At 48.4% G+C, this 446,559-nt stretch overlaps 1 protein-coding gene across 2 annotated transcripts; it reads left to right on the forward strand.

The window, feature by feature from the left end:
- The first annotated feature begins 28,088 nt into the window (after positions 1-28,088).
- Positions 28,089-382,860, forward strand: CPAP (centrosome assembly and centriole elongation protein). Of its 2 annotated transcripts, XM_086935222.1 has the most exons (18): positions 28,136-28,226; positions 28,918-29,089; positions 76,397-76,872; positions 108,343-108,466; positions 135,198-135,524; positions 149,547-149,685; positions 174,821-174,926; positions 181,397-182,990; positions 206,593-206,725; positions 210,907-211,072; positions 222,311-222,550; positions 239,504-239,600; positions 241,900-241,985; positions 285,150-285,251; positions 307,117-307,257; positions 307,376-307,460; positions 373,566-373,686; positions 382,418-382,860. In XM_086935222.1, exons 3-18 carry the CDS (start codon positions 76,489-76,491, stop codon positions 382,605-382,607), a joined length of 4,035 nt encoding a protein of 1,344 aa, XP_086791348.1. In that variant the 5' UTR covers positions 28,136-28,226; positions 28,918-29,089; positions 76,397-76,488; the 3' UTR covers positions 382,608-382,860. The 2 variants fall into 2 exon arrangements, with proteins under 2 accessions (XP_086791347.1, XP_086791348.1); XM_086935221.1 differs by lacking the exon at positions 28,918-29,089 and having other exon boundaries at positions 28,089-28,226.
- Positions 382,861-446,559: the final 63,699 nt, after the last annotated feature.

The following is a 446,559-nucleotide window of genomic DNA, read 5'->3' on the forward strand; positions in this document are numbered from 1 at the left end:
ACAGTATGAGGGAGAACAACAGTGGACAAACTGTGAGTTTAGACTTTGAATTTGAGCCTTTTCTTGAGAAGTCAGTGGAATTATTTCGGGACTGCAGTGATATGGTCAGCTGTGTAGGCACCTGGTGGAGGCAGGGGATATGACTCTTAGAGGAATAGTAGAGGGTGTGGGTAGGCCAGCAAAGACTGCATCTCCTCTGTAGCCGAGAATGAGTGAATGAACCACATTTCTGAGGTCTGATTGAGGGACTGAATGTTTAAGTCCCCTGAGTAGACGTAGTTGCTAGGAGGCAGATTTTGGTTGGCAAAATATTTACTAAATGTTTGCATTTTGATCGATGATTATGCCAAGAGACTTCATGTGTGGAAGTAAAGATGAGTAGGCGCCTAGTGTAATGAGTTTAGCCATTGTTGTACTGCATGCATGGAGTTTATTCTACATTGAGTTTTGGTTGAGTATATTTTTAATAGCTCTAGATTGCTCACATTCAGCGAGTTTCTCCAAGAAGAATTTCAAGTTTGCGATGCAAGAGGGGTCCGAGTCACAAAAATACAGCTGGGTATGATCAATGTATTGTGTAGGTGGATGCATTTGTCCTGCTGTATTGTCCTCTACTGTATCTGTCCTGCACTAAACAGAACAGGACATTAGGAGTCCGAGGACAGCAACACTAAGAAAGTTGTCTACGATACATGACTGAACACAACAGTCCAGTTGCTCCTAGTAAAATCAACTAAATTTGTTTTAAGTCAGAAAACGTTTCAGGTGCCGAACAACCCAATCCACAATTATAAAGGATCTCAAAACCTGGATTTTTAATGCATCTGACACCCTCGTCCTAAAACTAATTTAATTTAACACAATTCAGTCAGCCCCCTCTCCCTCCCCTCCCCCTTCTAGTCGCCCGTACATTTCCTTTCTCCCCTCCTCTGTGACACTTTTACCACTAGCGCCAAGATGCTCCTTGGAGTGTAAGTCGCGCTCTATAAAAACCGTATCATATCATATCACAATATGACGAGGCTTGTCAGAGAGTTGTGGTCAGTGACCAATTGCGAGAGCTACCTAGTTGATGAGCTACTAAATTTCGATTTCCAAAAAGGCTGGGCATTCGGATTGGTTCACCGCTTTAACACATTTTTCAAAATAATTTTGTAGCTGTCTCTCTCTTTTTCCTTCTTTCATTCTTTGAGAGCATCCTGTAATGCTATGCAAACCAGTCCATCATATGTTCTGTATGGATTTCCTCAGCCTACTTCACAATGTGTGCTCTTCACATGATTCTTGTTTATGAAAACTGACTGTTCACAGCATCAAAATCAAAAGAACAAAGACTCTTTTTGGTCAGAATATCAAAATACTACAAGCACTTAACACATTTTGTATTGTTCAAATGAAATGTATTGACAAGACATATGGCAGTATATGGCTCTATAATTACTCTTGTTCACAAAAAGAAAATGCTCTTTAATTACAAAAATTGCAAATGGAAGAGGAAGGGATAATATGCGCCCATCAGTTCCTTTGAGAATTCCCACCGTGGTTTTCTAGTGCCACCATCTGACTATGCCTGCAGGAAGTGCCTCCATTTTAGTGCTTCCTCTAAAACTGAGTGTAGAGTCATAGAAATAGCCCCAAGCATTTGAGGAGGGGGTGATTTACTATTAAATCCAGTCTTCTAATATTTGTAGAAAGTGTTCTCTTGCTAGCATTACCTTACTTTTTGGCAAATGAGGTATCTAAAAAACACGTTACCTTAAACCCCTTCCACCATGTTACAGTCATCACCCTATGAGGCGCTAACACCTTCCTGAGAGACCTTTTACCTAAACAGTTTTATTCTACTGGCTCTGTGCCAGCAGACCTCACATCCAATAAATAGCCACTCCCTCTACACCTCCATTCTTTTTAGGTTTCGCCTGCAAAGCGCTTGCGCTGTCAATGTAAAATCTTTTGTAAATAATTTTTACAAAATATTAAAATGGGCCAACAGCCCCTCTTCCTTACTATTTGTTGCCATGCTTGTCATTCTCATTATTTTTAGGTCGAACCTAGCGCAGCGAGCATGCGCTGCTTTAGGAGACGGCCTCTTGGAATCACTACAGACTTCTACAGACTTTCACTAAGCTTGTGCGTGTGGCATTTTATTTCCCACACATTCTATTGGCCTTTGCGTGTGGCTTTCAGCACACAATTGGCCAAAGGCGGGTGCATGTCCCACCTTCTCTGTAAATGTTCACTCCCACAGCCTACAGCTGTCGGGAGCGAGCAGCGGCGCCATCTGTTGTGGATCATGTTACTACGTTGTCTGGGGAAGCCTGACAGTACCCGCCCATTCATTGTACTAAAACCAGCACATGCTGCCTGCCTGCCCCTGCCGTATCGTGCCCCCTTACAGCATGCATCCTCAGACCCTTAGCCCTCCCCTCTCTCTCATTCACCTGCCCCCTCTCCCCCTCTCTCTCCCCCACCTCCCTGGCCCCTGACTCGGTGCCCTGCCAGGGACTCGGCATGGTCGCTGCTGCTTAAATGGTTGATTTGGAACTTGGTCTGTGATGTTCGGACTGTAAAGGGTGGTGAGCAACAAACGTGGCAGTACCTCGCGCCAATATTGTTGGGCCCCAGAGCTTCACTTTCTACTGTGTGGAAGTGCGATAAAAGGAGCGAGCCGGTTAGGTGGTTAGTGTTTCAAATATCTTTGAATCCAGGAGCCAGCTTCTACGTTTATCCGCCGAATGTTCATGCTGAGTTAGTGTGTGTAAAATAAGAATGGTGCTTTTTAATTTGTAAATTCTACTTTTGAGACACCCAATGCAAGGAAAAATTCCTTTTTTCATGTGTGTGTGTGTTTTACATTTCCTAAACATTTCAACTCCTATTAGCATGAGCTGCTGCGTGGAATTTTAATTGAAGCCTGGAGTGTCTGTCGCATGAGTTTCTTTCAGATCCTAAAAACATTGGCAGTATGTGTTTTATCTTCCATTTGAAATCACAGTGGGTTTTCGTGTAAAGTGTGCTCAGCCCGTACCTGACACATTGCTTGAAAGCAGCTCGCCTTGATAATTTTTTCCCTAGTGTTCCTGCAGTGATATGGCCGAGAAGTCATAAGGCATCTGAGCCGGTTTTCTTACCCTGTTGGAAGAGTGACGGAACTAAACTGACAGCAGGCTGATGCTTGTCTCGTAAATCATGCACCGTGACGTCCGCACCTTCAGGCCTCTTTCCTCGCTGCTGCTTTTTCACAACTCCTCCCTCCTCCCCCGCTCGCTGCTTATCAGCACACACAAGACAGACCTCACGCGCATTCAATGCACACCCACCCTCCATTACCAGCACCGTTCCCTGCTGACTGGCCACAAGCGACAGTCACTGCTGTTTCATGAAATTTGCACAGATTGTTACTCAGCTGCAGTGTGTGTACTGTTCAGTCCTTAGTTTATTATGAATAAATACATGCAGTTTTTCTAGGGAGCCAGTTAAGCCAGATTTACATAACATCAAGGCTGCCTTAACGGTAATTCCACTTGAAACCTCTTTTTTTCCTCCACTGTACATTTCAAATCTCAGTTTTGAAGGTTCTTTTTCACCCCTACTTTCTCCATTATGCCACTGCCTTCCTCTGCTCTTTCTTTCTCTAGCCATAGGTCAAACTCTGAAGATGAAAATGTATTCTTGGTTATATATAAGGTAACAAAAATGCTTAGAACACGTTTTTATAATAACATTTCAAGATGCTGCACAGCAGCCACAATGCTCTACAACAGAGCTTAAAGACATTAACAAAGCCACTAGCTGTGGCTAAACACATAAGGTCCCAAAGGCGAGGCCTATTGCCTATGCCAATGCTTGTTCTTTCTAATGGTTATTGTATGCGATTTCCTGTCTCCCTCAGTTCTTACTCGTGTTTGTGTTTTTTTGAGGAGCATGGACCAATAACCTCTTCCTTTTGGGGTTTTCATCCACCTCTGGATATATTTTTTTCCCTGCAGCTGTAAATGTCCCCAACCCTACCTCCGCCTCCCCAACCCTGCCTCCCCCTGCTGTCCCTTTGCCCTCTACCCTCTCCCCTGCTGTCCCACCCTCCTTCCTCGTGTTGCTTGCCACAAACCCAACCCTCACACTTTGTACTCTTACATGTTTGTTTACATGGCTTACAAGGCTTAAAAATGTGCATGTTTTAGAAAATATTAAGCTAACCAAATGACATATAAAAAAAAGGTTTTGAAATGCTCCCGCACTATGTACGTCCTTTCCTTCTGCTTTTCTGCAACTTTCTGGTGTCTGGCACATCCACTTTACATAAACATATACTTCTCTTGATCAAAACGGGGACAGGTCCCATCTATAGATGCATGTAATGTTGTGGGCTTGAGACTCAAATACGTAGAAAATAATCACACGGACACAGTGGGTATGCTTACTTATCTGGCCACAAGCACTCTTTCCTTTTATTAGCAGGGGACGCTTTCTTGCCAGACCCTAGCGACGGAGGCATCGTGTAACTGACGGCGTGGGTGCAACATACCCCTGTATCTCAGCAGGACCGGCTCGACTTCTCGCCGCACCCGCTCCGCGGGTGCCGCTTCGAGTTGGTGTGAGGCAGCGGGCTCCAAGGCGGCTCTCAAGGCGGACCGGGTAAGAGGCTCAGCGGGGCTGCGAGCGTGCAGGGACTCCAGTGACCAGGAGTCCCTGCGAGACCGGGTCACAGCTGACGGTCCGCTCTCCCTGCTGGCCCGCCCCCCGCCCCCTGCACCTGGTAAAAGGAGCACTCTACCTGCCATCTTTGGGACGCTTTCTTGCCAGACCCTAGCGACGGAGGCATCGTGTAACTGACGGCGTGGGTGCAACATACCCCTGTATCTCAGCAGGACCGGCTCGACTTCTCGCCGCACCCGCTCCGCGGGTGCCGCTTCGAGTTGGTGTGAGGCAGCGGGCTCCAAGGCGGCTCTCAAGGCGGACCGGGTAAGAGGCTCAGCGGGGCTGCGAGCGTGCAGGGACTCCAGTGACCAGGAGTCCCTGCGAGACCGGGTCACAGCTGACGGTCCGCTCTCCCTGCTGGCCCGCCCCCCGCCCCCTGCACCTGGTAAAAGGAGCACTCTACCTGCCATCTTTGGGACGCTTTCTTGCCAGACCCTAGCGACGGAGGCATCGTGTAACTGACGGCGTGGGTGCAACATACCCCTGTATCTCAGCAGGACCGGCTCGACTTCTCGCCGCACCCGCTCCGCGGGTGCCGCTTCGAGTTGGTGTGAGGCAGCGGGCTCCAAGGCGGCTCTCAAGGCGGACCGGGTAAGAGGCTCAGCGGGGCTGCGAGCGTGCAGGGACTCCAGTGACCAGGAGTCCCTGCGAGACCGGGTCACAGCTGACGGTCCGCTCTCCCTGCTGGCCCGCCCCCCGCCCCCTGCACCTGGTAAAAGGAGCACTCTACCTGCCATCTTTGGGACGCTTTCTTGCCAGACCCTAGCGACGGAGGCATCGTGTAACTGACGGCGTGGGTGCAACATACCCCTGTATCTCAGCAGGACCGGCTCGACTTCTCGCCGCACCCGCTCCGCGGGTGCCGCTTCGAGTTGGTGTGAGGCAGCGGGCTCCAAGGCGGCTCTCAAGGCGGACCGGGTAAGAGGCTCAGCGGGGCTGCGAGCGTGCAGGGACTCCAGTGACCAGGAGTCCCTGCGAGACCGGGTCACAGCTGACGGTCCGCTCTCCCTGCTGGCCCGCCCCCCGCCCCCTGCACCTGGTAAAAGGAGCACTCTACCTGCCATCTTTGGGACGCTTTCTTGCCAGACCCTAGCGACGGAGGCATCGTGTAACTGACGGCGTGGGTGCAACATACCCCTGTATCTCAGCAGGACCGGCTCGACTTCTCGCCGCACCCGCTCCGCGGGTGCCGCTTCGAGTTGGTGTGAGGCAGCGGGCTCCAAGGCGGCTCTCAAGGCGGACCGGGTAAGAGGCTCAGCGGGGCTGCGAGCGTGCAGGGACTCCAGTGACCAGGAGTCCCTGCGAGACCGGGTCACAGCTGACGGTCCGCTCTCCCTGCTGGCCCGCCCCCCGCCCCTCACGCCCCCTACATAACAGACGTAATCTCCCGCAGCGCGGGACGCAGCTCGGGGCGAAGAGCGGGCAAAGAGCGGGCCGTTTGAGGCCGTTCGAGGACGGCAGCGGACGGCCCTGGCCCACCCCCCTTGCTATTCCTACCCCGCCTGTTGCTCTACTATTGGGGTAAGCTGGGCCAGCTAAAGAGAGGCAACCCACCTAGCAGTGTGTGTGAGGGCCCCAACACAATACAATACTATAGTAAGCATTATGAGCACTAGGATGACACGTAGCAAGGCTGCCAAAAGGGGTTCACAAGTTAGCGGCCCGATGGATGACTTCATCACCCGCACTAACATAGCCATCGATGAAGAAATATCCAAACTCCAAACCCGGGTATCCCTAGAACTGGCAGCCGCACGCAGGCTGTCTGAGGTAATGGCCCACTCGAAAAAATCTTCTCTAGGCCATATAGCCTCTGCTGTCACCCCTGCTCGCCCTGTTCGCCCAGATAGTATTGTTATTCAGGCCGACTTCCACCATCCCCCGAGCACTCCTTCTCTCATTCCCCCCTTAGAGCAAATACGCACTGTAGAAGATCCAAGTTTCCCTGTACTTCCCCATGTTCAGCCCTCCACCCTTAACCATCCCGCCCAAGAAACTCTAACCACCTCCTGTGCTATTAGCACACATTCTAAAAGGAAACGCCAATCACGCTCAGCCTACTCCCGCAAAAAGGCTAAAGTGGCAGGCTCCCAACATCTTACAATGGCTAATACCCAGGTATGTATTGCCTTACCCGAGGGCCCTTTAATCTCACAGCCAGTATGCCAAACAACGGGAGACGGCTTAGCTACCACCACGCCAGAGGTTGAGGGGTTGCAGTCACAGTACCAGGGATCAAATAACAAAGAATTTATAGACCAAGTTTGGGAATCACTAAAAAAACTTCTCTCACCACTCGACCTAAGACTATCTAGAATAGAAAACAATCTACTCGAGATGGAAAAGAGCATTATTGCTCTGGCCACTCTTGGCCTGAGAACTCTTGAAAACCAGGGCGTGTCTCTATCCGACCCACAAGTGCCAGCTCCTGCTGTACAAAATGAGCAGCACCCCGTGCCAGTACCTGCTGCTGCAAGGCCTGTTCCCAAGCCAAGGACGGTGGCTGTGGATCAAATCTCTACGTCCGCTAAACCCCAGGCTTCCCAGCCGCAGGCTCCCGCACGGATTTCAAAGCCACAAAATACAACTTCAAATCTGGCCCCACCTACTAGACTTCATCTTACTGAAACCCAGGGCCCCCGTCCAAAAGATAATTTTAGAGGTGGCTATATAGATCTCCCTCCTGAGGCCAATGAGTATGTAGTTGTGTTGACAGGCGTCCCTGTCCTTGGCACTGACCAACACGAAAACCATTGGTCTTTGAAAAATAAAACAATGCACTGGCTCAACGTCCATAGACCGGCTTCTAATGGGAGGAGAAGCCGGGTAACGATGGTCCGCAGAATACCTTGGGTGGGACCAACTAAGAAATCCAAACAAGGGGACTGTGTAGTTGTAACTTTTGACGACCCACATACGGCACGCCATATCTGGTCTTGGCCAACCAGCGAAGAATCACTTGTTATCCCGAGGCCGCTATCTTATTTTTACCCCCCACGCCAAGCATACACCCAAGCGGTCAATTGGTCCTTGGTGCAGCACCCTTCACGGAACATCCACCCTACGAGGCCAACGGACACCCTTTTACATTGGAATGGCCTCTCAACCTATAACAGTTTTGGAGGCCTGGAGGAGGTCGATTGACTTTTTGTGCCCACTATCATTCCACAAGTAGGAAAAGCTTTGTCTTTCACGGTTCCGGAATTATCTGGAAATCAAACTTACAGCCCTCAAAATAATGTTGGCGCACTTTTGCCTCAATCGCCACGTGTCCTGGATCTGCCCAAAACGGCTACTTCAGACTGTACAGGGATGGAACTACGGCCAGATACCCACTCCCTAACCCTATCTCCTCCTGTCCATCTCAATCAACTGGAGATCGAGCAGCCTGGTAGTGCTGGCCCCATTGAATTATATCGGTCTAAGATCCCCCCAATACCAACCATCCGGGATGAAGAAAAATCTCTTTTATCTTTGCACGTTCCTAAAATCCTTCCACCTGGCGATTCCTCATTGAAGATCTTAAACTGGAATGTGGCTGGCCTTGAACGTAACCTTGATAATCCAGAATGGAACACCTTCCTGGCACCCTATGACATCTGTTTGCTTCAGGAAACATGGTGCCAGGAACCCAGACACAGAGTGGGTTTCTCGACCTTTTATGTCCCGGCTGTACACCAACAAGGTTCCAAAGGACGCCCGTCAGGTGGTCTTTTTATCTGGATTAATATAGCTCTTGACCTCAGCGTTCTCCAAAGAACTACTGAATCTCCCGACCTCCAATGGCTAACACTCCAACATAAAGGGGGACGGAAGCTAGAACTGTTTAACATCTATCTAAGGGACAGCAGGAACGGAGGATCGTCAACCTTATTAGGCCTAAACAACATCCTGGCTGCCTGCAACGCTGACTCTCTCGTCCTGCTGGCAGGCGATTTTAACTGCTGTTTTGAGCCTCTAGCTGTAGAAGATATTCTGGACACCAATGAGGAAGACAACAGGAGGGGAATCCCCATCTTGAATCTCGACCCGATCCCAAAATGGTCACAACGGGCGATCGATATAAACGCTCTCTGTATGGAGCATAACCTGAGAGCAACGAATGGGCGTTCCAGGTCAGATTCCAAGGGTGCCCATACATATAACAGGACGGGTCACTCTTCCAGAATCGATTTTGTTATGCTCAACTATACCCTCTGGTCATACCACCAAGACATGGAGGTTATAGAATCCTGTGATAGTGACCACAACCCTCTTGCGGTAACCATTTCTGATCCTTGGCACCAGGTCTCTCAAGAAAGCACGAACCAGATATGGAAATCGTCACGTGAGATCCTTCCCTCGAATTGTGGGAGACGTCTCAAATGGGCAAGAATCGCATCAGATGAGGCACGGATGACGCAAGCTAAAACCATCCTACTCCAGGCTGAATCTAAGTTTAGTTCCACAAATGGTGACACTAAGAAATTTTTAACACTATTCTTAGAGACAATAACAGCGCTAAGTGGGCTATTTACCATTTTTAAACTCAGCGCCAGAAGCGCTGCAAAACGTGTCCCAAGACCAAATGGAAAGTGGTTTACAGCGAGTTGCCGTAATGCTAAAAGTAATCTCGTGGCTGCAGTCAAAGGGAAAGACCAAACTGCTATCAGGTCTGCTAGGAATCTCTACAGGAAATCTGTGTCCGAGGCCAAGCGGTCATATGATTTCAATTTCTGGTGTGACCTAACGGAGGCAAGCACAAAGAAAGATGCCAAGGGGTTTTGGGACTTGCTAAGGTCAAGAGAAAAGCCCGTAGATCACCAATTGACCTGTAACATTCCTGGCGCTGTTTGGTTTGCCCATTTCTCGAACTTGTACACAGCTCAAACAGGGCCCATCCAACTAGACCCGCCGCTAGGGTCCAGTTCCACAGCTCTCCCACCAAATGATGATGTATTTACTACCGTAGAAGTGGAGAAGGCAATTAGCTGTATTGTTCCCAACAAAGCGGCAGGCCCGGATGGGATTCCGGGCGATCTGATAAAAATTAATCCCACATTTTGGAGCAGACTTATTGCAGACCTACTCAATGAGGCTACAATGGGGGGATCCTTACCTGACTCCTGGAGGGGCGCTGAAGTCGTCCCTATTTTCAAGAAGGGTAACAGGGAGGACCCAGCAAACTACCGCCCCATTAGTTTGTTGGACTCAACGCAAAAGGTGGCCGGGAAAGTAGTATTGGGCAGGATCCTGGAGTGGGTGGACGACAACCAGATACTATCCGATTTCCAAGCGGGGTTCAGAGCAGGGACAGGTACCGTCGAGCAGACTTTCCGCCTTCTAATGCTCTACTGGAAGGTAGTGGTGCTAGGAGGAGGCAGTTTATATCTAGTCTTCATAGATTTGAAAACGGCCTTCGACCTAGTCCCACGAGCACTACTGTGGAAGGTCCTTGACGGTTTAGGTCTACCTCCCTACCTTCTGGCCCTATTGGTAAAATTTCATGCAAATAACTTTGCTCAAATCAGATGGGGTGCTCAGGGAGAAAAAACACTGCGTATCCCAGTAGACAGGGGTGTCCGCCAGGGATGTGTGCTTGCCCCCACTCTGTTTTCGTTATACGTGAACGGAGTGGTGGAGCATCTTTCACAACATCCTGCTGATGCACCATCCCTGGCTGGAAGGAAAATCCCGACACTCCTGTTTGCTGATGACACCCTCCTGATTTCGAAGACACCCACAGGTATACAGGCGCTACTTACCAGCTTTAAGGCCTTCTGTGATACCAAGGGCCTAGCAATAAATATTGGTAAGACCAAATTCCTTGTTCTGAATCCCCCGAAGAAATCTGTAAAACCCCCCACTCTAGACTCCGTTCCACTAGAGCGGGTCAAAGAATTTGACTATCTGGGCATTCGCCTTTGTGACAGTATGAATTGGAAGGCCCATCACCAGAAAGTGTTTCTAACCCACAAGAGGGTTGTCGGCGCTCTCCTCAAAGAACAACGTGCCTCTTCTACAAAACCGATCGGGGCACTGCTTGACATCTATAGGGCTAGGGTCGTGAGTGCAGCGTTGTATGGAGCAGAACTTTGGGGAACCCAGAGAGTGGACACCTTGGCCCACCTAGAAAATAAATTTCATAAAGACTTGATGAGGCTACCCCAAAGCACTCCCACAATCCCACTCTTGCTTGACGCTGGAACTCGCCCTATCTGTGATCAAGCCAAACTACGTCCCTTATTGCTGTGGTCTAGAATTTGGAATGTTCCTGAACTCCATAGCTACGCGGACGCCCTAAAAGATGTCTTGTCCCTCCCTGGCTGGCAGAAGATCGCCTGGCTTAGAGAGGTGAAGAAGGCGCTTACCTTGCTTGGTTTGGGTTCTGCGTGGGAAAACAAAACTGCACCTTCCAAACAGGAGCTGAAGAAGGCATACTGGACCTGGGTCGACAGCGAGAGACTGGGTAAACTAAACCATCCAAAAACTGTTGCCAACTTCCTGATGGTTAAATGTAACCCCTCCAGAGAAGCTTACTTGGACTTGATACACAGCTCCCATGATAGGGCTTTATATATCAAATTCAGGGTTGGGGTTTTACCCTTGTGCCAGTTCACTTCTACTTGGAAACCACCCTTGCAAACTGTTCCCGACTGTCCATTCTGTGAGCTGAAAACAGAATCCGTTGCACACTTCATATTTGAGTGCCGAGCCTATTTAGCTCCCAGACGGAGGTGGTTGAAGCCTCTTTTCAGGAGCCTAGGAACTCGTTCACACCTGGAAGCCTTGAGAATACTGCTCTCAGACACAAGACCCTTCTTCTCAATCTGTTTGGCAAAGTTCCTAGGATGGGCCTGGCGTATAAGAACCGCTAAAAAACTGACGATCCAATAATGTTTCCCCTCCTTTTTTAACATATTTTTAGTCCAATGGACAGATCTCTTTTTGCATAATGAATTGTAAGTTGTTCTTCGAATATTGTTATATTGTGATGTTTTGCTTTTATGATATGTTTTTATATATCGAAATAAAGCTTACTTACTTTATTAGCAGGCACACGTTACTCGTGACGCCTGTGGTGGATGGGTGTGGGGTGTGTGTGTAGCCAACCTCGCAAAAACTAGTACCTGCTAAGACACTAGAACATGTCACACAGTGAGTGCGAAGCCGCTGACGCACTATTTTAAATAGCTTTTCTCCTCGACCCACTTGATTATCAAACACAGTATTACAATGGGCACCATTGGTGGCATGAAGGACAGAGGGGGCTGGTGCAAATAGTGCTAGTCCTTACTCTGGCCACGTCTCCACCCGGTTGAAGTGTCCCGTCAGTTTTGCGTTGGTTGCTTGTCCCTTTTAACTCTGCATCTCATCTCTTTATTCAAAAATGTTATTTGGTGCCACAAGTCAACTTTTGGTCACTGTTTGTCTGCATAACATATTCTCTTTAAGCTAAAACATTGGCAAAGCCAATAGATCTGTGTAGTACATGTTACTTAGATTATTGCGCTAGTCTTTTATGGAATGTTCTTCCCTTGTTATGTTCCGTCCACAAATGTTCCTGCATTCCCATTCTATGTTGTTGCTTGACAGTGGATTCTATTCTAAGACAGTTACCAGCTAGCCTCTGCATGGAAGAGTCCGCTCTTGTGCCTCCCTCTGCGCTTACAATAAAGGCCTTCAACCTTACCTGCTGTACGAGTCCTTCGTCTTCCACCACACTCTGACTAAACACTAATAAGGTCCCAAAGGCAAGACCTATTGGCTATGCCAATGCTTGTTTTAAGGGTGCCTGGGTCTACTTCGTATTCCAATCCAACCCTCGCTCATGCAAACCACCTAGTTCAGAGCTACCACCATTCCATTCCCAAGGGCTTTAAGTAGGCCGGGTCTCACCGGTAGTTTTTAGGTCTCGCCTAAGCAATCCCGTTAGGGATGCCTGGCGAGATTAAAGTAAGGTCTTTCAAAAGTGCACCCAAAGTGCGGATCGAGTACAGTGCATGTGAACACAACCACGCGCATTGTGCACAGCTTCCATTTGCTCGCCAATGTCCCTCCCACCCTTCCTTTGATCCCCGCCGCGAGTTCTCACAGGCTCCTCTCCACCCCTTCCTTTAATGGCCCTCCCCCAGCACAGAGCACGCATTGCTTGTTCACTCTAGCCTACACACAAATAAACCCGCATGCGCACCGTGCCTGCCTCCTTCTGTAAACAGAGCTACCTATATGACTGCTTTATGGAAACAGTACATACCAGAGTGAGCTACCTATGCCGCACCTACAGGCAGACATAGCCGTGTGTCTGTGTGCGTGCGTTTGTGTCTTCCGACTGCGCGTGCCTTTCTCTAACGTTAAATTCATATGTACACACACACACGTGCATGGCCATTCCTCTCCCTACCACCGGATCCCTACGCACACACCATTTGTGTGTTTTTCTACACTTTGCCCGGCTGCTGCCATGTGTGCTTGTCCACCTGGTTCTCTGTCTCTTTATACCACATTACTCTATGAACATGTTTTTCTAGACAGCCAGTTGCTTGCCTGTATGTTTACACATTTGTGATGTGTGAGTGAGCGTGCCTGTTTTTAGACCCTGTCCGTCTATATTTCAGCTGTGAATAACTCACTGTGTGAGCTTGCCTGTCTCTCTTGTCTCTACTTACACACAGCGCCGCTGCCTGTCTTGTCTTTCTGCCTGTGTTTCTGCACCTTTGGGCCTGTTTCTGCACTGCTTTACATACGTGCACTTAGTTTTCGCTTTTTGCTGCTTGTCAGTTTGTTTTATTTGCTCATGTTTGCTACTGTCTGTTCTTGCTATGTCTGTCTGTCTGTCTTGCCTATCTCCACTTATTTCTTAGCCTGTCTCAGCCGCTTTGTACTCTTACAATCAAGAGCTCCCTCCATCATGAGTCAAGCTGCCTGTGTCCGTATACCTACCCACGCACACATACACAGCTCATCTGTTTACTTATCTGTTTTGCCTGTCTATAGCCTTTGCTTACATACATATATACTGTCAATCTGTCTCTGTTGCGTCTCCCCCTGTAGGTCTTATTTACCCCAAAAAACACTCGCTGATCGCCTCGTCGTACCTTACTGTTGCCTTTCTGCCCTCTACATATCTCCCTGTATAGACAGTCACTGCTTTCACCTTGCCTCCTCTCCTCTGAGTTGTCCTTCTCTACCCACGCATAATTGCTGCCAGTTTATACCCCTTACTTTCCCACAGTTCTACATACAGACACACACCTGTGTGCATCCCATATGCACAATTAGCTGTTCTGTTTAGTACACAGCACTACACCGAAGCCCATCCAGATTTGTCCTTGTCTGTCTCTTCTCCGTGCACATATGTACTGCCTGTTTGTGTGTCTTACTTCTGTCGCCCCTGAAAATCCCAAACACGCCACTACTACTCACAAGTGCACACTCACGCTGCCTGCACGGATATGCATATGTGTACTCTTGTCTTTCACTTCAACGGAATCCGCTCCGCCGCCACCCTCCAATCAATGCCAGAGCTTGTTGTTTACAAGCAACACCCCAGATGCTTTGCCACCCCCTCCCTTCCTGCTGGCATTCCCCCCTCCCTTCTCGCCCAGTCCTTGTTTCCCATCACACCACCATGCCTAGGCCAGACCGTTTGGTTTTTCCTATTGGCGAGTTTGTTACCTTGTGAAGCGCATGTTTTTGCGTGTTTTGGGCGAGGACATTACTTGACTGCACTGTATTAATCAATGGAGCCTGTACTTTTTTTCGGTTACAGACGCTTTTATTTATTGCGCTTTATTAATTTATGAAGCCTTTACTTGTGTTTGCTAGTTGCCATTATTTTACCCTTTTTTTTAATTGGCTCCTTATTGTTACTTCGTGGTAACAAATGTATTAGTAGACTCTCTTTGTACATCCTTCATCAGCGCTTCAAGGACACTTTATTCAAAAACTGTCCTTTCTCATTATTAAATTTACTTACTTCGAACAGTGCGGAGCGCACTACGCATTGCAACCTATAGGTCTTTTATTTTACTATTTATGTTGATGCATAGTGTATACCGCAAGTGATGTGTATTTATTGATATAGCAGTACTATGATATTAAATACCACAACTTTTATGACATGCACAGGGATGTCTGAGTGCAAACACAGAAGCAGTATACTTTTTAATGCCGCACTGCAACCTCACACACTGCACCCTCACACACTCTGCACCCTCACACACTTTGCACCCTCACACACAATTATACTCTACTGAATACAACATACACTCCACACAATACCACTCAGTGCCACATAATTATATGCTACATAATTACACTGCACTCAATGCAACATACACTCCAAACAATACCACTCAGTGCCACATAATTACACGCCACACAATTACACTCTACTGAATACAACATACACTCCACATAATACCACTCAGTGCCACATAATTATATGCTACATAATTACACTGCGCTCAACGAAACAAACACTCCAAATACCACTCAGTGCCACATAATTACACACCACATAATTACACTCTACTGATTGCAACATACACTCCACACAATACCACTCAGTGCCACATAATTATATGCTACGTAATTGCAATGCACTCAATGCAACATACTGTAGTAATTTAAGCATAGACATCTTGGTAGTAAATATATAATCGGTTTATTTAGTTGCACAGCCGTGGAGCAGTAATCAACTCCACCGGCTCAGCAGTAGGCATCCAACTGAACAGACAGTATCTAGGCAACAGCTTGCATTCTGATCCCAGAATGCAAGCACAGAATATAACATACCTTGTTTCCTTCTTAAACAAACAAAACTAAACAATAACATACTTTAACAAAAACATATCGAGTATAATATTATTAATATTTGAAATAGAATCTACCTATAGCGAACAGGCAGACTACATTTCCTTGAGCTTTTCCTGACAGGTTCCTCCACATCAGAATCTGGAGTAGAAGTAGGTTTATTAAACGCCCCAGAAAATGAACTTTTATTAACATCGCTCATGACTTTAGAAACCTTATTGAGGTTCCACCAATGTCCCCCTTTAACTTGAACAGTATTTCCAAAAAATTTTAACACACGTTTTGCTTCACTAAATTTGATCTCTCCCTTCCTGGTATATAACGGAGCTTTGATTTTAACCATATCTCCAACATTCAAATAAAACATTTTAACACCTCTCTTTGTACCAAACCAATTTTTCTGTGTGGCTTGTGAAATTTTTACACTATCCTTGACACTTATCATAAGTTCATCAATACTTTTAGCATTCCCCAACAATTTGGACATCCAACCTGGCCTAAAAGAAGTATTTGCGTTTCTTCCTCTCATAAGAACAAAAGGAGAGACATTGGTAACAGTATGTGGTGTCGTTCTGTAAAACAACATCATGTCATCAAGAGAACGCTTGACATCATGATGTCCTGCCTTTGCCCACTTCACACAATCTCCTATAATGCGATTCATCCTCTCTACAAGACCGTTTGATTGGGGATTGTAAAGAGAACTCTTGATGTGCTTGATACCACTCCTCGAGAGAAAACTTTGAAACTCACAACATGTAAATTGTTTCCCGTTATCAGAAACTAAAAACTCAGGGTACCCTTCTCTCAAGAATACTTCATTAAGAAAATCAATTACAGATTTTGTACTAGCTTCCTTCAAGAATTTAAACTCAGGCCATTTAGACGCATAGTCGACTACTACTAAAATGTACTTGTAAGGACCGCACAATACATCATAAGGTCCTTGTATATCAATACCGACTTTATTCCAAGGCCTATCAGGACATTCCACAGGATTCAAGGGAGAAGTGAACACTTTAATGGACTTATCTGAAGAACTGCAAATACAACAGTCCTTAAACTATTCACATCAGTATCCATAGAAGGCCACCAAAAAGAATCACGAAGACGACGTTTCGTCAGCGTAACCCCCAGATGTCCCTCATGCACGCTCTTCAAAATTCCAAACCTAAAAGAAATAGGAGGAATAAGCTTGTCGCCTCTCATCAAAAGACCATCTTCCAACGACAATTCCTGACTAACTTTAGAAAATGGCTGAAGCAAAGGAGACAGCATCTTTTCTCGCGGCCATCCATTCGTGACTAATGCTTTAACATCCTGAAGAATACTATCAGAGTTGAAAGCTAACCTCCATTCCTCCTCAGAAACTACATTGTGATGCGGTATCTCTAAAGAAGCAACAAAACAATCCTCACAATCTTCATTGATAAGATCACTGAACTTAATCTCATCTTGTGAATTCTCACAAATAGGAAACCTAGAAAGATAATCTGCCCTCAAATTTCTTCCACCAGCGATAGGTTTTACATCAAAATGAAATTGTAACAACCTGGTCACCATTCTGAGTATCCTTGGTGTAGAACATTTACTCATACCATCAGTCAAAATATTAACTAAAGGATTGTGATCGGTAAGTAAAGTGAAATGTTTTCCCCAAATATAAGGACAAAACTTTTAAATTGCCCATGAGCATGCCAATAGCTCCTTTTCTATCACGGAGTATTGATGTTCAGCTCCTCTAAGTACTCGAGAGGCAAAACAAATGGTGTTCTCGCTCCCATTTATAACTTGAGTCAGCATTCCACCTAACCCAACTTGACTTGCGTCAACAGTGACAAAACACTCATGTGAAGGATCAAAAGGCTTAAGAGCCTTGCAAGTAATCAAGGAATTGTTTACACACTCCAAAGCACTAGAACACTCTTCATCCCATTTAAATGCCACACCTTTCTTCAATAATTCACGAATGGGACGAATTATAGTGGCAAAATTAGGGACAAATTTAGAATAATATTCACAAAGACCTAATAGTGATTTCACACCAGATTTGTCAGTGGGTTAAGAAGCGTTGGAAATTGCTTCTAACAAACCAGGTTTAGGAGTCACACCTTCCTTAGACACTACGTGACCAAGGTATTCAACACTTTCACAGGAAAATTCACACTTTTCTGACTTGAGATCAATCCCGTGCTCTTTGAACAATTGTAGAACTTTACCCAAGGTTAAATCATGAGATTCAGTATCCAACCAAAAAACAAGATCATCTTGAAACACAAGTACAGAACTCAAATCGTGTAGGATGTTATTCATAATACGTTGAAAAACTGAGGCCGCTGAGGCCAACCCAAAGGGCATCCTGCAATATTAAAAAGTCCCTATAGGAGATACAAATGCAGTAAGGTGTTTGGAAACGGGATGAAGTTCGACCTGGTGATAGGCACTGGCCAAATCCAGTTTAGAAAAAACCTTGGTCCCTTTGGTGGCTGCAAAAAGGTCCGAAATCTTGGGTAGGGGATGTGAATCAACCCAAATTTCTTTATTTAAGGACCTCAAATCCACACAGACCCTAAGCTGGCCATTTCTTTTTCGCGCAACCACCAATGGAGAAAGCCACAAGGATGACTCAGCAGGTTCTATGACTCCCTTGGGACACAATTCTTTGAGTTCATTTTCCAGATCAGACCTAACACTGAAAGGTACGCCCCTGAGTTTGTGCTTAATAGGCGAAGCACCTTCCTTAACGATGATCTTGTGTTTGAAACTTCTAACCTTACCTAATTTGTCTCCAAAAACAGACGGAAATTTCATTTCCCATCTGCTCTTGGAATCATTTTTGCACTCTACTACTGATACTTGTTCTTGTGAACCAGGTTTTAGCATCATTCCGAATAACCCTTGGTGAAACCAACCAAGGATATTCAACCCCTTGACAGCAATATAGATTTTTCCTTTTATGTGCCTCCCTTTGAAATGCAGGACTTCTTCAAAGAAACCAAGCAAATCGATCTTCCTTCCCTCATATGAAACCGGGGAACGATCAGGAAGAAGAAGAGGCATAGCTTCACCCCAAGTTTCATCAAACAAATCTTTAGTGATCATGGTGATTCTGGAACCTGAATCAACTAATAATTTAATAACTTTATCACCAACTCCAATGTCAACAATAGGATCACGACACTTGGAGGGATCTCCTTCAATAGCCTCAATAAGAGATACCACATCTTTAAACTCCTCATTTGCTTCTCTCATCACTGAAATAGTTTCAGACTCACTTTCACTTTCTGATTCAACAACACATGCTACAGGTTTTTTGAGTTTTTCCTCTTTAAACATACATTAGCATAGTGCCCAACCCTCTTACAATAATTACATGTGACATACAAAGCAGGGCATTTAACATTCTTGTTGTGCGCGGGATTTCCACACCTGATACAGAGATTGGAATTTGGTCTCGCATATTTGTTTGTTTTAAATTGAGATTTGTTGAACGTAGGTTTATGCTTGGAAGACACACTTTTCCCAACTTTAATGGCATTGACTCCATCATTAATTTTGTCAACATCTTTATCTTCCAATTCCTTTAGAGAACATAAAGAGACTTCGATGCTTTTAGCAATTCTCAATGTCTCTTCAAGCGATGGATCGGTCAGTGTTAAAAGCTTTTGTCTTATGCTTTTCTCCTTGCATTTGCTGACAAATTGATCCCTAATAAGTTGTTCCGTGAAATTTTCAAACATACACACAGAAGCCAACCGTCTTAAAGCAGAGATGTAATTATCTACATCTTCACCTTCACCCTGCTTCCTTTTGAAGAATTTATGCCTAAGAACTATAATACTTGGCTGCTTGTCAAACCTTTTTTTTAATTTTAAAACAGCTTCCAAATATTCATCAAGTTTGTCACTTTCATCAGGAGTTAAATCTGGTAAGTGTTTGAAGATAGATCTCCCTTCAAACCCCAGCGAGTGTAACAGCAAAAACCTTTTTCTTTCTCCACAATACTTTGTTGCACCAAAAGCTCCAAGATAAGTTTCGAAGGCATCGAACCACTACTCTCACAGAACAGGAGGTTCCCCAGGAGATTCTAAAAAAGAGGGAGGAGGGTTCACAGATTGCATTTTCAAACTTACCACAGAAGTAAAACTTATACATACAGACAAAACCTTTGGATATCTAGGAATCTAAATAAAGAGTGCAAATAACTGATTAACACAATTACACAAATATAACCGAAAGATATGCAGTAAATAAGCCAAATCCATTAGAAAGTACGTAGTTGAACGCAGCCAAATTTATAATTGCATTTAAAAAAACGTATCAAATAAAACTAAACAAACAATCCTCTAATTTGTTAAAAGATTTAATAAAACAACATATAGAATTGTATAGGCAGTGAATAAACACTCACATTGAAAAAAACAAAGTGCATCAAAACGATTTGTAATGCACAAACTGTGAATAGGTGTGTGCATCACCGATGAATATTTGCGCAAATACCAGCTTGGCAAAATACTGACGATGTGTATATCACCGATGGACACAGCTGTAAAAAGTTAGGTGTACAGAACTGATGAAGAAACTTGAGAATAAACTTGAGCAAGTGCTAATATTAGGCATGCGTATCGCCGTTATTGTAGTTCTGAATCCAAGAGAACAGCTGAAATGCACAATGAGGTGTGCACATCACCGATGCATAAACAGAAGAAGTGAAACGCAAACTAAACGTCTCCCTGGAAACTGGAACGCAGTAGATAATTATTCTACTGCGTCGAAGACGCAAGCGTCATAGACGTGCGCAAAGCGTATGTGAAGACAGCCTTCGCCAGCAGCGGGAAGATGGAGGACAGAACGCTGTTGTTACTCACATTCCACAAGTGAGTGGCCGTTGTGTCTTGAAACAAAATAAGTAGAATGGCTCCTCCGATAATTACTATTTTAATTGTTTGGAAATAAACACATTTTCCGTATGAGGACAAGGTGTCTTAAAATCTAAATGTCAACGTGCAGTGTAAGCACGGAAAAAGGCTGAGCTGTGCATAGAAGATGGGAATTTAGTAAGTAAATACGTCCTACCGGCACAAGTCGAGTCTTCGATTTTCTTCAGAATGTCCATTATGTGAACGAAGACGACCTCTAGTGTCTGTAGAAGAAATTTCGCATTGAATTTCCAATGATTCCCAAATTCCTTGCTTTGCACGCTTGGCTCGTTGAATGGGACCGTGTAACCTTCAAGCGTCGCCAATTATTTTGTAGTAATTTAAGCATAGGCAGCTTGGTAGTAAATATATAATCGGTTTATTTAGTTACAAGGCCGTGGAGCAGTAATCAACTCCACCGGCTCAGCAGTAGGCATCCAACTGAACAGACAGTATCTAGGCAACAGCTTGTATTCAGGATCCCGGAATGCAAGCACAGAATATAACACATACACTCCAAACAATACCACTTAGTGCCACATAATTACACGCCACACAATTACACTCTACTGCATACAACATACTCCACACAATACCACTCAGTGCCACATAATTATATGCTACATAATTACACTGCGCTCAACGCAACATACACTCCAAATAGCACTCAGTGCCACATAAGTATACGCTACATATTTACACTGCACTCAACGCAACATACACTCCCAATACCACTCAGTGCCACATAGTTACACGCCACATAATTACACTCTATCTATCGCGTCACCAAAGCATCACTCAGCACCACCACAGCATCACTCAGGGGCACCACAACATCACTATGCACTACCACAGCATCACTGAACGCCACAGCATCACTCGTCGCCACCACAACATCACTCAGCGCCACCACAGCATCAATCTGTGCAACCATTCAACAACAACTGGTTCAAATATGTTCTCTCAATGTTTCAAGCTTTATTACAAATGTCACAAAAAGTTGTTAATATTTCACTTCTGTTCTTGGATTTTCGTCACAATAAAATACAATGAACATAATCTTCACAAAAGTTATTTACAAAAGTTTAAGCTATTGCCATTATAAATTACAATAACTGTTATTTAAGTATTAATTATCAAAAAAATTAAAAGCCATTGTTTTTTGTAATATCAATACATCTAAGTCACGTAAATACAACACATGTGGCATTACAAATGCTATAGGTGCCACATTTGCAAAAGTTAAAACTATTGGCATTGTAAATGACAAAGCTATTAATTTCGCTATTTTCAAAACCAACACATAAATAAAAAATTTGTCATTTACAATACCAATAGCTCAAACTTTCCTAGTGCGAGACCTATTGCATTGCAAATGCTTGTTTAAAGGGGGCCTCCAAACGGGTCTTTATCTGGCTCTTTTTTGTGCCCTGGCATAGACGGTCCGTTTTTAGGTCGAGGACTGCGTCGCACTGCGTAGCAGTGGGCAGAGCTCCGAGATTTAATGTTTCTTAGTAGGGGGCTTGAACCCGCCCCTCTTCTCCATTGGCTGGCTTCCTAAACTGAGGCCAGCCATTGGAGGGCGGGGCGTCACTAGGTTCAAGCCCCGTCTTTTTCGGATTGTGGGGTGTGTTTTTTGTGTTCTTTCTCTCCCTGACGTCATCCGTCCAAAACACGGCCCCAGCCTGAAAAGGACGGGGCTTACACACAAAAGGCACGGCGAGCGCTTGGTCTTGCATGTTCTCTTAATTGCTGCATACCTAATTTATTTCCGCAATAAGGCACGCAAGGATGCCATCGTGGAATGGAGCAGACTATATAGTTCAGCAAACGAAGCAATGGGGTGCACGTAAAAGTAATAACTTAAAGGCAGCCCTGGAGAGAAATTACGATTTACGTTCACAAACTCAACTGAACATGTGTAAAAAATTATTTTATTTAGTTCTAATTCTTTATGAAGTTACGAACATGAACTAGTTTTTCAATCATCGTAGGAAGCACATAAATATAATAATACTCAAAGGTATAGCGCCAACCTTATAATTGGCCTAGAAGCTAGAATCTACAGCTTCCTTAACCAGAAAATGTTGGTTATCTACAGAGGGTTAGTCCGAGTTGTGTATAGGGACAAAGCTGCCGATTTTTGGCGTTAGGGAATCAGGTTCGAATCTTGGCGTTGGTTCGACAGCCTCTGATTCTGGACAAATCTCTTAGCGCCTAAAAAGAAGAAATAATGTGACTTTGTGTAACGTAACTGGTCCTCGTGTAAAGCGCTCCGATATCGTCGAGTCCGCGCTGTATAAAACTGTTAAAAAATAAAATATTTACAAGCGTGGCCACCAGTATGAATCTTATACCAACCAGACAACAGGTAACTTATAACAGCACCAGAATGCACATGTCGCACTCGAACTCAACACATCCCCGCAGCATCTATGTGCGAGTGAGTTGCAACCGTCCAGCAATGGTCATGTGTCCTAACAGCATCAGCATGCGTTTGTCATTTCACAAACACAACAACGGATGCAACGTACTCGGAAGCAGCCACCCTGTTAATGGAAATAGCCCTCAAAGTCCGAGCGAGTAGCCGTTCGCTCTCACGGATTGCACTTGGGTGGGCAGATATGGCTTTGCAAATCACATATCTGAGATTCATGGTCATGTTCTCTTAGGGAGAATGGTCCCTCAAAGTCCATGGTGTCTTCTGCACTGTCACTATCACAACTGGCATTTCACACAAGTTGAGTGTCAGGTGACAGATTGCTTGCACAACTGCTGTCTTCTTCTCCACGTCCGCTCTCAGCAGCTCTGAGTCATACGTATATAAGGTGTGGTCCGTCCTTGTGATATTGTTTTTAATTTCTCCAGAGTTTATTGAAATCATCCACCACCACATCCACCACCACCACCGCCACATCCACCACCTCCACCACCGCATCCACCACTGCATCCACCACCACATGCACCACCCCCACCACATCCACCACCACATCCACCACCACATGCACCACCCCCACCACATCCACCACCACCACCACATCCACCACAACCACCACCACATCCGCCACCACCACACCCACCACCACCACTACTTCCTCCACCACCACCACACCCACTTCCACATCCACCACCACCACATCCACCACATCCACCACCACATCCACCACCACATGCACCACATACACCACCACATCCACCACCACATCCAGCACCACCACCACATCCAGCACCACCACATTCACTGCCACCACATCCACCACCACCACCACATCCAGCACCACCACCACATCCACCACCACTACATGCACCACCACATTCACCGTCACCACATCCACCACCCATCCACCACCACCACCACATCCCCCAACATCACATCCACCACACCCACCACCACCACATCCAACACCACCACCACATGCATCACCACATCCACCACCACCACAATCCACCACCACAACCATATCCACCAACACCACCACATCCACCACCACCACCACATCCACCACCACATCCTCCACCACCACCACATCCACCACTACATCCACCACCACCACATCCACCACCACCACATCCACTACCACCAAATCCACCACCATCACATCCACCACCACATCCACCACCACTGCATCCACCACCACCGCATCCACCAGATCTACGTGTGTGCCTCTGTGTGTGTGTCTCTACCACCACCACATCCACCAACACCACCACAACCACCACCACCACATCCACCACCACCACATCCACCACCACCGCCACATCCACCACCACCACCACATCCAGCACCACCACCACATCCAGCACCACCACATCCACCACCACATTCACCGTCACCACATCCACCACCACATCCACCCCACCACAATATCCACCACCACCACATCCACCACCACCACATCCAACACCACCACCACATCCACCACATGCATCACCACATCCACCACCACCACCACAACCATATCCATATCCACCAACACCACCACATCCACCACCATCACATCCACCACCACTTCCTCCACCACCACCACATCCACCACTACATCCACCACCACCACATCCACTACCACCAAATCCACCACCATCACATCCACCACCACATCCACCACCACCGCATCCACCAACCCCACATCCACCAGATCTATGTGTGTGGCTCTGTGTGTGTGTCTCTACCACCACCACATCCACCAACACATCCACCACTACCACCACATCCACCACCACCACCACCACATCCACCACCACCACCACATCCACCACCACCACCTCCACCACCACCACATCCACCAACCCCACATCCACCACCACCACATCTATGTGTGTGGCTCTCTGTGTGTGTGTATGTGTGTCTCCACCACATCCACCACCACCACATCCACCACCACATCCACCACCACATCCACCACCACATCCACCACCGCATCCACCACCACATGCACCACCCCCACCACATCCACCACCACATTCACCACCACCACCACATCCACCATCACCAGATCTGCCACCACCACCACATCCACCACCACCACATCCACCTCCACCACCACATCCACCCCCACCACCACATCCACCCCACCACCACATCCACCAACACCACATCCACCAACACCACATCCACCAAAACCACATCCACCACACCCACCACCACCACATCCACCACCACCACATCCACCCCCACCACCACATCCACCCCCACCACATCCACCCTCACCACCACATCCACCCTCACCACCACATCCACCCCCACCACCACATCCAACACCACCACCACATCCACCAACAACACCACATCCACCAACCACACCACATTCACCACCACCACATCCACCACACCCACCACCACCACCACATCCGCCACCACCACCACATCCACCACCACCACCACCACATCCACCACCACCACCACATCCACCACCACCACATCCACCACCACCGCATCCAGCACCACATCCACCCCACCACAACAGGCCTGGCTAGTTGTAGGTGTAATGTTACTTGTTGTATCATATATCTGGTTTCTTTTTCCCTCAGCGCTACCTGGGAGAGCAAATATTTTTGCTCTTTCTTTGTGTGCTGTTTTCCCCTAATTTCCCTAAGCTAATTCGTTGCTTTCCTCACTCCTACCCATCAAGAGAGTGTGTGTTCACCCGTGTATGTATGTGTGTGCGCACGTATATACATGTGTTTTCTAATTATTTGATCCCCCAACCATTCAATGTTGCTGCAAAAACTCTGAGGTGCAGACGTGAATGTGCATGCATGTGTATATGTCATCATGCTGAGGTAGCCGTAGCGTCAGGATGCAGAAATGCTCTACACAAGCATTTGTTACCATATTGGGACTTTCTTTTTAGTTTATTTTTTAACTCTTCCGCGTTGGGAATTAAGCTTTTTTGTTTGTGGTTACTACACAGCATTGGCAAACAGCAACTGGCTTGCTAATGCTGTCTATATATCAACTTCTGCCTCACATTTGCTGTTTATAAGCACTGTAAATAAGAGATTATAGTCTTCTCAAACTCATTGCTGCGAAGTTTATTAACATCAGAAAAAATAAATGAGTTGATCGATTCAGCCACATTCTAAACCTAGATCTCCAGCTGATACACAGATCTCATCAGCGAGTACGTAACTCACTGACCTGTCCAAGAAGCATTGCTCTTATGTATAACACTAACTCCCCAGATTCTTAGAGCCTTTAAAAACTGATGTTAATATGCCCAACTGAATGATGCTCATTTTATCAGCACTAGAAAGATAAAAGCATGTGCCAGCTACACCAGGATTAAAAACCAACCTAAAAGTTAAACACCAATGTCAACAGTAAGTGCGTCGGTTTGTGAACATATATATTTTTAATATTTTACAGTATCCGGTTTCCACAAAATTTGTCAGGGCCAAAGTGCAGGATTAAACAAATCTGTACATTTCCATTCAGTTGATCGTTTGCTAATGCCTGGTACTCATTTTAGGTTTCACCTGTATAGCGCTTGCATTGTGCTTGAGAAAACGATTGTGTTTAATATAAACTTACAAGGGACTTATATCCTGCCTCACTCTCTCACTATATAATACTCACTCTTTCACTTTTTACTACTCGCTCTCTAATACTTTCTTTACTAATAACTCTCTCCTACTCACTATCAACTACTCACTCTACTACTCACTCTGTGTGTGGGTGCTAATGCGATAGGTCTCGCATATGCAAACGATTAAACTATTGGTAATGTAAATGACAATGACATTTATTTATGATTTAAAAAAAAAAGTCATGAGCAATGCTAATAGCTCTACCTTTAATAATGCAGAGACCATTGCATTGTAAATGCTTGTTTTCCATTCTGCAGTGACAGCAGACACATCGATGTGCTTGTGCGCCCACTGCTCACTAGTGGAGAAGTTACGGCATGACGTCATGTCAGGTGAGTGTTGTAGGGGAAGGGAAATCGTTCAAAGAGAGTCATTTTCTCTTTGGATTTCCCTTCTCTTTTTGAAACTCAGGAGCAGCAACATTGTTGTGGTGTCAACCAGGGCTTTAAGTCGAAGCTGCTTTTTCAATCTATACTACTAGTATAAAGAGAGAACAGAAACCTTTTGGCAAGGTAAACACAGGAACCACAGCGCCAATCCACACACCCAATACATTGTTGGAATCCTCAGGGTGTGTAGATGGACATAGGCGACATAAAATAAAAATAAAACGTAAATTAAAAAAATTAAAATTTCAAAACAAAGTAGTCTCCTAAAACTAGCACCGACCGCGACCTAGACGTGATGGCGACAGGCGGGGAGGAGCGGTGACCAGCGGCGAGGAGTGGCGGTGAAGTCCGGAGCGGGCAGCTCAGGTAAGGCAAAGGCAGGCGGGAGGCGAGAGGCGGTCTGGGTAATGTCGGGGCGGGCGGGGGGTGGCGGCGAGGCGGGAGGGATGCGGTCTCGGCAATGTCGGGGCGGGCGGGCGGGAGTGCACAGAGGCATAAAATGCTTCCCCCAGCCCCCTTCTGCCCCGGGCAACGCCGGGCCGGGCTGCTAGTATTATATACAAGCCATAGTTGCATTGACAAAGCCAATAGTTGTGACTTGTTGTAGGTATGATGTTACTTGTTGTATCATATATCTGGAAACAATGACAGAAACGGCACAATACAAGTCGGGTGGCACACTGTGCTAAACACAGATTTTTAGCTTAAGTGTTTTTAAGCCACTCCATTAATTACATTGGCCACGCCCCTTTGAGAGGACCCCCCCCCCCCCCCCAGTTGTTTTCATCTCACTTAAAGCCCTGCCATTTCCTCTTCCCATGCACAATGATTAGGCTGTTGACACCAGCGATTGTGCATGAGAAGAGGAAATGATATCCTGTTTAGAGCGGGATAGGATAGGATTGGCTTAACTTGCTGTGCGGTGGAGTCTGTCTCGGCTCCATTAGATTAGGCCCTAATCTAATGGAGCCGAGACAGACTCCGCCGCACAGCAAATTAAACCAATCCTATCCTATCCCGCTCTAATCAGGATATCACCCGCCGCCTGTTTTGAGGGTGGCTTACGTAGAAACCCAATTCTTACTCACAGCCAATGAACGCTTCGTCCTTCTATGCGCTGCACTAGGATTGGTTAAGGTGCCGCCAATGCGCCAATCCTAGACCACCAAACACATTACTGGTCTCTCTATTCACGGACGACTCTCTGAATAGTTTCAACTGCGAGATTGGTTGTTTTGCGACCCGGAAGTGCTGAAACTACAAACAAAAGCCCGGTTAAAAGATCAACAACGGGCAACTGTCATTAGACTAAGTTCATTGACGATTCGATTAACAGGTACAAGCAGTTAGGTAATTTACTTCTGTGAAGTCGGATGAGTTTATCTATATTGGTTTGGGACAAACGTCCCTCGATTCTCAAGTTGTTATAAAACAAACGTTGACTGACTCCTACAATAAGTTGTTAAGTATTGGATATGTTTTTCTGTAGTGGTCGAATGCCCTTGTTTTTTGAAGGGTGAGACCGAAGGGCCTAACCGTATACTCTTCTGATTATAGGCATGCCTATATCGCCCGGTATGAGTATTGATTGATGTTTAAACCAATTGATGGTAGCCAGGGCTTTTGGGTTTCCGCATGTATGTTACGAGTGCTGTCACTCTGATATGACCTTGCATAGTGTTTCTTGGTGACCAGTGCTGTAGTGCTCACGGTGATACGAAACTATATTGTATGTCATGCAGTTGGCAGTGTGTGAATGTTGTTAATGTAGAGTGTGATTAGAGCGATGTGCTTCCACTCTCCCCCAAATTGTTGATCTGTGATGTGCTCAATATGTGTGCAGAGTTCGGCGATTACCTTGAGCGAGGTTTCTGATTGTCGCCACAATTTGCCTTATTCATAGTAGTCGGAACTCTTATCTCGCCGAAGCTTTTGGACTGCCTTCATGCTGCTCTAATAGCCCAAAGCAATTTAGTAATCATTGAACCACTCGAGCCCTGCATGATTTTGGGTCATTTTTATTTCAGATTGTATATTGTGGCTCTTGTCAGTTGCCAGCGCCACTTGACTGTGTTTGGGTCGCAGCCACGCTTACTCTTTCTTAACCACTCTATCCTGATCTGCTGAGAATTTGACTGTTATCCAAGCCCAGAAATCTTTTGAGATAGCAGGACCAACACCCAAAAAACTTGGACGGAGGTAAGCAGGAGAAAGTCAGTGGGTAGTAATTACAAAAGCGAGTGCCACAATACGAAAACATGGAACACTAAGGGAAAATAATGAGTAGGAGACCTCATTCATAGGTATTTCCTGCACATTTTGAGGTCTGGCTTGATAGTGCAGCTGTTGTCTGAGCTTATGTGATCCACCTAAAAATGAGCTTTCAGGAGTTTTACTGAGAGAGGCTTTGGCTCCACTTACATGTTGCTGTACAAGAATACATTGTCTGAATACATGGGCAGAAGTTTTGTGCTTCTACAGAATAAGTGCTTCCTCATCAAGTAGCTGTGATTATTTTGTTTATCCAGCTGCCTGAGCCAGCAGCTGTGTGGTTGCATAGAGAAGGCTCACTAACATGCATAAAGTATTGGTTTTAAGGACATTCACATGGCACTGTAAAATAAAGATGGCAGAAGAGCAGTCATGAGAAATGTATTGTTGATTTCCAGTCCCAGTACCCCCCTTTCTTCTCCATCATTAACTTTAGAGTGCAGTTGTGCGTTTGAGAGCAGTATGAGATTCCCAGGGCCACACTAACCTAAATGCATGTTTAAGTTTGACTTACCAGCGCAGTTGTCGCCAGATTATATGAGATCAACAGAAAACCAACACTCGAAGTACTTCTGAGCAAGGGGCTTATGCTCCACACACTCATGGGTTCACTGGAGTACTAGCTTTGATAGATCTGAAATTAAGTGCTTTCACTGAAAGGGTGCTTGTATTTAATTTTTGTGCCTTTGGCAGGGCTTGCACTCAATCCATCAAGACATCCTTGGATATGGTGGCAAGCAAATGATCATGGCTAAAAGTCTGAACTGATTATTGTGAGAAGTTGGCCTGATATATGATGCTCACTAGTTCTAGTGATCACCTTGTATCCATCCAAACAACCCTTATGGTGATTGGTTGTAAGTCAACCTTATAGACCAGCTATCCTAATGGTAGCATGGACAAAGCAGTCTTAGGCTAAACTCTTTTGGCATGTGAAGCCAGCTGTTTTACCACATATAACCCCTTGAATACCAAATGAAAGGACACCACACAGGTAGTTATGAAAATAAACAAGATATTTATTAACAAACATACAGCTCTGAACTCTTTATGAGATCAGAGGGCTAAGCACATGACAAGACTCTTAGGAAAAATAAGTTAAGTTGCACGAGTTACAATGTTGCCCTAGGGGCGCAACAAACCATATACTAAACAAGTGGTATAAGGAAGTCGATAGGAGGAATGGAGCTGTCCAGAGGCTGTAGGATCGCTGGGACTACGCTATCCTAACTTTAGGTAAGTAATAGGAGGCCCACGGAACGCGTGTGCAGAGTGTGAACTCACACGCGAGATGCGTAACAACGTCTATGGACAGTACAGTTCAAGAAAAAGGTGAGTACGGACAATCCTGACTAGTTAGGACTAAAACGACTGTGAATCTGGACACTAGGAGAGTCAATCTACCCTTTAGCACCGAAATGCTCTTGTTACCTCACCCACAGGCTGCGGGTGCAAAGGTGCGAAGTCGTGTCGGGTTTCTGCGATGAAGTCTATGGAGCCTTGAAGAAAGATGCTGCAGGCGACCAGGAGGAAGATGTCCGGTGCGACCCAAGGGTGGATCGAGGAAGAAGAGGACCTGAAAGCAGAGGGGACAGTGTTCAAAGTCACTAGCCAGTGACTGGAGTGGAACCAGGAAGGAACCAGAGGCTGTCGTCGCGATCAGGTGAAGAGTGGACGCTTGACTCTGCAGCCACATGGACCAGGTGGTGTCTTCGACGACCAGGATGGAGGCACGAGCTGTCCCACGCAGGCTATCGCTGTCGGCGGTGTCGGATCCGGATTTGGAGTCAACAGGCCTTGACAAAGGCAACCCACGCGGTGAGTGGAAAAGACGTCTGGTGCGGACCAGGAGGGTCCGGGATGCCTCTTTTGGAAAGAAGCAAGGGCCAGTCTGGAGCAACCAGACCAGCGGTGTTGATGTCGTGGATCGTCGTCTAGGAGGTGACTGGCCAGCCGGCAAGTGACCAGACAATGCGTCGAGCAGCAGACACGCAGAAGAGCCCCACACAGATCTCGTGGATGCTGGAGGGCTGGTCTTCGTTGCAGGAGCTGCTCGGGGCTGGGGCTTCTCAGTCCCCAAAGCACTTGGTCGAGGATACCTCAGAAGTCGTGCTGGAAGCGAAGTGCAGTTTCTCCAAGATGGCCGGTCCCACGTGTCTCATCGCACCCACGGATCTCAGCTGTGCTGCAGATGTAGGCAGAGGTCGGAGAGGTCTGGGAATCCGGGTCTCGTCATGCTCTGAAGTCTGGATCCTCGAGGGAAGACAACAAAGTGAAGCCGCTGGACGCTGATGGTGCCTGCTTGTGCAGGGTGGACACTCCTTGCCCACAAGGGAGATTTCTTCAGTCTTCTGTAGCAGAATGTCGAAGTCCAGAGTTTCTTCTTGCAGAATTTCAGTTCAGGATTAATCTAACTAGGAATGGGACCAGCTCCTACCTTTATCCTGCTAAAGGGGGCTGTACTATCACTAGGTCCCTCCTATGGGTGGGACCAGGAAGTGGGGTGGTTACACCCCCTATCCTTTGTCCAGTTTCGCGCCAGAGCTGGGGCTGGAGTGCCCCAGCAACTGGTTTGAACTGGTGTATGCGCAGAGGCACCTTGTGTGCCCCAGGCATGTCTCATTCCTTTCAGGCCTGTCCTACCTAATACACAAAATCCTGTCTGGGGTGGTGCTAGCACCTCCCAAGACAGGAACCCCTTTGTCCAAGCCTTCCTCGCTGGAAGGACTCCCAGCAGCAGAAGGTCAGACTTGTGTCTGGTGGCAGCATCCATTTTGTGATGCTGAGGCTCGAGCTTAACTTTAACCGGGGTTCACAGTTAGGTACATGTCGTGTCCCTCTAGAAGGGTGGAATGCTACCCCCGTCGCCAGAATTGGCAAGGGGGTAATATTCCAATTCGTATGACACCTTACTCGACATGTTTTGATAATGCTATGCCAAAGTTAGCAATAACCGCGAGGATTATAATGCACTAAGGGGTATATGGTACCGCGTTATCATGGAAACAGCTAAAGGACTTGGTTCCGAAAGCTGCAGACAGGCTCAGCTCATGCCAGAGCACTATCTCACATAATTCCAAGCACTCTGCCTCCAGGATTGTTAAGGCCTGCCATAGGAGTGACTTATAGGAGTATATGTGTCTAGTTTATTTTTACATCTCCAATCATGTTTTGATGTCTAGTGCTTGTTAGTATATGTCCTTTGCCCATATGAAATATTCCGGATTTCCCTTGTATAACCTTGCATTTTATAATAATTTTAATGTAATGAATTGTTTTTTAAGTTTTGCTTGTATGATTTGTATTTACAAATCGAATAAAAGCTTTGAAATTGAATTGTGTCCATTTTAGGTTTAGATATAGGTATACTATATCTAAAGCAAAGGGTGATTACACCACCTTGCCCCAGCTGATTGATCAGCCAGTTGTGTCAGATTTGGATGGCCTGCCAGGGGTGGCATACTACATGCTGCAGCCCCTGGTAGGCCTAGGTTGCACCTATGCCCTGAGTACCTAAGGTACACTGTACTGGGGCTGATAAGGTGACTCAGTATCCAATTAGATATGTACCTAGAGTACATGGAATCCATTTTACAGAGAGAGCAATGGGCCTGGGGTCCTGAATAGCAGGGCCCCAGGTCGAAAAACCAGCTAAACACCAGGCAAAAAGTTGGGGGTAACCATAGTCAGATATCCACCTTCCTACAATTATTATGAAATGTTACAATAAAGGCAGTAGGCATGAGATATTTATTGTGAATGGAATATGTTAACATGAATCCATTTAAGGGTGGTTTTTGGCCGTGTGCCTGATGATTGCTGTGTGGGAAAGCTTACGCTCAAAACAGTATGCTCGAGTTGGTTATGATTGCAAAAACAACAAGTGATGGACCGAATGTGGATCAATGTCACACATTCCCCCAGTCAAAAGATCTGGGCCCAAATCCACCGTTTTTTTGCACTCCACACCACCCTGGGTTAAACAATGGCGATATGCAAATCAGCTCTGACCCTGTTGCCCCATGGGAACAGTCCAGTCCGAACTACAAAAGCCATGTCCTTCCCAGAACGGAATCAAGCATCCGAGGACCGGACCGGTTTCGAGGTAACACCTCATCAGCCCGGCTAGCTTGACTCCAAGTGGCGTGGAGTGCCTGGGACCCACGTCTGGGCATCCCCAGCACACTTAGGGCGGCAATTGCAAAAACAACAAGTGATGGACCGAATGTGGATCAATGTCACACATTCCCCCAGTCAAAAGATCTGGGCCCAAATCCATCGTTTTTTTGCACTCCACACCACCCTGGGTTAAACAATGGCGATATGCAAATCAGCTCTGACCCTGTTGCCCCATGGGAACAGTCCAGTCCGAACTACAAAAGCCATGTCCTTCCCAGAACGGAATCAAGCATCCGAGGACCGGACCGGTTTCGAGGTAACACCTCTCATCAGCCCGGCTAGCTTGACTCCAAGTGGTGTGGAGTGCCTGGGACCCACGTCTGGGCATCCCCAGCGCACTTAGGGCGGCAATTGCAAAAACAACAAGTGATGGACCGAATGTGGATCAATGTCACACATTCCCCCAGTCAAAAGATCTGGGCCCAAATCCATCGTTTTTTTGCACTCCACACCACCCTGGGTTAAACAATGGCGATATGCAAATCAGCTCTGACCCTGTTGCCCCATGGGAACAGTCCAGTCCGAACTACAAAAGCCATGTCCTTCCCAGAACGGAATCAAGCATCCGAGGACCGGACCGGTTTCGAGGTAACACCTCTCATCAGCCCGGCTAGCTTGACTCCAAGTGGTGTGGAGTGCCTGGGACCCACGTCTGGGCATCCCCAGCGCACTTAGGGCGGCAATTGCAAAAACAACAAGTGATGGACCGAATGTGGATCAATGTCACACATTCCCCCAGTCAAAAGATCTGGGCCCAAATCCATCGTTTCTTTGCACTCCACACCACCCTGGGTTAAACAATGGCGATATGCAAATCAGCTCTGACCCTGTTGCCCCATGGGAACAGTCCAGTCCGAACTACAAAAGCCATGTCCTTCCCAGAACGGAATCAAGCATCCGAGGACCGGACCGGTTTCGAGGTAACACCTCTCATCAGCCCGGCTAGCTTGACTCCAAGTGGTGTGGAGTGCCTGGGACCCACGTCTGGGCATCCCCAGCGACTTAGGGCGGCAATTGCAAAAACAACAAGTGATGGACCGAATGTGGATCAATGTCACACATTCCCCCAGTCAAAAGATCTGGGCCCAAATCCATCGTTTTTTTGCACTCCACACCACCCTGGGTTAAACAATGGTGATATGCAAATCAGCTCTGACCCTGTTGCCCCATGGGAACAGTCCAGTCCGAACTACAAAAGCCATGTCCTTCCCAGAACGGAATCAAGCATCCGAGGACCGGACCGGTTTCGAGGTAACACCTCTCATCAGCCCGACTAGCTTGACTCCAAGTGGTGTGGAGTGCCTGGGACCCACGTCTGGGCATCCCCAGCGCACTTAGGGCGGCAATTGCAAAAACAAGTGATGGACCGAATGTGGATCAATGTCACACATTCCCCCAGTCAAAAGATCTGGGCCCAAATCCATCGTTTTTTTGCACTCCACACCACCCTGGGTTAAACAATGGCGATATGCAAATCAGCTCTGACCCTGTTGCCCCATGGGAACAGTCCAGTCCGAACTACAAAAGCCATGTCCTTCCCAGAACGGAATCAAGCATCCGAGGACCGGACCGGTTTCGAGGTAACACCTCTCATCAGCCCGGCTAGCTTGACTCCAAGTGGTGTGGAGTGCCTGGGACCCACGTCTGGGCATCCCCAGCGCACTTAGGGCGGCAATTGCAAAAACAACAAGTGATGGACCGAATGTGGATCAATGTCACACATTCCCCCAGTCAAAAGATCTGGGCCCAAATCCATCGTTTTTTTGCACACCACCCTGGGTTAAACAATGGCGATATGCAAATCAGCTCTGACCCTGTTGCCCCATGGGAACAGTCCAGTCCGAACTACAAAAGCCATGTCCTTCCCAGAACGGAATCAAGCATCCGAGGACCGGACCGGTTTCGAGGTAACACCTCTCATCAGCCCGGCTAGCTTGACTCCAAGTGGTGTGGAGTGCCTGGGACCCACGTCTGGGCATCCCCAGCGCACTTAGGGCGGCAATTGCAAAAACAACAAGTGATGGACCGAATGTGGATCAATGTCACACATTTCCCCCAGTCAAAAGATCTGGGCCCAAATCCATCGTTTTTTTGCACTCCACACCACCCTGGGTTAAACAATGGCGATATGCAAATCAGCTCTGACCCTGTTGCCCCATGGGAACAGTCCAGTCCGAACTACAAAAGCCATGTCCTTCCCAGAACGGAATCAAGCATCCGAGGACCGGACCGGTTTCGAGGTAACACCTCTCATCAGCCCGGCTAGCTTGACTCCAAGTGGTGTGGAGTGCCTGGGACCCACGTCTGGGCATCCCCAGCGCACTTAGGGCGGCAATTGCAAAAACAACAAGTGATGGACCGAATGTGGATCAATGTCACACATTCCCCCAGTCAAAAGATCTGGGCCCAAATCCATCGTTTTTTTGCACTCCACACCACCCTGGGTTAAACAATGGCGATATGCAAATCAGCTCTGACCCTGTTGCCCCATGGGAACAGTCCAGTCCGAACTACAAAAGCCATGTCCTTCCCAGAACGGAATCAAGCATCCGAGGACCGGACCGGTTTCAAGGTAACACCTCTCATCAGCCCGGCTAGCTTGACTCCAAGTGGTGTGGAGTGCCTGGGACCCACGTCTGGGCATCCCCAGCGCACTTAGGGCGGCAATTGCAAAAACAACAAGTGATGGACCGAATGTGGATCAATGTCACACATTCCCCCAGTCAAAAGATCTGGGCCCAAATCCATCGTTTTTTTGCACTCCACACCACCCTGGGTTAAACAATGGCGATATGCAAATCAGCTCTGACCCTGTTGCCCCATGGGAACAGTCCAGTCCGAACTACAAAAGCCATGTCCTTCCCAGGTGTTACCTCGAAACCGGTCCGGTCCTCGGATGCTTGATTCCGGTCTGGGAAAGATATGGCTGTGTAGTTCGGACTGGACTGTTCCCATGGGGCACAGGGTCAGAGCTGATTTGCATAAAGCCATTATCTAACCCAGGGTGGTGTGGAGTGCAAAAAACGATGGATTTAGGCCCAGATCCTTGTACTGGGGTGAATGTAAGACATTGATCTACATTCTGTCCATCAAATTGTTTTTTGTAATTTTCTCCCTGAGTGTACTGGGGTAGCTCAGACGTGGGTCCCAGATCCTCCACACCACTGGAGTCAAGCTAGCCGGGCTGATGAGAGGTGTTACCTCGAAACCGGTCCGGTCCTCGGATGCTTGATTCCGGTCTGGGAAAGATATGGCTGTGTAGTTCGGACTGGACTGTTCCCATGGGGCACAGGGTCAGAGCTGATTTGCATAAAGCCATTATCTAACCCAGGGTGGTGTGGAGTGCAAAAAACGATGGATTTAGGCCCAGATCCTTGTACTGGGGTGAATGTAAGACATTGATCTACATTCTGTCCATCAAATTGTTTTTTGTAATTTTCTCCCCGAGTTGGTTATGATGACAAGCTATGGTCCTGTATGATACAATGGGAAAAGTTATGTTTAGTGCCATGGTACGAGCTGCTTATAATAAAAAGTTATGGCAAAGGCAGTATGCCTAGCTTAGTTACTCTGAACACTATTTGTTAAAACCAGTCGAGTTTCAACAGAGGGTTGTTATCACATTGTGTTACAGGCTATAGACAGGTATTCTGTGACTTGTAATCTCATGGATTACCCTATTTAGTAAGGATTTTGGTGTTGGCTGCACACTCTGACAAACAATGGAGCTTTTCACTGTAATTATTTTTGTTATGTCCTATTGAGTCGTTCTACATGGTTTTTAAAACTGTATTTTTCGAAATATGTGTATTTTAAAGCTTTATAGATGATGGTTGCCAATGTTTTGAACTTGTGTGGACGTTTTTAACATCTGAACTAAAATGTGCATTTATATTAATTCTACGTTTGAATTCATGCATGTGTATTAACATAGAGTTATTGCAGTTGAAAAAAACTCATTATGATGTGTTAGTCTTTTCTCTGGCTTAGACTAAAGTAAGCCTCAGTTAAGCCATGTCTCCATCTTTGTTAAAATGGCTGCTTCATGATGTTCTTTCTTGACCATACATGCAGAAAGATGTGCACCGTTTATTGCGTATGACATTGCTCTCAAAGAATTAGCTGGAGGACGCCTTTGCTCCTTTCTAAGGGGTTTCCTGTTAGCACACTGTATTGCATTTATTCACAATTGTTTTCTGTTGTTTATGTAACTAGTTTGTTCTGACATCTCCGGACAACTTCAGGTCAAAAGTGACAAATCAATACTCATTTAGTAGGCAAGTGCTAAGATGGTAGGGTTATGTGACATTTTGAAATATGAAGTCTGATTTGCTGTACTAATGCTCTCACGTTATGTTATTAGTTTTGTAAAGCGCATACAGCTGCCCCCGCAACGGGGCGTCCCGGCGCTGGAACCATAACACAACCAACTGAAAACGAAGGAAAGGGGGGGGACCTAAAGGGAAGGAAAGAGATAGGTTTTGGTCGCTCTGCGGAAAGCTAAAATGTTGTCGATGCATCGGATGTGGAGGGGAAGGGAGTTCCATAATTTGGCCCCCAATAGTTTGAAAGAGCGCCCTCCGATGCGACAGAACCTAGTGTGGGGTACCATTGCCAGGTGTTGCCCCATAGACCTGAGATTACGTTTGGGATTGTAGGGGGTCAGCAGCGAACGGAGTAGCTCAGGGCCTTCGTTCTTCATAATTTTAAAGGCAAATATGAGGGCTTTGAACTGGATGCGGGCTTCCATGGGTAGCCAATGTAGTCTGTGAATGGTCGCGCTCGCCGAGCACCTTCTTGGGAGACCTACTATTGCCCTTGCCGCCGAATTTTGGATCCGTTGGAATCTCTTTACTTCAGTTTCACCATGCTAACTTTGCAGCTTCCATGATTTCCTATGCTGCGGATGGCGATACAGACTCTTGAATTTATGGGTGTGCTAGATCTTTTTGGGCCTCTATCAGGGAATCTGTCTGATTTCTTTTTGTTGTGCTGCATATTTGGGACTTGATATATTTTCCAGATTTTTCCTCTCTATTGCTATAACTGAGCTTTTATGGCAATTGACTTCTGTACACTTTGACGTAGTGCTGCATTTGCATTATTTCTATTTTCTGTATTGCCCTTTAAATTTTCATAAACTCGTATGGGTTTTCCTATATTTTGAAGTCAAACTCCTTTTTTGAGTCAATCCTAATTGACTATATTTTGAAATGCTGTTTCGATTCTTGTCTCTAGGGACATCTTATCTTATAGATCTTGAAGTTAACACTTCTCACTCAAAATCATGCATCATGTTGATTATTTAAGCAATATTGTGCCCACAATTGAAAAGGCCTGAGTTGGTTATTGTGTCAAGCTAATGATAAAGGTTATAGGCCTTATCTGTTCTTTGGAAAAGGTATACCAGTTTACATGGATTTCATCTGTTTATTATAAAACTTTACGACCAAGCCAATAGGCCTGATTTACCTATTGTAAAAGTGCTTCAGCATCAAATGATAGCTGGAATGCTGAATGAATCAAACATTCACCCCCAGTCAAGAGATCTGGGTTAAATCCATTGTTCTTTTGCTCACTACACCACCCCAGTTTGGGCCTAGCCATATGCAAATCAGTTTTGATCCTGCTCCTTATTGGAACAGTCCAGCCCGAACTGCCAAGCTCGGTCCTCCCTGGACCGAAAACAAGCATCCTGGTACCGGTTTTGGGGTAACACCCCTCATGAGCCAGTTTAGCTTGAATCCAGTGGTACAGTGAGCAAGGGACCAACGTCTGGGCATACCCATCCCACTTAGGGTGAAAAGTCCTGCGGCATCAAATGATGGCTGGAATGCTGAATGAATCAAACATTCACTCCCAGTCAAGAGATCTGTGTTAATTCCATTGTTCTTTTGCTCACTACATCACCTCAGTTTGAACCTATTGTACCTATTGTAGAAAGCATGTGTAAAAGGCAATATGCTTTTAAGGAAGGATTGTTATCACACTTTGCTTAATGTCCAAGATTTTTATTACATTTTTGATCTACTAAGAGATCAACGGTAAAATACCAACTATTACTTGATACAATAAAAATTGCTTCCACCCATAGTAAAATTTACACATTTGACTATATAATACAATTGGTACATATTTGAAAGAAAATCATAACATCTTTTAAAATCCGATCACATCATCGTCTGTACTGCACCATTGCACAAATTACATCTATCAGCCCAGCTTATTCGCCGCCACCCATCCATAACCTAGCTTAAGGGGAGGCAATTTAATCTAAACATAAACATGTAGTGGCGAACCCCATGTTTTATGTTCCACCTTAAATAGGGCTGAGGGGTTCAGCACACTTCCTGATCTTATTACTTATTCCAGCCTTTTTAGTTTCACACAATGGCGAATATCCTGATCCATAGATCTAGGTTTCATAGAGGACTTAAGCATATCTTGCAGGTCTGCCAGTGTCAAGCTAAAGTGCTTAAATAAAGTTCGACATCCAAAATATATTCTCCCTTTTATTGAAGTGTGACATTCAATACTTATTAAGTTACCTCAAAGAGTTCACCATGCTAAAGCCTGTAGGCAGGCATTGTTAAATGAAATCTCACAGATTACGGTAGTAGGCACATGTTTTGGTGACCTACCTGAACACACTGGTGGATATAAGATTTGCATTATGGTAAACTTTATCAGGTTCTATTTGGATGGGCTTTATCTTGTTTGAACATCTGTTATTGTGTACATATTTGTCATTCATTTTATTATAGTATACCTGATGGCTGTTTTGTGGCACAACTAATGCCCAACACAGTAAGTCTGAGTTGGTTATGGAGACAACCCAATGATAAAATTCCACTTCTATCTTGAGCCCCTCGTCGGCCCCTTACTCCATACGGCGGTCCACCCCCAATAGTACCCTGATAGTCTACACTGTTATTCTTTGCCTATATGCTAACCTTTCCCAATATGATCTTTAGCTCACTTTCAGCAACACCGGTCTACACTGTAACTATATGCTTTTTGTTCATTTTACGTCCATTCCATTAGCCTATGCATGCACTGCCACCTTAAGTTGATGCTCCCTAACGTAACTATCTAGAACTCATCATCATATAACTTTATTTTGACCATAAAAGTACACAGCACAAGAAGATGAAATACAAAATGTAAAAGATTGGTTTTAAATGACATAAATACCATAAAATAGTTTAAAAACGGGAATAATAAAAACAGTGCGTCATACAATACATTTGGAGCGCTTAATCCACAGGGAAAGCCAGTATCTGGAGATACCATAGACCATTACTGTGCGTGTGTCAGTGGTCAAAATTCTTAACACCTCCGGGTAGTGCCAGGGCCAACCAGTCTACATAGAAGAATTATCTATTTTTTCCTCAAGGATTTATAGTGTGGACAGAAAAAAAGTAAATGCACAATGGATTCTGGACTGACATTGCACGCAGGGCACAAATCATCATCAAAAGCATTACAGCGCCACTTTATACAAAACAATTTTGTGGGTAAGGTCTTGTAGCGAAAGTGAAAAAATAGTTTACGTGCTAGAGGGGGGGGGACTATTTCATCAATAGTATCCTCAAAGCGGGAGGCAGGTTTAAAATTTAGGAATTCATTAGTCAAGCATCCCTCAGTTTTTGCCTAGACCTTTTTTGAGATGGCTTCCCGAAACATCACTTTCAGCCTAGTCCTGAGTGTGATGGCCAGACTTTCCGGATTTGACCAAAACCTCTCCATCCCAATCCTCCTTAGTAAATCCCTCAGAGAACTAATGATTGTGAGAAGGTGGCCTGATATGCAGTGCTCACTATTCTAGTGAACACTATGTATCAGTCCAGCAACCCTTATTGATGATTGGTTGTAAGTCAACCTTATAGACCAGCTATCCTAGTAGCGTGGATACGAGCAGTCTAAGGCTAAAGACTCGAGAGGGCGTGTTAAGCCAGCTGTTATACCACACATATACCCCTTGAATACCCAGTGAAAGGACACCACACAAGTGTTATGAAAATAAACAAGATATTTATTAAGAATCACAACAGCCCTGTACTCTTTATGAGGACAGGGTACTAAGCACAAAACAAAACTCTTACGAAAATACTTAAGTTAGCACAGTATATACAAATGCCCGAGGGGCACGGAAAACCATATACTCTGAAAGTGGAATGCGAAATTACTAGCAGGTAAGTACAGTACTAATAGGCTTAGGAATCGCTAGGACTTGACTATAGAATCTTCAGATTACTTCTAGGAGGCCTAGGGGACTCGGGTGCAGGGTGTGCACTCTCACGCGTGATGCGGGACAAAGTCTATGGTAGCTAGTAATGACAAAGTTAGTGTTCTCGGGCGAACCCGACCTGGTAGGAGGAAAACGAAAGTGGATCCTGACCCTTGGATAGTGAGGCTATGCTGGGGCACCGAAATGCCGAAGTTACCTAGCCCAGGGGCTGCAGCTGCATAGGTCTCAAAAGACGTCGGGAATCCTCGTAGACGGACCAGGAGCCTGGAAGAAAGAAGTTGCTGGCAGGCGACCAGTGAAGAAAGTTCGATGGATCCAAGCCTGGATCGAAGGAAGATGACACCTGAAAGCAGAGGGGACCAAGTTCGAGACTAGTAGCCAGTAGTCAGGTGGCACCAGGAGGGCACCGGATGGTAGTCACCTCGACTAGGTGAGTGGGTGACGCTGTGCTCGCAGATCTCACGGACCAGGAGGCGTTGTCGGCGACCAGGATGGAGGAGCGAGCTGTCCCACGATGGATGAAGCTGTCGGCGTCGCTGGACCCAGGATTGGGCAACAAAGCCTTGGCAAATTCAAGCCCACGCGGTGGATTCAAAATGGCGTCTGGAGTGGACCAGGAGGGTCCGGGGTGCCTCTCTTGAAGAAGGAAGCAAGGGCCAGTCTGGAGCAACCAGACCAGCAGCAGTGATGTCGTCGGGCGTCGTGAAGAAGGCCACAAGCCAGCCGGCTAGTAGCCACACAGCGCGGTGAGCACGCAAAAGCAGAAGGGCCCCACGCAGATCGTGGAGATGCTGGAGGGCTGATCTTCGGTGCTGGGGCTGCTCAGGGTTGGGACTTCTCGGACCCCAAAGCACTCACCAGTGGAGCACACGGTGGGCTTGTTGCAAAGAAGTCGTGCAATCTTGGCGATCGTCGGTCCCTCGAGGTCTCGTCGCACTCACAGTTCTCAGCTTGGCTGTAGAGGTGAGTAGAGGTCAGAGGTGCCAGGGAAGCCGGGTCTCGTCGAGCTGGGTCGTCGGATTCGTGAAGAAGGACTTGCAGCAGACCGCAGTGTTCTTAGGATGGTGCCCGCTTGATGCAGGGTGACTACTCCTGAGCCACAAGGGAGAATCTTGAAGAAGGAAATCTTGATGTCTTTCGCAGAAAGTCGTGTCTTGATTCCAAAGATGATCTAATTTGAACAGGGGGCCCGCTCCTATCTTTATACTAAAAAAGGGGGCTGACCCGGTGACTAGGTCCTGCCTATGGGTGGGACTAGGAGAGGGGTGGTTACACCCCTCTGCCATGCCGGACTTTCCCCAGGCCAGGGGCTGGTGTGCCCCTGGAACTGGTTCTGGCCGGCCTATGCGTAGTGAGCACCGGGGTGCCACTCAGCAGTCACCTTCCTGTAAAGCCCTGCCTACCCAGGATACACAAAACCATGTCTGGGACGGTGCTAGCACCGCCCCTGACAGGAAACCCTTTGTCCAGGCTCCCCTCGCTGGAAGGACTCCCAGCTGCAGGGGGTCAGACTCGTGTCTGTGGTGGCAGCATCCATTTTGTGGAGCTGAGGCTTCGTTTAACTTTAACCGGGGTTCACAGTTACATACATGTTGTGTCCCTCTAGAAGGGTGGAATGCTAACCCCGTCGCCAGAATTGGCGAGGGGTTAGTATTCCAATTCGTATGACACCTTACTCGACATGTTTTGATAAAACAATACCAAAGATAGCATTTAACCGCGAGGATTATAATGCACTTAAGAGTATATGGTATGCGATATCATGGAACAGCTATTAGGACTTGATTCCGCAAGCTGCAGACAGGCTCAGCTCATGCCAGAGCACCATCTCACACGATTCCAAGCACTCTGCCTTCAGGATTGTTAAGGCCTGCCATAGGAGTGACTGATAGGAATCTGTGTGTCCATTTTAGGGTTAGATATAGGTATACTATATCTACAGCAAAGGGTGATTACACGACTTTGCCCCAGCTGTCATGCAGCCAGTTGTGTCAAATTTAGGAGGCCAGCCAGGGGTGGCATAATACATGCTTCAGCCCCTGGTAGGCCCTGGGTACACCTATGCCCTGAGTTACAGGGTCTGATAAGGTGGCCCAGTACCAATTGGTAAATGCACCTAGGGTACATGTTGTAATTTAGAGAGAGAACAGCCAGGCTGTGGGTCTGATTGGCAGGCCCACAGCCAGAGAAAGTCGTAAACCAGTGAAACAAAAGCAAAAAATCTGGGTGATCATAGGATTGCAGACCCTACTCTCCTACAATGATCTTTAGCTCACTTTACATCAACACCAGTCTACACTGTAACTATATGCGTTTTGCTCATTTTACATCAATTCTTTTAGCCTATGCATACACTGCCACCTTAGGTTGACACTCCCTAACGTAACTATCTAGAACTATATCGCCCACGTTTCCTGCTGTCCACCATACACCTCCTGAATACACTGCTGCCATGTATCTGTGCTTACCTCATGTAACGGTACCTACCCGATAGACATCTACTGAAACAGATACTGTTTATCATAGACAACTCCTACAACTTATACTGTTTATCTTAGACTTCTTGTGTGCAGTGTTGCATACACTATTACCTTCAGTCGACAAACCCTAACCTAACTACCTGGGGACTATACCGCCCATCTCTCTTACAGTCCATCAGAAACTTCTCGTACATTTAGTGGCCACGTATCTTGCTTAGCCCTTGCAACTGCATCTTCTCCACAGGCAACTCATGCAACTGCTACTGTATACTTCTTGTGCATGCTGTTACTGTGTATTTGCGACATCGCCATGCAACTACACCTACCACATATGTAACTCGTGCAACTGTTACTGTGCCAGTTGTAACTTTGCTAGTGCAGCTATGTATTTGTATGTACTCCATGTAATTGTACTTACCCCATATGCTACTCGTGCAGCAACTACAGTCTGTCATATACTCCTTGTGTATGGTGTTGCTGTGTATTTGTGTTTATGCCATGAAATTACACTCACACCATATGTAACTTTTGCAACAGTTACTTCGCTAACTGTTACTTTACTAGTGTTATTATGTATTTGTACCTATTCCTTGTAACTGTACTTACCCCATATGTAACTCATCCAACTGTTTTTTTGCCAACTATTTAAAGTGCTCTGATGGGTTGAGTTCGGACTATATAAAACGTAATAAATTAAGGTTATAGGCCTGATTGTTTATTATGAAAAGTTACGATAAAGGCGGTTTGCCTGAATATTGATTGTGAGAAGTATATGTTAAAGTCAATAGGCATTTATGGACAAACTGTTATTATTCTCTATTAAAACCTGCAGATGGATATTTTGTACCATGGAATCTCACGGAAGTCCGTTGTTGACAAGGGTTTTGGTATTGGTTACCCCTTCTGACAACCCATGGGTATTGAAGATTTGATCTGTAAGAATACTTGTTGGACCACCTTAGAAGAGATGGCATTTTGCTTTTCCAACTGCAATTTTGTAAATTTTTGTAATTTTATGCCTAGTGGTGCCCTGGGATGTGGGTGGGGAGGCTTAACCCCTTGCGTGTGTTTGTCGGCCAACGCCGTCGCGAGCACAACCTCGGTAGTGCTGCGCACGTCCGTTGGCTGACGAGGCCGGGGTGCCTCCGCCAGCATGTCGCCACCGTGCAGAACGAGGGGGAGAGCCAGAAGGGCAAGAACTTCCACAATTGAGACGCCTTCGGCGGGAAGTTCGCAGTCCCCTTCCCTGCCCGTTACTTTTGCATTGAGCACACAGTATTCAAATGTGGATGTAGCGCTCGCCATGAAATGGATTCTGTATTGGTTGTTACATTAAAATAACTTATGGTTATTTGACTAAGGGGCTCTTATTTTAATCAACATCGGGTGGGTGAAAGGCTGATTGGGCTCGGCTGTAATTGAAGGCTGTGACCTACACTTACATCACTGTTATTGCACATCTCACTGAGCTGTTTGCCTTGGTTTGACTTTGGTTTGCATTAACAGCCAGCTATTATGCAGGGATGGTGCACGATCATGGGTCGCAGGTACCACAGATCACTGCAGCAAGCGCTGAACCCTATATCTAACCAGTTATTGAGATTACAGACTGTAATTACCTGGCATTTTTACCACCTTCATTCACTCAAACACAGACTCTGCTGCAAGTCCATTAATTTACTGTGCTGCTTTAGGATTGGGTCAGACCTGTGACGAACGGCTTGTATACAGATCCTCGTAGCAGGTGCATTAGCCCTTTGAGCTGTCTTTGAGGCTTTTGTGTACTGGGCTTGCCATGATAGACGCTTCACTAACTGGAAGAGGCAATTGATGTGACGTGTTTGGCCCTTTTATACTAGGGGCCGTAGCAGCTTTTGAGCACGGTGGGCCCGTGGGTCTATGGACCTGTTATCTTTAGCTCTGGAGAAACCATCCCTTTTCACTTTTGTTTAATGCATAAAAAAGCAGCGCTGCAGTCGATTCGCTTAAGATAAATTGTCTGCTTCATTGTGCCGCCAACCCACACAGGCAGCGCTCATCCTTTAGCGTACTCTACCTTTCCACGTCCTGCCAGATTAAAAGGGTCTTTATCGCTGCGAGATTTGTGAGTTGCTGAGTTCTCGAGGAAAGAAGTTAAAGCCGTGAGACTTGTACTGGGAGCACACTGCACGTGTCGCACCTTTATTCTCACTGACGCCATGCCAGATGTATTTCTCTCCCCTCCTGCTGCCTTTTTGCCATCCTCTGGTACTTGGAATTACCAGGCAGTAAGATAGCACAGTGGGTTCAGTACCTTCGCCTGACAGCTGTATGTAGGCCTTTCAGAAGTTGATTACACAAGGGCAATTTATAGTGCTACGAAGTTTCAAGCCCTGTGGTGGTACGCCATTTGCAAGTACTGCATCGTCATCATGACGTTATCTAAATGTTAGCTAGAACTTGGATCGGAAGAAGGCCCTCCTGTAGAGTGGTTGAGGTAATCTAGGTTATACTGGTAGGTGGTGCAATGGGGAAAATCCTCCTGAGTACGAGGAACTAATAAGCAATCGTGATAGCTCTCTCCTGGAACAAGAGGGGCGTCTCCGACATGCACTCAATTCAAGTTCAATACTTTCTGTGTTGTTGAGTAAATTGTTCACAAGGTTTAGGTTTTCAGGTAAATTGTTTATTTCTCATTTGTTTTAAAAAATGTCCAAGAGGTTCAATCCAATAACATTATTATGACTTCATAATAATGTTGAATAAACAATGCTTTATGCCCAATGCATTTCGGGCGGCAATGCCCTTCATCAGGGGCTGTACACTGAAAAGTAGAGGAAACTTAATTATGGTACCCGGCATACAAATACATTGAAGGTCAAACGACGATGCAGACTGAGTCTGCAAGGTTAAGTAAATCCTTCTTCGGTGATGACACATGCTCAAGAGGTGATAGAAACGTACTAGATAACATCATGCAGTCAACGTAACTGAGAAAAAAGAAACGAGAACGCGTCTACAATTTTTCAAGTCTCTTTCGCATGAGATGCCGGTGAGTGCACTTGTCTTGCAACCATGTCATGTACTTTGATTATCCTCGTAAACTTGTTCTGTAATTGTTCATCCGTCTGGTTCAGATTACAGGGGTTGCTGACGATACGCTAGAATTTGAAACTCACCTGAGTTTGCTTCAACTTTCTCTGTATACACGTCTGATAACGCGCTCGGTTTTATACCATTAACATGGGTGACTTGATTGTCTTCGTACACCCATAACCTCGTCTCACCACAGTCTTATTTTAGGCAGTTTGTACTTTTGTGTATATTTGCATTCACTGTACGAGCACAATTTTGTAAATCACCTGTGTGGCACCCACGTTCCGATAACGTTTGAGCTTTTGATTATGCGCTTGGCTAAAGAGCATCCACATCGAGCATCCGGTTATTTTTATTCACACATAGTTACGTTTCACCACGGGTAACATAATTCAGTTTCCTCTACTTTTCAGTGTACAGCCCCTGATGAAGGGCATTGCCGCCCAAATGCATTGGGCATCAAGAATTGTTTGTTAAACATTTGTATGAAGTAATAATAATGCTATTGGATTGAACTTCTTGGAAATTCTTGAAAACAAATGAGAAATAAACAATTTACCTGAAAACTTAAACTTTGTCAACAATTTACTCAACAAAACAGAAAGGATTGAGAGGCGCGGCTGACGGCCGATTAAGATGGCCGCTTAGTTCTTGAGCTCAGAGGTTATCCTTGTCCTTCACAGCTATCCGCATACATATCCGGCAACTAAAGGGCTCCGATGGCTGGAGCCGACGTCCGAGCCTGAGCGGCGACACCCGGAGGTACTCCGGTGAAAATCCGTTCTTCCTAACGACTGCAATCGCCCTCTGCAGAGGAACGGCCTGGGTGCGACGACTGGACCGGGGACTCTAGTTCTGCTGACGCCCAACGTAGAGGTCGCCGTGACGCGTTGCGCTGCACGGCTGTGATCCGAGCACAAACCCCACAACGCTATCAACTCTGGACGCACCTCCTCCTCCACCCAAGGACCTCTCGCCTCCGGACTCTTTTCACGGACCCTACGCCATTATTGCCTGGGGCCGCTCGACTTCACTACCGACCGGAAAGGGGCCATTTTAAGACCGGGGCCTGGCTGCGGCTGTGGCTGTTGCACCCTTCTCAGACTATCATTTCCTACCGGCCCCCAGAGGATCCGGCTTATCCTGCACCCCCACAGCTTCGACCAGGCGACTTGGAGAGGTGCGTTGATATATTCTGCTCTCCGTTTATACCCGGGATTGGGCCCGGTAGACTTGCGGCCTGGGTGGATGCAATACCCGGTCCCCCACGTGGCCTGGTGCTGCTCCGGGGCCTATCCAGGAGGGTCCTAACTACGCAGACAGGGAACGAAGCCCTGCAGCCATACTGCCTTCTTCAGAGTACAGACCCTTAACCAGCTTTCGTTTCCTGAGGAGTGGCGCAGCGCCATATTGCCATACTTTTATAGGACGATACATTCCTCCAGCCATTTGTACCTCTTGCTACGGGCGGTCTTAGGCCTCAGGAACTACCCCAGATTGACTGTGCCATGGCGGGAAGGAGTCCCAGAAACCAGACCGCGCAACAAAAATTGGACAAATATGCTTATGGTAAAAACTCTCCCACCGCGCCGGAAGGACACTCCACTCAAAATAATGCGTCAGATACAGAGGGAGCCTCAAAAATCACGCTCAAGGACATTATGCGAGCTCTTGCTAGCGTCCAGACTACTGTTGGCACAATATCCACCAATGTATCCCTGCTACGTGCAGACCTCCACAAAATGGCGGACAGAGTGAAAGAGGTAGAGGTGGTGGCCAAATCGTTGGTAGTAGATACTTCAGAGCTCCAGGTTGCGGTTGCCCACCTTGAAAAACAGAACAAACTCCTTGCTGACAAGCTTGATGATCAAGAAGGAATAACGTTCGAATTACAGGTATTCCAGAATCGGAAGGCGCCCAGGCGATAGACTTATACGTGGAGGAGCTGACTAAAACTAAACTACAACCCAAGGGACTATCACATTTCTTCTCGGTGGAACGTGCCCACAGGGGACCGAGAGGGAGACCAAAACCGGGGGCACCCCCGCGGCCGGTTCCTTGCCAGACTCTTTAATTTTAGAGACAGGGATGCAATTTTGCAAGCGGCACGCATTTCACCTCCAATACGCATTTTGAACTCTACTGTGAACTTCTTCCCTGATTACACTGCAGCTGTTTCAAGGCGTAGGCGAAGCTTTTTTGACGTTAAAAAAAACTTCTTTGCGAAAAGGAAATACCATATTCAATGCTTTTCCCAGCAAAGCTTAGAGTGGTGGCTGGGGACCGGACCTGGTTCTTTGATATGCCAGAGGTGGCTATGGACTGGATTGAGGGGTGGTGTCAGACGGGCCGAGGTGGGCGAAGAAATGGCTCCCATCGCCATGGAGAGGAGGAACAAGATTCGGAGAAACATGCTTGTGGTGGCCGTGGATCGAGCCAGGTGACCCCATTGGAGAAAGAATAGACTTTGCAGATGCACTGATGTTCCGGACCAAACTGTGTAGCGATGTGACTTTTTGCCGGAATGTGCCGTTTTTGGGCTATGGACTGAGGCTGGCCTTGGAGTCTTAAGAAGGGCTGGAGCCTCATGGAACTCACTACCCCCGATATGCAAGTATTGCGATTCTGGGTGGGCTTAAGCACTCTGCTGAGTTGGGGTGGTGGGCAGTTTTAGGCTTGCTAGGCAGGCAGGGGGGATGGGAGTTTGGGTAAGGGAACACATGTTTGTTTTTTTGTTAAATGCATTGTTCTTGGGGCAGTACTCTCCTTTCACGATGGATCTATGTGTAGCATTTGTGGCTTTACGTGCTTGACACACTTTGACACGACTAATGGCGGAACAGGTTTCACAAGAGTCTAGGTCTCCCTACTCAGCTTTAACAGTACTGTCATGGAATGTCCGAGGGTTAGGAGATAAAGTGAAGAGGTGTTTGGTACTCCAGCATTTGAAACGTTGTGGGCCCGCAGTGGCGCTCCCACAAGAAACGCAACTAATGGGCTCTGCTGTTAAAGCCATGGATAGATGGGGATACCTTATGGTGGCACACGCTGAGTTCTAGAGGCACGGGGATACTTATCAGAAAACATTTCCCGCTAATAATACAGCTGAAACGAACTGACGACCAGGGCCGCTTCGTGGCACTAACATGTTAATGGGAAGGTCGTTTATTCAATCTGGTTTCTGTATATGTCCCCCTGGCCCTACATGCACAAACCCAGTCTGCCCTCACAGCCTTCCTCCTACCACTACCGGCTGCAACACTGCTTATAGGGGGCGACTTTAATGATATAATAGATGGTGAGATGGACAGATTTCCCACTAGATCAGGGAAACCGGGTGGACAACGTCTCCTAGGTTTCACGGAAGCTATGGGACTTACGGATAGTTGGCGATATAAACACTCTGACTAGCGCCAATACACCTTTTACTCCGGGGTCCATAACTGTCACACCCGCATTGATTATTTCCTAACTTCAGCAGACGGCTTGATTGGAATAGAAGAGGTACTCATTCGCCTAAGGGGTATATCAGACCACTCTCCGTTGCTGCTCAAGTACACACATCATCAAGCTCCCAGAAAGCGTATGTTCCCGATTTATGCAGGATTTCTACATGTGCGCCCCATTATAAAGCACCTCACAGCCACCACCAAACTATTCTTTCAAGAGAACGTGGGCACAGTGGACTTCCCTAGCACGCTCTGGGAGGCCTATAAGGTAGTCCTCCGTGGGCAAGCAATAGCCTCGATCACAGGTCACAAGCGGGCAAAGAGGGCGGAGTTAGACAATCTTAAGGAAGAATTAGCTGCCGCAATGACAGAACAGGCGAGGCACCCATCCCCCGCAGCCACCCTAGAGGTGCAGCTTAAACAGACGGCGTATGTGGCATATCAGAGGGAGGCAGTGATGACTCGCCTTCAAGCAACTAGGCATAGAGTGTATGAACTGGGAGATAAAGAAGGAAAGATGCTGGCCTGGCTGGATAGGAAGGAAAGGGCAAACAGGGTCATAGCGCAACTGACTTCCCCCACTGGTTCCGTGACCTCTGACCCGGATGGTATAGTCCAATACAATCCAAAATTTCTTTATTTCGGCCGTTTAAGACCATAAAAGATACAATAAAAACATTTAAAACACATGAAAGCGTACAATATAAAAAACAGTGCATGAAAACAAGGGACTAATTGTATCAGTTCATTAGAGTCTCAGGTCGCTACGATTCATTAGAGTTCATTCCACATATGGCATTTGGAAGATAACCTTTCAATATTTTTCCCCTTATCTGCCACATGGCCATTAAATACTTGGCTACGGCAAAGACGATAAAGTGCAAGGTGCTTGTCTTCAGAACTCTGTACGATTGTAAATAGTTTCTGAAGCCCAGATTCCTACATAATGGCACTAGCCAATACTTTCTTGGTCTGCTGTATGCAGGGCAGAAAAACAGCACGTGTAAATCATCCTCCACGTTCGTGCTGCACCCAGGGCAAGACTTTTTTATTTTTTTATTAAAGACCTTTATTCTTATGAATCAAAGCTTGTCATACATATCACATATAGTCACATATTTTTTGGTAACTGTGTGCCTATAACACTGATCAACATAAGCTGATACACAGCCATTTAGCCGGCATCCCGGGGGCCCGGCGGCGAACAAGTCGGCAATCTGCCATAGGTAACGGTATATGGTTACAGCCCACCGGCAGTACAAAGTGCGCCATGGTGACTCGCAAGCTACTGAAGTTCGCATGTATCTAAGGTCCCAAGAAAACAAGGCAAAACCAAAAACAGTTTAACCAACCCAACAACCCCCCACCCACCCACATGATTGCCTGCAATGATGTCCCCGTGTGCAACCTCCGATAGTGTTCAACAGTGTGCTGATGTTATACTACTCACAGTCGTCAACCCGGGAAACCCAACCTCCCCCACCAGCCACCTAGACGGAGCCCTACTCGCACTGACCCCAATCGCATTGCCCCCGACTCCCCCCCCCCCCCCCCCCCCTCAAGTGAACCCTGTGTCATCCTCGGCACTTAGTCCTCTGCGGCGTCCGGGAGGTCCACCACCTCCGTGTCATCTGGGCCCTCCTCATCCTCCCTCTGTATGTATTCCTGGTAAAGGCCCCAAAAATGTTTTGGTCTACTTCTAGGGGGGAGTAGCTCACTATATAGTTCAGTCTGAGTGCAGCAGTGGAGTAGGTCCCCCACCCATCTTTTCTTGGTGGGGAGAGGCCCCCTCATCCAACACTGTGCAACCAATCTCCTAGCTAACAGCAGGGCCATGTCAACTAGGCGGCGCTGGGAGGCAGGGAGCGGCTTAGAGTATCCCAATAGAGCCAGTTCTGGGCTGCGAGGCAGCTCCGAGCCCAGGATCCCACCAATCTCTGAGAAAACCTCCACCCAAAATTTCTGAATGCCCGGGCAGAGCCATACTATATGTATGAAGTCCGCTACCGGCGTGTAACAGCGTTCGCACTCCGCCGACTGCCGTAGGCCGTACCGGTGGAGTCTCTCCGGGGTGTAGTAAACCCGCTGGAGGAACTTAAAATGCACTAGCCTGTGCCTACCATTGAGGGAGATCCTACGGGTGCTGGAGCAGCAGTATTTCCACATGTCGTCGTCGATGGGCGACTGCAGATCAACTTGCCACGCTTCCCTGGCCTTGGAGTATTGAATCAGCTGATGTGCAACACCCAGCTTATTGATGTTTGAGATTAGTTTACCAGGGGACTTGTTTTTAATGACGTAAGTAAACTCGGGGACCTCCGTGGGTTCCTCCATTGCCGGGCCCAGTACTTCCTTGAACGAGAACCGGAGTTTGTGAAACTGGAACCGCTGCAGCAGAGAGGGACCCGAGGGGGTGGGTGGGAGCTGTTCCCATGTCTTCAAAATACCCTCTGCAAACAGATCCTCCATCTTCACGAGCCCCAGGGCACGGAGCGCCCCAGTCACACCCTTTTCCCCGAGGGGGTCCAGCCACAGCGCCCAGTCAATCTGCATTAGGGGGGAATACAAGATGGGACAGCCATGTGCGCGGGTCAGCGCGTGCCATGCATGGTTAGTCGATTTAAGGGAGTCCAATTGACCGATGGAGCGATCCTCCGGAAGACAGACTGTGGCCGGGAGGGGGAGGGGTTCCGCAAACAGGCGCTCTAGGGTTACATGTGGTATGCGTGGGTCCCCATGAATCCACGAGTGTAAATGCGACGCTTGCGCTATGCGGTAGTATCTTTCCATGTCAGGGGCCCCCAGACCCCCCATTTCACAAGGAAGTATCAGCGTTGCCCATTGGACTCTGGGTTGTTTGCCGCCCCACGCCAACCTGATGAGAACTTGTGTAAGTTGTTTGAAGAAGGCCCTTGACAGGACCACTGGGATATTCGTAAAAAGGAAAAGGAACCTCGGCAACACTATCATTTTCATGATGGCTATTCTGCCCAGGAGAGATAGCGGGAGCTTACACCAAGCTTCGACGTCCTCAACTAGCTTATTGTAGGCTACACCATAGTTGTCCCTGACTAAAATTTCCGGATCAGTGTGCAGTTGTATACCTAGGTATCTGACGGAGTCTGAGGACCATCTCAGGGAGTACTCCATGTCAAAAGGTTGCGTCACAGGCGTGAGTGGGAAGGCGATAGATTTGTCCCAGTTCACTTGCAGCCCGGAGAGCGAGCCAAAACGGACAACCTCCCGTAGGACGGCTGACAAATTCGACTCCGGGTTACGGATGTACAGCAAGGTATCGTCAGCATACGTGGAGATGCCTATTTTATAAGTAGGAAAGCTGATTCCCTCCAGACTGTGGTACTCCCTTATTGCGCAGGCCAGGGGCTCCGCTACCAGCGCGTACAGGAGGGGCGAGAGGGGGCATCCCTGCCTTGTGCCTCTGCTGATACCGAACGGGTCAGTCACTCTGTCCCCTATTTTTAGCCTAGCCGAGGGTTGGTGGTACAGGGCTCCTATCATCTGTTAGAACGGCTCACCCAGGCCTAGTTTCCTGAGGACTCTGATCATAAAAGGCCACTCCACGGAGTCAAAGGCCTTTTCCATATCGAGGAAGACTGTTAGGGCAGTGTTTTCCTGGCGGACGTGCTGCATCGCCCCAGCACTGTGCGAATGTTGTACGTCAAGTTTCTGTTGGGGACAAAGCCGGACTGCTCCGGCGCGACCAAGTCAGGAACCAAGAGCGCCAGCACCTTGGCGTAGATCTTGGCGTCCACATTCAACAGACTGAGAGGTCTGTATGAGCTGCAGGACTCCGGGGGCTTCCCTGGTTTTAGGATGGTGACGAGCAATGCCTCCCTCATTGTGAGAGGCATAGTGCCTTCCTCGCAGATAACATCAAAGAGGGTGATCAGGTGCGGAATAGTTTGTCCTTAAATGATTTATAAAAGCCCACGGTCAGACCGTCGGAGCCCGGTGCACTACCTGACCGCATGCTAGAAAGCGCCTCCAGGACCTCGTCCTCCTGTATGGGGGACATCAGAAATTCTCTGTCTGAGTTCGGCAAAAAGGGCATGGCTATATGATCGAGGTAGTCATCAATTTCGTCTTCAACACCTAGTGATCTGGACTTGTACAGCTCGGCATAGTACTGCCGGAAGGTTTGGAGGATCTCCTCCTCATCCGTGATCACTCCACCCTCCGGCGTGCGCAGCTCGTCAACGACGAGTGGTCGTCTAGAACCGCATACCATTCTTGCCAGAAGAGCACCCGGTCTATCCCCCTCCCCGTAAGTTCGTGCCGTCGCATATTTGCCCATGTGGAGGACCTCCCTGTCTGCTAGTCCCTGAAATTCAGTCAACAGGAGTTTAAGTTGGGAGTCGGTGCTGGAGTCAGGGTCACCCACTTGCTGCCCTTCCAGGTCCGACAGTTGGGATTCTAGCGATGCCAGGTCCCGCCTAATAGACCGTATCACACTCGAGTGTTTGGACATGGCCATGCCTCTTATGTAGGCCTTAAACGCCTCCCACAGTGTCTGGAAGTCGTCTACCGTACCTAGATTTTTATCAAAGAACGAGTCAATATCTTCAGCCAGGTCGCCCCGAAAAGCGTCATCCAGCAGAGAGTAGGGAGGGAACCTCCAGGTGAAGGGGGGGATAGCTCTTCTAGGGGTGGCCATGTGTAGCAGTATGGGGGAGTGGTCAGAGAGAGTGCGAGGGAGCACCTCACACCTACGAATACTACTTATTACAGATTGTGATGCCAGCCAGTAGTCAATTCTGGTATGAATATTGTGGAAGGCGGAGTAGTGAGTAAAGCCACCTTTCGTGGGGTGTTTACTTCTCCACACATCCACCAGGTCTAATTTAATCAATTCCGCCTTCATGTGTGTGGCCGAAGCAACAGGTCTTCGGGCAGGCCCCGCAGAGCGGTCCAGGGCTGGGTCAAAAACAAAGTTAAAATCCCCTCCCCACAGTACCCTAGTGCTGGCATGCGATCTACACTGTGCAGATAGATTCGTGTAGAAGTCTGGGTCTTCGTAGTTAGGGCCATAGACGTTTACAACCAGTAGATCAATTCCCTTACCCACACACCTAGCAAATACAAACCGACCCGCAGCGTCTGATACTAGTGGGAATAATTTTAGTTGGGAGGTAGGGCTGACCCAGGTAAGTACCCCTCTGGAATGTGTCGTGAAACCTGCAGCCACGGAATGTCCCACAAGCCCTCGGGCCTGCAACATCCTACTGTTGAGTGGTAAATGCGTTTCTTGTAAAAGGGCCAGGTCGACATGATGTCTGTGTAAATAGCTAAGGTCCTTTCGCAATTTACGGTAGTCATTCAGGCCCCGCACATTCCAAGTCATCATCTTCAATTCCTGGGGGGTGTGTGCAGAGTTCCCTCCGGCTGTACTAGACATCACATCATTAAGCGACATAGGTAGCAGATAGCAGTATCATCAGTGCAGTTTCTCGAGCGGAGCACAACCGCAGGCAACACATTGCGTGGCTTCCACATTGTTGAGCAACATAGGTAGCAGATAGCAGTAACATCAGCGCATAATCTCGAGCTAAGCACGACCCCAGGCAGCACATTGCATGGCTTCATATGCAACCCCCCATGAGCAGAACAGTAAGAACATTCCTCAACACTGATCCCTCCCCGCCCAAGGCAGGCCTCCCCCAACGTGGCCATCCTATCCCCAACCCACCCACAGCCGACCACCCCCAACAAGGTCAGACAGATCCCCATACCGCCCCCCAGCAACCCAAAATTAACAAACTCAAATTAGTCTTAAGACTGGCTCACTACCGAGCCTAACAGCCAAAAGCGCCGGGGCAGAGATCGCCTGTAAGGAGCAGTTCCCCAACTGCACAGCTACACAAATCCTGCTAGTCCCTCAGCCCTGCCCCAGCCAGTAGTTCAGTGTCGTGAACGGGCACCCGGATGTGCTCCACCTCCCCGGCCACCTTCACGCAGCTTACAGCCGTCTACACTAAGTGTCTGTTCAAGGTCGGGGTTTCCCCCCAGCCGCGCCCAACAGGGAAACCAACCAGTCGTTCGTCACCCACCAGAGTGTCTGTGGAGCTCCACCGCCGTGCAGTACAGTAGGTGTCACCAATATAAGTCAAAGCTGCTGCTTACTGCCCCCCTGGGGGGTTCAGGATCACCAAACGAGGAGTAGCCGAACAGCACAGAAAGCCATCCAGGGCACACAGCAGCCGCATGATCAGTCCTGTTCATCCATGTGCGATGTGGAACCAGAGTCGTCACCGCGGTTCCTCTGGGCGTCCCTGCGTTCTCTGGACCACTCTTTCAAGGACTTCCGTAGGTCCCTGGGATCCGTGAAGAAGTGAGAGTGACCCTGTTTGTTGATCCGAAGCTTGGCGGGGTACATCATAGCGTAATCTAAGCCCAGTTCACGCAGCTGCTTCTTGTAAGGTGCGAATTGTCTCCTTTCCTCCTGGACCTTGGCGGTGAAATCCGGATAGAGGGAGATGACCATGCCCTCATACTGCAGCTTGCCTTTGTCTCTGGCCAGGCGCAGCGCCGTGTCCCTATCACGATAGTTCAGAAGTTTCGCTATAATGGGACGAGGGAGCGCGCCCGGCTTTGGCCTTGGACCCAGGGTGCGGTGGGCCCTTTCAACAATAAACATGGGCGAAAAGGCATCCTCTCCAAGCAGCACTTTTAAGAGGTTCTCGACAAAGCGTTCCATTTTACCGGTTTGAGTGGTCTCCGCCACTCCCGTGATACGGATGTTGGATCTGCGCGACCTTGCCTCCAAGTCTTCTGACTTGTCTTGTATCACCTGGAGGAGTCTGCCAAACTGCTTCCTATCCTTGTCCCATTCTGTCTGTGCCTCCTCGGCCTCCGTGAGTCGCCTTTCCGCCATGTCAAGGCGCTCGGCATGTTTGTCAACGCGTTCCGCCATGCGGTCCATACGATACGACAAGGCGTCAATTTTGGTTCCAACAGATGCTATACTGTCTTGTATTCCCTTTTCCATGGAAACGAGCATGTCTCGCAGTTCCGTGCCTGTCGAGCCGTCCATTGCAGCCCCCTTCGGGGACGCTTCTGTGACTGGCGCCTCTGACCCTTTAGTCCGTCGCCGCTCAAAGGAGAGTTTAGCCTGCGTGCCGTCGTTCTTCCCCATAGCTGGTCCGCTTGATGGAAATGTAGGCCGCCGCGTTGGTCCCAGAGCGAAGTTAGTGCGGTCCGGGGGTGCGTCCTGCACCTCGGGGGGGCCACTCACTTCCCGCATTGCTGCTCTGGTCGCCAGTGTAGGTCACCTGCTATTAGGGCACCGGGGGCTGGTATCCCATAATGCGTTACGCCAGCCGTGTGCACCCCCGAAAGGGCCGTGTCACGCAGATCCCTTTAGGCCCAAACTGCGCACACAGCTCTCCCACGTCGGTCCAGAGGTCCACTCAGCTCCAATGCGGGTCAAGACCAGAGGACACTCCTCTCCCCGGGACACCAGGGGTGGGGCACCTCAGATGGGGCGTGCAGACTCAATCGCACTCAGCGCCACAAAGTCCCAGCCACCAAAGCAGGGCGCGAGTACCGCTAGGTCGGTTTCACTTTCAAAAGGGCCCGGTCCCAAGATGGCGCCGACAGTGAAAGCCCACAGTTATCACTGGGCTCCGGTGGGAACTCTCCCCCAATCGTCGTTAATGCTGCCTTCACTCGGTCATCTAACACACAGCGGGGGAGGGGGGGGGGCTTCGCAGCAAGGCCTGTCCCAGGTCAACGCTCCGCCGGAGTGTGTGGCCCCCACTGCGTACTCACTATGATACCGCTGGGTAGGAGCAGACGTTTGGCGGTAGCTGCAGGTCTCTCACGAGTCACCCCACTCCAGGCTGCTCTCCCGCGGTTAGGTGTCCGCTTGACGCTCGCAGTCCCACTCCACCTTATGCTTCGTTAGGCGTAGGTCAGGTCCGGGCCGGGCCACCAGTGTCGGCTCCCAAGGCTCCTCACGAGCACCCCCTCCGCTGCGACGGCGGGCGGACGGCCACAGCGCCGCAGGAAAATCGCCCCCTGTATGTACAATTGTCCAAGTGGGGAGGGAGGGAGGGGGGCACCGGCGTCCGTACACCAAAGTTTCGGGTTACTCCCGGTGGAACCGAGTCCCCGGCTCGCGAGTTGTTGCTGCAGCCGCACGCCTGGCGACGTCACTCGGCCAGCTCTACAGGACAGGTCGCGGCTTCAGGCCCAGTCCGCCGCCGCCGATGCGCCCTCACTCTCCACTCGCAGTACGCAGCTCTCCAGGGCCACCGACCTCTCCAATAGTAACCGGGGGTCTCCAGGGGAGGAACAGAGTCACAAACGTAAATCTGGACACTGTGCAGGATGGATTGCCAGGATTTTACAGGGGCAAAGGCGAGGAGCCGAAGGCTCACGCGTCCACCATTGACGCCGGCAAGCTCCGCCCCACCCAGGGCAAGATTTGTCGTCTAGCATAGTCCATTTGCTTGTGATAGATTTGAGGGGCAATGTTCCAAACCTCCACAGGATAAAAAGTTTCCTAGTGGTAACGGAGAATATGATGTCCATGTATCCTTCAAAACAGAAAGAGTCTTTAATGTCCAGGAATTGTTTGGTAAGGGAGCCAATTTTCCGGGCACACACGAGCATAGTTAGGCTCTTGTCTTTAAAAGTCTTGGAGAGCCTTTTGCGGGACACCCCTAAACAACCTCTTTCAGGGTTATCCCACAGATCAGCCAGTCCCAGTCGATAGAATTCCCGTTTCACGTAAGCCACCCATGGAATTCTGTCGCAGGTGTTAAGGCTCAGGACGTGCTTCAGATCTTGCCTATAGAAGGAAAGTTCGCTAGTGGACCACAGCCTGTGCCAAAACCTCAACGGCTTTAAAGCCAGTTCATCTCCTATTGAAGAGAGCCCCAAATCTAGCCTCAGTGGTAGCAGGGGTGTGCCTTGTGGTAGAGCCAACAAACGTCTAATTAAGTTGTTTTCTACCTTGACAAGTTCTGTCCCAGCATTGTGACCCCACAACTCACCACCATAGGTTGAGGCTGCTCTAGCTTGGGTTTTGTACATCTCCAGGGCTGGACTAACTGGTTTGAAGGTTGATAAGTTCGAAACCTTCAGAATTGCCCCCACCATTTGAGATAACTTAAGATGGGATCTTGCTATCTGTGGACCCCAAGATAGATTTTCGTGTAGAGTTACCCCCAAATACTGAAATGTTTTAACCCTTTCCAGCCTATCGGCTCCCAAAGTTGGATTGGGGCTGGTGGTTCTCGAGGGATTGAATACCATGAATTTGGTTTTCTCTGCGTTGATTTCAAGACAATGCGCCCTGCAGAAATCCCCAAACCCATCTAGTATCCGTTGACTTCCCATCGGGGATTTGGAGAGGAGGAGAGTATCATCGGCAAACATGATTGCCGGAACCCTCCTGCCTGCCAATTTAGGGGCATCATTATTCCTGACGTTATCAAGATATGATATTACCCCGTTCACAAAGAGGCAAAACAGGGTCGGTGCAAGGACACAGCGATGTCTTACCCCCCTGTGGACAGGAAATTTAGAAGATAACTCCCCCTCCCCCCCACACCTAACCTGGGCAAAATTTCAATCATGGAGCCTAAAGCCTAATTATTGCCTGTAGAAGCTGTGGGGGAACACCCAACTCCCTGAGCACCGCCCATAGTTTTGTGCGTGGTACCAGGTCAAATGCGGACCTCAGATCCACGAACACCATGTACAGACTCCCCCCCCCCCCCCCCCCCCCTTCGATCCCCACCGTTTTCCAGTAGAGGAGAACGAGGCGAAAAATCTGATCCATGGTGGACGTGTTTTTCCTGAAGCCCGCCTGGAGCGGACTAAGGATCGCATTGTCCTCCATCCAGTCCAGGAGATGGTCTAGCAGGAGACGGGCAAAGAGTTTCTGAGGTACATCTATGAGACTAATCGGCCTGTAGTTGAGTTGGCTGGGAGCAGAGGAGAGCCCTTTTAAAAAATCGGTACTATCTCTGCCCCCAGCCAAGGGGGCAGAGATAGAGATAGAAGGGGATTTCCATCCCGCTTAGAATGGATTTCCATCCCTCTTAGAATGGAGTTAAAAATGATGTGAAGGTAAGGACCCCAGATCTCTGGTTGATGTTTAAACAAATCTCCAGGAAGTTTGTCAAGGCCAGGAACCTTACCCGACGCTAGTCTTCCTATAGCATTTAATACCTCACCCAATGTCAGCTCTAATTTCTCGTTGGGCTCTGAAGGGCTGTCAGGAGCTGGCTCTGTGGGAATTACAAAAGTATCTTGATACAATTTCCTAAAATGGGATTCCAACATTGAAGCGGCAATGTTTGGCTCCACAGCCGATTTAGGTTCCCCTGCGCCTGTGTGGACTATTGACCAGAATTTTCTTGAATCCTTGGTTTCTAATGCCAGTGTTAGGTCGTGCCACCTATCCCAATCCCATTCGAACTTCGCTTGGGCAATGGCTTCCCTGTATTTCCATCTTATCTCTGTTACTTTCTTTTTGTTGGTACCGGACTTAACCATGAGGATTTTATTTATTTATTTATTTTGAAAGTTTTATATAGCGCGAACAAGATCCTTGCGGATATCAGAGCGCTTTACATAATGATACAAAAAGTGGCTACAAAGCCAACCTGTATATGAGAAGATATGAAATAGCTTAGGATGGGAGATGGGATTGGGAGTGGCCACGTTGTGGGGGAGGAGAATTATAACAATGCATTACGAGTATTCAGAGTAAAGCTAGGAGTGGATTGCAATAGTGGGCAGACATTCTTTCACATATGAGGTAGTATTCCGTGAGGCAGGCATTCTATCACAAGATGGCATCAAACATGTTCAGAGTATAGTTAAAAGTAAAAATGATACAAAATAGATCAATCTAGAATGTGAAGTTCTTATCGAGTGATCAGATAAGGCAGAGAGTGACTAATCCAGGAAGTACGTCCCTGAGAGAGACCAGTCAAACATGTCCGCCATGTAGGTGGGGTAGAGACATCAGTCCTTTGTTTGTTGCAGTTTCCCATTTCCTTCATGCATGCAGGGGAGGTGGGGGTATAGTCCTCTGTCTGTTGTTATTGCTTTCAGCATAGGGGGAGGAGTTTCACTTTCCATCAGAGCCCGCACTGCTCGAGCTATCTGGGAGGAATGCTGTGTGGGGGAGCCAAGGCGAAGAGCCACGTGGACAGAGGTACGGGGAAGGGTGGGAGGATTTACTGCTACAGGTTTATGGCTCCAGCCATTTTGAACCAAGGAGGTAGATTAACAGTGAATAGGCGGGAAGGAGACAAACAAGTACCTCAAGTCTCTGTGTGTCCGTAGCGTCTTTCAGCAGCCCAACACCAGTCCACAATGTGCCCCATTCCCTCACGATCTGCCCATACCATTGAATTGACTCTCAGGGCTCTCCTCAGCCTCTCCCCTGCTCGGCGGTGTCATGTCCATCGGGCGCATCCCTATCCTGAGCCCGTGACTTGTCTCCGGTGTTGCGGTGCGTGGGGGGGGGGGGGCTGCTCCTTTTTAGCAGCCTCCATCGCGGAACGGAAGGTGGGGGGGCGCTCTCAGTCCGTCGCTCGCTGTGGCTCACAGAGACTGCGACTCCATGCGGTGGAGCGGGCGGGCGGACTGTTTCAGCACAGCAGGCTCTCGGGGGGTGCCCTCCTGTGTTGCCGGGGGTGCCCTCTGATGCATGCCGTGTAGTCCTTTTGGCTTCCTATGCAGCCGCTCTCCAGTGCCTTCCTCCGCCGTGTAGCGGGGGACCTCTTCCAGCCCTCCGAAGCCGTTAGGCTGTCGGGAACAGGCTCTTAGCGTTCCAGCTGCAGTTTCCGCCGCAGTTTAGGGATGGGCAGCAGTCGATCTCCAGTGCCCTCCTCCGCTGTGTAGCGGGGGACCTCTTCCAGCCCTCCGAAGTCGTCGAGCTGTCGGGACTAGGCTCCTGTTATGTCAGCTGCCCCTGTGATGTGGGGTTCTTATGCCTCCTTGAATCCGGAACCGGGCTGGTGGCAGGGTGGTCCGCGATGTCGGCAGGGTGTTCCGCCGTGTCGTCTCAGCAGGCTCCCGCGTCGGTGATGAGGTGTCTGAGTCGATGATCCGAGCGCGGGGCGTTTCAGGGGTCGGATATCCATCCAGATGTCATTCCAATTATTCTATCCGGTTACTCTTTCGTTCCGGTCTTCTTTTCTTCTTTCGTTCCGTCGAACTGGTAGGCGCTAACGGGGATAATGCCCACATGGGATCCCCAGCGCTGGGAGCTCCTCACAGGAGCTCCTACCAGGCGGCCATCTTGGTAATATTGATCAACTCTGTTTTTATCTTTTTGCACGTGGAATTGTACCAGGCAGAGGTAGGTGTCCTCTTCTTCCTGTTTGTGGTCTGGGGATAGAAGACCTCTCCTAGACTTCCCACTAGGTCTGCATGGATTTGACCCAGTTTGTCGTTAAAATCAGTAGCTTTGGGTTTATTAATCAGTTCTTCCGTATCAATTAATTTAGGGAGCGCCAAATCATAGATTTTTGAAGTTCACTCTGCCGAACTGACTATTTTTCCCCATCTTACCCTACGTCTGTTATTTGATAGAGTTAGGGACCCTGTGTCCTGACTTAGTTCATTAATTAGCATGCCTTCTTGTGGCCCAGGATGTACCATGTCCAAGCAGAGAGAATTATGATCGCTGTCTGCTCTTTCAATCACCCTGAAATTCAAGACCTTAGGCCACATGCTTGTGACAACAAAAATTTAATCCAAACGAGATTCCTGATCCTTCCTATTAAATGTGCACACTGAAGGGGCATCAGAGGGTGTGCGCCCATTACAAGCCCTCATGGAATGGTTCAGGGTAAGGGACATGATCTGCAGCGCTAGGGGGACCATGATTTCGGGTTAGGAGATTGACAGGGGGGAATCCCCCAGTATTCATCCTCAGCTGTCAGAGCACCCTCCTTTAAACCTGTTAATGGTTCAAAGTGGGAATTGAAATCCCCGGCATCAGTATCTTACAGTCAGCGGGTAGTTGTCCCAGGAATGAAGCTAGATCGTCAAGGGTGGGTGATTCCATAGACACACTTACTGGGTGCGAGTACACATTCACAACCGCCAGGTTGTAGGTGTCAGGCCATTTAAGAAGAACACATTGTATGTCCTCCAAGCAGGTTGGTATTTCCTCTGCTATACAGCCAATGTGACTGGCCACCCAAATAGCGGGACCACCTGAAGGCCTCCCTTTACCACCCCACCTTGCATGGACATAGAACGTTGCATAACCCACCCTGGGGTAAACTTCCCTCGCCCATGTTTCCTGAAAGAGACAGATATCGTTACTGTCTACTAGGGACCCCCAGTCGCTAGAATCTACTTTATTGGCGATACCTGCAACGTTCCATGAAAGGACCTTCATCTTTTTCGGGCCTGGCTTGGGTGGCATTTCCCTCACTCTCTCACCGTCTGTATGTGTGCATGGGACTGGAAGGCCAACAATAATTGTCTGACCAACTTGGGCCTCCAGATCAATTGCCTCGTGTAGGGTCCTTATTGGTAGATCAATTGGGAAACCCTGCCTTCTAGGGTAAACTCGTCGCTCTGGTGATAAAAGAGTGGGTGTGCGGTTTCCCGTGACGATAGCATCTCTCCCTCTCCCAAGCTGAGGAGTACAAGAAACTACCCCTTCGCTGTTCCCAGTGTGTGCTGGCCTTTGGAGTCAATCAACCTGGTCGAGGCAACTATATCTATTGGCATGAACATAATTACTAAATGTGTCATGTCGTGGGGGCCTATACCTAGAACCATCAATAGCAAATCCCACCCTGGTCTAGCCGTCGTTTGCTCCGAGATGCGGGTCACCGCTTCTCGGGTAGAAAAACGACAGCGGGACCAATTCAATAGATGTGTTCCCCGTGTACCCCAGCCAGTTAGAGATGTGGGGGACAATCTGGGAATTCCTAAAACTCACAATGATACAATCACCCCCTATTTTCTTCACCGTGTGGCCAACCCAGGGAACCCTCCTGACCATCAAGACTTCCCCTCTCAAATTAGGTGGTAGTGGCCTGTGAATATTTAGCCAGCTGATGACTTTGTTTCGTAGGGAGTCATAGGATTCCACCGCAGAGTTAGAGAGCTCAGGAACCCGAGTCAGGATTACAGTGTGGGCCGCCGCCTCAGGAGGCAGATTCACTACAATTGGCCGAGGGCGGTCTATCGTTCTAGTGGGAGACTTTTCCTGCCTCGTGTTAGTAGTGGGATTTGGCAACTTTGACTTTCGAACTGGAGGCACAGGAGGCAGTTGCCTAGGTGGGGGTACTGGGTTGGGTTGTGGTAGGGTAGCTGTAGAAACATTTCCTTTAGCAGTAGAGGTTGCCTGGTTTGCAATGATAGTTCTAGGAGCACAAGGGGGAGGTAAAATTCCAGTATTTGTCACAGTTGCTCCTTGATTACTGGACTGTGATCTCCGCTGATCATCCATACCCCCAGATACTTTTTCTATTGCTAAAAGTCTAGCATCAATAGAATCCAGCCTGAGCAACAGCGGGTCTAGCATTTTTCTCAGGATGTTAGTAAAAGAGTGGATAGAGTGGTCCGTGCTGCTGCAAGACCCCTTTCCAAATATAAACGGGCCAGACACTGGTGATATTTGGGTGTTAACAGGGTGCAATGGACTCACCATTTCGTTAGCAGTCACGGCGATGGAATTTTCCATGTCCTCAGTGGTGTTGACAAAGGTGTTTTGAAAGTGATCCGTTTTAGCCCTTTTTGCACCCTTTGGTTGCCCGAGTCTTTCTTTTTGGGACTGCCCCCTCGCGCAGACCTCGTGGACAAGTTAAATTGGTATCATTCCCCTCTTCCCTGGTCAGGACAGGGCTGGGTGTTAAAGGTGGCATCGTCTCTGGAATGATCAGGAGTGAGTCACGATCTTGATGTGAATTAGAGGGTGTCCTCAACTGCTGTAACACGGATTCAATTGTTTGGTCGATACTATCCAGAAGTGATAGGTGGGTAGCGTCCAAAAGTTCAGGGGATGTAACATTCAAGGGAGAATCCAGGGAGGGTTGCTGTGTGCTTTCAATCCCCTCAGCTAACAGTTTTTCTAGGGCTGTGAGTCCATTGTTTACCACAGTATTGGCTTTGGTGAAAAAGCTATGTAATGTATCTGTTGCCGAAGAGGCCACTTTACTCCTCGTCTCCCTGGCTGCCATGTTGGTTAGATCCTAATAACCCACGAACAGTTGAGGACTTAGAGAGATGGCCCGGTCCGGTCTCTCTCGTGCTCGAAAGGGCTACAACGGGCCCGCCCTTAGCCCGGGCTTCGCCCCGTGCTCCGTCCCGCGGTCCGCGGTAAGGGGTGTGATTAAATAAAGGGTGTTAGGGGTGGGAAGAGACACCAGCTGCGCAGAGTTAGTATAGCGCCTGGAACGCTGGGTCTCACAGTCCCGGCCCTGTAGTTCGTTGGTATTTGCCCCAAACAGCGAGAATTCCAAAGTCCGTGATGAAAGCAGGGATTTTAACCAAATGCAGGCAAGAAAGGTTTCAAGCCACACAGACTCACACGGCTTGCGAGCGGCTCCCGCGGAGCGATGGCCGCGAGCCGTAAATAGGTGCAGGGGCGCTAGGGGCGGGAAGAGACCCCAGCTGCGCGGAGTTAGTATAGCGCCTGGAACGCTGGGTCTCGCAGTCCCGGCCCTGTAGTTCGTTGGTATTTGCCCCAAACAGCGAGAATTCCAAAGTCCGTGATGAAAGCAGGGATTTTAACCAAATGCAGGCAAGAAAGGTTCCAAGACACACAGACCCACACGGCTTGCGAGCGGCAAGAATTAGCTGCCGCAATGACAGAACAGGCGAGGCACCCATCCCCCGCAGCCACCCTAGAGGTACAGCTTAAACCGACGGCGTATGTGGCATATCAGAGGGAGGCAGTGATGACTCGCCTCCAAGCAACTAGGCATAGAGTGTATGAACTGGGAGATAAAGCGGGAAAGATGCTGGCCTGGCTGGATAGGAAGGAAAGGACAAACAGGGTCATAGCGCAACTGACTTCCCCCACTGGTTCCGTGACCTCTGACCCGGATGGTATAGTGGACATACTGGCCGACCATTATGAGCAATTATATGCCCCTCAGGCGTCGTTTACGTCTGAGGAAGCATACGACTACATCAAAGATCTGACAATTCCCCGACTTTCCCCTGAGGCAAAGCTCCTGTTAGAGGCAGATATCACCACAGAGGAGTTACAGACTGCAACTTACTCACTAGCGTCTGGAAAGGCGCTAGGACCTAATGGATTCCCAGTGGAACTATATAAAAAGACAGCGCAGACCTCTGCTCCCTTCCTGCTCGAGATGTTTCTCGACAGTCTTGAAACAGGAGAACTGCCAAGAGATCAACGGCTCGCCACGATCGTTGCAATCCATAAACCAGGCAGACCAGCGACGGACTGTTCGTCCTATCGCCCCATCTCCTTGATAAATGCGGACCCTAAGATCCTTGCCAAACTTCTGGCACTACGGTTGACTCCCCACCTCTCCTCTTTAGTGCACCCGGACGAGTCTGGCTTTATGCCACACCGAAGCACGGCGCTCAACCTGCGCAGGCTTTACGCGGTCCTGGCACGTCAGTCGTACATCCGTGAACCTTCGGTCATTCTCTCATTGGACGCCACCATGGCGTTTGACACTGTGGAATGGCCGTACTTGTTTGCTGTACTTCGCCATATGGGCAGATGACATCTTGTTATACTTCAACGTATGTGAGAAGTTTGGAAGAGTGTCTGGTTACACAATTAACTGGTCCAAGTAGTTCTCCATGTTCTGACCGGCCCTCCTCCCAATCTACCTGCGAGTTGCCCCCTTCACGCTACAACGAAGGCATTTAAATACCTGGGTATCTATATTACTTCAGACCCAAACGAATTTTTGGCTTTAAATCTTAATCCCCAGTTAGAGCGCTTTAAGCGAGATGTTAAGGTATGGCGGACTCTCCCTCTTACACTTCTGGGCAAGGCTGCATTATACAAAATTATGGCGCTCCTGCGCTTTCTATGTGTCCTCCAAAATACACCATTTCTGCTTCCTGACTCGTATTTTAGGGCTATCGCCTCTACTGTCTCTAATCTGTTGTGGGAGGGAAGACCACCACGTATTGCGCAAGCTAAATTAACGAAGAGCTGGTATGATGGGGGTATAGCGCTTCCCAATGTAGAATTATATTACTGGGCGGCCCATCTTAAGCAGATAAATTATTGGTTGCACGCCCCACAGACTGAACCGGCTTACTTAGCTGACAGACAATGCTTAAAGAGCAGAGGGTTGTTGGGTAACCACTATAGCCCATGCGACACTCGGTACAACTATGGTATAAGGCGAATAGACGCCTCCACTGCGAAGGGACTATCACATTGATGACACCGCTATGGGACTCCTACAGGTTGGGCTCCCTCCGCAGCAGCCCGGGATTCCCCAACTGGGACAACCTAGGCATTTCAGTGGTGGGTGACCTTTGGAAGAGAGGCAAGATAGTAGACTTCTCCTATCTACAAACTCAGTACGACATGACTCAGAACGAGAAATTTAGATACCTCCAAATTAGACATGCACTCCAGTCAGTTATACCGGCTAATACCGAGTTACAGGAATCCTCCCCCCTAGAAGATAGGCTTCTGACGGAACACATGCCAGATAGAGCCACTTACCTGACTTACCGGAAATTGATAAACAACCTTCCTGAGGTGACGTCCACACTGCGGCTGCATTGGTCCGGTGACGTAGGTGAATTTGATGAGTCTGAGTGGCAGGAAGCCCTGTCGTCCCCCAGGGAAACAGCCATCCCCTCGAGGTTACAACTGGTCAAACTCAAAATATTACACCGTACATATTATACAAGAACAACATTATTCAAGATAGGATCAACCTCACATAAATATTGCTTACGACATTGTGGGGATGAGGGGACGTTTTATCACACCATATGGGACTGCAAGCACATAGCAGCATACTGGTCGGCAGTCATGCATACAATCTCCCAGGATATGGATGTTTCCCTTTTGCCCGAGCCTCGTCGCTGTTTACTGAATGTGTGGGAGCCAAACGACTTAAATCACCGTCAGCAAGATTGGGTCAGTTGGGCCTGATGGTGGCAAAACGTAACATCGCCTTACTTTGGGGCTCAGAGACACTGCCTACCCTCCGTAAGTGGTGCAAAGACATGGACGAAATGATGGCAGCGGAGAAGGCGGTATTCCTGCACCGGGGGTGCCCCAAGAAGTGGGAGAAAATTTGGGGGGCTTGGAATAAGTTTCGTGGTAATATTTGTGAGCCCCCAGATGCCACAGGAAATGATAGTGACTCGGACTAATAATGTATAGACATGTGGAGATTATGTTTTTTTGGTGTGTCCACTAATGTATTCTGTATAGATACTTTGTGTAACAGATAAGCCTGTTTTGCTCACATGGTCCATTCAATGCATATACTTTCATTTCTCTGTAGTACTGCTCCCCCTTTTATTTTATTTTGTGTCAATAAAAACAATTAAAAAAAAACCAAAAAAAAACCCAGAAAGGATTTAACTTGAATTTAGTGCATGTCGGAGACGCCCCTCTTGTTCCAGGAGAGTGCTGTCACGATTGGTTAACTTAATGTTGTCATTTGAATGATTGGCAAAGTAATTGGAAGTGATTTTGTGGAGACAACCAACAGAACATTAAGGACTACTGCCACCTAACTGTCACCTTCAGTTTTTTTCATGAAAAATATACAGTTTTCTACTACTGTCACATAAACTGAGTTTAATGCATATAATAATATTAGGAAAGTTGCAGGTGTATTTCGGGAGCAGAGCCTTGATGGCCGGCCAGATGGATAATTTATTAGAGGTGGCAAAGGCTGACAACGCTGTAAGGGGTGATGCATGTGTTAGAGGCCTTTTATTTATGTTTTGGTTTTTGAAACAAAAATAAAATGCATTGTCATTTACACTGCCAATAGCTTAAACTTGTGTAAATGCGAGACCTATTGCATTGCAAATGCTTGTTGTTTATTTTATTGCCTTTATTTTTTGTTTTTACAAAATTGTAGAAATTATAAATTGACGGAGGTCGAGAGCAAGTGATCGTTTACAGCAGATAGTACTATTAAAGTCGGTACGGAGCAGTGAATGACAGTGCCTTTTACTGTTAGGGTAATTACAAGTCTTGAATCTTTCGCGTTTCACCCACCCCCCCCCATTCCCCCCCCCCCCTGAGTTGTGTCACCGCTAGTGTCTGACTCATGCGGGTCACTCGCATCCAGTTCGGGATTCAGGAAAGCATCACACAATTCCCGCCTTTCACTAAGATCGTCTTGTAGCTTGTCATTTCAACGGCTTAACTTCATATGGGCTTCTTCTGCCAGTGCCCATTTGCGCACATCCCTATGCCATGCATCCACATCAGTGACACGCTGACCCATATATGATATGGCATCCCTACCCCTCGCCAGCACTAACAGTAACTGCAACAGCTTGTAAGCTATTTTGCGTTTCTTGGGTTTCTTGATGTGTCTCAATAAACTGTGTAGTGGAACTGCCTCAACATGAAAGCCTGTACCAGTTCGCACAGTCCCCACCACATGGGACCAGAACTGGCTCACCTCGTGACATCTCCATGCTAAGTGTAGAAAATCAGGCCCTGCCTCACCGCACCGTGGACAAGCATCTAAGTGGGCCGGAGTAATTCAGTAAAGTTTCACTGGTGTCCTGTAGGTGCGGTGTATGAAGTTGTAGTGTACCAGTTTAAAACGCGCATTACTGGACACAGTCTTGGTAAGTGCACTTATGGCTGACCATGTCTTGTCACCCAGGGGATCGGCTAAGTCAGCTTCCCATGCCTTCCTCGCCCTAGGAGGGGGGCCTGTTGAATCCATCTTCAATGCATTATATAGGAGGGAGATCAGTCTGCACCCAGACCCACAGGAGAGCAATATATCTAGGGTGTGGTTTATTTGCGGGATATCTGGGTATGTGGGCAGGTCACTGGCTATTTCCATCAGACCAGCATAGTCTAGAGAGTGGCCCTGACCCAGCTCAAAGTCCCCACACTCCTGCTCATATGTAATGCATGTTTCACCTGGGTGAAGGTGAGCGAACACTTCACAGTCTCCCTCCCTCCATGCCTGAAATTACATATGTGCCATAATTTCCCACACCGGGGCAAGTAGCAATATTGGTAGCTCCAGATGAAACAGGGCGCATTGCAGGACCATGTCCACATACTGCTGCAGAATACTCGCAGTATGACAAACTATGTAGGGCATGTCATCCGAGACTCCCCTACACTCCATTAATGCCACAACAAGTTGATCCGGTTGAACTAGTCCTGTCAGCAGTCATTTGTCCCAGCTGTCCCCATCATCTAGCCAATGTGCAGCGTACCGTAAGTGTACCGCATAGTAAAAGTCCTGTCTAGGTACCTCCAGGCCCCCCTCCTCATACCAACGGGACAGGGTACTGAAGGCCACCCTGCTGCAATGTCCCTCTCACATCAGTGACACAAGCACAGAGTTCAATTGCTTGAAGAAACTTTTGGGAACAGGGCATAATGAGTTTAGAAGTATGTACATATCCAGCAGCAAGAGGCACGTCAGAGCCAAACTTTGCAGAAACTGGATATATCGGTCTGCCTAGACTGCTGGGTCCGCTGGATACACTCTCTGTAGGTGTTTTTGGAACACCTCCAATATTGCAGCCCTGGAATGTACTGTCTAGCCCATCGGCGTGAGCAAGCCGGTTGTCAAGGGCGAGGTCTGTTCCTTACTTAAGAATCAAGGCCAAAAGGCGCACAGATTTGTCCCCCTCCCTGTTTAGTTGTTCTCGATACTGGTGGAGGGTGTACTTATCTAACCTGTCCCATATGTCGCTGATGCGTTTACACACTGCCCACTCCTGATCCACAGCAGGTGGGTGCGCCAGATCCTCCGCTAAGGCTTCCTCCTCCACCCTGAGTTCCAGCTGTAGTTGCTGGTGGACCTCACACATCAGTCCCATACAGATCCCCTGCAGTATTGCCTTCATCGCCTCCCATTCTGTGACTCTACTGGTTGTCCCCTTCCAATTAATTGCCCTATAGTCTGTCAGCGCCTGGAACAGGGCCTCCACAGCTTCCTCTGCAGCCCAACTGGAGCAAATGAACTTCCCATCCACATAACCAGTGAATGCCTGCCAAAAGGGCAAATAATAGTGCTGTGCCAGTGGTGTTTGTATCACGATCAGTGGTCAACTTTCACAGCCACTTCCCCAGCCACCACTTCAAGTGCCACTTCATTCCCATTCAGCCCGTCCATTCCTCCACCATTGCTGCATTCTGGGTCCAAGCCCTGCACACACAAAAATCACTCCACAGTAACTTAAAAGCAACCAGCAGACCAGTCTTCATGGATGTCACCCATCAGATGACATCTGTATCAGGGGCTGTATCAGCATGGTTTCGGGGACAACATCCTTAGTCAGACTCAGAGTTTATGGCAGGTCCTTACACATTAGGTCCTTAGTTTTCAGCATTTACGAAGCATCGGATGATGCCGGGCCACCCAGGTCCACAGTCCCAAAATGCATAGTGCTATCTTTACCCACAGTGACTGTTCACTACTCCAGTTGAGTCTCATCCGGTCATCCAGGTTGTCTTTTGGGTGTTCTTTATGTTGTGTCCCTTTCATGGGGCTGGTGCCCCACCTCCTCCTCTTGCTATGCTGTTCTGGGAGGGTGCCTTCCCTCGGATCTCCAGCCATTCCCACACCTCCGGTGTCTCTAAGAAATGGGCCCTATCTAGCGCCAGTACCTTCAGTTTGGCAGAACACAGTAGCATATAATGCTGTTAGGTGTAGTCTGGGTATATTGTTATTTTGCTGTTTTCGTAGCTAAGGTTCTGCTTCTCCCTTGCGGCCCGAAGGATACAGTCTCTAGGCGAGAATTTAGTATTTTATCTATGATGGCCCAAGGCTGTGCCACTGGGGGGGACAGTGGCACCAAAGCCCTATATACCCTTTCCACTAAAAAGAAATCAGACAGGGCTTGTGAGAGTAAATGAGTGTGTATCCACTGTTCCAGGAACTGCTCTGTCAAACACTCCTCCACACGTTCTGGGAACCCCTGGACTCCTATATTGCTGCGCCTCGAGCGTCCTTCCGCACCTTTGTCCTGTCGTTCGAGGGCCCTCGTGGTCGTGGTCATGCCACTAGAGGGCAGAATGTTATAACAAATAAAACAAAGGTGTCTGGAGCCAGAGTGGGTTAAAAATAATGCAGTAATGGGCAGTGCATGCATGATGAATGATATGCTTGATATCTGTGTGCCAATAAGTGCAGGGCTCGACAAATCCACTCGCCCGCTCGCATTTGCGAGGGAGAATTGATGAGGACGAGCTATTTTTAGGTCCTACTCGCCCTTTCTGGCAAGTAGGAAGACTAATTAATTTTTGTCCTCTGTCTTTGAAAACGGAGCAAAAGTGAAAAGATAACAAGATTTAAAGGCCTTTTTATTGCTCACAAAGGGAATGAGCAATAAAGATGCCTTTAAAGCTAGGTTGCAGTTGGGTCGAGGGGTTTTTCCAAGTTAGTAGACCTGCAGGACTAGTACCATTTTTTGGATTTTTCGAGCCCTGAAGTGGTACAATACATGATGGATGTTGTGCTGTGCAGTGCATGCCTGTTAAATGTATGTGCGTGCGTGCCTACGAGCTGTACAGGAAGGATACAGTGCTGTGCAGTGTGTATGCTTTATACATGCACTGGGTGTATGCGTGCCTGTCAATGGCAGAGTACATGGAGGGCCCTGGATTCCATCGGGAGACCCAAGCATTCATGGTGAAACGTGAGGAGAGGAGGTAGAAAAATCCCTCCAGACAGATTTTTGTATTGCTGCATTCCTGTAAGCTGGGTAGGACACACACTGGAGAGTGGAGAGCTAGGCTTCTCCTGTACACTTTAAAGGGTGCTCTTTGATTCAGTGAAATGGTCTCAAGGAAGTGGCCCGGACACCTCTCAGGAAGGAGATGGGGCTGATAGGAGAACCGTAAACAATAGGGCTGGGCCCCTGGGCTAATCTTTTGATACACATATCACTGTGGCTGACATCCGTTTAAACTTTTGAGTCGCCTCTGCTGTGACAGACTGCTTTTAAGAGGGCAGGGTAGTAGGCACTTCAAATGGAAGCATGCCCCCAACATAAACTCCAAAGGCTCAGATTTTAAATCACATTTGGTGTCTGGTACTGGACTATAAGAATGGAAGCTTGAGTCCCCCCAAAATTGTCATCTGCCAAACAGCTAGACAGCTGTGTGAGGAAGAGACGATTTGCAAGTTCACTGCCTGTGACCAGGACTGAAGGCCAAGGCCTGTCTGCTGAGGGTACATCACCCAGGGAATCCAAGACCCCCTGCCCTGGAGTCTCGAGCACCTGCGCCTCCCTGATTGCCAAAAGTAGTGTGAGGAAGAGGAGAGCTATGAGGGAGTTAGGTCCAGTGGGGAGCCCTGTCAAGTGGATTGGAGATGGCTTCTGCACCAATTGGGACGTTGTTCTTAGGAAGGATAAACCCTTGTATGTCAGAGGAGGGCCACCGTGAATTAAGCTAATTACATTGCTGCGCCGATCGGAGCCCATGTGGAGCGAGGAGCTTATTTTTCACCATCAGACGTTTTCCCGAAACCAAAAGAGGGAAATGCACACAAACTGGAAAGAAGGAGGAAGAGCAAGACGCTAAAACATCACCAAGGGAGAAAGCAGGAAGCTGCAAAATGATCTAAACGGGCAGACGTGTCTGGCAGTGGATCAAAGAGGAATGAAGTGGATTCAGCACTACACAGCATTGGTATTCAGTACTTTAGCATTTAATGGAACAGGTTTCGGGCTTCTGAGCAGCACATTGGGCACTGTCACTCATTATTTGACAAATCTAAGCACTGGCTTTGTGTAAGACTGATTTTGGGCCAGGCGGCCGAGGAAACTTGCTTGATAGTTAGTGCTGTGGCGCTAGAACACTGTTGACTTTACAATAGAGTCCTACTGGACTCTTGAGGCTCAGAATACTAGTGGGCTTACCCCAGATGCTGCCTATAGTGAATGGGGAACAACCACTATCGCAAGTAGGTAATGGGATCCAGGGCCTCCCTAAAGATACTAGAGTCCTGACCTACAGGGGACTGAGTAGTTGTTTGCGAATGTCATATTTTGCTTTGTGTAGATAACAGTAAAAAAATGACTTCTTTTACCGCAAAAGTACTTGGCTGGACAATAATGTATTGCTGCTACTGTGCGCATGTTGAGTTGTAAGCCTGTGTTCCCATTACAGTATCCACCCAACGGGAGCATTGGACATCTCGAACCACGTTACTAGTGACAGTCAGGTGCAGAAGGGGTACCAGAGGAGGGTCTGTAAAGAGGGCAGGATACTCCCCTATCCTTTGTCCAGGTTCGTGCCAGAACGGGAACCAAGTATTCCTGAACTGGCTCAAACCAGAGTATGCAAGGAGAGCAAAACATGTGCCCTTAAATGCACCCCCACCCCAGCCCAATCCACTAAGTCTTGTCTGGGAGGTGGTCACACCTCTCTGCAACAAGATGCCTATTGTTCTACCTTGCTCTGCTCGAGCTCAGCTTAGCAGCAGGAGGGCAGACTTGTTTCTATGGACGGCAGCAGCACTACCTTGCTGGCCGACCCTAAAAGGCTGTAACGGGGCCCTCAGTACATGGGATCATACCTCCAACGCCAGGATTGGTGTTGGGATGTGATTCCAACATTTTTGATACCAAACATGACTGGGTTCAGAGCAGCCACTATATAGTTAGATATCTCGTAATGACTGATGTTCACTATATGGCTGACCACACTTACCATGCCTGGAGAATCGACTCCGGTGTTTCTAGGGGTGTCCGCCTCATGCAGGGACACCCTCACACTTATAACCAAGCACCCTGCCCTCTGGACTAAAGGGGCTACCATTGGGGTGACTTATAGGTTTCAAGTGTAGTGACCGCAGATATAAGGAAACGTATATCTATCTGTAGAGGTGCAAGCACCACCTCACACAGGCTTCAATGGTAGGCCTGTAGTCTAAGCTTAAGTGGACTCCCATGGGTGGCATACTACGTGCTGCAGCCCATGGGAGACCCCTGGTGTCCCTATGCCCTGGGTACCTTAGTACCATATACTAGGGACCAGTAGCTAGTTGTGGAGGTATGAAAGTACTTACCAAAGTCTTTTTGGGAGAGAGAGTACAGATGCTGGGGTCCTGATTGGCAGGATCCCAGCAGACTACCGCCAAAACACAATGACACCAGGCAAAAAGAAGGGGGGGGCAACCAGGAAAGCAGATCCTATTTTCCTACTTCACTTCACTGGCAGTTTTGGCTAGGTCTTCTGTGTTGAGTGGGATTTGTGAATTATTGAATTAGACTTTGTCAAAACACTAGTGAAATGATTACATTCAGCACCTAAAATTTCATTTTTTAATGCCCGTTATGAACGTAGACGCTATGAGGTTGAGTTCATTTTGGAAGTAGAGACCCAGGTTTATAAAATATGCCAGGAGTATTTGAGCCTTGAAGATTTTTCTTTGTAACAGATGGAAACATGGACATGCTTGTTTTTTGCTTTTGTAATAGGATGTAATCTGAAAGATACTTGCATTTCTCACTTATTTGCCAACAAAGTAGTGCTTTAAAGCTTTACATTTATCATTTTGTGGGACGTAGTGCTGAAGTGGGCGATGGCCAGATACTTCTTGGGTATCTAACACACTTTGTTTTGCTATGTGCTAAATATTATTTCTGTCTCCTTTTACAGGTACCCATGTTAAAAATAACTGGCTACGTGAATCTGATTGAACCCTCGAAAGCCCTCGTTCAGCTTTGAGGCTAAATGTTGAAGCAATCGAAATGCCATCATCTACTGATTTAAATATGGAGCATAACTTTTTATCACAGTGGATGTCTAATGATTCTCGGGCTGGAGTAATACTTAATCCCACTTTCCCTAAGTTGGGAAACAAGCAAGACAGCCCACTTTCTGAAAGCTTGCATTTCACAGACAGTTTAAGTGAACACTTCCCACATGATGCAGACCACTTAGATGATGGGAATGTTTATGGAGGGGGTTTGGAAGAAGATAAAATTTACTTTGTTGCCATGCATGAGCAGATGGTACCCAACGAAGACCTGTCTGCTGGTTGGGAAGACAACAGTCGTGATTTTACACCTGATGAGGACCACATTCAAAAAGGATTTGCTCAAAGTGATCCTCTTTTAAAAAAACTTGAGCAGGTAAGAAATAAGATCTTTTTTGACAAAGCAACGCTTTATCCTGTTCTATAAGTCTAACTTAACACCTAAAGGTAATTACCAAGCAGTTGATTGGAATATCGTTATGTTAAGTTCAGTTCATGTGTCTGTAGTCAGAGGAGCCTGATACAGATTACTCTCACTTCTTTATTAACTTGGGAACACATACCTTCTCTCAAGGTAATCAACACAGTTCATTCACCTTAAACCTTGGATAAGGTGAGCATTTCAGCCTGATGGTTAATGATGGATGCAGTTGTTAGGGTATAGTTCCACAGCGATTATATAGCTTTGGGAACTTGTAAGGGGTCCATGAGCATCAGGCTAATCACATAAGTACTCAAACCTGCATTACACTCTGTTCTAACATGAAAATGATGTTCTGATAGATACATCTGCCGTGTGGATTCCTCACCTTGTGAATATCCCCCTTGCGTCAGCAACATTCGGAAATTCTTTTGTAGCCTCGCGCCGACGTGGACTCGGACGTCATAGAGACACGACATCGCTCGCGACTCCGCTGACGTCACCGACGCCTACAATAGGCCCACGCCGGCGCGATGACATCAGTTCACTTTTTTCCGCGTCGTCGACGCTAACGGTTTAACGGGTTACTCTGTAGCTTCTAGTATCCTATTACTTTGTTTCCTCGATTCTCTTTTCTCCGACCTTGTTGCTCGTTTGTCATGTCGACAAAGAAGACAGGGTTTAAGCCTTGTGGAGAATGTGGGAAGATGATGTCCGTTACGGACCCTCACCAAGACTGCATATGGTGCTTGAGCTCGGATCACGACGTTGAAGGCTGTTCATCGTGCCAGAAGATGAATCCGAAGGCTCTTCGAGAGAGGGAATCGAAGCTCCTGGTGGCCAAGCTTAAAGCAAGTAAGGTTAGAAAGTCTTCGAAGCGCTCGAAGAAATCGAAGTCGAGATCCAGGTCGAGGTCTCGTGAGGCGTCGGCCTCGAAGTCCTCGTCTGACCATGCTTCCGGATCTCGGAAAAAACATAAGAAGAGGAGGCATGAATCCCGTCATCATTCAGGGGATAAGTCTGGTTCGAGGTCAAGGTCTCCCAGGAGGGTGAAGTCGAAGGTGATTCCTCCACATGTGTCGGATCATGAAGGTGAGGCTTCGCCTTCGGAGTCGGTGGCCCATTCTCCGACTCCGGTTCCGGATCCGACTCCGTCTCCGTCTCCGGCTCATTCTCCGACTCCGGATGATGCCGGTGGAGATCCTAATGAGGGGTAATCTTCGAATCCTGTTGAAGAGGCAGATTCAAACCTTCCTCGAAGTCATCCTGAGCATCCACCATTCCCGACACCAGGTCAGGACCCTTCCGCGTTTCTAAACGCGATGTATGGTGTTTTCTCAAGATCGTGGTTCCCCTCTGGTGCGCCTTCGGGCCCCATGGGTCCTATGGCCTTTAATTTGGGTGTTCCTCACTCTTATGCTCCGGCACCTTTCATGCCGTTTATGCCAACCCCGACTCCGCTGTGGCAGTGCCAAGCTCCACCAGGGTCGACGCCGGTATCGACGCCGGCCCGTCCGAAGTCGACGACTCCGGCTCCGGCTCCGACGTCGCCGGCTCCAAGCAAGTCCATGGATCCTCCTTCCAAGCCCTCGGATTCGGTTCCGAAGTCTGCTCCGGCGCCGTCGGATTCGGCTTTGGATTCGGCTGCACTTCGAGTCAAATTCAGGTCTCAAAGAGAAGCTCAACGTCTGCTTGAACAACAGAGGGTTGATGAGTCTTCTTCGGATATGGAGGAAGGCGAGCTGGATGCTGGCAGTTTCGACGACCTGGCAGAGGCAAGTGGTCTCGAGTTTTCCCCGGAGTGGTCTTTGCCTTCGGGATCTGATACTCCCTCCAGGGATATTCAACCGTATCATGTTGTCATGAGGAAGGCAGCTGGACTTTTGGGTTTGTCTTTGCCTACGGTCGAATTTAAGTCGAATTTGCTGACAGAAGTTCTTCATTCTCCTAGTCAGGTTGTGGAGCCTTTGCTTCCATTTAATGATGCCTTAAAGGAACCCATAATGGAGGTGTGGGAAAAGCCTTTCTCTGCTCCTGCAGTTTCCAAGAACGTGGCTTGGAGATATAGGGTGGCTCCTGAGGACCCTGCATTCTTGTCGTCACACCCTTCTCCTGAGAGCTTGGTGATTCAGGCTGCATGTTCTAAAAAATCGATTGGGGCTTTTCCGCAGGTGCCTGGCGACAAGGAGGCCAAGAAACAGGACCAAATAGCTAAGAAGAACTTTTCTTCGGCTAGTATGGCACTGAAATCTACTAATGCCACTTGCCTTATGGGTAGATACATTCATGCTCTAATGGACTCTATGCGCACATTGATCCCTAAGGTTCCAGAGGGTAGCAAAAAAGACTTTGAGGAGGCATTGTCTGATTCTCAAGCTGCTGCCCGTCAAGTCATCCAAAGCGGGCTTGATACTGCGGATTCTGTGGCGAGGATCATGGGTACAGCGGTTGCAACTAGGCGTTCGGCTTGGTTGAAGTCATCCGATTTTTCAACTGATGTGCAGTCTGCTTTATTGGATTTGCCTTTCGATGGTGAGGGGCTCTTTGGAAGGAAAGCAGATGCGGCCTTGGAAAGATTCAAGGACAGCAGGGCGACGGCTAAATCTCTTGGTCTTCAGGTCAGAGGCTCTACGACCAGGAAATTTAGAGGTTTTGGCCGTTCCTTTCGTTCATATAGACAAGGGCAGCAGCAGCAGCAGCAACAACAGCAGCAGCAGCAGCAGAATACCCTGTATAGATCATACAGGGGGAAGCAGAGAGCACGTCCTCGGGGCGTCAGCCCAATTCCTCTTCTACCTCCACCAACCCCCCAGCCACAGACAAGCAGCCCTAGATCCGCCATTCAGGATCATGTAGGCCCGGTGGGGGGCCGGCTTACCCACTTTCTACGAGATTGGGAATCGGTTACATCAGATCTTTGGGTTCTCAATCTCGTAGAAAATGGGTATGCCCTTCCCTTTCGGGAATTCCCTCCCAATTACCCTCCTTGCCAAGGGTATTGCTCAGAGGAACATTTGTTTCTCCTTCAGGAGGAAGTCCAAACTTTATTGAAGAAAGGTGCGATAGAGGTGGTCCCAGAGCGGGAAAGGGGTCAGGGATGCTACTCCCGGTATTTCCTGATTCCCAAGAAGGATGGCAGGCTTCGTCCTATCCTGGATCTCAGGATCTTGAATTTTTACCTGAAGCAGGAGAAGTTCAAGATGCTCACCCTTGCACAGGTTCTTCAGGCTCTGCTGGAAGAGGACTGGATGGTGTCGCTCGACTTGCAGGATGCGTATTTCCACATCCCCATCCTGAAGTCGCACAGGAAGTATCTCCGTTTTACGGTGGGATCGCAGCACTATCAGTTTGCGGTCCTTCCGTTTGGACTTACTACTGCACCTCGGGTCTTCACCAAGGTGATGGCAGTGGTGGCGGCGCATCTCAGAAGATCGGGAATTCCTGTATTCCCCTATCTGGACGATTGGCTGATCAAAGCGGAGTCGTCGGAGATTGTGCTTCATCATCTGCAGGAGACAACCCAGTTGTTGTACAGGTTCGGTTTCTCGGTCAATGTACCCAAATCTCACCTGGTGCCCTCCCAGCGCAACCTGTTCATAGGTGCTGTACTGGACACAACTGTATGTCGTGCATTCCCTCCACCTCAAAGGATTCGCGACATACAGGAATTGATTCCTTTATTCTACAATGGAGCGGTTGTTCCGGTCCTGAAGGTCCTTCGCCTGCTCGGTCTGATGGCTTCTTGCATTCTCCTGGTCAACCATGCACGCTGGCACATGAGGGCACTCCAGTGGTGCCTCCGCAGGCAGTGGTATCAGCACAACGGAGATCTCAGGGAGTCGGTGAAGATCTCCAGAGAAGCTGCAGCGGATCTGTCTTGGTGGGGCGTGGAAGGCAACCTGTCTCAGGGGAAGCCTTTTCATCTGCCTCCTCCGGTGGCCACGGTGATTTCGGATGCATCCACTCTAGGGTGGGGTGCTCATCTGGGGGATCTGGAGGTCAAGGGTCTTTGGTCTCCAGAGGAAAGGTTGCTTCACATCAACCTTCTAGAATTGCGGGCGATTCGTTTAGCGCTCAAGGCCTTCCTCCCTTCCCTTCGCGGTCAGTCAGTTCAAGTCCTGACGGACAACACGACCGCGATGTGGTACATCAACAAACAGGGAGGAGTAGGGTCGCAGTGTCTCTGCAGAGAGGCACTGCGTCTCTGGTCCTGGGTTCGGGACCATCAGATTTGTCTGATGGCAAATCATCTGGCCGGGGTTCTGAACGTTCGGGCAGACGGTCTCAGTCGGCAGTTCTCTGCCGACCACGAGTGGAGGCTCCACCCGGAGGTGGTTCACAGCATCTTTCAGATGTGGGAGACTCCTCGGGTGGACCTGTTTGCCACTCGCGAGAATGCTCACAGCCCGTCATTCTGCAGTCTCCAGTATCCGATGCAGGGAGCCTTGGGGGACGCGTTTCAGTTGAGCTGGGGAGGTCAGCTCCTTTACGCGTTTCCTCCCATACCCTTGATTCCTCGGGTTCTGAGGAAGATTCGCCAAGACCGGGCCCAAGTTATATTGGTCGCCCCGGATTGGCCAAGAAGGGTGTGGTATTCAGATCTTCTCCACCTCTCCTCTCACCGGCCGCTCCGTCTCCCTCTCAGGGTAGACCTCCTCTCTCAGATGGAGGGGCAGGTTCTACACCCCCACCTCCAGACATTACACCTTCATGCCTGGAGATTGAGCGGGGCAACCTGATTTCCTTTTCCCTCCCGCCTGACGTTGTGGATGTCATCTTGTCCGCCAGGCGTGACTCCACTAAGTCCATCTATTCTTATAGATGGTCGAAATTTGTTGAGTGGTGTAGGGAGAAGTCTATTGACCCTGTGAGAGCCCATTTATCTGATATACTTCAGTTTGCTCTTTCTCTGGCGCAACAGGGGCTTGCTGTTGCTACTGTGAAGGGCTACCTTTCGGCGCTGTCAGCTTTTCTCTGCTTGCCTGACCAGCCGTCTCTTTTTAAGTCTCCCGTGGTCTTGAGATTTTTGAAGGGCCTCACGAATAAGTTCCCTCCTTCACCTTTTATTGTGCCTCAGTGGGATTTAAATCTTGTTTTAACCTTTTTGATGGGTGCTCCGTTTGAGCCTCTTCACAAATGTCCCATGAGGCTTCTAACCTTTAAAACAGTCTTCCTCGTTGCAATAACCTCGGCAAGAAGGGTAAGTGAGCTTCAAGCTCTGAGCTATAAGCCCCCTTTCCTGACCATTCATGCTGATCGAATGGTTCTCAGGACCAGGGCTGCTTTTCTGCCTAAGGTGGTGACTCCCTTTCATTTGAGTCAGTCCATTACCCTACCTTCCTTTTATCCTCCCCCTCACCCTTCTAAGGAGGAAGAGAGACTGCACCGCCTGGACCCAAAGAGGGCGGTTTCCTTTTACTTGGACAGATCCAAGGATTTTCGTTTGGAGGACCAGCTCTTCGTTGGGTTTGCTGGCTGCAAGAAGGGAAGAGCGGTCCATAAAAGAACCTTATCGAGATGGATCGTTCTCTGCATTAAGATCTGCTACTCTTTGGCAGGTAAGGAACCTCCAGAGGGTATAAGGGCTCATTCTACAAGAGCTAAGTCTTCGACCTCTGCGTTGGCTAGAGGTGTGCCTGTTGAAGATATTTGTAGAGCGGCAACTTGGTCTTCCCTCCACACTTTCGCGAAGCATTACTGCTTGGATACCGAAGTCAGGAGGGACGGCCATTTTGCGCGCTCTGTCCTTCAGGATTTCCTGGTTTAGAAGAGTGGACACCCTCCGGGAGTGGGGACTGCTGTGGGACTCTATTCACAAGGTGAGGAATCCACACGGCAGATGTATCTATCAGAAGAACAAGTTACTTACCTTCGGTAACGCTTTTTCTGGTAGATACAATATCTGCCTGTGGATTCCTCACTGACCCACCCGCCTCCCCGATGTCCACTCTTCTATGCCAGAGTTATTGTACTGTAATGTATATTTTTATTTTGTTGTCAAGGAAATGTATTGCTTTCCTGCATTTGCTTTACACTGTGTGTTTTGCCTTGACTATTGTATACTGTGTATACTTTGTATATATCTACTGTCATTGGTCCGTCCGTGTGCCTCGATGGCACGGAAAAAAGGGCGGAACTGATGTCATCGCGCCGGCGTGGGCCTATTGTAGGCGTCGGTGACGTCAGCGGAGTCGCGAGCGATGTCGTGTCTCTATGACGTCCGAGTCCACGTCGGCGCGAGGCTACAAAAGAATTTCCGAATGTTGCTGACGCAAGGGGGATATTCACAAGGTGAGGAATCCACAGGCAGATATTGTATCTACCAGAAAAAGCGTTACAGAAGGTAAGTAACTTGTTCATCATGAAGTCAGTGGTTCTGTCCTTGCTGCAGTTAACCTGTTTGTTCACTGATCCATTAATATTACTACTTGCCAATGCTTCAGGTTTATGCACCGTTCAATTCTTTATATCTCCCTTTTTTCTGTCTTAAGAACTGTTGTCCCTGTCAAGATGTTAGAAGAGCATGGCATATGTGGCTTCTCAATGTTTCTTTTGTTCTCTCTTCGTTGCTAATGTTTTTGAAGACTGCACAGCCTTTAAGGGTCCAATTAGAAAGGCCCACTCTGTGTTTGTGTGTGTGTGTATGTATGTATACATACATATGTATATGTGTGTGTATTCACTGAAAAAACCAAAGGTTATAGGAACGTTATAGTTAGGAAATGGAATACAAAAAAACGTAAAAATTCACTGAGAAAACAAAAGGTTACAGAAAGGTTTACTTAGGCTCAGATTTCACTCTTACAAAACCATTGAAATTCAGATGAGCTAACTATAACTTACGCCCCTGTAATACACTGCTTATGACCTCACATATTTCACCACTCATGACCTTGTTAGTAACCTCACTCATTACATCACTGTGAACGTTTCTGAGACTTAAAGATATATAGTAAGCTACTGCAGAAGGTAAATTAATATTTATATATATATATGGAAAGCGAGGTCGTTCTTCATTCCCCCCAATGCTGTAGAAGAATAAAAAAGCCAGACCGGCCAGAGATAGGCGTTACAAAACTCACCCCCGCCATAGAGACACAAAGGGAGCACCGCAGAAACTGGGAGTGCATAGACAATCGCTCCTTCGTACAACAGCCCGCGACGGGGAACTAAATAAGCGGCGATTGGCCGGGCAGGACCTTTGAAGCTGGGAGCCCCGCCAAGTGAAGAAGACACAATAGCAGTAACCCAAAATAGACTGCCAACGTGGTGTACAGCATAGACCCCTCCCCCTGCATTGATGGCTGAGCCGGAGGGTCCTCTGGTCTGTGTGAACGAGGGAACGCAACTAAAGACTAGGTAATTGTCCTGGGGGACCCTAATCAGAAGCGCCTACTATTAAAAAAACTCAAAGGCCCCGCTGAAGAACCAAGGGCCAACATGGCTGAAAGAGGCGGAGCAGCGGGCCCGCACCCATGGAACCAGCAAGGGCAGACACGCTCATGCTTTAACTTCGTGCGGGTTTCAAGGCCCTCAATAGGCGGTTTGACGGGCTGGAAATACGACTAGACACGACTTGATACCCATGATAAATGATTAGACACAGTGGAGGGCAGGGTGTCCGACCTCGAAGATGGAGCAACACAAGCAACAAAAATTGGACCACATGGAAAAACTACTGAAAACTGTCACAATAATAAATGAAGACTTAGAAGCGAGGGGCAGGTGCAGTAATATATGCATTCTAGGTATCCCAGAGACCACAAACACAGGGCGTTTAGACCTAACCTAACCTAGACTTAACATTAATAACATGGAATGTCAGGGGACTGAACAACGTTTGTAAAGGCAAACAAGTCCTACATTACCTACAAAGATACCAGGCAGACAAAGCCTTTCTGCAGGAGACACACCTCCCCCCGCACAATCACCGGTATTTGCAACTACATTGGGGACACATCGATATTTTGCAGGTTATAGCAACTACATCAGGGAGACAAACATCCTCCTACGCAAACAAATACCATTCCAACAGTTAATGTCCTGGGTAGACAATGAGGGTCGCTTTCTTGTAGTGGTGGGCCGCCTTGTGGGGCACACCATAACCCTGAACATTTACGCTCCTAACACTGACAGTCTGGACTTTTTTCATAATTTACAGGCGCAATTAGACCAGGTAGAATCAGACTATATATGCATGGGCAGAAATTGGTTGGTAGGGTTCTCCTGGAGAGGATCCTCTTGTGGGTAGAGGAGAATAACATCATCTCCCCTTTTCAGGCAGGCTTCAGGGCATGCACAGGCACAGTTGATCAAGCATTTAGGTTGTTACTCCTTCACTGGAAGGTGGTTACCATTGGCAAGGGCGGTCTTTACTTGGCATTTATTGACTTGAACACCGCCTTTGACCTGGTTCCCCGTGACCGCCTGTGGTTAATCCTAGAGGAGATGGGGATCCCCTTACCAATCCTAAACCTCTTGGCCCGCATGCATGACGGCACTTATGCCCGTATTAGATGGGGATCTCAAGGCCAAAAAACGGATAGAATACCTGTGAATCGAGGGGTACGCCAGGGCTGTGTGCTAGCCCCAACACTTTTTTCGTTATTTGTGAAGGCGTGGTCTCTTTTTTGCTTGAAGTAAATGCAGATGCTCCGGTTTTGGTGGGTGATAAAGTGCCCACCCTGCTTTTTGCAGACGACACGTTGTTGGTCTCAAAACCCCCCGTGGGTCTGCAAAAGTTGTTGAATCGCTTCAGTTTGTTTTGTAAGCTTAGGGGTCTTGTCATAAACACCCTGAAAACCAAGCTCCTTTATTTTAACCCAAGTAAGTCTTCCAGATCCATCATCTCCCTTGATGGAGAACCACTGGAGCGTGTAAAAGAATTTGACTACCTGGGAATTAGAATCTCACAAAACTTAAAGTGGCAGCCACACATTGATAAAATGGTTTTAAATCATAGAAGGGTGATTGGTGCATTGGGGCGAGAACATCGTATGTCCATCTCCAAGCCCATTGCTCCTGCCTTGGATATCTATGCTGCAAAAGCTGTGGGCAGCGCCCTTTATGGTGCTGAGCTGTGGGGTTTCGATTGCATCAACAGCCTGATTACCTCTGAGAACAGGTTCCTTAGGGATCTGTTATCCCTTCCAAGGGGCACTCCCATAAAAGCACTATTGAGTGATCTGGGTCGTCACTCCATTCAGGACCTAGCCAGGCTACGGCCTCTCTTATACTGGGCTAGGTTATGGCGGACCCCAGAGCTCTCAAAGTATTTAGATGGTTTGAAAGAGGTCATGAATCTTAATGGCGCCCATAAAAGTAATTGGATTCGCAATTTAAAGAAACTTCTACATGAAACTGGCTTGCCAACTGATTGGGAGCTTGGAGTTCCTCTATCCAAGGCCGAAACTAAGCGAGTTTACTGGAATTGGGTTGATGAGCAAGACCTAAGGGACCCAGCCCAAGGAAGGTTGACTGAAGCGTTTAAACAGCATAAATCTAAGCCTCGCTTGGAGCTTTACTTGGATTTTATCAAGAAACCAAGAGACAGATCCCTATTTATTCAGTTCAGGTTGGGAAACCTTCCCCTCCATGATTATACCTGTAAGTGGAAGCCCCCGTACCAAACCTCACCTGACTGCCCAATTTGCAAAGGTGTCACTGAAAGTATCGCCCACGTTTTCTTTGCATGCCCAGCTTATGTAAAACCAAGACCGAAATGGCTCAAACCCGTGTGTTTATTGCTTGGAACCAGGGGTCATTCCTCCACACTTAGAATACTCAAGGCTGACACTAATACAAGCTTAGTGTGTGGGGTTGCCAAATTTCTGAGCTGGGCTTGGCTGATCAGATTAAAGGCTATGAGATGATCTTAGTTTGAGCTAAACTTTTAATGTTCACAAAGCTGCCAATGTTTAATATGCCTTTTAAACTATTTATTGTATTATGAATGTTTTTATTGTAACCTACTTTGTAAAATGTAGTTTTTATGAATTGTGGTTTTTATACTTTGTATTTGCTTTTATGATATCTTGCATATCGAAATAAAGCTTTGATGATGATGATATATGCATGGGGGGTGACTTCAACCTGGTCCTAGATCCTCAACGAAATAGCATGGCCAAGACCCCGGACCCTAAGCTACGGGCATGAATTGCGCTGGCAGAGCTCTGTGACGCATATATTTTAGTGGATATGTGGAGGAACAGCCATCCAGTAGATGCATCCTACACACTACACAGCTCCCTTGACACAATAATGATTGGATTATTAGCTGTTCTCGCTTAATGTCACAACATGGCAAAACACGCCACCTCCCGAGTACGCTCTTTTACCACTCACCAGTTCTCCTTAAACTCTGCATACCCATAGCAGGCGGAGTTGAACGTCCATGGAGGTTTCCGGGGTTGGCATTGAGAGACTGGGTATTCAAGTCTGAGCTGTGCACTGCTATAGTAGAGTACTTTGAGCTGAATAAAGGGGTCGGTGTTGTCCTGTTAACCACTATGGGAAGCATTTCAACCATATGCAAATCCCAGTCTCCCAGTGGAACTACTGTTGTGAGCAGACCAAATATATATATCCCTTAATCATAAACACAAGCTACACCGGACTAACTGTACAAGATAGACCCAATGCAGACCCCAACATGTCCCAAATACAACTTACCGGACGCAGATTTTACACATGTGACATGGATCTGTACTAAGAGCAAACATTACTAGGGGGAGATCTTTACGGCTCTATTGCAAATGGTCCACAGAACCATCACACTAACACTAGAAGTGGCACTAAAGGGCTATGTATACGAAATCCCTAAAACCATACGGCGTTACGCAGCGATTGCTCTCCTTCTTCCGAACGGGAGATAGCAATTCACTGGGGAAGTAGACACACTCCTACACAGAAGGCATGGCTCAACAGTTTGATTCACTGTAACACAAGTAGTGACCTATATGCCGACTTGCAATTGATAACATCCAGGCCACGAGACATCTGTCAACTGCTGCTACAGTATCTCCTGGAAAGGGCTAACACCCAATACCCCCAGTTTCAAGAACAGGGTGATACATCAACAACACATGTGGATGTGTGACACATAACTGATTGAGGGGGCGAGGAGGAGGAGGGGAGACCCCCCCGACATAGCAGAAATAAAAAAGGAACCTATACTAAATAAGCAAATTTGGAAATATCAGGTAGGGATGTATATGGTAAATTTGAGACTAGTGTTAAGCGCATAGGCACAATGTATACAAATGTACCGCACATATGCGCATCCAGTAAGTGCATTGTAAGAGCAATTTTGTATGTTATGAAAATGACAAAGTTTTAAAAAAAAAGTGAGCATGTGTGAGTGGTTGTTTTGTACAGTAAGTGTCTGTGACTGGTTGTATGGGTGAGGGAATTGGTGTGTAACCGCTTGTATGGATGTTTGAATGAGTATGTAAGTGAGTAACTGGATTAGTGAATGGATGTGTGAGTAGCTGAATGGGTAATTTTGTGGCTGTGTGAGTAGCTGTATTGGTGAGTGAGTGCTAGTGTGAGTAAGTGGTTGTGTTTGTGGCTGTACTAGTGAGTGCCTCTGAGTGGCTCCATGGGTGAGTGAATGCTTGTGTGAGTGGCTCTATGGGTGGGTGATTTGGCTGTGTTAGTGTCTGTGAGTGAGTGGGTGTGTGTGAGTCATTGAATGGGGTTGTCAGTGGGTATTGAAGTAGTTGAGTGGATGTGGATATGGTTCTGTGGACAATGTCATTTGGGATGTCATCAGTGATGTAACTGACCATTTTATGAGTGATTTAATATGTGAGGTCCAGTGCTTTGCGGGGGCGTACGTTATAGTTAACTCACGTAACTATAACTGCTAAATTTCAGTGGTTTTGTGCGAGTGAAATCTGAGCCCAACTATAACGTCCCTGTAACCTTTGGGTTTTTTCAGTGAATTTAGAAGTTTTTTTAAAGTTCTCTTTACTAACTAGAATTTCTTTCTAACCTATTGGGTTTCTCAGTGAATTTCTATGTTTTTTAAAATGTTTTAACCCTAACTGTATCCTGTCACTTTTGAGATTGGGTGTGTGCGGCTGTGAGTGGGTGTGTGAGAACCTGTGTGAGTGGGTCTGAGTGCCTATGTGTGTCTGTGAGTGGGTCTGTGAGTGGGCGGGTGTGTGAGAGCATGTGTATGCCTGTGAGTGGGTCTGTGAGTGGTGCTATGGATTTTGGGCATTTGCATACTAAGATATTTAAAAGGGAGAACCATGGACTCTGCTCTCACTAGGGCATGACGAAAAAGAAATCACTTGTCGCAGTCACCCCAGATCAGATTGCACTGCAATAGATCAATGATGCAGTCATCCCCATTAAGGTTTTCAGATTGTTTTTCAACATGGAATACGAGAGGAATGCATTTGCTTTGCCTTCCCCAAGCACAAGCAGTTAGGATCCTTTGTTGTTTAGTATTAAATCTTTTTATTGAAAAAGGCAGCTCAAATACAGACAGAGAAGCATTGTTGATCATGAACATACCAAACAATGGAGGAGGCATGGAAAACCCAAGACGGTTGTAGGTAAGCGGTACCCAAGCCCCGCGATGCTCTCTCTTGTCCAAAGTGATTATAAAGGCAAGTCGGCTGCACAAAGGGAAAAAACCAACAATCCCTCCTCCCCTCCCCCCACGCCCACCCTCCATCCCGTCCCTCAACTGCCCGCCCCCCTCCCCGGTTCCAGGTCCGTGATCGCCAGCACGCAAACAACCAATCATACCAAAGCCTTTCAGTGATGAGTCTGTGAAAGACGTAGCAGACGCGAGTACCGAGGAAATGTCACTTCCCTGAATTCTGTGGCCAACAAAGCAAGGAACGGCTGCCACAGTTAAGCGTATCTAGAACCTTCCCCTGCTTTGATTAAGGATAACGTTTCCATGCCAAGTACTGCCCAAAGTCGAAACAACCAGCCCTGAAAGGTGGGATGTGTGTTGTACGCCAGAAGGAGAGAACATTCTGAACTGCAGAGCCCAAGGCTATAGCTATCAACCTCCCCCTGCGTGATTTCAACGGGTAAGTCAGGGCATTCGGAAGACCCAACAGAACATAGGCAGGGAACCTTGGGATCTCCGTGTCTACCTCATCCAAAACCAACTTCCAGTAATCCTGGATCCGGGCGCAGTCCCATAGAAGGTGTACCAATGTACCCCTTTCACCACAACCCCGCCAACAGGTGGCATCCTTGGTGTGGTCCATTTCGTGTAATCTCTCTGGTGTATAATACCAGTAGGTCGCCAATTTGGTAAAGGTATCTGTCAGCCCCATGTGGTACGCCGAGTGTCGTGCACGGTAGTAAATGTCCTCCCATTCTTTGTTGGAAAGCTCCCGACCCAGCTCCCGCTCCCAACGGACCCTGCTTGGATTGTAGACCCGTGCTTTCCCGCAGCAACAGCATGTGATATAGATCCGAGATGAGTCGTTTGTCCGACGTCCGTGAGAGCAGCCAGTATTTGTAGGGGCTAAGCTTCCTGTCCGCCTCCGTCCGCACTTGAGCATGAAGCGCCCAGTGTCGCACTTGTAAATAGTGGAGCCTCTCTGTCTCCGGCAGGCCATGTTCCCGTCGCAAATGCTTGAAGGGGGCTATCCCTTCTGTCGTGTATAAGTGGTACAGCACTCTGCATCCCGCCGGTCGCGACCTGGCGAAGGCTTGAGCATCGCAACACGGCCCGAACTCCGGGTTGTCTACTAGCGGCGTAAGCGGGGAGGGAAATGTGGTCAGCTCATGTCTCAGACTAGTCTGGTCCCATACCTCCATGGGCACCCGTGTGATGAAAGAAGCGTACAGGTTAGGAGGGCGATGCGTCTTGCGGAGGAAGGGAACTTCCTGTAGGGGTCTGCCCGCCACAGCCTGATCCTGGAAGAGCCAGTGTTTTACTGACTCCCAGTGGAGAAGTGTGGCTCAATGGTTAGAGCGGCAGACCTTGATGCAGAGCGCTGGCCAGGGACCAGGGTTCGATTCCCGCCTCGGCGGGATCGGGCTTAAATTCCTCTGACTGGATATTCTCGCCTCAGTGCTGAATCTAAGCATGGGCCCCACGCTGCAACTCTGGGCAATAGCTTGCTTAGTCTCCACAACGGCCCCCGATACACAAGGGATGCCTGGTTTCACCATGGGATGCCCAGGAGTGGACACCTCACAAGGAAAAGCCAGGAGGGGTTCCCTTGTGGTAGGAGTACAAGCGCCGGGATGCTTACGGGTTACTGTTCGCGCTATACAAATACAACACATTTACATTTACATCTGCTCCATTCCACCAAGGTCCTAAGCTACACCGCCTGATAGTAGAGTCGAAGGTCCGGGAGGCCCAGGCCCCCCTGTTCCGGCAGCAGCATGGCCAACCGTAGCTTCATCCTTGGACGTTTGCCATTCCAAATGAATTGGGCGATTTCCGATTGTGTCTGCTTAATTCACCCCGCCAGGGGGCGCTGGGGGACAGCTCGGAAGACATATAAAATCTGCGGCAAGATGGGCATTTTAACAGCGGCAACGCAGCCAAGCCATGATAGGGGGAGATGCCTCCACCAGCCGAGTTCCGTCCGTAGCGTCTGGCGCAGTTTAGCGTAATTAATACGAACCGTGCCAGAAAGAGTGTCTGCCAGCTGGATCCCCAAATACGAGATAGCCTCTGAAGCCCACCGAAAGGGGAATCTGTTCTGCAGGTCGGCTCGCAGGTAGGCTCGCGTCTGTCCCTCCAGGGAGAGGTCCAGCGCCTCCGATTTTGACATATTGACCTTGAACCCTGCAGCTCTCGCAAAGGAATCCAGAATCTCCAAACATGCCGGCAAAGATGTTCTGGGGGAGCCTAGTGACAGGAGGACATCATCCGCGTAAAGACTCGCTGTGTGAACGAATGAGCCAAACTTAATCCCTTGTATCCTCGAGTCTAGTCTCAGAGCCTGCGCCAAAGGCTCCATATACAGAGCGAACAGCAGGGGCGACAGCGGACACCCCTGCCGCGTTCCCCGGGAAAGCGCGGAGACGAATATCCATTTACCCCCGCCATTGCTGTGAAGAAGGTGTAGCAATTGAGGACCCAAGACCGGAAGGTCTCTCCCAGACCAGCTTTGATCAAGACACTCTCTAGGTATGGCCAGTGGACCCGGTCAAAGGCTTTTTCGGTGTCAATGCCGAGCAACATATATTCCCCACTAGTGCGTGTTGCCTTTCTATCAGGTGTAAGGCTCTTTTTGTATGATCAACCGTTTGTCGCTCTGGGATAAAACCGGCTTGGTCTGGGTCTATCAGCCCCTGCATGAACGGAACCAACCGAGCATCTAGGATGCCAGTGTAAATTTTAAGGTCGATGTTAAGGAGCGATATGGGGCGGTATGACCCACATTGTGCACGGTCTTTTCCCGGCTTAGGGATGACCGAGATGGTGGCGTCCAGCAGGTCCCGCGGAATCGCTCCGGGCTCCGCAAAGGAATTGAATAAAGCCGTCAACAACAGTGCGACCTGGGGGCAAAAGGTTTTTATAGAAGATAGCTGTGAATCCATCAGGACCCGGCGCCTTGGCGAGTTTAAGACGAGAGATCGCCGAAATCACTTCTTCGGGGCAGATACTCCTGTCTAGGTGCTCCGCCTGATCCCTCGACAGGGTTGGGAGGGGAACTGACATCAGAAAGGTCTCGCCAGCTGCGTGGTCGAGCATCGCACCCGAGTAAAGGGAGGTGTAGAAATCACTGAAAGCCTTCGCAATGTCTCCGTCACCTGTGACACAGCTCCCATCCCGCGTGGTTATCTCCTGCACCATACGCTGCTGCTGAGTCTCTCGGAGGGCACGACCCAACAGACGCCCACACCTATCACCCCCAGTATAAAACAAGTGCCGCGTCCTTAGTGCCGCGAACTCAGCCCTGTCTTGGTCTAAGGTGGCCAATTGTTGTCGGACCTGACAGAGCTGCCTCCACACCCGGGGCGCTCCCGTCCTCTGGTGCATTTGTTCCAGCTCCCTCGTCCGCACCGCTAGTTCCTCGCATTTGTGCGCCCTCTCTGAGTTTTCAGCCGCCGAGATTGCTATAAATTCCCCGCGCAGGACCGCCTTGAGCGCAGCCCAACGCGTGGCCAGAGATGTATCTGCGGTGTTATTGTGTGATAGAAATCTTTTATGGCCCCAGTGATTCTCTCCACGTTGTCTTTACGATGTAGTAAGGTGTCGCGCAATCTCCAGCAGCGCGCGGGTCTAGGCACCGGGGGAAAGGAGAACACCACCGACAGCGGTGCATGGTCAGAAAGCTCCGCGGCTCCAAAGTCTATCTCAGTCGCAAGCGCTTTAAGTGATGTAGAGCATAGAAAATAGTCTAATCTTGCATAAGTTTTATGGGCATGGGAGTAGTAGGAAAAATCTCGGGTTCCTGGGTGAAAGCTTCGCCAGAGGTCCACCAGCCCCACCTCTTCCATTCTAGCCAACCCCTACTGTGAAAGGGCCCCCGCCTGCGTAGAGCGTTGGCCCGACCTATCTAATTGAGTATCAAACACCAGGTTCAGGTCCCCCCCCCAATCAGGACATGCCTATCTGGTGCAGCCTCTGCCTCAGTGAGTGTCTGATGGAAGACCTTCTCCTGGCCTTCATTAGGTGCATAAACTGAGCTAACCGTAAAGGAGGAACCCCCTAGGGAGAAGCTATAGGAGAGCAATCTGCCTCGAATCTCCGCCACCTTCTTCCCAACCCTCCCCCTGAAGTGCTGAGCCACCAGTACCGCCACCCCTGCGGTCTTGTTGGGTCCTGAGGAGAAGTATTGGAGTGGTAAGTTACGTGATTTCATCCTGAAGCAGTCTTTGGCCAAGAGGTGTGTTTCCTGAAGGAGACAGATGTCAGCCCTCGAGCTCTGCAGGAAAGAAAGGACCGCTCGCCTCTTTACCGGGTTGTTTAGGCCCCGAACATTTAAGGTGAGCAGGCGCAGTTCAGTAGTAGGCATGATCACACAGTAGCCCTGTCCCCTCTAAAACCCCGCCGCTGGGAGCCGGAGCGACCCAGCCAACGCACATCTCATCCTCCCGCACAACACTCACTTGCACTCTCCGCCACGGACCCGGAACTGCCCACCCCCCAACCCCCATGATACCCCATCCCCAAGGCCCAGCCCCACTGCCCCGCCCGCTCCCCAACTCCCCAACTCCCCAACCATGTGAGTCCATAGTCCCAGACCTGTCAAAACAACACAGGGCTGTGGTGTTATCACTAATAGGAGCACTGTCTCCTGGTGGCCTCCGTGGCCCCCCCGCCCCCCCCCCCCTGCAAATACAAATATGCGAAGAAGTCCCCCCTCATCCGAAGGACAAAATCACTCAGAAGTTGCTGTTTCCTTGGCCACCTCTAGGATGGTCGTCGCTCGCTCCTTCGATATGATGTGGGCTTCAGGTTCCGGGTGCTTTTTCGGGGATAGGCGGCGGCCGACTGTGTGCCAGCCATTGTCGGGTTGTCCCTGCTCGTCCCACACGGCCCACATCACCTGTGGTGGGCCTTCCGGGCTCTTTATGGCGACTGGTGCCCCTTCCGCTCTCCCGGGCCGCTGCCTCCTTTCCTCCTGGGGTCCAGGAGCACCCGCGTAGGCCCGAGCCGGGGCCTTTCCTACCGCTCCTCCCGGCCAGCCCGGCTCTCCTCACCTCCGGCGCCGCACAGCCAGCCGCAGCCTTCGCTCACCGTCCGGCGTAGCCTCCACTGCCTGGCCCGTCGGCAGACACCGCGGGCAGTTCTAGTCCGCGCCGAGGCTCGGGCCGCCACCGAAGAGAGGCCCAACTGCAATCACTGGACGGACACGGCCACCATTACTCGTCTCGCGGGCCGGGTGCCTCACCCGCAGCTCGGGAAAGCCCGTGGACAGCAGCGCCTGGACACACCGGCACAACCGTGAGGGGCCCCGCAGGAGCCGCACAGGCCGAAGGTGCTTGGAGGGGGCAGTTCAGCTACAGAAAGGGCACTAAAGGGGGCTAAGGCGGAGAGCCACTCGAGGAGACGTCCGGTCAGTCCGCCATCTTGGCCACGCCCCCCCTCCTTTGTTGTTTAAACAAGTGGTGGGCTCTCTCCAGGCTAAATTTCAGTGGGGGTGGGGGATTGTGCAGCTGCCCTCCCTGGGCCCATTTTAGCCCTGGGGACCCCATCCTCCGGGGCCCGGCCATGTGTACCTGGGTGCTTGGAGCTAGTCAGGGCACCCTAGTGTGTTATGATGGGGACCGGGGGAGCCTCAATGCTCCTGCCAGCTCACTGTCACGTACTGGAGCTGGCATTGCTCCTGCACATAGGGAGCTGCTAAATAAGCAGTTCCCTCAATGTTGGGCCAATCTTTCATCTGTTTTTTCATCTGTTTTCCTCCCGCCTGACAGTGGGCAGGGAAACAGATGAAAACTCTATTCTCAGCAAGCGAAAGCAGTTTGATAGTTCCTGCTTGCTGGAAGCACAGTTAGTGTTTGCACAGCCCCCTTCAAGTGAAAGCAGACAGCTGTTTACTGGGGGTGGGCACCTCGGACATAGGGAGCCGGACCTGGGGGGTGGTGATCTTCACGGCCTTTAATGGATCCAGGAGGTGGGCCATGTGGCCCCCCTTCTTTAATTAGCAGGGGGCGAGAGATGAGGATCCTCGGGCCGTATATCCCCCCCTCTGACTTTTATTTATTATGTAGACCCCTGGGAGGTGATGTCTCCAGCGGCCGGGGGTCTGCGCAGATTCTTTGAAACTATTTTTATTTTGCCCCACGGAGGTGGGTGTACCTGTGGCTTCAATCAGCCCCAGGAGAGGGATCCGCGCGACCCCACTCCATTTTTAAAATTAAGCCCAGAGGAGGTGCTGGTCCCTGGGGCTCAATAAACCCCAGGACTTGGCACACTCGGGGGCGATATTATGAACAAGCGCGGGAGACTGTGTTTATTTTTAATGCCAATTTGCGACTCTATCGCGATATCGCAGCAATTTTTTTTTAAGAAAGCTTTTTTGTCCTGGCAGGGTTCCTAAGGGCCCCTAGAACCCGGGCTAAGGGGTCTGGGTTCCTACCCTGTCCCCTTTCTTTCCTTCTTTTTTTTTTTTTTTTTTTTTTTTTTAGGGGACTCGGCTGAGGTCGAGTCCCAAGATGGCAGCCACCACTTCCTCATTGAGGTGTTGGCAGCAAATCAGATAGCAGCACGGGGACTGTCCGGGTCGGGCTGTAGTCGAGTCTTACATCCCTATGGGAATTAACATGGAAAGTGCTTTTTTTTTTTATACCCTCCCAAACTCTTTTTTCTTGACCCCCGCTTGACAGATCGCCCCGAAACTTTCCATGCACAACTAGAATCAAAGGCGCACTTTTTAATTGAACATTCCGGGGGGTGGGGGGGGGGTAGAGGGGGGAGGAGGGGGAGTAGGCATCTGTGTGTGTGTGTGTGTGTGTGTGTGTGTATTCACTGGAAAAAACAAAGGTTAAAGAAACGTTATAGTGAGGTGAAAATGTCAGTTAAAACATACTACTTTAAAGAAACAAAACCACTGAAATCAACCTGTTATAGTTATCTCAAATCACCAAAACTCGCACCACCACGAGGTGCTGAAACGAGGGCATCCTTTTGGAGGTAATTGGCACATCTTCCTTGCAGGTGTTGTACGTTTCAATGGCAGCTTGCAATCAGATGGGCACTTTCACTCTATAGACCCCCCACAATGTCCACTGCTCAGTGTATTGGAACTAGACAACATCCCAATCAATTAGATGTTATTGCTTCTTGGGCTATCACACATGGCACATGATGCTGGGAATGTGATTTCTTCCCCTTCCCAGCATTCTGCCATAAAGCCCATTTTCTTTGTGAAGGTTTTTTTCTTTTTTTTAATGACCATGCATGCTGTTGGCCTCAGTGTGAAACTGGAGCACACTTTGTCACAAAGAAACCTTTCTGCACCTGAAAAGAGGATGTAAAGCTAAATCTGACACAAAATTGCCATAAAATGGTCGCAGTGGCACGGATTAGGAGCAGCACAAGGGTGCCATGCAGGACATGGGAGCCAGTAGGCAATCATCAAACCTTTTAGGAACTGTAACACTTTTTTGTATTCTTCAAAGAAAGCCCGAACCATTTTTGTTAAGATTTGTAAGATACATTTCGATAACGAGCCATATTGTTAATACATTCAATTGCAAGTGTCCCCTTGCCCTAGAAGTTGAGTAAGAAGGACCCACTGAATGAAGGGGATCGCAGCCATTAGCCGACAAGGCCCTATCTGTGGCTGTAATGAATTAAACTCCTATGGATAGTGAAATGGACCGAGGGGTGGGTGTGGTGGGTGTGGGGGGTGTGAGGGAGGGTGGGATACCTGGGGACTTGCAGTCAAGTGGATAATGTCTGAGAACGGGTCCCGAGAGGCACCGATAATTCCTTGAGGCTACATATTTACCGTGCTGGGGGTGTGAGGGCGACAAACTGGGATACCCCATCCCTTGTTTCTAGACACTTTCTCGCGCACACTTGCTACATTCAGGGAATTGGGGGTTCTCCATCATGTCAGACTAAAATATTCACAGAGGGAGACACCCCTTTTGGATGCAGGGGAAAAGGCATCTCCTCTTGGGCTAAAACCATTTGCAAAGCTAATCGACTCCAAAGGCGAGACCTATTAACTTTTTCAGTGCTCGTTATTAAAGGTTTTCAACACTGAGACACAAAGAAGGATATGTGAGAACATAAGATCTTTCACTACTGCACCCACCTCAGGGTATCACTAACGCTCTCAAAGTTAAAACTGATATTTCAAAAGTAGAAAAGTGGTAGAGGTGCAAGTCGGTAAAACAAGTGAGGCAAACTAAACAGGGTAGCTAGTGATAAAGTATACATTAGGGTAGAAAAATCAGTGCTGTACAGTGACAATACTGGACTGACATACCCAAACCTCTTCGGGTAGGGTGGAGCCTAAAAGGAGGTAGCCCAGTGATCAGAGGTAAGCAGAGTTCACCCATCAGAAATATGAAGCTGGTCTTTTTTTTGCAAGTAAGTCTTACACAAGATACCATGCACATGGTTGTAGTTAATTAGTTATGTTATGTTATGTTATGTTAGGATTTGTAGAGTGCATTACTGCACAGAGGTTTCTAAGTGCTGTTCAGTTCCAGCTAAAAGTGTTGAGGGACCGTAAAATGACCAAGGCCTGAACAACTAGGCCTTTACAGCTTTTCTAAAGGCAAGGAGGCTGGGGGCTATATTTATGTAAAGAGGCAGTGTGTTCCATGCTTTGGATGCTTCCAGCACAATGCTCATGCCACCCCACCGAGCTTGATTGAATCTTGTAAGTACTGCTAATTTAGCATTCGCTGAACGAAGATTTCTGACAGGAAGATACTATTTAAAGCTATGTTTCAGAGAGTCCAGACCGAGATCATGAAATACTTTATAGACTAGACATAACATCTTAAAGGTGGTTCTTTGTTTAATGGGAAGCCATTGCAATTTATTTATACCTTGAGACACTGAGCAAAATGTGGAAATGTTTAACAAAAGTTTAGCTGCAGCATTTTGCAGGACCTGAAGTTTGTTAATATTGTACTTGTGAATGGTCAGAAGCAGACTGTTACAATAGTCTATTTTAGATAGGATTAAAGAGGTGATTACTGTCTTTTGCAATTTGGCAGTCTTTTTAATTATTCTGAGGGTATTAAAAGTGGATGAAGTGAGCTTATTTACCTGATCTGTGAAATTAAGTTTATTATCAATAATCACTCCCAAGATGTGAGCCTTTTCCACTGGAGAAGGGATAGGACCCATGATAGCTGGCCAGGCTGATGGGCCCCAAAAAGACTATTAGGGTCCAAAAAGTAGGACTTCTGTTTTCCTGCGTTTAATTTAAACCAGTTACAGTCCATCCAATCATGGACAGTCGGCATGCAGCCATGGAATCTAAGCCCATGCTAGCATAATGTTTTTTCTAAGGAAACAACAATTTAAGTGTCATCAACCTAGGATGTAAGGAGAATCCAAAACTGCTTATCAAGTTAGCTAAAGGGGAAACATAAAATATTAAAACTGGTAGGCCTCAATGAGGATCCCTGCGGGTCTCCACAAAGAAGGGAAAAAGGATGAGCGGCAAAATTCTCCAATTTTACTACTTGCTCTCGATCCGCTAAGTAAGATTTTAACAAGTTCCAAGCCAGGACTGTGACCTCACAGTTTGGTAACCGACCTAGTAGTAATTTATGACTGATGGTGTTGACAGCAGTCGAGAGATCAAGCAGGATAAGGGCTGCCCCTTTTCCTTGATCCAAGACGTGCCTGATCTCTTTGGTTGTCTTGAGCAGAGCTGTCTCCGTGCTCTGGCCTTTCCGGAAACCAAATTGGGTGGTATCTAGGCGATTGTTGGACTCAATTAAGGTTACCAGCTGGTCATTCAAAACATTTTCAGCTATTTTAGCTGGTAGCGGAAGACGGTAATTGGTTGGGTCATTATGGTCAAGTGAGGCTTTTTTTTAGAAGCGGGATCAATTCTGCTTTCTTTCAAATGTTTGGTAAGATGTCCGTTTTGCACATGGCTTGATAAATAAGAGTTAGTTTAAATGCGATAACTTCTCCTGCCAATTTAGCTATGTTTGGCGGGTAAGGATCATATGGGGAACCCAAAGTAGAAGTTTCCAATATATTTCTAATGTCCTCATTTGTTGGGGCAATAAATTCTGTCAAAGTTTTAGTTGTTTCGAAGGGCGGATCGCTCATAGTCAGTCTTTGTGTAATGGGATTTACATTGATTTTTAGTTAACTAAGAATGCAGATCTTTGCCCTTTCTTCAATGTAATGTGTCCTGTTCTTTTGTGATTCACAGGACAGGGCTTATCAGGGCTTTCTATGCCGGTATCACCTATAACTGAAACTACACCACTTAATGTGAGCTTGAAAATATTAATGATAAACAGATGAGGACAACTACATTTGTTATTAAGAATAATATAACAGTTGAACAGCCAACAGAAAAGATCACCTAGAAGTAACCCGTACTCTGTCACCTATATTGTCTTACTACATGTATTATTGTTACAGGAATAAGAAATACAATTTGTAGCAGCATGCCTTTTAAAAAGTCCAATTGGGGACGAAACATGTGTGGGCTAACGAGCATGTACTTGGTTGGAAAAGCGTGTAAACACAATAAAGACGACGAAAATGTTTCACATGACCGTGGACATGTGGACTGACTGTTTTTGGTTATTTGTCCTCCGTCTTATTTAAACATTGTTGGAGTACTCCATTATGTTGATTTAGGATATAGTGGTTTGTTTTTCTTTGGAATAATACCACCATTACCATTATATGTTTCAGGGGTGTATACTGTGGTTGCACCTGTCTCTGATCAAGTATTCTTTCTGTAGACTTTCTACCCTGACAAGTTGAGTACTGTGAGACATCTGTTATTATTACACCTACCTATCTGTATTTAGCATATGTGTCCCCCATCCCCCTTTAATGAAGCATATGCACCCCCTCCACCTCCCAGGTTTCAACTGATGCCATCACGAGGAAGCGCAGCGGACGAGCGCAGCGGGCGCGCCGGCGGCGCGCCGAAGGCTCGCCAAAGGCAAGCCCGTCTGCGCCCGTCCGCGCCGGCCCCGCGCCCAGGGCCAGTCCCCCTGTCTCACCCACTCCCTATCACTTACCCAGGCTTGTCTACAACAGAGACACGCTCCTAGCCTTAAACCTCGCACATCCTAATAAGGATTGCAAAATTTGGGAACCCGGAACCACATTCCTTCCTACATCTTCCCACTGCCCCAAGTGCTCGTCACGATTGTTCAAACCCCTGTGGTTATCTATTGTACAACTAAGAGACCAAAACACCTGCTCAACAGCTACCGACCCCCTGGCTAAATGCCTCCTCCTCAATACGAGATCCCTAGTTAAGCACAGCTCAGAAGTGGCTGAGTACATTCAGGAGGAAGGCATAAAAATTGCATTCGTCACGGAAGCCTGGACTGATGCAGCATCAGGTCCTGATATAGTAAAAGCCACCCCTCAGAACTTTATCTGTTATACCCAAAATAGGGACAAGAGGAGAGGGGGTGGACTAGCCATCATACATCACAAAGACATCAGAGGTTCCTTTCAACCCGGCCCCTCTGACTTAGACGAATCTCTATTGTTCAACTTTACCCTCTCTAATCATCAGTCCTTCACAGGCTGCCTGGTTTACAGGCCCCCGGGCGAGAAAACTAGATTTCTAGCTGCCTTGAGCAAACTATTAGAAACAGCTGCCTGTTCCCAAAGATTCACCATTCTGGGTGATTTTAATTTCCATCTGGAATGTAAGACATCTCCCGATACCCAAGAACTAATTGACCTACTGGCTGGGATCGACATGCTGCAACTTGTATCCGATCCGACTCATAGAGCAGGACACACCCTAGATGGGATCTTTTCCAATCAGTCCAATTTGAAAGTCTCTTCGGTTCTACCAGTTTTCTGGTCCGACCACTCAGCAATCCACTTTTCTATTCCTTTCACCACCCATGAAAAATCAGATAACAAGAGAAACACCCCGAAAATAGTGAGAAAATGGAAAAACATCACTGGGGACGCCCTAGAGAACACACTGAACATCACCTTGCCTCCTCTTCCGAACAACGTGGAGGAGGCAGCCAAGTCTTACACTACCTGGCTGGACCAGGCTTGCCTACGCTTAGCCCCCCCAAAACTATCCACTCCAGCCGGGCCAAGCCCGCTGCCCCGTGGTTCACTGACCAAATCAGGGAACACAAAATAAGGTGCAAAAAACTTGAAAAAATCTGGCGTACGCACTATAGGGAATCAGACAAAAAAGCGCTTAACGCGGAACAAAGACGCTACAAGGAAATCATCCTACAAGCGAAAAAAACCTTTCTCACAAGACAGATAGAAGACGCGACCAATACCCCCAAAGAACTCTTTCTCACGGTTGCCTCCTTAGCAAACCCCAAACCCATTGAAATACCAGCAAGCCTTTCTCTTTGCGAAAGTTTGGCAACCTTCTTTCGCGAAAAGGTAGAGAACATTTTTCTCCCCCTAGACAGAACAGCGACGACTTCCTCATCGAGGGAGGCCCCCGACCTCGTTAAACCTGAAACCACGCTTCAACATTTCCCCCAAATCACGGAAAAAGAAGTGAGAAGTCGCTTACTAAAAATTAAATCAGGCTCCCCTCATGACCCCTGCCCTACATCAATATCCAAACTCGCACCAGATGCAATTGCCAGGGGTCTCACCCCCCTCTTCAATCAGATGTTGGAGACAGGGGATTATCCCTCAAGGTGGAAACAAGCCTCCATCTTACCCCTGCTAAAAAAACCCATTCTTGAAATCACGGAGATGAACAATTATCGCCCGATCGCCAGACTCCCCCTTCCTGCCAAAATAATAGAAGGCCACTTGAACACACAACTTAGCGCCTTCCTAAAATCAGCGGAAGTACTGGACTCCTCCCAACACGGCTTTCGAGAGGGACACAGCACGGAATCCGCCCTAATTAAATCCATGGAAGACATCAGGCAGGTAATGGATGCAGGGGGCGGAGCAGCCTTGATCCTATTGGATCTCTCTGCGGCCTTCGATACGGTCCACCATAAGTTATTGGTGGACCGGTTGAGGGCCTGTGGAATTCAGGGAAAGGCTTTAAAGATCTTACAAGCCTTCCTAGCTGATAGATCCCAGACAGTGGCGTTGGGCAGTTACGAATCTCGCTCCTTTGTACTCCCCTGTGGAGTCCCTCAGGGGTCTTCGTTAAGCCCAACTCTTTTTAATGTGTACGTGTCCACCCTCGCCCCGGTAATCCGTTCATTCGACTTTCAACTAACGGCTTACGCCGACGACACACAGATTGTGGTGTCCCTCCTTCCCGGCGAAACAGAAAATACGGCCGATAGATTCAAAAACTGCATGCTTGAAGTTGGCCGCTGGATGGCACAAAGCTGCCTTAAGCTGAACTCCTCGAAGACCGAGGTCCTGCTCTTTGGCAACAGGGACAACTTCTGGTCCCCAAGATGGTGGCCAGACGAAATGGGACCTCTCCCAGAACCAGTAGACAAAGTGAAAAATCTTGGTATACTGGTGGACACCACCCTGAATTTCAAATCCCAGGTGAGCGCCCTCTCCTCCTCCCTTCATTTTATACTCAAGACCATCAGAAAAATTCTACCTTATCTGGAAAAGAAACACAGGAAAACTATAGTCACTGGTCTAGTGCTCTCACGCCTAGATTATTGCAACAGCCTGATGTTAAACGCCCAGCAGAGCGTACTTAATAAACTCCAACTTCTGCAAAATGCAGCCGCTCGTCTAATCACTGACACTCCCAAATCTGCCTCAGTATCTCAGGAACTGGTTAAGTTACACTGGCTGCCCATTCGTAAAAGAATCACTTTCAAGGCAGTATGCTTGGTCTTCAAGGCCCTCCACGACTCAGGTCCCAGGCACTTGAAGTCTCTATTCCGCTGGCATAAACCAACAAGAACACTGAGATCAGGGCAACTGGCCCTGGTTGCGGTCCCCAGAATTAAAAAAGTCCGCTGGGGAGGCAGGAGCTTCTCTCTTGGGGCGGCCGAGGCATGGAACAAACTTCCTCTTGCGCTCAGACAAACCCAGAATCTGATGGCCTTTAGAAGAGGTCTAAAAACATGGCTCTTCACCCAGTAAGCTCGCTCCCCCACACCAGTCTATCCTCCAGCGCCAGGACACCTCCGGGTATTAGAGCGCTCTATAAATTTGCAAAATAAATAAATAAATAAATGGTGCATTGGTGGGCACTCAATTATAAAGTGTTTGATCCTATTCCAAGGTGTCTACCTGGGAGTGCGCGCACATACGCAGTGGCCATCTTAGAATACATTTTCTTTTACTTTAGGAAAAATGTAAGAAAAAGTCTTCCAGGATGGCTGGCGTGGATGCATGTGTGATACAATGGTTATCTTGGAAGGATTTTACTTTGTTTTTTGAAAAATCATTTCTTGTGGGCTGCTGCGTTGCATGGATATGGGACATTTTGAGGTATAGGGGAAACTATGGCAAAGTCCATGATGGTCACAGGCAAGACCTATTGGCTTTGCCAATGCTGGTTTGTTTTAGGTTCCAAAGGGCCTGTTAAATGTTATCAATAATGGTTACTACCCCCAGGTCTGCTTTCTCTTCTGTGACTGGTTGAGCCTTTTATGGAGAAGATCACTTTATATGATCACAAGTACTTTGGACTGGGAGAGCACTGGTGAGGCACTGTCCTCCCGCTAGCCTAACATGCTTGTAATGCATTAGACATTTCCCTGTATCTCTACTGTCAGCCAGGTTTTTAGGAATGGCTAAGCATGGCTGAATCAAAGCATTTTCACAGTCCTCTTTATTGCCTTTGTTGTGTCAACGCCAAATAGGAACTCTCCACCATGACTTGTACAATCAGCATGTCACACATAAATACAGATGCGCACTTGGGTAGAGTATCAAGAAACCCCAGTTAACAGTGAAAAGACTTGCGGATCTGATCAAAGGTTTCCCTCCCTTGTTTTTCCCCCGCCATTCATTTTTATGCCTCGCTTCTGATATTACAGAGGGGTTCCAGTCCCCAGGGGGCCATCTCTGCTCCGCCGGATGATTTGGGTCTCTGTACAGGACTTCATGTTCTTACCATCGGTTCCATACTCCATTAATTTTTTGGGGGGTAACCCCGTGCACTATAAACCAACATCTTCAACTCCAGGCAGTACATTTTACCAGTGACTCATTGATTCAATGTGGGGTGGAGGGTTGAACTGCTCCACCCTTTGGCAACATCTCCCTTTGCCAGGGCAAAACCTAAGGTCCTCCATAAATGTACTGTATGTGGGATGCCCCTTCCATCAACATTTCAAAAGAAGCTGCTTCCTGGGGAGATCCACATCATTGGGGATACCCAGTATAAGGAAGTGGAGGGCTGTGTGGGATCTGTACCCCCAAACGGAGGTCAACTTTGGGGTTACTGTCTTCTAGTATGATTGTATATGTGGACTTTCTCTAATTGTGTACTGAAAGAAACCATCCTCTTCCCCACATCACAAACAGTTAGGGGATCTGTGCCCTGCACATCTTAAATAGCAATTGTCTATTATAGTAGACCCTGTGTAGAACCTTCAGTTGTATAAGCCACAGGTTTGTTTTCATCACCAGCTCCCTGGGGTGCATCAGGACAGCCTGCCAGTCCATGTCTTCCATTGAGCTATGGTCAGCCTCCCACTTGTTTCTGAGGGGTCGGAGATTGTCAGGGCTATTTTTCGTATGTGCAGCATGTGAATTAAATGGCTTTCGATGTCATCCATTCCAAAAGTATCCTGCTCTTTACTGGGCTACAGTCTTCTAACTCCCCATGCCAACCCCTCTGAGTAGAGTGTGATGAACCTGTAGGTATTTAAAAAAGAAAAATTAAGAAATTTGTAGATCGAACTTCTCCTGTAGGTCACGAAATGATTTCATACTCTCCCTCCTTATTCAGAGGGTCGAGGTTCCTATGAACCCGAGGGTTTCATCCTGGGCAGCTTTCGTAGCTCTCGCAATTGACTACCCAACGACGGTAAACAGACATAATATCGAATCCAAAATATAGACAGGACATAATATCGAGTAAAAAATATCGACCAGACATAATATTGACTACAAAAATATCGAGTTATATCGATATTAATAGCAAAAATATCGAATCAAAAATATAGACTAGACATAATATCGACTAGATAGAATATAGACAAAAGAAAATGGAAAATAAGGTACGTTTTTACTACTTTTTAATAATTGTGTAATATAAATCTGTAGCGGGTAGTGGGTTTATAGGGGAATAGGGTGGGAAGTAATTTAAATAGAATTAATTAATTATGTAATTATTATTAATAATTGTCAAATAATTAATAATTGGTAATTAAATAAAAAATAATTGGTAATTAATATTAATTGATTAATTGATAAATAATTAATTAATAGTAAATTAGTTTCAGTAGTGGGTTGTGGGTTTATAGGGGAATAGGGTGGGAAGTAAATCAATAAATAATTAATTAATTAAGTAAATTCATTAAATTGTTTAATTAATTAATAATTGTCCATGAAAATAAAATTAATTTGTAAATAAAAGTAATTGGTATAGGAAAATAAATTTACTTGGTACTAATTTTTCTATAAATTATAATTAATTATGAAATTTTGCCTTTTTATACTGTTGTACTCACTGGAGTGGAAATAGTAATTTTAACCCCTACGCTATCCAACGTTTTCCCTACTGTTGCACCCACTGGAGTGGGAATAGTAATTTTAACCCCTACGCTATCCAATGCTTTCCCTACTGTAGCACCCACTGGAGTGGGAATAGTAATTTTAACCCCTACGCTATCCAACATTTTCCCTAATGTTGCACCCACTGGAGTGGGAATAGTAATTTTAACCCCTACGCTATCCAACGCTTTCCCTACTTTAGCACCCTCTGGAGTGGGAATAGTAATTGTAACCCCTACGCTATCCAACGCTTTCCCTACTGTTGCACCCACTGGAGTGGGAATAGTAATTTTTACCCCTACGCTATCCAGCGCTTTCCCTACTGTTGCACCCACTGGAGTGGGAATAGTAATTTTAACCCATACGCTATCCAACGCTTTCCCTACTGTAGCACCCACTGGAGTGGGAATAGTAATTTTAACCCCTACGCTATCCAACGCTTTCCCTACTGTTGCACCCACTGGAGTGGGAATAGTAATTTTTACCCCTACGCTATCCAGCGCTTTCCCTACTGTTGCACCCACTGGAGTGGGAATAGTAAATTTTACCCCTACGCTATCCAGCGCTTTCCCTACTGTTGCACCCACTGGAGTGGGAATAGTAAATTTTACCCCTACGCTATCCAACGCTTTCCCTACTGTTGCACCCACTGGAGTGGGAATAGTAAATTTTACCCCAACGCTATCCAACGCTTTAGCTATTGTAGAATTCACTACAGTTGTTATAATAAATGTTAACTATTTTGCTATGCTACGGTAAAATTATTATATATGTTTATTTAATAATTTTTTTTATATAAATATATATGTTTTTTTATATATTTTTTTAATTTTAAAATAAATATTTATTAATCTAACATTATTTTAATAATTTTAAGTAAGTTTATAATAAATATATTTATTACTACATTAGTTTTAACTTAATTTAAAGACATTTAAAAAAACCGATATTTTTTACAGTCTATATTTTTGTAACTCGATATTTTAGAGTCGATATTTTTGTACTTACCTGTTTAAAGATAGCCAGTCGATATTTTGTCCATCGATATTTTGTCAACGATATTATGGCAACTCGATATTTTTGAGGTCGATATTATTTCAGTGATCCCCCAACGACAAGAGAGTCCCTTGAGATTGCTAGCCTTTTCAACCTACATAAGTTGTTTCTTTGTCCCAGACCTCAAGAGAGGCCTTTGTTAGTCCTAGCAGAGGGGACGTCAAGCGAATGTTGCGAGGTTCCATTCATTTACCGCCTTTAGCTTGGCAGTCCAGTAGTATGTTCTGAGGTTAGGTAGTGCAATGCCAAAGTTATACACAGATCTGTATAGGGTACGGAACGCAATGCAGAGGGGCACCACCATCCAACAGAAGGGAGGGCATGGTCACCTCAACCCTGTTGAAGAAATTCTCCGGCACTGGCCAGGGGGAATTTTGTAGTACCTATAAAAATGTAGGCAATGTGATCATTTTAAAAAGGATGTCCGTGCCCATGATTGAAGGAGGCAAGACCTCTCCAGCGGTCCGCATCCTCTCGGAACCTCCAGTAGACCACCTCCAGGTTCTGCTCCAGAAACTGGACTGAGCATTGTGAAATTTCGATACCCAGGTATTGGAAACCCTCTGTCGAGACCACTACTTCCAGGATGGGGTTACTGTTGGAGAGGGCCAACTGCCCATTTTGAACACAATAGATTTGTCCTAGTTAATTTTGTTGCTCGCGTAGCATTCAAAAGGCACGGAATACAGACAAAACTACTGGAAGGGATGTTATCAGCTCTTCCAGGCACCACAGTATGTTGTCTGCGTAGATAGACACCCCTGTATTGCCTTCTGAAACAACCTTGTAAGCTAGAGGCCCAGTAGTTGGAGGAAGGCTTTGTTTCCTTGTCCCAGTTGGTTTGGGAGATCCCATGTAAGCAGAGGGCTTAAATGTGGTCGAAGCTGAGGCATGGTGGCATACAACTGGGTATGTGTTTTGGTTTAAAATATGTAGTGTAGTTTAACTCTTGTTTGAGTGATTGTTCTGGTCCTTTCTGCTCATCTAAAATTGGAGCCAGGCATTCTGCAATTAAGATACTATTACAAATGTTACTGATTTAATCTAACACTTACTTTGTTGGAAACACGCAGCGGCATTACTGAAGAAATGCAGCTATTTGTAAACTGCAATATGTTTTTTCTTTTTAAAAGCTAAAAGATTTGCAGCAGCAGAAACAAGAACAACTGAAAAGGCAGCAACTGGAGCAGCTGCAAAGACTTATGGAAGAACACAAAAAACTCCTTACGATGGTTTCTGCACAGCAAACACTCCCAGGTAGGAGGATAAAACACATTTATATAATTTTATCTGAACTAGTCACAAGGAATCTGTACGTGAAATGGCAATGCTATCTGTTCAATGTTTAGAAAAGCACAACTCTATATTTTCTTTTGTGCTTAATGTTGAATAAGTATCTTGAGGCACTAGTGATGTACGTTCGCTTGGTGGCAATACAGAATTTGAGCCCTGCTGACATACTTCTCAGCCTGGAACAGGTGAAGCTATGGCGCAATTGCACATTGATGCATGTGGTACTCTGCCACCAAGAATCTTCACTTTACTCTGGATCCTTGGTCATAACTTCCCTTCCAGTGTAGTTTAATCAATGTGTTTCTTCCAGTACTAGACCCTATGTCAATTTAAACTTTATAGGGTAGTTGTGAGGGTGACGGTGGGGAAGGGGTGGTTGGTGGGTTAAGGGTCTGTTGGATTCATATGGACGTGTAGCACAAATCCCTATCCCACAAAACGTCAGTTGGATGCACTATTAATATTTCCATTTCCTTACAGTAGGTAGGAAAGGTATGTATCATGATCTAAAAGTGCAACATTTATTTATACATTCATCACTTCTGGTTCGTATTCAGATCTCTTGTGCATGTTAGTTATATGCATTCTCTTGTTATACTATGCTCTAGATTTTATAGAGCGCTCATTCATCAAAAGTTTTTGGGCGCTAAATGATGAAAGTTTAAAAACAGTATGAGATAAGTAAGATTGGGCTAATATTTGTTGAAAAAGTCATGTATTATAATAAGAACCTAGAAACAGGGTGGGAATCTTTGAGTCTGAGTGCACCAGTAAGGGTGTTACTGAGTTTAGAGACGCAGGAGGCAAATTCTTGGAGTAAATTACGAGTGGCATCATCTGAGGAAAGATTTCTTTGGGCAGTATTTTCGAAGATGTGATTTAAAAAAAATATTTGTATTGCTTTTCAACACACACAAAACCCCCCACATATAAGGCACATAATCGATAGGGGCACATTACTTAATGAATTGCATGAATATTCATCTTCCCCGGTTGAGCTCGTATTTGCCTCCTAATAATTATCACATGAAACTTCCCAACCTGCTTGCCTTCCTTCAGTTTCCATATCAACCCATATGAGCAGCAACATCACACAGCATATTAGAATCCTAGCTTGGTGCCCCCGTATTTATTTGCCACTCCCAACCCCATACCCTAAACCCTTTCCACCGGGGTGCTCCAAGTAATCAAAACAAGGATTATCGATCATCATCGTTGTGCTAGGGTGTGCAGGTCTCCTGTTTTATGTGGGGTGCGCTCTGACTCATATCATCCCCGACCTCCCTGCCAATCCCCCACAGCTAACTTGAGCCTATCAATTCTCTGCGCGCTCCAACAATTTCCTGGGGAGCCTCCAAAGAGTCAGTATCTGAGTCCAGCTCTGGCAATTTCAGTAGTACCACGAAGGCTTCCCATGCTTGCGCCGTTTCCATTGCTTTTTCGTTGTTCGTTCTTCTGGCCTGTTGGAACCTGACCATACTCTCACTGGCCGCCCAGGTCATAAACTCCGCCCTCCATCCCTCCATGCTAGGGCCCTGCTTAGATTTTCACTGCCTGGTTAGTTCTCGTTTATCTGATAATAACCCCAGATCAATGAATTTGCTCGTGATCTTAGTTCGCGCTGTATGAGGAAACCAGTGCAGTATGCATGCCCCTATGTCGGGCTCTATCTGCCTATCAGTCACCCCGCACAGGACTTCAACCACCCCCTCCCAGTATGCTCCAAGCTGCGGAGAACTCCACATCATATGTTGGAAGACTGCTGGATTCAGGTGAAACCTAGGGCAACATGCTGAATCCACTTTAAAATATTTATTCATCTGAGCTGGGGTTAGGTACGCCCTGTGGACAATATAGAAATGGATCAGTTGGAATCTAGGATTCCGCATGCCCTTCCACACCCTTTCCACTATTTTAGCCCAAGTAGTTTCAGGAATATCTTTGCCCAGGTCCATCTCCCACTTTCCTCTCAACTGATTCAGTGGCTGCAGTCCCTCCTCCACCATTCGCCTATACAGGCACTTCTGATGGATACATCTGCCAGTGGATTCCTCACCTTGTGAATATCCCCTTGCGTCAGCAACATTGGGAAATTCTTTTTGTAGCTTCACGCCGACGTGGAACGACGTCACAGAAGCACGGCATCGCGCGTGGCTCCGCTGACGTCACCGACACCATAATAGGCCCACGTCGGCGTGATTACATCAGTTCGGTTGTCACCAGAAGAGCGGCTTGGTTGAAGTCCTCTGAATTTTCAGGAGATGTGCAGGCGGCCTTAATGGATCTACCCTATGATGGTTCGGGCCTTTTTGGAAAAAAGGCTGATGCTGCGTTGGAGAGGTTCAAGGACAGCAGAGCTGCGGCCAGATCCTTGAGTTTGCAATCCTGGGGGAATGTAGGCAAAAGGTATAGGGGATTCAGAAGGTCCTCCTTTCGTGCCTACAAACAGCTGCAACAGCAAAATCCGCTGTACAAATCTTACAGGGGTAGACAGAAAGCTTGTCCTCAAGGACGTCAAGCTTCCTCCTCCTCCTCCTCCTCTTCCTCTTCCCACCCCACTCCAACATCAGCAAAGCAGCCCTAGATCCGCCATTCCGGATCATGCGGGTCCTGTGAGGGGTCGGCTTACCTATTTTCTGCGGGATTGGGAATCGGTCACATCGGACCTTTGGGTTCTCAATCTCGTGGCGAATGCGTATGCTCTTCCCTTTCGGGAATTCCCTCCGAACTACCCTCCTTGTCAAGGTTTTTGATCGGAGGACCACCTGCTTCTCCTGCAGGAGGAAGTCCTGGCGTTGCTGAGAAAAGGCGCGATGGAGGTGGTTTCGGAGCAGGAAAGGGGTCAGGGATGCTACTCCTGGTATTTCCTGATACCCAAGAAGGATGGCAGACTTCGTCCAATCTTGGACCTCAGGATCTTGAACTTGTATCTGAAACAGGAGAAGTTCAAGATGCTCACCCTTGTGCAGGTTCTTCAGGCGCTGCTGGAAGAAGATTGGATGGTGTCGATCGACTTGCAGGATGCTTATTTCCACACCCCCATCCTGAAGTCGCACAGGAAGTATCTCCGTTTCACGGTGGGTTCGCAACATTTCCAGTTTGCGGTCCTTCCGTTTGGTCTTAGTACTGCGCCTCGAGTCTTCACCAAGGTGATGGCGGTGGTGGCTGCCCATCTCAGAAGGGCAGGGATTCCAGTATTCCCTTATCTGGACGATTGGCTGATCAAAGCGGAATCTCCAGAGAAGGTGCGCCATCATCTGCAATGCACAACTCAATTGTTGTACAGATTGGGCTTTTCGATAAATGTGCCCAAATCTCACCTGGTGCCCTCCCAGCGCAACCTGTTCATAGGTGCTGTACTGATACAACTGTGTGTCGGGCATTCCCTCCTCCTCAAAGGATTCGCGACATACAGGAAATGATTCCTTTATTTTACAATGGAGCAGTTGTTCCAGTCCTGAAGGTCTTACGCCTGCTCGGTCTGATGGCTTCCTGCATTCTGTTGGTCAACCATGCATGCTGGCACATGAGGGCACTCCAGTGGTGCCTCCGCAGGCAGTGGTATCAACACAACAGAGATCTCAGGGAGTCAGTGAGGATCTCCAGAGAAGCTGCGGCGGATCTGTCTTGGTGGAGTGTGGAGGGCAATCTGTCACAACGAAAGCCCTTTCAACTGCCTCCATCGGTGGCCACAGTGATAACTGATGCATCCACTCTAGGGTGGGGTGCTCATCTGGGGGATCTGGAGATCAAGGGTCTTCAGAGGAAAGGTTGCTTCACATCAACCTTCTAGAATTGAGGGCGATACGTTTGGCACTCAAGGCCTTCCTCTCATCCCTTCGCGGTCAGTCAGTTCAGGTCCTGACGGACAACACGACCGCGATGTGGTATGTCAACAAGCAGAAATGAGTGGGGTCGCGGTGCCTTTGCAGAGAGGCTCTGCGTCTCTGGTCCTGGGTCCAGGACCATCAGATTTGTCCGATGGCAAATCATTTGGCCGGAGCTCTGAACGTGCGTGCAGACAGTCTCAGTCGGCAGTTCTCGGCCGACCACGAGTGGAGGCTTCATCCGGAGGTGGTTCGTCACGTCTTGATGTGGTGGATGTCATCTTATCAGCCAGGCGTCATTCCACCAAGTCTATCTACTCTTATAGGTGGTCCAAATTTGTCTCTTGGCGTGGGAAGAAGTCTATTGACCCTTTGAAGGCTCGATTGTCTGATATACTTCAGTTTGCGCTTTCTTTGGCTCAGCAAGGGTTTGCTGTAGCTACAGTGAAAGGTTATCTTTCGGCCTTGTCGGCTTTTCTCTGCCGGATCAGCCGTCTTTATTTAAATCTCCTATTGTTTTAAGATTTCGAAAGGGCCTTACAAATAAATTTCCTCCTACTCCCTTTATTATGCCTCAATGGGATTTCAACCTTGTGCTTACTTTCTTAATGGGTTCACCTTTTGAACCTTTGCACAAGTGTCCCTTGAGACTGTTGTCTTTTAAAACGGTCTTCCTTGTTGCAATTACTTCGGCAAGGAGGGTAAGTGAGCTTCAAGCTCTTAGTTCAAGGCCTCCATTCTTGACCATTCATGCTGAACGAATGGTTCTCAGGACCAGGGCTGCTTTTCTGCCTAAGGTGGTAACTCCCTTCCATCTAGGACAGTCTGTTACCTTTCCTACCGTCTATCCTCCCCCACACCCTTCCAAGGAGGAGGAGAGACTTCATCGCTTGGACCCGAAGAGGGTGGTGAGCTTCTACCTGGACAGAACCAGAGAGTTCAGAGTGGATGACCAGCTCTTTGTTGGTTTTGTTGGAGCCAGAAGAGGCAAGGCGGTACACAAGCGCACGCTGTCAAGATGGATTGTCTTGTGCATCAAGATATGCTACTCTCTGGCAGGTAAGGAACCTCCTGAAGGTTTAAGAGCACATTCTACTAGAGCAAGGTCTGCTACATCTGCCTTATCTAGAGGTGTTCCTGTTGGGGACATTTGTAGAGCGTCCACTTGGGCTTCCCTCCACACTTTCGCAAAGCATTACTGCTTAGATTCCGAGTGGACACCCTCCTACGGGAGTGGGGACTGCTGTGGGACTCTATTCACAAGGTGAGGAATCCACTGGCAGATGTATCCATCAGAAGAACAAGTTACTTACCTTCGGTAACGCTTTTTCTGGTGGATACAGTATCTGCCTTTGGATTCCTCACTGACCCACCCGTCTCCCCGTTGTCCACTCTTCTATACCTGATTTTCTGTAATGTTAATATTTATTGTCAAAGGAAGTGTGTTAATGTTTTGCTTTCCTGCATTGGCTACCCACTGAGTGTGTGTTATTTTGATTATTTGGTACTGTGTACTTTGTGTGTATATCTACCGTTGTTGATCCATCCGTGTGCCTCGAAGGCACGGAAAAAAGGGCGGAACTGATGTCATCACGCCGACGTGGGCCTATTATGGTGTCGGTGACGTCAGCGGAGCCGCGCGTGACGCCGTGTTTCTGTGACGCCGTGTTTCTGTGACGCCGTGTTTCTGTGACGCCGTGTTTCTGTGACGCCGTGTTTCTGTGACGCCGTTCCACGTCGGCGCGAAGCTACAAAAATAATTTCCACCTGACGCAGGGGGATATTCACAAGGTTGAGGAATCCACAGGCAGATACTGTATCCACCAGAAAAAGTGTTACCGAAGGTAAGTAACTTGTTCATTACCGCCTTCACCGTCCACGCTGCCATTACTACATATTGACGTGTCAGGGATGTTCGTGGTTCTAATAACCCTTCCCCCCAGTGTTTCTGACTCGCGGACATTAAGGCGGCATGCAGCAAAAAGTTGCCCCTGGGAAGACCATATCTATCTTGCAGTGCCTGAAAAGGCAAAAGAGCCCCCTCCCCATATAGATCCCCGACCATTTGCAACCCCAGGTCCTCCCATTCAGCCTATGCGGACAAATCTCCGTGCGGCAAGGCTGTACACATGCCCAGAGGTATCTCCGGTGCGCATGGACGAGTAACGCCACCCCTTCGCCTGCTTCTATTCCAACATGCTCTCAGTGCCTTCTCCTCACATGTCAATGATTCGGCCACTGCAGCTGGGCTGCCAGATAATACAATTTGAAGTCCAGGACCGCCCATCCTCCTTCTACTCAAGGCCTCATCATCAGTGCTACCCGCCGCCTGCAGCTCCCCCACAGGAATCCCCCACCATGGATCTGAGCGTCCTAAACACCGATCCTGGGATCCAAATTGGCAGCGTCCTGATGTCATATAACAACCTAGGCAGTGCTACCATTTTCAGAAGCGCTACTCTTCCCACCACCGGTGAGGCAATGTGCTCCAAAATACCATGCTCCCTTTGATTCCTCGTAGTGCTCTGTTCACAATACTCTCCAAAAGATCTGCCCTCTCATGGTAGATGTTCGTTCCCAGGTATGGCATGCAGCAGGGCTCCCATCTTATTCCGTCCAATCTAGCAGGTGTTCCCATTGCCCGATGCACTGGGAACAGGCAAGTCTTCTCCCAATTCACGCACAGCCTCGAAACCTCGCCAAACATTCGTAACGGTGTTATCGCTCCCGTTAAGACCTCGCCTGGGGCAGCTAAAAACATCAGCAGATCGTCTGCGTAGAGTGATATGTAGTGCACATCACCACGCATCTCCAGCCCCTCGTAGTGTCTTCCCGATCAAGCTTGCACCGCAAGTGGTTCTATTGCTAGCACGAACAGCAGCGGGGATAGCGAACAACCCTGTTGCGTCCCTCATCCCACTGAGCAGGGTGATGACACCGCCCCCCTATCCTTACCCGAGCCGTCGCTGAGTTATATAGTATTTGAGTCCATCTCACGAACGCCTCTCCGAGAACCAGCTTGCGCATAACTTGAAAGCGAAATGGCCATTCGAGACTATCGAAGGCCTTCTCTATGTCTACTGAGAGACAGTCAATGTCACATCATGGCAGTCCTCCAGGATTCGCAGTAGCCGTCTCACATTAATAGACGTGTTACGCTTGGGTATAAAACCCGACTGATCCCTATGCATTAACTGCAACATATATGGAAGTAGGCGGGACACTAGGACCCTGCTCAGGATTTTGTAGTCCGTTGTCAGCATCGAGAGTGGGCGATATGCTTTCATATCTGTAGCTTCCCTTCCAGGTTTCAAGAGGGGAATGATAATAGCCTCCCTAGTGGTTTCAGGCAGCTTCCCTGTCTTGCATGCCTCCTGATACAGCACTTGTAAGCGCGGGGCTGAACAATCCGCATATCTGGAATAAAATTGTATGGGGAGACCGTCCACCCCAGGCTTCTTGTTATGAGCCTTATGCTTAATCGCACTCCTGATCTCTCCCACCGAGATCTCACTCCCCAGGAGGTCTCTCTGCTCCTTACTCAAGCACGGCAAGGCCACCCCCTCCAGATACTCCCCTATACTGTCAGCTTCCTGAGTCAGTTGGCTACTGTAGAGCTCAGTATAATATTCTAGAAACAAGTTGTTTATTCCTGATTGTGTGTGCACCATCTCCCCCGTAGGGGCTAGCAGGCCCAATATCGGTGCCCCCCCTGGGAATCGGGTTAGCCAGCCATGCCAGCAAGGCACTCAATTTGTCCCCCTCTGCGTGCATTCTTGCTCTATAATTCTTATAGTCAAAAGAGCGTAGTCTCTCCACCTGTACCGCCACTGCCTCTCTAGCTTCTGAAACCTCAGTTTGCACCCCCGGATTCCAAGGTCTGCCTCTCTCCGCGTCCCGCAGCCGGCCTTCCACCCTCTCTAGGTCAGTCAATATCGTTTTCCTTACTCCCACCATCTTGCTAATACATATACCCCGGACCACTATCTTAAACGCGTCCCACTCAATTGATGCCGACGTCGCCGTCCCCTCGTTTACCTCAAAGTATTGGTCCATACCCGTCCCTAACTCCTCACAAAAGACCGGGTCTTCCAGCGCTTCTGGTCTGAGCCGCCAGGTCGGTATAACCTCCCTCTCCTGGCTCCATCGCATCCGCACTAGTAACTGGTTGTGGTTCGATATCACCTTGGAGTGAACTTCAGGGGTGCATAGCATTGCGTCTAGTCTCACATGCAAGTCGTGTAGACCAGAGTAATAGGAATAATCCCTCTCCTCAAGTGCTGGGCACGCCACGTGTCAACCAACCCCCAATTAGTTTGCTATGCGCTTCGCGCCTTTGACATCCTATGTACTGGTTACCCAGACAGCGGGGGATGGGATCTGGCTCTCTCCACATCTACTATGGAGTTAAAATCATCCCCCAATATTGTTGCATTAGTTAAGTACTGTGCTAGGCTCCCTGATAAACTCTCCAAAAATGAGGGCTGGTCCACATTGGGGGCATACACACTGCACAATGTTACATCCACTTCGTTTAACCGCCCCATCACCACTACAAACTTGCCGCCTGGGTCAACCAATTGCTGTGCTTGCTGAAAAGGGCCTCCCGCTCAAACCCACTCCAAGGCTCCCCTGGCAAAAGGCGAGTAAGTCGTGTAAAATAATTGCCCTCTCCATCTCTTTTTCAGAGCTACTCCCTCAGACCGGTTGATATGTGTTTCTTGAAGGAGCGCTACATGCACCCCTCGTCGTACCAGGTAGGCATGCACCTTGTGGCGCCTTTGCATTGTGTGGAGCCCCCTTACATTCCAAGTAATACATTTCAGATCATGTAATGTCCCCATTTGTCAATCCCTTCCTCCCCCCTCATCTAAGAGCACACCTGTGTCACTAACTTCCCCCAACCACTTCCCCTCCCCAGCTCCCTCCCCTGAGAATAGGCACTACAACATTAGAACCCATCCAAACTATTGCTCAAATGCTCCCACAAAACCCCTAGAGAGCTAAACCCACACAAACCTACGGGAGGTAAGCTCTAAGCTTCAGAGAGTCAGCCACCTAGTAGACCGCCATCCTGCGCTCAACCCCCTTAATGTTTAACAAGCCCCCTCCGGGGCCGTACAACAGCAAGGCCTCTCCAACATGTTTTCCGCAGCCCCCACGCATTCCTCAACCCTCAGTAGTCAGATCCCAGCCAACCAGGTCCCTAGCTAGTCCCCATTTCATACCCAGCCCTTCACGTAGTGCGCAACTCATGTCCAGCCAGAGTTTACCATACCTCTCTACGATCTCATCAGCCATCCCATCTTCCTCCACATTTGTCCCACAGCTCACTTTCCCCTCTACCCTCAGGGGCTAGTCCCCACCCAACCCGTTCCATAGCAGACCTCCACATCATACCCAACCACTCGCTTATTTTACAACCCATGTCCAGCCAGTCTTTACATCACCCATCTATGATCTCATCCGCCATCCCAGCTGTCATGTGAGGCAAGTTCAGGCTTCCTGCATCCGATTGTTCATTGTCCTCCTCCAAGGACCCCCCCTCTGATTCCGTCCCCGCTGGAGACGCTACTCCTTCCTCTCGAAATAGCTGTGACGGCCTGAAAAGCACTGTCTCGCTCCTTTTCAGTCTGTGTCTCCGTTGGTTGCGTCATAGTCTGCATGGTCGAGGTCCCTCTGCACCAACGGTTGTACCTCGCCCTGCGTCTCCGATACCCGCTTTATACATCTCTAGCCAGTCCCAGTCCTCCTCAGGCTGTCATGGAAAAACATCTTGTCATCCACATTTATTTTCAGGCGCCCCAGGACAATCCAAGAGTATTGAATGCCCTCATCTCAAAGTGCTCTCTTGACGGCTACAAACGAGACCCTGCAGCGCTGAACCTCCAATGTATAATCCGGAAACAATGACACCTTACCTGACACTGTATAGGGACCTGCAGTCCTGGCCTTGTTCAACAGCAGGTCAGGTAGTGGAGCAGCCTAGCCACCACCGGCTGGGGCTGTCTCCCAAGGGCCAACGGTCTGGCTGGCACTCTATGGGCCCTCTCCAGCTTAAAAAAGGGTGACAGACCCTCCGGAGCTACAGTCCCCTTCAGCCACTCCTCCAAATAGTCCACCATATTGGGCCCCTCCGCCCCTTCAGGCAGATGTTGTTTCTTCGGTTCCTCCCTTCTGCATCTTCCGTTCTCCGCTCCAAGGTCTGCAGCCTGTTTTGAAAATTGGACATCTGTGCTGCCATTGATTTTTGAGCTGGTTCCAGTTCTTCTATAGCTACTTTTGTTTGTTTCGCTCTGTCGGCCAATTTGGCGTGGTCTGCCCGGAGTAATTCCAGTCCTTGTGTCACGTGCGCTATGTCCAGCTGCAAGGCCTCTCTGGTGTCTGTGATAGCCTTTAATATTTGATCCACCTGCTGTTGGAGCATCCCCTCCGTGCGTTGTTGCTGACCCTCTGGCGCCTCTGTGGTGGCTGTGTCATCGTCCTGCTCTGGCGGTGCTCCTGCTGGCTTCCCTCTTGGCTTTCCCATGTCCTCCCAGGTCGCGAGATCCAGTCGTCTGTCTGGCTCTCCTCCGCGGGACAGCGGCTTCCAGACGTTCATACCTCAGGCAGTCAAGCCGTTCCCGCCTCACCGCTCCGCACCCACTCTTGGAGCCAAACACCTCGTTTGGGTCGTCCTCCAGGCTCGGCCGGACATTACCTCATAGCCATATCGGCCCTCCTAGCAGACCCCTTTCCAGTCAGGCATCAATAGTCCCGTTCCGATTAGAGGACCCACTCCAGGCCAGCGGCTGTCAGCTGCGCCATTTATCCCACTGTCCCTGTTAGCCGTCCTGCCACTTTAAGGGCCGAAGACAGCCGGTCTCAGCACCAGTTCGGGCCCCGCTTTTGTCAAGCCCCTTCTTGGCCTCTTGTCTGGTACTTCTGTGTGGGCCATCCACAGGCCACTTCCACCGGCCCACTCGTGCCTCCGACCTCACAGCGCTAACCGCTCCTGCTAATCCCATCCATCAGTGGCATCATTCGCCTCGGTTTTCTACAGCTCACAGTCCCGTGGGCATCCCCCACTGTGTCTTTGCCCTCATCGGGTAATTCTCCACTCCACCAGCAATCTCTATGAACAGTCAGTCCGCCTACCTCCTGATCACCTCTGCATCAGTGGCACCACAGATCGGCTCCCTTCCAGAACCGTTTCGCTACTCTGGCGCCTTCAGCTTCAATTAACAGCCATTTCTGTTATGGCGGGCGGCCCCAGGGCTCCAAACCTCGGCCCGCGCTGCCTCCGTGCCGCTGCCCACTCCAGCATATGCGTCCAGTTTCAGGCACACCGCCCCACTCCACCCATCGGCGACGAGTCTTCACACTGCACATAAAAGCTGGGCTCCCCTGCAGGCGGCCCCGTTCCGCCGCCTCGCCGCAGGTTCCAGCTCACTGCCCCAGTCTGCCTCTCCGATGCCTGCTCCCTGTCCTCTCTAGCCACAGTCACTGTGGAGCCCGGCGGCTGATGTGACCCCCGCAGCCTCAGTGCCGCGGTTCCGGGTGCCGACACAATCAGTCCGCTCGTTTGCGCCACTTTATGCCTGCAAGCCCCCACACAGGCGCCAGTTCCGTACGCAAGGGGGGAGCCTGCCCGCCGCCAGAGCAGCTCGCTCTTTACCGCACCGCTTCACGATCCACCCCTGCAGCCCCCGGCTGGGGGATCTCAGTCTCTCGGCGGCATCACGAACCTCAGGACCAGCCCGCGGCTTCTGTTCTCTGCCGCTACAAGTCTGTCAAGCCGCACACGCCTCCATTTTACATCTCCATGGCTGCTCGCGTCTCCAGGTGGCCAGACTTCGGATGGGCTGTAAATTCTGGATTCCGCCAGCTACACTCGCTCTGGGTCTCTGCGAGTGATGTCTCCTCCTCCGGCGATCCTCGACAGTCACTGCATACTCGGCCGCCACTTCAAACAGTCGGCTCGCCAAGCTCGCTTGCCGCCATCTTAGGTCTGCAGTCCAGCTCCTCCGTCAATTAGCCGTCCTCCCAGCCGCATCGCCGCGGGGCTCGCTGTCTCGGCGGTCGGTGCCTCTAGGCTCTTTCCACTGTTGCCGCAGGGGTTCGGGGGCTTCTTACACTGCCCCTTTGCAGGATAATAGACTGGGTCTTGTTTCTTAGAATGAGATAACTTGCCTCTAGTTAGATTGAACTCTTGACCACTCGTTTATAGTAAATCTAGGCGTACTAATGTTCTTGCAATTCAAGAGGCAGGAGGCCCCTGTGCCCATAGACTGTTATGTGTGGAGTTGGCACACCGAAGGGGTCTTACGCCCAGTAGTTCTGGCTTTAGTGTTCGTAGATTCTGATTACGCGTATATATTTTTCAAGTTCTCTTATGCACCGGAAATAAATATTGTAATTTAAAATTGGCAAACCTCACTCTTAAATTTGTACAGTGGTGCTGTACTGAAACACTTCTTCATTCGGACTCCCTTCCCACCCACCTACGGCTGACCCAGGACCATCTCTCCTTCAGCAAACAACTCAAGACCTGGCTGTTCGAGCAGTAACGTCTCTTCCCCCCCCCCCTCCCAGCGCCTTGAGACCCCAGCGGGTGAGTAGCGCGCTTTACAAATTTGTTTCATTGATTGATTGATTGATTGATAGGAGAAAACCTGAAGAACATAAGGGATGTATAGCCCCTCATTGTACAGATTTTAGAGGGGGCATGGCTTGGTGCAGATGGAGTGAGCAGTGAAGTATGCGCGCTCCGGTCGGCCGCCCGCCCTCCATCGAGAACCATCCTGATGCCCTGAGAGGGCCGAGAGCCTTGGCGGCGCACCCCCACACTTGTACGAGGGGAGAGGTATGCTCCAGCAGTGGAGAGACTCCGTCCTACTGGGCAAAGGCAGGACAGCTGAGGCTGCGGAGGCCAGTGAGGCGGAGATCCAAGATGGCGGTGCCAAGGGTTCAGTAATGGCACTTAGGAGGCTCTGACATTTGTGGCCTGCATTGGACCGCGGCGAGCCGAGGGCTGGGCGCTTTGGGATACCGCTGCTGAGAGGATAGCAGCCAGGCCTCCAAGTCTCCTCGTGGACGCTGAGGAGGGTTTCAAAAGAGAAGAGCGCAGTGCGGCTGAACTTTCCACGTGGCAGGCCAGAGTGCGGAGCAGGATTGCTGCCCGAGCCCGCCTGCTGCACAGAGAAGGTAACGGGCAATCCCCGGTGGCCACTGCGCAAACTAGGCTAGCGGTTCGGAGGCTTGTTGTGGGGGGACACTCCATCTGCCCCCTTCTGACGAGAAGGGAGTGGTGCGGTCAGAGGCCCGTTGGCAGGGGGCGGCGAAGGGGAGAGTGTGTGCCGCCCTGGATAAAAGGCTCGATGAGGACCCCAACGTGAGCTGTGGCGACCCCCGACTGTCTTAAGGACCTAGCGACCAGCGTGGGAGGCCTCACCACGAGACTCGGCAGAGACACTGCTTGCTGGTGAACCGGGGGGGCACTACGGCCTCCTCTTGGATGCATGTCTGCACAGGGACCAACAGTGAGGGGGAAGGGCCAACAGAGTGCCTCAGTTGTGCATGTCTGCACAGGGACCAACAGTGAGGGGGAAGGGCCAACAGAGTGCCTCAGTGTAGGAAAGCTAGTCAGGCTGAGCAGCTGAGGCAGAAGAGTGAGCTTGGGGTCTGCCTACACTGAGGAGCTGCCTGCATCACAGCGGGGAGAAGCGGCTGGTTCTCACTCCTTGGATGATCAAGGCAGGAGCCTCTCTGTGACTGGAGAAAGTGGGTAAGTCCCCAGAGTGTGACCTTTGAGGTGAAGCCTGCTTAGAGGGTGCCCTGAGGAGGTCGGCTGCAGTGTATGAGACCCCAAGCAGCGGAAGACATGGGAGGGAACGGCTGGATGCGGCTCTGACCCTCCTTCTGATGGTGCCTTGCCGCGGGCGAATAATGTGGCCAAGAGAGGGGGATGACCTGCGGGACTGCTGGGATACCGAAGTGGTTACTGTACTGGGCAGAGTTCAGGAACATGTCAAATTGGAACCCTCGACAGGCACTGAAGAGCACGTGTCTCAGAACTGAGGAAGAGTGACTGGCCAAGACAACAGATTTAGCCTACACAGCGGATCGCAGAGCATACAGCAGGGAAAGTGCACTAGTACGCCCCTGAGTCCCACCCCTACTCCGGTTTCGGAGATAAAAAATCTCGGGGTGTGGTTGGACCCTACTCTTAGTTTTGTAGGCCACACTAAAAGGATTGCGGCTTGCTGCTTTGGCATCCTGCGTAATTTGAGACCTGCACTCAAATTTTTTGACGCCGCGACCCGTCAACTCGTGGTACAGGCGACGGTGTTGTCTCTGCTTGATTATGCCAGCTCCCTTTTTATAGGGTTAAACCAGGCCGAGCTCACCCGTCTCCAGCGAGTGCAAAATGCAGCTGCCAGAGCAGTTGTAGGCCTTCCTAGGTTCTGTCCTGTTTCCCACACCTTGCGCGCTCTTCATTGGCTACCAATTAGACAGAGGATCCACTTTAAAGTGCTCTGTATGTCTTTTAAGATCTTAAAAGGTTCCTCTGCCCAGATCCTTCATAATCTTTTGTGTCCTTACATTCCGGGTCGTACTCTACGTTCTTCGGACCGTGAATTAGCAGCAGTCCCACGTTTCAAACGCAGTCGAGCTGGGGGACGCTCCTTTCGTGTGCGTGCTGCTGCCTTGTGGAATGCCCTTCCATTTGAAACCCGGACCCTCGCTGACCTGCTTTCATTTCGTAGGGCTGTAAAGACTCTTCTGTTCCCGTAGTCTTTCCCCTTCCTAATGTCCTTCTCATCAGTTATGTTGTGTGGCTTCCTTGTCAGGCGCCGGGACACTCCTTCGCTGGAGCAGCTGTGCGCACAATAAATGCCAGTAACATAACATAACATAACATAACGCCACAAACTCTGCTGACAGTGCCCACCGAGTGTACGTGGTACCAGCGGCCCCACAGACCCAGAAGCACGATGGGGAAGGTTCAAAAGAAAAAAGATAAGAGAGGAGGCCCCAATAGAGCAAACGGCAGAGGAGAGGGGGGCCAGCACCAAGCAGAGCACTCTGGAGACCCCACGCTACAGGACATTTTACAGGACATTTTGCATGCCATCTCCTCTTCGAGTGCAAGGCTGGAGGCCAAGATTGAGTCAATGGGGCTGAACCTGGGCCTACTACGAGAAGACCACAAAAAGTTGGCGGACCGCATGAAAGTAACTGAGGACCACTTATCAGAGGCGCAGCCGGCCATTGCAATACTGCAACGATGGCTAACAGCGCTTGAGGCCAGGTGCACACACTGGAGTCTCGGGGGGAAGACGCTGAAAATAGATCGAGAAGCAATGTCAGAATCATAGGTTTGCCTGAAAAAATAGAAGGCCGCAATATTATCGATTACTTGGAAAAATGGTTATGGGAAGAGGTGGCGCCCGAAGATCTATCGAGTGTCTTTGCCCAAGAGAGAGCGTACTGAGTACCTACGAAACCGCCTGCACTAGGAGCCCCGCTGCGAATGGTAATAGGGAAATTACTGTACTACAGGGACAGGGACCACATCTTTGCTCAAGCACGTATAAAGGGAGACAAAGCGGTGGACAATTCAGTGGTGCGAATATTCCCTGACTTTTTTCTCGAGGTGCTGCGTCTGAGCGGCTCTTACCGAGACGTGAAGCAAAAGCTGTGGCAACTGAATTTTAAGTGCACAACGCAATATCCAGCCGCACTGCAGGTGGTCACCGGAAGAAGTACTGAGTTATTTTAGACGGCGCAAGAGGCGTCAGAGTGGCTGAACAGTCACGCAGAGACGGTGCCACTACGAGTGCTGGAAAGGAGACTGAGAAGAACTAGTCACCCCCGAAGTCGGAGAACCTTAAGAGAGACTTTAGCCCCCACACAAGAAGTGCACAGCTGGAGCGACAGAATGCAATGCAGGTGGTGGCAAGGATTAGTGGTGGGGGGGCAGCCCGCTCCCTCCCGAGAGCAGCAAGACGGCAGCTGGCTCTGGTTCGGAGCATGGATCTAGTGACTCTGAGCTGCTGAGCGTGGTCCTCCCAGACATCACTCCGCAGACAGCTGATGATATCGCTTAGAGGAGGGGGGACTGAAGCATGCTGCGAGCGGACCAGCATCCATGCAGAATGAACCTGTCCTGGCACCGAGGTATTGGGGTTGCTGAGGGGGCGTGATGCTGGGGATGCTTTTTCGACTACAAGAGTGAAGGGCGGCCGCAGAGACCAGGAGAGAGGTGAACGAGCAGCCTTCCCCCCCCTAAAATTGACTGATAGGTCACTTGTAGACTCTTAACCTTAGTTTGGATGGGGGTCTTTTCCTACTTATCCTGGGGAGTGGGAGTTGGGGGAAATGCTTAAAGTTTTTACGGGGGGATCTTGAGTTGAGCGAGATGATGGGGCCCTGGAAGGTGCGTGAAGGGCATGGCGGGCGGAGAAATGTTAGCTCATCCAATGGCTGATGCACGGATATACAAATGTATGACCTGGAATATCAGAGGGATGCACACAATGACGAAGTGCCATAAAGTCTTGTCATATGTCAGACGGAGGGGTGCCTAGATCGTCCTACTTCAAGAGACTCACCTCACACAGAAGGAAGGGCAAGCGTTGCAGAGACGGTAGAGGGTGAAACTCTCCTGAGCCGGACGGCCGATAGTGAGATATTGATTGGATTGATTCCCTGCTGCGAGAGATTAACGTCCTCGGAAGCAACCCTTTTTCCTACACAGAGCTACGTAATAGCCCACTACACCCTGGAACGCACACTGACCGTGGCTCTTCTACAAGTGCTCTTCCCAGCCCTGTCCTGACGAAGACCCTAACTTGAGGATTAACTCACCATCAACTTTAAGGGTCGAAACGTTGACAACCTGCAACCCAACCACAAGCTCTAAGGATTGACTATTACGAATAACATGTGCATTTGAGCAATGTTCACATTCAGGAACAATTGACCTATGTTAGGCTGGAAAGGTTTAACTTCATGTAGCTATGATCTATATATGTCACTATACCTTTACTCTGTCTTTTACCCACAGATTCACCACCATTTACCCTACCCCTCCTTCTTTTTTCGTTCACACCAAGAGCAATGTAAATATTTATCGCACTGCTATCTATCTTGAGCAACTGTGTTGCCTTTAAGAAATGCTTTGACTTTATATTGCATTTGAAGCATTTCAATTTTAGAATTAAAAATCTGATTTGAGCATCATATATAAGCAGGAGTGGTGAATGCTTTTCTATTATTCTTTTGTAAAAGAAAGTTGCTGCCATGACCACCATTATATTGTACTGTGAGACGGTGGAGGGGCCAGCTCTTCTACGCCACCTTCTTGGCATATGCGCGGGGGTGCTAATTTAGATTCAGGCGGGTGTCCCATTCCAGCTACTGGACTCTGTAATAGACCCAGGGGGTTGCTTTGTAGCCATCAGGGGGCGGCTAGAGGTCCCGTAAATACATATAGTCAATGTATATGCCCCTAATGTAGAGCAACAGGCCTTTTTTGCGAAGCTGAGCCACCGCCTGGCGCAGTACCTAGCGGGCAATACTTTGGTGGGAGGAGACTTCAGTAGTGTAGACGACCCCTCTCGAGATGGATCCTCTCCCCCGCTGCGAAACTCCCAGGCAGCGCGAGTTGCGCAGGTGTTCACTACCTGGAGGCAGAGTTGGGGACTGATAGACACCTGGAGGGTTCTACACCTGCATGATAGACTACTCCTACTTTTCAGCAATGCATGATGTACATGTCTGTCTCGACGCCTTTTTGGAATTGGTGGAAGTCCACAGCACAGCTGCTGCTGCGGAATATCGTGCACGCACAATATTGGACCATAACCCATTGCTCCTCTCCCTGAACTGGAGGCAGCCGACGGTGGCAATTCCTACATGGAGACTCCGCCCGGACCCCCTTGAAGACCAGGTCTTCGACTAAAGATTAGGGGAGAGATAACGCACTACTTTGAGTCTAATGCTGGAACGGCCTCCACAGCGAACACTGAGTGGAATGCCTTTTAAGGTGGTTTTGAGGGGCCAGTGCATAACACGTGCACAGGGGTTAGGAGTGTCATTCTGGGGGAAGTGGAAGGAGCAGAAGCCACTCGTAGGGCCTTAGAACACACAAGACCAGAGCACCCAAAGCTCCAACATGAGGTCTTAGAGGCTAAGGAGGAGGGGCCAAACATATTGAGAGATTCAGATGCTTTGATTACAAGAAATTTCTAGAGCGTTTGCATGCGGAGAGGGACAAGTCTGGATCGCTCGTGGTATGGCTGGCAAATCCGGTGAGCAGATCTTAGCCACTAGTGAAAATTGAAGATGAGGAAGGGATCAGGCACTAAACGCAGCTGAAGATCAATGAGGTATTTGCTTGCTATTATGCTAGGCTCCATAAGCGGTCACAGATAGGTAGGCAGGCTGATGCAAGGGAATACCTAGCAAACCTACAGGTGAGGAGGCTGGACCCTGAAGAGGCGAAGAGCTAGGAGCATACATTACTTAGAGGGAAGTATGAGTCACCATCAAGGGCATGGTGCGGAACGAGACCCCAAGCACCGACGGTCTGCCGGCTGAGTTTTTCACAACATATACGGAGGACCTGGTGCCCAGATTGTTCCCTGTGTAACAGGAGGCCCAGGCGGCAGGCATGCTTCCGGAGAGCACTAGGGAAGCCCTCATAGTACCGGTGCCTAAACCAGGGAAAGAGCCACATGATTTTACTGGCTACAGGCCGCTATTCATGCTCAACATGGATTATAAAATCCTGAGCAAAATATTGGCGAAACGTCTACTCCCTCATACATAACGTGTATTTGTAAAGCGCACATTCACCCATAGGTATTTTGGTGCTGAATAACAGATGTTTATTCTTACCCAACTCAATGGTACTCATTTTATCGACCTCAGATGGATGAAAGGGTGAGTGGACCCGCCGGGATTTGAACCTGCAGTGGATGCATTAGTACTCTGAGCCACCAGACCTGCCTCATATGAAAGACTTGGTTCACGCGGACCAAACGGTGTTCATCCCGGGGCAGAACATGGCCATAAATATCAGGCGACTGCTTGCCATCATGGGCGCAAATGAGTACGACAAACGGAAGGCGGCAGTGCTCGCAGTAGATATAGAGAAGGCATTCGATAGCCTAGAGTGGCCTTACCTGTATGAGGTCCTGGATAAGTTGGGTCTAGGGGAGGCTTTCTTGCGTGTGTGCAACTATTATATGCGTCTCCCACAGCCCGGGTGCGCACTGGGAGAACTATCTAGCCCAGACAGTACCTGGAGAGCGGTACGAGGCAAGGATGCCCTCTCTCCCCCCTCCTGTTTGCGTTGGCTATTGAGCCACTGGCGTGCAGAGCGTGGAGTGGACAGCACTACGCAGGCCTAAGAGCGGGAACGGTGCAGCATTTTATAGCCCTGTACACAAACGACGTCTTACTATTCCTCGGCGACCCGGCGGGGGACCTGAGTCGCGCAGGACATGCTAGCCGGGTTTGGTAATGTCTCCGGCCTTCAAGTTAACTGAACAAAATCCAGTCTGTATCCACTTGAGCCCAATAGCCGCCCGCCCCCTGACCTAGAGAATCTGAAGTGGGAGCCCCATTGTCTGCCATACCTAGGAGTCAAAATAAACCACAGCTCGATAGATCTCCTAGAGGGTAATGTGGGCAGAGCGGTACGATCAGTGAAACCTGCAATGGCCTTTTGGGGAACGCTGCCGCGATCAGTAGCCGGGCGAGTGGCGGTTTTAAAGATGGTAGCGCTCCTGCGACTGTTGCATTATTTTGGGACTCTTCCAGTGTGGATCCCGAGAGCATTTTTCAAAGATCTCGACTCATCAATCACAGCATTCATCTGGGGAGTGGGACGCAGACTAGTAGCATTAGCCTCCTTGCAGCGACCCGCGACGGAGGGGGGATTGGTGGCCCAGACTTCAAAGGGTATTATTTAGCTGCCCAGCTGTATTGGCTGATCCAATGGTTGGCAGCGGGGCGCAACCTGGAGAGGGAGCGATACCCAATGCGCCCGAAAACCCGGACCTGGCAGGGATCATGTTTAGGGTGCATAGGAATGGGTCAGAGGACACAGCGGAAATTAAGGTGGTGGTGAGTTGCTGGGCGAGATATCTGAGAAGGGTGGTAACCAATATCTCCTGCTCCCTGGACCTGCCCATTAGGGCACTCAGAGGGCTGTTGCAGGGAGAGCACTGGACGGGGTTGGAAGACAGGGCGGAGGCAGGGCTGAAAGTAATGGGGATATATATCAGGACACTATGTTTCTCCCATTCGAAGTGCTCCAGGTGACGTATGACCTGCCGGCAGGTGATTTCCTGCAGCACGGGCCCTCACTAGAAGGATCAGGCAACATTGGGGAGTGGGAGGGGCGGAGCTCCGAGCGCTAGCGGGATGCAGATATGTTGTGTTATCAGCGGGAGGATTAAGACAATTTCCTGCCTCTATAAGGCGATCAGATGAGACAAGCAGCAACCGCTAGAGCGCGTGCGATTACAGTGGGAAGAGAATATTGGGAAACAGATTCCAGAAGTGGAGTTGGATAAGAACTTGATATGAACATTGAAAGTGTCCCGAAAGGAGTGCTTTAAACTAATCAACTTGTAAATGCTGCATAGAGCGTACCTCACTCCATCCCGCATTAGGAAGTACTTTGGGACGGAGACGGCTGTATGTCCGCGCTGTGGAGTGAGAGAGGCACACATAATACACATGTTTTGGAGCTGCCACACACTGCAGCGTTTCTGGGAGGAAATAAGGCAGGTGGTAGGTGACCTCATCGACAAGGTGCTCCAGCGCCCCCGAAACAGTTTCTCTTGGGATAGTTCCCACATCTGGCCAAAATAAAGGTGACGGGAAAATTGCAAGACCTGGCCTACCTCCTGGCAAAAAGGGAAATAGCTATGAATTGGAAGGCACCGGGGGACCGCGGATTGTTTCCTGGAAACATGAACTAAAAAAATGGGCAGGCGGAAAGTAGACTGTTCCTCCGGGAAGCGAGCAGAGGGATTGGCCAAATAGATAGAGCTAGGGCGTGGGAAAACCTACTGACTGAACTGATGACGGCGAGGCAAATTCCCCACAGCCGGTGATGCCGGAGATGGAGGGAGAAAGGAACGCACAATTTGAACACTGCAAATAGGCACAATCACGTACGATGCATAACCACTACACATTGCACAAACCCAGCAGACTCTAGAGCTCAACACTCCTATTCAAATTCAAATAAGCTTTATTCGGTTTCTGAGTTTAAAACCATAAAAGCAAAATAAAGAAATACATACATGCAAAAATAACTCAACAATTCATTGCAAGGTTAAAAGAAAACCGACTATTTAAAACAAGCTAAAGCGGTTTAGCAAATCGCCTAATCAAAATAATAACCTAAGATACACAGAGTCCCCTTTTTTCACCAGGTATTATAATTCGGTGCTCGGGGGCCAGGGTAAAAGTCATACAGGCCCCAGATACAGATGGGACCATCTCCAACTTTGGGCTGGGTAGATCGTAAATAGGGGGCAATGTTCCTGTGTTTAAATTTAATTAATATCAAGTCCCCCGTAATATCTTTGGGCAGCAAACCTAGCCACCCCACCCTCCTGACGCTCAGGATCCCGCCATCTATAGCCGGTGGTAACGGTCTATTGTTTTTGAGCCAAAAGATGGCTTTATTCAGCAGGTCCTGGTGTAGTTCACGTTTGCCCTGACTGAGTGCAGGGACCCCAGAGAGAACGGTGACGTATGGGGCGGCTTCGGGGGGTAGATCAATTCGATGCCTTCTTTCTTGAGAAATCCTAGGAACTCTGTGAGGGGCATGTGCGGGATTAAAAGTAGCATTGCGGCCACTTGGAATGGGTGTTGTAAGAGGGGAGACAAAAGTTTGAATTTTCCTGGGAGCAATGATCATAGGCTTTTCGTGGTTGGTAGTGAGAGTAGAGCGTATGGGTGTATCAGTATTTTCAGTTAGTGGATAGGTCCTTGTTACAGTTTTTTCAATCCTGGTCAACCTGTCCCTCAAATCATTGATTTTTGCAACCAGAGGTGATAAAGCAGAGTTTAGCAATCGCTCGATTTGAGCCAGTAGGGTCGATTGAAAGGGCGATACAGAGTCATTTGTTCGAGTCCCAGCCTTATCCGACGTTAATAAGGTTGGGTTGGGGGGCGATAATGAGGGGCTACAGCACATTTGATCGGTATTTGATAGATTCTGATTGGTATTGTCTATTTCCTCGTCATGATGACTTTTACCGGTTAAGCCCCGGGGCAGTGTATTGATTTGAGAGAGGATTGTTTCGGGGGATAAAGGTACATCCTGGGGAGTGCAGATTATTTGGTCAGTGTCCTTGCCCGCTATGGGGGGGGTTGATACATCCGGGACATAGTTTGTGCCACACAGGGCATTCAGCTCCTCCCAAACGGACATAGTAAATGGGAAACAAAACCCCGGAAACAACAGTAAGCAGTTCAAAACGGTAAAGATTAGAAGGATTACACGTCTCTGTACCTCCTCCTTTGATGGAGCCAAGTGGGGTGGCCCGTCCCGTCCTCCTCGGGTCCTCTGAGGGCCACAGAGGGCCCGCCCTTTGCCCGGGCTTAGCCCGGCGTCCCGCTCGCGTCCCGCGGAGCAGAGCTCTCCTTTGGGGCGCCTCCTGGCGCTTCCCTGGTGTGTGAGAAGCAGCGCCGCCGCTAGGGCCGCCGGGAGATGTAGTCCCGGAGCGGCGGCGCTGTAGGCTGCACGAGTGGACTCCTGGCGGTGGCGGCAACAGTGGGGGCTTGCTCTCCTCCCCTCTCCTCTGGGCCGGTAGGTTCAAGTGTCCCCCGCGCTCCGCCGAGCGGAGCTCTCCTTTGAGGCGCCTCCTGGCGCTTCCCTGGTGTGTGAGAAGCAGCGCCGCCGCTAGGGCCGCCGGGAGATGTAGTCCCGGAGCGGCGGCGCTGTAGGCTGAACGAGTGGACTCCTGGCGGTGGCGGCAACAGTGGGGGCTTGCTCTCCTCCCCCCTCCTCTGGGCCGGTAGGTTCAGGTGTCCCCCCCCCCCCCCCCCCCCCCCCTCAACACTCATTCACTTAAGCGCACATGTAGGGGTGGAGGGGGGGTTTGTTTTATTGCAGGGGCGTTAGCCATGCATGCTGCAGTATAAGGACATGTTGTAACATGCAATGACAGGACCAATGTGTTTAACCAGTGCTTCTTTCTTGAAAAATTAATAAAACATGGTTAAAATAAATTGTACAGATTTTAGGACGTATTTTGTAATGATTTTTAAAATATTAATTCACGTTCAAGCTCAAAACTCCATTCTGGTAAAGCTCTGAAAAAAACGTTTTGAGATACAAATCCCACCACTAATCCCACATCGGTTGAGAAAACAAAAGTGGATCACAAAGCATGTCCTGTAATCAGTGGTAGAAGTGGGCGGGGACGGAAGGGCACGGCGTGCCCCTACTTAAAAAAAATATTTCAGTCCGTTCCCCTACTTCTTTCTTTCAAAGAAGCATCCCGGGACGGCAAGAATAGCTGTACTTTATTAAAACGATAAGTTTTTCATCCAGCTTCCTGCTGCGGCTCGCACTTCTCTGTTGAGCTCCAGAGGCTGCAGCAGCCCCTCCCTGAGCTCTCACAGACTGTGGGCAGGCCCATTGTCATTCCGATTGAGGCTGATTAACCCCTTTGGAATGACAATGCCCCCGTCCGCTGCCTTCATTTTTGCATATCATGTGCCAGACAAAGCTGTTAGGTCTCGCCTGTGTGAGACATAATAAATGGCAATGGTTTTCAGTAACGCTTCCCAGCATCAGTGATTTAATGCAGGGAGGCTAAAGTAAAAAAATAGTAATACGAAAGCCTTCGACATGGCCACCTGTGTATATTTATAGGCGCACGCACCATACATGTGAGCTCCTACAAAATTACGTGTTGCTTTAAAAACCTTTTTTTATTACTGATCCAAGTTGTACCAGGTAACTAAAAAATGAATGTGCAAAGGTGTGTTTTTTTTTGTAAGCGAACGGGAGGGTGGGGGGCACGGCAGCAAGACAGTAGGGACGCAGGAGCAACAGATGGAGAGAGCTGAAGGGGACACAAAAGCAAGAAAGGAAAGGAAGGAGAAAAAGCAATTCAAGGATTGGTGAAAAGGAACACGGAGGCCTCTTGTGGGGAAGTAATGGGGAGAAGCACATGGGCGAGCTCAAGAAAGAGGATGGCATAACAGAGGAGATTTCCCCAAACGGAGTACTGTGGGGAACTTGCCCCCTTGTGTAATTTGTCAATGTTCTACACAGAGTGAATTGGGCAGGCGCAGTGACGGGACAGAAGAGGCGACAGGAAAGGAGAGGTGATGGGGCAAGAGAGGTGACTGGGCTGGAGAAGTAATGGGCAGGAGAAGTGACAGGGCAGGAGAAGTGACGGGGCAGGAGAAGTGACGGGGCAGGAGCAGTGACGGGGCAGGAGCAGTGACGGGGCAGGAGCAGTGACGGGGCAGGAGCAGTGACGGGGCAGGAGCAGTGACGGGGCAGGAGCAGTGACGGGGCAGGAGCAGTGACGGGGCAGGAGCAGTGACGGGGCAGGAGAAGTAAAGGGGCAGGAGAAGTAAAGGGGCAGGAGAAGTAAAGGGGTAGGAGAATTGACTGGCAGGAGCGGTGACGGGACACAAGAGGAGACAGGAAAGGCGAAGTTACAGGGCAGGAGGAGTGACGGGGCAGGAAAAGTGACGGGGCAGGAGCGGTGATTAGTCATGAGCAGGAGCGGTAACAGGGCAGGAGCAGTGAACGGATAGGGGCAGTGAACGGATAGGGGCAGTGAACGGATAGGAGCAGTGAACGGGGCAGGAGAAGTGATGAGACAGGAGAAGTGATGAGACAGGAGAGGTGATGGGGCAGGAGCGGTGATGGGGCAGGAGCGGTGATGGGGCAGGAGCGGTGATGGGGCAGGAGCGGTGATGGGGCAGGAGCGGTTATGGGGTAGGAGCGGTTATGGGGTAGGAGTGCTGAACGGGCAGGAGCAGTGAACGGGCAGGAGCGGTGATGGGGCAGGAAAAGTGATGGGGCAGGAAAAGTGATGGGGCAGGAAAAGTGATGGGGCAGGAGCAGTGGCGGGGCAGGAGCAGTGGCGGGGCAGGAGCAGTGGCGGGGCAGGAGCGGTGACCGGGCAGGAGAGGTGACCGGGCAGGAGAGGTGACGGGGCAGGAGAGGTGACGGGGCAGGAGAGGTGACGGGGCAGGAGAGGTGACGGGGCAGGAGAGGTGACGGGGCAGGAGAAGGGACGAGGCAGGAGAAGGGACGAGGCAGGAGAAGGGACGAGGCAGGAGAAGGGACGAGGCAGGAGAAGGGACGAGGCAGGAGAAGGGACGAGGCAGGAGAAGGGACGAGGCAGGAGAAGTGTCGAGGCAGGAGAAGGGACGAGGCAGGAGAAGGGACGAGGCAGGAGAAGGGACGAGGCAGGAGAAGGGACGAGGCAGGAGAAGGGACGAGGCAGGAGAAGGGACGAGGCAGGAGAAGGGACGGGGCAGGAGAAGGGACGGGGCAGGAGAAGGGACGGGGCAGGAGAAGTGATGAGGCAGAAGAGGAAACTGGAATGGCATGGTGAGCAAAAAAACAATGGATTTAGGCCCAGATCTCTGTGCTGGGGTGAATGTACGACATTATTCTACATTCTGCCCATCAGTTGTTCTTTTTGCTTTTGTCACCCCGAGTGGGACAGGTATGCCCAGACGCGGGTCCTGTGCTCTCCATGCCACTGGAATATAGCTATCATGGCTGATGTGGGCTGAAAGCTCAAAACGGGTCCTAGCATGCTTGATTCCAATCCAGGGAGGACCTGGCCTGGCAGTACGGGCTGGACTGTCCCATTGGACGCAGCATCAACACTGATTTGCATATGGCTGGGTCCAAACTGGAATGGCATGGTGAGCAAAAAACTATGGATTTAGGCCCAGATCTCTGTACTGGGGTAAATGTATGACATTATTCTGCATTCTGTCCACCAGTAGTTCTTTTTGCTATATTATGATTGAGCAGCTAGCTGGCTGACATGAATATGAAGGAGCCTTTGTGGGTTTCCGTGAGTCTAGATTCTCCTGAAGAGTCCCTTTCTCTTCTGAGCCCTGCTTAACACATGTGTACAGGAGGAGCCCTGTATTCATGTCCTCAATGTTTGAAACAAAAAATACTCATGGATTTCTGAACAATGAGAGTAAAGGCATTAAGGTAACATGTTGTTCCTGCTTATATTTTGCACGCTTTACATAAACCTGTATTCCCTATGAGTGTTTGCTTTTTCCTTAATTAAACCTCAAATACACATGTTTATCCATTGTTTGAACTAAATAACGTTATAAGCTGTAACTTGTCAGTGAAATGCTAAACGTACAAAAAATTGGTATGTTTTGCTACTTCTAGCCACACCCCTGACTCCGCCCACTGACCCTATCTTCGGTTATTCCCGCCCCCTGATTCTCCACCCATAGTTCCCCTACTTGCTAAGCGCATGTCCAATGGGTAACTAAAATTTCAATGTAAAAATATTTGGAAGCACTAACTTCAAACTACATTTCCCAGCACATTGCAGGTGCAACTCCTGCAAAATACCAGAACAGATCACTCGCCACTACTTGGCACTAGAGCAAAGCATCAGTCATCTATGACGTGGGCTTAGGGTGCTGAGGGTTACAGCCATTTAACATAGTGTTAAGAAATACAAGTGTGACAAAGGCGTGCTACTAACGGCTACGCGAATATTCAAAATGATTTGTGATGTTTAAACACCACAGTTTAAATGTGAACAGCAGTTTGCATTTATATTCTCTATATGCTAGGATGCTTCTGACTTCGCTTTATCCCTTCGTTTAAGGAGTTTCTTTATCTTCAGAACATTTTAACATCCTGTCTGGGCCCTCCTCTAGCACTACGACAGTAAGTCAGACTACACCATGCCAGCCATCATATGCTTATCAGAATCCCCTCCAAGACGGTGTGCAACTCGACAAAAGATGTTCTGGTTTACCATCGCCTGATGTTCAACGTGGGCCTCTACAGATAACCGGTGGGGATGGTTGTAGCCTCCCGCCCGGAAGCAGATTGGCAAAAGACTCCAGTTGTGAGGAACGCTATTTAGATTCTCCTATAAACCTTCAAAAGGAATTGGAATTCAAAATGGACCCCAAAAACCAGATGTTTGGTGAGTTTAATATTTAATGGACATTTCAATGTATTCATCTTGAAAAGCACCAACTGAATTACTTCTTGTTTTTGGGGGAATTCTGTGCTGCTTGTATCACAGTTTATTTTTGAAAATTTTAAAGAGCTGTTGCTGAAAAACTGTATTAAGAATGGGAATTTGAAATAATGAGGTTTTTAGACATTGGGGATGAGCAAGGCTGGGAGAAAATAAAAGAGAAAGACAAAACCCACGTGAAAACCTGAGATTTGCAAACTGCATTCACTTCCAAGTTTGTGCCGCAAGATAAAATCACATTTAGGACCCAATGGATATTGGCATGGTTGTTTCCTTATGCAAAGTTGGGATAATAAGTAGCCTGCGTGACAGTAATTCGTGTTTTTCTCATATCAGTTTTGTTGTACTGTGGTTATAGCATGAGATTTCATCTTTGCACTGTAGTAAATGTAGAAATATGCTTTTATTAGCACAGCTGTGTTACATATATCAGTGGGCCATACTCGGAGGGTCTATTTATAGTGACGTCATCCACTTTGTTTTGCTCTTTGTAATTCTCCCCCCCCCCTGTATAATTGGCAAATTGGTATATTGATAATGGCGGGTAGCACGAGTTATGGGGTGTTGCACACCGTGACTGGGAAATTTCTGAATGTTTTCTGGTTTTCTAATCGCTGAATCACGACTACATTTTCATGATTTTTTCAGTTTTTCCCCCTTTTATTATGATTGTCTTAATTCGCCTTACATATACCTAATTGGCCCTGCCCAATGGAGCAGTTGTTGGCCGTAGAGCAGAGTTATTCTTACTGGTGGGGCTGAGTTGGTCTTGGGAGGGGCACCAGGCACTGTCCAAGAGTAGAATAATGCTGAGAACAGTGCATTGTTTTAGTGGAAAAAAACAGAGAGGCAGTGAACCACTTTGTAATGCGTAAAGCGCCACCCGTAACCTCGTTTGTGAGTGTTCCCCACCCCTCATACCCAAAGTCCCCAATTTCTAATGAAGAATAACACTGTGGAAACTTTTACACTTTAGCAATGCTGGGCTGCCTATAGGGTGTTGGCAATCATTTATTTTTAAAAGGTGTTAGAACTGATGTTCTCTAGTTGGCAATGGTATACACCTTTGACCAAATAGGGACCCTTGCGTCTAAGTCAGGGAAAGGGGATTACACTGGACAACGGCGAAACCGCGGCCATCATCCTCCTGGTCCTCTTGGCCGCCTTCGACACAGTGTGCCACCACACCCTACACGCACACCTCCACGACGCAGGAATCTGCGACAAAGCCCTGGACTGGATCACCTCCTTCCTCACCGGCAGAACCCAGAGAGTCCACCTCTCTCCATTCCGTTCCGATGCCACCAAGATCACTTGCGGCGTACCCCAGGGATCATCCCTCAACCCGACCCTTTTCAACGTCTACATGGCACCCCTCGCCAACATCATCCGATCGCACGACCTCAACATCATCTCCTATGCCGACGACATCCAGCTGATCCTCTCCCTCACCAAAGACACCGCCAAAACCAACCTCCACCAAGCAATGAAGGCCGTCGCTGAATGGATGAAGAACAGTCACCTGAAACTGAACTCTGACAAGACGGAGGTCCTCCTCCTTTGCTCCACCCCATCTGCCTGGGACGACTCCTGGTGGCCGGCCACGCTGGGAGCTGCCCTGACTCTCACCGACCACGCATGCAACCTGGGTTCATCCTGGACTCATCACTTTCAATGACCCAGCTAGTCAACTCCGTCTCATCCTTCTGCTTCAACACCCTCTGCTTTCTTTGCAAGATCTACAGATGGACCCCCACCGGAACCAGAAGAACAGTCACCCAGGCCCTCGTCAGCAGCAGGCTGGACTACGGCAACATCCTCTACACAGGAACCACGGCCAAACTACAGAAAAGGCTTCAACGAATACAGAACGCCTCCGCATGCCTCATCCTAGACATCCCCCACCACAGCCACATCACTGCCCACATGAGAGACCTGCACTGGCTCCCCGTCAACAAGAGAATCACCTTCAAGCTCCTCAAGCACGCTCACAAAGCACTCCACAGCACCGGACCAACATAACTCGACAAACGACTCACCATCTACACCCTGAACCGCCAGCTACGCTCCACTGACCTCGCTCTCGCTGCTGTTCCACGCATCCACCGAACGACCTCCGGCAGAAGATCGTTCTCCCACCTCATGGCCAAAACATGGAACACCCTCCCCATCCACCTGTGACAAATCCAGGACATGCTGACCTTCAGGGGACTTCTCAAGACCTGGCTGTTCAAGCAGTAGCAGCATCTCCCCCACCCCCACCCCCCCCTTTCAGCACCTTGAGACCATCACGGGTCAGAAGTGCGCTCGACAAATGTCTGATTGATTGATTGACTGCTGGATAACCCCTACTCACCCCCTTGGTAGCTTGGTACGATCAGGCATGCTTATCTCTGAGACAGTGTGTTAAGCATTTGTGAGCACTACAGACTGACACCACACCGGGTTTTATAAAAATAGGTATTCTTTACATAGACTTTTCACAAGATCACAAACGACAAAAATGCACAATACTGTAATCACAACTAATACTTCACGATGGTAGAAGTAATTCAAAAATAGGTTATTCACTTATTTAGTCTTTAGCAACAAATAACCCCATCGGGAGTTATCACGATGTCGAGGTCAAAGAGTTCCCAAAGTACGGTACCGACTGCGAGGTGCGCAGTGTTGGGTCAGGAGTCAAACGGACACCCACAGAACAGTACCTTGGAAAGCGAAAAAAAAGACAGCTCACGGCGTCTGGGGATGCAGTGTCTTTGGCGCGTTGCAGCATCGGTTCATTGCTTCCTGACCGGAGAAGAGGGGACGTTACGATGGCGCTGAAACCACAGTTCCTTATGATGTCGATGAGTTCTTGGCCACCTTTGTCGAGGATCGGCTCCGTGATGATGTCGGTTTCGGAGTCGATACGGCACAGCTGCAGGCGTCGGTCTACGGGTACAAGTCGGAGCAGCGCTCATGACTTCGATGCAGGTTACAGCGACGTTCGCTGGCGTTGGTGTTGCAGATTCCTTCCATGACGGCTGAAACCGCAAGTTTCCAGAAGCAAGAAAACAGAAGGGGTGATGTCTTTTGTATCCCTGAGACTTCAAACAGGAGGCAAGCTCAGTTCAAGCCCTTGGAGAAATATTCTGCAAGACGATGAAAGTTCTGTAAGAGTTCCTTCTCCTTTCCTCGGCAATGAAGACACCACTGCAGGCCAACCCAACAACAGCACACTGGCAGAGGGGCAGTCCAAACTCCTGCAGCTTCCTTTGGTTCTTCTCCTCGGCAAAGGTTTATCTTGTGTTCCCAGAAGTGATCTAACTTCTTGGGGTCTGGGTCCCCATAGTTATACTCAAAAATCCTTTGTCCTCTGAAGGCAGAGGGTCCTTTACCTAGTCAAAACCAGTTCTGTGCAGTCCTGGAGCCCTTTGTTTACAGGACTCACTTTCCTTTGTCAGAGTTGGACAGGGTCGCACAACAGGAGGTGGAGCCAGTATTGTGGAAGGCAGGCACAGCTCTAGTCAGGAAAGGAGACTCACTTCCACCACTCCCAAGGTAGATCGCCCTATTCAGCCTAGTGCTGACTCATCCTGTCTCCTGGAGCCCCCAGTCCCTGTCACTCACAAATCCAGACACACAATACACACGCTAGCAGAGGCAGGCTGGATGGTTAGGTACGAAAATACAGACTTTCTAAAAGTGGTATTTTCAAACACAGACTGTAAAAACCAACTTCACTAAAGGATACATTTTATCATTCTGAGTTCAGGTATACTAAAATCGAATCTCTACCTCGTCCCCTGAGTCAGCTAGAATTATAAGATGTTATAATCAAACTTCCCGTTCTAGCCTATGGGTACAGGTAGCCTTGCAATAGTGAAAGACGGAATAGGTCGTAATTCACTATCAGGTCATGCCACACACATCAGGGCATGTCCTACCTTTTACATACAACACACCCTGCCCGTAGGCCTACCTTAGTGGTGTCTGATATGTAGAAAAGGGATGGGTTAGCGACTGGCAAGTGGGTTCACTTACCAAGTCGACATGGCAACACGATACTGCACACAGGCTCTGTAGTGGCAGGCCAGAGTTACGGGCTGCTTCGGGTGTGTCACAATCGGTGCTGCAAGCCCACCAGCAGCATTTGAATTACAAGCCCGGGGCACACGTGGTACACGATACTAGGGTCTGATAATAAACCAAATAAGTCAATCATGGAGTCACCAATCCAAACATCAATTTAACACAGGGAGCACTTGCACTGTGGCACTGAATAGCAGTGGCACAGTGCCCAAAGCATCTAAACCAGCAAAACATATCAAACTGTGGAGGCAATCAGTAAAAAAATGGAAAAGAGACTCACGCCAATGGTACTAGGTCTAACAAAAGGGATAACTAAAAATAACTGCGATGTTTGAACTGTTAAATATGTTTATTGCAGCTAATTGTATAAAATAATTGTGACAAAGTGTGTTTGTTTTCATATTGGAGTCCCTGGTGATTTTTCTTTCTGTTTTCCATGAAGGGGGCTCAGTTTTACAAAGTATCAAGACCACAGCAATAGCCCCGGGTTGAAGGCATTAGAGGGAGTAAATTCAAAGAAGTTAGATGTAATATATCACAAAAAAATACAAATTAATTGAAAAACCTAGAGCTAAGCTGAATTTGTGGTCAGGATTGTTTATACTACCGTAACCTATTGTTAAAAAAAGACCTGAAATTCACTTAAAAACTATAGTTAACAATATGGGGATCATGGGGGATTCCACATTTTCACTCCATAGGACGTTGAGAGCTATCTGGGTTACTGGGCTGAGAACTGGGGTCGTAAATTGTGAAGAGTAGTGCAGTGTGATGTCATGTGGCTCTCCCATATGATTAAAAAATTAAAAGTAATGTTTATAAGAAAAGACAGTTAAAGTGAAGGTATGGTAACAAAACCTAACCAGATGTGGCAAAGCGAATCGGTCTCACCTATGGGAGAGCTATTGCCTTGACCAATATCTTTTAGCCTTGTTGTTCAGCAGTGTGGCTGTTTTTTAGCATGGCTAAAAGGTTTGGGGGGAGACGCGTAACTAGTTGCTGCCGCAGAGAGAGAGACCTTTGACGAAGTAAGACCGTTCACCCTGGCGCATTCACCCCCTTGTAGGCAGCACTAAGTCCCAGCTGATAACTCTACTTTTTGGTTTATTTATTTGTCACCCTCTTTTCCAAAAATTGTGTGACTACAAGGCTCCCCTCATCTCACGCCTTCATGAGGTGTAATTCTCCTGAAGTTAGGGTAAGAGATAGAGTGAGATGTCTGGTGTGTGTGCGCAAACTCCACAAAGTCATGCCTTCACCTTGTGTTCATCGCACGTTTTATGATTGAGACTACACAAACATGCTTACTTAATATTATTTGCTGTGCGGTCTCAAGAATGGCACAGCATGATTTCACACAGCCAACAGTTGCCAGTTGGCCCAGCATTTTTAGAAATAATTCCCAGTCACTGTTATGTAAACTGTTTGTACAGTATATTTTAATTGCAAATACATGTTTTTGTCTCTTTAGGACCCTGCCATTGACAAAGAGCAAAACAAACCATTTTGCCATAACCTGCGATTAGGAACCGATATCGTATGGATTCCGGTGCACTGATATACTTGTAACCCAGGGTTTTCATAGGGACTACTAGGATTTCGATACTGAGGAAAGCCCCTGACCCCTTTTTTGGGGCCTTTACAGGCCTGAAACAAGTTGACCTATGCCGCATAAATATGGCTCACTTGTCCGATTGTCTGCTTTAATCATCCCTATATCACCCCCTTAATAAATGCATAGTTTTGTTATGGGTAAGTGTATAGAGTTATTAGCTCCCTAGATCCATTATCTCTCCGGATCATCCCTGAGCAGTCCCTCAACCCACTGCGAGGGCTGCCTGCCACTGGAGTATTCTCTGGCGAGTGTGGGATGGCCATTGATGAAGCAGGACATCCAGTGGGTGTATGAGGCCATCCTGTTCTTTTTTGGAAATACCCTCCCGGTCCTATTTGCAGTAACTAGGATACTCATAACCATCCTGAACTGGGTAAATGGTTCACTGATGAGATTGTCCGGCTCTCATACTTTTGAGCAGAATATAGGGGCACAGTGTATTTTTTTCTGTGCAACTTGCAAAACAGGCGTGCAAACTATGTTGCATACCAGATGCAATGCGTATGATCTCATAATGTCTATTCTGATTAACTATGCCTAAACTCATTACGTTATTAAATAAAAATCCATGCTGACACCTTTATGATACATATTTACTGGTATTTGTACCAGGAGCCTAAAAGTCTCTATGTGAATGTATGACCCACCTGGCTATCTTACCAGCTTGTTAAAGCGCTCTAGTATTTTGGGAAAAGCTCTGGGCAATTTCAGCCTTCTCCTTTCTTAATAGTGAATCATAGTTTGCCAACAAATATTTCACTTTTCCCCCCCGCATTTTAGTACAGTTATTAAGCTGTACCTTGATCGGCTAGAACTTACTCCTTGCTACAAAGGTACATGATTAAAAAAAACTAGATCTACACTTGATAAATGCTTGAAAAAGTCATAAACTAGAGTACCGTTGGGCATCACCCCATGATAAAAAGTCTCCATTGACCCAATATGTCCTATGTGAAGTATTTACCTAGATCCCTATAATTAAGACTGTATAATCACCCCGCCCCCATCCTGTATAGATGATTACATTTAAATAGCAAGTGCAGGAAATGACGGCAAAACGTTGTGAACCCCAATCCAGAGAATACTCTAGTGGCAGGCAGCCCTCGCAGTGGGTTGAGGGACTGCTCAGGGATGATCCGGGGAGATGATGGATCCAGGGAGTTAAAAACTCTATACACTTACTGTTGGACTTGGCTTTTTTCCCCCAAAATTTTTCGCTTTTTGCCCCCCCTAATTTGAATGACTCCCCCATGGTATTAAATATGTATGGACCATGTGTGGTAAGAGTTGCCCTGTTGTGAGATTAAATGTTATTAAATGGTGTGCAGAAAACAATCCCCATTTTAAAAATGTACCTGACTAAAATGTACTGTGTTCTTAAAATGGATGCCATGGCCCTGGGTAGTGCCACCTGACTGCGTTAGGTCAGCGGTCTAGATAATAATACCCAGCTACCCCTAGCTTTTGGAGGGAAAGCCTGGCACCCAGGGTGCTCACCCCCTCCCCTAGAACCAGTTTAGGCCAGATTTGCCAACATTCCGGAAGGTGCTGGCTCTGTGAGGGAGGAGGGTATAAATAGGGAGAAGTGCCACCAGAAGGTCAGTCAGCGCTGGGACAAGGAAAAGAGGGGACCTGCTGTGAGGTGTTACCGCCACATGGGCCTGTGAGCTGGGCCCTGCACCCCTATAAACCCCCCCTCTGCTGTCCCTATGGGCCCCTGACAAGGGAGGACTCTATCTAGGTCCCTGACGCGGTGGGACCTTGAACTACGCCAGCGCTGAGGAAAAGAGGTGCCCAATAGAGGAGGAATGCTGTGGGTTTGAACCCCCCAGGAGGTGAGGAGTGTGCCCCTGGGGCTGGCTGTGGAACTGTTCGCCCCCCCTCCGTGAGGTGTGCCTGCCAGACGCTGTTTGGGGAGATTGGTGCCCCCAGGAAGCTGTGGCCCCCTTTGGAAGTGCTGCTGCTGCATTGCCCTTAAGCGCTGGACTGGGAGGAGCTGCGTGTCCTTAGAAGCCCTGGACTGTCTACCCAGCGCTGTGGGAAGAAAAGCACTTTGTTCTGAGGGCCTGCTGTGCTCCCCCTAGGAAGCGCTATAATTAAGAAGCGCTAATCTGCCCCAGAGCTGCTGTATGGGCGCAAGGAGCAGTGCGCTGTGAATAGCGCCGTGGTTTGAGGAGTAGAGCGCTGTGGAAAACGCTGTTTCCTGAGGAGACTCTGGCAGCCTGTGACTAGCGCCGTTGGAGGAAGCGCGCTTTTGCCGATGTGGAGAATTAATTAAAAGGGAGCCTACCCCTTATTGCCACCGGAAATCACCGCCGCGGCCCGGCGCTGTCGTGGGGATTTCCCCCACTGCTGTGGTGATCGTTGTGACGGCCCCCGGTACCAGGAGAGGGCCGCCGAAGTGAAGGAAGGGCCGCGCTCGGCCCTGAGGCCGCCGACTCCCGCATCACGTGACGGGGGGCCAGGCCGCGTCATCGGCCCGCCCCCGCCGCGCACGGATTGGCCTGCGCGGCCGTGACCTTTGAAGGCCGCGCAGGGATTGGCTGTCGGCCGGGAAGGCCGGAGAAGCTGAATCCAAGCCCCGGGTCCCCGTGAGGTAGGAGGGGGACCCGGGTGAAGCGCTGGTGAGGGGCCCCCGTGGACGAAGGGGGAGCCCCGAGGATTAAGCGACCGGAGCGGGAGTCCACCCCGCCGGTCTGTGTCCCAGAGAGAGTGAGGGCTGGTTGAAGAGGCGGGCCGGGGCACACTGTCGGTGCAAGCGCCGCCGCCAAAGAAGAAGCGACCGGAGCGAGAGCTCACCCCGTCGGTCTGTGCCCACGCGAGGGGCCGGTGAGGTAGGCGGGACCGGGGCACACTGTCGGTGCCAGTCCCGCCTCCCGACCTGAGCGGCTTGATGTCCCAGTAATGTGTGAGCCTTGCAGCCCTTCTGGGAGATCCCGGGTGACGAGATAAGCTGTTAGCGGGGCTCCCACGAGGAAGAGGGAAGCCCCGCTGTGCCCACCCATATCGGAGCGAGTGGGAGGGGGCGTCGAGGTACGAGTCGTGCCTGCCCCTCCCCTCACCTTGCCTGACCGGCCTCCTTGAGAAAGGGGCCAGCAGCGGGAGGAGAGCCCACAGCCCAAAGGACATCCCCGGGAGCTACCGGTGAGTGGGGCCTATGAAGAGGGTGGAGAGGGCAGCGGGGCACAGGGTCGGTGCTCGCCCCCACCCGTGACTTGTACACTTAAGACACCTCGTGATAGGGCACAAGGTTGTAGGTGCTTCCAGTTCGGGCCGTATAGGTGGACCCTGGAGTGGGTAGCCACCTGAAGAGTGAATTGACAGAGATGCCTAATGGTTGCCTGTTACCTGTGGTGCATAGGGTCCCAGTCAGGTCGTGAAGCTCATGTACAGATGCTCCGGCCCCTAGAGGATAGGCTTAACATTCAATCTATATGTTTATGCCCGGAGGAGGGTTTACCCTATGTTGAGGTTTGTAGGCCTATGGTTCTATGCCCCAGGGGATATTGTCTCCTCTAAGGTGACCCAGGAAGAGTTGTTGCCAACGCACTGCCTAAAGTTTATGTTGCTGGTTGGGGGCTGAAAAGCCATGTTCCCAGGTTACCTTTGATGCCTAGGGTGTATACCTCAGATATTATTGAATGCCAGGTGCCTTTCTACCTGTTGTTTTATACCCGTAGGTGGAGGGTGGAGTAAATCTGGGTGTTCCCTTTTACTGCAGGGGTGCCCCCTAAGCTGGCCTGACGAGTTATTTCAGGCCCCTGTTTATGCCCCTTGTTAATGAGCCTGCCGTACTGGTTTCTTGCAGGTGCTCCTGTCTAGTATGTGCTGTAATGCTATGATGTTTTTCCTTACAGGGGTGGGGATTGGCGTTACAACGCATGAGGTGTATTTATGCATAATGTTGGATTTTGCAATTGCAGCCTACCCCCGAGGATGAGAGCCTGGGTTGGCCCCGCCAGATTGGCTCCAGGTCGAGTGTTTAGTTAACCATCCTTTTTCCTTGCAGTATGGACTATGGACTCAACCCTTTTTGTCCCAAGTAAATAATCCCCCTCTGAAGTACTTGGCTCTGGTGCCAGTTGGCGCCTTGTTGTGACTACCACTATTTTGTTCCTTTTTACCTTGCTGGTTGGAGACATCACTAAACTTAATCTTTTTCCAACCAAAGGTGGTGTCGTGACTCTTTTGTGGTGTGATTGGTGTGTCGTCTGTGGGTACTGCGTGAATGCTTCACATGTCCTCGAAGTTTGGCCTGCCCGCTTGATGCCATGCTACCCCCTTGGAGATTTGGGTAACCCCCATTTCTTACACTTACCCATAACAAAACTATGCATTTATTAAGGGGGTGATATAGGGATGATTAAAGCAGACAATCGGACACGTGAGCCATATTTATGCGGCATTCTCCCCTGAGGCGGAAGCCGGGGGTTCTTGCATCTATCCCTCATGCTTCAAAGTGTATTTTGCTGGTAAAACTGTTTTAAAGTTGTAAGTATTTTAACTTGTTTGTGTTTTTATTTACCAAGTGTCCCGACCCTTGTGTGCGAGATTAGCGTCGCACCGAGGCTCCCTGCACCCGATTTCTTTACCGGCGCTGCCGATTGAGGCGCTGACGCCGGGAGTCAGAGGGCTAGCCGCCATCTTAGTGGGAGGAAAGGGTAGCGGTCCAGCTGTAGGACGCCTCCTGCCCTCCTCCATAACGTATAAATAGATGACAACCTCCCGTCCGCGCAGCGGGCGTGCCGGCGGCGTGCCGAGGGCGCGCCAAAGGCAAGCCCGTCTGCGCCCGTCCGCGACTGGACCGGGCCCAGGGCCGTAACCCCTAGTCCAGATGGCTCCGCTCCTAGTACTCCATATTCGAGCACTATGCTGCATAACTTGCGCCCACCTCACGCGTAATTGTTCTAAGTTTGACCCTGACCTCGCCCCATGACCTTCCAAGCATATCTGTTCCCATTGTAAGATCATTATACCGTTGGTAAACAATATAACCAACCCCAGATACAAGAAAAACCCAAAGAGGACCACAATAGCACTTACCAATGTTCGCTCACTTGGAGAACATAGACAAGACATGGCAGACTTGGTAAAGGATTGGAATATAGACGTTTTGTTCATGACCGAGACGTGGATGGACAGTACATCTGACACAGACTTAGTCATTGCGGTCCCAAGTGGCTATAAAGTTTACAGACAGGACAGACAACGCAAAAAAGGGGGCAGGCTATCTATTATTGTTCGCGACACATATATTGTTAGGACTTCCCCAATTCTTTCATCCTCTTGTGAAGCCATGCAATTCGCCATCAAATTATCCCCCTCGGATAATTTTAGAGGAATACTCCTATATAGACCACCGGGAGCACGCTCAGGATTCCTTGCCGATCTAAGTACCATCCTGGAATCCCTAGCACTTGACGAATCTTTAACAGTACTGGGTGACTTTAATTTTCAGTTAGAGAAATTAGACGATAGGGACACATCCTCCCTTCTATCAGCTATGGATACCCTTGGGCTTCTTCAATTGGTCAACTCCCCCACCCATGATGGTGGTCATATTTTGGACGGCATCTTCTCCAATCTAGAGGATTTTTGTATAACTGATATCCTCCCACTCACATGGTCGGACCACCACGCAATTTTAGGCACAATTACCACCCATGAACCCCCAACTGTCAATACATCTACTCCCAGTCGTGAACCTTTCAAGGCCTGGAAAGACATAGACATTTCAAGCCTAAAAACTCTATTTTATAACTCCCAGCCTATACTATCCACCAATCCCAACACTGCCACTAAGCAATTCCAGGATTGGCTGGGTCTTGCTACGAACTCACTGGTACCCCTTAAACATGTGACCAGAAATGGATCGGCCCCCTCTGCTCCATGGTTTACTGAAGACCTCAGGAACCAGAAACAACTCTGTAGGAATAGGGAGAAGGCATTGGCGGAAGTCTTATAACGAAGAAAGTAAAACCCCCTATAAGGAGATGCTTGCCAAATACAAAGCTATGATCACCGAGGCCTAGAGGAACTATTTTAGTGAACGGATAGAGCAAGCTAAGAATTCTACCAAACAACTTTACGACACCACCAAGCAGCTAGCAGGGAACTCCCCTGATTTAAACCTCCCTCCTTCCCAATCCCTCTGCGACGCATTGGCAACTTTTTTCTTCACAAAGGTCAATGACATTTATTCAGCTTTTTCTGCTAACACCAACAACCCCACAGATACCAAAAATTCTACACCCCCTGCGTCCTTACTTACTCAGTTCAACGACATCTCAGAGGCCCAAACAGCCGACATTATCACCACAATCAAAACTGGCTCTGCCTTAGACCCTTGCCCTTTTAAAATTCTTCCCACAGTCATTGATTCCTTGATATCTGTCATTACCCAATTCTGTAATGCTATGTTTAGATCAGGGATCTACCCGAACACACACAATAAAACTCTCCTTAAACCGCTACTAAAAAAAACACATCTCGACAAGGATGATCTGAAAAATTATCGACCAATTGCCAGTCTCCCATTCTTGGCAAAAGTCGCAGAAAAAGCGATGAATTTGCAACTATCTGAATTCATTGAGTAATACCACCTACTTGATAGTACCCAATTTGGGTTCCGTAAGTTCCATGGCACTGAAACTGCCTTGATCAAAGCTGCGGATGACATTAAAGTCATTCGAGATCAAGGAGGAACTGCAGTACTAGTGCTATTAGATTTATCTGCAGCTTTCGACACGGTCGACCATTCGATTTTGGTCGACCGTGTCGAAAAAATGGGCATTCAACTAACAGCCAAAGATCTACTGGCATCTTTTTTGTCAGGAAGAACTCAGGCTGTAACCTTGGGAACGTTCCAATCGACCATTTTGTCTCTGCCATGTGGGGTTCCACAAGGCTCATCCCTGAGTCCGACACTTTTTAACATCTACGTGTCGGACCTAGCCAATATCATTTGTGCATATGGGATGAGCCTAACCTCATATGCAGATGACACGCAGCTAGTCCTGGCCATTAAAAATAATGGCGACAAGGTGGCTGAGAGTTTTAAAGAAGGTATGTTGGCAATTGGAGACTGCATGGCCTCCAATTGTCTAAAACTCAACTCTGAGAAGACTGAGGTTGTCATATTTGGACAGCTCACCCCAAGCTGGTCCCCCGTTTGGTGGCCCACATCTTTCGGAACTCTGCCCACACCTGCCTCTAAGGTAAGAAATCTGGGAGTGGTTTTTGACGATCACCTCAATTTCGTATCCCATGCTAACCAAATAGCGTCCTCAGCCTTTCATAAATTACGCTTGATAAGGAAAATCATCCCCTTCCTTCCCGAAAGTGCCGGTAAAACCCTGGTTAGCTCCCTAGTGTTGTCCACACTGGACTATTGTAATGCTCTTTTTGCTAATGCTCAGGTTAGGGTAATCAACAAAATTCAGACCATAAATAACGCGGCAGCAAGACTCCTGGCCAGAATTCCTAAATACAAGTCCGCGACCAATGCAATCAGAAGCAATCACTGGCTCCCAATCAGAAGCCGGATTAAGTTCAAAACCTTGTGTATTGTATATAAGGCACTGCATAAACAAGGACCTCAGTTTCTTAAAGAACAGCTGATTCCCCACCGTCCCTCCAGATTACTGCGATCCACTACTTCCAACGATTTAGTGGTGCCTCGCACCAAGACTTGCTTCCTGGGGTGACCGCCGGTTCTTGGTCACGGCCCCAAAATTGTGGAATACCTTACCTCAGTCAATTAGGACAAGTCCCTCTCTCTGGTCTTTTCGTAAACAGCTAAAAACTTGGCTGTTTAATCAGTAATACCTCAAAATTTACATAAGCACTTGGAGAATCTGCTGCAGACGTCACGGCGCCGAGACGCCCACGGGCAATTGTTTGCGCTTAATCAAATGTCATAAATAAATAAATAAATCAAAGAAAATTCCATGAGGATTAACCACAGCAAATTCAATATCATGGTTTGCGGCCGTCGGTATAGCACTGAAGGGGAAGCCCATATATTCCTGTGGGAAGTATTGTGGAGGGTTCGTAAATTAAATGATTCTGGTGTAACAGACATTGAAAAACATGTCTCTAAATACAAATTGAGAAGACAGAAAAAGGTCGAAGTCTTTATAATAAATCTTTTTTGTAGAGAATCATTTGTTTTTAAATTTGAAATATTAGTTGGACGTTTCTAGATTATGCTTTAGCCTGCTTGAGAATGTTTATCTCAGTTTTATATGGTCTTTAACTTGCTCTTTGCTTTATAGTGAACAATGATATTTGCGGAAAGGAGAAATGTGACCAGTCATGCATAGAAGATTCTTGTAATGGAAATCCTATAGATAATGCAGAGGATTCTCTAAATTTCGATGGAAATAATTCCAAAGATGGATTTCTGGAGGAAAGGTATGCACATTTGTCTTAAGCATTTTACACACATTTAATAAGTAATAATGCTTTAACCAGTGAACTTGTAAAGTAGTGCCAAAGGTCTTTAGCATTTCATAACGTGTTGTTCAAGAACACACTGGAGAAGTTGAGTACAGCTCTTTTCTTTTGGGTGGCTAGGGGTATTCAGTTAAAGCATGTATCTTAAAAATTATAATTTCTCCACCTTTTTTATGACAAACAATGAAGGTTGCACATGTTATATCTTTGTTTTTTTTAGTTTTTATTGTTAATTGAATGACTATAAAGAACAACTTTAAGATGACAATACCCACCAGAACGTATACCCACTGCTCCCCCCCACGCCTACCCCTGAACATTCACTTACATAACTGTGAATGCTGTCACATCTCAACTGCTTGGGTGGGCCAGTGCCCCAAAGCTGGATATTCTGGTGTATTGTGGACAGGTAAGGTTCCAATAGTTCGTGTTTAGGTATAGCAAGACTGGATTCCATAATTTATTAAATTATTGGGACTTTTTTGATAAATTGCATGCAATTATTTTCATGCCTGCTTGCGCTGCGTCACGGACTGTGAGCACGCAAGCACGCTGCTTCGCAGCACGACTATTCAGCCTACACAGCTCCTCCGGGACTCCTCAGCCGCAACGTTTACAAGTGCTCCAGCTTTTAGCCACTATATTCCTCAGCACTTGTGCACCAAATTTAGTGCCCTACATGCGCTCAGCTAGCAGGATATCTTCAGGATTATTGAGCGACCGGAGGAGCTAGCTCAAGGAGCGGCCAAGAGCATTCTAATTAGGTCAAGTAGATCATTTAAGTCACTAAACCTACAAGTCTAATAAGTTTTTATGATTTTTCGAGAAACCTGTAAGGAGGAAACTAACTTCAGGGAAGAGACACAAATAGGAAACTGTGACAAGGTGAACTTGCTGGTTACTCTCAACTATGTACCAGAATCAATTGTAGGCTGAATAACAAACTATCTGCCTTAATTGGAAGTTAATCACAATGGACAAATGGGTTTTAGATCTAGTCTCCTATGCCCATGCATTGGAATTTATAAAGAGGCCTCCTCATAGGCCTCCGACCCGGTTATCCACTCTCCATCTTACAAAGGAAAATATTTACCATGCCCAACAAGGGTGCGACAGAAAGAGTACCTTGCAATCATTAGGGAAAGTGGTTTTATTCCTGCTTCTTCTTGATCAAGAAAAAACAGGAATCAAGACTTATTTTAGACCTGCGGAGGTTAAACAAATATAGAAAACAGCCATTTTGTATAGTTACACTCCAAGACTTCCTCCAGCTCCTGAACCATGGAGACTACATGATGACCCTAGAACATTAGGATGTTTATTTTATACTCCCAGTCACCCAAAGCATTGACAATTCTTACGATTCAGAGTAGCTGACATTCACCGTCAGTTCAAGTTCCTCCCATTTGACCTTGTCAGCTCCTTGTATTTTCATAAAATGACTAACTTTAGTGGCAGCTCACTAAAGGCATAAAAAGTATCAAATATTCTCATACGTTGGCGATTGGTTAGTCAAAGTCTCCACATGCTAGGAAGCGATCAAAGGGACAATGGCTTGTCTGATTCTATTCAGGAACCTAGGATTAACTCGAAACCTGCAAAAATCTTCGCTTAGTCCTTCAATGACCATAACTTTTTGGGGAGCCATTTTAGAATTTCAGGACAAAAAATATCTCTCAGACCACAGGCGAACCAGGCTGAGGCTATTAGCGGAAAGGTTGATTCAAAGAAGGTCTGTTTCACTTTGCTTAGTCAAGTCCTGTAGTGTAGTTCCTATTTTCCCTATAGGCCCTGCGCATTGGAATAACATAAACAGCAGTGTAGACGTAGAAGTGCGGTCTTCTAGGTCTCTAATGACTATATTAGACTTAATTGGGTTTGTACCAGCTAGCTCAGAGGTCACTGGAAACTTTCTTGACTGAATTGGAAGTGATCAGCTTCCCTGGCTCAGACAAGAAGGGATTCAGTTTTCCAACAACCGCATTAACATGACAACTTTGCTCCTCAGAATAAGAGTCAATCTCTAGAGTCGTGTGAAACAATAGACAGCTATTTCACTCAGTCAGTTGTGCAGGAATTACTTTCACCAGGATGCAGAGAATAGAGAGACGGGCGTTTTCAATAAAAGATATTATTTATTGAGCAGTGTTCCTTCTCATGCAAGAGAAATGAATTGCCACAATTGCAAGACTTGTTATTATAAAAAGTGCGTACAGTAAAAGGAGTATTGCGAAATAATACTGTAAAAGCATTGATATGGTTTCTTAGCCATACGATAGGTAAAATGAATAAAATATATACATTCATATATACATTTGGCTAACGTCCTCAACTGGTGTTTCTAACTACGCCTACCCCGGTGTACCTGACCTAAGCATAATACTTGGGAGGGAGCAAGTGAGTAGCAGTTTAAGTTAAGGTTGGTTTTGCCAAGGGTTTGCTTCAAGAATTCCCTCTAAGGGTCTAGTCAGCACCGTACCTCTGGAATAGAATGTTGGAGGTCTGGTATCCCCTCTCAGGACTTGATATTCCAGTTACCCGCAAGGGTAGGCTGGAAACGCTGGAGCTGGATTTTCTCGGCAGGAGAAAAGACAGCGTCTTTCTCAGCGCGTCAAGGAGGAGGGGCAGCGTCCGTGGGCTTCTCGCATCTGCTGGGCTCTGCAAGGGACAGCTGTTCTGCTCCTGTATTCACCACCACCATCGTGTGTGCTTAAGGCAACGTTGGTATTATTTATACCTGAAAGGTGCCGAGTTTGACGTACGTTTTTGGACATAAGACGTCAATAAAGATGTCACTAAGAACTGGTCGTTCTTACAGTGCTTGCAAGAGTTCTATTACTAATCAAAACAAAGCAAGCGGGGCTTTCCCAGGTTGCTGGGGCTTTAATCTGTTGAAAGAACTCGGTGTGTTATCTAGGAATCTATGGAAGTGGTTTCTGCTGTGTCATGTACTGTAATGAGCTGCAGAGACGAGTTATTGAAATATGGCTCTGATCGTTTATGCCATCATAGGGATATGTATTGATTATAGCCGTATAGGGGCATAAGGTCACAATATTGATCGGGGTCCTAGATAGAACACAACAACCCACTCCACGAATTTATGTCCATCAAATTACTAAAAACTAAAGCAATAAGATGCGCGTGTATTCCTTCCCACCCAAAATACATATAGCATTTGAAAGGGCGTATATGAAATACATGAAAATATAGGTACTGTACGTTTTTAAGCAGAGTAATCATTCAAAAATTATTGCATATGTAATCAGTTGAACGATTTTGCGAAAAAATTACACATGAAATGTCTCTTAATACAGAAAAGAAGGGCGAGACTATTTCATCACGTATAAATACAATTGCTGTAAAATGTGCTAGAGGCCGAGGTAAAGTTTCTTTTTTCTCTAGATCTACTAAAAATAGAAGTTCTGTTCTTTATGAATAGTTCTACTTTAAGCAAAAGTATTAGTGCCAGAAAAAGGTAAATATTTTGAAAAATGTTCAATTCAAAAAAAGAAATTCTCATGGTGAACGGGGGAATAGAGTTCCAAACGCTTTTCAGTAGTTTTTGTTGATCAAAACTGAAGGCCAAATTCAGAGTTCATGGGAACGCTGTGCGCCGGAATGTTTTTTCCAAAAAATCATTGTTGCTGTTCAGGGGAGAACATCATATCAGACAAGCTCTTAAAGAATAGGTCTACATATTCAGGTGACAGTTCGACCAGGTTCGATAGTGCAGTAACCTGGCAGTTGTGAGAATGATTGCTATCATCGATGTTTGGATCAGCAATGCTCACAGAAGGCCATATCTGGGTGATGTTGCTTTCATTTACCGCTTCACTGCCGCCACCTAGTCGTAGCGCAGGAGTCTCAATGAATGCCGTCATCAGGATTGGTAGCCGCTGGGGACAACACGATGCATGAGCCGTTACAGGACTTAGCAAAGTATCGATATCCATTGGTACTGCTGATGGTAGTGCAAGACAGGTGTCTAACACGCATTCTTCTCCGCATAGCATACATCGAAGCACTGGTAAGATGCAGGTCTGCCATATAGGTCTGAATGAAAGAAACCAGGTCATGTTCAGATCTCTCAGCCGGGCCAATCCAAGGATTCTAGTTATGCGGTCCCGGTAGCGTACTGCTAGGATTGTTTCTTCCATCCTTGCCGGAGTCATGTCTGTGTTTTGGCTTGTCATCGGAGCAGGAGGGTCAAAAATAAAATGCCTGCTACAAGTCCCAAAATTAGGGGTATGCCGCCAAAGACTGAATGGACAAAATTGGGAATAATGCCCAGAATTTTTTTGAATGGTACTAACAGTCCCGAAAAAATTGTCTTAAATACGTTTGAGATACCAATGGCATCCGACATATTTAGGATTTGGCTTAGCATTTCTGTGAAATGCACGGGCAATTTGTTGATAAAAGTTCATGTATCTCCTATGCTGTCCTTGCAACTTGGAGATCATGCGTCTCTTTTGATGACGTGATGGGCACTGTTGTCTGTAAAAGCACAGACTTCATTCTGCTTAAAGTATCAATTCGTATAGAAGAGACATTCAAAGGCGGCCAAATCGGCGTCTTGGAATCTCCAGGGCAGTTTGGAAACAATGCTTGCATACAGCAAGTGACCATGGAAGTCACGCTTATGAGATATGCTTTCCCTGGCACCAAGCCACAACAGCTGTGATCCGTTATTAGAATGTAACTCCCGTTAGAAAGTTGCCTAAAGAAGGGCTCTATCTGCGTTGCAGGTGTGACGTGCTGGTGGCATGAAAGGTTGTGTGAAGTCCCTTCACAGTCCCCATGTAAATTAATACCCTGGCACCAAAGTGTACCGCTTAGTGAATGTTTGCAATTTTCACCACTAAGAAATACATTTTTCTTGTTGTCACTGTAGCATGTGTGTGTATATGGTAATTTCCATGATGACTTAATGTACTCTTTACCCAATCGTTTATACTGGCCAGTCGGTATATACTCAAGGCAATTTTTAAATCGGAAAGTTGTTATCGGAATTGTGATAATCCCGTGTATTATCCATTCAATGACAGGTCTTTCTGACATTGTCAATGGTAATCTCTCAAGTTTTTCGATGCTCAGGATTGTATAGTCTGCTCCTTTCTGTGCCAAACTGATTTGTTTATCAGTAAGGTTAAAGATGGAAAACAATGACGTTGTGTTGATTAAACGCCATGGCACATAGCCTGAACGAAGATTTTGCAGCGTCCAGCCCAACTGTACAATAGAACGTAATTGCGACTGGCCATGTTGTAACATTAGCAAGTCTTTATCTATTATATCGATGGCAGATGATACAATACTGTCCAGTGAATATATTCTGGAGGACAGAGTCATTAACCCATTGTCCACAACAGAAAGTGATTTTTCCAAATTAATACGATCAATTTCTCGTATTTTTTCTGCTGTTTCAATTTGTGTTACTTTACATGCCTCATTGTATGCCGCATATACACTTGCCGCTATGAAACGTTTTTGACGCTGTTTGCGTGGTCCCATAATGAAATCGCGCAAATCAGCACCATCTTTAAGTAAAGATAAGTGTTGCTTAATTTCTGCCAGTGTGGATGATTCTAGCCATTCAAGGCACAGTTTCCCTACACTGTATGTTGTTACTATCCCTGGATGTTGTCTCTGGGAGTATCTAGGGTCTGGTCTGGTCATTTTTAACCCCTGTGTTTTGTTCAGGAATATATCTTGACAGTTATTCGTGTCAGTAGGCCAGATTAACCACTTTTTCCAATCAGGATGTGTTCTGTTTAGATGTAAAATTGTTGATACGTCTATTTCAATATCTGTGGTTGCATTATCAGGTATTGGCTTTGGAATAGACGGTTTGTTAAGGTCTTTAATCTTAGCTAGGCCAAGACAGGTTGTTTGGTGAATTGTGTCATTTAAGAACATTATTTGTTCTGGGATCATGCAGGCTCGAAATAATGCTCCTAGGCCTTGTACCTGCCATTCTTTTGTACCCCAGATGGTTTTAGTTTCAATATTATTTTTCCAGAAATCAAAACCAAATGTCATCATTTTTTCATAAAATGCTTCTGAATATATCAATTTAGTATTTGTCAGCATTGTTTTCGTCCCTGTTTTATCCAACAGTTTATAATAAAATGTTTCTGCATCACTTGTGTTAAACCCTGAGAAGTATTGGAATTTCTCAAAAAACGTTTTTGAACTACTTTTAGGTGGAGTAGCACAATGTTCCCATTGGTTATATTTAAAAACATTTCTAGGTTGAGCAGATTTATGTAAGTAATGGTCTGCGTAATGTGAAAAACAGTACATCTGTTCATAATTAGATGAACCTTGTAAATAATCATGTTCTGTAAATTTTGCTGACAACACTAAATCCGACATCATATTATTTATACTTTCAAAATCCCAATCATCAGAGAATGTACTTGGTTTTACAAAGTCACTTAATGAAACCTTGAACTGGTGAGGATATTTCAAGATCTCGACCGGGCCATATACTTCATAGTCAGTCTTGTCCCACACTACCCCGCCGGGTATTGGAATGGCTGTGACATTTACTGATGATAGTCCTCTTTTCTTCACGTGGGATGATTTGTGAGGTTTTAGAACTAAGTTGATGTTCTGACTTGCTGTGTCCAATGAACTGTAATACATTTTCCTAAAATTAAAGCCAAAATTAGGCATAGTAGGAGTATAAGTACCCCTGATACAATCCAATGCTCAAACAGTGGTGCATTCAAAAAATTTTCCTTGAGTTGATGAAAGAGTTCTGTTGCTTTTTCTTTAAAAGTCTTTGTTTCTGGCGTCACTTCAGCGTCGCTTTGATTTTCAGAAAAGTTATCGAAATTGATGAAGTAACCAGAGGCAGTTCTGTCAATTGTTGGAATTGTTTTCTCAATTTGTCTTTCATTAGCACATTCTGATGCCACATCATTGTAGACTGGAGTTTCATGACGAACTGTTTCAATCTGTGTTTCAAGAGGCACGAGTTCCATGGCATTATTACATAGTCCTTCTCTGTGCACTGCAGGTTTATCAAATGTGATTAGTCTTTCAGTTTGAACCTCTTGGATTGTTGCAAATTTGGGTATTCTGTTATTTCTTGGGAGTCCACTTGGCCTACTGTTGATTATAGGCCACATGATTGTGGTTTTACCAGGTCGATTGATACAACTCGGTTCTCCTTTTTACCAGCAAGGGGCGGTAGTACTACTGATCTTGTTCCGTTGATTGCTAAGACAGGTACTGCTTTTCTGTAAGAAGGCCCAAATTCCTTCTTCACCACTATTTTCTCTCTGACCAGATCCCCAATCTTTGGAATCCAGACAGGTCTTGCTGGGACAGGTGGTGTGTCTTCAGTGGTAGTTGGCTGTTGCTTTATTTTTATGTTGCTTAAGGATTTTCTTGTTTCATTCAAGTCCTGTAAAATAGCCAAACGATCTTTGATGTCAAAGTCTTTATTTTTATCTTTTACCACTGAAGCCTGACTATCAAGATCCTGAACATGCATTCTAATTCCGAACAACAGTTCATACGGGCTGAAACCCTTTCGAGAATTTCTTGGCAAATTATTAAGACTACGTTGGACACTTATTAAATGTTTGACCCACCCATCACCCGAACCTAATACCCTCGCTGTTATAGATTGCTTTATGTCTCGGTTTTTTCTTTCCACTACACTGTTTCCCTCAGGGTGAAATGGACAAGAGAATCGCAACCCAATGCCCATACTGGCCATGGCCTCCTTATAAGCTCAACAGCTGAAAGCAGGACCCTGGTCAGAATGAAACATGGCAATTGCGTATGTGCCGATAAAGACTCGCAGATCTTTTATAACAGTTTTGGCGTCAGCCGAGCGCTGGGGCCTCATTTTTAAAGTGAATGTAGTCTTAAACAATTAATAGGACGCTGGATTGGATATAGACCGCATTACGCTACCTACATACCAGGCCATGGCATTACTCCGCTTGACTCGCTGCTGCGATCTCTGTCGCAGTCGGGACAGTTCTTTACATATTTATAGTGGTGCAGGCTCATCTCCGGCCACCAGTATACTGATTGTAATTCAGTCAGAGATTCCTTCATCTGTTTGTGCCTTGGACCTTCACCCATGTGTGCGTCTGCTATTAGTAACTTTCTTCGATTCATGTTTGGAATTACCCTATACCCCACTCCAGGGATTCGAGCAAAAGGAACGGAGTTTGCATCAATTACGTATGCATAATTGAGTGGATAGTTCACGGGTAGTGCTGCACAGTCGCCTTTTAAGGACGTTTTTACTGCCAGCATGGTTTCCCCGTCTATATATTTTTCTGAACGCTTTTTTTGTGGCTACGGAAGCCGGTTTAGTTGCTTCCGCTATGGCTGTTTTAGCCAATGAATTCCCTGCAACGTGAACGCCATCACGTTGATGACTCAGAGTGTGTATCACGTGAGTCTTTTGTAGTTCTTTCTGTAAAAGAACTACTTGCTTCCAAAGCATTTTATGCTTGATTGTGGCACCTGTGCCATCCTTGTAATCATTTTGAATCCAGCTCTGCAAATCATTATTGTAGGAGTTGACGCAAAAATGCGAATCGCACACGATTAGTGTCGGGAATTCACGTTCGGCATTTTCAAGCGCCATCTTTAAAGATCTGATTTCAGCTCGCTGAGCCGAACATTTTCTCAGTGATTCAGTTTTTGTTATTTTCGGTCTGAATTTACCGCAGAGCCAGCGACCTTTAACAATCGCACAGGCTGCATCGTAGGATTTATCTTCTACATTGTAATGCTGTACAAATCTGTCTGTATAGATTATACAGGAGTATTGTTTTAGAGGAAGAATTTCGATTGGCAGAGGATATTCTTTTTCATAATTTAAATCATTCAGTTTTTTCATGTGCAGGGCGAAATAGTATTTCACGTCTTCTGCAGCAAGAGAATTTTCCCACTGTATCCATTTCGGATCCAGTAACACTGTAGGCAGGTTTACTGGGCTGAATAGTGCCTCGAAGGCGGATTCTGCTGTAAGAACAGTGATCCTTTTGTCTTGTGCTAGTCCTCGTTCTTTAGCTATAGCAGTTTGCACTGCTTTCACAGTAGTGAGACTGAATGTTTTTTCTGCTTGTGTGTACAAGTGAGATTTGTAAGCTATTGGTACCGTTTCTCCCTCATTAGAGGTCAGGTACGTGAATCCGCATCATCCTGGGATGACTCGGATTACAAGGTTGCGTGTATTGTCATGTGTTTCTAATTTTGTTCTTGCTAACATGTCTGTTTGCAGTGATCTCAAAATTTCTGTGTGTTTTTGAGTCCAGTTGATTGGTTTAAAATCAGGTTTAATTAATTCGTAGAGAGGTTTAACCCTCTCCGCATAATTTAGAATGTAAGTTCTTCCGAAATTCAGGAAGCCTAGAATCGATTGTAAGTTCTTCAGCGTTTTTGGTGCTTGGAGTACAGCGCACTTCTCTAAGAAGTTGTCCGCTAGGCTTTTTCCTTCGCTTGATAATTCGTATCCTAAAAATAATACTGTCAGATGGGCAATTCTTGACTTTTTAAAGTTGAATTTGTAACCCTCTGCAGCGAACCCAAGTATTATGGTGTTCACCCTTTTCAAGTGAGTATCCAAGTCGTCGTCTGTTAGATAGATGTCATCGACATAAGATAATGCCTCATCATCATACATTTGTAGTTACTCTGTTACTCTGGCTGAGAATAGTCCTGAACTGTTCTTGAATCCCTGTGGGAGCCTACAGAAATTTTTCTGTGACCCCATTATTGAGAAAGCCGTCAAGTACCTGCTTTCTGGTGCAATATTTTGACAAAAGAATCCATTAGATATGTCTAATGTTGTTTTGTATTTTTTCCGAACTATGTTATTCATCAGTGCCGCACTATGCGAATTTTGTACTGCAAATGTTTTGCAACATGAGTTAAGGTGTCTGTAGTCCAAGACTAGACGATACGAATCGTCCGCTTTCGAGACAGGAAACAAAGGATTGTTCATTTGAGAGGTGCATGTTTCAATTACCCCTTGGTATTTAAGTTGATCTAAAATCTCCCTGACTTGTTTTTTAGCTTCTTGCTTAACTGGGTACTGCCTTTGTGCAGTAGGTTGACATTTTAACTGGATTTTGTGAGTAGGAGAGTCCTCATCCCATCCTACATGATTTTTATATAATGCTGGTGCCTGGGCTACTGCCCATTTCCTTGCATATATATATATTTAGTGTGAATTGGAATGTGATTTGAGAAGGCAGGCATAATCATTTCTTCGCCATGAGGGCACTCCCTGCCAAACTCTGGGGGCCAATCTTTCTCAGCTAACAGGATGTCATAGCCTTTTGAGAGGTTATCGCAAAATAGACGCAGTGTTATTTCGTATATCTTATGAGGTTCACTAACTCTGGTGTCGGCAGTTTCTACTTGAATGTATTCATTCGTGTCCACTGTCTCCAGATGACTCATCAGGATCTTGCGAGCTATTGTGATTTCTGCTGCACTATCTAGCATTGTCTGTGCCCACTCCCCGTTTTTCAGCTGTGTCCTCAGTATTCTTGGCATGTTCGATTACTCTAATACTGGCTACCTTCTTTCTTGGAAATTGTAATTTTTTACTTTGAGCAGGTTCCTTGTCTTTGGACTTGGTGTGCTCTCCTGGGTCTGACCGTCCTCTTCTTTCCGATTTCTGCGAAAAAGATCGAGAGGGACGTGTATCAATACTTTGATATCTATCAGGCTTTTTCAAGTTATCCCTACTTCTAAGGTTATATCTTTTCTCAGAGTGCTCCCTCTGGGGAGACTGGTGTTCTCGAGTCGGAGTTCTTTCCGTCCGTCGAGGAGACCTTCCTCTGGACTGGAAAACTTTTTCCTTGGGAGTGGATTGTTTATTTCCATCCCAGCTCTTTTTAGGAGTGTGTAGATTATTTTTAATAAATAATTTTTCAGGATTTTCGAGTAGTTGGGATTTTACTAGTTTCCCACCCATGCTGTCTCTACCTAATTCTTCATAACATTTTTCTATAATTCTGGCAAGCTCAATTGGTTGATCTGTTATATCTGTTTCCTTCAATTTCTGGCGGATCGCCACAGATGCTGCTTCTCCTTTTATGTTGGCTAGTAATATAGCCGAGACCTGCTTGAAGTCTTTCAGTAATTTCATACCAAGAGTTAAAGCAGGTTCTGGACCGTATTCATTCTGAATCTGTTTTAGCACATCTGGTATTACCGCCATTGACGAAACACCATGTGTTTTTGTGTAAATGGAAGCAAAAACTGTACCCCAAGTGTCACAGTCCTCCACATGTGGTGCGACCCCCATTGGAAGGCAGATGGTCAGAATTCTGTGTTTCTCAATAGGAGTAGTATTCGGAAATACTGCCTCTATTTGAGTAATTTTCTGCGCTAACCAGAAAGGAATTTGTTCCTGTTTTATTGGTGTTTTACCAAAACATGATTGTATGTTCTGTGGTGTAATTTTATTTGTGTTCCCCTGATGAGGGGTCAGCTGTGGAACCTTTTTTTTTTTTTTTTTTTTTAAATTTGTTTTTATTGCAGAATTAGAGACAAGTCATCAAAATTAGGCCAACCATTACACTTATGACATCACAGTTGAAAATGAAGCAAATACTCTACACAGCCATTCAGCCCACATCCCGGAGGCTGGGCGGCGCGCCAAGAGCACTGTTCTCCAGAAGCTGCCTCAGTGTATGCCCTGCTCGGGTACTTGGTCGGTCACATCATGTTGTATCTGCTTTTACCCCCCTAACGCCCTCCCCCCCCTTGCACCATCAGAACCCAGAATACTCCCTGGGTACGTTCTTCAGTTCTCGTCCACATCCTAACAGGTCCAGTTGTTTCTTCTGAACTACGCCGCGGTGCCTAACTACCCTTTCAAGAACGTCCCCCCCCCCCCACAACTGCTGCTGATTCGGGTACTGACAAACCTTGCATATACCAGAGTACATCCCCCATAGGATCCATTCACCTTCGTGCAAACCACATGGAACCCAACTATCACATCTCCTCCTCTTCATCTTCCGCCACATAGTCACGCAATGCCTGGACCACCATCTCCCACGCCCTCGCCAACTCCAAGCACTTCTCATGGCCAGTCCTAGTGGCCTGCCGCATTCTGATAACACTTTTGTAGCCTGACCACTTCAACAATTCACTCATCCATCTCCTCACTGACGGACCTTCCTTAGATTTCCAGTGCCAAGTTATCTCTCTTTGAGCCAGCATGATTCCCAGGTCTATAAATTTACTAGTAACTTTTGTCTTCTTGGTATGAGGGAACCAGAGGAGCAGACACGCTGCCATATCAAAGTCTACCTCCCTATCCGTTACTGCATTCAGGAGTTCCCCCACTGCCGGCCAGTACGCTCCTAACTTCGGGCAATTCCATAGCATATGATCCAAATCTACCTCGGGTGTCAAGCATCTCGGGCACACGGCATCGGGCATTCGGAAATACCGTTTCACTCTCTCTGGTGTCAGGTATGCCCTATGGATAATGAAAAAATGCACCAGTTGAAATCGCGCATTCCTCGTTCCCTTCCACGTCCGTCGTAACACTTGGCTCCAAACCGTGTCCGGTATGGGCTTGCCTACGCTGACCTCCCACCGCGACTTCAATGCCAGTAGTGGCGCCAGTCCCTCACTCAGCATTCTAGTATGGAGACAAGACACCGCCTTAACAGTGCCCGCCGCCATCACCACATACTGACATGCCATGGTCACTTCCGGTTCTTCCAACCCTTTCCTCCAATATCGCTGCATCGCTGCCACCACCGCTGCGTGCAGCAGGAAAGTCCCATCCGGTAGGCCAAATTGATCCTGCAGCGTGTCAGCTGTGGAACCTTAACAGTTGTTTGGACTGTTGCAGTCCGCATTACATATTGGACTAACTGTCTATGTATTTTAATTAATGTTTTTAGCTGTGCTAAAAGTTCTTCTTTTGACATTTTATCAATGTCCGGATGTGGTGTGTAGCTGGCTAGAACCGGCCACGTTGCTCTTGGTCTACCTAGTGGACTGAGCCTGGTAATCTGATCATTGTGTTTTAGGGCGCCTTTAAACCAGAGCAGGTGCTCTTGGTATTTTAATGGGATTTCAATCTCCTCGAAAGGAGCGTACTCATCCGGTGGATCCTCTATTTTGTAATAGTGGAACTCGTGTGTTGTAGCGTTTGCCGCTGGAAATTTTATCCAAGAATAGAATACCTCTGTCTGCCGGTATTCATGTGCCTCTATCACGAAGACGACTGTGCCACCTTGTGTGGTCAGTCCGTTTTCTATACGTTTTAACGTTATAGTTTTTCTTATGTTTACCGGGATGATAATCGCACCCGGTTCATTAATCCCTGTAACATCGGGACCCTGCTGAGTCGCATTTACTGCGGCTTCAGCGGTTCCGTTGGCTACTACTGACATTGTATAAATGAAAGTTTTGCAGAGCAGGTCTCCAAGGAGACAAAGATTAGGTGCACAATATTTTGGAACACTGTATCCTTCAACGTTGAATAAACCAGAAGCTCTACATAGGAATCTCTTCCTACTAAGTTCGGGCGGATTTTAACCTTTCACCCACTCCAGACGTCTATTGGAGTATTTACGGGAGAAAGGGTCTGTGTGAAAAAGCACGACTGAGTTACTCTAACGTCTTGCTTTAGTTTTATCGCCTTACCAAACGTTGGGCGCCATGTAGTGTAGTTCCTATATTCCCTATAGGCCCTGCGTATTGGAATAACATAAACAGCAGTGTAGACGTAGAAGTGCGGTCTTCTAGGTCTCTACTGACTATGTTAGACTTAATTGGGTTTGTCCCAGCTAGCTCAGAGGTCACTGGAAACTTTCTTGACTGAATAGGAAGTGATCAGCTTCCCTGGCTCAGACAAGAAGGGATTCAGTTTTCCAACAACCGCATTAACATGACAACTTTGCTCCTCAGAATAAGAGTCAATCTCTAGAGTCGTGTGAAACAATAGACAGCTATTTCACTCAGTCAGTTGTGCAGGATTTACTTTCACCAGGATGCAGAGAATAGAGAGACGGGCGTTTTCAATAAAAGATATTATTTATTGAGCACTGTTCCTTCTCATGCAAGAGAAATGAATTGCCACAATTGCAAGACTTGTTATTATAAAAAGTGTGTACAGTAAAAGGAGTATTGCGAAATAATACTGTAAAAGCATTGATATGGTTTCTTAGCCATACGATAGGTAAAATGAATAAAATATATACATTCATATATAGATTTGGCTAACGTCCTCAGCTGGTGTTTCTAACTACGCCTACCCCGGTGTACCTGACCTAAGCCTAATACTTGGGAGGGAGTAAGTGAGTAGCAGTTTAAGTTAAGGTTGTTTCTGCCAAGGGTTTGCTTCAAGAATTCCCTCTAAGGGTCTAGTCAGCACCGTACCTCTGGAATAGAATGTTGGAGGTCTGGTTTCTCCTCTCAGGACTCGATATTCCAGTTACCCGCAAGGGTAGGCTGGAAACGCCGGAGCTGGATTTTCCCGGCAGGAGAAAAGACAGTGTCTTTCTCAGCGCGTCAAGGAGGAGGAGGGGCAGCGTCCGTGGGCTTCTCGCATCTGCTGGGCTCTGCAAGGGACAGCTGTTCTGCTCCTGTATTCACCACCACCATTGTGTGTGCTTAAGGCAACGTTGGTATTATTTATACCTGAAAGGTGCCGAGTTTGACGTAAGTTTTTGGACATAAGACGTCAATAAAGATGTCACTAAGAACTGGTCGTTCTTACAGTGCTTGCAAGAGTTCTATTACTAATCAAAACAAAGCAAGCAGGGCTTTCCCAGGTTGCTGGGGCTTTAATCTGTTGAAAGAACTCGGTGTGTTATCTAGGAATCTAAGGAAGTGGCTTCTGCTGTGTCATGTACTGTAATGAGCTGCAGAGACGAGTTACTGAAATATGGCTCTGATCGTTTATGCTATCATAGGGATATGTATTGATTATAGCCGTATAGGGGCATAAGGTCACAATATTGATCGGGGTCCTAGATAGAACACAACAGTCCCTTCTCTTCATGATTCCATCATGCATTCCTCTAGTGTCATTTTGCCGGCTTCAAATATGACCTCTGCAAGAGGCATTGGACAAACAATGGCTTTAAGCCAACAGTTATTTTAAGGACATCATCCAAATAACTCAAACCATGAAGTCGTGTCAAACTTGGTGGATTCAAAATGACCACCTTTCCAATGGAATGACCTTTCTACATCAGATGGCCGATTGTGTGGTGACGATCAATGCCATACTAGAGGGATGGGGCGCACACCTGCAGATTTGCAAATCAAAGAGAAATGGGCTCCATGTAGGAGAGTAGGGTCTGCTTTCCTATGGTCACCCCACTTTTTGCTTTTTGCTTCACTGGTTTTCGACTTAATGTGGCTGTGGGCCTGCTAATCAGACCCGCAGCCCAGCTGTGCTCTTTCTAAATTCAATACCATGTACTTTAGGTACATTACCAATTGGACATTGGGTCACCTTATGAGCCCCTGTACAGTGTACTATAGGTACCCAGGGCTTAGGTGCATCCAAGGCCTCTCATGGGCTGCAGCATGTATTATGCCACCCCTGACTGGCTACTCCCATTGACAAAACTGGCTGATCACTCAGCTGGGGCAAGATCGTGTAATCACCCCTTGCTTAGATATAGTATCCCTATATCTAACCTTATAACTAAACACATATACACCTATAAGTCACTCCTATAGCAGGCCTTAACAATCCTGGAGGCAGAGTGCTTGGTTTTATGTGAGATGAGGCTCTAGCATGAGCTGAGCCTGTCTGCAGCTTTCGGAACCATGTCCTTATAGCTGTTCTAGGATATAGCCATACCATATACTCTTAAGTGCATTATGAACCTCGTGGTTAAATGCTAACTCTGGTTTAGCTTTATCAAAACATATCGTGTTAGGTGTCATACGCTTTGGAATACTACCCCCTCGCCAGTTCTGGCGACGGGGGTAGCATTCCACCCTTCTAGAGGGAGAAGACATGTTGTTCCTACTAATCCCGGTTAAAGTTAACCAGAGCTTCAGCATCACAAAATGGATGCTGCTGCCACAGACACAAGTCTGACTTCCTGCTGCTGGGAGTCCTTCTAGCGAGGAAGGTTTGGACAATAGGTTTCCTGTCTTGGGAGGTGCTAGCACCACCCCAGACAGGCTATAATGTATTGGGGCAGGGAGGGCTGAAAGAAATGAGACACTGCCTGGGGCACACAAGGTGTCCCATGCATAGTCCAGTTCAAACTGGTGCTGGAGCACTCCAGCCCCAGCTCTTGTGCGAAAGTGGACAAAGGGAAAGGGGTATAACCACCCCCTTCCCTGGTCCCACCCATAGGAGGGACCTAGCAGGTAATCCAGCCCCTAGATTTGGTATACAGGTAGGAGCTGAGTCCCAAGACTTTAGATTAATCCTAACTTAAACTTGAAACGAAACTCTGGACCTTCGACGTTCTACTTGAAGATAGAAGACTGAAGAATCTCCCTTGTGGTCAATGAGTGACCACCCTGCACAAGCAGGCACCATCCAGCGATCAACGGTTTGCTTTGTTGACTCTCCCGCCGGAGCCCGAGCACAGAGCCTGACAAGACTCGTACTTCCAGACTTCCTTCAGCCCGATCCACAGCCACAGCAAAGCTGAGACCCGTGGAGGCGACGTGAGACGTGGGACCGGCCATCTTGGAAAGCCAGCGAATTGCTTTCTGTGCAACTTCCGAGGCACCCTCGAAGTTGTGCATTGGGGATTGAGAAGCCCCAGCCCGAGCACCAACTACACCGAAGATCAGCCCTCCACACTCCACGACTGCGTCGTGGGGCCCTTCAGCATTTTCCTGCTCGACGCGTCTTGTCGGGTCACTTGCCCGTTGGCTAGTGGCCATCTTGACGACGAACCTTTGAATTTCCATTGCTGGTCTGGTTGCTCCAGACTGGCCCTTGCTTCCCTGAAAAGGAGAAGCCCATCAGACCTTGCTGGTCTGATTAAGAAGCCATCTTAGATTCCTGCGTGGGTTGCCTTAGCCAAGGCTTGTTGGCTCCAATCTGGAAGCCGACACCGCTGACAGCGAGAGCCTTCGTGGGACAGTCCGTGCCTGACTACTGGTCGTCGACGCCTCCTGGTCCACGTGGTTGCAGAGACCAGCTTCACAACATCACCTGATTGCTTTGCGACATCGCCTGGTTCCTTCCTGGTCACTGGCTAGTGACCCAGACTCTGTCCCCTCTGCTTTCAGGTACTCTTCATCCTTGATCCGCCCTTGGATCCAACCGGACACTTCTCTCCTGGTCGCCTGCAGCATCTTTCTTCGAGGCTCCATAGGATTCAGCGACGAAACCCGACACACTTTGACACCTATGCACCCGCTTCCTGTGGGTGAGGTAACACGAGTACTCCGGTGCTCCTGTGGGTATTGACTATCCTAGTGTCTAAGTTTCAAGTAGCTTTCTCCTAGTCCATCCGGAAGTGACCTAAAAGAACTAGTTTCCAATTCTTTTGTTCCCATTCTAACTCTATGGTAACTTGCGTGTGTTTAAAGACACTGCACAGGCCTCCCGTGGGCCTCCTATTCATATCCTTTAGTAGTAAAGTGTAGCCACAGCGAATCCCTAGGCCCTAGGCCTATCCTTTGTTTGTGACGTGGTTCTTATGCCACTATTTTAGTATATGGTTTAGCGTGCCCCTAGGGCCCTACTGTATTTTGTGCAACTTATAGTATGATAATTGAGTATCTTGTTATGTGCTTGTGCCTCTGATCTCATAAAGAGCTCAGGGGGGTTGTTTAGCAATAAATACATATATATTTTATATATAACCTGTGTGGTGTCCTTTCATTTGGTATCAAAGGGTTACATATGGTAAAACAGCTGGCTTTACATGCCCTCTGAAGTTTTAGCCTAAGACTGCTTTGTCCATCCTACCACTAGGATAGCTGGTCTATAAGGTTGACTTTACAACCATCACCATAAGGGTTGTTTGGACTGATACAGGGTGCCAACTAGAATAGTGGACATCACATATCAGGCCAACTTCTCACACTCCACAACACAAAAATCTCCACATAAATCTGTTGGAGATCAAAGCAGTTGCATTGATTCTGCTGGCTTTCCTTTCCCAGAATCAAAGGAGTGTCAGTACTTATACAATCGAACAATACCACCACCATGAAGCACAGTTCACTTTGCAAAATCCTTGAACTTTGCAGTCCGAGAAAGAAAAGTATTGTAGGTGTCAACTGACTTTTGACCTCTGCCTCTGAACACAGAATAAGTATGACAAGATGAAACAAGCATTAGAAATGCAATAGGTCTCGCAGCATTAGAGTTAGTGCTTTTAGAATTGTTTATGGGTTTTTTTGTAAATCTTTAGCATGAGGTTGAGGGTGAGTGAGGGTGAGGGGTTGAGGGTGAGTGAGGGTGAGGCTGAGGGGTTGAGGGTGAGGGTGAGTGAGGGTGAGGGTGAGTGAGGGTGAGTGAGGGGTTGAGGGTGAGGGGTTGAGGGTGAGTGAGGGTGAGGGTGAGTGAGGGTGAGGGTGAGTGAGGGTGAGGGGTTGAGGGTGAGGGGTTGAGGGTGAGGGGTTGAGGGTGAGGGTGAGTGAGGGTGAGCGAGGGTGAGTGAGGGTGAGGGGTTGAGGGTGAGGTGTTGAGGGTGAGTGAGGGTGAGGGTGAGTGAGGGTGAGGGTGAGTGAGGGGTTTTGGGTGAGTGAGGGGGAGTAGTTGAGGCTGAGTGAGGGTGAGTCAGAGTGAGGGTGAGTGAGGGGTTGAAGGTGAGGGGTTGAGGGTGAGTGAGGGTGAGGGGTTGAGGGTGAGTGAGGGTGAGTGAGGGTGAGGAGTTGAGGGTGAGTGAGGGTGAGTGAGGGTGAGGGGTTGAGGGTGAGTGAGGATGAGTGAGAGTGAGGGTGAGTGAGGGGGAGTAGTTGAGGCTGAGTGAGGGTGAGTCAGAGTGAGGGTGAGTGAGGGTGAGGGGTTGAGGGTGAGTGAGGGTGAGTGAGGGTGAGTGAGGGTGAGGGGTTGAGGGTGAGTGAGGATGAGTGAGAGTGAGGGTGAGTGAGGGGTTGAGGGTGAGGGGTTGAGGGTGAGTGAGGGGTTGAGGGTGAGTGAGGGGTTGAGGGTGAGTGAGGGGTTGAGGGGGAGGGGTCGAGGGTGAGGCTGAGGGTGAGGGTGAGGGTGAGGGTGAGTGAGGGTGGGTGAGGGGTTGAGGGTGAGGGGTTGAGGGTGAGGGGTTGAGGGTGGGTGAGGGGTTGAGGGTGAGTGAGGGTGAGGGGTTGAGGGTGAGTGAGGGTGAGGGTGAGTGAGGGAGGGTGAGGGAGGGTGAGGGAGGGTGAGGGAGGGTGAGGGTGAGTGAGGGTGAGTGAGGGTGAGTGAGGGTGAGTGAGGGTGAGTGAGGGTGAGTGAGGGTGAGTGAGGGTGGGTGAGTGTGAGTGTGAGTGAGGGTGAGTGGGTGAGGGGTTGAGGGTGAGTGAGGGTGAGGGGTTGAGGGTGAGTGAGGGTGAGGGGTTGAGGGTGAGGGGTTGAGGGTGAATGAGGGTGAGGGAGGGTGAGGGGTTGAGGGTGAGGGGTTGAGGGTGAGTGGGGGTGAAGGTGAGTGAGGGTGAGGGTGAGTGAGGGTGGGTGAGTGTGAGTGAGGGTGAGTGTGTGTGTGGAGCGATATGAATTAAGGGACTAACTGCTTGCCCGCATAAACATGTGTATATTGCTCAGTGTTCACACCTTCCAAAATGTGCGTTCACTTCGACACTATCACTTCATTCCATATTCCTCATGAAAAGTTGCATACAGAAAGGAAATAACTAATGTGTAGAAAGATGGTGTTCCTTTGCCATATTAGTAGGAATAAATAGGACTTACTGCTGTGACCATTTGTTTGTATGTAAGTACACTCTTGCAATTCAGACAACAGGGCCTAGAATAAGGAGGCCCAGTAACCAGGGTGCAGCACGGTCCTCCTCGCACCCGAGGGCGTGTGAAGGACGTGCACCCCTCACCCTCGAGCCTCGATGGATCTGTCCCGCTCAGACTCCCTCAGCATAGGCCCGGGCTCCCATGGCTCTGTCAGATGCGTTGTACATTCTAGGAATATCTCAGCCAGAGGGCTGGAGCGACCGACGGACGGAAGCTGCGTGCACGAAGCGCGTCACTGATGCTTATATATCATATACGAACAGTAGCGTCTCTGTTGAGATAGGAAAACATTAATAACGGATCGGTTATGTGCACTTATCTAGACAGTGTGTACACACAACCCATGATAGACGGGGACAGCTGACAGACATCTCTTTGTGTTGCTTCACTGTCTTTATGCATTTATGCTGCATTTAGGTTTGAAGACTCCTATATTTGATCACACTCAGTACATTTTGATTTATTTTAAGGGCGAAACGTACATTACGTGACGGCTGATGTATGAACGTAAACAGTGGCAATTGTGGGAGAGGCGGGTGTGAACTTGCGTGGTGTGTGTCTGTATACGTGTGCTTGTCTGGTAGGGGCATGGTACAGAAATGTAAGAATGTGTGTGTGTAAGCGTGCGTGTCTGAGTGTGTATCTAAGTGCGTGTTTATATCTGTGTTTGAGCGTGTGAGGGCAATGTGTGTACGTCTGTGTTTTTGTGTGAGTGCATGTGTGTTTGTTAATAAGATCATCTGCGTTTGCGTGATTGTGTATCGATATATGTGTGTGTCAGTGTGAGGATGTTTGTGCGTATCTGCGTGTCGTAGAGGGTAGGTGTATGTATTCGTGTGTGAGTGTGTCTTTGGGTGTGTGTCTGGGTACTTGTTTGTTTATTTGTGTCTTTGGGGGCGTGATTTGCTATATATGTGTGTATTCGTTTTTGTGTATATCTGAGTGTGTGCCGGTGTATATGTTTGTGTAATATGTACGTTAGCTTGATTGTGTATTAGTGTGTGAGAGAGAGAATGTCAGCGTTGTTCAAATAATAACACTGTTTTGCAGGTTACTCTGTCATTGATTCAAAATTTCAGACCGGTTTCTAGAGCCATACGCACGCTGTAATTATGGTGTACATTGCAACTGCATAGGATTCAAAATTGAGGACCATTTCGACACTAAACAGTTTTTGAGGTATTTGCAGCGTTTACAAATGTACTGAGTAGGTGTACAACGTCTGTCATTGCCAGTGGGGTGTACATGTCAAGATGAAATTTGCATATTGTACATTGCTCATTGGTGAGCCTATTTAGTGCGGTTGTGTAGATTTGCCGGCGGTTAGAGTGCGCAGGGCCGCCTGCAGCGGGGAGTGAAGCCAGCAGGCGTGTGAGGCGGCCGGGGAGCCGGGGAGGAGTGCGGGAACAGACGGGAGGAGAGTGGGAGGAGAGTAGGAGGAGTAGGGGAGGCGAAGCCTTCAACAACAGGAAAACAAAAGGGGAACAGCGATACGAGGCAGACATCAGCAGTATTCAAATTATCGGACGTCTGCTCAATCTATACCCCAGACCCCGGGTTTACATGGGTAAATCCACGCAAACTGTATAGTACCTCATCGGGTAACACGCATCTCTGTCAGCGCTGCCGCGTGGGAGTTTCTTTTTGCGTGCATAACAATCAGGAGATTCCAAGCAGCATGCCAGTGTGTCGGAGTGCCAAAGGAGCGCTGTGTTCCGGACGGGGTGCATGCATGACGTCAAAGCGCACAGCCATTTTGAAAGCAAAAGTTTGCAGTATTTAATGCAGCGCACTGGAACAGTGATGTGCACACTTATTTGCATATTGTTTTAGCTGAACGTCTGAGTCAGTGACGTGAACACTATCTACGTTCACTACTTTGCGGGTTATCCGGTCAGTGACTAGTACACTTTCTTACCCGTTTTATCAGTAACACACTTTTTGTAGCTTACTAGTGTTGGGAGTAGCGTGTTAGAACAGTGGCGTGCACACTTAATTACAATTTGTTTTGATTGACGGTCTGAGATTGTGATTTGCGCTCTTCAAATAATAACACTGTTTTGCAGGTTACTCTGTCATTGATTCAAAATGTCAGACCGGTTTCTAGAGCCATACGCACGCTGTAATTATGGTGTACATTGCAACTGCATAGGATTCAAAATTGAGGACCATTTCGACACTAAACAGTTTTTGAGGTATTTGCAGCGTTTACAAATGTACTGAGTAGGTGTACAACGTCTGTCATTGCCAGTGGGGTGTACATGTCAAGATGAAATTTGCATATTGTACATTGCTCATTGGTGAGCCTATTTAGTGCGGTTGTGTAGATTTGCCGGCGGTTAGAGTGCGCAGGGCCGCCTGCAGCGGGGAGTGAAGCCAGCAGGCGTGTGAGGCGGCCGGGGAGGAGTGCGGGAACAGACGGGAGGAGAGTGGGAGGAGAGTAGGAGGAGTAGGGGAGGCGAAGCCTTCAACAACAGGAAAACAAAAGGGGAACAGCGATACGAGGCAGACATCAGCAGTATTCAAATTATCGGACGTCTGCTCAATCTATACCCCAGACCCCGGGTTTACATGGGTAAATCCACGCAAACTGTATAGTACCTCATCGGCTAACACGCATCTCTGTCAGCGCTGCCGCGTGGGAGTTTCTTTTTGCGTGCATAACAATCAGGAGATTCCAAGCAGCATGCCAGTGTGTCGGAGTGCCAAAGGAGCGCTGTGTTCCGGACGGGGTGCATGCATGACGTCAAAGCGCACAGCCATTTTGAAAGCAAAAGTTTGCAGTATTTAATGCAGCGCACTGGAACAGTGATGTGCACACTTATTTGCATATTGTTTTAGCTGAACGTCTGAGTCAGTGACGTGAACACTATCTACGTTCACTACTTTGCGGGTTATCCGGTCAGTGACTAGTACACTTTCTTACCCGTTTTATCAGTAACACACTTTTTGTAGTGTACTAGTGTTGGGAGTAGCGTGTTAGAACAGTGGCGTGCACACTTAATTACAATTTGTTTTGATTGACGGTCTGAGATTGTGATTTGCGCTCTTCAAATAATAACACTGTTTTGCAGGTTACTCTGTCATTGATTCAAAATTTCAGACCGGTTTCTAGAGCCATACGCACGCTGTAATTATGGTGGGGTCCGGGGAGGAGGGAAGGGCCAGAGGGACTTGATGGGAGTGGTGGGGAGGAGGGGGAGGGTATAGAGAGAGAGAGGAGGAGAGACAGGACAGGGGGAAGCAGCAGAGACACGGCGGGTAAAATAAACAAATAACACGGCGGGCAGGGGAGGGGGCGGAGAGGGGAGAGGAGAAATGCGACACGGAGGGAAGGGGAGGGGGCGGAGCGGGGAGGGGGCGGAGAGGGGAGAGGTGCGACACGGCGTTAGACGGAAGGAAGAGAGGGGAGGGGGAGGAGAAAGAGAAATGCGACACGGCGGGAGGGGGCGGAGCGGGGGAGAGGGTGTGTGTGTGTTGTTAGGAGACGGACGTGCACGCGCACGCGCTTTTAAGGTCAATGCGCATGCGCATAAGCTTAATGCGCATGCGCATTGACCTTAAAAGTCACGGGCACTGCAAGGAATCGCCACGATTCCTTGCAAGTTAGATAAAGAGTCGATGAGCCCCTATAGTCTCGCTTGCTCGATGCGCATGCGCATCGACAGGCGAGACCTAAAAAGATTTACAGACCTCATTATTGCTGCTTCACTTTGTGAGGGAGCAGAACACCTGTAGTTTGTCAACTATCCAGAAAGGGCGAGTAGGCTCTAAATATAGGGCGAGTAGGCTCTAAATATGTCCTGATAAAATCTGACTCACCATAGTGAGTGGACGAGTGGGGACTGGCAAAGAGGACTGTGCCTGCTTTGCCCACTTGTGGAAAAGAGCTCCACTTGTGCCTGTACAGAAGTGACTCACAGGGCTTGTTGGCTAGCTTTTTGTTAAACTTTACAATCACCATAGGCTAAATAACCCTGCACTTCTCAAGATCTGTGCAGGAACGCCTGCCTGCCGTTGGTTAGTCCTGACCTTCCCAAGGTGTCCCTGAGGCCCTGTGACTTGCCAAGAAGTCAAGGTGGATCCTAGTCCCCAGAAAGAAATGCATTGCTTACCTGTAATCAAGCGGTGGACTTGCTGTAACTGGGAGACTTTTGGTGACTGAACTTGCAATGGACTCCATGAGTGCATCACGGGAGATCAAGCCCTGGGGCAGGAGATGACCCCCTGAAGTTCATAGATAGCAGGATGGCCCCAGGAAAACGTACTGCATCTCTTCAGTGTTGTCAACAGTTTCAGCTTTTCCGTATTCTGCATCCCCAGCATCAGAACTACTTCTTGGCTGGACAGTGGTAAAGAAAAAAAAGACATCGAGGGCCCTTAGACTGCTGGAAGTTACGGGCTACTGTCCCCCCTAGACCCGAGAGGTCCGTGTGACTTGCCCTCCACCCTATTTAGGCAGCACTAGCCAGTTGGCTAGGAACCACCCAATTGCGATTTATTGCATCTTTCCAAAAAGAATTTACTTACCATTGAAAAATCGTATCTCCAGATTACCTTGATGAATTGTTATCGTTTTGATGTCCAATTTTAGATAAAAATTCACTCTATTTTTTAGAAATTGGTGTCAGATTTGTATTGTTTTGTTTCTCACTTATTGGATGTTTTGGCACTTCTAAATGCTGCTCACTTGTCCCCTTGATTAATCTTGACTGAGCTTTGCCACAGCTACCCGGAGCTGAGCTAAGGCTTTTTAAACCTAACTGGACCTGATAAAGATTGTGACACTATTACATGGTGAGGTCTCCCAATCACACACCTTGTGAGCGAGCAAACCTGGTTCAGTATTTAATAGCATATATTCAGGTCTGCAGTAGTCCTTATAACTGCCTTATAAATTCCAGTCCCTAATTGTAAATAAGGTATACTGTACCATCAAAAAATGCTGACTAGTTCAACTTAATACCCAAGTTGTAAGTGGTGCTAACAGACAAAAACCTCCTTGGGTTGCAAATACAAATCTCATCCATGCATGTGGAAAATATGGTGAGACTGTTCTCCCAACACTTAAACATAAAGCTGTCTTGAAGTAAGTCATGAACAAACTATGGTACCTGAATGGGTGCTCAATTTGACTATTTCAGTCAACCGTTGGACTAGTCTTTTTGTATTTTTGTCTTCCTGCAGGCCAATCGCACCAGGAATTAAGGAACAAAAACAGTCATTTGAGGAGTTCCTAGAAGAACAAATGAGATTGGAAGAAAGGAGACTAAAGCAAAAAGATCAGCTGCAGGTAATAGCACAAATTCTACAAACAAAGTGCACTTCAGCAAGGCTGGTCTAGCATTTTTCTTGGGGGGGGGGGGGCAGTTACCAAGTTGCTTTACAATGCAGATATCTATATTGTACTTGCTATTTCTCTTTAAGTAAGGCAAAGTATAGTAAAGTATATATTTTATAAATTCCAGAGACGGGCCAATGTCAGTGCCAACTAGCAGACTTATGGTATACACTTGTGTGGCATTAGTTTGACTGGTACACTTTCTTGCACAAGAGTATAAATCTATGCTTAACTTAGGCACATAAACAGCTGAGCACAAAATGCTAATCTCTCAGGACCTCATTAGCACAGTTGCCAAGAACATTAGCACTAGAATTCCATTTACCACCAGGTATGGCATATACTTTAGAAGCAAATGCTATAAACTGAGGAGAAAGTCTGACCTCCCCTTTTATGGAAAGAACCTGTTTGACCCCTTCACTGATGAGGTCCCCCAGCTGTGCATAGAGAGCAATATGTTTAGTGTCAAGGTTTTTGGGAATTTGAAAATCGGAGACTCCTTCCACAGGCATTTCTTTACTCTTTCTTAGTAGGTTCAATTCCTCTTTGGATGGGTTGATGTCCATGACTGGCTTGCCGGGCTCCACCACAACGTTTCCTTCTCGCTGCAGTATCACTGGAAGTACTGCACAGCGCTGGACTCTTTTTACTAAGCACTTTCTGAAACAGCTCTCCCTGAGGTTGCTTGTCTGGGTCTATTCCCAGAATTTCACTGTGCTGTGCAAGTGACTGCTGTGATGTCCAAGGTATGATGCCCCTCATGTGACTGCATCTCACTAAGGCCCAACATTATCACTCACAACTGCACAGGTGGGTGTTTGTCATTCGCTATTCCTAGGTACGCCAACATCCTAGTTTTCATGATACCACCCCCATCTCTATTCCTATACCCCCCTGCCAACATGTTTGCTGCAGTACTTTTTAACAACACCTTTGTGATGGGAAAACCTTGTACCAGTGCAGCGGTGTGCCTCCTTTGGGTTGCATGTGATCCCTGAGATCCGAGGCACCCCAAGGACGGGGCACTTCCTGCTCATGCCCACTTGCATCAAATGACCTCTTTCTTTAGCACCTGAAGCTGTAGGGTTTTGTTGACGGTTGCACTGAAGAGAAAAAAGTATGAGGTGTTTTTCTAGAATCTAAAGCTGATTGTGAGTTCTGCACGGAGTAATGAGAGAACAGTGTGTGAGTTGTACACATTTCAAGGCAGATGAGTAGGTAAAACTGTCTTGAGCATGAACAGGCTGGACTGGAAAGAACTTTTCGATTTTATAAGTCAGTTTGGGGAAAATGTTAATGACCTCATTTAGTTAACTTGCACTTGTTAAGAAGCCATCCTGAAAGTAGATTTTTGCTTGAGAGTAAATTAGAACTGGACAGTGGCACTGCCTCTGAGAATACGAAGGCTGAAGAGGTGTTAACCGTAACAACGTAGGAGAGATGACTTGGGAAATGGATGGGAGCAGATTGCAACACAATGGGCTGCCTTACAGCTCTTTTGAAGTCTACGTCCCTAATGGGGTGTCTCATGAACTGAAAACATTCTTTCCCAAAGCCAACCTAAACATTCTGTTGGCTCTGAGAAATCGATTCCAACATGTGAGAGAGGTTGCTACCTCAGTCCAAGAGAGGTGTGTCTGAATTGGAACACCAGGCTCCTGAACATGGAGTAAGGCTAAGGACCTCTTGAATAAGGGACCTGGGGATATTTACAGTGAATTGGGAACTGAAGTGCTTATTAAGGCAGTGTATTCGGTCAGAAAGTTGGTGGCAGGATTGTGGGTAGTGAATTGACATGTGCCTAGCATAAGACTGGAACTACACCACCACTGACTCCTAGGAAATGTCTCAGACTTGAGCAAAACCTCAAGAAGAGGAAGACTGTGCCCAAGTGCAGGGGAAAGAGGACTGAAGAACTACTGACTACTGCTGGCTCTGATGGATTGGAGCCGCTCTCAGATGTCCACTTTCCCAACATCAAGGCATATTGGTTCTGGCAGGAGGCAGGGGCTGAGAGCCTTATCTTGATCTTGAAGATGTGACTGGATTCCCACCGAAAAGCATGGAGAAGACGGGAAGCATTTGGGTTTACCAGTTTGGAAGATTACTGAATCTCCTCTGACATCCTGGTCGTTATGAGGAGGAACAGTTCTCTTGCAGAGGATCCTCTATAATGGTTCGAAGCACTGAATTGTCCTGTTCATGCGCAGGATCCTGGAGCACTTCATAAAAAATATACATAAAAATATATAACTACATATATGCAAAGCTTTTCCGTAGACAAGTGCCTTTAAATAGAATTTTTTTTATTTGCAACCTTTTTGTAGCCTAAAAATAGCAAAATTTAATTTATTTTTCATTTTAGAAAGCAGTCAATTAAACCAAAAATTTATAAGAAACATCTTTAACATTTCCCACCTGTTTAACGTAGAGAGCTGGAAGGGTGTAAAAAATGTCAACATTTAAACCAACGTTTGTCAACGAGACCTCCATCAGCACCAGTATCGTGTCAAACACCCGAAGGTACCACACAGTTGAAACCCCAGTACATTGACCCACCTTTGATGTTCAGATCCAAGGAGTGATCTTCTCCGCCTCCTTCAACGTTGACCATTAACTGTAATGGGGTAACCCTGTAAACCTCAGAACCTGGGCGGGTAGTTAAACAAAATACAATGGTTCTGTCGGAAGGAACATTTCAATGGAACACAATACTTAATATTAAACACTGACCACAAGCACAAAAAGAAAAAGGTCAAAGCTTTTTTCTTTTAGTATTTTAACTTTTTCAGAGATTTGAGTTATACATTGAATAAAATATGCTGTCTAAAATGCATAAAACACATGGACTGTGAATACAAAAGCAGTTGTGACTGGTGACTGGGTGTTTACAAGTGATAGAACATATATACATAAAAGAAGAGAACTTTTTTCTTCTTTTATGTATATATGTTCTATCACTTGTAAACACCCAGTCACCAGTCACAACTTCTTTTGTATTCACAGTCCATGTGTTTTATGTATTTTGGACAGCATATTTGATTCAATGTATAACTCAAATCTCTGAAAAAGATCAAATACAATAAAAAAAACTTTGACCTTTTTCCTTTTGTGCTTGTGGTCAGTCCTTCAACGTTGAGGCTCAGAGACCAGTCTCCTCCACCATCATGGCCCTCTATTTTGTCACATTGTCTGCAATTTTCATCAGAATGGCTCTGTTATATGAAGAATAGGATGATACTTCATACCTCTGACTCTAGTATAACGCTTATCACTGCTTTAGGCACCTTAGAGATCGAATTCTCCACAGTTTCTCCAGATCCTCCTACTTCACTGGTGCCTTTGACATCTCCACATCTTTCAAAGCCACCAGTATTTTTTCAACCTTTGAATTCATCTGCTCCTTCCACACCCCTGAAGCCAAACGGCTCACAAAGGAGTATAAGAGCAAGCTGCAGAACTCTATTGGTGAATGTTTAGATCTAGTTCCAGATACTGCAGATGATCCAGCAAGAGATCTACTTCTTGTAGGGGCTATCACAGGCGTATGTGCACGGTCACTCTTTCCCCCCCCCCCTCTCACTTTTTCTCACTTTCTCTTTTGGTTGTCCATACCTTCCAACTGTTTTTCAGTCAGGGATTGTTCCTCACGCTGGCTGACTCTCTGCTATGGAAATCATTTACTACTTTCAACTACGTTCTTGTCTGGGGTCTAGCCAAGTAGAATATGCCCATGATTACTTCCACAACTTCGACCTCTGGCATATTTGGAACCTTGCATCACAGAACAACTTCCAGACCTCTTTAGCCTCTAGTTCTTAGCCAAATTGAGCCTGCTATGTAGTTATTCCTGACTTAAGCATCAGTGAAATCTGTTCCTTCTAGGCTTCAGAAGTCCAAATCTCTAGACCAGGATCCTCTATTTCTCAGTACAGACTCAACCCCAGATTCTCAGTGCAGACCCAATTCCAGATTCTGTCATTGTATCTACACCCAAAAAACCTTATGCTGGACCACCTGCCTCCATTGTTTTTGCTGATGAGGCACACACATTCATAGACTCAGTTGGCAGGAAGAAGTGTGGCACGTCAGCGACAGCAATGAAGTCTGCCAGTGCCTCAGCATTGACGGACTGTTGTGATACGATAAACTGTCATGGGAGTTCTTACAAATATTCACAGGCAAGCTGTAGACTGAAGACAGGCCTCATTTGCAAGACGTCCTGCACTAAGCAATGTTTGTCTTTAACCAAGTAGTCTGTGCTTCAGCAGACTTATATGTCTTGGAAACTCATAGGTACTCCTATGCTTTAAGCTAAAGGCATATTACTGACTGCGACTCACTGGCCTGCAGCCAGAAGCTCATCAAAGAATCCTGAACCTCCTGGATCAGGAAATTCCTTGACAATTAATTTACCCACATGATGTTGGAGATTCAGACTCTGGGAGAAAGAAGGTATTCAGAAAGCCTTTCAGACAATTTGATAGGCGTTTGTTCCCAAAGAGGTTTCCAGCTCTTCAATGGTTGCAGCAGCACCAACAGAGGCAGCCCTACCATCAGAGATAATAAAAATGAAGAGGAGGCAAGCAAACCCTTGCGGCCACAGGGATGCCACCTCCTGAGCAATGACTTGTTTTTCTCCCACACCACCTCCCCTGTAACTCGGTTAGTCACTCTGGTGGTTGGTGGGGGCCGGTGTGAATGGTATGGGGCGTAAGAATTATAAATAATCTGGAAGTATCAGAAGATACCAATTACAAATAGGTCCTGAATATTGTTCAGAATGGGTATTCTCGAAAGCTAGAGACCTACAACCCCTCCAATTCTTCGGGCACAAGAGCTCACTTTACCAAGACCTTTCGAAACTCATTCCACAGTGGCGTAGGGACTTTAAGCCGATCACAAAATGTTCCTTTGCGCCAAGAAGGACACTTTCAGCTGAGGTCACCCGTTCAGGATTATCTTCTGTTTGGAGGGCTAACTGCATCAGCTTCAAACACTCACCGAGGCCTGTCGAATCCAGGGCCTGCAGCCAGAAGATAACTATTGTTCACCAGTGGAGACCCCTGGGCTGTTGCTCACCCGGGCCTCATACCTGCACAGGCCCTCAAACTGCCTGGCGCTCGTGCCCGGACCCAAGGGTGATCGCACTGGAGAGCAAGGCTGTTCTAGACAAACTCTCACAAGGTACGGGATGTGGAACAGATCAGCCATGAGACCCTTTTCCCAGGCAACTTATGACAGCACACCTTGTAGCGCAAGGCAGTCCACCCCTCTGGGGATGCTCTGAACGGAATCCTTCACCCATGGGTTGACAATCTCCACCCTTCTGTCCGAGCCTTGCCCGATGGACTCAACTTTTGCCCAGCTTTAACCTGGTCTGCACTAGGAGGAGGGGCCACACTTGCCGATAATGCCACCCAGGCGCTTAAAAGCGCTCTTCAGACCTGCAGCGCAGGACTCCAGATATGTATTGGGCCCTCATGGGGTGGGACTACGTCCCCAGCTTCACCCTTGTCTGCACCTAGAGGAGGGGCCAACCCTGCTGATAACGCTGCACCAGTGCTTAAAAGTGCTCTTCAAACCTCGCACCACAGGACGTGCTCGGGTATGCACTCTGGCCAAGACCAGGCCCTCTTCTGTCAGAAACCGGATGAGGCTGAGCCAACCCTCTTGGCCCTGTAGGAGAAGGTACTGTCCTCCTGCATTTTCTGTTTAAGTGTGCTTTTTTACTGAACAGCTTTATGCTTGTTCATTTTTATATGTATACCTTTATAAAGTGCTATAGAGTCGTGTGCGTGGGAATGACAATTCAGTGCTTATGACTTTGATGAGGATTCCCCTGGAAGAGAACTAGGATTAAAGGTAAATAACTTTTCCTTGTTTTCATTCTGGTGTAAGAGTGTCCTCTTATGGCTGTTTTCAGGTAATAGACTGAACGTGGCCTTTGTATCTCTAATTTTTTAAGGTACTTTTTGTGCTCTTTTGCTTCAAAATGGTAAAAAAAACATATCTATGACTCCCTTGGGAATTGGGTATTAGTTCTTAACATTAATGTTGTTTCATACTGTTCCAACTTCACATCACTCTGGGGAAATTGCCTGGTACACATCAACCAGGAGTTACCCAGAGAATCACTTAGAACTGTGATGTGATCTGGCTATATTCTGTAAATTAAGTTGGTGGGGGAGACCCACTACCAAATTAATAATCCACTTTCTGACATAATACATTTAATGGGCTGTTTTCAATTCCGTATTGTACTTGCTGTCATTGATAAACAGGTAATAAAAAATATGTCTTTCAAAATACCAAATATATCTTAATTGAAATAAATCTGCAGTTTTTCTAAAAACGAAAGAAAAGTCAGTGTGTTAAGTTCACTTTATGCATCAGGGAATGTTATGTATCTTTCATTTTAGAATACAGAAAAATCTTCTGCATTAAATCCTGTGGTGAAGCGGCCATTTCTGAAGCGTGGTGAAGGCATTGCCAGATTTTCAAATCCAAAATCTAAATCATCCTCAAAAGAAATTACATTGTCTATCCAGCAGAACCATTCAGAGGACTCAATTTCACACAAAACTGAGAGATATCAGTTGATGCAGCGAAAAACTGCACCTTTGAGCAAAGATCTGGTTTCAGAGCACCCTCCTGGAATAATGGGAAAACACAGCCAACGTGCTAAAACGAAACTAAGGTTAATAACTAACCAAAACACTGCTCTGTTGAGGAATCAAAACATTAACAAACGTTCAAAACCATTGAATGAGGAGATTGACATTAAACACTCTTTGCGGGTTGGTGATTTTCTTAAAGCAGATATGAACCAAAAAACTGAAGCCAATAAAGAAAATATAATGGAGTATGCTAAACAAGTTGCAGTGGGCAACAGGGTCGCAAAAGATGCAGAACGTTTTGAAAAGCTCCAAAAAAACACAGTGTTGATGCCACGGTGTTCCAGCGCTCCACTTAAGAACCATGACACTTTTTTTGAGCATTCATTCCAGAAAAGATGTAAGAGCTGGGAGATGGAAAAAGAGAAGGAAAACATTGAGCTCGATGAATTCTTGCTTTTGGAAGAGGCTGCTGATGAGCTATCATTCTCAAGTAATTCCTCCTTTGTCCAAAAACTATTATCGCAAGATCAGCAGATCATTAAAGGTCACAGAATGTCTTCAACTCCTGTCAAGATTGCTCAGCATCACCAGCAAACGTTGGCTTCAAATGAATCCAGACAGGTTGACCAGAATGTCCATGCAAAAACAAAGGATGTTGATGTGATGGAAAGAAAACCTGAAGTGGATGCTTCAGCATTTTCAGGTGTTACCTTGAAATTACTGAAGGTGCCTCCCACAGCTGACAATGGAGCATTGCAAGGCACCGCATGGGAAACCAGGGATGATGACGATAAAGATAGTAGCAGTAATACGAGTTCTGATATGGAAGACTGTGAAGCCACAATGGTAAGCAAGAAAGAAAATGTCAAACAACTAGAGAAGAGCAGAGAAGATAATCCTGCACATCATGACTATGAAGGCCCTTCCACAAGTGTTAGCAGACAAAATAAAAGCAGGGACCTTGATCTCGACTTGTCAGACCAGGATGACTACAGCTCTGATGAATCCACAATTCTAGAAAGTGAAGGTAAATCAAATGGCTCTGACGTAAACAGCAAGATGCCACCGGGAAACTTTATTGATATGGAGTTTGACGATGAGAGGACTTGGGCCGACCTCGAAAAGGATGAAGGTCTGTGTCGTATGCTGGACAATAATGCCACATTGCCATCAGTTAATTTTACTAGTGTGGGTAAAAAGTCCATCCAAGACAAAGCCATAAAAAGAAAGGTTGCTTCGATAAAGAAAGGAGAAGATTTGTCAGAAATTGATTCAGCTACTCCACCTACCTCTGATTTGATGATTAAATTGTTCCCATCATTAAAGCCGAAACCGATTCCAGATGCACTCCAGAAACTTGAATCCAGACCAAGTGCAAAACAGGAGCCGACGGCAGGTAAGGTGTATCCAGTTATTTTTATTTCTTAATTCAAAACGAAACTAAGAAGTGTGCTGTTTTTTAGAGTTCATTTTCAACTAGCATATTTTATTTTAATTTGAAAATGTTTCATGCCGCTCAGTAGAGATTTTGAACAAGAACGTGGGGTAACTTACAATGGGCAGTTTGTTATCATCCTTAAACATTGTAGCATGACATAAAGCCTGCATTATGGGTTAGGGAAATAGTTGATTTTGTCAGAGTGCCTTATGATGACAAACAGTGCTTCTGCTTCAGTTGCATACAAAAACCAAAGTCAAGAATCCAGGCCAAGAACTCGCAACACATTAAATCTACTGCACCTAAGGCAGGAGGTGGCAGATTTGCTGCAGAAAAAGCAATAGATATAGTACCAGAAAGAACAAGCATTGATAAATGCATTAGGTTTCGCCTATGTGATTAATAATACTTTTTTTTTTTGAGTTGTAAATTTTAGTTGTAAATTGAGTTGTAAATTTATATTGCCAACTGCTGGGTGAGCAGTTGGCAATATAAGTTTGCTCATCGCTGAAGAGATCCAGATGCAAGAAAGGATAGTATGTCAAGACAGCTCAGAAGGTTAATAGGCCTGCTGCCGAGACCTGTTTGAGTCCTGAATGCAGTAAATTCAGCATTTCTCCCTTCACAGAGTAGATAAAAGAAGTAGCAAAACATTGGCTAATAGTAGCCCCTATCATAGCGGTGACCTGTCCTATAAGGTAATATGCATATTATGACAGGACAATTAATCTGCAAACCTACATACTCAGCGCTTTGGTAGTTCAGCTGGGCTGGTGGCAATGATAATATTACTTTATCATTACTACTAATTCCAAATTATGCTAGTTATATACAGAATGAATAATAATACCAACAATATTACTGATTAATAATGAATATGATAATCAACTGTCCCATGTGGGAAGCTTGGAGGGAGTTTACATATAATTTGGGGAGAGACGTTTCTTTTCTCACACGCTGATCTGTGGTAGTTTTTAAAGGTAATTATGGTACCCTGCACACATTTCAAAGCACTGACAGCAACTATTACATGGAGGTGCCCACGGAAAGAAGTTTGCCTACAGCTGACAAGACATTTTATTACTGCATCCACCATATGGTGGATTTTGTTTAAAAAATTGCAAAGTATGTGCCTGCTGCCGGGCCACATGGCTGTTCCGTCTTACCCTGAGATTAGGGTACCCGAAGCACTCTCTTGCCTGCAGCTGAAACCCATGGCCTATTATCCTATTGAGTCAGCCCATGCCTGATGTGACAATGCCTGCCATCACCTCACGATCGAGGCAAAAAACTGTGAAAAAGGACTGTAGGCTTAAGTTCCTCCTCAGAGCACTCGTAAGTGGCAGGCCTGTTGTGAACCCCAATGTACCCCAATATAGGCCTAGGTAGTTGCACAACCTTTTACCTACATTTGTCCTACCTTGCTCTACATAACGACTCTGGTACTGACCTTTTACCTAGTTATGTGCCGAATAAATGTTGTGTGCTTTTCTTAGAAAACAAACCTAATTTATTATGCATGACGATTCTTAGTGTCACAGAAGGATTACCACCTTCTGCATAATAACTCTGTACAAAAGTCACCACTATCGTCATCCTTGGCCAACAGGCCCACAGTACCATGACACATCTAGGTAGAACCCCTGAGTGTACCTTTCGGGCACATAAGTACCGCATCTTCACTGGACAAACAAGAGGAGAAACTTCCATGCTGACACGAGACGCTGAAGTCCCTGCACGCAGACACTCCAGCAGTGGTCTGACATCCCTTACGGAGTATCCAACTTGAGACCAAGATGGAGTCCTTTGTTCTCTTACATCCGGTAATGGGGTTGGCTCTTACCTAGGGGGATTCTGGGCTTTCCACCTACTTACATACTAGGTACACTTGTGTACATTAAGTTAGGATTTGCATCATAGGAGTACTCATGATTACTGCCATGTATCTGCTGTTTTAACACCATGGTAGAATTCTACCTTTTATTTACTCTGTTGGTGTTTATAATCGCATATGTCTGTTTCTGTCTAATGGTTGTTGCTGCACATTTATTCCTGTAAAGGTCTCTGAGACCGAGTGAGCTCGAGTGATTCAGCGAAAAGTACTGTTCTGTTTCCACGATGCCTGAGGGGTCAGTGTTGTCATGTTCGATAGTAGGTAGAAATTATTCGCTCCTTGGTAAGGTTGTGGGGCTTATAGTGGCAATGTGAGCTAGCTGGTCTACAGACTAACATATCCATTGGGGGTGTCTGGAATTAGTCTGGACACCAATCCTTTAGTTTATGTTGTCTAAACGCACAGATCCTATATAGATTTTTAGGAACTGCACAACAGGCCATCGTGTAGCAAGCTGTAAGGGCTTTTAAGCATTATTTGTTAGTAGCTGCCATAAATCTATAACAGACAGCATACTTTCCATGCCTCCATTGCATTTCTTGGAAGAACAGAAATACAGGGGAGTGCAAAAGGTTGGAACACCAACAACAAAAAGCAAGATAGGTGCTCCTCCAGTTCTCTCCTCCCTATCTTCCAGTTTTTCATGATTTAAATATGTCCCTGTGAGCCATCTCTTTTTTACCTACACCTATGCAGATTGTAATATTGCAGCACCTTTAAAAGCGGTCCCTCTGAGAGAGTATTTGCAGACTGGAAGCTCCAACGAATGTCAAGGGACTTCATGACCAACATGGCACCCTTTAGAACAGTCTTGCAAAAGAGAGCTTATGTCACTCAAACCGAGTCAAAATAAAACTACAGCTTCTACCACAATGCATCAGAGCGGTTTGCAGTGACAATCTGTTTGCTCTGCTAACACCTCTCCTGATGCACCCAGTGTCATCTGGTGTGGTGTTTTAATGGCTACGGATGCCGCCAGCCGACTTTGAGGCTAGGGAACCAGATTTGAATCTGGTGGGAGGCTTAAACATCCTGTGATTCTGAGCAAATTACTTAAGCACCCCACTCCTTTAAAATAAAAAGCTTTGGTAATGCATTGGTTTTGCCTATGCAATGACTAATAAGCTGTTTTTGATCAATCACACTCCGGAACAAAGGAAAGAGCTCTGTGACAAGTACCGTGGAAGTGGTGAGGAGGTGGCATAGCGGCCAGAGCAGCTGACTCGATGTAGGAAGGTAGATCCCTGACTATGGTTACCCCCAACTTTTTTCCTGATGTTATGCTGGTTTTCTGACTTAGTTGACCTGGGGCCCTGCTATTCAGGACCCCAGGCCCACTGCTCTCTCTCTAAAAATGGATTCCATGTGCCTTAGGTACATTTCCAATTGGGACTGGGCCACCTTATCAGACCCTGTAACCCAAGGCATAGGTGTACCCAGGGCCTACCAGGGGCTGAAGCATTTTATTTATTATTTATTTTTAAAGTTTTATATAGCGCGAACAAGATCTTTGCAGATATCAGAGCGCTTTACAGAAACAGTAGGTCGGATAAGCGAGACTCTTACATCAATATGAGATTCCGTAGACAGTGCGTTGCAAGAATAGGGTATCAAACATATAAGAGTATACACAGTAATAACAATCAAGAGACAATAATATGGAGGCAATACAATGTCTATACGGATAAGATTATAGCACCCCAGAGGGTGAGTAAGCACAATGTTGACAGTAAAGCAATAGTCAGTAGTGGGTGCGTTGCAGGATGTTGAGGCACTCAAGTCATAGTGTACCAAGGTACGTATTCAGACCGCTGATAATAAGGGAGTCAAATACTGTCATTGTTCCAATATCAATAGTGTTCAGGTGTATTTAGCCATAAGGATGGCCTTCACCTCTTTCTTGAAGAGTATAGTGGACGCGATAAGCCTGATTTCTGGCGGGAGTGCATTCCAGATCCTAGGTGCCATTCCAGAGAAGGAGCGTTTGTATGTTTTTTCCTTCCGGAATCTCCGTGGTTTCAGGAGGAGAGTGTTTGTGCTTCTGTTGGATCTTGAGCCTCCTGATATGGTCAGCTTATGAGAGAGGTAGTTGGGTGCCTTGTGGTGTATGGCCGAGTGTGTCATACAGGCAATTTTCAACTGAATTCTGGCTTCAATAGGCAGCCAGTTCAGGGCTTTTAAGTCAGGGGATATATGTGAGTGTTTTCTTGAGCCAGTGATGAGTCTCGCGGCCGCGTTCAGGGAGGCTCTTAGGGGAGCCGTTGTTGTCAGGGGGAGCCCGCTGAGAGCCACAATTCCGTAGTCTATGCGAGGAATGACTAAGGCTTGTACCACCGTTTGGAAGTCCTTGGGTGGTAGGAAGGGTTTGAGTTTTCTCAGCGTGTTGATTTGGAAGTTGGCTCCTTTAGTTGCTATGCTAATATGCTGCTGCATGTCGAGATTGCAGTCCAGTGTGATGCCAAGGGATTTCGCTGAGTCCACGATGGTGGGTTGGACATTGAGTGCGGTTAAATGATTGAGCCAGGTTTGGGTGATGGCCTTTTTCGCAGGAGGAGAGATCAGAAGGAACTCAGTTTTCAGAGCATTTAGTTTAAGGTGATTGACGGCCAGCCAGGCTTGGGTGTTTCTTAGTGTGGCATTTAACAGATTGATGTCTTCAGGGGATTGAAGCTTGAGGTAGAGCTGGGTGTCATCGGCGTACATATGGAAATGTACCTTAGAAGATTGAAGCAAGGAGGTGAGTGGTTCCATGACGAGGTTGAACAAAGTGGGGGATAGGGAGGAACCTTGCGGAACGCCCAGTGTTACTGGCACAGGCGAGGACAGTGCGTTGTTGATCTTGAACCTCTGTGAACGGTTGTGTAGAAAGGACGTGAACCAATTGAGAACCGTCCCGGATATGCCCATTCTGGTATTTAGGAGCTCCAGAAGATTCTCGTGTTTGACCGTATCGAATGCTGAAGAGAGGTCAAGGAGGATGAGGAGGCAAGACTCATTGTGATCAAGGATTTGGAGGGCATCATCTATTATGTGTGTCATGGCCGTTTCCGTGCTATGCTTTGCTCTGAATCCGGATTGGTGAGAGTTGAGGAGGTCAAACTGCTCAATGTGTTTTGTCAGTTGGAGTTGTACGCATTTTTCTAACAGTTTTGCTAGAGTGGTGATATTGGTGATAGGACGATAGTTGTTTGGGTCGGCCGGGTCAGCTGTGGGTTTCTTGAGTATAGGCGTGACTTGCCCAATCTTGAGGGAGTCTGGGATGAGCCCTTGTTGCAAGGAACAGTTGATGATTTTAGTCCAGAGTGGGAGAAACAGGGGGGTGAGGACTTTAACAGCATTGGCAGGTAGGGGATCTGTGTGATGATTGGCGGGTTTCAAGGTGACCAGCAGCTTGTGAATTGATTCTTCGGAATAGGTGTCGAAGGACGTCCATGAAGCGTTGTTTTTAGCATGAGTGTTAGTTATGCATATGGAGCCGGCGAATCGACTTACGTCCTTGATGAGATCGCTTCTTATAGTGTCGTTCTTTTGCTTGAAGAAAGCGGAGAAGTCTTCGCAACTTGGGATAGCCTTTGTTAAGTTGTTGGGTTGTGGTGGTTGCGTTTTGGTTTGGGTTTTGACTAACTCGAACAGTTTTTTTGGTCGGTTTTTAGCTTGATCCAGCTGTTGGCTAAAGAATATTGATTTCGAGCGTTTGATTTTTCTGAAGTAGGTGTTTCTCTTACTCTTAAGCGTTCTAAGGTTCAGTGCTGAGGGGTCCGATCTCCACGCGCGCTCAGCTAAGCGCATCACACGTCTGTCTTCATTGAGTCTGCCATCGTACCATGGGTTCGAGTTCTTGGTGGAGACTTTCTTCAATTGCAAGGGTGCGGCTTCATTGATTATTGTAGACATGGAGTCTAAGTAGAGGTTGGTCAATGAGTGCACATCAGTGACGTCCGTCGGGGGAAGAAGGAGACTGCCTGTGTGGGCAGGCAAGGACTTTGGGTTAAGGTTCTTCAGGTCCCTCTTCCAAATCTTGGTTTTGGCAGGTTGCGCCGGGTTAAGTTTGACTTTTTCATTGATGAAGAAGGTGATGATGTGGTGGTCTGACCAGTCACATGGTTCGATTGTGACTAGTTGGGTAGAGTCTTCTTTGGCGATGATAAGGTCAATGATAGAGCCTTTTTCATGTGTCGGACCGTTGCAGATTTGGGTGAGGTCAAGTGCGTCGAGGAACGTCTTAAGGCACTTCACCACAGTGTCTTTCTGGTCGTTCCAGTGGAGGTTGAAGTCTCCCAGGTAAATTTGATTAAGCTGTCGACCGGCGCTGGTGGATATCATGTCCATTAGTTGTTGGGTGAAGATGAAGTTATCACCGGGTGGGTGGTAAACAACATGAAGGGAGCACACAGGTTTGCCCTCACTAGAGATCTCAAGGCAGATGAGTTCGCAGGAGGAGAGAGAGGGGGAGGGGCCTTCAGTGACAGCTAGGTTGCTCCTGTAGATGCATGCGATGCCCCCGCCCGTCTTGCCATTCCTATCGAGTCTAATAATGCGATAGTTGGGGGGGACTAGTATGTCCATTATGGGTGTGGATGTTTCAGTTAACCACGTTTCAGTCAGAATGGCTAGATCAATGCCCCTTGATAAGATGAGCTCCGCGACGCCAGAGGAGTGTCTCCGGGCCGATCTGCAGTTGAGCAGGATACACTTTAGTCTAGGGGTGAGGAGGGTGGGGGAATGTTCTAAGGAGAGGGGGATATTTTTGAGATTACAAGGGACAGAACTTCTGACGTTCAGTGTGGGTGGCCTGAGGGGATTTGTGGGAATCGTGGGTATGGGGAGGTGTGTTGTGGGTGCGCGTTTTGTGGGACCTGGGCCATAGGAGCAGAGTAGATTGTGTAAGTCTCGGCCCGAAAGGGTGTTTAGGGTGCGACGGGGACGGCTGGAGGCCTTACGATCAGGGATAGAGGGCCAACGCGGGGAGAGCAAGGTGGAACGGTTTGAGGGGCGAGTGGAGTCCTTGTTGGGCGGGGAAGAGTAGGGTAGTGGGTGCCTGGGGTGTGTGAGAAGAAGTTCTTTGATGGTATGGAGCTCTTCCTTGACTTGTAGGAGAGTGGAGATGATCGTGTCCAGTGTTGGATTGGGGATGGAGTTGGAAGTGAGAGTAGTGGGTGAGTGTTTGAGTCGGGTAATGGGGTGGGAACTGGGTCGAATGTGACGTGATGTGCGCGCAATGGAGCAGGGCTCTGCGGTCCGAGTAGGTGGGGTAGCGTTCGAAGGATGAGAGAGTTTGGGAACAGGGGGCGGGGATGAGGACAGGGGGCGGTTGATAGCGTGCGTGATGGCGCTTGTGGTAGGCGGTGTGGGTGAGTTGAGGGATGAATGTAGACTAGAGGGGGAAGGAGTGACAATAGGGGGGTGGGGGCTAAGAATGGGAGGGGATAAAGGATAAGGGGTTATGTTGAGGGAGGTGGTGTGTTCCGTGAGTCTGGCCGATGGGGTGGGGTAGTGGGGAGTGAGAGTGGGGGGGAGAGAGGGTGAGGGTTGGTCATGTCGCAGGACGCGGGAGGTATGCTTAAGGTGGTGGAGGTGGGTTCTGCGCGACTTGTGTGAGGAGAGGGGTGGGGAATAAGGAGGGTGGGGGTAATGGTGATGTGTGAAGGGGGATGATAATCGTCCGTGCATGAGGGGTGTGGGGAAGTGGGATCGGATGGGTGAACGATTACAGCAGCATCTGCGACGTTCGCAGAGGTTGTGTGGTGGGGGGTGAGGAGGGTGGGGGTAACCGGAGTGAGCAAAGGGGGGTGATCTTCGCTAGTGCATGGAGGAATTTGGGGGATATGAACGGGTGGTATGCAATGGGAGGTATGATCAGGAGGGTGACTGATTGCCGCGGATTGGGGAGGGGAGAGCTGTGAGATGTTCCTCAGCTGTGATGGGGTGCGGCTGGTGCATATGGGGGAGAGGTGTATGTCTGTGATTGCGAGGTATGGGGCAGCTACAATAGGTCGGTGGGTGATTAAGGTGCAGGGGTAGAGGGGGAGAGATCTATGTCTGAGCTTAAGGAGTGTGGGGTAGCTACAGAAGGTGGGTGGGTTATTAAGGTGCTGGGGGTAGTGGAGAGGTGCGTGCCGTTTTGGAGCTGAGCTATGTTAGCTGGGTTGTGATTGGAGGCTGTGCGTTTGGGAGGACTGGGGGTGCTGCGAGTGGGGGTTCGTGGATTGGAGAGGTGCTGTTTGAAGGTGGGGAACATGTTGTCTAGTAGTTCCAGGTTCCTGTCTGTGGATTGAATTAGGACAATCCCGTTATTGTAGATGGTGATGGTGGTTCTGCCTGGGAAGAGTTGAGATGGTGTGATGGAGAGTGTTGAGCCATGGGCGGATTTCCTGGTAGAGGAGACGGTGAGTAAGGTGAAGAACACTTTTCTCCATTGGACTCTTCGTGTGGTGTGGAAGATGATGTCAATATTCATGGATCCATTCACCGATGAGAAATAGGTGTCGACAAAGGGGGTTTCAGAGTGGGTCCTAAGGAAGTTATGTTTAAAGCGCTTAGCGGCTTTTTTGTTGGGTAATGGTGGGTAGATGATTTTGTATGTGTGTTTGCCGATGAGATTCATGTTGGGTATAGGTAGGCGTAGAAGGGTGTACAATAATAACAAAAGCAAAAGACAGGTGCAAGCAAAAATTACATGTAACGATAGTAACAATGGTGAGCAGACTGAGTATATGAGGTAGCAGTCGGGGTCAAGAGTGACCTTAGTGACATTAGGGAGCAATCAAAATATATGAGGTATCCATCGGTACGTCCCAAGAGAAAGTGAACTGGGTGCAGGTTACACAAGTGCATAAAATACAAGTAAAAATATAATAGTGATATGCGAGGTAGCATTTACATTAGTGCGCAATCAGAGTACATGAGGTAGCAGTTGGTGCGTCACAAAGAGAAAGTGAATTGGGTGCAGGTTATAGGTGTACAAGATACAAGTAAAAATATATTATAGATAAAACATTGTCTGAACATTAACAAAGGCAAAAACATTGTCTTCAACACAAGAGGTAGCGGAAATACATTGGTATGAACCCAAATAAAGAGGTAGCAGCCTGTGTGTTACATGGGAAAGTGAACAGAGCACCAGCTACAAAAATGCCTAACAGACCGGTAAAGGTATAATACTGCCAAAATGTCAAAAAGACAGGTAGAGGTATAGTACTGCAGGAGAGAGCAGGCATTATGTTACTAGTGAACATAATACAACTAGAGGTATAGTATTGCCATACAAGAAGGTAGACACTCTATCCAGAAAATGGTGTAAACACATGGGTGTAAACCCCGGCTATCCACCCGAGAGAGAGACTAGGCAAAGATGGCCGCCCCATATGAGGAGAAGAGACAGTAGTCCTCTTTTTATTATTGTGGCTTTGTGAGCAGGGAGGGCAGTTTCGTTTTCAAGCTAGCCCAGTTCCTGAGTTGCTGTGAGGGAGTCTTATCTTGCAGGGGCCTCGTGGGCATCTGAAGGCACAGGAGGTGATTTATTGCCTTTCTTTTTAGCACCCCGCCATTTTGAACAAAGGGTTTTGCAAAAGTACAAGCGATGGTCAAGAGAAGTACCTTTTTTGTGTAGCAGCCCGTCAGTTAGTGCTCAGTTCCAGATGTATGACCTTTTTTTGTGTAGCAGCCCGTCAGTTAGTGGGGGGGGGGGGGGGGGGGGGGGGGGGGCTTCTCCGCGGTTTCCTGGTGCAGCAAACAGCGTCCCCGAGCCCCTCCACTGCCCTCAAGGCTGTGGGAATCCTCTGATGTGGGGCGGGGGGCAATCGTGCACTGTAGGCACCGGAGACCTGCTCCCAAGGTCCCGGTGGCAGCCGGTGGGGGGGGGCAATCGTGCACTGTAGGCACCGGAGACCTGCTCACAAGGTCCCGGTGGCAGCCGGTGGGGGGGAGGGGGGGGGGGGGAACGCAGGGGGCCACACAAGCAGAGGAGGAATCACCGCTCTTGCCTGCAGGGCGCTCTGAGCCCTAGTGCCGCAGCCCCTTCCGTCACACCCGACGGCGCTGTGTGTTTCCCTCTGGTCTCGCTGCTCGACTAGGGACTCCACTCCTGTGGTTCCCCGAGCAGCGTCTCCACCCTCCCTCCCTCTCACCTCCAGCCTCTGAGGGTCCGATGTGGCGAGGGACAGGTTCAGCCGAGTAAGCCTCTCAGACAAGCAAGGCTCACCGCGGACCTGCAGCAGGATTCCGGACCCCACCGCCGCGCCCGTGGGGGTGCCTCTAGGCGCGCCCCAGACTGCCAAAGCCTCCAGGCTATTACAGGTCCCGATCTCCGACGCCGCTCTCCATGCAAGGGGTGAGGGGGGGGTCCGCAAAGCCTCCAGGCTATTTCAGCAGCAGATTTCCGATGCCGAACTCCATGCCGGGGGTGGGGGGGGAAACCCAGCGTCCTCCGATGTGCTCTCCGGTGCTGCAGAGAGAGCGGGCAGCGCGGGGGGGCGTGGGGGGGCCGTTTAGTCTTGGCCCCACATCTAGTGTCCTTCGCCGTCTTCCCAGTGCTTCAGCATTGCAGGCTCGGTCGAGTGTCCAGCAGATCCGCAGGCTCCAAGCCCCAGTCGAGCCAATAATCATGTAGTTCGGGTTTGATGCTTCTTTTTTGATTCCGTTCCGGTTGCGTTACATTTCGTTCCGTTGGACTGGTGACCTGGTGGGTGCTAACAGGGATGAAGCCCGCGAGGGATCCCAAGCACTGGGAGCTCTTCACAGGAGCTCCTACCAGGCAGCCATCTTTGATCCAGCATGTATTATGCCACCCCTGGATGGCCATCTAAATCTGACACGACTGGCTGCACGACAGCTGAGGCAAGGTGGTGTAATCACCCTTTGCTTTAGATATAGTATACCTATATCTAACCCTAAAATGGACACACAGATTCCTATCAGTCACTCCTATGGCAGGCCTTGACAATCCTGAAGGCAGAGTGCTTGGAATCGTGTGAGATGGTGCTCTGGCATGAGCTGAGCCTGTCTGCAGCTTGCGGAACCAAGTCCTAATAGCTGTTCCATGATATCGCATACCATATACTCTTAAGTGTATTATAATCCTCGCGGTTAAATGCTATCTCTGGTATTGCTTTATCAAAACATGTCGAGTAAGGTGTCATACGAATTGGAATACTAACCTCTCGCCAATTCTGGCGACGGGGTTAGCATTCCACCCTTCTAGAGGGACACGACATGTATGTAACTGTGAACCCCGGTTAAAGTTAACTGAAGCCTCAGCTCCACAAAATGGATGCTGCCACCACAGACACGAGTCTGACCTCCTGCTGCTGGGAGTCCTTCCAGCGAGGAGAGCTTGGACAAAGGGTTTTCTGTCAGGGGCGGTGCTAGCACCATCCCAGACAGGGTTTTGTGTATCCTGGGTAGGCAGGGCTTTACAGGAAGGTGACTGCTGAGTGGCACTCCGGTGCTCACTACGCATAGGCCGGCCAGAACCAGTTCCAGGGGCACACCAGCCCCTGGCCTGGGGAAAGTCCGGCATGGGAGAGGGGTGTAACCACCCCCCTTCCTAGTCCCACCCATAGGCAGGACCTAGTCACCGGGTCAGCCCCTTTTCTTAGTATAAAGATAGGAGCGGGCCCCCTGTTCAAATTAGATCATCTTTGGAATCAAGACACGACTTTCTTCGAAAGGACTTCAAGATTTCTTCTTCAAGATTCTCCCTTGTGACTAAGGAGTAGTCACCCTGCATCCGCAGGCACCATCTTAAGAACACTGCGGTCTGCTGCAAGTCCTTCCTCCGGAATCCGACTGCCCAGCTCGACGAGAACCGGCTTCCCTGGCACCTCTGACCTCTACTCACCTCTACAGCCAAGCTGAGAACCGCGAGTGCGACGAGACCTCGAGGGACCGCCACCTTCAAGACTGCACGACTTCTTTCCAGCACGACCGCCGAGGGATCCTCTGGTGAGTGCTTTGGGGTTCGAGAAGCCCCGACCCTGAGCAGCTCCAGCACCGAAGTTCAGCCTCCCAGCATCTCCACGATCTGCGTGGGGCCCTTCTGCTTTTTGCTGCTCACCGCGTTGTTTGGCTACTAGCCCGCTGGCTTGTGGCCTTCTTAACGACGCCCGACGACATCACTGCTGCTGGTCTGGTTGCTCCAGACTGGCCCTTGCTCCCTTCCAAAAGAGGAGCACCCCGGACCCTCCTGGTCCACTCAAGACGCCATTTTAGGTCCACCGCGTGGGCTTGAATTAGCCAAGGCTTTGTTGCCCAATCCTGGGTCCAGCGACGCCGACAGCTTCATCCATCGTGAGACAGCTCGCACCTCCATCCTGGTCGCCGACAACGCCTCCTGGTCCGTGAGATCTGGAGAGCCCAGCGTCGCCCACTCACCTAGTCGAGGTGACTACCATCCGGTGCCCTCCTGGTGCCACCTGACTACTGGCTAGTAGTCACGAACTTGGTCCCCTCTGCTTTCAGGTGTCATCCATCTTCAAGATCCAGGCTTGGATCACTTCGAACTCTCTTCACTGGTCGCCTGCCAGCATCTTTCTTCCAGGCTCCTGGTCCGTCTACGAGGATTCCCGACGTCTTTTGAGACCTATGCAGCTGCAGCCCCTGGGCTAGGTAACTTCGGCATTTCGGTGCCCCAGCATAGCCTCACTATCCAAGGGTCAGAATCCACTTTCGTTTTCCTCCTACCAGGTCGGGTTCGCCCGAGAACACTAACTTTGCATTTACTAGTTACCATAGACTTTGTCCCGCATCACGCGTGAGAGTGCACACTCTGCACCCGAGTCCCCTGGGCCTCCTAGAAGTAATCTAACGATTCTATAGCCAAGTCCTAGCAATTCCAAAGCCTATTAGTACTGTACTTACCTGCTAGTAATTTCGCATTCCACTTTCAGAGTATATGGTTTTCCGTGCCCCTCGAGCATTTGTATATACTGTGCTAACTTAAGTATTTTCGTAAGAGTTTTGTTTTGTGCTTAGTACCCTGTCCTCATAAAGAGTACAAGGCTGTTGTGATTCTAATAAATACACTGTTTATTTTCATAACACTTGTGTGGTGTCCTCTCACTTGGTGTTCAAGGGGTAAATGTGTGGTATAACAGCTGGCTTAACACGCCCTCTCGAGTCTTTAGCCTTAGACTGCTCGTATCCACGCTACTAGGATAGCTGGTCTATAAGGTTGACTTACAACCAATCATCAATAAGGGTTGTCTGGACTGATACATAGTGTTCACTAGAATAGTGAGCACTGCATATCAGGCCAACTTCTCACACTCGAAAGCTGAGATTCCGGTTCAAGTCTCAGCTGCGCAACAGCCTGTGATTCTGGGCAAATCACTTAATCTGTCTGAGTAAATTGTGCTAAATAAATCTGCGAATTTAATGTAAAGTATCACAGAGGCCGAAAAATCAGAGTGAGGCAAAAATATATGAAAATAATTGTAATAATAAGTATTTTAGTTATGGGAAATTGATCAAAGAAACAGACTAGGAACAAGCATTGGTAAATGCAGAAAGATATGCGACAACCAATAGAAATGGAGTAAAAGAAAGTGGCAAGCACAGAAACCAATTAAAAGCCAGGAAAGTGAGGTGGTAGGAGTTAAGTCCCTTTTTAAGATTTATAAAAACAATAGATTTCACAAGCACCGCGCAAGCGCTGTGCAGGCAAAACTTAAAAATGGGACAAAGATTCTATTCAGTCCACTTTCTTATCCCAAAACCGCACAGGAATCAATGGAAAGCCAGGAAAGCGAGGCGGCAGGGGTTAAGTCCCTTTTAAGTTTTATATTAAAAAACAATAGATTTCTCAAGCACAGCATAAGCGCTGTGCAGGCAAAACCTAAAAATGGGACAAAGATTCTATTTAGTCTACTTTCTTGTCTCGAAAGCATACAAGTTCCTCAGACCCCACTTAGACCTTGGGGAAGCTCAACAGATATATCAAAAGGCAAACATTTCAAATGACAGCCCTGCAGGAAATTATCCTGCATTGAGGGAATTCCGTGGCAGCACATAACAAAAGACCTCCTAGACGCATACCTATATGTGCCAGTAAAAAACAGGCACAAGAAGTTCCTGAAATTCCCACCGCCCTAAACCACTGAAAGCCAAACTGAGATTTATAGATCAAGCGCTTCTCTTAGCCATGAGAGTAATCACCATGAGATGGAAATCCCCCAGGGCGCCATATGCGGAGACATGGAGGAGAGATGTTGTGAAATGGGGCCAGATAGAGAGCGTCGCCCTTAAGAGAGAGGAGGACACTGGGAAGCGGAAAAATCCTATAGCTATGGAGTAGGAGGTCATGTTACTGGAATTAGATAGATGGGACCCGGCACTATCCCAGGAAGATAGACCACAGGCCACACTCTGAGTAGAGAGTTAAGTGGACACTCATACCAATGCCAGATTTGGAGTCTAGGTTTCAGTAGGGACACAGTAATGACGTAGTCGGTACTGTTGACCGGAGAATCACACCAATCAGAGACTCTTGCGCCCAGGAGACAGGGGGGTTGGGGGCGGGATAGTTGAGGGGGAGTGGGAGGGGTGGGGTCTTCTTCTTGAGACACATGTAGGGATATAGAAGCTCTCTGTAAACCTTCCCGAGGATAGATGTGCAACGTCACACGCCGAGGGGCCATATTGAAAATATAGAAGGTACGTGGATTTGTAACTATTGAAGAGGATTACTGCTGTATTATCTAATGTTGGGGTGAAAATAGAAAACCGTGAATGTTAGACATGTGATGATTATAGGTGTGTTTTACCTTGAGTGTGCATTCATGAATAAAGAATAAAAAAAAATTAAAAAAAAGAAGTTCCTGAAATTCCTTGTTGAAAGGTACACTAATTCATAGTGTTACTTTTTGGGATAGAATCACCACCCAGGGTGTTCACAAAATGCCTAGCTGCAGAAATGGTGTTTCTAAGGAGGAAAGGAACCCATGTCTATCTCCTACCTGAAAGAATGGCTAGTAAAGGCAGCATTGTTCAACAAGGACAGTATAAGGGCAGAAATGGAAACCTTATACAACATAGGGTTCCCCATCATTCGGAAGGCTGAGGGTAAGAGGTCTAAAGAGATCTCTCATCATATCCAGCATAGCACAGGGCATATGAACATGGGCCTGTAGGAAGCTTGCCCTGTATATACGATACCAGTGTAAGGTATAGTGTGCACAGAGTCCAGTGGATCCCCAGAGGCTTTAGAGGTTAAAGTAGATAATCCCTCACTCTTTCGTGGTAGTGTGGTTCAGCAGTCAGGCTCATCCGAGGGCTGTGATGAGCGTTTGTTCTACACAGGCAAGAAATGATTACACACACACTCAAAGACTGAATCCAGGACCAATTGTTTAGTATAAAAATATTACTTTGTTACTTTTATTTCTAGAACCAAGATATACTCGGATGCAGGGAATTACTAGTTTTAAAATGGCAATACTTTTCAGATACAGTGAAAATGTGTTTGCAAAGGCAGTAAAATACTTTACAGTGGTACTGAAAAATACTTTGAGGTGTCAAATCAATGTTAGTAGTAACTTAGCAATGTGAAAGATTGACACTTAGTGCAAATAGCAAGAAATGCAATCCTTTGGGAGGAAAGCAGTTATGTACATTTACAGGTAAATACTTGACTTACACATTCAATCTCCGACACTGGGCAAGGGTCAGAATAAGGTAGGTAATGCACCACCAGTGGCACTGGGTCGGGTTGCAGAAGTCACTAAGCCCAATGTTAGTCAATGGAGACTGGGGGCATCCACAAGAGGTGCTGGTTGCAGATAAGTACCCACGGTTTCAGGGCACAGGCCATACACTGGTGGTTAAAGCAAGCAGGGGGGCACAAGGCCATACACCAACAGCGGCACCGGGACGGCTGGATGCAAATCAGTGTTGGGCCCCCAATGCCAGCGAATGGAAATCTCTGTCTCACAAAGAGGATACAGGCTCTGACCAGGGGCAGGTAAACCAGTGAGAACCACCTCCACCCCATGTGGTGTAGTGCACCCTGCCGTAGGGATGTGAAGCCTGCTAGAGGGGTGACTTACCCATGCCACAGGCAGTGTTTGTGAGCATGGCACACAGGGATGTGTGCCATGTTGACTTTTAAGTTTTGTTTGCACCAATACACACAGTCTACAATGGCAGTGTATTTAGTGTTAGGTGAGGGGTCTCTGAGGGTGGCACAATGCATGTTGCAGCACTTAAACACCCTCCCTGGTCACAAGGCCCTTGGTACTTTCTCCAAGGTCTTAGATTTTGGCCATAAGTGTGCTAATTGGGGAAACAAAGGTACCGTTTTGAGAGAGAATGCAGGCATTGGGAACCTGATTAATAGAGACTCAGTGCACATTCAGTCAAAGTACATCCAATATCAGGCAAAAACATGGGTGGGGGGGGGGGGGGGAGGGGCTGCAGTTGCTCCTAACAGTAGTAGCATTCCACCTAACAGGAGTAGAATCAGAGTGACCGGCAGGAGATCACCATACATGAGTGGGAACTGAAACAGGTAGCAGACAGGATTTTAAAAAGGTGGGGAACTTGACTCTACAACTGTTTTCCAACCAATAGAAAGCAAAATGCAGAAACATTGCGTCCAGGTACCCAAGGCTTCCATCATTGAGGAATGCCCTATCGATGCAATGGTTAGGGAAATTGGCTACCCTTGCCCCCAATATACCCCCAGTGATAGAGAACTACAAGCAAGCAACCATGACCCTCATTCTCTGTGCTTCAATGGGCCAGGCAGTCCTGGTTCAGTGACCTAGTGGAGTTAGCACAGGGCAATGTCACTCCGCTGCCACTGCAACCAGACATACTCATAAGGGTTAAGTGTTTCACCCACAACCAAAAACACTTGGCTTAGCAGCATGGCTCCTGAAGACCTAGACTTTGGACACTTCCACGAAGAACCATTGAAGTCCTGAAGGAAGATAGGAGACTGACAACAAGGAAGTGCTATTCCATGAAATGTAGCGGATTCAGATTTGGTGTGCTCCACAGAAATGGATTCCAGAACCTGAACAGAGGATGCCATGGTGCTAAAATACCTAACCTGTTTATTAGACATTGGGCTCTTTTATGCCTCACTAAAGGCACACCTAACAGCCATAATGGTATACACAAGACGGGGTTGCAGGGTCATAGGAAGGAGTTTCTTCCAACCATCAGTAGTCAAAAGTTTTTTGAAGGGGCAAAGAGACTTGCACCTCCCAGGATTTAAACCTTGTGCCAACACAGTTCATGAAACCATCCTTTGAACCCTTGCACAGGGCAGCAATTATTTACATTTTAGATGGCCTTCTTAATAGCAATTACATCCATGGACAGAGTTAGTGACCTTCAAACCCTTACAGTCTAGTAACTCTATCTTCAAATAACATTTAGTCCGAATTAACCTAAACCTCCTATGCGAAGTAGTGTTGCACTTCCTCATCAATCAGACTCTGCAGCTCCCAACTTTTTTCCACAATAACCAAAATCACAGGTAGAATGTGCCATTCATACACTAGATATTAGGAGTGCAGAGATGTACTACGTACAAGTAACCAAACATATCAGGATGGCCAATCAGCCCTTCGGTTCCTTTGCCCCAGCAATCACGTGGACACCTGTTTCAAAAGGAACTATTTTGAAAAGGCTATACTAAATGATACAACAATGTGCCACTAGAAGAGAGACTAAGAGCGGGTTCAGTGAGGAAGAAAGGTGAAACACTCGCCTTATTAGCTAATGTCTCGATAAGTGACATCTGCAGGGCAGCCATATGGTCTGTAGGAGAGTAGGGTCTGCAATCCTATGGTCACCCCAGATTTTTGCTTTTTGCTTCACTGGTTTACGACTTTCCCTGGCTGTGGGCCTGCTAATCAGACCCACAGCCTAGCTGTTCTCTCTCTAAATTGACATCCATGTACCTTAGGTGCATTTACCAATTGGTATTGGGTCACTCTTGTAAGTCCTTGTACAGTGTACCATAGGAACCCAGGGCATAAGTGAACCCAAGGCCTACCAGGGGCTGCAGCATGTATTATACCACCCCTGGCTGGCCCTCCAAATCTGACACAACTGGCTGATCAATCAGCTGGGGCAAGGTGGTGTAATCACCCTTTGCTTTAGATATAGTATACCTATATCTAAACCTAAAATGGACACATATACTCCTATAAGTCACTACTATGGCAGGCTTTAACAATCCTGGAGGCAGAGTGCTTGGAATTATGTGAGATAGTGCTCTGGTATGAGCTGAGCCTGTCTGCAGCTTTCGGAACCAAGTCCTTTAGCTGTTTCCATGATAACGCTATACCATATTCTCTTAAGTGCATTATAATACTTGCGGTTATTGCTAACTTTGGCATAGCATTATCAAAACATGTCGAGTAAGAAATCATACAAATTGGAATACTGCCCCCTCGCCAGTTCTGGCGACGGGGGTAGCATTCCACCCTTTTAGAGGGACACAACATGTACCTAACTGTGAACCCCGGTTAAAGTTAACCCGAGCCTCAGCATCACAAAATGGATGCTGCCACCACAGACAAGTCTGACCTCCTGCTGCTGGGAGTCCTTCCAGCGAGGGAGGCTTGGACAAAGGGTTTCCTGCCTTGGGAGGTTCTAGCACCACCCCAGACAGGATTTTGTGTATTGGGTAGGACAGGGCTGAAAGGAATGAGACATGCCTGGGGCACACAAGGTGTCCCTGTGCATACACCGGTCTAAACCAGTTCCTGGGGCTCTCCAGCCCCAGCTCTGGCGCAAGACCGGACAAAGGATAGGGGGTGTAACCACCCCCCTTCCTGGTCCCACCCATAGGAGGGACCTAGTCGTAGTACAGCCCCCTTTAGCAGGATAAAGGTAGGAGCTGGTCCCATTCCAAATTAGATCAATCCTGAACTGAAACTCTACAAGAAGAAACTCTGGACTTCGACTTTCTACACAGAAGACTGAAGAAATCTCCCTTGTGGGCAAGGAGTGTCCACCCTGCACAAGCAGGAACCATCAGCGTCCAGCGGCTTCCCTTTGTCGTCTTCCCTCGAGGATCCAGACTTCAGAGCCCGACGAGACCCGGATTCCCAGACCTCTCCGACCTCTACCTACATCTGCAGCACAGCTGAGATCAGTGGGTGCGACGAGACACATGGGACCGGCCATCTTGGAAGAAGCAGCACTTCGCTCCAGCACGACTTCTGAGGTAACCTCGACCAAGTGCTTTGGGGACTGAGAAGCCCCGACCCCGAGCAGCTCCTGCACCGAAGACCAGCCGTCCAGCATCCACGAGATCTGCGTGGGGCCCTTCTGCCTGTTTGCTGCTCGACGCGTTGTCTGGTCACTTGCCGGCTGGCTAGTGACCTCCTAGACGACGAACCTTGAAATCCAATCTGCTGGTCTGGTTGCTTCAGACTGGCCCTTGCTTCCCTGCAAAGGAGAAGCACCCCGGACCCTCCTGGTCCACTCCAGACGCCGTTTCCACTCACTGCGTGGGTTGCCTTTGCCAAGGCCTGTTGACTCCAAATCCTTATCCGGCACCAGCGAGAGCCTGCGTGGGACAGCTCGTGCCTCCATTCTGGTCGTCGAAGACACCTCCTGGTCCACGTGGCTGCAGAGACAATCGTCCACTCTTCACCTGATCGCGAAAACGACATCTGGTTCCAATCCTGGTTCCACTCCAGTCACTGGCTAGTGACTTTGAACATGGCCCCCTCTGCTTTCAGGTCCTTCTCTTCACTGATCCACCCTTGGATCACACCGGACATCTTCCTCCTGGTCGCCTGCAGCATCTTTTCTTCCAGGCTCCATAGACTTCAACGCCGGAACCCGACACGACTTCGCACCTATGCACCCATAGCCTGTGGGTGAGGTAACAAGAGCATTTCGGTGCTCAAGGGTAGATTGACTCTCTGTAACGACCGTATTTTCGGACCAGATAGAATCAGCTCACCAAGACACCACCAACCCAGCCGAAACGTAACCACCTCCCTCCTCAGGACCTACTTACCAAGGCACCTGGGTACCTACCTGAGGATGGGGAATTAGCAATATACAAGCTTATATCCTCCAAAACACCACCAAATCTACAGGGATTACTAGAAATACTCACTGATTACTAAGGGGTTCCATATTCTATACCACAATCATATCTTATAGTCTCGCGGCAACTCAGACCCAGACTATGCTACCCTCCTACTCATAGTGAAGGGGACAGTTCTGATTACTTACCATTACACACTGACCACAATCAGTGCTCACACAAGCCACAATCCTGTGGGTATACACATTGATCACAATCAATGCTCTCACTCTCTCACACAAGCCACAATCCTGTGGGTATACAAACTGACCACAATCCGTGTTCTCACTAATGCCACTCTCTCTAGCAGCAATCTCACTACACACCGTGTCCTTCCGGTGCTCTCACAAGCCTTGAATACCTTCAGCTCTCTCTCTCTCTGTTGGGAAGTTTCTCTATATATCTAATATCTACTGGGGATGTAATTGTTATATTTTATGTGGTAGATAGACAGTTCAATCCTCTCGCACAAGAATGGCCAAATTACAATATGCAAAGGTTATTCTCTAATTCAAGTGCCCCCTGCTCCCTTGCTCAGTTACCATTTACCCGGACGGGAGACGCATCCGTCCACATAACAGCATCTGACTAGAAGAAATGTTAACTTTATTATAAGAAAACAACAGTTACACAATGGTTCACTAAGAACTGGGGTCCCTTTATTAAAAATAGCAAATTATAACATCACAATAACTAGCAATCTAGACATAGCCTGAAAAGTAAAGGGAAATAGACACATCCAAGGAATAAAGCTTTTTTACTAACACATCCACATATAGCTGACAGGAACTGTAGATAGCTAAAAAGGGAAATGGATTATAACAGACTGCACACCACTGAAAGAAAAAGGATTAATCAGTGCAACAATACAGAAGGGAATATAGCTTAGGAAATAAAGGAGAAGATTAATGTATGTATATATATATATATGGACACTAATATAACAGGACAGATATCACCTGATTATTATGAAATCTTGTTCTAGCTGTCATCTGGGTTCCTCTCTTGTCTGTGCCTTGGCTCATCTCAGATTCTCCCCTGCACACTTGGACACACATCTGCGCTGATCACTCTGCACTGGATTCCTCTCTCCCACGAATTGTCTTCACCTTCCAACTTCAGTCTAATGATATAGTTTCTGCCGCTCTGATAACCATCTGCTTCACTAGCTTCTTCACTCTGTCTGATTGTTCCAGCTCCAATGTCCAACTCACTCCAGCTGCTCCCACAGACTAATCCACGATATAACTTCAGTCTCTTCCAAAAGGTATCACTCCAAACTCCAGCTGTTAACTGCCTGCTCCAACTGATCACAACTCCTTCTGACAAGAACTGCTTCTGCCCACAACTGTTTCTGACTGCTTTCTTCAGCTCCAAAAATCATCTGACTGCTCTCTTCAGTTCCAAACACCATCTGACTTCTCTATTCAACTCCAAACACCATCTGACTTCTCTCTCCAGCTCCAGCAACCATCTGAACTCTACCATTCCAAAAACCAACTGAACTCTACCATTCCAAAAAATCAATTGAACACTCTGCCTCTTCTGCACTTTGCTTATATGGAATGCTCTCTCCTCATGGAAATTTCCAACAGAGAGCTGCCTCCCACCGAATTCCTGTGCCAGCTCTGAGGCTCTCCGCGCAGCTGCAGTGACCATCTGCATGTTACGTCTGGACCCAAGAGACAAACACATTCTTTCGATAAGATCCAGTCTCCGCTGGTTTTCCCCCAGCACATAACAGGCTTAACTATAAACATCACCTTTACCCTGCAAGCTCCTCAGTCAGCAGAGGCAGAAAGCAAAATGGAATCTCTCTAGTTCTGGGCCTTGTAGGCCCGAAAAGGATGAAATAGACACTTAGCTCTATACACAAACCCTACCAATAGATAATATAAAGTCAGAACTACAGGATCCACCCTCTACTATAGGTAGAATGATGAAAGGACACATAATTATGTCAAAGCCAATAGGCAATAGATGAATTAGAGTCAGGATTAAGGGATCTATCATCATATAAAGCGGCTATCCTCTAGTTTATGCTTCTAGGTCTGAAAAGAGGCCTGAAAAGGACCAAAACAAGCTAAGAATAGAGATCTAGGATGGTAGCAAGCTTAAAGTCACCATCCCTCAGAAATAGAGCCAAAAACCCGGTCAGTACACTCTCCTAGTGTCCAGTTCCACAGTCGTTTTAGTCCTAACTAGTCAGGATTGTCCGTACTCACCTTTTACTTGAACTGTACTGTCCATAGACGTTGTTACGCATCTCGCGTGTGAGTTCACACTCTGCACACGCGTTCCGTGGGCCTCCTATTACTTACCTAGAGTTAGGATAGTGTAGTCCCAGCGATCCTACAGCTTCTGGACAGCTCCATTCCTTCTATCGACTTTCACATTCCACTTACTTAATATATGGTTTGTTGTGCCCCTAGGGCAACATTGTAATTGTGCAACTTTTTATTTTTCTTAAGAGTCTTGTCATGTGCTTAGCCCTCTGATCTCATAAAGAGTTCAGAGGTGTTTTGTTAGTTAATAAATATCTTGTTTATTTTCATAACTACCTGTGTGGCGTCCTTTCATTTGGTATTCAAGGGGTTATATGTGGTAAAACAGCTGGCTTCACATGCCAAAAGAGTTTAGCCTAAGACTGCTTTGTCCATCTGCTACCATTAGGATAGCTGGTCTATAAGGTTGACTTACAACCAATCACCATAAGGGTTGTTTGGACTGATACAAGGTGATCACTAGAACTAGTGAGCATCATATATCAGGCCAACTTCTCACATGGTCCTCCATATATATCTTCACCAAACAGGACTACATGGACTTTCAAGTTAAAAAGGAAGCGCAGGTGGGACAGAAAGTACTTAAACACCTGTTTGCAAATACACACTCTTTTTCCACCAACCTCCCGTAGGACAAAGGAAATATCGCTAGGATTGAGAAAGATCTACGCTGCAAAATGAAACTGTTATCTACCTAGAGATATAGTTTTTCAGCTTGAAGACTTTTGAGATTCACACGCTCTCGCCTCTGCCAGTAAGCTAGTACAAAATTTACAACAGGGAAGGGGAATATGAATTTTACCACACAGGAAGCCACGACCCAAAAATATTGATGGATAAAAAGAATCTCAGAATGGCACTTGGAACTTCCTGGGCAGGTGTTTGGCTTCAGTAGAGGAGCGATATAGCACCAACTGGCTGATGATTACTGCTTAAAAAAAAAAAAAAAGACAAAAAAAAAGGGGCCATTTTCGACCCAAACACTAGATGGCGAAATAATTCATAACATTCGAATCCAGAAAGTCTGCAAAGCTACTCCGAACGGCAGGTAAACATTTTGTATAATATTATACATTTATTTGTTTAGTTGTGAACGAAACCTGATAAAACCAAATGTTTTTACATCTGTGTTCTATGCTCCGAATCCTCTTTACCTTCCTTCTTCAGAGCTCTGTTTTTAAGCCCTGGTCTGTCTGTCATCTGGATTTGCGGGTCATTTTGGGAAGACTGACAATTGGATCTGCTTCTTGTTACTTTTATGATTGAGATAGTTACAGTGAGGACTTAGTCTGTTAGTGATACACACTTATTTCTTGGTTTTAGGCGACATTGTTCGATCGCAGATTTTAAAAGAGAAGCTTGCTGAACTAGAAAGGGAAGTTGACAAGTTTAAGTTTGAGAATGCTTCTCTAGCAAAACTTCGAGCTGACCAAGAGAAAGCCATGGAAAAATTCAGGTAACTCATTCATGCTTTACATAACTTGTATGTATTATTCATCAATCTGTGAACTGAGTCCCTGCTACTCCAATGTCACAGAAATATAGCATTTAGTTGTGCATATTTGAATGAACTCGTGACACTTTGATCTCGTACTTTGCTATGAAGGTATTTTTCAGTTTGATTTGTATCTACTTGGAACTGGGTGTACTAAATGCTTCGTGTGCCAGTGAGTGGTATGGAGACTTGAGAAAACTGTGGGCAGCATTTCCAGCATCCCCAAAATGACGTGTTGTTCTTTACTGAAGAAAGGAGAACTATCCTGAAACACGTGTCTAGACGTACACAGCGCTGGCTGCACTAATATGGGAGAAAAACGAAAGACTGTCACTGAAGTAAGTGGTATCATGCGCTGCATTTACCATAATGCTTTTGGCTGATGAGTGCTGGGATGTGGGGCAGTAGGTACCCATTCTTTTCCAGTTTTTCATACTAAAAGCTTCCACAGGCCCCCAAGAGTTTCTGTTTTTTTTGTGGAATTGTTTTGGCTTGTGAGAGGTTCATCAATATACTTTCTTTAGGAAATCTAAAATGTTCATAATGATTGATGTAGGACCAAATAAAATCAAATGGAAATAAATGAAATACTGTAAAACTGCAAATTACAATCATTAGGACCTTTTAAATCGACCCTAAAATCAAGTCACTCACTAACGATAATCGGCAGATAAAACTGTTCACACTTGTGGTATCCGTTTTCCATCACTTGAAAATATCACACAAGGAGACTACAAATCCTTTCGAATTCCCACACTCCTAAAATAAAGTTTACAAGTGCTGTTGTCCAATTGTAAACAAAAGGTTTTTAAGGAAAGGCATGTTGTTTAACGATTCAGCTTCCATTTCACATAAGCTACAACCGATGCAATGACTTATTTGAATCAGCTAGGGACGTAGCTACAACACCAGAATGACATAACCCACATTTCAGTTTGCCTCACCTGTTTATTCATTGGATCTATCGAATAATGCAGGCACAAAAAGCTGCATCTCTCAACTAATGCAGCAATAGTTTTTGTTCATTTACGTGTCTTTGAACCACATATAAGCTTAATAAATTGTCAGCTGTCAGGTTAAACACATCAAATTGATTCTCCAGCCGATTGTAAAGGTTACAGTACTAGTCTGGTAATTACTATTTTGTAAGTCGATATCTTGCAACCCATCAGCGTCGTGATCCCACCCATTCAGAATGCATCCACCCCTCCCATGGCCTTCCCAGATGCTTTGAAACATGTAACTATCCTCCGATTGCTGAAGCAACCCTAAACACACCCTTCAACCCTCGCCAACTACAGACCGATCTCAATGCTGCACTTTCCACACAAGGTCTTAGAGAAAATCATCAACAGATGCTTCTACATTCCAGACCCTTTTCTCTAGATTCAGGGGCGTTCTCCAAAGCAGTGGCAGGAGTTTGATTTTTTTTTCCATAAGCATTATTGAATTTTAACCATCAGTTATATCTGCAGGCACTGCATTTTACAAGTACTTTATTCATGTTACAGTAGTACATTTGGGTACCTGAAATCTGCTGCAAATGCTCCCTCCTAAGTAAGTCCCCTCCATTTGCGTGATTCCTAGTGTCTATGTCCCGTTCCAGTCTTTCAAGCTGCTTCTTTACATGAGGATTCAGCACCAAATAATGCAGCTGTGTTTAATGAATTATTTCAGTTTCGTCTAATCAAAAGTCTATTTCCCATTGTGTAAAGGATTTTACAAACTCTCCATGAGTAAGGTTTGAAAACATTCTGCATTCTCTATCATTCCATTTATCAAATGGACCAAGATTCAATGCTGGGGTGAAGTTACCATTATAGTGTGAAGGTGTACAGGCTCGGCTTCCCTGCAGTCTTCTACCAGACATATAAAGTAGTAGTCATTGGTTGTTTAAGATATGCATTTGGTGGTCTCTCTCCTTATCTTGCCAGGTCAAACCCCATAATGATCTACCATCTATTACATGAGCCGTAAGAGCCTATGTTTTATGTCTCAATCTCAAAACACTATGCTTTAACTTTCAGCCAGGCTCCTCCTTGGTACATAAATAATTAGGTAAATTAAACCCCATCACATTTTTGACTGTTGTGCATGGTGCAAAGGATCCTTGGTCAAGTGTTCTTCCAGACTAAACATGACATGGGGTTTTGCAATTTGCCCAAGAATGTATTATCTACTTTGATTGAGAGAACCTGAAACTACTATAAGACCCTTAGTAATATGTTCATGTTTACTGTGTTGATTTAGCCTAGCCAATAGCTAAATATGAGTGACTATTCCAAAACATCTTTTGGTATATGGCTTGCTGTCCACATTAAGGAGGGCTGTGGATCTGTAGGATGAGAAAAACTGGGTATTGTGGCTTGGGCATGACTGTGGTGACTGCTGCACTATCACAGGGAGTATTTAATTCATGCTTTTCCAAGTAATTAAAATTGCGAATTAGTTTTGTCATCAGATGAGTTAGGTAGGCCTTCTAAACGTTTCTTGTAAATCTGTGAGACCTAGGGCTTTATCTCCTACCAGAGATTGTTCCACAAGTCATAATAGGCGTTTCTATGTTGTTCTTATGTAGTGCGCTAAGTTTGAGTAGACGACTAGAACTCATATATATTGAAATTGAGTGGCCTTAGAGTGCTCCTCTGTAGTGTAGAGTGAAGTGTAATAAAGGGAGATCCATAACCATGAAGACGGAATAAAACAATTCTTAAGATATTTATTTATTTATTTATTCTACAATGTTTGATCATCACTGACTCATTCAATAACATTAGCCTCCAGTAGGCCAGCATTGCCCTCCCAACATGGGTTTGCCTCCATTAAATCACACTCCTCATTGACTTCAGTGGCATCTAACAAACTTGTTGCTCCAAAGTTGGTTCGCCTTCTCTCTCACAAACCCTAATCGTCTTCCACACTATAGTTCACTCCTAATTACTTTTAAAGCATTGTCGACTCCTCCTCCCTCCCCCCCCCCAAAAAAAAAAAATAGACCACTGTAGCCCTCACTGTAGTGGTTCACCTCCAGAACTCCAATGGATAAAATTTCTGTATCACCCTTCAAACAATGGATCAGTTTCATTTTGAAATTGCTGTTAATAGCAAAAGTTTAACATTTTTTTTTTTTAGATTTAACCTCCATGGCAATAGAAGGCTGGGATTTTCCCTAAATTGACAACAAAGATTGCTGATTCAAGCAAGTGCCATCGAAAATTAACTACATTGTCATGCATGGAGAAAAGAACATTATTGCCCTGATGCTGGCATTATACCCCTGATGCCAACATTGCACTCCCTACTGGTCCTGCATGAATCCCTTCAAAAGCAATGGTACTCTCGGACACTGGCCAAATGCTCGTGTCAACCGACTTGGATCATTTTCCACAGTTGGCACCGAGCAGCTGCCTGCTGTACAGGTTACTCTCCAGATGGAATATTCGCTGAGCAGTACCTGCTCACTCACAGCTCCTTAAGGTACTTGGGCCACATCGAGGCCCAACAGCATGTTTCGCTTGTTTATTATTTTTTCCATACATTGGAAATGTCCAGCCCCTGTCAGTGAGCTAGGCCGTTTTTGGGGTTATGAGGAGGTAGCGAGAAGAAAGTTCACACATTGCATTGCTTAATTGTCTTTTACTTCAGATCACTATGGGGAGCGCAAATATGCAGAGGATGATTGTAGACCATGAAATGTGAAACGCTGGAGAACTTAAAAAACACATTCTATTTTTTCTGTAATAGTGTTTGTTGTAGATCATGAACCTCTCCACGAGGGTCGTGCAATGCTTTACATCAAAACCCTTTTGAAAATCTACTGTTGGCTGGTATGCAGTTGTAATAATTTGTTAGTGGTTCAGTGCATCCTACTTTTTCTCATTGTATTCCGTAGAGTTCATGCATTTTAGATTTTAAATTGCTAAATGGACAGGTAGCATTCTGAATAATTTGCTTGTGTATTTCTGAACCTTGTAATCGCTGTTCTATGCATGCATGCCTACATAAAGGAAACCTAGCTGCAGAGTAACTTAGTGTTTTATGTGTCATTAATACATTTATCACTGAAATGCACCATCCTCACTACGAATGTATTGGCAATAAGTTCAGTTTCTTAAACATTTTCAACTTTTTGGTTGTTTCAGAAGGGAATATGCAGAATTTGAACAAAGAAAAGCCAATGAATTGGCTCAAATTGATGAATTAAAAAAAGAAGAAATGAAAAAGCTTCAGAAAGAACGAAAGGTTTTTGAAAAGTATGCAACAGCTGCACGAGCCATTCCTGACAAAAAGGAACGGGATGAAATCCAGGTAGTGAACTTCATAAATGTATCTTTCGGTCAGGGAAGCCCGTGAACCTTATCTGATGTAGAATCTATGCCATCTATGTAGAATCAGCTCAACCAACTGAACCATTAAACCCGGTCATATTAACACTTGGTATTTACAGCACTTAGATACTGCCAAATTGCGGTACAAAACGTTATCAATAAAAAAACATTTGTTACATCACAAAGTAGGAAAAATCGTATAGTGATATGTTCCGGGTTACCGCTCACGGGCAGAGATTATTCAGTGCTTACGACTTTAATGAGTATACCCCTGAAAGAGAACTAGGATTACAGGTAAGTAACTAATCCATTCTGCCCATTGGGAGAGATGTAACCTTCGTTCCGGAGGTGTGGTTGCCAGAGGGAACTACTTCCCCACCAGACACGGTCAAGGTAGCAAAAAAACTAGGGGTACAATTTGATACCGCTTTGTCTTTTTTGCCGCATGCATTAGCTACAGCAGGGACCTGTTTTAGCTTAATAAGATCATTTCGCTTCCTGCAAGGAAATCAATAGCAGTGGCCTAATTCTTTCGCGTTTGGACTACTGCAATAGCCTCCTTGCTGGAGCAAATAAAGGTACAATAAAAAAACTACAAGTGGTCCAGAATGCTGCAGCACGCCTTTTTCTGAGGCTTCCATGCAGAGAATCCGTGTCAGCAACGCTTGAAGTTTTGCATTGGCTGCCTATTCATAAAATAATTCTTTTTAAAATTCTTTTAATTACTTATAGAGGCATGCATAAACGTGGCCCTAAGTACCTTTCAGCACGGTTTTCACCATATAACGCTACTAGGACTCTCAGGTCATCCACAGCCAACCTGCTGAATGCCCCCTCCTTCAGATTGATTACTAAAGGAGGGAAAACTGTCGCTGTCCTGGGGTCTAAAGCATGGAATGCCCTTCCAACCAATTTAAGACTACAGGAAACCGAATCTCAATTCAGGAAGGCATTGAAAACTTGGATATACAACATTTCCGATGTCCGCTGCCTTGCACTAATCTAGTAGTAACATAAGCTGGTATGCGATAGGACCCGCGCTCATCGTTCTCTCCCCCAGCGCCAGGTTACTCCTTGCGGAGTGACAGCTTGCGCTTAAGAAATACTAATTTACATTACATGGGCTGTTACTGGTTCTCCCAGTCCTCTTTTCATTCCCGGGTCTAGTGTGCGCAGTGGCTTGGAGGCCAAAAAAGTACTTAAGGCTTCCTACAACAATGTGGGTGAAGCCTCATATAGGTATTTATAATATGCACGAAATTCGTCATTAATGTTATTTGGGAGGTATACCATGTCCCCTCTTTCAGTCGCAATTTGTGTGATAGGGTTTCCCCTACTTTGTGGCCGTATTAACCTCAGCAGTAATCTACCTGCTCTACCTCCCTCCTCGTGTATCTTGGTGTGGTATTCTCGGATATCAAAGGCCCTTATTCTCTTGAGTGCCCCTTTGTGTGCCTTCCTAGTTTTTTCTAGTTGTGTATGAGTCTTCATATCTCCTGACAGTCTGCGTCCTTGGTCATATAGTAGAGACTCTAATTGGGTTTGCTCTTTCTGCAGGTCTTTTCTTAGTCCCACTGTGGCACATAGGCAATATCCTTTCACTACCATCTTAAAAGCCTCCCACTCCATAGATCTAGAGGTAGTTGAGCCCTGGTTAAATCGGAAGTATTCTATTATCTTGTCCTCTAGTGATTGTCTGAAATTGTCATCTGCTAATAAGTTTTGATGGATACATCTGCCTGTGGATTCCTCACCTTATGAATATCCCCTGCGCCAGCATTTCGCAGAAACTTTTTTCCTAGGTCTCCACGCCGGCGAGGTCGCCACAATGCCATGGCTCCACACGCGGCTCAGCATGACGTCACAGGAGCCATAAGAAGACCACGTCCACGTGATGAAGTTAGTCCCACCCATTTTTTCTGCGCTGTCGACGCTAACAGTTTTTTCTGAGACTCTCCATACTTTCGACTGGATACATTGTAATTTTGATTGTATATCTCTCTGTTTTGGCATGTCTGCCCCGAGGAAGTCTGGCTTTAAGCCCTGTAAAGAATGCGGGGGTCATATGTCGATTACTGACCCTCATGAGGACTGTCTTTGGTGTTTGTCGTCTGACCACGTCGCCGAGGGATGTTCTTCTTGCAGGAAGATGAATCCGAAGGCTCTGAAGGAACGGGATGCCAAGCGGTATATGGCTAAAGCAAGAAAAAAAAAAGGGGTAGTAAAAGATCAAAGTCAAGGTGATTGACTTTGCATGACTCCAAGAGAAAGTATAAGAAGAAGAAGAGGCATGCATCTCGGTGCCGGTCGTCGAAGGCTGTGGTTTCGAGGTCGCCTTCTCCAGCTCCTCGATGTTGAGAAAAGGACTTTGTCCCTACTTCTCCTTAAGTGACTCCTCAGATGACTCCGGTTCATTCTCCATCTTAAAAGGGGACTCCGGAGCAGTCACCAACGAAGAGATTTTCACGGACTCCAGAGGGTGTCTCGAATCCGGCTGATGCTGAGGTTCCTTTGGCTCCTGCGGCTCCGCCTGTGGCTCCGGCGGCTCCGACTCCAGAGGTGCCTCGTTTGGATCTCAAACCGGCTCAGTGCCCACAATTTCCGGTGCTGGGTTCGGACTCATCGCATTTATTAAATGCGATGTATGGCGTGTAACTTCTGATGGATACATCTGCCAGTGGATTCCTCACCTTGTGAATATCCCCTGCGTCAGCAACATTTGGACGACGTCATAGAAGCACGGCATCAGGCGCGGCTCCGCTGACGTCACCGACTCCATAATAGGCCCACGTCGGCGTGATGACATCAGTTCCCTTTTTTCCGAGTCGTCGACGCTAACTGTTTTCGAGGGATCCTCTGTAGCGTTGATAGTAACTTTGTTACTATTGGGATTTTCTGTGTCTTTTCCAGTGTTCTGACTCCTGTCGTGATGTCGACTAAGAAGACTGTTTTCAAGCTGTGCGGCGTATGCGGGAAGATGATGTCAATCACTGACCCGCATGATGACTGCATATGGTGCCTGAGTTCGGATCACTACGTCCAAGGTTGTCATTCCTGTAGGAAGATGAATCCAAAGGCCCTTCGTGAACGGGAGGCGAAGCTCCTGGTTGCCAAATTAAAAGGTAAAGAGGCCAAGAAGAGTTCGAGGTCGCGATCGAGGTGGAGGTCCCGGTCGAGGTCGGCTTCGAAGTCGTCATCGGGACATGCTTCCAGATCAAAGAAGAATAAACATAAGAAGAGGAAGCATGGGTCAAGGCACCATTCAGGAAAGGAGTCGGATTCGAGAGCGAAGTCGCCTAGTAGACGGCATCAAAAGGATATGGTATCTCCTTCTCCGGCACGGGATCCGGAAGGTGAGGCCTTGCCCTTGGAGTCGCCGGAGCATTCACCGGCTCAGGCGTCTAATCCCATCTCGGTCTCCAGTTCAGGAGGAGGAAGAGGTTCTCGTTCCTAATGGTTCGACGACTCCAGCTCACCAGCCCGAGGAACAAGAGGAGTCGACTCCGGTGCAGCCTCCTCGAGAGCAGCCGGTTGGTTCGTATCCTCCTTTTCCAGGAAGGGTCCAGGCAAAGACCCTTCGCAGTTATTAAATGCCATGTATGGTGTTTATGCGAGAGCCATGTACCCCTCTGGAGCACCGGCTGGTCCCATGGGTCTGTTCACATACAATTTGGGAGTTCCCCAAGCGTATGCTCCGGCGCCGGTCTTGCCGTTTATGCCGACACCGCCATGGCATCTCTCGGCGCCGCCAAAGTCATCGACGCCGTTTCCTGCGTCACCGGACCGACCTCGAGATCTTCGGCATGGTCTTCCAACTCTGAGTTCAACGCCGGCTCCGGCTTAGGCGCCGGCCCCGGCTCCTTCGGAGTCGATTCCGGATCCGACGACGGAAGGAAAGGTCTAGGCGTGAAGCCCAGCGCCTTTTGGAGGAGCAGAGATATAGGGAAGCTGAGTTTGAAGAGGGTGAGCTTCAAGAGTCGGAGGACTATTTTGATGATTTAAGGGAAGCAAGTGGACTGGAACTGATTGGGATTTAACCTCGGTGTCGGATGCCCCTTCTAAAGATGTGGCCCCCTACCATGTGGTTATCAAGAAGGCAGCGGATCTGCTGAATTTGACTCTGCCCACTGCGCAGTATAAATCAAACATTTTTACTGAAGTCCTCCATTCTCCCTCATCTGTGGTGGAACCTATGCTTCCTTTTACTGATGCTTTAACAGATCCTATCCTGGAGGTGTGGAGTCGGCCTTTTACGGCTCCTGCGGTTTCTAAGGCCGTTGCAAGGGTTATAGAGTGGCTCCTGGGGACCCAGACATTTTGTCCTCTCATCCTTTGCCAGAGAGCTTAGTGGTTCAGGCGGCCTGCTCTAAAAGATCTGCAGTTGCTTTTCCCCAGGTACCTGGTGATAAGGATTCAAAAAAGCAGGACCAATCTGCTAAGAAAGTTTTTTCATCAGCAAGTATGGCCCTCAAATCTACGAATGCCACTTGCCTCCTGGGTCATTATATCCATGCCTTAATGGATACTGTAAAGCAATTGACCCCTAAACTTCCTGAAGAGGACAGAATTTTTTTTAATGAGGTGCTTGCTGACACTCAGGCTGCTGCTCGGCGGGTCATACAGAGCAGAATGGACACAGCGGATTCAGTGGCTAGGGTCATGGGATCTTTGATTGCCACCAGAAGAGCTGCCTGGTTGAAGACTTCCGAGTTCTCTACAGATGTTCAGGCTGCTTTAATGGATTTGCCCTTTGATGGCTCAGGCATTTTTGGTAAAAAGGCGGATGCTGCATTGGAGAGGTTTAAAGACAGCAGGACAACAGCCAGGTCTTTAGGGTTGCAGACTAGAGGATCTGTGAGCAAAAGATATAGGGGCTTTGTAAGATCTTCTTTTCGTCCCTACAAGCAGTCACAACAGCAGCAGCAGCAACAGCAAAATCCGTTGTATAAATCCTACAGGAGCAGGCAAAGAGCTTGTCCTCGAGGGCATCAAGAATCCTCCTCCTCCTCTTCCTCTACCCACCCCCCTACTACAACAGCAAAGCAGCCCTAGATCTGCCATTCCGGATCATGCGGGTCCTGTGGGGGGGCCGGCTTACTAATTTTCTACGGGATTGGGAATCGGTGACATCGGACCTTTGGGTTCTCAATCTCGTAGAGAATGGGTATGCTCTTCCCTTTCGGAAATTTCCCCCAAATTACCCTCCTTGCCAAGGGTTTTGCACGGAGGACCACCTGCTGCCCCTGCAGGAGGAAGTCCTGGCACTGTTAAGAAAAGGTGCGATAGAGGTGGTTCCGGAGCAGGAAAGGGGTCAGGGATGCTACTCCCAGTATTTCCTGATCCCCAAGAAGGATGGCAGACTTCGTCCAATCCTGGATCTCAGGACCTTGAACCTTTACATGAAGCAGGAGAAGTTCAAGATGCTCACACTTGCACAGGTTCTTCAAGCGCTGCTGGAAGAAGACTGGATGGTGTTGATTGACTTACAGGATGCTTATTTCCACATCCCCATTCTGAAGTCGCACAGGAGGTATCTCCGTTTCACGGTGGGTTCGCAGCATTACCAGTTTGCGGTCCTTCCGTTTGGTCTTACTACTGTGCCTCGAGTCTTCACCAAGGTGATGGCTGTGGTGGCAGCACATCTCAGAAAGTCAGGGATACCGTTATTCCCTTATTTGGACGATTGGCTGATCAAAACGGAATCTCCAGAGAAGGTGCTCCATCATATGCAGGTTACAACTCAGTTGTTGTACAGGTTGGGTTTTTCAATAAATGTTCCCAAATTTCACCTGGTGCCCTCCCAGTGCAACCTGCTCTTAGGTGCGGTACTGGATACAATTGTATGTCAGGCATTTCCTCCTCCACAACGAATTCGCGACATACAGGAAATGGTTCCTTTATTTCACAATGGAGCGGTAGTTCCAGTCCTGAAGGTCCTTCGTCTGCTCGGTCTGATGACTTCTTGCATTCTGTTGGTCAACCATGCATGCTGGCGCTCCATTGGTGCCTCCGCAGGCAGTGGTATCAGCACAACGGAGATCTCAGGGAGTCAGTCAGGATCTCCAGAGAAGCTGCGGCGGATCTGTCTTGGTGGAGCGTGGAAGGCAATCTGTCTCAAGGAAAGCCTTTTCAACTGCCTCCATCGGTGGCCACAGTGATAACGGATGCATCCCCTCTAGGGTGGGGTGCTCATCTGGGGGTTCTGGAGGTCAAGGATCTTTGGTCTCCAGAGGAAAGATTCCTTCATTTCAACCTTCTAGAGTTACGGGCAATACGTTTGGCGCTCAAGGCCTTCCTTCCTTCCCTTCGCGGACGGTCGGTTCAAGTCCTAACAGACAACACCAGATTTGTCTGATGGCAAATAATTTGGCTGGAGTCCTGAATGTGCGTGCAGACAGTCTCAGTCGGCAGTTCTCAGCCGACCACGAGTGGAGGCTTCATCCCGAGGTGGTTCGTCACGTCTTCCGGATGTGGGGAACTCCTCGGGTGGACCTGTTTGCCACTCACAAGAATGCTCACTGCCCGTCAATCTGCAGTCTCCAGTATCCGATGCAGGGAGCTTTGGGGGACGCGTTTCAGTTGAGTTGGGACTCAAATCTCCTTATGCGTTTCTTCCCATACCCTTGATTCCTCGGGTTCTGAGGAAGATACGCCAAGACCGGGCCCAAGTTATATTGATCGCCCCGATTGGCCAAGAAGGGTGTGGTACACAGATCTTCTCCACCTCTCCTCGTGCCCGCCGCTCCGTCTCCCTCCCAGGGCAGACCTCCTCTCACAGATGGAGGGGCAGGTTCTACACCCCCACCTCCAGAGCTTACACCTTCATGCCTGGAGATTGAACGGGGCAACCTGAATTATTTTTCTCTCCCGCCTGACGTGATGTTATTCTTTCTGCCAGGCGGCTTTCCACCAAGTCGATCTATTCTTATAGATGGTCTAAATTTTTTTCGTGGTGTGGAGAGAAATCTATTGACCCCTTAAGGGCTCGTTTGTCCAACATTCTTCAGTTTGCTCTTTCTTTGGCCTAGCAGGGTTTTGCTGTTGCAACTGTAAAAGGTTCTTTATCGGCTTTGTCGGCTTTCCTTTGTTTGCCGGACCAGACGTCTTTGTTTAAGTCACCTGTTGTGTTACGTTTTATAAAGGGTCTTTGTGAGAAGTTGGCCTGATAAGCAGTGCTCACTATTCTAGTGATCACTATGTATCAGTCCAAACAACCCTTATTGATGATTGGTTGTAAGTCAACCTGATAGACCAGCTATCCTAGTAGCATGGACAAGAGCAGTCTTTAGGCTAAACTCGAGAGGGCGTGTTAAGCCAGCTGTTATACCATCACATATACCCCTTGAACACCAAGTGAAAGGACACCACTCAAGTTGTTATGAAAATAAAAGGATACTTATTTAGAACACAACAGCCCTGGACTCTTTATGAGGACAGGGGGCTAAGCACAATACAAAGCTCTTAAAGAATTTCTGAAAGTCGCACAATTTACACAAATGCCCGAGGGGCACGAAAAACCATATACTCTAGAAGTGGAATGCGAAATTCTAGCAGGTAAGTAACTAGTCTCAAAGGCTTTAGGATCGCTAGGACTGGACTACTGAACCTTCAGATTACGAGCAGGAGGCCTAGGGAGATCGGGTGCAGAGTGTGCACTCTCACGCGGGATGTGGGACAAAGTCTATGGATGCTAGATTTCGTAAAGTTAGTGTTATTGGACGAATCCTACTAGATAGAGCTGAAACGAAAAAGGATCTGGACACTTAGATAGTTAAGCTATACTGGAGCACCGAAATGCTCAGGTTACCTAGCCCAAGGGCTGCGGCTGCATAGGGTTCAAGTGTCGTCGGGTTTCTTCGTTGACAAACCAGGAGCCTGAAAGAAGTAGTTGCTGGCAGGCGACCAGTGAAGATGGTTGATGTGATCCAAGCCTGGATCGGTGATGGAGACGACCTGTAAGCAGAGGGTACCAAGTTCTGAATCACTAGCCAGTGATTAGATGGGCACCAGGATGGCACCGGATGAAGTCACCTCGGCCAGGTGAGTGGGCGACGCTGGGCTCTGCAGTCTCTCGGACCAGGAGGCGTTGTCGGCGACCAGGATGGTGGTGCGAGCTGTCCCACGAAGGTATCTGCTGTTGGCGATGCTGGACCCAGGATTGGGGCAACAACTCTTGGCAAATGCAAGCCCACGCGGTGGACTCAAAATGGCGTCTGGAGTGGACCAGGAGGGTCCGGGGTGCTTTTCTGTTGGAGGGGAGCGAGGGCCAGTCTGGAGTAACCAGACCAGCGATGGAAGTGTCGTAGTTCGTCGTCAAGAGGGCTACAAGCCAGCAGGCAAGTGGCCGGACAACGCGGTGAGCAGCAAAGAGCAGAAGGGCCCCACGCAGATCTCGTGGATGCTGGGGGGCTGGACTTCGGTGCTGGAGCTGCTCAGGGTTAGGGCTTCTCAAACCCCAAAGCACTCACTCGAGGATCCCTCGGCGGTCGTGCTGGATAAGCGTAGTGCAGTTCGGAAGATGGCCGGTCCCTCGAGGTCTCGTCACACCCACGAATCTCAGCTGGGCTGATGATGCAGGTAGAGGTCAGAGGTGCCAGGGAAGCCGGGTCTCGTCGTGCTGGTCGGTCTGGTTCCGGAGGAAGGACGTGCAGCAAACCGCAGGTTACTTAGTTGGTGCCCGCTGATGCAGGGTGACTACTCCTTAGTCACAAGGGAGAAATCTTGAGAAGAAGTCTTGAGTTCCTTTCGTAGAAAGTAGTTTCAGGATTCAAAGATGATCTAATTTGGAAGGGTCCCCGCTCCCACCTTTATACTAAAGAAAGGGGCTGGTACGGGACTAGGTCCTGCCCATGGGTGGGACCAGGAAGGGGGGTGGTTACACCCCTCTCCCATGCCGGACTTTCCCCAGCTCAGGCGCTGGTGTGCCCCTGGACTGGTTCTAGCCGACCTATGCATAGTGAGCACCGGGGTGCCACTTGCAGTCACCTTCCTATTCAGCCCAGCCTACCCAGGATACACAAAACCCTGTCTGGGATGGTGCTAGCACCGCCCCTGACAGAAAACCCTTTGTCCAAGCTCTCCTCGCTGGAAGGACTCCCAGCAGCAGGAGGTCAGACTTGTGTCTGTGGTGGCAGCATCCATTTTGTGATGCTGAGGCTTGAGTTAACTTTAACCGGGGTTCACAGTTACATACATGTCGTGTCCCTCTAGAAGGGTGGAATGCTAACCCCGTCGCCAGAATTGGCGAGGGGTTAGTATTCCAATTCGTATGACACCTTACTCGACATGTTTGGATAAAGCGATACCAGAGTTGGCATATAACCGCGAGGATTATAATGCACTTAAGAGTATATGGTATGCGTTAGTCCTACAGCTATTAGGACTTGGTTCCGCAAGCTGCAAACGGGCTCAGCTCATGCCAGAGCACCATCTCACATGATTCCAAGCACTCTGCCTTCAGGATTGTTAAGGCCTGCCATAGGAGTGACTGATAGGAATACATGTGTCCATTTTAGGGTTAGATATAGGTATACTATATCTAAAGCAAAGGGTGATTACACCACCTTGCCCCAGCTGTCGTGCAGCCAGTTGTGTCAGATTTAGATGGCCAGCCAGGGGTGGCATAATACATGCTGCAGCCCCTGGTACGCCCTGGGTACACCTATGCCCTGTGTACAGGGACTGATAAGGTGGCCCAGTACCAATTAGATATGTACCTAAGGTACATGGAATCCATTTTACAGAGAGAGCAGTAGGCTGGGGCCCTGAATAGCAGGGTCCCAGGACAACTAAGTCGGAAAACCAGCAAAACACCAGGCAAAAAGTTGGGGGCAACCATAGTCAGGTATCCACCCTCCTACAGTCTTAACAACAAATTCCCTCCTACTCCATTTATTGTGCCTCAATGGGACTTAAATCTTGTTTTAACATACTTGATGGGTTCACCTTTTGAACCTTCTTAATACTGTTTTTCTTGTATCAATTACCTCAGCAAGGAGGGTAAGTGAGCTTCAAGCTCTTAGTTCAAAGCCTCCATACTTCACCATTCATACTGAAAGAATGGTACTCGGGACCTGGGCTGCTTTTCTGCCTAAGGTGGTAACTCCATTCCATTTGGGGCAGTCCATTACCCTTCCTACCTTCTATCCTCCTCACCCTTCCAAGGAGGAGGAGCGGCTTCACCGTCTGGACCCTAAGAGGGCGGTGAGTTTTAATCTTGATAGGACTAAGGACTATCGTGTGGATGACCAGCTCTTTGTTGGATTTGCTGGCTGCAAGAAAGGAAGGGCGATGCACAAGCGCACACTATCAAGATGGATTATCCTGTGCATTAAGATCTGCTACGCCCTGGCTGGTAAGGAACCTCCAGAGGGTATAAGAGCTCACTCTACTAGAGCAAAGTCTTCTACATCTGCTTTGTCTGGGGGTGTACCTGTAGACATTTGTAGAGTGGCAACTTTGGCCTCCCTCCACACTTTCGCGAAGCATTACTGCTTAGATTCCGAAGTGAGGAGGGACGGTCACTTTGCGCGCTCGGTCCTACAGGATTTCCTGGTATAGGAGAGTGAACACCCTCCTCCGGGAGTGGGGAATGCTGTGGGTTTCTATTCACAAGGTGAGGAATCCACTGTCAGATGTATCCATCAGAAGAACAAATTACTTACCTTGGGTAACGCTTTTTCTGGTGGATACATTATCTGCCTGTGGATTCCTCACTGACCCACCCACCTCCCCAGTTGTCCACTCTTCTATACCTGATAAGTGTATATTTGTAATTTTCAATGGAAGTGTTTAATTGTTTTTGCTTATTGCATTGATTTTCACACTGTGTGTTGTTCTGAATACTGTGTATTATGTATACTGTGCCTATTTATGTCGGTCCGGAAAAAAGGGCGGAACTGACGGCATCACGCCGACGAGGCCCTATTAACGATCCAGTGACGTTAGCAGGGTCGCGAGCGGAGTCTAACCCTCTGTGACGTCGTCCATGACCTCGTCGGCGTGGAGAGCTACAAAAGTTTCCGATTGGCTGCTGCGCAGGGGGATATTCACAAGGTGAGGAATCACAAGGTGAGGAATCCACAGGCAGATACTGTATCCACCAGAAAAAGCGTTACCGCAGGTAAGTAACTTTTTCATATGGGCAATACAGGCAATTTTCTAGTGTCTCTTTGGTGTAATAGTCTGGACACTCACCACTATTGTTTTTTTTTCTTAGGCTTTAAAACAACAGTTAGCAGACTTACAGGAGGAGTTGAGGCGAAGAGAATCAAAGTGGTCAACTACACATGGTCGCCTAAGAAACCAGATAGAGACTTTAACAATAGAGAATGCAGAGCTGCGAGAAGAAATTAAGGTAATGGAAAGGTTTCGTCTAGAAGTCTGGAAGAAAGCAGAAGCAACTGAAGGCATCAAGAGGGGAGACAGTGGAATCATTCTTAAAAAAGCAGACTTTGTTGTAAGTTTGGCTTCTTTGCCCTTTGTGTTAACCTTTGCACTTTTAAAACATGTCCTTTTCATGCATGGTAGTTGCAGGCGAAGCCAGACCTGTAATGCAGATATCATAGGTCATGTTTTTTTTTTGTTGTTGTATGTAGCGCGAACTAGACCCGAAGGTATTGGAGCTTTACATTAGCAACATTTATGTTACAGCCGGACACATTCATTTTTGTTAGCCACAGGGGAAGAAGTGGTTTGCCCAGAATCACAGGATGTTGAGTGTCCCTTCCGAGACTTGAACCTGGTTCCTTGGCTTCGAGGTCAACTGATCTAGCTATTAGGCCACATCCTCTCCCCTATTACTAGTGCTCATTCTCATAATGTATGTTTAGACTTGCATGGTGCCTTTCATTTTTTTTTTAAATGAGGCATTATGGAGGCAATATGATGGTCTTATAAAGTTAACTTTTTCCAATTGGTCATCTTGTTTCCCAGAGGGAGCTAAATGTTGACCTTTGCCTCTTCAATTAATTTAGGTTGATCCATCTTTTGACATTGATGTTTTGACATACAAAATAGCTATGAAGTTGCTATTACTTAGAACGTCTCGAGAGCTCAAGCTTTCTCTTCACATATTCAATATTTAGCTTTCCATAAAGACAACGTGTTGCAGAAAACAATCCTCAATTTAAGGTCTTGATCAAATTTAATCTTCATCAGAAAATCTCCCTTCTGGTTTTTCAACCAAACAGTCTTGTTTCTTGGATGAGAACACTGAATATAACTTGGATTTTTCTGTGTCTTTTAAGTTTTACTTGGAAAGAAAGACTACATTTGCAAGTCTAATTATACTCATATCACTTGTGGTGGGCTTCAACATGCAATAGTAAAGACTTCTATTGGCATGTGGACATTCTTGTGTATACTGGAAGTTTAGGACACAAGAAGAGTTCGGCTACCTCCAGACACTTTATGGTTATCCTCCCACAGCCAATATCACATAAGTGGCTTTCCAAAGGTATTTATTTACTAATTGCAACAAACTTGCTAGTGTTTATGCCTGTTTTAAGCATTATTCAATGGGTGCATCTTCCTGCAAAGATGTAGAGTAAGAAAGAATCACAATTGCTGTAAAACCTTTTTCATAGCACTCTCCCAACTATTTCCATGCTAAACCTTTAATGTGCTTCCGCCAGTGATGATGGACAAAACATGAACGTTTGCTTGGAACAGTTGGTGAAGCATATGTAGCGAGAGACCAGTGCATAGGAAAGGGATGTTTGCACTGCATCCATTTACAATATCTTTAAAGTATCAATATACTTTGGAGCAGCTTTTCCCCCCAGACATTCTCACTTGTGAAGGAGGGAGTGAAAACACGAACACCAAAATCAACCTGAAATGAATTGTTCCTGATTTCTTTACTCTTGTACTTGCATTTTAGAAGGCTTTATTTGCATGCACGGGGCATAAACATTTGAGGTTTTCTGGGCTTAATTTCTCCTTATGCAGGCATTTTGCCTGCAAGACAAAAGATCCCAAGACATAAGTACAGCTGGTCCCGGTTCTGTAGGTGGTAACATCAGAGCTCAAGGACCTTCCTTATTTGAATTACTGTATTTTTCTTTACAGTATGTCAAAGATCTGCGGGTCTCATCTAATTTTTTTATTTTATTTTTAGGAAACATGTATCTTCTTTATTTGATATTTCGTTTTTTTGTTTCTAAAAACGATTTAGTTGACAGATGTCCTCCTGTGCCTTATATTAATGTGCCCAGGGACTTCACATTGGTGTTGGCTGGTTTGATGCCCTCACCATTGGAGCCTTTGTACAGTTTAGATGCAAGTTACCTCACAACATTCTTTTTTCCTGGTGTCTGTAACATCAGCCAGGAAGGTGAGTCACAAGCATTTCTGGCAGACTTGATATACACTGCTTTCAAAGGATAAGGTGTCTACAAGTAAATTAATATTTTCTTTGTAACCTGGCAATAAATTTCACTTACAACAATTTATTGAACTTCTGGCCTTCTTTCCCTTTCTGCATTCATCTAACATAGAGCAGGGATGCACAAAATTGATTCAAAAGGGGAGCAGTCATTACATTTCTAGGTCTGAAAAGATCACAATGCGCAAACCATTTTTGTTAGCAAAAGTATGCTCCAAAAGTGACTTCTATGAAACAGACTTTTTCAACATGGAATTTGTCATAAATGTGAAAGTGTTATGATGCAATCAAGAGGATTCCACATGAAGGAATTATTGCATATGCTGCCAGAGACAGAGTGGTCACTGATGCTTTCGTACAATGGGAGAATGTGAAGGGAATTTTGCTGGATGACCACATAGTCTGCTCGCTATAAATTTGTTAAACACTATTACCTTATTTTTGTTAACACATTCCAAATGATTAGGTAGTACAGGAGAATATTTTAAATACAAATTTACAGACTGAATACTATCCACATGAAGGAAAAGTTGCTCAGGTATGGTGATGTTGATGTATATGATATTCCATCTGTGGGCTCTTCACTGCGAATTCACCTACCTTCAGAGTTCTCACATCTTTTGATACTCACCGGGGGGAACCATTCTGGTAAATTAAAGAGAAGTGGAAAGGGCCATGGTTTATGTACTACAGTAGCTCCAGGTCTTTTTCGCATTGTGTGAAGGCATTTCTTCAGAAATTGATGGTGGCCTCTAGAGCCTGTCACTGATTATTGAATCATTTCTGGGGTTTCAACCGGTAAACAGCGTTTACAACGAATCATTTTCCCCGCAGGGCATCACAACGTGGTCGTTACAACGACCGCGTTGGGATTCCACATACCATTACTCCGCAAGTCGGAACAACGACTTGCGGAGGGGGGGTGTTGGATTTAAAATCCAACACCTTCCCTAGTGTCCGCACTGACTGGAGTTGGAATAGTAAATTATACTATTGCAACTTCCAGCACCCCCCCTCCGCAAGTCGTTGTTCCGACTTGCAGAGTAAAGTAATGCAGAATCACGACGCGGTCGTTGAGACCACCTCGTTGTGATTCCCTGCGGGGAAAATGAATGCGGGAAAGGAACATATATCCGTTGCAAACACTAGCGTAGTAAATAATCTGCAGAGTGTAGTACCCATCAAAACAAACGTTATTAAAGGTACAGAATTTTTTTTTAATTTGTTCTCAACCCAGATGAACAAAACCACTGATATCATTGCACTTCAAGCATGTGCATGACTTGCAGTCGATTGGAACGGCCGCTTCCCCCATAATCAATTATCCTGTACACCAGACGCAGCTGGGGGCACCGATTTACAGACTCGAGAGCCCTAGAGTCTGCAAGCGAGCAGAGGTGAGCCCATATATCGCCCTGGAATGCTGCTTTACCTCGGCAATGAGAATCGGGAAGCTCAGCGGCGGCAGCAACAAGATGGCACCAGAGCTGTGAACTGCAATGTGCAACTATCACAGACCGCTGAAAGTAAGCAGGAGCCCGGCAGTGAACCACAGCCCATTTCACAGGGTCCCTGGCCACAACAAGGAAGGCCAGGGGGACCGGCGGCGCATACGGAGACACCTCTGCGGCGCGCACATGTTACTGTAGGAGAAGAACTAAAATGGTGCTCGCGCCATAAAGAGAACTGAGTAATTGCCTTGGGGCGCTGGTGAGTAGACGGGACCCAGCGGAGAGGTGCACCTCACTTCATGACGGAGTCTGGGTCGCAGTAAGTGCCTGCGGGTGGTCGGAGTGCCGAATTACATAAGTGGAGTGCCTGAACTGCCCCGGTGGGACCCCCTGAGCGCTATAGTTACTGGCGGGCAGGCCCCTGTGTGAAAGACCCTGGTGGACGCCCACGCAGAAGAAGGCCTGGCTCTGCAGGGACAGCCCACCAGACAGGGTACGGCGGCTGTGGGAGAAGATCGCTGCGGCTTACAGGGGCCTGCTTAGCACTATAGAGTGAAGGGACCCTTGGAGCGCAAGGCACCAAAGCCATCAGAGAACAGCCCCCAGTCCCTGGACCAGGGCTCCACCAGTAAGGCACGCACAGCGGCCGCAGGCTGAATGAGCTGGCACAGGCCTCGACGGCAGGCTGTGGGAACACAGCAGCACCCAGCATGCATTTGGGGCTGAAAAACAGTAGCAAGTCGCCTCAGTATACAGAACCAAGGGAATCTCCCGAGAGAGAGGATGGCGGAAGCGCACCCAGGGGACAGATCCAAACCCGGGATTCAACAGACGTGCACCCAACCCTAGAAAGGAGGCAGCTGTCACGCGGCGCAATATATGCAGCACCACTGCGGTAGCCCATTGATCGGACGGCAGGCCCTGGTAGGTGGAGGCACCCCAATATTTTGCTGGGCACTGGATACATTAAGAGACTAGGGTGCCCTGCTCCAACAAGATGCAGCCCCCACTTATATTGGAGAGTCAACATCGCAGTTGAGCAGACAGCAAGGTGAAGTCTGTGCAAAAGTGAAACCCAGGGAAGCGCTGCAGGCTGAAAGAATTAACTCAGGCCCAGTAGGGATACGCTGCATGAGGACTAAGGGGGAGCTCCTCATCAGCTGAAAGCGATAACAACATATTGCAGAGACGCTGTTAGACAGAAGAGGGCCTGAAGACTACCCTTGTGAGCAGCCGTACGCAGCAGCACAACATCCTGGCGGTTGCTATGATTTCTTGCGGTTCTGCTAAGGTTTTGAGCAGTAGCAGCTCAGGAGGCGAGACACGGCTTGGGGAATGGATCGACCTGCAATCCACCAATAAGAAGAATACGCACTTTGAGCAGACCGAAGGAGGGGCATGCTGTGGCACCCTGTTGATACAAACAAAGTGGTCCCAGATACTGAAGCGAATGAACCTTGACTAAGTAGCTTAAATTAATTCAAAAAGAAATTAATAACAGCATTGTTTTTATTCACAACGTGTATCGTAAAAAATTATTCTTAAAATACATCCATAAAATAATCACATTTAATGCCCCTAAAAGATTGGATAGGGAAGGGTAGTGCTGGGATAGTGAGGGTACTGAATGGGTAATTGAACAATGGTCACTATGACCTGGATAAGCCAGAAATAATAATTAATTAGCAAAATAAAAAGTACAATTCATTGATAAATTAGAAAAAACTCATACCTCCAGAAAACAAAATCAGCAAATAATAATTCATGGAAGAGGCTGAGGTTAAAGGAGAAGTGTCGACGTTTCGACCCAAAATAGTGCAGGCTGAGGTGAAACCTTGCTAGAGGGTATTCATCAGGACAAGGGCACACGAAGGGGCAGTGGTTCTCTTCCAGGGGATCTTCATCAATAGTCATAAGCATTAGAATATTCCCGCCCATGCGCGGGACCCCGGAAACACTATATTATATGTGCCCCACATATATATATACATATATATATATATAAATAATATATATATAAAAACAAGCAATAGCAGCCAAATCACATTAGAGCTGAAATATGCTGTGAAGAATTTTCACCATACATGTATAATAAGCATTAGAAACATGAGAAACAACACCAAAGATTGTTTAGAAACTGTTTTAATGCTCATAAAGCAGTAGAAATTCTCATAACTCAATGGAAGCATAGGAAGCTCCCAGGCTGCATTGCAAACACACAGTCTAAAAAGACTGAAAAGCTAACCTGTAGCTGCATAGCAATAAACTGACACCGTGCCTTTAAGGCACTCATGACCCCCTGTATCCCATCATGCCCCAGGGGTGACAGTTAGGTCAGTTGTTCTTTCCGGCTCCTTCAGTGAAGGACCCTGGTTACACAGCTCCACTATTTTTCTGTTTTTTGACAGAAAAATACTTCATTTTTGACAACTTTTACTCTTACTTCTACATTTAACATCTAGTCAAGTAAGATACTGCTGTTTTCAGTCAGTTTAGTGAACATTTTCTTCTGAGAATGCCTTCACTCTTTGATAAATGTCCTTCTTGTGGCAACAAGAAGGCAAAATCAGACAACCACGACGTCTGTATCCTATGTCTGCCTGAAGATCATGATCCAGGCACCTGTCCACATTGTGAGCAACTCTCAAAGACAGAGAGAGGATTCGAATTTATGGCCTGGCTCACAGGGCTTCAAGAGGAAGATCACCAGTGAAGAAGGGCTCCAAGAAGACTCATACATCTTCAAGAAAGAAGTCTTCATACCCTTCAACTTCAGCGTCGGGCTTGGCGCTGAGAGAAGAACCACAGGTGGAGTTTTCCCCTTCAAAACTACCGTCGACGGCGGTCTCGCCGTCGAGGAGAAAGCCAGGTACGTCGATGACGTCGAAAGATCCAGCTCCGTCGTCGAAATCCCCTCCGCCGACGTCAACCGGGCGACGATCGGCGTCGAGGAAGGCTACTCCGCCGCCGTCAACCGGGCGACGGTCGGTTTCGAGATCCATTACCCCTCCGCCGTCGTCAACCAGGCGACGACCGGCGTCGAGGGAGGTCACTTCACCGTGGTCAACCAGGCAACGACCGGCGTCGAGAAGTGTGACACCTCCGCCGTCGTCCAAGAAGCGACGCTCGGCGTCGAGGACCAAGACCCCTCCGCCGTTGACAGTAGCTCGTCGATCGGCGTCGAGGACGCAGTCTCCGTCAGTGCAGCGTCGGCGCTCGGCGTCGAGGGTGCCCAATACCCCTCCGCCGTTGTCGCACAGGCACTCGACGTCGAGACAGAGATCTCCGTCGACGGCCGACCATCGCCGTTCGACGTCGAGGCAGAGAGCTCCGTCGACGACTGGACATCGTCGTTCGACGTCGAAAGAGAAGCATCCGTTGACGACAGGACATCGTCGTTCGACGTCGAGGCAGAGCGCTCCGTCGACGGCCGGTCATCGCCGATCGACGTCGAGAGACTACAGATCCTCTCATGGACATTCGAGGTCGAGATTGTTTGATCCTCCGACTCCTCGAAGACGTTCGACGGCGAGAAAAGACCGCTCGACGTCGAGGCATTCAGATGCAATCATGGTGACAGAATCTGCTTCTCATCATTCATCTTCTAGGTCCTCTGGCTCCTCAACTGAACCTTCGAGGTCCAGAAGCCCTGTACACAGATCTCCTGAGCGTCGACCAGATCCGTCGGCCGAGCGAATCAGGCTGTCACCTAGATGGTACAAATCTTTGGACCATTGGCGAGATGCTGGGGCTACCAACCGTATGCAGGAATATGCCAGCCCATACCACAGGTCTCCGCTTCAGGATCTAGTGGAGGAGATGGACAGGCGTAGCCCTCCCAGGCGCAAATCCCCTGTGAGACCACCCGCCAAATCTCCCAAAAGAGCCCGATCTCCTAGAAGGGAACCTCGAAGGGAAGATCGGATAAGGTCTCGCTCTCCTAGGGGCAGATCGCCCGTGAGATCACCAGCCAGATCTCCCGGAAGATCCCGATCTCCTAGAAAGGCAGAAGATCGGACCAGACCTCGCTCCCCTAGACGGGAGGAGCGTTCAAGAAGGTCACGGGAGCGAAGACTCAGTGCTCACCGTAGAAGTCGACGTACTCCGTCTACTTCTTCTACCTCTTCTACCAGATCGTCCAAGAGGGACTACTCCCCGACGCTGACGGACAGTCCTGCGTCCAGGTCCTCCCCAGTGGATGACATTGGCACGTATCTGGATGTGCTACAAAGAGGAGCGCTTAAACTGAACATCGAGATGTCTGTCCCTCAAGTAACAACGACAGTCATTTTTGAAACTTTACACAAGAAGGCCATCTCCAGACCTCTGCTGCCTTTGGTTCCGGGGATTATGGATCCTGTCAAGGAGGTTTTCCTAACACCAGCCCGCATTCAGAAGAAGTACAAACCGGCGGCTTCTGACCCGGTGTTTGTAAAATCTGACCCTCCAGCAGACTCTGTGATTGTGGCAGCGGCGAGGAAGACACATGCGGTTGCTGGTTCCTCTTCAGTCCCGCCAGATAAGGACAGCAAAACACAAGACTCCTGGGGTCGAAAGGTTTGCAACTCAGCTGCTTCCACTCTTAAGGTCGCTAGTGCAGCTGCGCTTCTGGGTCGATATGACAGAGCCTTATGGGACTCGATGGAAAGATTCAAAGCCAAGCTGCCAAAAGAGGACCAGCAGGACTTTGAAGAAACTGTTACAGAGGGGTGTCTGGTGGCGAATCAGATGATAAGCACGGCTGCGGATGGGGCGGTGCTTTCGGCTCATTCCTATTCCCATGGAGTTTGTGGCAGAAGATCGGCCTGGTTGCGCCTTACAGGTCTGAAACCGGATGCTCAGCATCAGATTCTAAATCTTCCCTTTTCGGGTTCCGCTCTCTTCGGAGAACATGCGGACGAAGAGATGACCCGAATGAAGACTGAGCTGGATACGGTGAAGGCGGTGGGCTTGGAGAAGAAAAAAGAATTCAAGCGCCGCTTCAAGACCAACAGGGGGAGAGGGGCTCAACAGAGGGTTCAAACCCCTCAGTGGTCCCAAAACAAAACTCAAGGGAAACCCCAGTTTCGAGGCAAGCCCAGCAGAGCTAGAGGAGGTCACCAACAGTCCTCCAACACCACAAGAGGAGGAAAGGCCTGAACAGAGGCTTCCTCTGGCGCCGTTGCCCACTCCAGTGGGAGGAAGTGCTTCACAACACCTGGCAGAGTGGGTCAGCATCACAAAAGATCAGTGGGTGCTGAATATACTGCGCAATGGATTCCGTGCTCTTCCAAAGAGCATCCCTCCAAAGAGCTCTTGCCCTCCCCAGCTAAGCTTGCTCCGACGAGAGGTGAAAATCCTGCTGCAAAAAAGAGCGATAGAAGAGGTTCCTCCCGCTCTAAGAGGAAAAGCCAGATATTTCCTTGTCCCCAAAAAAGATCAGGAGGACAAGTTCAGACCAATACTCGACCTACGACTATTAAACAAAGTCATCGTCAAAGAAAAGTTCCGCATGTTAGCGCTTCACCAAATATGTCCACATCTTCAAGCCGGAGATTGGATGTGTTCGGTGGATCTGCAAGATGCGTACTTTCACATCCAGATTGCGCAACAACATCGCAAGTACCTAAGGTTTGTTGTAGGGAACAAACACTACCAGTACAAGGTGTTACCCTTCGGTCTCAAGTCCGCACCACGAGTCTTCACCAAATGCATGGCAGTGGTGGCGGCTTTTCTGCACAAGAAGGGTCTCTTCATTTACCCATACCTGGACGACTGGCTCCTAAAAGGTCCATCTCCGGTACAAGTAACGCACGATCTGCAACTGTGCCTACACCAGCTACACAGACTCGGCCTCCATGTGAACCTGGAGAAGTCAGTCCAGCGGCCTACACAGTCCATCCACTACCTAGGCTCCGTTCTGGACACAAGCTTGGGAAAAGCGTTTCCTTCGGAGGAGAGACTTTTTTCCATGAGTCAGAAATGTGGGATTCTGCTAGAGTCTCGGCTTCCAATAGCCCGACAAGTAGCATCTCTACTGAGATCCATGGCGTCCTGCATTTTTCTCATCCCAAACGCCAGGCTGAGAATGCGTCCTCTACAACAGGCTCTGGAGGATCAGTGGGACCAAGCGACAGGACGCTGGGAAGATCGAATCACTCTTTTCCAGGCGACGAAAGAGGCCATCAGATGGTGGACTTGGAGAAAGAATGTGATGGTGGGGGTGTCGTTTCACCAATCCGTTCCTTCCCAGTCCATAGTGACGGATGCCTCCCTGCAAGGCTGGGGAACACACATGGGTCCTCTTCAGATTCAAGGCCAGTGGTCTGCGCAGGAGCAGACATACCACATAAACATGCTGGAACTCAGTGCGGTATTTCTGGCTCTCAAAGCTTTCCTACCAGCGATAAAATCCAACTCAGTCCTAATTCAGACGGACAATACGACCACCATGTTCTATCTGAACAAACAAGGAGGCACAAGATCTCGCCCACTATCTCGAGAGGCTCAGGCAATCTGGCATTGGCTTCTCTCTCGAGGTCTCGCAGTAGTGGCAGTGCACCTTCCAGGCGAGTTAAACATCAAAGCAGATGCACTCCGCAGCCACTTCGAAGATCAGCCAGACTGGGTGCTAAACGAAGAAGTAGTAGAAGAGCTTTTTCGTTGCTGGGGTCGTCCATCCATAGACTTGTTTGCAGACGACGAAAACACCAAATGCCACGCCTTCGCGTCCAGGTTCCACCGGCCAGGAACGCAGGGGAACGCTCTACTGTTGGATTGGGCAGGGATGTTCGCATACGCGTTTCCTCCCCTAGCGCTGATTCCGAGAGTAGTGTCCAAGCTCCTCCGATCGAACATGGAAATGAACCTGATTGTTCCGGATTGGCCTCGGCAGTGGTGGTATCCGGACCTTCTACATCTGTCTGTGTGTCCACACAAACGGCTCCCTTGCAGGCCGGACCTGTTGAGCAAGATGAACGGGAGGATAATGCATCCCAACCTCCCATCATTGAACCTAACAGCATGGCTCCTGAGGTCCTGCAATATGGACATTTGAACTTGCCTCCCGAATGCATGAACATTTTAAAGGAGGCTAAGAGACCTTCCACAAGAGCGTCCTATGCATTCAAGTGGAAAAGGTTTTACTTGTGGTGTAGAGATCATCACTTGGATCCGACTAAGGGTCAGGAGGACGTCATCTTACCATACCTCCTTTCCCTCGCAACTGCTGGTTTAAAGTACAATTCAATTAGAGTGCATTTGTCAGCTATTGTAGCATACAGAAAATCACCTGATCAGATGTCTTTCTTTCAGGTTCCAGTGGTTAAGGACTTCCTCCAGGGGTTGAAGAAAGTGTATCCCCCTGTACGAAATCCTTCCCCTCCTTGGGAATTAAACCTAGTTCTATCCAGGTTAATGTCACCTCCTTTCGAGCCCATCCACAAAGCTTCCTTACAACATCTCTCTTGGAAGGCAGCTTTTTTGGTGGCGATTACCTCTGCGCGCAGAGTAAGTGAGATTCAAGCGCTCTGTGCGAAGGAACCTTATACTATTTTCCACCACAACAGAGTAGTCCTAAGGGCTCACCCATCTTTCTTGCCTAAGGTCATTTCTGATTTTCATATAAATCAGTCTATTTCCCTCCCCTTCTTTTTTCCCAAATCCTACGACCCCAGCCGAGCGGTCACTTCACTCCTTAGATCTTAAGAGAGCGCTTAAGTTTTATTTGGAAAAGACTAAAGGGATTAGGAAAACGGACCAGCTGTTTGTGAACTATGGCTCGATGAGAACAGGTTTTTCAGCTGCCAAGAGGTCCATCTCCAGATGGATTGTCTCTTGCATTAAGTTGGCCTATCAACTAGCAGGCAAACCTTTGTTGATGTCTCCAAAAGCGCATTCCACTAGAGGGAAGGCCGCTACAGTAGCTTTCTTGCATGACATTCCAATGTCGGAAATATGCAAGGCTGCAACCTGGAAATCAGTTCATACCTTTACGAGGCATTACTGCCTCGAATCTGATTCCAGGGCCGATACTCAAGTAGGGCAAGCCTCCTTGAGGAATCTGTTTGGGTAGTCTATAGTCTACTCAGACTTATTGATGAGATTACTGTCTTATCATTCCTTTGCCCGCAGGGATGAGGAGAGGCTCGCTACTCTATTCTAATGCTTATGACTATTGATGAGGATCCCCTGGAAGAGAAGGATTAGTTACTTACCTGTAATCCTAGTTCTCTTCCAGGGGTATCCTCATCAAAGTCATAAGCAACCCACCCGCCTCCCCGGGCAAAGGATACTCTTTAATAAGGAGATATTGTTAACCTATTTGTTATTGGGTTTGTTTTTCAGTCTCCGAAAAGAACAACTGACCTAACTGTCACCCCTGGGGCATGATGGGATACAGGGGGTCATGAGTGCCTTAAAGGCACGGTGTCAGTTTATTGCTATGCAGCTACAGGTTAGCTTTTCAGTCTTTTTAGACTGTGTGTTTGCAATGCAGCCTGGGAGCTTCCTATGCTTCCAGTGAGTTATGAGAATTTCTACTGCTTTATGAGCATTAAAACAGTTTCTAAACAATCTTTGGTGTTGTTTCTCATGTTTCTAATGCTTATTATACATGTATGGTGGAAATTCTTCACAGCATATTTCAGCTCTAATGTGATTTGGCTGCTATTGCTTGTTTTTATATATATATTATTTATATATATATATATATGTATATATATATATGTGGGGCACATATAATATAGTGTTTCCGGGGTCCCGCGCATGGGCGGGAATATTCTAATGCTTATGACTTTGATGAGGATACCCCTGGAAGAGAACTAGGATTACAGGTAAGTAACTAATCCATCTGGTCTTGGGAAACATAATCAGAGGTAGCGCAGGAATCCGTCGCATGAATCAGGATCCTGAATTAATTATAGAGCAGTAGGACATGGGGGGGGGCGAAGTTATTTTGTGTGATATCTCTCTTCAAGGGTGTGGTAGGAATTATTCTGTCACGTTCGAAGCGCTATATATTAAAGGTGGAATCAGGATTTAGGGTAATAGCAACCATCGAAGACGTCCGGTTTCTTAAAGTAAGATCTGGAATCTCATGGTGATGATGCTACACCCATGAATTACAAATCTTTTGGGGGAGAGTATCAAGGGTGATCCCAGGGGTTCGGTCTATCCACAATGGTCCGTGGACGCCGTCAGAGGGAAAAGGAAGGTTGCAAAGGTATCGTGGTGAAATAGTCACACACTCATCAACGGAATCTGCTCGGAGAAAATCACGGGCTTCCAAGGGGGTTCTGTTCATACGAATCAGTCGGCCGATCCATGGCTTATCCAGGTCATAGTGACCATTGTTCAATTACACACTCAGTACCCTCACTATCCCAACACTACCCTTCCCGATCCAATCTTTTAGGGGCATTAAATGTGATTATTTTATGGATGTATTTTAAGAATTATTTTTTACGATACACGTTGTGAATAAAAACAATGCTGTTATAAATTTCTTTTTGAATTCATTTAAGCTACTTAGTCAAGGTTCATTCACTTCAGTATCTGGGACCACTTTGTTTGTATCAACTATTCACCCAGGTCCCAGCGACTTATTGGGTTAACCTGTGTCTTTACAGCACGTGGCACCCTGTTGAGTCTCCCCCCACTGACAGGCATTCCTAAGAAGCGACAACGCTGAACACGAGCTGCTGACATCCTAGGAAGGCTGAAGTGGGCGCTAATGAGGGGATAGGTTACTGGAAAGTTCACAGGGGCCACATGGGAGCTGAAGATCTGCGAAAAACTACAATACGCCAAGAGTGGAGAGCAGCCGCAATAGCACAGAACGCCCTCTTGCCTTCTAGAACTGACTGAGCACAGAAGAACAGATCCAGGGATTGCACAAAATGGGGAGAACACAGAAGAAACCATGATTTAGTGCCCTTATGTGAGAAAGTGCCATCTTACTTGCATTGGTATGCCCCCACTTTTTGCTGAACTGCTGATGTGCTTTGACTGAGTGTGGCCTGGGCTCCTTCCAACCAGGTGCCCCAGGGCGTGTGTTCCGTCCCTAAAGCTGTGTTGAAACTAAACCCAGTTGGCATCTCTGGCCACCTGTCAGGCCCTAGTAAATGGTACCCTAGGTACCCAGGGCATGGTGACCAGAGAAGACCCCTAAGGGCTGCAGCACCTGCTGTGCCACCCTTGGAGGCCCTGTACCCCGAGACCCACACACTGCCTTTGGAGGCTGAGTGTCTAAGTACAGAACTAAACAGAAAGTCGACATGACACCCATCCCTGTGTGCCATGCCCACAAACCCACTGCCCTGGCATACATCAGCCACCCCTCTAGCTGGGTGCTCTATGCCAGTGGTGTGGGCACAAGTGCATGAGCCCTGTGCCCCTACAGTACCCAGGGCCATTCCTGGGCACTGCAAGTGCAGTGATGCCATTAAGAGAATCAGGTGCTGGGAGGTTATCATTACGAACTCCACAGCACTATAATGGCTACACTGAAGACTGACACGTTTGATATCAAACTTCTCAGCACATTAAACCCACACTGATGCCAGTGTGGGATTTAATGTAAAATGCACCACAGAGGGCATCTTAGAGATGCCCCCTAAAACCTAATCTCCAATTTGCGTCTGGTCTGAGTGGCTGCCGAGGCTGCCACACAGCAGACATGTTGCTGGACCCCTGGGTGGAGAGCCCATGCTCTCCTGGGCCTGCAACAATGCACATCCTGAGCGGGCTGCTAGGTCTCCTCGCCAGGATGGGCAGGGGGAAGCTTCAAAGACCTGCCGCCTTTGTGAGCTTCTCCAGGCCACTTGCTGTACTCAGCAGCTTGCCCCCACCAGTTCGAACTCCCACTCTGGCAGGAAGACTGGCGGGAAATCATACATCAGGAAGGGTGGTGTGCCAGCCTGTGCCAACCCCACCCCTCAGGTGGGAGAGGCGAGGTGAAGCAAGACCCCGGGCTCCGGCCATCTTGAAGATGGGTAGCCCTTCCCAATCACAGCTAGGCTCCTGCCCCCTCCCACAGGAGAGGAGCAGGCTAGGGGGTGTACCCACCCCAGGACAGGGACCTATTGGTTCCTGCCCTTCCCATACCTGTAAGGCCCCTAAAATTAGTATTTAGGGGCACCCTGAACCTTCCTTCCTCAGATCCGGATAAGAAAACAAGAAAGAAGATTTAGAAGAAGAAGACCCGCCGTGCAGCTGCTAACAGGACAACACCAATTGACTTGGCCCCAGCCCTACCGGCCTGTTGATCCTGGAACCTGCTCCTGCTGAATCCCGGCGACTCCTGCGGACAGCAACCTTGGAATACCCGGAGGACCTGCCTGCCTTGACCCTCTAACAGACTGGGTCTTCCCTGAGCAGAGGCTCTGCTCCAACAGCAATATCGCTGTTGTTTGGGTGTACCTCTATCGTGGTACACCTCAAGCATCATCCCAATTTTTTAAAACGGTAATGTCCTTGATGTAAAGTGCTACTGCCAGATAGCTTGCCTAGACTCTACAGCAAAAATGTTTGGGAGAGTAGTCTTTGATTGCCTTCTTGTCTGGGTAAATTAAAATAACATTCTATCCCAAACGGGTATGGGTTTAGAAAGGGGCTTGGGACGATTGAACAGTGCTACAACCGCCATCTTAATGTGGCAAAATATAAACATGCAAAGGGTGCATCTACACATCTGACGTTTATGGAATCGTGGAGCGCTTTTGATTGTGTATGTAGATCCAAGTTGTGGTCCATTTTAGAGAGTATGGGTGTCGATGAATATTTGGTTTCATTCCTGAGATTCCTACATTATGATATCACCGCATCGGTAAGATTTGGTAATGCTGGTGAATGTACAGAACGTTTTAGAGTTAAGCGTGGGGTACATCAAGGATGCGTCCTTGCTCCCATTCCCTTTTTGCTCTATACTAATGATCTGGAAAGAGCATTGGTATCTGTTGAGCAAAAGGCAATGCCTGTGCTCTTCTATGCACATGATGCGGTTCTTCTGGCAAGGACAGCCAGTTGCCTTAAGAGTTTAATATCCAGTTATGTTCATTTTATGAGAGGACTGGATTTGGAGACAAACCTGAAGAAAATATTTACAGTGGTCTGCGGTCCCAGAAATACTAAAACTGTTCTATAAATACTGAAGTCAAGAAATTAGATGGGGTAAGCTTGTTTTCTTATTTGGGTATGGGCTTAGACGAGAGGTGTACCTGGTCCCCCTGCATCAGCAATAGGATAACCGTTATACTTGAGCTGTAGGCACTACCTTTTCATTCGCCATGACAATTGGAAAAAAACCTATTGCCTCAATTTTGGAGACATACAGTTAGAAATGTCTGCCAATTTTAACTTATGGAATGGGTATTTGGTGAAGCGAGGATGTGGGTGTCATGCAGTTAGAGAAGAATAGATTTTGTCATCAGCTCCTGGGCGTCGCTCCCCTGTCACCACATTTCTGCTTGCATCAGAAGTTAGGAATGGAGTAGGTGCAGGACACCATTAATGCTGCCCCTTTGGTTCTCTTGTGCTCATTATGATCAAATAAGGCAGCTGACCTTAGTTGGGCAGTCATGTGAGATTGCCTGTCTTGTGAGCGTGGGCTGGCCATTCCTTGGCTAAAATATTTCCTAGCCCTTAGTAGTGCACATTGTTTTGAGCACCCGAAGACTATTATGAAAAATTACAAACTTTGGGTCCAGGATACCTTTGTTAAGCATAGACAGGCCTCTAGGGAACTAACGGAATCGGCTAAACCCACGGTCAGGGACTATTGCATCTTTCAGACTGTGCCAACGATTGCCCCTTTTATTTATGATACGTGGAAAATGTGTATGAAAGAACCTTACTGGCTAGATTCAGGTTAGGTTCCTTTCATTGGTTAATATGCTTTCCGCTCTGCTAATAATCATTAGCCACCATTGGTATTTGCCCATGCGACAAGTATTGTACCCAAACTTTACAGCATTTATTTTTTTTGTTGATATTACCTGCCGTTCACAAGGAGGTTTTTATTACCATTGTAGCACAGACCTACATTTTCAAAGTGTAAGGCTGCTCTATTTTTTTGATTACAACTATATGACCGAGATACATGTTACTTAGTTGCTAGTTAATTTAAGTGCACTTTGGCTCAAAGAAGGAGTATGTTGTTTAAAATGTTTACTGTACAGAGAGCCACATGTATTATGAATTCTTGGTTCTTTGTTATGATGTCAGTTTTGAATTAATGCACTTAATCTCGTATAGCGCTTGTTAGGGGTTGCAAGCTTAACTGAACAACACAGTGTTATTCTTTTATTGATTTTATTGTAGATGTTTTAAATATTCCTACTTATTTTCTTTTCATGTGTTTGTCTCTTTTTGTATATCTTTTATGATTTACTTTTGGTTGATCGAATAAAGATACAGATTTAAGACTAAGCAAATATTTAAAAGAGTTAAATGATAGATCTTGTATACTATTTCTAACTACACGATGAATGATAACTATTTTTAAAGAGCTGTGTATATTTTGTTGTAAATAATCATTAAGTTAACAAGTGAATCAACTAAAACAAAAATTAACATTTTAATTGTCTGATTCCAGAGCCCAACAAATGTTTTAAAAAATCAAACCACATCTCCTGCAGATACATCAGAAAAGAACACAAAAATGACATGCAGGGTGCCTTCACCAACCAAAGGTATTACTTTTATGTCCTATTTATCTATTCTGGATTAGCAATTCTTTATTCATAGTGATGCAAGCATATATTTGAGTAGTATATCTTTGTGTAGTTTTCAGCTTTTCCTCCAGTAGTTTTTTGGGTTGTATATTTTGTGTCTAAACGCATTCACTACTTCGGTGTTGCTCAACTTCTTGAAAGAATCCTGTGCATATGTCATAATAACGCATTGGGAACACCATTATATGAGTCTACATATCTCATTAGCACAGGTGTCACTGGGTATAATGCATGGCATCTGTAAATTGAGACATTTGCACAATAAGGTGTTGACCTTGAATTCATATATTAATATTACTGTTTTTATCATGATGAAAGTGTTTCTTAGTGGTTTAGAAATCCAAAAGATAGATTAGCACTTGTTGTGTCCAAGATAGTGGAGTAGACTCAAGATATTATAATATCACAGATGACCAGTACGATTGATGAAATGGGGTCTGAAGAAAACCAAAAGTATGTAATAGTTAAAAATCTACCTGTATAATAATTTAATTGTAAAATCATTCTCTTGTCTACGGTTTGGAGAGCATCCTTACATTCTTTTTTTTTTTTTTGGGGAGGTTTATATAGTGCGAACTAGACCAGAGATGTCGGGTATCAGAGCACTTTTACATAGCACATGTTTCGTTACACAAGGACACATTCCTTTTTCTTAGGCACGGGGAGATTCAGTGATTTTCCCAGAATCACAGGATGTTGAGCGTCGTAGCCGAAACTCGAACCCAGTTCCCCAGCTTCGACGTCAACTGCTGTAGCCGTAAGGCTACATTCTTGAAAATGTTTTAGGAAATAATTACCATACTGCATTAGGATGCTAGAAAAAATCACCCCTTCCTGTCCTTTTTGCGGTCTATTGCTCAAATAAAGAACACCATTTAGTTTAAACATTTCAGTGCTACCAACTATAGTACATAGTATACCACCTCTGTCTTTTGCCCTGAAGAAGTAAACAGCGTAAAAGGATGGGGGAATCATTTGATGGAGGATTATCCCAAAACCAAGTCTTAGTGGCAGCAAAATGTTTTTATCTAGGAGCTGATCAGCTATACGTTGAGCGCCCCATGGATGGCCTGTCCTGCTTCTCTAGTTTAAAGCTACGTGCTGGTGCTTGCAAGCTGAGAATCTCTACATCCTAGTGCACAAAAAGACATGTTTTTATCACCCGCATTTCTTTCACAAGGCCTGACCTTGCAGCCAGCAAAGGAAAATGCAAGTGACCAGCCCACGGACAAATACAAAGTGAAGGTACGATATAAGTCCATTAAAAAATATATCCAATACAATAGATTTCCCCTGCACAGCGAAAGTGCTGTGCAGGGGAAACCTAAAAAAAGACTGCAAACAAACAGTTCTGAACCCAACCACTGGATGGTTGGAAAATGCACAGAATACAAATCCAGAACATTCTTAATCCTTTAAGCTACTCCTACAGCTAAGTAATCGTTTCATTCTTTACTCTCACATTGTGTTCTTTTATTCTATTCGCGGGAGGGCAGCCAATCCTGCTGTTTTTGTTGTTGGTTTTTTTTAAACAGATTTTATTGGCATTTGGTTCATATAACATTTACTTATGCGGTTCACATATCAAACATTCCTAAATATGTGTACATTACATTAATCTTCCCCTTTTCCTGATTCAATATCTGTTCCAAATAAATTGTTCAACATGTTCCACCTGTTCCAATGCAGCCATCTACCTAAAATTGTACATGAAAGCAGCGCAGAGCTGCTTGTTTTTGCTGTTTTTAACCTCCTTGATACTCTACAATGTGCTTAGGAATGGTTAGGTCTATGATATGTGCGGGATAAATATAAACAGAATAAAAATAAAGAGTTGTATTCTAATGTTGGAATGCAGAAGCGAACTAGTGATACTAGGTAGTTTTGTGCCCTCACTTTTTATCATTCTGTTAGAATGATAATTTGATCTACATTCAGTGTGGAAAAAGAATGTGCACTTTTGGACCCACCCTTTAAAAAAATTAATTGAGGGCCTAATTTAGAGTCTGGAAAATTTCCAATTCATTCCAGTTTCTGGTGTAAACTCTTAATAGAACGTATAATCTACCCGATTAACTTCTTCCATTTTAAGATTGGTATTGTGAATACATTTAGCCAGTAAAGTTGACTCCATATATAGTGTTTTCTATATATAAATAGGAGGATGTTTAATTTGTATATTGCATAGGTTTGAGCTTCATTTATGATCTCTTTTGCTTGATGCTGTAGTAATTGTGTAAATTATACATTTTTCTAGGAAAATCTTCTGGAAAGCTAAATTTGATTACCAGTGTGGGAAACCTGGATACAATGAAGGTGCATTTGTCAGAGTCCTCGAAGTCTGTAAGTAGTGACCGTTCATCTGCTCCATATGGCTCTCGGTGAAAATTAAGCAATGAATTGTGTTGGCCCTTTATAACAAAACTATTACATTTGTTCATTATGTCACCATTTTCTATTATATTATAAAATTTGTTGTTCTGGTTTCCTAGTAATTTTTATTGAAATAATGATTTTCTTGATTACGGTTTTCCTGATTATATCAATAAAATGTTCACATACCAGTTTTACCATTTTAGCCCTTTTTAGCTATGGACCCTAGTAGGCTTCCACATGTCTGTGGAGACTATCTCTTATGTTGAAGCATCTTCTTTATGGCATTAACCCCATGATGAACAGTTATTTCATGTTAGTTCCCTCTTACCACGAGAGACACAGCCAACAAAGCATGAGGTCATCTTTTGGACATTATTTAAACTACATTGTGAAGCACATATATTTCTTTCAGCATTTAAAGGGTTAAACATGACTAAAGTATTCATTTGGTAAGAAAATTGTTACTTTATTTAGTGTTCCTAGCCTGCAGTTTTTCAAAATGTGTGGATTCTAGCCTCATTATGTTTCACAGAGCATTATGAAGCATTTAGTACCACATGGTCACATAATACTGTTAATAGCTCACAGCATCAGCAATATATGAGGTGAACATCATAGTACACCCTAACCCTGAAACTGCATGAAACATCTTCAAATGAGAATGGTAACCATGTGATAAATGATAAACACCATACAGGGAGCCTCTCGCACAGCATATTCAGCTACACATATAAGGCAAAACGTGTAAAGCCATGAGCTGTCTCTAGGAATGCTTTGCAGTGGAATCATTGTGCACGTTGTAGGAAAGTGGGTTTCTGTTGCAATAGCCCCCCCACACTTTTTGCCAGGTTTCTGATGCACTTTGACTAGATATGTCCTGGGTCCCTGCCAATCAGGTTCCCAGGGCTTATGCTCTTTCCCAAAACTATACCTTTGCGCCCACAATGGGCACATCATTTGGCCACAGGTAGGCCCCTTTTAAAAGATACCATGGTACCAAGGGCACTGTGACCATGGAAGGCCTCTAAGGGCTGCAGCACAAATTGTGCCACCCTTAGAGACCCTGCACCTACAACCCACAACCCACACACTACTGTGCACCAAAACACGCAGCCTGCAATGGCAGAGTGAAGAGATGACATTGCACACATCTCTGTGTTACATGCCTGAAACCAACTGCCTGGGGCCTAAGTAAGCCACTCCTCTAGCAGGGTGCACTAGCTCATAGGTGGGGGTACAGTTTCATGAGCACTGTACCCCTACAGTGTCTAAGTCAATTTTTAGACATTGTAAGTCCAGTAAAGCCATAAAGAGTATATGGTCTGGGAGTTGGTCATTACGAACTCCACAGCTCCATGATAGCTTTACTGAAATCTGGGAACTTTGATAGCAAACTTCTCATTACATTTAATCCACACTGATGCCAGTGTGGGATTTTGTGTAAAATGCACTTGGAGGGCATCTTAGAGATGCTCCCTGAAAAACCAGCCCTGGTGTGGTTCCTGAATGGGTGCCCGCCATTTGCTACACCAGACAGTTTTCTTGACCCTGGGAAGAGAGCCTCCGCTCTCTTGGTCCAGGGACGAAGCCCATCCTGAGAAGAGGTGTCATGCCTCCTCCCCCATGGGTGGGTCCATGAAGGGGAAGCTTCAAATACTTGCAGCCTTTGTAAGCTGTCCATGCCTTTTCTGCCCTGAGCATATGTTTCCCACAGGTTCTGACGCCCACTTTGGGCTGGAGTACCAGCGGGAAAAACAAGTTAAAAGGAGAGGTGTGCCCACCTTTGCCAACCCCACCCCTCAGGTGGTGGAAGCGAGGTGAATCACCCATCTCAGTCCCCTCCTTCTTGAAGAGGAGGGGACCCAGCCCATTAGAGAGAGTCTCATGCCCCCTCCTACTGGAGGGGGGCATAATAGGGGGTGTACTAATCTCAAAGAAGGGGCCTATTGGTCCTGACCTGCACACCCCTGTAAACGTCCCTATGTTTAGTATTTAGGGGTTACCTTGAACCATGCCTCCCTAGATCCGAAGTAATGAAGAAAGACCAAAGAGCTGTGCTGACCCAGGAAGAAGAGGACACTGCCTGCTTTTCCCCCAGCCCTACTGGCCTGTCCTGATTACAGTGAAACCCCAGCATGTCCAGCAGCCCCCCAGAGCCCGGAGGTCCTGCCCTGCAACCATTTTTAAGACTATCTCTGTTGAGCACCGCATTTGCTCAACAAAGACTCGCCCGCCAAATCTGGATCCAGGCTTCTCTGCGAATCTTCATCTGAAGTGCACGGCAGAGTTCAAGTGGCCCAACACCACGAGGAGGACTCCCCAGTGATCCTGACCTTGGATCTGGTGATCCCCAACTTCCGTCAGGCTTCAAGCCGATGCCTGCAGCCTGCAGCCTCAACCTGTATTCCAAATGTAATGACTGTGTACTTTAACCTGTTTTGAAACCCAATACAAACCTGTAACAATTGCAAATTCAACCACAACTGCTTTTCCTTGTAAAGTCTTGCATTTGAGAATGTATTCCATTTACCTGTGCCAATTCTTGCTTGGTTCTAGAAATAAAACAGAAGTATACCTTTTTTATACTTACCTAATTGGTCTGGATTCAGTCTCTGAGTGTGTGCCATCAGCCTTGAGTGAGTGAATACAATAAATGCTTAATAAACCTTCTGGATAAGCCTAACTGCTCACCCACACTACCACAAAGAGAGCTGTTAGCACTTGTCTAATTTAGCCTCTGCTACACCTTTGGGGGCACTCTACCTTACTTTGGTATAGTACATACAGAGGCAGCTTCCTACACTCGTTCCTCAGCGTCTTTCTGGCACCTTGTCTCATCCACATGACTTGCCCAAAGAAAAATCATAACCAACTGACTACCACCTTGGACAAGGCACTCTGAATCGATGTTCTGGCTGAGATAGATGTGTTTTTACAAAGCTGATTTTTCTCTCTAGCTATTTCCTTGATGTTTTTCAAGTTCTCCATTTTCTGACTTTGTAGAAGAAAATTATTCTCCATGCTTTTCTACTGGTAAACTTGAGCTTGGTTTCTGAAACAAAATATCAAATGTTTTCTTGAGCACGACAGAAACCAGCCATATTGTGTACAGTCTGGAAGAACCTCAGAAGACATAGCAGCAGAAAAGCAATAGGCCTTACTTGTGTCACTGGGCTAATGAGTGTCGTTTAACGAGGTGCAGTGCGGGCATGTTTATAGGCTTTCTATTTGGTCCTTGTAGGAGAGTAGGGTCTGCAATCCTATGGTCAGCCCAGATTTTTGCTTTATGCTTCACTGGTTTACGACTTACCCTGGCTGTGGGCCTGCTAATCAGACCCACAGCCTAGCTGTTCTCTCTCTAAATTGACATCCATGTACTTTAGGTGCATTTACCAATTGGTATTGGGTCACTCTTGTAAGTCCTTGTACAGTGTACCATAGGTACCCAGGGCATAAGTGAACCTAAGGCCTACCAGCTGGGGCAAGGTGGTGTAATCACCCTTTGCTTTAGATATAGTATACCTATATCTAAACCTAAAAAGGACACATATACTCCTATAAGTCACTCCTATGGCAGGCCTTAACAATCCTGGAGGCAGAGTGCTTGGAATTATGTGAGATAGTGCTCTGGCATGAGCTGAGCCTGTCTACAGCTTTCGGAACCAAGTCCTTTAGCTGTTTCCATGATAATGCTATACCATATACTCTTAAGTGCATTATAATCCTCGCGGTTATTGCTAACTTTGGCATAGCATTATCAAAACATGTTGAGTAAGGTGTCATACGAATTGGAATACTACCCCCTCGCCTGTTCTGGCGACGGGGGTAGCATTCCACCCTTCTAGAGGGACACGACATGTATGTAACTGTGAACCCCGGTTAAAGTTAACTCGAGCCTCAGCATCACAAAATGGATGGTGCCACCACAGACACAAGTCTGACCTCCTGCTGCTGGGAGTCCTTCCAGCGAGGGAGGCCTGGACAAAGGGTTTCCTGCCTTGAGAGGTGCTAGCACCACCCCAGACAGGATTTTGTGTATAGGGTAGGACAGGCCTGAAAGGAATGAGACATGCCTGGGGCACCCAAGGTGCCCTGTGCATACACCGGCTCAAACCAGTTGCTGGGGCACTCCAGCCCCAGCTCTGGCGCGAAACGGGACAAAGGATAGGGGGTGTAACCACCCCCTTCCTGGTCCCACCCATAGGAGGGACCTAGTGATAGTACAGCCCCCTTTAGGAGAATAAAGGTAGGAGCTGGTCCCATTCCAAATTAGATTATCCTGAATTGACTTTACAAGAAGAAACTCTGGACTTCGACGTTCTGCTCCACAGAAGACTGAAGAAATCTCCCTTGTGGCCAAGGAGTGTCCACCCTGCTCAAGCAGGCACCATCAAGTGTTCCAGCGGTTCACTTTGTTGTCTTCCCTGGTGGATCCAGACTTCAGACCCCGACGAGACCCAGACTTCCAGACCTCTCCGACCTCAACTCACATCTGCAGCACAGCTGAGATCCGTGGGTGCGACGAGACACGTGGGACCGGCCATCTTGAAGAAACTGCACTTCGCTTCCAGCACGACTTCAGAGGCATCCTCGACGAAGTGCTTTGGGGATTGAGAAACCCCAGCCCCGAGCAGCTCCTGCACAGATCAGCCCTCCAGCATCCACGAGATCTGCGTGGGGCCCTTTTGCTTGATTGCTGCTCGACGCGTTGTCTGGTCACTTGCCGGATGGCTAGTGGCCTCCTAGACGACGATCCTTGAAATCTATACCACTGGTCTGGTTGCTCCAGACCGGCCCCTGCTTCCCTGCAAAGGAGAAGCACCCCGGACCCTCCTGGTCCGCACCAGACGCCTTTTCCACTCACCGCGTAGGTTGCCTTTGCCAAGGCCTGTTGACACCGAATCCGGAACCAACACCGCCGACAGCGAGAGCCTGCGTGGGACAGCTTGTGCCTCCATCCTGGTCGTGGAAGACACCTCCTGGTCCACGTGGCTGCAGAGTCAAGCGTCCACTCTTCACCTGATCGTGACGACAGCATCTGGTTCCTTCCTGGTTCCACTCCAGTCACTGGCTAGTGACTTTGAACATTGTCCCCTCTGCTTTCAGGTCTTCATCTTCCTTGATCCACCCTTGGATCACACCGGACAGCTTCCTCCTGGTCGCCTGCTGCATCTTTCTTCAAGGCTCCATAGACTTCAACGCGGAAACCCAACACACTTTGACACCTATGCACCCGCAGCCTGTGGGTGAGGTAACACAAGCATTTCGGTGCTCAAGGGTAGCTTGACTCTCCTAGTGTCCAGTTCCATTGTTGTTTCAGTCCTATCTAGTCAGGAACTTCCGTACTCACCTTTTCTTTAAACTGTACTGTCCATAGACGTTTGTACGCATCTCGAGTGTGAGTTCACACTCTGCACACTTGCGCCGTGGGCCTCCTATTACTTACCTCAAGTTAGTATAGCGTGGTCCCAGCGATCCTACAACCTCTGGACAGCTCCATTCCTTTAATTGACTTTCACATTCAATTTATTTAGTATATGGTTTGTCGTGCCCCTAGGGCACCATTGTAAATCGTGCAACTTAAACGTATTTTTCCTAAGAGTTTGTCATGTGCTTAGCCCTCTGACCTCATAAAGAGTTCATAGGTGTTTGTTAGTTAATAAATAACTGTTTATTTTCATAACAACCTGTGTGGTGTCCTTTCACTTGGTATTCAAGGGGTTATATGTGGTGAAACAGCTGGCTTCACATGCCAAAAGAGTTTAGCCTCAGACTGCTTTGTCAATGCTACCATTAGGATAGCTGGTCTATAAGGTTGACTTGCAACCAATCACCATAAGGGTTGTTTGGACTGGTACAAGGTGATCACTAGAACTAGTGAGCATCATATATCAGGCCAACTTCTCACAGTCCTTTTCTAGTTCTAGAGTCTCTTCATCTCACTCCTTAGGTAAGTTAATATCCTATGCCTCCTCTCACACACTAGTAAAAAAGGGAGGAATTTTACCTATGCCTCTAATTAGCAATTGAAGAAAAACAATTAATGCTGAACAAAGGGAAAACCACTATTAATTAGTTCACCCAGACATTTGATTTATGTCATTTACTTTTTTTTAAATTGTGTATTAAGCATTTGAAGACAGAGAGAGTACAATATCAACTTCACATTGATGTCACGCGATGTCAGACGCCTGGCGTCTGACATCGCGTCAAGATGTTTAACTAACGGACCGAATCTTGGAATTTCAATTGAAGTCATTTTTCCCGCACCTGGCGTCAAAACAAGTATAGAAAAAATACACTGCATCAAGTGTCACAACTGCCGGACACTTGAGAGAAATAATCATCTCTCGCTTAACTCACGTCCGCAAACAAATTTATAAAGAGGACATGACATTAGGACCTCATTTCTCTTGTTTCTCGAGCTCGACTTGGATGTACCAAAGTTGAAGGTTGAAACCCACGGTTTTTGATGATATTCCTAAAAAGATTCCTGAAGACCAAAAAAACCTCTTGTCACACAAGTTCCTGCGGATAAACGTCCCGCCCTGATGAGAATCCTATGATTAAGACATTGGGATTCGAAACGCGTCGGCATCAAGTTATTTTACTTGTGCAAATCTTGTCATCGGCATTTATTCCATTCCTGATGTCAAATGAAATTCAATGTATGGGTCAATTATAGTTTTTTTGTGTACTGTTTTTCTGGCAACTGTTTAATGACAACTGGATAATTTTTAAATGCACATTTGTATTGTATGTTTATTTCTCTACACATGAATTGTATATATTGTTTTTTCTTTCAAAACAATGATGGTTGGCTCAATGTGAAGTTGATATTGTAATCTCTCTGTCTTCAAATGCTTAATACACAATTCAAAAAAAAGTAAATGACATAAATGAAATGTCTGGGTGAACTAATTAATAGTGGTTTTTCCTTTGTTTAGCATTAATTGTTTTTCTTCAATTGCTAATTAGAGGCATAGGTAAAATTCCCCCCTTTTTTACTATAATAGACCCAACCTACCCTCTTTCCCACAGGGCCAAGCCCCTCCTTTTCCTCTCAAACACAGCAGAAAGAATGTGGTCCCAGTAGGGCAACTTTTAAGAACACACACAATTAAATAATAGCAAGCAATAATAGCAAGAATTAAATTACTTCTACTCCATAATTATGCTCAATATTATTTATTCATATTGAACCATCCATAGATGTTGTCAAGCCAGTAAAACATCTGGAAATGAATCAAAACAAATGTGCTCCAATGGCTTCCATGTGGGCCAGGCACCTGTGGATCACAACCCTCCTCATGTTGTCTGTAGTCCCTCACGTGAAGCTCCCCAACAGACTGGACCTTCTCATTCAACGACAGGGCCCAGTCAGGTATCCCAATACCAGACAGCTCAACCTGGCGATCTGGCTCCTAGAGATCTTAGAGCTTAGTTAACTCAGTTTCCCTCCACAATGTATGTTCATCGTAAAGGAGTCTTGCAGTAACCCTACCGAGTCTGCTATGCAGCGAAGTGGAAAAGATTTGTCCACTACTGCCTACCCAACCCTATTGATCCACTATAGCCAACACTGCAAGACACTGTACGTTACCTGTTCACTTGCATACCTACACAACAGGGAACACTTTCAACCATTCAGCGTTCCCATCATTAAGTCCTTCATGGAAGGACTTTGGAGAGTTATCGCTGCAGGTTACCTCAAGTTCTGTCCTGTCATGGAATCTCAGTGTAGCCCTTACTAGGCTAATGAATTTGAGCCCCTTCAATATTTCCCTCTCCTATTTTTGTCTTGGAAAGTAGTGTTTCTCATTTGAAATCACTTCTTTCAGACGTGTGGGCGAGATCCAAGCACTCACCTTGGAAGAACCCTATTTCAGGTTCACGCTCACAGGGTAGTTGTTTGAACTTATCCAGAATTTCTACTCAAGGTGATCTCTCTTTTCCACCTTAACCAGACAATTGAACTCCTGGTATTTTTCCCCCACCCAGATTCTGTACCAGAGAGAGCCCTTCACACACTAAATGTAAAGCGGGCCCTCAAGTACTACATTGACAGTACAAAATCATTTTCCAAATTTCAACAGTTTTGCAATGTGAATCTTATCTGGATTCACTTCCTGTGCATTATTCCGCCATCTAGCATCGGGTCTGCTCTTTGAAGACTCTTCGCTTTTTCTTTTCTTCTCCCACGGATGTCGTTGATCATTTGGGTTCAAACCCCTCCTCATGTGTTGTCAGACGTATGCTCCGGAAATCCCTCGGCCCAGTCTCCATCTTTAGATTGTGTTTTCCGCTGTTGGGTCTGGAAGCCTAGGGCAGACCTACAGAGTCAAGGTAACAACATTTTTTTCCACTGAGTATCACTGTTGAGGGAACAGGAGTGGTGACAACTGATGTAGAACATCGAAAAGGCACAGAGAATACACCTAAAGAAACCTGTAGGAAAGTGCCCTTTTAAACACGATGACCCCACCACTTTTTGCCTAGTATCTGATGCAAATTTGATTGAATGTGTTCTGCGTTCCTGTTAACAAGTTCCCCTGTACCAGTGCTCTTTCCCTAATCTGTACCATTGTTCCACAATTGACACCACTTTAGACTCCATGTAAGACCATAGTAAAAGGTACCGCTGGTACCTAAAGCATGGGGACAAAAGAGGGTCCCTAAGGGCTGCAGCATGAATTGTGCCACCCTGGGTGACCCAAGCGCGTGCAAACTGCTATTGCAGCCTGCGTGTCTTGTTGCAGCAAAAAGTGAAGTTGACATGACACACATCCATGTGTATTTTAAACACAACTCCCAATCCCCCTTGGGTATAAGTTTAGAAACAAAAAAAGGAGTAATCCCGCTGATATAAAATATCTACGAGATAAGAAGGTTGCTATCCAAAGAAGCATTTGCAATGCAATAGGTCTCGCATTTGCTGGAGTTGGAGTAATTGGCATTCTAATTGGCAATGTTTTTTATTTATGTTTTTTTGTTTTCAGTGGAGTCATTATTTAAACAAAAAAAGTGCATGTTATACCAAAATATAACGTGTATAGCAACTATACAGAAAAGGTATGGCAATGTTAACATAAAGTAGCTGGGAAAAGTACATACAGCCATGGTTAATGCTACTTTGAGCTCACTTTTGAACCGCAAGCAAGCACTGGATGCAGGCCGTCATTGCGCATGATGTATATAGTTCACGCACCTGCAATGGAGGAGCACAACACAAGTATGCTCTGTTTAACCCCTTCAGTGCTGATGACAAAGCCAGCTCGTCATGAGTGTTACCTGCGCTGTGCTTATGACGAGCTGGCTTTGTCACAAAACTATAGTATTCAAAGAATGTCAGCACCCAGCGGGAAAACCCCTAGCAGCCAAGGTGTTAATGACAGCTAGGACTCAAATGTCTAGAAAAGTTATGTAAAGAGTTTGGCGAGCCACCGCGCCAGATGAATGGACATTCTACTGCTGTTTGTGCTCAAGGTGAATACCTAGACATTTTTTCAAATATGACATTGTTTACATTAAATTGAATTTCAGACTCAAAATACGCAGTTGTGCTTTTTGTTTTCGGATGGATGGGTAAGTGAAAGGACGGATGCATGCATAGGTAATGAATGCTTGAATAGGTGGATGGATGAAATGGTGAAAGATTGAATGATGAACGAAAGATTGAATGGATGACAGAATATTAACATGCCTGTGGATGAAAACGCTATATATTGTACTATACTGCATGTTTTCTTTGTACATTCCCAAAAGCTGGCGTCTTTTACTGCCAAGCACAACCACGACTGCAAAAATAGAAAAAGATGGCACCATTTCCCTTGAAAAGTGCGGAGTTGTGCTCTCACACTTGCACAGACAAGTATTCCCCCAGAACACTCCCTCAACTGCGAAATGCCTGAGAGCGGCACTTAACTTGTGAAAGAATGAGTCCTTGTGCCAAAAGCTCTTCCCAGAAGCCTGCGACCAGTGCAATTAAGCACTGATGCAGTGAATATCAAGGCTGCATGCTCAAGACTCAGTGTGGGCTCAACATCCTGTGATTCTGGGCAAATCACTTTATCTCCCCGTGCCTACTAAAAAAATTAGAATGTATACTAACGTAGATGGTGCTCATATAAAGCGCTCCAATACCTTCGGGTCCAGTTCTCGCTATATAAAATCGCAAAAAAAAGCATTTGTGCGCCCTCCAAAGCAGTAAGTGCACGAGTTTTAAGCCGGCTAGGGCAGCGCCTCCTTTCACCCGTAAGTGGTTGATAGAATGCGTGCCACTAAGCGCGGTGTGTAAGCGCTGATCGGGTACCATGTAGGCACATTCCTCTTCCGTGGGAGTCTCTGCTTATTACTTCGGCTCGGGCTTCAAGAATGTCAACACGTTAAGTGCTGATGGCAGCGTTTGGAACTTTCCTTTGGAATTAAAATTCGACCTTTGAAAGTGGGAGTGCAAGTTCGCAAAACCAGACCGGCCTCTGGTTCATCGACATTCTCCAATATTGAAGCGAGGGAGGGTGTGCAGTAGCAGCATCACACACACAACCCGCTGGTTAGGATTAACATAAAATAATCAACGCCTGTCTGAAGTGGTATAATCTGGGTATAGCGCATTGAAGTGGCTTTACCCAAGAACTCGCTGTGAAGACAGCGGTGGTAGAGGATTAGTCGGAAGGCGCTATATCGAATCACACAGCGTTTATTCTCATTGATCATACATTTACTCACAGCCTCGAGAGGCCCTGCCCCGAGCCTTCTGCATTCGTTTCTCACACGTGTAGGCACCGCTTAGCATTGCAAGTCCTCTGCTGAATTAAATACGTGGCTTCATTACCACACTCTTCTTTGTTCTCTAATTATACAAGGTTTAAAGACACCGAAAGAAGGATGAAGTTGCGCTTAATCCCGTGGCTGACACAGGGCTCAGCTCGAAGCGCCCACTTTTCGAAGCGCCTCACAGATCCAAGTGCTGCACCTGGTCCTCCACACCCACCTCATGTAGAACAAGACTCACTGATGTTCTCAGACACTCCTATCATGAAAGGCCCTGCACATTCAGCGAGCATACGGGACACATTGGAGACGCTGCGTGTTGGCACATAAGATGTCTGATGGTTGCAGAGAGAACAGCCCATCCTGACCTTCATTTGCAATTGAGATGCTGTGTCACAAATCACCTATGCGCAGAGCCACTGGAATTGTGCCATTGTGCGTCCGCGGGTTTTTTCGCATAATTATAGCTTTGCCACATTTGCCTCATAATTCACCATCTGCTGCATAATTTACCGATGTTAACACAGCAAAAATTAGTTTTTAGCTCAAACGGTTCAAAAGTTACTAAAGGCGCAATGAGTGACACGTGTTGCTGTGCAGTGGAAGGCCCTTTCTTTCCATAGCTTGACTGGTTACATTTCTTGTTGCTTATTGTTATATTTTAGTGTTAAACTGGAACAAATGAGGTGTAACTAATGCCCAGGTAGAGTTAACCACTGCAAAAATATCAAAATAATGATGTAATACTGTCATAAAATGTGCTGCACTAAGTCACATAATTTGCCTTTTCTGACTGCATAATGTATTCAGTGCTGTCGCATAATTTGGCCCTCCCCTGCCGCATAATTCCAGAGGCACTGCCTATGAGTAAAGAATCTCTTCTCGGACATTATGCAAAGAGAAAATACTTAAGGTCCCAAATGCAACCTCTCTCTACCAGACAATGTTTTGTGGCATAAGTAGATGTTTTGCTAACATATGCGGCAACCTTGCTCTGAGTTCGCTCAGCGTCCCTCGATGCCTGATTTCTATATCCACTCTCATTTAATTTGACCTGCCTCCTTACTATAACATCTTATCTACCTATGGTGGAGGAACAGAAGAGGCCTCGTTACCCTTGAAAAGATGTGTCTTGCAGATTAAGAATTAATGGCTTGCCCAAGATCACACAGTGTGATTCCGTGAACGAGCCAGATCGTGTATTTGCACAGTTGACAGCAAATCTTCTTCCTAATCGTGACACGTGTATGATGGTCTCTGCAGATCCTTGTCAGTCGCTGTTATCGCTGGATTGACGTGCGTGTTTCCGTGTAATTGTTTGTCCTTCGGCGGCTGGTGGCCATGTTCATAGCACTGCAGGATTCTGGAATCGCTTACTATGAGTTTAGCCCTTTCTGTTGGAATTATGTCCGATTTGAATTGCGAATTCGTGGGGAAACGAACATGCGTAATTCATGTAAAATTGAATTGGTTACAATTGGATGGAGTTTTTAATTCAGCTGTAGATTGCTGCAGCTGAATTACAAACTGTACAATTTAAACTGTACAATGTGCTTTGTTTTTGCCATTGCACATTGCACATGGGTACCTATGGTACACTGTACAAGGACTTACAAGAGTGACCCAATACCAATTGGTAAATGCACCTAAAGTACATGGATGTCAATTTAGAGAGAGAACAGCTAGGCTGTGGGTCTGATTAGCAGGCCCACAGCCAGGGAAAGTCGTAAACCAGTGAAGCAAAAATCTGGGGTGACCATAGGAATGCAGACCCTACTCTCCTACAGCCATTACCTCACTCAGAAGAGTGAGGGAATTACAAGCACTAACAATTCAAGAACCTTTCATGCAGGTACATGCCAACAGGGTGGTTCTTAGAACCAACTGTAGGAAGGTACATCCTGACTATGGTTGCCCCCAACTTTTTGCCCTGTGTTTTAGCTGGTTTTGGACATAGTCGACCTGGGACCCTGCCAATCAGGACCCCAGGCCTACTGCTCTCTCTTTAAAATGGATTCCATGTACCCTAGGTACATTTCCAATTGGTACTGGGCCACCCTATCAGACCCTGTAACTCAGGGCATGGGTGTACCCAGGGCTGCCAGGGGCTGCAGCATGTATTATGCCACCCCTGGCTGGCCCTCTAAATTTGACACAACTGGCTGCATGACAGCTGGGGCAAAGTCGTGTAATCACCCTTTGCTGTAGGTGTAGTATACCTATACCGAACCCTAAAATGGACACACAGATTCCTATCAGTCACTCCTATGGCAGGCCTTGACAATCCTGAAGGCAGAGTGCTTGGAATCGTGTGAGATGGTGCTCTGGCATGAGCTGAGCCTGTCTGCAGCTTGCGGAATCAAGTCCTAATAGCTGTTCCATGATAACGCATACCATATACTCTTAAGTGCATTATAATCCTCGCGGTTAAATGCTATCTTTGGTATTGCTTTATCAAAACATGTCGAGTAAGGTGTCATACGAATTGGAATACTAACCCCTCGCCAATTCTGGCGACGGGGTTAGCATTCCACCCTTCTAGAGGGACACGACATGTATGTAACTGTGAACCCCGGTTAAAGTTAAGCAAAGCCTCAGCTCCACAAAATGGATGCTGCCACCACAGACACGAGTCTGACCCCCTGCAGCTGGGAGTCCTCCCAGTGAGGGGAGCCTGGACAAAGGGTTTCCTGTCAGGGGCGGTGCTAGCACCGTCCCAGACATGGTTTTGTGTATCCTGGGTAGGCAGGGCTTTTCAGGAAGGTGACTGCTGAGTGGCACCCCGGTGCTCACTACGCATAGACCGGTCTGAACCAGTTCCAGGGGCACACCAGCCCCTGGCCTGGGGAAGTCCGGCATGGCAGAGGGGTGTAACCACCCCCCTCCTAGTCCCACCCATAGGCAGGACCTAGTCACCGGGTCAGCCCCCTTTTTTAGTATAAAGATGGGAGCGGGCCCCCTGTTCAAATTAGATCATCTTTGGAATCAAGACACGACTTTCTTCGAAAGGACTTCAAGATTTCTTCATCAAGATTCTCCCTTGTGGCTAAGGAGTAGTCACCCTGCATCCGCAGGCACCATCCTAAAGAACACTGCGGTCTGCTGCAAGTCCTTCATCACGAATCCGACGACCCAGCTCGACGAGACCCGGCTTCCCTGGCACCTCTGACCTCTACTCACCTCTACAGCCAAGCTGAGAACCGTGAGTGCGACGAGACCTCGAGGGACCGACGATCGCCAAGACTGCACGACATCTTTACTGCAAGCCCACCGTGTCCTCCACGGGTGAGTGCTTTGGGGTCCGAGAAGCCCCGACCCTGCGCAGCTCCAGCACCCAAGGTCAGCCTCCCTGCATCTCCACGATCTGCGTGGGGCCCTTCTGCTGTTTGCTGTGCACCGCGTTGTTTGGCTACTAGCCGGCTGGCTTGTGGCCTTCTGAACGACGCCCGACGACATCACTGCTGCTGGTCTGGTTGCTCCAGACTGGCCCTTGCTTCCTTCTTGAAGAGAGGCACCCCGGACCCTCCTGGTCCACTCCAGACGCCATTTTAGGTCCACCGCGTGGGCTTGAATTTGCCAAGGCTTTGTTGCCCAATCCTGGGTCCAGCGACGCCGACAGCTTCTATCTTCGTGGGACAGCTCGATCCTCCTTCCTGGTCGCCGACAACGCCTCCTGGTCCGTGAGATCTCCGAGCCCAGCGTCACCCACACGCCTTGTCGAGGTGGCTACCATCCGGTGCCCTCCTGGTGCCCACTGACTACTGGCTAGTAGTCTCGAACTTGGTCCCCTCTGCTTTCAGGTGTCATCTATCTTCGAGATCCAGGCTTGGATCCAACTGAACTTTCTTCACTGGTCACCGGCCAGCATCTTTTCTTCCGGCTCCTGGTCCGTCTACGAGGATTCCCGACGTCTTTTCAGACCTATGCAGCTGCAGCCCCTGGGCTAGGTAACTTCGGCATTTCGGTGCCCCAGCATAGCCTCACTACCCAAGGGTCAGAATCTACTTTCGTTTTCTCCCTACCAGGTCGGGTTCGCCCGAGAACACTAACTTTCTAATTCCTAGCTACCATAGACTTTTGTCCGCATCTCGCGTGAGAGTGCACACACTGCACCCGAGTCCCCTAGGCCTCCTAGAAATAATCTAACGATTCCCTAGTCAAGTCCTAGCGATTCCAAAAGCTATTAGTACTGTACTTACCTGCTAGGAATTTCGCATTCCACTTTCAGAGTATATGGTTTTCCGTGCCCCTCGGGCATTTGTATATACTGTGCTAACTTAAGTATTTTTGTAAGAGTTTTGGTTTGTGCTTAGTACCCTGTCCTCATAAAGAGTACAGGGCTGTTGTGATCTTTAAATAAATAACTGTTTATTTTCATAACACTTGTGTGGTGTCCTTTCACTTGGTATTCAAGGGGTATATGTGTGGTAAACAGATGGCTTAACACGCCCTCTCGAGTCTTTAGCCTTAGACTGCTCGTATCCACGCTACTAGGATAGCTGGTCTATAAGGTTGACTTACAACCAATCATCAATAAGGGTTGCTGGACTGATACATAGTGTTCACTAGAATAGTGAGCACTGCATACCAGGCCACCTTCTCACATTGGTGAGCAGCGGTTGGGATTTGAGCTTGCTGTTGTTTTACCACACGTATCCTAAGAATATCTTGTTGAAAGATCACATAAGTACTGTTAGGTACATATAACTAAAGCTTAGAATACTCTGAGTTCTACTGAACCAGCTGTTGTAGCTCCTCAAGGCTTAGCACACCTTGGCTGCAACTCTTAGCAAGGGATCAGTAGGTAAACACATAGTGTAGGTAGGTGCATCACTTACACCACACTAGAAACAGTATGTCAGACAAAGGAGGAAACTCTGAGTCTCCCCTTGTGTCAGTGGACCCTCCACAGGTCCCTTTTAAATATACTGCTCTTAGCTTCCATGAGATGAGACAAGTGTGTACTCTCAGGAAACTAAAACAGGGGTCTAACCCCACCACTTCCTTTCTGATTGGTCTCCTAGAGGCTTATGATGCCAGTAGGGCTGGTAACCCAGACCCTTCTAATCCAGAAGGAAGTATGCCCTCCTTACAGGGACCCTTTGATAGCCAGGACCATCCCCTCCAGGAAGCAGATGATGCTGAGGATGAGGATGATGACCAGTTGTCAGGGGAGGAGGCAGATAAGGGACAGGTAGAAGTCAATAGACTAACCAGGTCCAACTTAAGCAGACATGAGCTTGGTACTGGGGGACTCCTGGGCCCACTCTCAGGTCCGCTTAACATTGGGAATGGACGAGTTAGGTCTCTATCAAGAGGCTCTAACAGATCCTTTCGAACCAATGGCTCTCTCAACTCTTCTCACAGAGGAATGTCTTCCCCTAAGAGGAGAGTGTATGAAGCTGAAGAAAGGGCAGTCAAACTGAGGATTGAAAGGGCAGTCAAACTGAGGATTGAAAGGGAAGAACTTGCCCTGGCCAAAGAGAGACTTGCCCTTGCTAGAGAGCAAGAATTATGTGGGCTAGTTCCCACTGGTGGCAGCAATAAACCTAGCAATAGGGAAAGGAGTTTTGATAAAAAGCACCTGAATAAGATAGTGCCCCCCTTTAGCGAAGGGGATGACATCCACAAATGGATTACTGCTTTGGAGAGAGCCTGCACTGTGCAGGGTGTTCCCCAAAGTCAGTGGGCAGCTATCTTGTGGCTCTCCTTTGATGGTAAAGGTAGAGATAAGCTCCTCACCACAAGGGTGGAGGATGCTAACAATTACCAAATCTTGAAGAATACACTGGTTGATGGGTTTGGTTTAACCACTGAACAATACAGGATGCTGTTCAGAGACACCCAGAAAACTCAGTCTCAAGATTGGACTGACTTTGTTGATTGTGCCACTAAGGCTTTTGAAGGCTGGCTACTGGGTAGTAAGGTTACTGATTTTAAAGGATTGTATAATCTAATTATGAGGGAGCAAATCTTAAATAATTGTCAGAACCAGCTATTACATCAGCACCTGGTAGACTCTGAGTTGACCTCTCCACAGGAATTGGGTAAGAGGGCAGACAAATGGGTCAGAACCAGGGTTAGGCCTAAAAACCAGGGTGGTGACCAGAAAAAGGAATCAACCAAGCCTCAAGAGAAGGGTGGAGATAAATCCACAGAGAAGACTTCCCAAGGGCCCCAAAACTCCAACAAGGGTGGTGGGTCCCAGAACACTCCTTCAGAGCAAAAGAAACCGTATTGTCATACCTGTAAACAGGTGGGCCATTACAAAAGTGATGCCAGTTGCCCTAAAAATGGCAATAAGGGAAATGTACCCCCAGGTAATACTCCTAAACCTCCTGTTACCACTAGTGGTAATTCCCCAGGTGGTGGGAGTGCCCCCAAGAATGTGGTGGGCATTACTTTGGGCAATCAGGAGGACTATGGCTTAGCCAGGTTCCCTGACCACACTCTTGTCTGTGAGACTGGCATGGGGTTTGCCAACTTCACTACTGGACCCCACATTTTGGGCAAGTATAGACAAGAAGTTTTAGTGAATGGTCAGAAAGTTGAGGCATTCAGAGACACAGGGGCCAGCCTCACCATGGTGAGTGACCATCTGGTCCCCTCTGCTCAACTGACCCCTGGTTTTACTTATCAGGTGACAGACATTCAGGGAATGAAAAGAAGGCATCCCATGGCAGTAGTCAAGCTCAGCTGGGGTAATGTCACAGGGCCCATGAGAGTGGCAGTGACAGATAACCTACCTGTAGATTGCTTACTGGGGAATGACCTGGAACTCTCAGCATGGGCTGAGGTGGAACAAGAAACTCATTCCAGAATGATAGGCCTATCCAGACAGGTTAGTGGGGCAGTAATAGCTACAGCCCCAGTCCCAGCACCATTCCTCCCTGAAAAGGTTGGAAGGGCAGTGGTAGCCACTGCCCAGGCTCAGACAGACTTTCCAGAACAGGATAGGAGGGCTGTGACAGTCACAGCCCAAACACAAACTGAGTGCCCTCCTGAAAAGGTTGGCAAGGTTGAAATGGTCTCAGCCTCTACTCAAACAGATAGTGAGGTTGTGAAGCCTGAAACAATGGATCACTCCACTCAAACAGAGAGCATTGAGGAGGAAGAAGAGTCTTCCCCCTCCCAGACACTAGGTGAGAGCCAGCCTCCTCAGGGAACTGACTCTACCCCTGTTGAAGGAACTGCCCCAGAGGTAGTCAGGCCTAGCCTGGCAGAGCCCCTGATGGCAGTGGACCCTTCCCAGGTGGGACCCAGTCTGGAGCAGGTAACCTGCACCTCTCTACCCTGCCTCAGTCAGCCCAGGGCTGAAGAGGTCAGGGAGGCCAGTGGTGGACCCCAAAGGGCACCCTGTCCAAAGGAACCCCTTAATCAGCAGATTAGGATCACTGAAGCTGGTAAACCTGGCCAAGTGAAAATAGAACAGACTCCTGAGGGATCCCCCTTAAAAATAGTTAGGGAACTCCCACAGCTGGACACTGTTGGGCACAGCCAAACATGGGGCCTAAAAACCCCAGACCTGACCTGTCCCTCCAGTAAGCCAAACAGAGGGACTCAGCCTCCAGCTTTAGGTAGCCAGAGGCTGACCCTGAGAGCTCAGTGCATCTCAGCTAAAGCAAGAAAGGCACATATGATGGATGGTGATTGGAGGAAGTTGAGCCCAAAGGTAGAGGAGCCTCACTTCAGTACTCCATCCCAGCATCAGCCTTTTACTTTCCCAAGACACACCAGAGACAGAGATTCCCTATGGTGGAGACCCTCAGATACCCTTAGGGTGAGGGGTTGCCTAGTGGACCATGACACAGGGGGAAACCAAGCCAGAGCTGGTACTTCCTTATATGGCCACTTAGGTAATAGAGGCTTACCTGGACAAGGATAGCCTTATCTCCTTTCGTTTGGGGGGGGGGTTGTGTAGGAAGGTACATCCTGACTATGGTTGCCCCCAACTTTTTGCCCTGTGTTTTAGCTGGTTTTGGACATAGTCGACCTGGGACCCTGCCAATCAGGACCCCAGGCCTACTGCTCTCTCTTTAAAATGGATTCCATGTACCCTAGGTACATTTCCAATTGGTACTGGGCCACCCTATCAGACCCTGTAACTCAGGGCATGGGTGTACCCAGGGCTGCCAGGGGCTGCAGCATGTATTATGCCACCCCTGGCTGGCCCTCTAAATTTGACACAACTGGCTGCATGACAGCTGGGGCAAAGTCGTGTAATCACCCTTTGCTGTAGGTGTAGTATACCTATACCGAACCCTAAAATGGACACACAGATTCCTATCAGTCACTCCTATGGCAGGCCTTGACAATCCTGAAGGCAGAGTGCTTGGAATCGTGTGAGATGGTGCTCTGGCATGAGCTGAGCCTGTCTGCAGCTTGCGGAATCAAGTCCTAATAGCTGTTCCATGATAACGCATACCATATACTCTTAAGTGCATTATAATCCTCGCGGTTAAATGCTATCTTTGGTATTGCTTTATCAAAACATGTCGAGTAAGGTGTCATACGAATTGGAATACTAACCCCTCGCCAATTCTGGCGACGGGGTTAGCATTCCACCCTTCTAGAGGGACACGACATGTATGTAACTGTGAACCCCGGTTAAAGTTAAGCAAAGCCTCAGCTCCACAAAATGGATGCTGCCACCACAGACACGAGTCTGACCCCCTGCAGCTGGGAGTCCTCCCAGTGAGGGGAGCCTGGACAAAGGGTTTCCTGTCAGGGGCGGTGCTAGCACCGTCCCAGACATGGTTTTGTGTATCCTGGGTAGGCAGGGCTTTTCAGGAAGGTGACTGCTGAGTGGCACCCCGGTGCTCACTACGCATAGACCGGTCTGAACCAGTTCCAGGGGCACACCAGCCCCTGGCCTGGGGAAGTCCGGCATGGCAGAGGGGTGTAACCACCCCCCTCCTAGTCCCACCCATAGGCAGGACCTAGTCACCGGGTCAGCCCCCTTTTTTAGTATAAAGATGGGAGCGGGCCCCCTGTTCAAATTAGATCATCTTTGGAATCAAGACACGACTTTCTTCGAAAGGACTTCAAGATTTCTTCATCAAGATTCTCCCTTGTGGCTAAGGAGTAGTCACCCTGCATCCGCAGGCACCATCCTAAAGAACACTGCGGTCTGCTGCAAGTCCTTCATCACGAATCCGACGACCCAGCTCGACGAGACCCGGCTTCCCTGGCACTTCTGACCTCTACTCACCTCTACAGCCAAGCTGAGAACCGTGAGTGCGACGAGACCTCGAGGGACCGACGATCGCCAAGACTGCACGACATCTTTACTGCAAGCCCACCGTGTCCTCCACGGGTGAGTGCTTTGGGGTCCGAGAAGCCCCGACCCTGCGCAGCTCCAGCACCCAAGGTCAGCCTCCCTGCATCTCCACGATCTGCGTGGGGCCCTTCTGCTGTTTGCTGTGCACCGCGTTGTTTGGCTACTAGCCGGCTGGCTTGTGGCCTTCTGAACGACGCCCGACGACATCACTGCTGCTGGTCTGGTTGCTCCAGACTGGCCCTTGCTTCCTTCTTGAAGAGAGGCACCCCGGACCCTCCTGGTCCACTCCAGACGCCATTTTAGGTCCACCGCGTGGGCTTGAATTTGCCAAGGCTTTGTTGCCCAATCCTGGGTCCAGCGACGCCGACAGCTTCTATCTTCGTGGGACAGCTCGATCCTCCTTCCTGGTCGCCGACAACGCCTCCTGGTCCGTGAGATCTCCGAGCCCAGCGTCACCCACACGCCTTGTCGAGGTGGCTACCATCCGGTGCCCTCCTGGTGCCCACTGACTACTGGCTAGTAGTCTCGAACTTGGTCCCCTCTGCTTTCAGGTGTCATCTATCTTCGAGATCCAGGCTTGGATCCAACTGAACTTTCTTCACTGGTCACCGGCCAGCATCTTTTCTTCCGGCTCCTGGTCCGTCTACGAGGATTCCCGACGTCTTTTCAGACCTATGCAGCTGCAGCCCCTGGGCTAGGTAACTTCGGCATTTCGGTGCCCCAGCATAGCCTCACTACCCAAGGGTCAGAATCTACTTTCGTTTTCTCCCTACCAGGTCGGGTTCGCCCGAGAACACTAACTTTCTAATTCCTAGCTACCATAGACTTTTGTCCGCATCTCGCGTGAGAGTGCACACACTGCACCCGAGTCCCCTAGGCCTCCTAGAAGTAATCTAACGATTCCCTAGTCAAGTCCTAGCGATTCCAAAAGCTATTAGTACTGTACTTACCTGCTAGGAATTTCGCATTCCACTTTCAGAGTATATGGTTTTCCGTGCCCCTCGGGCATTTGTATATACTGTGCTAACTTAAGTATTTTTGTAAGAGTTTTGGTTTGTGCTTAGTACCCTGTCCTCATAAAGAGTACAGGGCTGTTGTGATCTTTAAATAAATAACTGTTTATTTTCATAACACTTGTGTGGTGTCCTTTCACTTGGTATTCAAGGGGTATATGTGTGGTAAACAGCTGGCTTAACACGCCCTCTCGAGTCTTTAGCCTTAGACTGCTCGTATCCACGCTACTAGGATAGCTGGTCTATAAGGTTGACTTACAACCAATCATCAATAAGGGTTGCTGGACTGATACATAGTGTTCACTAGAATAGTGAGCACTGCATACCAGGCCACCTTCTCACACCAACTCTAAGTTCATGCCTAAGGTTGTATCCAATTTCCATATCAACCAATCAATAGAATTGCCGGTCTTCTTTCAAAACCCACTGTCAGTAGCTGAAAGGGCCCTACACACATTAGATGTAAAAAGAACTCTACTTTATTATGTGGACAGGACTAAATCATTTAGGAAAACAAAACAACTGTTGCTTTTGCACCACAACACAAAGGAAATCCTATTTCAAAGTCAGGAATAGCCAGATGGATAGTTAAATGCATTCAAATATGTTATTAAAAGGCAAAACACACTTTAACCGTCCCCCCAGGAGGATACTCTACAAGGAAAATGGAGGCATCCATGGCATTCCTAGGAAAAATTCCTCTTGAAGACATCTGTAAGGCAGCCACATGGACCACCATACACACTTTCACAAAACACTACTGTGTAGACGTGCAAGCAAAACAGCAAGCTGCTGTAGGCCATGCTGTCCTCAAAACTCTTTTCCAAACTGCTGCAGCTGGCACAGGTAGCCACCGCTAGAGGAGATACTGCTATTCAGTCTATGCACAGATATGAATTCAGCAGCCCACATGCCTCGAACGGAATATGCTACTTACCAGTATGCATCTGTTCTTGGCATGTAGGGCTGCTGACATTCATATCGCCCGCCCTCCTCCCTGGTGCCTGTCACAGCTGCAGCATTATCTCTGGCATGGCCATCTCTTACTTTACTATCTCCATCTCTGCCACAATGGCGAAAAACAATCTGAGGATGGAGAAGATGCCCATGCGCACTGTAGTCCAGGGGAGGAGTCGCCTATCTCGTGATTCTTCGAAGACTCTTCCAAGACAACAAAGTGCAATCATCTGGACCCAACACTAGGCGGCGATCTATGCACAGATCTGAATGTCAGCAGCCCTACATGCCAAGAACAGATGCATACTGGTAAGTAGCATATTCCTTATTCCGTGTAATCACTGCTTCAACCAATTCTTTCCTTTTTGATTCATGATAAAGCTGGTGAAAGTCCCAATTTTTTCAACAGACACAATTATGCCCGTCCGGGCCTTTTACTGAATCATGTGGGTACATATAATTCACGATCGGCAACACAGAATTTAATAATATCCCAATGCATTTGAGCCTTCTTTGTGCCCTTCCTCAGGCATTGGGATATTATTCAATTCTGCGTTGCCTATCGTGAATATATGTGATGAATTTCGTAAACGTGCGCTGTGGTGAGGCACGGATCCAGTCTGCATGCACACCGGAAAAAAAATTATAACTTTGAGTACACCGATAACCAGGTGTGCATCCTGCCACTCCAAAATACACATGGATGTCTTCCATGTTGACTCTGGTTTTCTCTGCACCCAGGCACGCAGGCTTCAATGGCAGTTTGCATCAGCTTGGTGAAGGGTCTCTTAGGGTGGCACCGTTTGTGCTGTAGCCCTTAGTGATCCTCTTTAGTTCTAATGACCTAGGTATCTCTTACAAGGGACTTACAGGGATCCTAAAATGGTACCAATTGTGGAATGTATTGCGACTTATATAGCGCACGTATCACCCGAAGGCATCAAGGCGCTTGCCTTGGGAACCCGTCCTGGCTTTTTCCCTGTGAGATAACCCTTACTGGGCATCCCCAAGGTGAAAGCCAGGCATCCCGCAGCGGGTGGGCCGCCGTAGTGGAGATTAAGCAAGCTATTGCCCAGAGTTGCAGCGTGGGACCCCATGATTAGAGTAGGCACCGAGGCGAGAATTATCGAGTCCGTGGACATTTTTGGGCTCAGGACCCTGTACCAATTGTGGAACAATCGTACAGTTTAGGGAAAGAACACTGGTACTGGGGACCTGGTTAGAAGGAACCCAGTACACTCTCAGTCAAAGTTACACCAGATTCCAGGCAAAAAGCGGGGGGTAACTATGTCACTACTGGCACTTTCCTACACACCCCCTCCCCAAGCGAAAGAGGATGAGACTAACCTTTCCCAAGAGAGTCTTCATTGTCTGAGTGGAAGAACCTGGAAAGGCCATCTGCATTGGCATGGTCAGCCCCAAGTCGTAAAAAATCAATTCCCTGTAGGGAGATGGACCCCTCAAACGTTTTTGGTTTTCACCTTTCATCTGCATAAGCCATTTGAGAGGTATGTGGTGAACAAGGAAGTGATTACTAAACAGGTATGGTCTCAGCTTCTTCAAGGACTAAACCACAGCAAAAGCTGCCTTCTCAAAGGCACTCTCAACAAAGTTACATGGGGAGTAACCTCCTGCTTATTCTGGTCATGGCCATCATCGTTGGTTTGGGATAGGACCGCTCCTATCCCTTACTCAGAGGCATCAGTCTGCACAATGAACTTTATAGCGTAATCTGGAGCTTTGAGAATGGGTGCTGAGCACATTGCATCTTTCAGGGTCTCAAAACCCTTTTGACAACTAACTGTTCAGTTTACCTTTTTAGGGATTTTCTTGGAGGTGAGTTCTGTGAGGGGTGCCACAATGGAACCATAACCACTCCCAAACCTCCTGTAATACCCAGTCAAGCCAAGGAATGCCCTGCCTTGAGTCTGAGTGGTTGTAGATTCCCAATCCAAAATTATCTGGATTTTGGGTTTTAAGGGTTGAACTTTGCCTCCATCTACAAGGTGGCCCAAGTATACAACATTGCCCTGCCATATGTGGCATTTGGATGCCTTGATAGTGAGGTCTGTAGTCTGCAGGGCCTACAAAACCTTTCCAAGGTGGATCATGTGATCCTGCCAGGTGGAACTATAGACAACAATATCATCAGGAAATGCTGCAATAAAAGCTTCTAGCCGAGCAAGGACTTCGTTCACCAACCTTTGGAAGGTGGCAGGGGCATTATTTAAGCTAAAGGGTGTAACAGTGAACTGATAATGCCCATCTGGAGTGGAGAATGCTGTTTTTTGTTTTGCTCCTAGAACCATGCCACTCTTCCAGTACCCTGTTGTTAAGCCAAAGGTGATTTGGCCTCTCCCAATTTGTCTATCAATTCATCAGCTCTGGGTATGGGGTGAGCATTTGTCTTAGCGACAGCACTGAGACCTGTGTAGTCCACACAAACCCTAATTTCTGGTTTCCCAACCTTGGAGTGAGGTTTGGGGACTAAGACCACTGGATTAGCTCTGAGGCTGTCAGGGGGTTCAGTAACCCCTAACTCTAACATTTGCTGACTTAAGCTTTGATGCTCTCCTTAACATGGTCCGACTGTGGACTGATCTTGTTTTTGACAGGTAGGCTGTCTCCAGGGTCCACATCATGGTACACCGGTGTGCCTGTCCATGGGTTAAGGAGAAGAGCCCAGCCTACGGCTCCAGGACTTGCCTGCAATCAGTTTGCTGTGGCAGAGAGGGTGTGCGAATAGACCACTCCATCCACTGACCCATCTGTAGCTGCTGGAGAGGAGATCAGGGAGATGTTCACTCTCTGCTTCCTGATCCTCATCAGTGACCTTCATCATAGTCAATTTAGCCTTGTAGTGGAAATGTTTAAGGCTGTTACCGTGGATGACTATTTTGGGGCTCCTTCTAGTGCTAAAGTCAACCAAATGGGTGACCTCACCTTTCCTTTCAAGGTATTTATTTATTTATTTAATGAGTTTTATATAGCGCTGGCTAGACCCGTGGGTATCAGAGCGCTTTACATTAGGTTTCACATTATTACACAGTTTTAACAGTTACAGGTTACATCAGTTATACGAAAAACATTAAAGGAGCATAGAGGAAGGAAAAATAGGGCGGTATGGGGGAGGGGTGTAGGGGGAAGGAGCGAGATAACTGCAGGAGAGACGAAGGAAAGTCTGTCCAATGACCAGCTGGGTAGGTGATGGCTGTGGAGGCGGTCCACAGTCCATCTCCCCTACAGCTATCGAGGTAGCTCCAAAGGGCAATGGTCAAAAAGCTAGGTCTCACCAGTCGAGGGCAGGGTAGGGACTACTCCATTTGTCTTGAAGTACCCTAGGTGCCACAGGTTCCAACACCCATACCTTCTGCCATGGTTGGAAAACTCATCTATGGCATCCTTTTGCTCATACCAGAGTTTTTGAAGCTTTTAGCTGGCCTCAAGGTTTTTGCTTGCCTTACCCATGTATTCTGCCAACCTGAAATGTAGGCTTAGTACATAGTCCACAGCATCTTATTTAGGCTCTTTGACAGGGCTCTCCCAGCTTTCCTTAACTAGACAAAGTGGTTCCCTTACTAGATGTCCAAACAGAAGTTCAAAGGGGGAAAAAAACCTACTCCCTTCGGTGGCACTTCTCTGTAAGCGAAAAGCAGGCATGGCAAAAGAACATCGCATCTCCTCCTATGTTTTTCGGGAAGTCCCATGGTCACCTTTAACAATCTTGTTGAATCTTTCAACCATGCCGTTAGGTAGTGGGTGATATGGGGTTGTGAACATGGAAGTCACTCCACATTCAGTCCACATGTGTTTCAAGTAGCCAGACATGCAGATTGTACCTCTGTCTGACACCACCTCCTTAGGAATACCCACACTGGTAAAGATACCAATGAATGCCTTAGCCACTGTAGGAGCAGTGGTAGTCCTGAGGGGAATTGCCTCAAGATGTCTGGTAGCATGATTCACTAGTACCAGCACAAATCTGTTACCTGATTCAGTTGGAGGGTTAAGGGGACCGGGCATGTCAATCCCTATCCTTTCAAAGGGTATTCTAACCACCAGAAGTGGAATTAAAGGGGGCTTTTGGTGGGCACCTGCCTTTCTACTGGCTTGGATGGTGGCAAAGGAGTTGCAAAACTCCTTCATCTTCTGGGACATGTTTGGCCAGTAGAAGTGGCCGAGAAACCTGCTCCAAGTTTTACAGTGGCCAAGATGCCCAGCTAGGGTAATGTCCTGTGCCAGTGTGAGGAGAAACTCTCTGAACTGTTGAGGCACTACCATTCGCCTGGTGGCACCAGTTTTGGGGTATCTGGCCTCCGTGTAGAGCCCTTCCTCCCAGTAGGACCTGTGGGAGTCACTGACCTCTCCCTATTTCTGTGCAGCAGCTTGCTGTCTCAGGCTTCCAAGAGTAGGACAGGTCCTCTGCCCTTGGCACAGCTCTTCCCTACAGGGTCTCCCTGAACGTAGGAGCTCTGCTGTGTAAGGCCCAAGTTTCTGGGGCTCATTTCCCTCTGGGTCCGACATGTCTTTTCCCTGGGGAAAGGGGACATGAGCTTGTGGCTGTTCAGAAGCTGGTTTCTTAGTCTTCTTTCTTTTTCTCTTGGAGGGTTGATCCATCATTTAAGGCTTCTACATCTCTTTTTCACACTGGACCTTGCTCTGTGCTCTGGTGTTTATGCACACCCATTCAGGAATTCCCAGCATGGCTGCATGGGACCTGGGCTTGACCTCAGCCCAAGCTGAGGACTCCAAATCATTCCCTAGCAGACAGTGGACTGGGATTGCAGTAGAGACCTCTACCTGTTTCAGACCAGTAACCCCTCCCCATTCTAGGGTCACTATCGCCATGGGATGGTCCTTAGTGACATTGCCAGCGTTCATGACGAGATAAGTCTGTCCAGTCCGGTACCATGGTGACACTCGCACCTCTATCTCACAGGGCTTCTACCCTAATCCCATTAATCAAGGGCTGCTTCCATATTAGTTGGACAAACAGCTAAGGTTGCATGGTTCTCCCCACCCTCAGAGACTAGTGTAGCTTCTGTGTGCACTCTGATTTGCTTGGGGCACACTAGGGATCCCACCTGGAACCCTTCTATTCCAGTTCTAACTGGAGCAATACTAGGGGGATTCTTTTTGGGACAGGCAGAGTCTCCAGACTGCTGACAGTTGTGACACCATGCCTTTTTGGGACCCCAGTTCTTACCTTGGTACCCAGTTTTTGGTTGTAAAGAGTTTTGGGGCCCACCCTCCTTAGCAGGATGTTAGGGGCATTTAGAAGACTCTATACTTTATCCTTAGGATGTTCACCCTCTTTACCCTGGGAGGCTTATTAGCACCTTTCTTTTGGTCACCCTAGTCTTGCCCCGGTGGGCCACCGTCTTTCCCAATTCTTGGGGAGAAATTGGATTTTCCTTCATAATTAAATGATACAACCCATCATAGTCATGCACCTTGTTACCTTTCAACCAGCTGGCTTGTGTTTTCACTGAAAAGTCTACAAAATCTACTCTGGACTGACTCTTGGGTTTTCAAGTCTCCCTGAACCTTCTATTCTTCAGTGGTGAGTCTAAAGTTCTCAATCAGGGTACCCTTCATGTGGTCATAGGACTCTGCTTCTGTTAGTGTCAGGAGTCTATCCCTGCACTTACCAAAAGAACAGTTCCCAGAGGAGAGAGTCCCAATACTTCTGGCTGACTTTCCTAGCACTACAGGCTCTCTCAAAGGCTGTGAACCATTTTATAATCTCATCACCTTCTGTATACTTTGGAACAATCCCTTTGGGGTCAAAGGTTTCCTCTCTGTCCCTTGGTATTATATTGCTGCCACCATTGATGGGTCCTAAACTCATATTGGCCATTTCTATGGCCCGAATCCTGTCCTCCAGGGCTATTCTGCGGGCCAGTTTCTCTAGAAGGACATGACAACTGCTATGCAGCAGCGTGGGCCTCTCTGCACACATTCACAAAACACTACTGTCCGGTCAGTCCGGTCCTCCTGGTTGTGCGGGCACTTTGCCTGTTCGGTCCTGCAGGGCTTTTTGTTGTTTAATTGTTTTGCAAACTCGCCTCTGGGACATTATTGCTTGTGTATCTATTTTAAGTTAAGCAATCTGCAGCTAGAAGTCTGTGCCAGATGAACAAGTTACTTACCTCTGGTAACGCCTTATCTGGTAGAGATTCTATCTAGCCGCAGATTCCTTTCAGACCCTCAATCCTCCCTGCTCTGCAAACAGATTCCTAGTGACAGGGTTTTCCCCTCTCAGTGCCCTCAATTTCCACAGAAGTTGTCAGTGTTCTTTGTGGCTCCGCTCCTGGCGTGCAAAGTCGTGAAAATAAACTAACATCCATATGCTGGCATGGCACCTATATAGGCATCGCTCACATCCCTTCCAGTGCAGCTGAATATGCCATGTGGAGCCGAGCAATTCCACCTACGGGCGTGCAGGGGCACTGCTCATGAAAAAATTCTGGATCCAGTCTGACACCAGGGGTTAATTCTAAGGTAAGGAATCTGCAGCTAGATAGTCTCTACCAGATAAGGCATTACCAAAGGTAAGTAACTTGTTCTTCTTTTTATCTCCCTGTCTGTAGGAGTAGAGGCAAGGCAGTTGGGTTCCTGCTTAGAGGAGAAGAAAGCGTGAACAACTGTAGGTACTGGGGAGGAGTGAGCAGTCAAAAATATTTGATCAAGTGTTGGATTATGGTGAGCTACTTGGTGGTTCACCACCAAAAGAGCAAGTTAGTTACATTCAGTAATGCTCTTTCTGGTGGATACTCTATCTGACCGCAGATTCCTCACCTTTAGAATATTCCCCATGCGCCAGACTGGATGCAGAAACTTTTCATAGCGGTGCTCTTGCGTTCAGCTAGGTAGGTTTTGTTTTGCCCACAGAAGGGACTGAGCAAAGCCATATATATAAATGCCATTCATGTGCGCTGATGTCAGTTTCTTGCAGGACTCTTTTTGCTCTCTCAGACACTGAGCAGAAAACAAATGTTGGTACCAGTGTGTTGATCTCTAATTTGGGACCTCTTTAGATGACAAGAAGTGTCCACTTCACAGTACACATGTGACTTAAACAAGTATTGTTAGTCTGACGATAGCAAAAAAGTTTGAAATGGCTGACAAACAATCTTTAATAATGCCCAATGAATGGCCCTTGTGGGCATAGGTCTAACCAAACGATAAAACACCAGACATGTTGGCTTACAAAGGGTCTGTCATTCTGACTCCACACAAGGCTGATCCAGTGCCCAGCGTAAATGGACTTCGTACACTGACACCTGATTGCAAGAATGATATCCACAAGTTATGGTGACAGATCGAACGCAGTTAACTGGCGTCACACATGTAGATGTAGATTGTTCAGGTGCAGCACCCTGCCCAGGCGCTGCGACAGAATATCCTTTCAGAGTGGTAACCTGATTGGGGGACAGACATGCATGCCAAGAAGTTCCGGGTAGCACACTCTATTAGTCTAGTTTTAAGTCACTATGATGACTTAGGTACAGTCACTCCTAATTATCCTCAGAACTTGGGGAGGGAGAGGCGGGAACGCGTTTAGGATTCCTGTGTTCCATTCCAGCATGTTGCTTATCTATAAATAGTTGTGTTGATAAACGTATAGTATCTCTTGTTATTGCTGGACATCCATATTAATATAGCTTTTGTACGGGGGACAGCCATTACCACTATGGTCAGGGACTACCGACCACCCCCCTCCCCTGCCTAGTGTTTCTCCCACAATTATTAAAATTATATGCAGAAAACTTAAATGACATTAGATTACAATTCATGTAGACAGGTATCAAAGGGTTAACCTTAACATAATTCTAATACAAAGTATTCCTATCCAAAGCTAATACTTTTGAATCATAATCACACATTAGTACTTTTCTGCATATCCTATTTGGGCCTACGGCAAGGTCTCTAACCGGTGTCAGATCCTTATCAATTAGCCATGCCCTTACGTATGAGTGCGCATGCGCAGAGGGCCCGTTTACTGAAAGGGTACTTCCCTCTCCCCCTCCCCCCCCCCCCGATTACCCCTGTACGCTCCCTGAACTCCTTTAACAAAGGGGGGGCCCTTGCACTCTGCGCGGTGTATTGACGTCATAGTGCATGAGCAGGGTGGCTAACCAGCCTAAAAAAAGCGTTTCCCCCCCCTGCCTCCCCCCCTCCCCCCCCCTCCCATCGATCCAACCGGATGTACCGCCCCTGGAGTTCTAGGAGAGACCACTTGCCCCTCCCCCTGGGCGACCCCATTCAAGAATGGCGCCGCCCCCTAAGGACCTTAAAGTGACTGCTCACCAATCATGACCTTACCGCCACAGGCCAGCGTAGTTGCCCGACTATCTGGCCCCCCCTATCCTCCTACACTGAAAGGTCATGCCCTGACCTTAAACCCCCTAGCCAAGCCATGATGTTCTCAAGAAATATGTAATTACCCACCCCAGTCAAATGCACACCATCTTGTAAGAAGCCCTGTTCCCCCCTGACACACCCATGTGCAATGTTTTGCAATTAGGTTGACCTAAATAACTTCTCTATTTTATTATTAATCCTCTTTACCGAGTGATTCCACGCCTTGACAGACTCCCCTCCTCTCTAACTGAACCTTGTCATCATTTGGGACCAAACTAGGGTGCAGCCCTGGCATGTCTTGGCCAACCAGCCTACCTCCGAGATTATCTCCTCCATCAGGACCCTTCTCCCCAGATTTACCAGATCATTGCCGCCCAAGTGCAAGATAACTACCGTGGGTGGCGGGATGTGTCTGTTCAGCAGCTCTGTAACAAACCCCCTAAACTGACTGAGCCAGAGACCCACTCTCCCATGGAAGGAAACCCTGAAACCTCCCTGCCTCACCCTCCGTCTGTAATTACCTGTCAGAAAAACAGATTTTCACAACACAATGAGGGAGGTACCCTAAAGACCAGTGAGGGACCGGGTAAACAAATATGCAAAAAAACACAAGAAGTCCCTAGATGGTGGGGGTATATACCCTACAGCGTAGACTAACCCAACCAGAAGGCTCAAGGGGTATCTACGCTGTCAAGGACAAGATAGTATTTCACTTAACATACACATAATTTTCAAATACAGGCTAACAGTCAGTGTAGGAACCCTGTCTACAAATCACCACATTAGTTAGGAGACTATAATCTTTACCAGTGCAAAAAACAGTTTATTAAAAACAATACAGTTTAAGTTTGCATTCATAAAACAATTATACATTCAAATAGACATTATTTATTAAAAAAACCAAAGAGTCGACGCAGCGTTTCGGTGTCTTGTGTTGATGATAACACCTTCTTCAGGACGGGGTTTTTTAGTTAAAAAAATCTCTAAAAGGCAAGATTACAGAAACATAATCAACAGGGGCCTATTATATACTGACGTTAGCATTGACACAAAATTATCACAAATACGGACTGTGCACATAAATTAAAAACATTCGTGATCCCTACATTCACATTTGTATACAGAGAGAGACAATCCCTATTTTCTATACATTTGTTACAGATGTAAACACCAGGTAAAGTTACATCATGTCTAGGGTCTCTGTTATTTACACTTTCATTGAGTGTTTGATACAAGTAACCACATTTGACCCTGGTAACCAGAGATTTTGTCTAAATCAGGGTTTGATCCTTCCATAAATTCATTGTTTGCTTGCATCACACATACCCTTTTGTCGCAACAAGATTAACTCTGTACTGCCTTCTAGTTATCTTTGTTGTCCCATGCAATCCCTATTTCATCAGTCAGCATTTATTAACCTACCTCAGAGATTTTGAGGGATTTAGGGCATATGAAGTCTCATGAGGATACAGTTTTTTTCAATCATTAATCTGACTCTCATGGACTTATCTTCATTCGATGTTGTTTAGATAAAATTGTTCCACCTAGAGGGTAAATTTCATAAATCAGATAGACCCAAATTCTATTATGCTCACTATACTTCTTACTCCATGATAAATGAAAAAGTTCATTACCTGGATATAAGTATTCATTTATATTATCTGTGCTGTATCAGGGGTGACCACCGTATATCATTTCAGCTATACAACATGTAACTGCAAAGGACAGAAATACAATGTTCCTTTTGTTAAATCACAATTTTTGAACCAGACGTAACTTGAGTCTTTTTGGTTAGAGGTCAGAAAATTAATTTCTACCAATGTTTGATCTCAGATATCTAAAAATGGCCGACGCATTCTTCGGTAGACACGCGACTATTTAATCTTACTATTGCGTCTAAAATTACTAGAGACACCCATAATCACGCATTTAGTTTGTTCAACATCTGCACAAAGTACACTATCGTAACACAAATACCACCTGGGATGTTATAAACACTTAGACTTGCAGCCGAAATAGACTACGGACCATAATAGACATTTTGAGCTTATAAACTCCAAGATGGCCGACGCATTCCCCCAAAGAAACGCGATTACGCAATCCCCATATCGTGCTCCCAAATACCATATATTGAGTGCAAATATTCCTATATTAAAAATAAACCCAAAATAGTGGGTACTATATAACAGGCAAAATCCGGTATTATATTTTACATTGCGCTTTTTTATCACTATACACACTGCGCGCCAATATTTTTGTAGTAAATAGAAATACAGCAACCGGGCAATTAGAAAATAAAGGAACTCCAGTAATATTTCTTAAAATCCCGATACTAAGGGAGTATCTTAAATCGGTGTCAGATTTGATATAGCTTAGACCCGTATCACGGACATTTACAAATGGCCGACGCTCTTTACAGAGACAGACCATAAAGAACCAAGCATACACGCTTAATGATGGAAAACATTGCGCCCAATCTCCCAATAAAAGGGAGCTCGTAGCAAGCAAAAGCATTCCATGGGGAAGCTGTATGAGGACCAGGTGACAGGGAGGCCGATACGCAAGAAAAAGGTAAGAACTATGGGACAAATGCTACCCTTTAATCAATGATAGAATATCCTTGAACCTTACATCATAGATGTGGGTCATGAATTATGACAATACTGCAGCGCCCCATTATATATTTGCATAGGTATTTGCATGGGACAACAAAGATAACTAGAAGGCAGTACAGAGTTAATCTTGTTGCGACAAAAGGGTATGTGTGATGCAAGCAAACAATGAATTTATAGAAGGATCAAACCCTGATTTAGACAATATCTCTGGTTACCAGGGTCAAATGTGGTTACTTGTATCAAACACTCAATGAAAGTGTAAATAACAGAGACCCTAGACATGATGTAACTTTACCTGGTGTTTACATCTGTAACAAATGTATAGAAAAAAGGGATTGTCTCTCTCTGTATACAAATGTGAATGTAGGGATCACAAATGTTTTTAATTTATGTGCACAGTTCGTATTTGTGATAATTTTGTGTCAATGCTAACGTCAGTATATAATAGGCCCCTGTTGATTATGTTTCTGTAATCTTGCCTTTTAGAGATTTTTTTAACTAAAAAACCCCGTCCTGAAGAAGGTGTTATCATCAACACAAGACACCGAAACGCCGCGTCGACTCTTTGTTTTTTTTAATAAATAATGTCTATTTGAATGTATAATTGTTGTATGAATGCAAACTTAAACTGTATTGTTTTTAATAAACTGTTTTTTGCACTGGTAAAGATTATAGTCTCCTAACTAATGTGGTGATTTGTAAACAGGGTTCCTACAATGACTGTTAGCCTGTATTTGAAAATTATGTGTATGTTAAGAGAAAAACAGATTTGACATACTTTACGTAAGAATGACCAATAACCCATACAACATGTGCGTCCTTGACCTGTGCTTGTGTCTGCCGTGGTGAAGATACTTGCTGGTGGTGTCCAGATGGCAGTTTCCGCCCTCCGTGACCGGATAGAGAAACTGAAATATAAGCAAACAAACAATACAGGCATCAGTCCAATTGTTCTGCCACCCTCACAACATGTTCAGCCGCACAAAACGCTTGTGACAATCAGAAGACCATCTCCCAATTCTTTTCACGCTGCTATTGTGTAACCCCCTAGCAGTCGCCTCTGTGTCAACCCCTATTCAGAACAAATGGGTCCCAAAGTGTTTTGGGTTCAGACCCGTCCTGTCAATTGTCAAAGCCAACACCCTTTTGAATTGGAACTTGGTAAGTGGGGTACCATCTGCATGCATCAACACCATTCCCCCGACTGCACCTACCCTCTGGTTGAGGAAGACATCCACGTGCATCACTGGGCAGCATGGGTTTGTTAGTGCCCGATGAAGTACCAGCCCCTCACCACAGGCTTCCTGATCAGTCATTGATTTCTTAATAGTAATTAACAGCGTATCACCTAATATCTGGGCATGTTCTTGCTGGAGTTCCCCCTGCAGATCCTGTTTGTTGGCCACTAGCTCCCCTACCCTGAATGCCCCATAAAAGGCCAGTGAGAAGGCCGCTCTAAACAACAGCACTTCCCCTGCTGAACTGCAAATGCCCGAGGGCATTTAGTAGTGTTGCCAGCCGCTCCAAACCTATCGGTTGCCTTGTGTCAGAGGCCGTCCCCTGGAGGCGCCACCACCCTTTCAGAGCTTTCTCCGCCGACCAGAGAAAAAGAAAGTCATCCAGATAATGCATGACGTGTGGGTGCCCAGTTATCCATCTAAAGACCCACTCCAAAAAAGAACTGAATTTCTCAAAGTAGGCGCAAGAGACAGAACAACCCATGGGCATACACATATCCATATAGAATTTTCCTTGAAATGAAAAACCTAGCAAATGGTGATCTAGAGGATGAACCGGCAGTAGTCGGAAGGCGGATTCAATATATGACTTCGCCAACAAAGCCCCTGGTCCCAGAGCCCTTAGCATGTCAACTGCTTAGTCAAAGGAGGCATATTTCATGCTACAGATGTCTTCATTGATGGCGTCATTCAGTGAAGCACCCCTAGGTGCTGACAGATTATGAATCAGCCTGAACTTGCCCTCCTCCTTCTTTGGCACCACGCCCAGGGGTGAGCAAACAAAATTCTGGACAGGGATGTGATTAAAAGGACACGCAATTCTGCCCAAACGCAACTCTTTTGTAATCTTGGCCTCTACCACCCCTGGATTAGTTCTAACAGACAGCTGATTTCTACACTCTGGGGTCCCTTTGTAATCTACCACTGGGATCCTAAAACCATATAAGAAACCTTCTTGTAACATCCTAGCAGTCGCATGATCTGGGCACTTGTTCAGCCAGGGGGTCATAGCCAACACATCAATGGGAGATCGTGACACAAGCTGTACCTTGTTATTATTCATGTTTCTTTCCTCCCCTATCTCCAGGATGCGTTACCTCTTTTGCGGCATGTTGTTTCAGGGTGGGACGGCTGGTTACATATGGAGCATGCGTGTCTAAATTTACACTAGACTTGTGCCCTGGTGCATGATCGCTTATAAAAATCCCACCAAACCCCTTTTCACCCCCCATTGTTCCCTGCACCAGGGGGCGTGCCCCCAGCCTGCGCTGGACGAAAGGGCCGAGGTGTTTTTGGGGTGTAACCTTTGTTCCAGCTTTTGGTTGGATTACTCTGTTGACTTGTAGTAAAGTGATTGAGCTATGATATCGAGTCAACCTGGTCCCAGGTAAGTTATCGGTCAAATTCTTTAGCTTTCCTAAAGTTCATGTCATAATCCTTCCATGCTGTGCCCCCTTAGTTATCATGCAACATTGTAACCCTGCACTGGTAGTATGCCATTTCTGCTTATAAGTTAGGTGAACGCTCAGCTATAATGGCCATAAACACAGAAAACGCCCTAATCCAATTGGACAAAGTCTCCTCCACTCTGAATCTCGTCATTTCCACCCGCCATTCGCTAGGCAACATCCAATCTTTCTGCTTCCTAGCATACTCCATTTCCCTGTTAACCACAATTAAGGAAAATATATTGACATATGCACGGGCCTAATCAAGTCCTTCACCTTTTGTGTCACATGCCTTGCCAAATGCTCCCTTCTAGAAGGTAATATACCTGATCCTAGCAATGGTAATGGCACCTCCTTACCTATATCCCCAGCACCCGCCGGCTCTAACATCTTCTCTTTTCCAGCGATACCCTCTGGTTGCGCCGCTTGGGGTGGGGTAGGAATACTCGGCCCCACGCCGATTGGGGTAGCCATAATCTTTGCCACCATCTTGTGTGCCTCTACTAAAGGATCCTCCCCTACTTCTGACGCCTACTAAAGATGGCAACATTCCCCCTTTCCTAGCCATTGGAGAACTGCTGCTATCTGAGCCACCAGCTCTGGCGACACCTGAGTAACCACTGCTGGTGGCAGGACTGGGGTAGGTGGGATCGCGCCTGGGACAGGGATCCCCGTGGATGTGGTGGGGTTAGACGTGGGATCCACCGGGGTTATGACCGGGACCAGTGGGGGTAATGGACACGGTGTTGGCACTGGCGTAGCTGGTGGCAGGATTGAAGGAGTCTGGGGAATAGGTGCGGGGATATTGGTGTCACTGGGCTTCCTGAGGGCCGCTCCCCTGAAGGACCATCCCCAAGAGGCTTTGGAACGTGACATTTTTCCTTCCTGGCTCTAACCCGCTTTGGGAGTGGGTCCAATTCCCCCCAAGGTTTCGAAGGCAACATCGTTCGCTTGGGCCTGCCTTTTGGCTCAGTCTCCTCATCTAATCTCTGTCTGAGCTCCGCGACGCTTTTCCCTAACTGGTCCACCTTTCTCCATTTCCTATTCATTGTTGCTATATTACGCATCATCCCTTCCAGCATCTGTTCCACGCTGGACGTTTTGCGCCGCGTCTACTAGCCATCCCCTTTCAATTACCCCAGCCACGTACCCTACGCCCTGCCCTGTGACTGCACTGTCCTCGCGAACCATGCACCGCTTTCACCTGTTGACGTTGGAGGTACCCAGACTGGCCGTAAGCACCACGCAACTGTGACCGCAACACACCAGCTAGCCTGGGTGTTGGGCGAGCACACTCTAGCCCGGCGGCCCTCTAGAAGCAGTGAAGTGCAGGCCTGCCTGTGTCCCCTGTTAGCGTTATCCACAGCTTCACTCCCCAGCAAACGGAGCTTCCCTTGATGTGGTCCTACGATAAAAAACAAAAGATTAGCATAAAATCCGGGCACAGAGGCGCTAAACTTATTCAACCTTGCAGTTTGGCATTCACAAAATAAGTTCACTTAAGATTGAAAGCGGGTATCCAGCTGAAAAACCTCAAACAATAGGTATCGGAGCACTTTCCATGAGTAGCAGTAGTGGTATCATGTGCTTAATCCTCCCCCAATTATCTCACCACTGTGCCGAAAAAATTACCGCTTCTAACATAGATATCTAATTCATGCAGTGAACAGATGTGCTAAACAAAATTGCCCAAACAGCCAAGGCCAGTATGGGGAACGAACCCGGGTGCACCGCACCGCCTGAGACCCTGCCACGTTACTCTCGGAGAAGACGAGGACAAAAGCGGTAAACCAAAATTGCCAAAACCGCAATGGACGGTACGGGGATCAGACCCTGCTTGCACCGCCCGCCTTATCCCCTGCTCCGGTACCTGTAAGCGCAGTGCGTGCGTTTTACCAAATCACCTGGACCTCCGACCAAGCTCAGTGTCCAACAGAAAACCGGATATGCCGTCTCTCGCTCCGTCGCCTGCACCCGGTCTCCGCGATGTTGCACGCTCCAAACCGCTCCCTCCGAACCGACCTGCAAGGGGGGGAAATTACAGAAGTCCGCCGACGTCCCGACGCGATCCCTGTAACAAAAACAAAAATATAAGAGAAAAAGATCACAGCCTCCTAGAAAGCTGGGGGGGCAAAGGGCAGGCCTGGGGAGAGCGGGAACAAGAGGACGCCTGGCCTGATTCTTGTCTTCTCCTGTCAGATACCTTCTGACAGTGGTGAGTTTTTGGATACCGAGGCAATAGCCTCATTACTCCATATTCGTTTGGAATTTTGTAGTCGCTGTTTAGGTTGTCTTATTGGTGTGTGACGCTTTGTCACAGTTGAGGTTGCATCACATGGTCAGTTCAGTGATGGGCCGCGGGTAGCGGTCAGTAGTGTTTGCAGAATTGTCAGCATGTTTCCTTCGAGAGTCTCGTCTTTGTCCGTGTAGATCCTTCTGTTAGTGTTGAGGTTTGGGTGCCTGCCGCGGCTATAATGCCAGCCGGCAGTGAGCGGTTTTTAGGTGCTTGCCGAGGCTATTATGCCATCAGGGCAGCGGTGAGTTTTGCGTATCTGCCGGCGTTTGCCTTCAGGCAGTAATGAGTTTTTGGATGCTGCGTTGCTGTTTCAGGTTCGCAGGGTTAGCGCTTCAATGGGACGCGGGTAGCGGTCAAATGGGTTTGTAGAGATATCTGCAAGTTTCCGGATCAGTGGGTTTTCTTTTTGATCCAGTCCTTTGTAGAATGTCCTGTTGAGTTTGAGGAGATGGTCGTCCAACATCTCGATGCCTAGGTCTCTGTGGAGGTCTGCTGTTCGTGTGAACATGGGAGCACCTGCTGCAATCCGTAAGGCCTTACTCTGTAGTTTTTGTAGGTCCTTCCGAAGATGTGGGCGGCAGCCACTCCAAACTGGTGAAGCGTATGTCATAGTTGGTCGAATTATTGCAGTGATTACTCGTACCTTGCTCTGCATGGGCATCGACTTAGTCTTAAGGAGTGGGTATAATGCAGCCAGTTTGGATGCTGCTTTCTGGCAGGTCTTCTCTATGTGGTTTCTCCAGCTGAGTTTAGAGTCCAGAGTCACCCCCAGGTAGGAGCTGCTGTTTTCCCATTTGACCTTGTCCCCATTGAGGAGGATCTGTGGGTGGTTCCTGTTCTGCTTCCTGGTAAATAATGTTGCAGTGGTTTTGCCTGTGTTTAAGGTTATCTGCCAGTCGCTGTACCATTCGGAGAGTCTGCCGAGTGATGTCTCCAGGTTCTTAGCCACTTCTTTGTCGCTGAAGGATTGAGAGATGACTGCAACATCATCGGCGTAAAGGGCAAGATCAGTCTTCTTTAGGTCCGTGGGGATGTCGTTTGTGAATATGTTGAAGAGGAATGGTCCTAGGATTGATCCCTGAGGCACCCCAGCAAGAATTGGGCGTGGCGATGAGCATTCTTCTCGCACCGCCACGTGGAAGGTCCGTTTTGTCAGGTAGCTGGACAGTAGCTTGACCAGGTAGCTGGGAAACTGGAGCTTGATAAGTTTGTAAAGCAGACCCTCGTGCCATACTCGGTCAAATGCTTTTGCTACATCCAGAAAGACTACTCCAGTAGACTTGTTGATGTTGAATCCATGGCTGATGATGTCCACAACTCTGAGGGGTTGGTGATTGGTTGAGTGGTCTTTCCGGAACCCAAACTGTTCTTTAGCAAGGAGGTTGTTGCTTGTTGCGAAATCCACGAGACGGGCGAGGATAACTTTTTCAAAGAGTTTTGATAGGCCAGATAGCAGACTTATGGGGCGGTAGTTTGCAGGATCTCGTAGTGGTTTCCCAGCCTTGGGGAATACGACGACTCTTGCTTCTTTCCAGGCGTTTGGGAAGTACTGGTGATGCATGCATGCGTTAAATATCTCAGCAAGGTGATCCACTGCGGTATCTGGGAGCATCTTGATGGCTTGGTTGACTATTCTGTCCTTCCCTGGTGCCTTGCCGTTTTTTAGTGTTTTTGCCAGGGCCAGTAATTCGCCCATTGAGCATTCCTCAATGTGCTCGGTTTCTGTTTCTGGTGGGTGCTCCTGGTGATGCTTGGCGACCTCTTGCTCAACTTCTGTTGCCAGTTTGCTTGCCTGGTTGGGCCTGAAGGATTCCTCCAGCGTGTCAGCAAAGACCTCTGCCTTATCCCTGTTGCTGCATGCCAGGTGAGTCTTCCCTTGGATCGGTGGGTTTGGTTCCTTCTTCCCGGTCAGGCGGCGGGTCATTCTCCAGATAGAGTTGTCTGAGACCTTTAGGTTAGCTGTAGCTGCTTCCCATTTTTCTCCTCTGTGCTGGCTTATTTGTATCTTCAGTTGCCTTGTCAGCTCATTATACTTCTTCAGCAGGTCGGGGGTGCGGTTCCTCTGCCACTCTCTGCGGGCTCTGTTCTTCTCAGCTATTGACTGCTTGATGCCCTTCGGGAGATCGTAGATTGAGCATCGTTGTAGTTTCTGTTCCGGAGTGCTGTGCTCAATAGCTGCGTGGATTGAATCTGTGAGGTGGCGAATCGCCTGGTCGATGTCTTCAGTGCTTTGCAGCGGACCAGGGACCAGTGTCTCCTCCAGGCATCTCTTGTATAGGCACCAGTCCGCCTTCTTGAAGTTGTGCCTGATGCCCTGTTGCTGGTCTTCAAGTACGTCTCCAACTGTGATCAACACTGGGTTGTGGTCGGATGTCAGCGCTGTTAAGGTTTCAAGCTCCATAGACTGGGAGAGATTCTTCAAGACCACTATGTCCAGAACATCCGGTTTATATAGTGCAGAGCCTGGATAGTGTGTTGGTTGAGTCGGGCCTGCCACTACAAAGTCCTCCTTCTTTGAATGGGCGAGTAGGGCGTGTCCTTTGCGGTTTCCCGTCCGAGAGTTCCAGCATTTGTGCTTGGCGTTAAGGTCGCCTCCAATTAGTGTGGGGATGCTGGGGTCCAATAAAGCATCCAGGTCCTTTGGGACTAGCTTGCCTGGGGGTGAGTAGGCAGCGACCAGCCGCAGCGGGCCTGCAGATGTCTGGATCTGTATGCCAGTTGCTTCAATACTCCCAACAGGTGGTAGAGAGATCTCGTGGTGCTTCACTTTTGTGCTGACGATCACCGCTGTTCCTCCGCCCTTGGCTCCAGTGGTGCGATCTGTGCGGTATACCCTGTGGTTTGCTAAGCTGAGCTTCTGGCTTCCTTGCAGGTGGGTCTCGGAAATAAGCGCTATATCCATGTCCATGGTTTCCATCAGGTGCAGGAGTTCTGCAGTTTTCTTCTGAATGCCATTAGCATTCCACATCACGAAGAGGGAGTTTCTTTTAGATTTTGCAGCCATTGCTGGTGTTTTCTTCGCCCTGGAAAAGTCCGGCGATAAGGCTCGCCACCATTGTCACCACCGGGTGGATGTTCATGTCTGCGACTGTTTTTGCAATCTTCGCGATGAGTTCCTGCCAGTTGATGGCTGATCCTAACTCACAGGATGGTGCTGGGGCGGCCGTTGGTGCTGGGGCGGCAGTTGGTGCTGGGGCGGCAGTTGGTCCTGGGGCGGCAGTTGGTCCTGGGGCGGCAGTTGGTGCTGGGCTGTCCTGTTTGGGATTAGCTGTCTCTGCGTATGATCTTCCATCCACACGCGCGCTACTATGGCTGTTGGTTGGTCTGCCATTTGGGATCCTGTGTGTCATTGAGGGTTTGTAAGTCTTCCTTTGCCCCTGGTCCGTCGTTGCTGAGTGTAGGGAAGTCTTTTGTGGTTGTGGGGGTTGGCGCTGGCCTTCCATCTTTGCCTTCTGGAGGTAGGATTTAGAAAAGGGGTGGTGATGAACAGAGTGTCTGAATTAAGCAGACTACTCTTACCCAGTCCAAAGATCAGGGCTTGATCCATCACCGTTATTTATCTCACTGCATCATCCCAGCTCAGAACCTGGCTATATGCAAATCAGTCTGTCCCTGGCCCAGTGCATCATGGGAACAGGGCAGACTAAACTACCAAGCCAATTCTTCACCAGAAAGGAGACAAGCTACCGGGGACCGGTTTCTGGCATTTCAGCCTTCTTCGGCCCGGCTTGCTTGAATCCTGATGGTGCAGTGAGAAAGGGACTCATGTCTGAGTATACCCTGCCACACCTATAGTGGCCAAAAACGATTTAGAAAAGGGGTGGTGATGAACAGAGTGTCTGAATTAAGCAGACTACTCTTACCCAGTCCAAAGATCAGGGCTTGATCCATCACCGTTATTTATCTCACTGCATCATCCCAGCTCAGAACCTGGCTATATGCAAATCAGTCTGTCCCTGGCCCAGTGCATCATGGGAACAGGGCAGACTAAACTACCAAGCCAATTCTTCACCAGAAAGGAGACAAGCTACCGGGGACCGGTTTCTGGCATTTCAGCCTTCTTCGGCCCGGCTTGCTTGAATCCTGATGGTGCAGTGAGAAAGGGACTCATGTCTGAGTATACCCTGCCACACCTATAGTGGCCAAAAACGATTTAGAAAAGGGGTGGTGATGAACAGAGTGTCTGAATTAAGCAGACTACTCTTACCCAGTCCAAAGATCAGGGCTTGATCCATCACCGTTATTTATCTCACTGCATCATCCCAGCTCAGAACCTGGCTATATGCAAATCAGTCTGTCCCTGGCCCAGTGCATCATGGGAACAGGGCAGACTAAACTACCAAGCCAATTCTTCACCAGAAAGGAGACAAGCTACCGGGGACCGGTTTCTGGCATTTCAGCCTTCTTCGGCCCGGCTTGCTTGAATCCTGATGGTGCAGTGAGAAAGGGACTCATGTCTGAGTATACCCTGCCACACCTATAGTGGCCAAAAACGATTTAGAAAAGGGCGCCATGATGACGCGGTGGGGGCGTGCCGCACCATGTACAGACGACACGAGGGGGAGGGGGGACCGATGCCCTGCCATACCTGCGGGGGGGGGGGCGATGCGGCCCCCGCCTTTCCCGAAGTTTTTATCATGAAATGCAAGTACAACGCATTTTTACATCAGAATTACTTTTACTACGCAAGTCTTTAATACGCTAGTCTTTACACCGCATATATGTTTGAATTGGTGACTATGCGCGATTTAGTATATATATAGTAAATAAAAAGAGGGGGTTGTGGTGGTCTCCCCCAAAAGTAAACCTGTAATCGACATAAATGTAATTTTTTTTAAAAATACATAATTTCGTTTAAAATATTATTTTAAGATTAATTTATAATTTTTGAACAGTAGGTGGCAGTGTTAGACTATGACTGGATTTTTATGTAACTGTAAGCGTGGTAAAAGTGTACGTGGTAGTTGATTGCGTGGTAAAGGTATGTCAGATGTGAGTGAATTTAAATGTGAGGTAGTGGTATGCATTTGAAAATCGGCGTTGTAAAAACGTGTGTAGTAAAATGTAGGTTCTTTTATGGAAAAAATATGCTGTAATTTTATTGAAAGGCTTCAAGCAATGAATAAGACAGTTTATAATTTCAGAACGATCCCTGCGCTGGAGCTAGTCAAGGAGCACCCCTCACTTCTGGCCATAAGGGTAGCGTTGAAGAGATCCGGGGAGAAATCAGCTATCCTGATGGAAAGGTCAGTAGTCAAAATTATCAAGGCACATGATGTTTAAAAATGATTGCCATCTATGTAATGTAATTTATAAACATGCAAGTTATTACGGCTTCAGGCTACTGCAGGATTAGAAAAATAGCTGGCATAGGCCAATGTAAATAATCATATAACAAAAGCAGTGCAGCAAGTTCAGTCAAAACTGTTTTTGGAGATGACAAATGATTGAAAAATGTAATCCAAATTTAAGTTTGTTTCCATTTTGTTTACACATAATTTCAATCTTACTTGATTTAGAAAGTAGAATGTATTTTTAATATAAATGTGGCGATCTTTGATATACTGATTGTATTTCGTGACAATGAAAAAGGTAAGTGAAATTATAATACATTGTTCGATGTTCGTCACTGATGTAGATGTAAATGTAGAATCATTCGTATGAGCGTGCAGTGGCTCCTGAAAAGAAACACATGGGAACTGAAGTCATTGGACGATATTCTTTTGATTAACTGGTCCTGCAAGTCTCTGTACAAATTTCCTCTGTTACCCCTGATTCCGACAGTACTCATGAAGCTGGAGCACTCCAATGCAAAAATTATCCTCATTACTCCGGAATGGCCAAAGCAATGGTGGTTTCCACACAAGAAACTACTGTTCATCCAAGTTTTCTATGGGAGATGCAGGGGTGAATAAGTTACCCAAAGGTACAGTCTGTGAATTTGGTTAAATTACTCCTGAGGTTGTACAATACGGTCACCTAAATTTCCCTTAATGTATGCAAATACTTAAAGAAGCCAAACTTTCTTCTACAAAACCTTCCTATAATTGCACATGTAGAAGATTTGTAATATTATGCTTATGAAACAAACACGATCCAAGTCATCATAAAGATGTAATCATACAATGTGTGCTACATTTGGTAAAGTAAAAACTGCAGTACTCTTCAATTAAGGTTCATTAGGCTGCCATTGCAGCCTACAAAAAAGTCCCAAGTCAAAAGTCCTGCTTTACAATTCCAGTTATTAAATACTTTTTGGAAGCACTCATGAAAATGCTTCTTCCAAGACAGCAGCCTTCTCCTCCATGGGAACAGAATCTGCTTCTTTCTAAATTAATGTCTACTCATGAGTCTATCCAAAAGGTCTTGTTGCAGCATCTAACTTGGAAATTTGCTTTTTGTTAGAAATTCTATCTGCTGGAAGGGTCAGTGACCTTCAAGCTTTATCTGCGATTGAGCCTTGTACAGTGTTCTATCATAATACTTTGTATTAAGAACAAGTCCAACTTTTTTTACCAAGGTAGTATCAGATTTTCATATTTATTAGAAAATTCCTTAGCCAGTTTTCCTCACTAATACTTCTACTCAATATTAGAAGAGTCCTAAAATTCAATTTAGTTAGATCTGAGGAAAACTAAAATGATGACCACAAAACCATTTCTAGATAGATAGTTTCCTGTATTATTATTGGTGGTTATCAACAAGCCAACACACCCCTTCAGGGTAAACCAAGAGTTCATTCCACAAGGGGGGAAAGCATCCACTGCTGCTTAATTGAAAAATGTCCCCTTATTAGATTTTTTAAATATTTGAAAACTGGACAAATGGCAATGAATCCTTGTGTTCATCAAGTACTATTATTAGGATGAAAACACTAGGGCTGACACAATAGGAGGAAAGCAGTTTAGAAAAAAAAATATTAGCTTCTCTGACTTTGTATTAATAAAGTTGTACTAGGGAGCTCTGTTACACATTGACATTTGCTTCGAGGGAGGTATAAGCCTGCAAATCAGTTCCGTTTATGACCATCTGGCGGACCCTATGATGCAGATGAAAGTTTTGCGTACTTTATTCCTGGTTCTGCATATCTGATGGAGACTACTATCCGCAGATTCCTTCACGTAGAATTATCCCCAGTCGTGAGACTGGATCCAGAAACTTTTTTACCACAGTATCCCTGCGCGCTGGGGGCGGGGCGACATCCTGCGACTCCGCCCATGCGTCGTCCGCATACGTGACGTCAGCGAGGTCACATTTGCCCCACGCCGGCGCGCCTACGTCAGTTTTTTTCCTTTTCCGTGTGCAACGCGGATCCGGTCTTGCTGCAGGCCTGTTTGGGGCCCTTTTTTCTTCACCAATTGTCTTCTGTCTAGTGGAACAGTGTGCGAATGCCTTCGAGCTTTAAAACTTGCACGTCGTGTGGGCGTCTTATGTCAGCGACGGACCCTCATCTCATTTGTATGTGGTGTATGGGGGAGGATCACGGCACCACTGATTGTGAGGCGTGTCAACAGTTGAAGCTGAAGTCGCAGCGGGAGCGCCGCATGAAACTTCTATTAGTGCGTCTCTCCAGGTCGACCTCCTCCCCTCGATCAGTTTCGGCGGACGGCTACTGATTCGGCCGTGGTAGTAGTCCTCGTCCTTCTCCGATGTCGCAAGAGTATCACAACTGGTGGGTACATGTTGCAGTTTGTCCCCGGGGGCTGGTGTTCGGCCTTCCAGGGGCATGGGTTCTCCGCGGGTGATGCGGCCCGCGTGTCGTCCTCCTATCCACCGTTTCCCGGTGAGGGGGCGTCGAGAGTCCAAATGGAGACATACGCAGCAGCTTTGTGGGCCTCGCTGGTGTCTCCTCCTCCTTCCCCTTCTTCCCCTCCTGGTGTGCCGACGGATCTTTTGCCTCATGCAGGGCCCTCCGGGCTCCGGCCCCAACTGGTTCGGATCCAGGCTTAGAGGATGTGGTGCTGTTGGGGTGCGGCCACTCTGGGGTCCCTCCTTCAGGCCAACACCGCAAACTCCCGCGGGAGTCCCTGTGGTGTCGTTGGAGATTGCCGGGGCTCGGGTCGCATCCCCGAGCCCCGCTCGGCCCTCTGAGCAGGCAAAGGCCTCGTCCAAGGCTGAGCTGATGCCGTCCAGGTGCCGGTGTCTGCTTCGGGCAGCGCCACAAGGGTTGGTGACCTCTCCTCGTCCTGCTCTGGGCCGAGGTGGGGTGGGGACTCCTCGTCTCCCTCCGGGCTTTCCTCGTTCCTCCCCGCAGGTGGCTGCCTTGTCGGAGGGCGAGTGGGAGGTTGATTCGTCCCTGGCGCCACCACATGGGTCGCCGGACCACCTCCGCAACATTCTGGGCTGAGGACTTAGGGTCACTCCCCCGGTTCCTCTCGTCCCTCCACGCAGGCGGCTGCCTCGGCGGCAGTCGAGTCAGTGCCGTTCCGGCACCGTTCCTTGGCCACTTTGGCTCCGGTCCCTGGTGCAGTGTGACTTGGAGGGGCCCTATCCGGTCTCTCCCTCGGCGCCGGATGGTGCTGGTGTCCTACCTCAGGGTGCAGACTCCACGGCTCCACATAGAGGTCGTGCCGTGGATTCGTCTTCGGACGCTCCCTCTTCTTCGGAGGCTGGCTGCATATTAGTGTCACCTTCCCCAGAGACTGGCTGCCGCGTGGTGTCTTTTTAACCGGCGTCGTCGAAGGGTGGCTCCCTGCTATTTCTGAGGCAGAGGTGCTCGTCGGAGCGGCAGGTACCCCATTCTTCAGTACCTTCTGACTTTCAGGTCTGGCCCTTGTCCGTCCTGCTTGGCTTCGTGGACGGCTCACTTAGTCTACAGCCGTCACCTATGGAGGAACTACTTTCTTCTCCGTAGGGCCCTACGGAGGCGGATGCGGCCTTCGCTCACGCCTTGTCCACGGCTGTGGGAATTCTGTGCATGGGGGACCCGATTGCTCATTTTCCGGCGCACTATCTCTTGGAGGTTCTCCACCAGGGCTTTGGTGGGTGGGAGATCTTACTCCCCTTTGAGAGTTCGCTCCTTTCTTCCCTGACGAGAGCTTGGAGGCATCCTGCCACAAGGGATCCGGTGCCTCAACACCTTCTGCACCGACACCTTCCGGCATCACGTGACCCGGCGTGCCTCTCCCTCCACCCCTCTGCTGCCAGTCCATTTTTGAGGACCGGTTTCCCCTCCCTGCCGCCACTGTTGACTCCGCCGTCCCGAGAGGCTCGCTGGCTGGACTCTTGGGGGCGCAACATCTTTGCCTCAACCAGTGCTGCCCTGCGGGCCCTTAACACCTTGTGTGTATTGGCGAGGGCCTCATCTTGTTTGTGGAACTCGGTTGAGTCTTTAGGATCCGCGGCTTCGATCGACCGCCGCAGAGGCAGCCGCCTGCGTGGAGGGACAAGAGGAACCGGGGGAGTGACCCGAAGTCCTCAGGTGGACTTACGGCATCATGCTTTAGATGGTCGGGAGCTAGCGGCGTTTATTCTCCGCTCAACTCTGGACATCTCAGAGGTGCTGGGCCGGGCTATGGCTTCCTCAGTCGCCCTCCATCGCCATGCTGTCTTCGGGACGGCGTGTTCCCTGTGAATATTCGGGAGCGGCTCATTGATCTTCCGTTTGATAGCAGCCTGTTGTTCTATGCCCCGGCCGATTCTGCCATCTAGAGGTTCTGGGTACAAAAGGTGGTGGTGATGGACGGAGTATCTGAACCAATCAAACACTCACACCCAGTCTACAGATCTGGGTTTAATCCATCACCGTTCTTTAGCCCACTCTGCCACCCCAGTTCAGACATGGCCATATGCAAACTGAAGAAACGGGTGTGGTTGAGATGAGCTCAGCTCATCATGAGCACACGGCCATTGTGGCTCATGACGAGCTGAGCTCGTCATGAGCACTGGTGCGCTGTGCGCGCCCCCCGCCCCCGCCCCCAGCACAGTGGGGGAATTAGCTCTCATGGTGGAAGCACTGGGAGATACAGGTGCAAGTGACACCATAGTGACTGGAAAAACTGGTATCTCCAGGACACTATCTGGCTGGACAGGCTGATTATGGTACTAAGGTTCATTCCAGGGCTGTAGTCCTGGAGAGGGGAGGGGTTACTGGTCTGAAACGGGTGGTGCTATTCTCTGAAATTCCTGTCAAAAGTCTGTAATGGAACGTTCTGGAGTCCTCCTCTTGAGCTGAGGTCAAGCTTGGGTCCCATGCAGCCATGCTAGGAATCCCTGAATGGGTGTGCGTAGAACCCAGAGCACAGTTCCATGCCCAGGGTGAAAAAGAAGTGTTAGAGCCTGAAACTGTGGCCCAACCCTCCAAAAGGTAAGAAGCCTGGGAAACCAACTTCTGAACAGCCACAAGCTCAGGTCCCCTCTCCTCAGGTAGAAGACATATCAGCCTTAGAGGGTATTGAGTCCCAGGAACTTGGGCATTACCAGGCAGAGTTCCTAGGCCCTCTAGCGAAGAGCTCTGCCAAGGGCAGAGTGTGAGAAGTTGGCCTGATATGTGATGTCCACTATTCTAGTGGGCACCCTGTATCAGTCCAAACAACCCTTATGGTGATGGTTGTAAAGTCAACCTTATAGACCAGCTATCCTAGTGGTAGCATGGACAAAGCAGTCTTAGGCTAATACTTCAGAGAGCATGTGAAGCCAATTGTTTTACCAATAATAACCCCTTGAATACCAAATGAAAGGACACCACACAAGGTTTATATCAAATATATATGTATTTATTACTAACACAACCCCTCTGCACTCTTTATGAGTCAGAGTTCGAGATACAGCACAAGTGACTCAATAAGCATACTATAAGTTGCACAAATATAATTCTGCCCTAGGGGCCTCACGAACCATATACTAAGTAAGTGGTATAAGAACCACTTCAGAACAGGTGAATAGGCCAGGGGCCTAGGGAATCGCTGGGACTAAACTGAACAACCACAGGTTAGGAAGTAGGAGTCTCACAGGATGCGTGTGCAGTGTCTAAACACACACGCGAGTTCTCATAGACTTTCAATGGGAACGTAAAAGTTAGAACCTAGTTGATGTCGGAGAGTCCAGGTGGACTTGCGGGGAAACCCAGTGTTCGAGGCATGTGGGCTGCTGAATTCATATCTGTGCATAGATCGCCGCCTAATGTTGGGTCCGGATGATTGCACATTGTTGTCCTGGAAGAGTCTTCGAAGTATCACGAGATAGGTGGCTCCTCCCTTGGACTACAGTGCGCATGGGCATCCTCTCCATCCTCAGATTGTTTTTTTCCGCCATTGGGTTCGGATGTAATTTCATAACTCGGAGTTCGGAATCGATTACAAACTTTCTAAAAGGCCAAAAGGCCTTCGGGTGCGTCAGTATTGTTATTCGATCGGTGCCAACAACTTTATTCCTGTTGCTTTCTATTCAGGACGTCGAATCTGGCCACGTGGCCTTTTCGACACCAACGGACCGATCGTCAATGGAACAAAGTCCATTCAAAAGATGCCCCAACTATAACTCAAAATATCCACACATAGATAAACACCCTGTGTGTAACAAGTGTTTATCTCCAGAACACAATGAAGCCGACTACTTAGCTTGTGCACAATTTCGATCGAAGAAAACACTTCGGATTCGACGAGCAGCGAGGCAGACAATGCAGAAGCCAGCGCCTGACCCGGAGAACATCTTTGAAGACGACAAAGAGGTCGTCGAAGCTGGAGACTCAGATCAGCAGTCGGAACAGGGGTCAGAACATGACTCCAACTACTACGTGGACGAAGGAGAAGACATCGTCGAGGTAGGGTACGACGATCCAGGCATCGGAGCCGTCTAGGACGACTCCGGCGAGGAAACAGGGCCAACTGTGAGTCCGGAGCCCAGTACATTTACTGATAGGCTTCCAGAGGCTCAGGTCGACGCATCGCCAGAAGGCCTTAGCCAAGATCATGACATCGATTCTATAGCTCCGCAATTCAGCCTGGCTAAGAATATAAGACAAGAGCCATCGGTGCAACATTACCATAGCTTGGTAATATCGAAACCGAAAGGGATAGAAACGAAACAGAAACTGATAGACTTTACAGTCTTCGGACCGAAAGGTGTGAATCCATCGGAGCCGACCAAAAAGAAAATGGACGTCGACCCGGCTGGGTCGCATATAAGGGTTGTCGAGCCGAGAGCCAGTACACCCATGTCCACGATGAAGCTAAAGGCCGTCGAACCGACAAGATCGATGTCGACACCAAGCAACACAAACAAGGGACTCCAACAGAAGACGGTTGTCGAACCGCAACAGAAAGTCGACAAACCAAGGCCAGTGCACACAAAGACACTCGACCCGAAGGCAAGGATCGAACCGAAGGGGTCCGTCGAGCCGAGGCAGCAAAACATGGCTCCAAAGCAGCAAGCTCCGAAGACGACACAAGGCCAAAAAGTAGTTATCGAATAGACGCAAACAGTCGGATCAATAACAATTACCGATCCGAAAAAGTTCATACAGACTAAAAAGACTGTCGAAACACAAAAGTCCCTCGGACCGATAAAATTCGGACTTCCAACACACGTGAAGCCAAGAGCGGTCGAACCAACAACCGGAATCGGACCGACACAAACTAAAAAGGCGATAACGGGGAAAAGACCTAAAACACCAGAAGAGCAAGAGCCCTCCACAGATGAACAGTCAAAACTGTATGTTGACCCCGATACTGGCAAAGTTACCCTATCAAAAAGGAAAATCAGACCAGACACTTATGCTGAGGCCTATAAGATACCACTCAAAAAGAAAAGAGACACTTCTACATCTCCAATTCTCTTTGAGCCTATCAGACCACATGTGCAAGAAACTTATACATATTCTCCCACACGTACAGATGAGGATATGGACTATGAGGATAATGAACAGTACAATTATACTGTGGACAATGACCAGGACAACCAGAATCAACCATGGTCTGACCCTGTAGATCCTGGAGACTCTCAGCCCATTCCAGACAATACTGCATACCCTGTTAAAACTTTGCCTACAGAGGACACAGCTGCTTTCAATGTATTGATAGAAAGAGCAGCATACAATCACCACGTGGAGATGCATGCAGACCCCATTGAGGAAGACTTCCTCTTTGACACTTTAAACACTTCTGAAAGATCAGTCAAAACATTGCCAATGTTAAAAGGGGTCCTTAAACACGCAGGGGACATATTTAAGGAAACAACCAGGGCACGGGTGGTTAACCCCAGAATAGAGAGGAAATATAGGCCAGCGCCATTGGACCCTACATACATTAAGGGACAGCTGCCTTTAGACTCTTTGGTAGTGTCCAATGCACGTAAACGTGCTAATTTGCAGACTACTGGCGAGGCTCCACCTCCAGATAAAGAGTCTAAGATTCTGGAGGCTTCAGGCAAAAGGGTAGCTGCTCAAGCAGTTAACATATGGAGAATTTCAAACACACAAGCCCTGTTAGCCAGGTATGACAGGGCACACTATGACACACTAGAGCAAATTCTCCAGCATCTACCTGACCTTTATAAAGAACAGGCAGAGTTCCTAATACAAGAGGGAAAGCTAATATCTAACGCCTCCATCAAATGTGCGCTAGATGCGGCAGACACAGCAGCCAGGACTATCAATACCAGTGTCCTGCTCAGAAGACATGCGTGGCTCCGCATCTCTGGGTTTAAGTATGAGGTTCAGAGCACTTTACTCAATCAACCTGTAAACCCTGATTATTTATTTAGTCCTGATGTGGACACAATATTAGACAAGATGAAGAAGGATACCGAGACAGCCAAGTCTATGGGAGCCGTGCAATCACAACAATACAGAGGCGGCTCCTTTCGTCGCTCCAGCAACAGAGGAGCTGCAAGAGGAGGCTCAGCACAGCAAACCTCATACAACAAAGGGAACATGCAAAACACCTTCAACAAACACAGTAGAGGTGGATACCGTGGCAATAACAGCAAAGGTAGAGGACGAGGGAATAACACCACCAGATCCTCTACCAATACCAAACAGTGACTTCTTGTCACTACCCCCAGACCATGTAACACCGGTCGGGGGGAAGATTACAGCAATTCCTGCCAGTCTGGGAAAATATAACTACAGGAAGGACGGGTCTCTCAGACCAATTTTAGACCTCAGGCCCCTAAACCAATACATCTTATCAAAGCATTTCCACATGATCACTCTACAGCAGGTATTACCACTGTTGCGTCAAGGACACTTCCTCGCAACACTAGACCTCAAAGACGCATATTTCCATATACCAATCTACCTGGCACACAGGAAATATCTCACGTTTACAATACAAAATCAGCACTACCAATTCAAAGTCCTTCCTTTTGGGGTGACGACAGCCCCAAGGGTGTTCACCAAGTGCCTAGCGACAGTAGCTGCACATCTAAGAAGACAGCATATTTATGTCTGTCCATATCTGGACGACTGGCTGATACAAGCACAGTCAGCCCAGCAAAGTGCCAGCCACATGTCACGCACTATTCACCTCCTGCACAGTTTAGGTTTCTTGCTAAACTACCAAAAGTCCCATCTTCAGCCTGCCCACGTACAACAGTACCTGGGAGCTACAATAGACACTCTGGCAGCAAAAGCACAGCCAAATTCTGCCAGAATAAACAGCATTCAGAGGCTGATCCAAAAGTTCAGGCCCCAACACTCGCTCCCAGCCCGAGTGTTTATCCAACTAATAGGCATGAAGGCCTCATGCATTTTCATAGTCCCTCACGCGAGACTACACATGCGTCCGCTGCAGGAGTGCCTAGCACGTCAGTGGAACCAGGCTCAAGGACAATTGAACGACCTAGTGTTGGTGAGCGGTCGTGCATACAACTCTCTGCATTGGTGGAATCCACAAATCTTTGCAAGGGACGACTGTTCCAAGAGCCTGTACCACAAATAGTGTTGACGACGGACGCATCCCTAATAGAGTGGGGAGCCCATGTCCTCCACCACACAGTGCAGGGCTTATGGACCACGCAGCAAAAGGCTGTTGTCCCATTCTTGCACAGATCATGACTCAGTATGAATTTTAATTATGATATTTCCCCTTTAGTTTTAATTGTTTGTAATGATGCAATGTTTTTAGGAGGAACTGTAATACTCGAAACTTTTGTATGTATTTTTTATGTTTGTACTTTTATGATACATGTATCGAATAAAGTATTACTACAACTGCAAAAGAAAATGCACATCAACCTACTGGAGCTGATGGCAATTTTTATGGCAATGAAAGCGTTCAAAGTACATCTGTGCAACAAGACCGTGTAGATCCGGACGGACAACATGACTGCAATGTACTACCTACAGAAACAGGGAGGAACACACTCTCCACAGCTGTCGCATCTAGCTCAGAGCGTGTGGAAGTGGGCCATTCAAAGAAACATTTTTCTCATGGCGGAACACCTCCCAGGCAAGGACAATCAAATAGCGGACCTGCTCAGCAGAAACAGCCAACAGGTGCACGAGTGGGAGATTCATCCCACAGTGCTACAACCATACTTCCAACAGTGGGGACAACAAGAGATAGACCTGTTCGCCACAAAAGAAAACACAAAATGCCAGTACTTCGCCGCAAGATTCCCACACCCGCAGTCTCAGGGCAATGCGATATGGATGAACTGGTCAGGCAAATTTGCCTACGCTTTTCCACCAGCACCGTTGATACCGCTAGTGGCATGCAAACTGCGCCAGCGCTCCATGACGCTAATCCTGGTTGCTCCAACATGGGCAAGGTAACCGTGGTACACCACGTTCCTAGAACTTTCCGTGGTGCCTCATCAAAGACTACAACTAACACCCAGTCTCTTAACTCAGAGCCATGGAGACATTCAGCACCCAGATCCGCAGCAGCTGAACCTTGCAATCTGGCTCCTGAAGTCCTAGAGTTTGGCTACCTAAACTTACCTCCTGACTGCATGAACATTATCAAGGAGGCAAAGAGACCCACAACAAGAGCATGCTATGCGGCAAAGTGGAAACGTTTTGTTATTTATTGTAACAACAATGACATAAACCCACTAGACGCATCAACTCAAAATATCATATGCTATCTTTTGCACCTACACCGCTGCAATCTAGCCTATACATCCATAAGGATACACTTAGCTTCCATAGCAGCTTACCTTCAAAACAGGCAGCACCTTTCGCTATTCAGAGTGCCTGCAATTAAAGCATTCATGGAGGGGCTCAAACGAGTGATCCCCCCAAGACACCCACCTTCACCTGTCTGGAACCTAAATGTTGTTTTAACCAGACTAATGGGACCACCTTTTGAAACTTTACACTCGTGTGAAATACAATTTTTAACATGGAAGGTGGCTTTTCTCGTAGTGATTACTTCTCTTAGAAGAGTTAGCGAGCTGCAAGCCCTAACTATTCAAGAACCATTCATCCAAATTCATGCAAATAGTGTCGTGCTTAGGACAAACCCTAAATTCAAGCCAAAAGTGATATCCCACTCCCACATCACTCAAACAATAGAACTGCCAGTGTTCTTCCCAAATCCACAGTCAGTACCTGAAATGGCTCTGTGAGAAGTTGGCCTGATATATAATGTTCACTATTCTAGTGAGCACTTTGTATCAGTCCAAACAACCCTTATTGATGATTGGTTGTAAGTCAACCTTATGGACCAGCTATCCTAGTAGCATGGATACGAGCAGTCTTCGGGCTAAACTCTAGAGGGCGTGTTAAGCCAGCTGTTATACCATCACATATACTCCTTGAACACCAAGTGAAAGGACACCACACAAGTGTTATGAAAATAAACAGTATATTTATTTAGATCACAACATCCCTGTACTCTTTATGAGGACAGGGTACTAAGCACACAACAAAACTCTTAGGAAAATACTATAAGTTGCACAATTTACACAAATGCCCGTGGGGCACGGAAAACCATATACTACAAAAGTGGAATGCGAATTTACTAGCAGGTAAGTACTAATCTCATAGGGTTTGGAATCGCTAGGACTGGCCTACTGAACCTTCAGATTACTAGCAGGAGGCCTAGGGGACTCGGGTGCAGAGTGTGCACTCTCACGCGTAATGCGGGACAAAGTCTATGGAGGCTAGTAAAAGCAAAAGTTAGTGTTCTCGGGCGAACCCGACTAGGTAGGTCAAAAACGAAAGTGGATCTAGGCACTTAGAGAGTTGTTCTACGCTGGAGCACCGGGGTACTCGGTTTGCCTAGCCCAGGGGCTGTGGCTGCATAGGGTTCAAGTGTCGTCGGGAATCCTCGTTGATGGACCAGGAGCCTGAAAGAAGAAGTTGCTGGCAGGCGACCAGTGAAGAAGTTCGAAGTGATCCAAGCCTGGATCGGAGATGGAAGACACCTGTAAGCAGAGGGGACCAAGTTCTGAATCACTAGCCAGTGATTAGATGGGCACCAGGATGGCACCGGATGGAATCACCTCGACCAGGTGAGTGGGCGACGCTGGGCTCTGCAGTCTCACGGACCAGGAGGCGTTGTCGGCGACCAGGATGGAGGTGCGAGCGGTCCCACGATGGTTGCTGCTGTCGACGTCGCTGGACCCAGGATTGGGCAACAAGTCTTGGCAAATTCAAGCCCACGCGGTGGACCTAAAATGGCGTCTGGAGTGGACCAGGAGGGTCCGGGGTGCTCCTCTTTTGGAAGGGAGCAAGGGCCAGTCTGGAGCAACCAGACCAGCAGTGGTGATGTCGTCGTTCGTCGTCGGGAAGGCCACAAGCCAGCGGGCTAGTAGCCAGACAACGCGGTGAGCAGCAAAAAGCAGAAGGGCCCCACGCAGATCTCGTGGATGCTGGGGGGCTGGACTTCGGTGCTGGAGCTGCTCAGGGTCGGGGCTTCTCGGACCCCAAAGCACTCACTCGAGGATCCCTCGGCGGTCGTGCTGGATAGAAGTCGTGCAGTTCTGATGATGGCCGGTCCCTCGAGGTCTCGTCGCACCTACGGTTCTCAGCTTAGCTGTAGAGGTAGGTAGAGGTCAGAGGTGCCAGGGAAGCCGGGTCTCGTCGTGCTGGTCGGTTGGATTCCGGAGGAAGGACGTGCAGCAAACCGCAGTGTTCTTAGATGGTGCCTGCGGGTGCAGGGTGACTTCTCCTTAGCCACAAGGGAGAAATCTTGAGAAGAAGTCGAGAGTTCCTTTCGTAGAAAGTAGTTTCAGGATTCAAAGATGATCTAATTTGGAAGGGTCCCCGCTCCTGCCTTTATCCTAAAGAAAGGGGTGGGTACGCGACTAGGTCCTGCCCTAGGGGTGGGACCAGGAAGGGGGGTGGTTACACCCCTCTCCCATGCCGGACTTTCCCCAGCTCAGGGGCTGGTGTGCCCCTGGAACTGGTTCTAGCCGGCAGATGCATAGTGAGCACCGGGGTGCCACTTGCAGTCACCTTCCTCTAAAGCCCTGCCTACCCAGGATACACAAAACCCTGTCTGGGATGGTGCTAGCACCGCCCCTGACAGGAAACCCTTTGTCCAAGCTCCCCTCGCTGGAAGGACTCCCAGCTGCAGGGGGTCAGACTTGTGTCTGTGGTGGCAGCATCCATTTTGTGATGCTGAGGCTCGAGTTAACTTTAACCGGGGTTCACAGTTACATACATGTCGTGTCCCTCTAGAAGGGTGGAATGCTAACCCCGTCGCCAGAATTGGCGAGGGGTTAGTATTCCAATTCGTATGACACCTTACTCGACATGTTTTGATAAAGCGATACCAAAGATAGCATTTAACAACGAGGATTATAATGCACTTAAGAGTATATGGTACGCGTTATCATGGAACAGCTATTAGGACTTAGTTCCGCAAGCTGCAAACGGGCTCAGCTCATGCCAGAGCACCATCTCACACGATTCCAAGCACTCTGCCTTCAGGATTGTCAAGGCCTGCCATAGGAGTGACTGATAAGAATCTGTATGTCCATTTTAGGGTTAGATATAGGTATATTATATCTAAAGCAAAGGGTGATTACACCACCTTGCCCCAGCTGTCGTGCAGCCAGTTGTGTCAGATTTAGATGGCCAGCCAGGGGTGGCATAATACATGCTGCAGCCCCTGGTAGGCCCTGGGTACACCTATGCCCTGAGTTACAGGGTCTGATAAGGTGGCCCAGTACCAATTGGTAAATGCACCTAAGGTACACTTGTTAATTTAGTGAGAGAACAGCAAGGCTGTGGGTCTGATAGCAGGCCCACAGCCAGAGAAGTCGTAAACCAGTGAAGCAAAAAGCAAAAATCTGGGGTGATCATAGGTAAACCAGTGAAGCAAAAAGCAAAAATCTGGGGTGATCATAGGATTGCAGACCCTACTCTCCTACAGGCTCTACACACATTAGATGCTAAGAGGGCTCTCCTATATTACATAGACAGGACAAAAGATTTCAGGAAGACAAAACAGTTGTTTGTTGCCTTTTCACCACAGCACAAAGGCAACCCCATTTCCAAAATGGTTTAGCTAGATGGATAGTTAAGTGCATTCAAATATGTTACATTAAAGCTAAACGCACTTTAACAGTTCCCCCAAGAGCGCATTCCACACGCAAAGTGGGGGCATCCATGGCTTTCCTAGGAAACAGTGGCGGTTTTTGCATGGGGGCGTTTGGGCGCCGCCCCCCCTGCTTTCTCGCCGTGCAAGAAGGCAGAACAATGGTAGTTATCATATTATATAACTACCATTGTTTCTGCCTTTTCCCACGGCGAGAAAGCACAACTTCCTGGTTAGAATTACTCGAGGGCAGGGGGAGTGGCTTGGGGGAGTGGCTTGCCCATTGTTGGTAATACTGACTGTATGGGCCGCCTGAGGCCGCCCAAACAGACTGTATTACCAACAGTGGGAAAGCCACTCCCCCAAGCCACTCCCCCCTGCCCTCGAGTAACTCTCCCTGTTCTCTCTGTATGCTGCAGCAGCAGCATACAGAGAGAAAATGACGTACCTGGGGCAGCCGGCCGCACCAATGAAAAAAGCGGCAGTGGAGAGGGAGGCTGCCTGCTGCGCCGCCTTCCTGATGACGTGCTGGTGCTGCCTGCATGATTCGAAAGCGAGGACGGCGGGAATCGGGACGGATGAAGTCTCTGGAGTCTGTCTGCTGGACTGTAAGTTACGTTTATTTAACTTATTTATATTTGTATTATTAATGTATTTATTTCATTGTGTAATGTGTTAATGACATGCGTTTCCAAACCCCTCCCGCCTCCCCCCTCATCCCCTCAGGTCGTCCCGACCAAAGCTGGTGCCGCCATTGGTGGGAAATTTGCACCCAGGGCCCCCGCAGGTGTGCGTGATTAATAGATGCTGCCCCTGCCTGCTGTTTTTCTCTGTGGTGTCATAGACCCTCTCTAATAGACAATTTGTCTATTGCCGATTCCTCTCATCAAGTTCAACTTACTTTCCATAAGTATACTAATGATGCATGGGAACAGGTCCGTTTTTCAAGGATCCTAAAGAGGCATATTGTGTTGCCCGCCGGCAGCTAATTGCACACAAAGGCGGCGCGGACCTGGTTAGTAGTTGTTTACTTGCTTTATTTTTATCTTCCCTGCGTGCCCCCCCCCCCCTCCCCCTACCCGCGAGTATTGGGAGCAGGATCCGTGACTGCATTATAATTTATGGTGGTCGACTTCACACATGCAGGCCCAGCGGAGGCGGCAGAAGTGACCCTCTTGTAGGTGTTCAGGGAAACACCAGCTTATCTCTCGAACGCCACAGCAGAGGGTGGTCTAGCACGAGTGTGGTTCCCATCACTGGCTGAAGAGACAGAATCACACTCACGCTCCAGTCCCCCGCCTGGATAGGTGCCAGGCCCAGGTTAATAACACAAATGATACTGAAATATGATGTAATGAAAGTAATGTTGATCGAATCCGCTCTTTTTATTGCATCCTCCTGAGTGAGTGACCTTGGTCTTATATTTTTTTGCTGCGTGTTTGCCTTTGACTTAGTGGCGTCTTTTCAAGAATGCAGGAGGATTCGTAAAGATTATGGTATTATTCAATTAAGAACAGCTTTGCCCGGGGGCACCTTTAATTGTAAAACGCTATCACCGGCTGTATATTTTTGTTTTGCTGAATGAAACAGCCCTGAGCTACCAAGATGTATCCAATATTTAAAGTGTTTGATTGTTCCGACATCGTTTTTTTAGGTGAATGTGTTTGCCTGCACATTACTGTTGTTTTCCAATCATTTCAATTCACTACTTTCGAGATAGTGAGGTCCTGAGACGAATAATGGAAAGGTCACTATAAATGCCATACTCAGGCTTTTCTGCTCCCCGCAGTTGCACATTTGTATTGCTTTTCCTGGGGGAAAAGTGGAGTTTTATTTTGTGTGTTTGTTTTTTGTTTATTTTGAATTTTTCAAAAGGAATTAAATCTTACACTTGTTTCCTCCTCTAACTCCGTAGATCCGTATGAATGTCTGGAATTAGAGAGAGAGTGAGAAAGACATTGGGAGAGAAAATAAGACAGAAGGACACAGCCAGACGGATAGAGAAAAATAGAGGCAGGCAGTGTGAGAGAATGTTGGGGAGTAATGTAAAAGTGAGTGTGGCCGGAGAGGCCCCGGCCATTAGGGGAATGCTAGGCAGAGGGAAGTAAAAATGCATCAAACTTTAAATGGATGCACTTGATCTGATATTTCTTCTCGCACCAGCGAGAAAGCAAAGTAAAAAAATGGCTTTCTGTGCTCAAATGCAGTGTGACAAGGTAAGCAAGTGCAGTCGGTGATGCTAATTTTACGCCCCGCCACTTTCAAATGTCACCAGCCGCCACTGCTAGGAAACATTCCTCTCGAGGAGATATGTAGAGCAGCCACATGGTCTACCATACATACATTTACCAAACACTACTGCGTAGATGTACACTCCAAGCAGCTGTAGGACAGGCTGTTCTCAAAACTCTTTTTCAGACTGCTGCAGCTGGCACAGGCAACCACCGCTAGGGGAGAGACTGCTATACATTCTATGCACAGATATGAATTCAGCAGCCCACATGCCTCGAATGGAATATGCTACTTACCAGTATGCATCTGTTCTTGGCATGTAGTGCTGCTGACATTCATATCGCCTACCCTCCTCCCGGGTGCCCGTCACAGCTGTAGCATTCACTATTACTTTCTAGCATGGACATCACTTACTGTATCATACTCCATCTCTGCCACAATTGCTAAAAACAATCTGAGGATGGAGAGGATGCCCATGCGCACTGTAGTCCAAGGGAGGAGCCACCTATCGTGATACTTCGAAGACTCTTCCAGGACAACAATGTGCAATCATCCGGACCCAACACTAGGCGGCGATCTATGCACAGATATGAATGTCAGCAGCCCTACATGCCAAGAACAGATGCATACTGGTAAGTAGTGTAGGAGAGTAGGGTCTGCAATCCTATGATCACCCCAGATTTTTGCTTTTTGCTTCACTGGCTTACGACTTCTCTGGCTGTGGGCCTGCTAATCAGACCCACATCCTTGCTGTTCTCTCACTAAATTGACACGTGTACCTTAGGTGCATTTACCAATTGGTACTGGGCCACCTTATCAGACCCTGTAACTCAGGGATGGCCAGCCAGGGGTGGCATAATACATGCTGCAACCCCTGGTAGGCCTTGGATGCACGTATGCCCTGGGTACCTATGGTACTACACTATACAGGGGCTGATAAGGTAATCCAATGTCCAATTGGAGATGTACCTAAAGTACATGGAGTCGATTTTACAGTGAGAGCAGATAGCCTGGTGCCCTGATTAGCAGGATCCCAGGCCAACTAAGTCGAAAACCAGCTAGGCAAAAAGTTGGGGTAATCATATAGTCAGGTATCCACCTTCCTACACAGAGGATCTATCCTACACAGAGCATCTATCCTTCAGTTTGAACTTGAGACAGCATGCTGCTACATAGGAAAAGGGAGATGCCAGTGGCTCCCATAGGACCTATTGAGCGGAAGGGGTCTTGTATACTGAGGCCAGGGACCCCAAACCTGGTGTCACCAGGAGAGTGGTAGTGCCTCATAAGTATAGGGAGTTTCTCCTCACATTGGCACATGACATCCCCCTAGCTGGGCATCTAGGTACAAGCAAGACATAGAGTAGGCTAGTTCGGCACGTCTACTGGCCAAACGTGTCCCAGACGGTGAGGAGTTTTGCAACTCCTGTGCCACTTGCCAAGACATTGGCAAAGCAGATGGCCACCCAAAAGCTCCCTTAATTCCACTTCGAGTGGTTGGATTACTCTTTGGAAGGGTAGGGAGTAACATTGCCGATCCCCTTGACCCTCCAACTGCATCAGGAAACAGATTCATGCTGGTAGTAGTGGATCATGCTATCAGGTACCCTGAAGCAATTCCCCTGAGGATTACTTCTGGTCCTGTAGTAGCTAGGGCCCTCATTGGTATGTTTACCAGAGTGGGTTTCCCTAAAGTGGTGGTTTCAAATAGAGGTACAAACTTAATCTCTGGCTACCTGAAACACACGTGGAATGAATGTTGAGTGACCTATAAGTTCACTACCTCATATCACCCACAAACAAATGGTCTTTTTGCCTGATTCAATAAAACCATAAAAGACATGATAATGGGACTCCCTGAAAAACTCAGAAGGAGATGGAATGTCCTTTTGTTATGCCTGCTTTTCGCTTACAGAGAAATGCCAAAGAATGGAGTAGGTTATTCTCCCTTTGAACTTCTGTTGGGCCATCCTGTAAGGGGACCCCTTTGTCTGGTTAAGGAAGGCTAGGAGAGACCTCTCAAAGAGCCTAACCAAGATATTGTAGACTGTTTACTGGGCCTGCGTTCCAGGATGGCAGAGTACATGGTACAAAAGGGGGCGGTGATGGACGGAGCATCTGAATCAAACACTCACACCCAGTCAAAAGATCTGGGTTTAATCCATCACCGTTCTTTAGCCCAATCTGCCACCCCAGTTTAGACGTGCCGGATACAATAGCGCGTAGTCAGTTTGGGCCTTCCGCAGCTTATTTTTGACATCCATAAATTTGAGCCTCTCTTCCTGGACTTTAGGCGTAAAATCTGGTTAGATGGAGAACGTGTTTCCGTCATATGATAGGCTCTGTTTACTTCTCGCAGCCCTTAGGGCCACATCCTGGTCCCTATAGTTTAAAAGTCTCGCTATTAGAGGACGTGGAGTGCTGCCTGGCAGTCGGCCCTGCCACAGGGTTCGGTGAGCCCATTCTATAATTAACTGGCTGGAGAAGGACTCTGCTCCGATTGCTGACAACTTCAGTTTTTCGACGTACTCTTCCATTTCGCCTGTGTTGGTCGATTCAGGAATTCCTAGTATGCGAATATTATTGCGCCTACTGCGCGCTTCTAAGACTTCGTTCTTTGCAGCGATAAGCTTCAGGAGCTTATCCATGTGATCAGTTGCATTGTGTTTCTGGGTGTTGTGACCTCTGTTTCTGAGATGCGCTGCTCTGCCTCTTTTATACGGTCTTCATGCCCCTCCAACTTGTGTACAATGGCGTCCATATGTGACTACATTCTGTCCACCTTATCCACGATGGTAACGAACCCTTGTCTGAACTCCTGGAGGATTATTTGCACATCAGCAGCCCACCTGGGCCTCATCTCTCCTGTTGAGGTCCTGTTTATCTGGCACGTTCCGGGCACCTCGCTTCGCTGCCTCAAAGTTCAACTTCGGTTGTCTGGTATCTGGTTTGCCCATGACGACACAAGGATATAACTTGGTTGTGTGCCCCCGATACCTGTGCACACGCTAACCCCCAGCGGAGGGGTTTGAATGCGCCTTCAACAAGTAACTGCAGATGAAGCACCAATGAAAGGTAGCAAGATGGTTTCAGCCAGCAGGTCGCGGCCTCCTCAAGTTGCCAGCAGCAGTCCAGGCCGCACACATACTCTCCCACTCCAGTGCGCGTGTGCCACCTTCAGCGTGAGTGGCCCGTCGCCGGAGATCACAGCAGGCACCGTGTGTCTTAGTGCAGAGAAAAATGAAGAGTCGACATGGCACACATCACTGTGTGCCATGCCTGCAAAACACTACGTGGTATAGGTAAGTCACCCCGACAGCAGACCCTACAGCCCTAGGGCAAGGTGCACTATACCGTGTGTGAGCATAATCTGCATGAGTGGATGTGTCCCTGTGATATCTAAGATAACTCTTGGATCACACAAGTGCACAGGGAAGCCATAATGAGTTAACAGGCTGGACACTTGTGATTACAAGTTCCCCAGTTACATGATGGCTTTACTGTACCCCTAGATGTTTGGTACCAAACATCTCCTTTTAATATACCCACACTGATGCCAGTAATGGATTTATTAATAAATGCATGCAGAGGGAGGACACCTTAGAGGTGCCCCCTGAAAACCTACAGACTACTGTTGTGTTGACTGACTGGTCTGGACCAGCTAGCCACCACAGATGAGTTTCTGGCAACTTGAGGTTAGAGCCTTCGTACTTGGAGGCCAGGAACAAATCCTGCTCTGGGCAGAGGTGTTCTCACCTCCACACAGATTCTGCATTCCAGGGCATGAAGCGTCAAAGGCCTCACCACCTTTGTTATGCGACCTTGGCCTCTCCAGCTAGTGGAGGTGCCAGCCCCCCGTCTAGACCCCACTTTTGGCGGCAAGATAGGTAGGAAAGCCAGAACAACCCGAGGTGGACTAGCTGAGGTGGACAACACCTTTCAGCTCCCTCCATCTTGTTTTGGAGCAGAATTAGCCTTCTAGGGTCAAGGTTATACCCACTCGCCACAGAAAGTGTAGACACCCTAAACGTTGACAGCCAACTGGCTACTACCAGTCATTCCCCGGAACGCCCCTAGATTGAGTATTTAGTTGGCACCCATGAACTGAGATTTGATGGATCAAGAGAAGGACGAAGAAGAGTCACTGCCTGGAGAGACCAGTAGTAGAGCTGTGGACTTTTGCCGTGAAACCCTGCCTGCTTGCAACTCTCTCTACAATCGCAACAGAGCGACTCGTCCTGCAAGCTGGAGATCTACCACAGCTTTTGGTAGCCTGCCAGCACTTCAAAAGTTGCTTGCGGTCCCCCTTGGAGTAGAGGAGCTACTCCCCTGTAGTCTGCAGGCACCAAAAAGCAGAGTCCGGTCCACCACCTCGCAGCTCCCTAGCCCGACCGACACCGCAGATGACCAGGAGGAGGTTACTGTTCTCTTCAGGGTCAGATATGTCTCCTCACCAAGTGTGAAGGCCCCAGGACCAACCAGAGACATGCAGCACCAATACCCGGGGTGCCAGACGCACTGTACCAAACAGCAGCAGTTGGAATCCAATCCGGATTCTGACTGCACCACGATTGATCAGCCACCGAGGGACATCTGCATCACTGAGACCCCCGCAACCGAGCAACCTGGCCTGGGTACTGAATAACCGACTCTGCCCCCTTGCTCCAAGACCCCTTGCAACCCAATCCCCCGTTTGGGAGCTCTCTGACTTGTCCCCAAGACTCCCTGTGCAACCTGTTTTCAGGTGGCCCACTTTTCCATAACGCGCACAGCTCCCAACTTCACCAGTACCCTGCTCCCGGCTAAACCCGGGCAGTTCCCGAAGAACTGCTGGTAGCACTTTGGACCTTGGTCAACTATAATCCAAAACTCAGAAGGTAAACCCCTGAAACCGACTGTACTTGCTGTTATGCATACATGTATTTTCTTCAAATAGGATTGCATTGTGCGTTAAGCGTACGACTTTGCCTGTAAAAACTGATTATGGAAACAGTACTTAGCTTTGAACGACGTTCTTGGTTTTACTACATTTATAAAAATAATTATTTTTCTAATTTGGTCTCCGATTTATTCTTTGAGTGTGTCTCATTATTGCCTCCGTAAGTACAACAAATGCTTAGCACTGCTCTCTGATAAGCCTAACTGCTTGCCCCCATTACCTCAAAAGAGAGTGTTAGTACGATCTACTTAGGCTCTGTAAACCAAATGGGGGAATCCACTGGACTCTCTACACAGTGCACTTCGCTACCTCTATTATTATATAGAGGTGACATGTTTGTTGAACAGTTTTGATAATGTCTACCTACACGGAATATGACCGATATGTTCCAGTTTTCACACATGCTGGCTGAATTAATTCTACGTTTATGCCTACAGTGAATATTCCTACAATGCAGAACCAGGATTACAGCAAGTAACATTTTCTTCACCTTCATTTCTGTTCTAGGTAGAAAAGATTTTAAAAAACGGTTGCCATGTTATTCTCTTTCCCAATGGAACCCGGAAAGAAGCAAGCGCAGATGGAACAAGTGTGACTGTGACATTTTTCAATGGCGATATCAAGCGAGTGATGCCTGATCAGACAGTGGTAGGTATGACATAGAAGCAAATTACATCTAAATACAGAAGATCTTTTTCATGCTATTGCACGGCATCATTAGTTTATACCCAGATACAAGTGTCGCTTGTATGTTTCCTTTTAACAGATTTACTACTTTTCTGATGCTCAGACAACACATACTACTTATCCAGATGGGCTTGAAGTCTTACACTTCTCCAATGGGCAAATAGGTAAATATTATACCATTTGTTTTATTTGTATACAAATTAAACTAAGAAATCATTTTTTTATACCTTAACTAATGTACAATTTAGCCTGTAACACGAAGCCACTTTCTAAATTTGGTTAAAGTCTGTTTAGTCTAGTGTTCCGGATTGGCTATGACTTTCTGAATATTTTAATCAATGGGATGATAGGAAATTCTTTGAAAAGGCTCAAACAAATGAACAAGGAACATATTATTAAGTAAAATTGTGCCCACGCAAATCCAGCCCACATTGATATTTCAGATATTTGCTCCTATGTACACCTGAGGACCTGATTTGGTGAACCTTGTTGCAACAGTTGAAATAACAATGACCTAAATGTCTGATCTTTTTTTATTTCAACTATTCTTGAATAATAAGATGAATGGATGGACTAAGTTTGTGACTCCTGTCAAATTGTGAGTGGGTAAACTTCAGTAGAGGCCTGCTTGTGCTCTATTCCACGAGTGTAGAAGCACTTTGTTCTTTCCCTTCATGTTAAAAGCTACCACTGAAATACACTGAGATATAGAGATTTTAAAGAACACTCCAGAGTGTTTCCCCTCAAAGTGAGGGAAAAGATAGAGGCTGGCGTGCAGTGTCTCAAGTGTACCCAGTTGGTGACATCACTAGCTTGGTGAAGAAAATGAAAAATTCATAGATTTTCGCCTTTTCCAAAAGGAAGGTGTTGTCTTTCATAGAGGTAAGAGCTGTGTAGGAATCAAGACAACAGTTTGTTCGAGAAATATCAGAAAAACATCTGGCATCTCACTTACTGTTTGTAAAAAAATTTTTTTTAAAGGAGTTTTTAAAATAAATAAAGGCCATTTATAGTGGTTCTCATTGAGGATGTTCCCCATGCAAATCTAAGTCTTTTTAAAAAGAGTTTATTTCTGCAACGTGTGTTTTACAATAATAAACTTAGGATGACCGCTAAAATGCGTAAACAGAAGGAAACAGTGCTTTTCTGGGGTTATCAATTGGAGACCCAAAACTTTTTTTTTTTTTTTTTTTGGTAGACCTTTATTCACATCATCAGAGAGTTACACAGCCAGGAGCCTACAACCCTGGGGCCGGCTGCAATCAAAATAAAGTGCGTGTTCAACATGTATTATACACAGCCATTCAGCCGACAACTTCCGTCCGGCGGCGTGAAGCACATAAATGAGGCCTATTTTATGGTAATTTTGTTGGTGTATTAAAACATACACAGTAAACATTAACAAAGAACACCCCAACCATGAGACCCATACATATTAATCGTCCCGGTCAAGTAGCACAGTGTAACAACTTCGATCCATGCACCCAGATCACCCTCCCATCCCAACCCCTACCCATAACAGTCCCCCGCACACCCATCCACACTGTGTTACCTATCATTCTGTGTCAGATTCCAACGTGACCAAATAGTCAGTGAAGTAGGACCAAAAGTCTTTGGGCCTAGAGCGTGCAGGCAAACTCTCTTCATATGTCTGTATTCTGTCCCTGCAGCTTGACATATCCACGAACCACTTTTTAGTAGTGGGCACCTGTGTAGAGTGCCAGCACTGGGACACTTGTCTCTTGGCCAACAGCAGGGCAATCGCACAGAATTTACGCCTGGATGATTTAAGTTGTGGCAACATGCCCAGTAAGCAGCAACGAATCGTGCAGTCCACCTCAGCCCCCACCATTGTCGTAAGTGTAGTAGTTACCTCTGACCAGTATTTCTGTATTGCAGAACAACCCCAGGCTAGGTGAATAAAATCAGCGCCTTCGGAACCGCATCTTTTGCACCCGGTGTCCTCCCTCATGCCAAACCTACCCATACGCGCCGGGGTGTAGTAGGCCTGATGCAGATACTTGTAGTGTATGATTTTGAGGTTACCGTTAGGAGTCAGGATTTGTGTAAGCGCGCAAGCCTGTTCCCATTCCTTCTCTGTCAGTGGGTCATCGAGTACCAAGTCCCACCTATTTCTGGCCTTGTCCGTGGTTCGTGGGATGTCAGCCTGTGCAGCATAGTATAACCTCGATGTCAGGTGGGACAGATCTTGTGAAGCAATGAGAAGCTGCAGTGTATCTAATACAGCCGGTTCTTCCGGAAAAGTGGGGTACAATTCCATCAGTGCTCTCTTTAGTCTGTAGTACGTGAAGGAGAACATTTGTGTCTTGTTATGTATGTACTGTAAATCCCCCACCTCCACGAATCTGCCCTCCGGAAACAAATCACCCATCTGCGCAATGCCCTGCTCTGTAGTACCGACATCCCCACCTTCTCACAAGTGACAGACAGCGCTGCGTGATCATGTAGTGGCATGTTACGAGTATAGAGTGGTAGTTTGAGCGCCAACCTCCCAAGTTCATGCCATGCCTTGACGGTGGTGTCTACTGTGTTAATGTCGCGTGTGTGCAACGGCGGGCGTTTGTGTGACAGTACCGCATTTAGAGGGACCGGGGCCGCATCGCCCTCTTCAATGGCTGTGTGAGTCAAATACGGCGCCATATGGAACCAATATGCTGCATACTGCGCCTGCGCGCATAAGTAATAGAGCCTGAAATCCGGCACCCCAAAACCCCCTTTGGTGTATGGGAGCGTTAAAGTCTGAAGGTCAACCCGTGCTTGCTTCCCTGCCCAAATGAGTTGCAGTGTCAACGATTTAAGTCTACGGAACACCTCACTAGGTGGAGTGATAGGGATGTTGGAGAAGAGGTACAGTAGTTTGGGCAACACATTCATTTTGACTATGGCGATACGGTCAGCCAGAGATAGTGGCAGCTGTATCCAGCGTTTCACTTTGTCCTCCAGCGCGGAAATAGTAACGCCATAATTCGCACGCAGCACTACTTCCGGGTCTCTATGAAATTGCACCCCCAGGTATCGCACCGGGTCGGACTGCCACTCCAAGGGGTAGTCAACATCGATGGGAGTCGTAGAGTCCGTAAGGGGAATAATGGAGGATTTAGACCAATTTATCGTAAGCCCCGAGTGACCACCGAATTTGATGTACTCTCTCAGAAGTTGATTGAGGTGGACATGTGGATCCCTCACGTAAAGAACCATGTCATCCGCGTACAACGAAATGTGTAGTGGCCGGGCGGGGAAGTGTAGAGCAGATGTGTTATAGTTTTGTCTTATAATACAGGCCAGCGGTTCCAGTGCCAGAGCGAATATCAGAGGGGAGAGCGGACAGCCTTGCCTGGTACCGCGCTCCACTGCAAACTCGCCGGACAGGTGCCCGTTAATCCGGACCCTGGCTCTGGGGTTAGTATATAAGAGGGACACCCACTGGACAAACCGTTTCGGGAAGCCCATGCGATGTAGTACTGTGATTAGGTACCTCCATTCGATCGAATCGAACGCCTTTGCTGCATCTAATAAAACTGCAACCGGGGGGCGTGGCTAGCCGAGCAGCGAGATGGCCGCTCTCTGAGTGAGCTCCGCCGGCTACTCCAATTAATCCTCTAGTTATCCTGTTCCTGGTGCCTGCAGACCCCCATTCCTCCCGGGTTTAGCTCAGTACACCCGGGTGATCCTTCAGCCCGGGTTTGGAGCGCGGAGGCGACTCTCCTTAGAAGCGGGGACGAACCGAATTTTCGCCGGCCGGCGTGCTGGTCTTGACCCTCACCGGAAGTGCTTCTCGCTGGGAGCCGCGAGACACTGTGGGCCGCGGCTGCGGAGGCCCCTGCAGCTTGAGCGGACTTTGCGGAGGAACGACGCTTGCCGCGACACTGCCGAAGGTACTTTACCGTTGGACCCCCGCTGCAGCCGACAACTGCGGGGACGGCCGCGCCGTGGCGGAGTGATCCTGCGTCCACCTGAGGCGGCGCTGACCCGTGGGGGGTCCGGTGACGGACGAAGAGGTCGCGCCTGCACCACCTGCATTGCTGCGGAGGCCGGAGAGGAGGTGAGAAGGTGCTGCGGAGGGACGGGGTTAGCTTGGAGATCCTCCCGCTTCGCCGCCTCGCCCGGACCTCCCGCAGATCTCAGACTCAGCGGAGCGGACCGCCGCACGCGCGGTGGGGTGCCTTGCGGCCCTGATCCCCTGGAACCCCTGGGCTGCGTTTTTCCTGCCTGGCGAGTGGACTCCCCATTGCGCTGCGGGAGCCCGCCATTTTGAGCCCTGAAGTGGCCCGCTCCGCGCGCGGCAGTTTGATGACCTCACTGGACACCTGCGGCTATCCTTAACGCGGCTGGCCCAAAATACCGCGTTCGCATCATCACGCCTGGCGCGCCCTGGCACCACCTGGACAACCACGAGCAGGCTGGGCACTTGCTGGCAGTGGCGCTAGATAGGTGCTGCCCCATTGAGAGGCCGGCGGATTTCTTCGGACTGCGGAGATGGGGAAAAACGACGCCAAACAATCTAAATTAAGCTTTGACAATAGAAAGCCACCGAAAAACACGGCGATGGAGTCGGATAATGGCGCATCGTCATCGCAAGGTGCTACCCCGGACATAGATTTTGGGGCCCTCATCATGGAGGTGAGAACCAGCTTGAAGAGCATAGATGCCAAGCTTGATAATATGGCCGCGCAACTTGAATCCGTGAAGGCAAAGGTGGACACCCACGAGAAGAGACTGGACTGTCTCGAAAATAGGCAGACTGAATGTTGCGAATTCCAGCAACAGGCCAAGCGACATATCACGACGCTGGAGCGGGAAATCGACAATTTGCGCGCCAAGTCGGACGATTTGGAAGCACGTTCCAGAAGATCCAACGTCCGCATTACAGGCATTCCGGAGACTACCAACACAGGAAAGATGGAATCGTTTGTATCGAGCCTCCTACATGAACTGTTTGATCCAGATCTGTCCCCGGTTTTCGCGGTGGAGAGAGCGCACAGGTCCCTTGGGAAAAAAACCCCGGTGGGCGCCCCTCCGCGTCCAATTCTGGCTAAACTGCTCAACTACCAGGATAGGGACGTCATTCTGCGCTTGGCGAGAGAGAAGGGTAAGATCACACACCAAGGTAATCACATCTCCTTCTACCCGGATTTCACCCCCCTGGTGCAAGCGGCCCGTAAAGAATTCCTACCAGCAAAGAAAATTCTACTGCAAGCTGGCGTGCCATACTCTCTCCTATACCCGGCAAAGTTGAAGGTTCAACACGAAAACACCTCTCACTTCTTCACTGACGCCAAGTCTGCCCTCAAGTTCGCCAAACACATCTGTGCTGGAGCCAGGAGAAAATCGCCAAGACTTGAGGAAGCTTCAGACCACCTCAGTGACAATGACTGAGGACTCTACAACGCCCACCCTGCACGGCTGCGAATTTACTCTTTGCCTCGAAGTTGGGAGCCTGAGTCAGCCTTGCACACAGGTCTGTTCCTCCCGAACTGACTCACTGGGGGTAAGTCATTGAGACGCTTTTGAGCGCCAAATTTTGCTGCTGTCACCGCGCCTCCTTTGGGACATTGGTTGCTTGCGGACTTTGTGGACCAAGGGATGGGGACGCTGCTAGAACCCAGGAACTCTAAAGTTTGACTGTAGCCACCCCGCGTATACGGGGGTGTTTTCCGAGCGCACCACGCCTCATGGGGTGCCTCCCTTTGTTGTTGATGTTGGGGTATTTCCACGCTATGCGTGCATGTTTCTGGGATCTGTCACGACCTAATTGGGGGGTTGCTGAGGGAGGGGGGTGGAGGGGGGGATCTCACAAGTTGCGAGTTTTAGTTCATATCTGGTGCAATGTACTACTACCCATGCCTATATATTTGCGCGCTGTGTCTGCAGCTATGGTGTCTGGGTGCCCGTCTGACCTCCGGGGGCGGGGATATGTGGTGGGGTTTCGATGCTGTCATGCACTCTAATGGGGGGTATCAAACTCTGGACTTGGAACATTAGAGGCCTTGGGGACTTCAAGAAGGCCCGTTTGCTGCATGGTATGTTGTCCAGACACAATGTTGATATTTGCTTCCTACAAGAAACTCATTTAAACGTGACCCCCTCAGCTCGATTGAAAAATTCCAGATGGGCGCACGTCTATTCTTCCATCTACTCCAATTATGCAAGGGGCGTTGCCATACTCATTCGCAGAGGGTTGGACTGGCGGGAGTACTCCCAGGTGCGTGATGTGGAGGGAAGGTATGTCTTGCTCCATGGGTCTTTACAGGGGCGACCCATTGTCCTGGCTGCAATCTATGGCCCCAATGTGGACGATCCTGACTTTTTCAGAAGTGTTTGGGCGAGGATTGAGTTGCTGAACTGCCAGACGATTGTGCTGGGGGGTGATTTCAACATTGTGTTGAATGACGACATGGATCGTAGGGGTGTGAGCAGACCGCAGCATACTAGAGCGCGTCAGGCGATCTTTGATGTCATGAATGAGGGTCTGCTTTCAGATGTGTGGAGAGCTAGGAATCCGGGAGTCAAAGTGGGGACCTGCTACACCTGCCATAAAGCTGCCTGGTCCAGGCTAGACTTCTGGCTGGTGTCTCCTGAAGTTGCGACATGGGTGTTGAATGTTGATATCATGGCTAGATCACTGTCAGACCATGCTCCGTGTATGTTGGTACTGCGCCCCCCCGACACTATACACAGGGCGTTCCAATGGCGCCTTCCCCCACACGTGCTCACAGACCCAGTGTTCGTAGAGGAGATCAGAGAGGACATCACTAAATATTTTGCTGAGAATGCTGGGTCTGCCACATCTGAGGCTATTGTGTGGGATGCCTTTAAAGCTATAATCAGAGGTCAATGTATAGCACGAAAAGCAGGGGTCCTACGCACCATCAGGGACACGTTAGCTAAACTTGAGGGAGAACTGAAAGATCTTGATGTTGCTTTTAGCTCTGACCCGTCGTTGGAGATTGCTGGCGCTCTAAAAACCAAATTGCTGGCCTTTAGTGAGGAAGCGGAGCGGGAGGTGCGATTTCTGGGGAAACAAGCTGAAGCGCGCAGGTACGGGGAGGGGGATAGGCCGAGCAGGACCCTTGCCAGGCTGATTACTCCTCGCACACATTCAAACTATATCCACACTATTTATGATAAATCCGGACACTTAGTGATGGGCCAAGAGGCAGTGTTAGGCGCCTTCGCGGACTTCTATGCTACCCTGTACACCTCAAAACAACCCACGGCACCGACATCACTGCGAGAATTTCTTGACTCCATAGCACTCGTATGGTTCAACAACAACCACAGACAGTACATGGACCTCACCGTCACAATACAAGATATCGCCCAGGTGATTAAAAGCATGCCGGCCAATAAAGCCCCTGGCCCAGATGGCCTGACCACCTCCTTCTATAAAACCTATGTAGCTGAACTGGCGCCTAGACTACACTCCGTATTTGTCGAGGCACTCGAATTAAATTCCCTTCCAGACTCCATGCGTGAGGCTCTAATTATCACACTGCTCAAGCCGGATAAAGATGAACAACAGCTAGACTCCTACAGGCCCCTATCTCTTATAAACGTTGATGCTAAAATATACGCGAAGGTCATTGCAGATAGATTACAACCAATGTTGCCTATGATTGCGCTTCCAGATCAATCGGGATTCATCCCTGGCCGCGCGACATCGCATAATCTCAGAACTATCTTCTCTGTCCTTCACTATTTACACCCATCAGTACAGGCGGCGGTGGTGTTTCTTGACGCCACCAAGGCCTTCGACTCCTTAGAGTGGCCCTACCTCTTTAGTGTCCTGAGGCGGATGGGCTTCAGCCAAAACTTCATGACACTGATCAAACTCCTCTACACGGAACCCAGAGCCCGGGTGAGCGTTAATGGTCTCGTCTCCAAGCCATTTAGTGTCTCAAGAGGTACCAGGCAGGGATGTCCTCTGTCCCCGCTCCTCTTTGCGATTGCGATGGAGCCGCTTGCGGCTCGAATAAGGCAACACCATACCGCCAGGGGCATTGGATTTAGCGCTAGAAGCTTACTGATTTCGCTATACGCGGATGATGTCACCTTGTACGTCCTGAATCCTAAAGATAACCTGAGTCCGCTACTCCGTGAATTTGTGAGATTTGAGGGCCTGGCGGGGGTATCCATTAACTGGTCAAAGTCAGTAGCCATCCCCCTGACGGAGAGCACTGATCGCCCTGCTCCTGACTACCCCCTCAGATGGGAGACGGCAGCTGTCAAGTATTTGGGCATCTGGATCAGCCGAGATGTGCAGGAGTTGTGGTCGCTGAATTTCGGGAGGGCGGTGGACTGGTTGGAAGGGAAGATCGAGGTCTGGAACAAATTACCGCTGTCCCTGGTCGCGAGAATTGCACTGGCTAAAATGGTGGTTCTCCCCAAATTCTTGTATTTGTTCGTAAACGTACCACTGCCTATGACAGCGTACTTCCACGCTCGTGTCCGCTCACTACTGCTGAAGCTGGTGTGGGCCGGCGGTCAGGCCAGGGTCTCCTGGGACCTACTCACGCTTCCGCTCCGACAAGGGGGCCTGGGTGCCCCGGATTTGAAGCTCTATTCCCTCTGTGCGCAGGCTCAGTTCCTGCATTTCTGGGCCTACCCCACCCCCTACCAACCACATGCAGCGGTGGAACTAGCAGTGGTCGCCCCCTTGCCATTACGAGTGGCACTATACGGAAAAGTTACATGCCCGTCGCGTGAGGTAGACACAGTAGAAATGGTCCGCTGGTCCTGGCGCGAACTTCAGAAAAGAGCCGGTCTCTCCCTGCTTTATGCGCCAGCCGTCCCCCTGAGGGGTAACCCGATGCTGCCTTGTTTGACAGCAAGAGGTGACGTCCTCACTATCCGTGGAAATCGACTTCTTACCTTCGCTGACCTATATCCTGACGGCGCTTTTTTCGAGATGCCCGCAGGTGGGGACGACCAGGCCTACTCGTTTGCTGACACGTTACTATATCATTCCCTTAGGGAATCTTGCAAGAAGATAGGACCGTGCTTCCCGGAGGAACCTTGCACACTAGCCGCCCTCCAAAACTTGCTTTCACGACCTTCCCCCAAAAAGCTGGTGTCCAGACTGTATAACTGCATGCAGGAACAGGCCCCGGCGACAGTGGCCACGGCCAAGCATGCTTGGGCTGCGGACCTGGAGAGCCAGCTGTCGGACGACACATGGGAGTATTGCTGTACGCAACTCACAGCCCTATCCCCAAATTATCGGTTGCGACTCATCCACTTCAAATTCCTACACCGATATTACCGCACTCCGACACTATTACACCGTATGGGTATCCGCTTGCTGGAAGTGTGGGGGTGAGGGTGCGTCCTTTATTCATGTGGCTTGGAGCTGCCCCAAGCTGAGTACATACTGGTCGGAGGTCTTCACTGCCATCAATCACATCATACATAGGAATGACTCACCGTCCCCACTACTGGGCCTGCTGGGGTATGTTAAAGACACTGAACCCTGTGACAGGAAACTGCATGCATTACTCCTTTTATACGCCAAACGACAGGTCGCACTGCACTGGGGCAGACCGGCCCTCCCCTCTTTCGAGAGCTGGATTAGAGATGTGACATACGGCCACACAGAACTGACGCACTACTGGGAATCCATGCCCACCGCTTCCAGACCCACTGACATATGGGGCCCGTTTATACAGTGGACTAAAGAACGCACGGGTTCAGACACCCCAGGTACCTCACGTGCTACGAGTGTTTCAGACGACATGGGCTGAACGTGCGCGCTGCGTAGGTTAATGATTGTAATCCTATGGACCCGCGCTGTCGCGGACAGGCCCTGCCCCGACGCGCGCTCTGCGTTTGCTGCCCCCACTGACCCCGATTATGTCCCTGACCCCCCCCTCCCACTGGCCCTCCTGCGGCCTACTCATTGCCCCTCCCCCCCTCACCCCCCCATACGCCCTTCGGCCTATACGTGCACAGAAAAGATGCCATTACACGCCCGCCCTGACTATGGCTTGCCCTCTATCTGAATGATCCGTGGCAGGCCCACGAGGCCTTTTTGCTGACTGACGTGTTGTATGGCTGCTGTTTCTACGTACTTGCACCTATGTTTGACGTTTTTGGTTTAGCTTGTTGGGGGGTCCTGTTGGGAGAAAAATGGTGCTGATAGACACATCCTTTCCACAGGCCGCTGCAGCGGGTGGTTGACCGCTGCTTATTTAGGGGCGGCTTCATTGATTTTTGTTATCTTTCAAATGTCAGCAGCACTGTGAGAAAAGTAAGACCGTTTACTCGCTGAAGTCGCACTGCACACGCTAATGATTTTATTGTATTTCATGTTTACCTCTGAATGCTTAACCCGGCCGGATGATGGCCTCTGATCTGTTTCTCTGAAGTTTTTGTATGACCTACCTGATAGCGGCCTGCCTCCGGGTTGTTGGCGTGACGCAGTGTGAATCTTCTTTTTCATTTGTTTACAATAAATGTCTTACAACAAAAAAAAAAAAAAAAAAAAAAAAAAAAAAACTGCAACCGCCTTCTTCTGAGGTTGAAGATAATGAGCCAGAGCGAACAGTGTTCTGGTATTGTGAGACGTGGATCGGGTCGGGACAAATCCCGCCTGATCAGGCAAAACCAAGTTGGTCATCAATGGCTTTAGTCTCATGGCCAAGAGTTTTGCCAGGATTTTGGAGTCGACATTAATCAATGACAGCGGTCTATAAGAGTCACAGTGGGTGGGGTCTTTAGAGGCTTTCAATAGGGCTATAATGACTGCTTCTCGAAGTGTGGGGGGAAGTTCACCTTTGTCGAATGCCGCCCCGTACATCTCCGTCAGCCTGGGAGCAAGGATGTCTACATAATGTTTATAGAATTCGGCTGTGTAGCCATCGGGGCCTGGCGCCTTGCCATTCGGAAGCGCTTTTATCACTTCCGTGACCTCGTCCTCCGTAATGGGCGCCGCTAGATATTCCCTCTGACGATCAGATAGCCATGCAATAGCCACATCCCTGAGGTACTCGTTGATGTCCTCTATGGACGCAATCGGCTGCGAAGCATACAGTGTGCTAAAGGAGGACACAAAGCCACGCAAAATATCCGCCGGCTGTGTCAAGATGACATCGTTCTCAGCTTTTATTCCCAACACTGCGGTGTGTTTCTTCCCTTCACATATTTTGGCCGCCAGCAGCCCACCCGGTCTGCCACCCTCACCAAATCGTCTAGCCGTGTGTCGTTTATCAATATATTTTATCTCATCATCTACCAGCGATTGATGTTCCGTGTGTAATGTGCGCAGTAGTCCCAGAATTGTAGGGTCTCGAGTAGTTTCATATTCCCGTTCCAAATCCCTCAACTGCGTGTCACATTTCTTAATTTGATGCCTAAGGTCTCTAAGGATTCCAAAGGTGGTGCTCATGCAAACCCCCCTTATCGTCGCCTTAAAGGCCTCCCACAAGAGGCATGGGTCATCTGTCGTTGGTTAGTTGAGCAGGAAATAATCCTTGATAGCTTTATGGATAGTGTCAGCGTATACAGTGTCAGTTAAGGCCCGTGAGTTAAATCTCCAATGATGAGGAGGTGGAGCATGACCTGGGATCGTCATTGTTAACAAAACCGGGTTATGGTCCGACAGCGTTCTGGGAAGCACCTTCATGCCGCTAGTCCAATGGACAATGTCTTCTGTGCCCAACCAGTAATCCAACCGCGACCAACTGTTATGGCATGCAGAAATGTGTGTAGCCCCTGTGTCCCTTGGATAGTTATGCCTCCATATATCCTCAGTCCCACATCCGCTAGTATGTTGTGAAGTTGTGTCCTGGCCTGTTTGTGTGACTCGGTGGAGTGTGCTGAGCGATCCATCTCATCAGTGAGGGTCACGTTCCAGTCCCCCCCGCACAAAATCTCAGTGTGTGAGAATTGTTGTAGATGTCCCCACAACTCGCGGAAAAAGCCAGGCGAGTCCACATTAGGGCCATATACATTAAGCAAAGTCAGTGCCACATCCTGTAGCGTACCCGATATGAGAACGTATCTGCCTCCCGGATCATGCAGTGTCCGTGAGACTTTGAAATTGAGACCCTTCCTCAACAGTATCATGACTCCCCTGGAGTAGGATGAGTATGTTGCGACATAGACAGAGTCAGCCCACTTAAGACCAATAGACTGATGCGTGTTGGGAGCGATGTGTGTTTCCTGTAAAAAAGCAACATCAATGTGGTGTCTGGTCAGATATGCAAAAACTCTCCTAATTTTTCTGGGCTGTCTCAGTCCTCTCACATTCCATGTTAAGAGGTTGATATGCATGTCAGGCGAGTGAGCCTGTCTCCGAGTCATCGGTGCGGTGGTAGTGTATATAAGCGCGACACAGTATTCGACTCCCTGGGGGTATGTGAGAGGTGGCCAAGGGAAGTGAAATGTGGTGCAATGTGTACCATATCATGCATAAACACATGATGGACAAGATTTGCCTGCAAAGGTCTCAGAACCGTAACATACAACATATCCCCCCCTCCCCCTCCCACTCCAGCAACCCAAACATGCCGAAGCCAGTCTTCCCTCCCCAATACCCTCAAAACCATGTCAGGGCCAAACATCAGAACCAACCCTGTGGAACTTTTGTGGGGAACTCCCTAGTGGAGGTCCGCCGGGGGCACAACTCTGCACTCAAGCTAATGAGTGCGGACGGCGTTCTCGCTGTTGATAAAAATACACGTTACTATACTCAACACCCCAGACCCTCGAAGCCCTCATGAGCGAGAAAAAAAAAACTGCAAATGACCACTAGGCGATGCATATTCCGTTCTAGGAAGGCACTATTCCTAGGCCTTGATAACAAGCTGATAGTGCATGTACCCGGTCAGCTAGTCTACAGTGCAAAACAGAGAGCAATATTCCACCCACACATAGCTGATGTCAGAAGTGTGATCAATAGGCGGGCAGCGTGCTCCGGACCGTGACACACCCGCAAGTTCCCACTCCCCCAACCCGTCACCATCCCTCAGAACAATCAGTACTAAGTCCTATAAGCAATGCAGAAAAATAACAGGGTAGCCCGCCACCGGGCAGACCAGCGTCGGCGACGGAGCTCGACCAGCAAGTGTTCACAGGCAGCCCCTCCTCTAGGAAGAGGCTGATGATCGAGTGATTTGGGCGCCATTTTGACATGTCCCCGAGCAGGGAAGTCCACCCGCCAGTCAGGCACAACCCGCAAGACCCGGCACAGCACTGGCCCACCCCGAATTTTATACAAGACTCAATTAATATCAATAAGTCAATATACTGGTGATGCATAGGCAGTGATAATCCCAGAGTTCAACATCGGCTCCGCCATTAGTCCATCTCGGCCTGCACTGCCGACAGGGCCCCAGAGAAACCACGTGGGGGCCAGCCGTTATATACTCACATTTAGCAGAAGGTATACGACGACCCCTCCAGCTCAGTCAGAGTCGGCCTGTTGTCCGTTACGTGCCTCAGCTTTTCTCTGTGCGAAGACTCGTTTCACAAAGTCCTGTGTCGTCTTCGGGTTCGCCAGTATCAACGGTTTACCCTCCCACTGCACCCGAAGACGAGCTGGGTAAAGCATAGAATAAGGGACTCGAAGCTCACGAAGCTTGGCCTTTACCGCCGAGTATTCCTTGCGTGCTTGCTGTACCGCTACTGTGTGGTCCGGAAAGAATTCCAGTTTATTACCCTGATGAGTAATAGGTCCCTTCTCCCTCGCCAACCTCAAGATGGTGTCTCTGTCCCGGTAATTCAAAACTCTGGCCACAATCGGCCTTGGCGAGGCTCCCGGTGGTGGTCGGGGGGCGCAAGGGATCTATGTGCACGCTTAATGACAAAAATGTGCGAGAAAGAGTCTTCGCCAAACACGTCCCTACACAGTTTCTCGATGTATTTTCCTGGTGTTGGTGGATTCCGGCAGTCCCGCGATGCGCACGTTGTTGCGCCTCGAACGCGCTTCCAAATCCTCCTCTCTCGCCTTTATCACCTCCAACACCTTCTCCATGGCTGTGCATTTGGTAGTGGTAGCATGGGATTCGTCCTCAACCCCCGATATTCTCGTTTCTGCAGTGTCCAGCCTCTCCCCGTGTTTCTCCAACTTGGCCGCCATTCCATCCATTCTATATGTGAGATTGTCTAGTTTCCCATTGATGTCCTGTAGATTCGACTGGATGGCCAAGAGGATCTTCTCCATGTTGCTGCCTGCCTCCTGGTCGCTCGGTGTGTCGTTCATTGCAGGAGACCCCGCGTCCGTAGCTTTCGACGATTTCTTTGCTTCGAAGGATAACTTTTGTTGTTGCTTCTCCGGCTTTCCCATTGCCGCTGAAGGTGGCGTGAGCGGTGCCCTGAACCGCGGCGCAGAGCGCATTATCCTGTTGCCTGTCGCCGTTTTGAGGCCGTGCACCTCTTGCACTCCCGTGGTGAACGTTTGCTAGTACAGGGGGACACCGAACACAAATCCCTCGTAAGTGCAGCTCATGTGAGGTGAGGGTAGAGATCTGGAAATGGCGCCCACGAACGTCTCCTCGCGCCCGGCCAAAGCTGCTCCCACTGCCGTATCCGATCGTTAGCTGTGCGTGACCGAGGTCCGCTGCAGTCGCACCAAGCCGGGATGTGGTCACGAGTCCTTGATGGCGATCGATCGTGGTAGGCGCTTCGCAGATGCTCAGCAGTCCACCACCGCAACTGTACCTGCGAGAGCCGCCATGTTGTTTTCGGCAGGTCGTGGCCACACCGAGTTGCCGCCACGCAGGCCCCCCAGCCCGACAGGGCAGTCGTACCCGTGTCGCTGCGAGGTCATAACGTGCCACTCCGATCAATATGCTCAGGTGAGCGCTGGTGGTCAGAACGTCGCCATCAGGTCGTGCGATCAGGGGAGAGCGGCGGGCGCCATCTTGTCCACTCCTGAGCTCCGGAGCGGAAAACGCCGCTGTTTAGCTGTAATCGTTCGTTTCTGGCACTAGGTCTTTGCACATCTCAAGCACGCCGTTTTCCTACGCCTGTCGGTCCGTTTTAGGCGGTGTTAGCGGGCATTTTGACGGTCTTAGGGCGCCTTGATCTCAGCCGTCCGGCGGAGCTGCGAACTCACCCAGCCATTCCGCTGTGCGCCCCCTAGCGCCTCCCGGAGACCCAAAACTTTAAATTAGTTTTGAGTGATATATTAATAGAGTTAATTTCTTTGCTTGCTTCTGTACCTCTGAGAAAATAATCTCTAAGACCTGAGATGAGACAGGTACAGAATGAGACACAGGCAGGCATATACAATACCCAGAGAGCTGCATCTTTAGGGAGCCCAGTACGCTTACTTTGAAAAGCTTGTATTTATGTATGGAATGAGCATAGCTACAGTAACGCTGTGCTGTACGATGGAAAGAGGACGGGAAAAGAAGGTGAATGGAAGGAAGACTTGCTTATAAACATGATGGTTCTCTTTTTTAGCATTCATGAGAGGCAAGCAGTCAAACCGGACGAAGTGTTTCTTGAAGAGGAAGGTCTTCAATTCTTTCCATAAGTGGAGGAGTGAAAGGGTTTGTCAGATGTCTATCGAGATGTAGTTTCCAGACCCTTTCAGCATAGTAAGAGAAGCCCTGTTTTGGGGGGTCTTCTGTCAGCTTTCCTTTTTAAGCTTACTGATTTTTCTGTCTGCAAGTGTCCTCACCAGAGGCGGTCTACTAGGTGGGATTGTGTGTTGCCCAAAATAATGAGGAAAGTACTCACTAAAGTGAATGTTGAGACCCTAGAGTGCCATGGTAGCTGTAAAATATTTACACATGTCTGGTTAAAACTACGGCTGCCTTTGAAGAAAATGAATCTAATGCTTTGTAGGATCTTCATTGATAGTCATAAACATTAGAATAACTCCTGGCTTCTTGTGGGGAACCTGGATTAATTAATGTTAGCACCTTACAATGCCTAGCCCTTTTTTTGAATTGAAAACCATTCAAACTTTAACTCTTCAACAAAACGACATAGCAGCATCTGACCTGAAATTGCTGTCTAACTAAGAAGAATTAAAGGGGGAAAGGGATGACCTGATAGGCTTGGCATTAACAGCTGAAAGATAAGAACAAGCATTGGAAATGCAATAGGTTTCACATTAGAAAAATTGGAGCTATTGGTCTTGTAAATGACAAATATTTTATTTATGTGTTGGTTTTTAAAATAGCTAAATTGATAGCTTTGTCATTTACAATGCCAATAGTTATAACTTTCGCGAATGTGACACCTATAGCATTTGTAATGCAACATGTTTTGTATGTACGCGACTTAGATGGCAGCTCTGGTCGTTAGGCCACATCTCTAGAGATGTACGGAGTACTGAGGAAGACAAGATAAACTGCACTTCAATAATGATGTCGAAATTAAGTTAGTACCTCTTTGATCGTTTTACTGCAAAATTGTGAAAGGTATCTCTAGTTCAGAACAGTTCGAATTTAGCTGTAGGACAAGGCAACCCAAGAAGTGCCAGTTGTTGTGGTGGCGAGTGATGCTGTGGCGTTCAATGATGCTGTGGTAGCGCATAGTGATTTTGTGGGTGGGGGGGTGTGGGTGTGTTGGGTGTGTGTGTGTGTGTGGGGGGGGGGCGTGGGGTGGGTATGTGGGGGGTGAGTGGGGTTGTGTGTGTGGGGGGTTGTGTGTGTGTGGGGGGGTTGTGTGTGTGGGGGGGTGGTGTGTGTGTGTGTGTGTGGAGTTGTGTGTGTGTGTGGGTTGTGTGTGTGTGTGTGAGGAGTTGTGTGTGTGTGGGTTGTGTGTGTGTGTGAGGAGTTGTGTGCGTGTGTGGGGTTGTGTGTGTGTGTGGGGTTGTGTGTGTGTGGGTTCATGTTCTACTCGACATATGTGACACGTAGGTATAAAGCGCTTTAAGGCAACCTCTAAGGCCTGGACCTTTATACAGTACACTCTTGCAAAGCAACTGCTGTGATTTGACTGCATTGTGAGCAGAACTGTATAGTGTATGTGAAGCAAACGAGTTTCCACTGGGTGTTCTATCATCTGCAGGTCAAAAACAACTGGTGAAGCGATAATGTATGAAGACTTCAAGTTGTGCAACATATTTTAGTGCAATGCCGGTGTTAAGTACGCTTTGGCACATTATGTGAAAATTGTCCAAGATGTACAAAATGGTGCTTGTGTATGTGGGATGAAAAGGAGAAGAGGAGTTAACAGATTAATGTTTCTTGGAAAACACTACACATGGTTAAGGCACCTACGCTGATTTGATATAACATGGTCAGTGAGTTCAAGTTATTTCTATGAAAGTGCAGTATATAAAATAACCTGAGCAAAAATAAGTGTTAGAAAAAACTATGAAGTATAATTAGGCTGTCCTGTTTTCAGTTTCTATTTTTGGTAAATTCTGGTGGGGTTTTTTCAGTGTTTTCAATATCTTAAAAAACAGTTGTTATCAGTGGTTACACATTTTCACACCACTAAAAACAACAGAAAAAGTGTTTTTCCGGTGTTTATGGAACGTTTTGCTTTCATCATTGCTTGCTTTCTGCACTGAAAGAACATGGTATATAGACAGTGTACATATAGTGTATATGAGGTCCAAAGAGATTTTTGCAAATTAATCTTATTGTAGCACACCATACAATACTTCTTCAATGAGTCTTTGGTCATGTGCACTTGCGCTTTCCTTCCCATGTAAACTTCTGAGAAAAGGCCCTCTCAGCATTCATAGCCACTTGGGCTGAGAACCGTCAGCTAAGGGGCACATTTGCGATGACTCTTTCTTTGATGCCACATAAAGCACGAAATGATAAATATTTGCATTTTAGTTCCTGGTCATAAGAAAACAGTGCACCAGAATGGACTAAAAAGTCAATAGCATCCCTCATTAACTCTGAAGATTGTAAAGATGCTTACAGCATACCATCTAAGAAGAGGCAAGGATCTCCTACAGGGAATCACTTCAGCTCGGGTATCAATTTTGACAAGTCATCACACACATTTTTTATTTACGTAGCTGAATCACTACAAATACAAACAATATCACTCTAATCTTTGTTGAACTTGGAAAGAACCTTTTTTGCAGAGCATAACAAGTGACACTGCGTTCCATATTTTCCAGAAGTCTGGTGTCACATTTTCACCACTATCCCAGATGCTTGGTGATATATATATTTGTCACTATACCTTGCATTTAATGTTTAAAGCCTGAGGTGTTGGTAATTACCCTACTATCAATACTGACCCACTAGAAACTATGGTCTGATATATTAAGGATTTTTACCCATTCTCTGTGGGCAAATGTGATGACACATATTAGGAAAGATTTTTATGAAACTAGCCATTTTACCTATTAGTGAAAGAATGAAATGCAGCCAAAATATCAAATGTGAGTTTGATATGTCCTGATTCTCTACAGTTTATATAATAATTAAACTAAACCTAAAACGTGAAACTAAACCCTGCATCTTTAGTCCAAAGGCCATAAAACTGAAAAAAGTAAAAGGAAGAAAAAACAATATTTTTGTGGCATCATTAAAGAACAAAACTCAAGCAGAATAATGTTAGCCAGTGTAAAGTTACATTTTACTGACTCCTTCAGTAAGAACAAAATGACTCTTTCACTTCCTTTTTCCTTTCTTTGAATGGCATTTAGTTTGTGGTTGTGCAGGGGTTTTTTCAGTGTTTATATGTTTTCACCGGTGAGGGCTATTTTTCTTTCAGTGGGGTTTTATCAGTTAAAATAGGTTTAAACCTAAAACCCCACAGCCTAAGTATAATGAACCAATATTGTCTCCCTGGCTTGGAATCACTGCCTAGCTTTGTAAAACAAAAAAACCTCAGCATGTAAATTTTCAAATTTGAGTATGTGACCACCATGACACCCTAAGCAAACAAAATAATTGAAAAAAAAGTCAGAAAACAAAACACTGTGCACCTCAAATCAGCCATTAAACAAAATAGTGTGCACCTCAAATCAGCAATTTAACGTATTTGTAAGCTATAACAGTGAACAAAACTTTGTAAATATTAGGAGACGTAACTGGAACCCCCTCAGTTTGAAGGCGTCATGCAAGTAGAAATGTGTAAAATAGGAATCTCAAGCCGCAATCAAGGATGAAACCCGCGTCCGTGATTAAGGGGTCCAAACAAATAATTGTGTAAGTGAAGACTCGTATGCTTACTGACGCTCTGGGGTGTGTGCAAGAATATCAGGACCTGCCCTGGTCGGCCTGACAATGCAGCGAGACTTCCTGTAGGGAAAGCGCTGACTTCTTGTGTACGCTGTAATGAGACACAGCCAGTAATTGCACTATGCAGAGTTAGAGAAACCGGTGAGGAGCATAACTAGTTAAAATACATTTAAGAATCACGACAAAATAAAGAGGAAAATTGAGACTAGAGTGATTAATAGTCTATTTTTGTGGAAGCCACTGAAAGAGCATTCAATGGAAAGGGTATGCAAGTTTTTCAGTTACAGGGTCACTGCAAATGGGATGCACAATAGCATGGATTTACAAGATGCATGGCATTCACTTGGAAGGCGAGGGAGGGAGGAGAAATACGAGATCGCCTTGCGGCCGTGAGACGTGTGAAGCAGGGGGCGGGGGTAGAGGATGCCTTTGAAGTGAAGTGGCTTGTTGGCACAGCGCACGCTGGGGGATGACTGTGGGAGGGAGGTTGGTGTCTGTGCACGCGCTTTTTATGGCAATGCACATGCGCATTGAGCGAGCTTTTCACGGGCACGGCATGGAATCGCCCGATCTCTGTAAGCTCTGTTTAAGCCATTTTATATCTCGCTCCGCTCAATGCGCATGCGCATTGATAGGTCACGAGACCTAAAAAGGGAGCATGTGTCTCTAACAAGTGCAAAGGTTCCCAAGATACATTGTGCAGGTATTTGCCTTTCGGAGTCGTTTTTTTGGAGGGTCGTTTTCGGCATCGATAATGCGTCCCTTATTGTTTAGTGAATGCTTACATTCCAACTGAATGCTCCCTCCTTTAGGTGGAAGTTAGCAGAGTCTTGCGTTTCTGTTTTAGACTTCCTACTCAAATTGGATTTGTCTATTTAGCTTTGTACAAGCTTTGGTCCAGGCTTAGTGACTTCAAAACAGACAGTCTTGCATTGGATTTCTGCTTCCATTCCCAAAAGTAATCCACAGGCAAGGAAACCACAACTGCTAAAACCCAAGGTGTATCCAACCAGGGGGAAAGCATCTCCTGCAGCTTGTTGCTAAAAATTCCACTAGAAACTTGCACTTACCTTTACAGGACCCTACTGACTTGACTCTGACACAAGAGCTCGATCTTGGTGAAGCCACCCCCTGGAATTATTTGGCTCAAAGCATTGTTACATTTTCTTTCTTATGAATATGTGTGGTAGATTCCTCTCTATCCCTTATGGTTGAATGCTGCTGATAAGGGATTTGCTTGCTAATCTGTTTTAACATTTGTTACCAACAATGAAGATCTTACGATGCAGAAAAAATTGTATCTCAGCCATGGGGCATAAAGAATGTAAAGTAAAAGTTTGTTATGTTCTACTTCTCACAAAAAAAGAACAGACTCTGAGAGGCAACTACCAGTTCAAAGCATCATGAAATTGAGAGACATCTGCCCTTAAACACCACTGTTTTTTTCTCTTCCCTTAGCACAGATTATTTTAAGCCTATAAGGCAGCCGATTTTCTCTTCATTATTCGTACATAATCAACAATACTAGGTCAGATGACTCACTGTAAATGTTGAGGGGGATTAACTTTAGCATTTTTTTAAATTAAAGGAAATATTTCGGCCACTGATAAGCTTTAGAAATTGCTACAAATTATTAATTATGCTGCTTTTTTCACCTGATTTGCAAGTAAAATGCATGATTAAGTGTCCATTATTTTAATGTTCATGAATTCAGTTAACATCAGTCCAATACAATATTAGAAATAAAACTAACTACCATTTTATCTACTTCCTCTCTTGTCTTTATGGCTGAAAAGCATTGAAACCTGGGTCTTTGATTTCAAGTGTGGTTGATGACAGCATTATAACCTTTATCTATTTACATCTTATTTCACTGTTGTGTCTGATAGAAATGGGGTTTCTAGTTGGCCGAAGTATGCACCCTGTCTAAGCAGGAACCACCATGCCAGTCAGGGTAAGCTAGATACACACTAAAAGATAACCTTTGCTCACCTTCTGGTAGCTTGGCACAGAGCAGTCAGGCTTATCTCAAGAGGCAAAGTGTAGGAATCTGGCTCTGCATATACTGTCCCAAAGTAGGGTATAGTGTGCACAGAATCCAAAGAATCCCCAAAGGTGTATCAGAGACAAAATTAGGTAAGTACTAGCAGCTCTCTTTGTGGTAGTGTGGGCGAGCAGTTGGGCTTACCCAGAGGATGTGTTCAGCATTTATTATATTCACTCAATCAAGGACTGATTACACACACTGAGAGACCGAATCCAGACCAATTAGGTAACTATAAAAAAGGTATACTGATGTTTTATTTTAAAACCAAGCAGGACTTGGCACAGGTAACTAAAATATAATCTCAAATGCAAGACTGTTCAAGGTACTGCAGTTGTGTTTGAAGTTGCAATTGTTACAGGTTCGTATGGTTTTAAAAAACAGGTTATATTACACAATTACTTTTAGAATACCTTTTGATTACTTTTAGATCACATAGAGTACAGGGGGTGGTATGCCTAGATACCACACCACCGGATCTCACAATACAAGGCAAGTAAGACTTTTCTTGGTTTGAGTTATGGTTACTGTTTTCCTCATACAAAACAACAGTTCAACACAGAACATTTCTTTGGCCCAAAATCTCATAACATGGGTTCCTATAGGAGAAAAACGGTTATCGGTTTCACAGGTAAGTAAATGTCTTACAAGGGGGAGTTTTGGGGGTTAGGACCAAGGTTCCACAAGGTCTAGGTAGGCACTCAGATTGCACCACCAGCGGCCCTAGGGCGGCTGGGTGCAGAGTGCAGGATGCCAATGCTAGCCAATGCGGCTAGGGCACCTCGGTTCGGGACCGCTCACGGGCAGGCTACTCAGTCTCAGAAGCCAAGTTCCTAGGGTTAGGGAAAGGGGGTCCCAGGTTAGCATCAAGTCCACATCACCGGTGGCGCAGAGGCGGACAGGTGCTGAGTGCTCAGGAGGGTTGAGGAGCCCAATCCAATCCTATGGAGGTTGCCGGTTTGGGATTTTAGCTGCAGGCTCGGACCAGGAAGTCGTCCGGGAGGAGCCAACAGCAAGGCAGGTAAGTTGGAGGGCTCAGGGACATGGGTGCACGTCAGGTCCTCTTCTCCAGGGCACAGGGCGACTGGATGCAGGGGTGCATTATGAGGTCTGATTTCACCTTACTGGGCAAATTGTGGTTGGGGGTGGGTCTCGCTGCAGGCATCGTCGGGAAGTCCTGGAGGGGTCAACCCATGGTGGACTCTGACTTAGAGACGTAGGCGACGGGTGCAGTGGTGGTTCCAGGCACTGAGTTTCTTCATCCTCAGCAGGCTCAGAGTCTGTCTTAGGAGTTTTTTGGCACAGAGCTGCTGTTCCCAGGAGATCTGGTCTTAGTTGAAGGCAGTCAGTCCTCCCAGGGGTCCTGAAGGTTGCCAGCTGCAGAATAGGTCGACCTTTGGTGCAAGAGCTCCAGAAATTGCAGACTGGCCGGTAGGGCTGGGGTCAAGGTATTTATGTCAATTCTGTATTTAGGGGGTGTTTTAGGGGGTCCCGAGGTAGCACTCAGTGGGCTACTGAACTTTAGGGGACTAAACCCTTGATATGCTCACCCCACGTTGGAAAGTGGGCACAATCCCTAATCTGCGAATGCCAGCCATTTGCAAGAGGGCCGGCACTGAAGAGTGGGCTTCATCTCGCTCCCCCACCTGAGGGATGGTGTTGGCAGAGGTGGGCACACCTTCTGGGCTGTTGCAATTTTCCCCACCTATCTTACTGCTGAAAAGGGGGTGAGACAGGAAGGGGGCCTGCTCCTGATCGCAGGAGAGGCTGGGGGTCGCGTTGCAAAGGCGGCAAGGACTTTGAAGCACCCCTGCCACAGATGGCTCTTCCTGACCTGGGGTACATGTGAACTCTTCTTCCCAGGAAAGGCTTGGTTTCTGGGCCCAGGGAGCAAAGTCTCCCACCCCAGGAGTCCAGAAACTTGTCTCATGGTGGCAGGCTGCTGTTTACCTGTCAGGGAACCCACCAGAGGCTGATTGTTTTTCAGGGGACATCCCTAAGATGCCCTCTGAGTGCATTGTATAATAAATCCCACACTGGCATCAGTGTGAGTTTATTATGCTGAGAAGTTTGCTACCAAACTTCCCAGAATTCAGTAAAGTCATTATGGTGCTGTGGAGTTCGTAGTGACAAACTCCCAGACCATATACTCTTTATGACTTTACTGCACTTACAATGTCTAAGAATGGACTTAGGGGTACAGTGCGTATGTACCTCTCACCAGTGGTATAGTGCACCTAGCTAGAGGAGTGACTTACCTATACCTTAGGCAGTGGGTTGCAGGCATGGCACACAGGTGTGTGCCATGTTGACTCGTCACTTTTCTGTGCACCAAACACGCAGCCTGCAATGACAGTGTGTGTGGATTAAGGTACAGGACCACTAAGGGGGGGAACCATATGTGTTGCAGCCCTTAGAGAGCTGGTCACAGTGCTGTTGGTACCCATGGTACCTTTTACAAGGGACTAAGTGTGGCCACCCACTCTTACTCAAACATTCACTCACACCCACACACAGACTCTCAAACACATACTCACACAATGAAAACACCACAAACCTACTCCACAGAGGGTTAGAGGAATAGATTATGTTTTTATAAGTAAAAGCAAGACCAATGTAGGAAGGTACATCCTGACTATGGTTGCCCCCAACTTTTTGCCCTGTGTTTTAGCTGGTTTTGGACATAGTCGACCTGGGACCCTGCCATTCAGGACCCCAGGCCTACTGCTCTCTCTTTAAAATGGATTCCATGTACCCTAGGTACATTTCCAATTGGTACTGGGCCACCCTATCAGACCCTGTAACTCAGGGCATAGGTGTACCCAGGGCTGCCAGGGGCTGCAGCATGTATTGTGCCACCCCTGGCTGGCCTCCTAAATTTGACACAACTGGCTGCATGACAGCTGGGGCGAAGTCGTGTAATCACCCTTTGCTGTAGGTGTAGTATACCTATACCTAACCCTAAAATGGACACACAGATTCCTATCAGTCACTCCTATGGCAGGCCTTGACAATCCTGAAGGCAGAGTGCTTGGAATCGTGTGAGATGGTGCTCTGGCATGAGCTGAGCCTGTCTGCAGCTTGCGGAATCAAGTCCTAATAGCTGTTCCATGATATCGCATACCATATACTCTTAAGTGCATTATAATCCTCGCGGTTAAATGCTATCTTTGGTATTGCTTTATCAAAACATGTCGAGTAAGGTGTCATACGAATTGGAATACTAACCCCTCGCCAATTCTGGCGACGGGGTTAGCATTCCACCCTTCTAGAGGGACACGACATGTATGTAACTGTGAACCCCGGTTAAAGTTAACTGAAGCCTCAGCTCCACAAAATGGATGCTGCCACCACAGACACGAGTCTGACCCCCTGCAGCTGGGAGTCCTCCCAGTGAGGGGAGCCTGGACAAAGGGTTTCCTGTCAGGGGCGGTGCTAGCACCGTCCCAGACATGGTTTTGTGTATCCTGGGTAGGCAGGGCTTTTCAGGAAGGTGACTGCTGAGTGGCACCCCGGTGCTCACTACGCATAGGCCAGTCAGAACCAGTTCCAGGGGCACACCAGCCCCTGGCCTGGGGAAGTCCGGCAGGGGAGAGGGGTGTAACCACCCCCCTCCTGGTCCCACCCATAGGCAGGACCTAGTCACCGGGTCAGCCCCCTTTTTTAGTATAAAGATGGGAGCGGGCCCCCTGTTAAAATTAGATCATCTTTGGAATCAAGATACCACTTCTTTGAAAGGACTTCACGATTTCTTCTTCAAGATTCTCCCTTGTGGCTAAGGAGTAGTCACCCTGCATCCGCAGGCACCATCCTAAAGAACACTGCGGTCTGCTGCAAGTCCTTCATCACGAATCCGACGACCCAGCTCGACGAGACCCGGCTTCCCTGGCACCTCTGACCTCTACTCACCTCTACAGCCCAGCTGAGAACCGTGAGTGCGACGAGACCTCAAGGGACCGACGATCGCCAAGACTGCACGACATCTGTACTGCAAGCCCACCGTGTCCTCCACTGGTGAGTGCTTTGGGGTCCGAGAAGCCCCGACCCTGCGCAGCTCCAGCACCCAAGGTCAGCCCCCCTGCATCTCCACGATCTGCGTGGGGCCCTTCTGCTGTTTGCTGTGCACCGCGTTGTTTGGCTACTAGCCGGCTGGCTTGTGGCCTTCTGAACGACGCCCAACGACTTCACGACTGCTGGTCTGGTTGCTCCAGGCTGGCCTTTGCTTCCTTCTTCAAGAGAGGCACCCCGGACCCTCCTGGTCCACTCCAGACGCCATTTTAGGTCCACCGCGTGGGCTTGAATTTGCCAAGGCTTTGTTGCCCAATCCTGGGTCCAGCGACGCCGACAGCTTCTATCTTCGTGGGACAGCTCGATCCTCCATCCTGGTCGCCGACAACGCCTCCTGGTCCGTGAGATCTTCGAGTCAAGCGTCACCCACTCACCTAGTCGAGGTGGCTACCATCCGGTGCCCTCCTGGTGCCCACTGACTACTGGCTAGTAGTCTCGAACTTGGTCCCCTCTGCTTTCAGGTGTCATCTATCTTCAAGATCCAGGCTTGGATCCGACTGAACTTTCTTCACTGGTCACCGGCCAGCATCTTTTCTTCCGGCTCCTGGTCCGTCTACGAGGATTCCCGACGTCTTTTCAGACCTATGCAGCTGCAGCCCCTGGGCTAGGTAACTTCGGCATTTCGGTGCCCCAGCATAGCCTCACTATCCAAGGGTCAGAATCTACTTTCGTTTTCTCCCTACCAGGTCGGGTTCGCCCGAGAACACTAACTTTCTAATTCCTAGCTACCATAGACTTTTGTCCCGCATCTCGCGTGAGAGTGCACACACTGCACCCGAGTCCCCTAGGCCTCCTAGACATAATCTAACGATTCCCTAGTCAAGTCCTAGCGATTCCAAAAGCTATTAGTACTGTACTTACCTGCTAGTAATTTCGCATTCCACTTTCAGAGTATATGGTTTTCCGTGCCCCTCGGGCATTTGTATATACTGTGCTAACTTAAGTATTTTTGTAAGAGTTTTGGTTTGTGCTTAGTACCCTGTCCTCATAAAGAGTACAGGGCTGTTGTGATCTTTAAATAAATAACTGTTTATTTTCATAACACTTGTGTGGTGTCCTTTCACTTGGTATTCAAGGGGTATATGTGTGGTAAACAGCTGGCTTAACGCGCCCTCTCGAGTCTTTAGCCTTAGACTGCTCGTATCCACGCTACTAGGATAGCTGGTCTATAAGGTTGACTTACAACCAATCATCAATAAGGGTTGCTGGACTGATACATAGTGTTCACTAGAATAGTGAGCACTGCATATCAGGCCACCTTCTCACATTGGTGAGCAGCGGTTGGGATTTGAGCTTGCTGTTGTTTTACCACACGTATCCTAAGAATATCTTGTTGAAAGATCACATAAGTACTGTTAGGTACATATAACTAAAGCTTAGAATACTCTGAGTTCTACTGAACCAGCTGTTGTAGCTCCTCAAGGCCTAGCACACCTTGGCTGCAACTCTAGCAAGGGATCAGTAGGTAACACATAGTGTAGGTAGGTGCATCACTTACACCACACTAGAAACAGCATGTCAGACAAAGGTGGAAACTCTGAGTCTCCCCTTGTGTCAGTGGACCCTCCACAGGTCATCACTTCTAAATATGCTGCTCTTAGCTTCCATGAGATGAGACAAGTGTGTACTCTCAGGAAACTAAAACAGGGGTCTAACCCCACAACTTCCTTTCTGATTGGTCTCTTAGAGACTTATGATGCCAGGAAAGCTGAGAAACTTTTTAGCTCTCCTAATCCAGTTGGGAATATGCTCCCCTTACAGGGACCCTTTGATAGCCAGGAACATCCCCTCCAGGAAGCAGATGGTGCTGAGGAGGAGGATGAGGATGATGACCAGTTGTCAGGGGATGAGGCAGATAAGGGACAGGTAGAAGTCAGAAGACTAACCAGGTCCAACTTAAGCAGACATGAGATTGGTACTGGGGGACCCCTGGGCCCACTCTCAGGTCAGCTTAACATTGGGAATGGACGAGTTAGGTCTCTATCAAGAGGCTCTAACAGATCCTTTCGAACCAATGGCTCTCTCAACTCTTCTCACAGAGGAATGTCTTCCCCTAAGAGGAGAGTGTATGAAGCTGAGGAAAGGGCAGTCAAACTGAGGATTGAAAGGGAAGAACTTGCCCTGGCCAAAGAGAGACTTGCCCTTGCTAGAGAGCAAGAATTATGTGGGCTACAGCCCACTGGTGGCAGCAATAATCCTAGCAATAGGGAAAGGAGTTTTGATAAAAAGCACCTGAATAAGATAGTGCCTCCCTTTAAAGAAGGGGATGACATCCACAAATGGATTACTGCTTTGGAGAGAGCCTGCACTGTGCAGGGTGTTCCCCAAAGTCAGTGGGCAGCTATCTTGTGGCTCTCCTTTGATGGTAAAGGTAGAGATAAGCTCCTCACCACAAGGGTGGAGGATGCTAACAATTACAAAATCTTGAAGAATACACTGGTTGATGGGTTTGGTTTAACCACTGAACAATACAGGATGCTGTTCAGAGACACCCAGAAAACTCAGTCTCAAGATTGGACTGACTTTGTTGATTGTGCCACTAAGGCTTTTGAAGGCTGGCTACTGGGTAGTAAGGTTACTGATTTTAAAGGATTGTATAATCTAATTATGAGGGAGCAAATCTTAAATAATTGTCAGAACCAGTTATTACATCAGCACCTGGTAGACTCTGATCTGACCTCTCCACAGGAATTGGGTAAGAGGGCAGACAAATGGGTCAGAACCAGGGTTAGGCCTAAAAACCAGGGTGGTGACCAGAAAAAGGAATCAACCAAGCCTCAAGAGAAGGGTGGGGATAAATCCACAGAGAAGACTTCTCAAGGGCCCCAAAACTCCAACAAGGGTGGTGGGTCCCAGAACACTCCTTCAGAACAGAGGAAACCCTATTGCCATACCTGTAAACAGGTGGGTCATTACAAAAGTGATGCCAATTGCCCTAAAAATGGTAATAAGGGAAACATACCCCCAGGTAATACTCCTAAACCTCCTGTTACCACTAGTGGTAATCCCCCAGGTGGTGGGAGTGCCCCCAAGAATGTGGTGGGCATTACTTTGGGCAATCAGGAGGACTATGGCCTAGCCAGGTTCCCTGACCACACTCTTGTCTGTGAGACTGGCATGGGGTTTGCCAACTTCACTACTGGACCCCACATTTTGGGAAAGTATAGACAAGAAGTTTTAGTGAATGGTCAGAAAGTTGAGGCATTCAGAGACACAGGGGCCAGCCTCACCATGGTGAGTGACCATCTGGTCCCCTCTGCTCAACTGACCCCTGGTTTTACTTATCAGGTGACAGACATTCATGGAATGAAGAGAAGGCATCCCATGGCAGTAGTCAAGCTCAGCTGGGGTAATGTCACAGGGCCCATGAGAGTGGCAGTGACAGATAACCTACCTGTAGATTGCTTACTGGGGAATGACCTGGAACTCTCAGCATGGGCTGAGGTGGAACAAGAAACTCATTCCAGAATGATAGGCCTATCCAGACAGGTTAGTGGGGCAGTAATAGCTACAGCCCCAGTCCAAGCACCCTTCCTCCCTGAAAAGGTTGGAAGGGCAGTGGTAGCCACTGCCCAGGCTCAGACAGACTTTTCAGAACAGGATAGGAGGGCTGTGACAGTCACAGCCCAAACACAGACTGAGTGCCCTCCTGAAAAGGTTGGCAAGGTTGAAATGGTCTCAGCCTCTACTCAGACAGATAGTGAGGTTGTGAAGCCTGAAACAATGGATCACTCCACTCAAACAGAGAGCATTGAGGAGGAAGAAGAGTCTTCCCCCTCCCAGACACTAGGTGAGAGCCAGCCTCCTCAGGGAACTGACTCTACCCCTGTTGAAGGAACTGCCCCAGAGGTAGTCAGGCCTAGCCTGGCAGAACCCCTGATGGCAGTGGACCCTTCCCAGGTGGGACCCAGTCTGGAGCAGGTAACCTGCACCTCTCTACCCTGCCTCAGTCAGCCCGGGGCTGAAGAGACCAGGGAGGCCAGTGGTGGACCCCAAAGGGCCCCCTGTCCAAAAGAACCCCCTAATCAGCAGATTAGGATCACTGAAGCTGGTAAACCTAGCCAAGTGAAAATAGAACAGACTCCTGAGGGATCCCCCTTAAAAGTAGTTAGGGAACTCCCACAGCTGGACACTGTTGGGCACAGCCAAACATGGGGCCTAAAAACCCCAGACCTGACCTGTCCCTCCAGTAAGCCAAACAGAGGGACTCAGCCTCCAGCTTTAGGTAGCCAGAGGCTGACCCTGAGAGCTCAGTGCATCTCAGCTAAAGAAAGAAAGGCACACATGATGAATGGTGATTGGAGGAAGTTGAGCCCAAAGGTAGAGGAGCCTCACTTCAGTACTCCATCCCAGCATCAGCCTTCTTCTTTCCCAAGACACACCAGAGACAGAGATTCCCTATGGTGGAGACCCTCAGATACCCTTAGGGTGAGGGGTTGCCTAGTGGACCATGACACAGGGGGAAACCAAGCCAGAGCTGGTCCTTCCTTATATGGCCACTTAGGTAATAGAGGCTTACCTGGACAAGGATAGCCTTATCTCCTTTCGTTTGGGGGGGGGTTGTGTAGGAAGGTACATCCTGACTATGGTTGCCCCCAACTTTTTGCCCTGTGTTTTAGCTGGTTTTGGACATAGTCGACCTGGGACCCTGCCATTCAGGACCCCAGGCCTACTGCTCTCTCTTTAAAATGGATTCCATGTACCCTAGGTACATTTCCAATTGGTACTGGGCCACCCTATCAGACCCTGTAACTCAGGGCATAGGTGTACCCAGGGCTGCCAGGGGCTGCAGCATGTATTGTGCCACCCCTGGCTGGCCTCCTAAATTTGACACAACTGGCTGCATGACAGCTGGGGCGAAGTCGTGTAATCACCCTTTGCTGTAGGTGTAGTATACCTATACCTAACCCTAAAATGGACACACAGATTCCTATCAGTCACTCCTATGGCAGGCCTTGACAATCCTGAAGGCAGAGTGCTTGGAATCGTGTGAGATGGTGCTCTGGCATGAGCTGAGCCTGTCTGCAGCTTGCGGAATCAAGTCCTAATAGCTGTTCCATGATATCGCATACCATATACTCTTAAGTGCATTATAATCCTCGCGGTTAAATGCTATCTTTGGTATTGCTTTATCAAAACATGTCGAGTAAGGTGTCATACGAATTGGAATACTAACCCCTCGCCAATTCTGGCGACGGGGTTAGCATTCCACCCTTCTAGAGGGACACGACATGTATGTAACTGTGAACCCCGGTTAAAGTTAACTGAAGCCTCAGCTCCACAAAATGGATGCTGCCACCACAGACACGAGTCTGACCCCCTGCAGCTGGGAGTCCTCCCAGTGAGGGGAGCCTGGACAAAGGGTTTCCTGTCAGGGGCGGTGCTAGCACCGTCCCAGACATGGTTTTGTGTATCCTGGGTAGGCAGGGCTTTTCAGGAAGGTGACTGCTGAGTGGCACCCCGGTGCTCACTACGCATAGGCCAGTCAGAACCAGTTCCAGGGGCACACCAGCCCCTGGCCTGGGGAAGTCCGGCAGGGGAGAGGGGTGTAACCACCCCCCTCCTGGTCCCACCCATAGGCAGGACCTAGTCACCGGGTCAGCCCCCTTTTTTAGTATAAAGATGGGAGCGGGCCCCCTGTTAAAATTAGATCATCTTTGGAATCAAGATACCACTTCTTTGAAAGGACTTCACGATTTCTTCTTCAAGATTCTCCCTTGTGGCTAAGGAGTAGTCACCCTGCATCCGCAGGCACCATCCTAAAGAACACTGCGGTCTGCTGCAAGTCCTTCATCACGAATCCGACGACCCAGCTCGACGAGACCCGGCTTCCCTGGCACCTCTGACCTCTACTCACCTCTACAGCCCAGCTGAGAACCGTGAGTGCGACGAGACCTCAAGGGACCGACGATCGCCAAGACTGCACGACATCTGTACTGCAAGCCCACCGTGTCCTCCACTGGTGAGTGCTTTGGGGTCCGAGAAGCCCCGACCCTGCGCAGCTCCAGCACCCAAGGTCAGCCCCCCTGCATCTCCACGATCTGCGTGGGGCCCTTCTGCTGTTTGCTGTGCACCGCGTTGTTTGGCTACTAGCCGGCTGGCTTGTGGCCTTCTGAACGACGCCCAACGACTTCACGACTGCTGGTCTGGTTGCTCCAGGCTGGCCTTTGCTTCCTTCTTCAAGAGAGGCACCCCGGACCCTCCTGGTCCACTCCAGACGCCATTTTAGGTCCACCGCGTGGGCTTGAATTTGCCAAGGCTTTGTTGCCCAATCCTGGGTCCAGCGACGCCGACAGCTTCTATCTTCGTGGGACAGCTCGATCCTCCATCCTGGTCGCCGACAACGCCTCCTGGTCCGTGAGATCTTCGAGTCAAGCGTCACCCACTCACCTAGTCGAGGTGGCTACCATCCGGTGCCCTCCTGGTGCCCACTGACTACTGGCTAGTAGTCTCGAACTTGGTCCCCTCTGCTTTCAGGTGTCATCTATCTTCAAGATCCAGGCTTGGATCCGACTGAACTTTCTTCACTGGTCACCGGCCAGCATCTTTTCTTCCGGCTCCTGGTCCGTCTACGAGGATTCCCGACGTCTTTTCAGACCTATGCAGCTGCAGCCCCTGGGCTAGGTAACTTCGGCATTTCGGTGCCCCAGCATAGCCTCACTATCCAAGGGTCAGAATCTACTTTCGTTTTCTCCCTACCAGGTCGGGTTCGCCCGAGAACACTAACTTTCTAATTCCTAGCTACCATAGACTTTTGTCCCGCATCTCGCGTGAGAGTGCACACACTGCACCCGAGTCCCCTAGGCCTCCTAGACATAATCTAACGATTCCCTAGTCAAGTCCTAGCGATTCCAAAAGCTATTAGTACTGTACTTACCTGCTAGTAATTTCGCATTCCACTTTCAGAGTATATGGTTTTCCGTGCCCCTCGGGCATTTGTATATACTGTGCTAACTTAAGTATTTTTGTAAGAGTTTTGGTTTGTGCTTAGTACCCTGTCCTCATAAAGAGTACAGGGCTGTTGTGATCTTTAAATAAATAACTGTTTATTTTCATAACACTTGTGTGGTGTCCTTTCACTTGGTATTCAAGGGGTATATGTGTGGTAAACAGCTGGCTTAACGCGCCCTCTCGAGTCTTTAGCCTTAGACTGCTCGTATCCACGCTACTAGGATAGCTGGTCTATAAGGTTGACTTACAACCAATCATCAATAAGGGTTGCTGGACTGATACATAGTGTTCACTAGAATAGTGAGCACTGCATATCAGGCCACCTTCTCACAACCAAAACGACAAAAATCCAATTAGTAGAACCTGAGTTATGAATTTTTTAAAGAATACATCAAAAAGTAGTGCTTAGAAGCAAATAACACTTTGGGGTTATCTGAGTCTGCGCTGGACTAGTGTAAATCCAACGTTCAGGCCAACCGCAATGGAGGGCAGGCCGGCTACAGGACTCATGTAGGTCCCACTGAAAAAAGTACCTTGGAACAAGCGTCGACATTGAAGACTCGATGTGTCAGTTCAGATCCTCGCAGGCGATAATGGCTTCGACAAACCCATATATGATGCAGGCACTGCGTTGTCGTTGAGCCTCGCGATCTTTTGAAGTGATCTCGCCAATCAGCACCTGCATCGGTGTCAAAGGACAATGCATTGTTTCTGATCGGTGCAAAGTCGTCACTGCGTCGATTTTGATGGTTCTGTACAGCAGAAGTCAATTTTCAAGAGCTCAGGATTAGATTGGCACCACTAGGCAGGGTAGGACTCACAGATGGAGGGGTCCAGGTACTGTTGCAGGGTTGAAGGAAGTCTTTGATTGCCTTGAGACTTAGGAACAGGGGGCAAGCCCTTGGAGTCACTCTAGATTCAAGTGAGATGGGTCCAGTCCTTATCCTCAGCAGGGCAAAGATCAGTAGGGCAGCACATCAAAGCCGAAAAACAGTTCTTCTAGAGCTGCAGTCAAGCACAGTGATAATCCTTGTAGCACAAGAGCCTCTACTTCTGGCAGAGTTCCTTACTGGCTCATTACTTTTATTTTGGTTGAATTTAAGAAACATTTTCACAGTAATACATGATACAATACATACATCACATGCGAACCAATCAGATTTTAAAGAGTGTTCACTGAGCAGATTTTACTGTTGCAGCTAGCAAATGACTACTAGCAGTAGGATCGTATTCGACAGATACATCATTGACAAATTCTATGGCATCAACTTTACAGCGTAAGGCCTTAATACCAAAAACATTTTATTCCTGCCCTGTACTTTATATTGAGATATTCTGTACTGCATGGGCTTTGGGATTTTTGTTCTAACCATTCTACTGATCCTCACCCGTTCTCTCCTTTGCTTTTGCCACTAAGCATTGTGTATACAGTCTCCAGAAACTTTTTGGGTGGATTTGGGGGGGCAGCCGTTTGCTATATAATTCGGATTGTGTATTGCAGTAAAGCATGTCCTTCTCCCACTGTGCCCTGGTAGGAATCGGCCCATGTGACCCGCGCATCGCAATTCTGTGCTTAGCTAGAAGTAGGCCCAGTGACATTAGTTTCCTGACATCTTTTTAAGAGGCTTAGTGTACCCCACTAAAGCTAGAAGCGGATCAGTGTATAGAGATAACCCTGTAATTTCATTTAGCGCTAGAAAGATTTGTCTCCAAAATCCAGCCACCAACTGACATGCCCATGCAACATGCAGGAAGCCTGCTCCACTTTCTCCACAACTTTTTCAGCAATCTGTGTCTCTAAGGCTATATCTAAGTAACCTCTCCGGAGTGTAGTATACCCTATTCACATACTTAAAGTGTATCAGTTTGTGTCTCCCATTAAACAAACCCTTATGTGTCACCTCACATCACCGAGCATCACATCAAGATCCGTCTGCCACTCCATTCTAGCCTTGATGTAATGTGTACGCCTAAAATCCATTGACATGAGACCAGTTTACTAGGAAGATCAGAACGCAGAAGAAGTGAGAAAGGTGGGAGCACTGGAGGTTCCTGGTAGTCCTCTCCACGCAGCGCAGCGCAACGTATGCCTGATCCTGAAATAGTGATATTGTGTAAGTGGAGTCAGATCTTTTTTCCCCGCTACAACCTCCTCCCATGTATAAACCCTGCCCTCTTTAAATGAGTCACCCATAGTGCGGATTTGAAGAGCCATCAGAACTCATTGGTAGCCAATTACACCATTCCACTGGCATGAGTGGGGAATACAATAGGGTGCCTGCCTGCTTTTTTAATAACTCATGCCATGCATGTACAGTCGAGTTTATGGAGTGTAGTACTCTGCATCGTCTATTAGGAGTATGGGACAGTTGTCGCGGGGGAGGGTCTGGTTCAATCGCTATCTTTTATTATTTGCAAATGAGGTAGATTATGGGGCCCATGGTTCCAACTATGAGCTTGTGTGAGCTATAGTTCTAAATCCGGAGCCCCCAATCCTCCCATAGAGTAAGGCAGTGTAAGTCTCCATTTTAACGTGCGGACTCTCGCCAGCCCATGCCAATTTAACCATCAATAGGCGCAGCGTTTTGCAGATGCGTTTCGGAACTACCATTGGGAAATTTACAAAAAGGAATAGAAATCTGGGCTAAATAACCATCATTATTAGGGATATGCGACCCACCAGAGAGAGTGGAAGGCGGATCCATCTGTCAATGTCTTCTTCTAGCTTGGCGATCGCCTTGCCATAATTCTCCCTGATGACTAGTTCCGCATCCGGGTGTCCCTGCACCCCTAAATATCGCACTGGGTCAGCCGACCATAGCAGTGGGAAATCTAAAGCAATCGGCGTCATGGCCGGAGTTAGTGGAAATATGATAGATTTATTCCAATTTATTTTCAGTCCTGAGACACTTTCGAATTTCATCACCTGCCGAATTATCGGTGTTAGGTTTGAATCTGGCTCCCGGACGTACAGTAGCAGTTCATCTGCTTATGCTGATATTATAAGATTGTAGTTAGGGAAACAAATCCCCATGTCCATGGTATTCTCTGAGGGTGCATGCTAAAGGCTCCACAACTACCACATACAGTAGCGGGGACAGGAGGCAACCTTGTCTTGTGCCTCTAGATATCCGGTTGGGAGAGGTAATAACATCTCCCGCCCGAACTCTTACTTTAGGCTCATTGCAAAGAACCAAAACCAGCTTCAGGAATATCTCTCCCACCCCCATTCGGCGTAGTACAGCTATTATAAATGTCCATTCAATGGATTCAAAAGCTTTTTCTAAGCCTAAAAACACCGCAGCAGCTTTAATATCCGGTTTGACATGCTGACTGGCTCCAAAAACTGTCATTAGATTGTACAATAGTGCGGCCAGGTACAAACCCCGCCTGTTCAGGGCTAATCAAGATAGGGAAGAGAGGGGCCTGCCTGTTAGCCAATATTTTCGCGAATATTTTGGTGTCCACACTAATGTACGACCACCACTCTTGTGGGTTCTTCCCAGGTTTCAGCAATGCTATAATTAATGCCTCCCTCATTGAGGGGGGCATTATGCACGTCTCACCTATCTCTTTATACAAAGTGTGAGAAGTTGGCCTGATATATGATGTTCACTAATTCTAGTGACCACCTTGTATCAGTCCAAACAACCCTTATGGTGATTGGTTGTAAGTCAACCTTATAGACCAGCTATCCTAGTAGCGTGGACAAAAGCAGTCTTTAGGCTAAACTCTTTATGGCATGTGAAGCCAGCTGTTTTACCACATATAACCTTTGAATACCAAATGAAAAGGACACCACACAGGTAGTTATGAAAATAAACAGTTATTTATTAACTAACATACACCTCTGAACTCTTTATGAGGTCAGAGGGCAGAGCACATGACAAACTCTTAGGAAAAATACGTTTAAGTTGCATGATTTACAATGGTGCCCTAGGGGCACGACAAACCATATACTAAATAAATTGAATGTAAAAGTCAATTAAAGGAATGGAGCTGTCCAGAGGTTGTAGGATCGCTGGGACCACGCTATACTAACTTGAGGTAAGTAATAGGAGGCCCACGGAGCGCGTGTGCAGAGTGTGAACTCACACGCGAGATGCGTACAAACGTCTATGGACTGTACAGTTTAAAGAAAAGGTGAGTACGGACGTTCCTGACTAGCTAGGACTGAAACGACAGTGGAACTGGACACTAGGATAGTCAAGCTACCCTTGAGCACCGAAATGCTTGTGTTACCTCACCCACAGGCTGCGGGTGCATAGGTGCGAAGTCGTGTCGGGTTTCCGCGTCGAAGTCTATGGAGCCTTGAAGAAAGATGCTGCAGGCGACCAGGAGGAAGATGTCCGGTGCAATCCAAGGGTGGATTGGTGAAGAGAGGAACCTGAAAGCAGAGGGGACAATGTTCAAAGTCACTAGCCAGTGACTGGAGTGGAACCAGGAGTGGAACCAGATGTCGTCGCGATCAGGTAAAGGTGGACGCTTGTCTCTGCAGCCACGTGGACCAGGTGGTGTCTTCGACCAGGATGGAGGCACGAGCTGTCCCACGCAGGCTCTCGCTGTCGGCGGTGTCGTCTCCGGATTCGGGTTCAACAGGCCTTGGCAAAGGCAACCCACGCGGTGAGTGGAAACGGCGTCTGGAGTGGACCAGGAGGGTCCGGGGTGCTCCTCTTTTGGAAGGGAGCAAGGGCCAGTCTGGAGCAACCAGACCAGCAGCAAAGTTGTCAGTGTTCGTCGTCTAGGAGGTCACTAGCCAGCCGGCAAGTGACCAGACAACGCGTCGAGCAGCAAACAGGCAGAAGGGCCCCCCGCAGATCTCGTGGATGCTGGAGGGCTGATCTTCGGTGCAGGAGCTGCTCGGGGTCGGGGCTTCTCAGTCCCCAAAGCACTTGAACGAGGAGGCCTCGGAAGTCGTGCTGGAGCGGAGTGCTGCTTCTTTCAAGATGGCCGGTCCCACGTGTCTCGTCGCACCCACGGGTCTCAGCTCGGCTGCAGATGTGGGTTGAGGTCGGAGAGGTCTGGGAATCCGGGTCTCGTCGGGCTTTGAAGTCTGGATCCCTTGCAGGAAGACGACAAAGGGAAGTCGCGGTACGCTGATGGTGCCTGCAGATGCAGGGTGGACACTCCTTGCCCACAAGGTAGATTCCTTCTGTCTTCTGTGGAGCAGAACGTCGAGGTCCAGAGTTCCTTCTTGTGAAGTTGATCAGGATAATCTAATTTGGAATGGGACCAGCTCCTACCTTTATTCAGCTAAAGGGGGCTGCACTACGACTAGGTCCCTCCTCTGGGTGGGACCAGGAAGGGGGGTGGTTACACCCCCTTTCCTTTGTCCGGTCCTGCGCCAGCTCTGGGGCTGGGGTGCCCCAGGAACTGGTTTGGACCGGCATATGCACAGGGACACCTTGTGTGCCCCAGGCATGTCTCATTCCTTTCAGCCCTGTCATACCTAATACACAAAATCCTGTCTGGGGTGGTGCTAGCACCTCCCAAGGCAGGAAACCCTTTGTCCAAGCCTCCCTCGCTGGAAGGACTCCCAGCAGAAGGAGGTCAGACTTGTGTCTGTGGTGGCAGCATCCATTTTGTGATGCTGAGGCTCGAGTTAACTTTAACCGGGGTTCACAGTTACATCCATGTCGTGTCCCTCTAGAAGGGTGTAATGCTAACCCCGTCGCCAGAATTGGCGAGGGGTTAGTATTCCAATTCGTATGACACCTTACTCAACATGTTTTGATAATGCGATACCAAAGTTAGCAGATAACCGCAAGGATTATAATGCACTTAAGAGTATATGGTACGCGTTATCATGGAACAGCTATTAGGACTTGGTTCCGCAAGCTGCAAACGGGCTCAGCTCATGCCAGAGCACCATCTCACATAATTCCAAGCACTCTGCCTTCAGGATTGATAAGGCCTTCCATAGGAGTGACTGATGGGAATATATGTGTCCATTTTAGGTTTAGATATAGGGATACTATATCTAAAGCAAAGGGTGATTACACCACCTTGCCCCAGCTGCTTGATCAGCCAGTTGTCAGATTTGGATGGCCAGCCAGGGGTTGCATAATAAATGCTGCAGCCCCTGGTAGGCCCTGGGTGCACCTATGCCCTGGGTACCTAAGGTACACTGTACAGGGGCTTATAAGGTGACTCAGTATCCAATTAGATATGCACCTAAGGTACATGGAATCCATTTTACAGAGAGAGCAGTGGGCCTGGGGGCCTGAATAGCAGGGCCCCAGGTCAACTAAGTCGAAAAACCAGCAAAACACCAGGCAAAAAGTTGGGGGCAACCTTAGTCAGATATCCACCTTCCTACAGTGCACAGTCATCGTCAGGCCTGCCATAGGAGTGACTGATAGGAATATATGTGTCCATTTTAGGGTTAGATATAGTGATACTTTATCTAAAGCAATGGGTGATTACACCACCTTGCCCCAGCTCTCGTGCAGCCAGTTGTGTCAGATTTGGATGGCCAGCCAGGGGTGGCATAATACATGCTGCAGCCCCTGGTAGGCCCTGGGTACACCTATGCCCTGGATACCTAAGGTATGCTATACAGGGACTGATAAGGTGGCCCAGTACCAATTGGTAAATGCACCTAAGGTACATGCTTGTCAATTTAGAGAGAGAACAGCTAGGCTGTGGGTCTGATTAGCAGGCCCACAGCCAGGGAAAGTCGTAAACCAGTGAAGCAAAAAGCAAAAATCAGGGGTGACCATAGGATTGCAGACCCCACTCTCCTACACAAAGTACTTAGATGAGGGATCAAAAGTTCCTTATAGGCCTTATAGAAGGACACTGTGAGTCCGTCATGACCCGGGGCGCTCTCCTCACGCATAGAGATCAGCGCCATCTGGATCTCAGCAGAGTCAAGCGACCTCATTAGGTATTCTCTGTGACCGTTTGTGAGCCAGGGCAAACCTTTGTGCTCTTAAGTAGTCTAATTTAGCCTTTTCATCTGGAGTCACTCTAGAACCATACAAGTCCTCATAGTATCTGCTGAATCTATTTGCAATTTCAGTTGGGTTTCTCAGTAAGTTTCCGTTCTCTCCCAGCAACTCCGCCACCGTGCCACGTTGGCGGCGGGAAAAAAACGCTAGTACCTAGCCCGGTCTATCACCTTTCCCGTAAGTTCTCGCAATTTCGTATTTCCCCATATGTTTGATTTCGCTGTCCGCTTCTTCGTGGTATTCCTCCAGTGTTTGTTTCAAAACCGCGGTTACCTGGGAATCATTCCCACCTATAGCCGCTCTCTCCAGCCTGTCCAGTTGACTCAAGTGCTGAAAGGCTGCCCCTAATAGACCTCAGAACTCCTGAGTGTTTGATTGCTACCCCCTAATAAATACCTTCAAAGTCTCCCAAACAGTGCAAAGTGCTCGACCGAGCCTATTTTAATATCGATGAATTCCGCAATGGCCGTGGCCAGTTGCGCCCTGAATGCTATGTCTAGTAGGGAATACGGAGGGAATCTCCACGTGAATGGTGCCGCCTTGCACGGTGGTTCTTTCACTTCCAGCAAAACTGGAAAATGATCAGAGAATGTGAGAGACAAGACAGCACCCTCTCGTACATTGGGCATCCAGGCCCTCGAGATAAAAAAATAGTCTATTCTGGTGTGTATATCATGCGGGGCTGAATAGTGGATGTACCCTCTCTCCTACTCCGGAGATCTGTCTCTCCAGACATCTGGTTCAGCTGAGATGTAATGTCACCTATAGTCCTAGCAGCCGCCAACGAGTGCCGTGGAGGGCCCCTCGGGCCTTCCAACAGAGGGCTGAGAACGCAGTTAAAATCCCCCCCCCCCCCCATAACTGTGGTAGTGACGACCTATCACTCATAAGCGCTAATAATGAGTTATAAAATTGGGGATTTTCATAATTAGGCCCTTATAGATTGACCACTTGTAGATCTAAGCCTTTCGCATGGCACCTAGAAATAGCATTACTGACATTGGGATCAACTCTCAGACCTTCCAATGAAATCCCAGATTTCGGATTGACCCAGGTGAGCACACCTCTGGCGTGCATGGAGAACCCAGCAGCCTGATATGGACACAGAATCTTATTTTTAGTTAGCATATTACTGTTAGTGGCTAGGTGCAAAACAACAAACCTCCCACGCCATGCCTTAACCAACTGGGCATAGACGGTCTGCTTCCCACCCAACCCAACACTAATCATTACATTTGTTAAAGCAAAAACGATAGATATTACAAGAAAGAAAAAACATTTTTTGCTCATTTGCCATGTAGTGTGTAACTCGTAGGGGCAGATATTACCGGCAAATACTCCAACATGTGCCAGAACAGCTCTAGCCTCAGATGAAACAGTCTATTTAAGTAGTGTACCTCACACCATAAGGCTCCAGGGCCCAGTCAAGAAGATCCAAGGAAATTAAAGCTGACATGTATTGCAGATGACTATTTACATGGAGCAAGTCTTTCAGAACTATTCAAAATATTCGATTCACTTGTGATCAGGACTGAAATCCCCTTTCCCCTGACACCAGTCCTATTTATGTCTAAAGACATATGTGGGAGTTCAGGGGATGAGGACTGGTGTAACCATATATTTCCTAATCGTTTTCATAGAGTATTCTGCTGGCTCCATTGGGTGGATCCGTTTTGACTGGTCCTTTATTTTTTGTGCCCAAAATGTTTAAATCCTTGAGTGCCTTTTGGAGGGATTTAGGATCAGAAAAAAATGTTAGCTTTACCATTGACCATCATTCTTAGCCTTGCAGGATATACCATCGCATACTCCATGCTCTACTCCCTCAACTTACGTTTCATCTATGCAAACTGTCTCCTAGCCTTCTGTACCTTTATCTTAACCCCTCCATGCTGGTGACGAACCCCAGTCGTCACGCTCCGCAGTGCTAGTGTGCGGATGACGGCTGGGGTTCGTCACGGCCCGCCCTGTTCTTTTGTTTACCGCACAGCGGAAAAATCGCGGCCGCATGGAAGGGGTTAAAATCCAACAACAGCGACGGAGATGAGCCCCTCAAATTTTAAATCTCCACGTTCCCTAGCCTATTTAGTGCTGCATCCCTGTCCTTGTAATTGAGTAGGTTTGCTATTAGAGGCATCGGTAGGTACCCAGGAGGAGGTCTAGGGCCCAGAGAGCAATGTGCTCGCTCAACAACGAACACTGTTAAATAAGTATAATTTTCAGGTAGGGTGGTGAGCAGCTTTTCCATGAATATTTCCAGGTTCCCCGTTGCAGTGGATTCAGGAAGGCCCATAATGCGCAGGTTGCTGCGTCTAGACCTGGCCACCAGGTCTTCTGCCTTGCCTGCAGCGTGGCCAAGAACTTTTCCCTCTGCCTTTGTGCATTGTTGGTGTGGGCGTCCTCCACCTCAGCGACCCAGCGTTCTGCCATATCCAGGCGCTCTGAGTGTTTATCTCTCGGACATGCGATCCATTCTAAAGGACAACTAGTCTATTTTCTCCTCAATCGTGGATAGGCTTTTTTGTATTGCCGCTAATATCTGTCTTATGCTTGCACTGGATTCTTCGGTCTCCGTTACAGATCCTGCTGCCACTTAGTCTGTGGCGTCCTCTCTGAGTTTGGACTTGCGTTTCTTGAAGTGTATTTTGGGCGGCGTCTTGTCTTGCTTCCCCATAATGGCACAATGCCCAGTGCTCGCAATACCGCAGGACCAACCCCAGCGCCCTCTGCCTTTTACTGATGACCAGAGGAGTGTGCCTCCTTGTCTATCCCCCAACTTGAGCAGGGGTTGCTGGTGGTCCTAGAGAGCTGCCCCCTTCCTTTTTTGATTGTCTCACTTGAACCGAGGAGTCCGCAGGGGTGTATGGCAGTGACCGGGGGGGGGGGGGATGGTGGCAGCTTCGCAGCACATTAGTTTAGCAGGGCACTTTCACCCAATAGTCCCAGCTATAGTGCTTAAAAGACTGCGTCTCCAGCTCCCCCAGGGCTTTGAAGCGTCGCTCGTGCAGGGAGATCAACTCGCCCAAACCGCAGCGTCCTGCAGTCGTCTTGGCCGCTTTGATGGCGTCCACGGCCCAGCCACAGCCCCAAAATCATCCACATGCTGCAGCCTCCTTTCAGCATGCCGCAGCACTGCACGCACCCTCTGGCTCACTCGTGTCAGCCCCACTGCAACGATCGCAGCTCACTCACAGCGTCACTCTATAAGGAGGTCCGGCAGGGGGGCCCCGCTTTCAAGCCAGGCTTCAAGGCCAAGCGATTGGGTGGCCTACCATCTCCGGCCTGGCAGGGTATGCACAGACGTGGGTCCCTTGCTCACTTTGCCACTGGGTTCAAGATAGCCTGGCTAATGAGGGTTATGAACCCGAAACCGGTCCCAGAATGCTTGTTTCCGGTCCAGGGAATACATGGCTTGGCAGTTCGGGCTGGACTGTTCCCATGAGGCACAGGGTCAGTCTGATTTGCATATGGCCCCGTCTGAACTGGGGTGACGGAGTGAGCTAAGGAATGATGATGGATTAAACCCAGATCAGTTGACTAGGGGTGAGGCTTGCAATGTTTAACACTCCGTCCATCATCCCCTTTGGTTTTACCTTCTCCGGCCCAGCGTCGCAGATCACCCTGGTAGGCCTCGAGTTACTGCAATGGTAGGCCGATGTCTGCCAAATCCCTCTATCTTTGTTCCTGCTGCGTCTTTCGGGCTAATTCCTTCGCCACTGAAGGCGCTTTCTTTGCTTCGCTGGTGGCACAGCTTCTCGAGCGAGTTCACCCCGCGATTCAGTCGGATATTTGTCAGATTGATAAGGCGGCTTGCTGAGCTTACTTAGAGGCCATCTTTAGGCCAGACAAGCTCCGACCGCAGAAGCCCATTACTTATACCTAGTTGTGCCTTTGAAGTGGGGGTGGGGGGGGGGCTTTTAAGCAGGCCTTTGAAGTGCACAGGTCCCCCTTTCTTCCCAGGTAATCAGGCCTTTTTGTGGGAAACAGGACACTGCATATTCAGGTGTGTCAGCTCCCCCCTCTCTTCCCGCCCGGGAAGAGCTATCAGAATGCACAGGAGTTCTGTTATACCCACTCTTCCTAAGTTTGTGGCTCTCTAAATGGGAATGCATAAAGTGTAGCTGTCACCTACCGCAGACGTGTATTGGAAACAGGCTGCAAGGCACACAAAGCAGTAAGAGCAGAAAAAGGTTCACTTTCTAAAAGTGGCATCTCAAAAATACTAATGTTAAATTCAATATCTGAAAGAAACAGGTTAGTATGAGATTCCTTACCTTAGAAATATCCCCAGGCGTCAGACTTGGATTCAGAAACTTTTGCGTAGCAATACCCCTGTGCATCGGTAGGCGTCGTCCGCGGCTCTGCGTCTGTCGTCGGCGTCGTTAGCGCCGGAATGACGTCGTCGGAGTACTTAGACTCCGCCCTCGCGCGCTGACGCCAGTTCTTCTTTTTTCCACGCCAGCTAGCGCGAATCCGGAGAAGCTCTACCCCTTAGTCAATTTTTGACTAAACTTTTTTGATCTTTTGATCTGTTTTTTCTCGAGTCGTTCGACTCCTACGGTGCCGATAGGGATGCCCGGGTTCAAACCCTGCGTCGATTGCAGCCGACTGATGTCGGTTACCGCCCCCCATCGCCGTTGTCGTGTCTTCATTGTCTGGGCCCCGACCACGACGACCGAGCCTGCTCCGATTGCCGGGCTCTGACGTCCAAGGCTAGACTGGAGCGGTCCCGCAAGCAACTTGAGCTCCGGCAGTCGGCCCCGCGCCGTTCAAGGTCTCGGTCCAGGAGGAGGCACCCGATCCTACCCTCGATTCGGTTCCGGCGACGGGCGCTGCTCTCGACGTCGCTTGGAGATTTTTACTTCAATGAACCGGCCCCGTCCTTTGAACCTGAATTTCAGGAGATGGGTGGCGAAGGGGATTGGGAGGGGTCTGTGGACCCTCTGGCGCAGGAGTGCCAGTCTCAACAGGACTGGACATGTGAGCTTGGGGATGCCAGTGGGCTGGACACTTCGCCAGACACTGGCTTTGTCTCCCCTACAACCGTGGCTACGGAGGGGGCTACCTACAGTGTAGTGTTGATGCGGGCGGCCAAGGCATTGGTCCTAGAGCTCCCCGTCGCGGCTGTGAGGACTAACCTCCTCACTGAGGTCCTTAAACCGCAGGCAAGCTCGGCTGAGCCTCTGTTGCCGTTTAATGAGGCCTTGTGTGATGTTCTATTAGGCACTTGGTCCAAGCCTGTTACAGGTCCGCCTGTAGATAGGAACATGGCCAGACGCTACCGCCCGGCTCTGGGCGACCCTTGCTTCCTGTCCACCCACCCCACCCCTGAGAGCCTGGTTATCCAGGCCTCTACTTCCCAGACCGCATTCCCGATGGCTCCGCCCGATCGGGAATCCAAGAGGTACGAGCAATTCGGTAAGAAGGTGTTCTCTTTCCTGAGTTTGGGACTGCGGTCAGTCAACACCGCATGCCTCTTGGGCCGCTACACCCACACTCTGTGGGACATGGTCGCGGACGTGCTGCCACAATGTCCGGAGGGGGTTCGGACTAAACTCACTCAAGCCCTTGCGGAGGGTCGAGATGCAGCACGGTATTCCATCCGGTGTGGGCTGGATACCACAGACTCACTGGGTAGAGCGATGGCAACGACGGTGGCGGTTCGACGCCCCGCCTGGTTGAGGACCGCCAACTTTTCAGCTGATGTCCAGGCCACCATTCTGGACATGCAGTTTGATGGCCGTCGCCTCTTTGGCGACAAGGCAGACCATGCGCTTGAGTGTCTTAAGGACTCGCGGGCTATGGTCAAGTCCTTGGGCCTCTCGCTCCTTTCGTGGCCAAGGAAAGGGTGCTCCCACACGTGCTGCCAGCCACACACCGCAGACTAACACGCAGCGCGGTGGCAGCCGTGGAAACCGCCGTGGAGGCGGTCGTGGACAACGGCGAGGCCAGTCCACACCTTTCCCTGCAGCATCCGCCTCAAAACCCTCCTAGTCCGTGCTTTCAGGCCCATGTGATACCAGGGGGGGCAGGGTTCGCCATCACCACTTCTACTGGCGCACTGTCACGTCATGTCATGTGGGTGCTGCAAATCGTCCGAAGGGGCTACTCCCTCCCCTTCGAGGCGACCCGTCCAGCCATGCCACCGCAATACCACCGCGTGTCGGGGGATCACTTGCAACTTCTACAGAAGGAAGTTACGGCCCTCTTGGCCAAGGGGGCCATCGAGCGCGTTCCTGGGCCGGAAGTAGGATGTGGTTGTTACTCCCACTAGTTTCTTGGTGCCCAAGAAGGGCAAAGGGGGCCTGCGCCCTATCTTGGATCTACGGAATGTCAACAGCTTCCTCCGGAAGGAGAAGTGTAAAAGGCTGACATTGGCTCAGGTCTTGGCAGCACTGGACCCAGGAGACTAGATGGTAGCGGTGCACTTGCAGGATACTTATTTCCACATCCCCGTCCTGCCGGCCCACCTGCGCTACCTGCGGTTCACGGTAGGCCACGAGCACTTTCAGTTTACCGTGCTCCCCTTCGGCCTTACCAGCGCCCCACCGGTATTCACGAAAGTGATGGCGGTGGTCGCAGCTCATATGCGCAGGTTAGGGGTTTCAGTCTTCCCCTACCTCGACGACTGGTTGTTGAAGGCGGGCTGGCCCCAGACAGTCATCAGCCACCTCCAGACAACGGCGGACCTCCTGCACCAGCTGGGGTTCTCCATCAATGTGCCGAATTCACACCTGTGTCCCTCTCAAAAGCTCCTTTTCATCGGAGCGGTTCTGGACTCGGCGCAGTTTCGGGTTTATCCTCCGGAACGGCGGGTCCGGGATATACAGGCTTTGATTCCCATCTTTCAGCCGCTGTCCCGGGTTTCGGTCAGGTTGACGCTGCGGCTGCTGGGACTGATGGCTTCCTGCATCCTTCTGGTGCATCACGCCCGGTGGCGGATGCGGGCTCTGCAGTGGGACCTGAAGTTTCAGTGGGCCCAGCATCAGGGCAACTTGTCCGACCACGTCTTGATCTCGGAGGGCACTGCGAGACAACTGCAGTGGTGGCTTACGGACCGCGATTGGGTCAGAGGCAGATCCCTCTCCCTTCCCCAACCGGAGCACGTTGTCATGACGGACGCGTCCCTCCAGGGCTGGGGGGGCCACTTGGGAGAGGCAGAGATCAGAGGCATCTGGTCTCCGGCGGAGTCCCGGCTCCATATCAACCTGTTGGAGCTGCGGGCGATTCGTCTAGCACTGAAGGCATTCCTCAAGCGTCTGGCCATGTTCCTATCTACAGGCGGACCTGTAACAGGCTTGGACCGATAAACTGAAAGTGCTCCTGGCCTACCGTGAACCGCAGGTAACGCCGATGGGCCGGCAGGACGGGGATGTGAAAATACGCATCCTGCAAGTCCAACGCTACCATCCAGTCTTGTGGGTCTAGAGCAGCCAAGACCTGAGCTAACGTCAACATCTTGAACTTCTCCTTCCGGAGGAAGCCGTTGACGTTCCTTAGATCCAAGATAGGACGTAGGCCCCCCTTGTCCTTCTTGGGTACCAGAAAGTAGTGGGAATAGCAACCACGCCCTACTTCTGGCCCAGGAACGCGCTCGATGGCCCCCTTGGCCAAGAGGGCCGTAACTTCCTCCTGCAGAAGTGTCAAGTGGTCCCCCGACACACGGTGGTTCTGCGGTGGCATGGCTGGAGGAGCAGTCTCGAAGGGGAGGGAGTAGCCCCTTCGGACGAGTTGCAGCACCCACCTGTCCGACGTAATTGTGCGCCAGTGAGCGTGGTGATGGCGAACCCTGCCACCCACTGGCATCACATGGGGCCGAAAGCACGGACTAAGAGGATTTGGAGGCAGATGCTGCGGGGGGGGTGTGGCCTGACGCCGTTGACCCCGACCGCCTCCACGGCAGTTTCCATGGCCGCCACCGCGTTGAAAAGATTGTTGCGGTGCGTGGCTGGCAGCACGTGTGGGGACGCCCCTTCCTTGGCCACGAAAGGGGCGAAACGAACCCGTTTGCTGGCGCTGGGTCGAAAGACCCAAGGACTTGGCCGTGACCCTGGAGTCCTTGAAGCGTTCCAGCGCGTGGTCCGCCTTGTCACCAAAGAGGCGACAGCCATCGAACGGCATGTCCATCAAGGTATTTTGGACGTCTGCCGAAAAGTTGGCGGATCTCAGCCAGGCGTGGCGACGAATCGCCACCGTCGTTGACATAGCTCTGCCCAGCGAGTCGGTCGTATCAAGACCACACCGTATGGAATACTTAGCTGCGTCTCGGCCCTCAGCCACAGCCTTGCCGAGCTTCGCCCGCACCTCCATGGGGCATTCTGGCAGCACTTCCGCGACCGTGTCCCACACAGAGTGGGTGTAGCGGCCCAAGAGGCATGCGGTGTTGCAAGACCGCAGTCCCAGACTCAGGGACGAGAAGACCTTCTTACCATACTGGTCATACCTCTTGGATTCCCGATCGGGCGGGGCCGACGGGAATGCGGTCTGGGAGGTAGAGGCCTGGATCACCAGACTCTCGGGGGGTGGGATGGGCGGACAGGAATTTGGGGTCGTCCGGACAAGGACGGTGGCGCCTGGCCACGTTCCGATCAACAGGCGAACCTGAAGCGGGCCTGGACCACGTGCCCAACAGAACGTCCGACAAGGCTTCGTTAAACGGCAGCAGTGGCTCCTGTGGGCATGACTGCGGTTTGAAGACCTCAGTGAGGATGTTAGGCCTCACGGCCCCGACGGGGAGCTCAAGGTGTAAGGCCTTGGCAGCCCTCATCCGCACCACTGAATATGCAGCACCCTCCACCGACTCCACGGAAGGAGGAGAGATAAAACCAGGGTTAGGAGAGTCGTCCAGACCACTGGCATCCCCCAAATCACCTGTCCAGTCCGGGTCATACTGGCACTCACGTGACAGAGGGTCCTCAGACCCCTCCCAACCTTCCCCGTACTCTTCATCATCTCCATACTCGGAGTCAACGATGTAGACCGGCTCCTCGGGGTTCACAGGCCCCATCGGCGTCGAGCCCGGCGTCGATCGACGCCGGTCCGACTCCGCGTCCGGATTCGGGGGAGGAATGGGGGCGGCGCCGCCCGGAGCCGGCGCCGGCTGAAGCCGGCACAGGAGAACCGGCGCCGCGCGGGGGCGGCGTCGGGGGTAACCCCGATGGAATCGGCGCCGAACCAGCCGGTAGGCCAGCCGGCGTCGACCCCGAAGGCCCTTGCGGCGCCGGGGTCGGAGCCGTCGGCGGCACCGGGGCCGAAGCACCCGATGGCGTCGAGCCAGGGACACCCGACCCGTCAGGGCCTCCAGACGGTAGCACTGGGCCCGAAGGCGCCGTAGGCCCCGTCGGAGAACTGAGCGCCCTCATGGCCATGAGGAACGCCTCAATCTCCTCAGGCGTTGCACCGTGCCCAGGGACCGGAGGGTATGGGCAGGCCGCGCCGGCGACTCTCGCGGAGCCGCGGAGTTGGGTTCACCCGAACCCCCGGCCGCGTCGCGCGAGCGTCGGGGGTACGATGACGACGCCCCGACTTCTTGTGTTTCTTACCTGATGAGCCCGACGAATGGTGACGACTTCCGGAGCGCTCGGCGCGGCTCCGCGACCGCTCCCTCGAACGCTCCCTGGACCTCCGGCCGGACCGAGACCGTTCCCGACGCGGGGCCGACACCCGGAGCTCAAGCAGCTTGCGGGACCGCTCCCGCCTAGCCTTGTTAGTGAGAGCCCGGCAGTCGACGCAGGCGTCCACGTCGTGGTCGGGGCCCAGGCACCGGAGACAGAGTCGGTGATGGTCCGTGACCGACATCGTGCGGTCACACCCGTCACAATTCTTGAAACCGGGCATCCTACCAGGCACCAAAAAGAGATAGAAGTTATAACAAAGTAGGTCAAAAGACCGGAGTACTGCTCTTCGGATCTGCGCTTGCTGGCGCGGAAAAAAGAAGAACTGACGTCAGCGTGCGGAGGCGGCGTCTATATACTCCAGCGACGTCACCACGGCGCACGACGCCGACGACGGACGCGGAGCCGCAGGGGACGCCTGCAGACGACGCCTACCGACGCGCAGGGGTACTGCTACGCAAAAGTTTCCGGATCCAGACTGACGCCTGGGGATATTCTAAGGTAAGGAATCTAACACTAACGTGTTTCTTTCAGATATATATACACACACACACACCTAGAAAATTGGTCAAGACATTAAATTTATCACAATCAAAAATTATTTATATGCAACCTTTTATACATGGCAAGTTTCTCCTTCAAATTGAAAAACTAAAGTTCGTTATTGAGAATACACATCTTGTCTTCCATTATATTAGTGCCTGACATTACATTTGAGCAAATATTATAACATGGTAGATTATTTTGTGTGCTCATACACCTATACACATACTAGTCCTAATGTCAACATGGTCATCTAATCGATTCATGTGTTACTCCTAGATACATAATTACCAAAAGAAAAAGTGCAAATAAATTTTTTTGAGATGAATCATAGCTACACAATATTTACCAGCAAGAACCTCATATGAGATAACATGAGTACGGAAAAAAGTAAAAAGTATAAAGTAGCGTTTTCAAAGGCTCAATTGTTTAAACATTATAGACTTAGCACCTAACAAACCATCTAGATGTTATCTATATTTTTGATCTACTAACCATAGTTGTAACGTGGGTTGCTAATGAGTGATCTAATCCGTGAAATGCTAGTTGTTATAGGAACGGGTAGCTTCTTTGCGTTATATACATAAATTTAAAAATTCAACTTACATTAATATTTGCGACCTTGATAGCAGGGATTGATGATGACAAACTTGAATTGTTTATCAAAGGACCATATTGACTGAAAAAAGTTTTGGGAGACAGTTCTGGAGTATGATCACACGTCCCCGTGTTTGCATATATTTGGATATTACGGCCAACTCGCAACTTTGACTTAAGGATTACACTGACTGCACTCTTTTAAGGTAGATCGTCTCAAGGAGGAAGTGTTTGACGCATGTCCAGCCTTTGGCAGTATTGTTGTGGATTTTTACAATTGAGGACGACTTTCAATATTATACTTTACTACTATTAGAGGTCAGACTTTGATTATACTTTTGGAAATCTCATTTGAGGATTACCTTTCCTGCCCTGAAGAAGTCGAAAGGCATGATATGAATGCCAGACGAAACACGTGTTGGCTGCTATGTTGTGATTAATGGAAACCAGGAGTGAAATAAATGAAATTGATGCTGTAACAACATATCTTGGTGTTTTCATAGAGGCGACTTCACTAAGTTGGATTTGACTTTTGGACATTTTTTTCGTCAAATACTGTGGATTATTGCTTAACAAATTTGGATTGACATAATAGTATTACACATACATGACTGTTATTGCTCAGCAAAGATCTGTATTGACTGTTTCAACCGAAAGACCTCTTCTGGGTGTGTAAGGAAGAGTGGTGACCTTCCTTTTCTTTGGTTTGTAGCATATTTCTTGTACAGAGGACATTTACTGATTGCCATACTCTTGTTGTGCGCCTACTTTATACCTGGTCACCACATCATACATTCATTCTTAGTTTATGGTGGGCTGTGGTCGCTATTTTGTTCGCATGTGTCACAAAATTGAGACCCTCATCAAAAGTTACTCCCAGGTTCCTGACCTTAGGGGCCGGGCTGGGGGGGCTCCAAAGGCTGGTGGCCACCAGGATGCTGACCATTTTGGTGAGAGGGGTCTGAAAATAACCCCCTCCGTCTTTTCGGAGTTAAGCTTGAGGCAGTTAGACGCCATCCACTCTCCGAATTCTAGCATTCCATTTTGGAAGCGTTTTGCCACCTCACATCCGTTGCCTTTGATGGCCAGAACCAATTGCGTGTCGTCGGCGTAGGAGGTTAGGCTCATCCCATGTGCTTTGATAACATTAGCAAGGTCCGACACATAGATATTAAATAGTGTCGGACTAAGGGATGAGCCTTGAGGAACCCCATACGGTAACGAGAGCTTGGCAGATTCGTAAGGCCCCAGGGTGACAGCCTGTGTTCTATCGGCCAGGAAAGATGCGAGCAAGTCCCTCGCGATATGGTAAATGCCCATCTTTCCGACACAGTCGACCAAGATCTTATGGTCGACCGTGTCGAAAGCTGCCGTTAAATCAAGCAGTACAAGTACTGCTGTCCCTCCCTGGTCTCGAATTGCTCTAACATCGTCTGCGGCTTTGATTAAAGCGGTTTCAGTACCGTGGTACTTGCGGAAAGTCCCCCCTAAGGTGGCCCTTCAGTCCAAGGACAGGGTTCCTAGTGTTTGGGTACTACTTCATGAGCAGAGGTACCTCTACAAAACCCGGACTCCATTCTCTGGGCTTGTAAGTGCGGGACAGTCATTTTAAGGTGTGCAGTGGACACTGACAGGTCGAGATGCCAAGCTACATAAGGCTTCACGGAACCTGGTCATGTTTGGTATTAAACATGTTGGAATCCTGCAACTACACCAATTCCAGTGTTAATTGCATGACACCATGTACTGGGGGCACCTTAGAGAACCCCCCCCATTACCTACCTGTGTACCCGTACAGGGTCCAACTGCAAGCCCGCGCTGCTGCCGACCCTACCACAGTGTTCTGCCCCCTTGCTGATGAGCTTAACTCTGATAGGGGAAGCTGAACGAAGGATTTCCTATGAAGGAGAAGTGTGACCCCTGCTCCTTTAGAATTAGGTAGGGCGGGGTGCTTCCGAGCGGCATGAAGACTACATTAAAGGGCACATTTGGTGCCCTCCTTGCATGATTCAATTTTTTCAGTTCAGGAGCCCTTGGATCCCGCTCTGGTGTGAAACTACACAAAGGACAGGGTAGTGTCCACCTCACTGTGCAGCTCCTCCCTGGGATGTGCCCAGAGCTCCTCAAGGTGGCCACTTGATTCTGCCATGTTGAATCTTGGTTCTTGCGAGCATACCCCCCCCCCCCCCCCTGCCCCCTATAGGTGGGTCACCACAGAAGAGGTCCTTCCTTTTTTTAGGGTTACTTAAGGGCTTTCTTGAAAGTGGGTCCTTAGATTTGTCCCGACACCAGCTTCAAGATCCGACTGCCTGTCATCCGAAGACTGTTTAAAGACTCTTCTGCTGGTGGACACTGGAACTCTGTTGTTCTTTAAGCCAGGACCCAAGACAAGACTGCTCCAGGTGGGAAGATTCCTGCTGCATCTTTTTTGTGTGCTTCTTCAAGTTCTGCAACTCCGTTGCCTGCATCCTCTGAGTCACCAAGCACTCTGTTTGCATCAAAGGAAGAAGGAATCATCCTTGAAGTGGTCACTTACCTGCATCCGCAGGCACCTCTACATTGACGACTGGTTTACTGATCCTGTTGTCCCACGGACATTGCCTGGCTCTGCAACACAGGTGGTGGTTTGTTGGTTTTCTAGAGGCCCTGCAACTTGGGCTACTGTAATCCTTCTCCAGCCAACGTAAAACGCCTCCCTGTGCACCACATCTCTTCGTCTTTGCCAAGGCGTGTTGGCTCTCTTCATGAAAGATCTTCCAGTTCCAAGAAGCCCCAGCCTCCAGCATTGCACAGCCTAAAGAATGACATCCTGCCTGCATCCTCCGCATCGTGGGCCTTCATCTCCTGTGTGCTGCTGAGGCTTCCCTGCGACTCTTTGTGCAGCTGCCAGAGGGTCTCGAGGGGACTCCATCGATTTCTGCTGGCTTTCCTACGTGCTGCGGGCCAGCATTGACTTACCCTTGCTGGGTTAAACCCACAGGCCGCTGCTGGTCTGCAACACAGCAACTTTTCCCGTAAACGTTGTTAGCGTTTATCAAGGCTTGTTGGTCGTCCTGCCAGCCACGGACCTTCCTTCACTCGTCGACCGGCGCGGACATCTCAAGGATAGCTCTTGTGTTCCTGCATCGTTGCCTGGGCTCCACAGCTACTGCTTCAACCTCACCATGCTACAGCAAGAATCTCTGCCAAGGGCTGGTATTGTGCTTCTGTGCCTCCTGGTCACCTCCAGGAAGTTTGGACTCTGTCCTCTCTGTAGCTGCTGATCCTCCACGATCCTCCATTGGCGTCAACAAGCGGTTCCGACGCCACTTCACCTGTATGCACCTGGGCTGCTTGGTGTTAGTATCCGGGTTCATTCTGTATCCACGGGTGGGATGACTCTCCAACCTTCCCTGATCCAAGTTGTTCCTATCGTGGTCCTTTGGGAAGGGTCCTAGAGTCGTAAAAATCCATCTTCAACTTACCCTGTGTTATCCTATGGACGTCTGACCCGGTGTAACCACTCTGCACCGTGGCGCCTTGGAGTCCTTGGCTACTCACCTCTGGTGGTTCCATGCTTTCTCTATCCTTGGGTATTAGTCCTGTTTTGGTAACCATTTCACATGCCACTATTTTAGTATATGCCCCCCCACCCCACAGCTGCCTGTGTATTTTCCTATGCTACTTACCTGTTTCTGAAGTATTTCTTGTGTGTCTTTGATATCTCTGGGTAGGAGATATACCAAGTAAGTCTCTAGTGTTTTCCAATAAATACAATGTATTTTTATACTCACCGGGTGTAGTTCTTTCTTATGTGTAAGCTTGCTGGTTGACTTGTAGTAAATGCACCCGCTTTTCACCCTCCTCAATAAGTCTTAGTTGCTCTCCAAGGCTACCCCTTTCGAGCTTTGGTTATCAGGTACGTAAAAACTATCTCTAAGGGTTGCCGGGACTCAGTGCACAGTGCCACACCATAGGTGGACTCCATATACTAAGAAAGCCTCCTACAACCACCCAAAGGATGACAGGTCTAACATGTCCCCACTCTAGGCATGGAAGTAGTTAGAAAATGTTGATAGTGAGCAGTGCAATGAATGTCAATTAGATGATCAATGTATTTGGAATCACATTTTAAATCATTTTAAGTAATGATCGAGGACTCAGTCAGACCCTTGGGAGCCTATACGGGGCATATAAAACCAAACTCTATATCCACTCATTTGACATGAAGTTAAAATTCTCTGCAGGCTATTGCATAAACATGTCGGGGATACATTTGTAAAAGTTGTTTTAAACAGCAATATAGTTGGAGGGGAGTTGGAGATAAATGATGGTTACTTCTTTTGGCCCATTTGTAGAAAACATGTTTTTTCAATTTGGCTTATTGTATAGGCTCTGAGAAATGTTATTGGTGACACTGTTAAACTGGTCACATGAAAGAAGGACACTTGGAAAGAAGGCTACACTTTTCTTTCCATTTTCCTGGCTGCTAGACCCAAGAAAAAGCATAAACTCAACATTAGCTTTTGTTTCAAATGACAAATTTGAATCTAATAGTGAGTTGTCTTTCTGGTAACGGATTATGCAAATAGTTATCATATTTCACTCCTTGATATATTCAGAGTTTGTCTTACGGCTTGTACTTCGTTTGGTGAAATTGTGCATTTGTTGGACAACATAAACATCGGGATTGTGCCAGAGTGATTTTGTGCAAACCCTCTGGATATGTTGACCCATGTTCTTGCAAGCCCACAGTGCACCATCTGCACCCCTAACCTTTCAGGGTGACAAATGTATGTGCAACCTCAGAACATGACCACCCTGATCCTCCACAAGAAAATATTGGTAAAAATCTAGAACTTTTTTGTTTGGACTTGTGCATACCCAAAGAAACACACAAGAAATACTGAGCAAGACTTTTCAATATTTATTGAAGCATTGTGATTCTTGTATAAAAGATGTGCTCTGCGATAATCAGTAGAATTAAACAGATTAGCGTAAATAGCATTACAAGAACAGTGAAAAAGATGAACATATCCACCATTGTGCTAAGACAGTGAATATATGCGGGCATGTAGGTACTCTGTATAGTTTACTGCTACCTAGCACTCCCTTACCTAGTTCTGCGTAGGGTGACTCATTTGTCAAGTCACTACCAGGTTGAACTAACTCCCCATTACCTGTGGGTAAGTGTCATTAGGCTGTCAGTCATGATGTAGAGCTGGACACCCCTTGTATTGGTAAACAGGAATCAGCTGAGCTGGAATTTCGGCATGTAGTGACCTCAAAATTTCAGCTGAGTGCTCCTCTCCCTAAACAAGGAAGTCGTTCTGAATATATAATAACAGTACCCGTGTGGCCATGTGCAACCCCTGTCAGACCGCAATTGTTTATTCTAGTTCGATAGTGTCATTACCTTACGGACAGAATGTTATCCTACATTGTCGCACACGCAAATGTATGTCAAAAGTCATCATGCATTGAAGAGAAGGCAACTTACGAAACATGAGTATGTAAAATAGCAGTGTCCCTTACTAGGCCTATCCTGTGACAAGCTTATGAGATTCTAACAAGATTGTTATGAGAGCGGTTTTGCAAAACTATGCACACATTTCTCAAATATTAGTATTTCACTACTGATTCTAGTGCCAAATTGAGGAAATCTTTCCTCAGGAAAAACTAAAAACAGACTTTTCATGCAACACTACAAGACTATTCAGTTCTGTCCTTTACCCCATCAGACTAAATCCAAATCTACAGGCTTTCCATAAAAACTGTAAATGTGCCTCTTTGAAGTAGATCATGGAGTCCAATGCGCTAACTGTTTTCCCGCTCTGTTTTACAGTAGGTTTTAGTCCTCCTTTCTTAATATGTTACTTGCAAAGTTCTGCGTTGTCCCTGTGGCTTGGTCTGCATGTCAGAAATTCAAGAAATATAAAAAAGAAATTAATCTAGATTCAATATGGCTAATGCTTGTTATCCTTATTTTACACTTGTGCTACCCTGCAAGCTTTTTTACCCCATGTAAACTTTTCATTTTTTTTGGTTTTGAACTGATGCTTAAGTTACTTACCTTCAGTAACGATATATCTGTAAGAAACAGTAGTTTGTGTTAGATTCCTTACCTTAGAATATCCCCAGGTGTCAGACTGGATCCGGAAAGTTTTTGTCAGCAGTACACCTGCGCGTCGCTAGGCGTCGTCTGCGGCTCCGCGTCCGTCGTCGGCGTCGTGATCGCCGGGATGACGTCTGAGTACTAAGACGCCGCCCACGCGCGCTGATGTCAGTTCTGTACACAGCTTTACGCGCTGGGAACGCAGAGCCATGCAAGAAACCAACACTGGTACCATAAAACCAGGGCCCTGAAAGGGATGACCTTAACCCTAGATATCGGTTCGCAGAACTGGGAGGATGGGTAGGGCGGTAAGGAATCTAATACTAACTACTGTTTCTTACAGATCTATCGTTACCGAAGGTAAGTAACTTGTGCATCTGAAAGAAACAGGTTAGTGTTAGATTCCTTACCTTAGAATAGATACCCCAGCAATACCAACCCCAGGGGTGGGTCTGCGAACCAAGATCACACCAGAAGGTCCTGGAGAACGTAACGGCCGAAAAAGCCATCTCTCCGGACTTGGCTGTCCAGGCAGTAGTGCTTAGCAAACGTGTGCAGCGACGCCCATGTAGCTGCCTGACCGATGTCCTGCAAGGGAACTCCCCGACCCAGGGCAGTAGTTGCCGAAGTGGCCCGAGTGGAATGGGCGCGCAGCCCCACAGGAGGCTCTTTGCCAAAGAGTAACAGACCTGGATGCACAAAACTACCCACCGAGAGATGGTCCATTTGTGCACCACCCGTCCCTTCTTAGCGCCCACGTAACCAACAAAGATCTGTTCGTCTACCCGGAACTTGTGTGTGCGGTCTAGATAAAAGGAGAGTGCACGTTTGGGTCCAGACGGTGGAGCCTTGTTTCCTCTTTCGAGGGATGCGGAGGCGGAAAGAAGGTGGGCAAGGTGATGGACTGCTAGATAGAAAGGCTATAACCACCTTGGGCAGGAAAGAAGGACGATTCCTCAGAACAACCTTGTCCGGATGGACAGAAAGGAAGCTTAGAAGACAGAGCCTGGAGCTCACTCACTCTCCTGGCAGAGGTGATTGCAACCAGGAATGCAGTTTTAAGAGTCAGAAGACGAAGAGGACAGTTATGAAGTGGCTCGAATGGAGCGCACATCAGATAAGCCAGTACAAGGTTCAAGTCTCACTGAGTTTAGTTAGTTTAGTTTAGTTTATGGCATTTGTTAAGCGCTTGGTTGCACAGAGAACAGTGCGTCCCCGCGCTGACAACCCTACCTACAACTCTTCGGCCGAGCTCATAGAGGCTGGACACAGGGGCAAGGGTACACTATGCTGAGTTTAACCTGGGAAAAAGATGGGGTTTCAGCCTCTGTCTGAACCTGGGTTCAGAGGGCTCCATCCTCAGTTCGATAGGTAGGTTATTCCAGTTGTTGCTGGCATGGTGTCTGAAAGAGCGTCCTCCCATCCTTGCTCTATGTATCCGAGGCACCACTAATTGCATGCTACCCATCGACCTCAAAGGACGTGTAGGGCGATATACTGGAAGCAAGTCCTGGAGATATGGAGGTGCTTTTTTGTGAGCTATACGGTGGGTGATGCACATGGTTTTGAAATTGATTCTTTCCTTTATTGGGAGCCAATGAAGGGTGCGTAATGCATGTTTCCCAGAGGCTCTCCTAGGAAGGTTGAGGACCAGCCTCGCTGCAGCGTTCTGGACGCGTTGAAGCTGTGTTAGGCCCTTTTTACTAAGTCCACATAGGAGGGAGTTCCCATAATCTAACTGGGAGGTGACCAAGGCGTGTACCATGGTTTTTCTGGAGCTAGGGGGCAATAGGTCCAGGATTTTCCTTAGGACCTTCAGAAGTCCGTAGCATTTTCCCGCGACCTTACCCACATGATTGGTGTAGGCAAGATTAGAGTCCAGAAGAAAGCCAAGGTTCTTAACTGTGTCCACTGGGACCGGGAAAGAGCCCAGTTCAGTGGGCCACCAGGCAGAGGTCCAGATGGAAGGACGTGGACCTAAGATAAGAACTTCCGTCTTGTTACCATTAAGGCGGAGACATTTTTGTTTCATCCAGCCGTCAAGAGCCACAAGGCAAGCCGAGAAATTCTCAGCATCCACAACTGGATCACGGGACAAATTGATCACCAGTTGTGTGTCATCTGCATAGGAGACTATTGCCACACCATATGACTCCACCAGTTAGGCATCACAAAGGGAACAGGAGGGAACATGTGTGTGACGCCTTTCAAGAATCTATTTACAACAGGGGACTTGAAAAGAGAAGGCTGATCAGGAAGTCTTAAGAAGGCTGAAATGGCCGAGAGGTAGCCTTTGAGAGTGCCCAGAGCAGAGCCCTGCTGGGCAAGAGAAAGAAGGAAGAGGAGAACCTCAGAAAGTGTATCCACAGCCTTTGCTGCGCACCATTCCACAAATTTGTTCCACCTGCAAGCGTACACCGATTTCGTGAAGGGATGCCACGCATGTAGGTGGAGACTGGACAGGGTCGGGTGGAGGACCGTCCCCTGCTGCTGCGACAGAAGGTCCTCCTGAAGAGGCAGACGAATCGGGGGATCGACTGACATGCTGAGTAGCTCGGGATACCAGTATCTTCGAGCCCAGTTCGGAGCCACAAGGATGACTTGGGAACGGTCTCGCCTGATCTTCTTCAGCACTCTGGGCAGAAGTGGTATAGGCGGAAAGGCGTACAACAAACCGCAGCTCCACTCCCGACGAAAAACCTCTCCGAGCGAGTGCCGCCTTGGAAATTCCAACGCGCAGAACTGATGAAATTGCACGTTCTCTTCGGGGGCAAATAGATCTAACCAAGGCTCTCCCTACTGCCGAAAGAGACCTTGTGCCACGTCCGAGTTCAGACGCCATTCATGATCCATCATGCACCGACAGCTGAGTTTGTCCGCCCTGGCGTTCAGGGAACCTGCCAGGTGTTGAACCACCAGGGTGACACCCTGGTGTTCCAGCCATGTCCAGAGGCGCAGAGCCTCCTGACAAAGGGTCCACGACCCCACCCGCCCTGTTTCTTGCGGTACCACATGGCGGTGGTGTTGTCCGTGAACACGTGCACTACACTTCCCCAGACAGTGGGAAGGAATGCCTTCAGTGCAAGCCGAATCGCCCGCAGCTCTAGAAGGTTGATATGGACCCGGGACTCCGCCTTAAACCAGAGGCCTCTGATCCTCTCATGTGGCCCCCCATCCCAGGAGAGACGCATCCGTCACTACTAAGTGCTCCGGTTGGGGTAGGGAGAGGGATCTGCCGCTGACCCAATCTCGGTCCGTGAGCCATCACTGCAACTGTCTCGCAGTGCCCTCCGAGATCAGGACATGGTCATACAGGTTGCCTTGATGATGTGCCCACTGAAACTTCAGGTCCCAGTCATCGAGATAGGGGAAGACTGGAACCCCTGATCTGCGCAGATGAGCTGCGACCACCGCCATCACTTTCATGAACACCCGAGGGGCACTGGTGAGGCCGAAGGGGAGCATGGTAAACTGAAAGAGCTCATAGCCTACCGTAAACCGCAGGTAGCGCCGGTGGGCCGGCAGGACTGGGATGTGGAAAAATGCGTCCTGCAAGTCCAACGCTACCATCCAGTCTCCAGGGTCTAAGGCAGCCAGGACCTAAGCTAAACTCCGCATCTTGAACTTCTCCTTCTGGAGGAAGCCTTTGACGCTCGGGAGGTCCAAGATAGGGCGTAGGCCTCCTTTGCCCTTATTTGGTACCAGAAAGTAGTGGGAATAGCAACCATGTCCTACTTCTGGCCCAGGAACGCGCGCGACAGCCTCCTTGGCCAAGAGGGACGCAACTTCCTCCTGCAGAAGTTGCAAGTGATCCCCTGACATGCGGTGGTACTGCGGTGGCATGGCTGGAGGGGTCGCCTCGAAGGGGAGGGAGTAGACCCTTCAGACGATCTTCAGCACACACCTGTCCGAAGTGATGGTACACCAGTAAAGGAGGTGATGGCGGACCCTGCCCCCCACTGGCGTCGAATGGGCCTGAAAGGTCGGACTAGGAAGGCTTTGAGGCAGATGCAGGAGTAGATGTGGACTGACCCTGCCATTGTTCCCCACCACCGCCACGACGGTTACCACGTCCACGGCCGCGTTGAGGCTGGTTCTGCGGCCTGTGGCTGGCAGGACGTGTTGGGGCGCCCCTTCCTTGGCCACGAAAGGGGCGAAAAGCAGAAGCTTGCTGGCACTGGCCTGACAGGCCCAAGACTTGGCCGTAGCCCTGGAGTCCTTGAAACGCTCAAGTGCACTGTCTGCCTTGTCGCCAAAGAGGTGACTGCCATTGAAGTGCATGTCCATGAGCGTGGCCTGGACATCCCCTGAAAAATTGGCAGACCTCTGCCAGGCGTGGCGGCGAACCGCCACCGTCGTGGAAATAGCCCTGCCCAGCGAGTCTCTGGTATCCAGTCCACCCTGATTGAGTAACGTGCCGCATCCCGCCCCTCAGCAAGGGCTTGGGCGAGCCGTGCCTGGGCCTCGTCCGGACACTGGGGCAGCACGTCTGCAACCGTGTCCCACAAGGAATGGTTATAACGGCCCAAAAAGCTAGCGGTGTTGATAGACCGCAACCCCAAACTTAATGAGGAGAACAGTTTCTTTCCAAACTGATCAAACCTTTTGGATTCCGGATCCAGGGGAGCAGTCGGGAATGCGGTCTGGGAAGTAGAGGCCTACTAAATCACAAGGCTCTCGGGGGTGTGTTGCACGGACAGAAAGCTAGGGTCGCCCAGAGCCGGGCGGTGGCGTCGGGCCACGTTCCGATCCACAGGGGGCACTGTGGAGGGCTTGGACCAGGTGCCCATCAGAACGTCCGCGAGGGCCTCATTAAACGGCAGTAGAGGCTCTGAGAAGCTTACTGGCGGCTGAAGCACCTCAGTGAGGAGTTTAGCTCAAAATCCAAGGACTTGGCTGCCCTACGCAACACCACACCATAAGTAGCACCCTCCTCCGTAGCCATGGACGGAGGAGAGATGAATCCAGTGTCCGGCTATGTATCCAAGCCACTGGCCTTCCCTAGCTTATCTGCCCAGTCCTGGCTCAACTGGCACTGCTGTGCCAGAAGGGTCCTCAGACCCCTCCCAGTCCTCCACCACCTCCTCCTCATCTGTGTCCTGGTAAACAGGCAGAAATGACGGAGCCGGGTCTTAGATGAAGGCCTCACCCATCGACGCCGGAGACGGCGCCGTTCCGACGCCGGACCTGGACCGGGGCTGAAACTAGGGCCGACGTCTTCCAAAGACAGCACCGGGAGCGACACCATCGGGGTCGGCGCCAGCGGAGGAGTCGTAAGGTCAACTGGCATCGACCGGGATCCAGGCCTGGATCCCACAGGCTGATGAAACGCTGAATGTCCTTCAACCTATCGTGAAAATAACCGAAGGGGAGGCAAAGTGACTCACATCCGGAGTCGTTCAGAAACACACAAGGGTACCGTCCTCTCGGCTGGTATGAGTCAAGTTGGCCGATTGAGGTTGTGAAGACTACATATGTCCAATGCAGTGGCTTAAAATGTGTGACGCCCTGAAGAAATTGCCTACATTTTGAATGGAAATGAAACATGTCGGCAAGTGGAGTATGGTTGGATAAGTAGTAGCCATACTCACTTTTATAGAGCCCACAACCAACACGAAAGAGACAGAATAAAATTAAAGATCCGTGTTGTTTGTGGTTTATATGTTGTTTTGACACTATGTGTTGTTGGTGGTTTATTTACACTGCATATCTTCACAAACACACTTTCTGTTTGTTATTGGACACATCTTTTCTTTTGAGCTTGATTGTGCCAATGATGAGATCAGGGCAATCCTGGTGAGTACCTGCCAGGTTCCCGTCAGTGGTGCGCCCGTGAGGCGCCATCTCTCTCACACACACTTTTTTCCTTTGTCTGAGTCTGGCACATGTGTGTGTTGTTCGTCGTCTCACAACTGTTGTTTTACAAAAGGGATTGGGCAATTTTTAAAAGTGGCACAATGTGGATGTACCTCCTACCCCATCAATTAAAATAGGGGAGTTAGTTGTAATGGTTTTGCAACGTAAGGTACACCATAAAAATAAGCAATTTGTAAGTGCCTATTTGGTCTAGGTCATAGTTGTGGAAACTGGATCCCACAGGGCCCTGCGGCATCGGGACCAAAGTCGACGACGGCACCGGGGCCGCAGCTGCTGGCCCACCAAGGCCCCTAGTCGAGTCTGCGGGGCCCAAAGGCGCGCCGAGAGACCTCGACGGAGGGAAGTGAGTCCTCATGGCCACGAGGAAATTACGTATCTCCTCTGGCGTCGCTTGCAGCCCAGGGACCGGAGGGTGTGGGGCCTGAAGCGACGCCTGTGGCTCCGACTTAGCCGCGCGGGCGGTGTCACCCGAACCCTCAGCAGCGTTGCGCGACCGGCGTCGGAAGAGCGATGTCTCCTCTTCGACTTCTGTTTTGAATGCCTCGACTTACCGGAGGACTTGGAGCCCGATGAGTGGTGGTGATGACTCGACGAGCGACGACTGCGTTTCCGCGGCCGGTCCCTGTGAGAAGTTGGCCTGATATTTAGTGCTCACTATTCTAGTGATCACTGTGTATCATACCAAACGACCCTTATTGATGATTGGTTGTAAGTCAACCTTATAGACCAGCTATCCTAGTAGCGTGGACAAAAGCAGTCTTCAGGCTAAACTCTAGAGGGCGTGTTAAGCCAGCTGTTTTACCATCACATATACCCCTTGAACACCAAGTGAAAGGACACCACACAAGTTGTTATGAAAATAAAAGGATATTTATTTATGACAAGTCTACCCTGATCTCTTAATGAGTCAGGGAGCTAAGCACACAACAAAAATCTTTCGAAAATACTTCAAGTTGCACAATTTACACAAATGCCCGAGGGGCACGAAAAACCATATACACTAAAAGTGGAATGCAAAATACTAGCAGGTAAGTAACGAGATCCAGAGGCTTCAGGATCGCTAGGACTACACTACTGAACCCTAAGGTTAGGAGCAGGAGGCCTAGGGAGATCGGGTGCAGAGTGTGCACTCTCACGCGGGATGCGGGACAAAGTCTATGGAGGCTAGTATTTCTTAAGTTAATGTCATCGGACGAATCCGACTAGATAGACTAAAAACGACAAAGGATCTGGACACTTGGATAGTGAACCTGCGTTGGAGCACCGAAATGCTCGGGTTACCTAGCCCAGGGATTGCGGCTGCATAGGGTTCAAAAGACGTCGGGAATCCTCGTTGTAGTCTATGGAGCCTGAAAGAAGAAGTTGCTGGCTGGCGACCAGTGAAGAAGTTCGGTATGATCCAAGCCTGGATCGGTGATGGAGACGACCTGAAAGCAGAGGGGACTCAGTTCTTAATCACTAGCCAGTGATTGTGTGGGCACCAGGATGGCACCGGATGAAGTCACCTCGACCAGGTGAGTGGGCGACGCTGGACTCTGCAGTCACACGGGCTAGGAGGCGTTGTCGGCGACCAGGCTGGAGGTGCGAGCTGTCCCACGAAGGTATCCACTGTCGGCGATGCTGGACCCAGGATTGGGGCAACAAACCTTGGCAAAGTCAAGCCCACACGGTGGAGTCAAGATGGCGTCTGGAGTGGACCATGAGGGTCCGGGGTGCTCCTCTCTTGGAAGGGAGCAAGGGCCAGTCTGGAGCAACCAGACCAGCGTTGAAATCGTCGTGGTACGTCGTCAGGAAGGCCACTAGCCAACGGGCAAGTGACCGGACAACGCGGTGAGCAGCAAAGAGCAGAAGGGCCCCACGCAGATCTCGTGGATGCTGGGGGGCTGGACTTCGGTGCTGGAGATGCTCAGGGTTAGGGCTTCTCAAACCCCAAAGCACTCACTCGAGGATCCCTCGGCGGTCGTGCTGGTTAAGCGTCGTGCAGTTTCAGAAGATGGCCGGTCCCTCAGGTCTCGTCACACCCACGAATCTCAGCTGGCCTGCTGATGCAGGTAGAGGTCAGAGATGCCAGGGAATCCGGGTCTCGTCGAGCTGGGCAGTCTTGATCCGGAGGATGGACTTACAGCAAACCGCGATGCTTAGATGGTGCCTGCGGGTGCAGGGTGGCTACTCCTTAGCCACAAGGGAAAGTCCTCAAAGAAAGTCAAGAGTTCCTTTCGTAGAAAGTCGTTCAAGATTCAGGATGATCTAATTTGGGAAGGGGGCCCGCTCCTACCTTTATCCTAAGAAAAGGGGCTGGCACGCGACTAGGTCCTGCCCATGGGTGGGACCAGGAGGGAGTGGTTACACCCCTCTCCCTTGTCCGGACTTTCCCCAGCTCAGGGGCTGGTGTGCCCCTGGAACTGGTTTGAGCCGGCATATGCACAGTGAGCACCGGGGTGCCACTTGCAGTCACCTTCCTCTCAGCCCTGCCTACCTGGGATACACAAAACCCTGTCTGGGATGGTACTAGCACCGCCCCTGACAGGAAACCCTTTATCCAAGCTCTCCTCGCTGGAAGGACTCCCAGCAGCAGGAGGTCAGACTTGTGTCTGTGGTGACAGCATCCATTTTGTGATGCTGAGGCTCGAGTTAACTTTAACCGGGGTTCACAGTTACATACATGTCGTGTCCCTCTAGAAGGGTGGAATGCTAACCCCGTCGCCAGAATTGGCGAGCCGTTAGTATTCCAATTCGTATGACACCTTACTCGACATGTTTTGATAAAGCAATACCAAAGTTGGCAAATAACCGCAAGGATTATAATGCACTTAAGAGTATATGGTACGCGTTATCATGGAACAGCTATTAGGACTTGGTTCCGCAAGCTGCAGACGGGCTCAGCTCATGCCAGAGCACCAACTCACATAATTCCAAGCACTCTGCCTTCAGGATTGTTAAGGCCTGCCAAAGGAGTGACTGATAGGAATACATGTGTCCATTTTAGGGTTAGATATAGGAATACTATATCTAAAGCAAACGGTGTTTACACCACCTTGCCCCAGCTGTCGTGCAGCCAGTTGTGTCAGATTTGAGTGGCCAGCCAGGGGTGGCATAATACATGCTGCAGCCCCTGGTAGGCCCTGGGTACACCTATGCCCTGGATACAGGGACTGATAAGGTGGCCCAGTGCCAATTGGTAAATGCACCTAGGGTACACGTCAATTTAGAGAGAGAACAGCTAGGCTGTGGGTCTGATTAGCAGGCCCACAGCCAGGGAAAGTCGTAAACCAGTGAAGCAAAAACAAAAATCGGGGGTGACCATAGGATTGCAGACCCCACTCTCCTACAGTCCCTCGACCGGGACCTTGTGCGGTGCGGAGCCGACTGCCAGATCTCGAGTAGCTTATGGGACCGCTCCCTCCTAGCTTTCGAGGTCAAGGCCCGGCAGTCGGGGCACAACTTGTCGCCAGCTGTGGGAGTCGGTCACTGACATCAGGCGGTGACAGGTGTCGCATGGCTTGGAGCCAGGAATCCCTACGGCACCAGGAGTCGAAGTTGATTCGAGAAAAGAGATCCAAAACAGATCAAAAAGTTAGTCAAAAAATAACTAAGAGTACTGTTCTTCCCGGATCTGCGCTAGCTGGTGCGGAAAAAAGAACTGAGGTCAGCACACGAGGGCGGCGTCTAAGTACTCCAACGTCATGTCGGCGATCACGACGCCGACGACGGACGTGGAGCCGCAGACCACGCCTAGCGATGCGCAGGGGTACTGCTGATGAAAACTTTACGGATACAGTCTGACACCTGGGGATATTCCAGGGTAAGGAATCTGACACTAACCTGTTTCTTTCAGATTGAATTAATATCATATTTATTGGGTGATATTTATTATATCTGACTGTGGTGCTACACTCTAATTTACTCAAAGTATGTACTATTGAAAGATGTTTTTTGGATACAAATATTGCAATTATGTTTAACTAAAGGTATCAAGTGTGGGTATTTTGGTAGCTTCTTTAAGTAAGGTGCAATCCTATCACCCAGTTATTCAAAAAAAGAGTACTGTGTAATGCTGCCAGAAACTAACTTAAAAAAAAGGTAATGCTGTCTAGGGCTGGTGCCTTTAGGTCTGGCTATTGACATCTTTAGTTTTTTTGATCCTCCTCAAATTTCAGTTATTCAAAACCGTACAGTAACACATACAGAGAGAATGGCCTTTGTAGCAACCCCCTTATGCCACTGGCTTTCATGTTTGCCATTGTTTGGATGTGCTTGCTATCAAGGCCATGCAATGAGCGCATGGTTCCATGGTCAGATTGTGTTCACTATACACTTACATTTTAGTTTGAGAGAATGAGCATTTATTTTGTGTGCTGCATAAATAAATGTATCTTATGCTTCATTTTTGCTCAGAAAAGCATTATCCTGATGGTAGAAAAGAGATAACGTTTCCTGACCAGACTGTTAAGAATTTGTTTCTTGATGGCAGAGAAGAAAGCATATTTCCAGATGGCACTATCATCCGAATGAACTTGTAAGATTTTTGTTTCATATAATTGCTTTTGTGCACTGCATAGCCTAAATAGTATTGTAAAAGCATATTAATGTAATTTTAACATGTTGTACCACTGTCATAGAGAAGACTAGCAGACACTAATTCAAAGCTAATTGGTAGTTACATGCATGGTCTTGCAACAACCTACTGGTATGCACCACCAAAGTCATTACCTTGCCCCAAGCTAAATAGACTTTTAAGTGTTCTGAGGTCATTGTGCTCCTGATCATACCACATTCTGATACATTGAATCACCTAAAGAGAAAAGGTTACCTGCATTATTTATTTATTTATTTTTATTTGCATAGTTTTATATAGCACTGGCTAGACCCAGAGGTATCGGAGTGCTTTCCATGAGGATCAGGGAGTTGCAGGATTACTGATCTGCCTTTCTTCTAGTCAAAATAGCCCATTAAGCTTTGTAATATTTTGCTGTAACAAAATAGGAGGCCTTGGGGGCCCTAGAGTTCCCAGCTTCCAGATGGCTGCACTGTTGTGAGGCTCCTTGCACCAGGATCATTATCCTGCATAATCCACACACTACGTGCGGCATCCAGGCATAAAACATATAAAAAGTGAAGAGTTGGAGGAGTAAGCAATCCAAGGAAGGCCGGACCCTTCCTGTATCTGCTTGAACAGCAGCAATGCTACTCTTCTGAGCTGTTAGCTTGCCTGGCGGGGTCTAGTCAGGCTGTCATTCCACAGAGGTCAGTGGGAATGAGGGAGCCTGTACAGTTGTGCCGCTGAGAAGAGGTGAGGTGAGGTGAGGTGAGGTGAGGGGCGGGTGGTGGCCCTGCTGGCACACAGTCTCTGGCTGTGGAAGGCCTGAACAGCGATCGATGAGCGGCACTGTGGCTTGATCGTGCTACCCGGAGTGCTACTGTCGCTGTGTGGGCGGGGCTGCAGCAACCTGAAAGCTGAGGCAGAGGCATGGGGTCTGGATCAGGCTGCAAGGCTGTTGCTGGAGAAGCAGGCTCCCGTTGGAGCCCAGAATCGGCTCAGGATTGGAATCAGATTAGCATGAAGGCCCATTGCCCCTACATGGACTGGTGAGAAGTAGCAGTTGCAGCCGCTACTGCTGAAAGGATCGGGGTGTGGCATGGCTGGGGAGACCATGCCCGGTTTGTGAAATTGGCCCCGTCGTGTAATGACTGGGTTGCAGTTAGGCTTGGGGGGTAGGCTACCTCTAGCACTGGGGCATGCCAGCAACACTGCCTGCATTGATTATCGACTGGGAGATGTCCGTGTGCCATCATGCTCTGACCCAGAGGGTGGGAGGGTTCTACTGTGGCTTATGGGTAGCAGGTACCTCTGGGGGGCCTTGAAAGGGACACTCAAATATTCACATCTACTGCAATTTGTCAACCATAATTGGGAGAACCAATCATAAACAAACTGAGCTTTGAGGCTACGAAAGTGGCCAGAGCAATGCCCACTGATTAGAAAGAGGTGCTCACTGAGGTCATCAGACCGGACATTCATTCTTTTCTTTTAGAAATGAAATAAAGCCTAACCTCCACCGACAGCAAGATAGACAACCTGACACAGACATTCCACACAATGGCCACATTGACAAAGCAAGATAAGCGAATAATTGCAGCTGAATCCTGACTATCTGCAATTGAGAACTGCATTTCTGGTACCATGGGAAAACTGTATTAGTTAGAGGACTTTTTGCATACTCAACAGTCAAAAAATTAAATACAGAGGCCAGGTCCAGGCATAACAATTTGTGGCTATTAGGACTCCCTGAATACACAAACACTAGCAATATGGCCGACTGCATAAAAGTTCTACTTAAATGCTTCTTCTGCGCCGATGCTTTTTCATGACTATTTGCAGTGGAACGTACACATCGTTCATTGGAACCACGACTGCCTCCAGATGCTCCACCTAGACCTGATATAGTCCATCTGTTTAGCTTCCGAAACCGCAATACCTGCGTCTGCCCAGGGAACAGCAGCCCCATCTCCATGAGGGCACCACTATATCCATCTACGAGGACTTTACCCAAAAAGTGCAGGAGGCAAAGCTTGTTTACATGCGGATCAAGCGAAAACTGCATCCGAAAGGCATCTACTATGTAATGCTTTACCCAAGATCACTTATGGGAACAGCTATTTATCTTCTCCGATCTGCGGTCTGCCTTGTGATTCCTCTGTAAGTTTAAGCGGGGTAGGCCTGCCTCATCAAGCAGTCAACCGGACCCGGTGTAGAATAAGAATGGATAGCTGACACATCTGTTGACAACATGCTCCCCTTGTTCATAATGCCTGACATACTCCACTTACTGTGACTTTATACCAGTATCTGCCCCTATGGACAAATTGTCAGTTTTGGCACTGGCTGATATTTCTCCTCCAGAGCAACGTATCACACTTCTAAAAAACTGAACCAGGATATCCATTTTTTGACTGTATAAACTGGCCGGCCTCCTTACTCCTGCTATCCGAGATGCCCAAATGATAGACCGATCAAGCTCACCCTTGGAAAGGTGGTATTGACGAACAGGCCTCTGGTTTCCTCCCAGAAGGAACTTCGATGAAGCAGTTATCCCATGGCTGTTCTCAGTCATTTAGTGTTTAGAGTGGGATTACTTCACTGGCAGGTTGGGGTGGCTGGTGTGGTTGGAGTGAGGATGTACATGTGATTGCACACTGAAGATCACAATTTTGTATTCTGATTTTCTTAAGGTTTAGACACCGCTCGACAGAAGTTCATCATAGCACATAAGAGCTACAGACCACCTTCAGACTGATGACCTCCGCGCATAAGCTCACTACACCTGTAAACCTGGTATCATGGAACATATAGGGCCTTAACAACCCCGCAAAGCTAGACAAATACTAGCTTATTTAGACTGCCATAAGATTGTCAGTGTTCATACAGAAGACACATATTGGGGGGGACACAAAACCCCCATGTTTACAGCATGATGATGCTGCCACAGGTCATTTTCATGTTACTCTAACTCCAGGGGGACAACCATTTTGGTTCACCGGTGGCTGTACCTTACACTTATTGTTGAAGAAAACGACCCGCAAGGCAGTTATGTTTTACAGGCCCGCATAGCCACACAGCATCTTACAATAATAAATACATACAGCTCCAATTCTGACGACCCTGGGTTTATTTGGCAGATGTGGAGGCGCTGTGACTTGTCAACCTAAAACAATATTGTGGGGTAGCGATTTCAACTTAGTGCTGTATAAACTTCTAGATAGTTTGCACCCGCTGACTTGCACACATAATGCTGTAGCTGTGGCTCTTTGCGACATAATGGGAATGCAAGATTTCATCGACCTGTGGCGCAATAGACCTCGAGACAAATGGGAGAGCACTCACATGTCAAAGGCAGGTGAGCTCGGTTATGCAATCATTTACACTGTTCCGAATACTTTCAGGAATAGCGATCAATTATATTGCCCTTTATGCAGGTAGCGAAGAAGCAGCTGCTTGACTATCGTATCCCATGGTGCCAGACATCTCAAATATCTTGGCATTTGGGTGGGCCAAGACAAGGCCACCATATTAAATGAAAACTATTGCATTATCATAAACAAAATTGAAGACCAGGTAGTGAAGTGGATTAGACTCACCTTATCCCTGCATGGTAGAGTTGCCCTTATGAAAATGATTCTCCCTACCGAAGCTGCTATATTTATTCAAAAACATACCGATCCTGTTAAACAGGCATTTCTTCAACACTCAAGACCCTCATGATTTAAATTGCATGGGCCAATATGCGTATTACTGGCTGCACCCTCCACCCTAAATGGTATATCTCACCATCGAGCACGATATTGCCTTCCCATCCCACTCGCCACACTCCTAGGGAAGGTTCCAAAATTCAAGAGTGCTGAAATCCACACAGTGGCAAACACACAGATATTCTGGGAGGGCCTGCGAAAGCGGTATGGGTGCTCTACACTATATTCACCACATTAGGCCCTCAAACACTTCTCTTCATCTTTAAGCACCCAGGGCTCAAATACATTGACTGTCTACTTGGGGGGGGGGAGGGGGGGAACCATTGATGACCTGTTTACGAATGACGAATTCTTGACTGCCTCTATGGTGATGGGGCGTGAAGGGGCCTCAGTTCTCGACACATTTTTTTATTTAGATACACACGCTCTGTAGGCAGCACTATCCCAACCTACTAAAGGCCCCCACCGAATGCCAGGCCTTGACAGCCTTGATATTGGTGAGAACTTGCCAGCGCATATTCACTAGATTACACTTAACACAGGCAACGACTCCACTGGTAACACCTTCCGCCAGGGTAGCATGGAAGGCAGATTTAGGAGAAACAGTGACCTATAAGGAAGGAAACTATAGCTCTGGCCCCCAGTGACCGGTGCCGGCTTATACACTTTGAGTGCCTGCACTGGGTGTACTTCAGTCCACTTAAATTATATGCATGGATGCGGTTAGATTTCAGATTTCACGCTGTAGTGCAGCCGAAGCAAACTTCATCCATGGTGCTTGGCTGTGCCTGCCTATAGCTACCTACTGGACCCAGATATTCCAGGTGCGATCTGACGAGTGGCCTGACCGTGTCACCCAAACTGGCCCTTTTGGGATGCACAATCATTATAACATGGGCGGTACGCCGGCATGTGTCTGTTTTACTGCTGATGGCAAAGAGGTGTGGTGCCTGCCACTGAGGGAAAGAAACACTCGCCTGCTGTGAAAACGTGGCTTCATGGCCTCTCGAATTGTCAGGAACAACAGGACTCTTATTATCCCTTGCTTCCATTCATGAGCGAACCAAGATACCTATGGGACTCCCTGTGCTAAAACCTACTTACACAAGGCTCCCCCTGAGCTGTTGTGCTCTCTGATTGTCAACAGAGGCAAGTTCTAGATTGAACAATAATGCTGCACCTCAGGCTAAGCAGGTGCCCGGACATTAGGTTGTGCCAGATTTACATAAAGGTGTACTGTGTTTTTGGGTGCATGCTTCTTGTGAATGGTGCTGTTCCGTGGGGTTGGTTAGTCAGCTCGGATGTGGTTATATCAGACTGAATCTGTCTCTGCCTAGCTAGCCTGAATAACTGACTATGGGCCTGATATACAACGTGATTTTGCATGCGCAAACGGATTTGCAAATCGGTTTGCGCATGCAAAATCACAGTTGGCATGTACAATTCCTAAAAAGCGAGTCACAATTTATTTGCGTCTCGCACATTAGGAATTGTGAGTAGCAATTAGGAGGGGCGTTCCCTTCCTAATTGCGTCCGCAATTCAATGTACAAATGATTTCTCCCCGCAATTGCAATCGAAAAATTAAGGTTAAGGGGTCGCAAAAGTGAAAGGGTCCCCCGGGACCCCTTCCCCATTGCAAACGCAGGGGACAATATTCTTTAAGGGCAGGCAGTGGTCCCCGGGACCACTGCCTGCCCTTAAAAAATCAAACTAAAACGTTTCATTTTTTTTCTTTTTAAATGCATACCGTTTTCCTTTAAGGAAAACGGACTGCTTTGCAAAAAAAAATTGCTTTATTTAAAAGCAGTCCCAGACATGGTATTCTTAGCCCAGCAGACCACCATGCCTGGGAGGGCCTGCCATTCCTGTGGGGTCGCAAATTGCGAGAGGCTCAATAATATTCATGAGCCTCTCTATTTGCAACCCCATTAGGAATCTCAAAACAGTGTAATAACACTGTTGTACATGCATAATAGCGCTTCGCAAATTGTGAGTAGCTAAAGACTCACAATTTGCAAAGCGCTATTTTGCGCGTCGTACGTTTGGGTGCTTCTTGTTTTGATTGTTCTCTCCAGACCTTGCCTTTCTGAAGAAAAATACACTTCACGGCAGGATAGTCCCAAGCCTCGAGCTCCCACAACAGGCACAAATAGCTGTGAGGTTTCTGTACATGGCTGTCACCAGACACAGAGTGTGACCAATTGAAAAACTGTCTTCACCAAAGGGGATCCTATTCCCTTGACCAACAGAGACTGCAGTCCAACCTCTTATGCCCACCATCTACCAAATGATGTGCTACTGGAAGACTAACCAGCTCTCCTCTCAACAAAACGCCTATTTGGATGTCTAAAGGAGCCTTTTCTTTTCTGTCCCCACTTCAGTGTGTAGGTCTCCTTCCTTCCAGCTTCAGGAATGTCAGCAATACACTAGAACTGTCTTGGAAAACAACTTCACCTCCACCTTGTTCACAGGACTAGACGAGGGGCATCCAAAGGGAACCCACAGACTTCCATCACTCTTGTTCACTGATACACATAATGATGTACCATACAGGCTACATACACAGACACGCACACCTTACAATTAAGATATTAGCACCATGATCTGTGTTAGCTGATAGAAGTGGTCCTTTACATCAGTAGGCCTGTAGTCCTCCACTCCAGAGGGCCTTTAAAGTGCTCTATTAAAGAGTTCTACATAACATTGCCTACCAAGGGTTCCCAAACTGACAACAGGGAATATTCAAGCGTGTGATTCTATTGAAGTTACTAACGCTAGAGAACTTCACTAATAGTTAAGTAACTTTTTCTTGTGCTGCTCATGTAAAAAAAAAACTGCTTGCTTTACTGCTGCTCACACTCTGGACACGTGATAATGGCCTGTAGTACTGGAACCTTGTGCTTGTCACTCTGGGACACACACAATTTCAAAGCAAATGGCTCTGGCTTTAATGTGCTAGATATGCATCTAGCATGTAGAGGTAGTGAACCCTTAAATGAAAGGCAGGTGCCTGGCTCTGGCTCAGCCCTCATGGACCCTCTAACGCCCCAACACTACCCAGACCAGACTCCTCCCTTTTACTGACTGTGAAAACACACAAACACATTTTCTATTGCCATTGTTGGCAATGGTGGATGCGCCTGTGTTGATGTATCTTAGAATTACAGGCTGTGAAAACCATTATTGTGTTAAAGCTCTATAAACTCCCAACATGGAAAGGAAGGGAATGCGCCATTATGTCCAGAACTGCAGACTTTGGTTCCCAAGCTGGGGATCCAGGTTCGAGTCTCTGAATCAGCTTAACATCCTGTGATTCTTGACGAATCACTTAATCTCCCTGTGCTAAAGAAAAGGAATGTAACTGGTGCTCTTGTAAAAGGCTCCAATACTTTCAATTTTGCACTACATAGAACTGCCCCACACCCCTATCGTAATAAAAAAAGGACAGAGGGCTTTTAAGGGAAATGGTTGGAACAGTAAAGAATTCGAAAGTCATTGTGTATCCCCCTTATCATTATTTTAGCCTTGGAGCGCTATAAATGAGCACGTTGTATTACACAAGATCACGTTCATGTTTTTTATGCATGGGTAGAAGAAGCGATTTGCCCAGATTCAAAGGAGTTAAGCCGAGAGTTGAACCTGGTTCTCCAGGTCCAAAGGCGGCAGCTCTAGCCATCCCGCCACATCCTTTACACAGAGGATATGAGCACTAAGCACTTAAAAATGTGCTCTGGAGCTGCCGTAATGATCCCTGACTGATACGCAAAGCGAACAAAAACAGAAAGGTCCTGTTCCTAATCAATACTGTTGTGTGTGTGTTTGTGTGTATATATATATATATATATATATATATATATTTTTTTTTTTACAACAATGTGGCTGTAATCCAGAGCAACACAGCAACGGGTGCAGGCGTACAGCTCAGCCAAGAGCTAGGAATCAAAGAAGGCGCCGCACTCAGGAACTTCATTTTCTTTTTACAATTTATTCAACAGAGCCCAGTCTACACACCGACGCGTTTTAGCCTTGCGACCTTGGTCACCGTGACCAAGGCCGCAAGGCTGAAACGCGTCAGTGTGCAGACTGGGCTCTGTTGAATAAATTGTAAAAAGATCAAGTTCCTGAGTGCGGCGCCTTCTTGTTGCAACAAAAAAAATATATATATATGACATTTTCTTTAGTTATGGCTACTATTTTTCTTTTGAAAAGGCGGCAACCCATGGAGGTCAGTGTCGATGCAGGGTATCTTTGAATTTTCAATTACCCCCTCTGCACCTAGGCAGTGTGACAATTGTCATTGATGGCCTCAACAGGGCAAATCATTCTTCCTAAAGGAGCGCGCAGACAAAAAATGCTGGCTTTTGTAGAGACTTTTAGCACAGTGGTAAACTTAAGAACGGGCTGAAACCTGCCAATCCCTCGGTTGCCCCCCACCCCATCACTAGCACATTCACAGATGCTGGAATTATGCATTTGATAACCCTCCCAAAGGCGCGCCTGAAATGGGGGGTTGAGATGGGGCTGGGGGGATGGAGAGAAGGTGGCTGGACAAGGCCTGGGATAAAGGTGCTCTGAACTCTGAAGCACTGTCCGTGTGTGCTTATCCAGAGAGGGGTTAGCACTGCAGCTTCACACACCATCAAAGTAAGTAGATCCTGCCTCCCCCCTCTTTTCTCCTTGTTGCACTGTAATTTATGGAATATTCTGGCTCCTGCTGAGGTTTTTCGATCCATGTATAGAATGTTAAAAGTATCCTGGAAGGAATTGTTGTGATGAGCTTCCAGTGGGTGTTAGTTTCACATCAGGTTGTTTTGTGGTGGACATCTGTCTGGTGTGCAGAACACTAGTGACCAGGATCAGTGTCCTCCTTCATAGATGCAGCTCTGCGGCCACAGATCTGAGGGGATGAAATTCAGACACAGGTGAATCCTACCGCTCGGACACAATAGTGTGTCTTTTCACTTTTAATGTTTCCTTTTCTTTCTGTTTTGTCTGGCAGAGATGGAAGTAAAATTATTGAATTTAATAACGGACAACGAGAAGTGCATACCTCTTCGTATAAGAGGCGCGAATATCCAGATGGAACTGTGAAAACGGTGTACAGTAATGGACATCAAGAAACGAAATATACCTCCGGGAGAGTCCGAGTCAAGGACCGAGAGGGCAATGTCATCATGGACACCAAATAGTTTCCTTTTCTAAAATGCTGTGAAGTTTGTCGTCATTCTATTTATTGTTATGCCGTGCCTTGCAGTTTCATCGATGAAACTATCACATTTCAAACTCTGGTGGTGTGTGCGTTTGAAATCTAAAAACATATCAATGCATTTGTATAAATATATGAAATGTTTAACATAAAATTTACATATTGTGTGTATATATAACGTATAAAATCTATGATGCAGAATTTTTGTACTGTAAACTTTAATAAAATATATTTCATAATCATGCAGCATTTGTAATACGTTAATAGGATTGAGACCAGATTTGTGTCTGTATTTTTCATTCAAAACATCAAGTTATGAAACGTTATGAAAGTGTATTTCAGTACAGCAGGGGTGGATGTATCAGAGATATCTCAAACTAAACACAGACAAAACGGAGGTCGTGGGATTTCGGACAGGGCCTCCTCTTTAGAATCATTCTTGGTGGCTGGCAGAAGCAGGTCACTGCCCAAATCCCTGGGTAAAGGTTAGGAATTTAGGATTCGGTTTGATGTCCAACTAAACTTTGCGGGACTGATCAATCAGATGACACCACCTTGCTTTTATCTGTTGAAAACCCTGCGTAAAGTCCTACCTTGTATCCCTTTAGACCTCAGAAAAGTGGTTATAGTAGCGCTAGTCCTCTCCCGTATCGACAACTGTAATGCACTTTTTCTTGGCATTGACAAACGCCAATTGTCAAAACTTGAATCAGTGCAAAATGCAGCAGATCGAGTGCTGCCCAATATTCCCAAATATCATATCTCCAGTAGCATTAGGGAGCTTCATTGGCTACTGATCAAGCAGCGCATTGAGTTTAAGGCTTTATGCCTAGTGCATAAAGCACTTTATGGTGGAGGGTCTAGCGACCTACAGAAACTTTTTCAGTGGTATTTACCAAAGCGGAAGCTTAGATTGGCCAATAAAGGATTAGCGCAGGTCACCGAGATATATAAGGTCTGAGGGGGAGGTAGAAGTCTCATTCAGAGCATCAAAGCTCTGGAATGAACTACCTGCCAGCATTAGGTGTCAAAATTACAGACCCCGGTTTAGAAAAATGCTTAAGACCTGGCTTTTCGCTGCAAGGGAATGAAGCCGTTCGCACCCGACTCTTATTTGCTTCCCTGGCACACATAGCGCCAAGACGCCTTAGTATTCATGCGCTCTACACGTTGTCAACGTACAACTCTAGACAAGCATGATTCCCACAGACTGAGCACTCAGTGGTAGTCAATCTACAAATACTTCTGTCAGCTCTGCGATTTAATTTAACGTCTTGGGCTTCGAGTGTATGTATTTTTTGTTTGCTGTATTTCCACTGAATTCCAAAGCATGGAAAACTAAGAAGCAATTGGCAATGCAAGCAGATCTAGCTTTATTGTGCAAACATAGTCGAAAGCTTCTTGTGCTCTTTCACTGTGTAACGAGCAGCATCACACAAAGATTGAGGAGGAGGTTAAAAAGAGCACAGTGAGAGGCGACTGTGAAGAAACGTGTTATTTACTTCCACGCTTTTACATGGATAACTGCGCTAAAGCCAGGCCTGTAACTCGAAGTAATGGGTACGGTCTTCCTACTGTGTCTTTGATCCAACTTTTCAGACGCACGATTATCCACCGCCTCTCAGATACTTGTAAGTTGTGCTCCAACATGACAGAAGCTGGCAGGATCATTGGGCGATCGAAAACTTAAGGCTGAAATCTGGAGCAATCTGCAAATTACACGTTCTTGTCGAGAGGGTGGTGTGTTGCCTCACTCCGATTCTGATGATTTTGTTTAGGGTTCACATACGCACTTTACATCCATGCCCATTGGTCAGCGGCCATCTTGTCGTTATCTTCTGGTGTTTCATTCTGAGCTCTACCATTAAAGTTCTTAAATCACTGCTTTAAAAATTAAAGGGGGGGCCACTGTCTGCTCTTACCATGTCTGGGGTGCCATATTCGGCCAACAGCCTTTCAGATTTATGTCGGACCAGTTCAAAGAGTTCAAAATATCTACTAAGGAGAATATAGGGCCAGGTGGACAAATCCATTTAGCATTTCTTATCGGGCCAAATCGCTAATTCGGCTTGTTAAGAAATGCTATCTTTATATACAAATGAGATAATTAAATGAATTATGAATTGACTTGAACTATTTATATCTGATATATATTTCTTCATGAAAATATAAATAAAAGATAACAATCTGAAAAATAATTAGCTGTTCTGTGGGCGTGTTCTGTCTTATATTGGAACTTTCCCCTTTTTTAGAATGGGAACTCCCCTTTCCATGTTGTTCAAGAAATGCTAAATGGCCTTTTCAGGTGCACAAAGGCCCTTTTGCGGTCGCAATTTCCGATTTCTACCCTGTAGAAAACACAAATTGAGACCGCGATGTAGGAATCAGAAATAGGGATTCCCTATTTGTGATTCCTTACGCACATTGACATAGCATTTCCTAAAGGCGAATTTGGCATGTACGAAATGCTTTTACCAGCAACTTGAAGTTGATGGTAACCATGTACAAAATTAAACAGTGCATTTAAAAATGCATTTTTTAATTTGACATGAATCGGGCATATGTGCACTTATATGTGCACAACATATTTCAGGGGGGCCTTAAGGCTAGAGGCACTGTTGGGTTTGGATTTGCTAAATTGTGATTTCCTATTAGAAAATCGCAATGTAAGGAGCACCAGTTACTTACCTTCGGTAACGATATATCTGTAAGAAACAGTTGTTAGTATTAGATTCCTTACCTTAGAATATCCCCAGGCGTCAGACTGGATCAGGAACTTTTTGCGTAGCAGTACCCCTGCGCGTCGGTAGGCGTCGTCTGGGCTGTGTCCGTCGTTTGCGTCTGGATGACTTCGCCGGAGTACTTAGACGCCACCCTCGCGCGCTGACGTCAGTTGTTATACACAGCTTTTCCGCGCCAGAAACCCAGAGCCATGATAAAAACCAACACTGGTGCCAAGAAACTAGGGCCCTGAAAGGGGTGAACCTTAACCCTAGATATCGGTTTGCAGAACGGGGCAGATGGGTGGGGCGGTAAGGAATCTAATACTAACTACTGTTTCTTATAGATATATCGTTACCGAAGGTAAGTAACTTGTGCATCTGAAAGAAACAGGTTGGTATTAGATTCCTTACCTTAGAATAGATACCCCACAGCAATACCAACCCCGGAGGAGGGTCTGAAGAACCAATGATCACACCAGAAAGTCCTGGAGAATGGAACGGCTGAAAAAGCTATCACTCCAGACTTGGCTGTCCATGCAGTAGTGTCTTGCGAACGTGTGCAGCGAGGCCCACGTAGCTGCCTGACAGATGTCCTGCAAGGGGACTCCCCGACCCAGGGCAGTAGTAGCCACCGTGGCCCAAGTGGAATGGGCCCTCAGCCCAACAGGAGGCTCCTTTTTAGCCAAAGAATAGCACGCCTTGCTGCACAAGATGACCCAACGAGAGATGGTTTGTTTGTGCACCGCCCGACCTTTCTTAGCGCCCACCTATCCAACAAAAAGTTGGTCATCCACCCGGAACTGGCGTGTGCGATCCAGATAGTATGAGCGCGCACGTTTTGGGTCCAGGCGGTGGATCCTCTCTTCCTCTTTCGAGGGATGCGGAGGCGGAAAGAAGGTGGGCAAGGTGATGGACTGCCCGATGTGGAAGGCTGTGACAACCTTAGGCAGAAAAGAGGGTCGAGTCCGCAACACAACTTTGTCCGGATGGACAGAAAGGAAAGGAGGTTTAGAGGACAGAGCCTGGAGCTCACTCAGTCTCCTGGCAGAGGTGATGGCAACCAGGAATTCAGTCTTGAGAGTAAGGAGACTAAGAGGACAGTTATGAAGTGGCTCGAAAGGTGCGCACATCAGATAAGTCAGAACAAGGTTCAAGTCCCACTGAGGCATCACGAAAGGAACAGGAGGAAACATATGAGTGATGCCTTTCAAAAACCGATTTACAACTGGGGACTTGAACAAAGAGGGCTGATCAGGGAGCCTTAAGAAGGTGGAAATGGCAGAGAGGTAGCCCTTTAGAGTGCCCACAGCAGAGACCTGGGAGAAAGAAGAAAGAGGAGAACCTCTGAAAGAGGGGCAGAAAGGGGATCCACAGCCTTTGCTGTGCACCATGCCGCAAATCTGTTCCACCTGCAGGCGTATTATGACTTTGTGGAGGGACGCTCGGCTGCCAGAATAATATCACAGACTTCAGGTGGCAAGTCAAATGGCCTCAACTGCCGCCGCTCAATCTCCACGCATGTAAGTGGAGACTGGACAGGTTCGGTGGAGGACCGTTCCCTGCTGCTGCGACAGAAGGTCCTCCTGAAGAGGCATACGAATCAGGGGATCGAAAGACATGCTGAGTAGCTCAGGATACCAGTATCTTCGTGCCCAGTCCGGAGCCACAAGGATGACTTGGGCACGATCGTGCCTGATCTTCTTCAGCATTCTGGGCAAAAGTGGTATAGGCGGAAAGGCGTACAACAGACCGCAGCTCCACTTGCGACGAAAAGCATCTCCGAGCGAGTGCCGCCTTGGAAATTCCAACGCGCAGAACTGAAGACATTGCGTGTTCTCTTCTGTGGCGAATAGATCTAACCAAGGATCTCCCCACTGCTGAAAGAGGCCTTGCGCCACGTCCGAGTTCAGACGCCATTCGTGATTCATCATGCACCGGCGGCTGAGTTCGTCCGCCCTGGCGTTCAGAGAACCTGCCAGGTGTTGAACCACCAGGGTCACGCCCTGATGTTCCAGCCACTGCCAGAGGCGCAGAGCCTCCTGGCATAGGGTCCACAACCCCACCCCACCCTGTTTGTTGCAGTACCACATGGCGGTGTTGTTGTCCATGAACACCTGCACTACACTCCCCCTGACAGAGGGGAGGAATGCCTTCAGTGATAGACGAATCGCCCACAGCTCCAAAAGGTTGATATGGAGCCGGGACTCCGCCGGAGACCAGAGGCCTCTGATCTCCGCCTCTCCCATGTGGCCTCCCCAGCCCTGGAGAGACGCGTCCATCAGAACCACCTGCTCCGGTTGGGGAAGGGAGAGCGATCTGCCGCTGACCCAATCGCGGTCCGTGAACCACCACTGCAGCTGTCTCGATGACCCGGATCCAGAAGCGGATCCAGTGGGGCCCTGCGGGGCCGGACCCGAAGGCGCCGGCGGCGTCATGGCTGAAGCACCTGCCGGCGTCGGGCCGAAGCACCCGACCCGCTAGGGTCCCCAGACGGGTCCGCTGGGCCCGAAGGCGCCGCGGAGCCCGTCTGAGGAGCGAGGGACCTCATGGTCATGAGGAAGTGCTCGATCTCCTCCGGCGACTCTGACGGAGCCGCGTGGGCGGTGTCACCTGAACCCCCGTCCGCGTCGCGCGAGTTTCGGGGGGGGGGGGGTCAGAAGAGCGATGACGTCTCTTCGACTTCTTGTGCTTACCGGACGACTTGGACCCGGAGGAGTGATGTAGACTCCCAGAGCTCTAATGGCTCCGACCCCGCCTAGCTTTCGAAGTCAGGGCCCGGCAGTTGAAGCAGGTCTTGTCGTCGTGGTCAATGCCGAGACAGTGGAGACACCGATGGTGAGGGTTGGTGACCGACATCAGTCGGTCGCAATCCTCACAAGGCTTGAAACCTGGCATCCCTATCGGCACCGTACGGAGTCGAAGACTCAAGAAAAATGATCAAAAGGGATCGTAAAAAAGTTTAGTAAAAAAAATGACTAAGGTACCACTTTTTCCGGATCTGCGCTGCTGGCGCGGAAAAAAGAAGAACTGACGTCAGCACGCGGACGCGGCGTCTAAGTACTACGACGACGTCATCAAGGCGCCGCCGATGACGGACGCGGAGCCGCAGACGACGCCTACCGACGCACAAGGGTACTGCTACGCAAAAATTTCCGGATCCAGTCTGACGCCTGGGGATATTCAAAGGGAAGGAATCTAATACTAACCTGTTTCTTTCAGATGGCTGAGTTTGTCCGCCCTGGCGTTCAGGGAACCTGCCAGGTGTTGAACCACCAGGGTCACGCCCTGATGTTCCAGCCACTGCCAGAGGCGCAGAGCCTCCCGGCATAGGGTTCACGACCCCACCCTGTTTGTTGCAGTACCACATGGCGGTGGTGTTTGTGAGAAGTTGGCCTGATATGCAGTGCTCACTATTCTAGTGATCACTATGTATCATTCCAAACGACCCTTATTGATGACTGGTTGTAAGTCAACCGTAGACCAGCTATCCTAGTAGCGTGGACAAGAGCAGTCTTTAGGCTAGACTCTAGCGGGCGTGTTAAGCCAGCTGTTATACCATCACATATACCCCTTGAACACCAAGTGAAAGGACACCACACAAGTTGTTATGAAAATAAAAGTATATTTATTTAGAACACAACAGCCCTGGACTCTTTATGAGGACAGGGCGCTAAGCACAATACAAAGCTCTTATGAAAATACTGAAAGTCGCACAATTTACACAAATGCCCGAGGGGCACGAAAAACCATATACTACAAAAGTGGAATGCAAAATTACTAGCAGGTAAGTACTACTCTAATAGGCTTTAGGATCGCTAGGACTGGACTACTGAACCTTCAGATTACTAGCAGGAGGCCTAGGGAGATCCGGTGCAGAGTGTGCACTCTCACGCAGGATGCGGGACAAAGTCTATGGATGCTAGATTTCGTAAAGGTAGTGTTATCGGACGAATCCGACTAGGTAGAGCTGAAACGAAAAAGGATCTAGACCTTTGGATAGTTAGGCTATGCTGGAGCACCGAAATGCTCAGGTTACCTAGCCCAGGGGCTGCGGCTGCATAGGTCTGGAAAGACGTCGGGAATCCTCGTTGCAGTCTATGGAGCCTGAAAGAAGAAGTTGCTGGCAGGCGACCAGTGATGAAGTTCGATGGGATCCAAGCCTGGATCGGTGATGGAGGATACCTGTAAGCAGAGGGGACCAAGTTCTGAATCACTAGCCAGTGATTAGATGGGCACCAGGATGGCACCGGATGGAGTCACCTCGACCAGGTGAGTGGGCGACGCTGGGCTCTGCAGTCTCTCGGACCAGGAGGCGTTGTCGGCGACCAGGATGGAGGTGCGAGCTGTCCCACGAAGGTATCTGCTGTCGACGTCGCTGGACCCAGGATTGGGGCAACAAGTCTTGGCAAATGCAAGCCCACGCGGTGGACTTAAAATGGCGTCTGGAGTGGAACAGGAGGGTCCGGGGTGCTCCTCTGTTGGAGGGGAGCAAGAGCCAATCTGGAGCAACCAGACCAGCGGTGTTGTCGTCGTGGTGCGTCGTCAGGAGGGCCACAAGCCAGCAGGCAAGTAGCCGGACAACGCGGTGAGCAGCAAAGAGCAGAAGGGCCCCACGCAGATGCTGGGGGGCTGGACTTCGGTGCTGGAGCTGCTCAGGGTTAGGGCTTCTCAAACCCCAAAGCACTCACTCGAGGATCCCTCGGCGGTCGTGCTGGGCAAGCGTTGTGCAGTCTTGAAGATGGCCGGTCCCTCGAGGTCTCGTCACACCCACGAATCTCAGCTGAGCTGACGATGTACGTAGAGGTCAGAGGTGCCAGGGTGGCTACTCCTTAGCCACAAGGGAGAGTCTTCTGAAAGGTTCAAGAGTTCTTTCGTGGAAAGTCATCAAGATTCGGAATTATCTAATTTGGGAAGGGTCCCCGCTCCCACCTTTATACTAAAGAAAGGGGCTGGTACGGGACTAGGTCCTGCCCATGGGTGGGACCAGGAAGGGGGGTGGTTACACCCCTCTCCCATGCCGGGTTTCCCCAGCTCAGGGGCTGGTGTGCCCCTGGAACTGGTTCTAGCCGACCTATGCGTAGTGAGCACCGGGGTGCCACTTGCAGTCACCTTCCTATTAAGCCCTGCCTACCCAGGATACACAAAACCCTGTCTGGGATGGTGCTAGCACCGCCCCTGACAGGAAACCCTTTGTCCAAGCTCTCCTCGCTGGAAGGACTCCCAGCAGCAGGAGGTCAGACTTGTGTCTGTGGTGGCAGCATCCATTTTGTGATGCTGAGGCTCGAGTTAACTTTAACCGGTGTTCACAGTTACATACATGTCGTGTCCCTCTAGAAGGGTGGAATGCTAACTCCTTCGCCAGAATTGGCGAGGGGTTAGTATTCCAATTCGTATGACACCTTACTCGACATGTTTTGATAAAGGGATACCAGAGTTGGCATATAACCGCGAGGATTATAATGCACTTAAGAGTATATGGTATGCGTTATCATGGAACAGCTGTTAGGACTTGGTTCCGCAAGCTGCAAACAGGCTCAGCTCCTGCCAGAGCACCATCTCACACAATTCCAAGCACTCTGCCTTCAGGATTGTCATGGCCTGCCATAGGAGTGTCTGATAGGGATACGAGTGTCCATTTTAGGGTTAGATATAGGTATACTATATCTACATCAAGGGGTGATTACACCACCTTGCCCCAGCTGTCGCGCAGCCAGTTGTGTCAGATTTAGATGGCCAGCCAGGGGTGGCATAATACATGCTGCAGCCCCTGGTAGGCCCTGGGTACACCTATGCCCTGAGTTACAGGGTCTGATATGGTGGCCCAGTACCAATTGGTAAATGCACCTAAGGTACACGTGTCAATTTAGTGAGAGAACAGCAAGGCTGAGGGTCTGATTAGGGGGCCCACAGCCAGAGAAGTCGTAAACCAGTGAAGCAAAAAGCAAAAATCTGGGGTGATCATAGGATTGCAGACCCTACTCTCCTACAGTGTTGTCCGTGAACACCTGCATTACACACCCCCGGACAGAGGGGAGAAATGCTTTCAGTGCAAGCCGGATCGCCCGCAGCTCCAGAAAGTTGATGTGGATCCTGGACTCCGCCAGAGACCAGAGGCCTCTGATCTCCGCCTCTCCCATGGGCCCCACCCCAGCCCTGGAGGGACGCGTCCGTCACAACTACGTGCTCTGGTTGGGGTAGGGAGAGGGATCTGTCGCTGACCCAATCGCGATCCGTGAGCCACCACTGCAACTGTCTTGTAGTGCCCTCCGAGATCCAAGACCTGGTCGGACAAGTTGCCCTGATTCTGGGCCCACTGAAACTTCAGGTCCCACTGCAGAGCCCGCATCCGCCACCTGGCGTGATGTACCAGAAGGATGCAGGAGGCAATCAGCCCCAGAAGCCGCAGCGTAACCTGACCGAGACTCGGGATAACGGCTGAAAGATCGGAATAAACCCAAAACTGCGCCGAGTCTAGAACCGCTCCGATGAAGAGGAGCTTCTGAGAGGGACACAGGTGCGACTTCGGCACATTGATGGAGAACCCCAGCAGGTGCAGGAGGTCGGCCATAGTCTGGAGTTGGCTGACGACTGTCTGGGGCGAGCCCGCCTTCAACAACCAGTCGTTGAGGTAGGGGAAGACTGAAACCCCTAACCTGCGCAGATGAGCTGCGACCACCGCCTTTACTTCGTGAACACCCGTGGGGCGCTGGTAAGGCCAAAGGGGAGCATGGTAAACTGAAAGTGCTTGTGGCCTACCGTGAACCGCAGGTAGCGCCGATGGACCGGCAGGACGGGGATGTGAAAATAAGCGTCCTGCAAGTCCAACGCTACCATCCAGTCTCCTAGGTCCAGGGCAGCTAAGACCTGAGCATCTTGAACTAAGCCTTTTGGAGGAAGCTGTTGACATTCCGCAGGTCCAAGATAGGGCGTAGGCCCCCTTTACCCTTCTTGGGAACCAGAAAGTAGTCGGAGTAACAACCACACCCTACTTCTGGCCCAGGAACGCGCTCGATGGCCCCCTTGGGGAAGAGGGCCGTAACTTCCTCTCGCAGAAGATTCAAGTGATCCCCCAACACGCGGAGTTACTGCGGTGGCATGGCTGGAGAGGTCGCCTCGAAGGGGAGGGATTTGCAGCACCCACCTGTCCGAAGGGATGGTGCGCCAGTGAAGGAGGTGATGGCGAACCCTGCCCCCCACTGGCGTCATGTGGGCCTGAAAGCTCGAACAAGGAAGGCTTTGAGGCGGATGCTGCTGGTGGATGTGGACTGACCTCGCCGTTGTCCCCGGGCACCGCCGCGCTGGATGTAGGTCTGCGGCCCGTGGCTGGCAGGACGTGTGGGGGAGCCCCTTCCTTGGCCATGAAATGAGCGAAAGGCAGCAATTTGCTGGTGCGGGCCGACAGGCCCAAGGTCTTGGCCGTAGCCCTGGAGTCCTTAAAGCGCTCAGGCGTACTGTCTGCCTTGTGGCCAAAGAGGCGACGGCCATCAAACGGCATGTCCATAAGGGTGTTTTGGACATCAGCCATAAAGTTGGCGGACCTCAGCTAGGCGTGGCGACGAATCACCACCGTCGTTGCCATCGATCTGCCTAGTGAGTCCGTTGTATCCAGCCCACATCGGATGGAATACCGTGCCACATCTCGACCCTCCGCAAAGGCTTGGGCGAGTTTAGTCCGGGCCTCCTCAGGACATTGTGGCAGCACGTCCGCGACAGTGTCCCACAGAGAGTGGGAATAACGGCCCAAGAGGCACGCGGTGTTAACTGACCGCAACCCCAAACTCAGTGAGGAGAACATCTTCTTACCATACTGTTCATACCTTTTGGATTTCCGGTCAGGGGGAGCCGTCGGGAATGCGGTCTGGGAATTAGAGGCCTGTATGACCAGGCTCTCGGAGTGGGGTGGGTGGACAGGAAGCAAGGGTCGCTAGGCGGTGGCGTCTGGCCACGTTCCTATCTACAGGGGAACCTGTAGCGGGCCTGGACCAAGTGCCCACAAGAACGTCAGACAAGACCTTGCTTGCGGTTTAAGGACCTCAGTGAGGAGGTTAGTCCTCACGGCCGCGACGGGGAGTGTGAGAAGTTGGCCTGGTATATGATGTCCACTATTCTAGTGGGCACCTTGCACCAGTTCAAACAACCCTTATGGTGATGGTTGTAAAGTCAACCTTATAGACCATCTATCCTAGTGGTAGCATGGACAAAGCAGTCTTAGGCTAAAACTTCAGAGAGCATGTCGAGCCAGCTGTTTTACCAATAATAGTCCCTTGAATATCAAATGAAAGGACACGACACAAGGTATATATCAAAAATATATGTATTTATTACTAACAAAACCTCTCTGCACTCTTTATGAGGTCAGAGTTCGAGATACAGCACAAGTTACTCAATAAGCATTCTATAAGTTGCAAAATACAATTCTGCCCTAGGGGCCTCACGAACCATATACTAAGTAAGTGGTATAACAACCACTCCAGGAAAGGTGAGTAGGCCTAGGGCCTAGGAAATCGCTGGGGCTACACTGGACAACCAATGGTTAGGAAGTAGGAGTCAATCAGGATGCGTGTGCAGTGTCTAAACACACACGCGAGTTACCATAGAGTTTCAATGGGAACGTAAAAGTTACAAAGTAGTAGATTTCGGACACTTCCAGGTGGACTACGGGAAAACCCAGTTAAACTAGGACACTTGGATAGTTATTACCCACGGGAGCACCGAAGTACTCGAGTTACCTCACTTAGGGAAGCCGGGTGCATAGGTGTCTTTTTCGTGTCGGGTTTCGTCGCTGAATCCTATGGAGAGCTGCTAGAAAGTGCTGCAGGCGACCAGGAGGAAAGTGTCCGGATGGATCCAAGGGTGGATCGGAGCAGTGAAGAACCTGAAAGCAGAGGGGACAGAGTCTGGGTCACTAGCCAGTGACCAGGAAGGAACCAAGTGATGTCGAGATGCAATCAGGTGAAGAGGTGAAGCTTGTCTCTGCAGCCACGAGGTTCAGGAGGCGTCGACGACGACCAGGAGCTGGAGTCGAGCTGTCCCATGACGGATCTAGCTGTTGGCGGTGTCGGGATCCGGATTGGACCCAACAAACCTTGGCAAATGCAATCCACGCAGGACTAGAAGATTGGCTTCTGTTCAGACTAGCAAGGTCTGGGGCGCTTCTCCTTTGCAGGGAAGCAGGAGCAATCCCGGAGCAACCAGGCAAGCGGTATTGTTTCAAAAGGATGTCTTCAGAGGGGCAACTAGCCAACGGGCTAGAAACCGGGAAGACGCGTTGAGCTGAAATGCAGGCGCAGGCCCCAAGCGGCACTCGTGTGGAGGGCTGTGCGTTCGTGCAAATGGTGCTCAGGTCTGGGGCTTCTCAAACCCAAATGTACAACTTCGAGGGTGCCTCAGAAGCTGCACAGGTAACAAAAGGCAAGTAGACCAGGATGTCCGGTCCCACGTCTCTCGTGTCCGCCACGGGTCTCAGCTTTGCTGTGGATGTGGGTCCGAGTCGGAGAAGTCTGGAAGTCCAGATTCTGCGTTGCTAAGTCTTCGGGTTCCGGCGGGAGCGTCGACAAAGCAAACCGGCAAGTTACTGGTGGTGCCTGTTTGCACAGGGTGGTCACTCCTTGACCACAAGGGAGATGTCTTCAGTCTTCCAGTCGAAATGGAACGTCGAAGGTCCAAGAGTTCGTTTCAGAGTTTCTTCCAGGATAATCTAATGTCTCTAGACACAGCTCCTAACTTTATTACCAAACTAAGGGGCAAGATTACCTGCTAGGTCGCTCCTGTGGGTGGGACCTGAGAAGGGGGTGTTTACACCCCCTTCTCTTTGTCCAGTTTCGGGCCAGAGCTGGGGCTGGAGTTCCCCAGCAACTGGTTTGAACCGGGCTATGCATGGAGCACCTTGTGTGCCCCAGGCAGTGTCTGGGGACAGCTGTTTTGATTGAACCCACCCTGCCCCAATCCACTACAGGCTGGAAACCTATTGTCCAGGCCTCCCCTGCCGGAGTTTCGTCCAGCAGCAGGAGGTCAGAATTTTCATTCTGTGATGCTGAGGCTCTGTTTAACTTTAACCGGGTAAAGCAGTAACTACATGTCTCTCCCTCTAGCTGGCGGGGGGGGGTGGGGGGGGGGTAGTATTCCAAAGTGTATGACACCGTACACAACATGTTTTGATAAAGCCAAACCAAAGTCAGCATTAACCGCGAGGATTATAATGCACTTAAGAGTATATGGTATGGCTATATCATAGAACAGCTATAAGGACATGGTTCCGAAAGCTGCAGACAGGCTCAGCTCATGCTAGAGCACCATCTTACATAAAACCAAGCACTCTGCCTTCAGGATTGTCAAGGTCTGCCATAGGAGAGACTTATAGGTATATATGTGTCTATATATAAGGGTAGATATAGGAATACTATATCTAAGCAAGGGGTGATTACACCACCTTGCCCAAGCTGAGTGTTCAGCCTCTGGATGGCCAGCCAGGGGTGGCATAATACATGTTGCAGCCCCTGGTAGGCCTTGGATGCACCTATGCCCTGGGTACCTATGGTACACTATACAGGGGCTCACAAAGGTGACCCAATACCCAATTAGGTATGTACCTAAAGTACATGGTGTAGTGTTCTAATCTAGGACCCTGATCGATACTGTGACCTTATGCCCCTATACGGCTATAAATCCATTTATTCCCTATATTGGCATAAGCGATCAAATGCAATATTCAGAAACTCGTCTCTGGCCTCACACGAACAGAGCCACATTTCAGAATCGCTTTCTCTGCCACTTCCTTTGCAACCAATTAGTGCAATGACATAGCAGAAGTTACTATCTAAGATTCCTAGATTAACACTCAGAGTTCTTCAACAAGATAAAAACTCAGCAACCTGGAAATCCCCGCTTGCTATGTTTTGATTAGTAATAGAACTCTAATGAGCACTGATAGACGATCACTTCCTAGTGACATCTTTATTGACGTCTTATGTCCAAAAACTTACGTCAAACAAGGCACCTTTCAGGTATAAATATTACCAACGTTGCCTTAAGCAAACGCTGTCTCGCTGCTGCTGAAGTTGCTGTTATGCTGATGATACCATAGCTGCTATCGCTACTGCTATCGCTGCTAACTAGCGAACGATGGTGTGGTGAACTTAGGAGCTGAACAGCCGTCCCCCTGCAAGAGCCCAGCAGATGCAAGCTGCCCCTCCTCCTCCTCCTCGACGCGCTGAGAGAGACGCTGTCTTTTCTCCTGCAGAGAAATCCAGCTCCGGCGTTTCCAGGCTACCCTTGCAGGTGACTGGGATATCGACCCCCTGAAGGAGATACCAGACCTCCATCATTCTATTCCAGAGGTATGGTGTTGACTAAACCCTTAGAGAGAATTCTTGAAGCAAACCTTGGCAAAACCAACTTAACTTAAAGCTACTTACTTACTCCCCTCCCAAGTATTAGGCTTAGGTCAGGTACACTGGGGTAGGCGTAGTTAGAAGCACCAGTTGAGTATTTTAGCCTAATGTATATATGAATGTATATATGTTTTATTCATTTTAAACCATTGTATGGCTAAGAAACCATATCAATGCTTTTACAGTATTATTTCGCAATACTCATCTTACTGTACGTACTTTTTATAATAACAAGTCTTGCAATTGTGGCAATTCATTTCTCTTGTACGAGAAGAAAGACTGTTCAATAAATGTTACCCTTTATTGAAAACGCCCGTCTATCTATTCTCTACAAATTGTGAAAGTAAACTGCACAACCACTGACTGAGTAAAATAACTGTCTATTGTTCACACGACCCTAGAGATTGGCTCTTGATCTGAGGAGCAAAGTTGTCATGTTGCACGGTTGTTGGAAAACTGAATCCCTTCTTGGCTGTGCCAGGGAAGCTGATCACTTCCTATTCAGTCAAGAAAGTTTCCAGTGACCTCTGAGCTAGTTGGTAACAACCCCAATTAAGTTTAGCATAGTCAGTGGAGGCCTGGAAGATCCGCACTTCTACGTCGATACTACTGTTTATGTTATTCCAATGCGCAGGGCCTATTGGGAAAATAGGAACTACACTACAATGGTATGAATTGAGAGAGAGAACAGCTGGGCTGTGGGTCTGATTAGCAGGCCCACAGCCACACTAAAGTCGAAAAACCAGAGTATCGCATCAAAAAGTGGGGGTGACCATAGGAAGCAGACCCTACTCTCCTACAGGCAGCTCAAGAGCCAAGGCCTTGGCCGCCCGCGTCAACACCACACTATAGGCAAGCCCCTCCTCCGTAGCCACGGTAGGAGGGGAGACAAAGCCAGTGTCTTGCGAAGTGTCCAGACCACTGGCATCCACTAGCTCACCTGCCCAGTCCTTATAAGACTGGCACTCACGTGCCAGAAGGTCCTCAGACCCCTCCCAATCCGCCTCGCCACCCATCTCCTGGTACTCAGGGTCAAATGATGGGGCCGGATCATAGAAGAAAAAATCTCCTACCGGTGGCGGTTCAGGAGAGCGATGTCGCCTCTTCGACTTCTTGTGCCTCTTACCTGAGGACTTGGAGCCCGAGGAGTGGTGTCGACTCTCCGAGCGGTGATGACTTCGGGCCCGCGACCGGTCCCTCAACCTTCTGCCGGAGCTCGAGGCACTTGCGGGACCGCTCCCGCCTAGCCTTCGACGTCAAGGCCCGGCAGTCGGGGCACAACTTGTCATTGTGGTCGGGCCCCTGGCAATGTAGACACCGGCGATGGGGGTCGGTAACCGACATCAGTCGGTTGCAGTCGACGCAGGGTTTGAAACCGGGCATCCCTACCGGCAAAGTCGGAGTCGTTCGACTTCGAAAATTGATCAAAAATGATCGAAAAAGTTTAGTCAAAAAATGACTAAGGGTACCACTTTTTCCGGATCGGCGCTTGCTGGCTCGGAAAAAAGAACTGACGTCAGCGCGCGAGGGCGGCGTCTAAGTACTCCGGCGACGTCATCCCAGCGCCAACGACGGACACGGAGCCGCAGACGACGCCAACCGACGCGCAGGGGCGCTGCTACGCAAAAGTTTCCGGATCCAGTCTGATGCCTGGGGATATTCTAAGGTAAGGAATCTAATACTAACCTATTTCTTTCAGATATGTAAAATATTTTGTATTTGGCTCATTGGTGGAAATGCAATGGCATTTCCAACTTGCTATTCCTACTTTGTTGGAACCGCTATTAGGAAATTGCCAAATTAGCACATATTATTTAGCATTTTCTAAATAGTGATTCATAAGGAATCGCTATTCGAAAATGCAAAATACCATCTCCGTACATCTGGCTCTTAATATGTGCACCCATTAGGACCAGCAACTGCCTCAGCCATGCCAAGTATCACGCATCCAGTGTTAAACTAATGCGAATTAGTCATTATCCCGCATTACTACCTTCATGTCATGATGTGCCAGCACTTATAAAGTTATTATTGCATTAAGTGCTGCAGAAAAGGGGCTTGTCGGCTATCTTCATTTTGCTGCTGATGGCTTGGCTCGTCAGTTACATGGCTCATTAGATGATTTTTCTCAACACAAACTCCTTTGCAATTCTCTCTGTTTTGTGATTGGGTCTTGCTGTTGCCTCAAAACAAGACCCACCCACTGGTAATAGGCCTCTGTAGTGATCAGATCCGGTGCTGGATTTACACGGGCATATCGAAGCTCCAGCAGGAAGTTCTGATACCAGACTCTGCAGTGCAGTCATTTGAACTGGGATTTGGGAGCTGTGAATGTACATTTGGGGAGACTTGCAATAAGCCACACTCGTCATTTCTGTGTAGAGGAAAAATCTGGGCCAGATGTACGGATTGTCAGTTTGCAATTTCCTAGTAGCGAATTTTAGCGATTTGCTATTAGGAAATAGCAAACTGCGATGTACAACAGTGTGCCTGACACTGATAGTGATTTGCAGTAGGTTGCCAATGGACCTGTCTCCTCAATATTCATGATGCAGGTGGCAATTTGAGACCCATTGTGAATGGCTACAATTAAAGGGACAGTGGCCTGCTGGTGTCAGCAGACCACTGTGTCTGTGATTGCTTTTTAAATAAAGCAATATATATATTTTTTATGCAGCAAATTTCCTTAAAGGAAAACGGGATGCATTTCAAAAGCAAAAATTATAAGCTACCTTTTCATTTTTAGGTCGAGCTGACCTAGCTTTCAATGCGAAAGCATTGAAAGCTGTCAGCCGACAACTAATGTTGCCCGTATTTGGGAAAGTGGACACGAGAGGTGCACGAGCGCAGATTTCACCTTGTGGGCGCGCACAACGCTGTGCCCCTCTCGTGCCTCATTCCCATGCGCAAACACAGCCACACTGACGCATGCGCACACACATTCCCACGGGCACACACGCATCTCCTTCCTCCCCTCCCTCCCCTCCCCACACACGCGGGGCTTACATACACACACAAACGCGCACACACACACACCCACCCTCCCAACCCCACTCACCGGTCACACGTAGGGCTTCCATCATTGTTAGAGATGGGGGGGGGGGGGGCTGTGCATAGCTGCGGGTGGATGGCGGGCGGCACGTCTGAAAGCAGAGCGTCGGTCTGACGTATTAGGCTCTCACCCAATTGTCAGTTTGGGTTTGTTGCCTACGTCATTCCCGGCATGCCTTGCTTGTTTGTGACTGCTATGCGCCGGAAGTTTCAGTTTTGTTAGCGCTCGCTGGTTTTACAAAGATGTTCGTGTCCGGCTCGTGCACGGACTCTAAGAGGCTCCGCTCTCTCTGATAATGTATTGGCTCCTCATTTCGAACTGCGCCGCAGGGGCATTATTACAGCAAACAGAGGCACGGGCGAGGCCAGAGTAAACCGCTTTTGTTGACTCTACTGGAATGCTTGCTTGCTCGATTACTCTTGTCTAGGAAGGTGTGAGCACTCGCTCTCAACGTCATTCGCTCCCAAGACTTTGAAGCAAAGGAGGAAGCGCGGTGTCTCGGCTCGCTGTTGATTGTGTCTGTTTCGCGTCTCGGCGTCCTGTGATTGGCCCTGAGGCCCGCGCTGTCCCCCCCTAGGCCGGCCTTGGACTGAGATGTTTAGTTGGTCGTGATCTGTTGCTCCCGTCGGATAGTTATAGAATCCAGCTCTCCTGTTCGCGGGATGCTTGGGAGAGATGAGCCCCGGCGGCACTATGCTTCCTACACCCCCGTCCGTTCTTCTATTTGCTGTGTTAATGCTGCTGCCACCGGTGGGCTTTGGGGCGCCCACCTGTCCTCCAGGACCCCCGTTGTGCTCGGTAAGTCTGTTATTGTGCCCTGTTATCGTGCGTGTCGGAAGACACAAATACAGTTTCATAATCATGAAACGGAGTCACGTAGTAATAAAGTATTTGAGACTGGGCTACGTTGATGTAAACTTTAACTTGCAGCTTTGTGGCAAGCGAGCGGCGCAGCACAAGCAAAGCCCCGGAGAGTGGAAACATCATCTTCCCTTAATATCCCAGGAAGTGTAACATTCTAACGAGTTACCAGTTTAGGGAGGGGTCTAACACTGAGATCACGAACCGTAATCCCAGGGAGAGGCAATAATCCTCATTGCCTTTACACCCAACGTTCATTAAAATGCAAGACAATCTTGTCCCGGGAGCGCTGAGAGAAGGGGGGGATTACACCCTCGTTTTACGCAGAATGCATTTTAGAGGGGTACCTACTTGCCTAAGATCACACACATTGGCACTTTAAGAATAAGTCTTTACCTGTTCAAGGTAACGAACGCATCTCCATGGGTAGAGTGCCCATGCTCTCTCAAGAAGATACATGCTCTTAAGGAATAGTCCCTAACATTACAAGGGGTTTATAATTCTGCAGTGCCTGTCTAAATCTAGCTGCTATGAAGTGCAGGTGCGTCATTCATGCTGAAGTAACCAGGGCCTTCCACACATTGGACACTGCGCTGCCTCACACACACACACTGCGCTGCCTCACACACACACTGCGCTGCCTCACACACACACACTGCGCTGCCTCACACACACACACTGCGCTGCCTCACACACACACACTGCGCTGCCTCACACACACACACTGCGCTGCCTCACACACACTGCGCTGCCTCACACACACTGCGCTGCCTCACACACAACGACTGCGCTGCCTCACACACACACACACTGCGCTGCCTCTCACACACTGCGCTGCCTCACACACACTGCGCTGCCTCACACACACACACACACTGCGCTGCCTCACACACACACCCTGCCTCGCACACACACACACTGCCTCGCACACACACGCAGCCTCGTACACACACTGCGCTGCCTCACACACACACTGCGCTGCCTCACACACACACTGCGCTGCCTCACACACACTGCGCTGCCTCACACACACTGCGCTGCCTCACACACACTGCGCTGCCTCACACTGCACTGCCTCACACACACACACACTGCGCTGCCTCACACACACACACTGCCTCGCACACACACACTGCGCTGCCTCGCACACACACTGCGCTGCCTCACACACACACACTGCGCTGCCTCACACACACTGCGCTGCCTCACAAACACAGTACGAAGTCACACACTGCTGTGTGTCACTCACTGTCCTATCACACACACTGCGCTGTGACACACACACTGCCCTGTGACACACACACTGCACTGCCTCACACACACTGCACTGCCTCACACACACACTGCGCTGCATCACGCACACACTGCCCTGCTACACACTGCGCTGCCTCACACACACTGCGCTGCCTCACACACACTGCGCTGCCTCACACACACTGCGCTGCCTCACACACACTGCGCTGCCTCACACACTGCGCTGCCTCACACACACACACTGCGCTGCCTCACACACTGCGCTGCCTCACACACTGCGCTGCCTCACACACACACTACGTAGTCGCACACTGCTGTGTGTCACTCGCACTGTCCTATCACACCCACTGCACTGTTACACACAAACTGCACTGTGAGACACACACTGCACTGCCTCTCTCACACACACTGCGCTGCATCACACACACTGCCCTGCTACACACTACACTGTGCTGCCTCACACACACTGCGCTGCCTCACACACGCACTGCGCTACCTCACACACGCACTGCGCTACCTCACACACGCACTGCGCTGCCTCACACACGCACTGCGCTGCCTCACACACGCACTGCCTCGCCTCACACACGCACTGCCTCACACACTGCGCTGCAACACACACTGCGCTGCCACACACACACTGCCTCACAAACACACTGCGCTGCCTCACACACACACACACACACACACACACACACACACACACACACACACTACACTGCCTCACACACACTACACTGCCTCACACACACTGCACTGCCTCACACACACACACATTGTGCTTCTTCAAACATACCCACGCTGCCTCACACACGCACACTGCGCTGCCTCACACACACGCTGCCTCACACACAAACGCTGCCTCACACACAAACACTGCCTCACACACACACTGCGCTGCCTCACACACACTGCGTTGCCTCACACACTGCGCTGCCACATAATTACCCAGTTCTCAATGCAACATACACTCCAAATACCCCTCAGTGCCACATAATTATATGCTACATAATTACACTGCACTCAATGCAACATACACTCCAAACAATACGACTCAGTGCCACAAAATTACATACTACATAATTACACTGCACTCAATGCAACATACACTCCAAATACCACTCAGTGCCACATAATTACACGCCGCATAATTACACTGCACTCAATGCAACATACACTCCAAACAATACGACTCAGTGCCACAAAATTACACACAACACAATTACACTCTACTGAATATAACATACACTCCACACAATACCACCAAATGCCACATAATTACATGCTACATAATTACACTGCACTCAATGCAACCTACACTCCAAATACCACTCAGTGCCACATAATTACACGCCACATAATTACACTACTCAATGCAACCTACACTCCAAATACCACACAGTGCCACATAAATACGCACCATATATTTACACTGCACTCCATGCAACATACACTCCAAATACTACTGAGTGCCACATAATTACACACCACATAATTACACTGCACTCAATGCAACATTTACTCCAAATCCCACTCAGTGCCACATAAGTACACTCTACTGAATGCAACACACACTCCACACAATACCACTCAGTGCCACATAATATGCTACATAATTACACTGCACTCAATGCAACATACACTCCAAATACCACTCAGTGCCACATAATTACTCTACTGAATACAACATACACTCCCCATATTACCCGTCAGTGCCACGTAATTACACCCCATATAATTACTCTTCTCAATGCAACGTAAATACACTCCACATAATACCACTCAGTGCCGTAAAATTACACACCTCATACTTACACTACTCAATGCAACATAAATACACTCTATCTATCACACTTACTCTATCTATTGCCATCACTCTATCTATCTATCGCCCTCACTGTATCTATCGCTTCGCCACAGCATCACTCAGCACCACCACAGCAGCACTCATGGGAAATACAACATCACTAGGCGCTACCACAGCATCAATGAACGCCACAGCATCACTCGTCGCCACCACAACATCACTCAGCGCCACCACAGCATCAATCTGTGCAACCATTCATAACTGGTTCAAATATGTTCTCTCAATGTTGCAAGCTTTATTACAAATGTCACAAAAAGATGTTAATAATTCACTTCTGTTCTTGGATTTTCGTCAAAATAAAATACAATTAACATAATCTTCACAATTTTTTTTTACAAAAGTTTAAGCTATTGCTATTATAAATTACAATAACTTTTATTTAGGTATTATTGAAAAATGTAAAAGCCATTGTTATTTGAAATATCAATACATCTAAGTCCCGTAAATACAACACATATTGCATTACAAATGCTATAGGTGTCACATTTGCAAAAGTTAGAACTATTGGCATTGTAAATGACAAAGCTATTAAGTTTGCTATTTTCAAAACCAACACATAAATAAAAAATGTGTTATTTACAATACCAATAGCTCAAACTTTCCTAATGCGAGACCTATTGCATTGCAAATGCTTGTTTTAAGAGTAGACAGTGTGTCCGTGGGAACAATGCCTGCTCTTAAAAGATGTGCCCACATTCACAAAGGAGAAGGGGTCAATTTGTTGATAACGGCAAATGTTTTTTGACTGTATTCCTAGTCTCTAAACATTCATACCAGTGCTATTCAGTATCAGGATGGGATGCCTTAAACACGCCCCTTCCTAATACCGAAACGCAAAAGTAAAATGTGATTTGATACCAAGTTACTGAGTAGCATTTTGCCTTCCGTACATGGCAAAATGCATTTTAACAGGCGCAAACGGCTCACTGGTAAAATGCTTCGTACATCTGGCCTCAGGTTCCTGTGTCTAGAGCAGGTTCCTTGCCCCCTCCCAAGTGGACCTTCCAACCCACTGTGAACAGACGTGATTTTGATGTCGCGTGTCGGTCATCAGCCATTTACCTAGTTTAATAATACTGAAGCTTATAAAGCGCGACAGCTACCCCAGACAGGGGTGTCCCGGCCCGATAAGCCAAAGTCAAGGCCTTAAATTGAATTATTTTCTCCACTGGGAACCAGTGAAGCTCCTGCAGATGCGGAGAGACATGGTGTCGGAATGGTATGCGACAAACCAGTCTCGCAGCCGCATTCTGGATCATCTGGAGGCGGCAAATGGCGTATTTGGGAAGGTCCAGATATAGGCCAATTGCGTAATCTAGCCTAGATGTAACTGTGGCATGTACTACTGATTTACGGCAGTCTTCCAGTAGGAAATGTAAAACTTTCCGGAGGTTTTTTAATTTATTAAAGCAAGTTGCAGAAACCTGCTGTATTTAGGCTGAAAGAGAGAGGTCTGCCTCCCATCTCACCCCTAAATTTCGAATGCGTGTGGTGGGGGTTGGTGGTGGGTCCAATTCTGGTGGCCATCTAGAGCTGAATCTGACACTGGGCCCTTGCCAAAGAACAAAACCTCAGTCTTCCCAGCGTTAAGTTTTAGTTTATTAAAGTTCATCCACCGTGCTATATCACACATACAACCTTTAAAATTTTTAAAGGCATCTACCGTCCGCTCCTTAAACGGAAACACCAACTGGGTGTCATCAGCGTAGGAAATCGCCTTCACATCCCAGTTGCCAATCAGGCAAAACAGTGGAGCTAGGTAGAGATTAAAGAGTAATGGCTCAACGCTGAACCCTGGGGGACACCACACCATAGCTGTTTTGGCTTAGATTCAAAAGGTTGAAGGGCAACGCTCTGAGTACGACCACTTAGATAGGATGTCAGCCAGGTCAGCACTTTCCCTCCAAAGCCCGCCCCTTGTAGACTCTGGACCAGAATGGTGTGGTCGACAGTATCGAATGCGGCGGACAGATGCAGTAGCACTAGCAATGCTGATGCCCCTGAATCCAGCGACCATCTAACTGACTCTGCTACTTCGAGGAGAGCGGTCTCTGTGCTGCATCCCGCCCGGAAACCAGATTGTGTGTCAGGCAGAGCGCGATTCTGCTTAATAAAAGTGGTCAGTTGGCGCTGGACCAACTTCTCCAGCATTTTTCCTGGGGCGGGAAGCAGAGAGATAGGTCTAATGTTGCTACGGTCTCCTGGGTCCCCATTTGTTTTTTTTCTCAGGGGGAGAAGTGTTGCATGTTTCCATTTGTCAGGAAAGACGCCTGTGTCCAGAGAGGAGTTCCAAATGTGAAGTAGCTAGTCCATCAGGGAGCGGGATAGCATTTTACACAGTTTGGGAGGGCAAGGATCATCTGCGGCACCTGAACAGCATTTTTGGATTTCAGCTAAAGCATCCTGGGGCGAAATCGGTGTGAAGTTGGTCAGCAGAGGATCCTCCCTCGCGACCGTGAACCTATACGCTTTCTAAGTTGCCTCAGGAGACGTAGACCTTTAAGATTTTTTATCAAAATAACTAGCGATTTTTTCACACAAAGCTAGGGACGGTATCACTTCATACTCTTATTGCCTTGAGTTTGAAAAAGGTTTGGACTACTTTAAAAACCTCTCTACTGGAGTGGTCTGTGTTATGGATGCGCGACACAATATAGTCCTGCCTGACTGCTTTTAGAGCCGAGTGGTATGCGTTATGGATGCGCGACACAATATAGTCCCGCCTGGCTGCTTTTAGAGCCTTATGAAAATCTTTTAGTGCTTTTTTGTAAATTCCCTTAGCTAGAGCGCAATAACCCAACCTCCACTGGCGTTCCAATTTTTTGCACCTACTTTTGGTTTCTTTGAGGGCATTTGAAAACCAGGGAGCAGAGGGAGACGATCTAATAGATTTCACTACTGACTCCACAGCCGAGGCAATCCACTGATGTAAAGCCGTTGCATCTGCATTGGGGTTAAAGGATAAACGAGTTTGAGACTCCAGCTGCTGTGCTGGACACACTGCACCACGTGACTGCAGTGCAGAGTACCACTGTGATCGGGGTAGTGGCCTCCTAGAGAGGAGAAAGCACACCTTACGCTGCTGCCATAGTGAACAGTGGAAGAAGCTCTTGTTGCTATGGCCATGAGGTACCGCTCGATCTCCTCCGGTGCCGCGCTGTGCCCAGGGACCCGAAGGTGTGGGGCAGGCGGTGACGCTTGCGACTCCCTCGGAGCCGCGTGGGCGGTGTCGCCCGAACCCCCGGCCGCATCGTGCGAGCGTCGGGGTGGGTCGGAGGAACGATGATGTCTCTCCGACCTCTCATGCCTCTTACCTGAGGACTTGGATCCCGACGACCGATGTCCACTCCCGGAGCTGCGATGACTCCGACCCCGCAACCGGTCCCTCGACCTCCCTTGGGACCGGGACCGGGGCCTGGAACGGCGCGGGGCCGACTGCCGGAGCTCGAGTCGCTTGCGGGACCGCTCCCGCCTAGCTTTAGATGTCAGGACCCGGCAGTCGGAGCAGGTGTGGTCGTCGTGGTCGAGGCCTATACACTTCAGGCACCGGCGATGGGGGTCCGTAACCGACATCAGTCGGTCGCACTTTGAACATGGTTTGAACCCGGGTATCCCTACCGGCACAGGTAGAGTCGAAGACTCGAGGATAGATTCCTTACCTTAGAATATCCCCAGGCGTCAGACTGGATCCGGAAACTTTTGCGTAGCAATACCCCTGCGCGCCGGTAGGCGTCGTCTGCGGCTCCGCGTCCGTCGTCGGCGTCGTGAGCGCCGGGATGACGTCGTCGGAGTACTTAGACGGCGCCCATGCGCGCTGACGTCAGTTCTTCTTTTTTCCGCGCCAGCTAGCGCAGATCCGGAAGAAGCTCTACCCCCAGTCACTTTTTGACTGAAAACTTTTTGATCCTTTTGATCTTCTTTTTGGTCGACTTCTCGACTATCGGTGCCAGGGATGCCCGGGTTCAAGCCTTGTTCGAAGTGCGGCCGACTCATGTCGGTCACGGACCCCCATCGCCGGTGCCTGAAGTGCTTAGGCCTCGACCACGACGATCGATCCTGCTCCGACTGCCGGGCCCTGACGTCGAAGGCTAGGCGGGAGCGGTCCCGCAAGCGTCTCGAGCTGAGGCAGTCGGCCCCGCGCCGCTCCAGGTCCCGGTCCCGGTCCCACGGGAGGTCGAGGGACAGGTCGCGAGGTCGGAGTCATCGACGTTCCGGGAGTGGACACCGATCGTCTGGTTCCAAGTCCCCAGGTAAGAGGCATGAGAGGTCGGAGCGACACCATCGATCCTCCGACCCGCCCCGACGCTCGCACGATGCGGCCGGGGACTCGGGCGACACCGCCCACGCGGCTCCGCGGGAGTCGCAAGCGTCACCGCCTGCCCCACACCTTCGGGTCCCTGGGCACGGCGCGTCGCATGAGGAGGTCGAGAGGTACCTCATGGCCATGAGGGCCCTCCCTCCTCAGTCGGTTCCCGTGGCGCCTTCGGGCCGATCGGTTCCGTCTGGAGGTCCTTCCGGGTCGGGCGCTTCGGCCCCGACGACGTCGGGTGCTTCGGCCCCGGCGCCGCTGGCGACTTCAGTCCCGGCGCCGCACGACCTCACTGGATCCGGCTCCGGATCCGGGACCCCGCCGGTCGACCCCCCGACCTCGCCGGCGCCGTCCCTTCAGGTGTCGTCCCCGGCGGCCGATGTGGTTGCCGCCCCCAATGTTTCCTACGGTCCTACTCAGGAGTCGGAGGGGCGCCGCTGGGCGCCGATTCCGTCGGCCTTTGGAGACTTTTATCTCCACGAGGAGGCCCTGGCTGTTAATCCTGGTCTCCAGGAGCCAGGTGACGAGGAGCAATGGGAGGGGTCCGAGGACCCTCTGGCACGTGATTGCCAGTCGCAGCAGGACTGGACATATGAGCTTGGGGAGGCCAGTGGTATTGACACCTCGCCAGACACTGGATTTACGTCGCCCCCGACTGTGGCTTCGGAGGCGGGTTCTGCTTACAGCGTAGTGTTGACGAAGGCAGCTAAGGCCTTAAACCTTCAGCTCCCCGTCGCGGCCGTGAGGACTAATCTCCTCACCGAGCCCCTCCTGCCGTTCAATGAGGCCTTATGTGACGTTCTTCTGGGCACAGGCCCCCCTGTGGATAGGAACGTGGCCAGACGCTACCGCCCGGCACCGGGCGACCCATGCTTTTTGTCCACGCATCCCACCCCCGAGAGTCTGGTCATCCAGGCCTCAAACTCCCAAACCGCATTCCCGTCGGCCCCGCCCGACAGGGAATCCAAGAGATATGAACAGTTCGGGAAGAAGGTTTTCTCGTCTGTGAGCTTAGGGCTGCGGTCTGTGAACACCGCCTGTCTCTTGGGCCGCTACACCCACACCCTGTGGGACACGGTTGCGGAGGTGCTGCCTAGATGCCCGGAGGAGGTCCAAGCTAAACTCAGCCAAGCCCTGGCGGACGGCCGAGATGCAGCACGCTTTTCTATCCGGTGTGGGCTGGATACTACGGACTCACTGGGCAGGGCGATGGCAACGACGGTGGCGGTTCGACGCCACGCCTGGTTGAGGTCCGCCAACTTCTCGGCCGATGTCCAGGCCACCCTCCTGGACATGCCATTTGATGGCCGTCGCCTCTTCGGCGACAAGGCAGGCCATGCGCTGGAACGTTTCAAGGACTCCAGGGCCACGGCCAAGTCCTTGGGCCTTACGGCCCCACGCCAGCAATCGGGTGCCTTTCGCTCCTTTCGTGGCCACGGAAGGGGCGCCCCACCACGTACCGTCAGCCACGCGCCGCAGAATGTTCAACAACGCGGTGGCGGACGTGGGAACCGCCGTGGCGGTGGTCGGGGCCAGCGGCGAGGCCAGTCCACACCTCCCTCAGCAGCCCCTGCCTCAAAACCTTCCTAGTCCGAGTTTTCAGGCCCATGTGACGCCTGTGGGAGGCAGGGTTCGCCATCACCTCTCCCACTGGCATACAGTCACTTCAGACAGGTGGGTGCTGCAAATTGTCCGAAGGGGCTTCTCCCTCCCCTTCGAGTCATCCCCTCCATCCATGCCACCTCAATACCACCGTGTGTCGGGGGATCACTTGCAACTTCTGCAAGAGGAGGTTTCGGCCCTCTTGGCCAAGAGGGCCATCGAGCGCGTTCCTGGGCCAGAAGTAGGACGTGGTTGTTACTCCCACTACTTTCTGGTACCCAAGAAGGGCAAAGGGGGCCTACGCCCTATCTTGGATCTGCGGAACGTCAACGGCTTCCTCCGGACGGAGAAGTTCAAGATGCTCACTTTGGCTCAGGTCCTGGCTGCCCTGGACCCAGGAGACTGGATGGTAGCGTTGGACTTGCAGGACGCCTATTTCCACATCCCCGTCCTGCCGGCCCACCGACGTTACCTGCGGTTCACGGTAGGCCAAGAGCACTTTCAGTTTACCGTGCTCCCCTTCGGCCTTACCAGCGCCCCACGGGTGTTCACGAAGGTGATGGCGGTGGTCGCAGCCCATCTGCGCAGGCAGGGGGTATCAGTCTTCCCCTACCTCGACGACTGGTTGTTGAAGGCGGGCTCGCCCCAGACAGTCGTCAGCCACCTCCAGACTACGGCCGACCTCCTGCACTTGCTGGGGTTCTCCATCAATGTGCCGAAGTCACACCTGTGTCCCCCTCAGAAGCTCCTCTTCATCGGAGCGGTTCTCGACTCGGCGCAGTTTCGGGTTTACCCACCCGAGCAGCGGGTTCGGGATATTCAGGCTCTGGTTCCCATCTTCCAGCCGTTATCCCGGGTCTCGGTCAGGTTGACGCTGCGGCTTCTGGGACTGATGGCCTCCTGCATCCTTCTGGTGCGTCACGCCAGGTGGCGGATGCGGGCTCTGCAGTGGGACCTGAAGTTTCAGTGGGCCCAGCATCAGGGCAACCTGTCCGATCATGTCCTGATCTCAGAGGGCACTGCGAGACAACTGCAGTGGTGGCTCACGGACCGCGACTGGGTCAGTGGCAGACCCCTCTCCCTACCCCAACCGGAGCACGTAGTTGTGACGGACGCGTCCCTCCAGGGCTGGGGAGGCCACATGGGAGAGGTGGAGATCAGAGGCCTCTGGTCTCCGGCGGAGTCCCGGCTTCATATCAACCTTCTGGAGCTGCGGGCGATTCGTCTTGCACTGAAGGCATTCCTCCCCTCTGTCCGGGGGAGCGTAGTGCAAGTGTTCACCGACAACACCACCGCCATGTGGTACTGCAACAAGCAAGGCGGAGTGGGGTCGTGGACCCTCTGCCAGGAGGCTCTGCGCCTCTGGCAGTGGCTGGAACATCAGGGCGTGACCCTGGTGGTTCAACACCTGGCAGGCTCTCTGAATGCCAGGGCGGACGAACTCAGCCGCCGGTGCATGATGGATCACGAATGGCGTCTGAACTCGGACGTGGCGCAAGGTCTCTTTCGGCAGTGGGGAGAGCCTTGGTTAGATCTATTCGCCACAGAAGAGAACGCGCAATGTCTTCAGTTCTGCGCGTTGGACTTTCCAAGGCGGCACTCGCTCGGAGACGCTTTTCGTCGCGAGTGGAGCTGCGGTCTGTTGTACGCCTTTCCGCCTATACCACTTCTGCCCAGAGTGCTGAAGAAGATCAGGCGCGACCGGGCCCAGGTCATCCTTGTGGCTCCGGACTGGGCACGAAGATACTGGTATCCCGAGCTACTCAGCATGTCAGTCGATCCCCCGATTCGTCTGCCTCTTCGGGAGGACCTTCTGTCGCAGCAGCGGGGGACGGTCCTGCACCCGAACCTGTCCAGTCTCCACCTACAAGCTTGGAGATTGAGCGGCGACAGTTGAGGCCATTTGACTTGCCTCCTGAAGTCTGTGATATCATTCTGGCAGCCAGGCGTCCCTCCACTAAGTCGGTATACGCCTGCCGGTGGAACAGATTTGTGGCATGGTGCACAGCAAAGGCTGTGGATCCTCTCTCGGCACCCCTTTCGGAAGTGCTGCTCTTTCTTCTTTCCCTTGCCCAGCAGGGCTCTGCTCTGGGCACTCTTAAAGGGTACCTTTCTGCTCTATCAGCCTTCTTGAGGCTACCAGATCAGCCTTCTTTATTCAAGTCCCCTATTGTAAGTAGATTTCTGAAGGGCATCACGCACATGTTCCCTCCTGTTCCCTTCGTGATGCCCCAGTGGGACTTGAATCTTGTTCTCAATTATCTGATGTGTGCTCCCTTTGAGCCACTGCATAACTGTCCTCTTCGTCTTCTTACTCTAAAGACTGCCTTCCTGGTTGCCATCACCTCTGCCAGGAGAGTGAGTGAGCTCCAGGCTCTTTCTTCTTCTCCACCTTTCCTGTCTGTTCATCCTGACAAGGTGGTGTTACGTACACGACCTTCCTTTCTGCCCAAGGTTGTTACGGCCTTCCACATCGGGCAGTCCATTACCTTGCCCACTTTCTTTCCGCCTCCGCATCCCTCGAAGGAGGAAGAGAGGCTCCACCGTCTGGATCCAAAACGTGCGCTCTCCTACTACATAGATCGCACACGCCAATTCCGGGTGGATGACCAACTCTTTGTTGGTTACGTGGGCGCAAAGAAGGGTAAGGCTGTGCACAAGAGGACCATCTCTAGGTGGATCATCTTGTGTATCCAAGCATGTTACTCCATGGCGAGGAAGGAGCCCCCGGCTGGATTGCGGGCTCACTCCACTCGGGCCACGGCAACGACCACTGCCCTGGGCCGCGGTGTCCCCCTGCAGGACATTTGCCAGGCAGCTACGTGGGCCTCGCTGCACACGTTCGCAAGACACTACTGCCTGGACAGTCAAGTCCGGAGGGATGGCTTCTTTGGCCGTTCCGTCCTCCAGGACTTTCTGGTGTGAATATTGGTTCGCAGACCCACCACCAAGGGTTGGTATTGCTGGGGTATCTATTCTAAGGTAAGGAATCTATCACTAACGTGTCTCTTTCAGATGCACAAGTTACTACTTGTGTAACGATATATCTGTAAGAGACATTAGTTAGTGATAGATTCCTTACCGACCCACCCATCCTCCCTGTTCTGCGAACCGATATCTAGGGTTAAGGTCATCCCCTTTCAGGGCCCTAGTTTCATGGCACCAGTGTTAGTTCTATCATGGCTCTGCGTATCTGGCGCGGAAAAGCTGTGTGTCAGAACTGACGTCAGCGCGCATGGGCGCCGTCTAAGTACTCCGACGACGTCATCCCGGCGCTCACGACGCCGACGACGGACGCGGAGCCGCAGACGACGCCTACCGGCGCGCAGGGGTATTGCTACGCAAAAGTTTCCGGATCCAGTCTGACGCCTGGGGATATTCTAAGGTAAGGAATCTATCACTAACTAATGTCTCTTACAGATATATCGTTACACAAGTAGTAACTTGTGCATCACATGCGTTGACAATGGAGGGTGGCGGGAGAGGTGGTATCACTTGGCATCAAGTAAGATCGTTTGAGGGTAGCCTTTGGATCAGTTCACTGGTGCATACCTCCATATATCACAGTAACTTTTCTTTTTTCGTTAAATCCATTTGGTGGTGTACCCCAGGTGAATCTTGGTTTTCTATATTCTCCAAACGTTTCTTGTTTTATTTTCCATTCACGACCGAGATTTCAGCCACTCGCGTTTTTTTCATTTTCATTTCGCAGCCGAGATTTACCTTCAGCTATAGGCTTGCCTCCCACCCCTCTAAAACACACACCCACTGCTCGCGCCCAGCATGACAAGCAAAAATGCATACTATTGTAGTACTATCAGATAGTATCTGTTAACACAGCACGGGAGGCAAACAATGAAGAAACTGCCATAGGAAGTAGGCGGCATGGTGACATGTTAGCCAAGCTGCAGGTTTCTCGCACTTTATGGTGAACAGATGTCTCGTATTTTACACGGCGCCCCAGAGTATGCTTTTATGTACACAGCTCTTTTTAAGCCGGTGCTCTGCAGGTACAAGCGACAGGACCAGGCATATTATAACAAGTCAATAGGAAAAATAAAAAAAAAGCCTGGAATCATGAAGATTCTATGGGTGTTGTGTACATATATCAAGGGAAAAGGCTGACAACGTTTTATTGCAATAATCCTAGGACTTACATAGCAGGCTGTTGTAGGAGAGTAGGGTCTGCTATCCTAAGGTCACCCCAAATTTTTGCTTTTTGCTTCACTGGTTTATGACTTAATGTGGCTGTGGGCCTGCTAATCAGACCCACAGCCTGCTGTTCTCTCTCTAAATTAATGCCAATGCACTCTACGTGCATTACGAATTGGAACTAGTTCACCTTATAGGCCCCTGTAACAGTGTACTCCAGGTACCCAGGGCATAGGTGTATCCAAGGCCTGCCAGGGGCTGCAGCATGTATTGTGCCACCCCTGGCCTGACCTCCATATTTGACACAACTGGCTGATCAATCAGCTGGGGGTAAGTTGGTGTAATCACCTCTTACTTAGATATAGTATACCTATATCTAACCTAACTGGACACATGTTAACCTATAAGCCACTCCTATGGAAGGCCTCGACAATCCTGGAGGCCGAGTGCTTGATTTCATGTGAGATGGTGCTCTGGAAAAAGCTGAGCCCGTATGCAGCTGTCGGGAACAACTCCCTTAGCTGTGCTGGGATATTGCCATACCATATACTCTTAAGTGCATTATAATCCTCGCGGTTACTTGCTAACTTTGGTTTGGCTTTATCAAAACATGTCGAGTAAGGTGTCATACGAATTGGGATACTACCCCCTCGCCAATTCTGGCGACGGGGGTAGCATTCCACCCTTCTAGAGGGACACGACCTGTACATAACCTGAACCCTGGTTGTGAGAAGTTGGCCTGATATATAGTGCTCACTATTCTAGTGATCACTGTGTATCATACCAAACGACCCTTATTGATGATTGGTTGTAAGTCAACCTTATAGACCAGCAATCCTAGTAGCATGGACAAGAGCAGTCTTTAGGCTAAACTCTAGAGGGCGTGGTAAGCCAGCTGTTATACCATCACATATACCCCTTGAACACCAAGTGAAAGGACACCACACAAGTTGTTATGAAAATAAAAGGATATTTATTTATAACAAGTCTACCCTGATCTCTTTATGAGTCAGGGAGCTAAGCACACAACAAAACTCTTAAGAAAATACTTTAAGTCGCACAATTTACACAAATGCCTGAGGGGCACGAAAAACCATATACACTAAAAGTGGAATGCGAAATACTAGCAGGTAAGTAACAAGATCCAGAGGCTTCAGGATTGCTAGAACTACACTACTGAACCCTAAGGTTAGGAGCAGGAGGCCTAGGGAGATCGGGTGCAGAGTGTGCACTCTCACGCGGGATGCGGGACAAAGTCTATGGAGGCTAGTATTTCTTAAGTTACTGTTATCGGACGAATCCGACTAGCTAGACTAAAAACGACAAAGGATCTGGACACTTGGATAGTGAACCTGTGTTGGAGCACCGAAATGCTCGGGTTACCTAGCCCAGGGGCTGCGGCTGCATAGGGTTGAAAAGACGTCGGGAATCCTCGTTGTAGTCTATGGAGCCTGAAAGAAGAAGTTGCTGGCAGGCGACCAGTGAAGATGTTCGATGTGATCCAAGCCTGGATCGGTGATGGAGACGACCTGAAAGCAGAGGGGACTCAGTTCTCAATCACTAGCCAGTGATTGTGTGGGCACCAGGATGGCACCGGATGAAGTCACCTCGACCAGGTGAGTGGGCGACGCTGGACTCTGCAGTCACACGGGCTAGGAGGCGTTGTCGGCGACCAGGCTGGAGGTGCGAGCTGTCCCACGAAGGTATCTGCTGTCGGCAATGCTGGACCCAGGATTGGTTCAGAAAAGGGGGTGGTGATGAACAGTGTGTCGGAATTAAGCAGACCACTCTTACCCAGTCCAAAGATCAGGGCTTGATCCATCACCTTTATTTAGCTCACTGCACCATCCCAGCTCAGAACCTGGCTACATGCAAATTAGTCTGTCCCTGGCCCAGTGCATCATGGGAACAGGGAAGACCAAACTACCAAGCCAATTCTTCACCAGAAAGGAGACAAGCTTCCGGGGACCGGTTTCTGGCATTTTAGCCGTCGTCGGCCCGGCTTGCTTGAATCCTGATGATGCAGTGAGCAAGGGACTCATGTCTGAGTATACCCTGCCACACCTATAGTGGCCAAAAACGATTCAGAAAAGGGGGTGAGTGTTCTGCTTAATTCAGATACTCTGTCCATCACCACCCCCTTTTCTGAATCGTTTTGTCCACCATAAGCGTGGAAGGGTATACTCCGATGTGAGTCCCATGCTCATTGCACCATCAGGATTCAAGCAAGCCGGGCCGAAGACGGCTGTAATGCCAGAAACCGGTCCCCGGAAGCTTGTTTCCTTCCCAGTATAAGAATTGGCTTGGTAGTTTGGTCTGCCCTGTTCCCATGATGCACTGGGCCAGGGTCAGACTAATTTGCATATAGCCAAGTACTGAGCTGGGATGGTGCAGTGAGCTAAAAAACGGTGATGGATCAAGCCCTGATCTCTTGACTGGGTAGGAGTGTTCTGCTTAACCACATCGCTGCTGTGGTTATTTTTACCCTGTGCTGGAAACTGGTATTTCCCTTTATTCATGACGAGCTCAGCTCGTCATCAGCACAGCTCAACTGTGCCTCATGACGAGCTGAGCTCGTCATGAGCATGGAAGGGGTTAATTCAGATACTCTGTCCATCACCACCCCCTTTTCTGAATCGGACCCAGGATTGGGGCAACAAACCTTGGCCAAGTCAAGCCCATTCGGTGGAGTCAAGATGGCGTCTGGAGTGGACCAGGAGGGTCTGGGGTGCTCCTCTGTTGGAGGGGAGCAAGGGCCAGTCTGGAGCAACCAGACCAGCGATGCAATCGTCGTGGTACGTCGTCAAGAGGGCCACAAGCCAGCAGGCAAGTGGCCGGACAACGCGGTGAGCAGCAAAGAGCATAAGGGCCCCACGCAGATCTCGTAGATGCTGGGGGGCTGGACTTCGGTGCTGGAGCTGGTTAGGGCTTCTCAAATCCCAAAGCACTCACTCGAGGATCCCTCGGCGGTCATGCTGGTTAAGCGTCGTGCAGTTTTGAAGAAGGCCGGTCCCTTCAGGTCTCGTCACACCCACGAATCTCAGCTGGGCTGATGATGCAGGTAGAGGTCAGAGATGCCAGGGAATCCGGGTCTCGTCGAGCTGGGCAGTCTTGATCTGGAGGATGGACTTACAGCAAACCGCGGTGCTTAGATGGTGCGTGCGGGTGCAGGGTGGCTACTCCTTAGCCACAAGGGAGAATCTTCAGAAGGTATCAAGAGTTCCTTTCGTGGAAAGTCGTCAAGATTCAGAATTATCCAATTTGGTAAGGGGGCCCGCTCCTACCTTTATTCTAAAGAAAGGGGCTGGCACGCGACTAGGTCCTGCCCATGGGTGGGACCAGGAGGGGGGTGGTTACACCCCTCTCCCTTGTCCAGACTTTCCCCAGCTCAGGGGCTGGTGTGCCCCTGGAACTGGTTCAAGCCGGCATATGCACAGTGAGCACCGGGGTGCCACTTGCAGTCACCTTCCTCTCAGCCCTGCCTACCTGGGATACACAAAACCCTGTCTGGGATGGTGCTAGCACCGCCCCTGACAGGAAACCCTTTGTCCAAGCTCTCCTCGCTGGAAGGACTCCCAGCAGCAGGAGGTCAGACTTGTGTCTGTGGTGGCAGCATCCATTTTGTGATGCTGAGGCTCGAGTTAGCTTTAACCGGGGTTCACAGTTACATACATGTCGTGTCCCTCTAGAAGGGTGGAATGCTAACCCCGTCGCCAGAATTGGCGAGGGGTTAGTATTCCAATTTGTATGACACCTTACTCGACATGTTTTGATAAAGCGATACCAAAGTTGGCAAATAACCGCGAGGATTATAATGCACTTAAGAGTATATGGTACGCGTTATAATGGAACAGCTATTAGGACTTGGTTCCGCAAGCTGCAACCGGGCTCAGCTCATGCCAGAGCACCATCTCACATAATTCCAAGCACTCTGCCTTCAGGATTGATAAGGCCTGCCATAGGAGTGACTGATAGGAATACATGTGTCCATTTTAGGGTTAGATATAGGAATACTATATCTAAAGCAAAGGGTGATTACACCACCTTGCCCCAGCTGTCGTGCAGCCAGTTGTGTCAGATTTGGATGGCCAGCCAGGGGTGGCATAATACATGCTGCAGCCCCTGGTAGGCCTGGGTACACCTATGCCCTGGATACCTAAGGTATACTGTACAGGCACTGATAAGGTGGCCCAGTACCAATTGGTAAATGCACCTTAGGAACATGTGTGTCAATTTAGAGAGAGAACAGCTAGGCTGTGGGTCTGATTAGCAGGCCCACAGCCAGGGAAAGTCGTAAACCAGTGAAGCAAAAAGCAAAAATCTGGAGTGATCATAGGATTGCAGACCCTACTCTCCTACACCGGTTAAAGTTAAACTCGAGCCTCAGCATCACAAAATGGATGCTGCCACCACTGACACAAGTCTGACCTCCTGCTGCTGGAAGTCCTTCCAGCGAGGGAGGCTTGGACAAAGGGTTTCCTGCCTTGGGAGGTGCGAGCACCACCCAGACAGGATTTTGTGTATTGGGTAGGACAGGGCTGAATAGAATGAGACATGCCTGGGGCACACAAGGTGTCCCCGTGCATAAGCCAGTCCAAACCGGTGCTTGGGCTTTCCAGCCCCAGTCCTGGCGCAGAGCTGGACAAAGGAAAGGGGGTGTAACCGCCCCCCTTCCTGGTCCCACCCAGAGGAGGGACCTAGCAGGTGATCCGGCCCCCAGATTTGGAATAAGAGTAGGAGCTGTGTCCCAAGACTTCAGATCATCCTGAACTCGACTTGAAACTAAGAAGAAAACTGGACTTCGACATTCTGCTGCACAGAAGACTGAAGAGCATCTCCCTTGTGGCCAAGGAGTGACCACCCTGTGAATACAGGCACCATCCAGCAACTCGACGTCTTCTTTGCCGCCGCCTCCCGCCGGAGCCCAGAGCCCGACAAGACCCAGACTCCCAGACATCTCAGAGCCCGATCCACAGTCCCTGAAAAGAAGAGACCCGTGGAGGCACCGAGAGACGGGAGACCGGCCATCTTGAAAGACTCATGAGAAGCTGACTGCGCAGCACCCGAGGCACCCTCAACGCTGTGCTTTTGGGTTTGAGAAGCCCCACCACCGAGCAGCATCTGCACCGAAGATCAGCCCCCCAGCATCTCCACAATCTGCGTGGGGCCCTTTTGCATTTTGCCACTCGACGCGCCATCCCGGTTACTGGCCCGCTGGCTAGTGGCCATCTTGGCGACGAAATCCGAAATCAACACCGCTGGTCTAGTTGCTCCAGGCTGGCCCTTGCTCCTGTAAAAAGGAGCACCCGCTCTGACCTTGCTGGTCCGAGTGAGAAGCTTGCATCGTTTCCTGCGTGGCTTGCATTAGCCAAGGCCTGTTTGCTCCGATCCAGAAGCCGACACAGCCATCAGCTAGAGCCTTCGTGGGGCAGCTCGTGACAGACGCCTGGACGTCCTCGACCTCTTCGTGTCCACGTGGCTGCAGAGACAATCTTCACCTCTTCGCCTGATTGCACCCAACATCGCCTGGTTCCACGGTAGTCACTGGCTAGTGACTTTGAACATTGTCCCCTCTGTTTTCAGGTCTTCACCTCTTCAGATCCACCCTTGGATCCACCGGAACTCTCCTCGACGACCCGCCTGCAGCATCTTCATCTACAGGCTCCATAGACCAGCGCGACGAAACCCGACACACTTTGAGACATATGCACCCGCTTCCTGTGGGTGAGGTAACCGTGGCACTCCGGTGCTCTTGTGTAGCAATACACCTCTAGAGTCTATGTTCCAAGTTGCTAGGTTCTAGGTCATCCGGAAGGTTCCCTTTTCAGTAACTTTGTAACTTTTACGCACCATTGACTTTGCATTGGTGCATGTGTGTGCTTTAAGCGCTGCACCCGAGTCCCGCAGGCCTTTCCCGACTTCTTCACTGTTAGTCCCCAACAGCTCCAGCGATGCCCTAGGCCTACTTCCTTTCCGATTTGTGGTACTTATACCACTATTTTAGTATATGGTTTAGGTGGCCCCTAGGGCTCATCCATATTGTGCAACTTTTGTATATTTAAACTGTGTTTTGTTTTAACGCATTTGCTTCTGTGCTCATAAAGAGTATAGGGGATATTTGTAGTAAATAAATATATATATATATATATATATATATTTTCATTATATATCTGTGTGGTGTCCTTTCATTTGGTATTCAAGGGGATTGTGTATGGTAAAACAGCTTGCTTCACATGCCTTTACAGAGTTTAGCCTAAGACCGCTTTGTCCATGCTACTAGGATAGCTGGTCTATAAGGTTGACTTACAACCAATCATCATAAGGGTTGCTTGGCATGGTACAAGGTGATCACTAGAACTAGTGAGCATCATATACCAGGCCAACTTCTCACAGCCGTACCCATTTATTATGAGAAGTGGTGCTTTATTTTAAGCACTTAAGGCAAACTAAGGTCAAGAGTGTAACAGGGAAAAACAGAAATCGGAGTTTATCCTTGTGAGAAAAAAATGTGCTCAGTACAACGATAACAGAAAGTCTGAGCTTTCTGGGAACAGTGTTATTTTCTAATTATGATAAGAAGTGAACACCCAATTTGCATTTTATTCCTTACGTAGTATTGATGGCAGCCAAGTGTCCTCATGTGACACCGTCATCAAATCCTGAATATTTAGCCAGACGTGGGTTGCATCATGAAATTAGCCTTTTTGCATCGTACGTATGTAAATTATATCCCAGCCAGCAAGCAAAGTGTCGGTGGGTAAAAATCCTCTACAACTGGTTTGGGGTGTCAAACATCACCTGGAGCCATTAGGCACTATCTATCACCCTTACTCTATATCTATCTATCTATCTATCTGCCTCACTCTATCTATCTATCGGTCTCACTCTATCTATTGCCCTCACTCTATCTATCTATGGCCCTCACTCTATCTATCTATGGCCCTCACTCTATCTATCTATGGCCCTCACTCTATCTATGGCCCTCACTCTATCTATTGCCCTCACGCTATCGCCCTCACTCCTATCTATCGCCCTCACTCCAATCTATCTATCTCCCTCACTCTGTCTATCGCTCTCCATCCATCCCTCTATCGCTCTCTCTCACTCTCTATCACTCTCGATCACTCACTCAGCATCACTCAGGGGCACCACCACATCACTATGCGCTACCTCAGCATCACTGAACGCCATAGCATCACTCTTCGCCACCACAACATCACTCAGCGCCACCACAGCATCAATCTGTGCACCCATTCAAAAACAACTGGTTCAAATATGTTCTCTCAATGTTTCCAGCTTTGTTACAAATGTTACTACAAGATGTTAATATTTCTCTTCTGTTCTTGGATTTTCGTCACAATAAAGTACACTGAACATAATCTTCACAAAAGTTATTTACAAAAGTTTATGCTATTGCCATTATAAATTACAATAACTTTTATTTGAGTATTAATAATTTAAACAAATTAAAAGCCATTGTTATTTGTAATTCTATTGCATTGCAAATGCTTGTTACCATTTCCGATTTTGCAATAGCCTTTGGCTGTGCTCTCCGCTGTCAGATTGATGTGTTCGTCATTGTCAGCTGTCTGTTCTTGCCGTGTGTGGCGTTGCAGCCTGGTTGGTATAATATTGTGAATGTGTTTCTTTGTATTTGCGCAATCCATTTTTAGGTCTCACCTGAGACAGCGCATGCTGTCTCAGCAAGACATTTACTAAGTAGCTTTTAAAAGTACCACAAGAGCCTTTTGCTGGCCTCCAGTTTGCGTTTACAAGCGTGTGCACAGCTGCCTTCTGTGTTTTTATTGCTGTAATCCGGCTCCTCTGCTCGCACTCCCCCCTCCCTTCTCCCCCTCCCTCTTCGTCAGTTTAATTTGTGTCTTCAATCACTGTGAATGCTCCTGCTTACACCAGGCACACACACCATCAGTCAGTGCACGCTTTCACCAGGCGCACACACCAACAGCCATCAGTGCACACCTCCACCAAGCATACACACCACCAGCCATCAGTGCATGCTTCCAGCAGGCACACACACCACCAGCCGTCAGTGCACGCTTCCACCAGGCGCACACACACCACCAACCGTCAGTGCATGCTTTTCCACCAGGCACACACATCACCAGCCGTCAGTGCATACTTTTCCACCAGGCACACACACCACCAGCCGTCAGTGCACGCTTTCAATAGGCACACACACCACCAGCCGTCAGTGCATGCTTTCACCATGCACACACACCACCAGCCATCAGTGCAGCAGGCAGGCTCTGCTCAGAGTTTCTTGGTAAATATGTGTTCGATGCCTGGGAGGGAGTGGGTCGAATTTCCTTAAACCATGCTGAGTATACAGGTGCAGTGCATGAACTCCTGTCCGAGTGAGTCATGGTGTCTGGGGCTCACTCACTCCACACATGTAAATTGGGCCTGCACCAGGCTTTTTTTCATTAGCAAAGTTCAGCGCATGCACACTGCTAGGCAGCCCCTACACCCACTGGAATGACTGCTTCCTATAACCAGAATGGAAACAACATTTAGAGCAATGAAAACAAGTTCATTTGATGCAAAGAACTGTTAACAAAAACAACGTCCAGTTATTGTAGATCGGGCAACTTAAAACCGCAACAAAAGACAAACAAGCATTGGGATAGCCAATAGGTCTCGCTTTTTGGACCCTATAAGTATTTAGTTATGCAGCAGAATATCCTTGGTGCAACAACACCAACTGTTGCATGGCTAAACACTTATAAGGTCCCAAATGCGAGACCTATTGGTTATGCCAATGCTTGTTCCATATGTGGCGGTGGCAAAGAAGACATGACTGGGCGGGTTGTGATCTGTTACATACAGGTGAGAGGGGGCACATCCCCAGCAGATTGCTGTAGAAACGAAAGTAGTACCACCCCTACACCAGCTATCTGCAGGCCAGGTCGCCCCCCCCTACTGCCGAACAGCTCCACTGGTTTGTCAGCCCACCGCTGCTCTGAGCGCGAGTTCAATCCTTCTGTGCCCTGATTGCCGCTGCGCCATTTGGACTGCATCGTAATTTTGTGTCTTTTCCTCCTTGTATTTTGTTGCCTTTTTTGTATTGTATTGCTTTCCAGCCCATCTCGCTCCCCCCCCACCCATCTTCTTGTTCTGTACCCTGTTTTTTCCCACCGTTGCCCCCTACGGAGCCGCCCCGCTCCCGCCTCCCAGCTGCTCCTCCCTCCCTCCCCGCTTTAAATGGCGGCCGTGCAGCGGACGCGCCAAAGGCAAGCCTGTCTGCGCCCGTCCGCGCCTGGACTGCGCCCATCGCCAGAACCCCTGGACCCGGCAACCGCCACGCCAACAGACTCCACTACGACACCAGCACCCTCCACGCACTCAACGCCGGCTGAAACCACACCTGCTTGCAGCAAGCCCCGAAACAGACCTAGGGACCATTCTCATGCCGAAGGGACGACACTCCTGAGGGAAGTGCCGCACTCTGGATCTTAGCTAGCTCAGAGCACAGTGAGCTATACTTCGACAGCACCACCTACAAGCGCGAACTTCCTTTATCAGCAACACACTTGAGTGCGATCACGACTACCATATAAAGTTGCACCTGCAGCTTCACCTGCGACAGAACCACCAAACCTCCAAGGACTGGACCCAACCACCTCCGCTGCATACTCAACACCCGATCCGCACGCAAACACGCAGTCGAGCTCTTGGATCTGATCGACACCTCCGCCCCAGGCGTGCCCTTCCTGACCGAGACCTGGTGGAACGACTCCTCTGGGCCCGACATCGCCATAGCCATCCCGGACAGCTATAAGATCACCCGCAGGGATCGCGTCAAAGGAGTCGGAGGAGGAAAAGCCATCGTCCACAGGTCCACCCTAAAGGTCACCACCCACGCAGGCGACACCCTCAACACCGCCAAACACCTGTACTTCCGGATCCACACCGACCCCAACACCACCCTCAGAGGAACACTTCTCTACAAATTGCCCGGATCCCGGGCTCATTTCAGCGACTCCATCGTCGACTTCGCCAGCACCCACGCACTCGCCTCCACGGACTACATCCTCCCCGGGGACCTGAACTTCCACCTCGAGAACAACAACGACGACGACGCCAAATCCTCCACCCTGATCGACAACCTCGGCCTCAGACAACTCGTCATTGCACCCACCCACGCCACCGGCCACAGGCTGGACCCCGTCTTCTCCACAGGCTCCCATGTCACCTTCGACCACACCACCGAACTCCACTGGACCGACCACCGCATCATCCATTTAACCTTCAAGAAACCAACCACATACCATCGCACCCAACAGCTACCTCGCCACTGCTGGAGCAAAGTCACCGACAACCTGCTGATCACCACCCTTGCCCAGAACCCACCCACCGACCCAGACACCGCAGCCCGCAACCTCAGACAGTGGATCAACAAATGCGCCAACACCCTCCCCTGCTAAAGAAACCCTCCAACAACCACGCCAGCAAGAGAGCTACCTGGTTCACCGACGAGCTCCAGACCTCCAAACACGCATGCCAGAAAGTGGAGAAGACATGGCTACACCAATGCACACCGGACAACCACGCAGCCCACAAGGACGCCACACGCAGACATCACCACCTCATCAGACTAGCCAAGAGATCCTCCTTCAAAAACTGCTTGGACAACAACGCCCACGACAGCAAAGAGCTCTTCAGCCTCGTAATGGAACTCTCCAACGCCAGCGCCAATTCCGACGACATCCCGCCCTCACAAGAACTGTGCGACTCACTAGCCATCTTCTTCCACTGCAAGATCGTAGACATCCACGACAGCTTCAACACCACGACCACCCCGACTTCGCCAGATGCCACCTCCCCTGTGAACACCACCAGCGCCAACCGCCTGACCTTCTGGTCCAACGACGACAAGACATGCAAGGTCATGAACTCCATCCACTCAGGATCTTTGTCAGACCCGTGCCCACACCACGTATTATACAGCGCAGACGCTGCCATCGCACCCCAACTACGGAAGGTCATCAACATTTCCTTCGAAACAGCGACATTCCCGGAAAGCTGGAAGCACGCCGAAATCAACACCCTCCTCAAGAAGCCCAAAGCAGACCCCAAGGACCTCAAGAACTTCCGGCCCATCTCCCTGCTCCCGTTCCCGGCAAAGGTCATCGAAAAAATCATCAACATGCAAATGGCCTGCCACCTGGAAGGCAACAACATCCTAGACCCATCCCAGTCCGGATTCAGACGCAACCACAGCACCGAGACAGACCTCATTATCACCACAGACGACATCAGGCACCAACTAGACAACGGCGAAACATCAGCCCTCATCCTCCTGGACCTGTCAGCTGCCTTCGACACGGTATGCCATCGCACTCTAAAGACACGCCTCCTAGAAGCCGGAATCCAAGAGAAGGCCCTTGACTGGGCCACATCCTTCCTCTCAGGCAGAACCCAGAGAGTCCGCCTTCCGATGCGAAGCCACCGACATAATATGCGGCGTCCCCCAGGGCTCAGGCCGACGCTGTTCAACGTCTACATGGCCCCCCTCGCACAAGTGGCCCGCTATCACGACGTCAACATCATCTCCTACGCTGACGACACCCAGCTTATCCTTTCCCTCACCAAGGACCCAAGCACCGCCAAAACCAACCTCCAAGAGGGAATGAAGGCAGTCGCGGACTGGATGAGGAGTAGCCGTCTGAAGCTGAACTCGGACAAGACGGAGGTCCTCATCCTCGGACCCACCCCCTCAGCCTGGGACGACTCCTGGTGGCCGACCACAACGGGAACAGCACCAACACCCTCCGACCATGCACGCAACCTAGGATTCATCCTCGACTCCTCCCTCTCCATGTCTAAACAGGTCAACGCCATCTCCTCCTCCTGCTACTACACCCTCCGCATGCTCCGCAGGATCTACAAGTGGATCCCGACCGAAACAAGAAGAACAGTGACACATGCCCTCGTCAGCAGCATACTGGACTACGGCAACGCACTCTACGCAGGAATCCCAGCCAAACACCTACGACTACAACGCATCCAAAACGCCTCCGCCCGACTGAACGTCAACGTCCCCCGCCGCAGCCACATCAGCCCCCACCTTAGAAACCTACACTGGCTCCCCGTCGACAAGAGGATCACCTTCAAGCTCCTCACCCACGCACACAAAGCACTCCACAACGCCGGACCAGCCTACCTGAACAGCAGACTCAGCTTCCACACACCCGCCAGCTCTGCTCCACCAGCTTCGCCCTTGCCGCTGTCCCCCGCATCCAACGTACGACCTCCGGTGGCAGATCCTTCTCCTACCTCGCCGCCAAGACCTGGAACACCCTCCCTACCCACATACGGCAGATCCAAGACCTACTCGCCTTCAGAAGACTCCTCAAGACCTGGCTCTTTGAACAGTAGAAGCACCCACCCCGCCCCTCAGCGCCTTGAGACCCTCACGGGTAAGCAGCACACTTTACAAGTACTCTGATTGCTTGATTGATTGTGGCCGGCGGGGATGTTGAAAGATGTCATTCTTTTTCAATCAGTAAGGCATCTTTCATGCCATGAAATGCTCTACGGTGTTCATCATTTTATTGCCAATGATTGTTATTTTTCACCAGTTGTCCTAATGGCTCTGTGACAGGGGGAAAGGACAGCGATCAGACACAGTACTTGGTCATTCTCAGGAAACTTATGATGAGGACAGTGTGTTTTTTGCTTCTTGGATGTCTTCGGTTTTCTTGGGGTCATAAGTGATTCCCTGCGTCGAAGATGTATCCATGAAACTGCTGTTCATAAATATGCACTTCGGCCTGTGAAGAATGAACCCACTGTCCAGTATTCTTTGCAAAGCTGCATCTGCAGATTCCTTAACGTAGAATTATCCCCAGGCGTGAAACTGGATCCAGAAAAGTTTTTGCCACAGAATACCTGCGCGCTGGGGGGACGGCACCACGTGACTCCACCCTGACGTCGTCCGCTTCCATGTCGTTGGCGAGGATACACAAATCCCACCCTGGCGTACCTACATCAGATTTTTCTCTTTTCCACGTGCAGCGCAGATCCAGATTATGTCCTGGCCTGTTTTCGGGCCTTCATTCTCTTACCCGCTTGGCTTTAAGTGGAACAGTGTGCGGATGCCTACGGGCTTCAAGACGTGTACCCCCTGTGCGCGTACCATGTCAGCGACGGACCCTCACCCAATTTCTATGGGGTGCCTAGGTGAACACCACAACTCTGAGAGCTGCCACGCCTGCCAGCTCCTTAAGCTTAAGTCCCGGCGGGAGCGCCGGATGAAGTTGCTGTTGGCGCACTTGTCCAGGTCGGTGTCATCCCAGCGTCCGTCCCCTACCTTGGGGGCACGGAACCGCCGGTTTCGTCTTTCGCCACGGCCCGAGGGCGTGGCTTGTAGGTCCTTTTGTTTCCCTCCGAGGCCTTGTCCTCTTTTTGCGGTGGGCGCCTGCTCCCCCCGGGACATGCGCCCCCGCCTGTCGTCTTCCTATCCGCTGCTTCCCGACACAGAGGCGACTAGGGCCCAAATGACAGCCTACGCGGCGTCGCTGCAGGCTTCTTTGGCCCTTCCTCCACCTCCTGAGACGTCCGCGTAAACCTTGCCTCAGGTGGAGCCTTTCGCGGAGTCGCCATAGTTTCTGGCTCCAGGTTGGAGAGTGGTGACGTCGAGGTGCGGTCCTTCGGGGCTCCCCTCTTCAGCGCCTGGCATCCCTTCCTCGCCGCAAATCCCTATGGGGCTCCCTGTGGTGTCGCAGGAGACAGCCGTGACTCCAGGCTTGCCCCAGAGTCTCGCTCAGTCCTCTGAGCAGGCAGCTGCCTCACCAGAGGTCGAGCCGCTGCCGTTTCTGCGTTAGGAGCCTTCTTCCCCGGCTCCGGTGGAGTCACAGGTGGAGGCAGGGACCTGGGATGCTTTTCAGAGTCCACCTCACCGTGGGCGGCTGTCCCACCTAATGCCGAGCTGGCACCTTTTCGGCACCACTCCCTCGCCATTCTGGTGTCGACCCGCCCCACCCTCCTGGAGAGCACATGGTGGCAGGAGTCTGCGCTGCGCTGATTGCTTTTCTCCTGGCCTCTTCGGGCTCCTCAGGTTCCCTATTCATCTGTGGACCCCCCACTATTCCGGGGCTGGCTGCTTCCCCCTAGACTTGGGGAAAGGCGACTCAGCCTGCAGCCGTTACCCGCGGAAGAACTTCTTTCTCCTCCGTGGCGCCCCACTGAGGCTAGTGTTGCCTTTGTTCGGGCTATTTCCACGGCCGCCGGTATTCTGCGGATGGGTGCACCTGTTGTTCCGTTTCCTACGAACAACCTTTTGAAAGGTCTCCACCAGGGCTCTGGTGGACGGAAGTTGTACCTTCCCTTTGAAGCGTCACTCCAAAATTCTCTCATGGGGGTGCCCTGCCACTGGTGATCCGATGCCTCGGGCACTCCTGCATCGTCTTCGCCCTGCTCCTAAGGACCCTGTATGTTTTTCCTTCCACCCTTTTGCTCAGGGTTCTCTTCTGCGGAACGCCCTTCCGTACTTGTCTGTGGAGTTGGTTCCTCCGTCTCGGGAGGCCCGATGGTTGGACTGATGGGGGCGTAATGTCTTCGCTTCTTCTAGCGCTGACTTGCAGGCGCTTAATACTTTGTGTGTATTGACCAGGGCTACTTCCAGTCTGTGGAGTCCCTTCTTTCTCATGTCTCTCATGAGGATGCCCAATGCTGACTTACGAAGCCAAATGATGGATGGGAGGGAGTTGGCCGCATTTATTCTTCATGCAGCTTTGGATGTTGCCGATGCTCTCGGCTGTGCAATGGCCACTTCTGTGGCTCTCCGTCGCCATGCCTGGCGACGTGATGCTTATTTTCCTGAACAGATCAGGGAATGCTTGGTCGATCTACCCTTTGACGGGGTCCTTCTGTTTAACAATCATGCGGACTTCGCCATTCAGCGTCTCCTTGCGGGGCTCCGTCCTCCTCCTCCTCCTCAGTAGGTGGAGGCTACGTGATGCTTATTTTCCTGAACAGATCAGGGAACGCTTGGTCGATCTACCCTGTGACGGGGTCCTTCTGTTTAACAATCCTGCGGAATTCGCCATTCAGCGTCTTCTTGCGGGGCTCCGTCCTCCTCAGTAGGTGGTTTTTGTTGTTGACCCTCTGGGTCTTAGTGGGGGGTGTTATCCCACTGCTCTTGGAATCTGGTGTTGGGGTTACCGTTACACTTTCTGTGAGGGATACTGTGCCCTCGGGGTCCTGGGTTGGCCTACCTGTTCTGTTGGTTTAGCCTCCCTTTGGCAAAGAGTGTTCTTTGACTGCTTCCTAAGCCTTCTGTGGTTTCCGCCGCAGATTTTCTAATATGGGTAGCCCTATGTTACACTGGAATGGTGTGGACTCCCCCTTGCGGGTTCTTTGCCCTTCCTGGTGTTGCTGTATGCTGCTGGTGCGTTTTCTTGGGCAGCTGTGGCGTTGTGCTGCAGGGTTTTTGCCCTTCGTCTGTCGTTTGGCTTGGTCCTCTGTCTGGTTTCCAGAGGGGGTATTTCCTGTGTTGACGACCTGGTTGTCCTACTTGTTCCTCCTCTTGTTTTCCGGCTGGTTGCTTGTTGGCTACGATTTGTGCCCACCTGGACGTTGTACAAACGTAGAGGGTCCCAGTGTGGAACCGTTTAGGAAAAAGGAAGGCACAGTAGAAACTTTAAAGGAAAAATAAAGGCAATATAGATTTCAATGTTATGTACTCGCAATGAATCAATACACAAAATATTGTTCACAATTTCATGAAATCGCACAGAGAGTTCGTTAATTCACAAACGACAAAACAACAGTGCCCCAGGGAGGGGTTTAAGTGCAAGGAGGGTGTGTGGGTTACTGGGAAAATAGGAAGAGAGTGCTGGTCAGCATGACCGGATTCATAAAATAATTACAAAACGTGTTGGCTTGTAAATTCAACCACACTTTTCACATGAATGTTCAAGAAATTACATCACATGCCATCAAAGATAACCATTTGGGTCAATTCAACAATATGGTTGGTTGTTGGCAGTTGGCAAATAGAATGGTCGTCGACGTTTCGAACCCTCTAGTTCTACGTGGCTATGTTGTGAGAAGTTGGCCTGATATGTGATGTCCACTATTCTAGTGGGCACCCTGTATCAGTCCAAACAACCCTTATGGTGATGGTTGTAAAGTCAACCTTATAGACCAGCTATCCTAGTGGTAGCATGGACAAAGCAGTATTAGGCTAAACTCAAGAGGGCATGTGAAGCCAGCTGTTTTACCATATGTAACCCCTTTAATACCAAATGAAAGGACACCACACAGGTTATATATAAAATATATGTATTTATTTCTAACACAACCCTTCTGAACTCTTTATGAGGTCAGAGGCACAAGCACATAACAAGATACTTAATTATCATACAATAAGTCGGACAATATACAGTAGAGCCCTAGGGGCACGTAAAACCATATACTAAAATAGTGGTATAAGAACCACGTCACGAACAAGGAATAGGCCTAGGGAATTGCTGGGGCTACGCTGTACTACTAAAGGATAGTAAGCAGGAGGCCCACGGGAGGCGTGTGCAGTGTCTTAACACACACATGAGTTATCATAGAGTTATAATGGGAACGGAAGAATTGGAAACTAGTTCCTTTAGGACACTTCCGGATGGACTAGGAGAAAGCTACTGAAAACTGGGACAGTAGGATAGTCAATACCCACAGGAGCACCGGAGTACTAGCGTTACCGCAGCCACAGGAAGCGGGTGCATAGGTGTCAAAGTGTGTCGGGTTTCGTCGCTGACTCCTATGGAGCCTTGGAGAAAGATGCTGCAGGCAACCAGGAGAGAAGTGTCCAGTTGGATCCAAGGGCGGATCTAGGATGAAGAGTACCTGAAAGCAGAGGGGACAGAGTCTGGGTCACTAGTCAGTGACCAGGAAGGAACCAGGCGCTGTCGTGAAGCAATCAGGTGATGTCGGGAAACTTGTCTCTGCAGCCACGTGGACCAGGAGGTGTCGACGACGACTAGGAGCTGGGCACGGACTGTCCCACGAAGGATTTCGCTGTCTGCAGTGTCTGCTTCCGGATTGGAGTCAACAAGCCTTGGCAAAGGCAACCCACGCAGGAATCGAAGATGGCTTATTGATCGGACCAGCAAGGTCTGATGGGCTTCTCCTTTTTAGGGAAGCCAGGGCCAGCCTGGAGCAACCAGGCCAGCAGTGTAAATTCGTAGGTTCGTCGTCACAGAGGCCACTAGCCAACGGGCAAGTGACCGGACAGACACGTCGAGCACAAAAACACTAGCAGGCCCACGCGGCACTCGTGGAGTGTGGAGAACTGTGTATCGGTGTAGAAAGTGCTCGGGCTGGGGCTTCTCAATCCCCAATGCACAGCTTCGAGGGTGCCTCGGGAGCTGCACAGGTAGCAAAGTGCAGGTTTTCCAAGATAGCCGGTCCCACGTCTCTCGTCGCCTCCACAGGTCTCAGCTTTGCTGTGGCTGTGGATCGGGCTCAGGGAAGTCTGGCTCTTGTCAGACTCTGGGATCGGGCTCTGGCGGGAGCGTCGACAAAGCAAACCGCAGATCGCTGGATGGTGCCTGTTTGCACAGGGTGGTCACTCCTTGACCACAAGGGAGATTCTTCAGTCTTCTATCTTCAGTAGAACGTCGAAGGTCCAGAGCTTCGTTTCAAGTTTCAGTTCAGGATAAATCTAAAGTCTCTTGACTCAGCTCCTACCTATATACTAAGTTTCGCGCTGGGGCTGGAGTGCCCCAGCAACAGGTTTTGACTGGACTATGCATGGAGCACCTTGTGTGCCCCAGGCATTGTCTCATTTCATTCAGCCCTCCCTGCCCAATACACTATGGCCTGTCTGGGGTGGTGCTAGCACCTCCCAAGACAGGAAACCTATTGTCCAAGCCTCCCTCGCTGGAAGGACTCCCAGCAGCAGGAGGTCAGACTTGTGTCTGTGGCAGCAGCATCCATTTTGTGATGCTGAGGCTCTGGTTAACTTTAACCGAGATTTCTAGGAACAACAGGTCTTCTCCCTCTAGAAGGGTGGGATTCTACCCCCGTCACCAGAACTGGCGAGGGGGTAGTATTCCAAAGCGTATGACACCTTACACGACATGTTTTGATAAAGCCAAGGCAAACCAAAGTTAGCATAGATTAGCATTGTCAAATTAAAGACCTCTTCCGATTGTTCCCTTTTCTCGCGCATGGAGCCTCCAGGCCCACCTTTACCATGTAATCTCAGACCGTGACGATTGACATTCACGGTTCCTTGCCCCTCCCTCCTTTGTCCTGATGAAGACCCCAGCCTAAGGTCACATTGCCAGCTAGAGGGGTCGAAACGTCGACGACCATTCTGTTTGCCAACAACCAACCATATTGTTGAATTGACCCAAATGGCTATCTTTGATGGCATATGATGTAATTTCTTGAACATTCATGTGGAAAGTGTGGTTGAATTTACAAGCCAACACATTTTGTAATTATTTTATGAATCAGGTCATGCTGACCAGCACTCTCTTCCTATTTTCCCAGAAACCCACACACCCCCCTTGCACTTAAACCCCTCCCTCTTCTCCCTGGGGCACTGTTGTTGTTTTGTCGTTTGTGAATTAACAAACTCTCTGTGCGATTTCATTAAATTGTGAACCATATTTTGTGTATTGATTCATTGTGAGTACATAACATTGAATCTATATTGCCTTTATTTTTCCTTTAAAGTTTCTACTGTGTCTTCCTTTTTCCTTAACAGTTCCACACTGGGACCCTCTACGTTTGTACTATTATTCACCCCGGTCTCAGTGACTATATTGGGTATACCCTCTTTTTTGTACCACCTGGACGTTGTGGTCTAGACATTTGGTTCTGTGGCACTTGACGGCGTCCTGCTGCGCCCACTGTTTCTTTTGGTCGGCGGTCAGGGGCCTTAGAGTGAGGCCTGGCGACCCTGCTTCTGGTTTTGGGATCTTTATGGGACTAGGTTTTCCTCTTCCACCTGCCTTATTACTGAGGCACTGTTCTGTCTGGCCTGTTGACGTCCAGCTGTGATGAGTTCGGCCGCTTTCTTCACTGGGCGTGTCCCTGGTGGAGGGCTCTTGCCCTCGTTTCTGCTTCTTCTCCTTGGAGTCTCAGGGTTACTCTTCTTCCCCGTTACTCCTCTGCGTTGCCTGTGCCGGGGGCTTTCTGTGAAGGTCCCTGGTACATTGGCCGCTGGCCTGCATTCGCGTTGCCTGTGAGAAGTTGGCCTGATATATGATGCTCACTAGTTCTAGTGATCACCTTGTATCAGTCCAAATAACCCTTATGGTGATTGGTTGTAAGTCAACCTTATAGACCAGCTATCCTAATGGTAGCATGGACAAAGCAGTCTTAGGCTTAACTCTTTTGGCATGTGAAGCCAGCTGTTTTACCACATATAACCCCTTGAATACCAAATGAAAGGACACCACACAGGTAGTTATGAAAGTAAACAAGATATTTATTAACTAAGAAACACCTCTGAACTCTTTATGAGATCAGAGGACTAAGCACATGACAAGACTCTTAGGAAAAATACGTTTAAGTTGCACAATTACAATGTTGCCCTAGGGGCACAACAAACCATATACTAAGTAAGTGGAATGTGAAAGTCGATAGAAGGAATGGAGCTGTCCAGAGGTTGTAGGATCGCTGGGACTACACTATCCTAACTTTAGGTAAGTAATAGGAGGCCCACGGAACGCGTGTGCAGAGTGTGAACTCACACGCGAGATGTGTAACAATGTCTATGCACAGTACAGTTCAAGTAAAAGGTGAGTACGGACAATCCTGACTAGTTAGGACTAACACGACTGGGGAACTGGACACTAGGAGAGTCAATCTACCCTTGAGCACCGAAATGCTCTTGTTACCTCACCCACAGGCTGCGGGTGCATAGGTGCGAAGTCGTGTCGGGTTCCGGCGTTGAAGTCTATGGAGCCTGAAAGAAAAGATGCTGCATAAATTAAAGCCTCGTTTGGAGCCTTACTTGGATTTCATTAAGAAACCAAGAGACAGATCCCTTTCTATCCAGTTTAGGTTGGGAAACCTCCCCCTCCGTGATTATACGTGTAAGTGGAAGCCCCCGCATCAAACCTCACCTGACTGCCCAATCTATGAAGGTGTTACTGAAAATATCCCTCATGTCTTTTTTGTATGCCCAGCCTATGTAAAACCCAGACAGAAATGGCTAAAATCAGTGTGTTTACTGCTTGGAACCAGGGATCATTCCTCTGCACTCAGAATACTTAAGGCTGACACTAGTACAACCTTAGTGTGTGGGGTGGCCAAATTTCTGAGCTGGGCTTGGCTGATTAGATCGAAGGCTACTAGATGACCTTAGTATTAGTTGGAATTTAAAAAAAATAAATAACTCACAAAGCTGCTAATGTTTAATATGTTCTTAAACTATTTTTGAAATATGAATGGTTTTATTGTAATGTACTTTTTAAAAAATGTAATGTATATGAATTGTGGTTTTATATTTTTAAGTGCTTTTATGATATTTTGTATATTGAAATAAAGTTTTGATGATGAAAAGATGCTGCAGGCGACCAGGAGGAAGATGTCCGGTGTGATCCAAGGGTGGATCAGTGAAGAGGAGACCCTGAAAGCAGAGGGGACAATGTTCAAAGTCACTGGCCAGTGACTGGAGTGGAACCAGATGTCGTCGCGATCAGGTGAAGAGTGGACGCTTGTCTCTGCAGCCACGTGGACCAGGAGGTGTTTTCGACGACCAGGATGGAAGCACGAGCTGTCCCACACAGGCTCTCGCTGTCGGATCCGGATTTGGAGTCAACAGGCCTTGGCAAAGGCAACCCACGCGGTGAGTGGAAACGGCGTCTGGAGCGGACCAGGAGGGTGAGGGGTGCTTCTCCTTTGCAGGGAAGCAAGGGCCAGTCTGGAGCGACCAGACCAGCAGATTGGATTTCAAGATTCGTCGTCTAGGAGGTCACTAGCCAGCCGGCAAGTGACCAGACAGCGCGTCGAGCAGCAAACAGGCAGAAGGGCCCCACGCAGATCTCGTGGACGCTGGAGGGCTGGTCTTCGGTGCAGGAGCTGCTCGGGGTCGGGGCTTCTCAGTCCCCAAAGCACTTGGTCGAGGTTACCTCAGAAGTCGTGCTGGAGCGAAGTGCTGCTTCTTCCAAGATGGCCGGTCCCACGTGTCTCGTCGCACCCACGGATCTCAGCTTTGCTGCAGATGTAGGTAGAGGTCGGAGAGGTCTGTGAATCCGGGTCTTGTCGGGCTCTGAAGTCTGGATCCTCGAGGGAAGACGACAAAGGGAAGCCGCTGGACGCTGATGGTGCCTGCTTGTGCAGGGTGGACACTCCTTGCCCACAATGGAGATTTCTTCAGTCTTCTTTGCAGAAAGTCGAAGTCCAGAGTTTCTTCTTGTAGAGTTTCAGTTCAGGATTAATCTAACTCAGAATGGGACCAGCTCCTACCTTTATCCTGCTAAAGGGGGCTGTACTACGACTAGGTCCCTCCTATTGGTGGGACCAGGAAGGGGGGTGGTTACACCCCCTATCCTTTGTCCGGTCTTGCGCCAGAGCTGGAGAGCCCCAGGAACTGGTTTGGACCGGAGTATGCACAGGGACACCTTGTGTGCCCCAGGCATGTCTCATTCCTTTCAGCCCTGTCCTACCCAATACACAAAATCCTGTCTGGGGTGGTGCTAGCACCTCCCAAGCCAGGAAACCCTTTGTCCAAGCCTCCCTCGCTGGAAGGACTCCCAGCAGCAGGAGGTCAGACTTGTGTCTGTGGTGGCAGCATCCATTTTGTGATGCTGAGGCTCGGGTTAACTTTAACCGGAGTTCACAGTTAGGTACATGTTGTGTCCCTCTAAAAGGGTGGAATGCTACCCCCGTCGCCAGAACTGGCGAGGGGGTAGTATTCCAATTCGTATGACACCTTACTCGACATGTTTTGATAATGCTATGCCAAAGTTCGCAATAACCGCGAGGATTATAATGCACTTAAGAGTATATGGTATAGCGTTATCATGGAAACAGTTATAGGACTTGGTTCCGAAAGCTGTAGACAGGCTCAGCTCACGCCAGAGCACTATCTCAAATAATTCCAAGCACTCTGCCTCCAGGATTGTTAAGGCCTGCCATAGGAGTGACTTATAGGAGTATATGTGTCCATTTTATGTTTAGATATAGGTGTAGGAAGGTACCTCCTGACTATGGTTGCCCCCAACTTTTTGCCCTGTGTTTTAGCTGTTTTTTGACATAGTCGACCTGGGACCCAGCCAATCAGGACCCCAGGCCTACTGCTCTCTCTGTAAAATGGATTCCATGTACCTTAGGTACATTTCCAATTGGTACTGGGCCACCTTATCAGACCCTGTAACTCAGGGCATAGGTGTACCCAGGGCCTACCAGGGGCTGAAGCATGTATTATGCCACCCCTGGCTGGCCTCCTAAATTTGACACAACTGGCTGCATGACAGCTGGGGCAAAGTCGTATAATCACCCTTTGCTGTAGATATATTATACCTATATCTAACCCTAAAAATGGACACACAGATTCCTATCAGTCACTCCTATGGCAGGCCTTGACAATCCTGAAGGCAGAGTGCTTGGAATCGTGTGAGATGGTGCTCTGGCATGAGCTGAGCCTGTCTGCAGCTTGCGGAACCAAGTCCTAATAGCTGTTCCATGATATCGCATACCATATACTCTTAAGTGCATTATAATCCTCACGGTTATATGCTATCTTTGGTATTGCTTTATCAAAACATGTCGAGTAAGGTGTCATACGAATTGGAATACTAACCCCTCGCCAATTCTGGCGACGGGGTTAGCATTCCACCCTTCTAGAGGGACACGACATGTATGTAACTTTGAACCCCGGTTAAAGTTAAACGAAGCCTCAGCTCCACAAAATGGATGCTGCCACCACAGACACGAGTCTGACCTCCTGCTGCTGGGAGTCCTTCCAGCGAGGAGAGCTTGGACAAAGGGTTTCCTGTCCGGGGCGGTGCTAGCACCATCCCAGACAGGGTTTTGTGTATCCTGGGTAGGCAGGGCTTTACAGGAAGGTGACTGCTGAGTGGCACCCCGGTGCTCACTACGCATAGGCCGGCCAGAACCAGTTCCAGGAGCACACCAGCCCCTGGCCTGGGGAAAGTCCGGCATGGGAGAGGGATGTAACCACCCCCCTCCTAGTCCCACCCATAGGCAGGACCTAGTCACCGGGTCAGCCCCTTTTCTTAGTATAAAGATAGGAGCGGGCCCCCTGTTCAGATTAGATCATCTTTGGAATCAAGACACGACTTTCTGCGAAAGGAGTTCAAGATTTCTTCTTCAAGATTCTCCCTTGTGACTAAGGAGTAGTCACCCTGCATCCGCAGGCACCATCTTAAGAACACTGCGGTCTGCTGCAAGTCCTTCCTCCGGAATCCGACTGCCCAGCTCGACGAGACCCGGCTTCCCTGGCACCTCTGACCTCTACTCACCTCTACAGCCAAGCTGAGAACCGTGAGTGCGACGAGACCTCGAGGGACCGGCTATCGCCAAGACTGCACGACTTCTTTACAGCACGCCCGCCGAGTGACCCTCTGGTGAGTGCTTTGGGGTCCGAGAAGCCCCGACCCTGAGCAGCTCCAGCACCGAAGTTCAGGCTCCCAGCATCTCCACGATCTGCGTGGGGCCCTTCTGCTTTTTGCTGCTCACCGCGTTGTTTGGCTACTAGCCCGCTGGCTTGTGGCCTTCTTAACGATGCCCGACGACATCACTGCTGCTGGTCTGGTTGCTCCAGACTGGCCCTTGCTCCCTTCCAAGAGAGGAGCACCCCGGACCCTCCTGGTCCACTCCAGACGCCATTTTAGGTCCACCGCGTGGGCTTGAATTAGCCAAGGCTTTGTTGCCCAATCCTGGGTCCAGCGACGCCGACAGCTTCATCCATCGTGGGACAGCTCGCTCCTCCATCCTGGTCGCCGACAACGCCTCCTGGTCCGTGAGATCTGCAGAGCCCAGCGTCGCCCACTTACCATCCGGTGCCCTCCTGGTGCCACCTGACTCCTGGCTAGTAGTCACGAACTTGGTCCCCTCTGCTTTCAGGTATCGTCCATCTTCAAGATCCAGGCTTGGATCGCTTCGAACTCTCTTCACTGGTCGCCTGCCAGCATCTTCCTTCCAGGCTCCTGGTCCGTCTACGAGGATTCCCGACGTCTTTTGAGACCTATGCAGCTGCAGCCCCTGGGCTAGGTAACTTCGGCATTTCGGTGCCCCAGCATAGCCTCACTATCCAAGGGTCAGAATCCACTTTCGTTTTCCTCCTACCAGGTCGGGTTCGCCCGAGAACACTAACTTTGCATTTACTAGCTACCATAGACTTTGTCCCGCATCACGCGTGAGAGTGCACACTCTGCACCCGAGTCCCCTGGGCCTCCTAGAAGTAATCTAACGATTCTATAGTCAAGTCCTAGCGATTCCAAAGCCTATTAGTACTGTACTTACCTGCTAGTAATTTCGCATTCCACTTTCAGAGTATATGGTTTTCCGTGCCCCTCGGGCATTTGTATATACTGTGCGAACTTAAGTATTTTCGTAAGAGTTTTGTTTTGTGCTTAGTACCCTGTCCTCATAAAGAGTACAGGGCTGTTGTGATTCTAATAAATACACTGTTTATTTTCATAACACTTGTGTGGTGTCCTTTCACTTGGTGTTCAAGGGGTATATGTGTGGTATAACAGCTGGCTTAACACGCCCTCTCGAGTCTTTAGCCTTAGACTGCTCGTATCCACGCTACTAGGATAGCTGGTCTATAAGATTGACTTACAACCAATCATCAATAAGGGTTGTCTGGACTGATACATAGTGTTCACTAGAATAGTGAGCACTGCATATCAGGCCAACTTCTCACAATAGGTATACTATATCTTTAGCAAAGGGTGATTACACCACCTTGCCCCAGCTGATTGATCAGCCAGTTGTGTCAGATTTGGATGGCCAGCCAGGGGTGGCATAATACATGCTGCAGCCCCTGGTTGGCCTTGGGTTCACTTATGCCCTGGGTACCTATGGTACACTGTACAAGGACTTACAAGAGTGACCCAATACCAATGGGTAAATGCACCTAAGGTACATGGATGTCAATTTAGAGAGAGAACAGCTCGACTGTGGGTCTGATTAGCAGACCCACAGCCAGGGAAATTCGTAAACCAGTGAAGCAAAAAGCAAAAAATCTGGGGTGACCATAGGATTGCAGACCCTACTCTCCTACATTGCCTATACCTGGGGCTTCTGCTGGAGGTCCCTGGTACATTGGTGGCTGCCTCCTCTCGTATTGCCTGTATCTAGGGCTTCCAAAGAGGTCCCTGGGACATTGGCTGCTGGTCTCCTTTCGTATTGCCTGTACCGAGGGCTTCCGGTGGAGGTCCCAGGTACATTGACTGATGGCCTCTTTTCGTATTGTCCTTCCTTCTCCTGCTTGGTGAGGGAGGCGATGCCGCTTGTCGCTGTGACACATCCACTTGGGGCAGTGTTCTCCGCGACGCTGAGGTTCTAGTCTGCTTAGGAGGTGGCTCATCCCCTGTGGGGGCGGGGGGCGGTGGGTTTGGTTTATTTCTCTGTCCTGGCGAATTGTCCCCCGTCAGGGCCTTGGGTTTGCCTGATCCAGGGAGGTCCTCTCGCAGACCTTCCTTCCCCTTCGGTATGGTTAGGGTCTCTATTCTACGTTAAGGAATCTACGGCTAGTAGTCTATCAGATGTACGAGTTACTTACCTTCAGTAACGGTGTATCTGGTAGAGACGATTCTAGCCGCAGATTCCTTCACGACTCGCCCTTCCTCCCCGATCTGCAAGTGCCCTCTTGGGCTTCTGCACTTGTCTGCCTTTTTGTGAGTACCACTTTTTTCCTCCCTCCTTTGGTGGATGCTTGCCTTGTTGTTGCTTCAATGTTTGTTATTTGTTGGCACTTCTGTGCCCCTACACCCTGGCCTCCAGTGTGGGGTTTGCTCGTTCTTCTTCTTCCCCTTGCACTTCTGTCTTTGGCAGTCCTTGGGGTTGATGTGCCTTGGCTGGTCTCGATCTTGGCTTTCAGGAGACTTTCTCCCTGCTGGAATTGTCGGAGGCTGAATGGTTTTGCTCTCCTTTGTGACCTTGTGGTCCCCCTCTGTTCTGGGCGGTGGCTGCAGATTTCTTGGTCTGCTGTGTGTTTTTTCACTTGCTTCTACCCCGGAGAGGCTGTTGTATTGTTTACTGGATTTGCTTTCTAGTAGCGGTGTCCTGTTCTTTCATTCCAGATCTTGGTAGCTCAGTACCGGACTCTCTTCCGGATGGTGCTGTCCCTCACCATTGTTTTTTTCCTCCTCCGTGGCGGGGTTTTTCCGCACACTGTTCCAGTATTCTCACAGTTTTGTTAGTGATGGCTCCGCGTTGTGGCGTGGAAAAGTTCTCTGAAGAAAACTGACGTAGGCGCGCCGGGGTGGAACTTATGCATCCTCGCTTTCATGGACGTGGACGACGTCGGGCGGAGTCACATGGTGCCGGCCCCCCGGCGCGCATGGATGCTGTGTCAAAAACTTTTCCGGATCCAGTCTCATGCCAGGGGATAATTCTACATTAAGGAATCTGTGACTAGAATCGTCTCTACCAGATACATTGTTACCAAAGGTAAGTAACTTGTACCTTTAGTGGTCTATGTTGCCCTTTAACTGTCTTCACATGTATGAAGATGCCGTCGCTCATGTTTAGGAGTCTCGGGGGACTTCCCCTATATCCTGGACTATCCCCCATTCCACTTTGTCTTCTAAGTCCTAGTGGGCTTTAATGCAGAAATTTCCCCATGTTTGTTTGCACTGCCTATATGTTGTGTTTGTAAATAATAGGTGCAGTGTTGCTGGTGTTTGTTTACGCAAACCCCTAGTCTGTAGTGTCTTTTTCCTGCTGCTGGGGTTTGGCATCCATGCAGGGTTAAGGTAAGTGCAGCCCCACATGTATTGAGAATGTTATGTATCGTCTCCATTTGCTTTGGTTGCAAGTTGCTTTGTTCTTTCTTGTTGCTCAGCTGCTCTGACCATCAAGCACCACACTTCACGCACCACACGGAGAACCCCACTAAGGGTCTCAGCACTGCAACATCCTGAGGGACTGCCTGCGTCTCCCTGGCCCCCCGTCACCATCAACCACCACTGCCACCATGCATGCCTTCATGCTAATGGCATGTAACATATACAGGCTTCTAGACTGAATTAAAAGGGGGCGGTAATGCAGTTCGTGCACTGGCACACCCCGGTGACCCTAATGCTGCAGGAGACTCATCTACAGGGTACTAACTGCCCACTCCTGGCTCGCAAAGGCTATGACAGTGTTCCATGCTGGATACTCCTGGGGCTCTAGAGGGATGGCCATACTCCTTCACAAAACTTTGCCCCTGGTGGGCTCCCGAGATGCATATGGGAGATATGTGTTTCTAGAAGGCTCTTTAGAAGGCACCCCCTACAATCTGATGTAGGTATGCCCCCACCCTCCTGCAAAGCCTTCACTAGTGAGGCTTAAGGGGCTCCTACTTGCCCTGCCACATGGGGTGACTATCATTGGGGGGACTTCCATGATATTGTGGCTGATCAAGACCGGTTAGGGCTCACAAAGAGCAGAGAAGGGTCTGTCTGACTGGGCCACTGGGTTGGGACTTAGTGATGAGTGGAAAATATGGTATACTGCTCACCAGGGATACACACTTAATTGGCACACGGTTCGATGTCCTGCATTGACTATCTGTTCCTCCTGCTCATGACCTCTCGCACATAACTGGTTCAAACATACTCCCACAGGTGGGATACGATCACACCCAAGTGATTGCGCACTTTTGCGCACCTCCCATCTGTTCGGGAGTCGCCGACAGACTCGGGTATAGCGGGTAGGCCGCGGAACTCCCTGGCTCCAGAGGAACCACAGGAGCGGAGCTCCTGTCCCCCTTGTCTGCCTCCGGAGAGCGACGGGGGACGTCGGGCAGCGAACACGCTTCTTTGATTTCTTTTTATGGCATCGCTTACCGGAATCCGAGGGCGAAGACTAAGAGCCCGAGGAGCGACAACTCCGTTCCCGCAAGCGGTCTCAGGAAAGGCCCGAGAGGGGGTGAGAGCTTCAGCAACATCCGCAGCCGCTCCCGCAAGGCCTTCGGGGCCATTGCTCGGCAGTCTCGACAGTCCCAGGAGTCATGATCGGTCTGCAGGCAGTAGATGCACACATCGTGGGGGTCTGCCACCAACATGTTACGGCGGTACGACCCTAAAGGCTTGAAGCTGGGCATCCCTACATGCACCAGGAGAAAATAGGGGGGGAGACAGTCTCAAAAAGAGTAGTCAAAAAGTGACTGAGGTACGTGCTCAATCCGGATCTGCGCTTTCTGGCGCGGAAAAAGAAAGAACTGACGTCAGTGAGCATGGGTGGAGCCTAAGTACCCTCTGTGATGTCATCTCGGCGCGGACGACGCCAGTGACAGACCCGGAGCCGCAGGATGCCAGCTACCGACGCGCAGGGGTACTGCTAAGCAAAAAACTTTCCGGATCCAGTCTGACCCCTGAGGATATTCTAAGGTAAGGAATCTATCACTAACGTGTCTCTTTCAGATCTGTTAGCTAATAATCTACTGAGGGTTATGACTCACTTGGTCCATTCGGGCCAATGCGGTTGTATTCCACATCACAGCATCAGGAGAGTCCACCTGGCTCTGCCTGTATTTTAGTCAAGAGGCAGTTCAGCAGCACTTATGCTTATCAACTTCGAGAAAACTTTTGACACCCTAAATTGGTCGTTTACAAACGGAAACACTAAATAGGATGGGCTTTGGCCATCAGTACCAGGCCTATGTCATGGTCCTGAATGCAGCCCCACAGGCCCGGTGAGGATACATTGTGTGGTATCTCTCAAATTCCCCATCAGACAGGCCACCAGACAGGAATGTCCCCTGTCCCCCCTCCTGTTTGCACTAGCTATTGGGCCCTTGGCAGACTGTGTGAGCTGCGATGCACAGGTATGGAGCTTTGCCTGGGGACTAGACACAGAGGACAGGATCTCCCTACATGCGCACAATATCCTCCTGTTCATCTCCCAACCTGACATAACGGGGCCCCAGTTAATCCACATCCTGACTACCTTAAGCTTGGCCTTTGAACAGAGGATCAACTGGGATATGTCCCTCTTTGTCCCCCTGCAGGGTGATCAACAAGACAAGACCTGGCACCCAGGGATCCCCATATGTAGCCTTCATTTATTGTACCTGGAAGTGCACATATTGAGGGTCCCAGAACTCACTTGGAGCCTGAACCTTTGGCCCTTGATGTGTAGGGCCTAGGAGGACATGACCCGGTAGGACAAGCTGCATCTTAATCTTATGGGCAGGACTGCTCTATTTAAGATGATGATACTCCCTTGGTTGCTATACACCTTTCATACAAATCCCCTTCACATTCTGGAGGCCTTGTTTAACACCCTGCCTTCTCTCGTAAGACTGTTTCTGTCTGCTAATAAGCCCCCCAGAGTCGCATTTGGTAAATGCGTCCGCACCACCTATGACAAAGGACTCGCCATGGTAGACATCCATCTATATTACTGGGCAGCACCCATCCTGATAGTAATTAATTGGTTACACAGGGCTGGGAGGACATTGCATACCAGGGAGAAATAACTCAAGTTGTTCTGGAGAAAGTAACACATTTTATATGGGGCGCAAGTCCCTGAACTTCCCCCGGAACCATCCATGGAGGTGATTGAGGTTTGGACAAGTTGGGACCGAAAACTTACACTGAAGACTCCATTGTGGGTGGGCTGCTGGATGGGGTGAGTGGTGAACCTCTAGGGATTCTGTGGATGGGACTTAGTTGGCATCTCACATAGCTGGCGAACACTCCACAGCCTATAGGCAAAAATCCCACATTGGGATCGTCTCGATCTTCTTTCTTGTCCTTTTTGTTATTAATTTTATTCTCTTAACTGATCTCCGTTGTCACTAAATTTAGGATCACTGGTCTTACAAATGCTTATGCTCCTTTTCCTGATTCTTTACAAATATAATATATTTTATCTGTCAACGTATATTATGCTCTGTCTTCATCTATTTCTTTCATTTTCCTTGTCCTTCCCGTCAATTCTTGCATCTTACTCATCCATTCCCACTCTATACATTTATACTTATATTATGTTTTTTCTCGTCAGTTCGCTCTTTGTGCTGTTCTCCATTGTATATATTTTTATTATGGCTTTCTTTGTTTATATCAGATGGTCATATGTCCAATATTTAAAACTGTATCTGTATTGTATGTCTTGTTGATAATTTATTAATGTTTTATCTTTGCTATGTGATTGTTTTTTATTGCGTGATCGGTTTTTCTTTTTGCTGTTGGGTCTACTCAAACGTATTGTCTTGCTTTTGTTCTTTACAACAATATTTATATATTCTTTTACTTTAAGAATATTGTATATCTACATGTTGTATATGTATATTTATGTTATGATTATTACAGCCCTGAAGAAGTTCTAGCTGCACTAGGGAACGAAATGCGTTGGCTGTGTGCCTGTTTTAAAAAACAAACAACACTGATAAAAAGAAGACTTTTTTGGATAACGTATGTCTCCTGACTGACTTCAATCTGAGTGCACCTTCCTTTCTTGTGGACTTTATCTATTGACTGACATTCTTCAGCAGCGGATGCCGGAAGTAGCTGAACTCGTATGTGATAAGTGGAACTGGTGGAATTTAAGTGCTTGACCTTGGTCAGCTGCTGTGTGCATTTCGGTCTTTTGTAATCTGCAAATACATGGCATCCACACAACTCCAACCAGCGAGACTCCCAAGTGGGAGGGCGTAACGGAGGAGGGGCAGAAGGCAGCGAGACTGAAGCCGCTTGAATTACCAACCCCTGAGCCTAGGATGGAGGGACAAACATACAGGGTCATCTGGAGCAGGGTGAGGTACATGTGCAATAGCATGATCCACCGGGTCCCCCGAAGAGGGCCTCGCCCAAGTCCCAAGAAGAGTGTTGTATAACGAATCGCCAAAAGGCAACAAGGGTGCCACTTTCATGGTGCCCTGGTGGAGAAAATCCTTCAAGGTATCAGAGAGCAGAGAGACTGAGGGTGACTGCACTTGTAGAATGTCCATAACCCTGCAAACCACCCTTGCAAAAGACACACTTGCCACCGTGGCCATCCGAGGTTGCGACAACAGGTCATGCGTAGGGGGACGGCATGAGGCTAATCCAGCCACTGAAACATGGGGGCTCTAAAGCCCGAGGACATCCAAGGCCCTGCCAGTGCATGAGTTCCTGCCCAGAGGGTCAGCGAAACAATGCTGTGGGTGGCAAAGCCTCCTCAGTTTTGGCCTCCACATCCTCCACAAATCGTTGAACCGTCGGGGTGGCACCGGCATCGAGACGGCATTGTCTCGACGACGATAATCCCCGAAGGAGCCTTGTCCGTTCGGCATTGACGCAACCTCCACCGAGATGGGAACCTGCGGAGAGGAATGAAGTAGACTGAGTCAAGAACTGGGCCTGTGTGGAGACTACTTGGATGTGCGAGCAGGATACCCTCTGGGCCGTGTCCCCACATCGCAGCGACTCTGGAACCGGAGTCAGGGTGCTCGACCGGCACCGAGGGCGAACCTGCCGGTGAAATCCCTAATTGAGCACCTACTTCCTCTGTGGGGTCCGAAGGCGCACCAGGGAGAGGGGGTGACTCAAAGATGGCTAGTAAGTCCCAGGAATAGGCCTCCATCTGGGACCTAGTCAACCCAGCCCGAGGAAATGCCGGTTAAATGGGGGTCGACTCCTGAGGGCCTGTGTCCGGTGGAGACCAGGAGCACCGGCCCCACCGTCGTGTGAGGTTGGAAACCTCTTTTTCTTGTGCTTACCTGCGACAGGAGTGCGACATCCGCGGAACGACTCTGCAACCTGTTCCGAACTGACCCTTCCAGCACGAGAAGTAGACCGGCGGTGTGAGTACTCCGAACGGGACATCCGGGCAGACAGCAGCTTCATGCGGCGTTCCTGGCAGGGACTTCGGCTTCAGCCAGGCGTCGCACTCCTCGGCGTCGTGGTGCTCTCCCAAGCACCACATAAAGATAGTTTGTGGATTTGTCGCTGACATCTGCTGCGTACAGGATTCACACGCCTTGAAGCCCGTAGGCATCACGCACTGTTCCCGGATGACGAAGGCTTTGAGAAGGCCTGAAAAACAAAAACAGGCCAGAGGTAACCGCTTCTCAGGATCCACGTTGGGACGCGTAAAAGAAGGAAAACTGACATCAGCTTGTTGGGAGGGACTTATATGCCTCCATTGATGTCATATCCGTGTACGCCGTCAGGACTGAGCCATGCGACGCAGTCGCCCGGCACCCAGGGGTACTGCTGGAGATTTTTTCCGGATCCAGTTTGACGCCTCGGAATATTTTAAGTTAAGGAATTTGCGGCTAGATGTCTCTATCAGATAGACTTATTTTTGATAAACACTGTGTGGTTACTTTTCATCTAACTTACACTACAGATTAAACTGGTAAAACAAGCTGCCTAACACTCCTTCAAGATAAGCCTGAAGGCTGCTCTCCACAGCTACCATTTTGAGAGCTTTCTACGGTTATCACAGACCACTAAAATCACCGGGTTGCCTGAATTCGTGCTGGTGCTTGACTTGAATTAGTGCGAACCATATACGGAGTGTGATGCATGTAGGGGAATGCATTTAGTATGGCTGGTCATTTTACTGTCTCACTAACCTG

This window comes from Lissotriton vulgaris, chromosome 8 (genome assembly GCF_964263255.1).
Source record: "Lissotriton vulgaris chromosome 8, aLisVul1.2, whole genome shotgun sequence".
NCBI classification, from domain to species: Eukaryota; Metazoa; Chordata; class Amphibia; order Caudata; family Salamandridae; genus Lissotriton; species Lissotriton vulgaris.

Excerpts from the sequence above, each read along its gene's own strand:
- CPAP (XM_086935221.1), top strand. The coding sequence starts at position 76,489 with ATGCCATCATCTACTGATTTAAATATGGAGCATAACTTTTTATCACAG. Across the intron at positions 135,525-149,546 it reads CCCCAAAAACCAGATGTTTG|TGAACAATGATATTTGCGGA; the intron begins GTGAGTTTAATA and ends TTTGCTTTATAG. Across the intron at positions 222,551-239,503 it reads TTAAAAAAGCAGACTTTGTT|AGCCCAACAAATGTTTTAAA; the intron begins GTAAGTTTGGCT and ends GTCTGATTCCAG.